Consider the following 495,453-nt stretch of genomic DNA (forward strand, 5'->3'; position numbering starts at 1 on the left):
TTTGCAAAGAGCTCAGCAAGAAGATTCTTGATTATTTTTATATTTCATGGAAAGTATGAAGATTTATGAACATTATAACAAGCTATTTGCATAAAATTGTCCATGTTACTGACAATCCTTATTTTGATAACTTCAAAAGCATCATAAGAAAGAAAAGTATATCATTTTAAATGCACTAATGTTTTTCCTGTTCTTTAGAATGCAAATGTTTCCTGCAATTTGGTTCAAGTTTTGAAAAGCAAAGTGAATATTCAAAAAACATGAAAATGAATGGTTTTAGAATATTGTTGGAGCTATACAGTATGCTAAATAGAATGAAGAAAGAACAGTATAGTTTGCATATTTTATGCACTGTTGCTTCTCAAGGTTGTACAGACCATATGCATCTAAACTAATGTGATGGTGCCCCCTAGAGGAACTGCTTTTGGTAGAGAAAGATTGGTACATTTTTATTATACCATATTTATTCAAAGTTGACATTGTTCAAGTGACATATTTTCGCCTGTATTTCCATTTCTTGTCTACTTAACAGAATAATAGCTTTGCCCAATTCCCATGGGCATAAATTATAGCAACCATGTTATCTGCAGCTTGCCATTCAGAATCACAGGGAGCTCATTTGGTTGCTGGTAGGAGTTACTGTAGTCCAGGTTGCTATTACCCAAGAAAGCTTGACATCCCGACCCCATTCCCCCAAACTCCCAAACCTCCAAGGCCTGGAATCCTCCCTCTCCTTCTGCTTCATGTCCACTATGCTCTATCATGTTTAGAAACCTCCCCTGCCACACCTCCCCACCATCCCAGATTCTGGACTCTCCTTCCAGCTTTCCCTCATCCTTACCAGGCTCTGAACCCTCCCCCCTTGATGGCAGTGGAGTTGGGGACCCCTGGTTATAGGGCAAGTGTGGGTTTAGCACGGGATCCGGCATCAATGGCAGCATTGGCAGCAAAGAGATGGTGTCTGAAGAGTGGCGACTCCTAAGTTGGTAGGTTTGGCGCGGGTGGCGTGGTGGTAGAGGAAGAATGGAGGTGCAGGAATCATGTTCAGGGCTCAGGACCAATGGTGGAGGCAGCAGAATTAAGGTAGACACTCTTTCAGTTATATATTTTTATTTTTAATCTTGAACTATTCAAAATGGTCTCTGGGATGCACAGCTCATCCAATTAGCCCTCCCCCACTTTTTGACTGACCCTTAGCCCATCCTGCCAATTGAAACCCTGAAAAACATTAGGCAGTCATAACATCTGCATCTGTCTAAACTCAACCAATGCCTGAACAAGACAAAAATGTTTCTCCGACTAAGCCAGTAAACAGTCATATTTACATAGAAAGACTGATGTGAGCAAAGGTACTATTTTTGAATCTGAACATGATTGTTGGTTCTGTACTGTAACTGTTTGCACAATATAAAATATAGTTGCCTTATGTTTATTTTAAAAAAGGGACGCTTGTTTACTCTTAAGGAACTTTAATTGTATCTCCGTGTAAAGAAACAGAATAAATGCATTTAAAAACACGACCAGCAGTGCGAAAAGATCTTTACAGTTGCACAACTGTAACCACAGGGTGGTCTGTGGAGGTAAAACGAATAGTAGGTTCTTGGGTATTGATGTAATTTACACGAACAGAGTCATCAAATCCACTGGCTGCAGTTTGATGTTGAATCTGGACCTCGGCAACGTGTGATGGAGTGGTGTTGTAAAGAACAAATCCAACCATAATGATCGCAAATGCCAGGACATACAGTACTGAAAACTAATGAAGAAAAGAATTAAAAATTCAACTATTCTGAGGCTTTTCAATCTTTACATATTAATTCAATTTAAGTAAATCATATATTTGGGGAGTTTAGCAACAATATGAAATGTTTCAACTTCAAGGTTTCTACTTAACAGCACACAGAAGCATTGAAACAAATAAGGAAAGGAGTCAGCCATTCAGTGTCTTGAGCCCACTCTGCCATTCAGTGTGTGTGTGTGTGTGTGTGTGTGTAGTGCAGTGGGGTCACCTGTAGAGTGACATGAACCCAAGGTCCTGGTTGAGGCCATTCCCAGGGGTACTGAACTTGGTTATCAGTATCTGCGTTGTAACCTGTCCCAAAGTCTGCTTTGGAGGACGGTCGCTCGATGGTCCAAGGTCAAATGTCCTCTGGCTAGGAAGGAACACTCCTGTCTGTTGATTGTTGTGCAGTGTCCATTCATCCATTGCTGTAGCCTCTGCTCGGTCTCACCAATGTATCATGCCTCAGGCCATCCTTCCCTGCAGCATATGAGATAGACAATGTTGGCTGAGTCGCATGAGTACCTGCCACGTACATGGTGGGAGGTGTCCCCATGCATAATGGTGGTATCCGTGTCGACATTCTGACACGTCTTGCAGCATCTACCATGACAAGGTTGTATGGAGTTGTCCTGAAAGCTGGGCAGTTTGCTATGAATCTGTTTGAGGTTTGGTGGTTATTTAAGGCGAGAAGTGGAGGTGTGGAGAAGGTGTTCATCCTCATTGATAATGTGTTGCAGGCTGCGAAGAACATGGAGTAGTTTTTCATCTCCTGGGGAGTACTGGACAACGAAAGGTACTCTGTTGGTTGCAGCACATGTCTGTCTCCTGAGGAGGTCATTACGGTTTCTTGCTGTGGCACATCAGAACTGACAGTCGATGAGTTGAGCATCGTACCCTGTTCTTATGAGGGCAACCTTGAGTACTTCCAGGTACCCATCACGTTCCTCCTCAACTGAACAGATCCTCTATGTGTGTAGGGCTTGTCCCTTGGGGATGGCTGTTTTGATATGTTTCAGGTGGAAGCTGGAGAAGTGTAGCATCATGAGGTTATCCGTGGGTTTTCAGTTGAGGAAAGTGCTGAGGTGCCCATTCTTGATGGAGATACATGTGTCCAAGAATGAGACAAATAGGAGAGAATAGACCATGGTGAGTTTGATGGTGGAATGAAACTTGTTGATATGTTTTTTCAGCAATTCTGGCCATGGGTCCAGAGGAAGAAAATGTTGTCAATGTACCTGGTGTATAGTGTTGGTTGGAGGTCCTGTGTAGAGAAGAAATCTTGTTCAAATCTGTGCATGAACATGTTGGCATATTGGGGTGAAAAATTGGTCCCTATGGCTGTTCCATGTGTCTGGATGAAGAACTGGCTGTCAAAGATGAAAATGTTGTGGTCGAGGATAAAACGGATGAGTTGTAGGACTGTGCTTGGAGATTGGCAGTTGTTGATGTTGAGGCTGTTGCCGCAATGTTGTCATTGTGGGAGATGCTGTTGTAGAGTGCTGAAACATACATTATGATGAGAAATGTTCCCGGATCGACTAGTCCGTAGGTGCTGAGTGTCTGTAAGAAATCTGTAGTGTCATGACAGAAGCTAGGGGTCCCCTGTACAATGGGTTTCAAGAGCCTTTGACATAGCCAAAAGGTTCCCAGACAGGGTCCCATTTCCTGATACGATGGGACATCCTGATGTGTTGGCTTTGTGTATCTTCGGAAAGCAGTAGAAGTCACGTTTGAGAAAAGTACGTGGGATGAGGGTGCGTAGAGAACTCTGAAGGACTGGATTCAAAGTTCTGATCAATGTGTTTGCTTGCCTGTAGTGTTCTTGGTTGTTTAGTTGTCGGTACACTTCCTTGCAGTAATCTGTTCTATTCTGAATGAAGATGGCTCCTCCTTTATCTGCTGGTTTGATGACAATGTTGTGATTGGTTTTGAGAGCATGGACGGCATTGCGTTGTGATCGGGTGATGTCCTGCTTCATCTTGTGGGTGCGGCTGATGAATCTGGCATTTATATATTTCCTGACGGTTAAGCATGTATGGTAAGCCCAGGGCAGCGGCCCTCCGGTGGTTTCCAAATTGACTCCTTTTTTGATCTGTCCTCCACGGATCCCTGTGATGACTGTTCCAGTTCCTTAGTGGGTTCACTGGGATCACTGCTAGTGCCTTGAAAGAATTCCCAGAGTCTCTTTCGTCTGATGAATTCATCCAAGTCTGCTGCAAGACTGATGGGGTCCATTTTGGTGGTGGGACAGAAATTGAGACCCCTGCTATGAATTCTTCTGGTTGAAGAGTGTGGTTTGATAAGTTGATGATCGACTTCCCTGCGGTGATAACGTTTTCAACTGTGGTGCCAGTGTGGGCTTGGCTACTGTTGGTGGTGATGCCTGGTTTGTCCAGTTTTTTGTTCTTGGTGTGCACTTCTTGCCTTTAAACAACCACTAAACCTCAAACAGATCATGGTTTGTAGCAAACTACCCGGCTCTCAGGACACTCCATACAACATTGTCACGGTAGACGCTGCCAGATGTGTCAGAGTGTCAACACAGATACCACCATTACACATGGGGGCACCTCCCGCCGTGATGTGGCAGGTACTCGTGTGACTCAGCCAACGTTGTCTATTTCATACAGTGCAGGCAAGGATGCTCTGAGGTATGGTACCAAGTAGAGGCTACGGCAATGGATGAATGGACACCGCACAACAATCAACACCCAGAAGTGTTCCCTTCCAGTTGGAGAACACTTCAGCAGTCCGGCATGTTCAACTTTGGACCAACAGGTGACCCTCATCCAAGGCAGACTTCGGGACAGGCAACAAAGCAAAGTGCCCAAACAGAGGCTGATAGCCAAGTTCCATAGCCAGCGGGATGGTCTCAACCAGGACCTTGGGTTCATGTCACTCTACAGGTGACCACACACACACACCCCTACTCATGCAGACCCTCTCTTATACACAAGCTCTCACTCACACTCACACACGTACACACACACTCTCTCACAGACACTCATAATGCCCCCGCCCCACCCCCACCTCCCCATACATACACACACACACACACACAAGTTTGTGAGGTGAATTTGTACTTGCAGAATTAAATTTTATTTTGCTCAAAAACTGCCTGAATCCATGTAAGATTTTGTAAATCTGGTTTTTAAGATTAGAATCAATCTGAACATTGTGGCACAGACAGCTTCACACAGGGCACCTCACACCTTAAATGCATTATCTGGGCCAACATGACATCAATTGCTAAAGTTCACTTGAGAATGTAACTTTTAAAAAGTTCTGGGATTTACATATGAAAGAACTGAAACCAACATGTTCATTGTAAAAGATGAGAGACTTAACAAACAATCCAGATCTTTTTCAATATATAATTTCAATTACATCACATTGTAAACTTTTGCTATAAATTTTGTGTCTTATGATCTTATATTCAACCACCTGATGAAGGAGCAGTGCTACGAAAACTAGTGCTTCCAATTAAACCTGTTGGACTATAACCTAGTGTTGTGTGATTTTTAACTTTGTACATCCCAGTTCAATAGCGGCATCTGCAAAGTTTGAAATAGATTATCTTCTTCTCATCACTCACACTCCTGTAGTTTTGTGTCATAAGCAAACTTGGAAATATTACACTTGATTAACTTATCCAAATAATTGATATCAATTGCGAATATCTGAAATCCAATCTAATTTGTGATACCCCAATTGTTATTGCTTTGCATTCTGAAAGTTACCCACTTATTCCCACTCTCCGCGAAAAAATTCTTAGTCCATGCCAATATATTGTCAATCATGTGCTTCAATTTGGCACAATAACCTATTTTGTGGGACTTGATCACATCACTAGTTCACCCTCACCTATTGTATTAGTTACTTCTTCAAAACATTCCAATAGATTTATCAAACACCATTTCTCTTTCATAATCCACATTGACTTTGTGTAATTTCTTTGGTATTTTCCAAGCGGATTTTTTAATCACATTTTTTATAATGTTGTCCAGCATTTTGCATATCAGTGATGTTGGAGTAACCAGTCTTTAATTCACCATTTTTTCTTTGCCTTCTTTTTAAACAGTGAGATCACATTTTCCACCCTTCAGTCTGCTGGGACAATTCCAGAATCTGCAGAATTTTGGAAGATGACAGACAACGTGGCCTTAATTTCCATGAGCACTCTTTTAATACTCCAACATGTAGATTATCAAACCCTGGAGATTTATCAGTTGTTAAGTCCCATTAATTTCTCCAGCACTTTTTTTTTATGAATTCTAATTTTTAGGCCACTTTTGGGTTACTGCATTCAATTCTGATCCTCCTGCTAGAGATAGGATGTTATGAAACTTGAAAGGGTTCAAAAAGATTTACAAGCATATTGCCAGGGTTGAAGGCTTGAGTTATAAGGAGAGGCTAAATAGGCTGGGCTATATTCTCTGGTGTGTTGAAGGCTGAAGAGTGACTTAATAAAGGTTTGTAAAATCATGAGGGGCATAGGGTGAATAACCAAAGTCTTTTTCCCCAGAGTGGGATGTCCAAACTGAAGAGCATAGGTTTAAGGTGAGAGGGGAAAGATTTAAAAGGAACCTAAGGGGCAACTTTTTCATGCAGACAGTGGTGCATGCATGGAAAGAGCTGCCCGAGGAAAGTGGTGGAGGCTAATACAATTACAACATTTAAAAGGCATTGGTATATGAATAGAAAGGGTTTGAAGAGATATGGGCCAAGTGCTGGCAAATGGGATATCTGGTCGGCATGGATGAGTTGGACCAAAGGGTCTGTTTCCATGCTGTATACCTCCATAACTCTATGACTCTAATTTCCTTAAGTGCCTCCTAGCCAAAAGATCCTTCCTTTCTTAGCACTTTTGGTAAATTATTTGTGATTTCAATTGTGAAGACAGGACAAAAGTAATTACATAAATGTTCTGTCATTTCCTTGTTCTCCATTATCAATTCTTCGATTTCAGACACTAAAAAGGTCTACATTCGTCCTCACTAATTTTTTTTTGTTTTGATAGCGTTATAGAAGCTCTTACTGTCCACTTTTATGTGTCTTAAAATTTACTCTTATACTTTTTTCACGTCATGGCCCTCTGCTGAATTCTAAATTGTTCTCAGTCCTCAAGCTTGCTAATTTTTCAGTTGTATTAGTTTGACCAAAATGAAATTATAACTAAAATAAAACTGAGCACATGAGATACAGAATTCAGAAACAGAATTTCAGATATTGTAAGCTGTATGAGATAAGACCTTCTCTACATAAAAACCCACCTCTCAAGTCTGAAATTCAGAAATGTCTATTAGCAGTTTGCAGTCTATGATACTTTTCAGATAGTTTCTTTTTAATGTAGAAGCATAAGAATGATTAATTAAATATGTAACTATGGTAACTATTGTGCAATGCATTCCATCCACAAATAGACACAGCTGAGAACAGATTCAAGAATTAACCTTTAATAGTTATCTTAAAAAAACAGGGAAGAATTTTAATGGTAACCTTTCATATTAGTTGACTGGTTGATATAAAGTGGTGTATTAGATCACAGTAGGAGGTTGATGTTAATCGCAGTAGTGACTTGATATTTTTCTTTTGGTTTCCATGGCATCCTCCTACACACTGCTACTGGGAGACACCAACCTTTGCACCATTCTGTAATTATCTAACCGAGAAAACAGCCTGAGATCTGTTACTGGGGATGTAATCTTTAATTGTCGATACTATGCCAAGCACCTTAGAACAACTATATGATCTTCTAACAATAAAATCTAAAGATAAATTAAATGCAATATGATCAAAAACTGTGGGTGCATCAGTTAGGTTGACTTATGAACACAGAATACTGATTGCAATTATGCCACATAATGATGTTGCAACATCATGAATTATTGAATCTTCAGTTATTTCTTCATTCAGAGTTCGCAAATGAACAAAAAGTTAATTTTCAAAGGAAGTCATGTGCATGGACTTCAATGTTACTAATCAAGTTATGAAGTATCAAAAAGAAATACCATTTTTGTCATATTTATTTTCATTTCCTCCAGTAGTTCTCTACATTTGTTTAGTCTTGTCCATTGTTCTCTCAATAACGACAAAGGACCCATCAATGGCAATCCTAGAATCCCTTCAATGTGGGTACAGGCCATTGATTCATCAAGTCCACATTTACCCTATCCCTGCAATTTAACAATTCCCATGGCCAATCCTAACCTGTAAATTTTGGACTATGGGAGGAAATCAGAGCACCTGAAGGAAACCACACAAACACAGGAGAATGTGCAAACTCCACATAGACAGTCACCTGAGAGTGGAATCAAGCCCAGGTCCTTGGTATTGTGAGGTAGCAGTGCTAGCCTACTGAGCCACTGTACACATGAGAAAGAGACAGCTTGTGATGACTAAATAAAGACTTTCTATCCCAGGATTAGAATCGCATTCAGGTAATGCCAATTTATGCAAAACTTTGGAGAGTGAAATTCAAGTGGTCTGAAGTGAAGAATTATTGTTAGTAAACTGCAATTTAATAGTGGCTGATGAAATGAATTCCCAGAGTACTGAAAATGGAAATTCACTGATTTAAGTTTGATTTGGATTTATGCTTTTAGCTTCTTCTCAAGAGTTTTGTTCAAAACTGGAGAGAAGAATAAATCAAGTTACTATCAACCACAAGTCTATTAACTATTAACTGACTTCCTTAGGATCTACAAATTGAGTTAAAATTGGTGAGAAATGTTAAATACAAGTTTTAATTCAAGGACAGCCAGCAGATTTGTTGAAGCGAAATCTTGTTTGATAATTAAGAACATATGAAATAGAAGCAGAGGCAAGGCATTCAGCCTGTAAGTTTACACCACCATTCAATGAGATCTTTGATTGCAACACCATTTTTCTGCACTATCCCCATTTCCCTGTTTTAATATGCAAAAAGCCATCAATTTCTATCTTGAACATGCAATGACTGAGCCTTCACAGCCCTCTGAGTGAAAAATTCCAAAGATTCACCACTTCTGAGTAAGGAAATTCATCCTCATCTCAATCCTAAAAGGTTGTCCCTTATTCTGAGGCTGTGTCTCATGGTTCTAGACTCCCCTGGTCAGGAGGAACACCTTTCCTGCATATACCCTGTCAATCCCTGTAAAAATTGTGTATGTTTGAGTGAGATCCTATCTCTTCTTTTATTTGTATCATGAGATATAGGTGTCACTGCCTAAGCCAGCATTTATTTATGTGCCACCCAAAAAATAACCAGTTACCAGAAGAAACAAAAAGGTGACTTTGCATCTTTCAACCCATTGTTGGCATCTGGTTGTCCTTGAGAATGTGGTAGTGAGCTGCCTTCTTGAACTGCTGCATTCCTTGTGGTGCAGGATCATTCACAGTGCTGTTAGGAAGGAAGTCCAGGATTTTAACACAGTGGCACTGAAGGATCAGCAAGTTAGTTCCATCAGAATGTATGTGCCTTGGAAGAAACTTGCAAATGCTGTTGTTCCCAATCATCTGCTGCCCACCTCCTTCAAGGTGGTAAAAGTCATGGGTTTCAAAGATATTGCCTAAGGATTCTTGGTGCTGTTATTGTAGTGCATCTTGTGGATAATACACTGAGGACTGGTAGGAGAGTGAGTAGATGTTTGTAGATGTGGTGCCAGTCAAACATGCTGCTTTGTTCTAGACAGTATCAATGATATGAATGCTATCCAGGTCTTACAGCAATATGGCCATGGACTGTTTCAGTATTGGAGGACCCACAAATGAGACAGAACATGATGCTATTATCACTGAACATTTTCACTTCCCACATTATGGTGGGAGGAATGGTCACTGATAAAACAGCTGTAGATGGTTGGGCCTAGGACACTGTCCTGAGAAACTCCTGCAGTGATGACCTGTGGCTGTGGTGATTCTGCTAGTCTCCAGAGAATGTAGACCCAGACTATTTCTGCCTTCTTCAAAGGACAATAGCCTTATTCCAGAAATTTGTTTGGAGAACCTTCATTATACTGTCTCTATGCCAAGTCTGTCTTTCTATGGGCAAGGAGACCAAACCCACACACACTTCTCCAGGTGTGACCTCAGTCAGACTCTATATATGCAATAGTCTTTTGAAGAGCACCCTGATTGGATAAATGAAAGATGTCTATATTTTAGCTTTCAAAGCGCTCTCACAAGAAAAACTCAGGTCCGTGATCTAACAGAAATGTTGGTTGACAGACAAGAAAAAAATAGGCAAGTTAAGGTGGATGTGTATTTGGAGGAGGGTTGGAAGGGTCAGTAAAGGGCCAGTTTTGTTCTCAGTATACACAGATGGTTTATAGTTGAGTATTGGGAATACAATTATGAAAATGATGTAGAACAGAGATCTATGGTTTAAGTACACAATTCCATGAAGGTGAGACCATAGGTAGAAAAAATTATTTTCTAAAGTACTAATCATATTTTGGCTTTTAATATGAAGCATAGGATACGGTATGATAAAATTGCACAATACATTGATTAACCCATACTTAGAAATGAGGTTGGCTGTTTATTTCTACCATACTGGCTGTCCTTCTGTAAATCAATTAAAAGCACTCCTTCATGCTTCAAGATATTTGAGGAACAGTTAAAAATTATTGAACCATATGACGGTGGTAATGACCTTTCTTCAATATTGTATAGGAGAATGTTGCCTGAATACCATTAGAGTTTCTTGGTCAAAATACATTTGAATAAGTGTCCACGCTGACACAAGTTAGGTTTGATATCACTGATATGCAAATTTAGAAAGTTAATGAAAACTGATAGAATTTGAAGGATGCTGATGGAGTTCCTCAGAAGTTGATAGCTTGAAAGAAGCTATGCATATAGTTCATTGCAGATACAGCCAAAGTGTTAGGCCGAATGTGACAGGACAAGGGTTTATTCTAGTCTAAGCAGCAGGCATACATAACATTTCATCACTTTTATTGCCCTGTAGTGCTGAAAGTCTGCATATTATGTGGGCGTGCTTCGCAGAACAGTTTGGTTTTTAATACACGATATGATGTAGATACTGATGTTTTGGAGAGATTACTGTGAAACTGAACCTCATTTTAATTGTAAATGAAAACAGTTACACTATGCTATAATTCCAACTCCTCTTACTTTGTTTCTGAACTTTGTCATTCTACAGTGATAGCAATTATTAAATCATAACAGCTCATGTACTCATGAAGAGAACATCTTCTTTATGTCAAAACTTAACCATTGGAACCAGCATATATGGACGTAGACATTGAAAAATTCTTTTCACAAAAATAACAAGGTTTTGGAAACTGCATTTTTCAGCTTATTAGTCATATCGACTTTCTAAGGGTGAAGCTAAAATGAACAAGCCGTAACTCAAACTCTGAGAAGCCATTAGCTCACTTGAAAGCAATGTCTGATTCGTTCCAAACCTACTCTTCAGCAATCCTGATTCTCAAAGGATCCAGCCTCAACTTCAAAATGATCTGACTGGATTATACTTACAACCTCCACTGCTGGTCAAAAGCTATCTTTTCTTGTTAAACATGAACAGGTTGTCACTTGACTGGGCAATCATTACCGATGTACTTCAAAGCTGTAACAAAGGATTCAACAATTTCATCATCTACATACAGCTTTTGATCATGTTGTCCAGAAACACAAATTTCACAGTTTCTGTTCAAGATGGTCCAACGTTGAGGTTTTGGATCAAAGCTTTAATCTTGATATTTACCACTAATAAAACTCTCATTCACTTAACGGAACATCACCCAGACACCTCTGATGTAGATGCTCATGTTGGGAGCCAAGCAAAGTTCCAACCTAAAATGTTCCAAAAAAGTCTAAGGCCAACAGCTAATGTTTTCTAGTTGAGTTAAGTCCAACACTGCCACATTTTCCTTCACTGGATAAGAACAAAAGTGAATCCATCTTTGTCAGCTCCTCTCAGTTTAAAGTCCTTCGTGTGTTCATGAGGCATAAGGTTTTAATCTGAAACCGCACTTGTTTAGTTAGTGCCTTGAATCACCAGTAGACATGAATGCCGAACAATCTGTTTGCCTTTGGTCCCATTAGCATCTTAAGGCCTTCTCTCCCATTAGCATCTTACTTAACTGCTATCTTTAGGATGTTTGTAATATCCTCCAGTTTGAAGAATGAAGCAAGATATTTCTTTGAGCTATCTGTCATTTTTCTGTTCCTAGTTATTAATTCCCAAGTCATGTCTTCCAAGGGTCCAATACTTACTTTAGTGACTCTCTTTCATCCACCGACTTATTCCTCAGTCTATTTTTACAACCAACTTCAAAACATTTTCTTCATACCTGTCAACTGTTCAAGTTGAAGACAATGGTTTGAGACCCTAGTTGTTCTCCCTTAAACTGAATTTGAAATTCTACCATGTTCTACCTCCTAAATTATCCTTAATTATGCAATCTCTTATTAATCCAACTTCATTACACACTGCTTGATCTAAACAACCTATTCCTGAGTAAGTTTACTATGTGCAGCTCTAAGAAACAATCCCTGATACATTCTACAAATCTTACTTCCATGTCATCCTTGCCATCTGATTTGTCAGTCAATAGCATATTAAGAGCATCCATGACAGTTGTATGCCCTTCTTACACACTTTCATTATTTCTTGATTTATCCAACAATGAAGCAACTCTTTGGGGGCCTATAGATGACTCCAACATGTGACTTCTTTCCCTTTCCACAATTCTTTTTTTTATTTGCTCATGGGACATGTGTGTCATTGGCTGGGCCAGCATTTATTACCCATCCCTTGTTGCCCTTGAGAAGGTGATGGTGAGCTGCCTTCTTAAAATAACTGCAGTCCATGTGCGCTAGGCTAGACCCACATGCCATTATGAGGGGATTCCAGGATTTTAACCTAAATTGATTCCATATCATGATCTATTGTATCTTTGTCACTATTCATCACTGCACTGAAGCTTTCTTTCATTAACATAGAGTCATAGAGATGTAAAGTATGGAAACAAACCCTTCGGTCCAACCTGTCCATGCCAACCAGATATCCCAACCCAATCTAGTCCCATCTGCCAGCTCCCGGCACATACCCCTCCAAACCCTTTCTATTCATATACTCATCCAAATGCCTCTTAAATGCTACAATTGTACCAGCCTCCACTACATCCTCTGGCAGCTCATTCCATACACGTACCACCCTCTGCGTGAAAACGTTGCCCCTTAGGTCTCTTTCCCCTCTCACCCTAAACCTATGCCCTCTAGTTCTGGACTCCCAGACACCAGTGAAGAGACTGTCTATTAATCCTATCCATGCCCCTCAATTTTGTAAACCTCTAAGGTCACCCCTCAGCCTCCGATGCTCCAAGGAAAACAGCCCCAGCCTGTTCAGCCTCTCCCTATAGCTCAAATCCTCCAACTCTGGTAACATCCTTGTACATCTTTTCTGAACCCTTTCAAGTTTCACAACATTTTTCCGATAGGATGGAGACCAGAATTGCACGCAATATTCCAACAGTGGCCTAACTAATGTACTGTACAGCCGCAACATGACCTCCCAACTCCTGTACGCAATACTCTGACCGATAAAGGAAAGCATACCAAACGCCTTCGTCACTATCCTATCTACCTGTGACTCCACTTTCAAGGAGCTATGAACCTGCACTCCAAGGTCTCTTTGTTCAGCAACACTCCCTAAGACCTTACCATTAAGTGCATAAATCCTGCTAAGATTTGCTTTCCCAAAATGCAGCACCATGCATTTATCTGAATTAAACTCCATCTGCCACTTCTCAGCCCATTGGCCCATCTGGTCAAGATCCTGTTGTAATCTGAGGTAATCTTCCTCGCTGTCCACTACACTCCAAATTTGGTGTCATCTGCAAACTTACTTACTGTACCTCTTATGCTTGCATCCAAATCATTTACGTAAATGACAAAAAGTAGAGGGCCCAGCACCGATCCTTGTGGCTCTCCACTGGTCACAGGCCTCCAGTCTGAAAAACAACCCTCCAACACCACTGTCTTCTACCTTTGAGCCAGTTCTGTATCCAAATGGCTAGTTCTCCCTGTATTCCATGAGATCTAACCTTGCTAACCAATCTCCCATGGGGAACCTTGTCGAATGCCTTACTGAAGTCCATATAGATCACATGTACGCTCTGCCCTCAACCTTCTTTGTTACTTCTTCAAAAACCTCAATCAAGTTTGTGAGACATGATTTCCCATGCGCAAAGCCATGTTGACTATCCCGAATCAGTCCTTGCCTTTCCAAATACACGTACATCCTGTCCCTCAGGATTCCCTCCAACAGCTTGCCCACCACCGACATCAGGCTCACTGGTGTATAGTTCACTGGCTTGTCTTTACCACCTTTCTTAAACAGTGGCACCACGTTCGCCAACCTCCAGTGTTCCAGCGCCTCACCTGTGACTATCGGTGATACAAATATCTCAGCAAGAGGCCCAGCAATCACTTCTCTAGCTTCCCTACAGAGTTCTCGGGTACACCTGATCAGGTCGTGGGGATTTATCCACCTTTAACTGTTTCAAGACATCCAGCACTTCCTCCTCTGTAATCTGGACATTTTGCAAGATGTCACCATCTATTTCCCTAGTCTATATCTTCCATACACTTTTCCACAGTAAATACTGATGCAAAATATTCATTTAGTGTCTCCCCCATTTTCTGTGGCTCCACACAAAGGCCGCCTTTGAGGGGACCTATTCTCTCCCTAGTTACCCTTTTGTCCTTACTATATTTATAAAAACCCATTTGGATTCTCCTTAATTCTATTTGCCAAAGCTATCTCATGTCCCCTTTTTGCCCTCCTGATTTCCCTCTTAAGTATACTCCTACTTCCTTTATACTCTAAGGATTCTTTCGATCTATCCTGTCGATACCTAACATATGCTTCCTTTTTTCTTAACCAAACCATCAATTTCTTTAGACATCCAGAATTCTCTATACCTACCAGCCTTCCCTTTCACCCTGACAGGAATACATTTTCTCTGGATTCTTGTTATCTCATTTCTGAAGGCTTCCTATTTTCCAGCCATCATTTTACCTGTGAACACCTGCCTCCAATCAGCTTTCGAAAGTTCTTGCCTAATACTGTCAAAATTGGCCTTTCTCCAATTTAGAACTTCAATTTTTAGATCTGGTCTATTCTTTTCCATCATTATTCCAAAATGAATTGAATTATGGTCGCTGGCCCCAAAGTGCTCCCCCACTGACTCCTCAGTCACCAGCCTCCCTTATTTCCCAAGAGTAGGTCAAGTTTTGCACCTTCTCTCGTAGGTACATCCACATACTGAATCAGAAAATTGTCTTGTACGCACTTAACAAATTCCTCTCCATCTAAATCTTTAACACTATGGCAGTCCCAGTTGATGTTTGGAAAGTTAAAATCTCCTACCATAACCACCCTATTATTCTTACAGATAGCTGAGATCTCCTTACAAGTTTGTTTCTCAATTTCCCTCTGACGATTAGGGGGTCTATAATACAATCCCAATAAGGTGATCATCCCTTTCTTATTTCTCAGTTCCACCCAGATAACTTCCCTGGATGTATTTCCGGGAATATCCTCCTTCAGCACAGCTGTAATGCTATCCCTTATCAAAAAGGCCACTCGCCCTCCTCTCTTGCCTCCCTTTCTATCCTTCCTGTAGCATTTGTATCCTGGGACATTAAGCTGCCAGTTGTGCCCATCCCTGAGCCACTTTTCTGTAATTGCTATGATATCCCAGTCCCATGTTCCTAACCATGCCCTGAGTTCATCTGCCTTCCCTGTTAGGCCCCTTGCATTGAAATAAATGCAGTTTAATTTATTAGTCCTACCTTGTCCCTACCTACCCTGACTGTTTGACTCACTTCTGTTCAAAACTGTACTCGTCTCAGATCGAATGTTTTCCTCACTATCTCCCTGGGTCCCACCCCCCAACCTTACTAGTTTAAATCCTCCCGAGCAGTTCTATCAAATTTCCCTGCCAGTATATTAGTCCCCTTCCAATTTAAGTGCAATCCGTCCTTCTTGTCCAGGTCACTTCTACCCCAAAATATATTCCAATGATCCAAAAATGTGAAGCCTTCTCCCATACACCAGCTTCTCAGCCATGCATTCATCTGCTCTATCCTCCTATTCCTGCCCTCACTAGCTTGTAGATATTACTACCCTTGAGGACATCCTTTTTAAATTTCTTGTGGAGCATCAAGTATCCTTGAATATTGACTTCCCAGTCTTGTTCACCCTGCAACTACATCTCCATAATATCTAATAAGTCATATTCATTTACTTCTATTTGTGCCATCAATTCAGCCATCATGTTACAAATGCTTTGTGCATTCAGATAAAGAACCTTGACTTCTTACCTTTATTTCACGGATTTTAATTTCTGCATAAATTCTCTACCCTTCCTCACACTTTGATTATCATTTGCCTTTTTACTATCTTCCACTTCTGCTTTCATTTTTCATTTTGATTTTTTAAAAAATTCCCTTCAGTTGAACCTCTCCATTAATTTTAAAGACCCTACCTACAGCTCTAGTTATATGCATCATCAGGACATTGATGCCAGTCTGGTATAAGTAGAGCCTGTCCCAACAGAACAGCTCTTTCTTTCCCCAGTATCGGTGCCAATCCCCAATGAATTGGAATCAGAAACCATTTCTCTTACACTAATCCATGAGCCATGCAGTTACCTCCCTAATCTTATTTACCTCACGGCGATTTGCCTGTGGATCAAGTAGCAATTCTGAGATTGTGTTTCTGCTTTTTAAATTAGCCCAGAGCCTCTCATAATCCATCATTAGAACTTCTTTCCTAGTTCTCCAATGTCATTGTTATCTATGTAGACCATAACAACTGGATCTTTCCTCTCCCACTCCAAGTTCCACACCAACCCAGAAGAGATATCCTTAACCCTGGGCACAAAAACCCATCAATCACCGACCCGTTTTCCTGTGCTGTCATACTCAGCTTCACAAGTTAAAAACAAGTTGGGAGGAAATCTCTGTTGCCAGTTTTGATCTCTTGCCTTCCTCATGCAGGTCCATTCTTTTCTATATGAAGCTGCCTGCTCCACTCTCTACAGGGCTGCTTTTAATGTTGCTGTCTCCACTCTGTCCTGTTCTTTATAAAGATATCGCGCCCAGGCTCTCTCATACTGTTCTTTTCTCATGTTTCAAGAGCTGCTTTCCCCACTCTCATACTATTTCAAAAGTTATTGTCCTGTCTCTTTCCTGCTCTTTAAAAAGCTATTATCCTCATTCACTCCCGCTCTTTATGAAGCTGCTGTCTTTGCTCTTTCCCACAGTCCTTTGAAGCTGCAGTCTCCTCTCTCTCTAACAATGTTTCAGAAGCTGCTATCCTCAGATTCTTTTCAGTTGTTAATGAAGCTGCAAACACTGCTTTCTCCTCCACTTTTCCAGAACCTGCTGTTCCCATGCTCTAACACTGTTCAGAAACTGCTATCTCTGTACTTTTGTGCTGTTTCAGGAGCTGCTTTCCCTGTGCTCTCTCGTCTTTTATGAAGCTGCTGTCCTTGCTTTCTAGCACTGTTTGAGAAGTTACTGCCTTCATACTCTCTCTAACTCCTTACAAAGCTGCCGTCCCTGCTGTATCTCACTATTGCAGAAGCTGCTATTCCCGTTCTCCCCGAGCGGTTTTATAGGAAAGTCCAGTTCATATGAAAAGTAAAGTAAATAGCCCTTAAATAATCAGAAGAATGTGTTACATACAAAATGAAATAAAATTAGAATATGCTCCCATTTACTAATTCAATTTTTCTTGAAGGGTTGCTCACCTTGTAGTGGAATAAGAAAATCCCAAAGAAGATGCTGTAGAGGTCTGCAGTTAGGATCGCAAGATTGACTGAGGTGGCGTTGCTGATCTTAATCACAAGTGGCAGGAAGCTATACCATCCAAACATGCAAACAGCAAAGGCAGTGAACAATAATACTGGCAGGAAAAGAATAAAATATGTTTATCAAAATATGTTTATCTCAGATCATGAAATTGTCAATCATGTTTTTATGTAGTCAGACTAGATGCAATCTTTTAAGAGGTTTAAAATGGCATTCCCTACTTATGCTGTTTTTTGAATTTTAAAACAACTATCAATTGGTTCTCTTATCAGCAGATTTATGTACTCATCACAATTTCTATCAGTGTTTCAAATGATGCTATTTCATAGATTAATTTGCATACTTTAATCGTCTTTATGTTAGAATATTGCTGGCTTTGATGGAAATGCACAAAATACTTCAGTGCCAATTTTTACTCCAAATTAGAAATTTAGCTGTGATGTTAGACTATTAGTGGTCAGAACATCTTGCTATGAATTTCCAATATTCATTGTCAACAGTCAAGGCCAGCAGACAACATTTACCATTGCTTTGTATTACATTTCTAATGTAAAACACCGTCTTTTGGTTGTTAGTATTGATTTTACAGTTTTTGTCCCCTTGCTGCTTCACCAAAAGAAATATTGAGATCAATCAATGCATTATTACTTTCAAGGTAGACTGAACAAACACTTGGTGGGACACATTTTGATGCAAACTAATAAGTTGTTTCATTTTGCCGTAAAGGCAGATCTAGTTCAACTCGATAAATTCAATCGATGCAACTCATCTTCTACATTACAGTTTCTTGCTTTGAAGATTTTTCCTTTTAAAAACCTGACTGGCTTTGTTTCTTTATTCAAAGCCAAAAGCAGCTTGCCAAACACTTTCAAAACAGTGTGTGAATCAATAAATGTAGGGTGTTAGTTATTAATGAGGCAAGTTATCAAATTGATAATTGTCAACATTCTGCTAACAGGGAATGTGCCACATCAGGAACCTAAATGTTATTTCTCAAATGCAACAGTAATTTTCCTGAAATAAGTGACAATTGTTTTGAGAATATTTATCACAGGCAAGTGACAATTATCTGATAATAGGAAAAAGTGATAAAGAACTTGCCTTCTCTTTAATTCTGGTTCAAGAAGCAATTCTGTACTATCAACTGAGACAGCTAATCCTATGAAATCTGTCCTGTGTATATCATAAAATGAATTCCAAATTTAAAATCAGGTTCAAGACGGTATTTTGCCTATTCAATCTGTCTAACGACCAGAGAAATTCTGCACAGAAAGTGATGGAACGATCGAATCATTGGGAAGGAAATATCCTTAACTTGATGACTTCTAAAACATATGATAGCCATGGTTGTAATCATATTTGCTACTGAGAGTACTGGTTGAAGCAGAGCTGCTTGGGGTCAGTTAGCTGAGCAGCTGGTTCGTGGTATAGAATGATGACAACAGCACAGGTTCAATTCTTGCACCAGTTGAGGTAACGATGAAGGACTCAATCTTTCCCCTCACTTCAAGCATGGTGACCCTCAGGTTAAATCACTACCTGTTTTCTCTCTCTCTCTCTCTCTCTCTCTAAATGAGAGAACAGTCCAAATATCTTCTTGAACCAAGTACAACTTTATTTTCACCTTTTACCTGGAGCCGTCAACAAAAAATATTTTTTATATGAGGCAGGTAGGAAAGTAACAGTGGCTCTTAACGTGTGACTGCCACAGTTGCTAAGATACTATCACACTGTCAATAAAACATTTGAAACATCCCAATGCAATTCCAATCCGAGTATCCCATCTCAGATACTCAATACCCTGACCAATAAAAGCAAGCATGCCTAACTTCTTCTCCACCCTGTCTACCCGCGACTCCATCTTCAAGGAACTATAAACCTGCAACCCAAGGTCTCTTTGTTCAGCAACACACCCACGCCTCTAACATTATGTGTACAAGTTCTGCCCTGATTTGTCTTACCAAAATGCAACGTCTCACATTTATCTAAATTAAACTCCATCTGCTACTCCTCAGCCCATCTTGTACTCTGAGATAATCTTCTCCATCACCCACCAATTTTAATATCATCTGCAAACTTACTAGCCATTCCTCCTATATTCACATCCACATCATTTATATAAATGACAAAGTAGTGAACCCAGCACTGATCCTTGCGACACACTGCTGGTTATACACCTCCAGTCCAAAAACCAACCCTCCATCACCACCCTCCTATCTTCCAGGCAATTTTGTATCCAAATGGCTAGCTCTCCCTGGATTCCATGTGATCTAACCTTGCTAACCAGTCTACCATGCAGAACCTTGTCAAACATCCACCATTCTGCCTTCATTAGTCTTCTTGTAGCTTCTTCAAAAGATTCCATCAAGTTAGTGAGATACAGTTTCCCACACACAAAGCCATGTTGACTATCTCTAATCAGTCCTTGCTTTTCCAAATACATATAAATCTTGTCCATCAAAATTCACTGCAACAAATTCCCCATCATCGACATCAGGTTCACCAGCCTATAGTTACCTTGCTTTTCCTTATGACCTTTCTTAAATAATGGCTCCAAGTACCCACCCTCCACTTCTGGCACATCACTTATGGCTATTAATGATAGAAATATCTCAGCAAGGGACCTCACAATCACTTCTCTAGCTTCCCACAAAATTCTCAGATACTCCTAATCGAGTCCCAATGACTTATCTACCTTTATGCATTTTAACACATCCAGCACCACCTCCTCTGTAATAATGGACAACTTCAAAGTTATTTCTATTTGTTTCTCCAAGCTCTCTAGCTTCCATATCCTTATCCACTGTAAATACAGATGTGAAAGACTCATTTAGTATCTCAACTATCTCCTGCAGTTCCGCACAGACAGCCTTACTGATCTTTTAAGGGGCCCTGTTATTTCCCGATTACTCTTTTGCCCTTGATGTATTTGAAGAATCGGTTTGAATTCCCCTTAACTCTATTTGCCAAAGCTAACTCATGTCTCTTATTTGTCCTCATGATTTCCCTCTTAACTATACTCCTACTTTATTCTCTTCTTGGGATTCACTCAATTTGTGCTGTATGTACCTGACAAATGCTTCCTTCCTATTCTTGACTAAAATCTCAATTTTTCTGGTCATCCAGCATTCCCTACACATACCAATCTTGCCTTTCACACTAACAGTTACACACCTGCCTATGGACTCTCGTTATCTCAATTTTAAAGACATCTCATTTTCAATAGCCTCTCCCAGTCAACGTGTGAAACGTCTTGCTTACTACCATCAAAATTGGCCTTATTTCAATTCAGAGCATTAACTTTTTATAGATCAGGTCTATCCTTTTCCATAACTATCTTAAAATTAATAGAACTATGATCATTGGTCCCAAAGTGACACCTCAGTCACTTGTCCTTTATTTCCCTAGATGTGGGAAAAAATCTGCCACCCTGCCTACCCACACAGAATGGCCACAAGGAACACAGGAAACCAACCCTGTCCAAACGTTACAAGAAACATCCAGAATGCCTCAGCTTTGACCAAACAGGCTGGCAAAAGAAACCAGACATGACCATAGTCACTTGCAGAGAATACACTCCCCAAGACAAACTATTAATAAGCTTTCTGAACCCGATCAACACCACTATCTCAAAGCCCTCAGGGCAGTCTCACGCTCCTATGATACCAAAGCCACACAAGGGACAGGTCAGACAGCGGCACCAGAATACCTTGCTCACAGGAGAGAAACAATGGAAACATCTTACTGCCAAGGAAAGGGACATTTTCACCTACCCTTAAAGAGAGCTGGAATCTCCTGATCCCATTAAAGACTGATTGATGCTGCCAGGATGCCATATAGTAACCACGTTCAGGACATTCCTCTGATAACTGCTTTGCAATTACCACCATTGTAACTGGATTACTTGATTATCAAGACCATTGTATTTTCCCTATTTTCAATTAGCATCATTGTACAATATTCCTTTCTGTAGTGTGTATATCTTGGAACATTCTGCTGCCAATCCTGCCCTTCCCTGAGCCACGTTTCTGTAATAGTTATGATATCCCATTTTTTCAACCATGCCCTAAGTTCATCTGCTTTACCTGTCAGGCATCCAACATTGAAATAAATGCAAAAACTGGCTTGATTCTCTGCTCAGGGAAGAGAACCCTTGGTCTAACTGTAAAGACTGTCAGTTCTGTGTCAGCCTAGTCAATTTCTCTTCCAGCCATATTGTTTGTAATGAACAGCTTGTCAATTTCACCTGATCTGGCTTGTATGATCTCTGCTTATTGGGCTAGTTTCTCTGACACTAGAGAAGTTCAAGTTTTGCTCCTTCTCAAGTAGGTACATCTACCTACTGAACAAGAAAATATTCTTGTACACTCTTAAATTCCTCTCCATCCAAACCCTTAACATCAATCCCAGTCTGTGTTGGAAAGTTAAAATTACAACCCTATCATTCTAATAGATACCTGAGATGTCCTTACAAATCTGTTTCTCAATTTCCCACTGGCTATTGGGAGTCGAGAGTACAATCCCAATAAGGTGATCACCTCTTTCTTATTTCTCAGTTCCACCCGAATAACTTCACTGAATGATCTCCAAGGAATATCCACCCTCAGTACAGCCGTAATGTTATCCCCAACCAAAAACTCCACGCCCCCACTTCTCTTGCCTCCTTTTCTATCCTTTCTGTAGTGTCTATATCTTGGAATATTCAGCTGCCAGTCCTGCCCTTCCCTAAGCCATGTTTCTGTAATAGTTATGATATCCCATTTTCTCAACCACGCCCTGAGTTCATCTGCCTTATCTGTCAGGCATCCAGCATTGAAATAAATACAATTTAATTAAATCAGTCTTGCCTCATTCTCTGCTCTGCTCTTACCTGCCTTCATTACTTGACTTGTTCTTCTTCTCGATCTTACCAGCCTCAGATTTATCTTTTTTTCTCTTTATCCCAAGTAGCACTAGCAAAACTCCCCACCAGTATACTGTTCCCCTTCCAATTCATGTGCAACCTGTCTTTCTTAAACAGGTTACTTCTAACACAGAAGAATCCCAATGATCCAAAAATGTGATCCAAAAATCCCATGGATTAGCTCCTCAGCCATGCATTCATCTACTCTATCCTCCTATCCCTAATCTTACTAGCATGTAACACGGAGTAATCCAGATATTACTAACTTCAAGGGCCTAGTTTCATTTTTACCTGCCAAATTTCCTACACTCTCTGTTCAGAACCTTGTCCTTTCTCTTCCTATGCTTTTGGTACCAATATGTGCAAAGACCTCCTGCTGGTCGCTCTTCCCTTTGGGAATATTCTGGACCTTTTCTGAAACTTCCCTGACCCTGGCACAAGGAGGTAACACATGGTTCAGATGTCACACTGTCAGCTGCAGAAATATCTATTTGTGCTCCTGATTAGAGAGTCCCTGATCACCGTCAATCACTTGGAACCTGACATACCCCTCATTACACTAGTGCCAGTCTCGGTACCAGAAACTTAGCTGACTGTGTTATATTCCCTTAGCTGACTGTGTTATATGATGGATGAGTCCATCATTCTCTACATCCCCTTCATTCTCGACCATAATGTTTTTACCTTTGACAACCAGTTCTTCATCCAGACACGCGGATCAGCCATGGAGACCAAATTCATACTCCAGTATGCCAACATTTTCATTCAAAAGACTTCTTCTCTGCACAGGACCTCCAACCAATACTATACACCAGATATATCAATGACATTTTCTTCCTCTGGACTCATGGTGAGTCACTGAAAACAACTACACAGCAATAACAACAAGTTTCATCCCACCATCAAACTCGCCATGGACTACTCTTTAGTATCTGTCACATTCTTGGACACATGCATCTCTATCAAGGATGAGTACCTCAGCACCTCACTCTACCGCAAACCCACAGATAACCTCACGATGCTACACTTCTCTAGCTTCCACCAGCAACATTAAAACAGCCATACCCTATGGACAAGCCCTATACATAAGGTCTGTTCAGATGAGGAGGAACATAACAGACACTTGGAAGTACTCAAGCATGTTCTCATGAGAAAGGGTACGACGCTCAACTCATCAATGCCAGTTCCAACATGCCACAGCAAGAAATCATAATGACCTCCTCAGGAGAGGGACACGGGCTGCAACCAATAAAGTACCCTTTGTTGTCCAGTATATCTTGGGTGCTGAAAAACCACGCCATGTTCTTCACAGCCTGCAACATATTATCAATGAGGATGAGTACCTTGCCAAGACCTTCCCCACTCTCCAATTTCTCACCTTTAAACAACCACTAAACCTCAAACAGATCATTGTTTGTAGCACAGTGCCTGGCTTTCAGAACAACACCATACACCCTATCACAGCAGGCACTGCAAGGCGTGTTAGAGTGTCGACACGGATACCACCATTATTCATGGGGACACCATCCAGCATGTACGAGCGGGTATTCATTGACTCAGCCAACGTTGTCTACCTCATACGCTGCAGACAAGGATGCCCTGAGGTATGGAACATTGGTGAGACCGAGCAAAGGCTACAGCAATGGATGAATGGACACTGCACAACAATCACCAGGCAGGAGTGTTCTCTCCCAGTCAGGGAACACTTCAGCGATCCAGGACATTCAACCTTGATCCTTTGGGTAACTGTCCTCCAAGGTGGATTTCAGGACAGGCAACAATGCAAAATGGCCAAGCAAAGGCTGATAGCCAATTTCACTACCCATGGGGAATGGCCTCAACCAGGACCTTGGGTTCATGTCATACTACAAGTGACCTCACTACACTATACACGGTCTCTCTCACACACACACACACACACACACACACACAGACCCTCTCTCATACACAAGCTCTCATATGCTCACATACACTCCCTCCGCACCCCCACCCCCCCACATGCAGTCTCTCACAGACTTATACGCCATTACACTCTCACACAGACACACTCACCCCAACACACACACCCACCCACATGCACACACTCACTTGGTCTCCCCTGCACGCATACACGCACACACATACATAAGTTTATTGGGTGAATTTGTATTTTGCTCAGAAACTGCTTAAATCAATGTAAAATTTGGTCACTCCCACTTCAGAAATAGAAGCAGTCTGACCTAACATTGGGACACAGACAGACTTTAAATTCACACATTCAATGCACGGAGCTGAGATGACATCTATTGTTAAAGCTATCTTGAGAATGTAACTTTAAAAATGTTCTGGGATTTACATATGAAGGAACCAAAACTAACATGGTCATTCTAAAAATTGACAGACATAAGCTAAATTTATTTATATGTCCATTCCATGACACTGCAATCCTGCTGCTATAAAGTCTATGTCTTATGATTCTACTCCAAAACCATTTGATGAAGGAGCAGCGTTCCGAAAGCTAGTGCTTCCAAATAAACCTGTTGCACTCTAACCTGGTGTTGTGATTTTTAACTTTGTCCACCCCAGTCCAATGCTGGCACCTCCAAATCAATACATTTTCTAAAACAGCAGACTGGCTGGAGATGGAGATGCTCACAGGAGACTCCTGTATGACCTTCCCAACTATTCTAATTTTTCTAGAGGTAACCCATCTCAAGAACTGTATCTTCTTTTTTACCTTTCTGAAACTGCCATTCATCACACCCCCGGTGCCTGTAAATTCCTCTTTGCCTTTAACTGCTGCTTCAACCAAGCTGTGCTATCCAATAGTATTTGCATCCAAACACACTTCCTCCAGACATAATCATCAGCAACATTGAAATTCTCCCTAATCTCCCCCATCCAACAGGGAGAGCACATCACTTAACTAAAGGCCATCTCTTCACCTTAATCTACAGACCCAGAAAATAGCACAGACCTACTGCTCTGAAAACACTGTTCTAGGATAACTTAGTCCCCATGTCTTATATTTTTAAATAATAAAGATTTTAGTAAAACATAAAAATAACCATCCCCCTACCCCTCCCAGTATAGTGTTACAAAAAAATTAACATTTTTAAGTTTTATAAGACTTTAAAACAAAAACTTAGCTGCTGACACTCCCAGTTGTGAGTAGTTCCAATAATCAGCTCTCTCCAAGGTTGTCTGTGTAATTTTACTGGTATTTTTTGGTCTGAACTCAGTTCTAGAGATGCTGTGCTTTCATAGTCAGTCAGCTGTGAAAGTTCACTGCTTAGGTTTTTTTGATGAATTCTAGAGCCGTCCTCCCACATGCTCTCGCCCACGTGCTCTCTCTCTTTCCTCTCACTTAAAGCATCATTGTTTTTGATTTTTTTTAAGTTCCAAAAGCAAAGCAAAAACTTATAAAAAGCATAATTACTGCTCTAATAAATTGAGGAAATCAGCTTCAGCACTGATAACACCTCAAAAAAATTATAATTCTTACAGATAAAGTGACCTCTTGGCCAGGCACACTCTGCTAACTCAGGGCAAAAGCTTTTCTTGGTGGGAAACGTATTGAAGCCGAAAATTAAATAAATGCAGAGTAGACTTCCCCTTAAACTTTTGTGCAGCTCAGAATGTACAGATACACTTATCAATGAGGACAAGTATCAAGAACTCTGATGTTTCTTGTCAACAAATTTGTTGTGTAAGCTTCTATTATCTCCTCTAAGCGCGAAATATTTGAAGGCTACCTTTGGACCCATGTGCTGTTCTTTGCTCATACCATCCATAAACAACATCATGTGCATGTTGGTGATGCCCAGCGCTACCTCATCCCAACCTCTCTCAAACCATCCACTGTCTCTGATTTATCATCCTGTTAAATGACCATCCAAGAAATTTCCTCCAATGAATTATTGGAAAAGCTCATCCTTTGGCACCTGTTCATGGTTTTCATCCCTGGTAACTGTCTGAAGCTGAGGCAGATGTTTTACAACTGGCCAAGGCATTTGACCCCAAGATGAGCCTTAGACCCACACATCATCAAGTCTGCCTACTTCCACCTCTGCAATACTATTCAACTCTGAGACCTGATGCACCTGCTCAAACTTGTGATCATCCAAATATCAACCATCCAAGTCTTAACTTGCACCAAGTCTCCTATTAAAATATTTGTATTCAAATTCCTACATGGAATCTCCCCTTCCTATCTCTGCAAATTACCTCCAGCTCCATATTTCTGACTTACCACACATTTACAATTTTAATCATTCCAATTTTGTTTTCAACTGCCTTAAGCATAAGACTTCTTTCCTGAGTCTTCTCCAGCCTTCTAATTTTAGGATCCTTCTTAAAACTTAGTGATCTGAAAAATAACTTCAACTCAATATTGTTGATTGGATTGGTAATGATAATATTAAATTGGCAAGGGTGCATAACAGATTTAAAAGGATGTTACCGAGACTGGAGAGTTTGAGTTAAAGGAGAAGCTTTAACTCAAACACTTGGTCATCTATCCTGATATCTCCTTCTGTGGCTGAATGCTAAAAAAAAACATCATTTTGCGAAATGCCTTGAGACATCAATTAAGGGAACTACACAAATGCAAATTTCTTGGAGATGCTTACCGATTTGCCAGCTCCAATTAATGTTTGCGATTGCATGACGTTCCAGAATACTTCTATAATACAAGAAAATGAAAAGCATGATCTAATAATAATAATAATAATAATAATAATAATAAATACTAAGCACATAAGGTCATTCACAACTTTTTCTCATGAAACAATCCTTTATTCCAGTCTCTTTTCTCTCCCAGATGTTTTTAATAGATCTTCCCTATTGATTTTTATTCCATAAACAGTAACAGCAGTGCCATATAACTCCATGTCTGACATCACATATCAGACATGCAGTTATATGGCATTATTCAACTACCTACAATATTCAGAATTGTTTTCAATAACACCATTAAATAACCCAAAACTAACTCAGCAGAATAAACCTGAATGACCTCCACTCTCACTTAGGTTATATTTAATATAAAATGTGAAGATATAAGATAGTAGGCAAATTTAAGGGATTTGTTGTTATGACTTAAGATGTTAATCACTCATACGGTTTTCCATTGCTCAATAAATGCCTGATATTTCACTGGCTATTACATAGCAAGTAAATTACAAGCATATTGAAATATTGTAATAATATTTATATATTTTCATTGTTTATGCTAACTGTCACAACTAAGTCAATAGTAAGAGTGACATTCACAATTAACATGAGCAACTCTCAGATTCACAGAGTCATACAGAGCCTTTGGTCCATCTCTTCCATGCCGACCATGTTTCCTAAACTAAACTAGTCCCATTTTCCTGTGCTTAGCCATATTATTCTAAACCCTTCCTATTCATGTACCTATCCAAATGTCATTGAAGTGCTCTGTGACCAAATCTGTGCCCACTCCCTCTGACAGTTCATTCCACATATGAATCACTTGTGTGTAAAGATTACTCCTCAGATCTCTTAAATTTTTCCTGTTTCACTTTAAAACTATGCCCTCTAGTTTTGAATTCCCCTACCTGAGGGAAAAGGCCTTTGCTATTCACCTTATCTATGCCCCTCTGATTTTGTAAACCTCTATAAGGTCACCCCATAACCTGCTGTGCTCCGGGAAAAGAAGTCCCAGCCTAACCAGCTTCTCCTTTAACTCAAACTCTCCAGTCTCGGTAACATCCTTTTAAATCTGTTATGCATCCTTGCCAATTTAATATTATTACCAATCCAATCAATATTGAGTTGAAGTTATTTTTCAGATCACTAAGTTGCTCCTTAAGGTTAGTTCTTGACCAGGACTTTTCAAAATTATTAATAAACTTCCTTGAATTGAAATAAATTTATTTCGGCTCAGTCTGACACATGGACAGTTTGCTGGACAGTGATTCATAACTTGTTATGCATTACAAGATCCCAGAATTCTCCTTAGGAAACAAGCTCTATCTTAATGATAAATGATAAACATATGTTGAATACTACATGATAAACAAAATATTTAACTTATGGCATCCTATAATGAAATCAAAACATATTTTTAATTGATTATTTTTTGTTTTCATTTCATCTGTTGCTGGCCAATTAAGTTTAAACATTTAGCAAGACTGTCATGGGACCACGTTTTAAATCTTCCATATGGAAAATATTGATCGAAAAGAAGCTAAACATGAGCTAAAATTGTGCCAATGAGCACTGCTTTCTATTGTACCAATAACATTAAAGCACAGTTTAAATTAGACACAATTTAGAAAAAACAATACCATTCCTTACAGTTGTATACCACTAAAGAAGGTTGCAAATAAGCCAAGCATTCCCAGGAACTCCTCACGGCTAAAGTTTTTCACAACAAATTCTTCACACACATTAGAAACTCCATAAAGTGCAGCACCACCCAGGACTAGGAAGTCTCCCAGCAACTTATTGCTACCTATTTGAGAAAAAAACAAAATCCATTTCACAACAAAAACAAACGTAGTACATTTTATAACAATTATTCCTTATTTGAGTAACGAAAATGTCTAAAAGCAAGTTGTTAAATATTTGGGACAAATCGCCATGGAAACTAATTGATCCATGGTCAGTCAAACAGCATTTTTAAAAAGTAGCTGATCTACATTCTGTTAAGTAACAGTATTGAGGCTTATACAGACACTCATTGCACTACCAGAGCGACTGAAAAGGAAACTAATGTTTCCTAAAGTGTGGGAGGGAAATTCATGATAAAAATCGTTAATTCTGCATGGACTGCACCTGATTTCCCAAATGGTAATTATAGGCCCTGGGTTTCTTATATGACAATCAAATGAAAAGTGTAGCATTGACAGCTTCCTCCAGAGGCTAACAACTCAATTTCTCAACAACTGAAAATAGTTTGAGATATTTTCTAGACCACCTGTTCATAAATGTTATTACACATTTCTGAAGCAGGTGGGATACAAAGCCAGGTCCCCTGGCTCAGAGCTAGGGGCATTTTCACTGCATTACAAGTTCTATGCTTATATATACTTTTGTCCCTAATACTCCCATAACCTTTTTAATTTGAATAGTCTACCAGCTTGGATGAAGTCTAATTCTTTTATAGAGTCATACAAACCCTTTGGTCCAAACAGCCCATGCCAAAAATAATCCAAACTAAACAAGTCCATACCCATATCCCTCCATTTCCTATTCATGTACATATCCAAATGTCTTTTAAACGTTGTAAATGTGCCCCCATCCACCATTTTTTCAGGATGTTCATCCCACATATGAACCCTCCTCTCTGTAAAAAAAATTGCCCGTGTCTTTTTAAAATCTCTCTCCTCTCCTATTAAAAATGTGCCCCCTAGTGTTCAAATCACCCATCCTAGGGAAAAAAAGACATCTATCATTAACCCTATCTCTACCCCTCATTATTTTATAACCTTCTATATGGTCACCTCTTAACCTCCTATGTATCCCCACGTAAAAAGTCCCAGCCTTTCTTTATAACTCAAACCTTCCATTCCTAGCAACATTCTGATAAGGTTTTTCTGAACCCTCTCCAGCTTAATAATATCCTTCCTACAACTGGGCAATCAGAACTGGACATGGTATTCTAGAAGAGGCCTCACCATGTCTGCACAATCTCAACATGACTTCCCAACTCCTATACTCAGGACTTCAATCAAAACCCCATATGTTTTTCTAAATTAGCAAGCCTGAACTCTCTTAAGTTTGATATCAATTAGAGTCTTCTCATTGATGTATTTGAACAAGGCGGCTGATGGGAAGAATGGTTCCAAAGATATCAACATTGATCTCTGCAGCCCTGGTTAATAACACCTACAAGATTTAAAAGCAGAGCTAAACTCAATTCAGATATGGCCAAAATCATGAGGTAGTAGAAGCAAATATTGATACTTTAAGTTGGGCTTTAAATACCTGGCTGGATCACAGTCATCTCGTAGTGTAATCCTATTAGATTGCTCAAGGTAATTGATGGAAACTCTATGCTACATAACATTTCCAGCATAGACTACAAAGAACTGAAGGAGGAGGTCTGATCACATGCCAGGCCAGATAGGGCACTGCATTGACTTTTAAGATGTCACATGCATTCGAAGAAGCCATATTCACCTAAATTCTAGAGCCAACCCGAGAACTATGTTTTTTTTTATATAGGTGCACAATGCAATGCCTGAGACATTGTCCTCTACACTACTGCAACTATCATGGTTAGAATTGTTCAGAATTCTTCCCTGCAATGTTAAAAATAAACCATTTGGATTAAGAGATGAAAAACATTTCCTACGCTATAAATTTATATGTGTTTATTGTAGCTTAACAGCATACGATCTATGCCTCCTCCATCATATTCTAGTGCTTTTGATACTAATTTCTCTGTTCAAGTACTTAACGTTCAAGTCATTTTGAATTAAGGTGGCCCTGTATCTCTTTGTGTTGGTCTTGAGAGAATGTTTAAAATGGTTCCTGCACATCTGTTGCTGTGTTCATTGTCTAATTCTGCTCACTTTCTAGAACATGTACTGACAGTTAAAGAATAGGCTGAAAGTGATGCTACATGTGTCTTAAGTTAAAAATCACACAATACCAGGTTATAGTCCAACAGGTTTAATTAGAAGCACTAGCTTTCAGAGGGCTGCTCCTTCATCAGGTTGCCTTGTTAAAAAGTTAAAAATCACACATCACCAGGTTATAGTCCAACAAGGCGACCTGATGAAGGAGGGGCACTCCGAAAGCTAGTGCTTCTAATTGAACCTGTTGGACTATAACCTGGTGATGTGTGATTTTTAACTTTGTACACCCCAGTTCCAACACCAACATCTCCAAATCATGACTATGTGTGTCTTAGCAGTCATTAGCATTCATACATGATGCAGTCTATAGCAAGTAACTCCCTTGAGCAGAAGACCTTTTGTTCCTGAAATGTTTGCTACAGCTGTAGAATTCTACAGTGAAGCCATGCTGTAGTTGGCTTGCAATTGCAAAGGGCAACATTCACAGATATAGAGATGGGGCTCCACCTTCACTGGCAGACCTTCAGAGATCTTACACATAATATCAGATGACTCCCAAATGTCTTATAGCAACATTCTTCTACTTGAATAATTTGCATGCAGTTGTACGCAACCTGTTACAGTTTGAATGGAAACGTTTTGGGTGCTTATACACATAAACGTACGATAGCAAGAATTGAATAGCTTTAGTTTCTTACATTTTCTTTTATTTGTCTGTTTCTTTGAGTGTTGCAAAGTACTACTGGCTTTCTCAATTGTCACCATTTTCTTTGGAGACTGCTTTCCAAAGGGAAAGTGATGTGAACTCCTGAGCAGACCAATTTGTCTTGGTGCATCTGTTCAACAGTTCTCGTGAATGTTTCAACAGGTGCAGATTCATTACTATTCAGTGTACACTTCTTTTAATTTTGCAGCAAGGAAACATTAGGCTGCAGTCCTTGAAATTCCTGTGTTTGCACAGAGAATATCAATTATGGTCAAAGATTCGTGTTTGGTCTCTTAGTATTCCTTCTAAATGTTCAGCATTGTCTGTGGGCTGATAAAAATTATATACGCGAAGAATATGTATGAAGCCACCTTTCAAATGTCTTTTTGGCAGCCTAATTCCAACAGGGGATTGGTTTATCACAATATAAGAGAGCAAGATAAAGGATAAGGATTGACCCAAATGTACTCAATCCTGCACACCAATCAAGAAAAATCACCTATATTCATTTAGAGTGAAATATTCACAGTGCCTGTACAATTTTGTCAATATCAAGAAATTGAAGGAATGAGAATGAAAAGATGAGACTTCTAGTGACAAGAAAGATGTTGGTCAGAGTTTCCCTGAGTGTTTCAGTGACTAGTTGAAAGCTTTGCTAGTAATTCCATACATTTGCATCTGATTACTAGCTAATCTCATGTCGTTTCTATACAGGTACCTCCCAAGAGCTAATGAGAAACTAGTTGACATCAATTCCCAACCCATCACTGGCATCTTAGTTAGCCCTCCATTTTAGCTATCATTCCCAAATGCCTCAGAGCTGCTCCATAAGTAGCAATTACCCCCATTCTCTGTCCACAGATGTTAGCACCAGCAAAACACTGGCATTGCCACATCATCATGGCATATTTCAGACTAACGTAATACAATTTAGCACTTCATTACTGCACTTTGGAACTCATTGCCCCCTTACATTGTAATGCTCTTGGCAGGATGCTTTGTGTGAAGGGACAAACACCTCAGACATCTGAACAGGTCACTTGTCAGGGCTTTTACCAGCACTTTGCACTTATTTGGATACTCATAGAATCTTTGCATTACCAAGTTGTACATAGAACATAGAACAGTACAACACAGTACAGGCCCTTCCACCCTCGATGTTGTGCCAACCTCTTATTCTAAGATCAGACTAGCCGACATATCCTTCATTGCACTATCTTCCATTTGCCTATCCAAGAGTCACTGAAATATCGCACATCTTTCTGACTCTACTACCACTGCTGGCAGTGCATTCCTTTGACGTAACAGCCTGTTTAGTTCAATCAACATTAACCTGCCCAAGGAAACATTGACTACACTGTTAGAAGACCCAAATACACATACACCAAACACCACTAACTTCATCAACAAGGAGAATATCATCAAGCACGTGGACCTATGCCTTACCACCCACTTCAGATCATCAACAAAACATATAGACAAACCAACGGAACACCCATGGGATCTCTGATGATATCACGGTTCTTAGCAGAGGCAGTAATGCAGAGACTTGAGCAAACAACTCTGCCAGCCATCCAACAGAAACTCTGGATCCGCTAGATGACACCTTTGTCATCATTAAATGAAGCAAGTTAGAGGAAACCTTCAAAACCAGCAATATTACCCTTACTGGCATAAAATTCACTAACAGGGAGGAAAACAACAACAACAAACTGCCATTTCTAGATGTCACAGTAGGACGAACAGCCAATGGGGAGCTTCAAACCAGCGTCTACAGAAAAACTACACATACCGACCAAAAATGAACTACAGAAGTTATCATCCCAACAACCACAAATGAAGCTGCATCAGAATATTATTTCAACACGCCAACACACAAAGCACAGAGGAATTATGCAGAGCAGGGGAAAATCACCTATATCGTGTATTCAGAGGGAATGGGTACCCAATGAACACAGTCCACCGATTTCTCAGTAATAAACCCAAACAAGCAGACAAAATGCATCCAGAAACCCTAGCGTCTCTCCCCTACATCAAAGACATCTCAGAAATGACTACCAGACTACTCAGACCCTTTGGCATCGTGGTAGCCCACAAACCCACCAACACACTAAAACAGCAGCTAATGAACTTGAAAGACCCACACAGACAATGAGCAAAACTAATTTCATTTACAAGATACCATGCAAGGACTGTAACAAACACCACATTGGACAAACAGGCAGAAAACCAGCCACCAGGATACATGAACACCAACTAGCCACAAAAAGACATAACCCTCTCTCACTAGTATCCTCACATATGGAGGAGGAAGGACACCACTTCGACTGGGACAACACATCCATCCGAGGACAAACCAAACAGACACGCACAGGAGTTCCTAGAAGCTTGGCATTCCAACCGGAACTCTACCAGCAAACATATCAAGTTCAACCCCATTACCACCCCCTGAGAAAAAGAACAGGAAGTGACTTCATCATAGGAAATAACATCACCACAGGAAATGACATCACCAACCCAAAGAAACCCAAACATATAAATAGAAAGCAGGAATTTTCAGCATTGCTTTGCTTGAGGCCCACTGAATCTGTTACCTAGTAACGAAAAGTCTGGAAATGAATCTTTCAGCTCAACGTGCAAACCTCCATCCAAAAGCCTTTCATCATCTTGTACACCTCTATCAAGTCACCTCTCATCCTTCTTTGCTCCAATGAGAAAAGTCCTAGCTTCCTCAACCTTTCTTCATAAGACATGCCGTCCAGGGCAGGCAGTGTCCTCAGTGTCTAAAGTCTCGACATCTTTCCTATAATGAGGCAACCAGAACTGAATGTAACATTCCAAGTGTGGTCTAACCAGGGCTCTATAGAGCTATGTATAGCCTGGCAGTTCTTAAACTCAATCCAGCTGCTAATGAAAGCCAACACACTATACGCCTTCTTAACAACCCTACCAATTTAAGTGGCAACCTTGAGGGATCTGTGAACATGGATCCCAAGATACCTCTGTTCCTCCACATTGCCAAGAATCCTGCCTTTAACCCTGTATTCTGCATTTAAATTTGACCTTCCAAAGTGAATCACTTAACACTTTTCCAGCTTGAAATCAATCTGTCACTTATCAGTCCAGTTCTGCATCTCATCAAAGTCCTGTTGCAGAAGAAAGTGAGGACTGCAGATGCTGGAGATCAATCCTCTTTCCAATCCTCCCACTTCCTCCAAACCAAAGGAGTAGCCATAGGCACCCATATGGGCCCCAGCTATTCCAGCCTCCTCATAGGATATGTGGAACAGTCCATCTTCCACAGCTACACTGGCACCACTCCCCACCTTTTCCTCCGCTACATCGATGACTGTATCGGTGCTACCTCGTGCTCCCACGAGGAGATTGAACAGATCATCCACTTTACTAACACCTTCCACCCTGACCTCAAATTTATCTGGACTATCTCAGACTCCTCCCTCCCCTTTCGGGACCTCTCCATTTCTATCCCGGGCGACCAACTCAAATCGGACATTTATTATAAACCGACCGACTCCCACAGCTACCTAGACTACACCTCCTCCCACCCTGACCCCTGTAAAAACGCCATCCCATATTCCCAATTCCATCACCTCCACCGCATCTGCTCCCAGGAGGACCAATTCCAATACCAAACAACCCAGATGGCATCCTTCTTCAAAGACCGCAATTTCCCCTCAGACGTGGTTAACGATGCTCTCCACCGCATCTCCTCCACTTCCCACACCTCCGCCCTTGAACCCCGCCCCTCCAATCGCCACCAGGACAGAACCCCACCGGTCCTTACCTACCACCCCACCAACCTCCATATACATTGTATCATCTGTCATCATTTCCACCACCTCCAAACAGACCCCACCACCAAGGATATATTTCCCTCCCCTCCCCTATCAGTGTTCTAGAAGGATCACTCCCTCCGCGACTCCCTCGTCAGGTCCACAGCCCCTACCAACCCAACCTCCACTCCCGGCACCTTCCCCTGCAACCGCAAGAAACGCAAAACCTGCGCCCACACTTGCCCCCTCACTTCCCTCCAAGGCCCCAAGGGATCCTTTCATATCCATCACAAATTCACCGGCACCTACACACACATCATTTACTGCATCCGCTGCACCTGATGTGGCCTCTTCTACATTGGGGAGACAGGCCGCCTAGTTGCGGAATGTTTCAGAGAACACCTCTGGGACACCCACACTAACCAACCCAACCGCCCCCTCCCACTCTGCCAAAGACATGCAGGTCCTTGGCCTCCTCCATCGCCAGACCATGACAACACAACGCCTGGAGGAAGAGCACCTCATCTTCCGCTTAGGAACCCTCCAACCACAAGGGATGAATGCAGATTTCTCCAGCTTCCTCATTTCCCCTCCCCCCACCTTATCTCAGTCCCAACCCGCGGACTCAGCACCGCCTTCTTGCCCTGCAATCTTCTTCCCGACCTCTCCGCCCCCACTCCCTCTCCGGCCTACCACCCTCACCCTAACCTCCTTCCACGTATCGCATTCCCAATGTGCCTTCCCCAAGTCCCTCCTCCCTACCTTTTATCTTAGCCTGCTTGGCACAGCTTCCTCATTCCTGAAGAAGGGCTTATGCCCAAAACATCGATTCTCCTGCTCCTTGGATGCTGCCTGACCTGCTGCAACACATTTTTCAGCAATGTCCTGTTGAAACCGACAACAGCCCTCCACACTATCCACAACTCCACCAACCTGCGCGTCATCGGCAAACTTACTAACTCACCCTTTCACTTCCTCATTCAAGTCATTTATAAAAATAACAAGGAACAGCTGTCCCACAGCTGATCCCTGCAGAACACCACTAGTCATCGAGCTCCAGGCTGAATGTTTTCCATCTACGACCACCAATGGGCCAGCCAATTCTGTATCCAGACAGCCAGATATCCCTGTATCTCATGCCTTCTTACTTTCTGAATGAGCCCGCCACTGGGAACCTTATGGAATGCCTTGCTAAAATCTATGTACACCACATCTACTACTCTACCTTCATCAACATGTTTTGTCACATCCTCAAAGAGTTCAATAAGATTTGTGAGGCATGACCTGTCCCTCACAAAGCCACTTGACTATCTCTAATCAAATTATGGTGTTCCAAGTAATCATAAATCCTGTTTCTCAGAATCCTCTCCAAATCTTTGCCCACCACTGACATAAGACTGACTGGTCTGTAATTCCCAGGATTATCCCTATTCCCTTTCTTGAACAAGGGAATAACTATTGTCACCCTCTAATAATCTGGCACTACTCAGTGGACAGTGAGGATGCAAAGATCATCACCAAAGGTGCAGCAATCTCTTCCTATAGTAACCTTGGGTATATCCCGTCTGGCCCAGGGGATTTATTTATCCTTATGTTTTTCAAAGTTTTCAGCACATCCTCCTTCCTAACATCAACCTGTTCTAGCATATCAGTCTGTTTCACACTGCCCTCAGAAATGTCAAGGTCCCTCTCAGTACTGAATACAGAACTTACAGTAGCTTCACCTTGAAACTAGGCAGGTTTTCATGATTGAACAGTCAAAGGGGTGGACATGTTGCTGCACTGCACCATGCTATGTCATATGCCAACAGCTGACACAGCAAACATATTGCATATGCTTCAAATAAATGGCCATATCTAAAAGCCTAAGGAGAGAATTCTTTCATTGAGTCAAGGATGAGCTATGGCCACTCAGGTACTGCCAAGCTCAATCAAGAGCATCATCTAATCTCAGTTCAGGGCACTGGTCACAGTCAATTGGACACTTGATACAAACAGGATCAGTGTCCTTCAAGTGTGGAAATTGGCATGGTTTGTCCTTGAGATCATGAGTAAACAATCTGAAGGTTGCTGGCAAGTCAATCGAGGAGTTGCTCAAACATCAGACAGGAGGCTGAGCCATCCTCAGTCAGGACTGTCTTCCCAAATCAGTATGGGGTTGTGTTACCTTTAGTAATGTGTATTTGGATAGTAGTCACCAAGGGGAGTTTTCAGGAGAAGTGCACATGGTCAGGGCAAGTAGGAAACTCAAGTGTGAAGCTAGTTCACTGGAAAGCAGAGGGAGCAATGACTTTAGAAGAAGGGCAACTTCAGAGGTAATGGTGGGAGCCAAATAATATAGGAGGGCTGAGGAATTTTTAAAAAAAAATTTCTCATGAGACATGGGTGGCCAGCATTAAGTGCCTGCTGTAGTTCCTTCCCAGTAAAATTCACCTTAACTATCGAGGTAGGCTAACAGAGTGGTGATTTAATCTTTTGAGAAGTCTTGACTTTAAGAAGAAAGGAGAAGTTTGTCTCTCCATTAACAGTTTAAACAGATTAGTGAGGACCAGAGATTAAAATTTTACGGTGCATTAAGCAAGATCTGTGCTAAGTATCAGGATGTTGATCTTTTTCTAGAATCAAAGATCACAACGCAATAAAGCACTGGAAGCAATTCAGTCCACAGGGGCTTGTGCTAGCTGTCTCACAAAACAATGCTGTCAGTCCCAGTGCCCTTGCTTTCCCCATTTCACTATAGTCCCTTCTTCTTCAAGTGTTTACCTGATTCTCTTCCAAAACTACACATTAAGCTGTATTCACAATGCTATCAACAGTCGATTTTTTAAATCTAAATCTCTTGATGCATAAGATAGTTTAACTTAACATCACCTCTGGTTCTTCCACCAATCATTTTATACTGGTGCCATTTCATCATTGAACCTTCAGCCATTGCAAACAGTATCCCTTCATTTATACTATCGGAAACCTTCATGATTTCATCAATCTATTCGTTGCAGATGTGTTTTATCTATGCCAGTATGGGTAGGAATGTCTTTGTCTAAGACATCTTTTGTCTTTGTTAACACAATTTGTTGACACGAAGTCCTGTATTCACACTAATGATAACATGGGAACACCATCACCAGCAGGTCCTGCTCCCAGTCACATATCAACCTGATTTGGAAGCATTTCACTGTTCCTTCATTGTTTGGTCAAAATCCTGAAATTCCCACCTTAACAGCCCAATGGGTGCATCTACACCAAATGGACTGCAGTGACTCAAGGATTGCATGGTGGATCAGTGGTCAACACTGCTGCCTCATAGTACCAGGAGTCCAAGTTCAATTCCAGTCTCAGGCTGACTGTATGGAGTTTGCACATTCTTCTTGTGTCTGTGCAGGCTTCCTCTGATGTTCCAGTTTCTTCCCATGATCCAAAGAAGTTAGGTGGATTGGCCATGTTAAATTGCCCATAGTGTTCAGGGATGCGGAGGCTCAGTGGATTAGCTGTGGGATGCTCTTCAGAGGGCTGGTGTGGACTCAGTGGGGCAAACAGCCTGCTCCCACACTTGGGATTATTTTGAAGAAGGTAGTTGACTGCACCTTCTCAATTGTAACAGAGGATGGTAACAAATGCTGACCTTGCCAATGATTTTCACATCCCACAAAATAATTTTTTCGAACAACTACGAAAGTTTCTCTTAGCTATAAGGAGATCTAGCAGTCTAGCCTATAACTAGCCCATAACCTATAACTAGTTCCTCATCCCTGGAACTATCTTATTGTATTACTAGGCTGGGTATGCGAGGGGATGGGATGGAGGTTCAGTGACCTTCTGGGGACGACAGAGGAAAGAAGATGTTCCACCAATAGCAAGGAGTTTGTCACTTGGGCACACTGGTACAAGCAAATTGCTGATTCCGACAATTACCCCTGCGTGTGGCCACTGGATTTCCTGAGATTTGTAAAACCCAGCTTTCCAGAGGTAACTTGAATCTATTAATAATGAGACTTTAAAGCTTATTATATTCAAATCTCCAAGCCAATTCTTTAGTGTAGATTAGACTCCTGCCCATCCTGTTTTGTTAATCTGTCCTGACACCTTGCAAAGGACTTACACAAAAGCAGTTCCAGGTCTCTCTGACCTTTTGGGCTCTTTTATTTTATGTGTATTGTCTTGCATTTCTCCCATCAAAATGTATTACTTCACACTTCCCTGCACTGAATTTCACCTGCCTTCTGTCCATCCATTCCATCAACTTATCTATTCTTCACATCAATCACTCCCTCTTCCCTATTTACTGCAATTGCAAAGATTTGTGTCATGTGCAGATTTAAAATTTGTGCTCTTGACCCTACACCAAGTTTTTGTTAAATATCAAAAAATAGCAACAGCCATCATAATGAGTCAGTGTATAGCTCCGTCACGTGTGAAAATTTGGCTGTCTGGCCAAATTTTGTCTGAACTCCATCTATAGGTTTGCTGACAACACCATCATTGTAGGCTGGATATCAAACAATGATGAGACAGAATACAGGAAAAGGTTAGAGTGTTCGTAGGTGTGGTGTAAAGATAACAATCTCTCCCACAATGTCAGCAAAACTAAAGAGCTGATCAACTTCAGGAAACAAGGAGGAGGGCACACTCCTATCTACATCAATGGAGCAGAGATGGAAATTGTCAAGAACTTCAAGTTCCTAGGCGTGACAATCACCAACAATCTGTCCTGGTCCACCCATGTAGATGCAACAGTCAAGAAGGCACAACACCTCTTCTTCCTCATGAGATTAAGAAAGTTCAACGTATCCTTAAGGATTCTCACCAACTTTTATAGATGTATCTCATTTTATCTGGATGCATCATGGCTTTGTACAGCTTCTGGTCTGCCCAGGACTGTAAGAAACTACAGAGAGTTATAAATACGGCCCAGTCCATCACAGAAGCCAACCTTCCATCTATTGACTCCATCTACACTTCTCACTGCCTCAGAAAGGCAGCCAACATAATCAAAGACCCCTCCCACCCTCTGAATCTCTTCCAACCTCTTCTGTCGGGCAGAAGATACAAAAGCTTAAGTATATACACCAACAGGTTCAAGAACAGCCTCTGCCCCGCTGTTATTAGACTTCTGAGGGGACCTCTCAAATTCCTAATCTAATATTGATTTTGCTTTTTGTGCACCTTCTTTGCAGCTGTAACTTTGTTCTATCACCTTATGGTCTTTCTACTGTCTGATCTGCTGGTAATGCATGAAAATCCTAGGTACATGTGACAATAATATATCAAATCAAATCAGAATAGTCATTCACAACAACACTCTTTTCAATCCTTTTAATTTAGATATTGCTGCTTTTAATCTATGGGTTTTAATCTGCTAATAAGCTTAATATGTGTCTTTTTATGAAAACCTTTTGAAATTCCATATACACAAATGAACTACAGAACCAAAAGAGAAATTGTAGGGAAAAGTCAGCACATTTGGGCAGTATCTTTGGTTTTGAGTCCAGTGACCTTTCACAGATGCTGCCAGATGCTGAGATTTTCCAGGAATTATTTTCATTTCTGATTTATTTCATCCGCAGCTCTTTTGTTTTTTTATATGCAAATGCACAACACTGGCACTGTGCACTTTTACAGTTGAGTAATCTTAAAAGGTAATCGAATTAGTCAAGTCAAAATTGACTTAAAACAGTCCATGCTGGCTCTCCTTTATTGGTTCATTTTTGTCTAAGTGGCTTTTCATTTTCTTTCATATTATTGCTTCTGAAAGTTTCCCCACCATCAAATTGACTGGCCTGTAATTGCTGGGTTTATTTCTCTTCCTGAGAAAGGGAGTGGCATTTTCAACCCTCCAATTCTCTGTCATGACCCCTGTATCTGACATGGATTGGAAGACTATTGCCAGTACCCCTGCAATTTGAACCATGCGTCCCTCAACTAGGATGCATCTCACCTGGATCAGATGCTGTACCTACTCTGAATACAGCCCACTTTGCTCATACATCCTTTAAATGTTTGATAGAGTCAGAGATGTACTGCATGGAAACAGACCCTTCCATCCAACTCTGCATACCAACTAGATATCCTAACCTAAACTAGTCCCATTTGCCAGCATTTGGCCCATATGTCTCTAAACTTTTCCTATTCATGCACCCATCCAGATGCCATTTAAATGTTATAATTTTACCAGCCTCCACCACTTCCTCTGGCAGCTCATTCTATATACACTCTCTGCATGAAAATGTTGCGTCTCAGATCTGTTTTAAATGTTTCCCCTCTCACCTTAAAGCTACACCCTCTAGTTCTGAATTCCCCCACCCCAGGAAAAAGACCTTGTCTATTTACCCTCTTCAATTAAGTTTAAGTTCAGTCCATGCCCCTCATGATTTTATAAACTTCTGTAAGGTCACCTCTCAGCCTCTGACGCTCCAGTGAAAACAGCCCCAGCCTATTCAGCCTCTCCCTATAGTTCAAACCCTCCAACCCTGGCGATATCCTTGTAAGGGTGGCACAGTGGCTCAGTGGTAAGCGCTGCTGCCTCACAGCAACAGGGTCCCAGGTTCAATTCCTGCCTTGGGCAACTGTCTGTGCCGAGTATGCACATTCTCCCCATGTCTGTGTGGGATTCCTCCTATGGCCCAAAGATGTGCAGGGCGGGTGAATTGGCCATTCTGAAATTACCCATAGTGTTAGGTGCATCATTCAGTGGGAAGTGGGTTATTCTTTGGAGGGTCAGTGTGGACTTGCTAGGCTGAAGGGCCTGTTTCTACACTGTAGGGAATTTTGAAAAAATCTTTTCTGAACCCTTTCAAGTTTCACAACATTTGGGCCGAAGGGCCTGTTTCTACACTGTAAGGAGGGAGACCAGAATTGCACACAGTAAATCAAAAGTGGCCTGACCAATGTCCTGTACAGCCGCAGTACATGTGGTACACTTGAATTGCCAGAAGCATTTAATAACGTGTCATATCAAAGCTTACTGAACAAGAGCAAATGGTGAAACCAAAAGAGAAAATGCTGGAAAATCTCAGCAGGTCTGGCAGCATCTGTAAGGAGAGAAAAGAGCTGACATTTCGAGTCTAACTGACCCTTTGTCAAGAGCAAATGGTGTACAGGGTATACAGGGTATATCACACATATTAGCATGGATTAAAAATTGGTTAGCAAACAGGAAGTTTAGAGTTGAGGGATAAATGGACCTTTATAAGGTTGCCGGGCTATCACTAGTGGAGTGTTAAAGGAATCATTAGTGGATGTCAAATGCTGACAATCTATATCGATGATATGCAGGGACTGAATGCATGGACATGGATGACAGTAAGATGAGTCAGGGGCACGTCAACTTTGAGGAGGAGAAGGTGTTAGGTGTCTTGAAACAATAAGATAGATAGTTCCCCAGGGTTTGGTGGGATCTATCCCAGGATATTGAAGGAGGCAAGGGAGGAGATTGTAGGGGTCTTGACAGAGATCTTTGTATCCTCTTTAGGCACAGGCAGGGTCTCAGAAAATTGGAGAAGAGCCAATGGTGTTACTTTGTTTAAGCAGGGCAAAAAGGATATTCCATGACATTATAGGCTGGTGATGAAAATCAATGGCATGAAAATTATTGGAGAAGATTCTTAGGGACAGGATTGACTTGCATTTTGGAAAAGAATGGGTTTATTAGGGATAGTCAGCAGGCTTTGTGTCGGGAGGTTTCATCTTGCAAACTTGATTGAGTTTTTGAGGAAGTGATGAAGATGATTGATGAGGATTTGGGTAGTTTAAAGGAGATATACAAGGCAGTTTCTTTTATAAAGGGGAAGGTAGGTACCTGGAATGTGCTGCCACTGGAGGTGGTAGAAGCGGATACGTTGACAAAGTTTAAGAGGTCAGTAACCTGGCAACCTTATTTACTGCATCATTGGAAAAGTTCTCTTCCTTAGCAAACCTACCATTGATCCAGGACTTTTTCCTCCACCAATATGCTTAGTTTAGTCACTGTTCGGTCCCATGGGTGCCATAGCAACCCTTTACTGTTAGTATGAGTAAAAGTCCCCTTTTTTTATTTTAGCCATCAATCTGTTCTCATTTTATCCCTTTGCCCCTCCTATTTCCTCTTTCGATTCTCCTTTGTACTTCTGATAGTCAGCCTGATATATAAAGTTGATATCTGTCAATTGCCAAGCAGAGATCAGGAACAGGACCCCAGCAGTTACTGCTGAACTCTTTCAAATGTTAATGGGACCTATTTCTGACTGGACCTTATAAAAGGTAGGTATTCATATCTAGAATAATCTCCTGGACTAGTCTGAAAGGAATTATCCAGTATTTTCTTCTATCAATTGACTTGGGTTTTTACCTGTTTTCCGGTAGTCTGGAGTTAATTTGATGTGATTGGCAGGATATCCTGATGAAGGGCTTTTGCCCAAAACATTGATTTTCCTGCTCCTTGGATGCTGCCTGACCTGCTGTGCTTTTCCAGTACCATTCTAATCTTGACTCTAATCTCCAGCATCGGCAGTACCCACTTCTGCCTAGTGTATCGTAATTATTGGCACAGGATTGATTAATGAAAGAGTCTTTTCCTACGTGTCAGTATATGTGAGTACTCCCCGAAAGCTGCTGAACAACAATTACCCTAGTTGAAAATAATGTAGATATTGTGAAGTTTAGGGAAAAAAACCTCAGTTTTCTTAGAAGAGTAATTAAGTTCAATAGAGTTAATGATCAAGTATATTATACAGTACTTCTGTGCTGAATGTCCTTTTCTCATTCTACACTTTGTTAAAGCTCATGCAGCACTCTGAAGGCATTGACTGTTAAAAACATTTCACACAATTCCAAATCCAGCCAGGTCTCCAGCACCAATGAGTCTTACCTAATCCTTCTTGTTTTGATGCTAGTACATCCGCACCCACCATAATTCCGACACCCAATAAGCACATTAAAACGGCCACAAAGTGGATGATTTTATATCTCGATCGCAAGATAAACCAGGATAGGAGCATCACCACAGGAATGACAAAGCAATCTAGGAGCTGAAAATGTACAAACACATCTTAACATTTAATTCATTTATATTTACCTGCAGTGTGAGTAGTCTGGAAATTCACCAGAGGCTAACAGGAAAAAAACACAAACAAAGCTCTTAACCCTGCCCCTCCCACTTCTTCTTCCAAAAAAGCCTTCTGCCTGAGGCAGCTAGCACCAATGGTTGCCTCAAGAAAACTAATGCTAAGCAGCATCAAATGAAAGGAAGATTAGTACTTACCTTAATAACCTGACTCCCAGTCTCGAGATCTCAGAACTTACTCATAACTCCATCTTCAAGGACCTCTCCCCACTCCAATCAAATTCCCAAAGACCAAACCTCCAAACACCTTCAACAATGCTCCCAACTCCTCAACAATACTGCTGATCTCTGCACTGTCCCCATTCCTGAGCACACTCCAAGTTTCCCAACAATGCTGCAAACCCCTAGCTCATTATTTTCTGACCTCTGAGTATTTCCCAGTGCGCGTAAGTTCCAGACATTCCACTATCAGATATGTGCAACCTTACCCAATCACTCATGTGAATATTGACCTGAGGTCTGTAGACTTCCACCACTGCACATTTGACATTGTAACAACACATAAAGCTCAAAGTTCCAGCTCCTAGCACTTCCCAATGCAAGTATGGACTGTTAAAGTAGGCAACCAAAAGTAGGTACTGGAATTCTGGCCAGTTGTTTTAATCTTTTTTACTCATATATTCTTTTAAGTACTTTTTGAGTTGCATTAAAATTATACTCAAACCAATGGTAAGAATTATTAATTGCCCAAATTGGTAATGGAAGGCATAACATTTCTTCGTCTTGTTTCATAAACTCTAGCAACTTCAAATTCAATGAACAGTGCAGAAGTGAAAAATGCTTTATTGCAAGAAGGCTTTTCCTGCGAGTTGCATGTTTACCAGTTTTCTATCAGGTTTATCTGGTGTAAATATTGGCCAATGTAAATCATTTTCCTTGCGAGAATCATATGGTGGTTTTGGGTTTCCACTTGTGAAGGAACATAAGGCTCAGGACAATTACTATCATTTTCGATATTTGCCTGTTTTAAAAATAGGAACAATATTTCACTATTCAGTGTGGCTAAAGTAAGGAGATATGATTGTCTATTGCAGGCATGCTCATTTTGACTCCTATCTGTGTTTTTATTCAAAGCTCAAGAAACCACTCCAAGACGTGTAAACAACAATTTAGTGGCTTACAGCTCTATGGCTCTATGGCTCTAAGAGTACAAAGGGATCTTGATCAGCTGGGGCAATGGGCTGAGGAATGGCAGATGGAGTTTAATTTAGATAACTGCGAGGTTTCGTGTATTGGTGAGACAAACCAGGGCAGGGCTTACAGTTGATGGTAGGGCCATGGGGAGTATTGTCGAAGAGAGACTGAGAGGTTCAGATACATAGTTCCTTGAAAGCAGCCTCACAGATAGATAGGGTGGTGAAGAAGGCATTTAGCACTCTTGTCTTCATTGGGCATTGATTCTAAGAGTTGGGACATCATGTTGTGGCTGTACAGGACATTGTTGAGGAACTTTTGGGATTACTGTTACAAAACTGTTACAGTCCCTGCTAAAGGAGGACATTACTAGATTGGAAAGGGTACAGTAAAGATTTACAAAGATGCTACTAGGATTGAAGGGTTTGAGTTATAAGGAGAGTCTGGATAGGCTGAGACTATTGTCCCTGGAGCATAAGAGGTTAAGTGGTGACCTTATAGAGGTTTTTAAAACCATGAAGGGCCTAGAGAAGGTGAATAGCAAAGGTCTTTTCCTTTGGGTGGGTGAGTTCAAAACCAGAGGGCATAGTTTTAAGGTGAGAGGGGAAAAATTTGAGAGGGACCTGAAAGGCAACCTTTTCACACGGACGGGGATGTGTACTTAGATTGAACTGCCGGAGGAAGAGGTAGATGCTGGTACAGTTGCAATATTGAATAGACATTTGGAGAAGTACATGGATAGGAAAGGTCTAGAGGAATATGGGCCAAGAAGAGGCAAATGGGACTAGTTTAGTTTGGGAAACCTGATTGACATGGATACGTTGAACTTAGGGCCTATCTCCATGTGCTATGGTTCTATGGCTCTATGACTCTATGACCATGTCCTAAAGTGCTTAATAGAAGCATTATGGAACAAAATATTATATAAAGACACATAATCTGATCGTGAGTCAGATGATACAAACTTTGCTCAGAAAAGTAGGTCTGAAAGAATGCCTTAAAGGGCAAGTTAGGTGGAGAGGCAGGGAGGTGAAATGAAAGAATTCTATGGGTACCAAGATTACATTTAAGAAGCTCAAGATATCAAGAATTAGTTAAAAGTAGATATCTTTGAGGGTTGCGGAACTGAAGGCAAGTTCCACGACCCTCAAAGATGGTTGTGGATGGGTGGGGAGGCTGTGGAGGAGCTTGGAAAGGAGAATGAGATGTTTAAAACCAAGACTTTTTTGATTGATATCCAATGTAGATCAGTGAATACAGGGGATGATAAGTAAACAGGAATTATTGTAAGTTAAGACACAGACAGCCATGCCAATGGAGGATAGAATGTGAAAGGCAAGCTAGGATTCCATTGGAACAATGAAGCCTGGAAGTTAACAAAGGCATGACCAAGGTTTCAGCAGAGATAAGCTGAGATAAGAGTTGTCATGATACGTTGTGGAGGTTTTGTGTAGTCTTTTTGATGTTGTGATGGCACCAAAATAGATTGCTTCATTCTCAGACTTCTGCCAGAGAGAGGAAGAGAATCAGTAAACTAGGAGCAAAGTTTGAAGCAGACACCGAAAATAATAACTTCAATCTGCTCAATGTTTAATTGGAGAGATTTTTGCTCAGTGTTAGATCACCAACAATGGAAGGGTTAAAACAAATGAAGGAGTAGCAAAGCTGGTGATAGATTATGCTGTAACTTTAGATGATGCCATTAAGGGGCAGCATGTAGACAATAAAGAATAAGGAATCAAGGCTCAATCCTCAGGGAATATCAGAGGTAACAGTGCAAGTGCAGGAAGAGAAGTCATAGCAAGTGATACCCTGACTAAGATTATATATATAAGAATGGGATTAGTTGAATGTGGTTTCTCCTAGCTGAATGACAGTGAAGATGCATTGGAGGAAACTGCTGCAGTCAACCACCTCAAAGGTCGCTAACAGCTTGAGAAAGTTGAGAAGGAACAGTTTATCTTTGTCACAATAACAAACAAAATACAAAAAGAAGTATCATTTTCTCACTTTGATAAGAGTCATTTGAATACCAAGGCAGGGGCAGGAACCTGATTGGTGGAAATGTAGAGTTGCAGTCAAGATATACACAGATTTGAACAATGCATTCACCAACTTTAAAAAGCAAATGGGTGTCAGAGATAAGACAGGAATTTGCCAAGGACAAGCATACTAACATCAATGTTCTTGAAGCAGCCAATAGCACTGGCATCAAGTCTGTGCATAACCGAAACCAACTCCACTGGTCCGCCCATGTGCTTAGGGTTCCTGAGTTTGACTACTAAAAGCAAATCTTCTTCATCCAGCTTAAGGAAAGCACTCAAACAAGACGAGGACAAAGGAAGTGTTTCAAAGAGCCCCTGAAGGCTTCTTTCAAGAATTGCAACATAGATCTCATCTCAAGGTAGACTGATGTTCAGAAGAAACTGAAATGGAGGAAGCTCTTGTAAGAAGGGATTTAATTTTTCAAGAACACCTGTCAGCAAGTGGATGTACAGAAACCGAAACAGAGAAAGGAAGCCAACTATTTAGAGGCCAAAAATCACTTCCACTCCCTGAAAACATCTGTCAAACATATGGTTTGAGGATCACACTCAGCAGCCATGCAATGATCCAAGCAGTGTCCAAAATAGAATGGTGACAAGACAACAGGAATGTTGAGTTTTGAAGGGTTGGAGGAGGGAATAGGAAAGGCAGAGAACCTGTGAGTGGACAAGTGAAAGGAGAATTTTTGATAGAAAAATGTAATTGGAGCTCTTGGAGAAAAGCAACGAAATAAATAACCATAGAAATATAGTGATAGGTTTGGGTTCAGAGCCTGAGCCAGAACATATATACAATTGAATGCATGGATAGCTCAAGTCACAGAGTCTTGGCTTCATAAACAACTGATACATAAAATCAAATACAAGAAGCAGGAAAATAGTGAAAAGAGTCTGGCAGCTGATATAAAAGAGAATTTAAAAGTCTTTTATTGGAATATAAATATTTTTAAAAAGTAAGAGAATGTTTGGGGCCAAAAAGGAGATCTGTACATGTAGGTAGTAGACATAGCTGAAGAACTAAGTGAGTGCCTTATGTCTATCTTTATCAGGAAACAAGATGTTGCTGAATTCATAGTGAAAGAGAGGTCATTGAGACATTAGACAAACTAAAGTTGATAAAGAGGAGTTGTTAGAAAAACTGGCTAGACAAAGTTGGTAGGTCACCAAGATTGAGATGCATCAAAAGATGCTATGGGAAATCAGGGATGAAATTGCAGAGATACTGCCTATAAATTCCACAATTCCCCTTCAATAATGGTTTGTGCCAGAGCACTGAAGAATTGAAATTATTAAACCATTATTTATAAAGGTCATAGGAATAAACTATCTTGGTTGTCAGAAGGCTTTTAGAAATAAAAATCCAAGAAAAAATGTAACAGTCATTTATATAAGCATGGACTGATCAGGGCAAACAAGCACCTGCAAGGATTAAAGGCAAATCAAATTTAACTATCCTGAATGAGGTTATTAATGAGGCAATTAAGAGAGTTCATGAGAACTAATGCAGTTGATGGACTTTGAACAGTATTCGATAAACTGACACATAATAGAGTTGCCAGAAATGTTGAAGCTGAATGGAATAAAAAGGGCAATGTCAGCATGAATCCAAAGTTGGCTGAGTGACAGTGAATAGTAGTGAACGTTGTTTTTCAGACTGGAGGAATGGATACAGTGTGGTTCCCCAGAGACAGGTGCTAGGAGCTTGGCTTATTTTCTGGTGCATATTAATGTTTAAACTTGGGTACGTGGCAGCATTTCAAAATTTGCAGATGACAAAAAAAACTTGGAAATATTGTGAACTGTGAGAAGGCTGGTGATAGATGGCATAGACAGGATGGTTGAACAGGCAGACAGGTGGAGGCAAATTGAATTTGATGCAGAGCTGTTTGGAGTGATACATTTTGGTACAAGAAAGAGGAGAGACAATATAAAAACAAAGGATTCAATTTGAAAGGAATCATAGGAGCGGAGAAATTGGGAGAGGGTAGAATATACATGCACAAATTGTTCAAGGTGGCAGGAGAGGTTGAGCAAGTTTAAAAAAGCGTACAGCATCCTGAGTTTTATAAATGTGTACACCATATAGAAACAAGGAAGTTATGATGAACCTTTTAAAAAAAACATTGGCTTGGCATCAACTGGAGTTTGCATCCAATTCTGGGTATCACATTTTAGGAAAGATTAGACTGGATGCAGAAAAAAATCTGTGAAAATGGTTCCAAGGATTTCAGTTACATAGATTGTAATAGCTGAGCTGTTCTCCTTAGAGAAGTGAAGGTTGAGGACTTTGGATGGAGCTACTCAAACTATTAGGAATCGATTCAATATGGGGAAATCTTTTCCACTTGCTGATTCAAGAAGCAGAGGACATTGTGTAAGATGAACGGTGAACGAAACAACATCCTCATGAGAAAAAAATATTTGTAATGCAGTAAAAGTTAGAATCTGGCAAGCACTGTCTGAGATTGTGGGGGAGGCAGATTCAAATCAGGAGTTCAAAAGCAACTGGATAACTACCTGAAGAGGAAAGCTTCACAGGAAAAAAAGGGAAAAGGCTATGGAATGTGACTGGACAATTTGCTTTATCAGATTTGGGCTACAAGACCTTCTCTGGCATACTAGCCTTCCATGATCCGAGCTACTGGTTTAAGTTATCAGTGCATGCACAATAGGGTTCTGAAGCACACAAGAGAGAAAAATTACAGAGACAATCCCTGCTCAGTAATTACTTTGCTGATCTCATCCAGGACAACAAAGGTAACATTCTAACACACAGCATTACCAAAATAGAAGAGGAAAAAATACATCTGATCTTGCACACATGGCTGGTCTCTAATAATCATATATCTCCTGTATGTTATAGATAGTTTTTGGAACTTGGATTTCAAAACAGGTATTAGTTACTTTAGTGGAGGATTTACTTTTAAAATAGAACAAAGTCATACCCTATGAACCATAGAATACCTACAGAACCTTTGGATCATAGGAGGAAACTCATGCAGACATGGTTAAGCATGTATAAACTCCACACAGACAGACAGTCACCTGAAGGTGGAACTGAACCCACATCCCTAGTACTGTAAAGCAGCAGTGCTAACCACTGAGCCACCATGCCACTCTTGATATTACTGTAGTGGTTTCTGATTAGTGGGTAAACATTGAAGGCCGTTAGTTTGTTTTCAGTCAAGAATAATTGAGAATTTATTTTAGTTTAGAAATCCCTAAGATTAAAACTTTTTAGGTTGGTTTAGAGGAGACCTGGTTGGTGTCAGAAGCAAGTGTAAATTCTCTCCATATAAGTCTGATGTGAGATGCTGGAAGTGATTCTGAAGAGACAAGTTCAAGCAAAATATTTGTCTTCCTTATCCTCCCAGGAAGAATCCTCAGTGAAATCATGCTAAACCAGAAACAATTTTTGAGTAGCAGAACTAAGGAAGCGAACATGTTGATATCACCAATAATACCAACACTGGCAGTGAATGAAAAGGCCAAACCAATCATGAGTTGAAATACGTTTGTATGCTTCAGCACAAATCTCCAGGTGGATTGAGAATGAAAGTATAAACCAGCTGACAACTTGAAGGTGTAATGCATACAACTCCATGGAAGTCACCACTGGGAATGAGCAACCAATGTTCAATGTTTCAAGATGCTGTGAAGAAGAAACTGCTTCTTTGTGCAGAAAAACATCCTCCATGAAATCCAGGACAACAAAGGTCCTCCACTTTCAAGGGACCTACACACCTCAGACTTAGGAAGGGAGTCAAAAAACAATAGTCTTCCATTCAGCAAACTACCAGTCTTCCAATTCTGAAGAGAATGTGTTCCAGAGAACTGTGCAACTATCAATTCACCTGAACTTCAAATTCAAATACTGGGCTGGGGAGGGAGGATAGTAAAAACATAATTACATGCACAAATTTTTAACATTAATAATGAGTATAAAAGCGTGCAGGAGACATTACATAAGGGTCTAAAAGGGTTCATCTCGAGGATTGCCATAAGCACCACCCATTATGATGAGGTTTGTACTCTTATGCAAAACAGCTTAAGATCTCAATGGAGTGAGACCTAACATATGGTCCTCCTCAAAGTCTCTGTACCAATGTTCATCGTATCATTGTCATCTAGTTGCTATAATTAGATACTATAAACTCTGTCTTATTAACTACAAAAAGCTCTTCTAGTTAGACCAGAAAGTAGTTTTCCATTGGACCGCACTAGACCCAACAGACACTTAAACCGAATGGTGGCAGCAACTTTCATCATGAGCAGCCGCTCTATCAGTGAAGTGACCTGACATGGCATGCCCACGCAATATTGGTGAGACCTTGTCTGGAGTACTATGTAAAGTTTAAGTCTCCTTATTATCAAAATAATATAATTGCATGAGAAGCAGTTTTGAGAGAGTTCACACATCTCATTCTGGGATGAAGGCCTTATCTATTGAAGTCTACACTCATTGGAGCTTAGAATAATGAATTGATCTGAAACATATACAATCTAAGGGACACCCGAGTGGGGGATACATGTAGCATATTTCCTAATATAAGACTAGGACCAGGACCATTACTTAAGAATAAGACATTTCCCTTTTAAGACGAGAAGAGGACTTCTTTTTCTTCATAAGTCATTAGTATATGGAATTCTCAGCCTCAAAAAGGAATGGAGGTTATGGATATTAAATATATTCAATGCTGAAGTGGATAGATGTTTGTTTGGCAAGGGAATCAAAAGTTATGGGGTCAGACAGAAAAGTGGAGATGAAACCATAACCAAATCAACCATGTTCTTATTTAATGGTGGTGTAGGCTTGAAGGACCAAATGTCTACAGTTGCCTGTAACTCTTATCTTCCTACGTAAGATGTCTTTCACCAGTGAAATCTCCTGCTGCCTAGAGTCAAACCAAAACGTTGCCCAGTTGGGTGAGGTGCAAATGAATGCTGTGACTCATGGAACCATACCTGACCTGAATTGAGAATTACAACAGAACTTACGAAGTTGAGAGTAAGAATTAGTTGTTTGCTAAATGTTTCCCATCTACTCATTGGAAAATATAGGCGATAACTGTGTTAGTGGTGCATAAGATTGAGCACGTACCTGAACACTTGTTAAGGTGGTATACTGGTAAGCTTTGACTACCAAGTAATTTGCTTCAACATCAATTAATCCCAGCAGAAGATACTTCCACCACTTTGTCTTCAGTATTTGTAATAAACTGTCATTACCTAATTCAAAGTAAAATTGAGTTATCACTTCAGTTTTGGCCACAGTTGTTTTCATGTAGTACTGTATATTTAGCTAATTCTAAGCATTTCAAACAGATCCTTGCTTTTGTTTGCCACATACCCTGTCTGAATGCCAATATTCCCACGTAAACCAGGCACAATAGAGAGTAGTTGATAAAACTCTGAAGTAATGGGGTGTTCACAGCAAAGTCAGCTGCCAAATATTGACTGCTGATTCCAGTTCCACACAATAACATGGATAATCCTTGACCAAGGAATAATACCTTTAAAAGATTCCTAAAATAGATCAAGAATTCAAGTTAGTACACAAACATTGCAATTTTGAAGCTCACATGAAAACTGACTATTGAAGGGAAGAAAATGAATTCAAGTAAGTTAAATCATACCCTCAATTTGACAGGAAGAGTTAAACAAGCTTAAAGGTATTGAAAGTCGCTCTGATTGGCCTTATGTTTATTTATTTGTCAGTGGGATTTGCATGTCACTGGATAGGCTAGCATTTATTGCACAACCCTAATTGCTCAGAGGACAGTTAAGAGTCAATCATATTGATGTGACTTAGATTTACATGTGGGCTATGCCAGGTAAGGATTTTGCTTTTATTCATTCAGGAAATGTGGGTTTTGCTGGCTGGGAGACCAGTTCTTGCCCATCACTAATTATACTTGAATGTGGTGATGAGCTGCCTTCTGGCTTTTTTTTAGTGTAGGAATACCCATAATGCTAATATTAATGAAGTTCCAAGTTTTTGACCCAGTGACAGTGAAAGGAATGGAATCTATGGAACACCAGGAACCAGGATTCGATTCCAGCCTCAGACAACTGTCTGTGTGAAGTTTGCACATTCTCCCCGTGTCTGCATAGGTTTCCTCCAGGTGCTCCGGTTTCCTCCCACAGTCCAAAGATGTGCAGGTTAGGTGAATTGGCCATGCTAAATTGCCCGTAGTGTTCAGGAATGTGTAGGTCAGTTGCAATAGTCAGGGAAAATGTTGAGTGATAGAGTAGGGGAATGGATCTTGTGAGATACCCTTCAGAGGGTTTGTGTGGACTTGTTGGGCCAAATGGCCTGTTTCCACACTGTAGGGGATTTTATGATTCTATATTTCCTTGTCAGGATGGTGAGTGACTTGGAGAGGTACCTACAGGTACATCTATCTACTCTTGTCCTTCTAAATAATATTGGCCGTGGGTTTGGAAGGAGCTGTTGAAGGAACCTTGGTGAACTTCAGTGGCACCCCTTAAAGATGATACACTTTGCTGCTACTGAGCATCAGTGATGGGGGAGTGACATTTGTGGATATCATGTAAATCAAATGGGCTGTTTCATGTTGGATGGTGTCAAACTTCTCAAGTATTGCTGAGCTGCATTCATCTAGACAAATGGGAATTTGTCCATAATCCCCTTGATTTCTATCTCTTAGATGGTGGACAGCCTTTTGGGAGTAAGTAGTGAGTTACATGTTGCAAGATTTCTACCCTCTGATCTGTTCTTGTAGCCACAGTATTTAAACAGTTATTCCAGTTCAGTTTCAGAATGGAAGATGATCCTTCCCTAAAAAACATTACTGAACCAGATAGGTGTTTATAACAAACAACATCGTTTACATGATCACCGATAAGCAAGCTTTTTTATTCCAGACTTCTGTTGAATTCAAATTTCACCATCTGCCATGCTTCAATCCCATGTCCCCAGAAGATTACCTTGGGGTAAAAGAAAAGTACTGGGAATGCTGGAGATGTAAAACAAACACAAAAAATGCAAGAGAAACTCAACAGGTCAGGCAGCATTTGTGGAGAGAGGAACAGAGCTAATGTTTTGAGTCCAGTATAACCCTTCTTCAGAACAGAGTCTGGGCTGGATTACTAGTGCTGTGAAATTATTATTTCATTGCCACCTCCCTCAAAGTGAACAAGTTAGATATTTTTGAAATTCACTGTTACTTTGCTCCTCTCAAGGAAGTTTCTTCCATATTAAAAAAAATCAGCAAATCTCTGAACTTTTGTCTTTTTTTTGTATATAATTTGTTTGTGAATTGTTGGTCATTTGACTATGGATACGTGCATTAGGAGCTAGAGTAAACTATTCAGTCCCTTGAGCCTGCATTGCCATTTGAAATGATTGTTGTGGTCTCCGCTCTACTCTATTGACATCATGTGACCGTTGACAGATGATCTCATAACTTTGAGATAAGTTATGTATCAAATTAATGGAATTGAACAGTTCAAAGAGAACAAGAAGCATAAAATATAAGTGGGAGATAAACCAATCTACAACAGTGTAGGAAAAAAAGTGAGTTACATCAGAAAGCAGATTTCTAAATTGCTGTATAGGAGCTGATCAATGCCTTACTCAAGAGATCAGTCAGAGGGATCTAGTAGAATTCCCCAAGGTGCAAGGTCATTGACTTCACCAATGTGGCCACTAAGGCTCCACCAAACCAATAACAAGAAGTACTTCCATTCCAACCAGAGACCACCAATAGAAGTGGCTCCTTTAGATGAGTACCTGGGTCCTGGAAGCAAATGCAATGCCTACATGATACACATAGTGCCAGAACTGTTCCAATCTATACTCCACTCACCACCCCAAGTTTGGGTCAATAGGGATAAGACCATAAGCCCACAAGACATAGGAGCAGAAATTAGGCCATTCAGCCCATCGAGTCTGCTGCAGCATTCAATCATGGCTGATAGGTTTTTCAAGGTCAAAACGTGTGGCGCGAGTAAAGCACAGTCGGTCAGGCAGCATTTTAAGAGTATGACAGTTGGCATTTCAAGCTAAGCTTTTCATCAGGATTATGGGCAGGGTGGGGCAATGGAGCTGAGAGATAAATGGGAGGGGGTGGGGGGCAAGGTAGGTAGGAATGCGATAGGTAATTGAAGGTGGGGGGTGATAGTGATATGTCAGAGCAGAGGGTCGAACAGATAGGTGGGAAGGAAGATGGACAGGTAGGACAGCTCAAGAGGGTGGTGCTAAGTTGGAGGGTTGGATCACGGATAAGGTAGCGGGAGGAGAGATGAGGAAACTGATGAAATCGACATTGATTCCGTGTGGTTGGAGGGTCCCAAGGTGGAAGATAAGGTGTTCTTCCTCAAGTCGTCAGATGGCTTGGATTTGGCAGTGGAGGTGGCCCAAGTCTTGCAGGTCCTTGGCGGAGTGGGGGCGCGGGGAGTTGACGTGGTTGACTACAGGACAGTCCCAGAGATGTTTTTAGATTAGATTAGACTTACAGTGTGGAAACAGGCCCTTCGGCCCAACAAGCCCACACCGACCCGCCGAAGCGCAACCCACCCATACCCCTACATTTACCCCTTACCTAACACTACGGGCAATTTAGCTTGACCAATTCACCTGACCCGCACATCTTTGTGACTGTGGGAGGAAACCGGAGCACCCAGAGGAAACCCACGCAGACACGGGGAGAACGTGCAAACTCCACACAGTCAGTTGCCCGAGTCGGGAATTGAACCCGGGTCTACAGGTGCTGTGAGGCAGCAGTGCTAACCACTGTGCCATCGTGCCGCCCCTGTGCCACCGTGCCGCCCCTTGCGAAATGTTCTCTGAAACATTTCGCAAGTTGACATCCTGTATCTCCTGCATCTGCAGTCTTCACTTTCTCCTGATAGGTTTTGCAACCCCATTTTCCCACTTCCTCCCTGTATGCTACTTAACCAAGCCCTGGTTACTATTTCTCTGAGAAACCCTTGGACTGCAGCAGCTGAGAGTTTCTGTATCTGTCGCTGGCCCAACTCGACAACCATTGAGCATGCCATTGGGTTGCAGAAGCTAAGCCTTAACTTGGTAGATTGATGTGGTGAAGTCTTCAGCATTCACCAATCAAGATCTCTCATTGGGCTGTCTGTTATGTTATGTTCAATCTAGCACTGCAGACGGAGAGGCTTTGTATCAGGAGGATCTCATTGACTGTCATTCCACATTCAATTAGAAGGATGGAAAGGAGGGGGCACTGTAGGAGGGACATTAGAATGTGTCCCTTTGCACCAGAGGCATTGAAATTGGGAGACATTCAATGGAGGTTCAGGAAATCTCATTCAAACTCACCTCTGTAAGCATAATGCCATTGAAATGGCTGAATAATGAAGACTTGTCATCACATTGCATCACACTTTACCAGCTGGCATCCACCTCTGTAAGCACACTGGTGTTTGCAGTTGATAGATCAGCTGAAGATGAGGTTCTGTTGCCTGGACCAGACTAATGGGGCCTTGCAATATAACCCAGATAGAATGTGCCACATAATCCTAGTATGCTGTGCTCCTCGCAACTGGAGCAGGCAAAGATGGCATGTCATAGAGGCTGATAGACTGGGAGAGCAAAAGCAGTTTTCTGAGGAAGAGGGTGAGGATTTTGAGAAGAAGGAACATCATCTTGTACATGATACTGTTCAGCAGAGTCAGGAGTTACAATCCAGACAGGACTTAATTGACACCCAGTTTCAGTGGATGACTACTGGTTGCAGTGACCGTTCATTGATTTTAAAATAATTTGTGCTTTACATGCAAGCAGTTTCTTTGGTATTCAAGAGGCAATACAACCCATCTTTGTTTGATTTCTGTTCTTCTTTAGTTTTTCAAAGAAAGGTGAATATTTTGAAGCAATATCCAAAATTGAACAATAATAAATTGCTCAGCTACAATGAGCATTGAGGAAAATATAGCAGTGACTAAAGGGTTATAAAATAGGATGTGACTAAGAAAGGTAAGCTGTGTGGTCTGGCAGTGTTTTAGTAGCAACAATTGTAGGAATTTGCAGTTCTATTTGTAACAAAGCGGTAGCCATGACATCTATGTGGCAAGAGGAGCATTGGTTTGTGACTGTCGTGCTACTGCATTGATGGTCAATGGCAATTCTAGACTGCCAATGCTTGACTGGGTATAGGTTTGAGGTTCAAAGTTGACACTGGCACCAATGGTTCTGATTATTGCCAGATATCCCACTGGTGGCTCATACTTGGCTGTGGTGAATGGGAGAATGAGGTAAGCAGCTGTTAGGAGGGGCACTATAGAGGCATGCTAGGTCTGTAAAGAGGCAAGTTTGGGCTGATCTTGTAAGGAAATTCAACTAACCTCACAGAGAGAAATCCTCCATAAAACTCAGCAATAATAACACTGCTAAGGTATGGGAAGTTTCAGCCTACTATTTCCTGTTAATTAGCCAATTCTTTAACCATGCTAATATATATCACCCACAGCATCAAGAGCTCTCATCTTATGTGATAACATTTTATGTGGCCCTTCATCAAATGCCTTTTGGAGATCGAAATACACTAGACATACTGGTTCCCCTTTATCCACTCTGCTTGTTACATATTCAAAGGGGAGAGGTATATGTAGGTCACTGACCTTTTTGCAGCGCTGCATCCAGAATTGGGGAATGATCTCATTCAGGATTCCTTAGGCAGGCATAAGTGTGCTTTCCTACTGCTCCTTGGGAAAAGAGGTGCATACCTCTCCTTTGAAACATGGAGGAAAACTTCAAGGGGAGGTATCCCTGACCCATGGAGCCTCGCAATATCTTCCCTCAGACATGTTTCCTCATCACCTTATTCCTCTCTTTGACTTCCTCAGTCAACTACAAACCTTCTGCTGGATTGCACAATGGTCAATATCACAGTTAGCTGGATTTTACGAAGATCAGCCTTCAGCTTGAATGAATCCTAGAGTGTTGTTGCATGTTTTATAATATGCAAGGTGGTGTACTGAAGTTAGGTGGCAGGTCTTTAAGAAATGCCACCAACACCTAACCCATATCTGTGACACTGAAATAGTCTCCTCATAAACTACTCCACCTTAGCACTGTCAGGGCCCATCACCTCTTTTAGCAATTTCAAGAAATCATTATTTTCTTTGTCATTGAAATACTTCAAATGTTGTGTATAAAATGAAATAGTAGGAACATGAAAAATTGAAATTTAATCAACACAGTTCAAAGTTTAAGTCCAATATAATCAGATCAGAATGTAGTAATTAATTTAGTAGAATTATTTTCTCAGATAATAAAAAGAGTTCCTCTGTAAAGGTCAAAAGAGTGTCAATGATAAATCAAAATCTAAGGTGCTTTGGTCTTACTCCAGTGTCATCAGTTCTCATGTCTAGACCTCTAATGTCTACTCAAAACTGAAGAGAGGAAATAATTAAATATTGGAAATTAGTATTTGGTTTCCACAATCAGAATACAATGTAACCATATATGTGCAGCAGGCAGTAAAAAAGGCAAACTGTATTGGCATTCACAGTGGGAGGATTCAAGTACGGGAACAAGGATATTTTGCTGCAATTATACAGGGACTTGGTAAAGCCACACTGGTATATTGTTTGCAGTTTTGGTCTCTTTATCTGAGGAGGATGTTCTTCCTGCACAGGGAGTGCAGCAAAAGTTTGCCAAATTGGTTCCTGGAATGGCAGGACTGACTGATGAGAAAAGATTGAGTCAGTTAGGATTGTATTCACTGGAGTTTAGAAGACTTAGGGAGGGAATCTCATAGAACCCCACAAAATCCTAATAGGAATAGACAGGTTTGATGCAGGAAGGGTGACCCTGATAGCGAGGGAATCCAGAACCAGTGTAAGGATAAGGGATAAAACTTTTAGGGCTAAGAGTGGTGAACCTACAGAATTCACTACCACAGAAAGTTGAGTCCAGAACATTGCGTTTTCCAAAAGGGGTAGATATAGCTCTTGTGGCTAAAGGAAACAAGGAGTAAAAGGAGGACGTGGGACGTGGAACGTGAGTTTGATGATCAGCTATGATCATAATGAATGGATAGGAGGTTGAGAGGACTTTGTGGAGGCTTTTTCGATGAAGATTTTTGGTGGCTATTAGGAGGACTCCTTGCAGTGGGGTTTAAAATATTTCTGTCCAGTAACAGCTGCACATTTGTTTTTGCCAGCTCAATATTTCAGTTGACTACATTGTTAATACTTCTATTCACTCTTGAGCTCTTTGTCAGAATCCACATATTCAAAGATGACTATTGCCTGTTCAGATTATTCAAGGCATCACCATGTGACTTCTATAGTAACACGTGTATTAGCCATATTTAAAAAACATAGAAAATGCAGCAAATTTATCTTATGAAGGGAAAGCTGAGAAAACAAAATATGGCTACTCAACAAGCTGTGATGCCTTCTCTGACTAAGGCTGTATTGATCCATTTTACTCAGGTCCATAACAGACAGTATCGCTATATGGATGGCAAGCATCTCTGTAAATTCCTCAATGTTTAGCCCATCCAATCCAATTTACTTGTCTAATCCTGCATTCACCTTTTGGATTTTCTCAATAGCTTCCAAACGACCTTTGGCTCTAACACAATTTGGCTACATCTTCCACTTTAGTCCATTCACAGTGTATCAGGTAACTTCATTCCATGTCACTTCATTCCATATTCTATCAAGGACCTTAACAATGTTATAGTTCTTATAAAATCTATTAAGGATGGGAGTATAATCACTTTAAGTTTCCTCGATGGTCTATCCAGAAATTCTTCCCTGGTAATAGGCCTTGAAGCTTTCACCCCTTGTTCCATAGGTTGAGAAATGGAACTGGTGTTAGGAAAATCACCATACCTCTCAGGTCTCAAATGTCCAGGATGATCCTGGGCTTGTCCACAGCTAAACAACTAAGTGATCACTGATGATAGCAAAATTTAGATGTAACAGAAGTCTGAATGAACTAGTCAGAAAGCGACATGAATAAACAAACAGATTTCAGCAACAGGACTGAAAGATCTAAATCTAGATATACATCCATATAGACTGACATACAGATAGGTTACCATGTGTTTACATTGCAGTATTTCCCAAAGTTTCATATTTATATTTCTCATTCTGCTTATGCAAAAGTTTTACAAATTTATGCATCTACATGAACATTCCAAAAACACTGAGCCAATAAATAATATCAAATAATATAATTTAGTCTAGCCCACGCTGTCTTAAAATAGCATACAAAATCATGAGACACAACATCATGTAGTGAGGCTAAACAACATTGATATCAAGACTGCATTGTGGCATCCAGTAACCCTAGGAAAACTGGAGTCAATGGGAGCCAGGGGAAAATTCTCTGCTGGTTGGGGTCATTCTTGGTACAAAGGAAAATGATTATGGTGCTTGGGGGCCAATCATTTCAGCACAAGGACATCTCTCCAAGAGTTCCTCAACATAATATCTTAGGCCTATCCATCTTCAACAGCTTTATCAATGGCCTTCCCTCCATCATAAATTCAGAAGTGGGAATGTTTGCTGATGGTTGCACACTTTCCGCAGCATCTGCAATTCTCAGATACTAAGACAGCAAGACATGGGAAATATATAGATTTGGGCTAACAAGTGGCAAGCAATAGTTGTGCCATGCATGTGTAAGGCAATGACTATTTCCAATAAGAGAGAATCAATCACTGCCCTTCAATATTCAATGGCATTCTATACTATCAATATCCTGGCCTTTACCGGTTCAGAAACTGAACTGGACTAACTATACAAGTATTTGGCTACAAGATCAGGAATTCTACAGTGAATTCTATAGTGCCTTTTTCTCTTCAATGCCTGTTTATGTTACACAAAGCATAAATCACGAGTGTGATGGAATATTTTCCACTTGCTTGCATGTTGCAACTTTAGTAATATTCAAGAAACTCAACTTCATCTCGAACAAAGCAGCCTGCTGGATTGCCACCCCATCTAAAATGTTCACTCCCTCCACTACCAATGCACGATGGCAACAATGTGTACTAACTCCAAGAAGCACTGCAGAAACTCACCCAGGCTACTTAGAGAGCAGTAGCTACACGGGAATATCACCAGCTGTAAGTTTCCTTCCAACCCACAAACGACTCTGATTTGGAACTGTATCTCCTCTCCTTCACTGTTGCCAGATCAAAATCCTGAAACCCTTCTCCCAACAACACTGTAGTTATTCCTACACCCCAAACACTGGGATGGACAGGAGGATTGTCCAGAAACAGTGATGTTTTGTTGACAAGAATTTTGTGGAACAATAATCCATGACATCTAAATTTGAACCTTGATCTGATTCTACTTCTTTGGGTAATCCAAAAATTGAACTAACCTTTCCAGTATGATTTTTGCAGTAGTTTTTCCAAAAGATTTTTATAACAATGCAAGCTTGCTACTTTTCTTGCATCATTTATTTGCTCTGACCATTCTCTTCTTTTTCAGTTTGGCAGCCTTCCATCTGTTCTCTAAACTTTGCACCGCTTCCACACCTCTTTGCTCTAAGCTCTTCATGGCCTATTATTGTTGTCTAAGTTCCCTTTCTCTTTTCTAAATTCATGATTCCTTTCCATTTTTCTTCATTGGTCTTTCTTCTCACTTACCTTCTTTTCTGTTTTTGTGTCTCCTCAAGTTTCTTTTTGTTCTCTATTTTTCTTCTAACTCAAGTCTTTGCATTTTTTCTTTCTCTCAGTCCAGTTTTTTTTTCCATTTCTATTGGTACCTTATCCAATTCTAACAATGATGCCCCTAATGTCAGGTTTTCTATCTTCTTATTCTAAATTTTGGATAATCTCTTAGCAACATTCAAAGCCAACTTAAAGTTCTGTGAAATAACCCAGCAGAATCGCACATGCCAGAACTATAGTGATTGTGACGAGGTCAGCCAAGTGGATCTCAGAGAATATGAATTCTCTGATTGGAGCTGTTAATCTGGTCCAATCCAGGAGCCATGGCTGACAGATATAAACAGGAGTGTCAGAGGCTCTACTCACTTTGATAGTTGGCTGTGAAGAAGCCAGACCAGTGTCAAGTACTATGCACGTGTAAATAAAGGGTGAGTTGGTAATGGGATACCTGCCTCTGTGAAGTTATTTCAGTGATGACAAGAGAAATATTTGCCTGAAGAAATTTGCTTGCAATAGTCATTTTTGAGTTAGATTAAGCATTTCTAGCAACATTTCATTATTTGGGAAGCTTAACTCATTTGATCCTGCCATCGAAGGCTGGGCCCAGAATGTGGAAAAAATGTGTTATGCTTCCAGGGAAGTGACATTAGAACAAATGCAAAGCAATGAGTAAGTCTCCTGATAGCTTGTGGACCCGCAGATTTTTCAGTTATCAGGAGCCTGATGTTTCCTGAGGCACAGATATTAAAACCTTTCAAGAGTTGATGGATTTAATTAAGGAATATTACAACCTAAAGCTTCCTCTAATTCTGAAATGCTATCAATTTTAATCAGCAATTCGAGAACCATGGGAATCCGTGTCAGGATTTTTGACGCAGTTAAGACAAGTGGCAGAGGCATATGGCTTTGGTTTAATCCTTAATGAGATGCTGAGAGACTGTTTTGGTATGTGGGATTAATGATATAACCATACAAAGCCAACTAATTTAAGCCCAACTGGACATCAAATAGACACTACAACTGCTGTTGTCACTGGGACTATTAGCCTGGTCCAATCAGGGAGCCCTGGCTGACAGATCTTAACAGGAATGTCAGAGGTTGTGCTCATCGGAGAGCTGGCTCTGCGGAAGTCAGACCAATGGCAAGTACTATGTACGTGTAAATCAAGGGTGATGCGGTGAAAAGCTATTTCAAGAATCATATTGTACCTGATATTTCAAAACTAAATTTACTAATCCCTCTTAAATCCAGTTATTTCACATCTTGCAAAGAGCCTGCAACTATTATGACCCTAGCTGATGTTGTTACTACATAAGCCAGATCCAAGACTAAAATCTGGCTTGATAGACCATATTTTGTTTTGATCTATTGCAGTTAAGTGGTCTTTCATTGAAATACAAGTATGCAAAGCATTTGGTTTGGTTTTAACAGTAAAAAAAATAATCAAGTAAATTTGGGTGGCACAATGGCTCAGTGGTTAATGAGTTATGAACATGTGAGGTGGTGGGAAATGCAAGGATGCAAGGAAAACGTAAGGGGGTGAGTCTGGGTGGGATGTTTCTCAAAGGGTCAGTATGGACCAAATAGCCTGCTTCCACACTGTATGAAACGAAATGCATATAAAATACAATAAATTAAACTATTTGCTTTTAACCCAAATTTTAATGTTTTGAAAAACATGATAAAATGTAATAATCTCAAAAGTACCCTATTACAGCCCCTCAAGCATGTCCTTCTCTATCACATTTGTAGAGGTTAAGTTAAATAATGTTTCAATGCTCAGTCCTGAGAATCTGAGAGCCTCTTCCTTAGACTTTTGGATGATTTTTGAGCAATTATGAGTGATATTTTTTGCTGGTCTGTCCAAACCCCACTTTTCCCATGGCCCTCATTATTTCTGTTAAGTGATTTTCTATTAAGCAAGGTTTCACTGGAATGCAGCTATAGCGTTATGGGAGAACTGCCTCAGGTTGTTCTAATATAACACGCATTTTGTTAACATGAATTTGCTATAATACCATTATGGACACTGTTTCTGAAGTGTAAAGTTTTAAAGCATGTATTAGTTATAAAGTGATTCTGACCCCATTAGTTTAAATGGTGCTGCTATTACACAATTTTCATATAACACAGGTTTGAACAAGAACGGAACTACCATGTTACAGCAGAATTGGCTGTACTATAACTGTCACACCGTTGCTTTAACAAATTTTGGCTTCAGCAAACTGTAAAATTAATTATTCATATGCTTCTCACTCATACAGGCCAAATCCCATATGCCACTAATTCAAAACCCAAACTCTAAACCAAAAGATACTAACATGGACATAAATCACACACATAGATCACTAAAACTGATCTAATGTTGTTACTAACACATCAAGAGTTCTAGCTGCATCATTTTTATATCTAATTTCTCTTGATGTATAGCTTGTTTTCACTAGCTTGACCAGAGAAGATCAAGCTAGTCTGTTTACATATAGTTATTAAGCTTCCAGCCATTGATAATTTCCCCAAACAAGTTGATGGTGAGAGACTGGGTGATGGTGGTATCATTGAAAGTTGGGGATGGCTATGCTATTTCTTTTTTGGAGAGGTTCAATGTTTACTACAAACATGGAAAAAATATTACCTGCCAGATGTCAGCTCAGCTTGCTGTTAGCTGCTTAATTCTGTGAATTGTGAAAGGAATTGAATACTGTAGCATTATCACTAAACATGACAGAATATCTGTGTTGGACCGATTATGTCCATCAGATGGATCCTGGCCTTACACCCAAAGACCCACTATATCATGAACTGATCACTGGGTCACTACCTCCTGGGCATCCACACCTCTGCTACAAGGACAACAGCAAGTGTTGTCAAACAGCAAAACCTAGAGGTTCAGATTCATAGCTCCTTGAAAGTGGCATCAGAGATAGACAGGATGATGAAGAAGGCGTTTAACATCCTTCCCTTCATTGGTCAGAACATTTTCTATATGAGTTGGGACATCATGTTGCAGCTGTACAGGACATTGGTGAAGCCAATTTTGGGGTACTGTGTTCATTTCTGGTCACCTTGCTGTAGGAAGGACATTATAAAGTTGGAAAGGGGGTGGAAAAGATTTACAAGGATGTTACCAGGATGAGAGAGTTTGAGTTATAAGGAAAGGCTGGATACATTGGGACTATTTTCCCTGGAGTGTTGTGGTTTGGGGTAACCTTCTGGAGGTTTATAAAATCATGAGGGACATAAATAAGATGAATGGCAAAGGTATTTTCCCTAAGATAAGGCAATTTAAGGTGAGAGGGGAAAGATTAGAAAGATCTGACAAATCGTTTTCACACAGAGGGGAGTGCATATATGGAAATAACTGCCTGAGGAAGTGGTAGATGCTGGTACAGTTATGATATTTAAAAGATATTTGGACTGGTACCTGGATAGGAATGGTTTAAAGGGATCTGGGGCAAACGCAGGTAAATGATACTAGTTCAGTTTGGGGAAACTGGTCAGCATGGACGAGTTGGACTGAAGGGTCTATTTCCATGCTTTATGGCTCGATGACTCTGTGAGAGATGAAGGTGGCAGTCATTGACATGGAAAACTAGGAAACAGTTACTGACAGCTGTGACCTTTGAAAGTAATTGCTTAAAAGGACATTGCAAGCAGTGAGCAGAATGATGATCTCAGGTGACTGAGAAGGAGGCCAGAGAAAATAAGAACCAGTGAACCCTGCACCTTTTCAGTCCACTCTCTTCTCTGCAGCAAGTGTAGCAGAGACCGCCATGCCATAATGGAGCCCCTGAGCCTCTCCACATAATGCTTAAAACAGAGTTGGCAATCACAGCTCAATCTATTGACTTAAGAACTGAAGGCTGTCACCACAGTACAAATGAGAAATGTCTGAAAGAAGGTATATTCCAGGTTGAACACTCAAAATGTTATGTTACAACTATAACAGATGCACTTCACTTTTGTCTGAAAATTTCTAATGCATGAAAGGCTGATGGCTTCACTATTATTGTTCTGAAAGCTAAACCATGTTTTAGAAAGCAGATAATATTAAACTTCTTTTTGCTTACCATGTAAAATACTCCCTTGCTTTGGTTTTTTCCATCAAAGTGGAGAAAAAGATTTTGATTTTGCTGCGCCTTTGATATATTCCATCAACGCTGTCCATTGCTCAAGGTGAAGTACATAGAAAACCAGAGGAGATCAAAATGAAAGGGCAAAAGAAACTGACCTGGCTCGTTCAATAACACATCCTGTTTGCTAAGAAGCTTACTGAATTATTAACCCTCTTAATGAACAATTAAATATGGTAATGTGCCAGTTCACCCATTCAGCAAGGTTCCAATGAAGGATGAAACAGGAATGATTAAACATACTGATTAATAGTGCAGAAAATAAACCGAGGTCATTGAGCAACAGTTTTCATAAGAATGTGTTTGAATTTGATAATGTGCTTTTGTGCTTCTTGATTAGATTTTTAAATGAAAATTTATAATTTTAGAATGGGTTTCATAATTGGGTGATTCGGTACATCAAGGTTTCTTTAAATTTCATTTAAATGTTAGAAGATTAAGTAGATACTGTAAAAGTCTAGTCAATAATTTAACCTTCGTTGGAGTTTTATGACTTGCAAACATTGGGTGCAATTTATAAATAATATCATTTGGAGATTTAGCTGACCTTAAAAATGTGTTGTATCAGTTACAGCAGATTTTATGGCAGTTTCACAATGTTACGCAGAGTTAAGCTGATTGTTTGGTTTAATGTTTGCCAGGAAGCACATGATATGCTGTAAAAATATAATACTGTGCAGCTAGAAACCAATGTCCCAAAGGCTATAAATATGGTATTGATATGGATAAACGTTAAAATTTTAAGTAACCCTAGTATAAAATAATCTGTTCAAGGATTTTATATTAAATAAGTACATGTCTTAATAATCATGAACCAAGACTTTAGCAATAAGAACAAATGTGACAAAAGGCATCTGCTAGAACACAGAATTTTGATGTTAATGGATGAAAGGTTTGGAAATAAACTAATCTCTGAAGATCATTTCCATACTAATGTATGTGAGAAAGGATGAAAGACACAACAACTAACATCAGAAAGTCAATTGATTTTGTAGTTTTTGTGATATAACTTTAAGAGGATATAGCCTGAAGAACAAGTAGCCGGGTTGTAGCTACGTGACCAGTAGCCATTACCCAATCTTGCTTGCAACATGTAGTGTGAGAAGATGCATCTATATTTTCTTGTAACAGTAGGTGCTGAACCTTTACAATGAATTAGCCTTTGAGTAATCCTGTAAATCCCATGCCCCCTCCATATTATTATCCAATATCTGTTTAACACAAACTTACCAATCTTATACCAGGCTTGAGAAACCTTTGGAATGCTTGAAGAACAGGTTGCAATCTCTCTTCTTTTGTAAAAGTACACAAAGCTTGAAGAAACATAAGAGCAAGAGTAGGCTATATAAAGCAAGTTATTTTCTCTGACAAGTGCTTTTAATCAGTAACTAAGAAATATTGAAGTTTCCTGCCAAGAAGTGGAGAAAGGAGATTGAAAAACAGAAAGTCCTGGCAAGCTAAAAGGAATAACACATAAACTCTGTGGACTGATGACATTGAACTGTGTTCCTTAGTTTCTTTTCCCTCCATCCATAAAACCATTTCTTTTGTTAAACTGTGTCAGAGTGTTTGTGCTGGCGCAAGGGTTTTAAAAGGAGGATAGGGTCTTAACTAAAAGAACTATATTTTGATAGTTCATCATTGTTTACATGTGATTATCACTTAGTTACTTGTAGTAAACAACCATTCTTGTTAAGAATAAGAACTTGGCCAGTGTTTTCTCTTAACTTGATTCCCTCAGGTAAATCAGGGACTTTGTATGCTTTGATTAAATCATTAACTTTTCTAGTGACCCCAGCAGTAGTGGAGCTTGAGAATCAGCTCAAGTGGTTTTTTTTAGATTAGACTTACAGTGTGGAAACAGGCCCTCCGGCCCAACAAGTCCACACCGACCCGCCGAAGCGCAACCCACCCATACCCCTACATTTACCCCTTACCTAACACTACGGGCAATTTTTTTTTAGCTTGGCCAATTCACCTGACCCGCACATCTTTGGACTGTGGGAGGAAACCGGAGCCCCCGGAGGAAACCCACGCAGACACGGGGAGAACGTGCAAATTCCACACAGTCAGTCGCCTGAGTCGGGAATTGAACCCGGGTCTACAGGCGCTGTGAGGCAGCAGTGCTAACCACTGTGCCACCGTGCCGCCCACCATGGTTTGTAACACATGGAACAAAAGTTAAAACTTAATAAAAAAACTCATACAAATGTAGGTTGCATCTGGAATGAAGACAAAATAATAGAACACATCACTAAAGAACAAAGAATATAGTCCTCTGTTATGACTAGTTTGTAGAAAGGATTCACCACAAGATTCATTGTGTCAGAAGTAAAACTGGCAGAATATCACTGATGAATGAGACAACAAGGGCATCCGCACCCAGAGAACAAGTGATGCGAACAAACAAATAGCCTTTTCAACATAAAGGTGAATTATAATCAATCACTAGTATGTTAACTATTCAGTGGAAACAAAATTTTCCATTGTTCAGGGAACTACGAATGAGCAAAGAATAACGAACTGTTCTGACTTTTACAGGTTAATTTTCTAACCTTCAACACTCTTTCAGGAACAGTCATTTCTATAAGGGCTCAGAGTATTCTTCACTAAGAGTATGTCCAAACCGCCAAATAATTAACTATTTGGTAGCATAGTCCCAAGGTATAATTGTATACTATAATGTGAAATAGAATATATTTTATTCAATATCATAGAACCCCTACAGTGGGGAAACAGGTTGGTCATCCCAATGAATTCAGACCAACCCACCAAACAGCATTCCACCCTACCCAGCCCCCTAACCTATCCCTGTAATCCTACATTTCCCATTGCTAACACACCTAACCTGCACATCCCTGGACACTACTGGGCAATCTAGCATGACTAATCCACCCATCTTTGAACTGTGGGAGAAAATCGCAGCATGTGACTGAAACCCATACAGGCAAAGAGAGAACGTGGCAAACTCCACACAGTCAGTCACCCGAGAGAAGAATTGAACCTGGGACCTTGTGAGGCAGCAGTGCTAAATACTAAGCCAACATGCTGCCCCTTTTTAAATCAAAGGGACTTTCACAGGCAGCTTAACACAGAGCCTTTGTTTAAAGGCATCATCATAGAATCCCTATAAAAACACAATGCACTGAACAGAGGAATATTGATAGGGACAGTGCATACATACACTGTAACTCAAAAATCTCAAACAGCAGAATATGGCTTTGATGTATCACCCGCTGAGTTATGGGGCCAGCATACTCCCGCTGCGCCACTCTGCTAGCTTGCTTGCTTGATATTCATACTTTTGCTTAAACTGGTTGCATTATTCAACAAGATTGTGGCTGATCTGTTAACTTATGCCCCACACACAGCATTTCCGCATATTCCAAAGGGCCTGGATTAACAAATTTATCAATCTTCGATTTAATATTATAATTTAACCTAGGTTCATCTGTTGTTAGTGGAGGATAGTACCAAGCCTCTACAATCATTTTTGTGTAGAAGCGTTTGGTAACTTCACTCCTGAAAGATCTGTTTCTAATTTTCAGACCATGTCCCTAATTCTAGACCAATAAAATCTTGGATGACATGGGACTTAGTGGAGCATTGTGTTGTGATAGAGGTGAGTACACTCACACCATCTGATTTCCCAACATTCATAGACTAAAATGGCTTTAAAAAGGAAAAGAAAATGGAACTAAGATGGGAATGATTACCTCATTGAGCAATGTTCAGGAAAACAATTTAGAATATAGGCATTATGAAAAAGAATGAGGATCAAGGAGATAGCTTGGTAAGTGGCAAATTATTAACGTCACTGGATTGGTAATCCAGGGCTGCAGGCTAATGTTCTGAGCTTATGACTTTAAACACAACATGGTGGCTGAAATTTTGAATTCAATTAAAAAACCTCAAGTATGAAGAAAATAGTCTCTGGTTATCGTATAACTATCATCAATTGTCCTAAAAATCCAACTGATTCTTTAGTGTTCTTGAGAGGACAAAAATCTGCCATGCTTACATGGTCTGGCCCATTTGTGACTCTAGACCAAAGGAATATGATTGAGTTTTACCTGCTATTTGAAATGGCCAAGCAAGGCAAAGGAATAGGCAACAAATGCCAGCCCTGCCAGCAATACCCTCATCCCATTTAAGAATTTTAAAAATCTACTGCTGAAGACAGAGGTACCGAGCTACCTAGACATGCTGGAGAGTGAATGCCACAGGAGACTGCCATTATCTAGGCAGACAGTCACTTGAGATCTGTGTCTTATGGAATATTTCACCTCTGCAACCCTTTCAATGGATGTCAAGGTTGCTCAGCTTTCAAATTCTTCAATTCTAGCTCCTTGCAAGGAACATCTGTGGACATTGATGACATTTTAGAAAAGGTAGTCATCACTACATCTCACAGGTCAGTGATGCTGGACCTGACATGACTTCCAAACATATGGGACATTGCAGACATAGTGACAGTGTTTCATCTCCAGCACTAAATTCCCAAATGTACAGGGCAGCATGACTGTACCCATGTGTCCATCAAGAAACTAACTGCCCAGTTAGTGAAATTTATGAACAGGGTTTCATTTTCACAACCTTCAATTGGTTAGCAAACATAAATTATTATTTCACTAGTGTGCACTCACCTTCCTAGCTGCTGCTATGAGTCCTCCATCCTCTGGCACTCCAGGTCATGACAGAGCCTCAATTCCCTCACATGGATAGATTTCAGGGTTATCTCTTGAAGAAATGGCCATTCAACATTTTATGTGATTCAGAGATAGAACGCAGAGTAATTAAAATTACAAATATTTATTCACAAGGACCCAGCATTGAGTGGGCCATAAGGCTTACAAGGATGTGATTTCAATGCAGATCCAGTTAGATGATGCCTACAATGCACTCCTTCTAGGGTCTTATGCATCATAGTGGTCTGCAGTGTTCATCGTGATATGGCCATCTTGAGAGATGTGGACCTTGTAGAGGGTGAGCCAGGAATGACACAGTACATTAGAGGAAGAGGAGGAGCAGGATGTGAATGAGGCGGAAGAATTTACAGAACACAATGGCATCCCAACACTATAAGATTGAGTACTATCCTGCAAAGTATCACCAAGATGCAAATTATGTCATATTTTGGATAAGCTCTTCTAAGCCAGGAGGACAAGAATGGTTAGGAACTTACCTGAAAATGTTTCTGAGGGCATTTCCATTGAAGATGGAGCCTTGAATAAACTGTCTCCTAATGTCAAGAGTTTCAATGTTACTCTTCAATAATCCTTGTTCCACTTCACAACAGCTCTTTCATTTCTAGTCACATGCTCAAAGTATGGAAAGCAATACATGTAGGGTCTGGTGTCAGTATTTACAGTGTGTTCAGAAATTGAAGGCGTGAACAGGTATGAGCTAGGTAAACCTTGCAGTGATCCACGCCATACTCTGCCTGACATGGTTGCCTCATTCTTGATCACTTCTATTTGGTGCTCCCATTGCGGACTCATATACAGTGAGGCAGCCTGCTTTCTTACCGTTGCTTGAATCTGAGATGGCTCTAGAGATCATGCTCATTGCAGATGTGACAGTGAAAGCACATCCAGAAGCTGCTCTACTGATGTCAGCGCAAGGTTGTCTCAGTCATTGGGTACTCCTGCAAAGGTGATCACTCAGTGACAGAGATCATAGGGGACAATGATTGATGATGGTGGTAGCCTTAAGGGTGGCATCCTCCTCAGTGACTGTTTCAGCTTTGGCTGATGTTCCAGATGGTGGAGTGAGACACCAGATGGCTATCATTCCAGGCAGTGATCAGTGCAGCCTACAGGGAGTGGCATACGTTCTGTGTATGTCTGTTCTGATGCTCCTGCATCCACTTTAAGTATTTTCATCTGTGTGGTTAATTCATTGTCTGTGACAAGATAAATATCTAAATGACAGTGCACTCTCATCAGTGTCTATCAATTTTCTATTGACTTATGTTTGCTAATTGGAGATGTATTTATTGGCTTATTGCTGAATTTATACTCATAACAAAGTATGATCTATCTATTACATGAACAATCAAATTCAAGGATTGTAACATTCAAGGCTATGGGCCTACTGTGGGAAACTGGGTCTAGAGTAAGTAGTGATGTATTTTTGGTTGTAGAGACTTTTAGATTACTTACAGTGTGGAAACAGGCCCTTCGGCCCAGCAAGTCCACACCGACCCGCCGAAGCGCAACCTAACCCATACCCCTACATTTACCCCTTACCTAACACTTTGGGCTATTTAGCATAGCCAACTCACCTGACCTGCACATCTTTGGACTGTGGGAGGAAACTGGAGCACCCGGAGGAAATCCACACAGACACGGGGAGAACGTGCAAACTCCACACAGTCAGTCGCCTGAGTCGGGATGGGCCAAAAGGCCTCTTTTGTACTGTGTGATTCTATGACTTGTTGCCCTTTGTGGCTCCCATAAGATGCCAGTCTCACAATGGCGAAGATCATATGCTCAATGGCCAGTGTCATTGTGGAGTACATGAGCTGAATGAACTCCTCTGTTCTCAGTCAATAATCCCACATGTCTCAGGGCACTCAGACATGTAGGTAAACATCTATTGTTGCACACCCAAGAGGTACCTCCTCTCCTGTAACTCTTGTGAACTCAGCTGAGCATAGCTATGTCTGTTCCCTTGGTACATTGCTTGCAACTGTCATTGGCTTGTTCACCTCTTAGAATTGCAGTGACGTGTTGACAGAGAAGTTGCGTATCTGGGTTTATTGCTGTTGGGAGTTTTGGGTGGTCTGGAAAGGTCAGTTGGGGTATGGCCTGCTAAGAGAGAAGTTACCTACCTCATTCTTCTGCACCTTTTTGAGAAACCCCTTCCATGAGAGCTGAAAAAGTAGATGTAGCAATTCTCCTGAGAAGTAACTGGAAGCCTTCCTCAACTGCTTCAGAAAAGATCCCAGCGACAATCCTTTACCTACAATAATTAACAATTATTTGCCCAAATTGGCTAGTTTGCAATGTCAAGTGAATAGCATGGGTTCAATTCCCACAATGGCTGAGGTAACCATGATGGACTCTGCACAATATCTTCCCTTACCTGAGGTGTAATGATCCCAGTTGCCTCTCTAATGAGAGAGCAACCGAATGATCTGGTAGGACAAAGGCAATGATCAGCTTTGCACCTTTGTTTAATAAGAATTGTTTTTTATAACAAATCAATAATTTTGTTGCTTATTAAAAAAAACTTGTTTGGCGGATTTCATTTTGTATTCTGAAAATAATATAGATAAATGGCCATATTAATAACTGGGTAAAACATTTAAAATGTATATTGTGACAGAACTAGAGAATGGATTGGCAGAACTAGAGAAAAGCAGTGCAGTCCTTCAATCTTGGCTGTAACATGATAAATATATCACAGGATGTCAATATACAGGTCTGGCAAGTGTTTAAAAGTGATATAGATTGTTGGCATTGATCACAAGGGTAACTGAATCTAAAAGTAGGGAAGTGTTCTTGCAGTTGTAGAGGGTCTTGGTAAGAAAATGTATGGAATGCTGCAGACAATTTTGAAATCCGCATTTGAAAAAGGATGTTGTATTAGAAATAATTCTAAGAAGATATGTTCAAATCATTCCTGGGATGAAAGGCTTATCTTATGGAGACAGTTTGATAAAATTAGGCATATATTCTTTAGCGTTTTAAAGAATAAGATGTGATGTTATTGAAACGTAAGATCCTAAAGGGCCTTGAAATATGAATATTGCAAAGACTTTTCCTCTTATAGGAGAGAAAAGAAGAAAGGGGCCAGATTTTTTAATATAAAGAGGTCTTCCGTTTAAACAGTGACAGGGTAAATGTTTTTCTCTGAAGGTTATTACTGTCTGGAATCATTTTCCTCAAAAACCAGCAGAGGGTTAAATTTATTTAAGGACGTGTTCGGTAGATTTTTGTTAGATGGGGTGGGAGTTAAGATTTATGAGGAGCAGACAAAAAAGTAGAATTTAGATGACAAGCAGGTCAGCTATGATCTTATTAGATTAGATTCCCTACAGTATGGAAACAGGACCTTTGGCTCAAAAAGTCCATACCGACTCTCCAAAGAGTAACCCACCCAAACCCATTCTCAGACCCTACATTTATCCCTAACTAATGCACGTAACACCAAGGGCAATTTAGCATGGCCAACTCACCTAACCTGCATATCTTTGGATTGTGGGAGGAAACCGGAGCACCCGGAGGAAACTCACGCAGACACAGGGAGAACGCGCAAACTCGACACAGACAGTCGCCCAAGGCCAGATCAAACCCAGGTCCTTGGCACTGTGAAGCAGCAGTGCTAACCACTGAGCCACCGTGCTGCCCATTATTGAATGACACGGTAAGCTTGATGTGCCCAAAGTAGCCTACTCCTGATTCTAATTCCCAAGTACAGATCAACAGAACAAAAGAGTACCCAGTACAAATCCCTCTGGATCATTATTAATTATATTTTACTAATCTGAAAAAATCTCTGTAGCCACATCTTTTAGCATGCACCAATCATTTGTCTCATGTTCCTTTTAATTCCATGTACTTGGCATTACATTCACACACATGTAAGAACTTATATGCACATTTCTGATATTTGTTAATTTTATTTTCCCTTGCATTTGTTAATTGTATATAATTTTATTATCTGTATTTCAAGCACTTTAATTTGTTTTGGTTTGAGGTGAGCATATTTGTCTTCAACATTTCTTTAATTGCGTACTTGTCTGAAACTTAAATTATGTCCACCATTCCCCAAAAGTTGCACTACTTTTAGTTTGCCTCTATTCATCACGTAAACCAGATTAAATACTATTGCTTTGATTACTGGAATAAAAGCATACTGCTTAAGACAGGCCAGAGCAAAACTCGTATAACATTTTATATCAAAATGTTTGCCTATCATAATCTATTTCAGCTAATTAAAAATTCTTATTGTTAATAAATCACGCTCTTATCCATATGAAAATGTTAGCTTCAATTTCTTTTCAACTCTTCAGCTATGGCAAGTGAGCCAAATGCCTCCGTCACTACCTTGTCTACTTGTGAGGCCACTTTCAAGGAACTATGTACCTACATCCCTAAGTCATTTTATATCCCTAGGTCATTCCCCAGGGCCCTACCATTAAATGTGTAAGTCCTGCCTTAGCTTGTCTTACCTGAATGCAACACCTCGCATTTATCTAATTTGAAACTCTATCTACCTTTTCTTGACTCATTTGATCAAGATCCCATTTTACACTTAGTCAACCTTCTTCACTGTCAACTATTCCACCAATTTTGGTGTCATCTGCAAACTTACTAACCATGCTTCCTTTATTCTCATCCAAATCATTTGTATAAATGACTAACAACAGTGGTCCCAGCTCTGATCCTAATGGCGCACTGTTGGTCACAGGCCTCCTAGCAGAACAACAACCATTTATGACCATCCTCTATCTCCGACCATCAAGCCAATTTTATGTCCAATTGGGTAGCTATCCCTGGTTCCTCCCAGTTGGGGAACACTTCAGTGGTCGAGGACATTCAGCTTCGGACCTTCGGGTGACCATCCTCCAAGGTCGACTTCGGGACAGGCAGCAGAGAAAAGTGGCCGAGCAGAGGCTGATAGCTTAGGGAGGGCCTCAACTGGGACCTTGGGTTCATGTCACATTACAGGTGATCACCATTGCACTATACACACACACACACACACACACACTCTCTTTCACACACACATACACACAGACGTGCACACAGAAACACAGAGTGTGTGTGTGGGTGTCTGTGTGCGCGTCTGTGTGTATGTGTGCCTGTGTGTCCGCGCGCGTGTGTGTGTGTGTATAGTGCAATGGTGATCACCTGTAATGTGACATGAACCCAAGGTCCCAGTTGAGGCCCTCCCTAAGCTATCAGCCTCTGCTCGGCCACTTTTCGCTGCTGCCTGTCCCGAAGTCCACCTTGGAGGATGGTCACCCAAAGGTCCGAGGCTGAATGTCCTGGACCACTGAGTGTTCCCCAACTGGGAGGGAACCTTCCTGTCTGTTGATTGTTGTGCGGTGCCCATTCATCCGTTGTCGGAGCCTTTGCTACTCAAAAACTGCATGCATTCATGTGGAACTCTGAGCTCAGGAGCTGCATGAATTTGTGTGGAACTGCGTTAGCTCACTTTTTGGATTGGAATCAGTCTAGACATCATGGCATGGACGGAGAACACAGGGGGCCAACACCTTCAACATATTTGTCTAGCTATCACCATTGTTAACAGCTAACCTGAGAATGCAACATTTTAAAAAAAAAGGTTTTGTGATTTACACATGAAAGAATTGAAACTATCACTGTATTCTAACAGATAAAAGGCTTAACAGACAATCGATTTTTCAATGTATAATTTCAGTTACATCACACTGTAAATTTTTGCTATAAATTCTGTGTTAGGATTGAGCCCTCCACTATCACCTAATGAAGGAGCGTCGCTCCAAAAGCTAGTGTGCTTCCAATTAAACCTGTTGGATTAGAACCTGGTGTTGTGTGATTTTTAACTTTGTACACCCCAGTCCAACACCGGCATCTCCAAATCATTATTTTACCTATACCTTGTTGCTGCTCACCCTTCTCAAAGAAGCCTGGGAATCACACGGGCCCACCTTAGATCTAACCAGCAGCATCTTGATCATAAAGCAGCCGCTTGCAAAAATGGCCAGAACAAAATTTGGTAATACGTCCCTCTCCTACACTTAGCTCAATTCCCAGCATTTACACTCCCTGCTAGTCTCAATCTGTGGTGGGAGCAATTTATTGGGAGGTCATGCTGCAGCTGTACAGGACATTGGTTAGGCCACTGTTGGAATATTACATGCAATTCTGGTCTCCTTCCTATTGGAAAGATGTTGTGAAACTTGAAAGGGTTCAGAAAAGATTTACAAGGATGTTGCCAGGATTGGAGGATTTGAGCTATAGGGAGAGGCTGAACAGGCTCGGGCTGTTTTCCCTGGAGCGTTGGAGGTTGAGGGATGACCTTATAGAAGTTTACAAAATCATGAGGGTCATGGAGGGTAAATAGACAAAGTATTTTCCCTGGGGTTGGGGAGTCCAGAATGAGAGGACATAGGTTTGGGGTGAGAGGGGAAAGATATAAAAGAGACTTAAGGGGCAACTTTTTCCACACAGTGGGTGGTACGTGTGTGGGATGAGCTGCCAAAGGAAGTGGTGGAGGCTGGTACAATTTTAATGTTTAAAAGGCATTTGGATGGGTATATGAATAGGAAGGGTTTGGATGGATATGGACCGGATGCTGTCAGGTGAGATTAGATTGGGTTGGGATATCTGGTCAGCATGGACGGGTTGGACAAAAGGGCCTGTTTCCACATTGTACATCTCTATGACTCTATGACTCTAGGCCTAACCTTCACAGTATAAGACCTGCCCTGCTACAAGAGCCAGATCTAACCATTTACTTAATTATCTTAACTAACAGCAAGAACAGAACTTGTTTAAACTTTCTTAATACCTGAGAGAAAAACAACCCTTAAATGTCTAGTCTTCCCTTACCACAGTTTTAGATTTTAACAATGCAAAAGATTAGGATTCATACATTTAAACTCCCACACTTTGCTAAGTGGAGAGGCATCTAGGTATGTGTTCTTATCCCGCCTTCCTCTCAGACCTGCCAGAACGTTCCATGGTCTTTGGCCAAGGGGTCATGAGCTGGATTCAAATCTTCCAATGGGGTCCTTCGCTGTTGCCATTCTGGAAGTTATAACGTGTTTGTCCTTGGGCATTCATGATGCCAGAATGCCTGATCGACACTTCTTCAACAGACAATCCTTGGGCTGGATGTAACTGGTTCCTCTGAACCTTCAAAACCTCTTCGATCTTGGTTTCCACCATTTCTGTAACCAATAGCTGCCAGCTGCTGTTAAATTTAGTGGGTTGTCATGTCTGACGTCACCAGCTGGGGTAAATTTAAGATGTCGAATTTTGGATCTGTGGTTTCTTGACCAGACCAGTGAGGTCTTAACACAATTCTAAAGGATTTTATTTAGTTCATTTTTTTTACTTGAATTCTTATGACGTTGTGCTATAATGCTGTTTCATTTAAGATTGCTACCCATTTCTCTTTTATTATTCTTTTTCCCTTGCTAACACCCAGAATATTTTGTATTCTCAGATCCATTTCAAATAATTATTTTCAATGAAACAACACAATAAAAGTTTATAAATTAAGGAAATCTAAATTAAAATGCAAGTATTTTAATGCACACATTGACCCTGAACCTTTGTAGTTTTCTGCAATAACTTTGACAGCTTATGAGGTAGCTCTGGACCTTCCATTGCCATTCTATTCAATTGTGTGAAAAGTATTTTGTTAGGCTCATGGGATTTTGGGAACAATATTTGAAACAAATCTAGTCAAAATGGAAAACTATGCTATTCGACAGGGTTCCCATGGGAGACTGGTTAGCAAGGTTAGATCTCATGGAATACAGGGAGAACTAACCATTTGGATACAGAACTGGCTCAAAGGTAGAAGACAGAGGGTGGTGGTGAAGGGTCGCTCTTCAGAGACTAGAAGCTTGTGACCAGTGGAGTGCCACAAGGATCGGTGCTGGGTCCACTACTTTTTTGTCATTTATATAAATGATTTGGATGTGAGCATAAGAGGTCCAGTTAGTAAGTTTGCAGATGACACCAAAATTGGAGGTGTAGTGGACAATGAAGAAGGTTACCTCAAATTACAGTGGGATCTTGATCAGATTAGCCAATAGGTTGAGAAGTGGAAGATGGAGTTTAATTTAGATAAATGGGAGGTGCTGCATATTGGGAAAGCAAATCTTGGCAGGACTTATACACTTAATATGAGATCCTAGGGAGTGTTGCTGAACAAAGAGACCTTGGAGTACAAGTTCATAGCTCCTTCAAAGTGGAGTTGCAGGTAGATAGAATAGTGAAGAAGGTGTTTAATATGCTTTCCTTTATTGGTCAGAGTATTGAGTACAGGAGTTTGGAGGACATGTTGCGGCTGTACAGGACATTGGTTAGGCCACTGTTGAAATATTGCATGCAATTCTGGTCTCCTTCCTATCAGAAAGATGTTGTGAAACTTGAAAGGGTTCAGAAAAGATTCACAAGGATGTTGCCAGGATTGGAGGATATGAGCTATAGGGACAGGCTGAACAGGCTGGGGTTGTTTTCCCTGGAGCGTCGGAGGTTGAGGGGTGACTTTATAGAGGTTTACAAAATTATGAGGGGCATGGATAGGATAAATAGACAAAGTCTTTTCCCTGGGGTCAAGGACTTTAGCACTAGAGAGCATAGGTTTAGGGTGAGAAGAGAAAGAAATAAAAGAGACTTAAAGGGCAACCTTTTCATGCAGAGGGTGGTACGTGTATGGAATGAGCTGCCAGAGGAAGTGGTGGAGACTGGTGCAATTGCAACATTTGAAAGGCATCTGGATGGGTAAATGAATAGGATGGGTTTGGAGGGATATGGGCTGGGTGCTGACAGGTGGAACTAGGTTGGGTTGGAATATCTCTTAGCATGGACGAGTTGGACCAAAGGGTCTGTTTCCATGCTGTACATCTTTAAGACTCTATGACATAATAGCAATACTGTACTTTTTTTCCAGTTTAACCTATTTAATATTTTCTGTTTCTTTATTAACTGGCCACTAAATTTCCTTCCAAGTTATCTGTACCCCATTATCATAACACATAATATAGGCTGATTTGCCAATGATGCACCGAAGAAGATGTACATCATCAGAAGTTCTGGCCTTCTGGTGAGATGCGAAATCAAGTTTTGTTAGCAATATTCACTGTAAATCCTGCCACCAGGGGGAGTTCTTAAAATTAGAAATGTGAGGGACACCATTGTGCAAATTTGTGATAGGTTGAAATTTTACAAATTTAATTTGCATTTCTACTGGTCACAATTCTTGTTCCATTTTTACCAGATGATTCAGCAAGAGACCACTAACTTAGACAATGCAATGAAATCCTGAATTGGAAACTAAAACAGAAGTTGCTTGAAAAGCTCAGCAGGTCTGGCAGCATCTGTGCAGAGAAATCAAAGTTAACGTTTCAGGTCCAGTGACCCTTCCTCAGAACTCAACTTCAACTCATGAATTGTACTGGCTTCTTTATCGTCAGGTGATTTGAAGTGTACTACGATTGAGATTGCTAAATTTGTAAGCTTCGTTAGAAAAGCTGATTACATAATGTGTGATAGACACTTCGCTAAGTAAGTTACTTCATTACTTTCTGTTGATCCGCTGCACTGTCCAGCCCGATATTGGATTGACCATGAATGTCCATAGAACTGGCAGTTCATGCTGTTGTTATTGGGACACTTCAGCAGCTCTGCCAACATTGGCACACTGGATGTTGCAGCTTTGGTGTATTTGATTTTTGAAACCATTCTGAACCAGATTTTGGTGCTTGCCTCTACATGGACATGGTCAGCTGCAGCAATTATTCTACAGTCATAAGTTTGTCAGGTTCTTTTATAGTTGAAAATGTGTTGCTGGTTAAAGCACAGCAGGTTAGGCAGCATCCAAGGAATAGGAAATTCGACGTTTCGGGCATAAGCCCTTCCTATTCCTTGGATGCTGCCTAACCTGCTGTGCTTTAACCAGCAACACATTTTCAACTGTGATCTCCAGCATCTGCAGACCTCATTTTTTACCCGCAGGTTCTTTTATAGGCTGTCCTTCTATCACTTGTGATCACAAATTCACAGGTCAATTCTCTCCAAGGAATGTGGCTTTACTGAAGAAACTGTGCATGCTGCTGCCTCCATTCTCTCTCTGGTGCTGTTACATGATCCCAAAGGCAAAAACAATCCATCTTGGTAGCTTGACATTTCCTGAAGAAGGGGTCATGCCCGAAACGTCGATTCTCCTGTTCCTTGGATGCTGCCTGACCTGCTGCACTTTTCCAGCAACACATTTTCAGCTCTGATCTCCAGCATCTGCAGTCCTCACTTTCTCCTCGAAGTTTCTGGAGATGGCCAATATATGGTGTTTCTTCGGTTTTGCCATTTTCTGCAGTCTACATTGCTTTCTTATTGTGCTACATCTGCCAAAAATACCAAATAGATTTAAACCTTCCATGCTGCAATGAACCTTTTCAATATCTGACCCTCTGTGAAACTGGGGTTAGCAGCATTCACTATGAAAAGGGGTAGATAACTCGGGACATTCGAGTTGTAGATCCAAACAGCCATCTAATTGGATATCGGGCTCCTTTTCATTCATGTGACGTTAGCTAGGGACCACTGGCAAGCACAATGAGTCTTGCCTCACAAGCTTTGACTAAGTGTTTTATGTTCATACATGTGATTTAGATACTGTATCATGTTTGTCTAATTTTAGGACAAGAGGAGGGGAAACTTCATTGAAGTTTCCTTTGAGTTAAATACTAGAAATTACTCAGTATGAATTACTCTGGGCTATTTAAATATTGATTTAAACTGGGATAAAGTGGAGAAAAGCTGGAATTTGATGAGTATGGAGGTAGGATTCACAGCTTGATTTATTGTCGTATGACCCTTTGCCATATTCTTAAATAGATACAGTAGTTTTGTATATAATAGTGACATTATTTTTCTGATATTCATATTATAGTGCCCTTGAAGTGGGGATGTGCATATGCATGTGCGTACTGTGATGTCTGGATGTTTGTCTGAGTATGTTCACTCTTTAAATCAAATCCGAAGAGCCCTTGGCCAGCGACATGAACACGTCCTATTGAGCTCAGCATCAGCCCAGGAGCTCCTGTTCCTTCCCGCGTCCTGTTAGTGGTTACGGCCTCACTGCCTCTGCTTTCTGACTTGGGATTGGGGCTTCTTCATGTCAATCATCACTTCCCATTTGCCGGGTTTGGTTTTCCGGTATCAGCTCTGAAGCTGAGTTTGCAGCATTTGCAAACTGTACTGTGTTGGGCCGAAGGGGGCGGGAGAAGGAAATTCTACTGCATTCATAGTTTGGGATTATGTGCGCGTGTGTATATTATTCCGCTGTGCATGGTAAAATTCTTCAGCCCTGTATTTTATTTAGTTTCATTTTATTTGATTGACACAGCGTTTTGCAAATTTACTCGGACCTTGTAAAAGGGGACGGTGTGTGTGGCGGGGTGGGTTGCTACTGGTGGGAAGGTTGGTGGTTAAAAAGTTATGTCATGGAAGCTATTTGGATCTATCAGTTCCGTCTGATAGTGATCGGGGACTCGACCGTGGGGAAGTCATGCCTCCTCCGGAGATTCACTGACGGCAAATTCAACGACGTGTCTGACCCCACGGTTGGTGTGGATTTCTTCGCCAGGCTGGTGGAGATCGAGCCGGGAAAGCGGATCAAATTACAGCTGTGGGACACAGCCGGGCAGGAGAGGTTCAGGTATGTGGGGGCGTGTTTATTTGTTGTTGGTTGAGTGTAAATCAAAGTACGGAATTTGCATGTCAACCCGAGGACTGGCGGTGGGGCTTGGATGTTGGCATTTGCTGGACTCTGCTCCAGGAGTGATGTCCTTGGGTTGCATTATTTCCAACGACGGCTGCAATGATATAACTTCTGGAGCAGACACACTTCCTTGTTTTTTTTTCTCTCAGGCTCACAAAACGTGCGCTGCTCTTGTAAAAACCAATTCCGCCTCTGGGGCAATACTTGCAGCCCTTCAGGCTTGTGTTTTAGCTTTGCCTGGGGTACAGTTGGTCTCAGTTTGGGGCTGTTGCTGACATCTGCGAGAGAGGGGCTCGCTACCTTCAATTTTCCATTCACTAGGTTGAAAACGCAGCAGCTGTCGGTTGAATTGCGTTCATAATATGTTTCCAACTGATTTATGTGTGGACAAACATGGATGTGACTGACCGTTGCTAATGGAAAGGAATCTACGGTGTTGGGAAGCCTGGAATTGAAAGGTAAATTTCTGATAAAAGTATTTTAAGGCAGATGGGGTGCCCAGTCCTAAACGTAAATTGGTATTCTGGAGTATTGAGTCAGATTTAGCTCCTAACAATGGCCAGGTTGAAAAACATTACAATAAATATGGGAACAGCAGTAGGCCATTCAGTCTTCCCAGTCTGTTCAGTAAGATCATAGATATTCTTGTTCGTCTTGGCTTTCAAGACAAGTTAGTGTGCTGTAATCAAAATTTACTATGGCATTGCAAAATTGTGCTTTAACCTTAGCTTATAAGAGCAACCGATGTAATTAGTAACATTTGACAATAACGTATAGATCATTCTTACCATGATGACTGTACTTTCTGTAAAACAGGTCCAGGTTGAAACAAAATAAAAACATAAGTACGGGTAAGGGCAGGAAATAGGATATTTTGTTCAGGCAGCTTTCTCCATCTTTCAGTATATTCATGGCTGATCCTTTATCTGAATGCCATATTCCCAGACTCTGCCCACACCCCTTGATGCCTTTAGTGTCTCAAAACTTTATTTTACAAATGTATTCTGAGATTTGGAAACATGTGTGATAGAAACAACATCTTCAGTTTCACCAACCTCTGAGTGAAAACTCTCTTCCTCTGTCTGTCTCCATTCACATAGGCCAGAGACAATGTCATCCTTGTATCCAGTCTGTCAGCCTGTCTGAATGTAATGAAATCCCCCTCAGAAACGCCAGTAACTGCAGGTCTAGTTGACTCCAGTCTTTTTCATTCAACCAGCCTGTACCAGGAATCAGTCTGGTGAATCTTCACTGAACTTCCTTTATGGCAAATATATCCCTTCTTGGGTAATGAGACCAAAACAACACACAGTAGTCACAAGTGTCGCCTCATTAAGGTCTTGAACAGCAACAAAAAGACCCTTTTTTCCAGTATTCAACTCCTTTGGCAATAAATGCCAACTTACTGCTTGCTGCAACTTCATGCTTGTTTTCATTGACTGGGGAATGGGAAGGCAAATCAACATTTCCCAATCTGTTACCATTTAAGTAATACTCTGGCATTCTATCTTTTCCCACCAAAGTAGATAACTTGGCACTTATTTATATTGCATAGTAACTGCCATGAGTTTGACAAGTCCTCAACTTGTCTAAATCACTTGAACCTCTTTTACATCCACCTCACCACTCACAATCCAATTTTGTTTTGTGTCATCAGGTAAGTTGGGCGTATCACATTTGATTTATCCAGATCATTGATATATATTAATTAGCTGGGACCCAAGCATTGATTCCTAGTGTACCCCTCTAGACACCAGTTTGTACTCCAAAGAAGGGCCATATTTTCCTAATCTGTTTCCTGTCTGTTAACCAATTTTCACCAATCCCATGTATTTAGAATATGCGTACCTACATCTTATGTGGGACTTTATATTTAGTTTTTTGAAAATCCAAATGCACCATATCCAGTGTTACCAGTTATGTTTTCAAAAAATCTCTTTGGAAGTTTGTCAAACATTACTTCTCTTTCATAAATTCATGTTGACTTTGTCTAATTGAGTTAATATTTTCTGAGTGCCCTGTTATGACATCTTTTATAGTAGACTCCAGCATTTTTCACTTGATGTTAGGCTAACTGGTCTGGAATTCTCTGCTGTCTTTTTATGTGGTCAGGTTACACTTGCCACCTTCCAAAGTGTCAGACTGTTGTAGAATCTGCACAGTTTTTGAACAAGACAACTATCGCATTCAGTATTTCCATAGGACTCTGCATGTAGACTATCAGTCCTTGGGAATTTATCAGGTTTCAGTCCCATTAATTTCTGCAACATTTGTTTTTCACTAATATTAACTTGTTTCAATTCTCCTCCTCACTATGTCCCTCAATTCATGGAAGTTATTATTGCTTTCTTCCTTGAAGTCGGAATTAAAGTGGTTGCTTAATTGCTCTGCCATTTCCTTGCTTTTCACTATCAATTCTCCAGTTTCTGACTGTAAAGGACCTACATTTGTCTTCCCTAATCTTTTTCTTTTTACCTACTTATAAAAGTGTTTACAGTCCACTTTTATGACCCTTGCAAGTTTACTCTTGCAGTCTATATTCCCCTCTTAACCAATATCTTGCTTTTCCATAGTTAGATACTTAATTAACCACTTCTCATTGCTGGAACCAAATCTAGGTTCCCTTGTTCACCCCTCAATGTGTTATTCTAAAGGAAATCTTGTATCTCCCTCAAGAATAAATCCACCACGGTATTATTGCCAATGTTGTTTACATAGTCTATATGCAGAATAAAGTCACTCCAAATGATTATGCACCCTTGTTGTATAGTTCTCCAATTTCCTGTTTAATGATGTCCCTAACTTATCATTACTCTTTGGAGGCCTGCAAACAGCTCCCACTAATGTCTTCTGCTGCATGTTGCTACTTAGCTCCACCCAGACTGACTCTAAATCAACATTTTATGTGCCAATATCCTTTCTCGCTATTGCACAGGTTTTATCCATTACTAACAATGTTACCCCACCTTCTTTTCCATTTTTACTGTTATTTCTAAATATTGAAACTCTCGTTCCAAGCCTTCATCACACTGAAGCTATGTCTCCGTAACAGAAATCATATCACACCCATTTACCATTGTTTACATTGCTAATTCATCTATCTTATTGCAAATGGTTGGTATGTTCAGATAAAGAACCTTTAATCTTGTCTTTTAAATGTTTTAATTTTTTTTGTTCTGTGGCTATATTTGCTGATAGCCCTTGTTTTCTCTGTCACCAGCCTTTGCAGTCTACTTTTCTGTCGTTCATTTCCATCTTTGTTTCCCTTACTGTTAAGTCCCAGCTCAAATTCCCACAGTCCTGCCACTCTAGTTTAAATCCTCCCCTCACTTTCTAGTGAACTCCTCTACAAGGATATTGTTCTTGGTCCTACTGGGGTGTGACCTATTCACTTGTACGCAACTTACCTTCTCCAGAATGTGTTCCCATGTCTCAGGAATCTAAATCCATCCCCTCTACATCATCATTCCAGGCATGCACTCATTTAATCTACTCTCCTATTCCTGATTTCACTAGCATGTACATAAGGGGTTTGGAGGGGGAGGTGTGGGGGTGGTGGAGTCGGGGTGGGTAATACTGAGATTACTACCTTTGATGTTCTTTGCAATTTATTTCCTAGTTGCCTGTATTCTGCTTGCAGGACCTCATGCCTCTATTCACCAAATGTCTTTGGTATTAATATAGAGCACAGTCGCAAACTCTGTCTGCTCACCCTGCCTTTTTAGAATGCCGTACACCTGCTCAATAGCTAACTATGTGCCTGGTGTTTTTACTCTTTCTGATGGGCACCCATTCCCTTACTGCCTGTGCACACATTACCTGCAGTGTGACTTCTTCACTTTCCATGTCATCCATGAAGTTCTCAGCCTTCTGGATTCCCCACAGTGATTCCAATTGTTGCTTAAGGTACAAAACATGCATTTCAAGTAGCTGTAGCTGGAGTCACTTCTTGCACGTGGGATTACGCTGGGTACAGGAAGTGTAACTGATTTCCCACATTGCAGAGGAACAACATTCTACATGGCCGAGCTGTCCTGTCAAGACGTACACTCAATTATTCCTATTATGTTTACTACTCCTCCTGTTGATATTAAAACAAACATTTGTGAAGTACTTACATCATTTTGAGTAAAATTATTGGTATGAATTTATTTTAATAGTCTAACAGTGAGGAGAGGAATTATGGAATTGAATCTTTGACTACTTGCACTTTTCTTCTATTTATTCAGTTGTACATTGTTACGCTGTGCTCTTTGACCGAAAATGTATTTTATCTCATATAGAGTCATAGATATGTACAGCATGGAAACAGACCCTTCGGTCCAACCTGTCCATGCCGACCAGATATCCCAACCCAATCTAATCCCATCTGCCAGCACTCGGTCCATATCCCTCCAAACCCTTCCTATTCATATACCCATCAATGCCTCTTCAAATGTTGCAATTATACCAGCCTCCACCACTTCCTCTGGCAGCTCATTCCATACACGTACCACCCTCTGTGTGAAAAAGTTGCCCTTAGGTCTCTTTTATATCTTTCCCCTCTCACCCTAAACCTATGTCCTCTAGTTCTGGACTCCCTGATCCCAGGGAAAAGACTTTGTCTATTTATCCTATCCATGTCCCTCATAATTTTGTAAATCTCTATAAGGTCACCCCTCAGCCTCCGACGCTCCAGGGAAAACAGCCCCAGCCTGTTCAGCCTCTCCCTACAGCTCAGATCCTCCAACCCTGGCAACATCCTTGTAAATCTTTTCTGAACCCTTTCAAGTTTCACAACATTTTGGAGACCAGAATTGCACACAATATTCCAACAGTGGCCTAACTAATGTCCTGTACAGCCGCAACATGACCTCCCAACTCCTGTACTCAATACTCTGACCAATAAAGGAAAGCATTCCAAACGCCTTCTTCACTCTCCTTTCTACTTGCGACCCCACTTTCAAGGAGCTATGAACCTGCACTCCAAGGTCTCTTTGTTCAGCAACACTCCCTAAGACCTTGCCATTAAGTGTATAAGTCCTGCTAAGATTTGCTTTCCCAAAATGCAACCGCACATTTATCTGAATTAAACTCCATCTTCCACTTCTCAACTCATTGGCCCATCTGGTCAAGATCCTGTTGTGATCTGAGGTAACCCTCTTCGCTGTCCACTACACCTCCACTTTTGGTGTCATCTGCAAACTTACTAACTGTACGTCTTATGCTCGCACCCAAATCATTTATGTAAATGACAAAAAGTAGAGGACCCAGCACCGATCCTTGTGGCACTCCATTGATCACAGGCCTTCAGTCTGAAAAGCAACCCTCCACCACCACCCTCTGTCTTCTACTTTTGAGCCAGTTCTGTATCCAAATGGCTAGTTCTCCCTGTATCCCATGAGATCTAACCTTGCTAATCAGTCTCCCATGGGGAACCTTGTTGAACACCTCATCCACATTAAATTGTATATGCCCTGTCACCTATCAGCCCATTGTGTAAACTATCTGTTACCTTGAATGTTTTTGCTGTTCTCACTGATTACCAATACCTCTGCTTTGCATTATCAGTTAATAGCAAAATTATGTTCTATATCCTTCCATTTTTTCCGACACATCCACAAAGGTGGACCCTGTTGTGCACACCCCTGCTGACTCTTATTCAATCCCTTTACTTAGATATTTCATGTGAGTTAACTTGATGAGTACAAGACAAAAAACTTTGACATAGTGTGGCTTGTTAAGCAATTATCAAATTCTGTAGTATCAAAGCATGATTTATAAGAATATATTTACTAGGGTTGAGTCTTATGTACTTTGAAAATCTTTGGCAATGAGGACCTTTTTGGAGCATTGACCCCATTTACAGCAGCAACATGCCTCCTGAAATAATTTCACAGGATGCACCCAACATCAAGCCAGCTCTATAATTTCTGTCCAATTAGGGACAACAAACAGGATGTAGAGATAAATGCAGACCTGCAGATTTCCCTATGCATGTAGCAAGTTATGTTGCTGGTATGTATGGAATTAGAGAGGACAGGAAAAAATGGAGCAGTGAAACAACTGGAGGCAATGGTCACAACTTACTCACCACCAGCACTTTTCCTTTCTTACTGCATTACTCCATGCAATTTTAAGAACCTTTCTAGCCCTTCACTGCAGGCTTTCCAATGATTCAAGAGGGTAGAAATAATTGATATGTTTGGAACTGAACATCTGTTTTATGCATTTTTTTTTCCTGATAAGTTTCATCAGTGTGATGTCCTCTGTGATGACAGTAAAATCTCATTTATGGTGGAAAACTGCTGTAAGTTGTTTACTGATAAGCCTTAACTAGCTCCCCACTGCTACTGAGTGAATTGCCATCGTCACATTGGAGCCAGCACTCAGAAAAGCATAAGGTGGCAGGAAATCTTCAGGAACTGACACAATTTCTCTCTCCAAGACTCTCCTGCCCCCTCTGACTACAAGTGTGCTTCCAAATTCTGGGAAATCTCTCCCCTTCATGGTTTATTTGTACTATAAAAGAGCCATCATCTGTAGGTGCTGGTGTTGCCTTTGCTGGTCAAGATCCGAAGTCCCACGACACTAGGTTATAGTTGAACAGGTTTATTTGAAATCACAGCGCTCCGGAAACTTGTAATTTCAAATAAACCTGTTTGACTATAACCTGGTACTATGAAAGAAGTAACACAAACTCCTCGTGCACAATTTCTTGACTCTTTCTTTGTATCATTGCATCCCTTCAATTGTTTATTAGAATACACAAGGAAGGGAACACTGAGAGATTCTGTCTCGGTAAATATCTCTGTTGCTGAATCATTGCACTGTATCACTGCTGCAGCTCCCAAACCACTTTCACATCTTTCATGTTGTCCTTTTTCCCACTGTTTTGATGCATAGAAATTTTAAATGTTTCTAGGTAAACTAGTGCAGCTAGTTCATTAATAATATTTATTTTAAATTACTGCTTTTCCTTCTCCATTTCTATTTCTATTTATTTTCTCTTCTTCCTTGCAAAGCAGCTACTAGGTATTACAACTTTTTGTCTTTCTGGAAAATATCTTTCAACTGCTGAATTTTTATTCATCTGCTTTTTATTTGTTGTGGACAGGGGTTCTGCCTGTAGCAGACAAATCTTATGACAAACTTAATCTTTTCCCTTTAACACTCTCAGTATAGGCACATCACCTTGCCTTGCAAGATACTGAGCCACGTAATTCTCTAATTTACACATTATTCAAATATTCAAGACCAACAACTTTATTGCTTCCACAGTACACATCATCAAAGCTAACCAAGTCTTGATTAGATTAGATTCCCTACAGTGTGGAAACCGGCCCTTCAGCCCAACAAGTCCATACCGAACCCTCCAAAGAGTAACCCACACAGTCCCATTTCCCTTTGCCTGCAGTGTTAGGTGCATTAGTCAATTTAGCATGGCCAATTTACCTAACTTGCACATCTTTGGACTATGAGAGGAAACTGGAGCACCCAGAGGAAACACGCGCAGACACTGGGAAAATGTGAAACAGTCACCCAAGGCTGGAATTGAACATGGGACCCTGATGCTGTGAGGCAGCGGTGCTAACCACTGAGCCACTATGCCACCCATCTCATAATTGTACAGAGCTGAAGAGGTCCTTCAGCCCATTAAGTCAGTGTCACGACAAGTACCTGTACACTAAATCTAATTAGTTCCACTTTCCAGCACTTGGCCCATAGCCTTCAATGTTTTGGCTTGCTAACCTGTTGGATAGGACTTATTTTTTTAAGATAGAATCCACTTAAACAGTTAGCACAACCCATGGACATTTTGCATTGAGATAAAAGCCTTTGCAAATTCTGGTGGGTTTTTTTTGCTGTTTCTATAACTAGGCATATTAAATTCCCAGTTGCAATCAAATTTGGGCAGTAAACTCGTATTTATGAATCTTTCTAACTCACCAATTTTCTATACAGACTCTGTTGTCTGAGTTGAGATGTCACTTCTTTTTTATACTGATAAAACCTTAAATTATCTTGGGACTGTGACTTGAAAGAAGTTCTGGGATTTATATATTAACCAATTGAAACGTGCATCCCTATTCTAAATGATCAAAGATTTAACAGCAATCTAGGTTTGTTCAGTACATCACATCAGCTGTATGACACTTTGATCTTTTATTATAAATTCTGTGTCCTGTTTCCCACCCACTAGCTACCTGATGAAGGAGCAGCACTCTGAAAGCTTGTACTTTCAAATAAAACTGATGGGCTGTAACCTAGTGTTGTGTGATTTTTAACTTTGTCCACCCCAGTCAACACCAGCACCGCCATATCATGGAAGAAGTAAGGAAGGGTAATCTGGAATTGGCATTAAAGCATGTGTTGAGTAATTTTTATTTCCTCTGTACTAACCTTAGCTACATTTGACTTCATGCTTATCCTGGATGCTCAATTGGGGAATCATTTTCGAAAACTGTATCTTTTCCTTGTTGACCATAAAATGTTACCTATTTGCTCTCAGTCAGTGATCCAAATCTTCCAATTCTGGGAACATGCCGAGGGAACTTGGGGTTGATTTTTTTTTCTATTTTTATGTAGCTTTAATACTACAGATTTTAATGTACTGGTTTAAGATGTTCTGAGAACACACAGCAAAATTGTGCTGCAAAAATCTTTAAACAGGTTGGTAAAGCTAGAAACAGTAATGTGTCATGTTCATTTAGTTTATTATTGACAAATAATTTCTAACCTATAATTCAGAGAAGTCCAAATTACATATTTGACATGAACATGGGCGGATTTTAACAGGAAAATCACAAAAAGGCTTCTCTTTTATAACATTTTCTTTATTGTCATCTTCCCGCTCGATACAAGGCTATCTGATATTTTATGACCACCTAGTTGTTTGAATTGAAGCTCCAGGCCTTTTCACAACACATTGTCATTCCCTAGCACTGCTTTTCCTGAATTAAGCTTTGTTGTAAGAAAAATTTTAATATGTGCTGTCATAACAACAGATTGCCTTTTCATAATGTAATTTTGTCTTACTCTCGCACTATTGCAAAAACAAAATGATTGCATTTTTAAGATTTGACTTTAGGTCTTTTAAGCATAATAATAGCTTACTTAGCTTACTAATTTGTGTTCTTATCCTTACAGTACAGTGTCCTTGGCTCTGAAATTCCTGGAAATATAGATTCACAGATCAAAAGGAGGCAATGTGCCCCATTGTGACCTTACTGCTGACAGAAGGAGCCCTCTGGCTGTATCCAAACTATAGCGCTTGGTTCATTATTTTATAAATTACAGCATCTCAAGTGTATATTCAAAGTTTTTCATTAAATATAATGCAAATTTATGCCTCTATCATGCTTTTAACGTAGAGAGTTCCAGACCAGTGAGCCTGACATAATTGATGGGCAAGTTGTTGGAGGGAATCCTGAGGGACAGGACGTACATGTGTTTGGAAAGGCAAGGACTGATTAGGGATAGTCAATATGGCTTTGTGCATGGGAAATCATGTCTCACGAACTTGATTGAGATTTTTGAAGAAGTAACAAAGAGGATTGATGAGGGCAGAGTGGTGGATGTGATCTATATGGACTTCAGTAAGGCATTCAACAAGGTTCCCCATAGGAGACTAGTTAGCAAGGTTAGATCTCATGGAATACAGGGAGAACTAGCCATTTGGATACAGAGCTGGCTCAAAGGTAGAAGACAGAGGGTGGTGGTGGAGGGTTGTTTTACAGAGTGGAGGCCTGTGACCAGTGGAGTGCCACAAGGATCGGTGCTGGGTCCACTACCTTTCTTCATTTATATAAACAGTTTGGCTGTGAACATAGGTGGTATAGTTAGTAAGTTTGCAGATGACACCAAAATTGGAGGTGTAGTGAACAGCGAAGATTACAATGGGATCTTGATCATATTGGCCAATGGGCTGAGAAGTGGCAGATGGAGTTTAAATTAGATAAATGCAAGGTGTTGCATTTTGGGAAAGCAAATCTTAGCAGGACTTATACACTTAATGGTAAGGTCCTAGGGAGTGTGCTGAACTAAGAGACCTTGGAGTGCAGGTTCATAGCCCCTTGAAAGTGGAGTCACGGGTAGATAGGATAGTGAAAAGGGCATTTGGTATGCTTTCCTTTATTGGTCAGAATATTGAGTACAGGAGTTGGGAGATCATGTTGTTGCTGTACAGGGTGTTGGTTTGGCGACTTTTGGAATATTGTGTGCAAATCTGTTCTCCTTCCTATCAGAAGGATATTGTGAAACCTGAAAGGGTTTAGAAAAGATTTACAAGAATGTTGCCAGGGTTGGAGGATTTGAGCTATAGGGGGATGCTGAACAGGCTGGGGCTGTTTTCCCTGGAGCGTCGGAGACTGAGGGGTGTCCTTCGAGGTTTATAAGTGAGGAAGGGCATGGATAGGACAATTAGACAAAGTCTGTTCCCTGGGGTGAGGGAGTCCAGAACTAGAGGGCATATGTTTAGGATGAGAGGGAACAGATATAAAAGAGACCTAAGGGGCAACTTTTCACTCGGAGTGTGGGACGTATGTGGATTAAACTGCAAGAGGAAATAGTGGAGGCTGAGAGAATTGCAGCATTTAAAAGGCATGTGGATGGGTATACGAATAGGAAAGGTTTGGAGAGGCATGGGCCGGATGCTGGCAAGTCGGATTAGATTAGGTTGGCATGGACCGAAGGGTCTGTTTCCTTGCTTTTCTATGACTACCCCTACCTCCTACCCGCTACTCCCAATACTCTAGGTGAAAAATGTTCTCCTAAACCCCTTCAAATTCTGCTAATGTTAGTAATGTTATAAAGCTTTGGCTTTATTTGTTTAGAAAAAATTCTAAAACGTATTGATAATCAGACACAACATTTTCAAAATATCCAAATATTTCAAATTGTCATACTGAATTTCAGACTTTGCAAAAAAAGGTAGAAGAACAAACTTGACTGAGTTGTCTGAGCTTTGTGGTCTGGAGTGGCATTTGGTTTTTAGGGAACGTTACGGATTGGAATTGGATATCTGGTGGGACACATAGCAGGAGGTAATTGTGCTCCTTCTGAGAGAGTTTCTATGTTATGGTGTCTTGGTTTAGTTACTGGTGGATATGTTGTGTCAGCAAGGAATTGACGGCCATGGAACAGCTTTGGAGAACGTTGTGAAGAGCGGACAAAGCTTTTATTTTGGACATTGCCTTAAAAAAGGTCTACTGAAGGTAACTTGTGGTTCATGTTCAATTAAATTAATGTCATTTATCTTTTGACCATGTAGGGGTAGGTCTGCAATTTCACTAAATTTGTGCACTTTTATAAGAGAAAGTTAATTGACATAAAAAAAAATGCTTGTTTTTCTTTAGCGTCCTCCGTAGTTTAGGAGTACTCAATGCCAATTATAATAAAGTTGTAACAAGTCAGAAAATTGACAGTCTGGGGTTTTTTAAAGAACTCGGACAACAACTGCGCGTGGCTTTTAGGGAAGGGCTGACTGCTTCTTTAGGTTCGGAACTATGTAGGAAGAAAAGAACAGGTGCTTCTGCAAAACTCCTAGTATGTGGTTATAAACAGAAATGGGAAGATACAAAGTAGAGAGAATTGATTTTTAAAAAATATATATAATGCTCATATCTACCATAATCGAGAAACCCATTTCCACTCCTTTGAATAACATAATGATGAATAATATAATAATAATCTTCATTTTACCTTTTCAGTGAACCATGGAATTGTGGCTGTAAGAGCTGTTCCTTTTTGTTTTGAGGTATTTTAGGTGTTGGAGGTGATTGATTTGAATTCCGGGAGCAGCAATTACTGTTTTATAAGCTGTTACATTGTTTTGGAAGTTTGGGGGACAAAAGATCAAAACAATGACACTTTAAAAAGGAGGAAGACAGACTAAAGGCTGTGACCTCATGGTCAGAGAAAGAAACATACACTGCTGTCTGACACAACAGTGAATCTGCACAGTTAATGCCTTTGCTGTTTGATTTCACGTATCTCTGGACATTGGAGTGCATCTAGGAAAAATTAACAAATGGTGATATTCACAGCTGATCCTGGAGGAAACTGTGGGAGAACTCACACAGGAACAGCTAAGTGCATAGTTTTTAAGTGTAACCTTGCTGTAAATCTACAAGTGGGTAGAGTTGCTTCTTTTTTGATTGTGTTTTGTTGAGGTCTGTCTCTTAATTACATTTTAAAAATATGAAGCATATGGACTAAGTTAGCCTGGAGCAGTGTTTTTTTTAAGAGCAAAAAGATGGTGCTATTTTCTGGATCTGTAGATTGTGAAGGAGGAAAGATGGCCTTTAGTAGAGTGATGTGCTCTTCCTGTCAGATGTGGGAGTTGAGGGAGAGTTTCCATGTTTCTGATTATTAAGTCTGCAGGAAGTGTTTTTGGTTGAGAATCCTATCAGATAGCATGATCAGTTAGAGAGGCAGTTAGAGGCAATAAAGAATTTACAGGAGCTAGGGAGTGTGATGGATGGCAGTTACAGGAAGGGGGAAAAGCCCCAGATACAGTTAGGTAGTTAGGTTAACTCCAGGAATTGTAGGAGAGGGAGGCAGGTAGTGCAGGAATCTCCTATGCCTATCCCCATCTCAAACAAGTTTTGGAAAAGCTAGAAAGTGATGGACTCTCAGGGGAATGTAGCATGAACAGCTAAGTTTCTGGTACCGAGAATGGCTGTAATGTAATGAGGGATATGTTAGGTTCCATGCGACCGATTGTGATAGGGGACTCTCTAGTCAGAGGCATCGATATTTCTGCGGCCGGAAGCAAGAAATCAGAATGGGATGTTGTCTCCCTAGTGCCAGGATCAAGGATACCTTGGAGAGGGTGCAGGATGTTCACAAAGGGGAGAGGGACCAGCAGGAGGTCATTGTACACATTGGATCTAACGACAGAAAGGGAAAAGAATGAGATTCTGATGGGAGATAGAAAGTTAAGCAGGAATTAAAAAAGAGGTACTCTATGGTAGTATATCCTATGAGTTATGAGCTAGTGAGGATAGGAATAGGAAGATAGAGCAGATGAATGCATGGTTGAGGAACTGGTGCAGGGGAGAAGGGTTCACATTTTTGGATCATTGCAATCTCTTCTGGTGTAGAAGTGACTGGTACAAGAAGGACATATCGCACCTGAATTGGAAGGGGACTAATATACTGGCAGGGAGATTTGCTAGAGCTGCTCAGGAGGTTAGGGAGGAGAGGGGGAGTGGGGCCCAGGGAGATAGTGAGGAAAGAGATCAATCTAAGACTGGTATAATTGGAAAAAGGAGCAAGACGAACGGTCAGGACAGGCAGGAACAAAGCAGAAAACAGGGTAGGACTGATAAATTAAACTGCATTTATTTCAATGCAAGAGGCCTAACGGGGAAATCAGATGAACTCAGGGCATGGTTATGAACATGAGACTGGGATATCATAGCAATTACAGAGACGTGGCTCAGAGATAGACAGGACTGACAGCTTAATATTCCAGGATACAAATGCTTTAGGAAGGATAGAAAGAGAGGCAAGCGAGGACGGGCAGTGGCGTTTTGGTCATGGTAGGGATATTAACTTGGGAAACTGGGACTGCAATAGTGTTAAGGGTTTAGATGGAGTGGAATTTGTTAATTGTGTACATGAAAATTTTATGATTCAGCATGTAGCTGTACCTGCTAGAGAAGGTGCAGATTTTGACTCGCTCTTGGGAAATAAGGCAGGGCAGGTGACTGAGGTGTCAGTGAGGGAGTGACCCTAATTCTATTAGTTTTAAAATAGTGATGGCAAAGGATAAACAGGATCTAAAAATTGAAGGTCTAAATTGGAGGAAGGCCCATTTTGACAGCATTAGCAAAAACTTTCAAAGGTTGATTGGGGTCAGATGTTTGCAGGTAAAGGGACAGCTGGAAAATGCGAAGCCTTCAAAAATGAGCCCATTGGGTGAAAGGCAAGACTGGTAGGGTTAGAGAATGCGGGATGACTCGAGAAATTGAGGTTTTGTTTAGGAAACAGAAAGAAGCATATGACAGTTATAGACAGCAGAGATTAAGTGAATCCTTAGATTATAAAGGCAGCAGGAGTATACTTAAGAGGGAAATCAGGAGGGCAAAAGGGGAACATGAGATAGCTTTAGCAAATAGGGGGTAAGGAAAATTCAATGAGATTCTATAAATGCCACTAAGGTCAAAAGGGTAACCAAGGAGTGAATAGGGTCCCTCAAAATTAGCAAGGCAGCCTATGTATGGAACCACAGGAGGTGGGGGAGATACTAAATGAGTATTTTGTGTCAATATTTACTGTGGAGACAGATATGGAAGGCATAGAATATGGGAAAATAGATGGTGACATCTTGAAAAATGTCCATATTACAGAGGAAGAGGTTTCGGATGTCTTAAAAGGTGTAAGGGTAGATAAATCCCCAGGGCCTGATCAGGTGTACCCAAGAGTTCTGTGGGAAGCTAGGAAAGTAATTGCTGGGTCTCTTGCTGAGATATTTGTATCATCAATAGTCACAGGTGAAGTGCTGGGAGACTGAAGGTTGGCTAACGTGGTGCCACTATTTAAGAAAGATGGTAAGGAAAAGCCAGGGAACTATGGATCAGTGAGCCTGACATCAGTGGTGGGCAAGTTGTTGGAAGGAATCCTGCGGGACAGGATTAACATGGACTGATTATGGATAGTCAAGATGACTTTGAGCTTGGGAAATCATATCTCACGAACTTGATTGGGTTTGTTGAAGAAGTAACAAAGAGGATTGATGAGGCAGAGCGATGGACGTGATCTATATGCAGTTCAATGAGGCATTCGACAAGGTTCCTCATAATAGACTGGTTAGTAAGGTTAGATCTCTTTGAATACAGTGAGAACTAGCTACTTGGATACAGAACTGGCTCAAAGGTAGAAGACAGAGGGTGGTGGTAGAGGGTTGCCTTTCAGACCAGTAGTGCCACAAAGATCGGTGCTGAGTCTACTGCTTTTCATCATTAATTGAAGGTGTAGTGGACAGTGAAGAAGGTTACATCAGAGTACAATGGGATCTTGAGCAGATGGGCCAGTGGACTGAGAAGTGGCAAATGGACCTTAATTTAGATAAATGTGGGGTGCAGTATTTTGGAAAGGCAAATCAGAGTAGGACTTATACACTGAATGGTAAGGTCCTAGGAGTGTTGCTGAGCAAAGAGACCTTGGAGTGCAGGTTCATAGTTCCTTGAAAGTGGAGTTGCAGGTAGGTAGGATAGTGAAGATGATGTTTAGTATGCTCTCCTTTATTGATCAGAGCATTGAGTATTAGAGTTGGGTGGTCATGTTGCAGCTGTACAGGACATTGGTTAGGCCACTTTTGGAATATTACATACAATTCTGATCTCTCTCTTCTGTCAGAAGAATGTTGCAAAACTTGGAAAGGTTCAGAAAAGTTTTACAAGGGTATTGCCAGGGTTAGAGGATTTGAGCATTAAGGAGAGGCTGAACAAGCTATGGCTGTTTTCCCTGAATCATCAGAGGTTGAAGGTTGACCTTATAGAGGTTTATAAGATCATGACAGACATAGATAGAGTAAATAAACAAGGTTATTTACACTCCCTGCAGTGGGGGAGTCCAGAACTAGAGGGCCTAGGGTGAGGGGGAAAAATTTAAAAGAGACCTAAGGAGCAACTTTTTCCACACACAGGAAGTGGTGGAGGCTGGTACAATTACAGCATTTAAAAGGCATCTGGATGCGTATATGAATAGGAAGGGTTTAGAGGGATATGAGCCAAGTGCTGGCAAATGGGACCAGATTAGGTTCGGATATCTGGTCTCCATGGGCGAGTTGGACTGAAGGGTCTGTTTCCTTGTTGAGCATCTCTGACTTTAAAATATAGAATAATTGAATGTTTACAGCAATGAATGAGGTTTTGTGGTGCATAGTTTCCTTGCAAGAATACTCAATAGTCCAAATCCCCTATCCTTTCCCTGTAGTTCTGAAATATTTTTGTCTTCATATGCTTATCCACTTTTCTTTTTAAAGCCATGGTTGGATTTAGCCCCACCAAATTCACAGGCAGTGCATTAGAGATCCTAACCTGTGGCCCAAAAAAAATCATGAGGAAGACTTTATGCAAGTCATCTTACATGAATGCCATTGATTCTTGGCCCATCTGCCAAATAGAGCAGTCTCTCTCCACCTACTCTGACTGGCACCTCTATTAATTCTGCTCTCAACTTCCCCTTGAAGGAAAACCCCAGTTACTGTCTGAAACTATTCTCGTAAATCATTTCTGTATCTCACTAAAGCTTTCCTGTCATTCCTAAAATGTGTCCAGAATTGGAAACAAAGTTGAGGTTGTACTACTCTTTTGTAAAGTTTCAATTTATAACCTCCTTGCCTTTGTACTTGTAATACCTGTACTTTCTTTTATAAAGCACAAAATCCTGTACTTTTTAAACCACTTTCTCAGCTTCTTCTATTTTCAATAATTTGTGCTTATGTACTCCCATGTCTCTACAATGTACATCATACCCAAAAAAATCATGCTAATACACAACAGGCAGGAGAATGACTGCACTGAGGTATTGGCCTTATGTGAATCTTTGTATCATGGTGCATGATTAAAGAAACATATTTGACTGTAGATACTGGAATGTTCACCTGTGTCCATTAGAATTAATACATTTTCTTTATCTGTATCTGCAATTAATCATAAAGTATTCTTAACCACTTCCTGCTGAAAATGTTTAACGGCATAATAAAAAGCCTGAGGACCCATTTTGAGGCATGGTTCCAAAATTTGTTTCACAATTGCTTTCATCAATCATAGCTTTTAAGCAACTAACTTGCTGATGATGTACTTCAAAATAGAAATTTAGTTGAACTTATTACTGTGAGTTTGTTAATGTCAGTTATTATAGTACTCTACTGATCAAATGAATTTTAATCTAGGATTACTTTTGAACAAATTAACTTATGTGAGAAGTTTTAGTATTTTCAGTTCTTCCAGCTGCTGAACAGGATGTGATATTCACAGGGGAATGCTGTATTTTTGTATCTTGTATTGAAAATAAGTATTTTTAGTTTGGTTCAATTGCTGTTTATGATGTTTCAGTTTACTTAAGGGTCTTGCTTTAAGTGAACGTGACAATTTACAGCCCACGTTATTCCAACTTTTTAACTGTTTTGTTTATTCCTTTTTTTTTAGTTTTGGCTTGATTTTAAAACTGGTTTTATAAGTTAGATACCCTGGTTTTAAACCAGGCATTACCTTGTCCTTTTCTTTGTTGGAAGTTAACCTGTCAGAGCAATTGAGCCACTCAATGTGAGATGACTATTGCAGAAGGACGTTTTCATTTACGCAATTTTGCAATTAAACATTCACTCAAATAATGATGAAGTGTTGAATCAAATAGCCTAGTCCTCCTTACCACCATAATGGAGACTGCTCAAGATTATTGTGTTCCACAAACAAGGATAGACCTGCCAAATGTGAAGGCACAAAGGTGCATATTTGCGTTGGAGCAGCCCTTGGAGTACTTAACAGTGACAAGCGACTTTAAGTCTCAAGGCTTCAAGTCATTTGAGATCGACGAGACCTTCTAATGATCACGTTTTTTCAGTGCACCTGCATATTGCATATAACTTGGAGGAAACGCATGAAAACAATATCCGATGGGTGGGGAAATTTATGCCACCCCCCACCCCCATCCCAGCAGCAGTGGCTCACTTGTAAAGCTACTGGCCAAATTCTGAAGCTGCAAGCCTAGTGTTACTTGAAGTGATGAAGTTATAAACACAATGAAGAAATATAATTGTCTTAGCAACCTCACTGTTGCAAGATACAGCTGACCGTGAGGGCATTACTTGACCTGACCATTGATTCTTGTTCAGGCAAAGATTCTGATATTGATGATATGAGCAATTTTTTCGAGCTGACAAGGTGAGGTGCAATGTTTTGTTTGGAAACTTGAATGTCTGGGTTCCCCACCCCCAAGGCTAAGCCAATATTAAGCCTGTCTTCCTTGTTGCAAAGAGGAAAAATATCCATTACCCAGGTCTTATCATTACAAGGGAGGACATAAAAGTGAAATTTGATTCTTTCCTCCTCCAAAGTCCAGGTGCACTTTCCTGCTGTGGTTATGAGATAACAGGCAGGAGAAAGGACTATTGCTGAATTTAATTCACTTCCATCTCCCTGCCCCACCCCCACCATTTCCATGAAATACCCCCACTTTCTGAAAGACAGGCAGACCAAGGTTTGTACCTCATGCAAACATGAATGAATGTTTTCCAGAAGCAGCTAAATATAGATTTTAGGGCCAAAGGGATCAAAGGATGAGGGGAGAAAGCAGGAATAGAATGCTGAGTTGGATGATCAGCCGTGATTACGTTGAATGGTGGAGCAGGCTGAAAGGGTCAAATATGTTAGAGTGGCGCTGGCAAAGCACAGCATGTCAGGCAGCATCCGAGGAGCAGGAAATTCAATGTTTCAGGCAAAAGCCCTTCATCAAGAATCCTGATGATCTGCTCCTTGGATGCTGTACTTTTATAGCACAACTCTAATCTTGACTTAATCTCTAGCATCTGCAGTACCCTCTTCCACCTGAAAGGGTCAAATAATTTACTCCTCCTATTTTTGAAGTTTCTGTGTGCATTCATGACTTGGACGTTGCTGGACATAATAGAAGTGAATTTCTGAGAGAGTTCTTCAGTTGTCTGTGGCACTTAGGGCAAAACAGCTGTTAGAAACCTCAGAGAACTGCATTAAGTGATCTCTGGTTGAGATCAAAACTAACTCTAGACAATGTTTTCATAGAATGTTTGCAATATTTTTGTAAGGGACTTTTAGCATTAGCTCATGGTGGGATTTTCTTGATACGGGGGGTTTACCATGAAACTTAATGTTGACAAAGGAAAATAAATGTTGTCACTAAAATAAACTTAAAGTAATTGAGCACTGGTCCTAAAAGGAACAATTGGTTTTTGACTTTTCTTTTCTTTTTCCATTCTCAGGTCCATAACCCGTTCCTACTATCGTAATTCAGTTGGTGGGCTGCTTGTGTTTGATATCACAAATCGCAGATCTTTTGAACATGTGCGTGATTGGTTGGAAGAAGCAAAAATGCATGTCCAGCCATATCGAATCATATTTCTGCTTGTCGGACACAAAAGTGACTTGGCAACCCAGAGGAAAGTTTCAAAGGAGGAGGCAGAGAAACTTGCAGCTGTATCTGGTATGAAATACATAGAGACCTCCGCAAAAGATTCGATGAATGTGGAGGAATCTTTCACCATTCTGACCCGAGAAATATACGAGCTGCTCAAGAAAGGCAACATATCCATCCAGGAAGGGTGGGAAGGTGTTAAGAGTGGTGTGGTTCCTAATGTTGTTCATTCTTCTGAGGAAGCTGTGCAGCCTGGACGAAGGTGCTTTTGCTAATCACAGGGGAAAGAACCCTTTATTCCAAAGAGTTGCTTATTGTACTTTTTAGCCATTTCTGCAAGCCAATCTGGATATGTCAACAAATCTTCTAGGGATTACCCTAGACTTGGCATAGATTTGATTAGAATATATTTCATTGGAAAGTAAGTACCCAACTTGGCTACAGAGCTTCTCTGACATGAAATGCACAAATTTTATTTTATCAGTAGCTGCAGACTTTAATAGTAAGAGTGTATTTTTTGCACAGTAAAATCAAGTTTTATTTTTGGGACTTGTTGCCTTGCTGTAAGACTGGCAATCTGTCAGAGAAACCGAAGTGTATAATTAAAGATTTAATTAACATGTATATTTGATATGAACCATTTGCCCAAAATAATGCTTTAAATAAGATTTAATCAAACTCAGAAATATTTGAGTAGTTTCTGGAGATGTGAGAAACATCCTTGGCTTTAAATAACTAAATGTTTTAGAAGTAGAGTTTTGTTTGTTTCATGCATTTCTTTAATTCCATGGGTTTTAATTAATTCACGTGAAAGATGAATATTTTTCAAGATTGTGTCCTTACATGTTTAGTGAAGTGGCAATTGGAAAATAAATACAGTACTTGAAACAGTGAAGAAAGATGTGGAAATATTCTGCAATGATTGAGAACAGAAATTTGCTGTTAATAAGCTCCAAAAAGTTGAACTGCCATGAGTAATCACTGTGCTAATGTCTACGTTCCTGCAATAGTGAAGTGCATTTCCTGAGCATTTATCATATCGGCTGATTATATGCACAAAGATATTAGCCAAAGCCCTGCACTATTCTTTCTTCTGTTTAGTGTTGGCTAATATGGAAGCTAATAAATAGTAAACATGTACTGTGGCATGGCATGTTGCTGTTTTGCTTGTAGCTTTCAATGTTACGGTTTACAGTTACAAATGCTGCCTTTTTACTTTGGAAAATGGCAAGGCTAATGTGGTGATTGAACTTGATCCCTTCTGTATTTGCACTGCGGACTGGAAATGAGAATGGAGAATGCGTAATCGAAGGGGCAAACAAAGTATTGCCACAGTTGTGACTTATAAAAACACTTGAATATTGCCAATAATAGACAAATTTTGAAGTTTTAACATTAAATAAGCTTTAAATCCTCCAACAGAAAGTATTGAAATTTTCATTCTTGTAAGTCAACTAGTCTTGTATGCATTTTATTCATTTCGTTGCACTTACTGGTGCTAGTTTTTGCACAACATACAACATGGATACTATTTAAGCAGGACTCTGTTATGTCTACATAATGTATACAACATGCTGAATTAGCTGCAAACCATAAGCATACCAGCCCTCCCTTCTGTTCTGAAATGTACTGTTAACATGCAACTGAGTGTGTATATTAGGAAGTCATTTAAATTCAGTCACTTGCTTATTAGATATGATATAAGCGAGTCTATTCTAATGGTCAATGACCTACAATACACTCATTACATAAAATATGTCAATTTACCTAAATGTTAAATGTCATTGGGTGCTATTTAAGATGTAGGACTTTGGTGAAAATCCAAAGTTGTTTCTTTATTTGTTTGGTTCATAATAGCTGAACTTGTTGAGCAAGTCCAACAATAATTGCATCATTTTGTCTGTCACAGGCATTGAATTCCTTCTCTTTTAGTGTGTTGCAAACATATCTAACTCATCACTTATCCACCTCCAAGCATAAGTAGAGAGGACCAGTGCTGAACTTCTCAGCTTACAATTGAGAAAACTAGCTTCTAACTGGAGTTCTTGATCTCATGCCTTTAGTTCTGAACAGTTGTGCGTCAAGTCCTCATCCCAAGCTACAGCAACTTTTAAACAGAAAGTTAACTAAAATAGCTGGTGTAACATGACTTCTGATTTTTGTTTTGTGCTGGATGATTAATATAAAAATAACTGAAAATGTGTTGCTGGTTAAAGCACAGCAGGTTAGGCAGCATCTCAGGAATAGGGAATTCGACGTTTCGAGCATAAGCCCTTCATCAGGAATGCATTCCTGATGAAGGGCTTATGCTCGAAACGTCGAATTCCCTATTCCTGAGATGCTGCCTAACCTGCTGTGCTTTAACCAGCAACACATTTTCAGCTGTGATCTCCAGCATCTGCAGACCTCATTTTTTACTCGAAGAATATAAAAATAAGGAAGCTGTAATTGCTGTTCACTTGCAAATATTTACTCATGTTTTGAAATTCCTATCTTGACAATTTCAAATTGTTTTCATGATTGACCTAATCAATATCTAAATTTATTTATTTCTCAACATATCATGCTTGAGCTAGGAGAGATTGTTGATACAGTAAATTCCTATCTTAGCCATAGAGACCAGTTTTCATTTGAAAAAATAAAAATCAAAGCTAAATCAAAACACCTTTCACATAATCTTTCAACTCCCTTCACCCACCTCTCAGGCAAGAACTGAAAGTCATTCATTAGGAATTGTGAGTAGATTATTTGCCCACATGCAGCATAGTGGAACATGCCTTTATTCATGCTGAAAACGGCAAATGCTGGAGATCACAGCAGGCAGACATGGACAGAGAGCAAGCTAACATTTTTTTTGAGTCGAGATGACTCTTCGTCAGAACTGAAGTGTGGAGGGTCAGCATTTATGCTGTAATTGGGGGTGTGTGGTGGTGTGCTGGTGGAGAAAAGATGTTGTTGATTCAGATTAAATGATTGGAATGGGAGATGCTGGAGATCGAGTCAAAAAGTGCGGTGCTGGAAAAGCACAGCCGGTCATGCAGCATCCGAGGAGGAGGAGAGTTGACGTTTTCTGCTCGAAATGTCAACTCTTCTGTTCCTTGGATGCTGCCTGTCTGGCTGTGCTTTACCACCGCTGCACTCTTTGACTCGGAATGTTAGAATGGCAGAACAATGGTGTATCTAACTGCCAGACTCAAAACAGAAGGCAGTCCCACTGGGGGTAGGGGGAGGATGAGAGAGGACATAGTGACAAGTAAAGGTAAAAGAAAGGGAAGAAATGAAGAATGTAACAAGTAAAGCTTAAAAAAAGGGGAAAATTGGGAGTTGCTTCACAATTTGAAGGTATTGAACTCAATATTGTCTGGAAGGCTGTAAAGTGTCTGGTCTGAAGATGAGATGTTGTTCCTCCAGTTTGTCTAAGAGTCACTGGAGCATCGCAGCATACAGAGGACAGAAGTGGACAGTATGCTATGTTAAAATGACCAGCTACCGGAAGATCAGGATCATTCTTGCGCATTAAATGAGTCCTTCGTCTCGTGCGGTTTTGGTTATTGTATTCAGAGCTGTGTTTTAAAAAAGAAGTGTTTCGTCTTGTATTGCAAATGTACCTTTAAAAATATATAATGGCAATAGATTTTGTCACATTAGGCATTTTTCCACGTAGTCCAGATGCACCAAGACTTATTTCAGAATTTGACAAAAGGTTAAGAAAGCTTGGAATCACAACCATACACTTCCTAGTTGGATTATGGAATAAAAAGTAAAAGCAAAAATCCTAGCTGCTTTGCTCCTCACCATTTGTCCTAGAAGGCTAGGCCTAATTTTGGTCCACAGTTACATATGAGGCTAAGATTTGCTACAAGAGGTCAGAAACAAGGAATTCTGAGGTGAGTAATGATTCTCCTTTCTCCCCAACCCCTTCCACAGCACAAGATTCATGGGTTTGATTGAATTCTCTCCCCACTTACCCAAATGGGTGGAGTTCCAACAGAATGCAAGCAGCTTGACAACATACAGGACAAAGCAGCCTGTTTAATTGAGACATGATCTGCCTCCTCAATATTCACTCAGTAATGTGTATCATCAACAAGGTGCATTGCAGCAAAGCTTCTTTTACACCAACTTACAAAATGACAACCTCTACAACAGCAAGAGTAGCAGATGGATGGAATCCCATTACCTGCAAATTCCCCTCCGAATCACATCGTAACTTAGAATGCACTTTCACATGTAACTCGGGAGTTAATAAAGATAGCATGGGTAAAACAAAAGCTGGCTGTTAACATCAATAACTTCCATCCGTCGTGAAAACTTTATTGTTAGAGCACGAAACCTGAAACTGGAACTATACAGCTGTTTCCAGGTACCATTTTCATACAAAGTATGTGGGTATTAGCTGTATAAATTATCTTTGTGTGTGCAGGTGAGGATCATGAAGGGCACTCATTGCATAATGACTTATGCAGATATAAAGAGACACTTCAATAGTGTACTTGTTTAATTGTCCTACTCAAAAGAGTATAAAGAGACACTGAGATTGTTCAACCCAACTTCCTGCCCCTTTCCTAGTTATTTCAAGACCCAGGTAACCTCTGGTAGGATTGAGACTTTTAATAATGAGTGAGCATTGTAGAGTTTGCATCATCTCTGTCCTCATCCCCAAAACAAATTTTAATATAAACCTACAGTTTCACAATTTGATTTTTGTTCTAATGCCCCTTACAAGGGTGTCTGACACAAATTATTTTTGTTTAATTTGTTTATTGACTCTTAAAGGAGCATTTAAGGGATATTGGGATTGTTTGATGAGGGTGCCTATCTTTACCTCTCTTATAGTTGCATCTTGGAGAGGAAGCAGAGTTTCCACTGCTATATTTGAGACCATACACAACCAGTAGAGTGTATTATCACTCTGAATAATTATTTTGTAATTTCAGATTCCTTCCCATATTCTGACAGTGCCCCTTTTAAGGGATGGTTAATCAGTTATTATTAGTTCACGCTCAAAAGAGTTTAAAGAAACATGGACACTGGTGGTGGGTTTGGGGTTAAGGAGTGTATATTGATAATATTTCTTGAGAAAATGACCAAATGTTGAATTGTGGTCTGTTTCTCCAGTGAGCTATAAGAAGGTTAATAGTAAGCTCTGTCCATTTCTAGACCAGAAGAGCTGCTCTGACTCATTTTTCAGTGTGGGGACAGCAGTTCCATGGGAAGCTTTATTCTACCCCTGTTCCCCAACCTTCATTAAAAGCCGCAGGGCTGGAAGGATGCCATTGACACCACGACACCTAACTCCAACCACATGCATTCTTCAACACTGGGAACTCTTTTGGATGTGTTCACTCTTAAAAACACTGTGGTGATTCTTTCCAGCTCTCCCTTTCAGGAGCAATGATCAGGGTGAAATAAGAATTGCATACTGCAATCATTAGTGTCGAACCTTGAAAATTCTGATTCATCAGCTAAGTATTCCTGATGGTGAAATTCTCTTTCTAAGTATTGTATACATTAGTTTTAATTTTAAAAAGTTCTTGTTGACTGACAAGTTTACAGCAATAATATGAAAATGAGTAAGAGCAGGAGTATAAAATTTTAATTGCTATTTCAGCATGAGGAAAATAGTGTATTTAACTGTAGGTATACATAACCGTAGGAATGTGCAAACGGAGTCAGACCAGTTTTGTCCATTATGCATCGGGTGCTAATTCATGCTGGGATTATCTTCCCTAAACTTCCTGTTCTTTTTAATATTTGAAAGCAAGCTTGAATAATATTATATTTGATCAATTGCAGTATGCACTTGCAGTAACATATTCCAAATTCTAAGAATCCTTTGTGTGAAAAAAATGCCTTCAAAATTGTTCTTTCTTTCACTCCTTTCTAGTATTAATAACTAAATTATTCTTTCATTTATTGCCATCTGATTCTGTTCTGTAATTTTATATCATTGTCATAAATCTCTGTTCATCCTTAGTTCTCAAGGAAATAAATATTAGGCCTTTTCTACACCTCTATTATCCTTCCTAATGTACTCCTAAACTATGTTTTCGTATCCAATGCTCTGCTTTCTTTTTACCCCCATGATATATATAAAAATGTTCATTTGTATCATTCAAAATAGGGGCTAGTGTCAAGCCAGTATTGCAGTACATTAATGACAAAATATCAGAGGTTAATAGGTTTTTCACAGGATTACAAAGAAAATCCTGTGAAAATGAATGTGAATCAGTTGGATACAGAAATAAAGACAATGCAATAGGAAATGTGGGTATGTAAACTAGAAGTATAAAATTATTCAAATGAAAGACATTTTAAGTTAAATTTGTGTTGTACTTTTGTTTTATTTGTGCAATTAAAATTATCAATAAACTGACATGAAATATGGGTAGTATATATAGAATTTGGTAATAAAGACAGATTTTTAATCTTGTATGCCTATTATATCTCCTTCCCCATCCAAAGAGGTTTTTCTCTTGTGAAAAATACATTTGAGTTTTAATAAATAAATTGTAAAATTGTAATCATCCTGCACAATTCTTAAAACCTGAATTGTTAGGCAACTTTTCTAAATTCATATTTTCTTTGTTTTGAGTATTTACTCATCTGAAACAAGGTGCATATTTTTAAAATCCCCTCGCTTGAATGGTATAAATTGTTATGTTAATGCCTGTTTAAATGTCTCATAGAAATTTAAATTTTTCTGAGTTGATTTGCATCTATGTTTCAGTGTGCTATGAGGTAGTCATAAACTGAAGGACTAGGGTAAAGTAAACTACTAAACTAAAATGTGAGAATTGTTCTGAAATTCTATACTTGTTCTGGAGACATGCAAGTAAAGCATTTGGACAGAATCCTTGTTCAGACTTCAAACATCTTTTGCTGACAGAATGCATTGTGATGGCAAGGATGAAAATATGCAATGTAACTTTATCTGAAGTGCTTCAGTATCCAGTGTTGTCAACTGGAATTATGTGAAATTTGTTTTAAACATAATATATGGCAATATAACAAATATTCGTGTCAATGCAATAATCAATTTTGCACTTTTACAAAGCATAATCTTGCTACCTGAACCACTTAATTTATATTAGAATTTTGTTACTTGTATTTTAATTTTGTTGTTTAAATTTCTGGCTGACATATCAAAGTATCCAGTATCTAAGTGATCTAGTTTTGATTTTGACTTTGTTTTCCTCCTTGACAAAATAGGATAGCATTCTTTTCAGGCCATCTCAAATATTAAGTATAATTGTATAACCTTTCTTTGGTGGAAGACATCAAAATTATACCTAGTTTGCCACTTCACCTGTTGGAAAAAAAAAGATTGATTCCACTGTAGTTAGTTCTTTTACAACTCAGGTTGGAGAGGTGCACCAGTTGCTTTCTAGTCCCACTCCATTTAACTAATTTCAGATGTAATCTGCATGATGATATGGCCAGTTGTATAGGCTGAAGACTTCTATCTTGTGTTGGAAATTGTTCAGCCAGGTTTCTTTCATCAACAAACAATGACTGGTTTATTACAAATAAAACTTACTCATATGAAGGTTATTGGCAGAAAAATGTTTACACTGCACAGAAGTTGATATGACTTGTGTTAAGTTTAGATTAGATTAGACTTACAGTGTGGAAACAGGCCCTTCGGCCCAACAAGTCCACACCGACCCGCCGAAGCGCAACCCACCCATACCCCTACATTTACCCCTTACCTAACACTACGGGCAATTTAGCTTGGCCAATTCACCTGACCTGCACATCTTTGGACTGTGGGAGGAAACCGGAGCACCCGGAGGAAACCCACGCAGACACGGGGAGAACGTGCAAACTCCACACAGTCAGTCACCTGAGTCGGGAATTGAACCCGGGTCTACAGGTGCTGTGAGGCAGCAGTGCTAACCACTGTGCCACCGTGCCGCCCAGGATGTTAGAATACAAGGTAAATATGGGGAATAGACAAACAATGGTTAAAGACCCCACAAAATACATCAAGTAGCAATTTGATCAAACAGATCATATGGATTTCTCAGCAAATTCCCTCCTCCACCCTCAGAGACTTTAGCAATGATGTGAGTCACTAAATCTCATTAAAATTTCATAAAAGATTGCAATTCTTAAATAACTTGGCCTGACACTCCCTCAAAAACTACTTTGTCATGATCTACCTGCTCAAATTTTGGCGATCCATCTTTCTTTTGGGCAGAAAAGAAGAAACCTTTTCCCTTGATGGAGGGTTCAATGACCAAGGAACGTAGATTTAAAGTGAGGAGCAGTAGGTTTAGATGGAATGTGAGGAAAAGCTTTCCTGGGAGAACTGTTGGAGAATTGTCCAAGTACAGAGGCCACATACAGACTTTGTGAAATTGACAAACAGTAGTTTATTTCCAGCAATATCTGAGAAAGAGAAATTGATAGGACTGGTACTTTTTTTATTTAAAAAATATACTTTATTCATAGATTATTTTGGTAGTCTGTACAGTTGGTCTTGCCATACATACATAAATATTCAAATTCTTTGCATACAGAGATCGGAATTTATCATTTATATATACAGGTCTGTACGTTTATCAAACATATATCCAAAAATTTTGCTGAGGTGTCAGCAGAGCCCAAATGACTGCATGGGCTCCCTGTTCTTCTTAGGCAGGCAGATGTTACATGGTGGTCTTTCCCCACCGCACCTTGGCGGCAGTATGTAGTCCTGGACCTTGGAATGTGCCAATCTGCAACACTCAGTCGGGGTAAACTCCTTCAGCTGGAAGATCAACAGGTTTCGGACCGCCCGGAGAGCGTCCTTCACCGAGTTGATGATCCTCCAGGCACAATTGATGTTCGCCTCGGTGTGCGTCCTGGGGAACAGACCATAGAGCATGGAGTCCCGCATCACGGAGCTGCTCGGGACAAACCTCGACAAACACCACTGCATTCCTCTCCAGACTTCTTCTGCATAGGCACATTCCAGAAGGAGGTGTGTGACAGTCTCGTTCCCCACCACCACTGCCACCACCCCCACCCCGCAGCCGCAGTGCGAGGCCAGGCCCATCCTTCACGACACCAGGGACAGGTAGAACCTCAGCTGCTTGATGCAGCCACACACAAAGGTGGCCATCAGGGTGAGGGTGGCATTGGGTGTATTTTTACCCCCATTGCCCAGATCTTTATGCATCGAGTCCCTTCGGACCTGGTCCATCTTTGATCTCCATATAAATTGGAAGATGGCTCAGGTGACTGCAGCGGCACAGATTCTGGGAATAGGCTAGACCTGTGCCAAGTATAACAGCAATGACAGTGCCTCACACCTGATGGCCAGGTTTTTTCCCACAATGGAGAGCAACCGTAGCTTCCATCTGCCCAGTTTCTGCCTCGCTTTGCTGATACGCTCCTCCCAAGACTTGTCGCACGCCCCAGCCCCCCTGAACCAAATACCCAGCACCTTCAGGTGGTCGGTCCTGACGGTGAAGGGGATCAAGGACTGGTCGGCCCAGTTCCCGAAGAGCATGGCCTCGCTCTTGCCTCGGTTTACCTTGGCTCCCGAGGCCTGTTCGATCTGGTTACATATGCACGTGAGTCTGTGCACGGACAGCGGATCCAAGCAGAAAAAGGCGACATCATCCATTTACAGGGAGGCCTTAACCTGTAGGCCCCCACTGTCAGGAATAGTCACCCCTCTCAGGCTCGCATCCTTCCTGATGGACTCAGCAAATGGCTCTATACAGTACACAAATGAGGCAGGAGAGAGAGGGCAGCTCTGCCGGACTTCAGATCTGACTAGGAAGCCATCTGATTCCTACCCATTGATTGAGACTGCACTGACAATGCTGGTGCAGAGCAGTCTGATCCAATTGCAGATTCCCTCTCCAAAGCCCATTTTGGACAGAACATCTCTCATATACGTGTGTGATATCCTGTCAAAGGCTTTCTCCTGGTCCAGGCTGATGAGGCAGGTGACCAGCCCCCTGTCCTGCACATTGGTGATCGTATCCCTGAGGTGTGCAAGTCTTAACGCACAGGTTTGGTCAGGGTGAATCACCGACCCCAGAGCAGACCTGACCCGGTTGACGATAACCTTTGATAGAATTTTGTAATCCGCATTCAACAGTGAGATTGGTCTCCAATTTCTGAGTTCCTCCCTCTCCTCCTTCCGCTTGTAGATGAGGGCAATGATGCCTTTCCTCATGGATTCACTCATGGTACCTGCCTGAAGCATTCTGACTTACACCTCCAGCAGGTCCTGGCCAATTAAGTCCCACAGAGCAGAATAGAGCTCGACCAGTAAGCTGTCGCTTCTGGGAGTTTTATTCTTTTCGAAGGACTCGAGGGCCTTGGTCAGCTCGTCCAGAGATAGCGGCTTGTCCAGCCTCTCCCATGTTCTGTCGTCTAAGACCTCAGTGATGGAGGCCAGGAGCGACTGGGAGACCGCGCTGTCGGTTGGCTACGCGTCGTACAGACTGGCATAGAAGGATTTGCTGATCCTCATGACATCAGCCTGCGATGACATTATCGAGCCATCTTCTTCCTTCAGACTGCTGAGCACAGAGCTTTCTTTGTGCACCTTCTGGAAGAAGAAACGTGAGCACATTTCATCCTGCTCCACCGAGCAGACTCTGGATCGGAAGATTATCTTGGAGGCCTCCGAGGCAAAGAGCGAGGCTTGCTGGCCCTTCACCTCCTTGAGGTCCTCTGTGACATCAACCCCCATTGTCTGCAGCAGGAGCAGGTTCTGCATACTTTCCTGGAGCTGGGATAGTTTTCCCCGCCTCTGTCTCACCTCCTGAGCACCTTTTGAGGATGAAGAACCTCTTGATGTTGCCTTTTATTGTTTCCCACCAGTCTGCTGGGGACTCAAAGAGGGACTTCACGGTTCTCCAATCTACGTAATCCCTCTTGAGCTCCCCAATGTTTCCCGGGGTCAACAGCTTTGTGTTCAGCTTCCACATTCCCTTACCAGTCCGCTGCTCATCCTGTAGGAAACGGTCGGCCAGCAGGAGGCAGTAGTCAGAGAAGAAAACTGGCATGACATCGGTGGATCTGACTGAGAGCATTCGAGACACAAACAGGTAATCTATCCTTGAGCGGATAGACCCGTCTGCCCGTGACCAGGTGTATCTACGCTGCGCTCCATCTGCAGCGGTGCTGAAGACGTCGTGCAGCTTGGCGTCTTTGACCGTTTCCATCAGGGCTCAGGACGTGGCATCCAGTTTACTGTCCCCCCTGCCGGATCGTCCATCTGCATCAATGATGCAGTTGAAGTCTCCAGCCAGAATATCTGGCCTGAACATAGCCAGCAACAGTGGAAGCTGCTGCAGGACAGCCAACCGTTCACTCTTACCCACTGGGGCGTACACATTAATCAGTCTCAGGGGAGCATTCCTGTACATGACGTCAGTGACGAGGAGGCACCCGCCCACCACCACTTTAACCTCAGAGATGGTGAAGTTGCCTACTCGCAACAGGATACCCAGGCCGGATACGCGGCTATCGTTGGCCCCCGACCAAACTGACGGCCCATGGGCGCACAAGCTCGACCATCTCCTGTAGCTGCTGAGGTGCGGTATCCCACACTCCTGCAGAAACAGGGCATCGACTTTAACGGTGGCCAGGAAGGCCATCATAGAAACACATCGCGGAGCCGATTTGATGCTACACACATTGATGCTGCCAATTTTTATCCCCATTTTAACAGTGTCCATTTGCTGCTGGTCTTGCCTCTCTGGGGTAGCTGTGTGCATTCCCGTGGTGACGGCAAACTGCTGGACCCTCCCAGGGCTGAGGTAGCTGTCCGGCTCCACACTGGGGCCATTTCCCTGCTCTGGTGTGTTCGGGTCACGCCCAGGGTCTGCACAGTTCAGTTCTCTGTCTGACAACGGGGCTGTCACAGGACCGCTGCTCCCAGTTACCTAGAGCTGTGGGCCGGTGGGAATCGTGGTTCTCACTGGGTAGGGGGAGGTCTTTACCCATCCCCTCAGAGGGATCGTCTTTTCCTGTTTGGACGGTGCTGCCCTCCTTTCTCCCTGCGGCGCTCTGTCTCTTCCTCTGGTGACGTCCCTCCTTGAAGGCCATCCTCACCATCGGAAGAGCTGCCTGTATCCTCGTCGTGTAGATGTCGCTTCCCCTTTGCTGGGTGGCTTTGGGGGCCTGGCAAGGTTTCCTCTTCCTGCTTTTGACAGTAATCCATCCTCTGCCTCTTTTGTTCCCTCCTTTTCCATTTCTTCCGTTTGTCTTGAAGGAGCTTGGATCGGCTGCTGCACCTCCCCCCGCTGTATGCCACCTGCTCCGCTACAGCTTGCCCTTCCTTGTGGGTGCCCCCAGACACCGTTCCCGTGCTGTTTTGTGGTACCTTGCTGGTCTTCTGCAGTCCACCACCTGTGTTACCACCCCCGGCCATCTGTGCATAGGTGGCGGCCCTTCATCTTGGGCAGGCCTTGTACATGTGGCCTGCCTCTCCGCACAGATTACAGTTCTTGGCTCTTGGTCGGGTGGCCTTCCTGCTTGCAGTTTCGAAAAAATATGGAACGCTTCATGAATTTGCATGTCATCTTTGCGCAGGGGCCAGGCTAATCGTGAGTCTCTCTCTCACTGCACCCCCCAGGTCATCTCCTCTGCACAGAAACTCTTCAGCCACATTCTCCTCCATCGCCCCTCCCCCAAGTCCCTCCTCCCTACCTTTTTATCTTAGCCTGCTTGGCTACTCTCTCTCATTCCTGATGAAGGGCTTATGCTCGAAACGTCGAATTCCCTTTTCCTGAGATGCTGCCTAACCTGCTGTGCTTTAACCAGCAACACATTTTCAGCTCTGATCTCCAGCATCTGCAGACCTCATTTTTTACTCGAAGATTTTAACCTACTGCGAATCCTCTTGCAAGGATGCCTTCCTTGAAGAAGCTCTCTTCCTCCCTCTACAAGGATTTCAGTGAGTCTCTCTCTCACTGCACCCCCCAGGTCATCTCCTCTGCACAGAAACTCTTCAGCCACATTCTCCTCCATCGCCCCTCCCCCAAGTCCCTCCTCCCTACCTTTTATCTTAGCCTGCTTGGCTACTCTCTCTCATTCCTGTTGAAGGGCTTATGCTCGAAACGTCGAATTCCCTATTCCTGAGATGCTGCCTAACCTGCTGTGCTTTAACCAGCAACACATTTTCAGCCAGGCTAATCTTCTCTGTATCGTTCCAATTTTAGTATATGTGCTGGTACAGAATGGATGCTCTGCACAGTAAAGTCCAGGATTCTCCTCCCAGAGCTGCTGATACAGATAGTTTTTATAGTGTTGCTGTAGTGGAGTGGAGTGTTTTACATATGAATTCACTGAATCACCAGTTTCAGACGAGAAATCCAATAGTGTTTAAATGAACAGGTCATCAGCCAAAAATATCTGATTAACTTTTGAAACAATCCATGCTACAGAAAATCAATAATTTTAACAGCAAAAGTCGAAGTAACACTCTTTTGGTTTGTCGTACATTAATTGTGTCAAATATGTAATCCTATGTAGCATGCTGTGTGAACTTTTACAGAGGAAAAAGAAAACCAGTTGCTTGTGGCAGCAAACTGAAACCTGATAAGGGCCAAAACCTGATCTACAACTTTGGTGAACCTTTGTTGCTGTGTAGTGGAGAATCAGAGATGCTGGATCAAAATTTCCATCTTGCAAATTCGCTATTAAATAATACATATTAGGATTTACTTGCCTTCGTGCTCTGGAGATGCAAGAAACTGCTTACATACAATAAGGAACAGAAAAGACCAACCATTGCATTGAGTTCACCCCTACCAGGCAGCCTTTTGCAGTTTGTTGTGCTGTCTCTCTATTCGTTGTGGGAAGGTGAGTGTCATAATCATTTGCATTTTATAAATGTGAAATGTACATGTGTGAGCATCCATTCTCTGTGTCAACCTAGCAGAAGGCCAAACAGATTGGAGAGTATATTTTTTTTTATTTTTGGCATGTTAAAATAATTGTTTAATTATGGATTGTGTATCATCGCATTGAAGGAGTTGAAAAAGCCCAATGTTGAAGGTACTGAGCCTAACCTTTGCATTCTTCATTAACCTTTAAACAATCCGCGCTAGAAAATTATTAATTTTAATAGCAAAATTATAAGCAACACACTTAAGGTTTCTTGTACAGCTAGTTGTGTCAAGTATGTGTGAGCGTAAGGTAGGGAACGCCATATTTCTATATTTTCATTGAAATTAGCAAAAAGAAGTAAGTATGCCCCAGGAATGCTGCACTCATCTAAGTTAAAAATCATACAACACCAGGTTATAGTCCAACAGGTTAATTTGGAAGCACAAGCTTTTGGAGTGCTGCTCCTTCAGGCAACTGTTGAGTAGCTAAAGCATCTAAAGCATTCCAGCTAAATAATTTTATAATGATGATGTTACTTAAGCTTTTTTTTACGCTCTTGCTCTGTAATTTTTCCCTCGATGACCTTATCTTTAGTCTACTGTGTTCAGTTTGTAATTAAACAGTAATGGAGATAATAATATTGTGACTGTTTTGAAATTTGTCAAATCAAAGAGTCATTAATATTTTATTTGTAGCCTAATCTCTGTTTATTTTTCAGGTACTGGGCAGTTTTCATTTCAGAAAGCTGAGGATAATTCTTTGCAAAGATCACTACAGCTGCTGAATTTGCTAGTAGCGGTACAGCACTAAACAATTGTTTTGTCATGGCGGTGGCCCTATATTGTGGCAGCTCAGTTTTCATAGTAGACAAGCAGGAGGTTGGAAGAACACAGCAGGCCAGGCTGCATTAGGAGATGGAGAAGTCAATATTTTGGGTATAATCTTTCATGCCTGAAACATTGACTTCTCCACCTCCCAATCTGCCTGGCTTGCTGTGTTCTTCCAGCTTTCTGCTTGTATACTTTGGATTCCAGCATCTGCAGTTGTTTTGTCTCTGGTTCAGTTTTCATGATATTTGACACAGCAACACAAAATAGTTCATTAGGTTCTTTGTGATTATTATCCTCTGGGAAAAAGAAAAACTAAAATCTAAACTTTTTTTTTGCTTGTATAGCTGATATTTGGGATTACTGCCACCAACAACCCCCATCCCCACCAACTTAGCCAATGCAAATAATTTGACAACATGCGTGCTATCTAGTCCTTTCATTACTTCTTGGACTTCTGTTAAATTGCCCAAGTTTATGCTTCTCTTAAGTAAATACAATGATGTAATCTTTAAATTTACATGTAGTGCTTAAAATTTTTCATGACATTGATCCTCAGCTTTTTTCAGAACCTCAATATCAAAACTGGACATCCAGTGAACGAATCTAGAAGGCCAAAATAGTATTTTGTTTTGGAGTTGGAAGTCCTGCAAATGTAACCAAGATTTAATTTGCTTTGCCTGTAGCTTCATCACTGAATAAAAATATAAGTGTAATTTTAAAATATAATGGTTTCAAATTGTGAGATGACGTTAGATCAAATTTGTTAGACTGACCAGAATTTGCAATTAGATAGCGCTATAGGACAAATTCTAAATTCATGTGTACCTAAATGCCTAGTTGATTTTTTTCCTGAATAAATAAGAGTATATATGAGCATACAGGCCCAGGTTCAAGTCCAAACTACTTTGGCCTTGTAGATGTTGTTCACTGGGTGTCCAGTTTTGATTTTGAGGCTCTGGAAAAAGCTGAAGAGGAATGTCACGATGTGTCGGAACAGGTATGCGTGATTCAGGGAAGGTGAGATTTTCTAGTCAACCTGTTCAGCGAGCAGCACCTGGAGCAAGTGGGACTCAGGCTCAGAGATGGGGGCAGTACCACTGTACCACAAGAGCCACTAGTTAGGGAAGTGATTGAGATAGGCTGAGTGTGGGTCAGCTGCAGTTCCACTTTTAATCTAAATGCAGAAGGAACTCTCTCAGTTCCCCTGGGTTCCATAATCAGTTGAGTTAAAACCTGCAGGCTTTTCTTGAAGCCTCAAGTCCAGTTAAGGGTTCCTCGTGAAGACACTGTGGGAACCAGGAAACATAGTCAGAATTTACGGCAACAATATTAAAATTAAACCTCATACACAAACAATCTTTATACCAATCTCCCTCTTATGGCAGTCAATCAGGGAGGCCTCTCGGAAGAAAACCATGCCTCTTTTAGTATAACACATCAATGTGTTATGATGTTGTTGCTAATTGTTTTATTTTAAAGAAAAGTATTGGATTTTGGTGCAAAAACTAAAACTTTAATTTTAAGCATCCTGTTTTCCTAAGTGAAATATAGCACAGGAGTAAAGATGCCTTTTTTCTGCCTAACATCTTGCCTTAGCCCAATTATCTCAGTTCAACCATGAGTTATCTTGATTGCCACTGCTGGCATCTTGTGATATCTGCCACCTAGTTTGCTGCCACAGTCGTCTTTTGTCTATATTTTATCTAGAGCCTCTCTATTGATCTCTGGAAGGCGATATACCATCACAGAAACTTTACAGAAGTGGCACTGTATTTAGTTAATGGTTTATTGTATGAAGCAATAAGTATGACTACATTGTTATCAGGCATGACAACTAAGACTCTCTGAGGCCTTGCAGAATGCATCTGACCCCTATAAAGACTGGTGTATGACTTACTATCTCAACCCAAAGACATTGTGTAACATCAAGAGTATAGGTTGAGCTTAATACAATATGAACATTAACTTCTTCAGAACCATTACCACATTGCACCTGTCTGACCGCTTCCACCACTCACCACCTTACGCCCTCCCTGCCCACCCCACCCCACCATTCCCCTGCTGTGCTGCCTCCAAAGTTAGTTGACGTTGTAGACCTGTGACTACATTCAGATTGTACAAACACATTTTAACACATAATCAGTCAACAGATGGAACCACTTTCCATGCACTCCTGATAATGATCCCTGTCTAAGATTTTTTCAAGAAATACAACCATAGCCTTTCAGTTTTTCAATGCAATGCTGAATAATAGACATGACTGAGTCACAGATCTTTCATGTGTGCACATCATTATTTCATTGTCGTCAAAACACATACACAACTATTAACAGAGAAAGGAAACAAAACCCTGTATTTAAATAGCACTGCATCATAGCTGTCAGAAGTAATTCATTACTTCTGAACTGCAGTGAACAGCAGTGACTATTAGCATGGTCACTATTTCACATTTAAACAGTAACAAAGTACAAATGATCATTAATTCAGGATCCATGAGTCAATTCAGTAATACCAAAGTTAGTACTGTAGTCAACATATATTATTATTGTTGGGTAAGATATAGTAATCTCAGGTGAATTGATTTTATGAAGCCCATGTGGAAAGATGGAGCTGCAATATAAGCTGGGATTGTTCTGTTTTTCTTCCAAATAGCTATAGGATTTTAAATATAAAAAGGCTGGATAGGCTGAGACATTTTTTAATGGTGCATAGGAGGTTGAAAAATAACTCTATAGAAGTTTATAAAATAATGAGGGGTATAGATAGAGTTAATGGTAGTTGTCTTTTCCCTAGGATGGGAGATTCCAAGACTCAAGGCATATTTTTAAGATCAGAATAGACAGATTTTAAAAAGATTGATGGGCAAATGTTTTACATAGAGTGGTTCATGTGTGGAGTAAACTTCCTGAGGAAGTGGTGATGTGGGTACAATTACAACATTTAAAAGACATTTGGATATACATGCGTAGAAAACATTTGGAGGGATATGGGCCAGGAGCAGGCAGGTGGGACTGGTTTAGTTTGGGATTATGTTTGGCATGGACTGGTTGGACCAAAGGGTCTGTTTCCATGCTGTATGACTCCATGGACTTGCAATGACCTGGACATTAAATATTTAATTTTCCAGCAATAGCACATTATTAATACCTTTGTAAAACAAAATACTTTGTATTCATTGGAAATATAGAATATGGTAATTTTTCTCAGTATAATTCATGTATAGATATAATTGAATTAATTTTAGAATAATTCAGACCGATTTCTCCAACAGTGTAGTAATTTTATATGGTAAAGTTACTTAACTTTAAGATCAGAAACATACTATGATTGCTTTCTGATATAGATTGATTAAATCAGTATAAGGAGATAATGATTGGGCACAGTGTCACTGGGCTAAGGAGGAAAATTATCCAAGGTTTCTGCTCTTAATCGCAAAGGAGGGTCAGAGCTGAAGTGACTGATAGGACAAATGGATCATGCATAGTTTTTATGAAGAGTGCAAGATTACATTAATTTTGAAAAAACAAAGCCTATGCATGAAAAGCCACTTACAATGCAGACAGCCTTCAGAGCTGGGAGGAGTAATTGATTCAATGGGAGGTAAGTCAGTACATTTATAAAAGAATGGAAGTGAGTGACGCCAAACCCCGTCAAATCATTTCAAGAAAGTAGCCCAGACCTTGACTTTGCTAGTTGTTTTAAGCAGGTGTAATACGGATATCTCAGGAAGGATCCAGCTGATCAAACCACTTTGTTTTAAACAAAACAATTTATTTACAAGATTACCAAATGAACACAAACAAAAGAGAACAGAATACAAAATAACTGAATCTATCTGAAAACCAAACAGATCATCCCAACTTAATAATGCTGTTCCAAATACTTGCAACAATCCATATAAATATCCCTTGGCACAAAAGGTAAAATCAAACACATGACAGGAGGGATGTCATGGACAGCATGGACCAGCTTCTTTCATGTAGCTGTTTCTTGGACCAGCAGCATCAAAAACTGCCTGACTACTTTCAGCGAATAGCCAGACTGCCAATATCAAATGAAACTTGAGAAATGCTAAGCTGGGAGAGCCCCTTTCATTGTATAAATGACCTTTTTTTTTAAAACTTGAAAGCCCTTTCTTGAGGCAATATCTGTTGTAATCTGAGGTAATCAAATTGGCTCTAAAACCTATCGAAAGCCAAACTTTTCAGAATTGCTGCTTTTACGACCTCTCGGGGGAAAAAAGAAGCCAATGACAACATAACCTTGTTAAAGGAGCAGCATCATCGCAGTTGAAAGTTGTTTTAGGGAGAGATATCAAAAAGGAGTCTTATGGTCTGTGTTCCTTCACACATGCAATCTTTATTCAGAGCTCTATTACCACATTTGTGGAAGATGCCAGAGAGCACTCTGAATCTGGCCTTTACACAGGGCCCAGTTTCTCTCATAATTACGGCTCAGATTGGAAGTCAATGATGCTCTGGGTCCCCGACAATAAAACATTTTTATATATTCCACTTTACAATAATTACATGCAGCATTGATGTCAATGTTAGTCACATCTCCCGAATCTTTACATCCAATCCAGTAAACATTCAATCAATGATGGACAACTGTATGGATATCTCTAGGTCCCATAATCTCATGGTGTCTACCAGATAGCCCATCATCAGTCCTTGGAATCTTACAATGCTTCTGACAGTTTTATTCCTTCCCAGATATTTGCCAGCTGCACCTTTATTATTTATCAATGACCTAAATATGTGCTTAACAGTAAGGACTCTTCCAAATTCCATACAAACTTTAGTATGATAGTTTAGGAAGGATATTACTCTCTACTAATTGTTATAAAATCCTTAAAATCAACTCTAACATAACATTATCTGATTAACTTCCCTGATGTTTTTTTCCTATGGAGAATCTCATGGTCTCCATACAGAGATATTAGGTAATACATCTAGCTGTGAACATCTGCTGTACGTAACTGTCAAACCCTTTTGCCATCTCGTGTTAGCTAAAACGCCCCAAGCAGCCATCTTATCAACTTTTGACATGGACCACTACAACAAGGTAACATTTTAAATGATGAAAAATCAAGGTAGGTTTGGTGACAGATCTAGGAAGTCAAGAGTTGTGCAGTTAAGGCAAAGGAGGAAACGACAGTTGATTCCTCATGAGGGACTCTGTTTTGGTAATGAAGGAATCTGAGATTCTCAGTCTCAGAATCAGGCAAGTTATTTTGGACTGTATAAGTCATTAATTATGACACAACTTGAGGACTGTGTGCAAATCTGATCAGCCAATTTCAGAAAGGACATAATTATCCTGGAAAAGGTACAGGGGAAATTTATAAGGATGTTGTCAGGACTGAAAAAATGCAGCGATAAGGAAAGATTAGATAAGGCAAGACTGGTCTCCTTGGAACTGAAAAGGCCGAGGAGAAGTTTGATTTAGATGCAGATAATTGTGATGGAAGGACCTCTTTCAGCAGAATAAAAGATGGGGAATTTTGTGTGGAGCTGACGGAAGAATGGAAGGATATGTTTGGGGAGAAAGTCAAGCTAAGGTTTAGTCTAAGTGTTAGACTAGAAGTTTAAAAATGAAAGTGATCCATATGAGTGTGTTGCAGGTTGAGTGGGGGTGTGGTGGGAGTGATGGAATGTGGAGAAGAGGATAAGGTTGCTAACTCTGATTGGACATATTCATGAAGATTTCATGCATAACCTTTCACCTCAAATTGCCTCATGGACTTGATTGTTACAGCACAGAAGGAGGCCATTTGAACTGTCATGTCTGCTCTGGCTCACTGCACAGCCACCACCAATCCCCTTACCTTTTCTCCATAACACTGAAACCTGTTCCATTTTCAGACAATGATCCAATTCCTTTTTGAATATAATGATTAAATCTGTCACAACAATACTCTTTGCCAGGACCTCACCTTTCATAATAACATTTTTTATTCATATAACTTGTTTTTTGTTTTGCCAGTCACCTCAGTTTGCCAACTGATTCATGATGCTTCTATGTGAAGTTCCCTTTTAAGCCACTTACTATCCAGACTTGAAAATATATTGTTACTCCTTCAGTGTTGCAGAGTCAATATCTTGGAAAATCCTCCATAATGGCAGGCCAAACGGTTTGCAACAGTTCAAGAAGGTAGCTCGCAACCACCTTCTCAAGGCGGCTAGGAATGGACAAGAAAAAGGGCAATGAATGCTAGCCCAGCCAGTGATACTCTCTTCCCATGAATGAATTTAAAGAAGGAACCATTTTACCCTGATACTGTCTGTCCAAACTTTTCATAATTTGAACGCCTCAATGGTTCGTGTACATTTAACCCAGGACCCCTTGCTTCTGTGACCCATTTAGAGGTTTACCTTTTATTTTATATTACCTCTACTCATTTTTCCAATTAAATTAATTATTTCATTTCTCTGTTTTAAATTTCATCTGCCACAAATGCCTATACCACCAACACTGATTGATTCACCAGTGTTGTTTAGGAAAGGTGATCTGTCATTCCTGATGAAGGGCTTTTGCCCAAAACGTTGATTTTCCTGCTTCTCGGATGCTGCTTGACCTGCTGTGTTTCCAGCATCTGCAGTCCTTGTTTTTACCGCTCCTGAAAAACTGTTAAGACTGAAATAGGTTTCCAATGGGCCCACCCATGATGAAGCTAGCACCATGCTCCTCAATGTGACACAGCAACAAGAGCTGAGTAACTTGTTTCCTTCACTCCAGGGTTAGGAAGCATAGGGCACCGTCCCCTTAATTAATGATGGATTCACTGTGATTTATTTCATATCAGTTTGTATATATCATAATTAAGGACACTGGAAATCATTTTTGCTATAAATATTTTGGTTTGCTTTTGTACATTTATACCCTCACTGAAACTGTTTGTAGAGTAGAGGTGGTTCCTGCCAGTGCCACTGAAGACTGCATGCTGAGGTCCATTTCTCCTTGACACCATCAGAAGCAAAATTGTGACTTGCAGCAGAGGGTTGCAGCTTGATATGTTTCTTTCAGCATTCCTTGCCATCAATGATGGATTCTCCTTTAAAGATAAAATGATCAGACTCAAAGGTCAAATCCAGTATATCAGGTACACTTCAAGCATGAGTGCTCTGTCAAGTGTTTATGTATGACTGGTACGCAATGACTTAAGTGGATTTTCTGCATATTAAAATGCCATGCCTTCCAGGGAACTGTGCATTCTGCAGTGCATTTTGTAGGTCGTGCCTCCTATTGGCACACTATCTACAAAATGCACTGCAGAATTTTACCAAACATCCGTAGATAGCACCTTTCAAATATGCAATATCTTTCATCTAGAAAGAAAAGGGCAGCAAATACATTGAACCATAATCACCTGCATGTTCCCATCCAAACCACTCACCATCCTAACTTGGAAATATATCATCATTGCTTCACATGCTGGATCAAAATCCTGGAACTCCCTCCTTAATGATATTGTGGTCTTTCTATGGTACATGGACTGCATAGTTCATTACTATCTTCTCAGTGGCAAGGAGGGATGGGCAACAAATATTGGCCAGTCAATGATGTCCACATCCCACAAGTGAATATAAAGAAAACTTGGTATATTTGGAATGGTTTTAATAGACACAGGGTTCACACACTCATTGACAGCTTCTAACACATCTGTGCACAATGCAGGTTGTGGAGGACTGCTCAGGATGTATTTGTGCACAATTTTAAGACTAAAGATCCTGATGAACATGGCTTCAGGCATGTTAATGGAAGTGATTTTTACTATGTCCTGTTGATTTTCTCTCTTGTTGGGAATGGGTATTGTTCTGAAGAAGTGTGGCTTCCATGTTAAAGGTTTATCCTGTCGAAGTTGCTCACCAGGAAATAGTGGATGTAATTTGTGACCTTCCTGATTTTGAATTAATAGCTTCAAACAATGACAGCCCGAATAAAATAATCACCCATGACTACACAGGTCTGCCCTCTGCTGGCCATCCTTTGCCACTTCCTTGACTCTCTTCCATTTATGATTTCTGAACACCCCTACATTTCACAACATTGTATAGCCAGCAACACATGATAAATATTCTGGACAGCCTTGCCAGGACACCTCATCCAAAATGATCCAGGTACTTACAGTGGACCTTCAAGGTGCCAATAGACTACTCTAATGTATTGTAAATCACTGCATGACTTATTATAATAAGATTAAAAATCACACAACACCGGCATCGCCAAATTATAATAAGATTCAGGAACTACTTCTAACCGTCTTCTAGATATTAACCTAAAATTTGCTGGGTTAGCTGAAATAAAATGAAATGAAATTAAATTTAATTTAATTAGATGAGAAGGAGAAAATATTCGAAGTTTGGTGATAATAATTAGAAAGATCACTGGTTTAAAATTGTTTCTTTGTTTTGCTGAAGCAATGTGTATTTACGTTGAAGAATTGTAACATAGCAGTAATGGACTGAACTGACACACTAACTCTGAAAAAGCTGATGTTCTGGTTAAAATTATGTTGTGTAAATATCATATAGAATGTCTACAGTGCTGAAAGAGGTAATTTGGCCCATCAAGTACACATTGACCCTCTGAAAACCATCCCATCCAGACCCCTCCCACCCTCCATGGCTAATCCAGCACATCCCTGGATACTGAAGGGCAATTTAGTATGGCCAATCCACCTAAGCTGCACATCTTTGGACTGTGGGAAGAAACTGGAGTACCGGTCAACAAGCAAACACAGGGAGGACATGCAAACTCCACACAGACAGTTATCTAAGGCTGAAATATGAACCTGGGTCCCTGGTGCTGTGAAGACAGCAGTGCTAACTACTGAACCACCATGCCACCTTAAAATACATTACCAGTCCACTGCCTTAATCTCTCAGCCACCTTGACAACGGGACCTTCAAAATGGTTGATTGGTTGATATAAAAATAGTGAAGAGCAAAAGCAAGCTAAAGCTGGCACCAGGATTCATTAAGAGCAAGAAAAAAGCCTCTTTCCAAGGTGATGCAAGTGAGTCTTAATGGGTTAATTGATTAAGCCATGGTAGATGACACAAGTCTGATGTTTACCAGTGATCAAATTGATTATTTGCTGGAGATTGGATGGTATCATAAGTCTGAATATAGAGCTTATTTGTGAGTAAACAATGTTTAAAAAAACTCTCAGTTCAATTAGCCACCTGAGGATGTTGTCTGATCAACTGAAAATTGGGACAGAGCGGGTTCATTTCTGACCTGATCTTCAGACAAGTCCACATAAAATGATTCAGTTATGATATTTGCTGTATTATTTGTAGTATACTTTGCTTCAAAAAGAATATTGGTTATATTGAATCATACTTAACAAATTCTTCTCCATCTTAACCCTGAACACTATGGCAGTGCCAGTCTATGTTTGGAAAGTTAAAATTCCCTACTATAACCACCCTATTATTCTTACAGATAACTGAAATCTCCTTACAAATTTGTTTCTCAATTTCCCGCTGACTATTAGGGGATTATAATACAATCCCAATAAGGTGATCATCCCTTTCTTTTTTTCTCATATCCACCCAAATAACTTCCCTGGATGTATTCCCAGGAATATCCTCTCTAATTACAGCTGTAAAGCTAATCCTTATCAAAAACGTCACTCCCCTTCCTCTCTTGCCCTCCTTTCTATTCTTCCTGTAGCATTTGTATCCTGGAACATTAAGCTGTCAGTCCTGTCCATCCCTGAGCCACATTTCTGTAATTGCTTTGATATCCCAGCCCTGTGTTCCTAACCTTACCCTAAGTTCATCTGCTTTCCCTGTTAGGTCTCTTGCATTGAAGTAAATACAGTTTATCAGTCCTACCTTGTTCTCTAGTTTGTCCCTGCCTGCCCTGACTGTTTGTTTGACTCACTCCTTTTTCCAACTATACCAGTCTCAGATTGATCTCTTTCCTCACTATCTCCCTCGGTCCCATCAACCCCCCCTCCCCCACCTTAAATCCTCTTGAACAGCTCTAGTGAATCTCTCTGTCAGTATATTAATCCCCTTTCAATTCAGGTGCATTCCATCTTTCTTGTACAGGTCCCTTCTGCTCCAGAAGAGACTCTAATAAACCCTTCTCCCATGCACCAACACCTCAGCCATGCATTCATCTGCTCTACCCTCCTATTCCTACCTTCACTAGCTCGTAGAGAGATATGGGCCAAGTGCTGGCAAATGGGACTAGATTATGTTAGGATATCTGGTCAGCATGGATGAGTTGGACCGAAGGGGCTGTTTTGGTGCTATACATCTCTATGACTCTATATTCCATTGTTAGAACTGCCTTGGATTGTTGATATCCAGAACAAACCTGATGGACTAGGGAAAGTAGGAATTAAAAACCTTTGCCTAAAAATGTTCATCGATCACATTGTTAAGGGTTATCTCTTGCCCGCCATAAGCCAATCATGGATCTCCATTAGTGTCTGGTAAAACCTCAGGTATTTGTAAATTCAGCAAGATAAATAAGACAAGGCAATTTTCAGGGTACTCTGCATGTACATGCAGTAAAATCTGCATCTTTATGGAGGGGAAGAATGATGAAAGTGCCAGTTGGTGAATTGCAGCTCTAGGGTGATATGGGTGTAAACAATAATTTTCTTTACTTGAAGGAAGCCTACTTATTTGACAAGCCCTTTCACCTTCTGCATTTGTGATGCCACATCAATTGGGAAATGTTAAGTGCTCCCACACACTAACAAAAAAAATGCAGCTGTTTGTGGCTGATGGTGAAATGCAGGAGAAGTTTCTAACCCAACCCAAGAAAGGGTCAGCAGCTTAAAAGTTCAGAGACTGTGGTTTTGAGTGTTAATAGCAGGGAATATGGATCTAGTGACTATGGTGCCAAATCTTGTTATCCCATGGCACATACATTGGTAACCAATTTCTTGGATGATATGAGTTGCTTTCTACATTATTTCTCCATCATATCCAGAAATGACTTCACAATCAGTGGGTCATTACCTCCGGGTAATACCTGCTAGATCTATTCCTCCTGCCTGACGTGCGCTGCACTGTAATTCGTGGCCTCCCCCTTGTATCATGTAGCTCTATAGTGCAAATGTGAGAAGGTGCCATCTTGTTTTGCAGGGTTTTTTTGCCTTAATGTGCACACTTTTTATCTAGCATACTCTTTCCTCTCACCTTCAGCCATTCTATCCAATGTCTCTGATGTTTAACTCATCGTGTCCCAAATATCTCCTCTTTCATTCCAATTTTGGCAACATCATCATTGAAGAGAGGTGCAAAATGCTCATTTGGGACATCCATGTGTAAATCTCATTTTGAATCCCTCACCTGCTTCGCTCCCCTATTTTTGACATTCATGTTCTATGTATATATATCTTTTGAAAACTTTTTGATTTCTCGTTTTGTTAGTTATCAGCCTCCTCTCATTCTTTCTTACTACTTTTATTTGTTTTTGTTGAATACTCCTTGGAATGTTCCATATTGACCCTTATTCCACATTGTATTATGGCATCTGATATCTGCCATATACTCCCTTTTTTGTGTTTTCCCTATCTTTTTTCCATTCAGGAAGCTCTGGATTTGCTTGGCCTATTTTATCCTTTGTGGGAATGTGCTTTAATTGTATACAAACTATCAATTCTTTAAAGATAACCACTGTTTATGTCTAATCAAAGCAGAAATTGCTGGGAAAACTTAACAGGTCTGGCATCATCTGTGGAGAGAAAACAGGGTCAATACTTTCATGCTAGTGACCTTCAGAACTTTTTTTAACTTTTCAGTTCTAGACCTGCCTGCCAATTTTAGATCCCTGTTTATCAGTAAGACATTTGTTCTCACTGCATTTAAATTGTTTTTTTCCACAACTAAATCAATTTTATGTTGGGTCAATCCTTTTTTACACCCAATCTAAGCTTTTACTTGGGGGTAGAGACATTGCTGGTCGTTATCTGTGTAGTGTTCCTCACTGATATTATTGAAGAATACCAAAAAGTTAATGTCCCACTACCTGTCCCAGGGAACTGAAATTGTTTATTTAGGCCAATGTAGTTTAAAACCACTGTGACTTTATTCATGAATACTCCTACAATTTCTGCACAACCAAAGCAATCTTAAGAGAACATGTTGTGACCTGGCACCAAAGTTAAAGTTGTCAATTGTAACTGGACTAGTGCTGTGACATCTGACTTTTGTGGTTATTTCATATTAGTGTGATTCGGTCGAGCTGGAAGCTATTGCTTTTGGATCAGCACCACAAATTTGCTGGAAATCTTGGTGGTTTAGGTGGAAACCCCCAACTCGTGTCTTTTTAATTTTTTTTTAAAAAAGGAACCTAGACGTGCAATCTGAAGCTCTGTAACCGGCAAGGATAGCGGATCAGCTTCGGTTAAGTAGGGTTAGAATGGGCGACTAGCTCGTACAGACACGACGGGCTAAATGTCCTCTTTCTTCCAAGAGGTGAGGGCACTGCCTGGTCTGAACGGCTGCAGTGTCGCTGTCCGATTGCTGAGGGGGCTGGAGGAGGAGGAGGAGTGGGAGTGACGCTGTCCTCTAGGGGCGGTGTTCCCGGAGTGTGTGGCTGAATGAAGGAGGAAGCTGTGGTTGGCTGTTGCCAGGGAATCACATGAAGGAGCCTGATATGGGTCTGCTGTTGTGGAGCTAAGTTTAGAATCGGGCTGCAGGTGGAGGGACGATCGGAATGGAGACCGGACAACGCTAATGTCGGGGAAAAACGCACATCCGAAAGGGACAAGCCGTTCGCATGGTCGCTCCGTGACGATGTGAACCATTTCCTTTTATTTTATGAGGTGGACTGTTTATGATTATTATTCCTCCTCCACATTTTCTGTCACTTTTCCGCCCGAAGGCCCCTCCCTCCATGTTAACCCCTTTGACGAAGTCTCGCGAGAGTCTGTGAGGAGTCAGTAAAGTTGAACATGGCGTCCAATCTGTTAAAGGTAAGCGGGGCCCCGGCTCGGATCTACTCAGCCCCGAACTCCGGCTGGGCCACCCCGGTCCCGGACCGTTCCGTCTCTCAGTGTTAACGCGCCGCGCTCCTCTGCAGCAGTCTCTGATCTGCTTTGCGCACTGGGCTTTGCGGAGGATGGGTGAACTGTGTCGGGTTACCGAGTGTCCCCTATCTTCCCCCCACCCACCCCCAGGCCCCCCCCCATCCACCCCCCTCACTCACGGCGCGGGCCTGGGGCTCGGGTAATGAACGGCCCGGGGGATCGGGGAGCGTGCAGAGGAAATTCAAAGGCGGAAGATCACTTATGAAAGCATGTTCCTTCCAATGTCCCGCAGTCTTCACAGCAGCCCTGCGTTGCCAAAGTGATGACCTGCCTTGCCTTACGCTGGGACGAGTTTATAACCGAACAGACTTATGCTTGTGCGCCTACCATATATATTTCACAAAATTTAACTTGGTTAAAGTTTGAGGTATGGTATGTGTTGAACGATGTCCTTTTGGAACAGTTAATCCTAGAGCTCCTCACATCTGAGTGAGACTCCAATTTGTATCGTAGATTCCTCGATTTTCCTTCCCACGGCAGGGATGCAGTAGGAAGTGAATGGTAACAGTTCACTTGTTAGCAGCTTGCTGTGAAGAACTTGGAATGCATAATATCCAAAAATAACTTTACTTAGCCAGTATAGTACTTTTTAAAATATGTTGCTAACGTGATTCAAAATGGTTGGAAAAAATACGGATAATCCGCATCTTTGGAAAATAGACATTTTGGGTTTCTGTTCTTTACAGGAACTTTAAATTTTGCACACTAATAGGATCAGAAAACTGCTGAATGAGTTGTGCAATGCGTTGCAAATAAGGGAAGTGTTAGTGGAATGATATTTCGGTGTTCTTAGAGGTTCCATTTGAATTGTTATGCTGTTGTAACTCTGACCTGTGTACTTCCAGATTTAAAAACAATTGTATCGATGTCATCTTTGTGGAAATAATAGTTAAATACTTTTATGCATGGAGCCTTTATTGCCTGAATGGTTTCCATTATTAGTCTTGGGTCCTCAAAATGAACTGAGGATGCAAATTTAGGTTCTCTCAAAGTTGAATGTTTTATAATGCAATTGTACCTATACATGTACTAATTACTGAAAATATTTCATTTTGTTTCTCATTGGACTTCAAAATATATTTGCATAATGTTTTTGTTTGATGCATTCATCTTTCCAATTTTCTGTCAGAATTGCTACTGCTAATGCAGGTACAAATTCATTATTTACTACAAGTACTTCACACATTATAAAACACAGTATGTTTTATTCTGGCAATGTTCCCATCAGCAGAAGGGTTTATGACTAGATTTTGTTCCATTTTACAAGGACCATAGTGGGCTCATGCACAGTGCTAAAGTAAAAATATGTTAAAATAGATAGAAGGCATAAACTTATTTTAAGTTCTACTTTCATTACTGTTAAAGTATTGTACATTTACTTATGTCCAGGAACAGGGCATAAGTACTGATGCTTGTGATATTTAACTGTAGCTTAGCTGTGGATGAAATATCATGAGCCTCACACAAATGAGGAATCCTTGAAAGGCATCTAAGATCCTAGTCTGAATGACACACCAGGAGAAAGTGAGGACTGCAGATGCTGGAGATCAGAGCTGAAAAATGTGTTGCTGGAAAAGCGCAGCAGATCAGGCAGCATCCAAGGAGCAGGAGAATCGACGTTTCGGGCATAAGCCCTTCTTCAGGAAATGAATGACAAAACAACTTTGTGAACATGATCTTTGTCAGCATTTCTTTCCATAAGTAGGTGTTAAAGTATCTACTCAAGACGGCTCAGGGAATCCCTAATGGGCTCCACCTGTAAGTCTCTCGGTTCAACCCAGAGATCGTAGTCTGGAATATAAACCTCTTACAGACAGTTTAGTTTAAATTATAATCTTTATTTATCAATGGCATCAATGTTACAATATAACATAGCTCAAGCCTGTCTTGTAGGTATCTAAGGTTTTTAAAACCATTAGTGGAGTAGCAGTGCCAACTCTTACCGCTAAGAGCTCTCTTGAGCTACTCCCCTTATTGTTGCAAACAAGCTGTCTTTATACAGAAATTGGTACTGAGATTACAAAAACACCATGTCCTTAATCACATAAGCAGCAATAAAATGGCAAAAGTTTGTAGAGGAAGAAAAACTAATTGACAGGTCTGAGTACACTTACCTAATTAAGCTACATGCACATCAAAGTGGGAAACCCTGATCAAGCCTGGCCATTCAATATGATCATGGCTGATCATCCTTAATCAGTATCCTGTTCTTGCCTTATCTCCATAACCCTTCATTCCACTATCCTTAAGAGCTCTATCCAACTCTTTCTTAAATGAATCCAGAGACTGGGCCTCCACTGCCCTCTAGGGAAGAGCATTCCACACAGCCACCACTCTCTGGGTGAAGAAGTTTCTCCTCATCTCTGTCCTAAATGGTCTAACCCGTATTTTTAAGTTGTGTCCTCTGGTTCGGCACTCGCCCATCAGCGGAAACATGTTTCCTGCCTCCAGAGTGTCCAATCCTTTAATAATCTTATGTCTCAATCAGATCCCCTCTCAGTCTTCTAAACTCAAGGGTATACAAGCCCAGTCGCTCCAGTCTTTCAGCGTAGGTTTTCCTAGCTTGTCAGGGTAATGAGACATTCGCATTCCAGGACAGTCAGGATTAGGGAGTTGAGCTTCATAAATTCAAATCTGCTCAGTGTGGTATACATGAAAATGTATCAGGATTGTTCTATTACTTGCACATTTCACTCAGCTTATTAAATTACACGCTCTTTTCCTATTGAGTCTGAGTTTTGTTAAGAGTCTTCCATATAAACCCGAAACTCAGTTATCCAATATCCAACTGTAAAATATGCACAGCTTCTAGGCCTCTGGGTCAAAAGCAAGTACTGCCACACATTCCACAAGTGAACAAATGTTATCACCTTATTTACATTGATCCATTGACCGCAAGAACAGATATCCTTAATTCTTCTGAACAAATGCCCCCCACACCCCCACCTCAGCTACACTGTTGTAGACATGGGCATGCCCTCCACCTTGTTTCCTGAAGTCAATGACCAGCTCTTTCATTTTGCTGACACTATCTCTTTCTTGTATTCAGTGTCATAATTGAGATCGAGCCTGTGACAGTGGTGCTGTCAGTGAACTTGTAGATGGAGTTAGGACAAAATTTGGCCACATAGCCATGCGCATACAGGGATTTCGGTAAAGGGCTGAATGTTCAGTCTTGCAGGGCACCAGTGTTGAGAATTGTTGTGGAGAAGGTGCTGTTGCTTTTTCTCACTGGTGGTGGTCTGTGGATCACAAAGTCGAGGATCCAGTTGCAGACGGTGAAGCGGAGACCAAGGTCTCGCAGTTTGGAGATTAGTTTGGTTGGAATTATACATAATTGACTACAGCTCCATTTCAATGAGTAGAAGCTTGACTTAAGTATCCATGTTATCCAGATGTTCCAGGGATGAGTGTAGGGCCATGAGATGGGATCTGCTGTAGATCTGTTGCAATGTTAGGCTAATTGCAAGGGATCAAGGCAGGCTGGGAGGCTAGAACTACGAGCCTAGGCTGTCCTCTGGAAGAACTTGATTATTGAGGTCAGAGCCACCAAGTGGTAGTCATTGAGGGACAATAGTGGTCTTCTTTCAGCAGCTGGTGACTTCAGATCATGGTAAGGAGAGGTCATATACTCTTGTCAGTTGATACGAGCAGGATCTGAGTGCTAGGTGGCTGAGGATTCCATTGCCTTTGGTCACTTTTTTTTAAATAGATATTTTTATTGACAAAGAAGATTTTTAAGATTTTTTACAGAATTACAATAATAATACAAACTAGTATATTTCACTTTACAACATAATAATAGCACCAATATGAAATTTTAAAAAACTAGCTACTAATCTATTCTGCAAACAACCAAAACATAAAATAAGGTATCATACATTACTAACAATAACAAAAAGGTAAACAAATAACTAAATTCATACTCAAAATTGATTTACATCAAGTCATAACAAAACCCATATTTATATGGGATTCCTCCTCCCAGGGTCAACCGAACCAGCCAGAACTATTACCACGGCTAAACAAAGGCCCTAGACAATATGGCCGAAATATCTGTGTTAGTATAGTTCAAAACGGACTGCCATGCTCTATAAAATAATTCCGTTTCTTGGTGCACCATATTCGTAAAGAAGTCAAGGGGGATATATTCCATGACTATCCTGTACCAGTTTGAAAGTCCTGGGAGACCTTTGGATACCCAATTCACTAAAATATTTTGCCTCGCCCAAAAGGAAAGGATAGTGAATAATTTTCTCCCATATACATCCAAAGAGGGGAAATTTGGGGAGCCCAAGAGTAGGTACACTCAGTCCAATCCAATCTCCGTATCCAAAATCTTTGTCCAGGCATTCGCTACTCCGTCCCAGTATCTGCGGATCTTATGGCATGTCCACAGACAATGCTTAAGCGTACCAACTTCGATTTTGCATTTAGGACACAATGGAGATGCTCCAGCCTTGAACTTTGCAAGTCGTTCAGGTGCCATGTAAGCCCTGTGAAATATCTTCAATTGAGTAGCCTGAATTCTGTTACAGATAGATCTTCCTGGCATTTTCCCAGACATCCTCCCACATTTTTAAGGAGATTTCCAACCCTAATTCTTGACTCCAAGTTTTATATAACTGTCCATGTCCTTCGATGCCTTATTGCATAGTAGGTGGTAGAGAGTACTGACCGAGGGCGGACCCATCAGCCAAAACACAATCCTTTCCTTATCCGATTTATAAGGATTGATCATCAGTGTGGTCTTCTTTTGTATAAAGTCTCATATTTGAAAATACCAAAAGAGCTGCCTGCCAGGCAAGCCCAAGGCCCCCTCCAAGATGAAGAACTCCACCCAAAAGCCATTGAATACAGACCAGAAACAATTTACATATAAAAAAAACTCTTTGAAACAGTTAAATCAGAACAACTAAGAACTACTTCTAAATAAAATAAATAAAAATAATAAAGTATATTTAGAGGGTGATTTTCCCCCTTGCTCACAGGGGGCACTACTGTCTTCCAATAACCCCGCCATAACCTCTCCCAGCTAGTGCCCTGCCCTCAGCCCAGGCATCACAAAATAAAATAAATAAGTTCCAACATCTTATATAACAGAAGTTAAAAGTGGGTGACACCCCCCCCCCCAACACTATCACCTAAATATACTTAACAAAACAGCACAAGATAAAAATATGTAAGATTACAAAATTACAATCCCAGCAAGTATTAAGCCCCTAAATAAGAAAAAAAACCTACTCAGAGACATTCCGCAATAATCAGGAGCCCCCCCCCCCCGCCAAGGGAAGATGGAGAAAAGAAAGAGGAAGAGAAGAAGAAGGAAAGACAATGGGGGGGGGGGGGGGGGAGGGGGGAGGAGGAGGAGGAGGGGGAGCAAAATAAAGTTGTTGTCCATACAGTTCAAGTCCCGCAATCTATTTGAGAGCATCCAGGAATTCATTTACTTTTTCCGGTGATCCAAAGTTATATACAGATCCTCCATGACTGAAGAGCAGCATTGCTGGACATCGCATGGAATATTGAATATTTAAGTCCCTCAGATGCTGCTTCGCCTTGTCGAATGTCTTCCTCTTGCAGACTGTGACTGGAGAGAAGTCCTGAAACAACATTATCTTGGAGCTCTTCTCCATCATGGCATGCGGATCCTTCCGTAAGACTTTGGAGGCCTCCAGCAGCATTTATTTTTCCCTGTAGCGTTGAAGGTGAACTAGGACTGGGTGGGGGTGCTGGCCCAACCCGGCCTGCGTACAGTGACCCGGTGGGCCTGCTGAACCTGTACCAGGCCCAGCTCCAACTCCAGTTTCAACAGCTGTGGGAGCCATTGTTCCAGGAAATCAACAAGCTGGCCTTCCTCTTCCCGTTCGGGAAGGCCCAGCAACCGAATATTTTTCCAACGACCTCGATTCTCAAGGTCGTCGATATGTTCCTCCAGGGTCTGGACTCGCTGCTCCAGAGCCCGGACCTGACCCAAAGATGACTCAACAGCAATCTCCGAGGCCATGGCTCGTTGCTTCACCCCTCCGACACGCTGCCTGAGTTTCTCGATCTCTTGGTCACTCTGGACTGGGTCTCCTCAATGGACGCGTCGATCTTCTCTCGGAGATTAACGAATTTCGAAATCAGGCTTGCCTCTGCAGGTAAATCCCCCGAGGCAGCCGTGGACGTCTCTGCTGCTGCAGGAGGGGGGAGGGTCCCTGCCTGTTGCGAACTATGGGAACCTTTGCCCTTAGTCGTTTTTAAAAAAAAACACCAAACTGTTAACGTTTGATGCAAAATGGACAAGGGTGCTGGGCAAAAACTATTTTAATTCATTTAACAGGTGAAGTGAGGGTGGCCATTCCACTCTACCTGACTCTTGGGCAGAGCTCTGCAGGGTCGCCACCATCTTGGATCTCCCTTTGGTCACTTTTGATGTCCATGAGCATTCTAACGTTGAGTTATGAAGTTTTCTTTCTCAGTCATGCAAGATCCATCCTCTGCTGCAGAGACCCAGTTTTCCAAGAGTGATTGCTGGGTCCCTTGCTGAGATATTTGTGTCATCGATAATCTTAGGTGAGGTGTCGGAGGACTGGAGGTTGGTTAATGTGTTGTCACTATTTAAGAAAGGGATAAGGGAACCATACTTTGGTGAGCTTGACGTCAATGGTGGGAAAGTTGTTGCAGGCTGAGGGACAAGATTTACACTTATTTGGAAGGACAAGGACTGAGAAGGGATGGTCAACATGGCTTTATGGTTTGGAAATCATGGCTCACTAACTTGATTGAATTTTTCAAAGAAGTAACAAAGAGGATTGATAAGGGCAGAGCGGTGTGGACTTCAGTAAGGCATTTGGCAAGGTTCTTCATGATAGACTGGTTACCAATGTTAGATCACGTGGAATACAGGAGAACTAGCCATTTTGATACAGTTCAGAGATAAAAGATGGAGGGTGGTGATGGTGGGCTGCTTTTCAGGCTGGAGGCCTGTGACAAGTGATGTGCCAAAGGATCAGTGCTGGGCCTGCTGCTTTTTGTCTTTTATGTAAACGATTTGGATGTGAACATAGATATAGTTGGTAAGTTTGCATATGACGCCAAAATTGGACAGCGAAGAAGGTTACTCCTGAGTACAGTGGGATCTTGGTCAGATGGACTAATAGGCTAATGAATGGCAGGTGGAGATTAATTTAGATGAATGTGAGGTGCTGCACTTTGGAAAGGCAAAACAGGGCAGGACTTCTACACAAAATGGTAAGGTCCTGTCAGGTGTTGCTGACCAAAGAGACCTTGCAAGTGCAGGTTCATAGTTCCTTGAAAATGGAGTCGCAGGTAAATAGGATAGTGAAGAAAGCGTTTGGTTTGCTTTCCTTCATTGGTCAGAGTATTGAGTATAGGAGTTGGGAGGTCATGTTCCAGCTGTACAGGACATTGGTTTGACCACTGTTGGAATACTGTCTGCGTTTCTGGTTTGTTTCTTTTAGGAAGGATGCTGTGAAACTTAAAAGGGTTCGGAAAAGATTTATAAGGATTTTGCCAAAGTTGTAGGATTTGAGCAGTAGGGAGAGGCTGAATAGGCTGGGCCTGTTTTCCCTGGATCGTCTGAGGCTGAGTAGTGACTTGAAGAGGTTTATTAAATCTTGAGGGGTATGGATAGGGTAGCTAGACAAGGTATTTTCCTTTGGATGGGAGAGTCCACAACTTGAGGGAAAAGATTTTAAAAGGACCTAAGGGACAATATTTTCACACAGAAAATGATGTGTGTATGGAATGAGCTGCCAGAGGAAGTGGTGAAGGTTGGTACAATTACAGCGTTTAAAAGGCATCTGGATGGGTGTATGAATAGGAATGGTTTCCAGGGAAATGGGCCAAATGGTGGTAAATTGGACTAGATTAACTTATGATAGCTGATCGGAATGGATGAGTTGGAACTATAAGGTCTGTTTCTGTGCTGTAAGTCTCTATGACTAATGCCAATATGCTTCTCCTTGATGCACTAAAGATCCATTGTAGCTTGTATATTGTACTCCATGCATGTCACTTGGCTTCTCAGCACTTTGCAAAACTTTATATATAAAGTTAGTCTGAATGTCAGCTGGTAATCATCCCCTTTGACAATGTCATGCAGGCATTCATTTTGAAAAATTCAAAATTTTGTTTTACGTTGTTTTGACAGGAACATCTTCACAACTAATCAGATCGGTTATAAAATTAATCTATTAAGGCTTCAGTTCAGCTCTGCTTATGCATTAAATAAACACAATTTAAACATCAAAACTTTTCAGTAATAGAAGTAAGTTTAATTAATTGTAACACTACGGATATAGTATAAATGCAAATGGTAGACAATTATTGAAACTTTCAATCAGTCACAATTCAGCATTGATGTCTTGCATAGCACACACACAGCAATTTGACTTGCGTGCCAGATGACTGTTAGATGTAATGCTGGAATAAAATAGAATTATTAATTGAAAATAATGGGATTATTGGCATTTATTTTAAGTGGAGGATGTGTGTCAACAAAGTCTAGAATCTGCATATATGTGGTCAAATATGGAAATCTGAATGTTGCATTTAGAGTTAACTTCCTTAGGGCATGTTATTAAAATCCCTACTGATGAATTTATAATTCAAAGGCATTAAATTACTGCAAAGGTTCAAACTTGCATATCTGCTCACTAGTTTTGTAACAAGCACAGATGCAAAGGTTGAGAATGGTATTTTCTGCACCTAGCATGCCTAGAAATTCACTATTTACTACTGAACACTTTATCTGGCCCTGAAAAAAATTGAGTTTACAAGAATTTTTGTATCTGTGGGAGGAAATTATTATTTTAGTTTGACTACTTCTGTCTGCCCTCAGTTCTCCCTTAATCCCACCTGTGTTTCACAGTCACTACCTTTCTTGATTTATTATTCAAATATTATATATTTGGAATCTGCATGAATAGAAGAGATATAAACTGACACATTTTGATTTACTTTTATGAAAAGAGGGTTTTCTTATGCTGGCTTTTAAAATGCAATTTTAACCTTGTATCATCATCATTTGTGGAAGACATTAGTGACAATGATTTCTATTGAAATTCTATTTGTTAAGCATTGCCCAAGAAATAAATTTTAAAACACGTGGTAATATGGAATTATAGAATATAAATATTTCTAGCACATTGTACAGCTGAGATATAAATTCTAAATTGGGTGAAAGGAACAGAATAAAACTATAAGTACAGTGGTTTGTCATGTTATCAGATTTTCCAAATTATCAACTAACAGCTTTGCATGGTGGAGACTACAATTTTAAAAAGAGCTTAAACTCTGATTAGTTCACTATAATTTATAGATATTTTTAATCAAACTACTCAATCAAGTTATAACTCCTATCTGGGAAAGATAGGGCATAAATCCAAAACCTTCAAGCTCAGAGGTAGGGACGCTACCACTGTCATAAGAATCCTTATTAGAATATGCAATTAACCGATGTTAGAGGGTTCTACACTCATCCATGGAACATCTAGATAACAACAACTACATCTTCAACGTCATATTCTCCACCATAATCTCAAAATTCAGAGACCTAGGTCTCTGCACTGTCTTTGGAGCGGGATCCTCAGTTTACTGATCCATAGACCACAGTCAGTGAAGATAGACAACAGCACCTCCTCTACGATAACCCTCAACACTGGAGGCCCCTCAAGGATGTGTTCTCAGTCCACTAATGTACTCCCTATACACCCATGACTGTGTAGCCAAATTCCAGCATTTGGCCCATATCCCACATAGATGTGACAGTCAAGAAAGCACAATAATGCCTCCTCTTTCTCAGGCAGCTTAGGAAATTTGGCATCTCCATAAGCACCCTCACCAACTTTTACAGATGCACCATAGAAAGCATACTATCGGGGTGCATAACGGCCTCTTATGACAAGTGCTCTGCTCATGACCATATGAAACTACAGAAAGTTGTGTGCACAGCCCAGGCCATTACGGATGCCAGTCTCCCATCCATGGACTCCATTTACACTTCTCGTTGTCATGGAAAGGCTGCCATAATCTTCAAAGACCCCTCCCACCTCAGAAATGTTTGCTTCGCATCTCTTCCTTCAGACAGAAGATACAGAAGCTTGAACACATGCGCCAACACGTTCAAGATCAGCTTCTTCTCTACCGTTATTAGACTACTGAATGGACCTCTCTTCAAATCATGTTGATGTTGATCTTGCTTTGCATACCTTGTGTGCAATTGTAACCCATATGCCTCGCTCTGTCTAAGCACCTATGATCTGTATATCCCTGTTTGCTATGATCTGCCTGTGCTGCAAAACAAAGCTTTTCACTGTAACCAGGCACATGTGACCACAATAAATCAAATCAAAGGATGAATGCTCCCTTTAGACAACTTGGCAACCCCATTGCTAGCTGACCAGCTGCCATCTATGAAGTTCAATTTAAAACAGAAAGTTGCTGCAATATACTTCAGACAGGTGTGAGGGAAACTGATGCTAGTCCAATGAAAGAAAGATTAGGAGAGAGAAACAAAAGTAGGACCAAAGACCTAAGATTTTAGGGAAAATTTGAGGTGTGAATTGGAGAGGTAAAGTGGTTAGGGTAAGGAATTCCAGAAAGTGAGACCCGCTTGGCTGAAGACCAGCAGAGCTTGGAGTTTAACAGGTCGCTAAGATTGTGAATGGTTTTATTCAGCCTAAAAAGTATCCATATTTGGTAAATGGAGTTGGTAACTAGTGTATGAATCAGGCCCGTGGCCTGTAAACTACTGCTTTGTTTGGATAATAAAAATTATAATCTGAAATAAAAACAGATCCCTGGAGAAAAACAGCAGGTCTGGCAGCATCTAAGGAGGTAAAGCAATTTTTACTTTTGTTATTTGAAATTTCCAGCATGTGTAATTTTTTGATTTATTTTAAATATCATAATCTGGATTGTAATGTAAATCTTTATTCCAATGCATTTTTGCTATTTATGATAAATTCAGTCTGGATAACTGCAAGTTATTACATTTTGGTACAGCAAACAAGGGTAGGGCTTAAAATTAATTGTAGTGCATTGAGTAGTGTTGTAAAACAAAGGAACCTAGAGGTGTGGGTACATAATTCTTTGAATTTTTGCTATAAATTCTGTGTCCTACGATCTTATACTCCATAGCCACCTGACGAAGGAGCAACACTCTGAAAGCTAGTGCGTCCAAATAAACCTGTTGGACTATAACCTGGTGTTGTGTGATTTTTAACTTAATGCTTTGAAGTTTGACTCACATAGACCAGGTAGTTAAAAAGGCATTTGGAATGCTTGCCTTCATTGCTTAGTACTTTGAATAAGGATTTGGGAAGCCATGTTGAGGTTGTACAGGATATTGGTGTGGCCTCTTCTGGAATACTGTGCCCAGTTCTGGTCGCCCAGTTTTAGGAAGGATATTATCAAGCTGGAGAGGGTTCAGAAGAGATTTAACAAGATGTTGCCAGGTATGGAAGGTTTGCGTTATAAAGAAAGGCTGAATGTTTTCACTGGAGCGTAGGAGGTCAGGAGGCAATCTGATAGAGATAATGGTGGTTGTCTTTTAAGACTAGGGGACACATTTTTACGGTGAGAGGAGAAAGATTTAAAAAGACATGAGGCAAATGTTTTACACAGAGTAGTTCGCATGTGGAATGAGTTTCATGTGAAAGTGGTGGGTGTGGGTACAATTAATGTTTAAAAGACATTTTGATAGATGCATGAATGCAAAAGGTTTGTAGGGATATGGGCCAGGATCAGGTCGGTGGAGCTAGTTTACTTTGGATTATGTTTGGCATGACTGGTTGGACCGAAGGGTCTGTTTCCATGCCGTATGAATCTGTGACTCTTAAGTATTGAAATAAGTTGGTGCACTGATATTAATGCCTTAATTAATGCTGTTCCTACTCTTCATGTTAATTTCTTTCAGAATAAAGGTTCCCTTCAGTTTGAGGATAAATGGGACCATATGCGCCCCATTGTTCTAAAGCTGTTACGGCAGGAATCTGTGACAAAGCAGCAATGGTTCGACTTATTTTCGTAAGTATCTGAATTAATTAAAAATGTTAGGACACTTTTGTTCAATAGGGTGCACTGTTGCCTGCCATGATGGCTCAACCATGATCTCAGCCAATATTTTCAGTGAACAAATCATCTTGAAGGTTGATGAGATTGCAAATGAGACTTGAATACAAATGCTGCAGCTGTCCCTGGACATCAACTATTGTGATGAGGCTCATTGCCTTGGTGATTAAATTAAGAAAAGTCTGCAGTTTAGACTATGAATTTAAATTTTGTGGAGACAAGAAAAGTAGTTAATTTCCTAAAATCCATGAACCAAGATAGATTGGGTAGAAATGACAAACAATAAAAGCAAGAAGTCACTTGTGGGAGTGATGTCAAATGTCCCCAAGTAATACTGCATGGTAGGGTAGAGCACAAAGGAAGAAATAATAAGAGCTTGTCAGAAAGTCAGACAGATAATCATGGGAAATGTTGGACAGCAAAGCTAACCTAAATGAGGAATTTTGTAGAACGTTTTCAGGATAGTTTCTTAGACACCTGCTCTAGAGTTGAGCAGAGAGGAGGCTACATTTGATATGGTATTATCTAATGAGATAGTATTAATGAACTCCTAATGAAGGTACCCTTAGACAACAGTGACTATAATATAATTAAACTTTATAATCAGTTTGAAGGACAGAGTAGTGAACCTGACCATTTTTAAAGGGAAGTTGATATAATGGCAATTATGAAGGCTTGAAAGCAGAATTGGCTGAAGTCAGTTGGCAAATTAGGTTAAAGGATAGGGTAGTGGAGATGCAGTAACAGACATTTAAAGGCACATCTCAGAATACACAGAATAGATGCATTCCAACGAGCAAGAAAAAAATTCCAAAGTATGGACCCACAGAACATTGTTTAGGCCACTTTTGGAATACTGCATTCAATTCTGGTTTCCCGGTTTTAGAAAATATGTTGTTAAACTTGAAAGGGTTTAGAAGGATGTTGCCAGTGATGAAGGGGTTGAGCTCTAGGGAGAGCCTATAGGCTGAGGCTATTCTCTCTGGAGGATCGGAGGCTGAGGGGTGACCTTATTGAGGTTTATAAGGTCATGAGCAGCATGGATAGCGTGAATAGTCAACATCTTTTCGCCAGGTAGAGGTGTCCAAAATAAGAGGGATTAAATTTAGGATGAGAGGGGAAAGATTAAAAGGCACCTAAGGAGCAACATCTTCACTGAGACGCTGGTGCGTGTATGGAGTGAACTGCCAGAGGAAGTGATGGAGGCTGGTAGAGTTACAACATTTAAAAGGCATCTGGATGGGTATATGAATTGGAACGGTTTGGAGGCTTGCGAATGAGAGTAAAATAGTTTAGGATATCTGGTCAGCATGGATGACTTGGACCAGAGAGTCTGTCTCCCTGCTGTATATCTCTATGATTCCAAGACAATCTGGTTTACTAGAAATATTAAAGACAGGTATTAACCTACAAGAGAAAACATACAATTGTACAAAGACAGGTGGCAGGTCAGATGATTGGATAGAATATTAAAAAAATGCAAACAGCCAACACAAAAATTATAGAGTCATAGGATTATACAGCATGGAAACAAACCTTTCGGTCCTGCACGTCCATACCGACCAAATATCCCAACCCAATCTAGTCCCATCTGCTAGCATCCAGCCCATATCCCTCCAACCCTTCCTATTCATATACCTATCCAAATGCCTCTTAAATGTTGCAATTTACCAGTCTCCTCCACATCCTCTTGCAGCTCATTCCATACACGTACCACCCTCTGCGTGAAAAGGTTGCTCCTGAGATCTCTTTTATATCTTTCCCCTCTCACCCTAAACCTATGCCGTCTAGTTCAGGACTCCCCGACTCCAGTGAAAAGGCTTTGTCTATTTATCCTATCTATGCCCCTCATAATTTTGTAAACCTCTATAAGGTCACCCCTCTCCTCCGACGCTCCAGGGAAAACAGCCTGTTGAGCCTCTTCCTATGGCTCAGATCCACCAACCCAGGCAACATCCTTGTAAATCTTTTCTGGACCTTTCAAGTTTCACAACATCTTTCCAATAGGAAGGAGACCAGCATTGCGCACAAGATTCCAACAGTGGCCTAACCAATGTCCTGTACAGCCGCAACATGACCTCCCAACTCCTGTACTCAATACTCTGACCAATAAAGGAAAGCATACCAAATGCCGCCTTCACTATCCTATCTACCTGCGACTCCACTTTTAAGGAGCTATGAACCTGCTCTCTTTATTCAGCAACACTTCCTAGGACCTTACCATTAAGTGTATAAGTCCTGCTAAGATTTGCTTTCCCAAAATGCAGCACCTCTCATTTATTTGAATTAAGCTCCATTTTCCACTTCTCAGCCCATTGGCCCATCTAGTCCAGATCCTGTTGTAATTTGAGGTAACCCTCTTCACTGTCCATTACACCTCCAATTTTGGTAAAGAAGAAAATATATAGAATAAGAGAGAAAGCTAGCCAGGAATATAAAAACAGTCGACGTTCTATCAATATTTAAAGAAGAAAGCTGTTAACCAAGTTAGCTTTGGAAAGTGAGATTGGAGAATTAATAATTGAAAATAAAGAAGTGACAGAAAAATTGATCAGGTACTTTTAATCCATCTTGATTATAAAGAGTACAAGTAACATTCCAGAAGCAGTGATAAATCAGGAAATGAATAGGAGGGAGGGACTGAAGAAAATTACATTCACCAAAGAAGTGGTACTCAGCAAATTGTTGGAGCTGTGGATTGATATGTGTCCATACTCTAATGAATGTCATCCTGAGGTCTCAAAAGCAGGAGTTGTTGAGCTAGTTGATGTATAGGCTTTGATTTTCCAAAGTTTCCTAGGCTCTGGACGGTTCCACTAGATTGGATGGTTACAGAAAGCAGGAAACTAATTGACTAATTAGTTTAACATCTATCATAGGCATAATGTTAATCACGGTTATTAGTTTACAGCAGGCCACTCGGTTAAGCTCAGGGTAACAGGTCAGGGCCAATATGTTTTTATGAAAGGGAAATAATATTTGACCTGTCATTTGGAGTTATAGAGTCTGAGAGATAAACAGCACAGAAAAAGACCGTTTGATCCAACTCATTCATGCCAACCAGATATGTTAAATTAATCTAGTCCCATCTTCTAGCATTTGGCCCATATCCCTCTAAACCCTTCCTATTCATATACACATCCAGATGCCTTCTAAATATTGTAATTGTACCAGCCTCCGCCACTTCCTGTGGCAGCTCATTCCATACACTCACACCTTCTGTGTGAAAAAGTTGCACCTTAGGTCCCTTTTAATCTTTCCCCTCTCACCTTAAACCTATGCCCTCTAGTTCTGGACTCCCCCATCCAAGCGAAAAGACCTTGTCTATTTACTCTATCCATGCCTGTCATGATTTAAAAACCTTTATAAGGTCACCCGTCAGCCTCCAGCACTCCAGGGAAATCAGCCTCTACGTCCTGCTCAAACCCTGACAACGTCCTTGTAAATCTTTTCTGAACCTTTCTTCTTATAGGAGGGAGACTAGAATTGCGCACAATATTCCAGAAGTGGTCTAATCAATGTTCTGTACAGCCAAAACATGACCTTCCAACTCGTGTACTCAGTGCTTTGACCGATAAGGGAAAGCATACTAAACACCTTCTTCGCTATCCTATCTACCTGAGGCTCCACTTTCAAGGAGCTATGAAACTGTACTCCAAGGTCTTTCTGTTCAGGACTCTCCAGGACCTTACCATAAAGTGTATAAGTCCTACCCTGATTTGCCTTTTCAACATTTAGCACCTCACATTTATCTAAATTAAACTCCAACTGCCACTCTTTGGAGTTCTTGAGGTAACGTGTCATGGATAAGGGGGAACTGGTGAATGTATTGTGCCTAGATTTCCAGGAAACATTTGATAAGATGTCACATTGAAGTTCATTGCTGGAAATAAAATCTCATGGTTTAGCATACTGGCACGGAGAGAAGATTGGCTAGCCAGCAGGAATAGTGAGTGAACGTAGATGGATTGGCAAGATATAACAAATAGTGTACCTCAGGCATTAGTGTTGGGAGCAATTCAGATGTTACTTAGATAAAGAGGCAATTGTTAAATTTGCTGATGACACCGATCAGTAGGAACGTAAGTTGTGAAAAGGACAGGAGGCTACAAAAGGATATCGCTAAGTTAGGTGAGAGGCCAAATGGAGTATAATTTGGAGAAATGTGAATTGTCCATTTTGGCAGAAAGAGTTTTTTTAATTACCTAAATGATGGGAGATTGCAGTTCTTTTGAGATGTGGAATGACTTGCATATCCTTGTGCATGAATTCAAAGATATTAGGTACAACAAGTAATTAAGAAAACCAATGGGATGTTACCATTTATCATGAAGGAAATTGAAAGCAAAAGACAGGCTAGTATTGCTGGAGTTTAGAAGAGCAAGAGATTGAAAAATCAAGATACCAAGTGATTTTGACTTAGTGATCGCAAAAACTGTGTTTTCTTTTATTGGAAAATCTAGAATTATGGGTGACTACTTAAATCCCGGTTTAAATAGACAATGCCCAATTCTTTTTTTCCTCCGAGGGTCATGAATTATTGGAACTTTTCCATAAAAGTTGGTAGAAGCAGAATCCCTGAATATTTTAAGACAGAGATAGATACATCCTTAAGCAAGGGAATTAAAGGGTATTCCAGGTTAGTGGGAATGCGAATTTGAGGTAACAGTCCAAGCAGCCAAGATCTTATTGAAGGTGGAGGAAGCTCGAGGGACTGAATGACCTATTCTTATTTCACATGTTGTATATTTGTTTTTACTGTGGAACTTTTAATTCCTCTGATCCCTTGGTGTAACAACATTTGGCCCAGTATAGCAGAGTACCTGGCATGTGACATTGCTATAGTGCAAATAATAAAAAGGGCCCTGTGGCATATTACCAATAGACAGATATTTGGTAAGTTTCCTGTTACTTTTGACTGGAACCCTGAAAGTGGAATGAACCTGAATGTAGATTGTTACCTCTTGTCTACTCCAGCTTTATGTAAAATATCATGAGAGGAAAATTATCCCTATTGTTTTAATTAATGTTTTCCTTAGTCTATTTAAAATGAGTTAAGACCGAATATCTATTGCCTTCATTAAAGAATTCTGGCAGACTTTCTAACAAAATTATAAAAGAAAAATACTCAGATTATTGAATTACAGTGAAGTTTAAGTATGAGTCTTAATGCAATTTTGCATTTCAGATGCTGAGAACCCTCAATGGTTTGTTTGTTTTTGTGCTGTGACATCCTCGAAACCCCTGAACCTTACAATACATTTCAAGCTAGTCTATAATTTTTACAAATTTAGTGAATCAATTTGATACTACTCCATTTGGAAACAGTGCAGGATTATTTGATTTTATTTGTACTCAATCTGCCCACTGGTCTAGCTATGCTTAAATAAGATTCAGATTATTTATATTTTGTTCATTCTATACATATTAAACAAATTACTTCAAAGAATGTTGTGGTTTGTCAGAGTTGGTGTCTCTTGTAAAATTTCACATTGTAAATATTGTTGTTTTCTCATAGAGATGTTCATGCTGTCTGTCTGTGGGATGATAAGGGCCCAGCAAAAATTCATCAAGCTCTGAAAGAAGATATTCTAGATTTTATCAAACAAGCTCAAGCTGTAAGTCAGAATTTTTCTTAAAGAAGTATTTATGTATTGAATATTTTGTTAACTGTGCTGAAACACATAGCAATCACAAGCAGAATACGAAATTTGGAAATTTGTTGTAGATGGACAAAGAGGTGCTACTTCTTGCCTCCAAAAATTGGGAATTGTGCTATAGGGAATATTTAACATACCGCTAATGTGCACTAAGATTGACACTTAATTTAAAGATGCATTGCTATAAGCTACAGTGATTGAATAATAGATAATATAATCAAAGAACAAAAGCAAATTTATACAGGAATGGCCCAATGTGGATGGTGTGCAGCAACTATAGCATTTGTGGAGCGCACTACAATTCCAGAAAACTGAACATGAACGTATGAATTAGGAGAATGAGTAGACTCTTTGTCTCCTTCATGTCTGTTCCATCATTGAAAAGATCATGAGTGATCTGATTTTGGCCTCCACTCCACAGACCTGTCTACCCACTGGCAGTCTTTAGTCAAAGAAAACTTTGGACTTAGGCAAAAATATTCAGTAACCTTATCTTGGCCACACTGAGTAAGATTTTCAACTCAGAAAAAAACAATATTTCTTCTCATTGTTGTGGTTCTGTTCGCCGAGCTGGGAGTTTTTCTTGCAAACGTTTCGTCCCCTTTCTAGGTGACATCTTCAGTGCTTGGGAGCCTCCTGTGAAGCGCTTCTGTGCTGATTCCTCCGGCATTTATACTGGTTTGAATCTGCTGCTTCCGGTTGTCAGAAGCTGTCTGCTGCAGCGGCCGATATATATGGTCTATGTCGATGTGTCTGTTGATCGAATTCGTGGATGAGTGCCATGCTTCTAGGAATTCCCTGGCTGTTCTCTGTTTGGCCTGTCCTATAATGGTGGTGTTGTCCCAATCGAATTCATGTTGTTTGTCATCTGGGTGTATGGTTATTAGGGATAGCTGGTCGTGTTGTTTCGTGGCCAGTTGGTGTTCATGGATGTGGGTTATTAGCTGTCTTCCTGTTTGTCCTATGTAGTGTTTTGTGCAGTCCTTGCATGGGATTTTGTAAACCATGTTGGTTTTGCTCATGCTGGGTATCGCCCTTTGTCCTGGTGAGTTGTTGTCTGAGAGTGACTGTTGGTTTGTGTGCTGTCCTAGTGGTCGCAGCAGTCTGGCTGTCAGTTCAGAAATGCTCCTGATGTATGGGAGTGTGGCCAGTCCTTTGGGTTGTGGCATGTCCTCATTTCGTTCCCTTTCCCTGAGGCATCTGTTAATGAAATTGCGTGGGTATCCGTTTTTGTTGAATACCTTGTATAGGTGTTCTTCTTCCTCTTTTTGTAGTTCAGGTGTGCTGCAGTGTGTTGTGGCCCTTTTGAATAATGTCCTGATGCAACTTCGTTTGTGTGTGTTGGGGTGGTCGCTTTCATAGTTCAGGACTTGGTCTGTGTGTGTGGCTTTTCTGTATACCTTCATGGTGAATTCTCCATTCGGTGTTCTTTGTACCATCACGTCCAGGAATGGGAGCTGGTTGTCCTTTTCTTCCTCTCTCGTGAATCGGATTCCTGTGAGTGTGGCGTTGATGATCCGGTGTGTGTTCTCTATTTCTGTGTTTTTAATGATTACGAAGGTGTCGTCCACGTATCTGATCCATAGCTATCCCTAGTAGCCATACACTCAGATGACAAACAACATGAATTCGATTGGGACAACACCACCATTATAGGACAGGCCAAACAGAGAACAGCCAGGGAATTCCTAGAAGCATGGCACTCATCCATGAATTCGATCAACAGACACATCGACATAGACCCTATATGCCGGCCACTGAGCGGACAGCCACTGACAACCGGAAGCGGCAGATTCAAACCAGTATAAATGCCGGAGGAATCGGCATGGAAGCGCTTCACAGGAGGCTCCCAAGCATTGAAGATGTCACCTAGAAAGGGGGCGAAACGTTTGCAAGAAAAACTCCCAGCTTGGCGAACAGAACCACAACAACGAGCACCCGAGCTACAAATCTTCTCACAAATTTCTTCTCATCTTAGTCTTAAATGGGAGACTCCTTTACTTCTACACTGTCCCCTGGTTTTCTTCCCTTTCTCAAGGCGAATCATCATTTCAGCAGCTATCCTTGTAAAAACCACCTCCTAAATTCCAATTGATAAAGACTCCAACTGTCCAACCTTTCTTCATAAAATGATGCCCCCATCCCAAGTACTATTCAAGTTAACCTTCTTTGAACTGCCTCTAACATACTTCTATCCTTTCTTAAATATGGAGACCAAAACTATATACAGTATTCCAGATTCCAGAACATCAATACCCTACACCACCCTATACCTTTTGTATCTTGCATGCTACCAAACAACTTGTCAAAAACCCAGCCCCACCATGTTGTAAACAAAACCCTGCTTTTTAAGAAGTGTTTTTATATGTTTGCATTTTAGTATTGTGTTAACCATTACTGGAAACGTTTAAGGACATTAAAATTCTAATGATTTTGCTGCAAGTTTACCAAATTACTCTTTATTGTTAACTTTTTTTTAAAAAACAATTCATTTAGTCATTAGTGAGAAACCTCTGGTTGTATTTCATTCATAAACAAGTGAATTCTTGAAGTCTTACCACATCCTACTGGTTGCAACATGATGTATCTACATTTTTTATTCCATTCCTCTTATGATAAATGACAATGTTCCATTTACTTTCAATATCATTTGCAGTAAGTTGTAATTGTGCTAGGGCACCAGCTCTCTTTATCTTGTTCTGTAATCTCTTTCCATTTAAATAATATGCTGCCTTTCTATTCTATTTGCTAAATATCACATTTTCCCACATTATACCCCTCTTGCCACTCACTTAAATTGTCTACATTATTGAGCAGAATTCAGGTAGAAAAGTAAGTTTTATAAAAAGAATACCTATTTTTGTATCATAATTAAACTTAGCAACGTATGCATTAGGTTCCTTCATTGTCACTAATTGTTAAGGGATGTCCATTTGTTGCATCCTGCTAACCTGAAAATGTTCCATTTATGTCTACTTTGTTTCCTGGTTAATTAACTAATCCTCTATCCTTGCAGAATGCTATCCCGATGGCATGAGTTCTTATTTTGGTGAGCAACGTTTGAAGTAGCAACTTGTCAAATGACTTCTGTAAATCTTGAGTATAGCACATACCCAAGTTCCCCTTTATCTGTGTAGATCATAACTTCCCGAAATAACGTGACTAAAACTCCCCATTCATGAACCCATATTTACTCTGTCTGGTTATATCCACAGAAGTTGTCTGCATCTCCAGTAACATGAGTTAAGAGTTACTCTACTTCAGACTAAGGTGTAGATGTTGGCAGGTTTACAAAGGCACTTTTTAAGAACTCTGCACATTGGATGTTTTTACCCAAGTTGCTTTTATACATTTCAAAAGCTTAAAATGGTGGTATTTTAACCTTGAGGAATCAAAGGTTCCACAAAGCATAAAAGTCAGTTTTGCGAAGTCCTGTTTGAAATTCCTCCTCCGTGTTGTTTCTCTCCAAAATTGCAGTTCTCTCACTTACATTGTTTGTTTCCAAACTTAAAGTATTTCAAGAGCCTTTAATGTCTGGCATTTCTCTCTGCTAGCCATTTCATAGCTCATAGCTGTATAGTTGAGTAACTTGGAGTGATTGTTTTTCAGCCTGTTAGATTCAACTAATTTTTTGGTCATGACCTATGACATTTGCTCTCTAACTGTGTCCACCCTTTTGATTCATATCCCTTCCTTTTGCAGCCTTGCTATATTTGGGGCCTTGAGTCATCAGCATAGCTATCCATATTCCCTGCATTCCTCAAGCATCATTATCTTCATGGAGTTTCCTTACTATTTCTGGCAACCATTTGTCTCAAAATGCAAATGCAAAAACCCAAGTACAGGCTGTATTTCAATTAATTGTTAGTTATAAAAGCTGTTCAGAAATACTCAGGAAGGATTCCATGCCTGAAGACTGCTTGTTACGCTTCACTTATGAGATGGAACATTGCCCAGAATTAGCATTTTGTGGTCTTTGTCACAATAATATAAAAACAAAATACTGTGCTTGTTGTAAATCTGATTTGATGTAAATGGTGTATGTTTTTTTTCCAGAGGGTGCTGAGTCACCAGGATGACACTGCTTTACTGAAAGCCTACATTGCAGAATGGCGGAAATTCTTCACACAGTGTGACATCTTGCCGAAACCTTTCTGTCAATTAGAAATAACTTTAATGGGCAAACAGGGCAGTAATAAGAAATCCAATGTCGAGGACAGTATTGTGAGAAAGGTATGTGGATGAACATTCAATACTTATCTGAGTTACTGCAAATTACAGTGTTGATATCTAATATTTTCTGTTTTAATATGGTTAAACATTGGTCAAAAACGAAACAGTTCTATGTAGCTCTAGTATAGTGTATTATGCTTTTTATAATACAGTTTGTCTTGGTTTATTAATAAGCAACATAATCATCTGACTTACCACAAGCAATGCCACAGGAGATCAAGATATGTATTATGAAAGTTTTAGATTGGTGCACAGCTGTTATATTGGCAAGTCTGACATTTTCAACACAGTCATAAAGAAGTAAACAAACTTTTTTGTGAATGATTTTGACACAGAGCATGACATTAACAGACAATTTGCATATTGTTAAAATCATTTCAGAATACTTGCAAGAAATTGCAGTTAGCTGAATACTCTTCAGGGGTATTAGTGCAGTGGCCTTAAAGGAACAAGTCAAATTGACAGAAAACGATCACAACTGTGGTCAGGACCCTAAGCAGTGCCTAGCAAATCTAACTTTTAGACTTACCAGCTGCAGTTTATTTGATTATGCCTGACACTGCCATGATTATTTCTGTTTAAACTCAAAATTTATTTGCATACCTATGCATTTATGAGCACATAAAATAGGAGCAGGAGTAAACCATTCAAGCCTATGAGCTGCTATGCTGTACAATAAGGTCATAGTTGATCTGTTAGTTTTGAGGACCAGATTCTGTTCAGTCCTATTAACCCATGAATCCCATGCCTAATAAGAATTTATCGATTGTGTCTTCAAAATACTTAAGCCAGTCTTCATAAAACATCTTAAAGTAAAAGAACACTTATGAGGCAGCGATCATAATATGGTAGAGTTCAGTCCACAGTTTGAAAGAGAGAAAGCAAAATCGGATGTAGTGGCTTTACAGTTAAATGTAATTACAGCGGCATGAGAGAGAAACTGATGAAAATCAACTGGAAACAGAGTCTCGTGGGGGAGACAGTAGAGTAACAATGGCAGGAGTTTTTGGGTGTAATTGAGGACACAGTACAGAGGTTCATCCCAAAGAAAAGAAAGATTATGCAAGGAGGGGCTTAAACAGCCATGGCTGACAAAGGAAGTCAGGAAATGTATCAAAGAGAAAGAGAGAGCCTATAAAGTGGCCAAGAGCACTGGGAAATCAGAAGATTGGGAAGTCTACAAAAACAAACAGAGGATAACAGAGAGAAATAAGGAAGGAGAGGATTAAATATGAAGATAGACTAGCCAGTAATATTAGAAGTTTCTTTCAACACATAAGAAACAAACGAGAGACAAAAGTAGACATTGGGCCGCTCCAAATTGATGCAGTAATGCTAGTGCTGGGAGATAAGGAAATGGCTGAAGATCTTAATAAGTACCTTGCGTCAGTCTTCACAATGGAAGACATGAGTAATATCCCAAAAATTAGGGAGAATCAGGGGGCAAAGTTGAATATGGTATCCATTACAAAAGAGAATGTGCAAGAAAAGCTAATAAATCTAAAATTTGATAAATCTCCTGGCCCCACTGGGCTACATCTTAGAGTTCTGAGGGAGGTGGCTGAGGAAATAGCAGAGGCATTGATTGTGATCTTTCAAAAGTCACTGGAGTCAGGGAAAGTCCCAGATGATTGGAAAATCACTATTGTAACCCCCTTGTTCAAGAAAGGGTCATGGCAAAAGATGGAAAATTATAGGCTGATTAGCCTAACCTCGGTTGTTGGTAAAATTCTAGAATCCATCGTTAAGGATGAGATTTCTAAATTCTTGAAAGTGCAAGGTTGGATTAGAACAAGTCAGCATGGATTTAGTAAGGGGAGGTCGTGCCTGACAAACCTGTTTAGAATTCTTTGGAGTGGTAACAAGTACGTTAGACCAGAGAAACCCAGTGAATGATATCCATTGAGACCTCACGGGAGGCTGCTGAGTAAGGTGAGGGCCCATAGTATTCATGGTGAGCGACTGGCATGGATAGAGGATTGGCTATCTGAGAGAAGGCAGACAGTTGGGATAAAAGGTTCTTTTTTGGAATGTCAGTCAGTGACAAGTGGTGTCCCGCAGGGTTCAGTGTTGTGGTCGCAGCTGTTCACTTTATCTATTAATGATCTGGATGAAAGGACTGGGGACATTCTGGCGAATTTTGCCAATGATACGAAGTTAGGTGGACAGACAGGTAGTACTGTGGAGGTGGGGAGTCTGCAGAAAGATTTCGACAGTTTGGGAGAGTGGTCCAGGAAATGGCTGATGAAATTCAATGTGAGCAAATGCAAGATCTTGCACTTTAGGAAAAAACAGTACAGGCATGGACTATTTTCTAAATGGTGAGAAAATTCAAAAAGCCAAAGTACAAAGGAATCTGGGAGTGCTAGTTCAGGATTCTCTAAAGATTAACTTGCAGGTTGAGTCAGTGATTAAGAAAGCGAATGTAACGTTGCCATTTATCTCAAAAGGGTTGGAACATAAAAGCAGCGATGTGCTTCTGAGACTTTATAAAGCTCTATTTAGGCCCCATTTAGAATACTGTGTCCCATTTTGAGCCCCACACCTTAGGAAGGACGTACTGGCACTGGACCATGTCCAGTGGAGCTTTGCATGGATGATCCTTGGAATGATAGGCCTAACATACGATGATCAGCTAAGGATCCTGGGATTGTATCCATTAGCATTTAGAAGGTTTAAGGGAGATCTAATAGAAACTTACAGGATAATGCATGGCCTAGAAAGGGTGGAAGCTGGAAAGTTGTTTCCATTAGGCAGGGGGACTAGGACTGGTCGGCACAACCTTAGAAATAGAGGGGGTCAATTTAGAACGGAAATGAGGAGACATTTCTTCAGCCAGAGAGGGGTGGGCCTGTGGAATTCATTGCCACAGAGCACAGCGGAGGCTGGGATGTTAAATATCTTCAAGGCAGAGATTGCTAAAATTCTTGATCTCGTGAGGAATTAAGGGCTATGAGGAGAGTGCGGGTAAGTGAAGTTGAAATGTCCATCAGCCATGATTAAATTGCAGAGTGGACTCAATGGGCCGATTGGCCTTCCTTCCACTCCTATGTCTTATGGTCTTAATGTCACCACCCATGCTGTTTTCTGAGGCAGAGTTCCAAAGTGTCTCAATCGTTTGTGCGCGTGTGTGTAAGTGAGAGAGAGAATTTCTCCTCCTCTGTTCTGAAAGAGTGATCCCCAATTTTAAAACAATGTCTTTGAGTTCTGCACTCATCCACAAGAGGAAACATCTTTTCCATGTACACCTTGTGACGAACATTCAAAATCTTGTACACTTAATCAAGACAGCCTTACTCTTCTTAACTCCAGTGAAAACAAGCCTAGCCAATGCAACCTATCCTCAGAAGACAATCTACACACTCCGAGTATCAATTTGGTAAACCGGCTCTGTAGCACTTCCAATGCATTTATATCTTTCCTTATAAGGTCACCAAAACTGTATGCAGTATTCAGGTTACGGTCTCATCAGTGTCCTGTATAGCATAACATCTTTACTTTTAGGTTCAGATTTTTCTCATAATAAAGGATAATATCCCATTAGCATTTTTGATTACATATTGTACTTGCCCGTATGAGCACTTTATTTAAACATCAGAATGCCTAAAACTCTCAGAATTCTTTAGTCGTTATCTCTTTGAGTAATACTCTATTATTCCATCTGCCAAAGTGAACAATTTCACATTTTTCCATTCTGTTGTAAGACATAGGAATAGAAGCGTGCCATTTGGCACATTGAGTCAGTTCTGCCATTCAACAAGATCATGGCTGGTCTGATAATCTTCAGCTCTACTTTCCTGTTCTATCCCCATAAGCTTGGATTCCCTTTCATGGTCTCAATCTTGCAGATATTTAATGACTCAGCCTCAAAAACCCTCTGCAGTAAAGAATTCCACAGATTTACTACCTTCAGACAAAACTGCTCATTATTTCTGTCTTAAATGGGTAACCTCTTACTCTGAGATTATGCCTTCTTACTGTCCCACAAAGGAAACATACTCACTGCATTTTCCTTGTCCATCCCCTAAGAATCATGTGTTTCAGTAAGATCTCATTCACTAGGACCCCCAAATTGCATTCAGCTCCAGCTTTCAGCAGTCTTTCAATATATAAATAATATTCTATTTTATTCTTCCTTTCATGTTTTCCCACATCATATTCTATCTGTTAAGTTTTTGCCCACTCACTAACCTGTCAGTATTCCTCTGTAGACTCCTTGTCATCCTCATGGTTTGAATTTCCACCTATTTTTGTGTCATCTGCAAACTCAGTAATAGTATGTTTACTTGCATTATCCAAGTCACCATCTTGAAAATGTCCCTTTTAGCCCAGCATGCTCTTGAATTAGCTAGCTAATCCTCTATCCATGCAAATATGGCACCATGGACTCTTACAAAGTAATCTTGCATGTGATACCTTCATCAAATATTTTTTGGAAATCCAAATATATCCTATCTATTGGTTCCCTTTATTTGTTCTACTTGATACCTTCAAGAACTGAAATAAGCTTATCAGATTTGTCACACATTCCACATGCCAGATTTTTGCCCGTACTATATTTAGCTGCAATTTCATTACATCGTCTTTTGAACCTACATTCCTACCTTGCTTGGTCTCATCTGTGAATTTAGCTAATTTAATTTTGCTCTGTTCATCTAAGTTATTAGTATAAATTGTAAAAAAAATTGAGACCTCAACAGGACTCCACTCATCACATCCTGTCAATCAATGGCTCATCTCCTGTGTTATGATGTTACCTTCTATACTATGAACTTTAATTTTCCGTAATAACCTTTCATGTGTTGGAGCCTTATCATTTGTCTTTTGGAAATCCAATTGTAACATGTCCGTGGGCTCCCTTTTATCTACAGCGTGTGTAACTCCTTCAAAGAATTCCAATAAATTGGTCAATATGATTTTCATTTGAAACCAGACTGTTCATGATTATCGTGTGTTTTTCTAAATGTGCATCGATAGTCTCTTTAAATATCAATTCAACATCTTCCTCATATATTGAGATATCTGACTATCTAGCTTCATGCTTCCTGCCTCCTCCCTACTTGACAAGGGCATTACATTTGCTATTTTCCAGACTGATAGAACCTTACTATAGGTATTAAATAATGGAAACTTAATACCAACACATTTACAACTTCATTAGGAACCTATTTTAAGACTCTGGGATGAAGTCCATTTTGACTAAGAGATTTGTCAGCCCACAGCTCCATCAGTTTGCTTCGTGCCACTTCCCTCATGATTGTAATTTCAACAAGTTCCTTTCTCCTTTTCACCTTCTGATTCACAGCTATTACTGAAATGTTTTTGATTAATATTTGAATAATGTAGAATTTTTTGACAGGGTTATCTGATGCTGTACAAGATTTGATACTTTCTTTGGTTAACGTGCATGTATATTGCACACAATTGTGCACTTGGAATAGAAATCAACATGAACGTTTAAATGATTTTCTCCTTATTGTACTGGATATGTACTTTGTTCTATTTTAAATGATTCTAAAGCTGTTAATGTTATTGGATATATGTTAACATGCTTTAAAAATAATGCTAAAGTTAGGATCAGTTTTCATTAAAACATAGTACAGATTTGTGCAGGCATGATTTAATTTATTTTTGACTTTTATTTTGATGTCAGTTTTGGTAACAGTTGCATCTCTGAGTTAGATGGTGTTCAATTTCTATTCCTGTGACTTGAACATGTAATTGAGATTGCGTTAGTGAGGAAAGGCTGTATTGCTCGGTGTTATTTTCATGTGCTGCAAAGGAAATTGTCGATGTGCAAAGGGTCATATTTAGGGGGGTGCAGAAGTTGATGTAAAACCTTATTTCCTTTATCAGTACATGGGGGAGATGTTCATAAATAAACGGTTTGTTTATTGTACTATCATCAGCTCCCTTCAAACTGTATACAGGGTATGTGGAGTCAAGACCATTCTATTACTCAGCTGAAATCTGGTTAAAGGATGAAGGATTGAATAGACCAGTTCGTAAAGATATAGTTCACTTTCCATTTAAAAGTTGGAAACTCTGACTTTGTTTTTATACTAGTTAAACATGGGGGAACACCAAGTGTAGTCATTTGATGAAAGTGGGTTCACTGCCAGTGGATAATTGGAACTCAAGGTTTGCAGATATAGTTCCAGCTTTGATTTTTAAAGTCAGACTGTGGTCAGTAGGGAAATAACCAAGCAGGTGGAAATGACTTGGCACTTTGCAGTTTGTGCATTCTCAGATTTACATCGAAAGTTGGCTTTGGACAATATAAACACATTGAGCATGTGGCTTTCCAGAACGAGGAATGCCTGGCAGCTCTGCAAACAAAATCCCATCCTGGGAAGCAGCCACACAAATGAACTGAAGAAAAAGTTAATCATCTTGTTGAGCTTGAACAGAGGTTTAGTGGCTGCTACACAAGTATTCTCATCACTAAAACCACTAAACAGATCGCTTACAGAATTTTACATTCTGATAAGATTCCCATAACAAACGCCTTTTGAAAGGAAGGCTTCAAAAGTGAAGTTAATGGATGAGATTGCCTTCCTCACGGAAGAGCATTTACACCTAAACAGAATACTTAGATACCTGGTGAGTATCCAGAACATTGGTACTGGGATGATCAGATCATGCAGGCCAAAACATTTACAGATGTGCAACTCCACCATCAAGCCAGGGAGCTCACCATTGGGCTAGTCACACCCATAACTGAAATGGTATTGACTAGAGATCAGTTAAAGGAACTTAGTTAAACAGAGAGCAACATCTAAAGGTAAGAGCCACGTAAACAATGGTGAGAAGAAAAGAAGGCCAACTTGGAGAAGCATATTTCAGACTACTCAAATTTTATATAAAAGAACAGGCAGACCATGGGAGCATCAGTCATTTCTTCATGCCCCTCGTCATAGACTAACCAGAGAAGAGTTTTCAAACAAAACCTCCCACACCTAATAATAAGGCAAATTTGAGAAAACGTTTTGGACATACGGAAATCGCACCACAAATGAAGCCAATAGAGGAAAGATAAGTAATGTTAACCATTAAAGGGATTGGTGAAAATGGTGTAGCAGATCCAGATGGGGTGTGCTTTAGAAAACCTGTACATCCCCAAAAAAATACGTTATTGCCTCTTCTCTCTTCATGTGAAATCTAAAATAATTTCAAGTGCATTGAAAAATAGTTGAGCCATCTTCACATCCATATCTGAAGACCCAGATCATCTGAAGAACATACATAGCTGGTGACCATCCCAATGTTATTTCATCTCTCTACACAAGTCATGGCCAAAAGACTGAGCCACACAGTTGAAATAAGTCCTAGACAAAAAAAGGCTCCTTGGCACAATCCCTGGATATTTCCAAAACATTGCTATCCTTCTAAATGTCGAGGAAGTAAAACATGGCTGATCATCTGATGCAGTGTCCTGTTCCTCCTTACTCCCCATACCCTTTCAATCCATTAGCACTAAGAACTTTGAATATTATCAAAAGTGAGTTAGATAATGTTTTGGCTTCAACTGCTTTCTGTGGCAGAGTGTTCCACAGACCCATCACTCTATAGGTGCAAAACATTCCACTTATCTCAGTCCAGTATCCACCATATACTTAAATTGTGCCTCCCCACCCAGTTCTGGACAGTCTAATCATCTCTATAGGTTTACCCCAACTAGTCGTGTTAGAATTGTATAAGTTTCTATGAGATCTCCCACCTATCACTCAATCTTCCAGTGAGTATGATCCTTATCAATCTAATCTCTCTTTATACATCATTCCTGTCATCCCAGTAATAAGTAGAAAGTGAGGACTGCAGATGCTGGAGAGTCAGAGTCGAAAAGTGTGGCACTGGATAAAGCACAGCAGGTTAGGCAGCATCTGAGGAGCATAGTATTATGGACTAGGTCAGACCACTCAAAACATTCTTAAGCAGGCAGCTCAGACTATAACTTTGCAATTTGTTTCAGTAAGTGTACAGTGAAAATTACCCGGATTACATTAGCAAGGTTGACTAACAGGTTTAAAACAGATAAAACATTTATTCAAAAAATTACACAAATACTAAGAACAGAATAAAGAACTGCTTCAGAACTCAGTCTATCCAAACTAGACTTACACAACAGTCCCAATAAGCAAGTCCCCTTTAAAACGCAGTACAAGAAAGGGTCAGATGCTTACAGGTTGAAGTTAGAAGGGCAGAAGAGAGAGTTTGTTTCCACACAGCTCACTGTTGAAATCCCAGGCAGTTCTGAACTAAACTCAGTTGGAGAGCTGAGCACTCCCCTTTCATTCTACAGGTTACTTCTAAAACATGACCACTTTGGCCTGAAGTCTCATCTGTTTACGTATAAACAAAAGCCCTCTCAAAATCCTTCTCATTTCTGTATCAAACCAGTCTGATCGGAGTCCAACCTGGTTTATTACCCCTCTGAAAAAAATCAAGGACAGAGAATCCTTGAGCCAAGGAACAGCTTTTGGATAAAAAAAGGACTAGTTTTGTGATAGTAGAGCTGTCATTTCGGGCAAAGCCCTTCGTCGGTTGGTCCATACACCTTTGTTGCTCTACCTCCATAGTCAGAACACCCTTTCTCAAATAAGGAGACCAAATCTGCGCATAATACTCCAGGCATGGTCACTCAAAGGCTGTATACAATTACATCAAAATATTCCTGTTCCTGAACTTGAATCCTGTCACTGTGAAGGGTGACAATAATGTACCATTTGCTGCCTTCATCACCTGCTATTCCTGCATGCTTATTTTCAGCAACTGGTGTACAACTATACCCAGACCTTGTTGTGTCTCCCCTTCCCCAATCTACGTCCATTTAAATGATAATCTGTCTTCCTGCTTTTGCTATCAAAGTGGACAACCTCACATTTACCCACATGCATCTGCTTTTGCAGGTTTAAAAGTGTAAGAGGTGAGTCAGGAGTTTCACCGTTTTTTTTTAAAAATAGAGGAGTGAATTGGTGAGCATGTGGCTGATGTAGTCTAGGGCAGTGCTTTGGTGCTAAAGCCACAGTGCCCAGAATGATACAGGGCAAGGACAACCAGCTGACTGAGTGAAGTTAATCTTGATTTGATTCTACTTTATACTGTTTTAAACTATTGTGAATCTTTTCTGCTACTTTAATACTGTAAGTTATTGATTGATAAGTAACTGCCAATTTATCTACTGTAAGTTGCTTTCAGAGTGAAGGTTAAAAAAAGGAATAATATTTTGCAGATTAAATTTTCTATTGGTCTTTAGTTATTTTTAAAAAAAAACAAATTAGTTAAATAGAATAGAGATACAGGCCATGCGAAGTGTTGCAGCTGTATGATGTGGGAGCTGTTGGACCCCATTTTGGTTTATAAAGATCACCTCTGTAGCATGTGTTGGCTGCTCAAGGAACTGCAACCCAGAATTGATCAGTTGGAGTCTAAGCCTTCAGCACGGCAACCCGTCAGAGAGGGGAGGGAAGTATTAATTGCTTCAGGAGACTGTCACATCCCTTAGAGTAACTACCCTGAATTTAGCTAGAAGTTAGGGAATAGGAGGGTGAGGCAGGTAGAGGGATCCATGAGATTGTGCTGAATAAGCATCAGTTGTTGTCCTTGTCCAATGGGTTCAAGATTCTTGCTCCACATGTGGACAAAAGAAAGAACAATAGGGAAAATTAGCAAGCTGACCATTGCACCATGGGACAGGGAGCCATTTCAAGATGGGGGAGAAAAGAAAAATGTAGGATATCAAACCTATAGCTCAGTGAGAAAACCTACACCCTAAAGAAAAATGAAGTCGTAACTGTAGATAGTATAGTCAGGGAATCGACGCTGGAGAGAGATTCTGCTGAGGGAATTAAGAGGAGCTAGGGGTTAAATTAGAAAGCACAGCCAAAAAGGTAATCTCTGGGTTACTACCTGAGCTGTGAGCTGATTGGCACAAGATCAGCAAGATTACAGAAGTAAATGTGATTCAGAGATTGGTGTGGGAGAAATGGGTTCCAGGTCTATAATTCCCTGTTTTCTCTTACTCTTTTTTTTAAAAACAGGAGTTGCATGAGCTATCCTTAATTCATAATAACTTTTTCAGAGTCCATAGAATCTTGAAAGTTGACCACCAATGCATCTACTATTTCTAGAGGCCCTTTCCTTCAGTATCCTAGAATGTAGAATATTGGGCCCTGGGGATTTATCAGCATCTAATTCCATCAATTTCCCCAACACAATTTCCTTATTAACACTCATTTCTTTCAGTTCCTCCCTCTCACAAGACCCTGTGATGCCCAACATTTTTGGTATGTTATTTGTGTCCTCCTTGTGAAGGCAGAATCAAACGCATTTACTTGTTCTACCATCTTTTTTGTTTCCCCAATACAACTCTCCTGTTTATGGCTATGAGAGACCTATGTTAATTTTCACTAATCATCTCTTCTCATTCAAATAGAAGCTTTTACACTCAGTTTGTATGTTCCCTGCAAGTTTACTCTCTTACTCTATTTTCCCCCTCTTAAGTAGTCTCTTTGTCCTTCTTTGCTGAAATCTAAACTGCTTCCATTCCTCAGGTCTATGGGTTTTTTGGTCAATTTGTATATCCCTTCCTTCTATCTAATACTAATTTCTCTTGTTAGCCATGGTCAGGCTCCTTTCCCATTTTATTTTTGTGCCACATAATAATAATAATAAAAAACATCATATAAACGTCTGGCTTTTGTAGATCTTGTCAACATCATCAATTCACTTTGGTGTTAAATACTTTTCGAAGTTAAGCTCTGGCTGAAATTTGCACAATTATTGTCAGGTTAATTGCCAAATAGTACTATCATAATTGAAGGTAATAGCAGCAAGACTTCCCCAACCAAAATAGAAAGGGCTATGAAGCAAGATGCCTCCTTATCACCTATACTCTTTAATTTCTACCTCCAGAAGACCAGTTGAAGTATCTACTTGTCCCTGGGTGGTATGAGTATAAATTTCTCTGTCCTGACCTTTTGTGAATGATATTGCAGTCCTGAGTGACTCACATGGTGAATTGGTGCGTAGCCTGGAAGTTGTGCAATTATCTTATGGCAATAATTGTCTTTAACATCAACAAAACAAGGGATTTTCACTCTAATATGTGGGGAAGACCTTTCTGTATAACCATCAGAAGAACTGGAGATGTTAGGAAGAGATCATAGCTACGTACCACCAGGAGAAACAGAAAAATATCTGGGATCTAGGTGGACACAAGAGCAGGAATAGCTGAAAATTATTGGAAAGAGAAGCTTAGGAACTAGATCTCTCATTTAGTGACAATTGCTCTTTGTCCAGTACAAAAAGTAGAAATGCTAAAATCACCCATTATCCCAAAGTTGTACTACTACTTAATATTATCAAAGATCTGTAAAAACACAATAATTATGTTGGTCCTGATTTTTTAAAAAATGCCACAAAACTAGTCCACAAAGCTGCACTTTCTATCTCATACAGCTGATGGCGTTTTATACTCGAGCAGTAGAAACGAGGATTTTAGTACTTTATCGGCCGTGGGCAGAAAACATGAGGCACTTGAAATCTTGTGGTTTCAGTGATTCAGACATCCCTTCAGTTCCAGAGCAGAGATCATGCTGATCCAGAGAGGGATAACAAAGCCTACAGATTCTCAGGGAAGTAGAATGGTTTACCTCTGAGAAATATGGCAAGCCATCACAAGAACATAACACCAAAGAATCCACAGTGGGATCCTTTGTTCTATCACAAGTAAAACCTAGTGATAAGCATGGAGGGCATGGGAGATTGATAAATGACCTCATCTTGTTAGTCAAGGTGCAGTTATGGGATGTTTTAAAAACAGGAAAGAATTTATTCATTTTTACTCATAACGTTAGATTATTCAGATTGATTAGCTGTTTGTTATTATGCTGCAATTTATGTCCATGCAGGCCAACCCTAATAAAGGGAGGGCCTGACACAATTAGATCTTGCTGCAAATGTGAATACCTCTAGATTCCTTCATGTATATCTTCAGATTTATGCTCGTTTGTGAAGAATACTAGAACAAAATGCTACAATACCGTTATGGATCAATACAGGTATTCATATCCAAGTTCAAACATGACGCCCATGTAGCTGTGTTAAAGTAAATTATATAGAATTCTCAGGTAGATGGATTTCATAACACATACTGAGAACAAGAACGCAGTAACTGTAATTGAGCTAGAGTGTTGAATTTTAGTTTTCTATTTGCTAACTTACCACAATGCATTTGGATACGGTCATCACATCGCCATAATAATAAGGAATTTTGCACTCGTGTATGACCTGCTAGTGTTTCTGGTGGAAGTCGATCCTTACTCTGAAACAGTAAAGGTAACCTTTAGCTAATATTCTGTGGCTGGTCTCTACATTATTAAACTTCCAGTCATAGTGCCACTTCCAAATTTAATACTGCAAGTGAATAGTGTCTTTTAAAATTTGTTTATTTGTTAACAAAACTAAATAGAACTTGAAAAGCAAACTTCTCTCCATGCTGAGTTTTAATGTTTTCAGCTTATGCTTGACACCTGGAATGAGTCGATCTTCTCAAATATTAAGAATCGTCTTCAAGATAGTGCAATGAAATTAGTTCATGCTGAAAGACTAGGAGAAGCTTTTGATTCTCAACTGGTCATTGGAGTCAGAGAATCATATGGTAAGACTTTATTGTAAGTAATGTATTTCTTCTGCATTTAACAAATCATTTAATTAACGAACTGTCTGAAACTGACAAGATGTTCTGTACAGGTGAATTTAAGCTTGCTCGTAAAGTTTTACATGTCAGTTCCTGGTGATATTTTTATGTCTTTTTGAAAAAAAAAGCTATTTCTACTTAAAAATATACTGCATGGTTCTTCTATAAGGTAATCCTTCATAGTCAAAGGTAACGTATTCACACTTCAGTTTGGATTCTCAGAAAGCTGATGAGTCCAATGTGTGATCTATCTGCTGACTCTACGACATTTGGGGCAGGTGTACTTGAAGGGTTTGGCAGATGGATTATTTGAAAGTTTATTAACTCCCTCAAGCACCTCGTCTGTACTTCCTCTTGTTCCCAATAAGGTCTGTTATCAGTGCCTTTCCAAATGAACCTTCTATTTTGTTTTTGGTCAAAGTCTAGAGACTCCCATGAGTCAGTGGGTACGTTTGACTTTTCCAGTGATACTTTGAAGCCACGTACTGAGTGGAGCAATTGTTTTCAGAATCTGGTATCGGACATATGCATAACATATCCTGTCCAGGAGAGCTAGTTTTGAATGATTGACATCTTGATGCTGATTAAATTTCACTTATAGAGATTTTGCCTCAATCTGTTTGAAAACATTGTTCCAAATCTATTTAAATTTATTATTGTTTTGAAAATTGACACTTGGAAACTGGTTAATGCAAACAATTAAGTGCATGAAGTTTTTATTTTTAGTGTACCACAAATGTTGTAAAAATTATTGTGCAAAATGTTTCTTTACTGGATTGTTTTCTTGAATTGCAGTCAACCTATGTTCTAATCCAGAAGATAAGCTTCAAATTTATCGTGATAATTTTGAAAAGGCTTATTTAGATTCAACTGAAAGATTCTACAGGACACAGGCTCCATCTTACTTGCAACAAAATGGTGTACAAAATTACATGAAATATGTGAGTTAAATGCAATGTATGAAATATTATTTGTAAGTAAACTAATGGCATAATTTGAAAAAAATAGCAGTTCTTAAAGAGCATGTCATCTTAGTAATATAATGGAATTGATTTCAGCTAGGATGTTAGCAAGGGCAATATATTTAGTCTCCATACATGCTAGTGAGTAAAGGAAGAATAGTCATACAGAATCTTTCTCTGTTGAGCATAATTAAATAATACTTGCTGTATATGTGCATATTTGTTAAGTTGATATGCAAAGATCAAAGCAGACATTATCAATGGCGATTTTCATTTATATCTTCTGAGTGCTGATTATTTGTAGATAACAGCAATCATACCCAAAAATGGAATTCACAAACCTAAGTGGGAGGAGTAGTAAAATAAAATGGCTCTATATTAAACATATGTAAAATCTCTTTTAAAGGCAGATGCTAAATTAAAAGAGGAGGAGAAGAGGGCACTTCGATATTTAGAAACCAGACGAGAGTGCAACTCTGTTCAGGCTGTAAGTATTTTTCTTGGAGTTATATTGTGTGTTTCGTAGTACTTCTCAATGTTCTGCTTTCTCATCCCACAGAATTATACAGTACAGAATAGGTCCTTTGGTCCACCAAGTCTGCATTGACAAATACTACTGTAAATCTGCATTAATCCCTCTGACATTATCACTGCACCAAAAAGCACTGGCTACTTTTATATCCTCATGAGATTAAAAAATTGTTCTGACTAACTTAACAAGGATCCAGTGTCAGCAGGTTCTTAAGCTGTTCTTTCAATGTAAGCTTTGTGAAAACTTCACATAAAGCTGGCAACAACAACATTTGAACTGGTAGGTTTTAGTTTAATTCCAATTATAAACTAAGTTAGATTGTAGAAGATAAAACTTTAGACTTTCTTAACCAACAATTGCATGTGAGCTTAGCAAGCACTCTTTTATTCAAAAAAGCAGCCATTGTTTTTGTGATGCTGATTGAGCAATAAAATAGTATTACGAAATATTGTAAGAGGGCTCTTGAAAGTGTCATGTAAAAAATTTTCAGCTGAAAATCTCAACCTTCAAAAGCACACCACTCCTTAGTTTATGAAGAGTCAAATCAGATTTTTGCACTCTAACTGTAAGTCTTGAACCCACAATCTTCTGATTTGTGCTATCAGCTGAGCCATTGCTGATTCATCAGGAAAGAAGTTGAGAAAGACACTCCGTCTTGCCTCGGGTAAGTGGGAGCCACGGGGTGGAGTATGGTTTGGCTTGTGGTTAAAGGCAAAAGGGAAAGAAAAAGCTTAGTGAGTGGTCTCCAGCTTATTTACAAAAAATACTAAGCTTTTAGTAATTATTACTGTTTAGGCTGGAGTACGAGAAGGTTGGATATATTTGGGCTGCTGTGTTGCAGTGGAGAAGAAAAGTGGAAATTAATATAGTTGACATATCTATCCTGCATTTGGAAGTATAAATCCTTACAAGATAAACTAAGTAGAAGTTTTTACCTTTGGAATTATTGGGTTTTTTTTTCTCCTCATTATTTATGGTCTTTTAATTGAACTTGGGTTTGCAAATTTTACCATGGTATCATATTAGAGAAAGAAAGAAATAGCATTTTAGAAGGATCCTGAAGGAGTTTTGAGTGTGCAAATGCCATAGATTAGTTTTAGTCCTGACGGCAATGAAAAATGTTTGAAATAACTGTTAATTGTAAGAGTTTTATTTCAGCTCATGGAGTGCTGTGTGAATGCTCTGGTGACTTCATTTAAGGAGACAATTCTAGCTGAATGCCCAGGCATGATCAAGCGTAATGAGACAGATAGTGAGTAAAATTGTAATTATTGATTTTATTGAATTAATAGTGTTTTTTTTATTAGGCAGTGATGTACAAATTATTCTTGATGGTATTCCAAATGGTTGCATGATGACCAGTAAAAATATTTGTTTTACTGTAGCAGTGTGGAAATGTAAAAGTGCTAATTGTTCTACCATTATTTGCATGAGTCAAAATGTAAAACTTCTATTCAAATAAAATTGCAATTGTATGCATGATATTTTGTCAGAGCTATTTATTTGCTTTTTTGTTCCAACTAGTCTGCATTTTCAGTTTCTTTTTATTTTAGCTGTACTTTATTTTGCTTCTTAAATTGGACAACTAATCAACCTTTTGGGACAGAATTTCGCAACTTTTCAATTTTAGTATTGAATTTCTGAGCCAGAATTCTTCAAAAGAAATTCTCCAGAAGAATGCTCGCAATCTACTAAAATATAATTTTCTTTTTAAGCTTTGCATTAAATATAATGGTACCTCCTGGAAATGTGTGAAGGTCAATTAATGTGTTATGACGTGAAGAATCTTCCATGAGACTGCCAAACAGTTGTACAACTTTTTTATGCCTTTTCTAGCCAAGCTTATAGAATCCTAGAATCTCTACAGAGTAGATAACGGTCATTTGGCACATTGAGTCTACAGTGACTCTACGAAGAACATACCACCCTCCACCCTATCCCCGTAACTCTGTATTTATCATGGCTAACCCACCTAGCCCGCACATCTTTGGACACTACAGGGAATTTAACATGGCCAATCCACCTAACCTGCATATCTTTGGACTGTGGGAGGAAACCAGAGCTCCCGGAGGAAATGTACCCACTGGGAGAATATGCAAACTCCACAGACAGTCACCCAAGGTTGGAATTGAATCCGGATGTCTCACACTGTGAGGCGACGGTGCTTACCATTAAGCTGTCATGCTGCACTCCATGAAAGGGACACACTTACGTTTTCCATATCCATTGTGCCCAACTGCCACCAATGTAAAAAAACTGTTATTTACTTCTAGTTGAGTCTGAGCACTTACAAATGCAATGCAAAGTTCATTCAAGTTCATAGTTCAAAGTTGAATTGTGCCCACATTCTGACTCTAAATGAGTTGAATTCAAAGCAGTTCTGATTCAGTAGCCTATTTTGTATGAAGTTATTGCATGGCAACAAATGTAATCTTAATCACCATGTCCTATTTTAGTTTAAACATTTACTTGAATTGCACACTAACATTTCAGACAGTTAAAAATCTCAACACCAGGTTAGCCCAACAGGTTTAATCGGAAGCACACTAGCTTTCAGAGCACCGCTCCTTCAGGTGGTTGTGGAGGACACAATTGTAAGGCACAGAATTTATTGCAAAACTTTACAGTGTGATGTAACTGAAATTATACATTGAAAAATACCATGATTGTCTGTTGAGTCTTTCATCTGTTCGAATACCATGATAATTTCACTTCTTTCATGTGTAAATCACGAAACCTTTTTTTAAAAGTTGCAATCTCAGTTTAGCTGTAACAATTGGTGTTAACTAGACAGTATGTTTAAGGTGTTAGCTCCCTGTGTTCTCTGTCTATGCCATGATGTTTAGATTGATTCTAATCTAAAATGTGAGATAACAGATTACAGGAATTCATGCAGTTTTTGAGCCAAGTACAATGTAACTCTGCAAGTATAAATTCACCCCACAAAATATATGTATATGTGTGCATGTGAGTCTTTGTGTGTGTGTGTGTGTGTGTGTATATGTGTGTGTGTGTGTGTGTGTGTGTATATCTGTCTAGGTTGGGGAGTTGTGAGTGTGAGAAAGAGTGTATACGTATATGTGTGTGTATATGAGAGTGTAGAGTGTCTTAAGTCTGTGTGTGTGTGTGTGTGTGTGTGTGTGTGTGTGTGTGTGTGTGTGTGGTGCAACAATAGTCACCATAGTTTGACATAAACCCAAGGTCCCAGTTGAGGCCCTCTCTATGGGTATGGAACTTAACTATCAGCCTGGGAGGGAACACTCCCGTCTGTTAATTGTTGTGCGGTGCCCATTCATCCATTGCCGTAGCCTTTGCTCGGTTTCCCCAATGTACCATGCTTCAGGGCATTCTTGCCTGCAACGTATGAGATAGTTAACGTTGGCTGAGTCACATGAGTACCTGCCACGTAGATGGTGGGAGGTGTCCCTACATGTAATGGTGGTATCCATGTCCACACACTGACACGTCTTGCAGCGCCTACCTTGACAGGGTTGTATGGAATTGTCCAGAAAACCGGGCAGCTTGCTACGAAAAATGATCTGTTTGAGGTTTGGTGGTTGTTTAAAGGAAAGCAGTGGAGATGCGGGGAAGATTTTGGCGAGGTGCTCATCCTCATTGACAATGTGTTGCAGGTCACGAAGCACATGGCATAACCTTTCAGCTTCTGGGAAGTACTGAACAACGAAGGCTACCCTGTCAGTTGCAGCACATGTCTGTCTCCTGAGGAGGTTGTTACAGTTCCAAGGAACCATAATGACAACCTCAGGAGACAGACGTGTGCTGCAACTGACAGGGTAGCCTTTGTTGTTCAGTACTTCCCAGGACCTGAAAAGTTACGCCATGTTCTTCGTGACCTGCAACACGTTGTCAATGAGGATGAGCACCTCGCCAAGACCTTCCCCGCACCTCCACTGCTTTCCTTTAAACAACCGCCAAACCTCAAACACATCATTGTTCGTAGCAAGCTGCCCGGCTTTCAGGACAACTCCATACAACCCTGTCACGGTAGATGCTGCAAGACTTGTCAGTGTGTGGACATGGATACACCATTACACGTGGGGACACCTCCCATCATCTACGTGGCAGGTACTCATGTGACTCAGCCAACGTTGACTATCTCATACATTGCAGGCAAGAATGCCCTTAGGCATGGTACATTGGGGAAACCGAGCAAAGGCTATGACAATGGATGAATAGGCACCGCACAACAATCAACAGACGGGAGTGTTCCCTCCCAGTTGGAGAACACTTCAGCGGTCCAGGACATCCGACCTCGGACCTTCGGGTGACCATCCTTCAAGGCAGACTTCGGGACAGGCAGCAGCGAAAAGTGGCCGAACAGAGGCTGATAGTTAAGTTCCATACCCAAAGAGAGGGCCTCAACTGGGACCTTGGGTTCATGTCACACTACAAGTGACCACCATTGCACTAGACACTCGCACGCGCACACAGGCACTCCTATACACACGCATACACACGGACTTGAATATACGCAGACACGCACATACAAACCCTTACAGACACACACTCCCACACTATCACATGCACCTCCTCACAGACTTAAGACATTCTACACTCTCATATATACACATAAATACACTCTTTCTCATACACTCAACCCCCCAACCCAGACAAACATACGCACAAGTGCACACATATATATATATTTTGTGGGGTGAATTTATTGTTGCAGAGTTACATTGTACTTTGCTCAAAAACTGCATGAATTTCCCACTTTTTAGATTACAATCAGTCTAAGCATCATGGCAAAGACAAAGAACACAGGGGGCTAACACCTTAAACATACTGTCTAGTTAACACCAATTGTTACAGCTAAACTGAGAATGCAACTTTTAAAAAAAGGTTTCGTGATTTACACATGAAAGAAGTGAAACTATCATGGTATTCGAACAGATGAAAGACTCAACAGACAATCATGGTATTTTTCAATGTATAATTTCAGTTACATCACACTGTAAAGTTTTGCAATAAATTCTGTGCCTTACAATTGTGTCCTCCACCTGATAAAGGAGTGGTGCTCCGAAAACTAGTGTGCTTCCAATTCAACCTGTTGGACTACAATCTGCTGTTGTGCGATTTTAAACTTTGTACACCGGCATCTCCAAATCATTTCAGACAGTGATTTAGTAGTTACGGCAAGTTGTGGAATTTTTATTTCTTCATAAATTGAGCAAACTCTATTTAAAAACAAAATGTGATAGTGAACTATGAAGCTAGTATTTAAAAATGTGTAAGTAATTTATATGCAGATCTAGTAATCTTAATAAAAGTTTTAAAATGTCTGGATTTGTCTATATTCTGCGTATATAAGAATGTTTATTCACTTTTTATTTATTTTAGAATTAATGATTTCAGCCAATGACCTAGCATTATTAGCCATGTGGAATACTGATCTAGAATATTTCTTAACTAGCTATATATGTATCAAGTTGGTAATCTGAAAGAACAACTGAAATTACTGGAAAAACTCTGTCTGTGGAGATAAAGCCAAGATAGTATTTCAGGTCCAGTGACCCTTCAGAACTGATTTTGGGTTGAGGTCAAAACATTGCAGATGCTGGAAATCTGAAATAAGAACAGGAAATGCTGGAAATACTCTGACAAGAGAAATGAGTTAAATTTCAGAGCAATTATTTATTTTCAGAACAGGGGAAAATTTAAAAATGTAATAGGGTTCAGTGGGACAAGGACAAAAGGAAAATTTATGATAGGTTGGAAGACAGAAGCAATAAATGAACAAGGTCTACAAGGCCACAAATAATGAAGTTAGATGTTCTGTTAGATGTTGATGTGTTTGTTCATTTCTGCAGAACTACATTTGATGTTTACATTGATGGATAAAGTTCCAAATGGAATTGAGCCAATGTTAAAAGATTTGGAAGAGCACATTATTAGTGCTGGATTGGCAGATATGGTAGCAGCTGCAGAGACTATCACTACTGTAAGTATTTAAAGGTGCCTTTTAACTAATGTTCCTCACTTTCCCTATGCACTGTATGGGCCCAAAAATACACACTCAGATCATTCTCAACAAATTAAGGTGACCTCTGGGAGATACTTAGGAGTCACTTGAGCTGATTTGGTGTTTGCTTGGTTTTGTCAGGATTTTCTAAATACACACTGGCCTAAGATTTGGATAGAAAATTGAATTATCAGCTTTCACTTGCAAATTTCGAAGAACCTGTAAAACACATTGAGAAGCCTATTCAACCACAATAAAGTTATATTGTGATCTTACCTTATAAATTAGGTGGAGGTATTCTGAGTAACAGTTCATGGAATTATACAATCAGACAGCACAGAAACAAACACTTTGGTTCAACCAGTTCTTCTGACCATACTCCCAAACTAAACTAGTCCCACCTGCGTGCGCTTGAACCATAACCTTCCAAATTTTTCCTATTCATAACTTTTAAACATTGTAACTGTACCTGCATCAACCACTTCCTCCGGAAGTTCATTCCATATATGAGCCACTCTGTATTTAAAACAAAATTGCCCCTCATGTATTTTTTTTCCATCTTTCTGCTCTCACCTAGTCTTGGAATTTCCCACCCTTGGAGAAAAAACACCTGCCATTCATCGTATCTATATCCCTCATCATTTTATAAGCCTCTATAACGCCACCCTCAACCTCCTCCAGTGGAAAAGGTCCCAGCCTCTCCTTATAACTCAAACCCTCCAGTCCCAGAAACATCCTGCTAAATCTCTTCTGCACCCCTCCAGCTTAACAATATCCCTCCTATAACTGGGCGAACAGAGCGGGATAGTGTTCCAGAATAGGCCTCACCAACATCCCATACAATTTTCACATAATGTCCAAACTTTTGTAGTTAATGCCCTGAGCATTGAAGGTAAGCATGCTAAATATCTTTACCAGAAGATACAAACTTTTCAAAGAATTATGTATCTGAACCCTTAGACTCTCTGTTTGAAAGTACTACCCACGGCTCTCTTTTTAAGTTCTACCCTTGTTTTTTGTAAACAAAATGCAGTACCTCACATTTATCCAAATTAAACTCCATAAGCCTTTCTTCAGCCCATTGACCCAATTGATCAAGATTTCTTTGTAAGATAATCTTTACTGTATGCTATAACACCAAGTTAGTTGTGTGCAACTTACGAACCATGCCTTCTATATTCTCATCTAAATCATGTTTAAAAATAAAAAAAGAGTGCCCAGCACTGATCCCTGTGGAACACTGCTGGTCACAGGCATCCTGTCTGAAAAACAATCCTCAATAATCATTGTCTCCTGCTGTCAAGTCAATATTGTATCCAAATGGTTAGCTCATCCTGAATCCCATGATCTGTCTTTGCTAAATAGTCAATTGTGCAAAACGTTGTCAAAGGCTTTACTAAACTCTAAGTAAACAATATCTACTGCTTTGCCCTCATCAATCTTCTTTGTTACTTCTTCAAAAAAAACTTAACCAAGTTTGTGAGACGTTATTTCCCTTGCACAAAACCTTGCTGACTATCCCTAATCATTCCTTGCCTCCTCAAATGCATATAAATATCATCTTTAAAAATCACCACCACCAACAAACTCACATTCTCAGTTCTGTAGTTCCTTGGCTTTTCCTTATGTCCCTTCTTAATGACATGATGAGTAACCACTCTTGTCATCTGGCACCTCACCTGTAGATATAGATTGTGCAAATACTTCTTCAACGTTCTCTGCTTTTTCCTTCCTAACCTCCCACAATGCCCTGGGATATATTAGAAAAGTTGGAGTGATTTATTTCTTTCTGTTTCTTGGTTTAAAGATATGAAAATCCTTTATATAAAGTGATTATAGAAGAGCAGAAAAATATCAGTAGAACTCCTACTCCAATATTTCACTCCTGATAAACTGCAAAACCTGAAACTTTAAAAACTGCTATAATTAGAACTCCTACTGTGTGCAACAAACCCTTCAGCCCAACAAGTCCACACCGCCCTTCTGAAGAATATCCCATCCAGACCCAATAGGAAGGAGACCAGAATTGCACGCAATATTCTAACAGTGGCCTGACCAATGTCCTGTACATCCGCAACATGACCTCCGAACTCCTGTACTCAATACTCTGTCCAATAAAGGGAAGCATATCAAATGCCTTCTTCACTACCCTATCTACCTGCGACTCCACTTTGAAGGATCTATGAACCTGCACTCCAAGGTCTCTTTGTTCAGCAACACTCTCTAGGACCTTACCATTAAGTGTATAAGTCCTGCTAAGATTTGCTTTCCCAAACATGGACTGTGGGAGGAAACCAGAGCACCCGGAGGAAACTCACACAGACAAGGGGAGATTGTGCAAACCTCACACAGATGGTTTCCCTGTGTTGGAATTGAACCCGGGTCCACGGCACTGTGAGGCAGCAGTGCTAACCACTGAGCCACCATGCCACCCAAAAACTACTCCTAATTCAATTTTCGTAACTGAATTAAGTTATTTCTTGAAAGACCATGTGCCAAGCTTCCATTTCATTTAGTGTTGTAGATAAATTGACAAATTGATAAAGTATCAGCAGGATGAAGATCAAATAGTAGTGTATGCTCTTGAGAAAAACTGATTTGATAAATTGCCATACCAAAAATTACTTGGCAGAATAAGAACTCATGATGTGACTGCTAATGTATTAGCATAGATTGAAGATTGGTTGGAAGCAAAGAGTAGGGGCAAATGGGTCATTTTGACGTTAACAAGCAGTAGCTTATGGTGTGCCACAAGAATTAGTCTGAGACCTGAGCTATTTACAATCTATGTTAATGACTTGGATGAAGGGACCATATCTCTCGTAGCTAAATTTGCTAATGAATGCAGTTATTAAGAGAGCTAAAAGGATTTATATAGGATAAATGGGCAAACTTTTGGCAGATCGAGTGTGGTATGTATGACTTGCCTACTCCAGGAAGATTAAAAAAGAAGTACATTAAAAAAAGGGAGACTGCAAAGCTCTACTTTAAAGGAGGATCTGGGAATAGTGGTACACACATCAACCTTTGTAATTCAAGTTGTACAGGTAGGACAGTGATTTGAATGTTGACATTTATTGTAAGCTTTAGCAAGTTAAAAGAAGGATTTGAGGCCACAGCGATTTTTCTCCTCCCCAAAACTGCTGGGAGTCAGTGGTCTGTGGCATTCTCCTTTCCAGAGGCCATTGAGTATGTTCAAGGTTTATTTAGAGATTAGGTTGTCAAGGAAGTACATTGTTATGGAGATGAAAAAAGAAGTGGGGCTGAAGCTACAAATCAGACAAACCACAATTTTGTGTTGAAGAGAGAAGCAGGTTTGGGGGGCTCATTTACCTCCTTCTGCTCCTGGTCCTGGGGTTTTTCTGTGTATTGTGTTTTTTAACATAAAGCAAATCATATTTTTCTCTCACAGGATTCTGAAAAATATGTTGAGCAGTTGCTTACATTGTTTAATCGATTTAGTAAGTTGGTAAAAGAGGCATTTCAAGATGACCCTCGTTTTCTTACTGCTAGAGACAAAGTAAGTGGATATTTGCTTTGATATTGAGGATTTAGATAATTTTCAGATTGGAATATTTTTGAAAGCTCACTTACAGTTCTTTTAAAAAAGGTATTTGTATCCTTGAGGCAAAGTGCTAATATTAATTTTGACCAGGTGTTGAATGGTTCAAACATTGGATGTAGTTTGTTACGATCCAAGACCAGACCACCAAATTTTTTACAGTCTGGCTAGGAACCATAACTTTTATTTTTAAATTAACCAAATGTAAGATCCAGGGGACTTAGAAAGAAATAAAGCCATACGGTTTCATGGTCTTGAACAAACAACAATAAACTTTACGAGGTTAGAGCAGAAATATAATGCCAGTACATGTGCAACTTATATTTTGATGCCCAAAACTAACATGTACTAATATGGATAGGAGACTCTGATCTAACAGCCTGCAGTGGACATTAGCAAATGCTATCAAGGTGGATCCTATAGGATTTTGAGTAACTCCCTCCTGATGTTAATGACACGATGGGTTATCAAATCCAAGCTTCACAAGGGATAACAATTCTTTATGGCCTAGCATTGAAACTCCCTCTCACAAGCTGTTTTATCATGGATTTCATCGATGACTGTTCTTGTTAAGGTCAATCACTCTCCTTTCCCAAATTTACCCTTTCCTTGATTCTGGAAACTGCAGTTCAGTAAGTTTGGCGCAGCTCAAAATACTGCTGTGGGCTTTCCAACCCACACTATCAGCTGTACTGACCAATAAAATGGCACACTTTCTGAGCCTCCTTAGTTCCCAAGACTTATCCAGAGCCCTGAATCCAACACTTAATAACTACCGGAGCTTCTTTGCGAATTGTAACAGCTGAGAGATATCCAACCACTATCTGGCCTTCTCGGAGTCCTTTACACAGTTGCATCCCCGGCAGTACAGCTTGAAGACCAAGCCGACTTCATGTTGGGCAGCACTGCTTTTTTTTCTCTCCAGCTAATTGTGAACTTGAACCTGCTTTACAGTGACCTCAAACTGTTTTGAGTGACCTGTTGATAAATTTGCAACAAATCTGTCTGCTGTTGTTAGGTAGTATTGAATATAACTCTTGTTTTGGAACGGTCATATAAGAAGCCCTTAGAACTGTGTTCCTCATGTGCTATCATTTTCACAGAATTCTGGGTTTACAATACAAATTGCATGCACATAAAAGTTCTTTCACAAGTTGTTGTGGTTCTGTTCGCCGAGCTGGGAATTTGTGTTGCAGACGTTTCATCCCCTGTCTAGGTGATATCCTCAGTGCTTGGGAGCCTCCTGTGAAGCGCTTCTGTGATCTTTCCTCCGGCATTTATATTGATTTGAATCTGCCGCTTCCGGTTGTCAGTTTCAGCTGTCCGCTGCAGTGGTTGGTACATTGGGTCCAGGTCGATGTGCTTATTAAATCTGTGGGTGAGTGCCACTGAGGATGTCACCTAGACAAGTTGCATAACTTGTAATATTTTTATTGTTCTGTGTTGTCTTTGTTAGGTTGCAAAATTATTGAAAACTTGCTATGCTGCATTTTGATAATTTTGTCTTATTTAAAAAATGTCTCCCAAACAGGCATATAAAGCAGTTGTGAATGATGCTACCATATTTAAACTTGAACTACCATTGAAGCAGAAAGGGTGAGATCTTTGTACAATATTATTCCAAATAACAATTTTATAAAATGTAAAGGCTGTTAAAAATATTTCATTGATAGCATAACGGAACAATTTGAAAAATATCATTATTTAGTGCAAGTTATACATCTTTTTGTTCTTCGAATAATCACCCTAAAGATTAGAGCTTTTCTCTTCCAATTCCTTTCTTACTCAACATGGCCTGAAGATGCTCATTTCAATGGGTAGAATTCCATTAACATGAAGATCCCATTTAGGACCCAACCCATGTGGCTATGCCTTGTAATTGAGCTCAACAGCATCTACTTGCAGTGTGCCTTTAACTTAGTAAATATCCAAGGCGTTTCATAGAATTGTTACCGAACACAATTTAATTTTGAAGCTCAAGAGATATTGTGATAAGTGACCAAAAGCTTGGTCAAAGTGGTAAGTTTTAGGGACTGCCTTAATGGGGGCAAAAGTAGAGAGATGGGAATGTTTAGGGACGGAATTTCAGAGCCTACAGCCATGTTGGTGATGTTATGACCCCCAAGGTAGATTGATTTTAAAATTAAGAATACACAAAAGGGCAGAATTGAATTGATTTTGAAAGCTTCAATTTTCTGTAAGGATTATTGAATAATAATAAAATCAGATCATACACTGATAGAAATCAAAAAGTCTAATTTGAGAATATTGTCTAAGGATTTGTGCCCACTGAACAATATATTGACTGGTGAGATCCGTTGCAAAAGCTAATCTTTTTTTCATGTACCATGAAGTAAAGAACATTCAAATGAATTGCAAGGAAGTAGAATGGAATATGATAGAAATAATATTCAGAGCATTGGAGCTAGGGCTTGGACAACATAGTTTTAAGCAGTAACCTCCTTCGTACATCAACTAATTTGCATCGAGCAAAAGTTTTAGTGGGCTATAGGTGAGTGAGGTGCAATCTGTGCCACATTTAATAACTTTTGCCATCTCCTTAGCTAACCACAAGATTATTAACATTTGGCACAAACTCTTCATTTATGCTTCATCTGCTTTAGCAGTAGAGTTGGTTCTGTCATATGAGTTAAGGATGCAGGATATTTTAGAATGAAAAAGAAGTAGATTAAATATATTGTTTTCAGAAATGTAGTCATTTTCTCTTCTCAAAAACGACTCTTCCAAGAGACCCATCTCCTGCTCCCTCATCATTCATGGCTCTTTTTGAGTAGGTACTATCCTGCTCCTTTCAGAATCCATTTTTGGACAAAGCCCACAGTTCATCCATATGATCTCTTGAACAACTAACCTTTTTCTAACTTACGCCCTATTCCTAATGACCTTTTCCTTTCTAAGGTCTTGTCAATGTTATCATAATTGTGCTGTGTGCCTATCTCTTCAATAACTCCTTGCTTGAAATCCTTCAATTTGGTCTTTGCGTTTCTTGAAGCACCAAGCTTTCCTTGCCTGTGCACTGTGGCTACGACCATGGTCATGATGCATCACAGGGATAAAACAAACAAATTATTAGCAACTGTTGTAATATTGCATATGCTCAGCTGCTAATCACAGGATACAATATCCACATTGTTAGTGGAAAACCAAATCTTACTCCATTTCAGTGTTTATAATTGTGAATTTGGATTGTTACTTGCAAAATACTTAAATATTTTATTTTGTTCTTTTAATTTAGAGTTGGGTTGAAAACTCAACCTGAATCTAAGTGCCCAGAGCTACTAGCAAATTACTGTGACATGTTACTAAGAAAAACACCACTCAGCAAGAAGCTTACTTCAGAAGAAATAGAAGCAAAGCTTAAAGAAGTGGTATGTATGTTTCTGGCACACTATAGTTTTAACTCTGGCTATTGGTTTATCTAGCAATCTAAATTTTTTCACAGTGACACAATGTAATTTTCTGGAAACTGAAAACTTTAAATCCAGGTGACAATTCAAGTGGCTCTTTTTTAAAAAAAGAATCATCTATGTGCAGTTTTAATGTTGAATTTGCCTTGAATTTTATAGTAAAGCAAATTAAAGCACACTGTGCTAGATTTTTATACTCAATATCTTAACAATAGCTGTTGGCTGTATTCAGTTGATGTTTGATCCAAGCACTTCATTGTTTTTAATTATCAAAAGTGTTCTAATCCAGTTGGATTATAAGGAATGTCTTTTATGTATCATCTCTGGATTTTTCAGACAAGATATTAGCACAACAAAGTGCTTTGCCTGTTTTGAAGAATGCATTTTGATTAGCTTTTCGTGAAGCTGTGACATCTGCTTTGAATTGTTGGTTAAAACTCCCACTTTAAATCCAGGTGAATCCAAAACTTCCATTTTGTCACAACACTATAAAAAGATTATAGCACAGAAAGATTCATTCAGCCCATTGTCTCTGTGCTGGCTGAATAAACTAGCCACCCGTTATAATCCCACTTTCAAGCACCTGGTCTGTAGCATTGTAGGTGAACAGTGTGTCAAGTGCAGACCCAGGTTCCTTTTAAATGAGCGGAAGGTTTCCATCTCAGCCACCAAACTGGGCAATGACTTCCAAACACCCACATCGCTCTGGGTTTAAAAACATAAATTTCTCATGTCCTCTCTTTTCTTTCTAACAATCACCATCTTAAATCTTGTAAGCTATTTCCTGCAAATCTTTACTACCAATGTAAGCCTGACATGGCAAGATACAACCATGCCAATAGAAGCAAGATCAGTTGCATGAACTAAAATCATAATTACAAAGCACAGAATGAAGCTATTGTGTCCATTCTGGCTGTGCCAACTTTTTGAAAGAGCTATCCAGTTAGTCCCACTTCCCAAACTTTTCCCAGAGAGATACTTTCCCCTTCAAGTATTAAGGACAAAAGGGTAACTAAGGAGAGAATAGGGCCCCTCAAATTTAAGTGAGGCGGCCTGTGGAGCTGCAGAAGATGGGGGAGATACTAAACAAGTATTTTGCATTAGTGTTTACTGTGGAAAAGGACATGGAAGATATAGAATGTCGGAAAATAGATAGTGACATCTTGAAAAATGTCCATATTACAGAGGACGAAATGTTCAATGTCTTGAAACACATAAAAGTGGAAAACTCCCCAGGACCTGATCAGGTGTGCCTGAGAACTCTGTCGGAAGCTAGGGAAGTGATTGCTGGGCCTCTTGCTGAGATACTTGTATCATCGATAGTCACAGGTGAGGTGCACGAAGACTGAAGGTTGGCTAACGTGGTGCCATTGTTTAAGAAGGGTGGTAAGGACAAGCCAGGGAATTATAGACCAGTGAGCCTGATGTTGGTGGTGGGCAAGTTGTCAGAGGGAATCCTGAGGGGCAGGATGTACATTTATTTGGAAAGACAAAGACTGATTAGGGATAGTCAACATGCCTTTGTGCGTGGGAAATCATGTCTCACAAACTTGATTAAGTTTCTTGAAGAAGTAACAAAGGGTTGCTGAGGGCAGAGCGGTAGATGTGATCTATATGGACTTCAGTAAGGCATTTGACAAGATTCCTCATGGGAGACTGGTTAGCAAGGTTAGATCTCATGGAATACAGGAAGAACTAGCCATACGGATGCAGAATGGGTTGAACCGAAGAGGCTATTTCTGTGCTGTACATCTCTATGACTCTATCGATGTTTTGATTTTCTTTTAAATCTAGAGTGTTAATATATAGATGTTTCTGTCTATAGAATCATTAAGTTTCAAAAGAAACCAGTACATCTACTACCTAATATTTAACTAATTATGCTGTAACAGTTTCAGTGGTGTCCAGTTTGGTTGGTGAGGTTCCCAGTTTAAAAGGATCCTGGGTCTGCACCTGAGGCACTGTCAAACTTGATAAATTAATGATAAATGTTACCTTAAAGTATACTTTGTTGTTCTGGAGTATCAAATTAACAATGTTGATTTCTACCTTGCAGAATATTCATTAGTTTTGTGTTGAGCTACTTAAGTCTGTTTTTAAGCTACGTTAAGACACGTGGGCAAGGATTTTTTTCTTCAATGACCATCTTGAATAAGTTTTTTTTATTTTTTTTTAACCACTTTTGGCAAGAGTGGGCTAAATTTCAATTTGACCGACACTGTTCTCTGAGAAGAGGAGCGAGGTTCAAGACATTGTATTTCTTGACAAGAAATGAAAAATCAATTGGAAACATTGCTTGAATTCTCATACATTACTTTTAACAGTTACTTGTACTGAAGTATGTGCAAAACAAAGATGTCTTTATGCGGTACCATAAAGCTCATCTGACAAGACGCTTAATCCTGGACATTTCAGCTGACAGTGAAATAGAAGAAAATATGGTGGAATGGCTTAGGGTGAGTAAATGTAAAAATTAGGTTTTTTTGTAATGCTTCCTCTCCCTTGAAAATGATACAATCTTCTTCATGGAATCTCTGTTGTGTAGATTCAATTATGATTGTGGTAAGTAAATAACCAAATAAGATGTGGCCTTATTCACAGTTCTGGAAATAACTTTGTTGGTCAAGTTTAAACTGCATTTAATCAAGGACAAGAGGACTTTCTCCTATCTCTCAGCTATCATAAACTACTTGGTGGGTAGCTGTTGAGTTTATTTTAAATTCAATGAAATATGGGGCACATTAATAATTAAACAAGATAAGATTTGAATCGAAGGAATGCCAATTCATTTTCTTTGACATCCTCCGCCATGTACATCACTCACCTTCCTGCCTGGCATTTATTCCTTGATCAACATTATTTTTCCCAAGTTTCATTGCAAAATCAAGGTTTTGTTTTCTTTATTTGATGAGCCAAAGTGGATTTGCATGACAAATTAGTTTTTCCAATGGCCAATTAAATCTTCTCATCCTTAGGATATACGTTTCATCCAATGTTACAGATTATCTATTACATTTGTAGGTAACCTCTGGAGTCTAACCTAGCTTTGCTGTATAACGATCCCATTGTCCAGTATAGTATTGTGATCCTTTTGAATTATTGAATAATTGTACAGCAAAACGCCTTTCTAATATGTGTAGTCATTTGGTTGTACAGAGCTTGAGTATTGCTGAAAAAGATGCATTTTGTCAAAGCTTTTCTTCATCGAATTTGTGTACTCCATGACAAAGCCTCTAACTGTCAGGGTTCACTTATCAACCAATGAGCATGTTTTTATACAATATAAGAATTTCCCTTTACATTGATTTTCCTTTGAGTGCAAAGTGAAAACCTTTGATAGAATATCTTTTATTTTGCAGTACTTTGTAATGTACATTTAAGATTAATTTAATTCTGGTTTACTGAGATGTACCAGTTTACCTGTATGGATCTAAATTCATTAGGATATCCCTTGAACGTGCACAATATATAACAATGGTGATGAGTACAGATCTTCTATGTTTCTTTTGAGGCAGTAACTTGATTGGGCTGTGGAAAGTTCTACAATAAGCTGTACCCAGCCTTACAAAAAGTATTTGACAAGTTTTCACATGATTGGCTACTAGTGAAGCTCCCAAATAAATCTTGGGATTGTGTAACAAATTGGAGAAAATTGGTTTGCTTGTGTATTGGTTGGGTTGGAAGATATTTAGTTTCAATATTCTAATCAGTATTCTAAAGTAGAAACTATACACGCTACAATAATCACTATATCACTTAACATCTTTCTCTCTGACCTTATATAAATATCTTTAGTTTATATGGTAACCACGTTCTACTTTAATTATTGCAGCTTAGTTTCCAAAGTTTTGACTTTATTATTCACTAAGGGAATTAATATCTGTCCCAAATTTATTTGCTTGTATTTCTATCTTTACTCTTCTCTTAACTTAGTTAAAAGTAATCTTCTGGATTTTCTTATCCAAAATCATTTATTGTCTTACATTGAAAGTTGAAAGTCTTCTGCAGTCTTTGCTCATAACTCAAACTTTTTAACATGTTAGGGCAAGCTTTGTAGCTGCACCTCTTGCTAACACAAAGGCGGCAAGTACACGGGAACACCACCAAGTTCCCCTCCAAGTCCTTCACCGTCCTGACTAGGAAATATGTTGCTGGGTCAAAATCCTGGAATCCCCTCTTTAATGACATTGTGGGTCAACCCACAGTAGATGGATTGCAGCAGTTCAAGAAGGCAGCCATTTTTATCCTTGAGCTTGTCCCATCATTCAATTAGATCACATGTCAGCAAGAGGTGCAGAATAGCCACAAGGCTTGCATTAAAGTACTGATGATGAGACACAGCTGCAAGGCTTGATCTAATATGTTAAAAAGATTGAGTTATGAGAAAAGACTATAGAAAGCTTTCAACCTTCAATGTTAGATGATAAATGATTTTGGGAAATTGAATCTGGAAGATCACTTTTAACAAAATTAAGAGAAGCTTAAAGATATAAACTCAAGCAAATAAATTGGGACAGATATCAATTCACACTCAGTAAGTGCTCTCTAAATAAAGGACTCCCATAGTGAGTGGTAAAATTGAAACCTTGGAAACTAAACTGCAATAATTAAAGTAAAACGTGGTTACCTTATTTATATAAGGTTGAAGAGAAAGGTGTTAAGTCCTACATGGATTATTGTTGCTTATGTAGTTTCTACCTCACAATACCAATTAAACATAAAAGTGCCAAGTAACCTGAAGAGTATCAGAGATAGATGATGCAGCACATTATCTTTAAACCTGGAATTCAGTGCTTTTGTCATGTTTGAACCAAAGCTGAAATGAGGTCAGGAGCTGGGTTACCCTGATGGAACCCAAATTTGGCATCACTGAGCAGGTTGTTGCTGAACAGGTGCTTGCCTTTTGATAGTACTGTTGATGCCATCTGTCATCAGTTTTTACTGATGATCAAGAGTAGACTGATGGAGCAGTAATTGGCTGGGTTGGATTTGTCCTTTTTTATGTAGTTCTACCAACAATGATTTATGGGTCACTCTGTTCAGTACTGCTCCTCTAGCCCACCCAAACAATTAAACAATTCCCTATTTGTTTCTCCTTTTAGCTAATTTGTCATATGTTCCCAGGAATTGCTTTTGAACCTCATTATGGGATGGAAGGTTGGTCTCCTGGGTGAGAGTACTAGCAACTGAGTAGAGTTGACACACTACATGCAAGCATTAAAGGTAGTTAAAAGCCGACACAAATCAGGCTGAAGTGAAAGAGAGCATGTATTATTCTGAAAGATTAAAGAACTTCAATTTTCTAACAAAAGTGATTACAAATTAAGCATTTTTCTGAACTGCATAAATATATAGACTGCTCGCCGAGCTGGAAGTTTTTGCTACAAACGTTTCGTTCCCTGGCTAGGGAACATCATCAGTGCTGTTGGAGCCTCGTGTGAAGCGCTGCTTTGATGTTTCTTCCGGTATTTGTATTGGTTTGTTCTTGCCGCTTCCGGGTGTCAGTTTCAGCTGCAGTGATTTGTATGTGGGGTCCAGGTCGATGTGTCTGTTGATGGATGTTCTTGCCGTTTCCGGGTGTCAGTTTCAGCTGTAGTGGTTTGTATATGGTGTCCAGCTCAATGTGTCTGTTGATGGAGTTTGGGGATGAATGCCATGCTTCTAGGAATTCTCTGGCTGTTCTCTGTCTGGCTTGTCCTATGATAGTGGTGTTTTCCCAGTCAAATTCATGTTGCTGGTTGTCTGAGTGTATGGCTACTAGAGATAGCTGGTCGTGTCGTTTTGTGGCTAGCTGATGTTCATGGATGCGGATTGTTAGCTGTCTTCCTGTTTGTCCTATATAGTGTTTTGTGCAGTCCTTGCATGGTATTTTGTAAACTACGTTAGTTTGGCTCATGCTGGGTATTGGGTCCTTTGTTCTAGTGAGTTGTTGTCTGAGCGTGGATGTTGGCTTGTGTGCTGTTATGAGTCCTAAGGGTCGCAGTAGTCTGGCTGTCAGTTCTGAGACGCTCCTGACGTATGGTAGAGTGGCTGGTCCTTTTGGTTGTGGCATGTCCTCGTTCCTCGGTCTATCTCTTAGGCATCTGGTGATAAAGTTGCGTGGGTATCCGTTTTTGGCGAATACCTTGTATAGATGTTCCTCTTCCTCTTTTCGCAGTTCTGGTGTACTGCAGTGTGTTGTGGCCCTTTTGAATAGTGTCCTGATGCAACTTCGTTTGTGTGTGTTGGGGTGGTTACTTTCATAGTTTAAGACTTGGTCTGTGTGTGTTGGTTTCCTGTGTACCCTTGTGGTGAATTCTCCGTTGGGTGTTCTCTCTACTAACACATCTAGGAATGGGAGTTGGCTATCCTTTTCCTCTTCTCATGTGAATCGGATTCCTGTGAGTGTGGCGTTGATGATTCGGTGTGTTTTTTCTATATCTGTGTTTTTGATGATTACAAAGGTGTCATACAACATACAATATGTTGATGACACCTTTGTAATCATCAAAAACACAGATATAGAAAAAACACACCGAATCATCAACGCCACACTCACAGGAATCCGATTCACGCGAGAAGAGGAAAAGGATAGCCAACTCCCATTCCCAGACGTGTTAGTAGAGAGAACACCCAACGGAGAATTCACCACAAGGGTACACAGGAAACCAACACACACAGACCAAGTCTTAAACTATGAAAGTAACCACCCCAACACACACAAACGAAGCTGCATCAGGACACTATTCAAAAGGGCCACAACACACTGCAGTACACCAGAACTGCGAAAAGAGGAAGAGGAACATCTATACAAGATATTCGCCAAAAACGGATACCCACGCAACTTTATCACCAGATGCCTAAGAGATAGACCGAGGAACGAGGACATGCCACAACCAAAAGGACCAGCCACTCTACCATACGTCAGGAGCGTCTCAGAACTGACAGCCAGACTACTGTGACCCTTAGGACTCATAACAGCACACAAGCCAACATCCACGCTCAGACAACAACTCACTAGAACAAAGGACCCAATACCCAGCATGAGCCAAACTAATGTAGTTTACAAAATACCATGCAAGGACTGCACAAAACACTATATAGGACAAACAGGAAGACAGCTAACAATCCGCATCCATGAACATCAGCTAGCCACAAAACGACACGACCAGCTATCTCTAGTAGCCATACACTCAGACAACCAGCAACATGAATTTGACTGGGAAAACACCACTATCATAGGACAAGCCAGCCAGAGAATTCCTAGAAGCATGGCATTCATCCCCAAACTCCATCAACAGACACATTGACCTGGACACCATATACAAACCACTACAGCTGAAACTGACACCCGGAAACGGCAAGAACATCCATCAACAGACACATCGACCTGGACCCCACATACAAATCACTGCAGCTGAAACTGACACCCGGAAGCGGCAAGAACAAACCAATACAAATACCGGAAGAAACATCAAAGCAGCGCTTCACACGAGGCTCCAACAGCACTGATGATGTTCCCTAGCCAGGGAACGAAACGTTTGTAGCAAAAACTTCCAGCTCGGCGAGCAGAACCACAACAACAGACACCCGAGCTACAAATCTTCAATCAGATTTTAAATATATAGACCCAACAAGCCTGAATAATTTGTCAGGACTAAAATGAAAAGCACATTAAAAGTTGATGTTAAGACTAACTTAACTATTACAAATATCTTGGACAGAGTAAAGAGAGAAAATAGGTGCATTAAAAATGTAATGTAAGACTTTAATAGGGTACAATAAGGATGAATTTTAATGCACTGTATAACTTTCCCTTGTCCTTGACTGTTAAAATGTTTAAAGCATGCTTGCCTGCACTACAAACTGTTTTTAGCATGCTTTCTGAATATTATGTTGTCACAAGATAACTTTCATTGGTGGGCCTTCATTAGATTATGCATTGAAGTATGCGATGCATAAAACAATTATTATAATGCAGATTATAATTTGGCCCATTGTGTCTACACTGGCTGTCTGAGCATTGAGACTCGGAATCATTCTTCCGCCTTTTCCCCATAATTTTGATATTATTTCTACTTAAATAATCGTCCAAAGACTTGTTGAATACCTCAATTGAACTGTCTCCACCAGACTTCCAAGCAAGCATTCCAAACCTTAACTGCTCACTATGTGAAAAAGGTTTTATTTTGGACATTTGCTGCTTTTGCATATTATTGTACATCTATGCCTTCTCACTCTCAATCCTTTTATAAAAGGCAACAGTTTCTTTGTGTCTACTCTGTCCTGCCCCTGATAATTTTGTAAGCTTCCATCAAATCTCCTCTTGACCTTTTTCTTCTCCAGGGAAAACAGTACCAGTTTCTTCCACTATCTTCATAAATGAAATTTCTCATCCTTGCAACCATTCTCTCAAATGTCTTTGCCATTCTCACTTTCCCAAAGAGTGACATCCTGAATTCTGAATGATAGACTACTTATACCTTAGCTGAAGTATTATCCTAGTTCAGTATAATCTCCGTATACCTGTATTTTATATTCTCTTTTTATGAAGTCTAGGATACAATGTGCTTTGTTAAATCCTAACTCCTGTCACCTCTAATGATTTATGCACATATAAATTCAGGTTCCTTTGCGTTCATCCACACCCTTTAGGATTGCCCTTTATTCTATCCCATATTCTATTTTTCCTTGTGCTTCCTCATATCAATCTTTGTCTGCCCACTCATCAACTTATCAATGATCTTTGTATTTTTACACTCTGCTCACAGTTTACATTGTTTCCAAGTTCTGTATTATCTGCAAACTTTGAAGTTGTCCCATTCCTATCAGGATCTAGATCATTAATGTCTATGAGGAAAATCAAAAGTCCCAAAATCAACTCCTGGGGCGCTCAACTACAAATCTTCCTCCAACCAAAAAATATCCATTAATTATTGCTCTTTATTTCCTATCTCTCAACCAATGTTGTAAGCATGTTACCACTATCTTATAGATTTTCAGTCTCAAGGCTATTGAATGACATTGTGTTGACTGGCTTTGGAGGTCCGTTTATACCACATAAATAACTTTACCCCTTCTCAATTACCTGTTGTTGCCTCTTCAAGATCTCCAGATGGAGTTAAACATCTTAGTCCATTAGGAAATCTGTTAACTCTTCCTAGTGAACCAACACTTTTCCTTATTAATTCTTTCCCAACGAATTGTTTCAAAAAGGTACCCACCACTGGAATTAAACTGGCTGGTCTGTAATGCTTTAATGTTTAAAGTGATGCACATCTATTGTGTATGTGCCTTGATGGATTTTAGGTGATGGGGTCCGTCCAATGGTATTTTTGCTCTGACTTGTTCTCTGGCTCTGGCTCTGGCTCGCGCTTTGGCTCTTCACAGGCATGGAGCTTACCACTCTGGCAAGTGTTTTTTCGAACTGGTGATGTCATTAATCTTGAATGGAGAATTCAATTATTGAAATAAATGATTTATACATTCTGTGAAACCTAAAACTCCCAAATTGAGGATATGTTTTATATATTGAATCATACTTTTGGATTTACATGTTTTAAAACTGGTTCAGTAGATTGACGCATTTATTTTGACTAGTAAAGTGCATGTGTTCTTTTTCATTGTATTTGTTAGCATTGTGTATTTTATAAAATAGAACTTATTTTAAAAAAAACATAATTGTGTGTTTTAGGAAGTAGGTATGCCTGCTGACTATGTGAACAAGTTGGCCAGAATGTTCCAGGACATAAAAGTGTCTGAAGACCTGAACCAGGTCTTCAAAGAAATGCACAAAAACAATAAGTTGGCCTTACCAGGTATTTTCTTTAAACTTTGTGGGAGAGCATTCTTTTGAATACTGTGTCACCAGTGATTACTGTGTTTTTTAAAAATAAGTTAATGTGGCTTTATTTTGAGGCTTAACATGTTTAAAGAGGATGATTGTGTCTTTGCAGATTAAATTTAACATAGAATCAAAAATCTGTTATTCCTAGTAATGAAATTCTAATAGAGTATGAGAGATACTTATTAGAAAGGCTATCCGACTAAATTATAACTGTTAATGCCATTTAGCGGATTCTGTGAATATCAAAATTTTAAATGCTGGTGCCTGGTCACGAAGTTCAGAGAAAGTATTTGTTTCGCTGCCAACTGAACTAGAAGACCTCATCCCTGAGGTGGAAGAATTCTACAAAAAAAACCACAGTGGTAGAAAGCTGCACTGGCATCACCTCATGTCGAATGGAATTGTAAGTAAAAGGATGTTATTAATCTTAATATGTGACCATTAGATGATGACTAACTTAGACAGCTTTTGTTTAGTTTGCTAAACCTAACCTCCATATTGACAAAAAATGTCAGTCAGCAAGTGATGTTATTTACATTCTGGTAATAAGTTAAATGAATAAGCAATCTTGTGAACAGCTTTATAAAATTGCCAGCCCGCACCTGGTATGAAGTTGAATTAATCTTATGTTTTAATTAGTGCAATGCTGTTGTTACTTTTAAGCTTTTTGGTAAAACGTATTTGTCTTGAATAGATGTAAATAAAATACATTTAAGAGCAAGCTTCTTAGTGAGCTTAATCGAAGTGAGAGAAATTATGTTTGTATTGCAGATTTTTAAATGCTATTTCTTTGATTCCACCTCCTTTACATTTTGATCATATGTCAGAGCTGGTTGCTAGATTGTTAGTCAGTGGCTGCTACTGGGAGTGCTGAGAGAGCGTTTGTTGGTAAGATTAGGCTTTGTTGTGTTCCCCCAAGACTCCAATGAGGAAGTGTTTGCCAGAAATATTCGAGGTACTGGAGGGCAGCTAGCAGTGATAAAATTGTATCGAAACCTGGTGAAGCCACCAAACAGGACTACTTGATGCCAAGCAGCATAAGTAGAAAGTGATAGAGCTAAGCAATCCCACAGCCAACGGACTAGATCTAAGGTCTGTAGTCCTGCCGCATTCAATCGTGAATGGTCATGAACAGTTTAAAAAAACCTCACAGGTGGAGGAGGAGGAAGCACTACAAATATCCTATCCTCAGTGATGGAGGAGCCCAAACCAAGACTGCAAAGAATAAAACTGAAGCATTGACAGCAAACGTCAGCCAGAAGTGCCGAATGGATGATCCATCTTTGCCTCCTGCAGTGGTCCCCAGCATCACAGATGCCAGTCTTCAAACAATTTGATTCACACCACATGAAACCAAGAGATGGGGTTAGAGACACTACAAAGGCTATGAGCCTGACAGCATTCTGACCTGGTAACAACTGAAGAGTTATGCTCGAGTTTTTCACTTCCCTAGTCAAGCTCTTCCAATATACTTATGTTAGCATCTACATAACAATGTGGACATTTGCAGGGGTCTATCCTGTATACAAAAAGCAGGACATATCCAATCTGACCAATTGCTACCATGTCAGTTTACTCTCAGTCACCAGCAAAGTGATGGAAGGTGTCATCAACAGTGCTATCAAGCAGCACTCACTCAACAGTAACCTGCGCACTGATGCAGTTTGGGTTCTGCCAGAGCCACTTAGCTCCAGATCTCATTACAGCCTTGGTTCAAACATGGGCATAAGCACTCAATTTCAGAGGTGAGGTGAGAATGGCAAGCTTTGACATTGAGGAGCCTGAGCAAAACTGAAATCAATGGGTATCAGGGGGCAAACTCTCCACTGGTAGGAGTCATACCTGGCACATAGGATGATGGTTGTGGTTGTTAAAGGTCAGTCACATTGGCTCCAGGAAATCTCTACAGGAGTTCCTCAGGATGGTGTACTTGTAGTGATCATCTTCAGCTGCTTCATCAACGATGTCCCATCCATCATAAAGTGGGCATGTTTGCTGATGATGACAGAATGTTCAGCCCCATTAGTGACTTTTCAGATACTGAAGCAGTCCAAAGTATCAGGCAGAGTGGAAACAGATCCTTTGGTCCAATCAGTCCATGCCAACATAATCCCAAACTAAACTGGTCTCACCTACCTATTCCTGGCTCATATCCCTCCAAACCTTTCCTGTTCATGTATCTATCCAAATGTCTTTTAAATCTTGTAATTGTGCTCATATCCTCAGGAAGTTCACTCCACATGCGAACCACACTCTATTTTTTTAAAAATGCCTTTTTTTGTCTTTTTAAATCTCCCTCCTCTCACCTTAAAAGCATGCCGAGTCTTGAAATCCCCCATCTTAGGGGAATGACAACTACCATTAACTCTATCTTTGCCTCTCATTATTTTACAAACTTCGATCAGATCGCCTCTCAGCTTCCTACAGTCCAGTGAAAAAATGTTCCAGTGTATCCAGTCTTTTTTTATAACTCACACCTTCCAATGAAGAAAACCTTCTTCATTGTCTACAATACCACCAACTTTGGTGTCGTCTGCAAACTTATTAACCATGCCTTCTAGATTCTCATCCAAATCATAGATGCCAAACAAAGCAGTACCCAGACCGATTCTTGTGGAACACCACTGGTCACATGTCTCCAGTCCTAAAAGCAACCCTCCACCATTACTCTCCGTCTTGTGCTGTTAAGCCAATTATATATCCAATCGGCAAGCTCACCTTAAATCCTATGTGACCTAACTTTAATTAGTCTACTATGCGGACCCTTGTCAAAGGCCTTACTCAAATCTAAATAAACAATGTCTACTACTATGCCATCATCAATCTTTTTGGTAACTTCTGCAAAAACTCAATCGAGTTTGTGAGACACAATTTTCCTCCCACAAAACCATGCTGACTGTCTTTAATCAATTTTTGCTTCTCTAAATGTCCACGACTTCTATCTTTTATAATCACCTGCAACAATTTATCCACAACAGAAGTCAGACTCACAGGACCCACGCTTTCTCCTCACAAGGTTGCTCGCTTCTTAAGCAAAGGTACAACATTACCCACCCTCCAGTGATCAGGCCCCTCACCCCTAGTTATAGATGATGCCAATATTTCTGCAAGGGATTTCATAATTTCCTCTCTTCCTTCCCACAATGTTCTGGGATGCATTAAATCAGGTCCTGGAGATTTATCCACCTTCTTATATTTTCTCAGATCTCCTGAACTTCCTCTTCTGTAATGTGAACTGTTTTTAAAACAAAGTTTATTTCTCTGCCTTCCTTAGTCTCCATTTCTTTCTCCACAGTAAAAACTGACGAAGTTTTCATTCAATATCTCTCCAATCTCGTGGGGTTTTCAAATGCAACATGATCTAGACAGTATCCAGGTTTGGGCTGACATGTGGCAAGTCACAATCACGCCACACAATGACCACCTCCAGTAGGAGATAATGTAACCACCGCCCCTTGACATTCAATGGTGTTAACGTCACTGAATCCTCCACTGTCAACATCCTAGGGTTATCATTGACCAGAAACTGAACTGGACTTGCCATATAAATACAGTGACTACAAAGCAGGTCAGAAACCAGGATTACTGTTGCAAGTAACTCACTGTCTGACTGTCCAAAGCCTGACTACCATCCATAAGTCAGGACTCTAATGGAATACTCCCCACTTTGCTGGATGGATGGAGCTCCAACAATACTCAACAAGGTTGACACCATCCAGGACAAAACAGCCCACTTGATTAACTCTGCTTCCACTTCCTCACCACTAATGATCAGCAACAGCAGTGTGTGCCAGCTGCAAGGTGCATTGTGGAAATTCACCAGAGATCCTTAGACAGCACCTTGTAAAAACTCATGACCACTACCATCGAGAAGGACAAGAACAGCAGATATATGGGAACACCACCATCTTCAAGTTCCCCTCCAAGCTACTTACCATCCTGACTTTGAAATATATTGCCATCCCCTCATGGTCCCTGAGTCAAAATCATAAAAATCCCTCCCTAATGGTGTTGTGAGCACTTAGACTACAGTGGTTTAAGAAGGCAGCTTAGCCAGCCAGTGATGCCCATGTCCCATGACTAATTTGAAGGAATACTGTACCTGATGCAATCAAAAATGTCAAACAGGAAAGACTGGACAAAACAACCTCTAGGAGTTTTCCAATGAACCTTTACTATTTTGACATTTTATACAAACTTTATCTGTTGTTCATATTTTAATCAGAGTGTAGATGATTAGTGTTGTAATAGTCTAGTTGGTTATTGTTGACTGTAAACCAGTAATGTCATGAAATTTTCCTAGGAAGCTAAATTTGCATGCAAGATTTTTAAAAATTACAAAAATTGTTCAATATCATGCAACTTGTCTTTATTATTACCATATCAATTTAATTTATCTTGTCTATAATTAGAATAGCTGGAATACGCAGTCTTTTTCTGCTGAAGTATAATGGAATAATTTCCACATCTTCACACCTCCCCCTCCCCAAAACAGATAACTTTTAAAAATGAAGTTGGCCAGTACGATTTAGAGGTTACCACATTTCAGCTGGCAGTACTGTTTGCCTGGAACCAAAGACCGAGAGAAAAGATTAGTTTTGAAAATCTAAAATTAGCAACTGAGTTACCAGATGCAGAACTTAGGAGGACATTATGGGTAAGTTATTTGCTTTCACAATTACTTTCTCCTGCACTTCTTTCTTCTCTATATCATTGATTCCTTTTACATTTAAAGGTGTAGGTAATGTAGAAGTTTGATGACAACAATGACTTAGACTTCTGTAACATGTTATTTCATATTTTAAAAATGTTGTATAAATGTGGGTGGGTAAACATGAGGATAATGAAGGTGATCATATACTTTAGAGCTTAGCTTAGGTGAAGGATTTTAAAAGAGGATAAGGAGATGTTTTATGGTGAAAATTCCAAAGAATGGGACCTAAACAGTTAAAATGAAACCACCAAAAAGCACAGAAAAGGGAGGGTTGACTGAGGTGGGTACAGAGAAGAGAGGCACTACGCAAGAGAATGTGGTCAAAGGATTGGGGATTTGGACCTTTAAGGCTCACAGATGTTACAGATCTAGGGGAAAAATTAATTGTGGGAGAGCCAAACTCATTAGGTTGAGAACGGACCTTTGCCCAATAGATTGCCAGGCAAAATTGTAAAGAAATAAAGGGATGGCCTTTAAAGAGTGGATGGTTCAGGTAAGGCCAATGTGCTTTGACAAGAGCTGGAAAGGTAGGTCCAACAAATTCAGGGCTCCTTAAATGACAAAAAAAACTTGGACAGGAGAATGGAGCAGTAAACTGATATGTATGACAATGAGACTAAGTATTCAGACAGAAGTGAAAAAACAACAAATCAGAAGGAAGGAGAGACTGATGGCCCACATAAAGGGGAGTTCAAAAGTCATCTATATGCATATAAATAGTACAAAGGAGGTATGCGGACAGCTGTAGATCTAGAAGGTGATCTTGTAGTGCATCTCAGCTATGTCCCTCTCCTACAAGCATAATACATTAAATTGTTTGATACCAAGGAAGAAGATCTATGCGTGCCATAGTATAGTTGATACAGTGGTTGCAGTAAAAATGAAGAGGAAGCATTAGAAAAGGTAGTTGAACTTGAAGTTGATAAGTCACCAGGATTGAACGAGATTAATCCAAGGACATTGAAGAAAGTAAGGGTGGAAATAGCAAAGGGATTGGTCATAAATTTCCAATCCTCCTGGTGCCAGAGAATTGGAGAATTGCAGATGTTATATCCTGTTGTAAAGGAAGAGTGTAAGGATAAAGTCAGGAACCACAAGTCAATCATGCTCCTGGTACTGGGAAAGGTTTTAGAAACATTTGGGGACAAGATTAACAGTAATTTGGATAAATGCAGATTAATTAAGGAAAATCAGCAAAGCTTTATTGAAGGAAAGTTTAATTAAATTATGTGAGTATTTTGCTATGGTGATAAAAGTTATGAAAGTTAATTAGTTTGAAGATAACATAGTTAACAGGTAGCACATGGAATTTAATGCAGATGAGTATGAAATTGTTTGTTGTTAGGAAGAGCGAGGCAGTATAAAATAAAATGTACAAATCAAGCAGAAATGCTACCCGATTTGAGTATTTCTGAAGCAGAGAACCTGGAATTGTGTGAAAAAATTACTGAAGGTAGTAGGGCAGGTTAAGAAAGCAGTTACTAAAGCAGATGGGATTCTGGGATTTATAAATGAGGGAATAAAATGCAAAAGAAAGGAAGCTATGATAAATTTGTATGAAACATTGGTTCAACCTCACTTGAAGAATATTGTCCAATTCTGGGCATTTTGCTTCAGAGACATTGTGAAGGATGCAATAAAGGTTTGCATGAATGGTTCAAGAGATGAGGAAGCTCAATTATGTTGATAGGCTAAGAAGCTAGGACTATGCCTTTTGGAGTAGAGAAGGTTGAGAAGAGATTTAATGATAATATTCAAAATTATGAGTACGTGTACAAAGTAGAGTCATAGCGATGCAGAGCACAGAAATAGACCCTTCAGTCCAACGCACCCCTGCCAACTAGATATCCTAACCTAATCTAGTCCCATTTGCCAGCACTTAGCCTATATCCCTCTAAACCCTTTCTATTTATATACCCATCCGGATCCCTTTTAAATGCTGTAATTATCCCTGCCTCCACCACTTCCTCTGGCAGCTCATTCCATACGCGCACCACCCTCTGCATGAAAAAGTTGACCCTTAGGTCCTTTTTAAATCTTACTCCTGTCACTCTAAACCTATGCCCTCTAGTTCTGGACTCCCTCACCCTAGGGAAAAGACTTTGTCTATTTATCCTATCCATGCTCCTCATGATTTTATAATCTTCTATAAGTCACCCCTCAGTCTCCAACACACCAGGAAAAACAGCCCCAGCCTATTCAGCCTCTCCCTATAACTGAAATCCACCACCTGTGAATTTTGTCTGAACACTTTCAAGTTTAACAACATCCTTCTGATAGGAGGGAACCAGAATCACACATACTATTCCAAAAGTGGCCAAGTCAATATCCTGTACGGCCACAACATGACCTCCCAACTCCTATACTCAATGCTCTGACCAATAAAGGAAAGCATACCAAATGCTGCCTTCACTATCTTATTTAGGTGTTACTCTACTTTCAAGGAACTATGAACCTCTTTGTTCTGCAACACTCCCAAGGACCTTATCATTAAGTGTATAAATCCTGCCCTAATTTGCCTTTCCAAATGAGTGATTTTGCTGTTAATAAAGATAGTAGTATTATTTGAGCTATCCTTCTTACTAGCTGCATGTATTGTTAGAAAACTGTAAACTTGTATTTTTTTGGACTGCAGTTCTGATGAAAGGTCATTAACCTGAATTGTTAATTTTTTTTCTGTCTCTGCAGATGCTGCCTGCTCTGCTGAATTGTTCCAGCATTTTCTCTTTTTCTTTCCAGATTTCCGGTTTCCATATTTTGCTTTTATTTTGAGCTCTGTTACTTTTTCTAGCTAATGATTGCCCCTCAATGACAGCATTTATAAGCATGAAGTCATCATCTGTGATTGTTTATTTTAACCAACTTGTGTGAAATTGGTATGACACACCTCGGGAGTAGTTGTGACTTGAACCTGGACCTCCTGGCCCAGAGGAACCTCTATGCCACTCAATCTCATATCCATGTATTAGTTGGTGACAACTAGTTCAACCTCTCCACTGCCTACTTTAATATTGCAGCTAACGCTGATGTCTGGTTGTTTTACATAATTATAGATAAATAGTGCAGAACTTTTTGAGTTCCATCCAACCAAAATCATCCTGGAACTCTGTGAGCTATGATGTCAAAGTAGGCGATGGAGAGGTTGAGGCAATTTTCATTAGAGAGAAGAAGCTTGAGAGGTGACTTAATTGAGACATATAAGACAATCAGAGGGTTAGATAGGGTAGATAGTGAGAACGTTTTTCCTCAGATGGTGATGGCTAGCACGAGGGGACATAGCTTTAAATTGAGGTATGGTAGACATAGGACAGATGACAAAGGTAGTATCCTTACTCAGAGCACTAAAGACGTGGAGTGCCATGCCTGCAACAGTAGTAAACTCACCAACTTTAAGAGCATTTAAAAGGTCTTGGATAGACACATGGATGAAAATAGAATAATGTAGGTTGGATGGGCTTCAGATTTGTTCCACAGGTTGGCACAACATCGAGGGCTGAAAGGACTGTACTGTGTTGTAATTTTCTATGTTCTATGTAACTCAGGGCCCTAAGCCCCCAAATGACCACCTACCTAACACTGTCAACTCATATTGTTCTAAGTCATACACAACTCAGCTTTATTGTCCAATAATAAGCCTTGCTTCTCTGTTAATTATGTTTTCTCAATCCCAATGCATTGAATTTAAGAAGTAAAATAAAATGGAAAATCTTCATATGCTAGGTATATGAAATAAGGATGGAAGGTGTTGAAAATGTACAGCAGAATAATTTAGCTTTTGTCAAGAGAAAATATAAGTTTTGATACGTCATATACCTAAGCCTCCCCTCTGTCTTCACAAGTGCTGAGTGATTGCAGTTTTCTTTCTGCAATGTTTTATATTGAAATCAAAGTCTGTGCCTTGCCCATCCTACTACTGTATTTTTCCTAGTTCCAGTGTCTTCTAATTGGTGTCTCTTCCATCTCTTCACCTTCAGTACTTTTAATATCTTGTTTCCATGCTTTGGAACTCTCTGCTTAAAACTCTCCCCAGCTATAGAAGGCTCTATTTAATAGTCACATCCTTGACCATGCAGTTCCTACAGGTTTTTAACCTCTACGGAACTAGGTGCTAACCACATGCAAGGTTCTTTTTGTCATCTTATCCAATAAATGAAATTGAGACCATTAATTTTGCTATTTCTGTTTTTGTTCCAAAAGTCACTTGTAGCTTTTCCAAAATTGAAACGTCAGGTTTTACTCCATGAACCTCAGGTCAGCTCACCCAAAGACTTTACAGAAGGCACTCTTTTCTCAGTCAACCAGGACTTTTCTTTAATGTAAGTAATAAGAGACGTTTATCAAATTTGTTTATTTTTAGAAATTAGACTGGTAATTTCCTTTTAACTTCAATTTTCTAAGCAGCTTTTTTTTCCCCATTGTATGCTGCTATCTGATTTCTCATTCAGCCCCTCAGAACTATCAGAAATGAATTGGAGTACTGAAGATTTTTTTTGTTGCATCCGCAATGAGATTACATATTAAAGTATTAATCATTTGAGACTTCAAAGATTGTAAACAGAAAAACCAATGCAGAATACAGGCTGTAATGTCCTTTCAGGCAAAAGGATGTTAATCCAACTTGATGAATGTGTGAAAATTAAAGTGGCTTCCAGGGAACTAACTTTGTGAGTTTAGCCATATGCTATTTGTATTTTTATTTTGGAAGAGAACAAGAGGAAAAGAAAATTTAGAAACAATTTAAACAGATTAGTTTGGGCCTTTTATTTAACAATATTCAACAGACATGGGACATATTTAAAGACAATAAATGGTCGTCTTGCCAGCAATGCTCACATCCCATGAACTAATAAACTAAAAATGCAGAATGCTAGTACATTTATGCTGAGGCGAAATATACAATTCATTAGCATCCTGAAGTGAAATCAAAAGGTGACTTTGAATATCATTTCGGAAGGAAGTTGAAGTGATTCCCTAAAATAAATATGAATGTATGTTGAAAGGGAAGGTAAAGGTCAATTTGGTAAACAGCATACCTGCAGATGCAAATTACAAATGGTAAGAAATTATTCAGCCTCTAAACACAAGGGCTGTCAGAATAGTGAGGGTCTTAAAGTTATTTATGGTGTCACTGAACAGAGTTTTCTATCTATTGCTCAGTCTGAACTCTATTCCCAGCTGTCCTGCGACAATCAATGCCCAGTTAAGCTGCCTGAGTCCTTCAAATATTGCTTCATTGATTACTATAAGCATTTTGAGGGAAAACTAATAACTTGTCTGGTTTTCATGTATAGTGTCAATGCATGGTAGTGTTGCTATGCCTCAAGGTCAACACATTTTATACCTACAAGCCTAGCAAAGAATCTCAATAAGCGCAAACTATGTTGACAAAATATGTGCTATTTCTTTCTTTCATTTTCATTAGGCCAACCACTAACTGTGAGCATGCAGTCCTGCTCAAAAGGAACTTGCAAAGCATTTGTTAGACTTGTTTAAGAGTAATATGCAGCTTAGTGGAGTTGTATACATACAGATTAATCTGTATGATAGCTGTGAATATATAGGTTGCCCAAGATGCACATAAGTGATCTTAAAGAGTCAGTTTTATAACCGCATGGAAAAGGCCCTTTGGCCCATTATGTACATGCTACTCGACAAGCATCTATCTATTTTAATCCCATTTTCTGGCATTTTGCTCATAGTCCTGTGCACTGTCCCATTTCAAATGCTCATCTAAATGCTTCTGAAAAATCATAAGACATAGCAGCAGAAATGACACCATTCAGCCCATCGAGTCTGCTCCAGCAGCATGGTGGTTCAGTGGTTAGCACTGCTGCCTGACAGCGCCAGGGACCTAGGTTCAATTCAAGCCTCAGGCAACTGTGTGTTTGGAGTTTGCACATTTTCCCCATGTCTACGCTGGTTTCCTCTCACAGTCCAAAGATGTGCAAGGTAGGTGAATTAGCAATGCTAAGTTGCCCATAGTGTTCAGGGATGTGTAGGTTAGGTGCATTAGTCATCTGAAATTTAGTGTAATCGGGTAGGGGACTGGGTCTGGGTGGGTTACTCTTTGGAGGGTTGGTGTGGACTTGTTGGGCCAAATGGCCTGTTTGCACACTGTAGGGGATTATATAATTTACTCATAGCTTATAGACCTAGACCCGATCACTGGCCACTAAAATGAACTACCGGAACTGGCAACCAGAAGCAGCAGAAACAGAACCAAATGAATTCCAGAAAACACAGTACAGCGGTGCTTCACAGGAGGCTCCACAGCACTGAAGATGTCACCTAGACAGGGGACGAGACATCTGCAAATCAACTTCCCATCTCAGCGAACATACCTACAACCACGATTACCTTGAGAGAATCCTGGACCAGAACTTGCAAGTCTCTTTGCACTTCAGACTTCTGAATTTTCTCCCCATTAGGAAATAGTCAATACCTCTATTCTTCCTACCAAGATGCATGACCTCACACTTTCCCACATTGTACTTCATCTGCCACTACTTTGCCCATTCTTCCAACCTACCCAAATCCTTCTGCAGCCTCCCCACTGCCTCAATGCTACCTGTCCCTCTACCTATCTTTGTATCATCTGCAAGCTTAGCCAGAATGCTATCAGTTCCAACTTCTAAATCGTTAATCTATAAAGCGAAAAGTTGTGGTCCCAACATTGAGCCTTGTGGAACACCACTTGTCACTGCAAAGGACCCTTTTATCCCCACTCTCTGCTTTCTGCCAGACAGCCAAGCTTCTATCCATGCTAGCACATTACTTCTAATACCATGGCCCCTTATTCAGCAGCCTCCTTTGCGGCTCCTTGCCAAAGGCCGCCTTGAAGTCCAGATAGATAATATGCATTGGTTCTCCTTGGTATAGTTTGCTTGTAACTTCCTCAAAGAATTATAACAGATTTGTCAGGCATGATCTACCCTTGATGAAACCATGCTTACTCTGTCCTATTTACCAAACACTTCCAAGTATTCAGATATCTCATCCTTCATGATGGATTCCAGGATCTTACTCATGAAGAAGGTTAGGCTAATTGGTCTGTAATCATGAGAGTTCCATCCTCTAGCACCCTTTTAAGCAGTGAATTCCTGATAACAACCATCCTCTGGGTGAAATAATTTTTCCTTAAATCCTGTCTAAACCTGCTGTTTCTAATCTTAAAATTGTGTCCATAGTTATTAAGGGGGAAAGAATTGCCTCCGTTTATCCTGTCTTTGCCCCTCATGATTTTGTAAACCTCAATGAGATCCTTCCTCATTCCTCTGTGCTCTCAAGGAAACGACCGCAGCCTATCTCATCTCTCTCAGCGAATTACTGCAACCCCAGTGATGTACCTCTGCTGTCTCTATTGCAATCGTATCCTTCCTACAAACTGGTGACCAGAACTGCATATGGTACATCAACTATGGCCTAACTAATGTTTTATACAGATCCATCATAATTCCTTGCTCTTGTATTCAATGCCTTGTATTCTCTTTAGGTTCTATGTTAGCTATGACTAATTTAAAGAATTGGATAAATTGAGGTTTATAAGATCATGAGGGACATAGATAAGGGTCTTTTTCCCGACGGTGGGGGAGTTCAAAATAAGGGGGTATACTTTTAAGGTGACAGGAGAAAATTTTAAAAAGGACATGAGGGGCAACTTTTTTTACACAGAGGAAGTTGTAGATGCAGGTGCAGTTACAACATTTAAGAGATATTTGAATAAGTGTATGAATAGGAAAGATTTAGAGGGATATGGACCAAACGCAGGCAAGTGGCACTAATTTAGTTTGGGAACATAGTCAGCATGGAATAGTTGGACTAAACGGTCTGTTTTTCTGTTCTGACTCTGATTCTATAAATGAACAGTGAATTGACAGACACTTCTGAGTAGATTTCATACATTCCTGTTGCCTTCATCTTCACAATTACTAAACATTGATAGCAATGTCATGTCCATGTATTTGTGCCACTTAAGGAAGCCACAGATCCCTGTGCCATTTCACTAAACCATGGAATTCCAGATGTTCCACCATTGTCTTGATCCAAATTTATTGAATATCATGTGGTTGAGTTCACCTTTAATGATCCCAGTTGTTGGTAAGGGTATCGTTTTCCATCCTGAAAAGTGTCCTAGATTATAATGGAAGAGTGAGGTGTTTCTGATATTTGAGCAACAGGTCAAGCTAGCCCTGACAAAGGTAAGTGTGGAGGGGAACTTAGGAAGTTTAGGAAGAAATAGTATGCTTCCCATAGTGAGGTCTTCAGTTTCCATGAAGTTTTGCGTTTGGTTAACTGTATATTTTCACTACTTTTAAGGGTTGAAAACATGATGTCTTCATTCTCGTGTAAAACATTGGCAAAACCATAATTCAAGAATCCTTAGGTGCAACTAATTTTTGATGATCCTTGTTTATAATACTTGAGACAAAATCCTAGTCTCCTCTTCTACATTCTGTATTAATAAAGACCAATTCTAGGCAGATAAATAATTTTCTAACCACTGAAGTTGTTATAACAGAATTTTGAATTTTTAAACAGCCGCGAATGTTTTCCCAATTCAATGCATATTTGATGCATTAAAGCAATGAAAAAGCCAAGCCAAACAAATCTCATGTTACTCAAAGTTAAGGAATTCATTGAAATTCACTCACTCAAAATATGAAACATTTTCAAATATAAATCTGCAATAAATGTGCAAACAGAACAAGGTGCAGTGTGTGAAGGTGGAACTAAAAGTACAATTTTCTTCGATGTACTTGTGTGAGCCATTTTGAGATTTCACATTTTAGGATCTCTTTACAGTTATGTTTTATTTTCTTGCGGCTAATCACTTTTGCAAAACTTGCCATACCACATGCTTTTATGTTCTGTAACACATTCTTCTCCTCAATGTTACTGGATTTTCCTGACTTCTGCAGCAAACAAAATCGAAAGCTTATAATCATGGCTTCTCACAGGAAGGAGGTTTCAGTGTGTTGGCCCCCACAAGGGCTAATCCATTAACAAAGTTTCAGTTGTCTACTGTCAAGAGTTTCCCTGTTGTCATTTGATATAGGTAGGAGGGTTTCTGTTTTCTTTTTTGCAAAATGAGTTTTAGATTTAAGTTTGTATTTCAGCAATACTTCTGGTAAAGAAGTCTCATTCCCAGAGACTTTGAAGGTCACATGGTGAGCTACACATTCTGGATGTAAATTTCAATGTTTAGGTAATATCTTTGTATTAACCTTTTTTAATAGTTATTAAAATTATGATAGACAGTTTTATTCATGTTAGTCCTTGATAGTCCTTTGTTAATTATTTTTGAGCTTGTCTAGTTTCAAAGCTAGTAATTTTGGTACCTATTTTAAAGTTTCTCAGCTCATTTTTTACCTGTTCCCTTTCAAACCTGAGTCCAAGGCTTTTCAATTACTTTGAGGTTTAAAAATGAGTAGACTGTATTTTATATCATGACAATATTCAATGCATGCATGTAATTCTTCTAGCAAGAACAGCAAAGTTCAGAAGAGGGGAAAAATTAATTTAATTGGAAGATTACAGCTAACTACAGAAAGAATGAGAGAAGAAGAAAATGAAGGAATAGTCCAGCTGAGAATATTACGCACGCAGGTATAGTTTAAAGTATATAAATATGAGCTTTCTAAAATTAACATTTGTTGTGATTAACATTTTAAATTTGTTAACATTAGAATGTTGAAATGTATAGGATAATTTTATGCCTTTACATTTGGAGTAGATGCCTTTGTCCATTAGCAGTATACAGTGGACCTGATTTTACAATGAGTAGCAATGTGAGATTGCACTTCTAACAGAAGATTCTGATCACTGATCTGTCAGAAATGAAAAGTCTTTCTTCCGTTCTGACAGTTGTTTTGTAGAGCAGAACTGTCAGAGGAAGGAAAACCAATGCCCCTTTTCACAAATCAGTTGCTGTCAAATAATAAGTACATAAGGGAAATGAAAGGTTAGGGTGGAAGGAGAGTAAGCAGTTAGGCTCTAAGGTTGGTAAAGGGGGTCAACTCCCAGGCCGAATAAAGTGGCACTGGCTCCACAGCAGGGTAAAGGAGAAGTGGGATCCATTCACCGTTCCCTGTAAACTTTCGAGCTGCTGCGCAGATGTCCAGTAGCTTCCAGAAATGGAAACTGTGCATCAGTATGCCAATCAGTTTGGGTGGAGATTTCCATTGGCTGCACAGATTAGGGAGAATGTTGGTGGGTTACGGTCACATAGTGTCTGGAGCTGATGAGATGGTCGATCAGGTCCCAGAGGTGTCAGGTTAAGATCTAAAGGGTGTAAGTGGCCTGGGGAGGTTTAGTTGGGAGAAAGTTTGTTTTGGGTGAATTGCGAAAAATGGCTGTAACATTTTTGGTGGTTGAATAACTTAGCAGTATTCTCTTTTTCAGGGTTCAAATATAAAGGATAATTTGAGCAAGTCTTAGAACTGCCTGTTCCATAGGGTACAGTGCCAGGAAGGTGGGGGTTGACAGATTTACGTACTAGCCAATCAAGTACATCAAAATTATTATCACATGCTATTTCCATAACCCTTGATGTTGTTTGTCACCACAACCCTATCAATTTCTGTCTTGAATATGTTCAATGATTGAGTTTTCTGTAATAAAGAATTCCTAAGATTCACCACTGTCTGAGCAAAGTGATTCCTCCTCTTCTGTCTTAAATAGCCTGCCCCTTATCCTGAGATTATGTCACTAGTTTTAGATTAACTAACTAGGGGGATCATTTCAGTTTTATGCCCTGTAATAAGTTAGTATCCTTCAATGATCTCTTATTCTTCCAAATCTGGAGTAAGCAGACTGATTCTGCTCAAAGAAAAACACAATCCTACCACATCAGGGATTAATCTAATGAACCCTGATTGCTTTCCCTCTGTCAAATGTATTCCTCCTTTAGTAAGGAGACCAAAAATCTATGGAAAACTCAGTTAAGGTCTCACCAAGGCCCTATGCAATTGCAGCAAGACATCTTTACTCCTGTATTCAAATCCACCTGTGATGAAGGCCAGCATATTTGCCTTCCTAATTGCTTGCTGTACCTTTATGCTAACTTTTATGACCGTCTGACACTTGCACTTCTCAACCCCTCACCATTTAACAAACATTCTACGTTTTTCATACAAAAGGGAGTAATTTTAAACTTGTTTGACTTATATTTTATCTGCCATGTTCTAGCATATGCGCTTATCTAATTCCTGTTGAAGCCTCCTGGTATCATCCTCTGCTCAAGTTCCCTGCCGGTTTGGCATCATTACATAAGCATTAGGTTAAGAAGAATACATTAGTTACCAAAAAGCTGTTCTAAAGAAGTGGCACTCCAAGGGACCTCTGTGCTCATTAAATATGAAGGAATGAGCAGCTTCAGAATGTGTCTTATATATTGAAAAAATTTGCAGGGTAAAGGTAGTCACAATTTTGTTGAAATATCTGGGATATGCAACTTTCAGAATTTGGCCACTGTCCAATTCTTCAGGGTATTTCTCTTACTTTAAGTAACAAAATGAGATGTAGATAGAGATTTATTGATAAGGTTTTATTTTACTTTTTTGTATCTTTAAAACAATCTTTATTTTTATTCTGAAGGAAATTGTTAAATCCCACTGTTAAATAGAAGCATAAAATACCTGAAGCTATTCTGTAAATTGATTTGCAGTTTGAAATTTTGATTCCTTTTGTTTACATTTCTAGGAAGCGATCATACAAATCATGAAGATGCGGAAAAAAATCACAAATGCTCAACTCCAGACAGAACTTGTAGAAATACTGAAAAATATGTTTTTGCCACAGAAAAAAATGATCAAAGAACAAATTGAATGGCTGATAGAGCACAAATATATTAGAAGGGATGAGTCGGACATAAACACTTTCATTTATATGGCATAGTGACTGTTTAAGAGAACAATGCCAGAGATGGGAAAGAGTCCTATTTTGTCTTTGCAGACTTTGAAAGAGGTAGCTGAAGAGTGACTACAATTCAAAGATTTATTCAGTTGCATTATTAAGTCCCTGCCTTACTGTACAACAGATAAATAATATTTACCAGTTTCATCCACTTAGCATTTATCTGCCTTTGTGTAGTTCACTTTTGACAGCATGCTATTTTGTGGGAGTACCGAATTCATCAGAATCTGCTATGCTTTCTTTGGCCCTATTTTCACTTGTTCTGTACCAGAGTTAAATATATTTTTTTTTCCAGACACAATTAAACCAGTGAATATAGGACTTTAAAATTTCATGCACTGGGGAAAATACTTGAGTCATTTTATATTACAAAATGGTGTTAGGAGCAGCAGTTTCACTTTTCTGAAAATACCAGGTGCTGTCATTTAGTACAGACTGGTCTATGATTTTTGTAACCTGTTGCACACTTGAAAGTTTAATATTACTCTGGCTTTGTTGGTTCATTATTGGGCTTGGCTAGCATGTTACTGTTAGGAGTTGCCCATATTGAGTAATTTTAATACTATTTTAATTAACTGGTTGCAACCTGTATTCAGAGATTGTGTTTGCTATTCAACCCAGTCATTTAGGCCTGTCATAGTTGGAACCCATTTTTCTCTCCCATCCTGAAGGAGCACCTCAATTTAGAGAAGGTTGCAACAAGCTTTGAGCAGAATATGAAGGACAGAAAAATTATATTTGGTAGTTCCTTAAAGGCCTATTGAGTGAAAGAACCGTTGATCGTTGTGTCAGGCTTTACAGACCATGAAGTACTAGGTTTTATTAACATCCTGTGCTGTTAGGTTCCCTCAACAATGGTGTCATTTGCTATAATTGGCCTGCCATCTTGCATTTTTCTGAGAGCGCTAAAAATTTAGATCCGAATAACCATTTGTATGAAATTTCTTTGTTTAAGTGATAAACTGTAAAATTACAATACTGTTTTATAGTTTCTTAAACTAAGGAAATGAGGCAGGACTTCATTCTTGACTTTACCCAGCAATTCCATGTGGAAAAAATACTGTGGTTGATAAGTCAAATTGCCTGCTACAATTTTTCCACACATGAAGGTAACTATTTGGGTGAAGAAGAGTGGTGCTGCAAGTTCTTGTGGAACTGTATCCTATCGAGAATTGACGCTTTCAGAAGGAGGAGAGGAAATTTGATGGAAAACCTACAGTCCATTTTACCTATCGGATATAGTCAATCAACTGGTGGTTTTATTGGAGATATCTGTAATCTGTCTATACCCTATTTTCTTTGCTGCATATTAGTACTAGGTGGAAAGTTGGGCATAAGAGAAGTAGTAACAGAATGAATGTGTATCTGCTTTTGTGATGGAGGCTGTTTGTACATACACAAACAGATACGTGCAACTGTCATCGGGATTTATGTGTGTTTCTGAAACAACTGAAAATCTAAGATTGCTTCACTACTGATATTTAGTGATCCAGTACTTCCCACTAGCTTCTATAAAATTGAACTTATCTTTCACAAAATGTTGGCTCCTCTAACTTAAAATATTTTGGCAACAAACCTTGCATGTGTGCATGCCGTACTGAAAATATTTTTCTTTTTTAAATCTCCAGTGCCCCAGTGAGACTTATCATTCTTATTTGACACTGCAGATCAGTTAACACAGATGGCTAGTTTTCAGTGCAGAGTGATGACAACAAAGCAGGTTCAATTCTCATACCAGCTGAGGTTACCATGAAGATTCTACTTTTCCAACCTTGGGCCTCGCCTGAGATGTCATTTCCCTCTGGTTAAACTCATCACTAGTCACGTCTGTCTATTGAGAGTATGACCCTACAGTCCTCGAACTATGGCAGCAACTATGACATTGCTGAAAATTCTGGCCCAACTTTCCTATATGTGGCTCTTATTATACTGATTTACTCCTATATTGCAATTTTATTCAATTAACTGGCAATATTTGTCATAATTCTAGAGACTTTAATTGGAATTCCATGTGCTGCTTGCACTTCATCTTGTCCTTTCTCTTGAGAGGTATGTTTTGTCACATTTAATACTATGGAAAAGACAAGGTAGACTGTAATGCAAGGGCCTCTCAAATGAGTTAATTGAGGACTTACATGGGATAAATTTAGTGTGGAATGCCCAGTGCATTCCAACTGAGGCTATTGCTGATATCAGAAATTTGGGTCAGATGTGCTGGGAAGGGCAGAGACTGTCTGCAGTGTTTGAAGTTGTATCTACTTAATATGGCAATAGGTTGCTTGGAATTCGTGGTACTGTATGTTCTGGGAATTGGGGAAAATTGTCAAACCTTGTTGCGTGAAAATGAATAAATATGTATTCAATGTTAGGCTGTGCACATTTAAATCCCATTCCTTTCAATTACTTTTGTTTCCACAAAAGTGCTGCAAATTCAAAGGAGTGCTGACTATGTTCAGCAGTAACCTTTGACTACAACTAGTATTCTTTCAACATACTTTGCCAGTCAGCATGTAGTGATGGAAACTCACAATGACACATTTTGATTCCTAGCTAACTGATAAATTAAAAGACTTGGCCAAAATGCACATTATAAATGTCATTTAAAATTAAGTTCTCGTCATCCAGTATCTTATTATCCAATGAGTAGCACGGAAATATAGACTATGAAAGCGCAAGATTCAGTTACTGGACAATGATGAGTTAGCTAACCTCAGTCAGGATAACAGTAGACATAGCTCCCCTAAGCTGAGCGGGATATAAACCAGGATTCCTGCTCAAGACTTGTAACCTGGTTACTCCTGAAAGTATGCATTAATTAGACGACATGTAGCATCTGACCTCAGCATGGTGCCAACTGTAGTTGAACAGCTTGCCATGTGATCAGAAATTCACTGGCACAGTTCAGATATGAATGATAGGCACTTGAGTCAGGCACTAAAGGACAACTAACATCTATTGAAATACAGCAGCAAGGAGTCAATAAATTTGAGGGTAGCAAAGTGAGGCGGAATAATTATTAGCTAACTTGAAAATTGCTGCAGTTTGTGCAGGACACTGATTGTACATGTAGCATGCATGCGCAAAAGGGGCTTTTGGTGAGTTATTTTCATTTTCTTCCTGCAAAACTTAGCCCCTAATATTTATGGGGTGATAAAACTTGAATACCTTGCTTTCAGGTTACAGTTTTTTAGTATCTGCACATTCTTTCCATAAAATGGGAGTATTATTTCATTTCCAATGCATTATGTACATCCAGTAATTGAGCATGAGGATCATGAATTCTCAGTTTGAAATATATCCAATCTTTGAATGCACTGAGATGAGCAACAAAAGAAAGAAAAATATGTATAACTGCAGTGAAGAAGGAAAAACGGATATATAACATTTTTACTGGATTCAGCATTTGGTACTGTTGCTAGATGAGAACTTGGAAAAAAAATTCAAGTGTCGATTCACTTGTTCAATGCCAAGCAAAACCAAATGCAGAGAAATCAGTGTCTAGTTCTGAATCTAATCACAATGATCTGGGAAGAGGTCGTGAATAATTATTTTATAAGAAAGCAAACTTAATGTTGATTATGTGACCAGATTATTGTGATTTAATACAGAGTACATTAGTATAAACAAAACAAATTGCATGCTTTATGAAAACCCCAGAAATGGCATGCACCATGTATCTGCACACAGTTTCACTTCATTGAATAAAGATGTGTATATGGATCTTGTAACACTGCCTGGTAGAGAAAATATGGGAAATATTAGAATTATTACTATTCAAATGGAATAAGAATCATCTTTTTATATGGAATTAGCCAACAATTTAGAATTGTGAGACTTAATAAATTGTTTTATCAAACTGCAGTCGAATGGTAGTAGATATTAAAATTACGTTTGAAGTCTTCCATTTCTGTGTGCACAGAATCGTTAATTTTAATATTCTTTTTGAAAGGATCTTAGATCTGCTCTCAGACCTTTCTTTTACTCCCTGCAGCCTCAGTGAGTGTAATTCAACATATTCTCCCCAAATAAAGTTCAAGACAGCATGTAACTTGTTAACCTAAATCCAAGTTATTCAATAACTAGTCAAAATATTCAAATTTTCAGTGTTTGGATTAATTTATTTGTACTATCCTAGAAACAATCTTTTAAAAATTTAAAAAGAATACAATGAAAACTTATAACTAAGTTTTTTCATTATATTGATAATAAGATTTCTTTACTCATTTTTGCAAATTTATTGTACACAAAATACTCAAGAAACTTGGACTTGCACGGATGATTTTTCATGTGAAGCTGTGTGTTGAGGTCATCAATAAATTGTGAACATTTGTTACCCTAATTATACATAAGCTGTTGCATTTTTACATATCACTGTAAAATGTTGAAAACTTAGCTTTCCTGTAATATACACTAAGTAAAGCCTGGAGTGTTGGGCAAAGTTGAATTGAGAGGTTTTACTTTATCTACAATTAATATTTACAAGTTGAATGTGTGCCACTACATACCAAGGTTATGATGCTGTACAATTTTTGAATGGTTGCAGTTTCTACATAGCCTGATCAAACTATTTTGATGTACTACATTATTTTTTGAATTTTTATTTTTTAAGTTGCATAATTTATTTTCCAGCAAAATAAAAGTGCAATATAAAACCTCCATGTGCGTTTTATATAATCAGTTATGTAATTAAGACACTATAGTGCAGTCACAAATTAAAATACTTTCTCTAAACTCTGTTTGATACCGTATCCTTAAAAGTCAGATTTTCTATTTTACTTGCAAAACTGCTTTTATTCATTCATGGGAAATGGGTGCCACTGCAACATTTATTGCCCATCCCTAATTGCCCAGAGGCCATTTACGAGTCTGCCACATTGCTGTGGATCTGGAATCACATGTAGGTCAAACCAGGTGAGGATGGCAGATTTCCTTCCCAGAAGGATGTTACTGAACCAAATGGGGTTTTACAACAACTAGCAGTGGTCACATGGTTGCCATTTGGCCAACTTTTTATTCCAGATCTCCATTCAATTCAAATTTCATCATCTGCCATGATTGAATTGTCTCCAGAGCATCGTTAAAAATGGAAAGTGTTGGAGAAACTCAGCCAGTCGGGCAGCATGTATGGAGAGAAAGAATTCATGTTTTGAATCCAGTATGACCTCTTTGGAACTGAAGGAGCTTGGAAAATGATAGTTTTTGGTTGTTGACGAAGGAAGAAGAAAAGCGAGTGCAACAGATGGCGAGAATGTCTCGAGCAAATGACAAGGGAAATGCTAACAGTAGTAGATGGATTTGGTTGTTAATGATAGGTGTGAACAGTAAAAAGGAGGCCAGCTTTGCTGAAACAAATGTGACAAAACATAGTGATGGTAAGGTTTGTAATCAAAATAGGTCAGTGTTCATGCATTGATGATGTTGACCTCAACATTGAGTCTTGAAGGCTCTAAAGTCTGAAGTAGAAGATGTATTTTTCTTCATCCAGGCCAGGGATGGAGAAGTTAGTTTGAGAGCAAGATGGTGTATTGAAATGGAAAATATCTTCAGCCATTCTTATGGACAGAGTGGACAACAAAGTGGTCATCCATTCTGTGTTTGGTCTCACCAGTATAGAAGGAGCTGCACTGTGAGCAGTGAATACAATGGATTTAAAATAAGTACTTATAAACTCTTGCTCCTCCTGGATGGTGTTTTGGGTCTTGATAGCGAAGAGGGAGGAGGTGAAAGGGAAAATTTGCATTGCGTGGGGATAGAATGTGAGGAAGTGTTAAAACAAATGGAGAAGTGAACTTGGGTGTTACAAAGGGAAAGTCTGAATGCTGACATGGGAGGAGAAGTTATATTTTGTGAAGTCACATTGTTCTGGGAGGAAGGGAAAAGGGTGAGTGCAGAAATGTGGGAATTGACACAGACATGGCTCAGGATTTTGTCAATCACAGTGGGAGTAAGTCCTCTATTGAGGGAGGCAGAAATAAGTTGTTAGAAGCAGCACTGTGACAGGTGGCATCATCAGAACATAAGTAACAGACACTGAGAATGGAATGGAGCCCTCACAGGAAGCAGGATATGAAGTGTATTCAAGGTTGCTTCTCAAAGTTGTCCTGGTCCCCAGCTCCATTTCTTATCTCATTTGATGACATCTTAAACCTTTTCTCTTAAGGTGATATGGAATGAAAGCCCCAATAACACTCCGTTTCTGACTCCTTTCTTGATCCTTCTTCCTTGCCCCTTGCCTCTGACTCCATCCTCTGATCTAATACCACCTCTTGTCATGGATGCTGACTTTTCACTCTCCTTACTCAGCAAAGGACTCTGTTTTGTCCCTTTATGCCCCAATGAATTTTGTACTTATTTCTCTATACAGCAGTTGACTTCTCTCTGCCCCTTTCCTCAAAACTTTCACCTGTCTCAAGTATTGTCTCTTCTCCTGGACTCCACCATCTGTCCTCTTATTTGCAACTGGTTTTCTCATTGATAACTGTTAGTATGACAGTAGCTGCCTCAACTGCTTGCCTCCACTTAGTCACATTAATCTGCCTGCCTCTAAATGGCTGCATGTGTTCTGTCAGGTCTAACCCTGGTCCTGTTTTCACCACCTGATAGTGGTGGTGCTGTTTGTTGCCTGGCATGTTAACCCCCTACCTGGCACAAGCCGTGTGCTTGGTCTTGGACGTATCCTGCCATCTCTGCCTGGACCATCATCCCTCCGATGATCATCAAACTGTTTCTTTCGAGGTTTTTTAGTGACCTTAACTCAGGAAATCTCCACAGCTTCTCACTTTATTCTCCCCCACCCAAAACAAGGATAGCCTGGTTCTACTTCCCAAAAAGCGCACACGAGGTTGCCATGGCAGACCTATTCCTCCCCCTCGGAACTCCTCCTAACTTTTTTCTTCTCCTTCTGTTTATTTGCATCCCAGTTCCATTTTGTGATTCTCCTGACACTTTATGTTGGTTCCACAATTTCTAGTTTTCTGGTCCTTGCCACCATCACTTCACCATGGATGTGCAATCCCTCTACAGATCTATACCCCATCAGGATGGTCTTGAATGTCAGATGCTTTTTCCTTGAAATGAAGTATGAGAAGGCACCTGGATGAACTCATTCTCACTTTGAACTCGTCTTACTTTCTCTTAAATGTGAAGCTTGTGTATCTGCATTGGTCTCAGTTATATATGTCTCATTTCGGTTCTAATCTGAGCCCCCTCCTCCAAGTCATTCGCTGGTATATTGATAACCTCAAAGGTGGATCTTCCTTCAGTTATCTGTAATTGGAAAAATTAATAAATGTTTCTTCTAATTTCATCCTTCTGATATCTTCACCTGGTCCATCTCTTATTTTTCCCTTCCTTGACTTCTCGGTTACCATTTCAGTGCATTGGCTTTCCATCAATGTCTATTACAAACCCACTGACTCCAACAGTTACCTTGACTAGTTCTGAGGAAGAGACCCAAAACTACCTCTGATATCTCTTCACAGATGCTGCCAGAACTGCTCAGCATACCCAGCAGTTTGTGTGTGAGTTACCTTGACTCCATTTGCTCATACCCTACTTCCTATAAGAACTCTTCTGTTTTCCTAGTTTCTTTATCACTGTTCTGCTAACATGTCCTTTTTCCTCAATAGAGGATTCTGCCTCCTTTCACCCACTCCCCATTACCCAAACACAGACATTTTTATTAACTTGTCTGCACTAAATTTCCACTCTATAAGCATATATTATGTGGAAATTAGACTTTAAATAATTGATCATCTTAAGTGTGGAGTCAAGTTAACTCTCACACAAACCGCTGGGTTTGCTGAGCAGTTCTAGCAGCATCTGTGAAGAGAAATCAGAGGTAAAGTTTTGGGTCTCTTCCTCAGAACTGGTCAAGATAACTGTTGGAGTCAGTGGGTTTGTAATAGATATTGATGGAAAGCCAATGCACTGAAATAGTAACAGAGAAGTTGAGGCAGGGAAAAATGAGAGATAGACCAGGTGAAGATAACAAGGATGAAATTGGAAGGAACATTTATTAATATTTACAAGTACAGACAATTGAAGGAAGATCCACCTTTCAGGTTATCAATATACCAAAGAACGAGTTGAAGGAGGGGGCTCAGATTCGGACTGGAACAAGAGACAACATAACTGAGACCAATGCAGATACCCAAGCCTCACATTTAAGAGAAAGTGAGAATGAGTTCATCCAGGTGACTGTTCATGCTTCCTTTCAAGGAAAAAGCATATGACCTTCAGATCAACCTGATAGGGTACAGATCTGTAGAGGGATTGTACATCCATGATGAAGAGGTGACGAGCACCAGAAAACTAGAAACTGTAGAACCAACATAAAGTGCCAGGAGAAACACGAATGGAACTGGGATGTAAGTGAACAGAGGGTGAAGAAAAAATTAGGAAGAGAAAAGTTCCAAAGAGGAGGAATATGTCTGCCATGGCAGCCTTGTTTGTGCTTTTTGGGAAGTAGAATCAGGCTATCCTTATTTTGAGTGGGGGAGGATAAAGTGAGAAGCTGTGGAGATTTCCTGAGTTCAGGTCACTGAAAGACCTGGAAAGAAACAGCGTGGGCGGCACGGTGGCACAGTGGTTAGCACTGCTGCCTCACAGCGCCTGTAGATCCGGGTTCAATTCCCGACTCAGGCGACTGTGTGGAGTTTGCACGTTCTCCCCGTGTCTGCGTGGGTTTCCTCCGGGTGCTCCGGTTTCCTCCCACGTCCAAAGATGTGCGGGTCAGGTGAATTGGCCATGCTAAATTGCCCGTGGTGTTAGGTAAGGGGTAAATGTAGGGGTATGGGTGGGTTGCGCTTCGGCGGGTCGCGCTTCGGCGGGTCGGTGTGGACTTGTTGGGCCGAAGGGCCTGTTTCCACACTGTAAGTCTAATCAAATAGTAGAAAGATGATGATCATAGGAGGGATGATGGTCGTGCAACGTGCTGCTCCTTAACAGGATTCACACATGTGCTTTGGGACCTGAAATAGGAAGGGAACATGATGGAGGTTTAGATTGAGGAGGTTACAGTGAGGAAGATGCACAGGAATGTGACTCCCTGCTCCTTTTTGAGAAGTGGAGAGAATCCAGCCTGATCTGAACCAATGGCTCCTGTAATGACAAGCAAATCCCACTATGTTAGCAGATAATTTAATTTACCAGGAGACACCCCATGAATGTAATATGGTGATTTCAAATGATCCCAAGGGACCATTTGTATCAAAACAAAAAGAAGGTGGGATACTGATAGAACACCAAATGAAAAATCAGTCTTAGAATTTTTCTTGGAATGTGAAGCTGCTGTGTTCACTCTACACGGTGGGTGGCACAGTGGTTGACCCGGGTTCAATTCCCGCCTAGGCAACTGTCTGTGTGGAGTTTGCGCATTCTCCCCATTCTGTGTGGGTTCCCTCCGGGTGCTCAGGTTTCCTCCCACAGTACAAAACTGTGCAGGTTAGGTGAGTTGGCCATGCTAAATTGCCCATAGTGTTAGGTGAAGGGGTAAGCATAGGGGAATGGGTCCGGGTGGGTTGCTCTTTGGAGGGTCAGCATGGACTTGTTGGGCCGAAGGGCCTGTTTCCACACTGTAAGTAATCTAATCTAATCTTCATGTCGTGGGGGGAAGAGAGAGAAACTAACCTTTGCGTTTGAATGCATTTTCGTTTGTTGGTTGTTAAATGTTGTTTTGTGTAATTTGTGTGTTTTGTCTCCTGGAGCTCAAGTGTGGAAATACTTTCCAAAATTACAAACTAAAGTATGGTGATTTGAAAGTGTTGTGTATGTCTGTATCAGTGTATAGTTAATGTAATGTCCTTTTAAGGAACCATTAGGTTTGGAATTTCATTTTCTGACCAGAGTGAAATTCCAAATATTGTTTTAACACATGGCCAAATCTTTAATTGCAGGTGATATTTGTTCGTTGGGAAGGTACTTTGATGGTAAAGTATCCAAATAATAGAGAAATTGGAATTTTGGAATTGCAATTCTCTGAACATAATTATATGTGTTGGTTACACTTGGGGGCATATCTTGATTCAAAAAATATATAAATGGCCTAGCATTCTAAAACATTAAAAGGGAATAGTTACCTGAAAATTTAAAAATATTCTGGAAAATAATAATGTGTGAACGCAATCTCAGTGGTTTCAATGCATGAAAAATTGTTAATGATTTTGTGGGGGTAAACAAAATATTGAATTTGGATAAATTTACATTGGGATATATCAAATATCTAAAATGGGTTATCAAGTAAGTTTCAAAAAATGAGCGTCATCTCAGAGAAAGAACAATCAAAGTATGTTTTTGCCTGAATCAAAAATTGTTTCACTTCGGTTTTAAAATATAAGATTATAGAATCCCTACATAATGGAAACCGGCCATTAGGCTCAACAAGTCCACACCAATCCTCCAAACAGTAACCCACCCAGACCCATTCCCCTACCTTATTACTCTACATTTATGCCTGACTAATACACCTGACGTACACACCCCTGAACACTATGGGCAATTTAGCACGGCCAATTCACCTAAGCTGCACATCATGGGACTGAGAGAGGAAACCAATGCAGACACGGGAAGAATGTGTAAACTCCACAGAGACAATTGCCCAAGGATAGAACCAAACCCAGATCCTTGGTGCTGTGAGGCAGCAGTACTAACCACTGAGCCACTATGCTGCCCTTTATTTGTCTAATCTTCTATTGGACAACAAATCTCTCCAAAGCTCTGGAACTAGATATGATGGCAATAGTTAAATTGCAAAATTGAATGAGAGGAAGTAATTAAGGGTGGAGAGTGGCGGCAGAAGCCAAGAAAAGAAATGAATTAGAATATTAGGTTGTAACAGCAATTGAGGTTAAAATGTATTTTAGTGAAAGGGAAGGTTAGATGAGAGTACTAAGCTGATAGCTTTTTCTTGGTGATGTTTTTGTCCTTGTCTTTCCCTTTATGAGACCTGAATTTGATGAATAAACCACTACCTGAGGCATCAGGATTATACGTGCAGAGATAAGTCAAACCTAATAGATCTTTTAATAAGATCATACGGGAATCAAGTATGTATGACATGATCTTGGGCTGTCGATGTAAGTGCTCAAAAGTGATTGTTACCTTAAAGGTAACAAACATGAGTAAATGCATGATGAAAAGTGCACTGAAGAACATGTACACCTATTTGACAAAAGGATTAGCGTGGCCTGAAGAGCACAAATGCAGAGTTTAAATGATAAGTCACTGACACATAATCCATAGAGAAAGTGACTTTAAAACAAAGAAAGTAGTATTCGTGAAAGTGAGGTAAAAAAATCAAAATAAAAGATCTGTTCAGCTGTTATTGTTAAAATGTTACAGAAATAAAGGAATGTGGACTCCGGGAGAAGTGATAGTGAGCTGAATGAAAGGTCTCATCAGATGACAAGCAGATAGCCCGATAAAAAACGAGAAGCAAAAGCAGAAGGGCCAAGCCTGATGAACACATTGTAAGTTCTTGGACCTTTGTTGTTTGATACCATATACAGTGCAGCTAGGTGGGATATTGCATATGGAGGCAGTTAGCACTCAATGATCATTCTTAGAATTGGCAAGGAAGGAAGTTGTGGAAGACATACTGAATAAGTTTCCTCAAAATGGATACAGGTGAAGAGAGCTGGAGAAATTTTTGAGTCCATGTATGATGTTATTTTACTGTTACAGAGTGAGTTGTTCTGTGAATAGAGAACTGGGGATAAAAGAGAAACTAAATTAAGGAGCATAAATATAAATTTATACTATTCAGGGGTTATAGAATTCCAATATATTGAATTTTAGGGCAAGGTATGCAATTAGATCCAACTGAAAAAAAATGTAAAAAATTTGAGCAGATCATTATACTCCAAGATCAAACACGACCTCAAACCAGGTTAATGGGGTTGAACTGCCTCAGCCAATAATACGAGCAGTAATGAAGGAAACACAAATTGTGGAAGAGGCAAATGAGATAGTCCATCAATGGATTAAACACACCAAAACAATCAGAACTCGTGCCAACTAGGCAAATGAGGTGTTGTGTGACCCCGGGTTTTGGAGTAAATTTTGCAGATGGGGAATCTAATGTCCAAATACATCCATGGGTGAGAATATTATCTCATATGGCTGTAATGTTGATCATCTGTACATTTGTAATTGAAATACTCAATGTGTTTCAGTTCAGAAGGTAGAAAAATTAAATCATATGAAAGTTAGAAGTTAAAGCTCTAATGAAACCGAAGGGATACTTGTTATTATAAAAGGGACTGTGTCAATCAAATAGTTAGACATTTTTAAAATGTTTTATACAAATATTTATCCATAGCATGGAAATAACACTAAGTGTTGATGGCAATCCCATGAGCAGTTAGCAGAATGAAGGGAAAATGTTAATCCTAAGATAGATCTTTGGATCAAGAGAGGCGAGATGTTGGCCAGAAGCTGCTCACACATAACAAGAGCAAGCTTGTGAACTGAAGTTAGCCAAGCCCCAGCCATTGGCTGGGCTGGCTTGAAGTAGATCAGCTCTGAGGACGACATAAGTTGCAAGTCCTTCTTTGGAGGAAGAATAATGAGGTAGTCCGAAAGGTGTCCTTGGGGTGAGCCTACAGTGGAAAAACACCAACTATCAGATGAGCAAAGAATCAAGAAGAACAAGACACCACAGTTCAGGAAGATAAAAAGGATCAAGGATGAAGGATTTCAGTATGCCATCAACAAAAACCCCGGAGAGCAAACTTCGCAAAGTTGTGGACCCCACACTTGAAAGTGTGGAGAGGGCCCCAAGACTTGGGAGAAATCACTTGGCCAGCGTGAGCTTCTATTAGAATCATAGAGTCATACGGCACAGAAATAAATTTTCAGTCCAACCAGTCCATATTGAATGTAATCCCAAACTAAACTAGCCCCACCTGCCTGCTATTCTTGGGCATTAAACATTATTTTTGTTGACTGCTTAGGGAATCTCAAACTCAGTGGGTGTGTGCTTGAACTTTTGCCTTGTATGAATTGCTGCCTGCTGTTAACCTGTTCTCCCACCTCCAACACACCCGATCCTTCTCCTGCCTCTAACACACCCCATCCATCTGGATTTCTCCAGCCTCCAACACACCCCATCCACGTGGACAGCCATGCTGGCCTGCTACCCGCCCTTAACCTCAGAGATTACAGCTTTTGAGGTCTTGTTTTTTCAATCTGCTACATAGCTCCCCAAGTACTTGTTACAGGACCTCTTCCCTCCTACTACCTCTGTAGCCATTACCAATGTGAACCACCTCTCACTGTTCACCTTCCCTCTTCAGACTGCTCTGCAGTGATTCAGTGACATCCTTGAGTCTGACCGCAAGGAAGACAAGTCACCATCCTGGAGTGACACCTATGGCTACAGCAATACCTGTAAGTGCCCCTCATGACTGAAATTTCCACCATTATTGTTCTCTCTCTCTTTTTGATACCCCACCTTGTGCAGCTGAGTTCTGGCTACACTCCCCAGAGGAAACATCACTCCCACTGTTTTCTAGCACAGAAAATCGCTTCTTGAGCGAGATGCATTCTGGGGGGTTTCCTGAATCTCTGACAACCTCCCTTTTTCTGATTGTCACTGTCAGTCAGAAACACTCCCTTAAGCTGTCAGATGACCACATCCAAGCTCTGAAGCTCTATTCTCAAGCTGATCAAACCAATACTACTTCCTGCTGTGATAGTGACTGAAGACCCGGAACTTTGCCCTCTCTTCATCCGCTGACTGGGAAGAGATAGCTCTTGATGGTCCAGCAGTCTACACTCCCAGAAGGTGAGTGCATTTATTTGCCATGTGCAGGTCCAACCATATTGCCACAGTTTATTTTACAGTGAAACAAAATATTTATTTACAGTAAAATTATTTATTTGCGATATGTACAAATGTAACCAAAATTGCTTTTATGAATTGGAGGCTTTGGATGAAAACAACCAGTTTTATGAAAAGGTATATGTTTTTGGATCAGTTTCTGTTGCAAAGGTGAGGATCTGGAGGAGATCAATTCTTGTTACTATGTCCACAATCTGGAGGAAATTACTGCAGATACAAAATTGAGGATCTGGGGAGATCACTTGCTGTCGTGGTTGTGGGTATGTTCACCAAGCTGGAAAATAGATTTGCAGACATTTCATACCCTGTCTGAGTGACATCTTCAGTGCTGTGGTGCCTCCTGTGAAGAGCTGCTGTACTGTCTCTTCTGGAATTTATTTGGTTCTGTCTCTGCTGCTTCCAGTTGCCAATTCCAGTTGTTCATTGTAATGCTGGTCGATTGGGTCTAGATGGATGTGCTTGTTGACGGAGTCCGTGGCTAAGTGCCATGCTTCCAGAAATTCTCTGGCTGTCCTGTGTTTAGCTTGTCCTATGATCGTTGTGTTGTCCCAGTCAAATTTGTGGTCCTTGTCATCTGTGTACACGGCTACTAGGGACAGCTGGTCGTGGTGCTTAGTGGCTTGTTGGAGTTCACAGATGCAGATTGTTAATTGTCTGCTTGTTTGCCCTATATTGTGTTTCATGCAGTCTTTGCATGGAATCCTGTAAATTACATTTGTCATGCACATCTTAAATGAATCTACTACCCCTGCCTCTACCACCCCTGCTGGCAATGCGTTCCAAATGTCCACCACCCTCTGTATGAAGTACTTGTCATGTGTATCCCTCTAAACCTGCCACCTCTCAACTTGAAAGCGTGACCTCTCGTTGTTGAATCCTTCGCCCTGGGAAAAAGCTTGTCTCTATCCACCTGTCTATACCCTTTATGATTTTGTAAACCTCAATCAGGTCCCCCCTCAATCTCCTTTTTTCTAATGAAATTAAACCTAACCTACTCAACCTCTCTTCATAGCTAGCATCTTCCATACCAGGCAACATCCTCATAAACTTTCTCTGCACCCTCTCCAAAGCGCCCACATCCTTTTGGTAATGTGGCGACCAGAACCGTACGCAGTATTTTAAATGCAGCCAAATCAATGTCTTGTACAATTTTAACATGACTTGCCAGCTCTCATACTCAATACCCGTCCAATGAAGGCAACCATACTATATGCCTTCTTGACCATTCTATCCAGCTGTGCAGCAACCTTCAGGATACAATGGATCTGTACTCCCAGATCTCTTTGCCCATCAACTTTTCCCAAGGCTCTTCTGTTCATTGTATAATTCGCTCTAGAATTAGTCTTCCCTAAATGCATCACTTCACATTTGTCTGGATTGAAAACCATTTGTCACTTTTCTGCCCAACTCTTCAGTCTATCTATATCCTCCTGTATTCTCTGACAGTCCCTTTATGCTTTCTGCTACTCCACCAATCTTCATGTCATCTGCAAACTTGCTGATCATACCAACAGTGCCCCTCTTCCAGATCATTTATGTATATTACAAACAACAGTGGTCCCAACACTGACCCCTGTGGAACACCACTGGTCACCTTTCTCCATTTCGAGAAACTCCCTTCAACTACTACTCTCGGTCTCCTGTTGCTCAACCAGTTCTTTATCCACCAAGCTAGAACACCCTGCACACCATGTGATTTCACTTTCTCCATTAGTCTACCATGGGGAACCTTATCAAATGCCTTACTAAAGTCCATGTATATGACTTCAACAGCCCTTCCTTCATCTAATCAACTTGGTCACTTCCTCGAAGAACTCTATTAAGTTAGTAAGGCATGATCTCCCCGCACAAAACCATGTTGCCTATCACTGATAAGTCCATTCTTTTCTAAATATAAATAGATCCTGTCCCTCAGTACCCTCTCCAGAAACTTCTCCACCATCGACTTCAGGCTCTCTGGTCTGTAGTTACCCGGAATATCCCTACTACCCTTCTTGTACAGGGGGACAACATGAGCAACCTTGCAGTCCTCCAGCACCTTACCTGTATTTCAGGATGCCACAAAGATATCTGTCAGGGCCTTAGTTATTTCCTCTCTCACCTTCCTCAGCAACCTGGGATAGATCCCATCTGGTGCTGGGGATTTGTCCACTTTAATAACCTCTAGTCTACCCAACACATCTTCCCTATTTATGTCAACGTGATCCCAACTAATCAAACTTCTATCTCTAATCTCAACATTCATGTACCTTTCCTCAGTGAGCACTGATGCAAAGTAATCATTTAGAATCTCATCCAGGGAAATTGAAAGTATATAAATTGAATGAAGATATATGCAAGAAAATAGAAGAGACATAAGGATTTGGCAGAAAACACAGCGGGCGTAAATTGGGCATGAGTCCAATGAGTTAAATGTAGGGATACTAGAAACTTCAGAGGCACGCAATGAGAATTTAGGACACAAAGAAGAGGAGTTGATATGATGGAGGTTGGGGTTAAACAAAAGATTAGCAAAAAACAAACTTGCACTTGTAATGCAGCTTTCATGACCTCAATCATATAAAGTATGCTAGCTCATAAATTACTGTAAAAGCATAGTGGTGTCATTAGCTGCTGTGGCTGTGTAACTGCATAAACAGTTTAGGCTGTTTCCACTTCTGTGAAACACCAAAAAACAATACTAGGTCAAATGAATCCAACATCAAATATTCTTAAATTCAAATAAAAAATAGAAAATTTTCACAAGTCTGGTAGCAGCTGCAGCTTGGGAGTAAAGAGTTCATGTTTCAGGTCAGTGATCTGATGAAACGTTCTGATTTATTTTTTAATGTTGGTATAGGGATGTGAAATAGGCCAGAGTCAATGAAATACTTCTGGGGCTGGATTTGATATTGTAGAACCTTTGTCCAGGAGATCACATTTAACTGGGTGTTGGAATGGAGTAAATAGTCTGTGCCAGATAGAATAATGTATTTGTCTGCATGCCCACTTGTGTTCTTTATGAAAGACTTTGTATTGCTCATCAGAACGGACTTCAAGGATACTAATAGCATAGCAGTGGCTAAATTAAGACCATAACACAGGAGCAGAAGTGAGGCTATTTAGCCCACTGAGTATGCTCTGCCATTAAATCATGGCTAATAAATTTCTCAAACCCATTCTCCAACTTTCTCCTTGTAACCTTTGGTCCTCTTGACAATCAAGGACCTACCTATCTCCATCTTAAAGATACTCAATGACCTGCCTTCTGAGGCAGTGAGTTCCATAGGTTCACTACTCTGACTGAAGATGTTTTCCCCCATCTCAGTTCTAAAAGGTCTTCCCTTTACTCTCAGGCTGTGCCCTCAGGTCCTAGCCTCTTGGAAACAACATCGACTGTGTCCAGGCCATTCAGTATTCCGTAAGTTTCAATTAGATATCCCCTCAGCCTTCAAAACTCCATTGAGTATAGACCCAGAGTCCTCAAAGGTTCCTCATATGTTAAGCTTTTCATTCCTGGAAAGTCATGAACATCCTCTGAACGTGCTCCAGGGCCAGTATATCCTTCATGGAAGATGGGGGCTAAAACTGCACACAATAGTCAAATGTGGCCTGAGCAGACCCTGAGAAGTGCATCCCTGCTTTGATGGTCAGGTCATCTCAAAATAAATGCCAACATTTCATTTGCCTTCCTAACTACTGACTCATCTGCAAATTTACCTTGAGAATCCTGGACTAGAACTCCCAAGTCTCTTTGCACCGCAGACTTTTGCATTTTCTCTCTATTTAGAAAATATTCCATGCTTCTATTCTTTTTACTAAAGTGCATGACCTCACACTTTCCCAAGTTGTACTCCATCTGCTACTTCTTTGCCCATTCTCCTAACCTGTCCGAATCCCTCTGCAGCCTCCTCAAGTCTATCTCTCCCTCTATGTCTCTTTGTTTTAATGACAACTTTAGCCAGAATGACCTCAGTTCCTTCATCTACATCATTAACATATAAAGGGAAAGGTTATGTGTCCCAAAACTGACCCTTGTGGAACACCACTTGTCACCAACTGCCATCCTGAGAAAGACTCTTTTATCCCCACTCTCTGCATTCTGCCAGATATCAAATCTTCCATCAATGCAAGCACCTTGCCACCATAGGTCCTTATCTTACTCAGCAGCCTCCTGTGTGGCACCTTGTCAAAGGCCTTCTTGAAGTCCAGGTAGATAACATCCATTGGCTCTCCTTGGTCTAATTTGTTTGTTACTTCTGGATGTAGGTTTGGTTGCTGAGCTTATAAAGTTCATTTTCAGACATTTCATCACCATACTAGTGAACCTCTGAACAAAGCACTGCTGATGATTCCTGCTTACTATTTATATGTTTGAGTTTCTTTGGGTTGGTGATGTCATTTCCTATGGTGATATCATTTCCTGTTCTTTTTCTCAGGGGGTGGAAAATGGGCTCCAAGTCAATGTGTTTGTTGATACAGTTCTGGTTGGAATGCCATGCTTCTACAAATTCTCATGTATGTCTCTGTTTGCTTGTCTTAGGATGGATGTGTTGTCCTAGTTGAAGTGGTGTCCTTTCTTATCTGTAGGTAAGGATTGTAATGAGAGAGAGTCATGTTGTTTTGTGGCTAGTTGATGTTCATGTATCCTGTTGGCTATCGTCTGTGTGTTTGTCCAACATAGTGTTTGTTACAGTTCTTGCATGGTATTTTGTAAATGACATTAGTTTTGCTTGTTGTCTGTATAGGGTCTTTCAAGTTCATTATCTGCTGTTTTGGTGTGTTGATGGGTTTGTGGGCTTCACAAACAGGCTAACAGAGGGTTAGCCTTCACCATTCCTCGAATAGTGAAGGCTAACGCAAGGGGACATACCTTTAAGTTGAACGGTGAGAGATTTAAGACAGATATCAGGGGTGGTTTCTCTACTCAGAGAATAGTAGGGGTGTGGAATGGCCTGCCTGCGACAGTAGTAGACTCGCCGACATTAAGGGCATTTAATTGGGCATTGGACATACATATGGATAATAATGGAACGGTGTAGGTTAGATGGCATCAGATTAATTTCACAAGTCTGTGCAACATTGAAGGCCGAAGGGCCTGCACTGCACTGTAACATTCTATGTTCTATGATGTGTATTGGGTCTTTTGTCCTGATGAATTGTTGTCTGAGCGTGGCTGTTGGTTTATGGGTTGTCATAAATCCCAGTGATCAGAGAAGTCTGGTTGTCAGTTCCGAGATTTTTTTTATGTAAGGTAGTGTGTGGGTCAGTTGTGGCATGTCCTCATCACGTTGCTTGTCTGTTAGGCATCTGCAGTTGAAGTTGCAGGGATATCCTGGTGGAGACTCTGTGTTCTTTTTCTTTCCTTCAGAAGTCCTGTAGTGCGTTGTAGCCCTTCTGAACAGGGTCCTAATGCAACTTCTCTTGTGTGTGTTTGGATGGTTGCTGTTGTAATTCAGACCTGGTTGGTATGTGTGACTTTCCTGTTCACATTTGTTGTGCATTCTCTGTTCTTTGTAACATCACATCCAGGAATGGGGGTTGATCGTTGGCTTCCTCCCCTCTTGAAAATCTGATCCCTGAGAGTGTGGTGTTGTTGATCCGGTGTGTGTCATTGATTTCTGTTCTCTTAATGATAACAAAGGTGCCATCTATGTATCTGATCCAGAGTTTGGGTTGGATTTGTGGCAGGGCTGTTTGTTCCAACCTTTGCATCACTGCTTCTGCTGTGAGCCCAGAGATGGTTTAGGCCATAGGTGTTCCATCGATCTGTTATTATATTTGGTTGTTGAAGGTGAAGTGTGTCGAGGAGAAAGTGAGGACTGCAAATGCTGGAGATCAGAGCTGAAAATGTGTTGCTGGAAAAGTGCAGCAGGTCAGGCAGCATCCAAGGAGCAGGAGAAGGGCTCCTGAAGAAGGGCTCCTGATTCCTGAAGAAGGACTCATGCCCGAAATGTCGATTCTCCTGCTCCTTGGATGCTGCCTGACCTGCTGCGCTTTTCCAGCAACATATTTTCAGCCGTGAAGTGTGTCGTCAAGCTCAGGTCTAGTAGTTTGAACATGCAGTATTTATTGATAGTTCCCCGTCGTCTTGTTTGTTCTGTTTGTTCAAGAGGTTGGCTAGAGTTTTGTCAATTGAAGTGAATAGTGCCGTGACATCAAATGAAATCGTTGTTTTGTCCTTGTCTATGTTTATGTTCTTGATGTCATTTAGGAATTCTTGTGAAGTGTGTATGGAGTGATTGGATTCGCTAATGTTTTAATTTTTGTTGGAATTCTTTTGCAAGTTTACACAATGGTGTTCCTGGCAGTGCCACAATGGGTCTAAGTGGTGATCTGGTTTATATACTTTGGGTAATGTGTAAAATCTGGGAGTGTTGTTGCTTTCTGGGTGAACTGTAAAGGTGACACTGATGGATATCTTCTCCTTAGACAGCACCTTCCAAAATCACGACTGCTACCATCCAGAGGAACAAGGGCAGCAGATACCCGGGAATATCATGTACCCCTCTAAGGCAAGTACAATCCCGCCTTGGAAATAATTGCTATGTTTTCAGTATTGCTTGGGCAAAATAGTGGAACTCTGTTCCTGATGTGATTATGGGTCTGCCTTTACCAGTGGACTACAGGAGTTCAAGAAGGCAGTTCACTACCATATTCTCAAGGGCAATAGGGATGGGCAATAAATGCCTGACTAACCAGTGATGCCCACATCCCAGACTGAAAATTCTGTTATGAATGTCTCATCCTAAGCCTCCATAAGTTTCTATGTCACCTAATAAGGCATAGAACTTGATGGTAGCATGTGCTGTCCGATGGAACATCCTCTACTTAGTTGCAGCTCGAACACTCAAGAAGTTTGACTCTTTGCATGAAAAAGTAGCCAATTTAATTGGTACTCCCATCTGTAACGGAAACGTTAACACTGTTCGTCATTGGCGGCAGTATACAATATCTACAAGATACTGGACCAACTCACCAAGCTGGCCCCTTACAGATAACTGCATGACTTCCAACAACTTGCTCAAGGACAGTAGGTCATGTTTTGTTAAATTTCTTTGCCATTTACATAAACATCGCTGTTCATTCATGATTGCTTGGTCAAGGTCTTAAATTGTAGGAGAATTATCCTTACACACAGAGTATAATTAGCTCTTGAAGAATGCTCACAACTACCGATTCATGGTCACTTAGCAATGCTTGATTTTGAAAAAGCTGAAAGGCTAATAGGCAAAAATGTAGAACCAGATATATTATATTCCTTCATTTACTTTGTGATTTGAAAGTAAGCAGCTTTTGAATAGATCTCCTGTCTGTATTACAGTGCTGCAATGTTAACATTCTTCATATTTGTGTCTTTCAGACTTATATTAAATACGTTGATGACAATATATTGATGAATTAGCTTCAAGTGTTGAAGTAAAAACAAAGCGCTGGAAAAACTCAATACGTCTGGCAGCATTTTTCGTGGAGCTAATGTTTCAGGTCCAATGACTTTTGCTTCGCAGCTCAGCTACCAGACCTGCTGGGTCTCTACAGCACTCTGTTTTTATTTCGATCCTCCAGAGTCTGCAGTATTTTGCTTTTATTCACCTTGTGTTGACCCTGTCCCTCCAGGACTACAATTCCCAGGAGACCTTGCTCCCACCACCGCTTGCGGCTCCACCTCCCATTAAAACTGGCCGTGATTGGGCGGTGAGGCAGCTCGCCTCCGATTGGGTCGGTGGTCCTGCTCAAGGTGAAGGTGGTCGTTTGTGTGATGGCGGGGGTGGTTCGTTTTGTGCTGGCGGCCAACGGACGGCTTCAGCGGTGGGACGTCGTGCCCCGGCTGCTGGTGAGGAGTAAGAGGGGGGCGATCGCGTTGAGGGCTGTAGGTCAGTGGACGTGAGATGGGGTTGTTGGTGCAAGGCCTGTCAGTGTGGACATCACAGGAACCCCGGGGGGAGGGGGCAGATCTCAACACAACAACATTGGCGTGTCACTCTGAGGTGCGAGGGAATGGACACACCATATCAAGACCTGGAGAGGAGTTTCGATGAGTTGAAAAACAAAAAATACCTGCAAACATTTAAACCAGTGTCAGTAGATGGCTGGCTGTTCAGCTTCTCACTCTTAAAAATAAAACGTCAAGAAATCACAAGAGATATGTTCTGTTTTTTTAAAATTTATTTTCCCCCTCACCACTGCCTGACAGCGGTAGTGCTTATTTTACCCCAGCACCCATGTTGTGTGTGTGTGTGTGTGTGTAGGTGTAGGACACAGTGAAGAACAACAAGTGCGTAAATCTTTATTTATGTTCCACCAACAAGAAGGAAGGAAACACCAGAGTGGCCACTGACAAGCAGTGCCCTTCTCATCAAAGGGCAATGCTGCGTGATCAAAAAAGAGTGAAGGGGAGGGAGGAGTTGGAGGGGGAAATAAAACACTCTACTCCTTGAACAGTTGGTGGACACTATGTGCTTTTTCTCCAAGGGCACCTGGGTTTGAACATAACCCTGGAAGAGGCAATCGGCCCTGTTTATGGCCAGTATGGCTCGGCTCAGGAGCAGACCCACAAGGAGGTCCTCTCGCCTACCCTCTGCACCAGGTGCCCAAAGATCAGGAGCGTGGGGCTGAAGTGCAACCAAAAACAGAGGAGAAGATTTTTAACTGCTGAAAATGTGTTGCTGGTTAAAGCACAGCAGGTTAGGCAGCATCCAAGGAGCAGGAAATTCGACGTTTCGGGCCAGAGCCCTTCATCAGGAAAGGGCTGATGAAGGGCTCTGGCCCGAAACATCGAATTTCCTGCTCCTTGGATGCTGCCTAACCTGCTGTGCTTTAACCAGCAACACATTTTCAGCTCTGATCTCCAGCATCTGCAGACCTCACTTTTTACAAGAAGATTTTTAAGAAAATCAAAAAGGGAGTGCAAACACCCACACCCATTATATACATGGTCCACAGCACACTGGCACTCTGTGAACCACCGCAATTTGTGGTTGCAGGGGACTGCTGTGTGAAGCACCCTCCATTCCAGATCTCCGAAAGGTGGAGAACTCCCGCACAGAGAGCCCTCCACTGGGGATCTCCACCGCCCAGTAGAAAAATGTTCTGACATGCAGTTACCTCCTGACTTCACCATCACCTTCCCACAAACTATTTTTGACACAAGGAAGCCTGTCTCTTTGGAGAGACTTCCATCAGTCTATCATCTCCCAGTTGATTCAGAATTCTTTTGGATCATTCCATGCTGAGGGGTTTCGTTGGGGACAAAGTAACAGTTTAGCTTTCAAATATGACACAGGAGAGTAACTGACTAAAAATGTAAAAAACTCTTTGCAGTGCAGCTGTTATGGTAATACTGCCAATGTCACTGAACTTTACAGAAAGGAATGTCTGAAAATGGAAACGTAAGGGTGCTGTGAGAGGCAAATAATTTTTGCTTTTCTATCAATGTTGTTTAATTTATCCAAAGACATGTTAAGACTTGTTGTTTTTGGTTTGTTTTCGACATTGTATGTTCTTTGTCATATTTTACATAATATTTGTCATGAATTGGGTAATTGACGCTTTGACATGCATTGATTTTTTGCTTACAATTTTCCACATATGTTGTGGGAATGGACATGATTGGAGCTGTGCATTTGAGAAGGAGGAACCACATCTATAAAGGTTCCTGAATATTCTTGTTAGAGCACATCTCCATGGATGTTGTGGGCTCTTTGGCATCTTAATAAACAACCATCATTTGTATGATTCTAGATAGCAACTGTCATCAGCTTCTTAACATTAAGTAACACATTTAGATTTAATCTTTCATGGTATCTTACATTCATGCAATTTCTGGTAGGGGATCAGTGCATAGAGTTAGAAAACTTAGATTTTTATTTATTTTATTTTATTAGACTTACAGTGTGGAAACAGGCCCTTCGGCCCCACAAGTCCACACCGACCCGCCGAAGCGCAACCCACCCATACCCCTACATTTACCCCTTACCTAACACTACGGTCAATTTAGCATGGCCAATTCACCTGACCCGCACATCTTTGGACTGTGGGAGGAAACCGGAGCACCCGGAGGAAACCCACGCAGACACGGGGAGAACGTGCAAACTCCACACAGTCTGAGATACGTGCTGCCTTTCCAGATTTCGACTAATTTTATCAGTTAACTCAGAATTGAGTAGGAGTTGATCCTGGGGTCTTCTAATACAAATGATTCAGCTGCAATTAACCAATGGAATTTGATTAACTGTCAAGATCTGGTGTTTGTTTAAACCTTTTTCACTTTTTTAACATTGAGTTGGCATTGTATTGTTAAAAGATTAAGTTGGACTATCTCCCTGGACATTAATGTAATATTAAAGGGTTAAACTCAGGAATGCAGATGACTCCCATTTCATTTAGACAGTTATTTAGATTTAGATTACTTACAGTGTGGAAACAGGCCCTTCGGCCCAACAAGTCCACACCGACCCGCCGAAGCACAACCCACCCATACCCCTACATTTACCCTTACTACTACTCTCCTACTATTATCACATTAAAATCTAATTCAGCCCCTTCCATTCAGAAATACTTTCATAACCATCCCCCAGCCAATCAAGTTTGCTTGCATTATCATCCCCGATACTGAAGCATATCCCACCTTCATTGTCTGGGGAAGTAGTGGAGCTAGAATCCATTTGCAGGACAGCCCTGAAGCTAAGACATATCACACTTACATTGTCTTGGGTAATCACTGAGTCAGGAAATCGTCTGCATAATGATTCCCCAGGATTAGGGTATTTACATTGAGATTATCTCCAAGCATGACCTCATCCTACCATTGTACTTGGGGTAACATGTAGTTGTTGGGGGGGGGGGGGGCGGTGGCCAGAGTACCTGTAAGCATTACCAACTGACCTGTATACAGGGGATGTGCTTTCTTTGTTCTGGGCCTCATTTTGACTCTACTTCGCATGATCAGCGAAAAGTGTCAGAGGGTGTCATCTAGCTCATACAAGCTTTAGTAAACTCTAACTGTTTGCAGAAGTTAATGTGTGCAAATTGCATCTCGTATGTGCAACCTTGGGAAAAGCATGTGATGTGAAGTTTTTGACATATTATTAATGAGAGGTTTAGGTTTATATCTGGAACATAGGTCATATTACTTTGCAATGTAGATCTGACTAAACATGGTGAAGTAATAACCCATGGAATTGAGCAGGCAGGTCAATAATCAGAAATATTTGTCTTTCCATGTGCCAAACAAGTGTTTTCTAATCTCTTGTTTTATTTTGCATTTACAGTTTTGGGGATTGAACTCATTCCTTTGTTAATATTCATTCTGAAGTTGCTAGCATCGAGCTGTTTTTACTTTCTCAGCACAAGAACGCACTAATCTTTTTAATACCAAATATTTTCATAATTGGCATCAAATATATTGTTGGTGTTTACTTTTCTAAAAATTCTTCAAACTATTTTATAAGTGAGAGTAACAATTTTTAGTTCTGAACACAAATCCACATGCTGACAGGCAAAAGTTCTAATTGGCCTAATTTGATATTGACTGATCAGAAAAAAAAATATGTTTAGAAGCAGTTGTCAGACTATTTTTCAAAACTTGATAATGATTTTGGATTGAGAAAAGAAGTTACATGTTTAACTTGGTTTTGAAATCTGTCCTCATACTCAAAAGGTTAAGCTGATAATGGTCACCAATTGCAGAGGTAGACTAAATGTAAATAAACGTGTAATCTTTTGAACTTTGAGATACTGTCAATCCATCAGACTGAATAACGCAAAAGAGCTGGCCTTCTGGCTCCCTTTGTCATTCAAAAAATATAATTGGCATATTTTAAATTGTAAGACTAAAATTAACTTTTTCTTTGATGGAATACGTGAATGTTATATGATCTTGCTGTATTGTTCTTAATATACTGGTATGTCATGTCACTTTTACCTTGTTTTCTTGAATGTGTTTTATTCCAGATTGCAAAATGTAAAAATAGAGAATATTCATCTGGACCCTCATTAAATGTAAGTATGGTGTATTTCAGAACTTGTCATGATTAGTGTTGTTTGTGCCCATGAGTTTTATAGATTAAATTTACCAGAAATATACACTGTAGGCCACCATTTAAAATTAAATGTTCACAAACTGACAGCCAAAATGGAAGTGTGTTGACAGTCCCAAATAACTTGCATTATGACAGACAGAACTTGGACCTTGAAATCAGAGAAACTTTGCAAATATATTTGCATGTATGAACCATTTGAACTGCACTAGATCTGTTTACAATTCAAAGCATGAAACACAGTTGTGAGGAGGCAACAGTTGAAAGAAGTGGATGTTCGTTTACAAGTGTCCATTGAGATGCAAAGCCACTCTCTGAGATTAACTTATTGCTTCAGTCTGAGATCAGGGGTCTGTTGCAATGACTGTTGGTTAATGAACTCTGCAATCTCAAAAGCTGAGAATTGCATTTAATTACACCACAAGTTCTCAACCCTCAAAAATTGATGGATCCCTGAATTCTTTCTCCAGATGAACAATTCAATTCTTTGAAGTTGAGCATCTACATGACAAGTAGACACTGTGAGGTGCTGTAACAACTAACTCTTATCAAGAGTCACTGGTGTCATATTGCATTAAATTTGTGCTGGATCATGCTGTGTCGTTTTTTTGGAACTTGGAATCAGTATTCTTCAGTGTTGATACTTGAACCACAACCAACCTCTTAATTTGGAACTTGGAAATAAAAAATTGCAAAGAGTTGGTACTGGATTGGAGGAATACAAGACTAGGGAATTTAAGTTGAATTTTGGTGGGGTGGGGTGGGGTGGTTTGGAGAGAGGGGAATGGGGGCCTGGTAGGTGAATGAATAGAGAGGTAGGCTGGGCATCGGTGGATGGTATGACAAACTGTGAGGCTGGTGAATGATATTTGGGTGGGGAGGAGACTGAGGACCAAGGAGAAAAACAACAGAGACTGTTGAGAGAATTGAGAATAGACAATTGAGGCGGTGGACTTTCAAAAAAGGAGATTTGGATAATGTGGCTTGGTGTAGGGAGAATGAGTTTGGAGGAGGAAGAGAGGGAGACTAAGGAATGCCAGTTTGGGAGATGAAGAGCGAGATTAGGGAATGGCAGCTCAAGAATGGAAGAGAAGGGCAGTAGGAAATGCAAGTTGAGGTCAAGGTGACGGCTAGAGGAGGAACAGAGGGAGAGTGGGGAATTGTAGCTTGGTTGAGGAAGAGGTAGAGATGAAGGAATGGTGCCTCAGGAGAGGAACTGTAAAGAATGGAAGAGTGGGAGATTGCAGAATTGGGTTTTGTTTGTGTGAGGCATTTGGAGACTGAGGATGCAGAGCTGTGGAATGGTGATTTTTATTCATTGGATGTAACATCAGTAGTGTGGAAAGTATTTGCTGCCCTAGTGAGCCACTTTCACTGAGACCACTGCTGTAGTCTACCTGGTGTAGGTAGATACATGTACAGTGCTGTTAGAAAGGTTTTTCAGAATTTTCACCCAGCAACAGTGAACATATAGTAGTTATAGTTCCTAATCTGGACTGGATGAGGAACACACAGGTGGTGATGTATCCATCCATCCAATGGCCTCAATCTTCTAGGAGGAATAGTTTGTTTAGGCAGATGTGGGTACTGAGGATTCTGGAGATTAGAGTCAAGATTGGAGTGGTGCTGAAAAAGCACAGCGGGTCAGGCAGTATCTGAGGAGCAGGAACAATTGGTGTTTCTGGCATAAGCCATTCCTGATGAAAGGAATAGTTTGTTTGGCAGGCACTGCTGTAAAAGAATTGTTGAGTTGGTGTCTTACATTTTCTAGATGGTACACACTGTCATTGTGTGTCATTGTTGGAAAGGATGGATTTTTAATGTGGTGGATAGGGTTGCCAATTTTATGGTCCTGGATGAGGTTTGATGGATTTGCTTTGATCCTGTCAAGCAGAGAATGTTTCAGTCATCTAACTTGTGTCTTATAAAATGTTGATAGATCTTGTGGAGTCGGGAGGTGAGTTACTTGCATCCGAATTTCCAGCCTTTGACCTGCTTTTGTAGCCACAATTTATATGTTTGGTCTAGTTGAATTTCAACTGAATTGTCACACTTAGGATGTTGTTGGTTGTGAGTCGACAATCTTACTGCCAGTGATTGTCCTGAGAGAAGGTTAGGTTCTCTCTGGGAATGATTGTTGCAAGTGGAAAAAATGCGTAAGTCCCCATAGTCCTAGAGTACTATAGGCTGTGCTCTCACTAGAGAGCTGTAACTAGTATTGAGTTTAATATGAGGGTTGCCATACCAGAGGTGAGGGACAAAGTTGAGAAAATAGAGCCCTCGTAACGATGTAAGCTGATACAGGAATTGAAACTGCACTGTTGCTGTCACTCTAGATTGCAAACCCAGCGTATGCTAACTGATCACCCTTATGGTCACCGACTGGCAGCTGTGTGCTGTGAATTTCAGTCCAGCTCTAAAACATGTCCAGGTCATACTGTAGGTGGGCACAGACTTATCAGTGCCTTTTGAGTTATAAACATTGTGTGTTCTGGAGCGAGGATCCCCATATCTAATCTAACGATGGAGTGAATCATGAATGAAGTGGCTGAGGATTATTTTAGCCAGGACTGTACTGAGAGGGTCCACTGCAGTGATGTGGAACTGAAGATTGGTCTCCTGCAGGTATAGCAATCTCCCTTCCTGTTAGGTGCAACTCCAACAGATGGAGAGTTTTCTCTTGGTTCCAACTGACTTTAGTTTAGACTTTTAGACTTCAGACTTCAGACTTGCTAGGTCTACTTGATGTCATGCTCTTTCCATGCTGTCTTGATGTCAAGGGAGTAGGTCTCACGTTGCCTTTTGAATTCAGCTCTTTTATCAATGTTTGGATTTAGGCAGTAGTGCGATCAGAAGCTGAGTGGTTCTGGCAGATTCCATACTGAGCATTATTGAACAGCTTATTGCTGAATAGGTCACTTAGTCATAAAGTTATACATCAGCGAAACAGACCCTTCAGTCCAACTCATTATGCTGACCAGATATCCTAAGTTAAAATAGTTCCATTTGTCAGCATTTAGCCACTTGTTTCTCTCAACACTTCCTATTCATATACCCATCCAGATGCCTTTTAAATGATATAATTGTACCTGCCTCCACCACTTCCTCTGGCAGCTCATTCCATATAAGACCACACTCTGCGTGAAAAAAGTGCCCCTTAGGTCCCTTTTAAATCTTCCCCTCTCACCTTAACCCATGCCTGCTAGTTTTGGACTCCCCTACCCTGGGATAAAGACTTTTTATCTATTCGCCTTATCCATGCCCCTCATGATTCTATAAACCTCTATAAAATCAACGCACTAGAGAAAATCGCCCCAACTTATCGAACGTCTCCTTATAGCTGAAAGCCTGCAACCCCAGCAACATCCTTGTTAATCTTTTCTGCACCCTATCAAGTTTAACAACCTCTTTCCTATAGCAGTGACACTAAAATTGAACACAGTATTCTAAAAGTGGCCTAAACAATGGCTGCATGTAACATCCTAACTCCTGTACAGATAGTTCTTCTATAATGTCATGTTTGTATTCTTGTGCAATCTTGTGTTACAGAGAAATGATGCTTTAGAAAATGCTTAGTGTTGGCGATGTAATCGTGTTATAGCCAATACACGTTTTAAAAGTTTGTGCTTGAGAAACAATGTCTCCACTTCAAATTATAGTGCATTTGTGTTAATGAAATATGCTTTATAGCAGAATGACCTATACTCAGTGCACTGTTGCTATCACTCTAGATTGCAAACCCAGCTTTGCAAACCCGCCTTTGTTACCATGTCTATCTGTAACTTCACCTTCAAGGGTACTGTTGACAAAACTTCCATCACTTAGATAATGGCTGAAAGTAGACTGACTCATTAATTTGCATTTGTCCCATATCTTGCAGGAAGGTTACTGCTGAGTGATTTTCTACATTGTTGTACAGTTGCCAGTGTTGCAGCTGTAGTAGAAAAGTTTGCTAGAAGCCAATTATATTCCTGTTCTGCAGGTGTATTAATGTCATGTAATTTAATCCAGTTTCCAGTGTTGTCTACCTCTACCTCTTGCCATTTGACAACGTCTGCAAACTTAGTAATTGTATTTTTATTCCAAATTCGAAGTTGATGTCAATTATCTTCTATTCTGAATAGGTTCCCTTTCCCCAATATACTGTTGACTTAAAGGCACTGAGTTGCACATTTGGATACTTTTTCTATATGGTATTTGATCAAACATTTTGGAAAGCAAGAAAAATTAGATTTAATGCATTATTCATATTCACTGTAAATTTCTGATATTAATAAACTACTTTCTAATATACATAATTAAAGTCTATCTCATTTAGAATTTTAGTTACAAACGAGCATCCATTTTAATGTCAGAATTTAATATTTTTGAACAATAGGAAGTGGTCATTGCAAGTGCCGCCAGAACCCCTGTTGGTTCATTTAAAGGATGTCTTTCCTCATTAACAGCCACACAGCTTGGTTCAATTTCGATAAGAACTGCCATTGAACGAGCAGGTATGAGTGTATTTTCTGTTCTTCACTGATGTAAAAACATTTCCTTAGCTTTAGTTACTTTTTTTTCATAAAATAATGCTACTAAGTAAAACTGAAAATATATTCGTTGAAGTAAATTGCTAAGATAAAATATGACAAATTGGAAGAACAAATTTTAAATGTATTGTTTTTTTAAAAAATGTGTTAAATGTAATAAGTATTAGTTTGTTAGAGATGAATTGAACTGTTATTTTTATCATCTGTCATGGACAGATTTAAAATTTTTTTTGAAACAGGCTGTCGCAGGTTTCCCCCAAATCAGTGAAGTCCAACATTTAAGTGATCCACAACAAATTCTCTTCAAGGTTAAATCAAAAACGTGATTTATCCATTCATTCAAACCTTTGGGATGATTGATGCACCACAAATAATATTCTGTCCAAGGAGGATTTTAAAAAGTTTACACTTAAGAATAACTGAGCAAAAATAAGGATATTAATTTATATTATTATTGAAGTCCAAAATGTTAAGGTCCATGGGGTGTAACAAAATTTCTTCATAATTAATGATGATACAGTAGGGATAAGTCTGATTTCCAAGATTTTATTTTTCCCAGAGCAAAAAGGTTTTGAGGAACTTTACTTGGGCTTGAGGCTGGCTTATTGTTAGCCTGGAATCTGGCAGTTCTGTTATCACCTTATTAGATTCTTACTAGACTAAGGGAAAGCTGGTCTAGAAATTACATTTTCAGAGACTAGAAGAAATTAGGTTCATGATGGACACATTAAGCAATTCGTTTCAACTTATCAATTAGTTTCTGTTCCTTGATGAACGATCCATTATTCATCTCGAGTTAAATGAGGCTGTTAGCTCCTCTACAAGGTTAAAGGTTTGATGACTCTCCTTTTGTTATCAGGATGTCCTGTAAAGGCCAACTTTTCACTTTTTTTCTGATTATTGACTACATGTATAAAGGATGAAAAGATGTACTAAGAGTGTGGTATTAAAGCTCAATCCTGATAATTGTTAATGGAACTTTATAGAATTGCAACGCCAACTTGCAACTTGTTCTATGACATTTTACAAAAAAAATCCCTTTTAAAATACCTTTTTCCAGGCTTGTGGGTCTGAGGAGTTACCAAATATTCCTTACTGTAGATCACTATCTGGTGTGATTGCAGACTCTGAATAATTTTTTAAAGCGTGTCACTTTTTATTCAAGCAAAAAGGCAGAGGAATTTGACAAGGTCATGTTGTGCAAGAGAAAACAAGTTGTTTGCGAGCTGAATAGGATTTTTTCATTGCTATTTCTGAAATTCTTTACCTAATGTGTGTTCATGATATCTGTTGGTGACCTTGTTTATCATACAAATTGTAACAGAACCCCAAGACATACTAAGCTTAACAATAAACATGTATAAAACTTTTAATAATTTCTTGGCAAAAGCAACATTATGCTGACATTTGGAGAAACCTTGTACTGATTTTCAACAAATTTTTGGTTAATGAATATACGATATAAATTAATTACATTGGGTCAGTTCAATATCACTTCAGTACCCATGTGGCTTTTTAAGTGTTCGTATGGTGTGACCCTCGTGAGCAAGTGCATAAAACATTGCTTTATTCTACACAATATAAGTACTGATTTGTAGGATTGGAATACCAGAGAGTTGTTGAAAGTGATTCATCTCATGTTTTTCTCTCATCTTTGTATGTTTGGCTTCCACTTGACCTTTCCACATTGGCATAACAAAAGGAATCATGAGATGAATCAGAATCTCATTCATCTAATAAAGTACATTTGGACTGTTTGTCTAGTGCAATAACATTAATTCATATCTCTGTAGATCAGATGATCGGAAGAGTTCAATCATTTAAAATATTAGAATACATATTTAACTGATTGATTGAATTCTTCCCATCATTTGGTCTGCTGAGATACGAATTAATGTTACTGCAATTTATTTTGTATAAATGTTTAAGTTAGTTGATTATTTGTGTGCAGCAAAATCTGATGCAGTGTATTGATATATTGGTTTAATTGACAGGGATTCCTCCAGAGGAAGTGAATGAAGTGTACATGGGCAATGTTTTACAGGCTGGGGAAGGCCAAGCGCCTGCTAGACAATCTGCCCTTGGTGCAGGTAGTATATAGCTGTTCATATATCTGCATAGAATAAAAATATAGAGCAGATTTTGTATTGTGCTATAAATGAAACACTGTCTATAACTGTCTTAAGTTTTAGAAAATGACATAATTCTAAAAGTTCTGGATGATTTTTGATTGTTTGAACATTTATTTCTCTTGATTTAGGCTTGCCAGTCTCTACACCTGCAACAACTGTCAACAAAGTTTGTGCCTCTGGAATGAAATCAATCATGCTGGCAGCACAATGTCTTATGTGTGGGCATCAGGTAGTTTTGTTTAGTGAAGATGTGTGAATTTATTTATTGTTTTCTGATTGCAATATGGTTAATCTGGTTTTGTCACAGAGACGTAAGTTTGCAGATGACACCAAAATTGAAGGTGTAGTAGACAGCGAAGAGCGTTACCTCAGATTACAACAGGACCTTGATCACATGGGCCAATGTGCTGAGAAGTGGGGCAGATGGAGTTTAATTCAAATAAATATGAGGTGCTGCATTTTGGGAAAGCAAATCTTAGCAGGACTTACATACCTTAATGGTAAGGTCCTAGGGAGTGTTGCTGAACAAAGAAACCTTGGAGTGCAGGTTCATAGCTCCTTGAAAGTGGAGTCGCAGATAGGATAGTGAAGAAGGCGTTTGGTATGCTTGCCTTTATTGGTCAGAGTATTGAGTACAGGAGTTGGGAAGTCATGTTGCGGTTGTACAGGACATTGATTAGGCTACTGTTGGAATATTGCGTGCAGTTCTGGTCTCCTTCCTATCGCAATGATATTGTGAAACTTGGAAGGGTTCAAAAAAGATTTACAAGGATGTTGCCAGGGTTGGAGGATTTGAGCTACAGGGAGAGGCTGAACAGGCTGGGGCTGTTTTCCTTGGACGGTCGGAGGCTGAGGGGTGACCTTATAGAGGTTTACAAAATTATGAGGGGCATGGATAGGATAAATAGTCTTTTCCCTGGGTCGGGGAGTCCAGAACTAGAGGGCATAGGTTTAGGGTGAGAGGGGAAAGATATAAAAGAGACCTAAGGGGCAACTTTTTCAGAGGGCGGTATGTGTATGGAATGAGCTGCCAGAGGGTGTGGTGGAGGCTGGTACTATTGCAACATTTAAGAGGCATTTGGATGGGTTTATGAATAGAAAGGGTTTGGAGGGGTATGGGCCGGGTGCTGGCAGGTGGGACTAGATTGGGTTGGGATATCTGGTTGGCATGGACGGGTTGGACCGAAGTGTCTGTTTCCATGCTGTACATCTCTATGACTCTAATTGTTCTTAATCTACTTGTTTCCAAGTTGAAAAGCTTGTAAAAGTTTATTGATGGGAAGATAGGAAAGCCAGGGCTCAAAATTAACATTGCAGTTTATATTGCTTAGGAAAGATAATGAGAAAAAAGGGGGGGTAGATTAGCTGCACTTCCTAGGGATAATGAAATGTCACTAGAAATAAAGGTCTGTGCTATTTGCAACACAGAAACAAAATTCACATGGAATATAATAAGATAGCAAATTATCAATCAGTCCAGTAGATCTTGGCTACAAGCTGCTGATGAGATATGGGGCAAGAAATATACAGACAAATTAGGGAATCCAGCATAAATTGTAGAGTAATGGTTGTGGGATTTTAGACTATCCTGATATTAGTTGGAAAAAAGAGCCAAGTTTTGTGATATACACAAATGATCTGGAGGAAGGTATAGGTGGTCTGATTGGCAAATTTGCAGGTGACACTAAGATTAGTGGAGTAGCAGATAGTGAAGGGTCTGTCAGAGAATGCAGCAGAATACGGATAGATTGGAGAGCTGGGTAGAGAAATGGCAGATGGAGTTCAATTCTGGCAAATGTGGGGTGATGCATTTTGAAAGTTCTGATTCAAGAGCGAACTATATGGTAAATGGAAAAGCCCTGGGAAAAATTGATGTACAGAGAGATCTGTGTGTTTCAGGTCTGTTATACCCTGAAAGTGGCAACGCAGATCGATTAGAGTGGTCATGAAGGCATATGGCATATTTTCCTTCATAGGACGGGATACTGAGTACAAGAGTTGGCAAGTCATATTACAGTTGTATACGACTTTGGTTTGGTCACATTTAGAATACTGCGTACAGTTCTGGTCACCACATTACCAAAAGGATGTGGATGTTTTGGAAAGGGTGCAGGGGAGATTCACCAGGATGTTGCCTGGTATGGAGGGCGCAAGCTATAAAGAGGTTGAGTAGATTAGGATTATTTTCATTAAAAAGACAGAGTTTGAGGAGGGTACTGATTGGGATCTACAAAATTGTGAGAGGTTTAAACAGCGTGGATCGCAAAAAGCTTTCTTCCAGAGTGGGGGACTCAATTACTCGGGGCCATGAGTTCAAGGTGAGAGGGAAAAAGTTTCAAGGAGATATGCATGGAAAGTTCTTTATGCAGTGGGTGGTGGGTGTCTGGAATGCATGTTTTAAGATCTATCTAGATAGATATATGAATGGGCAAGGAGCAGAGGGATACAGATCCTTAGAAAATAGGTGACAGGTTTTGATAGAAGATTACATCTATGCAGGCATGGGAGCGCTAAAGGGCCTGTTCCTGTGCTGTAGTTTTCTTTGTTCTTTCTAGAGGATAAGGGTATGAAGTTTCCACAATTTGTTTAGGACTCTTTCTGACCCAGTAGGTACAAGTCCCAATGAGAAGCGGGTTCCTCAAATGAACCAGTGGAGAAGTAAAAGTTGAGGAATATCAAAATATTATTAACAACATATAATACTCCAAAATTATTATTCATTCATGGGAAGTGGGGAATCATTGACAATGCCAGTATTTCTACTCATCCCTAATTGCTCTTTAAAATGTGGTGATGTGCCACCTTTATGAACTGCTGCAGGTAGGTACGCTTGCTGTGCTGTTCGGAAGTGAGTTCTAGGATTTTGATCCAGCAGCTTTGAAGGAACGGTGATGTAATTCCAAGTCAGATGGAGAGTAGCTTGGAAGGGAACTCCATTAATAGATTGTAGAAAAGCTCAGAAGACGGCGTAGAGTCAGCCAAATGGTAGTAGGTGTGGAATCACAGGACAGACTAGGTAGGTGTTTTGAATCAATCTGTTCGGACTTGTGTGAGACATTGCTGTTGCAGGTGGATCTTGATCCTGAGCTTTCTGACCCAGAAGTAGAGAAACTACCATTGTGTGCAACAGCATTCAGACTAGGTGGATTAGGGATGGCCAATTTTCTTCCCTGAAAGATGTTAGTGAGCCAACTGGGTTTTTATGACAATGGACAATGGTTCTGTGGTCATGTTTGCGTTGGTTCAACTGTCCGGATAAGTTGAACAGACTGGGTTGCTTTTATTTTCAAAAAGAAGAAGTCACCTGATTTTATATGTTTAAAATTATCAAAGCTTTTGATAAAGTAGATAACTGAGAAAATATTTCCATTTGTGGGGAAGCACATAACCAAAGGTCATCTGCATAAGATATTCCCAAAGAAATCCAACAGGGTGTTCTGAAGAAACATTGGAAGGATGATGACAAGTGGAACTTGCTGCCACAGAGAATGGTCGAACTGGATATTGTCAATGCATTTAAGAAGAAGCATATGAAGCAGAAAGAAATACAGGGTTTGATAGATTTTAAAAAGTCAAAGATTGAAGGAACCAGTGCAATACTGATGCAGACAAAAACAGCTTGAGCTAAATGGCCTGTTCATGTTTTGTATACCCTATGTAATCTCACATGACATGTTGCAGCCACAAATTTGAAAGCTCATTGGGAAAACGTTTTGAGAAGAGTATATAGTTAAGTAAGGTGAAGTGCACTTTTTCTTTCTTACTTGTGAATTTGCTGTTCATGTTTTATACTTCCTTAAATATAAGAATAGTATTTTATTTCCTTACGCCTCAGGAGGTAATGGTTGCTGGTGGGATGGAGAGCATGTCCAATGTTCCATATGTGATGGGCAGGGAAGCACCAGCTTATGGAGGTGTCAAGTTGGAAGACCTGATTGTAAAGGATGGGTTAACTGATGTCTACAACAAAATTCACATGGCAAGTGTTTGTTCTTTCTATAACTTGATACTTTACAATTCATTGTGACTATTATGCATTAGAAATTGAACCAGAATTGAATATCATTTGATGTATAAAGTATGAACTAAATATCATCTGAGGTTTGCAATGGTAAGTTGTATGGAAACATTATTTATTTCAGATTGTGAAGGGAGTTTAAATTGACTGGCAATTGCCACCTTTGTGATTTTTGGATGCAGTTCTAATGGCTTACTACGTTGTGTTTATAAGTTGAGATATGTTTATTTAAAAGGAATTCTCTGCATGTATTTCTAAAAAAAATTCTTAAGAATGCTGAGTAACTTATGAGCTTAATGTGTTCTTTCTAAGACTGATAATGTTAGGTAAAGGGTGTGAAGAGGCTTTTACAGAGCAGAAGCAATAATGGAAGACGACCAGTTATGGAGCTTTGGGGAAAAATTAGCTTTTTTGTTTATAAATATTACTGTTGTTACAATTGCAACTACTACTTTCTCCTTGTGGTTAATGGGATCATTTTCCATGAATCTTAAATTTGTCACAGGGTAACTGTGCTGAGAATACTGCCAAAAAGTTTAATATTTCACGTGAAGAACAAGACTCTTATGCAGTTAGTTCATACACTAAGAGCAAAGCAGCTTGGGATTCAAAACTGATGGCAAAAGAAGTGGTTTCTGTCAGCATTCCACAAAGAGGTATTTGTCCAGCCTTTCTGCTGTCCTCCTATAATGGCTTTTATCTCAAATGTTCTATTATTTATTCTTTATCTTCTCATAGACATCTATGTCCCCTGAATGTACCTCGTCCAACTTTTCTTATTTTGTGGCTCAAGTTCCTATTCTAACATTTTAGCACTTCCTAAATGCTTACTCACTTTTAGCCTTACTCCCTCTTAGATAAGAGGATTGTTTTAGAGATGAGATATTGCAGAATGGGCCCATATTGGAGTTCGGGAGAATGAGAAAGAGATTGCTTTGCTTCGAAATGTTCATTGTCTTTTCTAATGCCCAATTGCTGTGCATATTTTTGTTTACTAAAGGTTATGTGGTTAGAATGGTAAAATGAGTTCTTGGTAGGAGGTTGACCATGACCATCATGAATGATGAAGCAGCCTCCAGAGGAATAGACCTGCCTCCTGCTCCTATTTCTTATGTACTTATCATTGCATTGACATTGTGACCTTGAAATAAACCTAACTTGTGGCTTCTCCACATGACTCTACCTTATTTTACTTAGGTAAAAACTTATTTTATTTTACTTACCCAATCCAAATGTGTGGTGGTGATGTAGCCTTCATCACCAAATCGCACTTGGGTCTCCTATTCCTCTGAAACCACCTGCTTCAAAATTTCATCTTGTTCAACCCTTTTAACTTTAAAGTCCTTGTGCCATACTGCCCACCCCTAAGTAGCAGGTTTCTCGTGAAGACATCTTGACTGCTTTCTTTCCTTGGTTCCTGCATTGAGCAATATCCTGGTGATTTAGCCTCTTGCTATTTTTGTTGCTTCATCTGAGATTGACACAATGTGATTTTTTTTTTGTTTCTGCACCCAGATTCCTTTTTCTTCTAACTTTCTTTCCTTCTGACTTGTCCCTGATTCAAATAAAATCAAGTTTCTGTTCTTTGGCACTTTGTGTGCCACCACATTTCTAGAATCACTAATCTAATCATACCGTTGCTTTTATCCATTTTGCCCTTTTCAAGTTCAAGCCGTTGATCTCTCCCATACTGATCATTTGATAGACCTTGTTTTCAGCACCCTTGATTTTTAGGGATACAGACTTGGGTATCATAGATGGACATGTAATTTAACCAGTCATTGTTTGACCTGTCTAAATCCATGTAGTGTTGGGTTTTGCAGTTCAGCCAAAACTAATCCATATTCCAAATTGATCCCAGAATGAGGAGATAATTCCTGGCTTCCTTTCACTATAAACTGTTGTCTTAATACCTTCCTTTCCTATCCTTATTACCCCACCCTTCCATCCCCTCCCCTCCCCTGCTGCCTCCCTCTCTTGACTGAGAAAGTCAGATAGGCAAAAAGTATCCTTGAGTACATGGAATTTTTCAGAACGTTTTCTTAGAGCAGGATATTCTGCAGCCAACAAGAGAGCAGACTATACTAGAGTTGTTATTTTTAAATCAGGGCAATTATGAGGGTGTGAAGCAGAGTTGGCTGAAGTTCCCTGGAATGTCGAAGGCTGAGGGGTGACCTTACAGAGGTTTACAAAATTATGAGGGACATGGATAGGGTAAATAGACAAAGTCAGGGAGTCCAGAACTAGAGGGCATAAGTTTAGGGTGAGAGGGGAAAGATATAAAAGAGACCTATGGGCAACTTTTTCACGCAGAGGGTCGTATATGTATGGAATGAGCTGCCAGAGGAAGTGGTGGAGGCTGGTACAATTGCAACATTTAAGAGGCATTTGGAGGGGTATATGAATAGGAACAGTTTGGATGGATATGGGCCAGGTGCTGGCAGTTGGGACTAGATTGGGTTGGAATATCTGGTTGGCATGGACGGGTTGCACCGAAGGGTCTGTTTCCATGCTGTATACCTCTACGACTCTATGAATTAGTAGACGTTAGTTAAAAGATAGATCAATAGAGAACATTTTAAGGGAATATTTCAAAATACACAGAACAGATACATTCCAATGGGATGAGGAAAAAATGCAAGGGACAAATCCTCTGTCGTTAACTAGAACAAAAAGAAAAAGCACATAATTATGCAAGGATCAGGTGGCAGGCCAGGAGATGAGCCAGTATATAAATATCAGCAAAGAGAAAACAAAATAATTAGTAAGGGCGGAAAACTGGAATACAAGAGAAGGCTAGCCAGAAATATAAAATCTGATTGTGTTTCTACATACTCTTAGTCATAGAGCTGTACAGCATGGAAACAGACCTTTCAGTCCAACTTGGCCGTGCCGACCACATATCCTAAATTAATCTGATCCCTTTTGGCAGGATTTATCCCATATGCCTCTAAACCCTTGCTATTCATATACTCATCCAGATGCCTTTTAAATATTGTAATTATACCAGCCTCCACCACTTCCCCTGGCAGCTCATTGCAACATTGCACCATCCTTTATGAGAAAAAGTTGCTCCTTAGGTCCCTTTTAAGTCTTTTTCCTTCTTACCTTAAACCTATGTCCTCTAGTTTTGGATTCCTGTACCCTGCGGAAAAAAACATCTATTGACCGTATCTATGCCCCTCATGATTTTATAGGCCTCTTTAAGGTCACCCCTCAGCCTCTGACGCTCCGGGGGAAAGTAGCCCCAGCCTGTTCCTGGAGTCTCTCCCTTTAGGTCAGACCCTCCAACCCTGTCAACATCCTTGTAAATCTTTTCTGAACCCATTTGTGTTTCACAGCATCCTTTCTATAGCAGGGAGACAGGAATTGTAACCAATGTCCTATACAGCCACAACATGACCTCCCAATTCCTATACTCAATGCTCTGACCAATAAAGGTAAGCATACTAAACATTATCTTCACTATCCTATCTACCTGTGACTCTATTTCAAGGAACTATGAACCTGAATTCCAAGGTCTCTTTGTTCAGCAATATTTTCCAGGACCTTACCATTAAGTGTATAAGTCCAGCACCTCACATTTATCTAAATTAAACTCCATCTGCCACTCCTCAGCCCATCAATCCCATTGTACTTTGAGGTAACCTTGTTGGTTCTCCACTTCACCACCAATTTTTGTGTCATCTGCAAACTAACTAACTGTACCTCCTATGCTCACATCCAAGTCATTTATATAAATGACTAAAAGCAGTAGACCCAGTATTGATCCTTGTGGCAGACTGCTGCTCACAGGCCTCAAGTCTGAAAAGCAACCCTCCACCACCACCCTCTGCCTCCTACCTTTTGAGTAAGTTTTATATCCAAATGAATATATTCTCCTTGTCTTCCTTGTGATCTCACCTTGCTCACCAGTTTACCATGCGGAAACTTGTAGAATGCCTTACTGAAGTTGATATAGATCATGTCCGCCCTTCTGCATTCATTAGTCCTCTTTGTTACTTCTTCAAGACACTCAATTAAGTTAGTGGGACACAATTTCATACGCACAAAGCCATGCTGACTTTCTGTAATCGGTCCTTGCCTTTCCAAATACATGTAAATCCTGTCCCTCAGGATTCCATCCAGCAACTTGCCCACCACTGATGTCAGGCTAGTTGGTCTATAGTTCCCTGGCTTTTTCTTAACATCTTTCTTAAATAGTGACACCACATTAGCCAACCTCCAGTCTTCCGGCATTTACCTGTGGCTATCAATGATATAACTATCTCAGCAAGGGGCCCAGTAATCACTTGCCAAGTTTCCTACAAAGTTCTAGGGTATACCTGATCAGGTCCTGGGGATTTAGCCACTTAATGCATTTTAAGATGTCCAGCACCACTACCTCTGCGGAAGGGAAGAGGGGGTGAGGGCAGAAGAACAGGCGATGGGTCACACCTGCTTAAGGGCCCTGTTGACCATGGTGCCAGGGAATTCTTGTTTGAGGAAGAAGGTGGACATTTTGGAGACTCCCTTGTTGAAGTTGGCCTCATCGGAACATATGTGACAGAGATGGAGGAACTGCGAGAATGGAATGAAGTCTTTTCAGGAACCGGTGCAAGGATGTACAGTGTCCTTACAGGGAATTACAGGCCACCTCCACCCTTACTCTCTCTTTCCTCCTGCAACATTGCAGCAGTTTAAAAGAGAGAAGAGCAGACAAAGGCACCAGTGTGAGAGAGAGAGAGAGAACAAACGCACAGTTACTGCCTTTGCCGTTTGATTTTGTGTATCGCTGGACGTCACAGTGCATCTGGAAAAATTTAACAAACAGTGAAATTCATAACTAATCGTGGAGGAACTGTTGGGCGAAGTTCACAGCACAGAATCAGATAAGATAATTGTTGTTTTAAATCTGTCCTAGAGAAAGGCTACAATAGTGAGTACGGTGGATTCTTTCTTGATTGTATGTTTTTGGAGATAAGTCTCTTGATTAAACTTTAAATTAATAGCTATGGCTTGTATTTTATCTGGGGCAGTGTTTGTAGAGGAATAAGACAGTGTTATTTTCTGGGTCTGTAGACTGTGAAGGAGCAAAAATGGCCTTTGCAGTGATATGTACTTCTTGTCAGATGTAGGAGTTTAAAGAGAGTTTAAGGGTTAACAGATTATATCTGCCATAAATGCTGTTGGATGCGAATCTTATCAGATCGAGTGGATTGGTTGGAGAGACAGATAGAAGCGATGAGGAATTTGCAACAGCAACAGTATGTGATGGATGGCAATTATAGGAAGGAGGGTTTCAATAAATATTTATTACCACTCCCTGCTGTATGCATACATTACATTCACAGAGACTTAGGTGCCTGAGCTGCTATTAAGCTATTCAGTTACAAGCAATAGTACACATTGGTCAGTGTGTTATGCTTCAAGTTAAGATGGTGCCCCAGACCTTTATATCATCAGGTTACATGCCATGATGTGGTGAAGATGTCATAAGCATGTAAGAATAATAGGGTGGTTATGGTAGGGGATTTTAACTTTCCAAACATCGACTGGGACTGCCATAGTGTCAAAGATTTAGATGGAGAGGAATTTCTTAAGTGTGTACAAGACAATTTTCTGATTCAATATGTGGATGTACCTACTAGAGAAGGTGCAAAACTTGACTTACTCTTGGGAAATAAGGCAGGGCAGGTGATTGAGATGTCAGAGGGGCCCCATAACACTTTGGGGCCAGCGACTATATTTCTATTCATTTTAAAATAATGATGGAAAATGATAGACCAGATCTAAAAGTTGAAGTTCTAAATTTGAGAAAGGCCAATTTTGATTGTATTAGGCAAGAACTTTCAAAAGCTGATTGCAGGCAGATGTTCGCAGGTAAAGGGACGACTGGAAAATGGGAAGCCTTCAGAAATGAGATAACAAGAATCCAGAGAAAGTATATTCCTGTCAGGGTGAAAGGGAAGGCTGGTAGCTATAGGGAATGCTGGATGACTAAAGAAGTTGAGGGTTTGGTTAAGAAAAAGAAGGAAGCATATGTCAGGTACAGAAGGATAGATCGAGTGAATCTTTAGAAGAGTATAAAGGCAGTAGGAGTACACTTAAGAGGGAAATCAGGAGGGCAAAGCGGGGACATGAGAGCTTTGACGAATAGAATTAAGGAGAATCCAAAGGGGTTTTACAAATATATTAAGGACAAAAGGGTAACTAGGAAGAGAATAGGGCCCCTCAAAGATTAGCAAGACGACCTTTGTGTGGGGCCAGAGAAAATGGGGAGATTCTAAATTTATATTTTGCATCAGTATTTACTTGCAAAATGTCCGGATTACAGAGGAGGAAGTACTGGGTGTCTTGAAACGGTTAAAGGTGGATAAATCCCCAGAACCTGATCAGGTGTACCCGAGAACTCTGTGGGAAGCTAGAGAAGTGATTGCTGGGCCTCTTGCTGAGATATTTGTATCATCGATTGTCACAGGTGAGGTGCCGGAAGCCTGGAGGTTAGCAAACGTGGTGCCACTGTTTAAGAAGGGTGGTAAGGAGAAGCCAGGGAACTATAAACCAGTGAGCCTGACCTCTGTGTTGGGCAAGTTGTTGGAGGAAATCCTGAGGGACAGGATGTACATGTATTTGGAAAGGCAAGGACTGATTCAGGATAGTCAACATGGCTTTGTGCATGGGAAATCATGTCTCACAAACTTGATTGAGTTTTTTGATGAAATAACAAAGAAGATTGATGAGGGCAGAACTGTAGATGTGATCTGTATGGACTTCAGTAAGGCATTCGACAAGGTTCCCCATGAGAGACTAATTAGCAAGGTTAGATCTCATGGAATACAGGGAGAACTTGCCATTTGGATACAGAACTGGCTCAAAGGTAGAAGATAGAGGGTGGTGGTGTAGGGTTGTTTTTCAGACTGGAGGCCAGTGACCAGTGGAGTGCCACAAGGATTGGTGCTGGGCCCTCTACTTTTTATCATTTACATAAATGATTTGGATGCAAGCAGAAGAGGTACAGTTAGCAAGTTTGCAGCTGACACCAAAAGTGGAGGTGTAGTGGACAGCGAAGAGGGTTACCTCAAATTACAACAGGATCTGGACCAGAGGGGCCAGTGTGCTGAGAAGTGGCAGATGGAGTTTAATTCAGATAAATGCGAAGTGCTGCATTTTGGGAAAGCAAATCTTAGCAGGACTTATACACGTAATGGTAAGGTCCTAGGGAGTGTTGCTGAACAAAGAAACCTTGGAATGCAGGTTCATAGCTCCTTGACAGTGGAGTCGCAGGTAGATAGGATAGTGAAGGAGGCGTTTGGTATGCTTTTCTTTATTGGTCAGAGTATTGAGTCCAGGAGTTGGGAGATCATGTGGCTGTACAGGACATTGGTTTGGCCACTAATATTGCGTGCAATTCTGGACTCCTTCCTATCGGAAAGATGTTGTGAAACTTGAAAGGGTTCAGAAAAGATTTACAAGGATGTTGCCAGGGTTGGAGGATCTGAGCTTTAGGGAGAGGCTGAACAGGCTGGGGCTGTTTTCCCTGGAGTGTCGGAGGCTGAGGGGTGACCTTATAGAGGTTTACAAAATTATGAGGGGCATGGATGAGATAAATAGACGAAGTCTTTTCCCTGGGGTCGGGGAGTCCAGAACTAGAGGGCATAGGTTTAGGGTGCGAGGGGAAGACATAAAAGAGACCTATGGGGCAGTGTTTTCATACAGAGGGTGGTATGTGTATGGAATGAGCTGCCAGAGGAAGTGGTGGAGGTTGGTACAATTGCAACATTTAAGAGGCATTTGGATGGGTATATGAATTGGAAGGGTTTGGAGGGAAATGGGCCGGGTGCTGGCAGGTGGGACTAGATTGGGTTGGGATTTCTGGTTGGCATGGACGGGTTGGACCAAAAGATCTGTTTCCATGCTGTACATCTCTATGACTGTCTGACTCTATGTCTCTGAGAGGTAACCTGCAAACTACCACTTTGTTTTACATGATACACAGGCATATGTTGTTAATTTGATAATTGTTTTTAATCTGTTTATGTAAGTATTAAACTGAGTTAACAATTCTCATTTCACTGTGACAGTTTGGAGGTTTTGCAGCTTGTTCTCATCCGGAAAGGTATGTGTTACTTTCAGTTGCTCTTGCTGCAGATTGCTGTCATTCAGCATCATTGCAGCATCATCAGAGTCTTCTTTCTCACTTTATGCATAATTGGCATGTTGTGCATTGGCCTGATCTGGCTCCAATTCTTTTGCAAAAGAGCAACATGATCAGAACTCGTGTCTTTAATCACTACTTGTCTGATTGCATATTTTAGAAACCAAGTATTGTTGATTGTATCCAAGTATTTGTAAACAGGATTTCTGACTCCCAGTCTTTGCCTGTTGTGTAGTTGTAGTAATTCTCCACTGCACAGTGGGCGTGTATCTCTTTTTCATTTTCTTTATCTTTTGAAGAAGAATGTTGTACGTCTCCAGTTGTTAGAAAAATGAATGTTAGACATTCACGATTGCCTTATGCTTAGAAGTTGTCCTGTCCATTGGGGTTGCCTGGAAATTCAGCAGTGCGATATGGAAATCTTGTTCTGCTGATCAACGTTTGATGGTTATGGATTTGGTGGTACTTACTGTACATTCTCTTACACCTTTTTTAGTAAGGACTGCAGGGTGAAATGTGATTTGGGTCTTGAAACGGTTTGCCAGTGAAAAATGGATTGTTGTCAAACGCTATTTATTCCACTATGTGAAAAAAAATGAAAATAGTCATAATTTCAGTGATAGTTGCACTTGCATTGCTAAAGCATCAAAACAATGGGAAATTTAAATAAGTAATCTGAGCAAGGATGTAACCTTCCCTGTGTCTGTTGCAGTTTTGTTCAATGAGCAGATGGAGCATTGTGTGGATACAACGATTTCCTTCTCTGCTGGGGGTGATATGTTTAGCACGCCTCACATGAATTCATGAGTTATTATATATCCTGATTCATTGGCTAGCCACCTTGTGCGTTCAAATCCATGTAACATGGACATGATCTTTTATATCAATAACACAAAATACCAATTTGCCCTTCAATGAATTGCTGTGACATACCAGGTTCATCTGTGTACAGTGAAAATGAAATGCTCACAGGAAATTCTTTAATACTATCTGCTTGTTACAACTCCTGAAAATTTTCAATCGTGTTAGGCATGACTTCCCTCTGACAAAGCCATTTTGACTAATTGTGATCAAACCTTTCTTCAATTGGAGATTAATTATTTCCTTCAGAATTTTCTCCAATAGTTTTCTTACCACTGATGTGAGACTAATCAGTTCTTAATTCCCTACCACCTCGGTTTATCTCTACCTCCCTTGAAAAGTGGAACCACATTGGTAGTCCTCCAGTCCTCAGAAACCTTCCCTGTGGTCAAATGAGAAGTTAAAAATTTGGGATATCGTCCCTGTAATTTCATTCATTATCTCCCACAGCAGTCTGGAAATATGTGATCTGGAGCTGAGGATATGAGTCAGAAAGTGTGGTGCTAGAAAAACACAACCGGTCAGGCAGCATCCGAGGACCAGGAGAGTCGGCATCAGGAATAATGAAGAGCTTATGTTCGAAACATCAACTCTCCTGTTCCTCGGACACTGCCTGACAGGCTGTACTTTTTCAGCACCACACTTTTTGACTGATCTCCAGCATCTGCAGTCCTCACTCCTTGGAGCAAAGGATTTGTCTACTCTTAAGCTTGTAAAACCTCCTCACTCCCTGTGACTAACCTCTTAGTTTCTTTTCCTGAGCTCTGTACTTTGAAGAAAAAGGATTCTCTATAAATGACCTCTGGCTCCATGGATAGATTATTCCTTTGATCCAAAAAGGACCTCACTCATTCCCTTTGGATATATTTACAGAATATTTTGTTTCTCCCTAATCTTACCAGTATTTTTACATTCTCCTTTACTCTCCTAATTGCTTTCTTAAGTTCTCCTCTGCATTTATAGTCCACTAAGGCCTCCAATGATTTACTCCCTTAGTACCTGTTAAGAGCTTCTCTTTTCCTTCTTAGACTATTTCTAGACCTTTAGGGTTCTCTGGGCTTATTGCTCCTGCATTTCATTCTCAAGGCAATATGTTGATCCTGTACTTTTGTCAACTGTATTCTGAATGACCCCACTGTCCTACTGTAGATTTCACCAGAAGTTGCTATTCCTCGTCAACTTGGTCCAGGTCCTGCCTTATTTTAACAAAGTCTGCCTTTTCCTAATCCTCTTTTGCAGACTATCATTTTTCTTTTTCATAACAGACTTAAAACATGCAGTGTTGTGGTCACTATCACAATTAAAAATATATGGTGTTATGATCTCAGGGGTGTTGTCTCAAAATAATTAAATTCTATTTGGTGATTTTTTTTCTGTCCCTTGAGTTAGGCAAACCAGATCTAGTGATCACTGAGGATGAAGAATACAAACGTGTAGACTTCAGTAAAGTTCCAAAAGTCAAACCAGTCTTCCAGAAAGAAAATGGTAAACACATAAAATTTAATTGTTTATAATATTTGTGTGGATAAAAATAAACTATTCTTAAATTGCTTCTAGTCTTTAAAAATGTATCTTCAATTGTGGAAATTTTAATAAGACTTTGATCATGTTGTATAAGAATATGAACCTCAATTTTGAACATTTTCAGAAAAGAATTGGCCTACATTCTTGTAAACCAAATAATTAATGTACTTAGATGATTTCTGTTTGTTTAATATTGTCTATAAAGTGGCAGGTGTTTGCTTACATACATCTTTATGTTCTAAAGTAATTTGTTTGCAATATGCTTTGAGATTTTGAAAGTACCTTCCTGTTAAAAGCCTGCTGGTAAAGCACCATACAAATGCAAAGTTTCACTTTGAATTTCTAAGTGTAAATTTTAGCAAAATTAAAATAGGAACTGTTATTGGATTTCATCAAAGCATCCAAAAAATGTTGATACAAATGTCTGAGCTACAAACTACTATACAATTTGGGAGAGCTCTTGAATAACACCTCTCTATTGTTACCCCACACAAATTCTGGATAGTTGTTTTCCACTGCAGCATTGCCTTTGCTTTAAAACAAAATACCACCATTTTTTACATTGCTGTTTGTGTGCACAAATTGGTTATTCAGTTTCCAAATTACTTTTGCACTGCAAAAGTACTTAATTGGCTGTAAAACATTTTGGAACATTGAAGTTGTGAAAGTCTTTTTTGCATTTTTGTGCATTTATGGAACATTTATCGAACAAAGTGGTAATTTGTTTGATAAATTATGTTTTATTGATTTCTGATTTTATGGACGTGGTAAGTGGGAATTGGAAATATAAAGAAATTAGTAAACATGGATAAAACATGCATGCTCCCTTAAAGTTCTATACCATTTGAACTCCGAATTGGTTGAATTTATTTTTCAGGTACAATTACAGCTGCTAATGCAAGTACCTTAAATGATGGAGCAGCTGCTTTGGTACTAATGACTGCTGAGGCAGCTAAAAGATTAAATGTTACACCAATGGCCAGGATTGTAGGTATGTAACAAGTACTGTTTTGTTTTCATCAATGAAGTGGAGGTGTAGGATAAAAATCTTAAACTTCAATCAAGTAATCATGACCAAATGTTTTGTTTTCTAATGCAATCTGCGATAGCTGCCCAACTTGGGTAGTTCTGTCATCAAGTGAAATTTAACTATAGATATTGTTTCTGTATGAACATCACAGAAAGGTGCAGTGGGATCAATTTGAGGTATCTATATATGTATTTTTCTTTGTGAAAATGTTTATTCATTGTATGAAAACATTGTTTAAACAATAGATTGAATTTGCTGAAATTTATTAATTGGAAAATAAAAATTTTAAAAATATGATTTTGTGGTAGCATAGAACTAATGACAGAAGTATTAAGTGACTAATTTTGGTAGTAATAACACGGAGAGATGATACAAAATAAAGGGTACAATTATAAAGGGAATGCAGAGACACAGCAACTTGGATCCATTTCTGTTTAAATCATTGAAGGTAGAGTACTGGTTGACAGAATGGTTCATGAAGGATATGGCAAACTGGGCTTCATTAGTACGGTCATAGCATACAAGAGGAAGGAAGTAAGGTTAAAACTTGTGTAGAATATTGGTTCAGCCTGAACTGGAGTATTGTGCCAAGTCCTGGCTGCCACACATTAGGAAGAATGTGGTATGAGGAAAAGCATGCAGAAAGGTTGTGATACCAATGTATTCATGTTCTGGACAGAGTAGATAGGGAATAATTGTTCCATTGTAAGAAGGACTAAGAATTAGAGGCATATGTTTAGCTAACTGGCAAAAGAAGCAATGGTGACATGAGGAAAATATTTTCATGTAGTGACAGGTTAGAATCTAGAAGTTACTGTGTCATTTTCTGTGGTGGAGCCAGGTTCAATCAAGGGAAATCTGTGATGAAATAATTTGCAGGTCTCTAATGGGGAAGCTGGATTGTGGCACTTAGTAAATTGCTTCTTTTGGGGCTAGCACAGATATGACAAGCCAAATGGTGGCACTCTGTGCTCTAACTATGTTATGATTCTGCTTGACAAGGTGACTAGCTTCTTTTTGTGAAGATGGTGAAGAATGCCAGCTTGCCATATAAGGAAATGTGTTGGAAACCCAGTATGGCACAATTTATTTCCACTTGCTAGAAGACAGTATCTAGAGAAGCTGTGTAAAGTGAAATTCTTAGATATTTCTATTTTTGAAGATTTGTAGGAATGAAGAAAGGAAATAGTGCTATTCTTCTTGGTTCTAAAATTGTCTTATTACATTCCAAACAAAGATCTCCTGAGAACCAGTGTCCAAATAGATTGGAGTGGAAGCTTGAGCAAATTGCTTCTGAAAACTAGTGTGATTTTAAGTGTAGTTTGTACTTGGGCTGTTGCTTCTAAAGTTGCAACTCTAGCCCAGGAACTTACAACTAAGAAATGTTATCAATTTTAAACAGTTTTAACATAATTTTGTTAATCATAGTAATCTTTTCTCATTAAATTTAAAAATGAAGTTGTTTCATTGAATTGTCAATATTCTTTAAGCTGATCTGAAATTAGTCATTATGTACTTTCTTTGTTTTGTGTTTATTTTCTGTGCAGGTTTTGGAGATGCTGCAGTGGATCCAATTGATTTTCCAATTGCTCCTGCTTTTGCTATACCAAAGGTAGGTATGTACTATCAATATTGTAGGTGTCATGTAAGTTAACTGTTGAAGCATCCGGAAAGCATTTCAAAAACATAAGTTGAATTGTATTTAACTATGGTGTTTTTTAAAAAAAGCATTAGGAATAATATTGGATCCAAAGGGACACAACAATTGCCAGAAAAAGCAACAAGCCTAAGGACTGTTGAATGTTATAAAATTCAACAAAAAAACTTTGATCAAGAAGTGTTATGGATCAGGCCAGACCCATCAAAATATTACAAGAAGCTAGTCCAGACTCGTAACTTTTTTTCTTACTTTAAAGGGCAGATGTGAAGTGGGTGTTCCAGGTGTGATGCAGCTGGTCGAACCACTCTGCTCTAAGCAAAACAAAATTTATTTAAACACTACAATTGAAACACAAACAAGAAACAGAATTTAGAATAACTTAACTATTGGAAAACTTAACTATTATTTACCTGTTCCAATACAGTGATGTTCCGTAAACACATCCCTTGGCAAAAAAGGAAATTCAAACACAGATTCTTACAGGCAGGAGGGAACAACATCAGGAAATAGATTTCAGAAGGAAGTCTGAGGAATTCTTTATTGAAGCTTGCAACTGTCCTGGACTCTCGCATCTTGTGACTGCTATAGCTAAAACAAACTAGAAAAAACCTGAACTGGAAGAACTAGTCACTCTCGTTCAGTTGATAAACTAGATGCTTTGGTACCTCCTGCCTTTATAACCTCCCTTCCAAAAAAAACCCAAGGACAAAATAACCTTTTTAATGTGACACTGTTGTCACAGCAGGGAAAATAGGTTGAGAATAAAATTGCAGGGACATTGAAACTGATCATAAAGGCTTCGGTAAATATGTGAAGAGAAAAAGATTAGTCATGACAAATGTAGGTCGTATGTCAGAGGCTGACAAAATTATAATGGGAAACAAAGAAATGGCAGAAGAATTGAATACATATTTTGTTCTGTCTTCGCAAAAAAGCACAAATAACCACCCAGAAATGTTAAGGAACCAAGGGCCTAATGAAGGATTGAAAGAAATCAATATGAGTAAGAAAATGGTGCTAGGAAAACTAATGGAGTTAAAGGCCGACAATCACCAGGGTCTGGTAAACCCAAAGTACTAAAGGAAATTGCCTTGGAAATATTGGATGCATTGGTAGTCATCACGAAAAGTTCTCTGGACTCTGGAGCATTAGATGGTGGCAAATGTAACCACACTATTTAAAAAGGGATGGAGAGTCAAAACAGAATTATGGACCAGTTAGCCTGACATCAGTAGTGGGAGAGTGCTAGCGTTTGTTATAAAAGATTTGAAAACGGAACACTTGCAAAGCATTAGCGTGATTGAAAGAAGCCACCATGGATTTATGAAGGACAGATCATGATTAGCAAATCTCCGATAGATTTTAGAGGATTTAACTCATAGAATAATTAAGGGAGAACTGGTGGATTGGTATATTTGGATTTTCAGAAGAGTTTTGATAAGATCCTTCATAAGAGGTAGGTGGGCAAAGTTAAAACATATGGGATGGGGGTCATATATTGCCGTGGATTGAGAATTGGTTGATAGGATTCAGGGAGTGAATCACTTGGTATTTTTCTTAGTGGTTACTAATGACTAGTAGGTTATCACAAGCATCAGAGCTGAAAAATGTGTTGCTGGAAAAGCGCAGCAGGTCAGGCAGCATCCAAGGAGCAGGAGAATCGATGGTTCAGGCATAAGCCCTTCTTCAGGAATGCCCGAAACATTGATTCTCCTGTTCCTTGGATGCTGCCTGACCTGCTGCGCTTTTCCAGCAACATGCTTTTCAGCTCTGATCTCCAGCATCTGCAGTCCTCACTTTCCCCTATCTCAAGCATCAGAAAGGAATATCATTTAATCGTGATATATTGGGATGTGTGGATGTCCATGTATACCAGACAGTGAAAGAAGACAGGTCCAGCAAGAAATTAGGGTGGCCAATGTTATATTGGCTTTCGTTACAAGAAGATTTGCATTTAGAAATAAGAAGTCTTGATGCAGTTACACTGGGCCTTGATTAGAACACACTTTGGAGTATTTTGTGCAGATGTAGTCTCCCTGCCTTGAAAAGAGTGCAATTAAGGCTTACTAGGCTAGTAATGGGAATAACTTCTGTTCTGTAAGAGAACATCAGTTCAGGTGAGTCTTTATTAAGGAGTTTGGAAGAATGAGCAGGGGTTTGATTGAAATGTAAAATTTCACTTGCTGTGCTTCTATATGTTGAATGTAAGGTGTGAAATCTAGGTGTGGGTAGATATCATTTTGAAATGCGCAAAATAAAACTCCAGTAATTTGCATCTTTACTGAAAAAGACCTTTAACTACAATTAATGTGATTTAAAACCCATCAAGGCAAAGACTCAATCAAATATATTGGATTGCTTGGGCTATGTCATCACCACTCTGGATTGGTTTTGTCATTTTTGGTTTCAGAATCATCCCTCAATAACATATTTTCCTCTTCAGCCACTGAATTGAATATTTTGCATTGTTCAAAAAAGTTTCACTGTTCCTTCACTGTCACTAGGTCCAAAGCCTGAAATTACCTCCCTAATAGCATTGTGGGTCAGGTGAACTGTAGTTCATCAACTTTACCACTACCCCCCACCTTTTCCTCCGCTACATCGATGACTGTATCGGCGCTGCCTCGTGGTTTCATGAGGAGGTTGAACAGTTCATCCACTTTACCAACACCTTCCACCCCGACCTCAAATTCACCTGGACCGTCTCAGACTCCTCCCTCCCCTTCCTAGACCTTTCCATTTCTATCTCGGGCGACCGAATCAACACACATCTACTATAAACCGACTGATTCCCACAGCTACCTAGACTACACCTCCTCCCACCCTGCCCCCTGTAAAAACTACATACCATATTCCCAATTCCTTCGTCTCTGTCGTATCTGCTCCCAGGAGGACCAGTTCCAATACCGTACAGCCCAGATGGCCTCCTCCTCCAAAGACCGCAGATTCCCCCCAGATGTGATCGACGATGCCCTCCACCACATCTCCTCCACTTCCCGCTCCTCCGCCCTTGAGCCCCGCCCCTCCAACCGCCACCAGGACAGAACCCCACTGGTTCTCACCTACCACCCCACCAACCTCCGTATACAGCGTATCATCCGCCGTCATTTCCGCCACCTCCAAGTCGGGTTTTAGAATAAGGGGTAGCACATTTAAAACAGATGAGAAGTTTCTTCTCTCAAAGGATTGTGATTTTGGAATTCACTATCCCAGAGTGCATTGGATGCTGGGACATTGAGTAAATTTGAGGAGATAAACAGATTTTTATTTAGTAATGGATTGAAGGATTATGGAGAGCAGGTAGGAAAGTGCAGTTGAAGCTAAGATTAGATCACCTACGATTGTATCAAATACGATTGTATCAAATGTCAGCAGGTTCAAAGGGCTGAATTATCTATACTTGTAGCTTTGTGGATCCCTGACATAATGGCAACTTCACTTATGATACATGCATATTCTGGACAATTTTCAATGAGGAGCAGGGAGAAATGGGCATTCAAACCACAAGTAAAGCCTGTATTTATGATATCTTCCTATTAAATCTAAAGTTATTAGGGAAATTAACCACTTGACTATCAATTCAAGGTTTACTGTCTTAGGGTATGACTAAAGAATGAATAATAAATACCTTAAAAATAAAAATTGTTCCTTTCTTAGCATTGATTTAAACTTTTTACCTTTCTCTCAAAAAAGACATATTTAAGCGACTCCGGTCAGTAACATTTGTTCTGTCCTCTATTTGTAAGACATTAAATCTATTGAAACAAAGACGCTGAGCAAATCTAGCAGCATTGGTGGGAGAGGAACACTTCATTTTTTGAGTCCGATATGTCATCGGAATTGCTTCACTGTTCTAGTGCTGAAGAATCATCACTGGGTTTGAAATGCTAACTTTTTAAAAAAAATCTTCAGAAACCTTCAGCCCTGCTACATTCCTTAAGTGCTCTATTGTTATTTATTTGGTTCAATATGAAATTCCTAGTCTTCATCTTCCTTTTCAATTTAATAAGCACTGTGAAACTAACTTTACATGGTTGAAAATTTTAAACGGAATTTATGTGCACTTACATGTTTTCTGTATTTGTCTTAAACCAGCTCCTTAAAACAACTGGCATAAAAAAGGAAGATATTGCAATGTGGGAGATTAATGAAGCATTTAGTGTTGTTGTTCTGGCTAACATTAAAATGTTGGAGGTTGAACCTCAAAAAGTTAACATCAATGGTGGAGCAGTATCTCTTGGTCATCCCATTGGGTAAGTAGAAATCTCAAACCTGGGTGTTTTTTTTTTAAAACTGGAGAATTGTTGGGTTTTCAGTTACCAAATCTTCTGCTTCAGAGCTGTTTCTAGTACTTGTTCCAAAAATATAGATGATGAATTTATTCAGACCAGGAAGTATTCCAGAAACAACAACTTATACATAATGCAACTTGTTAAGTCACATTGTTTTGAAGAGTTTGTGGGGTACAAATGAATCCTTTAGTGCACGTAAAAATGCATTTTGAGCATTACTACATATCAAGGCAGAACAGAAGTCCCAGATGATTTCCCACTCCCTCCTGCAGGGGCATTAAAGTTTGATTTTTAAAAAAAAAATCTCACCTGCAAAACACAACTCTGTAAATGAACCCAGTTATTTCTGAAGGGAACATTAATTGGTTGTCTGTTTGGGAAATGTCTTTGATTCCATAATCTTCACTTATGTTGGTCCAGTCATGTTTGTTGTAGAAAGCTAATCAGCATCAAGGAGGAAAACTTCTCTAAGCTTGCTTGAGGTGCATTGCTTTTGAATTTGTCCTTTGACAAATATTCCATCTTTTCTTTCTGTTTGAAGTTCATGAATAATGAAAACATTTTTGGAAAATGTGGAACATTTTTTTTAAATTTTAGAATGTCTGGAACAAGAATTGTTGGACATATGGCTTATAATCTAAAGCCTGGAGAATACGGTGTGGCTGGAATCTGTAATGGAGGTGGTGGTGCTTCTTCAATACTAATTCAGCGCTTGTAAAATAGTCATTGAATTGGAAAGGTAATCAAGGATTAAGCTGCTAAACATTCACTGAATAATGATGTATGTAACAAAGCTTCATTTAATCAGTTGGAAACATGACATCTGCGGTCCTTCGAATTGGTAATGAATGAAATATGCCTTACAACTTTTATTGTACTTCAACTGTATTCTGATAAGTGCAAATATTTTAAGATGAACTGTCCAAACATGAAGTCATTGCCCTTCTAACCAAAGCATACAAGATTAATGTTTTTTAAACTGTCAGCTTTGTATGAAAAGTGAATTTTTCAATGGATTTGTATTAGTTAAATACATGCTCATTAAGAAAAGCAGAAGGCGTAATTGTTACAACTGGCATATCAATAATGGTTGTCATTTATTGTGGAATCAATGTTTATTTCAAAATAAAATAAAATTTGCAAAAAACCTTTGAATTACTTAAGATTTCTCATCACTTAAAGAACAAAACTGGAAGGAATTTTCTCCAATAGTGATTTCTAACAAACTTTAAAAGGCTATATTCTTCTGTGAAATAAATTGAGACAGCTCAATAATGGTGTTCCCTTGAACACATTTATTAAAGCACAGGTTGAAATTTTACAGTATTTACAAATTAACTGACAGTATTAATTGTAACAATATACAGTTTCAAAAGCATTTTCAATCATAATCTAGTCACTCACTTTCTACAAGATTTGCTTTCAATTGTGCCATTTAAAGATGAGTTTGCTCAGTAAATTTCAACAGTAAGTGCTGTTTATTTAGAATTGTTAATACCAGGAATTAGTTATTGTATAAAATGAACTGACAGCAGAATGCAAGAACAATTTGGTTCACAAAATTGAAGTCAGTGAATTCTGCATAATCATTCATCATATTGCAGTGAACTTAAAAATTTATCTACATCCATTTCAACAGGAAAAGAGTCAAGGTGTTTCTTTCGTTTGTGTTTCTGCAAGATAAAAAATTCATTTTGAAGTTAGAATAGTACTTAAAGAAATTAAGAACATCTGCAATATGCCCTATAGTTTAGGAAATTGATCATTTGATGTTAGGTATAACTTAATTCATTGACTATTTCTGTGTGAAGTTCTTGTTAACTGAGTAGAAGATAGGTGAAATAAAAATGTCTTTAATAATCAATAAAGCCATCCTCTGGCTCACAATCACTTACTTCAAAAGATTGTTTCAGCATCTCAAATTTGTCACTTAATATTTTGCCTTCTACATATTTCCCATTAATTTTGTCAGCTTAGTAACTGTATATTTTCTGCAGTTCCATCATGCACTCAATTTCTCCCAGTCTCTACGTACCTAAAAAAAGGTAATTAACTCTTCCTCGATGATCATCCCTAACTTCAAGATAATAATGATGCATTTCACAACTTTAGTTTGTACCCACATCCTCATTCCTAAGACAGAAGTTTTACTAGAAAGTACAGACTGGTGGGGGGAGGTGTGTGTTTCACACTGGGTGTTCCCTTGGCTTGGGTTCAACATCTGGCTCGTCTTAAGCAAATCTACAACGTACTAGAGTTTTTAACCACTCTAATGAAAGATTAGATTACTTAGTGTGGAAACAGGCCCTTTGGCCCAACAAGTTCCACACCGACCCACCGAAGCACAACTCACCCAGACTCATTTCCCCTACATTTACCTTTTCACCTAACACTACGGGCAATTTAGCATGGCCAATTCACCTAACTTGCACATTTTTGGACTGTGGGAGGAAACCCACGCAAACACAGGGAAAGTGTGCAAACTCCACACAGACAGACAGAAATTGAACCTGTGTCTCTGGTGCTGTAAGGGAGCAGTGCTAACCACTGTGCCGCCCGGGAGTGCAAACTCCACACAGACAATTGTCTGAGGTGGGAATTGAATCCGGGTCTCTGGTGTTGGGAGGCAGCAGTGCTAACCACGGTGTTACTGTGCCGCCCAACAAATCTCAAATTAAAAAGATCTGGTTCACTGTAATGCTGTACTGTCACATTTTTACCAGTAAATGGAGGAATTATGGATAAGTTAGCCCAGACTCTAAACAAAATAGTTACAAAACATTCTCTACCTAAACAGATTATTCCCAATACTGATATGAAACATAATGGCCTTTGAAATAGTTACTTTTTAAAGTGAATGTCTTAAAGCATCCACTGGCTGGGAAGTGAACTTGCACTGAAAATTCTATTAGTATAATATTGAGGACAAATTAGTAATGCAACAAGGAAAGCACAAAAAAATACTTTTTTTAAACCACTCTTCTTTTGAAATTTAATTTAAAGCTTGAACTCTTATGCAAGTTTTTTTAAATGTAGATTCTGATGCTGTAAAGAATACAAAATATTAATGTTAGGACTCAAACAAGTTACAGAACATTCAGAAGCGGTATAAACATAGGGAACACTTGTCCAAATATTCCACAAATGGATAGATCTACATAGAGACACTTCAGACAGGGGACAGTGCAAACAAACTTTGGAAATTTGTCCAAGATGTAAAACCTAAAATTTTCTGGGCAAACATTTGCAGAGTTCCATTATTATTGCAGTTACAATGAAGCCTTGCTGGACAGTCTAGGCCTGTATTTCTAATCTTCAAGTTTAGGTAGTCATAATCTTAACTGTTATAGTGCCAATCTCCTACCCTTTCCCCATATTCTTCCACACAATTAATATCCAAAAAGAAATCTTGAATGCCTTAATTAAAACTGCATGCACCACATTTCAAGCCAGTGCATTCATACTCTGGCAACTAACTGTGAAAAGGGTTTTCCTCATCTCTCTTGCATATCAAATTAAATATACGTCTCATTGTTTTTTCTTTTACTGGTGAATATTGATCATCTCAAAAGAATGATCTAATTAAAACCACAACATGTAGGTAACCACCTATTAGTGTTTTGACTTATGGAACTGCTTAAACACATACATCCCAATCAATTAATAGCACTTCGATTTAACCCCAAAGTAATCAACAAATGTTTCATGATTTCAGTGATTTTTGTTTGTATCTTTCGAGTGCAGGGATGAACCTCTGGCTTTATTGAAACTTGATTTTTAAACACCTCTTCAATAACTTCTTGGCTTATACTATTTTTCCTAAGAACAATCTGACAAACCTTGACTCAACAATTATTACATCATTTGAACCTGATGTTTAATGAAGCAGGTTCCACAATAATTAGGGCACATTTGGCCCATCATTCCTGCACCAGTTGTATTACCAATCTCATTTTCCATATTTCTGCACACCATTTCTAAATACTCATCCAAGGCCCTCCTGAATGCCTGAATTGAATTTGCCTCCACCATATTTCTAGACAGTGCATTCAAAGCAGAACTACATGCTGGGAGAAAGTTTTTTTTCTTGCATCACCCTTCCTTCATTTGTACATCACTTGTTATAATGATGTCAGTGGCAAAGATACCTAAAGGAAACAGTGACCATATCAAGGTATAATTTAGCAATTTGAGGGAGAGGAACCTGGGTCACAATCAATTTTGATAAATTTAAGGGTAATCATAAAAGAGTGAAGGCAGAGCTAGCTGTAGTGGACTGGGAAAGGAGTTTCAGCAGACACCTTGAAGGACAAAGGCAAATATTTAAGGGAACAGTTTATACCTCACACCAAAGATAACTAGTAAGGAAGGAGGATTCTGGGAAGGGGATAAACAATCAAACAACCAAAAGCATTAAGATCATCAAACTGAAAGAAACAAAGTGGCAAAGATTACCAGTAAACCAGAGGAATGGAAAAGTTAAATAAAACATGCAAAAAAAGGGAAGGAAGTAACTGAGGGTAAACTTGCAAGTAATATCAATACAGACACAGCAAGAGCTTCTTTAAACATATAAAAAGTAAGAGAGCCAAAGTGAACATAGCCCCTTAGAAAAAAAGCTGAAAAATAATATTGGAAACCAAGAATTGGCCAAGAATAAATACTTTGCATCAGTCTTCACTGTAAAGACACTAAACAGCATTCCAAAATTATTAAATAATCAAGGGGCAAATGGAGATGAGTAAATCGACTTATCACTAAGTAAGCAAGTTCCAGGGAAACTAATGGAACTAAAGATGATAAGCCTCATGGACATGATGAGATACATTCTTTAATATTAAAGAATGTAACTCCAGAGATAGTGGACGCACTGCTAGTAATATTCCAAGATTCCTTAGATTCTCAGAAAAGCCCAAAAGGATTGTTAAACTCCAAATGAACATACAAACAAGGAACAAGAATAAGCCACTTGGTTTTCAGAACCTACTCCACCACTCAAAAAATTATGGCTGATCTGATTTTTAACACAACTCTACATTCCTGCATACTCCTAAAAATCTTTCATGTCTGTGGTAATCAAGAATCTAACTCCATCTTAAAAATATTCAAAGGTATGCATCGACCGCCTTCTGAGAAAGGGAATTCCAAAGACTTAACCCTCAAAAAAAATTTCATCCATTTTAGAAGAAACAAAAACTGTAACTATATGCCAATTACCTTTGAGAAAAATTTAAAAGGAGGTAACAGAGCATTTCAAAATACATACGGTCAAATACAGTCAGCATTGCTTAATCAAGGACACAACGCCTGAAAAATTTAGAGTTAAGTAACAAGTAGGGTAAACAAAGGGGAAGCAGTGGAGGTGAGATATTTGGGTTTCCAGAAGGCCTAATGGTGTTGAAGGTATATTGGCATATATGGAGGATTGGTAAACTAACAGAAGACAAAATTGGGGTAAGTGGGGCATTTTCAGGATGGAGTGTCAGAGACCGGTGTTGGGGTGACAAATATTTACAAAATACATTAATGCTTTGGATAAGAAAAGTGATGGACTATATATAGATGAGATTGCAGATGACAAAAAATAGGCTGGAAGCCAAGTGCTAAGGATGACAAAGTGTCTACAGCAGCATACAGACAGATTAAGCAGGTGAGCAAAAATTTGGGAAATGGAATATAGTATGGGATGTGATGTTCTGCATTTTGGCAAAAATGGGGAATGTTTAAATGGTGAAAGCCTGGCAAAATGCATAGAACAGAGGGATTTGGGAATCCTTGTCCATGGATTACATAAAGCTAGCATCTAAGGTACAGTTGATAACCCTTTGTCCAAAATCCAAAGGGTTTTCATGAAGTTTTGTTTTCATTAACAAGGTCAGCAGTTAACCCAACACCCACTAGATGCATATCGCTCAGATGCAATGTGGGTGGGCAGGTTCCAGCACTGGCAGACCTCAATTCTGTCTCAGGGTACGTAGTACTTAATGAGTCTGCTGTTTGGTAAGATTTTTTAAAAATTTCACCGTCAAACTGTCACTTATTCCGAAATTCGAACAATTCCAAAATCCGAAAACCAGCTGGTCCCAAGCGTTTCGGATAAAGAATTGTGTACCTGTAATAGGAAAATGGAATGTTGGCCTTTTATTCTCCATTCCCTTTGAAGTAGGGATGTTTATCTAAATCTATACAGACCACGAGTCAGACTGCAGCTAGAACAGTGCAGAGAGTTTTGGGCCTCTTAAGGCAATCCAGAGATATTTCACTAGGTTGATAATAGGTATGGAGGGACTGTCTTATGAGAAGAGGTTGAGTAGGTTGGAGCCTATAGTCATTGCCATTTAGAAGAGAGGCACCCTTATTGATGCAGGCAAGATTCTTAAGAGACTGGACATGTAGAAAGATGGTTTTCTCTTGTAGAGTCTAGGACCAGAGCACAACTTCAGAATAAAGGGTTGTCCCCTTAAGACAGAGAAGGAGGAATTTATCTCTCAAAGGGTAGTGAGTCTGTGGAGTTCTTTATCTCAGTAGGCTGTTAAGGCTGCCTCATTAAGTAGATTCAAGGCTGACAGATTTTTAAATCAGTAAGGGAACCAAACATAGGGAAAAGACAGGCAAATGGAGCTGAGGATTATCACATCAGCATGATTCATTCAGTAAAAGGAGCTAGCTGAACGGCCTATATCCTTGGTTCGTATTCTTGGAACCATTCTACTTTCCAAAGTCTGCAAGTTAATCAAGTGTTGTGGAAATAATAATAAATTGGAATAATTTAGCACAACATTCAGATATTACTTTAGTTTATAATGCAACTCTGCAAAGAAAATAATCAAGCACATCACCCAGCCTTTTTACAATAGCGCTGAAAAAGACCCTTTGGCTCATCAATCCACATACATATTCTAATCCCATTTTCCAACACTGGGCCTCGTATGCTACTACATTTCAAGTGCTCATCTTAAAGAGTTCTTAATGTTTTGAGAGCTCCTACCTCTACCAACATTTTAGGCAGTGAGTTTCTGATATCCACCCTCCCTTGGTTTGGGTGGGGGGGGGGGGGGAGGAGAGAGAGAGAGAAGAGAAGAGAACTTGTCCTTAAATGCTTTTTAAGCTTCCTCTTCCTCGCCTCCTGGTTATTGATTCCTCTAGGGGGAATTCCTTTTCCCCATTCACGCCCCTCAATTTTGTATACCTGAATAAATTCTTCCAGCTAGATTGATACCTTTGAGCAAGTATGCCCATCATATTATTGCAAAAAACGTTTTAAACATGTTAAACTTCATATCCAATCTACATGCTAATACCAGCATCCACAAGGCTATACACTCATGACCGGCCAAAATCCGTCCTAACTCCATCTACAGCACCACCATTGTAAGCTGCATCTCAGTGAGGAGACAGAATACAGGGAAGAGATGGTGTAAGGATAACAATCTCTCGCTCAACGTCAGTAAAACGAAACAGCTGGTCACTGACTTCAGGAAGCAAGGTGAAGAGACCCTATCTACATCAATGGTGTGAGGTGGAGATGGTTCAGTGCGTCAAGTTCCTACGAGTGATGATTACCAACAATCTGCCCTGGTCCACACACCTTGATGCAACAGTCAAGAAAGCATAACACCCCTATTTCATCAGGAGGCTAAGGAAATTTAGCACATCCATGAACACACATCATTTTTACGGATGCACCATAGAAAGCATTCTATCCGGATGCATTAATGTGGTAAGGTAATTGCTGCCCATGACTGTCAGAAACTACAGAGTTGTGAATACAGCCTAGTCCATCACACAAGTCGACCTTCCATTCACTGACTCCATCTATACCTTCGGAAAGGCAGCCAGCATAATCAAAGATCCCTCCCACTTCAGTTACAATCTCTTTCAACTTTTTACATCGGGCACAAGATACGAAAGCTTAAACATGTACGAACAGATTTAAGAACAGCTTCTTCCCTACTGTTTAATAGACTCCTCAAATTGACCCCTCACATTTTAAGTTTAATGTTGATCTCGCTCTTTATGCACCTTCTCTGCAGCCATAATGTTGTTTTCTTTGCTCTGTTCTATTACCCTAATGCACTTTGTATGGTATGGTATACTGCATACAACAAAACTTCTCTACCTAGGTGCGTGAGACAATAATAAATCAAATCAAATCAGTTTATCTGCATTGCACTTCATATCCAGTCCACATGCCAGTTTTACCTGGGCTGTTCTGTAGTTTTTTGCATCCAAAAGTCATCTTGTTCAAAATCATAAATATAAGCAACATCTACCAGTCCATGGTGTAGGTATTGGAGTCTCAGTGTCTTTCATTGTAGTTCACCAAATGAAACCTGTTCTACTATTTTTAATATCATTATTTATACATTTGCCAGTGGAAATAGTTCTTGTTATTGAGCAGACTAGCTGCAGATTGCCAAACATCTACCATCAGGTCTCCACATCAAAATTTTAAGAATAAACTACTTACATGTGATTTTGATCGTTTTTTCTTTCCAGGTGAGCTGGAATTTTGAAGATCTGTCTTGCTGGACAAAGAGTGATGTCTACATTCCTCCTCCCGTTCTTCCAGCTTTCGCTTTTTCTGGCCAAGTGGAGATGTGACTTGGCGTGTGTTATCTTTCAGAGGGGTGGCACCAGAAGTCTTTGCAATTGCAGCCCTGGACAGAATCATTAGAGTATGTGCAGCCATACTAACACTGTTTTCACTTCCTGTTTCACTTGCTGGGCTGCATGCTGGTATATCTGGTGTTGTAGGGGGTACCATTACTCTTGGTGATGCCTTCTCATCTCCAAGACCTTTGTTGCGTGGAGTCCTTTGAAAGTCTAAGCAATCATCTGGTCCTTCATTTGCATTACAGCCTGGTGTCCTAGGCATGGTTAAGTCAGCATTACTGGTTTGTTTCGGGGCAGGACTTTGCCTCTGCATGTCTTGGAGCATCTCAGCTGCTTGTTTAGTCAGCGTGCTGGTCAGACTAAAACTATCGCTTTTATCTAAATTCCTTTTACAAGCAGTGTCTTGAGAGACTGTAAGAGCAGTGGTGACTTTTTTGCACTCTTGCTGGGATTCAGGAATTCTATTACTGCCATCTTTGTCTGCAACTATAGTTTGAGAATTGGGTCTTTCACTTTGAGAGACTCTTTTTTGCATCTGTACATTTGGAAGATCTGAAGTTTCTCTACTTCTCTGTCGAACCTGATCCCTACTTGCCTCATTTTCTTTATTCGCTGTTGTTTTGTGGAATGACTCATAAGGTTGGCCAGAAGATGAACTTTTAGTCTTCTCGGATTTCCCCTGTATTTCCCTCCCTTTACTAACCCTTAGATCTGTCCTTTCAGATCGCTCCTTGTTCTGGGAAGTAAAAGGTGCATCAGATTGATTTGTATTATCGGTACGATATTCCTTTTTTGCCTGACTAGTCTTGTACTCCACGTGGGAATGGTCTGATTGGGTGGTTGTTGCATTATCAAAGCACAACACTCGTCTGTGGCTCTGTGATCTCAGTTTTGAGCTTGATGCATTAGGTATCTCCACTGTGGACTCTCTCGATTTTCCCATTTGGTCGCCAGGAACAGTTGGTTCTGAATTTTCAGCTCTAGAAAATAATTCAGATTTTGTACTTAGGTTGCAGCTTTTATCAAAGAAAAAAAAATCACAGAAGATAGAAATAATTTACTCTATTTCACACAAAGAAACACTATTTCCACCAGGCACCTTCCCAGATTATGAGAGAATAGCTTTGCTAAAATTAAAAGGAGAGTCAATTTCCTTCACGTCAATTAAGTGATTGAGCAGCTCAGAGGGTAAAGTGTGAACAGAAACTAGAAGAAAAAGGTATGCTGCCACATGGGGTTGGTTAACATTTACAGTAAGTGCAGCATTTATACAGTAGGAGTTCAGTTCTCATAACTGTACTATTATTCATTCACTGGATAAGGGTGTCACTGGCTACGGCAGCATTTATTGCCCATGCCTTGTTTGCCCAGAGAGCAGTTACGAGTCAAAGACATTGCTGTGGATTTGGAGTTGCACGTAGGCCAGATCGGCTGATGGTGGCAGATTTCCTTCCCGAAGGTGGTTTAGCAAACCTGAAGGACATTTCTGACAATTCGCAATGGTGTCACTATTATTAGACTTTGAATTCTACATTTTCACTGAATTCAAAATGCGCCACCTGCCAAGTCAGGATTCAGATCATGTTATCAGATGTAACTTGGGTTTCTGGATTAATATTCTCGCAATAATATCACTGCCTCCCTATATCAAAACTCATTCATTAAACAGAATTGAGACAGACAGGTGATGTTTTGCAGCTGGGTGCTGATGAATCCCAGTGACACTGGCAGCAAGTGTTAGCTGTGAGGAACTTCAACTCAGAGTTGACGAGCGGTTATCTGAACTGCAAGAATCAGAACACATCAGGGAGAGGTTTCTTGATGCTGTTTCAAGACACAGTTAAACTCCTTAGAATATTTACATCAAATCTGGTCAGTTGTCAGGTACTAAAAGGTGAGAGTGTAGGTGGGATGGTACAAAGATCCCAAATTTAGCCTTGCAGGAGTGTCAGCGATCCCTGTTTAGTAGGTACCAGAGTCTTAGTTCCGATATGGACAAAAGCACAGACTGCAATAAAAATGAGCACTGTGATCATTCAAGTGGGAGCACAAAAGAGAAGTGTTTTATTATATTTCTCATGTACTTCAGGGAATAGATACTGCACTTTGCAAAGACAGAGTCCCAAAGGCTGTGTTATCTACTTGGTACCAAAGTTCAGGAACTCTCTTCTGGGCTGGAAGGGAACTTTTGAGTGGGAAGGAAAGGAAAGGATCGAGTTGTCTTGGCCCATGTAGGTACCAACAATAGGTGGGACTTGGACAGAAATTCTGAACCACAATGACGACAACCTCTGGCTTACTATACATGAAAACTGGCATAGAGTAAATAAGATTAGAGGAAATCGTATGGTTCAAAGATTTATGGGAGCAACAGGTTCTGATTCATGAGGCATCAGTTTTGGGAAAGAAAGTTGTTCCATTGGGATGGGCTTCGTTTGAACCATGATGTGACCAGTGTCCTGGAGAAGCATACAACAAGGTTGTACATAGGCTTTAAACTGATTAGTGTAATAGGTTTCAACCAAGAGGAATTTTTTAAAAATCAAAAGGAAATGAGAGTAGAGATAGAGGGTAGTGAAGAGGCAATCAAACAGTGACAGAAGAGTGCAGCAGGAGTTAGAATTGGCGGGGGCAATAAAGATGAAGCAAAGCTCACATCTTTTTTCATAAGGGATGTAGATTTGTAACAAGAATAAATTAATTGCCAGCACAAATAGAAATAAATGAAAATGGCTTGATAGTTATTATGGAGATGTGGTTGCAGGGTGATCAAAAACTAGAAAACTAAATGATGACAGAAATGGTACAGAATTTTAACCAAATTCTTTGCACCAGTCTTCACATTGGAGGACACAGTAATTATTCCAAAAATAACAGTTAAGCAAATTGCTGTTAGGAGAAAAGATCCTGTCATAATTTCTAACATAAGCAAGAAAATATTTCACAAACTAATGGGACTAAAGGCAGACAGGTCGCCAGGACCTGATGGCCTGCATTCAAAAGTTTTAATAGAAGAGACTACAGAGGTACTGAAGGCTTTGGTTGAAATATTTCAGCACTCATTGGATTCTAGGAGGGTTCCACCAATTTGACATCCCTATTCACGAAAGGAGAAAAACCAAAAGCAGAAACTGTATCATTGGGAAAATGCCAGAGCTCATTAAGGAAGAAACAGTAGGACATTCAGAAAAGCTTAATGTTATAAAACAAAGTCAACATGGTTTTGTGAAAGGGAAATCATGTTTGACCAAACTGGCAGAGTATTTTGAGGATATTACAAGCAGTACTTATAAAACAGAACTGGTGTATGTAGTGTATTCAGATTTTCAGAAGACCTTCAATAAGGTGCCACATAAAAGGTTTTACACAAGATAGGAGCTCACCATACTGGGGCTAGTGTATTAGCATGGATTGAGAATTGGTTAACACAGGACAAAGTTGGGATTAATGGGTCTTTTTCAGGTTGGAAGTATCAGATCTATAGCCTCAATCATTAATAACAACATCCAGATTTGCTGATTGTAGAAAAATAGAAAAAATATCATTTATTTCTATTTGTGCTGGCAACTAATTTATCCTTGTTACAAGTCTACATCCGTTATGAAAAAAAGATGTGAGCTTTGCTTTATCTTTATTGCCCCCGCCAATTCCAATTTCTGCTGCACTCTTCTGTCACTGTTTGATTGCCTCTTTACTACCCTCTATCTCTACTCTCATTTCTTTTTGATTTTTAAAAAATTCCTCTTGGTTGAATGAGGGCACAATGTAGTGAGGACATAAGGAAGCTGCAAGAGGATACAGATCTGTTCAGTTAGGGGCAAACACTTGGTAGATGTAGTTTAATGTAGCAAAGTGACAGATTACAATTTTGCTAGGAAGAATCAAAAAACAATTATTCAAATGGAGAGACACCCAAAATGTACAGTACTGAGGGACATGTGCTCTTGTGCATGAAACAAGAAAATCCAGGTGAGTGTACAATAAGAAAGTTCAATAGTGAAATTACAAGGCATCTCCTAAAAGCAGGGAGTCCACATAACGATATTAACAATTAAAAACTGTTTATAAATTTTTTTGGATTAACCAAGAGCAGCAAGATTACCAACGAAGACCGTACAGTCAACTAGAGAATGAAGTTGACTTATACACAAAAAAAAAGTTTCATAATGTATACTTTCTATTTACCACAGGAAAGTTAAATATTAACATCGAGGATTATAACATTTGAATGGTATAAACAATGAGGGGGAAATATTTCAGGGTTTAACATCTCCTAAAATAAATCCAAATGAAATGTAGTCGAGCAGATATGAAGAACAAGGGAGTAAACAGCAGCAGCTTAGACTAACTTTGTTTTAAACAAAACAATAGTGCACAAATTATTGGGAGAAAATCAGTGTACAGCGTACAAATTGCAATTTAAATAAACATGGATTCATTCAGCATCGATTTTAAAGGTTTCTGCCGGACTAACTTGACTGAAGAGGTTAACAAGGAGGATTGATGAGACTAGCACATTTAAAATGTAGTCTACATGGATTTTAGTACAGTATCATATGGCACACTAGTTAGAAATCCAAGGGCAAGTTGCATAAAAAAATTGGCTCAGTGGTAGGAAACAAAGATCAACTTGGTATTAGAAGCTTTGCATTTTTGGGATGTGTTAGTGAACTGTAGACTTAAATCTAAGGGACAAGATTAACAAGCTTGCAGGTAATAAAAAAAAGAGTCTTGGTCACTGGGTGGGAAACAAAACAAAACTGTATACTGCAGGAGTACATCAGCAAACCAGCCAGGTGTATAACAAAAAGCCAAAATTGAATTTAATCGAGAGAAGTATGGCTCTGCATTTGGGGAGATACGGAGAAGATCAGAGGAATAAGATCTGTGGGAAGCATATCCAAGATTCCCAAAGACAGCAGTACAGATAGATATGGTGACGAACAAGGTAAACAGGGCAGCTAGAGTACTGTGTACAGTTCTGGTCACATTATAGAAAGAAATATTTTATAGATCACAGAGAGGCTACAAATACGATTTAAACAGATGTACCAGGATTTGAGAATTTTAGCTAGGAGGAACATTTCCATGGGTTGTGTGGTTTTCTTTCAAAGGACACAGAGGAGATTTATTTGAGGTGCACAAAATTTGAAGGACCAAGATAGATTCAACAGGAGGGATCCATATTCCATACCAACGAGATCAATAATCAACAGATATACATTCAGAATAATTGGCAGAAGGATTAGAGGTAGTATTAAAGGGAACCTTTGTCAGCCAAGTATAGGGAGGGTCTTTGGTACACTGCCTGAAAAGACAGTAGACAAAACTTTTGTGATGTTGAAAATAAATCTGAATTCACACTTGTCACAAAGCTGGCCTTTTTCTCAAAGCTATTTGTTTTCTCAAGGATACCGTGTCGATTTTTTTCAAAGGGGTCATAAAACCCTCTCGACTCCAAGGTGGCTTGTTTGGTCCAGAGATGAAAAATGATTTTGAGGGGACTTTTGTTTATAAGTAAACAGATGAGACTTCAGGTCAAAGTGGTCATGTTTTAGAAGTGACCTGTAAAATGAAAGGGGAATGGTCAGCTCTCTAGCTGAGCAGTTCAGCCCAGAACTAGTTAGGTGTTCAACAGTGAGCTGTGTGGAAACAGGTTGCAAAACTCTCTGTCTCTCTCCTTCTGCCCTTCTAACTTCAACCTGTAAGCATTTGTTCCATTTTTACTGTTTTTTATTTAAAGGGGCTTATTGGGGCTGTTGTGTATATTCAGAACAGCATAATTAAGTCTAGTTTGGATAGGCTGAGTTTTGTAGGGGTTCTTCATTCTGTTCTTTGTGTTTCATTGTGTAATTTTGTGAATAATTTTTTGTCTGTTTTAAAACCTGGTAGTCAACCTAGCTAGCTTACTCTGGGTAATTTTCACTGTACACTGACCAAAATCAATTGCAAAGTTATGGTCTGGCTTGCCTGCTAAAGAATGTTTTGAGTGGTCTGGCCTAGTCCACAATACACTTTAGGAACTACAGGGCAAAGGACCAAGAACTACAAAGTTGGACTAAGCTGGTGCCTATTTTGAAGTTGGCACAGAAACAGTTGACCAAATACTCTCCCCTTCTGTATTCTATATTTTCCATGCTTGTATGTTTATGATATATCAGTCCTAAGAAATATAGCATGCAAACACCAAGAGAAAAACACTCTTCCTCTTCTTTGTCTCAAACAATATAACTCACAACATCACCGAATCGCAGCCAAGGCACAAGATAAAATTATGCCAGAATTTGATTAGGTCCTTTACCACAGATATCTGAAGTTTCAGTGAAGAAAATATTTGAATTGTGCAAGTCACCTGCCCAATCATTACTCCCAAACAACACAGAAAGTTAGTTTTAATATAGACAAAAGGACTAGGACTAGCAACCATTCTGATACTTTACCTCTGAGGCTGGGAAGTATTTTGAGAGATTGACGAATCTATTGAAATGAGTGTGCCAATGACAGAGGATTGTCCTAAAAAACAAAATAAAGAGATTACTTTTATAAAGATAGTATATTCCAGGGTTAGTTAACAAAAATGAGAAAAGAAAACATCAAGATATTCAGTTTTTTTAATTTATAGCTGTCCGTGGTAAAGAATGGAGACATTACCAAATCATACAAAGCTCTAATTACAAGTTTGCTTTCAGCCACCAAAATGGTGAGAATTACAAATAAGCTTTTCACAATGCACAGAAGCTTTATAAATGGTCAAAATAATCATGAAAAAACAACTGACCATTTGCTAAAGCAACATATCAAGTAGGGAAATGTGACATTTCAACAGATACACATTAGTTGTCAACTGAAATCTTTTGGAATGAATTCAACCCTTAACTATTTCTTTCCATGCATGCTGACCTGTATTTAAGGTGCTTGGTTGAACAGCTAACTGTGGTGGTTTCCTTGAAATGGGAAGTTTACTGAATCGGTTACACTTTTTGCCAAGGGATGATGATACTGGCATTCGAAGAACCTGGTTGAAATCAATAGAAATTGCATAATTATAAGTCCTGCATTAAAAAATGCTTAATCACAAATGGCTGTTGAGACAAGGATTCTTGTGTTGTTTAAAATGCTCTACTCTGTGCAGTATGAAACAAAAATTAATCAAGCTCTCAAAGATTCTGAAGTGGAGGAGGCTGGTACAATTGTAACATTTAAAAGGCATCTGGATGGGTATGTGAATAGGAAAGGTTAAGAGAGTTATGGGTCAAGTGCTGGCAAGTGGGACTAGATTAGGTTGGGATATGTGGTCGGCATGGATGAGTTAGACCGAAGGGTCTGTTTCTGTGATGTACATCTCCATTACCTTTATTCCAACTCAATGTACAATTTCTTCAATAAAGATAAAGTTGCCATATTCCTGCAGGACCATAGGGCTACTCTTAGAGAGTGATGACTGGTGGTGGTTTCATTGGAGGATCACCATACCACAGGTGAGGGGAAGGGTTTGAGAAGGCAGCACTTTCACAGTAACTTCAGTCAGTATGAGAACTGAATTCATGCTGCTATCACATTGCTTTGCAAACCAGCTGTCCAGCCAACTTAACATTATCCTCAATAAATGCAGCACCTGTGCAGATACCTACAGAATACATATGAACTGACCTGTTGAGGTGATACTGTGAATGATGTTCCACTATTTGGACCCATTATTGAAACAGGAATAACTCCCATCATTCCTTGCAGCACTGGCTGAACAGGGGATGTAATAATAAATGTTGACCCTGAAATGCAACACACTTAAATTTCAGAAACAGGACAAGTTAGAAAATTCTAGCAAAAAAAAATCATTTATGATGAGATGCAAGGCTCAAATTCCATGGAAGAAAAAGCCACAGGTAAAATGTGATCTCCGGGTACTCTGATGTCTTGCTTAACTTTAGAGAAACAGAAGTCATGATAGTTCATGTGGCTGTCTCTACCATAACAAATAGTGAGGGAAGGGTATAAGTACGTTATTAAGTTGGCACTTATCTTCTGTAAATATGGCACAGCGTAAATGTAGAAAGCAGGAGTTACTGATGAGAAAACCACAGGTTTACTCTCTAATCTATTAACTCAATTTCAGGTTCTCTCTGTTATGTGTCAAGTTAGTGACCCCAGGAGCTATTTCAGTACTGCTATAGTCAATTATGAAGAAAAACAGAAAGGGAAAAAAAAAGAGTTATGTAACTGTTTCCATCTTCTCTGCAGTCTCTTCACTTGTGTTCGGAAGAGCTGTTCGACACCAGCTACTACGATACCCAATAATGTATAATTTCAAAATTGGGGTATTATGCAACACAGTTGGCACTATTATAATTATGCAAGGTGGGGAAAAATGTGTCAATTGTAAAACCTTATACATTACTACCTTGTGAAAAATTTGAAGAGACAGGTTGTCCCATGGTCAAAACAGTGCTTGGTCTTGGAGGCGTTGATAAAGCTTGAGGAACAGATGTTGAAATAGTTGTAGCTGCAGAACTGCTCGGTAGCATCAAGACATTTGTAGAATTACCTCGGTGGTCCAAAATAAAAGTGCTACCATTATTTGGTTCTTCTCCTTTCCTCAATGATTGCCCTGCAGAATCTTGCATGCAAGTTGCTATGAGGACACTGCTAGATTGTTTAAATGTGGTAGCAGTAGGCAATAGTTGAATGAGTCCTGTGTCTTTTGATAAACTAAGAGGATTTTGTGTGGACTGAGTACAATCAGCCTGTGGTATATTAATGGTCACATTGCTGGAGGTAATGCTTTGTGTCGACACAACTTCAACTTCCGTTGTGGCAACATTGTGCTCACTGCTTTCAGGCTCCTCTGCCATCTTCAAACTATTTATAGCACTTTCTGTCTCTTCAGTACTTACACACTCATTGCAACTAGAGTTTGTTTCAGCAACAGTAACACTATTGCTATTTGATAAAGATTGGCTTAATCCTTTGCCTTTTAAGGGTGTACCACCCGGAGAGGACATTATAATTGTTGGTACATTTTCATTAGTAATACTGGACACAGCATTATTTAATTCTGGATCTGAAGATGACTGTTTGGGGTCATCACTAATTATTATCTTGAGAGTTACTATATTTGAGGGATCTACCTCCATAGTGCTGGAAGGTTCAGCATTTGAATTTTTGGAAGTCGAGATAACATCAGTCTTTACAGAAGTGGCCTTGAGGGGTGATTTAGACACCACGTTGGTTGAAACACTTTCAGTTGCAGGGTTCATGCCCGAAGTAACAAAACTTGGTTGAAGGGATATAGCCCTAACCTCAGAACTCGATTTAGAAGGAACGGAGGAGGAAACAGGTTCAGCTCGATCAGGCAACTCCACTTCAGCAGAAATGACACAGGATTTTATTGCACCAGATTGAAGTGAGTTTACTGAACTAGAGCTTACAGTCGAACTATTTGATACTTCAGGTATAGTTGAAACAAGGACTTGAGATTGCTGAAGATTGGTCAAAGGGCTTTTAGACGTTTCAACCTTATGCAGAACATGTTGCAGGTCTGACACTGGAGTTAATGAGTTATCAGAGTTAACTGGTAAGGGCTTTCTTCCCTCCAGAGACATAGGTTCACACTCAGATCTTTTCTGTCCTACAAAAGTTGACTGAACTGATGTTGGAGGACAAGCTGAAGGTGGTTCATTACAAACTCCGACTGCAGTCTTATCACTTGTTCTTGTGACACAGACAGTTTGTGCTATTGGCTTTTCAAATTTATGCTGACTCATTACTGCTTTTGATTTATCAGTATCATAAAGCATAGACCTATTAGGGTCTGCAACAAGTCCATTTTGAAGTGTCAATTTGGATATTGATTCTGTTTTAGCATTATGATTAGTTAACTCTTCAACACCTAAACGGTCCTCACTGCGCTTTTGCTGCACAAGTGGAGATGGTGCTGTCTTTTCATTATAAGCAGATGACGACTGGGCTTCAACCTCCATTTCAGCAACACCCCCAGCTTCTTGGCACTCCGACATTGCTGAAGTAGTTGTGTGAATAGCAGCAACAGACGAAGGAAGGGCAGACACAACAGCAGCTTCTCCATTGGTCCAACAGTTACATTTAGATGTCTGGTTGCTGGTTGCTTGACTATCCACTGAAAGCATAGATTTATTTGCATCAGCTGCATTCAAAGTTGGAAAAGTCTGATTTTCTTTTTTTGCAGATTTTGTAATGGTGTTTGATTCTGATGACATTTTAGTTTTATGGACTGTCCCATCAGCCTTACTTTTCTTCATATAACCACTTGACACCTTCTCAGAGACTGTTGACGGTACGGACACTTGGATATCAAAAGAAGAAAAAACAATTAAAGGGTTTGCAAACCTAATTAAAAATATTACAAATACTTCAACAAATGTAGTGCCTTACTTTATATAATTGTACTCCATATAAAAGCAACAGGTTATGATTTTGACAAATTCACTTCGGTACATCTATTGTATCACTAAACAAAACTACAACTCACCCAATCCCTCTGTTTGATAGGTGTTAAATGCCTCAGAGAATGCTGAACTTGTACCATTTTCTATTACTTCCAAACCTACTTGGCTGCATGGTCCATGATCAGAGTCTTCACTCCTTTTCGATTTACCTAAGCAGATTATGGAACACGAAATAAAAAAAATGAATTAAAATACAACTCTACATGTATTTAGTCCTGATCAATGATGCATTCCTGTACCAAAAAAAAATTTAACTAGCTTTTCTCCTTAGAAAAGTCGTCCAAATACCAGAAACTAAATTAATAGAGTGATTTATACGTTTAATAAGATATAGGAGCAGAATTAGACCATTCCAGCCCACCAAATGACAGAGCAGACTCAATCATGGCCGACTACTCCTCACCCCCATTCTCTGCCTTCACTTCATAACCTTTCAACCCATTAGCAATTAAAAATCTGTCTGACTCCTCCTTAAATTTACTTACTGTCCCAGCATCCACTGCACTTTGGGGCAGCAAATTCCACAGGTCCACAGCCTTCTGGGAGTAGTTTCTCCTCAACTCTTAAATTTGTTACCTGTTATCCTAAGACTATGGCTTCTCATCCTAGAATGCTCTCAAGAGGAAACATCACCTCAATACTGAAGGACGTTGTTTTGTTGACCATGTCTGTACCATCTTAGTCAGAGTGAACCAATTAGTCCATTCTTGTGCTCTTTCCCCATACTTATTCATTTTTTTAAAAAAACGATACTGAATCTGCTTCTATTATGTTTTTAGGCAATGTATCAGATACTTGTTGTATTAACAATCATGTTGCTTTTGGTTCTTTCGCCACTTGAAAGTTTTGATCGCTGGTTTCCGATCCTCTGTGGCCAGAAGCTGCTTCTATGTATCAAAACCCTTCTGAACACCCTTATTAAGTCAGCTTTAGTCTCCTCACTCCAACAAGAATAACCAGAGTTTCTCTAGATTCTCCATATAAAATTAAACTTTTTATCTCTGGCATCATTCTAGGAAATGTCCTACACACAGACTTGAAGACTTTGTCATTCATTCTAAAATGCAATGCCCAGAATTTGACAATACCGTAGCTGCATCTCACCAGCACTTTAGGATAGGTTCATGTCCTTCTATATTTTTGCTCTCTATTCATAAATCTTATGATCTTGTAGATTCTTGTTCTCACCAGAAAATGACATTTTCTGTATCCAAGTGCAGGTTAATATACGTATGGAAGAGATTGTCAGAGGTCCTAAGAGAGACCCACCGAAAACTTCCCTACCCATCTTAAAAACAGCCATTCAATATTTTGTTTTTTGTTGCTTACCCAATTTCTTATCAACACAAGTATTGTTCCATAAATCCAATGGACTTCAATCTTGCTAGCAATTATATTAGTGATACTCTAATCCTCTGGTAGAGTTGTAGAGATCTACAGCACAAACCAGTCAAAAACAGCAACCTGACCATTCTAATCCCATTTTCTAACACCAGGCCTATTACCTTTTATGACTTGGCATCACAAGTGTACATTTAAATATTCCTTCAATATGGAGGGTTCCTGCTTCTATCAACCATAGAAGTAGTGAGTTCCAGATTCCCACCACCCTCTGGGCGACAAAGCTTTTCTTCACATCTCCTCTATACCTCCTGCTCATTGATCCATCCAGCAAGGAGAAAATATTTTCCTGTCTACTGTACATACACCTGCCACAATTTTATATACAACGAAAGAAATTGAATTTTTTTTTTGCAATTCACATATTTGAGGAGACTTGGAAAACTGTGGTCAATGCCTCCACAAATCCAACTTTTACTCAATCACAATCACAACCCCTGTCAATTTCCTCTGCTCTAAGGAAAGCAGCCCCAGCCTGTCTGATCTCTTCACAACTGAAACTCTCCAGCTAAAAAAGCATTCTGTTAAATTTGCTCATCACTGGAGAGAGTGCAATCAGGTCTCTCATGATGTGGATTGCAGAACTGCACACAAAATTCAAGCCATGGCTTAACCAACATTTATATAGTTCCAGTATAACCACCTGGCTCTAATCTGTGCCTTGGCTAATAAAATCAAATATACCATAGGCCTTCTTAACGACTTTATCCACCCATCCTGATTTCTCAAATAGCTAGTATATATGCACACCAAGGTCCATTGGTGCTCCACCGCTCATGTCTTTCCTTGCCTTGTTTGTCCTGTGCAATTTATTCAGATTGAATTCCATTTGCCACTGAGCAGTCCATCGGACCATCCCATTACATCCTCCTGTAATCCAAGATTATCTTTTTCAAGACATAACACTACATAATTTTTTGTACCATCTGTGAACATATTGATCAACCCCATGACATTCAAATATGAATCATTTATATAAACCACAAACAGCAAGGGCACCATTACTGATCCATGTGCGATCCCAGTGGACACAGATTTACAGCTGAATAAACACCCTTCAACTACAACCTTCTGGTTCCTGCCACTCAGATAATCGTGGATTCACTTTGTCAAACTTCCTTGAATCCATGGACCTTTGCTAGCAGTCTCCCATGAGGGACCATGTCAAAACCTTTGCTGAAATAAAAGTAGATTATATCAAAGGCACTAGCTTCATCTACACACCTGGTCACCTCTCCAAAAAATTAAATCATGTTGGTCAGGCATGACTTTGCCCTAAAACCATACAACAGTTCTTGTTTAATCCCCATCTCTCCAAATGCAGATTAATTCAATGCCTCAGATTTACTTTCAATAGTTTCCCTACCATGAAGGCTAGGCTGATGGGCCTGTAGTTTCCTGGTTTATCCTTTGATGCCATCTTGAATAATGGTACCAGACTGGCTGCCCTGCAGTCCTCCAGCACCAGTCCTGTGGCCAGAGAGGAATTGAAAATTTTTGCAAGAGTTATCATTCACATATTCAAGGTGGTTTGGAAAACTGTGGTCATTGCCTCTACAAATTCCACTTTTATGTACCCCAATAACCAAGGATGCATTTGAATCAAAGGAGGTGACTCGCCTAATTTGAGCACTGCAACGTTCGACAGTATGTTGTTTCTATCCTAACCAATTCATCTATCACTGCCTCCTGTACATCGGTAGCACCCACTTTTGTTAGAAACAAAATATTAATTTAGTCCTTTTGCCTTCAGAAAAACGTTTCCTTCATTGCTAATCAACCCAACTAATCCTTTAACGATACACTTTTGGATTCCCTTTCATTTTATACAATAAAAACAAAGTTCTCAAAAAACTCAGCAAACCTGGCAACATCTGAAGAGAGAGGAACAGAGTTAACATTGCAAGTTGAATGCAACTTCTATTCTTCAGTTCTTAATGAGGCATATTTGACTCAAAGTTAATTTTTCTGTCGCACCTGCTGCCAAGACCTGAGATTTTCATTTCAGATTTCCAGTATTCACAGAGTTACTTACTTTTACAGGCCTCCAGAGTTCTTTTTGCATCCAGCGAATCCCTTTACTGAATTATTAACTTGACATTTACCACAAGCTTCCTCAGCTTCATTTCAATCTGTTTTGACATATCCTTAAATCCTTAGAGTTCCTGCAGTGTGGAAACAGGTCCTTCAGCCCAACAAGTCCACACCGACCCTCTGAAGAGTAACCCACTCAGACCCATTCCCCTACCCTAATACTCTACATTTACGATGGCCAATGCACCTAACCTACACATCTTTGGACTGTGGTAGGAAACTGGAGCACCCAGAGGAAACCCATGCAGATACGAGGAGAAATGTGCAAACTCCACACAGACAGTTGCCCAAGGCTGGAATTGAACCCGGGTGCCTAGTGCTGTGGGGCAGCAGTGCTAACCACTGACCCACTATGCCACCCCTTAAAAATGTAGTTTTTAATGCCATTCCTGTCCCGAGTGGAACCGTGTCTATCCTGTACCAAAACTTTTTGTCTGAATCTCCCCCATTGACATTTAAAATAGTAAATGATCAATCTTTATTCCAACCTAATTGGATCAGATCCTTCTACTCCTCACTGAAATTTGCCCTCATTAGTTCAGCATTTTGACATTTGACATTCCCTTATGCTTTTCCATAACTTATCCGAAACTAATGAAATTGTGATCATTGCTTTTCCAAATCCATTTTTGGATGATGCTTGCTTCAACTGCCTGCTTTGTCTCCCAAAATTTGAACTTTTCCAGCAACACATTTTTCAGCTCTGATCTCCAGCATCTGTAGTCCTCATTTTCTCCCAAAATTTCACCCAGCACAACCAATATTGTCATCAGGCTAGAAATATTATTTCAAGATTACTTTTTGCACAAATTTCAGGAATTCACTTTACATTATTATTTTCCCAGTCTTTGTTTGATAAAAGTGGAGCCCCTCATTATTACTGCCCTGTTGTGTCTTGTTGCAACCTGCCTCTTTCCCACTCGTGATCTTTACCATAGATTCAGAGGCATAAAATCCTCTCTATTGTTCATTAATTCTAATCAAATAGTCTTTGAGCCCTCAATTACATCACCAGTTTCAAGTGATCTATCCCGACACACTTCCCATTTCTTTCCCCAACTAACCCTAATGCACTGCAAGCAAGAATATGAAAAGTCAAATTTTGCCTTGTTTGAGCCACAATTGCCATTATATCAATCTCGAGTGCCTGCAGTTCAGCAATCTTATTTACCAATTGGCATAAACGGGTAAAGGAAATGTATAAATGTTAGAGGACATCTGAACAAGCATTTTCAAACCTGATATCTGATACTACAAACTGTAGTACTCAAACTAATTAAATGGTACATTACCTCCATTATATGCATTTTAAATTCCATTTAGCGACTTACTACATCAGCAAGGTGAGGAACATTGAACTGAAGATAACTTTCCATAATGTTTCAACTAATGACAGCCTGAATTCAGACTAAAGCCCTGCCTGAGAGCTTTTTACTATTTTAATAACTTGAAGATTTTCCACCTTTTATTGAGCCACAAAAAAAGGCCTTTTTTTTCTGTACAACAGCAACATATGAAGGTATATTGGTTTCTAATCTTAAAATCGGAACAAAAGCGGATATATCAACTTGTTAACTCTTCAGCAGAATCACGTACATTTGTCGCACAGCACAAAAGCTCTCTATAAATCACTATCATTTGATGATTGAGAAAAAGTCAACAGTATTTGTTCTAATCATGTATAATCACAGCTTAAAGGCTCTTCCTAAAGATTTCAAGCTGAATATTTAGCTCCTATTATGTACTGAATACAACTTATTTTTAGCTATCACAAAGACTTGTAAAACAAAGTCATCTACTCAGATCAAGTTCATTATTGACAGATTTTTATTAAGTTATAAACAAAAATAGTACACTTGCTGATAGGATTTGGTACGAACCGTAATCAAAGAGATCAAACAAAGCTTGAAATGCAGGGTCTGACTCAGTCTGCTCCAAGATATCCTGGATAGCTTCATCAGACATATGGACTTCATCCTAAATAAAACAGAAATTTGATTTAAGCAGTCATTTGATTACAAAAAACAGTGTCATAAACAGAAGATATAATCCAGACTGGACTACAGATATATCTGATATATTGGATTCTTGAAAAATAATTTGGTCTTTCTTTAGAAACTGATTGGAACCTACCAATTTGGATTGGAATTCCTACTTCGGACTCAAGATAAAAGGTTGTGTTATTTTCCTACTGAGTATTTGGACCTGACCCCTGATATAAGATCCATTCCAACAAAGACAGTTCAGTGCAAACCACAGACAACACAGGAGCAGATCTTTGCAGAAGCCACATCGGCTATAAACAGCAATAGCTGCTGTATTCCATCAGAAAAAGTTTTAAGTAGCCCTAAAGCAATCTCGAGTGCCTGCAGTTCAGCAATCTTATTTACCAATTGGCATAAACGGGTAAAGGAAATGTATAAATGTTAGAGGACATCTGAACAAGCATTTTCAAACCTGATATCTGATACTACAAACTGTAGTACTCAAACTAATTAAATGGTACATTACCTCCATTATATGCATTTTAAATTCCATTTAGCGACTTACTACATCAGCAAGGTGAGGAACATTGAACTGAAGATAACTTTCCATAATGTTTCAACTAATGACAGCCTGAATTCAGACTAAAGCCCTGCCTGAGAGCTTTTTACTATTTTAATAACTTGAAGATTTTCCACCTTTTATTGAGCCACAAAAAAAGGCCTTTTTTTTCTGTACAACAGCAACATATGAAGGCATATTGGTTTCTAATCTTAAAATCGGAACAAAAGCGGATATATCAACTTGTTAACTCTTCAGCAGAATCACGTACATTTGTCGCACAGCACAAAAGCTCTCTATAAATCACTATCAGCACGGTGGCACAGTGGTTAGCACTGCTGCCTCACAGCGCCAGGGACCTGGGTTCAATTCCCGCTTCAGGCGACTGACTGTGTGGAGTTTGCACGTTCTCCCCGTGTCTGCGTGGGTTTCCTCCGGGTGCTCCGGTTTCCTCCCACAGTCCAAAGATGTGCAGGTCAGGTGAATTGGCCATGCTAAATTGCCCGTACTGTTAGGTAAGGGGTATGTGTAGGGGCATGGGTGGGTTGTGCTTCGGCGGGTCGGTGTGGACTTGTTGGGCCGAAGGGCCTGTTTCCACACTGTAAGTAATCTAATCTAATCTAAAGCATCTTCTACAGCATGAGATTGCCTAATAACATTGTGTTGTCTGTGGGGTGGGGAGAGGAAAGCAATAACGAAAAAGTGGAGCAGGAAAGCAAGCATGAAGAGGTGGTAGGGTGTCAGGTGGGCAAAAGAGCACGATGGGTAAGTGGTCTAATATTAGGAGGCATATATTTAAGGAGGTGGTGGGTGTTGGGGGAAGATCCAAGGAGATGTGAGGGACAAGCGTTTTAAAGACACACAGCGGTAGAAGTCTGAAACATGTTGCCTGACATGATAGTGGAGACAGGTTTGATAGCTGCTGGTGTTAATAGTTTTTCTTTGACTAAGATTAAAGAGATAAAAGTTAGAGTTCATGGTTATCTCCATCTCAATTGGGAATGTGTTTTTTTTTCCCCAAAAGAGAAAGAGTTCCAGAATACGTGAATGGTTACATTTCCTGGACAATTAACATGTATTGAATCAGGTCCCAAAGTTCAGACATGCAACATGCCTTTTTTTTTAAAAAAACCTTTCCTCTTCTGAAAACCATGTTCCTTTACTAACAGTATAGAGTTGTGTACAAATATTTCTTAGCAAATATTTAAATCTAGGCTCCAGCACTAAGAATGTGACTCTTTTGTTGGCTGAATGCTCTTTGAATTTTGAAGTGACATTACAGCTGTTCTTTGGCTACATCCTAGCCATTCTAACATTTCTGTAGTTGTAAGCATTAAGGAATACATTTCACATTAAGTGCAACAAACTTTGAATTTTTTATTGAAACAGAGGCGACAACAGCAGAGTTACTACTTTTTTTCTAATCACATTGCTCAAAATATTCTACAAGGCACTGGAATTCCAGAATTGGGTGGGTATTGTCGATTGTATATTGTCGAACCAAGCTAGCTGGCACAACCTTCTGTTAAGTAGCCTCTAAATTAACTACTTCCAGAATTGCCTTCTTTAGATTGGCAAACTCCTAAAGCTGCAGGTCCAAGCAGGCTTGCAAGTTGGCAGCACCACAGTGAGACATGGATCCCGCTCAAGCTGGCAATGGAGTATCAGGGTGTCCTGACATGGAGACATCATTTGGAAGTCTCTGTATTTAAGTTATAAATTATAGAGACACAAAGCCAATAGGGGCATTGAATGAGAGAAGAAGCTATAATATTTCACTATTAGGGTTAGAGCCTAGATATGGCAAGTTGCTCTATTTGGTAAAATAGAGTTTCACCTCGGAATGGTCCCTAAGTGGGACATTAATTGGCCATGCCTTTTCATGAATAGGGATATCTGAAATGGGAAATTCCATGATGGAGGCAAGAACATCAGGGATGCAGCTCACTTCTATTTTCCTGACCCTCACACTCCTCCCCAGCTCCCCAAGGGCTGGGATATTCCAGGGTCATTTCCACTGCAGATGCAGAGAGGTTTAAAAGCCCGTCTGCACAAGATCTATATTCAACCCTCATCATATTGAGACTTGCAGGCATAAAGCCATATTTTAACACCGTCTTCATGAGTTGGTAGCTGATACAGCTCTGCTCTTTCAGGTTAACTGAACTAACAAATATCAAAAAAAATTGAACAGCATCCACCAAATATTTTGCTGAATTTAGTGGCATTACTTAACAGTCCAAGTGTTCAAAGACAAGTTGAATTAAAAAAAACATTAAATCATTCAAATATAAGATAAACGTTACCCCAAGACCTAAGATTTCATCAATCGATTGCTCTGGTAATGAAGTAGTACTCTCTGGTGGTTTTGATGAGTGTCCAGTACCAGTCTCACTGTAAGATGAAAAAATTGTTGGATTTAACACAGATTTAAAAAGTTTTACACGATGTGCAATTGACATTATCAGTGACTTTATCCACAGAGTTTAAAAATTTGATACACAGTTGGTTAAATTTGAGAGATATTGAACCAAACATTCCTACGACTAAATATCAATAGAATTTCTGTAACCAAAAACTTGTAGTGTAAGAATATATTATGATACAGTGCAGGATATCTAAAAATCAACTGCATTTGATATGCAATGTTTGCACAGAAAATTATAAGCTTTGTAGAGATTGCTATAGATCCATAATTAACACATGACAAGTTAACTTATCACACAGCCAGTGAGAAAAACTGAGCAGTCGCAGTGGCAGAAATAAAATCTTTTCACTCCCAAGTTTAGTATTGTCAGCAAATTTCACTATTTCTGATTCCAAGCAATATATGTAAATTGTGAACAGATGTGACCTCAACATGGAGCCTGGTAACATGATTCGGAAATACCAACCCTCCCCCAACCCCGTTGAACTCTTTATAGGAGACCACCCCTCATTCTAACCCCCAGAGAGTATAATCCAGTACCTTCTCATATGTCAGTCCTGCCATTCCAGGAATTAGTCTGGCAAACCTTTGCTGCACTCCCTCCATAGGCAGAACATCTTTCCTCAGGTAAAAAGACATCAAGACTACACACAACACTCCAGGTGCGGTCTCTTCAAGGCCTTGTACAATGGCAGCAAGACATTCCTGCTCTTATATACAAATCCTCTCACTATGAAGGACAACATATTATTTGTCTTCACCACCTACTGGATCCACATGCTTACTTTCAAGCGAGTGCTGTATAAAGGACACCTAGGCCTTGTTGCATCTCTCCCTTTCCCAATCTCTCTCCATTGAGACAGTAATCTGCCTAAGCCCAGAAGCACACCAGCTTTGTCTGCCTTTTTTTCCTCCTTTTCTTTCACCTTTTCTCTTTTCCTTCGTTATCTGAGGTCGTGAGGAAGCCAGAGTGGTGTCGGTTGGCTGCAGCAGTGCCCACAGCAAAGGTTCCTGACTGTGGTAGACCCAATGCAGAGACTCAGGAACTCAGAGGTTGTCGGCTGCAGCGGTGGCATTGCCCAGAAAAGGACTCCTGGCTGCAGCAGGCCCTCAGTATGGGCTCAGGGTCTTTGGCTGTGGCAGCAGTGTTTGCAGAAAGGACCTCTGGCTGCAGGCCCTTGCAAAAGCCTTGTATGTGTATTTCTGGCCTATTGTTCAGAAGATGAAATTTCTTTTGAATATTCATGCAATTTCTTTTTTGTTCCTAGTGTCATGTGGAGGCTAGGTGCCCGAGTGCACTGGAGTGGAAGGACTGTAATCCTGGATTTGTTACTCCATTATTTTTCTATTTTATTTTTATGATTTTATATTTTTATAATTTATTTTGAAGAACCTCTGTCCAAATACCTTTGTACCTAATATTGCACTGTAACTGGTGACTTGTAAACTTCGAGTAAAAAATGAGGTCTGCAGATGCTGGAGATCACAGCTGAAAATGTGTTGCTGGTTAAAGCACAGCAGGTTAGGCAGCATCTCAGGAATAGCGACTTGTAAACTTCTGACTGTACTCATGTGAGACCGTGCGACAAAGCTAATTTTAGTTTTTTTTGTTTTTGATGCCAAAGGGATTAATCTCACATATATCCAAATTAAACTTAATCTGCGTGTATTTGCCCACTTACTCAACTTGTCCAAATCACACAAACATCTCTACAACCTCCTCACAGCTCATGCTAACACTCTATTTTATGTAATAAACTCGAGCATTTTGTTTACTACCAATGTCGAGCTAACTAGTCTATAATTCTCTTTTCTCTCTAGCCTTTTTTTTTAAAAAAATGAGGTTACATTAGCTACCATTCCTTAAGTAATGTTCTAGTCTATAGAATCTTGAAAGATGACCATCAATGCATCTACTATTTCTAGGATCACTTCCTCAGATACTTTGGAATGTAAATGATTGATTCTTGGGGATTTGTTGGTCTTCAATTCCATCACCATTCCCCCAATACGGATTTCCTTTGGCTCCTCCCTCTCATCAGATCATGTTTCCAAACATTATTTGTGTCCTCCTTCAGAAAAGCAAAACCAAAACTTGCATTTAATTAATCTGTCTCTGTTTGAAGTTCCTCTGTTTCTGACTGTAAGGGACCTAATATTGGTCTTCAGTCATTTTCCTCTTCACATGCAGAAATTTTTACAATCAGCTACTTCCCCATCAGCTCTCATTTTCTACCCTCTTAAGTAACTTTGTCCTGCTTTACTAAAATCTAAACTGTTCCCAATTATCGGATCTAGAAGCTTTTTTTGCCAATTATAAAAAGTGGTAATATAAACACAAATTGTTGGTGTTGTGGAATCAAGAAATGGTACATGGGCAAAACCAGTCATCACTTAAACAAAGGACAAGTTCAGTGTGATGTAACAAAGATTCACATTACCTGAACATAACTTTATTTATATTTTCTGCAAGTTTTTCCAGTAGAGATCGGTCTTTCAAGATTTTCTCTCTGGCATTTTCAATTACTCTTTGCTGCAAAGAAAAAGAACACAAACTCCATTCTTAATTGCCAATCTATATACTCATACTTAAAAGATCAAGTTACCAATTCCATATGGAGGGAAGTGTCATCATAGCTGAGCACAGTGCTTTTTAAAAAAAGTTGGTATCCATGTGAATAGCCAGTGAGCCAAGTAATTTTATTCATTCTAGGGATGTGGATGAAGCCACAAATGTAATTATTTATTTTCTGGCTCTGGATATCTCGCTGGACCTTCCCCCACAATATGGTAGCTTGCTAGTTCACTTCATTTGGCAATTTTAAAAAAAAATCAACATATGGTCATAGGGAGGACAGGCTGAAGAACGGTAGTCAAGTTCTTTCCCTCCTCAAACAGTAGCAACAGCTGCATAGGTGATTTTAGCATTGGCAAGATTTTATTTTAACTTGTGATTAGACAAGAGTTTAGATGATTCTTCCCCCTCTCCACACATTCCTAGCTGGTGTTATCCCAGTTGATGCTAATACTGGTCAAGTCAGATCTAAGAATGAAACCTGGCTTGATAGAGTAATTAGCACAACTAAATCAGTTCTGTGGCAAATCTTTTTTATTCACTTGATATTTTCTTCTTAATCCAAGTCCTTCCTCCAACCATGAACTACACTGTGAATTGGGCTCACAAATTACTTCAATTATTCCTTAAACTCATGTCTTTCACAGCCGTGTGAGACGTCTTCCTCTCTGACACTTTAACAGCCTTCTCCCTTTCTGATTCTTAACAGTTTGCCTCAAGGGTTTAAACATTGATCTTAAATTAATGTAAACAAATCTCCAAACAACCTGGTATCACTCAGAACAAATCTAAAATGAAATTTAAAACTATTCTTCCCTTTTTAACACAACAAAAATATATTTTCAACTTAAAATGCGTTGTGCTCTCAACTTAGAACAAAGTTCTCAAACAATACTATGTTAAGAACGTTCATCGCAGTGGGATCAATAAAGCCATCATTCAGTTGACAGAACTGACAAATCAACTTCCAGCACATAATAGCATCTGAATCATAACTATACTATATCGAATGAGAGTTTATGTACTATTTGGTACATATATCCACTGACTAGGAGAATCCCATAATCTAAGGCTAACTACTTCAATGTTATCTTCCAAATTCTCAAATGGATCAAGCGATAGGGGCAAAGGGGACAGCAGTGTTTTAACTTTTGCAAAATTACAACTCTCCAAACTGTGCAAAAGAGATGAGGCTGAGACTTTTCTTCCAGTTACTAAATCATAAAATGAATACTTGGAAGGTCAGAATTATCCATTCTCAAATAAGACAAACAGGAATTATCAATGTCATTGTGTAAATGATGATATTGGACGGAGTTTTGTCCTTTGTAATTGTCTTCTTTCAAACAACTAAGAGACTACGATTTGCATTTTGGCTCACTAGCTAAATTTATGTACTTGTGAACATCATCTGACATTTGGACAAGCAGAACTTTACAAAGAAAGCCATCTTTTGGCTGACTTTTAGACACTTGGCTATTTTGGTACTTACTGGAAAACTTTCAACAGCAATTTCTACTTGACCTTCTTCTACTTCATTCTCCGCAGTTTTGGGAACAGAATTCGGTCCTGATACAAAGCTACCCCTTTTGCGAGGGGAATCACTAAAACAGGAAAAATAAGACATAAAAAAAGTCAGCAATACAGATCAAATGTACAGATGAAAATTGTGACGAAATACAAGTTTGTTCAAAGTAGGATTGAATGGCAATAATTGTTGTGTCAAAGTCAAGAGTTTTAGATGCAGCTCATCAGTTGGGGTCTGGAACACAGCTATAATTTTTAGGCACTTTTAGGAATGGACGAGAGAGAGAGAGAAAAAATTGGTCTTGCTCAGAGACTCAAACCTCCACGTAACAAAGGTTCACATGCCTTTTGCCTTCCTAAATGCATTGCTACCCAAGCATACTTTCTTTCAATGACTGGTACATATTGAGTACCCAGGTTCCTTTATAGTCAAACATTTTCCAAACTATCACCATTTAAATGATACCCTGCCAATTGCCTTTTTCCTTCTGAAGTGGAAACACAATTAACCATGTCATACTGCATTTGACATGTATTTGATCAGTCAACTTGATGAAATCACCATGAAGTCACATTACTACTTCCTCACTCTCAAAATTTGGAGGGATCTTGATCAGCAAACTTGACAGTACTACATTGAATTTCCTCATCTAAATCATTGATTTTATTGCAAATAACTGGCAAACCCACTAGTTACCATCTTCTACTCCAAAAAAGGTCCATGCCTTCCTACTGTTTCCGACAAATTCTCAATTCATGCCAGAATATAACTGCCAATCTCATTCACTTTAATCTGAGCTGTTTAAAAATCAGGTGTCACCCATTTAAAACAGAAATGAGGTGAAATTTTCTCCTCTCAAGGGTAATGAGTCTTTGAAACGTTTTCCTGAAAAAGGTTGGGGAAGCAGAGTTCTTGAATATTTTAAAATCAGAGGTAGATAGATTTTTGACAGAACAAGGTGTAAGAAGTTATCAAGGGTAAGTGCTACGTGGATTTTGTTACAATTAGAATAGCCATGATCTTGCTGAATGGCAGAGCCTGAGATACCAAGTGGCCTTCTTCCTCCTCGTTCACAAGTCAATCAATTTGAGATTTTTCAGCTTTGTTACCATTTCCGTTTCCCTGGAGAAACATGTTCAGGTTGTAATCTTCTGTCATAAGGTCCAGGAACGACAATGTGAAGAGCATCACCTAAATAAAAACAGAACATCTATTTTCACTTATACAAATCTGCTTCCATTGAATCGTTGTGTAAAATACTCATGTCTGGTCTGCCTTCCCGTATCACACAAAGCACCTAACATTGCAACATGGAAGGCATCCCAATAATAATACAAGATAGTTGGGATTGTAAATAGTCATTGCCCAATATGTTTAAAAACGGAGATTGTCAGAAAGACCTGGGTGCCCAAGTGCAGGAATCAAAAGGTGGAGCACACTGGTACAGCAAGTAACTAGGAAATCTAACAAAATGCTCTTGTCTACTGTAAAGGTAATTGAATACAAAAGTAGGGAGGCAATGCTTCACTTAGACAAAGTACGCATGGAACATTTAGAATACTGCGTAGAGTTTGGGTCTTATTCGAAGATGGATGCAGATGCTTTGGAAGTAGGTCAGACAAAGGTGACATGGTTAACATCAGGAATAGGCAGGTGATTTATCAGAAAAAGGATGGGCACATGGTAGAGTTTAGAAAAGAGGCAACTTGACTGAAACATTTAAGATTCAAGGAGGCTTGACGAGGTGGATGTGGCAAGGATATTTCCTCTTGTGGAGAATCTAAAACCGAGGGTCACTGTTTAACAGTCATCTATTTAGGACTAGATAAAGCAATTTCCCTCAAAAAGGACTGAAACTCTTCCTCAAAAGGCAATGAAAACAGGGTCTTGGAGTATTTTTCTAGCAATGGTAGATCGATGACTGGTAAGCAATAGTGAAGGATTTTCAGGATTAGATAGGAATGTGGAGTTGAGGTTACAATCAGATCAGCCATAATCTTAATGAATGAAGGAGCAGGCTTGAAAGGTCAATTGTCTACTCCTAATTCACATGCTTATATTTTAAAAATAACTGTATCTTGCATATAAGCTTTGTAAATTAAGCCCTTAGATGCCATTCCTAGCACTTTAGGATTAGAGCTTTCTAAAAAGTCAATACAGATCACCAAAATGTAACCTTGAGTCCATCTTACAAGACACATGTCAAATTTTGCCTTTGTAATAAGGCAAGTACACATCAAGACTGCAGTCAAGGAGGCAAAAAAGTTAGCATGGATATGCTCAATGAACTGATGTCAACATAACTAAACCTTGATCAGTTAATCACAACCAACTACTTCCAGGTGGAGTCACTGAATGGTCATCTGAAGTCGAGACCTTGCCTGAATTTGGTCTGTTTAGTTCAAGGACACTAAGACCACCTGATTTCTCTCCCACACTACATCAGAGTTAAGTGCACCTAGAATAGTTTGGAAATCAACCAAGTTGATAGCCACATTATAGACAGCTAAGCTACCAATCAAACCTATTCCATCCATGGAAGTAAACATTTCAACATTCCAATTTCCCTCGCTATCAAGATCCTGGGGATGACCATTGACCAAAAACTCAAATCAACTCATTATATGACAACAAGAGCAGGTCAGAGGTTAGGAATACTACAGCGATTAACTCACCTCCTGACTCCCCAAAGCCTATCCACCATCCACAAGGCACAACTTAGGATAGAACGAGTGAAGCTTCAGCAACACGAGAAGCTTAACACCATTCAGGATGAAACAGCCTACTTGAGTATCATAACATCCAGCCTCTCCACCACTGATGCTTAGAAATAGCAGTGTGTACGAACTATAAGATGAACTGCAGAAATTCACCAAAAAATCCTTATAAACCTTCCAAACCAATGACCACTTCCATCTAGAAGAACAAGGGCAACAGATACCTCTGTTCCTCCATTGATGTTGGGTGAAAACCCTGGAACTACCTCACCCTCCCAAACCTGCTCACGGCACTGTGGGTTTATCTCAAGCACATAGACTGCAGAGTTTCAAGGTAGCAACTCTCCAACACATTCTCAAGAACTAAGGATAGGAAATAATTGCTGACTGAACAGCAATGACCAAGAATGAATAACAAAAATCCAAAATTAACCTACTTACCATTTGGGTTGGCAACAGAACGACTAAAATCCTGTGACCGGTTCTGGTTTGCACAAACATCAGGTCGAGGTTGTGGAATAACTGGACTGGTTCCAGGGCCATGTGCTATTACAACTGGGTTTGCAGGAAGAGGTTTAATAATCCTCTGCTCAGTTTGTGGAGAAATTGACAGGAGGCTGGTGTTAGCTCTGGTCACCTGCCTTGAACAATTTCCTCGTCGTCTTAATTCACTTAAAGCATTTTTGGTGCGAGCTATGGGAAACAAGAGTAATTTATTTTAAAAGAGGGTTGAATATCCCCTTGACAATCATAAATCGGTAAACTGCTATGAAATGAATACTGACAAAATGTACTTAAAATTAAAATTCCAAGACATTTACTGCTATCACTATCTCTATTGTGCATCAAGAAACGAATGTAGAAACTAACCTGAAATGAAAGAAAGCAGAGAAATTATAACATGAGAAAGTTTGACCAATGTTAGCCTTGACCAAAATTATTTCATACAAAATACTTTATGAAAAATACCTCTCTGGTTTGTAGCAAGTGCTACAGAGCTCTGTTGCAGACTCCTGGAAGTAAAATAAATACAGCAGTTAGATACAGTAATAAGAAACTTCTCAATTACATTTCTGGTCAATCGAGTGCAGTATTTAATGTTGTCAACTGGGAAGGCTTTCAAGTCACATTCAAGGACCTGCAACCTCTAAGAAAGTGCCTCTACTCCAGGTGTATAATCTGACAAAATAGATATTCGTAAACAAGAATATTTGGGAGGAAATGGTCATGAGGAATTTTTTTTATGCTTTATTCATTCATAGGGTGAGAGCATTGCTGGTTAGGCCAGCACTCATTGTCCATCCCTAATTACCCAGAGGGCAGTTAAGGGTCATTCACATTGCTGAGAATCTGGAGTCACATGTAGGCCAGACCACATAAGGATGGCAGTTCCCTCCCCTAAAGGACATTAGTGAATCAGATGAATTTTTCTGACAATCGGCAATGTATTCATGGTAATCACTGGATTATTAATTACAGACATTTATTGAATTCAAATTCCACCATCTGCTGTCGCAGGATTTAAACTCAGGTCATACATGTTACCTGGGTCTCTGGAAAATACTGTTCAATGATAACATCATTGCCATAACATAAATGCCATCACCTCCCCTGGAAGCAACTTTGCACATTTAGACTAACACCATGACAGAATGCGACATGCAGATGCTTTTTAACTCTTAAGCTTGTGTTATTTTCTTAAATGGTCCTCTTGTACTTTCAGTTTGGCTGATCTCAATGCAACTCCTGATGGAAGTGGATGGTTACATAATTTACATTAAACTAACCCAGATGCAGGACATAAAGGTGTTGTAATGAGGATGGAAGTACATTTGTTAGAATGAAGTAAAGGGAATTTTGTTTTGCATTGAATAATATCGCAATTAATGGGAATGCTTCATGTGAACACTTTATGCCTGACTTGAAGTATTCCATCTCAGCTTTGAGAGTTTTCTACAAACATGATGGCACATTCTAATTGCCAATATCTCATTTAAAAATATAACAACTAGTATAAGTCTTAGTTGAGACAATAACTCCTGATTCCTGAAGAAGAGCTCATGCCCAAAACGTCAACTCTCCTGCTCTTTGGATGCTGCCTGACCTGCTGCGCTTTTCCAGCAACACATTTTTAGTTGAGACAACAATTACCTAATCTGGGAAAGTGTGTACTCCAGTTTCCTCCAAAGGGATGGCAACACTGCAGGTGCTTCTGGCATTGAATCTAGAAAAAGAGGATAAAAATTCAGTTTTGCCAAAAGAAACTAGGACATCTCTACTGAGATGAGTGGACAGAAGAATCTACTCTACAGGGCCCATAATTAACCCAAGAACTTAAAGCTCAATCGTGAGAGACTGCTGGAGCAAGGTATTCTCATCCTTGCTTCAAGGGGTGACTTTAAAGAGATTTATAAAATCATGAGGGCATGGAAAGAGTAAATAGACAAGGTCTTTTCCCTGGAGTGTGGGAGTCCAAGAACTAGAGGGCATAGGTTTAGGGTGAGAGGGGAAAGATATAAAAGGGACCTAAGGGGCAACTTTTTCACGCAGAGGGTGCTAAGTGTATGGAATGAGCTGCCAGAGAAAGTGTTGGAGGGTGGTACAATTACAGCATTTAAAAGGCATCTGGATGATTATATGAATAGGAAGCGTTTGCGTGGATATGGGCCAAGTGCTGACAAAGGGAATTAGATTAATTTATGATATCTGGTCAGCATGGACGAGTTGGACCAAAGGGTCTGTTTCCACGCTGTACATCTCTATGACTAAGAGAAGGGAGAAGTTTCATTTTTACCTGCCCTAATTCCTACGCTTTTGGTACAATACATGCCAGTTCAGATTTCATGTCAAAGAATGGAATAACCCTGCTGAAAAATCTTTGAAGCATATAAGTGTTCAAGGATTTATCAGAATCATATTTAAAAAGAATACTTACTTTGAAAAAACTATCCTCTAAATAACTTCTCACCAAATTATTCTTGTACAGTTCTGGACAACATCTACTTGCACTGTGCTAATGAAGACATACTGCACAGAAATTTAACTGCATCAAAAAATTGACACCAAGCCAAAACAGGATTTTTTCTTCTTTTCACTTGTCACTTACTTCCTTTAGTTGCTTTCCTTTTTAGGATACTGCCATATACAACTCCTCTAAACAAATCATTTGTTTCTTTATATATCTTTCTCCAATAAACCTTTTGTCATTTCATCTGTCCTGTCTCCAACCCTATCACTTGCCTTCTCTTTAGTTTTCCTTCTGCATGCTTTCTTTCACACTCAACTGACAGACATACAAGAGGTTAGAAGTGAATGTAGTTTGACTGCAAGTCAAGATAAATTTAGCCATTTCATTGTTTAAGCAGAGCAAACTGCTGTAAATAAAAATAATGCAAAGGAGGAATAAACAGAGTTGGGCATCCTGTGATATCACAAAACCAATGAGGCACATGGATGACCAGAGCACAATTATGAACGTATCCTCGAGTATGGGAAGAACTACCACTGCTCGAGATGTTTAAGGTACTAGATAGCTATGTCTGAAATCAAATGAGAACAATCCCACTCAGCTGGCAAACACAAAGCATTGGAGGTTGGTGTACTGTTAAAAACCAGCTCCAACATAAACTGAGAATTGTGGAAATGCAAATCCTGTTGAGGAAGTCAAGACTTTGAAGGGCCTTGAGATTGGATCGGCTGAATATAATCAGCAAAAGGAGTGGACTTCAAACCAATTTTCAAACTGTAAGGTCTGTCTTAGTTGTTTCTGCCATTTAATGTGCAATTTGTAGTTTATATTCAACCTCAAATTGCTTGTTAATTTGTCAATAACTCATGTTAATCGTATTTTGAGTATCAAATAGGTAGCACTATACATTTGCTTTGTTGATCTTTGTATAGTAAAGCATTTCTGTTCAAATCTGAAGAATCTTGCAGCTTTATTCTGTTTGTCAAATAAGTGGAATTTTAAATTATCAACTTTAAAAAAGTTACTGGTCTTTAGAGATCATAGTAGTATAACGATGCAATATGTTATGTTGAATGTACTAATGTTAGAATTACCCAGATATTTGATTCTTCCAGCTTCCTTTTAGGTCTACTTTATCATTCTTCACCACAACTTACACACATTGTATCTCAACACTTCTACATTCTTGTCAATTTTTTGTTGTACTCATTGATTACCCAAAGCTACAGAAGAAATTATTAGCTGCAATTATCAGACAAATGAGAAAACACTTTCATAGAACCCAAGCGTACAGAGCACATGCTATGCTTACCTCTTGCTTTCATAACCACATACTCATTAAGAATAGTTTTCAAGTTTTTTCCAAAAAGTGACTGAAAGAGAATAAATGCAGTATTAATAAACAACACAAAACCACAAATAACTTTGGTTGGACAGTGTAACCAAAGTATAAAGCTAGAAACTGACAAATATTCTTGAGGTCAGTTAGAATCTGGGCAGAGAGAAACAGAGTTAATGTTTCACGTTAATGACAATACCTCAAAACTGAAGCAAGTTAGAAACGTACTGTATATTAAGCAAAAGAAAAGGGAAAAATGGGAGGTGGGGAAGAACAAAAGGGAGATTAGATAGCAACATAAACAGATTCGCTAACAAAGAGGGGTTAATGATGTAAATCATAATGAAACAAAGAAAAAAGATAAACTAGAAAAGATGTAAATAGGTTTGACAGAAACATTACCAAACATTGCAGACAGAAAAAAAAAACTAGGGTTAACAATTCTGAATGAAACTTTCTGAACGATGAATCCAGAATGGCAGTTGGACTTTCCAAAGAGCGACAGTCTCTCAGAAATTGGCACTCCACCCTCTCTTCATTACTAAAGAACAGGTGGCATTTCAGAGAGAAGATTCCACGAAATAGGCCTCCTTTAGGAAGGGCCAGAGTTGTGGAGGGAGGTGGATCCTGAGTGAAAGAGGGAGTATAAAGTCAGGAAAAGGTGCAGTTGAGTGTGTGTGAGGCAAGTATGGGGTCATCAGAACCCTCTGAATTTAAATCGATATTTTCAGAAAGTTCCAAGCAGAGAGAAATCGCTCAACAGAATCTTTAATTTCCTGGGAAGGTCCTACTGAACCTCCAACAATGGGGAGTCCCAAGGTCCTAATGTGCAACTTTCAGCTATGCTGGAAGAACAGGCAAGTGGCCAATGGAAAATCTGGCCACAAGGTACTATTCTTCAATATTATGTTAAGATACATTGGAACAGAGCAGGAAAGCAAGAGGAGAGAGATGTGGGATGGCAGGGAACCAAATTTTTTTGATCACAAAACAGAGCCCCATTTAATGCATACTAAAATTGAGACTTGCACGAAGTAGATTTAAAATACTTGGCAAAAAAATGAGAAATGAAGATAATTATTTAATGCAGATATCTGTCATGGTTAAGTACAGCCTGGAAAGGGTACTGGAAAAGGAGCAAAGGAATGGGAAGAATTGGATAACTCCTTCAAGTAAATGCTACATGCCAAACAATTCCAATATTCAGTATTTCAATTGATAAAATTTTCATTACTTGAAGTCATTCATATATATGACAATTTGATTTTGCATACAGAGGTGGTGGTGATGGACGACATCTTAAAATGCATAAAGGTGGATAAGTCCCAGGACCTGGTCAGGTGTACCCTAGAACTTTGTGGAAAGCACACCAAGCGATTGCTGGGCTCCTTGCTGAAATATTTGTATCATCAATAGCCACAGGTGAGGTGCCGGTAGATTAGAAATTGGCTAACATGATGACACTTAAGAAAGTCAGTAAGGAAAAGCCAGGGAACTATAGACCTATAGAATACATGAGCATGACAGCAATGGTGGGCAAGTTGTTGGAGGAATCCTAAGGGACAGGATTTAAATGTCTTTCAAAAAGCAAGGACTCATTAGAGATAGTAAAGTTTATGCATGGAAAATTGTGTCTCACTAATTTGATTAGCTTTTTAGACAAAAAACTTCAATGAAGAGGATTGAAGATGGCAGAGCAGTGGATGTGATGTATATGGACTACAGTCAGGTGTTCGACAAGGTTTTGTATGGTAGACTGGTTAGCACAGGGAGAACTAGCCACATTGATACAGAACTGGCTCGAAAATAGGATATAGAGATTGGTGGTGAAAGGTTGCTTTACAGACTGGAGGCCTGTACCCCAGAGAACAATGGGATGTTGACCACTGGGTCGAGGAGCAGCAGCTTGACTTTAGTTTGAATAAATGTAAGGTACTGCATTTTGGAAAGGGAAATCAAGGCACGACTTATACACTTAATGGTAAGATCCAGGGGAATGTTGCTGAACAAAGATGTTGGAGGGCAGGTTCATAGCTCCTTGAAAGTAGAGTCGAAGGTAGTCAGGATAGTGAAGGCAGTGTTTGACACGTTTTCCTTTATTGGTCAGTCAATTGAGTATAGGAGTTGGGAGGTCATGTCGTGGCTGTACAGGTCTTTTCCCCAGGGTAGCAGAGCCCAAAACTAGAGGGCATGGTGTAAGGCAAGAGGGGAAAGATTTAAAAGGGAGCAATGTTTTCCAGGCAGAGTGCTGCATGTACGGAATGAGCTGTCAGAAGAAATGGTGGAGGATGGTACAACTGCAACATTTAAAAGGTGTCTGGATGGCTATATAAACAGGAAGGTTTTATAGGAATATATGTCAAATGCTGGATTAGATTAATTTAGCATATCTGGTTAGCATGGCCGAATTGGATCAATGGGTCTGTTTCCTTGCTGTACAGCTCCATGACTACCTTAAAATTATTCCTCCTGTAAACATCTGGATTTTATAGTATAAAAGGTTAGTGTAAAAATTGTAGCAAAAGTCATCACTACTTTTTCTGGAATCATAAATGACCAATTTCCATAATGAATGAGACAAGTAGGTTTTTAAAGTGACAGCTTTTTAACAAACTTCAACAGATCCCTGTTGGTATATTTTTCAAAATCTATCATGAGAGGTGAGTTTCTCTTGCAGGGACAGCATTTATCGCTCACAGATTTCCTTCCTATTGCCTTCATGAGCTGTTGTGGTTCATTTCGTGTAGAGAGACCAACTTTTCTGATAGGAAGTTCCAAGGTCTATACGCAGGACAAGAACACAGACTGCAGATTCAGGATGGTGAGTGGGCTTGAAGGAGACCTTGCAGGCAATCATGTTTCACATGGCAAGTGCCCCTGTCCTTCTACATGGCAGTGGTGGGAGGTTTGGAAACTGTCTCAGGAACTTTAATGATTTTCTGCATTGCAGATGGTACAGCTTACAGAAGTGTTTTTCCTCAAAATATAACATAACTGTGCAAGTAATATGTATACTTATTGATAAAATTGTAATTGGTACAGTTTAACATTTATAAATACTGTATCTAAAATCAAGCTTCACAGAAATCTTTACTTTCACAATGTCCAACTGAGAAATCATAAATCTAATTAGCAAATTAAGTCTATCAATCTCATTAACAACACAGATTTGATTACATAGATTGGAGACTTTGATTTATAAGTTACATATTTTAGTGACATATCTGAGAAGGAAGATAGAATTAAAAAAAAACAAAAACAAGTGCAGTAATAACTCATCAGTATATTTCAAAGCTTTAATAGTCAAGTCTTGCTCACTGAAGGACAAAGTGCAACACATACTCCATGAAAAATGAAATCACCAATAATCTTAAAATGACCTTGTCATTTTATTGATCACCCAAAGAACAGCAATCAACAAAGCAGCTAGACAATCACTCATTATAGTCAAGATAGAAAAACACATCAGTAGGAATGGCCAAATTGTACACTCCTTTATAATGTGTCAAGTTCTATATCCAGCTCTGGTCACTGATAATCAAAGAGACTGAAGCACAGAATAAGATCTTGAAAGAAGAAATATGGGGAACTTGGGTTTTTGTGAAAGCTGATTTTAAGAGACCAAGACCCTCAAAGTGGAAAAGTTTAGAATGTTAATTCAAAAATAAAAAGATGACAGGTTTAAAATAGGAAAAAAAATTAATGACTTGTAGGATAGTAATTCTTCATTATGAACACATGGAATGAACTTGCAAATTAAATATTTGAGAAATAATAAAGAAAAGCACACTTGAAAAACTGCAGTTTTCAGCTTAGGCTGTCTGCACACAAGGATTTGCCCATTGAGATAAAGATACAAGTTATCATAGACACACCCTTCTTAACATGTAGGCCCAAGTAATAAAAAGTGGAGCTTTATTCATCTTCAGGGATTGCTTCAACTATTTTTTGGGATGGTGTGGTAAAATTCCTTCTGATTTATTATGTGGTAGGTCTGTTGAGAGGTCCTTAAATGGGCCTTTGATTTCCATCAATACTTTATAACGCAAATTATACAATGCATTCTATACCAGTAAACAAGCAGGCACCAGCCCATCCTCAGTACTGTGTTCGGCATACTCCTTTAGATCTCCACTTTCCAATATAAAGGTTCTGCAAGTATTAGAAAGCTTTTCTTGTTGCAGGTATCCTACAAGAAAAGCACAATAAAGTTGTTTGTCAATAACCTATGCATGAAGTGATATTTTAAAATAAACATTGCTTCAGACATTCTAGCAGTTAAAAAAACAACGCAAAGGTTTCTACTACTAAAAAAAAATGACAAAGGAAATTCAGAATCAAGATCAAATCACAGGTCTTTCAGTCATGATTTTTCTTCATAGAGAAATTCCCCTTTTACGAATTGTGATAAACTTCAGCAAATGAGCTTGTTTTGAAGGACAAGCATTAGTAGCCAAAATCCATTTTTCAAACAAGACAAAAGGTATTTCTTTATAACTACACATTAAACCATATTCAGACAACATTCAGATGGAGTACAGCAGTTGGTTGGATTGTGTCATTATGTATCTCATCATATATACAATGAATTACGTAAGACGAGAAGGTTGTGATATAGGGACAAACACTTTCACTAAACGAAATAATGCTTGCAATGCTTTCAAAAGGAGGAATCTTCTGGCTGCTTGACACCAAGCTGTTACTAATGGCTGCAATCCCATCATGACCCCACACCCCCTCCAACAACTATCCAGTGTCTTCTCCATTTCCCAAGTCTACACAAGACTTAATAGCTGATAGCTGTGCAACAAATTTATATGCTGCTAAAGATTCGAGAAATTCATCCTTGGATGTTGAGGATTGAAATTCTACCTTATACAAATCTTCATTTTGAATATATTGCTTTGCACAAAAGTAGAAATGAACTACGTACAATGAATTAATGCAGCCTTGTAAAATGTGCCATTATCTCTCATTTAAAGATCATTTCATATGTCCTTTCCACGTAAATTATCCCCATCACATCACTCAAAATACGATCCTTTTCTTTCCAATAAGGATTTGAGCACAACATTTTTGAATTCGATCCATGTGACCTGAGAAAAACATCTAACCATGCAATGATACTTATTGTTCTTAAGTGATGCCACATTGATAGAGAACAACTGCTTCATTTATTCTAAGAATGAACAATCTACTGGTCATTAACATAAAACAGATTAATTTCTCCTAGTATGCCTAATATTGAACATTAAAAACAAATTGGTTGGGAGTAGATTACACAATTCTGCCCCATTTTATTCATTCTTCAATAAACTAATTGAAACTTGTATGTAGCTTTGATAACATACACAGAAATTCACTAAGTTTATCTTGGTACATTCATCTAGATCAGCAACTATAACGATCTTTAAGTGTTAGATCAGTAGAAGAACAGTCATCTTCAAGTCAGAAGATCTTGGCTTAAGCCCTATTCCAGATACAAGGAAACAATCTAGACTGGTACTTTATTTTACAAACAGTGCACGCTCTCTTTTTCAAGTTGCCAACTTTCCATAAAGATGCTAAACTAAAGTCACACCTGCCCTCTTACTTGAATGTAAAAGAAGCTAATAAAATTTTAATAAATAGATTTCTGTTCCATATCACACGATTTCCAGGATTGAGTGCGCATATTGTTTGGTACATATCTTATGTATAGTAGTAGCTACGTTTCAAAGTACTTCACAATAAAACTCAAAAAAAATCAAAGGTTATGAAAGAAATTGTTTCTTTTGTATAGTGTTTAAAGGACAATAAAGTGTGTATTTTGCCTCTGCAAGGAGTTAACTGCAAACATAGAGCTATTTGCATTAGTTATACTTTCAGACAATAATTGGGGATGAAGAACCATGGTTTAGCAACTCTGCTGCTCAGCACACCAACCCTGAAGAGTTTCTCATATCTGCCTAACGGAAGACTACTAAATTATTTTCAAGATTAATTAATAATCACCATTGTGAGTTTCAATATTTAGTGTGGAAAATGAAGCTGAATTTCAGCATGAAAGAAGGCAGCTGCAGAATGAAAAACTGCAAAGAAAAACAGACATCAAATGAACAGAGCCAAATTACAGAATCAATCATTTGATAACTGAGTCCAGCAGCTCCAGAGCATCCTAGGATAACACTGTCATGTAAGTAGCCGATGTGGTTCGTTAAGAGAATTGTAAGGATAATGATTTGAAATTCTTGGTAGAGGATTCAATTTCATTTCATTTCTGGTATTTATCATTCGACTAGATACAAAACTACCACACAAAAACAAAAATCCATCCCATGCCTTAGGCTGTGATTTATGCACAATATCCGCAGTCACGATGTTGCCACTACTCTCTGTAGTTGACCTTAAATGCCTTCTGCTGAAGCAGATTAAAACATCATTCATATTCTAAAGTTATATGAAGCAACATCAACATAATGTCAGAGATTGTTGGGGCTGTCAAGCACAGATAACGACACTGTAATCTCATAATAATTAAACCGCAGCGGCAGCCGCAATGTTGCACTGACTGTGATTCAATTTTATAACAGAAACTTGGAGCAAGTTACCACTGAAGGTAGCGAATTAAAACGCCTTCATCAAGAGGTAACTCTAGCGGCAGCGGGTGATATCCCACCCACTTGAATCTACCACGTACTGCCCGCTGTCGGTCTAACGCCTTCCCCTTCAGCGGCCCTGAGCCGCCCGGGGACAGAGACGGGCCGCGTGTCCGCCCCACCTACCCAAGACGAGCCGTGCTACGTCTGACGGCAGCAACATGTTCACCGAATCAGCCCCAAGGAGTGAGGGGGGACCGGGGAGGAGCGGCCAAGATTCCCTCGCCGTTCGCCACTCAACCACATCAGACACTGGTCCTCCAGCCGAAAATGGCGCGTAAAAACAACGCAGCACTTCTCCCGGGCCAGCGTCCGGCGGAAGTGAGGCGCGGGGCAGACTGCAATATGGGAGTTGTAGTTTAGCGGCGAACGAACCGAATGGACTACACATCCCAACCGTCACTTGGTATCCGCGCATGTGTGTGAATAGATGGAAGGTGAGGGGGGCGGGGCGGGTCAGACCTCAACCTGTAAGCTGGGAGAACGTTTCGGCAGCGACCTCCATGTGTTGACTCATGGCCTGGGCTCGCGTTTAAATGAAGTTTGATGCAGACCCAGAGTTTAGTTCGGGATTTTTGTTGCTGTGAGTTCTGTTAAAGAGATGTTGGCTGAACTGTGGGCGCGCACGGCGTTTGGCCATGATTGTATAAATAATCCGCTTCTGGGGTATCTTCCCAGCGATCATCACCATTTGATTCGCTGGGCTCCGATAAGGGTTTCGCGCCAAGCGGAAGGTCAGCGTGGACGCTGGTTAGACCAAAACATTGTCCACCGGGAGTAGAGGCTGCCCCCCCCCTCTCATGCAGCCCCTCCGGCTTCTGGGTGACTGCAGGCTCTGCCACATTTGGGGGGGGGGGGGGGGGGGGGGGTAGGTATTGGTCCTTGGAAGCCATGATGTGGAGGAGCTGGTGTTAGACTCGGGTGAAACAGAGTTAAAAATCACAGGACACCAGGTTCTAGTCCAACAGGTTTATTTGGAAGCACCAGCTTTCCCATATTAATACGCAATTTCTCAAGATAACGTAACTTTAAAAAGTTCTGGAATTTATATGTTAATGAACTGAAACTGCAACCCATTCTAAAAGATGAAAGACATAGCGTCAATCTAGGTTTGTTCTATATATCATTGCAGTTGTGTGGCACTCTAATCTTTTGCTATAGGTTTTGTGTCTTATGGTCCTGCTCCTGGTGAAGGAGCAGCGCTCCAAAAGCTCGTGCTTCCAAATAAACCTATTGGACTATAACCTGGTGTTGTGTGATTTTTAAGGTGGAGATTTGTGCTCGCCATCTGACACCTCGACTTCACGTCTGCACATTCCTAATGAACTCTCCCCGGGATATTCAATACGTTCCCAATCAACCTACCCCATTTCAGTCAGTCAGAAGCCAGAGACTCCTAGACAGCATTTAATGGAGATGGTGGAAGAAAGGGGATCAGAGGTGGTGAGAACCACATGTTGTCTCTTTTACAGGAGTCTTGCCATACTCAGTTCCACTTAAAACCATAAGTGGAAAAGAACAGCATTCCTTGGGACCATGGATCCCAGGACTGCTAACTCTATGGACCAGAAGAATCATTGGGAGGCATTGACTGCTAGTGCTGCCTATCTGACAGCCAACCAAAGTCAGGCTAATCATGAGTCCCAGGCCACAGATGAAGTTTAAAAGTCAACTACCATAAATACTGGAAATCTGAAATAAAAACAAAAAATGCTGGAGAAACTCAGCAAAGAAAGAGAAACGGTGTTAACATTTCAAGTCCAAGATGACTTAAATGATGGTAGCGGGGGAGGGGGTTCAGCAGTGAAAGTGTGGTCCCCACCTCCATGTTGATTTCTTCTATCAAGCACTAAACTTCCTTTTGCAAAGCATTGATTGATTTTGTCTTTAAGCATGGTGTTACTGGAAAAGGTACTCCCAGAACAGTAAAAATGTCATACTGAACTGAGGACAATTTGTTGATAGTGAGGTCGTAGATTCGTTTGTGCACTGATGTGGTTTTCTGCAGATATTTCATCACATTGTTAGATGAAGTGCCTGCAGTGAAGCGTTGGTGGTCTATCCTGCCTTGTATATATGTCTCTCTGTTTCTGGTACTTCTGGTTCTGTATCTGAGTGGTTTGTATATGGGGTCCAGTTAAATATGTTTATTGAGTTCCGGTTGGAGTGTCAGTCTTCAAGGAATTTTCTCATGTCTGTGTTTTGCCTGTGCTGGGATGGTTACATTGTCTGTGTGGGTGGAAGTGAGAGTACTTGTCATGTCTGGCAATGAGAGCTGATGTTTGTGCCCTCGTCAGTTTTCTTCCTATTTGTCCTATGTTGATAGTGACTGCAATAGTAATTTGGAATTTGTGGCTAGTGGTGGCTTGATACATGATGTCTTCTTCAGACTTAGTGTCAGATAAAAGTGTTCTGAGGCTAGCACAAGTGGTTAACGAATAACTGACTATCTTCTGGAGTATTTGTTGTGAGGGCACAGTCATCCATGAACAAGAGTTGACCTAGTAGCTGTTTATTTTGATTTGATTTGTTGTTGTCATATTTACCTAAGTATAGTGGAAAGTTTTGTTTTGTGAGCAGTTCAGTAACTTTTGTGTAAGCCTTGAGCATTTGGAAGTTGATGGCATTGCAGTCTGTCCTGAATTAAATGTGTACTCTATGTTAGAATCTTTGAGCATGTACTGAAATGTGACTGAGAGTTGGAGCAAATACAGAGCCTAACTTGGTGCTTTTGATGACAGGAAAGGCATCTGATGCCATACTCATTTGGATCATGTTGACCACCATGCCATCGTAAAATCAGTGAATGACATTGATCATCTTTTGAGACAGACTTATTTGTACTGGATCTTCCGTAGACCTTCCCTGTTTGTTTTGTCAAAAGCCTTGATCAGGCCAATGAACACTGTAGAGAGGAAGATATGGCCAAGAGACAAGAACTGGAACACCAACTAGCCATAGAAATTATTGATATCCTGAAGCATATCACTGAAGATTCTCAAAGTATTAATGGATTTTACTTGAAGCACAATATCTGAGTTGCATTACTTAAACAGAAGGAATAAGACTGGCTGAACCATAATGACCAAGATATGAGCAAACTTCAAGATCAAGTACATAATTTTCTCTGATTTTGTATGTCTGATACAAACTCACCAGCAAAGATTGCCAGATGCCATTGCATAAGATACTTGGTGCCAAGCTCAAAAAGATGAAGGACTTAGAGGGGACTTCGAAGGAAACAAGTACAATGAGGTGTGTGGATGGCAGTTTCAGAAAGGTGGGTACACCACACGTAGATGTTTGGCAGCTAGGAATGGTAGGAGAGGTAACCAGGAAGTCAGGAGTCTGCTATAGCTATCCTGATCTCAAGCAGGCATGCTGCTTTGGACACAGTAATGGGGAGGTGGCCTCTTACGGGAGTAAAGCACTGACAGCCAGGATTCCGCTAGAGTGACTGGCTCTATTATATTGAGTGGTTCGTCAGCTTCTAAGTAATAGGAGGCAGAGAGGCGTTTCAGCAAGACATCAGATTGAGTGTTGCTTTGCTGGTGCCACAGTCGAGGATGTCTCTGGAGAGGCTGCAGATTAATCTGAAAGGGGAGAGTGCAGCAGGAGATCATCATGCATGTTGGTACCAACAATTTTGTAGACAAAGGGCTGAACTTCTGCAGAGTTAATGTAGAGTACAATCGCAAAGAAAACTAGCAGGAGGTTAAAAAGTAGGTCCTTGAGGTAGTAATGTCTGGGCTATTGCAAATGCCATATACTAGTGAGAGTAGGAGTAAGAGGATAGAGCAGATCAATGCATGGCTGAGGAGCTAATGCAGGAAACAAGGATTCACATTTTTGGACCATTAGCACCTCTTTGGTAGAAATGACTTATACAAGAGGGATAGGTTGCACTTGAATTGGAAGGGGACCTGACAGGTAAGGCAGATGAACTTAGGGCATGGTTGGGAACATGGAACTGGAATATCATAGCTGTTACAGAAATGTGGCTCAGGGATGAACAGGACTGGCAGCTTAATGTTCCAGGATACAGATGCTATAGAAGTGATAGAAAGGCAGGCAAGGTTTTGGTTGGGTGGGGTGGGTAATAGGGTTTTGGGTTAGGGACCACATTACGACTATACTTGGGAAGGATATTCTTGGGACATCATCCAGTCAAGTTTTACAGGTAGATGTGAGAAATAAGAAAGGGGTGATCACCTCATTTGTATTATAGAAGTCCCCAAAAGGCAGCGGGAATTTGAGAAGCAGATATGTAAGGAGATCTCAGATATTTGCAAGAACAGAAGAATTGTAATGGTAGGGGGTTTTAACTTTCTAAACACAGACTGAGACTATCATGGTATTAAAACTTGGATGGGAGGAATTTGTTAAAGCATACAAGAACATTTTCTTATTCAGTATGTGGATGTTCCTATTACAGAAGAAGCAATACTTGACCTTCTGTTAGGAAATAAGGCACAACAAGTGAATGAGATGTCAGTGGGGGAGCACTTTGGGGCAAGTGATCACAATTCTGTTAGGTTTAAAATAGATATGAAAAAGGATAAAACTGATCAAAAAGATAAAGTCGAAATTGGAGTAAGACCAATTTTGACAGTTTTGGACAGGAACTTTCAAAGTTGATTGGGGAGGTTGTTCACTGATGAAGGGATCGTTGGGAAGTGGGAGGCCTTTAAAAATGAGGTAACGAGTTCAGAGACAATATTTTCCTGTTAATGTGAAGGGCAAGGCTGGTAGGTTAAGGAATGCTGGATGACGAGAGAATTTGAGGCTCTGGTCAAGAAAAAAAACAGATATATTTCAGGTGTAGACAGCTGGAATCAAATGAATCCTGACAGGAACATAAGGGCAGTACACTAAAAGAAATCAGGAGGGCAAAGAGATAGCCTTGGCAAATAGAGTTAAGGAAAATCCAAAGAGATTCTATAAGTACATTAAGGGCAAAATAGTAACTAGGGAACGAATAGGGCCCCTTAAAGATCAATGTCGCGGTCTATGTGTGGAAACACAGGAGATGGATGACGTACTAAACAAATATTTTGCCTGGGTATTTATTGTGGAGAAGGTCCTGGAACTTGGGGAAATAAATTGTGATAACTTGATAACGAGACTCCAGAGACACTATGTTCCTTTTAGGGTAAAGGGCAAAGCTGGTAGGTATAGAGAGTGATGGATGACTAGAGAAATTGAGGTATTGATCAAGAATAAGAAGGAAGTCTATGTCAAGAATAGGTAGCAGAGATCAAGTCAAACCCCAGAAGAGTGGAAGGCCTGCAGGAGTATACTTAAGAAGGAACTCAAGTGGGCAAAAAGGGAACGTGAGATATCTTTGGCAAATGGGGTCAAGGAGAATCCAAGGGGATTCTACAAATATTTCAAGGATAAAAGGGAAACAAGGGAGAGAATAGGGCCCCTTAAATATTAGCAAAGCTGCCTGTGTGTAGAACTGCAGTAGGTAAGCGAGATACTAAATGAGTATTTTGCATCAGTGTTTATTGTGGAGAAGGGTACGGAAGATAGAGAATATAGGTAAATGAATGTTATAGAGGAAATGGTACTGGATGTCTTAAAATGTGTAAAGGTGGTAAATCCTCTGATCAGGTGTACCCTAGAACTCTGTGGGAAGCTGAGAAATGATTGCTGCACCCCTTGCAGACATTTGTATTATTAATAGGCACAAATGAGGTGTCAGAAGACTGGAGGTTGGCTAACATTTAAGAAAGGTGGTAAGGTAAAGCCATGGTACAATAGACCGGTGAGCCTGACATTGGTGGTGGGCAAGTTGTTGGAGGGAATCCTGAGGGACAGGATTTACATATATTTGGAAAGGCTAGGACTGATTATGGATTGTGAACATTGTTATGGTGTGGGAGATCATTTCTCTCTGATTTGATTGAATTTCTTGTAGAAGTAACAAAGAGGATTGATGAGGGCAGAGCGGTGGATATGATCTATATGGACTTCAGTAAGATGTCCAACAAGGTTCTTCATCGTAGACTGGTTAGAAAGATCACATGGAACACAGGGAGAGTTTACTATTTGGATATGGAACTGACTTGAATGTAGAAGACAGAGGGTGATGGTGAAAGATTGCTTTTCAGACCAGAGACCTGTGGCCAGCAGTGTGCCACAAGGACTAGCGCTGGATCCACTAATTTTTTTCATTTAAATGATTTGGATTGAACATAGGAGATATAGTTAGTAAGTTTGCAGGTGACATCAAAATTGCAAGTATAGTGGAGGACAGCGAAGACGGTTATCTCTGAACATAACAGGATATTGATCAGATGAGCAATAGGCTGAGGAGTGGCAGATGGGATTTAATTAAAGTAAATGAGACATGGTACATTTTGGCAAGTCAAATCAGAGCAGGACTTATATACTTATTAGTAAGGTCCTGGGAGTGTTGCTGAACAAAGGGACCTTGGTGTACAGGTTCATTGTTTCTTGAAAGTGGAGTCGCGGGAAGATAGGTAGTGAAAAAGGTGCTTGCTATGCTTTCCTTTATTGGTCAGTGCACTGAGTATAGGAATTGAGCGGAAAGGCCACTATTGGAATACTGTGTTCAGTTCTGGTCTCCTTGCTATAAGAAGAATGCTGTGAAACTTCAAAAGGTTCAGAAAAGATTCACAAGAATGTTGCCAGGGTTGAAAAATTTGAATTAAATTGAGTGGCTGAATAGGCTGGAGCTATTTTCCTTGAGGCGTCGGAGGCTGAGGGGTGACCTTATTGAGGTTTGTAAGATCATGAGGGTCATGGATATGATAAATAGACAAGGTCTTTTCCATGGGGTGGGGAGTCTAGAACTAGAGAGCATAGATTTAAGGTGAGAGGGGAAAGATTTAAAAGGGACCTAAGGGCAATCTTTTCACAGTCAGCGTGGTGTGTGTATCCAATTGAGTTGCCACGGGAAATGAAAGAGGCTGCTACAATTACAACATTTAAAAGGCATATGGATGAGTATATGAATAGGAAGGGTTTAGAGGCATATGGGCCAAATGCTGGCAAATGGGACTAGATTATTTTAGGATATCCGGTTGGCATGGATGAGTTGAACCAAAAGATCTGTTTCCGTGCTGTACGTCTCTATGACACTCTGTGAAAAGAGTTCATATTACAGAAGGGATAGTGCTGGAGGTCTTAAAACACATAAATGTAAATAAATCCCTGGGACCTGATCAGGTGTTTTCCAAAACTTTGTGGGAAGCTAGGGAAGAGCTTGCTGGGCCCCTTGCTGAGATATTTGTATCATCAACAGCCACGGGTGCGGTGCCGGAAGACTGGAGGTTGGCTAATGTGGTGCCACTATAAGATTTTAAGGAAAAGCCGGGGAGTTACAGACTCGTGAGCCTTTCATCAGTTTGGAAGGGGAAGGACTGATCAGGGATAGTCAATATGACTTTGTATATGGGAAATCATGTCTCATGAATTTGATTGAACTTTTCAAGAGGTGACAAAGAAGATTGATGAAGACAGAGCTGTAGATGTTATCTATCTGGACTTCAGCAAAACATTTGACAAGGTACCACGTGGTACACTGCTTAGTAAGGTTAGATCACATGGGATCCAGGAGGAGCTAGCCAATTGGATACAAAACTGGCTTGAAGGTGGGAGATAGAGGGTTTGCTTTTTGGACTAAAGGCCTCTGACCAGTGTTGGATCCACTACTTTTTATCATTTACGTAAATGTTTTGGATGAGCGTTTTGGAGGCATGGTTAGTAAGTTTGCAGATTATATTGAAATAGGTGGTGTCGTGGACAGTGAAGAAGGTTACCCCGGAGTACATCAAGACCTTGATCAAATGGGCCAAGGAGTGGCAGATGGAGTTTAATTTAGATAACTGAGAGATATTGCATTTTGGTTAAGCAAACTAGGGCAGGACTTATACAGTTATTAGTAGGGCCTTGGGGAATGTTGCCGAATAAATAGACGTAGGGGTGCAGATGTACATTTCCTTGAAAGTGGCATCATAAGTTGACAGGATGGTGAAGAAGGCATTTGGGATACTTGCCTTTATTGATCAGAATATAAAATATAAGATTTGGGATGTCATGTTGAGGCTGTACAGGACATTGAGGACACTTTTAAAATACTTCGGACAATTCTGATCACCCTTCTATAGCAAAGATATTGTCAAACTTAAGAAGTTGCACAAAAGGTTTATCAGGATATTTCATGAACTGGAGTGTTTGAGTTATAGGGAGAGGCTGAATAGGCTGAGGCATTTTCCCCTGGAAATGAAAGTTTATAAAATCATGAGAGGCATGGATAGGGTGAATAGTCAAAGTCTTTTTCCTAGGGCGGGGGAGTCTAAAACCAGAGGGCACAGGTTTAAGGTGAGAGGGAAAGAAATAAAGACTGACTTGAGGAGTAACTTTTTCATGCAGAGGATGGTATCTATTTGGAACGAGCTGCCTGAGGAGGTGGTGGAGCGGAGTACAACCACCAAATCGAAAATACTTTAGATTACTAGGAAGGGTTTCGAGGGATACAGGCCAAGTGCTGGCTCATGGGACTAAGTCAGATTGGGATGTCAGGTCGACACGGACAAGTTGGACTGAAAGGTCTGTTTCCACACTGTATGACACTCTCTGTTAAGCATGTTTAGGGTTGGTCGAGGGGGTTCAGAGAGGAAATTCCATGCTTGGGATCTAAAATGTTTTACAGTGGTCTTGAGGGGATTATTAGGAGACTTATTTGTTTTTAAAAATAAACTGGAATTGTAGATCTGTGTTGACCATATAGGATGTGTTAATCAAATAAAAGCAGTTCTTTATTTTCAACAAACCATGATCATTCATCAGACCATGAAAACCAAGCTCCCTGATGTAAGCATCCAAGCCTACAATCTATCCATCCATGCTGAAACTCTTAAAGATCTCTTTATGGTTTCAAGACTCATTGCTTACTTTGCAAGTTTCCAATCTTATGGTCATCATAATTTTCAATTTGTCTGAAACCATGCTGCATGTGTCGCAATCTGCATCAAGTTCTACTCACTCAGAACCATTCCTCGCCAACTTACAATTAAAGTTTAAATATCTTTTTGGTGGTAACTAACAATTTTATCTCTACAATCACTTCCAGTCTTGCATTCACCAAACCCTTTTTCTTCTTATTTTGCTCTTTAACATGCCCCGCTCCCTCCTTTTTCTCTATTACCATCCAAGTACCATTTGTGACAAACCTCTTTTTAAGAATGGAAAAGTATTAGGATGTGGCATGTGGCTGAGGCTTGAATCATGGCGTAAAGAAAGGAGAAAGATAAAATAGTGGACATGGCAGGAAGGGGAGAGGAAAGAAAGGGAAATTATGGAGAGTGAAGTAGACAGATTGAGTAGAAGGGAATTGGACGTGCAGTTGAGAGGAAAGGAAGTGATAAAGGAGTGAAAAGGGAATAATTGAAAGCATAGAGTTAATCAAAAGTATTAACAATTTATTACTTCATATTCATTATTGCTGTTCTTCAGTTTGGCAAATAGAAAAGCAGGCTTTCATCAAGAAATAGTTGCTAAGGAAAGAAAAGGTTTGGTGATGGACAAAGAGTGAAATGGAGAGTTGGAAGGAGAGACAGAAGAGATTGAAGCTGTTTGGATGCTAATACTTCATCTGATTGATATGTACAATACTTTTAATACTTTGATTCGTGGCAAGGTTGGAACTTTGACTATTTCTGGAGTTGTTTGATGAAATGTAGGAAATGTTTTTCTATCTGTTTTCTTCCACGGGTATATGTGCGATTATTGGCCATAATGTTCGGCAAGCATCATTCAGCTGTGGTCATCCACAATTCCCTTTCATCTTACCCTTCATAACCTTTCTTTGGTTTGGGACGGCCATGTCACTGAATGTTATCACAATAACATGTTCACAGATGCAATATATTTGGAATGTTGCAACTGCCCAAGATGGGTTTTAAACATATTTGTGGGAGTACTAGTTGGGATGGTTAGCAAAAACAACTTTCTGTGACATCTCAATGGCATATTTTATTTCTGACAATTTTCAGTTTTGAATACAACATAACAATCTTGTTGAATTCATTTCAGTGCATCAGCATTCCCTGCCCATCTCTTTTGTGGTTCATAATTACTGTAATTAGTGTTTCACTCAAATTCATAGGAAAACAACTGCAATTAAAATAATTTTGAATTTATGAGTAGTAGAAATGAACTTTTTGGCTTTATCATGTTAGCACATTTAAAAGGCGCTGTTAGATATTGATCTGGGAAAATAATATTTGTACTGCCTTAGCAATGGCAAATACATTTGTTTATTTTTATTATTAAATATTTGTGCAAGTGATCTTGTGTGCTATATGATTTTAGGCATAAAGTATGGAATACCTTGAATAAACTGGCTATTGAGTTGAGAAGGAGCAGTTGGCATTTTCAGTCGTCATATTAGATTGAAAAGATTTTGCAATATGATGTTATAATATGAACCATATTGCCATATTATATAGGATTCTCAAACATTTTAAATCATGAAAGCGCCTTTTAACAGCTCATTGACTGAGCTTATCACTACAAAATTACAAACTGTGTCTGAGGTTCTCATTTATTTTGTTGTTGTGCAACAGTGTCAAATCCATGCAAATGTTTAAGCAGTTGCTTAAGCTCTTCACATTTCCCTCCCCAAAATTTTCAGAAGCAATATTTATTTTTGATCTTCAGCGGCTTATTGTGAATATGTCTATGCTGTGGCTACCAAGGACCTTACATCCTGCAAAACACACTGTGCCTCACTGATGGAGCAGTGCCCAAGAGGCAGTATTTGAGACAATTGATTTAAGTATCCCCATGTTGGATCCTATCACCTAAGTCAGGAGTTCAACCTATTTTGATCAGTTTCTGGAGTGCACATTTACTGGAATTTAATTTCAGCTCCTTGAAGTGCTCTTTGAATGTCAGATTTGGTCTAATGTGACGAAAATCTCCTAAGAAATTGTACCATCTTAATTAAATACCGTTTTTGCCTCATGATGTTTCCAATTGAAAGCATGCATTTGTGTTCTCCAAGGATTGGCATGCAAGCACCACGCACAACTGTGTTGTCAAACCCACTCTGAAAGTAAGCTTTGATGTGCTGAGTGTCTTCAAATGGATTAGAAGTTTAAACGAGTGAAGTTGCTGTTAATGGCTTGGAGCTTGAATACAGATCATGGTGAAATATGCCAGAAAAATAAAGCTGTAGCTTAAATTAGAATGCACAATATATGATCAATTTTAGTGTTTAAGCATAAAATATGAACGTTCCATATATTAAATTAAATAACTTTGAAAGGCTATGGACTTTTGTTGGGAACCCTATCTATTAAGTGATGATCCCTTTAAGATCCAAGTTTCTCTGAAATATTTCTTGTGAAATGTAAGAAAGGAGCAGACCATTCAGCCCTCTAGCCTGTTCTGTCATATAAATAGATCATCATAATCCTCTCAATGCTACTTTACTACATTATCATCATATACCTCAATGTCATTAGTCTTCAGACACCTGTTGACTTCTGCCTTGAAGATGCTCAGTGATTGAGCTTTTGCAGCTCTCTAGGATAGAAATTTCCAAATATTCACACCCTCTGAGCAAAGAAATTCATCTTTATCTCAAGTTTCATTGAAGCAAACCTTATTCTGAGATCATGACTCCCGGCTGTAGAGTCACCAGCCAGGGGGAACATTGTATCTATTTCCACCATTTCACACCCTGAAAGAGTTTTGAGTTTCAGTGAGATTCTTGGTAGGTAAAAACAATGACTGCAGATGCTAGAAACCAGATTCTGGATTAGTGGTGCTGGAAGAGCACAGCAGTTCAGGCAGCATCCAAAGTGCAGCGATGTGCTCTTCCAGCACCACTAATCCAGAATCACCTCTCATTCTTTGAAACTCTCAGGAATACAGACAGAGTTTTCTCAATCTGTCCACATAAGAAAGTTTTGCCTCCTCTGCGAGTAATCATGTGAACCTCCATTAAACACCCAGTGTGGTAAGTATATCCTTTTCTTGATGTGGAGACCAAACCTGGACACAATATTTCAGGTTTTCTCTCTCTCTCTCTCTCTCTTTCCACCAACCCTCAATCCAGCTAAGTTTTATAAGACTCTTTCTTTACTGATACTAGTTCCATTTAGCACTTCAATTAGGCTTCCATTAAATTATCATATGACCAAATTATCATATGGAAGATAAACAATAGAAAAACAGTCAGCAAGATGTCACTTATAGGGCTGGATTGGTAGATGGATCAAGAAGGTGGTTCTATTTGAAACAGGATCTCTTTTCAGCAGAATACAAGTATGTGTTGTCTAAAAGGGATTTTTAAAAACTTGGAAATTGAAGGACTTTACTATCTTTCGATCTCACTGGTGGTAGTAAGCAAACGGCCCAGAAATTCTCCATCCTTATTTCATAACACTTTAACTACTTGGTCCATGAGTATTGTTTGAATCTTCTAATTTCAAATAAGCATTTGACTTGAGTTTATACGAAAGTAAGCTGTTCAGGGCATTGGTGTATCCACATCTGCATACTGTGTAAATCATAGAATCGCCGCAGTGTGGAAACAGGCTCTCTGGCTCCAACAAGTCCACACCAACCCCACCATTGAACAAACCCAGATTGCTGTTAAGTCTTTCATCTTTTCGAATGGGTTGCAGGTTTCGGTTCATTAATATGTAAATCCCACAACTTCTTTTATGTCACATTAAGACTCTAATCTCACATCTTTAATACATTGTCTGAACTGAAGTGTCAACCTTTTTCTCTAAAACCTTAAGTTATGTTGACAATGTGACTTAAAAAAGTTGTGCGATTTACTTATTAATAAACTGAAACCTGCAACCCATTCTAAAAAATGAAAGACTTAACACCAATCTAGGTTTGTTCAATGTATTTTAATTGCATGATACTGTGATGTTTTGCTGTAAATTCTGTCTGATGATCCTGCCTCGCTAGTTATCTGATGAAGGGGCAGTAGTCTGAAAGCTAGTCCTTCCAAATAAACCTGTTGAACTATAACCTGGTGTGTGATTTTTAACTATCTCTAACATAACTAGTTACTTAAGATATAGCCTAGTTATTAGTATTCACTACTTTCTGGGAAATAATATTTAACAGCCAACTACCTTCCTCTAGAAGGAAAAAAAACTCTTAATTTCCATCTTAAAAATGATACCCGTTTTTAACATAACATTACCCCTGGTTCAGGTCTCTCCTGCAAGGGGAGCCATGCTCCCAGAATCCACCAATCAATTTCCATCAGGCCTTTGTGTTTCAACAAATCACCTCTCATTCTTCTAAACTAATATGAGCGAGGAGTCTGATAAGTGGTCCTGAGAGATGCGCTGAGTTTTTCAATTCTTGCATTTTTTGCAAAATCTTTGAAGAAGAAAACATCTGGCACACTTCAGAAATATATGTTCTACTTTGCTGCGTGTCTGTTTTCTTTCTTCTTGTCTCTGAAAGCGAGTGATAGACTCTCACAACGGCTTAGTTAGAAAATGAAAGCAACAGTTGCAACCTCGTGTATTGCATGCCTTTAGCAATGCATCAAATCAGTAGTTTGCACATTTACAGACACCATGTTTCTATCACTTCATAGGAATTGTTTTAGAAGTTGATTTTTTTTCATTAAATGTGCAAGCTGTCATTCATTTTTACTTTGTCCATTTTTCCTTTCGACTGCTCTTCAAAGGAACCATGAGTCTCGTACTTCATGACCTCTACCTCTGCTGTTGCCAGTTGGACAATGACAAGACTACAGAAAGGAAGGTAATAAAATGAGAAGCAGAGAAGATACTGTGACCGTGAATTTAAAAAGTAAATTTGATATTTTGACAGTCAGTGGCATTTAATGCAGCCAGTTCTTTTGGATTTTTATTGTAGCATTATATATTTTAATTTTTCATTGATCCGCTGCCTGTCCTTTCACTTTTTGTCTGGCTGTCTGTTTCTTCCTTCCTCCTCCAATCTATTCTCTCAGGAATTGAGAGAAGCAGTACGTGAAAATGGATGCAATCTTCCTTTTGTGATACCTCTTCTTCAATGCTTATGTACAGACACTCTAATGACTGACTTGTTCTAATATTTAATCCATAATTTAAATGCACATATTATGGTTTCACATTGTCTCTCACTGGGTTAATGTGGCTTTAACATCTTGTGTTTTTACAGAAAGAAGTAGATAAATTTAAACGTCTTATTCGGACTCCAGAAGTCATTGAGCAGTTGGACCGAAACTCTGAATCAAAACATCCAAAACAGTTGAACTGGGATGCAGTTTTCAGGTAATTTTCTAATAATACTCTTAATTTAAAAAGTGCTGCAAAAGTTTAAGCAAGTATCACATTTGTCATCTAACATTTTATTATTATAGAAGTACTGAATTATGAAACATATTTTCAATATGTAAGAGATCAAGTCATACTTAGATTGTCAATACGTCTTGCAATATATGGACTCTGCTTTATCCTAAATAATGTTTTCTGTGATATTTATAATGGGATTGCAAGATTTCTTGTATTTCTCAACTAATTACCATGCTCACTACAGAAGGTACATCATGTATGACATCAATAACTTCTTTTAGTCTCTTTCCGCTGTTTATTTATCAGTGATAAGAATTATTTTGTCATCTCAAAATATCTTTACTTTAAAACAAAAATTTATGTCAATCCATTCTCATTCCTCATGAATATATTTCGTTCCTCTTTTGTGTTTCTGTGTGCATCGTATGCGTATATGTCTAGAAATTTCCATAAAATAAAATATATTTCGGTGTAGTGGCCATTTCTCATTCCATTACAGAGATTGAAAACCTATGGTTGCTAGATTGTCCTTAATTTTCATGGCCACAGCTTTATGCAATTTTAATTTTTTTAAGATTTGTGGTCTGGTTGCACAGAATAGCATAGAAATTGCAAAACCAATCAATTTATTTGGCCTAAATATTCCACGTTGATAGTTACCTTCAATGCAGGAGATAGTCCTAGTCCCAAGTGCCTACGCAGTTGCCAGATCCCTTTATTGATTTAGTGAACAGCAGTACTTAATAAAATATAAAACAATTCTACTTGGATTCTATTCTTGTTACGGTTTTACCTTATTTGCACTGCTATTGTTTGTATTCTAGGTTTCTTCAAAGGTACATCCAGAAAGAGACTGAAGGTCTGCAAGCAGCCAACCCAAATGTATCAGCAACCACCCAAGCCAACCGACAGAAAAAAATGCAAGAAATTGGCAGTATCATGAAATGTTTTATCCGATGGGCTAATAAAAGTGAGCAGAATATAAATGTTTAAAACATTTTTCTAATTAATTATTATTTTCTGATAAATGTTTTATTGCTATTTGTACTTTTAATTATGATCCGCACTGTATTATTTCTGAGCATTACTTACGACCTATTTGTATATTGGCTTGCATTTGTAAAATAAATACAAATTGCTTATTTAGTTCTCGTGCTGACCAATCAGGGTAGAAGAAGTGGGTGCTGCAAAACATTTGCAACGTTTTAGTTTTAATTTCTGGATGCTATACTTAAAATTACAAAACCATTAAAATGATCAAGTCCATTGAATTTAAGCAGTTCATTTTGGGTTAGAACTGTAACCTTGTTTCTTGCCTTTCTTATAGGAAGGTTTGCATTCCGTGGTAACCTCACAAACTGTTAGGCCCATATTTGTAATAGATACTGACAGTACAGACCAACTCAACCACCAGTGAAAAGTAGTGTTATTTATTTACATATCATAAATTCATACTTAACAAAATAATTTATTTGCAGATTCAAATGCCAATGAACGAAACATATTTTGACAAACATTGTTCTTTTCTTTCTTGTTTAACAATCTTAAAAATTAAGATTCAAAAAAGTCCTCTCATTTTTTAGTCTGAACCATGATGTTGAATGCTGAGCGCAGTGAGAATCGTAGCTGAGCTTGATTCTTACCTGCTGTTTATCACTGCAGAGTGAAGCAGAATTTTAAAAAAAATATTCTTGGGCTGAGGGCATCAATGATTAACCCATTCTTGATTGACTTTTGAAAAGTTGGCAGTGAGCTTCATTATTAATTCAGTTAAGTGCTTGTGTTAGAGGTGAAGTGAAAATTGCCACGATCCTAAAAACCACAGGCTGCTCTCTCAGAGAGAGTAACAACTGATGGTGATTTGCTCGCTGAGTTGGAAGGTTTGTTTTCAGATGTTTTGTCATCCTACTAGGTAACATCTTCAATGAGCCTCTGAATGAAGCACTGGTGGTGTAGCCCGCTTTCGAATTTATATGCTCGAGTTTCCTTGGGTTGGTGATGTCAATTTCCTGTGGTGACATCATTTCTTATAGTGATGTCATTTCCTGTTCTTTTTCTCAGAGTGTGCTAAATGGGATCCAAGTCAATGTGTTGATAGAGTTCCGTTGGAGTGCCATACTTCTAGGAATTTTCATGTGTGTCTCTGTTTGGCTTGTCCTAGGATGGATGTGTTGTCCCAGTCGAAGTGGTGTCCTTCCTCATCCGTATGTGAGAGTGGGTCATGTCTTTTTGTGGCTAGTTGATGTTCATGTATTCTGGTGGCTAGTTTCCTGCCTGTTTATCCAATGTAGTGTTTGTTACAGTTCTTACAAGTTATTTTGTAAATGGCATTAGTTTTGCTTGTTGGCTGTATAGGGTCTTTCAAGTTCATTAGCTGCTGTGTCAGTGTATTGGTGGGTTTGTGGGCTACTCGCTAATACCTATGGGCACAATATGCTAAAACGGGCCTGAAAATGGCTACTGAAGATGTTACCTAATCTGGTGACAAAATGTCTGAAAATGAACCTTCCAGCACAGCGAGTAAACTTGCATCCACAACCTCAACCTGAGCGACAAATCTTCTCTAAACTCACTAACTGATGGTGAGTTTAACTTGAGGGTCACCATGCCTCAGGCGAGGGATGAGGTGTTGAGAAGTTGGGCCTTTGTAATAATCACAACTGGTACAGGCATTGAACTTGTCCAGTATTTTTATAAATTCATTTATAGAATGTGGGCATTGTTGCGTGGCCAGTATTTTTTGCCCGTCCTTAGTTGCCCTTAAGCTGCCTCCACAATGCCACTGGAGACAGAATTCCAAGATTTTGACCTAGCAACAGTGAAGGATCAGCGATATGTCCATGTCAGAATAGTGAGTGGCTTGGAGGGGAACTTGAAAGTGGTGGTGTTCGCATGTATCTTATGCTTCTAGATTGAAGTGGTCGTGGGTTTGGAAGGTGCTGTCTGAGGATCTTTGGTGAATTTCTGCAGTGCATCTTGGAGAAAACACATACTGCTGCTATTGAGCATCATAATGGAGGAAGTTTGCTTGTGGATATAGTGCCAATTAATGTGCTGCTTTGTCTTGGATGGTTTAAGCTTCTTAAATGTAGTTGGAGCCACACTCATCCAGGCAATTGTGGAGTAATCCATCACACACCTGATGGTAGATGGTGGACAAGGTTTGAGGAGTCAGGAGGTGAGTTTCTCACCATAATATTCCTATCTTCTGACCTGCCCTTGTAGCCATTGTGTTTATGTGGTGAGTTCAGTTGAGTTCCTGCTCAACGATAACTCCGAGGATGTTGATAGTGGGGGATTCAGTGATAGCAACACTATTGAATGTCAAGTGGCAGTGGTTAGATTGTCTCTTATTGGTGATGGTCATAGCCTGGCACTTGTGTGGCACAAATGTTACTTTCCACTTGGTTGGCCCAAGACTGGATGTTGTCCAGATCTTGTTGCATTTGAACTTGGACTGCTTCAGTGCCTGTGTAGATGTGAATAGTGCTGAAACAGAATATTCTTGCTTGATCCTTTATAATTGCAATGACCTGGATCTAATGGACCTAGTGGCAGTGAACACTAGGATGTTCTCCACTATTGAAGGCCGCAATGGAATCAAAATGTCCAGGGACCCAATATACAGTGGAAATCAGAAATTGCAGTTTGCCAGAAATTGATCCAGCAGAATTTATGCTGGTGATTCCACTGGAACTTGTCAGCACGAAAGCTAGGGTTGGTTGCCCAGAGCTTACACAATTACTAACATTGATTTATTTAGGGCTGCGTCTCGAAAAACAAGAGGATTGTCAAACCATTCTAGCAAACCTTTCTCAGCTCAGTCCCATCCAGCTCTGCTCACATGTGTATGCCTCTCCTTCACCTACATCCTCCCTTTGAGGTAATATGGGAGTTTTGACAACTTGCCTTGCTTATTACTGTTCCATTCATAATGTTTCATGTAGGAGGACCACGGCTAAAGTGTCAGGACCTTCTGAAGCACATCATGGATACGCTGCAGAACAAATTTAGTTGTGCTGCTTATGGTACTGACTACAGCAGCATTCTGCTGAAGGACATCCTCTCAATTAGGAAGTACTGGTGTGAAATTTCCCAACAACAGTGGTCAGGTATTTTTTATTTGTTTCAAACTTCTGCAATTAGTGGATAGTTTTTAATGATTTAGAAAAGAGTTGGAATGTAAATGGTGCTAAATTCGCAATAATACTATTTTGTATAGGTATTTTTATGCTCATTGGTATGCTCTTCTTTCAGGTACCTGTTGTGGACATTGTACACTTTTGAATCTGATAAAGCACAGTTAGACAAAGTTTAAAACATACCATTCTTTCCTATCAATGTATCTCATCCCATCCTCAAGCATTCTTACTTTACCAGTGTGATTTTTTTTTCCATTTCCTGCCATGGTCATCCATTGGTCTCTGAATAAATTTTGAAATAGTACCAGTTTTGCATCTGGTAATGTCTGTGTTCACTTGTGACTGGACAATCCTCTCTGTGAATACTTCAGCCCCTTTTGTATAGTTAAGAGAAAGAAGAAAGTTTACTTCGTTTGGACTGGATTGACTTTGAATCCAGGTCAAGGAGGTGAAAGGCCATGTCTTTCAATTTCTTAATTTTTAATTAAGTCAATAGAGCAATAGTCAATTTATTTTGATGGTTATATATCACTTTTGAATGTGACCTCAAGTTATGGGACTCAGTGCAGTGTAATATTTTGTTACTGTTTAGCGAAATTCCTATCATGATCACAAAAATAAAATGAATAGGTTTATATAGATCACATTTTGCTTTCACACATAATATTAACTAGATCTCAGTTTTTTTACAAAATGCTAGTTGTTCTGAAAATCAGCTGGTGATAACTTTAATACAGTGGAGTGAATCATTCTTTGGAGAATCTCAAAAATAGAATTATCCAGATCCTTAAATATACCCGAAACTTCCTAACTGGTATGTTTTTAGTATTCTTATCAAGAGGGCCTGTTGTAGGGAATAGAATTAGAACTAAACCTGCCATTCTACAGGTTTAACAAATTAAGAATAATTAATAGCTAATGTACAGTTTCCTTCTGCCTTTCAGATTTAATGAACTTGTACTTCAAGATGTTTCTGAAACCGTCTAATGACACTAACCGGGTCCTTGTGGCCAGAATAATACATACTCTTGTCAGAGGTTGCTGTTTCCAGTGTGAAGGACTGACCTCCAGGCTGTTTGAGTTCTTTGCAAAGGCAATGCAGAATGCAAGGTAGTGATTTTTTTTATATATACATCATCTTAGGAATATAGACAAGTGTTTTAGTTGATAAATCATAATAGTTACCAGCAATACCTATTTAATATTGTCAATGACTCTGTGATTAATAAGTTCACTGTTGAACATGTGACATAGAATAATCAGTTTGTGTCACTGGTCCCCTATGATTATGCAACTTGTCACCTGAATCCCACAACTGACTTAAAATGTCTGATTTTTTTCTCCTTCAATCCCCCATTATGTTTTACTAAACTCCAAGATCCAGATCTCCCCATTCAATGCAGGTCGACCTGCAACAAGTGGGAAGCAAAGTGATGGACAGTGCCATCAAAAGTGTTATTGAGCAACACTTGGTGAGTCAGAACCGACGCTCAGGATAGGTTTGCCAGAGCCCCTCAGCTCCTGATCTCATTATAGCCTTAGCTAAAACATGGACAAAAGAGCTGAATTCCTGAGGTGTGCTGAGAGTGACTTCCTTTGATACTAAAACTGCGTTTAACAGCTTGTAGGAACAAGGTTTTTCATGTCTGGCCTCTAAGATTGTCGAGAGAGCGGTGACTCAAGAGGTGAGATTGAGATAATAGTGTAGGGAGTTGGGCTGCTGTGCCTATTTGTACAGCTTTGCTGTGACAGCTGCATGGTCACTGGACAGGCAACCAGCGGGACAGCAATGCAGAAAACGGTTGGTCTCACATACTTCTCAGTGTTGGTGTCCTCAGGATAGATTTGGAGCATACAATCAATTGGCAACTTACTATGTATTCCTTTGTGTTGGATGAACTTTCATAGCAATGACCTACTCGGCACACTTGCATTAAGTACTATCAGATTACCGGTATTGAATAGCCACAATACATTTGGAAGCTGTTAGGAGAGCCAGGACACACCAGGGCCATGTGTGTGTTAGTTCTGGCTGAGTTGATGGCACACTTACCTCTGAACTAAAAGATTTCAGATTCACTGTTTACTGCACAGCTTGATTGCCTAAAAAACAAGGTTGATGATCCTGTGCCGTCCAGAGAGACTATTGCCCCATTCGACCATCTTTCAGATAAGGAACTGAGGCTCCAAATGGATGTAAAAAAAATTCCTATGGTACTATTTCAAAGAAAAGTCCTGGTCAATATCTGTTCCTCAGTCAATGTTGCAAAAGTGAATTATCTGTTTGTTTTCACATTGTTAACTGCATTCTTGAGTGTTTTTGAAATGAAAAAGCTGGTTGAAGCAGAAGATCAAAGTTCAGTCAGAGGTTCCAACGTAATCAATGTGGTCCTTGAATAATGACTTCCACTTCTTGAGGCACCAACGTAGTGCTGCCTTTGAAGAAAACAGGTCTGACACCAGATAATCCCTGATATGATGCAGTGAAGATGTTGTGGACAGACAGGAGATAGGCTTATATCTTTTAAAATAAAGTAATTAAAATTATCTCTTGAATTGCATTTGTATTTCATTTAACAATTTTATTATAGTTTTTACTTGAAGTCTCTTCCAAAAGTCAATATTTGGATTTGATTGGGTCTGGAATGGACTGCTGGAAGATGTGATGGAGGCAGATTCAATTGGAGCATTCAAAAAGAGTATTGGACTATTATTTAAATAGAAACAACGTGCAAGGGTGTGGATTAGAGGCAGGAGATTGACACTGAGTCATTGGATTTCATTCTTGTTTTATGCTGAGACAGAATGTGAAATGATGTATTCTGCAAGAAATTTTCCCAGCGTAGTAAGAATTCCAAACACAGGAAGAAACAAGAAGCAGGAGCCCCATCACAGAGGAATACAGCTGATTTGAAAGGAAATTTATTCCTCAAAGGCCCCTTATTTATATGAAGCCATCTGTGTGTAGCGATTATAATGAGGTCAGCCAGGTGATCATCATATAATATGAGTACCCTGATTGGGGCTGTTAATCTCATTCAATCAGGGAGCCCTAACTGACAGATATAAATAGTATCAGAGATTTTATCTGAGACCTGACTCTGAGGAAGCTGAATCATTGTCATGTACTGTACACATGTAAATAATGGGGAACTTGGTGACAGGATACTGGCCTCGTGGAGTCATTTCAGAGAGAAAAAAAAGGGTGTGTCGGAGATTTTGTTCACTCTGAGTGCTGGCTCTGAAGATGCTAGATTAGTGTCAAGGACTTTCCACATGTAAGTAAAAGGTGATTTGATGATGGGATGCCAGCCTCTGTGGAGTTATTTCGATGTGAGACTGAGGATATTTAAACATTGAAATTATATTATTAAAGCTAATGGAATATTATACAAAATTTCCTTTCAGGTAAATAAATATCTGTTATAAATTATTATTTAAATATGATCTGCTGCTCTATTGACATGGACAATATTGTTTTATTCTTTGGGATTTGTGTGTTGCTGTTAGGATTAGTGTTAGTTGTTCAACCCTAATTGCCCTTGAGCTGAGTAGCTTGGTCGGTAATTTCGCAGGCAGTTAAGAATCAGCTGCATGTTGTGGATATGGCATCACACCTGGGCCAGACCAGGTAAGGATGATAGATTGGTGAATCTTTTCTTTGTGACAGTCAATGGTTGGTTTCATGATGACTAGTACTGATGACTAGTTTTCAATTCCGGTTGGTTAAAACATTTATTTGAATTTAAATTCTACCAGTTATGCTGGTGTTTTTGAAGCTGTGGCTCAGAATTAGCCTGGAGGGTTTGTATTACTAGTCAATTGATATCATCGTCACTGTGTCCCCTGGATTATATGCAGTATGGTCTCAATCAGCCAAGCTTTATTCTTCTGCACATAAAAGTTTTACCATGACTGTAGCTAAATGCAGTTTTAACAAAAGAACTGTATATTTCACTTTTCATTCTTATTTCTGTATTGCAGACAAGAACAAGTTTTCGCTGTTATTGAAAACATCATGTCAGCTCTCAATGTCTTTCTCAATGTGTGCGTAATGAACTGTCGTATTCGAGTGTGTAAACTGGGCGAGGAGGTTTTTCCAACACTGCTATGCATTTGGACTCAGAGGCGTCCCCAGGATTCCCTCAAAGAAGAAATCATTGAATTCTTCCGATTACAGCTTCGAGCTCATCACCCGAAAGGTGCCAAAGTACCAGAGAAAGGTACAAGGATAGATTAATGGAAGTTTTTAAGTTATCTTTTCTAATTCCACAGCCTGTGTTCTTGTACACAAGTTACAAACAATGCTGGGAAGAAAATATCTTGTTAAATTATTAATTTAAATTGTTTATTATCAGTAACAGTACATATATAGTTGTGTATGATTTCTTGAAGCTATCTGCATAGTGTTGATATATGCATTTTCATTTCACTAGTTGATAGCCAATTAATATGTCTGCCTTACAGTTGTAAGCAATGGAGAATTTTGCATATGAACAGTGAGTCTCACTGATTTTCTAAAAATCCAGGGACTGTTCTAAATCTTCGAAATATTGTTTGGGTTTAAATGTATTTAATTGCATATTTTATGTTTTTGTGCAATAGGTGCTTTTGCAGCTGACTGGTTGAAATGGCAAAACCTGCTTTATAGTCTTTATGATACAATTGTGAGTGAAGTGAGCCACATAGGAAGCAGAGGGAAATACTCAGGAGGGACGCGCCATGTTGCTGTCAAGGATAATTTAGTTGATCTGGCTGCTGATATCTGTCATCAGGTAAAGCAGAAATGAAATTCTGATTGGTTTGTTTTGGATTTTTGAAAACATGATTAATTTGTCGTATGAGGGTATCACTGGCTGACCAGCATTTACTGCCCATCTTTAGTAGCCCTTGAGAAGGTGAGCTGCCTTCTTGAACCACTGCAGTCTACCTGTCTTGTGTTGACCCACATTGACATAAGACCATAAGACATAGGAGCAGAAGTTAGGCTCCTCAGCCCATCGAGTCTGCTCTGCCATTCAATCATGGCTGATAAGTCATCCCCATTCTCCTTAACTCTTCCCATAACCCTTCATCCCATTGACAGTCAAGAACCTATCTATCTCAATCTTAAATACACTCAATGACCTGGCCTCCATAGCCTTCTGTGGCAGTGAATTTCATAGATTCGCCATCTCAAGCTGAAGGAGTTTCTCCTTATTTTCGTTCAAAAAGGTCTTCTCTTTCAAAGTTTGTGAGAAGATTTGTAGCTCGGGTGCTCGTTGTTGTGGTTCTGTTAGCCAAGCTGGGAATTTGTGTTGCAGACTTTCGTCCCCTGTCTAGGTGACATCCTCAGTGCTTGGGAGTCCCCTGTGAAGCGCTTCTGTGATGTTTCCTCCAGCATTTATAGTGATTTGTATCTGCCGCTTCCGGTTGTCAGTTCCACCTGTCCGCTGCAGTGGTCGGTATATTGGGTCCAGGTCAATGTGCTTATTGATTGAATCTGTGGATGAATGCCATGCCTCGAGGAATTCCCAGGCTATTCTCTGTTTGGCTTGTCCTATCATAGTCGTGTTGTCCCAGTTGAACTTATGTTGCTTGTCATCTGAGTGTGTGGCTACTAAGGATAGCTGGTCATGTCGTTTCATGGCTAGTTGGTGTTCATGGATGCGGATAATACAGGAAAGCCACACACACAGACCAAGTCCTGGACTATGAAAGCAACCACCCCAACACACATAAAAGAAGCTTCATCAAAGCACTATTCAAAAGGGCCACAACACACTGCAGCACACCAGAACTACAAAAAAAGGAAGAACACCACCTATACAATGTATTCGGCAAAAACGGATACCGCGCAATTTCATCAATAGATGCCTAAGGGAAAGACAACGGAACGAGGACATGCCGCAACCCAATGGACTAGCCACACTACCATACATCAAGAGCACTTCCGAACTGACAGCCAGTCTACCGCGACCACTAGGACTCATAACAGCACACAAACCAACAGCCACTCTCAGACAACAACTCACCAGGACGAAGGACCCGATACTCAGCATGAGCAAAACCAATGTAGTGTACAAAATCCCATGCAAGGATTGCACAAAACACTACATAGGGCAAACAGGAAGATAGCTAATGATCCGCATCCATGAACACCAACTGGCCACGAAACAACAAGACCAGCCCCACACACGGATGACAAGCAACATGAGTTCGACTGGGACAACACTACTATTATAGGATAAGCTGGAACTGACAACCGGAAGCAGCAAATACAGATCAGTATAAATGCCGGAGGAAACATCACAGAAGCTCTTCACAGGGGGCTCCTAAGCACTGAGGATATCACCTAGACAGGGGACAAAACGTCTGCAACACAAATTCCCAGCTCGGCGAACAGAACCAAAACAAGGTCTTCTCTTTAGTCTAAAGCTGTGCCCTCAGGTCCAAATCTCTCCTACCAATGATACACCCTCACAACATCCACTCTGTCCAGACCATTCAGTATTTTTAAGTTTCAACTAGATGACAACTACGCCCCCCCCCCCCCCCAATCCCCAGTCCTTCTCCCCACCCCCAGTCCTTCTAAACTCCATTGAGTATAGATTCCAAGTCCTCCAACGTTCCTCATATATTAAGCTCTTCATTCCTGGGACCATTCTTGTGAACTTCCTCTGAACACGATTCAGGGCCAGTAATCATTCCTGAGATATGGGGCTCAAAACTGCTGTTCCGGAGGAAATTCCAGGATTTTGATTCAGTGATGGTATAAGAACAGCATTATATTTCCAAGTCCTGACACTACTCTGACATGTTAACTTTCAACTTGGGAGGTGAGGTGTTAGTTAATAATAATGGGTTCAATAAATTTCACATCATAGGCAAGCCATTTATATATTTTTATGTAATCCAAATGTTGAAGAATACATTGAAGCATACAAATAATATTTTTACCATGTAGACCCTTAGGTGAATCTTGTTTAACCTATTTTTTGCTTTTAGTTGTTTGATCAAGGTACCAAGGTGTTTGTGTCTTCAGTAACAGACGTTGATACACCGCAAAGCCCTTCTCATCAGGGAACACCGAACAAACGTCGACGTGTTGAATTAGGATGGGAAGTGGTACGAGATGGGCTGCAAAAATCACAGAGTGATTTTGATATGGTACCTTGGTATGTTTGCTGTTAAAATTAGATATGTACTTTGCGCTGAATTTATTATTAATTGCTCCAAACTTTACATATTTGGATTTCATCATACATACCTATAGTCCACCTTATTCCCATTAGTGAGCCTATCAAATTTCAAGAAAAAAGGTGCAATTAACTGGAAAATTTTCTGTTCCGTTTGGTAGACCTGTCCAAGTCAATAAAGACTATGGAATTGGAATATTTTAAACTGTTGTGTACATAAAAGCTGCCCAGTGCTCCAGTAATCACTTTTTTTTGTTCCTTTTCTCAACTGTTACCCCCATTCAACCTGAGCAAAACATTATCCTGACTAAGAAATCTTTCCATCTCCCCTTTTTAATCTGCTGAAGGGTTCCCAGTATAATAGGCTTAAAAGAAAGAAACCTACGTTTACCAATATGTATTATCCCCAGCCTTCTTTCTGCTTGAGTGAGGAACTTAACTGGATTGACTCCTATATTCTTTGTTGTATTGGTTAAGCAACAATGCTATCACTGAAGGGAGATATGTTAGACATAAACAGTCAAGAAGTGAGTAAGAGAGCAAGCAACAAATGATAAAGCATGAAAGAAATAGGAATGAAGAAGAAAAACAGCAAAAGCGATGACCAAACGTAAAAACATAAGAAATAGGAGCATCGAAGTCGTTTGGCCCCTCAAGCATCCCTTCTATTCAACAAGATTTTGACAGATCTGCCCCAGATCTCAACTACTCTTTCATGTCAACTCATCACAACCTTCAACTCTCTGGCATTTCAAAACTCTATCTGCCTCCAATTTAAATACTTGCCTCTCGACATGCACTACATTCTGGGAGAAGAAATTCCTTTACATCTGAATTTTAAATGAGTGTCACTTTGATCTGTAACTATGTTGTCCAGTTTGAGATTCCTCCACTAGTAAACATCTTCTCAACAATTACCCTGTAAAGCCCCCTCAGAATGTTGTAAGTTTCAATAAGATCGCCATTCATTCTTCGAAGCTCTTTTGAAAAAAAGCTGAGCCTGTTTAGCTGTTCTTGATGTGTCAACCTCTTCAAGCTGTGGATCAGCCAAGTGAATCTCTATTGAAAAACCTCTGCTACCAGTATATCCTTTCTTAAATTTCTGGATCAAAATTCCAGGTGTCTGGCCTTCACCAACATTCTGTATAGTTGTAATAAGACTTCCCTATTTTTGAGCTCCAATCTCCTAGCAATAAACACCAAAATTCCATTTGCTGCCTGAGTTACTTGCTGCACCTGCATTGTTAACTTTGTTTAATACACAAGAACACGCAGATCCCTCTGCAACATTTTGGAGACTCTTTCTCTATTTAAATCATATCATACTTTCTGATTCTTCCAAATAATGTGCATAACCTTACATTTTCTAAGTTTGTGAAGCTCTTTTAAATGTCCTGCTATATTTCTTCCTTAATAATGGACTCTGGCATTTTCCCAGCATCAGATATTCGGCTAACTGGCCTACAATTTCCTGCTTTTGGTTTCCCTCCCTTTTTGAATAGGAGCATTTCTTTAGCAGTTTTCCAGTCTATCAATTTCTGGACAAAAGTGGAGGAAGACATTCACAGAATGTATAATGTATTATGCTTAAAGAGCCCTACCAGTTTTTCACTTATCCATGACCATCAACCAGATTTGGAAAAATAAAAAACTCCGCTTCTAATTAGACCCCTGGACATTGTACTTTCTTTTTTTAGATTTAGATATCTCCTGAGCTGAACTAAAATTTAAATTTGAATTTTAGAATTTATTGATGAAATATTTAAATTTAATGAATAATAATATGTCATAAATGATACTATAATTTGATTTCATTTCTTAGGTTACAAATCACTACAGTTCTGGTTGCAAAATATCCATCAAGTGTACCCCGCAATGAGCTTGTTCTTATTCTGACCATCTTGCACCAGATCCTCTCTCAGCAGAGACGTGGAGAGAAAATTTCTTATGTTCTTTGCTGTCTCCGTGAGATTGCTGTGTGCCAAAGTCAAAAGTCAAACTTGAGTAGTGCCCAGAAATTAGAGCTGCAGAAACTCTGGACCAAGATCTGGGCCATCACACTTCGGAGTATCAGCTCGCAGCAGACTGAGGCTGAAAGCTTTCAGCTGCTAGAGGCTATTCTTCATGGAAACCTGACTGTTCCAGACAAGGATTTCTGGAAAATCTTTTCATCCTCCACGTGCCAACCATCCAGGTGAGTCTAGTATAAGCAGCCGTTAGTGTAGAACACAAAACAGTACAGCTCAGGAACAGCCCTTTCAGCCCACCATGTCTGTGCTGACCATGATGCCATTCTAAACTAATTCCCTCTGCCTGCACATGGTCCATATCCGTCTTTACTCTGTCTGGTCATACGTTGTCTAAATGCCTCTTAAACGTGGCTAAATTATCTGCATCTACCACCTCCCCTGGCAATGTTCCAGGCACCTGCCACCTCAGGTGTAAAAAAAGAAAACTTGCCTCACATATCTGTTTTAAACTTACCCTCTCTCCCCTTAAACCTGTGTTCCTGAGTATTTGATATTTCCACCATGGGAAAAAGACTCCGACTATCCATTCTGTCCGTGCTCTCATAATTATATGTTCTTCTGTCAGGTCGCCCCCTCATTCTTCAGTGCTCTCGTGAAAACAATCCCCGTTTGTCCAACCTCTCCTTAGAGATAATATAGTCCAATACATTCTGATACATCTCTTTGCACCCTCCCCAAAGCCTCCACATCTTTCCTATAGTCTGATGACCAGAGCTGCACACAATACTCCAAATGTGGTCAAACTAAAGTTTTACATTGCAACATGACTTGCCAACTTTTATACTCTTTGCTCCCACCAGTGAAGTCAAGCATGCTGTACACAACCTTTATGACCTCATCCATTTGTGTTGCACCTTTCAGGGAGCTGTGGATCTGCACCCCAAGATTGTTCTGTTTTTCAGTGGTCCCAAGGGTGCTGCCATTGACCTATACTTTAGCATTTGACCTCCCAAAATGCATCACCTCACATTTGTCTGGATTAAACTCCCATCTGCCATTTCGTCACCCAACTTTCTAATTGATCTATATCCTGCCGTATGCTCTGACACTTTCCACAACTCCACCATTTTTTGTGTTGTCTGTAACTTGCTAATCAGGCTACTTACATTTTCAACCAAATCATGTGTGTGTGTGTGTAAGGTTCCAGCACTGATGCTTGCGGAATACCACTAATCACAAATCTCCAGTCAGAAAAATACCTCTCCATAACTACTTTCTGTCTTTTATGACCATGCCAATTTTGTATCCACTTGACCAACAAAAAAGATTTGACAAGGTCCCTCATGGTAAGTTGGTCCAGGACATTAAGACACACAAGATTCACAAAGACCATGTAGGCAACATCCACTGCCCTCTGTCATCAATTACCTTTGGCACTTGGTCAAAAAATTACAATTTGTGAGACAAGACCACCCCCTCTCAAAATCATGCTGACTATCCATAATAAGTCCATTAGTTTCCAAATGCGAGTAAATCACGTCCCGAAGACTCTTCTCCAATAAGTTCCCTACCAATAATATAAAGCTCACCAGCCTATAATTTCCTGGATTATCCCTGTTGCCCTTCTTAAACAAAATAACAACATTGGCTATACTCCAGTCTTCTGTGACTAAGAAGGCCACATAGCCCTCTGTCAAGACCCCATAAATCTCTTCCCTTGCCTCCCTCAGTATCTTGATGTTCACAGAGTATGAGCATTATTGACTAGGCTGCCATTTATTGCCCATCACTAATTGCTGTTGCAAAGGTGAGCTACATCTGCAAAATCTGAAAAAAATCCCAAGTGATGACCCAGTGTAATTAAGCTGTATGAAAGATGCAAAATTGAAAAACTATTGCATTAGTATGCAGTAGATTTTTTTAAAAAAATTTTGTTTTCTATTTTATGTATATATAAGAACTTATACTCCAAACTTGAGACTTTTCATTTTAAAAGTAATTAACAGAAAGTTGTTCAAAATTGTTCTTAAGCTCTGCAGTTAAATGTCTGTCACGAGCATTGGCAAAATGCACTTTACCAGACAAAGTGGATGGTGTAGCTGAACATTATCTAATAACTACGGGTGACAGACCACAGACGCTCAGAGAAGCAATAATGAGGTGGCTACTGGGATACCGAGCAGATGAAGATGTTGAAGAAAATGTGGCACTTCCATCTGCTATCTGCAGGTTGGTCAATTAGTTCTATAAATTGAAGCTGCAGGATGCTATTTAGTTATTCAGTAATAAATGGACATTGAATTTTCCAAGCTTAAGTGATGTCTAAGTCTGAGACTCAAATGTGTAATCAGCCTGTTAATCTCTGGGATTGTCTTTATTGAACAGAATAGAATGAACTTCATATTTCAAAGATGGTTGTAGCTAATTGGAAATGTTCAAAATTGTTGATGAACGAAAAAGGTAAATATCCCATTACTTAATACGAAAGTTTTTAAAGACAGATTGATCAGAACAAACACGTTGTTATCATAATTAGGCATTTCTGGTTTATTCCTCAGGGACATTACTTTTAAAAGTTGTATTGAATATCTTTAGTAACAAATTCAAGGTTAGCATGTCTAATTTTACTTGAATAAAGCCTCCAATATCTGGAGCAATCTTAATTGTTTTAAACCCCACATTTGCACATGAATTACACTAATACATAAGACCGAGGAGCAGAAGCAAGGCATTCAGCCCAATTCTTCTCCATTATTCAAGGAGATCATGGGTGATCTAATAATCCTCAGCTCTACTTTGCTGCCTTTTACCCTTAACCTTTGATTTCCTCACTGATTAAAAATCTGTTTATCACAGTCTTAAAAATACATAAAGGTGACCCTTGTGTTGTCATGACGGTGTCCCAACCTCCGAGCCAAGAGGTTCAAGACGCATCTGCTCTAGAGATGTGTAATAACATCTCTGAAGGGGTTGATTAGAAAATGTTTAAAACAAATACGTTTAATTTCCCAACGTCAATAGTCCTCTGCAGTAAGGAATTTCGCATATTCAGTATCCTAGAAGAAAATAAATTCCTGCTCATATCTGTTTTAAAGGGTGATCCTTATTCTGAAATTATACCCACTGGTTCTTCATCAGGAATGAGGCAGGGGGCCTCCAGGGTGGAGAGATAAGTTGGGGGGGAGCTGGGTGAGAAGGTAGCAAAGAGTACAATAGGTGAATGGGGGTGGGGATGGAGGTGATAGGTCAGAGGGGAGGGTGGAGCGGATAGGTGGGAAGGGAGATTGGTAGGTAGGACAGGTCATGTGGACAGTGCTGAGCTGGAAGGTTAGAACAAGGGAAATGAGGAAACTGGTGAAGTCCACATTGATGCCCTGGGGTTGAAGTGTTCCAAGGCGGACGATGAGACGTTCCTCCTCCAGGTGTCGGGTGACGAGGGAGCGGCCATGGAGGAGGCCCAGGACCTACATGTCCTCAACAGAGTGGGAGGGGGAGTTGAAATGTTGGGCGGTGGGGTTGATTGGTGCGGGTGTCCCAGAGATGTTCCCTAAAGCGCTCTGCGAGGAGGCGTCCAGTCTCCCCAGTGTAGAGGAGACCACATCGGGAGCAACCTGCTCTTGATCTCTTCATTTCCAACTGCTGCCGAGACATTAACCGCCTCAAAATGTCTACCCCGCTCCCCCACTCCAACCTCTCTCCCTCTCAACCTTACCATCAAACCAGCAGATAAAGGGGGTGAAGTAGTAGTGTGGCGCACTGACCTCTACACCGCTGAAGCCAGACGCCAACTCGAAGACATCTCCTCCTCCTACCGCCCCCTCGACCATGACCCCACTCTCCATCACCAAACCATCATCTCCCAGACTATACAGAACCTCATCACCTCAGGAGATCTCCCACTCACAGCTTCCAACGTAGTCTGGGAACCCAGCACTGCCCGATTCTACCTCCTTCCCAAGATTCACAAGCCTGACCACCCTGGCCGGCCCATCGTCTCAGCGTGCTCCTGCCCCACTGGACCCATCTCCACCTACCTTGATACTGTCTTATCCCCCTAGTTCAGGAACCCCCCACATAGATTTGAGACTACACCCACGCCCTCCACCTCCTCCAAGACTTCCGTTTCCCCTACACCTCCATCCGCCATGGCCAGGGCCTCCAAGCCCTCCGTTTCTTCCTCTCCCAGCGTCCCCAACAGTACCCTTCCACCGACACTCTCATTCGTTTGGCTGAACTGGTCATCACCCTTAACAATTTCTCCTTTGAATCCTCCCACTTCCTGCAGACCAAAGGGGTAGCCATAGGCACCAAATGGGCTCCAGCAATGCCTGTCTCTTTGTTGGCTATGTAGAACAGTCCATCTTCAGTAGTTACACCAGCACCACTCCCCACCTCTTCTTTCGCTACATTGATGACTGCATTGGCACCACCTCATGCTCCCGTGAGGAGATTGAGCAGTTCATCAACTTCACCAACACATTCCACCCCCGACCTTAAGTTCACCTGGACCATCTCTGACACCTCCCTCCGCTGCCTGGACCTCTCCATCTCCATTAATGATGACCAAGTTGACACCGACATTTTTTACAAACCCACTGACTCTCACAGCTACCTGGATTACGCTTTCTTCCCATCCTACCTCCTGCAAAAATGCCATCCTGTATTCCCAATTCCTCCGCCTCTGCCGTATCTGCTCACAGGAGGACCAGTTCCACCACAGAACACATCAGATGGCCTCCTTCTTTAGAGACCACAATTTCCCTTCCCATGTGGTTGAAGTGCATCTCATCCACATCCCACACCTCCACCCTCAAACACCACCCCTCCAACTGTAACAACGACAGAACCCCCTGGTCCTCACCTTCCACTCGACCAACCTTTGCATAAACTGCATCATCTGCCGACATTTCCACCACCTCCAAACGGACCCCACCACCAGAGATATATTTCCCTCCCCACCCCTTTCTGCTTTCCGCAAAGACCATTCCCTCCGTGACTACCTGGTCAGGTCCACGACCCCCAACAACCCACCCTCCCATCCTGGCACCTTCCCCTGCCACCGCAGGAATTGCAAAACCTGCGCCCACACCGCCTCCCTCACCTCCATCCAAGGCCCCAAAGAAGCCTTCCACATCCATCAAAGCTTCACCTACACATCCACCAATGTCATTTATTGTAACCATTGTTCCCAATGCGGTCTCCTCTACACTGGGGAGACTGGACGCCTCCTCGCAGAGCGCTTTAGGGAACATCTCCGGGACACCTGCACCAATCAACCCCACCGCCCCATGGCCCAACATTTCAATTCCCCCTCCCACTCTGCCGAGGACATGCAGGTCCTGGGCCTCTTCCACCTCCGCTCCCTCACCACCCGACGCCTGGAAGAAGAACTCCTCATCGTCCGCCTTGGAACACTTCAACCCCAGGGCATCAATGTGGACTTCCCCAGTTTCCTCATTTCCCCTCCCCTGACCTTATCCCAGTTCCAACCTTCCAGCTCAGCACTGTCCTCATGACCTGTCCTATCTGCCAATCTCCCTTCCCACCTATCCACTCCACCCACCCCTCTGACCTATCACCTCCATCTCACCCCCACTCACCTACAGTACTCTTTGTTATCTTTTCCCCCGCCTCACCCCCAACTTATCTCTCCATCCTGGAGGTTCCCTGCCTCATTCCCGATGAAGGGCTTTTGCCCCAAACTTCAATTTTCCTGCCCCTCAGATGCTGTCAGACCTGCTGTGCTTTTCCAGCACCATTCTAATCTAAACTCTGGTTTCCAGCATCTGCGGTCCTCACTAAGTGATTTACTTATGTGAATGTAATACTTCCAACACCCTGGGGGTCTTATCTGATTCTGTGCCCTTCTGAAAATTCAAAGCTATGCATCTACTGCTTCCCCTTTATCTAAACTGCCTCAAAGAATTCTGATAAAATTTGTCAGGCGTGATTTCTTCTTCGTTAAGCCACGTGAATCTGCTTGGCCATATTATCTATTTCTAAATGCTGTGCTATTATATCCTTAATATATACACTCCCAAATTTTCTATATTTCCAGCTTTGTGTAGTTTTAATTCAGATTTCCAATTTCTGTAGTTTTTTTGCTTTTGCATTATTCTTTGTTTGCTCGTGGTAAATATCATGCTTGCCTCATTGTTTTAAAAGGGATTTTCCAAATCAGCTTATTTCTCAAATATTGGTTGTTCTGACGTTGAAGGACTGCAAAGCAGGGATGGATTTTTTTCACTCACCTTCGCCAGAGAGGTAAGCAGAATAAATATACTAGTAGAATCATTTTAAGTATTTGAAATGGCTATTTCAGTTGTGATTCTGCTTCACCTCAGATGTTTCTAATATAGCAGCAAAAGTTTCTAGTAATATTCCAAACTATTTTTCCAGCTCAGAATAATTTCAAATACAACTGGCATTATTGTGCAAGATTGGTGGTTAACAAATTACAATTGAAAATGATTTCAAAATGGTTTGGCAACTGTAGTTAATGTTGATTCCACATGCTGAAGGCTACAACCATATTAGAAAATAACATGCTTCTCCAATTTTTTTTTCGGTGGAGGAGCTATAAATAAAAATTCCTGATGAAGGGCTTATGCTCGAAACGTCGAATTCCCTATTCCTGAGATGCTGCCTAACCTGCTGTGCTTTAACCAGCAACACATTTTCAGCAGGAGCTATAAATAGAAAATATAAATTCTAGATTTAAATTTGAAGTTAATATTGGGGTTGGATTACCACAGTCAAACGTGTTAGAATGTGTAGTGATGTCAGAAATGAGATGGAAGACTAATTTATTTTCCTTTACAAAAAGAATGCACCAAGCCTTCTGTAGTACATCAGACAAAAGTAATGCACTTGACAAAATGTGTAAGCCTGTCAAGAGTATACAGCTGTATAAACATCTTGGCCTGGATCTGATAAAAATTTGCCAGGTAAAATTTCAGTTCATGCAGAGTCCAGGCACTTGCCTCTGCCCCCATCCCTTCCCCACACATAGACAACATGTGCATGTGCACCTATTTTGTCTATTAATGCTTTACCTGTGATGGGACCTTCCCTTAATGTATAATTGAAACTTCATCAACTTCATCTGTCGTGTTGTGTCTGAGAACAGAATCTGGTCTGGCTGTGATTCTGCCATTCATCTTGTGGGCTTAAAGTATGTGGAGAACAGTTACTTCGATGAGGTATCCATGCTGAAACAAGGAAGCATCTTCAGGCTAAGGAGAGGGAAATGAGTAAACTACAAGGGTGCTTTTTGTATAAATCCAGATTTTGATGCAGAAATGAGACTGTTTAGAAAAATAAATCACAAAAACTGGAAAAATTTATCTGTTAAATCATAGAACAAGTTACTGAGAGTTGAGACAAAGGAAATGAGAAAAGGGAAGGCTGATCTAGGTTTCTTCTTTTTCGAAGGTTCAAAATAGATCATAATTTGAAACAGAGCTGTACAGCATGCAAACACGCCCTTTGGCTCAACTCGTCCATGCCAACCACATTTCCTAAACTGAACTAATCTTATTTACCTGTGTTTGGCCCATATCCCTCTAAACCTTTTCAATCCATATACTTATCCAATTGTCTTTTAAATGTTGTCCTTGTACCCACCTCTACTACTTCCTTTGGCAGCTCATTCCATATACGCACCAGTTTGTGTGGAAAAAGTTGCCTCTCTGGTCCCTTTTAAATCTTTCCCCTCTCCCCTTATACATAAGATCATCCATCAGCCTCTGGCGTTGCAGGGAAAAAAGCCCCAGTCTCTCCTTCTAACACAAACCTTCCAGTGTTGATAACATGCTTGTAAATATTTTGTGAACCCTTTCCATTTTAATCACATCCTTTCTAATGGCAGGATGACTAGAATTGTATGCATACTCCAAATGTGGCCTTGCCAACACCTTATACAGCTGTAACTTGATGTCCCAACTCCTGTACTCAGTGCTCTGACTGATGAAAGCAAGCATGCCAAATGTCTTTCATCACTCTAGTCTATCTGTGATGCTACTTTCAAGGAACTGTGTGTCTGCACCCCTAGGTCTCTTCGTTTGACACACTCCCCAGGGCTCTACTGTGTAAATTCTGCCCTGGTTTGTCTTGCCAAAATGCAAACCTTGCATTTAACTGATGGAACCTCCATCTGCCATTCCTTGGCCCACTGGCTCAGTTGATTAAAGAACCTCACAGGCTCATTGTATTCTTCGATAACCTTCTTCACTGTTCACTATGTCACCAATTTTGGTGTCATCTGCAAACTTACTAACCATGCCTTCTAGATTCTCATCCAAGTTGTTTATATAAATGACAAACTACAGTGGACCCCCATCAATCCTTGCCGCCAGCAGTGGTCACAGGCCCCCAGTCGGAACAAGCACCCTCTAACACCACCCTCTGTCTCCCACTGTCAAGCCACTTTTGTATCCAATTGGCTGGCTTTCCCTGGATCACATGTGATCTAACTTTTCTAACCAGTCTATCAGAGGAACCTTATCAAAAGCCTTGCTAAAGTCCATGTTGACAATGTCTACTGCTCTGCCTCCATTTGTCTTCTTAGTCACTTTTTCAAAAGGTTCAGTTGAATTTGTGAGACATGATTTCCCAATGCATGCAAGTCCTGTCTCTCAGACTTCTCTGCAACAACTTACCAACCACTGATGTAATACTCACTGGTCTGTCGTTCCCTGGCTTTTCCTTGCAGTCTTTATTGAATAATGCCACAACATTAACCATGCTCAAGTCTTCCAGCACCTCACCAGTGGCTGTTGACGGTACTAATATCTCTGGGGCTGTCAGTTTCTTCCCTAGCTTCCCACAATGTTCTGCGAAATACTTGATCAGGTCCTGAGGATTTACCCACCTTTTATGTGTTTTAAGGCACCTTCTCTTCTCTAATGTGAACCCTTTTCAAGACACCATTATTTATTTCCTCAAGTTCCCAAGCCTTCATGTTTCCTCCAGTAAATACTGACACGAAATACTTATTGAGGATCTCACCCATCCCCTGTGGTTCCACACATAGGCGGCCTGGTTGATCTTTAAGAGGCCCTACTCTCTCCCTAGCTGCACTTTTGTCCTTTAATAAACTTGCAGAATCTCTTTGGATTCTCCTTTACCCTATTTGCCGAAACTATCTAATGTCCCCTTTTTGCTCTGCTGATTTCCCTGTTATGTGTACACCTGCACCCAGTATACTCCTCAAGGGATTCACTTGATCCCAGCTGTCTATACTTGACATATATCTCCTTTTTGACCAGAAACTCAATATCTCCACTCATGCAGTGTTCCCTCTTCCTGCCAGGCTTGCCCTTCACACTAACAGGAATATGTCCTTGAAAATGTCCCTGAACACTCTTGATCTTGATTTTGAAAGCCTCTCACTTGCCAGATATCCATTTACCTGTGAACAACCTCCCCTAAATCAACTTAGGAAAAGAATTGCTGTCTCATAACCATCAAAATTGGCCTTGCCCCAATTTAGTACTTCAACTTATGGACCAGGCTTGTCCTTTTCAAAAAGTGTTTTAAAGCTGAATTGTGGCCACTGTTCCCAAAGTGCTCCCTCACTAACACCTCAGTCACTCAACCTGTCTTGTTTCCCAAGAGAAGGTCGAGTTTTGCCCCTTATCTACATATTGATTGAGAAAGTTTTCCTGAGCCTATGTTTCCTGGAGGTCGCCTGTCTACCTGACTGAAGTAGTGTGACCACCTCCCTGAAACTACTATTGATCACATTCTCTGCCTCCTGTATGATTCTCAGTGCTTCCAACTACTACTCCAACTGATCCTTGTATCTGAAGGGAGCTGCAGCCAGACACACTTGCTGAAAACATACACACTCTTACTGCTCCCTGATCTTCCACATCTGACAGGGAATATAGAATATGTTTTAAATATAGAAAAATGACAAAAGTAACTATGCAATTGAAATAGAAAGAAGTAGTTATTCAGATCACAATAACTCAGAGTAATGACAATGCCAAAGAGAAAGGCTGCAATACAGAGTATGATAAACAGACTGTCAGGAGGAGATAGTGTGTGCAAATTTAAGACTAAATGAACAGATAAGAGGTTACAACAAGAGTAAGAGTATAAAACAAGAGACTTGATATCAGAATGCATGTCAATATTGCGTGCCAAACAAATGAACTGAATGCACAAGTGGAAATAAGTATGATCTGGCACATTACTGAAACATGGCTGCAGGATGACATAGATTGAATATTGAAAGAAAACAGGACATTTTGGAAAGACAGGAAGCTAGGAAAAGGTGGAGGGAGGCTGTTTTAGTTAATAAAGATGACATCAGAATAAAGAGAGATGACCTAAGGTCAGAAAACCAGACTGTGAAAATGATTTGGGTGGAGAATTCACTTGTAGGAATGGTGTAAAAGCTCCCTACCAGTAACCATATTATAGCAGAGTCTAAATAATTTTAAGGCTGAGGTTGATAGATCCTTGATAAGCAAGTGGTATAAGGATATGGAGATAGGCAGGAATGTGGATTTGCGGTTATTAGATTACTTACAGTGTGGAAACAGACCCTTCGGCCCAACGAGTCCACACCGACCCACAGCTAACACTATATGCAATTTAGCATGGCCAATTCACCTAACCTGCACATTTTTGGACTGTGGGAGGAAACCCACGCAGGCAATGTGCAAACTCCACACACACACAGTTGCTGACCCAGGTCTCTAGCGCTGTGAGGTAGCAGTGCGAACCACTGCGCCACCGTGCCACCCAGATCAGTGATTAACTGATGATCTTAATGGTAGAGCAGACCCAAGAGGCCAAATGACCTGATCTTCTCCTTGTACACGTTTGCTTAGTTCTGCAGAGGACAACAGAGTTCAATAGCAGTGCTAACTAAGATTAGTAAAGAGTGATCGGGTTTTAATGACTTTATTCTTATCATTGTGAACTATTAATAAACAACAGTAATGTTTCTGTACTTTCCAAGTATATTTGCAGATAAAAGCCCAGATCCAGATGCCAAAGATGGCACAGTTTTTTCAGAAACTGAACAGCTTTTCCTGCAAACAACATTTGATGAAACTCTAAACTACAGTAGCACTGTTGTATCACTTCAAAATAAGAAATCTGTTGCATCAAGAATAAGTGTCAAACATACTTTGAAGAACAAACTGGAGGAATATTTATTATCATTGATTGAATGTCTGCATTCTGCAATGGTAAGTGCTAACAATGTGACCTTGCAGAAGATATTTTTTCCAAACCTTACATTAAACTTTGGTTACATTGTATGGAAGGCAAGGAAGAGAACGAAAGTGAATTCATGCAACCTGTGTCATGAATATCCAAAACAGTTAACAGCTAAGTGCTACAATTGAAACAGCGTTCTTGCCCATTGATAATATGTTAGAAAGGGAATGTATTTTTTATTCATTTGATCATTCATATTAGTTACGAATGTAATGGCAATCCATTTGGAAAAATTAATTCACACACTCTCAAAATCCTCCAATTTGAGGAAAGGAATTGACCCGAAAATTCAGGTATTTCTGAAAATGTGAACGTTTAACCAAGCGAAACACTGTTTTCAGTGTGCTTATTTTCCCCTAGGCATTGTAATCTTTGAAAATATTGTGCAGGGATTCTTTACCTCCCAGGAAAGAGGGGCCTGTTAACTTTGCAACTAAGTTTAACAAATTCAAGAACAACTGTATTCCACCATCTGTCAAATGCTCTCTCTATTTTGCGCTTACATGTGAAATATTAAGCTGTGCAGAATCAGGTGAAGCCACTTAGGAAAGATATGGAAAAATTACTTTAGTTTAACATATAAAATTAAGAGAAGCTATAAAAAGGCAAATTCATTTTTGTTTAAAATGCATGATTCAAACTTGGATTTTTAATTTATTGTTGATTTTGAGGAAATTGTGATGGCAGTATATTTGACCTTAATAGATAACAGTGGAGCTGTTTAGCTTAGCTGGCTAATATGTGGTTTAGAATAATGTCACCTGTGCATTAGGATCTCCTCATCGTCTTGAAAGTGGAAGGCAATGGCAAACAAAAACAGCCAAGGAAATGAATGAAGCATCAGCTGACACCCAGGACCTGTGCTTGGATCAAGTACGCATGAATGAATAATTGTGTTTAAAAGCTCATAAAGAACATTTATAATGAAGTTAACTTGTGCAACCCTAGCAAATGTCTTATGAATAAGTAGAGGATTTGATATCTTTACTGTGTTAGTCTACATTTCATGACTCCAAATCACTGTTAATGTCTGTATTTTACTTATTGTTTTCAGATGGTTCCTCCAGAATGCCAGGTTCGCTGTGCAGACCTCATCATTGGTGTACTCCAGGGATATGCTGATGTTGCTGTCACCAGTGAGGGTGATGCATATGCATCTGTTCTGTTTCAGAAGGCAAAGGTATATTATTGAGATCTGGCTTCTAAGTTCTTGATTTAGAATCTGAACAACATGTCAAAGGCTGTCACATAAAAGTCTAGAACATGTGTAATTTCTTAAAAAGACATAAATTCAATCCCTTCAAAATGATTTTGAAAGCCTTTCTAAAAACAGCATTTCACCATTATTTCATTTTGAAGCAAACCTTATTGCCATTAGGCTGGTACTAATGATAGTAGAGTTAGTAAACTTATAATGCTGAAGTTTGGTTCAGAGTTTTCTGTCGATGAATGGAGCCGTGTGTGCATGTATGTGTGTTGTGTTGTGTTTTGTATGTGTGCGCATGTGTGTGTTGTTGTGTTGTGTGTGTGTATCCGTGTCTTCTTGTTTCCCTCTCTATTATCTCCCTTCCATTTTTGGAAATCTCTGTTTCTCTTTCTTAACCCCTTCTGTCGCCACCAAGCCGTGGCAGCGACAAAATACAGTTTTATTCTGGCCATGGTTCCAGAATGTACACACATTCACACTTGATATGATTTAATAATGTAACTCGGAGACCAAATGTGCTATATAGTTTTGCCTTGTGCAGTGAGATTGATGCAAAAGTTTAAATTTAATATCAGAATGGAACTTTTAAAAAAAAAACTGTCCAATTAGGGAATGCGCGATAGCAACCAGTCAAAATTATATTTTTCGATCTGGTCATCTCTCATGGATGAGTTTAAAATCTATCCAAAAGAATGTATTGCTTTTCCCCACTTTTATTAATAATCTTAATTTTCGGTAAATTCTTTTTGGTAACGTTTATCTGTAATCCATCTGCATTTCATTTTAGGTTGCTTGAGTTGTGTTATTGCTATCACTTTGAATTTAATTAACTGTGAGAAGCAGTTAAATTTTACTTAGCATGAGAAAGAATGGGACAAAAAAAATGGAAATATCAAAATCATGCTTTTTTAAAAAATGTATGCTTTATCACTGTTGTTGTATGTGAACCTTTGTATAATATTGGTGAACTGAAATTAGTTCAAATTTTGTTAAAACTCGATGGTTTATTAGTTTAATAACGTGTGATACTTATTTTTATCACTAGCTGTAGCAAGTTTTATGTATTTACCTAAGGGCTGTTGGATCTAAGTATTTCTGTTCCTGTGAAAGAAACCAGCGTCATGATTTGTATCAGATTTTGCCTCACCAAGTTTGCTTTCAAAGGGGTTGAAGAAGTGTGCATGTGAGAGATGCATAATCTGACGCGTGCCACCTGTGCTGCATATTTTGGGACATGTTTGCTTTGCTCTCCAGCAACAAGAAGGGTATGAGATTTGGAAATGAGAAATGCATGAATTACGAGGAATTACAAACTTGCAACCGTGCTCCCCATTTATCCTTACCTTACCAATGCAATCTTGAGGAGTAGGTCTATAACAGGGGTTGCGTGTAGAACTCGCTGATAAATTAGGACAGGAAATTTAAGGAAGTATTATTCTGTACTAGTATGGTCACTTGGGATGTGTTGCTTCTGTTCACTGATGCAACTGGCAATTATAAAATAATTCTTATCAGAAATCTTATTCAAATTTCTTTTTGTAAATAATGTTGTGATAGTTGATCTCTTTTTGCTTCTTAGTCTTGCATACTGGCTGCTGGTGAATTCATTTCTTCGGCCAAAAACAAACTTAATGAGGAATTGAAAGCCATGAAAACTATGGTTACTGTATGCTCAAAATGTCTACACTCTCCCATTAAGGTATCTATCTAAGTACAGTTCAATACTTACATTATACTGAATACATTCACCTTCATTAAATGGACATAGTTATATTTCATCTGTTAATGGAATTAAATTTACTTTAGGTGCAATAATTCTAAATGTTAGTGTCCTCATCCTCAAGTCAGAAGTTCTAAGTTCAACTCCATGTCAAGATTTGGTGAGATGAACATGGAATAAATTCTGAGTTCTGCACATTTGAGAGTGCCATCTTCAGATGGGATGATCCTGATGTTCATTTAGATTGAATTATTCCATTCTGCCAATCAGAGAAGAGCAAGGAACTCTCTTGGGTTCTTAAAAAATGTTCTTTACTCAACCAACCCTACAGGATATTGCTGTGACAATCCATTTGTCGTGATTGGAACCAGCTGCATTTTGTTGATTATGGGATCCTTTATTGGGCCAATCAGGAAAACCCTAGCTGACCAATATAACCAGATGACAGGGAGAGGTGGGCACCGTAGGGTGTGGAGTGCTTTATTTCCCCTGCTGATTCTAGTTTGATTTAATCCCTACCCACCTCCCCCTTCACTTTTTCGATCACCCAGGCATTGCCCTCTGATGAGAAGGGCAATGCTTGTCACTGGCCCCTTGGGTGTTTCCTTTCTTCCTGCTGGTGGAATATAAATTAAGTTTTCTGCACTTATTGTTTTTACACTGTGTCCTATATCTGCACCCACATGACTTGGGAAAATAAGCACTCCAGTTGTTTGATGGTAGTGTGGGGTTTAAAAAAATATATATAACCAGGAGATTAGAATCCCCTCTGTTGAGGACTGACTCCAAGTGGCTGGCCATAGCCAGTGTGTACTGCCATTCTTTTTTAATGGAAATAAAAATGAATATATAGATTATAATATTCTCAGTTCAGGGGACTGTCTCTGACCTGGCTGGTGACAGCCTGTGTACTGTGCTTAAGTAAATAAAGGATTATTTGGTGATGGGATACTGGCCTGTATGTAGTTATTTTACCACCATTCTACATACATATCAGAAGCCATTCCTAAAGAAATTTGCTCTAGGTAAAGCACTATGTGTTCAGTTATGATCTAGAATTGAAGGACAGATTCAATGGGCTAAATGGTTTACTTCTGTTAATATGTTCTTATCTGGTGTTTCTCAAACATACAATAAGGTGCTTCATATTGGTACTCCAGATTTTGCTTTTATTCCATTGATTTGATAAATATTTTAGTTTCTTCAAAACAATGATTAATTTGCTATAGTAGTTTCAACAAGAAAAAAAAAACTAAAATTGAAAAGAGGGGAAAAATTGAAGAGACCTAAGGGGCAACATTTTCACACAGAGGGTGGTGCATGAATGGAATGATCTGCCAGAGGAGGTGGTGGAGGCTGGTACCATTATAATAATCGAAAGACATCTGAATGGGTCTATGAATAGGAAGAGTTTAAAGAGATATGGGCCATGCGCTGGCAAATGGGACAAGATTAGGTTAGGATATCTGGTTGGCATAGATGAGTTGGACCAAAGAGTCTGTTTCTGTGCTGTACATCTCTACAAAGTGTATCGTTATATTTTTAGCTTTACTAAGAAGTATTCTGTCTAAACTGCTACATATTCTTAAATACTCAAAGATGATCCATAATAATTAGTGCTTCTTCGCTCCCCCAGAAATAAAATTGTTTTTGTTATTATTTTAACAGCATTGGGCAAAGAGGAGCTCATCTGTTCTCTTCCTTCGATTATTTCCAGCAAGATTTATGAATGATCTGGTCCAGATTTGCAAGCAACTGGTAAGAGATTAACTGAAAAGTTCCAAGGCAGATCAGCAAATTGGGTGTTTTAAATGTGTTGCTGGTTGTATAAGCAGGGTTTAGTACACTGTAATTTGTTATATCTAAACAGTGGAAAATGCTATTACCATGTTGAAATGTATATGGTACTTTCCCATCCCAAAAGTTAGTTCTTTATTGAATACAAAAGTACTTTTGAATTATATACTTTTTTTTGGCAAAAGCTGAAACTTTCACATGCGTCATCCACCCAGTCTCATGATAAATTTTGAGTTTGAGGTGGTCATTGGAGCCAAATGGATTAGCATGTTTTGAGTCCTTCTATACTTTTTACACGGAGACAACAAGACTATTTCACCTACAAACTGGGAATTGACTCCCAATCCTGTAAAATTGTTGCCATGGGTTCAATATAGGGGGAGCAGTTAAACGGAGATAATTGCATTTCTCCCTTTTCAGTCATTGCTTGGCCACTTCTGATGACTTTAAACAGTGGCTGCTGAAAACAATAATTTTGGTGTGTATATTGTACTTACTGGTTTACTTTCTGGCAATGTCAACACACCCCAAAACAGCATTGTTCCTATATTCATTTGTTAGGGGAACAATTAGCTCACTTTGCTGAACAGCTGGTTTGCAATGCAGAGTGAAGCCAACAGCTTGGTTCAATTTTCGCACTGCTGAGATTATCATGAAGGGCTTCCTTTTTCTACCTCTCCCCTCACATGAGACATTGGGACCCTTAAGTGACGCACCAGTTGTCTCTCTCTAATACGAGAACAGCCCTATGATCTGATATTCCTATGGCGACTTTACCCTTACATTCATTTGTTGATCATTTGAAACAGGGATTAAACTTAATATTGTTTTTTGGATACTTTAACACTGATATGTATTGAGAATATCTGTCTGCTAGACACAGGATTGAATACATTTTCTTGCTGTATATTTAGCTGACTTTACAACATTGCTAAGTACATAGCCCGTTTGGCTTGGTTTCTGCAGCTGGTTTGTAATAAACTGGATTTCCACTTGATTGTATTTTTGCCAGTGTTAATAAGCTTAAATGTTAGCATCTTCTTGTTAAGAGGAATAGAGGCACGGACTAATTTCTAAAAGGAGAAAGGCTCTGGAAATCTGAAGCACAAAGGGACTTAGGAGTACTTTTCTCATGTTAACTTATAGGTTCAGTTGGCAGTTAGGAAGGCAACTGCAATGTTAGCATGCATTTCAAGAGGGCTAGAATACAAGAGTAGGAATGTACTGCCGAGGCTGCATAAGACTGATCACACTGCATTTGGAATACTATGAGCGGTTTTGGACTCTGTATCTAAGGAAAGATGTGCTGGCCTTGGAGGGGTTGCAGAGAAATTTCACAAGAATGACCCCAGGAAGGGCTTATCATATGAGGAGCGATTGAGGACTGTGTGTCTGTAATCGACGGATTTTAGAAGGATGAGGGGTGATCTGAAATGCACCGAATATTAAAAGGCCTGGATAATTAGATTACTTACAGTGTGGAAACAGGCCCTTCGGCTCAACAAGTCCACACCGACCCGCCGAAGCACAACCCACCCATACCCCTACATTTACCCCTTACCTAACACTACGGGCGATTTAGCATGGCCAATTCACCTGACCCGCACATCTTTGGACTGTGGGAGGAAACCGGAGCACCCGGAGGAAACCCACGCAGACACAGGGAGAACGTGCAAACTTCACACAGTCAGTCGCCTGAGTTGGGAATTGAACCCGGGTCTCAGGCGCTGTGAGGCAGCAGTGCTAACCACTGTGCCACCGTGCCGCCCACAAATGTGGACGTGGAGATGATGTTTCCAGTACTCGGAGACATAGGATCCAAGGGCATATCCTCCGAGTGAAGGGATGACCCACTGTAGCTGAGTTGAGAAGGAATTTGTTCAGCCAGATGGTGGTGAATTTGTGGAACTCTTTGCCACAGAAGGCTTTGATGCCACAGATGTATTTAAGAGAAATAGATTCTCAATTAGTAAAGGAATGAAGGATTATGGGGAGAAGGCAGGCAAATAGAGTTGAGAAAGCCAAGATTGATAGGCCGAATGCCCCAGTTCTGTCCCTATATCCCATGGTCTTATGGTAAAAGACATTGAAAAGGTATTCCCGCAGGTACCTCTGATGACATCATAAATCATCTGGCAGAGGTAGACATTTACCTTGGGCTGTGCAGCTCAACTCCCAAGCAAACTGGAAGGGGATTGTATTCTTGCTATACTGCACATCCTTTGAAACCTGTAGATTATTTCAAATTGTGCCTTTAGAATGAACGTACAATTTTTCTGTTGTTGCTAATTAATGCAACAGAGATATAAACAGGTAGTCTCCACTACACCAAGATATTTCTTGAAATTGTTTTAAGCAATGAGCGTTTTTCTTTTTAAAAAAATCTCGACTTCTTCCTGAATTATTTCATGCTGTTAATGATTTTCACTGAAGGTCAGATTAACAAAGAATAATAACGTGTTAATCACTTACCCTAAAATTTCAGGCAGTTCATAATGGAAAATCGCATGATGCTGGGGAAGTCAAGGATAATATTGAAGACAGTTTTATGGAAGCACAGGGAAGTGGAACCGGGGATTTTTTTGACGACAATGACAAAACCTTTGAAGTAGATGACTATAGTGACAGCAGCGACTCGATGGTCGGAACAGGTAAGATATTAATGAGCTAGATATTAAATATTGTCTAGCTGATGTTCAGTAGCTGAGTTTAAGGCTGGGTGGTGTTTAACCATTAAGATCAAGAAGGTTCTGAGTTTGATGCATGAGATGCTAAGTGAGTTGATCTTGAAAGGAAATATACAATATGTCTTTGTGTACTTACATTAACAAGGGAAAAACTTAGAAAAGGATTGCATTTGGAACTATATGTGTGAACTATGGAAATTTGTGAAGATAATATTTGGCTAAGAAATTATACTTGCTGTTGTTTAATAGCTTCCTCAATAAGCTTGGAAATTGAACAAAACATTGTGTGACCAGTTATGTGAAAACGATGAGAAATAAGAGATTTGATGCCACAATTATGAAATAAGTCAAAACACAACGATGATTGAAGAGGATAAATAACTATTGAGATTACATCTATGCTTCTAAATTAGCTTTTTTAGGGAAACATAGTAGAAGCCCATTTCTAGTAGTCCATTGACTTAAAATCTATGCTTATTTATGAAATAAGTTAACAAGTGACATCATGCTGCATGTTATTCATGAATTTTCAAACTTCTTTCAGGCGCAAAGAGCATTTTAGCTGAAGAGAATTTGACAAAACATGATTTTCTACTCCTTGACATTCTCCGATTTCTCTGCTGTTGCACAGCAGTAGGGCAGATGCACGTACTTTCTTTCAGGTCTGATGATATTCGAAGAAAGCTGTTAATGTTAATTCAAGACACAGATCGTAGCATTTCAAAATCACTGCACTTGCACATGGTAGGTATTACCACGTAATGTAATGTTTGGTTTTCATACAGAGATTTCAAAAAGTAAGTTTGCTGCTTCTCCCATATTGGCCCTCCTTGTTCCTAAAACGAAGTTGGATAAATTTTAAAAATGAATGTTTCCTGTATTAAATTCTGTATAAAGACCAGCAAAATATTTGTAGTCGAAGTAGTCTTTATCGCTTCTATTATTCAGGATTTCTAGTTATTCTTTGACCAAAGACTTGAACAGAATAATTTCATAGAATCCCTACAATGTGGAATCAGGTTATTGGCCCAACAAATCTACAACGACTCTCCGAAGAGCATTCCACCCAGACTCAACCTCCTACCCTGTCCCTGCATTCCCTGTGGCTAATCCACCTAACCTGTACATCCCTGGACACTGGGCAGTTTAGTATGGCCAATCCACCTACATCTTTGGATTGTGGGAGGAAACCGGAGCACCCGGAGGAAACCCACGCAGACATAGGGACAATATACAAACTTCACACAGACAGATGCTCAAGCTGAAATTGAACGTGGGTTCCTGGCTTTGTGAGGCTAACCACTGAGTCACCATGCTGCCATGCTACCCTAGGGTAATGGATGAACTGAAGGGAAATTTATATTAGGCAGGAAATGTTGTTGGATAGACTGATAGGTCTGAAAGCTGATAATCCCTGGGACCTGATGATCTACATCCCAGGGTACTTAAGGAGGTAGCTCTAGAAATCGTGGATGCATTGGTAATCATTTTCCAATGTTCTATCGATTCAGGATCAGTTCCTACAGATTGGAGGGTGGCTAATGTTGTCCCACTTTTCAACAGGGAGTGAGAGGGAAAACAGGGAATTATAGACCGGTTAGCCTGACGTCAGTGGTGGGAAAGATGCTGGCATCAATTATAAAAGATGTAATTACGATTCATTTGGATAGCAGTAACAGAGTCAGAGTCAGCATGGATTTACGATGGGGAAATCGTGCTTGACTAATCTTCTGGAATTTTTTGAGGATGTAACTATGAAGATGGACAAGGGAGAGCCAGTTGGTTGTAGTGTACCTGAACTTTCAGAAAGCCTTTGATAAGGTCCCACATAGGAGATTCGTGAGCAAACTTAGGGCACATGGTATTGGGGGCAAGGTACTGACTTGGATTGAAAATTGGCTGCAATAAACTGTTCCCTTTCAGAATGGCAGGCAGTGACCAGTGGGGTACCACAAGGTTCGGTGCTGGGACCGCAACTGTTTACAAATACATCAATGATATAGATGAAGGCATTAAAAGTAATATTAGCAAATTTGCTGATGACACAAAGCTGGGTGACAGGGTGAAATGTGAGGAGGATGTTATGAGAATACAAGGTGACTTGGACAGGCTAGGTGAGTGGATGGGTGCATGGCAGAAGTAGTTTATTGTGGATAAATGTGTGGTTATCCACTTTGGTGGCATGAACAGGAAGGCAGATTACTTTCTAAATGGAGTCAAGTTGGTAAAGGAGAAATACAGCGAGATCTAGGAATTCTTGTACATCAGTCGATGAAAGCAAGCATGCAGGTACAGCAGGCAGGGAAGAAAGCTAATAGCATGCTGGCCTTCATAACAAGAGGAATTTAGTATAGGAGCAAAAAGGTGCTTCTGCAACTGTGCAGAGCCCTGGTGAGACCGCACCTGGAATATTGTGTGCAGTTTTGGTCTCCAAAGTTGAGGAAGGACATTCTGGCTATTGAGGGAGTGCAGCATAGGTTCACGAGGTCAATTCCTGTAATGGCATGACTTTCATATGTTGAAAGATGGGAGTGACTGGGCTTGTATACACTCGAGTTTAGAAGAATGAGAGGGGATCTAATTGAGACGTATAAAATTATTAATGGATTGGACACTGGAGGCAGGTAACATGTTTCGGCTGATGGGTGAGTCCAGAACCAGAGGACTCTGTTTAAAAATAAGGAGTAGGCTATTTAGAACAGAGTTGAGGAGAAACTTCTTCACCCAGAGAGTGGTGGATATATGGAATGCTCTGCCCCAGAAGGCAGTGGAGCCCAAGTCTCTGCATACTTTCAAGAAAGAGATGGATAGAGTTCTTAGAGATAAGGCAGGAACAGGATACTGATTGTGGATGATCAGCCATGATCATAATAAATGATGGTGCTGGCTCGAAAGGCCAAATGGCCTACTCCTGCACCTATTTTCTATAATTCTGATCAGAAAACAGCTGCCTGAAACTACATCAGTACAAATTACCTAATACCTTTAGCACTCCCTTTGTCTTTTGCTCCAGGCACCATCACCATCTGTTCCAGTCACTACTCCTCCATCTTTGTCAGTAGCACAAAAACCATAATTTTCCTGCTCCTGTTGGTTCCAAAGGAGAGTCATACTGAACTCAAATCATAACTCTGTTTCTCGTTCCACAAATGCTGTCAGATGTGTTGAGTTTCTCCAGCATTTTTTGTTTTTAAGTTATATTGACAAGAGTTGAGTTCAAAATGGTGTTTGAAAGTAAACACTCTCCATGTAGACAAAACAGTCACATAGTTAAAAGTTTAATTGGATGCAATAAATAGAACTGAATTTATAAAAGTTTTTTTTAAATTGCACTTAGAAATCGCTTCACTGAAACGATTATGTTTCACCTCCATCAATTTGATATATTACTTTGGAGTAATTTTACAGCTTTTGCACTCAGCCTTCTTTGTAGGATTCTTAGTTGCATGAGAGAACATGTTAAAAAAAAGACCATTAATGTCCTTTACTTTGAGACTTTTAAATGTCCCAAGTCACCTCACATTGAATTAATTATATGCAATTCTGTGTGAATAAATTGACTGTCATATTGTGCACTACAAGGTTCCACAAATTATTGTTGATATAACTTACATGGTAGAGTTGGTAGAGTCTCCAGATGCTTTTATTAGATGGATCACATATGTATAATAAATATTTACATACTTGTCATCACTAACTTTCCAATGTGATGCTAATTTGTTTTGTTTGTGCTTGATCCTGTAGTACTTGACCTTGCTGAAAGAGCTCCCATCAGAAGAATGTGTTCTCCCATCTGATGATATCTCCATACTTGTGAAACCTCTTTTGTAAGCAGTATTTGATTCTCCTGTTGGTTTTTGTTTTGTGAATGGGAATGCTATGTGGAACGGTGCACATGGTGATGGTGATACTGACTTTATGGTAATAGAAAGTAGCAGAGATGCAAAATGGTGCATTGTCCAGCTCTAACGTGCCTTGATGAACACAAATAACGTTGAAAAAGATTTGATAAAAGATTTTGGGAATTATCTTTTTCCAAAAGTGTTCATTCTTTGGAAATAAATAATAATCAGAAGAATAATTGGATAAGATCGAATGGTTCAAATTCAAGTGCAAGTATTACAATTTTTAATCGATAACTGACTTTACGATCTGATTACATTGTTTGGAACCTTGTGATGACACATTCGATTCCTAGAATAATAATTTTTATGAAACTTTTTATTTTAAAACCTAAAAAATGATTGTCTCAAGTAGATTTGAAGTGAAAATTAAAAATGTTAGTTAAAAACACATTATCAACAAACCAAGGAATAGTTAGTTTTATTTCTGTATTGCATAATTTGCATTATCAAATTGTTTATCTTTTAAACGTAAGATAAATTGTGCTTTATAATGAGTGAATGAATAGTTTTGATGTGTGATTTTAGCAGTCGTAGAGAGTCATAGAGATGTACAGCATGGAAACAGACCCTTCGGTCCAACCTGTCCATGCTGACCAGATATCCCAACCCAATCTAGTTCCACCTGCCAGCACTCAGCCCATATCCCTCCAAACCCTTCCTATTCATATACCCATCCAAATGCCTCTTAAATGTTGCAATTGTACCAGCCTCCGCTCAGTTAACTGGAATGGATGATTTGGTAGCACTTTATAATTGCAGCTTCTAATCTGTGCAGGGATTTGTGTTCCATGTATCGTTATGATCAAGAAGTTTGTTCGGTAATCCTGACACACATTCTTCCATTGCTATCGGCACAAGGCATTGACGCTGATGAACTTACTGATGTCCAAGGAAAACTGCTAACGACAATTGGAGCATTCTGGTCTGTGTACTTCATTGACTCTATTTGCCCCTAAATCTTGTCAGAATATGTTTGTAACTGAAACCAAAAAAATAACAGTTCTCCTAAGGTGTGAGGTTAAAACTGTTAAAGATTTATATCAATTTGTTAATTTACAATAGGCATCTAAGCAAGGAAGGAAAATGTAACTCACAAGTGAGAACTGCTTTAGTAAGATGCATGAAAGCATTACTTGAGGTGAGTACATTCTGATATTTGTAAGCACATTACCAAAACTTTAGCAATTATTTAAATATTTTTGTGTGATGACTGTGACAGATGCTATGATATCTAGAATTTCCTGTCTACCTTCTGCTTGTGATATTCACCATAAGCTAAAATATTCTTTACTGAAGAGAACATTGTAAAATAAGTGAAACATTTTTCTTTGAGAAAAGGGGAATATTATAATCAAAAACATTATATTATTTGACAATGAGAAATTATAGGAGAAATGAGGACTGCAGATGCTGGAGATCAGAGCTGAAAAATGTGTTGCTGGAAAAGCGCAGCAGGTCAGGCAGCATCCAAAAAGCAGGAGAATCGACGTTTTGGGCATGAGCTTGAAGGGCTCATGCCCGAAACGTCGATTCTCCTGCTCTTTGGACGCTGCCTGACCTGCTGTGCTTTTCCAGCAACACATTTTCAACAAATGAGAAATTATAGCTAATAAATTATACCACTGCCAAATTTATGGCAATTTAGTCCCACACCAATTGCATGATTTGATTAATGCACTGATGATTTTGATAGCATTTACTTTTGTAGTATTTATGGCCTTTTCAGAAAGACCCACATTCCAAATGGACTGTACTCTCCATCAGAGGTGAAGAGTTGCCTGTTTCTGAAGTCTATACAGAGTTCCTAAAAGATAGTCACCATCAGGTTCGCATGCTTGCTGCCATGTCTGTTAACAGGTAATCTTTCTGGTTGTTAATAAATGTTAAGTTATATTTGCAGGTCTAGAAAAGCTTAGATTAAATTAATGTAGCAACTTAGTTTCTGGCTTCTACAAATGAATGTTAATATACAGGAAGTCCCAGATTTAGGAATGTCTGACATACGGGTGCTTGTACCTATGAATGCGATCTTGTATAGGGTATAATTTTTATATACGAGCATTTTCTGTACTTGTGAAAGGCACCTTTACATTGTCCTGCATTGTGTTTTGATTTGCAAACGGGCTCAAGAACTCATTGCAGCCCAGAGAGTGCCTGTATGTCAGAAAGCATGAGGTAATTGTAAAGTTTACTGTGCCCTGTTGCCAAATTTAAATTTGGTATGTATCCCTTACTGCATCAATGTGGGTACTTTCAGCTTATTACCTCTACCTCTTTAATGTCCTATGAATGAGATGTAATGAATAGTGAATCATTTTGTACGGCACATTCAGTTAAAAAGAACCACGTTATTTCACTTCTGCAACTGTGACAAAAGTAACCTTGCCCTCCCCATCTTTCTCAGTCTTTTTGCACACTTCTGCATTGTTCTCCAACTAAATAGGTCTGCTAAAAGCTAGTTTCATTCTTCTATATTTAGTCGTATCCAGAATATTACTTGCAATTGATTATTTTCCTGTTCCTGTACTGTTAACTTAGTTGTCCCTGAAGATCAATCCTTGTCCCTTTCCTGTTTCTTCGAGTAAAAAGTGAGGTCTGCAGATGCTGGAGATCAGAGCTGAAAATATGTTGCTGGTTAAAGCGCAGCAGGTCAGGCAGCATCCAAGGAACAGGAAATTCGACGTTTCGGGCTAAAGTCCTGATGAAGGGCTTTAGCCCGAAATGTCGAATTTCCTGTTCCTTGGATGCTGCCTGACCTGCTGTGCTTTAACCAGCAACACATTTTCAGCTCTTTCCTGTTTCTCACTTACATGCTGCCATTCATCTATACTATCTGAATGGAGCACGAACTCTGATGGCATCCATCATCTACGTCACCAACCTCTCTCCTAACTGCTCCATTGTTGCTAAATTATCAGACTGCTAGTCCAAATGTAATACTGGATGAATTAGAATTTGTATAGTTAAATGCTGGGAAGAATGAAGCTGTTGTTTTCAGTCCCCACCTTGAATTCTGTTCCCTAGCTACTGTACTCTCCATCGGAGCTCCCGCTGGCAACAATCTGAGTCAGTCTGTTTGAAACATTTGACTCCAAGATTAGCTTCTACTCACACATCTTGCCTTCATTTAAACTGCCTATTTCTAGTTTCATTACATTTCAGCTCATCTATTGCTAAAACTGCCATTCGTACCCTGTTAGCCCTTTTGAAAATTGATTGGTTTTCCATATTTATCCTTTGTGAACTTGATATAATTGAAAGTTTTGCTGCCAGTGTCCTAAGTTGCAGCAAGTCCCATTCCTCTATCACCCCTGTGCTTGTAGACCTAATTTGGATCCTGGCCAAGCGACACCTTGCTTTCAAAATTATCATTCCCTTTTTCAAATCCTACCATGGTCTTGTCCATCCTTATCTCTGGAGTCTTCTGGAGCCCCACAATTCTTGAGCTATCTGCATTCATTTAATTGTGGCTGCTTGAGCATTGCCAGTTTTAATTGTTCCTCCATTAATGGATTCACCTTCAGTTCTCTCAATAGCCAGCTTATACCTCACCACATCTCTTCGTCATTTTCTCCCTGAGAACACTTCTTAAAATCTGCCCTCTTCCAGCAAGCTTCTGGCAATCTTGCCTAATACCTCCTCATATGACTTAGTGTCATACTTTGTAAAGCGTCTTGGGATATTTTATTATGTTACACTGTCCAAATATAATTTGCTAATGCTGTTGAATGAGGGGCTTTTATCCCATATGTCTAGGTAGTATTCAGTCCTGAGTTACAAAAATAAAAGATCAGACTTCCAATTCATTACATCCTGCCCTACTGAATCTGCATTTATTCATATTCACGGATTTATTGATTATTTTAACACAATATTAAATGTCTGTAAAAACTTCTGGAATCTATGGGCAGGGGATGCTTTTAGCAGAAATCTTGCTGTTGTCTCAGGTATTGTAGTCACTCACTTGTTTTCCCCAGACTATTCCAAGAATTCCAGGTACAGGATGAATTTGTACAACTGAAAGCCCTTCCTGTGAAATTGCAGCAGAGTGCCTTTGAAAATGTGTATATGAAAGTACAAGCAGGAATGAGATTTCAGGTATTATCATTTTTCTATCTTTCCATATGATTTCCAAACATTGTGCATTTACGTCCTTTTGTTACCTAGTTTAGTTTCTGTGTACCCTTGCTAAACTTTTAAGAGAGGCCAGCTGAATCAATTCAGAGGTAACCATATCTTCAGTTCTGTCCCTCAGTCTGCCATTTTCTGGTAACTTATTGTCCCACCCTCATTCATCTGCTCAAATATGTTTGAAAATATTTCACTCAATTGATTTGTTCGATTTTTCTTCTCATGCAGAAAATATCTAAATTTCCACTGTAATAGATTATTGTATTTGAGCTCTTTACTTTCAAAATACAAACACTCATTGTGATAATGTGTCCTGACATTACCCACCATTAAGTCAAAAATATAATACTTTTGCTTTTTTTTAATATTTGCTGTATTCTATTTGAGACACTGAAATGTGGTCTGCTAGATTGAAGGTTAAATACAGTTGTATTGCTTGATGCTTCTATTTAGTTCTCAACATCTCACGGTAAAAATCTACATTTTTCTAGGTTTTCTTTGGTATCTGAGTTTCACTGAGGAAATGTCTGCTTTTTTTCAAGTCTCCATTAAGTTAGCTGAGCTGACCTGGAGTTCTAAAAGGAGCACTATATTTTAAGCTCAGTAAGATGTGTGTATTTGTGACCATTAGCCTAAGGTTGAGATAAGATGCCCCTTGCAACTAAAAAGCTCACTATCAAAATGAAATTATGTATAATTGTCACTTGTATTATGCTTTCATCTAAAGAATGAATGTCTCTAAGGGAAGACCAGAGAGAATTCTAAAAAATACTTTTTAAAGAAAATTCTATGGTTAGTTGAAATGTTTTGTATTACTAAATAACATTTTATACAGTCTATAAATTTGATGCCTGCAGAACATTAACTTAATCTGTAATTGATTCCTAACTCTGTGTTTATAATGGATGCCTCTGAAAACATGTCTCCTTATGATTATAACTTTCTTCCATTTGTCTGAACCATTTATTCTACGTACTCTTGAAACCTGCTTCACCTGAAGTGTACATTTTAGTTTGGATTTTCTATATGCAATCATAGATGGTGTCCTGACACTTGTTTAAAATAAAAGCAGAATACATGACTTTTCATACATGCTTTGTATGTAAAATATCCATGAAATTCCACATCCTACACCTGAAATGAACCATTGCATCCAAAATAAAAGCTGCTGGTGCTAGAGAGCAGAAATTGTTAAAACTCAGCAGATCTGTTAGCATCTATGAAGAGAGAAACAAAATTGATTAGACTCTTCTTTAGAACTCTTCTGAAGGAGTCCCTATCAGATTCAGAAGGTTCATTTTGTTTCTCCCTGACAGATGTTATTAGACTTAATGTATTTCTCCAGCACTTGCTGCTGTTGTTTCATAGTAACCAAAGTTTCCTTTTAAGCAGGAAGACAGACAACCTTATCACCTTTGTGAGTTTATTTTTGGTAATTGAATAATATATTTAATTTTCCTTCAGCCAAGCCCTTCAGTTTGTTACCAGCATCAGAGTTTACTTCTCTTTCCCTCCCACAGACTTTCACAATAACTCAACGGTAAAATTCCCACCTGGTGTTTAATTGTCTCTACAATTTAATTTCTCCATGTCTATGTAATTTTCCCAGTGCTGCATTTAGTCTATTCAAACTTCCCGCTCCTCTGACTGTAGATCTTAGTACTTCCTGAGTTCAGTTTTCCACCTCGTCCTCCTCTCAGACCCCTTAAAACCCAGCTCTTAGTCGAAGCTTTTAGTCAACCCTCATATTTCTTTAACTCCTCTTGGGTCCACTTTTTTTTTGTCTGTCTGTCCATCTGTGACTTTGTTGGTGCTCATATATAAATGTAAGTTGTCTTGTGCATATATTAATGTTTTAAGTACTATCTCACTTTTTGAACATTTTCATCTTTCCTTAGAGTAGTGAAGAAGAACTCCAGGATGAGAAGTGTAACCGAAGAGCAACACTGCTTACAGTGATTTCATGGATCATGTGCTGTAGCCCCATTTGTGAAAAACAAGCCTTATTTGCGATTTGCCAGTCATTCAAGGAGAACAGATTGGATCCTATGCTTGTTAAAAAAGTAACTATGAAATGAAATTATTGTCAGTTTTTTGAATTGTAGATGATTTGCGTGGTGCTATTTATTAATTTGATTCTGTTTTCTGAATATAAGGGCATATTAACCATTTCATCACATTGAACCTATTCAGCTGCACAAGTGCGTGGAGTGCCCATTCAGAACCTTTCCTCTAAAAATGTGAGCGCTGATCTTCAGTTGCTTCAATAGGAGGTGTCTTCATAGAGTGATACAGCATGGAAGCAGACCCTTCAGTCTAACCAGTCCATGTCGAGCATAATCTTAAAACTGTCCAACTTGCCTGCTCCTGGTCCATATTCTTGTAAGCCTTTGCTATTCATGTAGTTATTGAAGTACCTTTAACTGTTGTAGCTGTGCCTACATGCACCACTTCCTGAAGAGGTTCATCCCACACGTGAACCACCCTGTGTGTTTAAAAAAAAACTGTCCTCACCTTTTTTAAAATCCCTCTCCTTTAAAAATATGCCCTCTAGCCTTGAAATTCCCCATCCTCGGGTAAAGATACCTATGATTAACCCTATCTAAACCACTCATAATTTTAGAAACCTCTATAAGGTCACTCCTTCGCCTCTGATGCTCCAGGGGCAATAGCCCCAGCCTACTCAGCCTCTCCCTATAGCTCAAACATTCCAACCCAGGCAATATCCTTGCAAATCTTTTTGGAACCATTTCAAGTTTCATAACATCCTTCCTTTAGCAAGGAGACAGGTAGATAGGATAGTGAAGAACTGCATGCAATATTCCAATAGTGGCCTAACCAATGTCCTGTACAGTTGCAACATGACCTCCCAACGTTTGTGCTGAATGCACTGACCAATAAAGGCAAGCATACTTTCTTCACTATTCTATCCACATGCAACTCCACTTTCAAGGAGCTATGAACCTGCACTCCAAGGTCTCTTTGTTCAGCAACACTCCCCAGGACCTTGCCATTAAATGTATAAGTCTTGCGCTGATTTGTCTTTCTAAAACTCAGCAGCTCACATTGATCTAAATTAAACTTCATCTGTCACTCCTTGGCCCATCTGATCAAGGTCCCATTGTACTCTGAGGTAACCTTCTTTGCTGTCCACTACACTACTAATTTTCATGTCATCCGCAAACTTACTAACCATACGTCCTATGTTCACATCCAAATCATGTATATAAATGACAAAACACAGTGGACCTAGCACCGATCCATGTGGCATTTGAGCCAGTTCTGTATCCAGTTCTCCCTATATTCCATGTGACTAAACCTTGCTAAACAATCTATCTTGAGGAACTTTGTTGAATGCCTTACTCAACTCCACATAGATCACATCCACACTCTGCCCTCATCAATCCTCTTCGTTACCTCTTCAAAACAAGACACAATTTCCCATGCACAAAGCTATATTGACTATTCCTAATCAGTCCTTGCCTTTTCAAATACATATAAATCCTGTCCCTCAGGATCCCCTCCAACAACTTGCCCACCACTAATGTCAGGTTCACCAATCCATAGTTCCCTGGTTTTTCCTTACCACCTTTCTTAAATAATGGTACCACATTAGCGAACCTCCAATCTTTTGGCACCTCATCTGTGGTATCAGTGATACAAATTTCTCAGTGAGGGGCCCAACAATCACTTTCCTAACTTCCCACAGAGTTCTAGGGTATACTTGATCACGTCTCGGGGATTTATCCACCTTTTTACATCCTAAGACATCTCGTACCACCTCCTCTGTAAAATGAACATTCTTCCATATCTTTCTCCACTGTAAACACCAATGCAAAATACTTGTTTAGTAATAGAAAGCAAGTCTAAACATATGTATATACATGAATAAGTGACTTCTCTATACTGGAGGTTTAATTTATAAACTGAAGTCAAAATTAGTAATTTTATTTTGAGTAAATAGCTAATTCCTGTGATTAATTTATGGAATTAATATTTTTGCCATCAAATGTTTTTTAAAAATGGTGTTTTGTTGCCCGTGGTTTTATGACTATATTGTGTACAGTAGTAGATGTAAAATACTTTTATTACCTGCCTGTTAATTCTAATTAGATTCTTGGGACTGTATCGAACTGTTTGAAGTATCGTAATTTGGAAAGCTTCATGATTTCCCACTTGGATTATCTTATCCATCAGTGGCTGCGAATGAATGATTCAGGCTATAACTTGTCTACGTTCCCTTATGTCCTGTTGAACTGTGCCAATCTGGAAGAATTTTGCAGGTAAATCAAGTGTTACTCAAGTCACACAGAATATTGTGAATGTCTTGATGTTTACATAATATCTGAACAAATGAAATGCTGATTTCAGGAGAATATACTGAATCTTCCTTCAATGACTAATATATGTTGGAAATACAACATTATTTTAACCTCTCTCATGATAGCAATGTTACAAACTTTCACTACAACTTTTGTTTATCATTTGTTTGAAATTAATGTTTTTCAGTAATATGAATAATTGGTAAGGGCATTGTTCCAAATAAACTTTCTCGTTTAATTTTTGTAAAAGTCAAACTAAGGAAAACATCCATCTACTCGAAAACAAAAACAGAAATTGGTGGAAAATCTCAGCAGATCTGGCAGTATCTGTGGAGAAAAAACAGAAAGGTTTGGATCCAGTGACCCTTCTTCAGAACTGGTAGCTAAGAAAAGGATGATTTGTATGTAGAAGATAGTGTTAAGGGAGAGGGTAGAGGTAAACAGTAAGTGGAGATAGTTGGACAGACAGGGGAGTGGATAAAGACCAGCCGAGGAGAATGAATAACTACCAATGGGACTATTAGTAGCTTCCAATTGGTTGTGTGTGTGGTAGCAGCCCATGAGATGACAAAGCGTGGCTTGTGCAGGTGGGAAAAGCATGGGGAAAGGTGTTCAAATCCTAAAATTGTTGAACTTGAACCAAGTCCAGAAAGCTGCAGAATTTCTAAGCAGAAAATGAGGTGATGTTCTTCCAGCATAAAATGAGCTTCACTGGAGTACTGCAGCAAGTCTGAGATCAAGATGTTGGCCAGGGAATACAGTGATGTGTTGAAGTGGCACGTAACTGGAAGTTCAGGGCCATTTTTGCGGACAAAACACAGGTGTGCTGCAAAGTGGTCACCAGCCTGTGCTTTGTTTTCCCAGTGTAGAGACCACATTGTGAGTTGTGAATACAGTAGACTAGAATAAGTGAAGTGCAGGTGAAAGTGCTGCTTCACCTGGAAGGTATGTTTGAAACCTTGGATGATGAGGAGGGTGGAAGTCAATGGGTAGGTATTATACTTCTCCGATTGCAGGGAAGCTGCCACGTGGGGACGTGTTGAAAGTGAAGGAAGAATGGACCAGTGTGTCCCAGAGGACAAGGCTGACAAGGGAAGGAAGGGGAATATGTGTCCAGTGGAGGAAGAACATGGGTGTTTCGGAGGCACCCTTGGCATCATCAGAATGGATGTGACAGAGATGGAGGAACTGGGAGAATGGAATAGAGTCTTTAAGGGAAACAATATGAAGATGTATACTGTGAGTAACTGTGGAAGTGGGTGGGTTTGTAGTGGATTCATCTCGTCTACTTGTTTCTGAAAGACCCCTTTACATAGTTTCAGTGAAGTGTGGATGTTTTGAATTGAATTTTCCTGACTTTAAAAAATTGGAGCTGTCATAGATTTTAAGTGAAGGACGCCAGGTGATAGATATTCTTTCATTCAGTTGAATATCAAAAGATGTGTGTGGGATGATCTTTGGCAAACAGGTACACAGTACTCTTCTACAGAGTTGATAGGCAAGCGCTAAGATCTAGAAGTGGTATGCAGCATCCCACCTAGGTTTTCTACTTTCCAGTGGGCATGATGCCACAGCACAACCACCTCCAGATCAGCAGTTTGATTACAGAGGTCAGGATTGCTGCTGGGGGAAAGGAACTCACTTACACTGGAACCTCTGCAATTAATTTTTTTTCTTACTTGGAGACCAGGACACAGTGAACTGACCTTTGTTGTGCACCTAACCACTGTTTCTTACATGAAAGTGATTGATGCTGATGCCATGCAGAATAGGAATGATGCTGTTTCCCAACACTATAATCCGTCATCTTTCAATACCAACTTGAGTGCTAAATGCCGCATCCAAAATGGTTTGTACTACATGGTCAAGAAATAAATGAAATAATGCAGCCCAAATAGTGACTTTTACATTTTCAGGGGATAATATGTATGAGTTAACCTTTAATACTGATTAAGAAGCTAAGTTAATGACTTTTCACCGATAATGTGTTTTAGATCCTATTACAAAATTCTTGTGCCACACCTAACGGTTAATAGTAACATGGAGGAAGTGAAGTTAATTGCTGCAAGCGTTAAAAGGAATTGGAAAGAAGTGCTTGCTGATTGCCTCCCAAAAATCATGGCTTACATCTTACCGTGCTTTGCATATCAAGATAAGAATGGATCTGATAGTGATATGGCACAGCAAAGGGAAAATGCATCAAAGGTGTTTGACATGCTGAAGGAAGATGATTGTCTAGGAAAGCAGGTGAGATAAAGTAGTTTATCATTGCACCACTTTTGGCATGAGCTGTGTTTACCAAAACAATGTCACTCTGAGCTAAGAAAGAGAAACAAACATTCAACAGGGATTCTCCTGCATTCAGTACAAATGTTTCTTTGCTTCAAGTGATCCTACTATCGGAAGATTTTGAGGTTTAGTAGATTGGAAATTTTGTCAGAATGCTGCTTTCCTTCTTCAGTGGGTGGTTGCTGAAATTAGGCGCGTACATGCATCAGGCAGTGAAGTAGGTAAATAGTATGTTGGCCTTTGTAACAAGATGATTCAAGTACAGGAGCAAGGATGTCTTGTTGCATTTGTACATGAGCACACCTGAAGCATTCTGTGCAGTTTTGGCCTTCTTTCTTGAGGAAGGATGTTTTGACAATGGAGGAGGTGCGATGACAATTTACCAGACTCTTTCTTATGATGATAGGACTGATGTGTGAAGGAAGACTATATTCATTGGAGTTTAGAAGGATGAGGAGGAATCTCATAGAAAATCCAAACAGGATTAGATAGAGTAAATATATGAAGGATGTTCAGAACCAGGGGTCACAGACTAAGGATACAGGTAGGCCATATAGACTGATTTGATGAGAAATTTCTTCACCTAGAGAGTATTGAGCCTGCAGAATTCTCTGCACAGACAGCAATCTGTTTTCAAGAAGGAGATAAATATTATTCTCGGGGCAAAAGGGAAGCAGAGGGTATGGGGCAAAAGCAGGAACAAGGTACAGAATTGGATGATCAACCGTGATCATATTGAATAGCGGAACATGCTTGAAATACCACAGTGCATCCTCGTCCATTATTTTGGTTTATCACAGAGAACAAGAAGTATTTCAAGAAATATAGTTGTATCCAAGTATTTCCATGTAGTTTTCCTTTTGGGAAACCATCTTGTTTGATTGAGCATGTTTGGGAGAACAACACCATTTCTGAACTATTCTTTAACATTGGTATTTTTCTTCTTTTTATGAAAGCAAATTGACCATTTGAGTCACAACAGATTGCCAGAGATTGTTGTTGAGCTGCTCAATACACTGTACGAACCTCCCAACCAAGATTCTGGAGATGGTACACAGTTGGTAAAGTTTTCTGGGTAAGACAATTAATTATTTAGGTTTGAAGCTATTTCTTGCTCATGACACTACAAACTAATTACCAGCTTATCAACATTCCCATCATGAAAAAGATCTGTTTACCAGTTGTTCTCTAATGAAGACTATCATTCTTAAAGAAATAACATGAATGTACTGAAATTGAATGCTTCTCATGTATAGTGGATTTTTTTTCCAATGGCATTATTTTAATTTAATTAGTTTTTTTTGTGCCATATTAAGAAATAGGACATGGATTTTACTTTTCTGGGAATGAGCTGAGTGTGCTGATAGCAATGTGCCTGCCAGTGACAGGAAAGTTAATGGGACGGATAATTAAACAATTAACTGCAGCGTTCCACTGACATTGCAATTTTACCATCACCTCTGCAACTTGTTGACACAAAAAGCAAGGCTGAGAACTTCAGTTTGTCATTGTTTGAGTAGCTTTTGGAGATTCTTGTCAAATATAGTATAAATTTGGGATTTTTAACTTTAGTTCTAAGACCAAACACTCTTATAGGTTGAATTCTAAAAAGTCTTTTTTGTCCTGTTTAATAACTAGACCACCTGAGATATGTTTTCATAATTTTCACAGAATTTATTAAATTTGTCACAATGACGTCAAAAAAATTGCTTGATAAAGGATCAGTCAGTTCATTCTGGAATACCAATTTGTGATTTTTGGTTCACTGGGCAAAACATTTTGTCTTTTCTGCTTACTGCTTATTTGGATGCTAAGATTCACTACTTATTCACCTTTGCTAACCACTATCCTTGTACCTTTTAGTAGCAATCCTGTGCTCTGATTGGCTCTGTGATGCATGAACAGTACTTGATCAGCCTCAAATTGGCACGCTGGAATATGCCCAATTTTTGTTTGGTTTCTTAAGATGTGTACTTTCTGTTACCTCCTAACTGGTTCCTTGATGGCCATTAGTTTTGAGGACTGTACTGTATTCTTTTTGTTCTCAAGTGAGGTAGGGTTCCATACATTCTCAGGGGACCACACCATGCTACTTGGAACATAACTGTACAGTTGGTTCTGCTATAACATGCATTCCTTCGATGCAAATTGGCTATAACACAATTGAAGAATTTAAACCATTGTTTGTAAAAAGCAAGCATTCCTTACCTGTATTGGCTGTAATGGGATTCTGGTCCCATTGGTTTAAATGTGCTGCTGTTACTGCAGGATCACACGAGATCAGAACTGCCGCATTGCATTGGAACAAACTGTACTACACTACAACTCAATTCCAAAGTTGTGTATGTATATAAGCCTGTTACATCCTTAAGAGGAAGTAATTGTTTCACCTTGAATGAGCCTAAGTTAAACCAATTATTGCAATAGCACCAACTCCCTTCATCTTTATCGCATCCCCGTTGTATCCTCTCCTCCTGTATTCTCAGCAGCACTGCAGTTGCAAATACAGCAGAGGCTGCCAGCAAGTCTTTCATTCTGGTTTGCTGAATTGAACTCTAATTTCCTCAACTACCTGCTGTACCTATTGTACTGCAGTCCTGAATGCAGGTTCTTAATTGGTTGAGTTCTATAAAATTGAACAAAAAAGCACACTGCAGTAACAGTGGAATTAAGAACTGAAAATAAATCCGTCTGACTGGATTTTCAGAGCTTGGAAAAGTTTTAGCTAAAAAATTTGGCTTTTATTTAATTCTCAGTGTCAGTCACATTATTTCCCATGCAAGCCAGTAGGTTTAGTCTTGTATTCATTGAAGAGAATATGGAAAGATGCTGCGATGCCAGCATTTATTACCCATCCATAATTGCCCTGGATAAAGTGGTGGTAAGTTGCTGCCTTGATCTATTGCAGCTCCTGGAATGTAATTACTACCGAGTGTTGTTCAGAAGGGAGTTATGAAATTTTGATCCAGGGACTATCAAAAGGGAACAATGATATACTTCCAAGTCAGAATGGTGAGTGGCTTGGAGGTAAACTTGCAGGTGGTGATTTTCAGATGCATTAGGTACAATGTTGAGTTATACAAAGTATAGCAATTTTTTTCTAGTTCTATTCCCATGTTTGAATTTTAAAATATTTGTTTTTATTTCCTAATCAATGCATAAAAGTTTCTTAGATTATTTTTCATCTTAAATTTGCATAAGATTAAATAATCCAAATTGTTAATTTTTATCCGTTACTTTTTTAAAATTTTTGTTGACAAAAGTGATGTAAACAGGCTGGAAGGATAGCATCAGTTCTACGTTTTTACTATTTTAGAATACTGAACAAGGTGTCCAAGCCAAGAATGGAGGTGGCTTGCCTATGACTGTGTGCATGAGGAATCTGATCATGATTTCCCTGGGATACGTGTGACCCATATTTGGTTACTTTTTGTAAGATTTTTGTACAGTCAAATTATAGCTGATTTTTCCAAAGTGGTGTGTGTGCTCAGAATGTTTATATTTTCCTCTCTGTATAGGGCAATGGATCCTGCACCTAATCCACCTTATTTTCCATCTTCTGTGATCAAAGCTACATTGGAATACATTAGTAGCTGCCACAAAGAAAAATTTAAATCACTTGTTGCAGTTCTTTCAAAAAACCCAGTAAGTTTTTTGCACATCTGCATTTTACATTTGTTCTTTATTAGTGAAAAATTAAAAGCAGAATTGATGATGATTAAAAATTTTTAAAGGTGCTATTTATAACCTGATCCTTACAGTAAGGAGGTCGTGACTTAACTTCACAGTTCTGAGGAAGAAGCAAGGTATGGGTTGATAATTATAATAGTTGTATTTCTCTTTCAAAGTAGAATGTTCCAACAATCTCCCTAAAGTCCACATCTTTCTCACTAATTTTGAACAGTATTTTAACTCCGAGACTATTTCACAGTTGTTAAATTGTATTGAACTCAAACCAGGCTCACACATTGCTGCAGCCAGAGCTAAATGAGCTGGTAAATGACCCCTTTTCATAGAGGGACCAAAATATGGGCAATGTTTGCACCAGTTGAATCTAAATTACTTACTGCCAGCCCTTACCTCTTAAAAGAGAAGTATATTCTAGATAGAATCAATGGTAGAAACAGTTGTATAAGCACATGAACAAGAAGACCCCTGAATTATGGCAACTGGCATGTATCAAGGTTCTCTGATGCTGAGCTGAATGCCTTGTTGAAGAAGATTTCCAAGAGTCAAAAGCTGTGGTGCTGGAAAAGCACAGTCAGTCCGGCAGCATCCGAGGAGCAGGAGAGTCGATGTTTCGAGTATAACCTCTTATTCAGATTTCCAAGAGAGAAGCCCTCTACACAAAGAGACCCTGAGGCTCTCCGGACAACTGCAGAGACAGAAAGGCAGATAAATGAGATGGTCAGTGCTTGTAGTCCAGCCCTCTGGATTTGGATATCATGCATCAGGAAGATGAATCACCCCTTTTAAATGCTCCTGGCCAGTGAATACACCTTGAAGTGCCAAATGTCACAAATTCAATTGCTAGACTTGCACTGTTCAGTGCATTACAAACCCCCACCTCTATAGAACATAGAACAGTACAGCGCAGAGCAGGCCCTTTGGCCCTCGATATTGTGCCAAACTGTGAACTATTCTCAGTTCGTCCTCTTACACTATCCCAAAATCATCCATGTAATTATCTAAGGATTGTTTAAATCTCCCTAATGTGGCTGAGTTGACTACATTAGCAGATAGGGCATTCCACACCCTTACCAGTCTCTGCGTAAAGAACCTGCCTCTGACATCTGTCTTAAATTTATCATCCCTCAATTTGTAGTTATGCCCCCTCGTACAAGTTGATGTCATCATCCTCAGAAAAAAACTTTCACTGTCTACCCTATCAAATCCTCTGATCATCTTGTATGTCTCTATCAAATCCCCTCTTCACCGCCTTCTTGCCAATGAGAACAGGTCAAGTCTCTCTGCCTTTCCTCATAAGACCTTCCCTCCAGACCAGGCAACATCCTGGTAAATCTCCTCTGCACCTTTTTCAACGCTTTCACATCCTTCCCAAAATATGGGGACCAGAACTGTACACAATATTCCAAGTGTGGCCGCACCAGCGTTTTGTATAGTTGCAGCATGATATTGCGGCTCCGGAACTCAATCCCTCTACGAATGAAACCCTAACATACCATATGCCTTCTTAACAGCACTATCCACCTGGGTGACAACTTTCAGAGATCTATGTATATGGACTCCAAGATCTCTCTGCACATCCACACTACCAAGAATCTTTCCATTGACCCAGTACTCTGCCTTCCTGTTATTCTTCCCAAAGTGCATCACCTCCCATTTAGTTGCATTGAACTCCATTTGCCACCTCTCAACCCAATTTTGCAGTTTATCTAAGTCCCCCTGCAACCTGTAACATTCTTCCAAACTGTCCACTACTCCACCGACTTTAGTGTCGTCTGCAAATTTACTAATCCATCCACCTATGCCTGCGTCTAAGTCATGTATAAAAATGACAAACAGCAGTGGTCCCAAAATAGATCCTTGTGGCACACTACTAGTATCCAGACTCCAGGCTGAATACTTTCCATTAACCATCACTCGCTGCCTTCTTTTAGAAAGCCAGTTTCTAATCCAAACTGCTAAATCACTCTCAATTCCACATCTCTGCATTTTGTCCAACAGCCTACCATGTGGAACCTTATCAAAGGCTTTACTGTAGTCCATGTATACCACGTCAACTGCCCTAGCCTCTTCTACATGATTGGTCACCTTCTTAAAAAAACTCAAATGAGGTGTGTGAGACACAACCTGCCCTTGATGAAACCATGTTGACTATCTGAAATCAAATTATTGCTTGCTAGCTACTAACTTATCTACTAACAATCTCAAACCACCTGAAGCTGGAGAGGAACTTGTGAGAGTGGGATGATCCAGACGTCATTGTCCACATGAGTTCCAATGACAGCCCAGTATAATTAGGAATAGGTTCTACTTTGTGGATTATGAAATTCTAGAATAATAGGCCAGTCTAAAACTGAGAGGCAGACTGTTGAGGGGAGATGTTAGGGAGCACTTGTACATACTCACAGTGGTAGATATTTGGAACCCTCTTCCACAAATGGCAGTTAGTGCTATATCAGTTGTTAATTTTAAATCCAATATAGACAATTTTTGTTCAGCAAAGGTGTTAAGGGATATGAACTAAAATGAGGTATATGGAGTGAGGCCACAGATCAGCTATGATCTGATTGAATGACGGAACAGGCTTGAAGGGCTGAATGGCGCACTTTGGTTACTATGTTCGTAGCTAAAAGTTAAAACAGAACCAGATAAGATTAAAAAGATACAAATCTGCAGATTCTATCTAAGCCATGAGAGCATATTTTCTTATGTGGTGAAATTCAGAATGAAAGTCATACCTTGAGAATAAGGGGTAGCAGATTTAAAACAGATGAGGAGAAATTACTTGTCTCAGTGTTGTGATTCTATGGAATTCACTACCAGAGAGTACATTGAGAACATTTAAGAAGGACATAAGCAGACTTTTAAATAGTAATGTGTTGAAAGGTTATAGGGAGCACGCAAAAATGTAGAATTGCTGCCTAAGTAAGCTCATCCATAATCCTAATGAATGGTGGAGGAGACTTAAGCTGAATTGTTGGACCTGCTCCTAGTTCTTCTATTCCAATGATCACATTGATATAGGCTAAATAAGATTCACGTTAAATATATAGATTGAAGATTGGTGCATGACATATGCACTTTGATTCATTTGGGCACTGGCGTAGAGTCATATAGCACAAAAACAGACCCTTTGGTCCAACCAGTCCCTGCCAAACATAATCCCAAACTAAACAAGTCCCACCTGCCTGCTCCTGACCCATATTCCTCCAAATCTTTCCTATTCATGTATATATCCAAATGTCTTTTAAATGTTGTAATTGTAACCGCATCATAATTATCGAAAAAGTAGTACTGAGTAAGTTGTTGGAACTGTAAGTTGACAAGTCCCCAGCTACTGATGAATATCATCATTGGGTCTTAACAGAAATAACAAGTGAAATAGATGATGCATGGTTTTAATTTTCCAAAACTCATTACATTTGGGGAAGATTCCTTTAGATTATAAAATATCTAATAAAACTCCTTTTATTCAGAAAGGGACGGAGGAAGGAAGCAGGAAACTACAGGCCAGTTAGCTTAACATCTACCATAGGGGAAATATTAGAAACTATTACTAGAGACAATATAACAAGGTACTTCTTAAGTTCAAACTAAGTGGCTTTATGGGTTTTTTTTGCCAAAGGGGAATCATGTTTAATTTATTGGAGATTTACTCCTTTGAAGAAGTAACTTGTGCTAATAGATAAGTGAATGTGTTGTACTTGATTTTGATTGCTAAAGGAAAGAACAATTAGGAGATTGTACAGGAATGTGGAATTGGGGTTAAAAATCAGATCAACCATGATTCTGTTGAATAGCAGAGCAAGCTCAAGAGGTTGAGGGCCTCCCACTTCTGTGCTGTACTGACAGTCAATTTTATCATTTGTTTTAAGATGTTTTGGTGCCTTGAATTACAAGCTTTCTGAAATGTGTTGCCAACAGGATTCAATCCAGAAAATTTTGCTAGCAATTTCTAAGAAGGCAGCAGACAACAGTAGTGCCTATGAAAAGCATCGGATCCTGATGATGTATCGTTTGTTTGTAAACTTGCTGCTGAAAGAGATAAAGGATGGCCTGGGAGGAGTGTGGGCATTTGTTCTTCGTGATGTCATCTATAGTCTGATCCATCATATCAATAGCTGGTTTGTTCTTCTTGTTCCTTTGAAGGTTCAGTTATGCTTAACATTTTATTCTTTATTTAATCAAATGAAAGTTACTTTTAAGAAAAAATAAATGTTCATATGTTGTCTCTACCCCAACTGTTTTGTGCTGTTCCATAAGCATCAGTCATACTTTAACAACTTGTTTTCCTATTTGTCAAAAAGCTATATTATCCCTGGAATGAGGATTAGCAAGGAATCACATGAATTTCTCACCTGATGTATTTTACAAAAAGAATCACTCAGTAGTGTTAAGGAGATGAAGCCCTTGTTAAGTGATTCCCTATCTACCTGAAACATGCTAATTTATTTTTCTGTTTTCCTAGCTACTCACTAACTCAGCATAAAGGATTAACTCTCGAATCTTCATTATCTTTATATCTAATTTCCAGATTTGGCACTGCATTTACTAAGCTAGGACTAGCACAGTTTTACTTTCATTTAATATCTGATTCTCAAAATGTTAATCTATGTAGTGATAATTGTTCAAGTCAGTCGTGCTTTCTGCATTCTTTTGCCTCGAGGGATCATTTAAAACTAATCGTTATAACTCTAAATGAGAGAAACATGGTAAAAACAAAAGTAATACATTGGATCAATCATCCCTCAAAGTTGCAATTCACAAATGTATTTTTTTTAATCTGTTAGATTCCCACTTTTGAAAATTAACATCTGGCTGCTGATATTGACGTGTAATTTTTAATGTTTCAAGATCTAGCATATTTAAGGCACAAAATTAATTAAGTCAAAATCATTAATCAGTTGAAATCCAGTGAATGCATCAGTGTTGATGAAGATGTAGTGAACATTTAGACTGGGAATTAGTGCTCTATTTACCAAGTGTAGTATGGGTGATTTCACGGTTGATTAATTCCCAAGCCTGATCAGTGAGAGAGAGCTTGCTGGATCAAGCACCAGTTAGATGCTTAAGCTACTGTCTGGTGGGCTTCTCCTCCAATCAGGAGTGGTCACTGAAGTCCCTGCTGTCCAATCACAAGGCGACAGCCCCTGCAACCTGAGCATTGCAGTAGTCCCAGGCTGTGAAGTTGACAGGGTTTAAAATGTCACTGAGGTGAGTGCATTCTTTTTGGGAATTAAAGGAAGAGAAATATCCAAGGCAAGGACGGGAAAGTTCACCCACTCGTCTGCCTCCACCATCCTTGCCTTAAATTGGCACCATTGGGCACATGGAAGACACCCCCTAGCACCTCCAACCAAAAAGATTTTGCCAGAAAGGCACCTGTTTGGGCCAGTAGTGATTTGAGGTGCTTAAGTGGTTATTATTAGTGACTAGTCAAAGATATACAACTGTAAAAAATAGAAGCAGAGTCAGGCCATTCAGTTCTTTGATCCTGCTCCGTCATTCATTATAACCATGCTGATCGTCCATCTTCATAGCCTGTTCTGCTTCTTCCCTATATCCTTTGAGCCCATTAGTCCCAAGTGCTATATCCAACTCCTCCTTACAATATACAGTCTTTTGACCTCAACTGCTTTTTGTTTGTTATGAATTCCACAGGCTCATGTCTCTTTGTGTCATCTGCAAATTTGGTGATATTATATTTAATTTCATCATCCAGATCATTAATGTGCACAGCAGGGGTCCTTGCACTGATACTTGCAGTACCGCACTAATTACTGCTTCCCATTCAAAAAAAGACCTGACCTTCAGATCATCTCATTCAAAACATAGGCAAGAAATGGGTGCCTGTCTCTCTAAAGCCAATTCACACACTTGCTGTAAAGATCGAAACATTTACCTCAAAATCTTGTCCCTGTATAACATTTTTCAGTTCACACATTTTATATTTTCTTCTTAGGCCATCACACAAGGATGATGTAACAACACGTAGCTTTTCTCTGTGTTGTGACCTCTTAAATGTTACTTGCAAAACTGCTGTAGACCACTGTGGAGATGCACTTGCAAGCCACCTTCATGTTATTGTAGGCACACTTATACCATTGGTTCATGAGCAACCAGAGATTCGCCAGCAGGTAAGCTGATTCATTATATTGTCTGTTTGATATACAGTTTTAATTTGCATAAACATAATCAATTTTTCTTATTAAAACTACAACCTGAAAGTTGTAAACTTTCAAAAAACAAATAGTACCAAACTGTTGGAAAGAAAGTTGGATGTAAACAGGGCTTTAAAGAGTGGGAAATAGAATGGTAGAGATGTTTAGGGAGGAGTGCCTGGAATTGTGAGTCAGTGGCAGTAGGCAAAATAGCCAAAGGGTTGAGAATGTGGTGTTGGAAAAGCACAGCAGGTGAGGCAGCATTCAAGGAGCAGGAGAATTGACGTTTTGGGCAAAAGCCCTTCATCAGGAGTGAGGCTGTGAGCTGAGGGGGTGGTGAAATAAATTGGAGAGGGGTTGGGCTGAGGGCAAGGTGAGAACAGTGAAGACAATGGACTAAGACTTGCAAATGGATATGTAGGAAGACAGAGAGCTGCATCTCTGTAATTGATCATTGTAATTATAATAAGGAAATGTAATCTAATTGTGAAACAGAGCCTAGTCAAGTATATTGTTCCCATTCTGCAGCTGAATGTTTTTAACAACTTTGTGCTTCACTGTTTTTAAGTTGAATTAAGCATTTATGAATTGTAATTGAAACTCTTTCAGGCATTAGAATTGCTGAAATATCTAGTGATAACGAATCAAGGCAATGTGAACTTGTGCAATGCAATTAGGCATTTAGATTCATTCCCTGACCTTCCTGACTTCAGAGAGTTGCGCCTCACTCAGGAGAAAATCAAATACAGCAAAAGAATGTTCACATTTTTGGAGGTAAGATTATTTTTTAAATGAATGTTGAAGGCTTTTAATATAACAATACAGTTCCACTTTTTAATTTTAGCCTGATAATCCCTAATGGAACTAATTCTGGCTAGTGAAAAGCCTTTGTGCTCTTGTCAGTTGTGTTATATTGAATTTTCAATTTAAAAGAAGATCAAATTGAATTATATTTTAATCATGTGAATTATGAATTAATTCAACTGAGTTGACCTCAGGTTGACAAGTCAGTTTAAACCATCTGTTACAAAAACAAACCCTATTTGCAATTTGAAATGGCTCTAAAGCATGTTTGTGATAATACAATGTTCAGGTTAAGTGCCCTCTCGAAGAGAAAGATACCAGTTGAAGTCCATAAACTGTAGTAGTAAAAGTAGCCCAGTCAGCATATCAAGTTTGTTTTGCCAGTGACTGACATCTGATAACCCTCAGCTCCAGTTTCCCATCTTTCCTTACACTCTTACTGATTAAAAATTTACCTCTTCCTTGATGAACTAAACTCTACAATCTTTTAGACAGATTCCATATAATCACCACCATCTGAGAAAAAAATTCCTCCTCATTCCCATTTTATCTGACGACCCCTTGCTCTGACATTATGCCCTCTAGTCCTAGACTCTTCCAGAAAGGAAAATAACACTTCCAATCGACCATGTATATTGCATATTTCAAAATACTTTATTCTAAACTCCAATGAATATGAATTCAACCCCAGGGGTGGGGCAGTCCAAAACTAGAGAGCATAAGTTTAAGGTGAGAGGGGAAAGATTTAAAAGGGACCTAAGGGGCAATTATTTCACCCGGAAGGTGGTGCACATATGTGGGCTGCAGGGAAAGTGGTGGAGGCTGGTTCAGTTGCAACATTTAAGGCATCTGGATGGGTATATGAATAGGAATCGTTCAGAGGGGATATGGACCAAATGCTGGCAAATGGGACCGAGATGGACCAAGCAGTCTGTTTCAGTGGTGTATATCTCTGACTGTAAAACTCAACAACAGCGGAGCAAAGTTTAGAGGAGTAATGGCCACAGAAAAAGGCAAGAAGGATTAATTGAATTGGAAACGAGTAGCCTAGAGCCAAGACCTGAAGATTCAGTTTCCCTGGATGATATGGAGTATGCTATAGCAAAATGAGGTTATGAAAAGTTACGATATTTGTAGTGTTCCCTTTATGCTATTACTTTTCTATTTCAGGAAATCAATCACTTCCTTTCAGTCAGCTCCTGTGATTCATTACCATTGACGAGGCTTGTAGGATTAAAAGATCTGAAACAACAGCTGGAACTACACAAAGAAGATGTTAAAAATTTGTTGAAAGAGTGTCAAGGTAGTTTATCTAGATTCTTATTGCATGGCGATCCTGGTATTAGCAAAACATATTAATGACCAATTACAATAACTTTCGATGCATAAAGGTTGTAAAATCAATCTTTTTACAAAATCTTCACCGTGCGTGGGTGTTTTCTAATATCAATAATTTGAACTTGGAAGCAGCATTGTTACTTGCAAACTCTCAATGGATTGAGATAGATAACATGGGTATTAAGTCACTATCTCATGATAAAGTACTATTAATCTAAGTAAGGCATAAGAAACATTTTTAAATGCACTTCCAACTCCTGCCACTTGGTGGATGTCCAGTGCACTACTTGTTTAAAATGGCATGCATACTTGTGGTTTGTTGGTGGAAGGGTATGGATGACAGAATGACCTGCTCCTGATAATTATAATATGTTAATGAGGCAGTGTGTGATTTCTGTCAGAAGTTTAAATTTCATGCTTCCACCATATTTGGATAACGAGCAGATATTGTGGATAGGGCAGGGGCAGATTTTCAGATCCAGCAGATATTTGTTTTTCCAGCATTGTCAGTGACCCCAAAGAAATAGGAATGCTTCCACTTGGAGACTGAAAACTCCTCAAGAATATACCTGCTGTGAGTTCTCAATCCTCACTCTCAGGGAGTTACTCTCTGACTCCAGTTGATCTCTCTCTTCAGTGCAATCTAATCAAACCTCCCGATATCATTTCACTCACACCCCTCTAAAGATCTGTCCCTCCTTCTTCTTCTTTCCTGGCTGTAGCTGATATTTTCTTTCACCAGCTATTTTACTTATTGTGGATTTGTTAGAAGCAACCACCTGATTTCTACCCTTCCTCCCCATAAGAAATGGGACAAGTGTTGCCATTCATAATTTTGTAATGCCAGAAATATCTTTATTTCTTAAATCAGTGTTTTAAGAAACTTGGTATTATACGTATTTGTGAGTTTCAACTCATCTGCAACTTGCAACATTGGATAAACAAGCAGGAAGCCTACCACCAGGATACATGAACATCAAATGGCCACCAAAATCCCACTCTCACTAGTTTCCATACATACAGACAAAGAAGGACTCAACTTTACTGGGACAACACAGTCATCCTAGGACAGGTGAAACAAAGACATGCACAAGCATTGTTAGAAGCATGACATTCTAACCAGAACTCCATCAATAAACACACCAATTTCGATCCCATCTACCTTCCCTTAAGAAAAAGAACCAGAAATGACATCACCCACCTTAAGAAACCAAGACCTATAATTAGAGAGGTGGGACATACCAGCAGTGCTTCACTGGAGACTCTCACTGATGAGAATTACCTGGTCATGGTGATGAAACATCTGAAACAAACCTTCCAGTCAGTGAGCTAACTTACGTACTTGCAACTTGTTTTTGATTTGCAGTTTGTTTTTATTCAGTACTTGTTTGCACGGATTTCCTTATCATGTTTTCCAAAGCAACACCATACTTGATTAAAGAAAAACAGATGAAAACTTGATCATTTTTGCAGAAGACCAAGTTTTACTGATCAAAAGGAGGAAATATATAACTTTTCTCAATATGTTGTAAAATTTGTTTTGTTATTGGAACGTATACAAATATCTTTTTCATGAGATTCAATACTTGGGGTAGGTGATCATGTGACCATAAAACTAAAGTTGATGAATATTTTGCGAAGACTTGTTACATTAAACCTTTCTCATATTTCTTCATCAGTTGGTCCAGAGTCCAGTGTTCTAGTGAAACTGGTTATAAATCTTTTGCAGTTGTGCAAGTCTGCCTCTAATCACCCTGCTGGAAAAGATATTCTTGGTAAGTATTTAATCAATTGATTCAATTGATGCTTTAAGTAAACCATGATGTTGAACTGAGACTATTCATGAAGAACTATATGTATGTGCTGTAGAAGGGAACTGTAAGCGTTACCTTCAAATTCTTTAAATTGAACCTTCTTTTTGTTATTTGGCCGTGGAATGTGGCCATTGCTGGTTAGGACAGTATTTATTGCTCATCCCTAAATGTCCAGAGGGTAGTTATGAATCATCTACATTGCTGTGGGTCCGGAGTTACATTATGTCAGATTCTACCTCTGTCAATATTTTGTGTTATCAGCATCCTGATGATTATTGATGTTGTCAAATAGTATGCTTATTTGATTACTTTCCTCTGGTTTAATTCCACATTCCTGTTATTATGAGGCACTGATTGTACATACAGTTTTTGGAACATGTAATCTGGTAAAGAGTACCTCCCAGCTAAAACCGAAAGATGGATGGGTAGGGAATTGCATTGTGGAATAACTGGCACCTGACTTTAAACCTTGACCTCAGGCATTTAGAATATGCAGGTAATACTAAGAATAGTAGTGAACAGTTTTTTTGGCAGACTGGTTTCTCAGAAGTCACCACTGCCATTTTTAAAAATAATTTAGGTGTGCAGAGCCCTAATTTTAAAATTTGCATAAGCCACAGAATTTGTATAGTGAACCTTGAAGAAGATAACAATAAACTTCAGCTTCAACAGGTCATAAACTGATGAAAAGGCAAATACATAGTAGATAAGACTTAACACTGAAGTTGTGAAATGATGCATTCTGTATGATGCAAAAATAACGATATAAACTAAAGGGTATAAATGTAAAAAAAAACCGGAAAGGTGGTTTAAAAGGAACATGGCATCTCTATTTTATAAATAGAAGTATAAAGTACAAAATAAGGAAGTTGTGATATAAAACATCTGGTTCAGGCTCAATTAGTGTATTATTCCCAATTCTGGGTGCTACACTTTAAGAAGGATATGAAGGTTACACAGAGGTTGCAGAAAAGGTTTGCGACAATGATTCCAGGGGTGAGAGACTTAAGAGTTGCTTTGGAGAACTGGGGGTCTTCTCATTAGAGAAGAGAAGATTAAGAGGAGACTTGGTGGACATGTTCAAAATCTTGAGGGGTTGAAAAAAGTTGTTAGATAGAATCTTTTCTCATTGGTGGTAGAATCAAAACCAGAGAGCACAGATTTGGGAATTATTGACAAAAGAAACAAAAGCAATGTGAAGAAAAGCTTTTGCTGTGCCAAACAATTATGGTCTGGACTGAAAAGGTCATGGTGACCAATTTTAGTTTTCAAGACAAATTCAGATAAGCTTATGAAGATAATCAATTTCCAGGGCACAAAGGTAGAAAGATCTATGTTACTCTTCCTGACAGGCAACATCAGTGTTGTGCTTTGATTCTAGCAGAAATGCATTCAAGTCATCTCAATCTAATCTCCAATGTTCACTTTCACAAAACAGGATAATTCTCTGATCCAGCTCACTCAGCAATGGCATTATGTGAAATGCAGGAAGATGCTGATGCAAGAGAAGATGCACTTTTTTAAATTAGCTAGCATGTTAATTTTATCCATGCCAAAGCTATATCTTAGTCCAAAAACATTTGGTACTGGCATAGGATGCAACACACAAAAATAGTGTTTAAGATTTGTTCCAATAATCACTGGATTACTAAAGCTGGCTGGTGAAGTGCAGTGACCATTTGTTACAGTCGTATGTTTTGTCAAAGGCTTGTCATGCATTTTATTGCTAGTTTTGTTTTATTTGCTTTACAATATCCACCATATACGAAATAATTGAACATCTCTTTTTCTTATGATTTCAGAAGCTGCAGGGAGTTGCTTAGGGGAAATAGGTCCCATTGACTTTTCAACCATTACTTTACAACACAAGAAGGATGAAATTCATTGCAAAGCAACAGAACTGTTTAAAGAAAACAAATTTAAATTAATTTTCATTATCTTAAATGTAATTAATAACAGTCTCATTGACCAATGGTGAGTTTATACAGATTTTGAAATGAAGCTCATAGCAAACAAATGTTTTGCTGGTGTCTAACCTATTGACTTTCTAGCCTATATCCAATGGTGTTGTGCACTCACTAATATTCAACTGTTTTCCATATTAACTTGTATTATCTTTTAATATTAATCCTTTGTTGTGCATTGCTATATTGTACAGTACACAGTTTATTTTATATCTTATAACAATGTGTATATAAATGTGTAAGGGACAAATCACACAAGTTAACAGTTGCATTTAGGACTATGCTCATAATTGTTTTATTAGACTTACTTGCATGTCTGTCTTATTGTATAATGTTACACTTTCACATTTATGTAATGTATTCAATAGACTTCCAAACCAAATTATTTAATTTCAATTTCATGAATTTGAGGTAATTTTGCTGTAACTGATAAGCCTATGTTGCAGACATCGATCTATAGATTCAGCTGCATAGAATTCTCCAGTTGCATAGCTCTAAAAGGGGCCAATCAGCCTGTCATCTTCATTTTATGTCTCCAGGAAAACGTCTTCCCTTTTCTCACTGGACCTTCAATTTTTATTTCTTTAGATTTCTTTAATTCTCTTTGGAAAACCACAATTGAACCTGTCTCCACTGCACACTCAGCTAGTGCATTCAAGATCCTAACCACTCACTGCATTAAAAAAGAAATGTCCTTGTCATTGTTTCTTTGGCCAGTCATTTTAAGTTGGTGTCCTCTGATTCTTGATCCTTGCCCTAACTGAACAATTTTGTTTTTATTTTGTTAAGAATCCTCACAATTTTGAATGCCTCTATTAAATTTGCTCTTAATCTCTCCCTCTAAGTGAAACAGCCAGGTTTTATCAATCTATCTATGTAAGTGAACCTCATCATCCCTGGATCCCTTCTCATGATTCTTTTCTGCATTCTCTACAATGTCTTCACATGCTTCCTAAAATGGGGTGCCTCGAATGAAACACAGTATGCTAGTTGATGCCTATTCACTGTTTTATGCAGTTTTTTTATAACTTCCTTGCTTTTATATTTATATACAGCCAGCATGCCATATGTTTTATTAATTCCCTCTCAATGTGCTATGCCATTTTCAATGATTTGTGTGTACACATAACCCTAGGTCCTTCAGCTCCTGCGCTTGCTTTAGAATTGTACTTTCTTATTTTCTGTAGCCTCGCTATTTATTCTACTTAAATCAAGTGCTTCTCAGCTTTAAGAGGGTCCAAAGGGTCTGTTTCTGTGCTGTACGTCTCAATGACTCTCTCTGCTACTTGTCTGTCCATTTCACAACCCTATATATGTCGCCTTAAAATCCATCACTGTCCTCCCCTGTAGTTCTCAATGCTTCCAACTTTTGTGTCAAGTGGAGATTTTGAAATTGTGCTACGGCCGCTCAAGTGAAGGTTCTTAATATATCTCAAGATAAACAAGGGTTCCAACATAGACTCCTGGGAATCCTATTGTCAATAAGTGCCTCCAGTCCATAAACTGTTTGTTCACAATTGTTTCTCATCACTCAGCCAATTTCATATCTGTGGTGCTCCTTTCCCTTTTATTCCATGGGGTCTAGCTTTGCTGATAAGCCTGTTAAATATTCTTTATCAGATGTTTTTGGAAGTGTATGTACACCATATTAATGATACAACACTCATTAGTCTCTTGTATTATCTGATCACCATCCAATTAATGGGTCTCCTACATCTGCAATGCAGTGGATGGGGAATGTATACTCATTAGTAGTTTGAAAAGGCTTGTCTCCTATGTTAGTCAAAGTCATAACAATTGCCTATTAAAGGCTTTAGAACTTTTTGGATATGCAAATAAGCATCCTTTCACTTGTTTGAGACCCACTACCTGTGGTTCGGAAGCCAGATCACTGATTTGAATGGCATACCTGCTTCTCTGGGGTTCAGTCTATTAAACAATTGTCATTGGGGATTTTTAAGCTCCAGTTTCACATCCGTTCTTATTGCTCTCCTTTTACTTCAATGATAAAGAAAATAGGAAAGGGTATAAAACTAACATTATACATCCTGTCTCAGCAGTCTTCTAATGGGTAGTTTAGATTAAAATTAATTTCATACTTCTATCTCAGATGCAGCAGTTAAGAAACCTGTGCTTTGACCTGCATCGAGATATGCAATTATATTTTCTACAGTTTGGAGATGTAATCAGGTGTACATATAAAATGTTCTGATTTGTTCTCATGGTGTGAGGTGATACCGCCAAGGCTATATGTTTGTTCCTAATGAAGGGCTTTTGCCCAAAATATCGATTTTCCTGCTCCTCAGATGCTCCCTAACCTGCTGTGTTTTCCAACACCACTCTAATCTTATTGCTTGTCCCTAATTGTACTGATCAGCTGCTGCTGGATCTTCTGTTAAGATAAAGTTGGAACTTTTCTTTCACCACATGCAGTTTTTATCAGGCCTGGATGCTGGAAGCCTATAACTGTCCAGCAATCTGGGCTGGGTTGACCTGTTCTTTGGTGTAAAGCCACAGAAAAACATTCAGGCCGATTCACTTCACACCCACATCGAATTTGCACTCAATCTCTGATAGGGAGAATTGGAGGATAGATCAGTTCCTGACTCCTGGCAACCAGTTCTGAATGATCACATGATGTCATTTCAGACTTGGAGTGTCATTGGTCACTTTACATGTGGAAGAGATCGAAAAAGAATATCAAATAAGTTAAGAGAAGAAATCTGAATCAAAAGTTGATTGCTTGATTTTGATTAAGTTGAAGGAATTGCCAATGAAATTAACAGCAGTCCATCTTCCTATTTTTTTCCACCAGTATTGAAGTCCGTTTTGCAGCTGCTACTTGTGCAAAAAATATTCTAGCTACACAGTCAGGTCACCAGGTCTGGGAACTAAGTAAAAATGATCCACTTGGTCCAGATCCTATGCTGATGTATTTGCACCCTTTCCGAACAGCCAAAAGAAAGGTAATCATCCTTCATCACTGTGAACCTTGATAATTCATAACGTAAAATGAGAATGAGATTCATACTATTCTGTTTCATCTCGTCTGAAATTACATTGTATTGGATGCATGTGATAACCAGCAATTAACATTAACAACGTGTATAGGAGGTGTTCATTGGAGTTTAGTTGACATTGCCTTTGTCCAGTACTGTTTGTTGGAATCAATTAGCAAGAAAGTAATAGCAGCGTATTTGAAAAAATTATATCCTAATCAAGCAGAATCAGCATGGCTTCACAAAAGGGAAATTATGTCTGAGTAATTTATTAGAATTCTTTGAGGAAGTCTCAGCCAGAGTATGTAGAGGTTAGCCAGTCGAAGTGATGTATTTGCACTTCCAGAAGGCACTCAACAAGGTACTTCACAAAAGGTTAAGTCATATGATAAGAGCCCATAGTGTTGGAGGTAGTATATTGGCACGTGAATTCGCTAATGGGCAGAAAACTGAGTGGGGATAAGCAGTTCTTTTTAAGGTTGGTGACCTATGACTAGTGGAGTTCCACAGGGCTCAGCACTAGGACTGCAATCATTTACACAGTATATATTAATGATTTGGAAGAAGAAAATGAATGTACTGTAGTCAAATTTGCAGAAAACATAATAGGTGGAAAGGCAAGCTGAGAGAGGGATATAAACAGTTTACAGAGAGAGATTGCTCAGTTAAGTAAGTGGACAGAATGTTGGCAATGGAATATAATGTGAGTAAATGTGAAATAGTTCAGTCTGGAAGTGAGAACAGAAGAGCAGAGTATAATTTAAATGGTGAAAAACTGCAGAAAGCAGTAACACAAACAGATTTGGGATATTTGTGCAAGAAACAGAAAGTTAGCATACGAGCAGCACCTAATCAGGAAGGCTGATGGAATGCAGGCCCTTATTTCAAAGGGGTTGGAGTATCAGAGTAGGGAAGTCTTACTATAATTGTACAAGGTGCTGGTGAGACCATGTCTGCAATACTCTGAGCAGTTTTAGTCCCCTTATTTAAGGAAAGATATTATTTCATTGGAAATAGTTCAAAGAAGGTTCACAAGAATGGCCCTTTGTATGGAGAGATTGCCTTATAAGCAAAGGTTAACCAGGTTGGGACTCTACTCAATAGAATTTAAAAGAATGAGGTGATCTCATTGAAACCAACAAGATTGGTAAAGGTTTTGACAGGGTCAGTGATGAGAAGATGTTTCCTGTCATGGCAGAGTCTCGGACCAGAAGGCATAGTTTCAGAATAAATGAGTGACGGTTCAAGATTGAGATGAGATGGAATTTCTTTTCTCGGGGGTAGAGTCTCTTTGGAAGACCTTATCACAGAGAACTATGGAGGCAGTCCTTGTGTATATTTATAGCTGCTGTAGATTTTTGATCAGTGAGGGAATCAAGGATTATGGGGAAAGACCAAGAAAGTGGTTGCAAGGAATGTCGGATCAGCCAAGATAGTATTGAATAGCGGAGCAGACTCGAGGAGCTGAATGTCTTTCTTCTGTTCTTATTTCTTACGGTGATATACCTCCAGATTCAGTCAGTGGATTGTGAAAACGGCTGATGTGAGCTTAGCTTCAATAACTACTTTTCTCATTTCTGTGCTGAGGAGAGGGAAAGTCAGTCAGGTTCCTAATTGTTATGTGGTGGTTCCTCTGGGGATATCATTGAAATTACAGAGTAATCGGAAACAATTTTAGATGGTTACCACTAGCTCCACACCCAAACTTTATACTTTAACATAAATTTCCTGTTCTTCCTGGGTACTGGGACTTCAATGTTGTGGCCATTTCGGAGACATGGATAGAGCAGAATGAGGAATGGATGTTGCAGGTTCCAGGGTTTAGATCTTTCATTAAGAACAGGCAAGGCAGTAAAAGAGGGTGAGGCGTGGCCTTGTTAGTCAAGGATAGTATAACGGTGGCTGAGGACTTGTCTACTGAGGTAGTGTGGGCTGAGGTTAGAAACAGGAAAGGAGAGGTCACACTGCTTGGAGCTTTTTATAGGCCTCCTCAGAGTTCCAGGGAGGTGTAAGAGAGGATTTGCAAAATTATTCTGGGTAGGAGTGAAAGGAACAGGGTGGTCATTATGGGGGACGTTAACTTCCCCAACATTGACTGAAAATGCTATAAATCTAGTACGCCGGATGGATCAGTTTTTGTCCAATGTGTACAGGAAGGTTTCCTGACACAGTATGTCAAAGGGCCGACAAGAGGGGAGTCCACACTGGATCTGATGCTTGGTAATGAACCAGGCCAGGTGTTTGATTTAGTTGTAGCTAAGCACTTTGGAGAAAGTGACCATAATTCAGTTCCATTTAGTTTAGCCTTGGAAAGAGTTAGGTACATGCCACAGGTCAAGAGTTATCAATGGGGCAAGGGCAATTATAATGCGATTAGGCAAGAATTAGAATGCATAGAATGGGGTAGCAAAATGCAGGGGATGCAGACAATGGAAATGTGGAGTTGGTTTAAAGAACAGATATTACGTGTCTTTGATAGGTATGTCCCTGTCAGGCAGGGAGGAAGTGATAAGGTAAGGGAACTGTGGGTTACTACAGAAATTGCATCTCTTATTAAGAAGAAGAAGGAGGCTTATGTGTTGATGAGGCAAGATGGTACAGATGAGACGATGGAGAATAACAGATCAGCTTGGAAGGATTTAAAGAGAGAGTTAAGAAGAGCAAAGAGAGGACACGAGCAGTTTTTAGTAAATAGAGTAAAGGAGAACCTAAAGCTTTCTATAGGTATATGGGGAATAACCAGATGATTAGGGTAGGAATAAGGCCAGTCAAAGACAGAAGTGGGAAGTTGTATGTAGACCCTGTGGAGATCGGAGAGGTGCTAAACTAACATTTCTCATCGGTTTTCACTCAGGAAAAGGAGAATATTGTAAAGGAGAAGAATAAGGTACGAGACATTAGACTAGAAAGGATCGAGGTTAGTTACGAAGAGGTGTTACCAATTCTAGAAGGAGTGAAAATAGACAAGTCCCCTGGGCCGGACGGGATTTATCCGAGGATTCTCTGGGAAGCTAGGGAGGAGATAGCGGAGCCTTTGGCTTTGATATTTGAATCGTCATTGTCTACAGGTTTAGTACCAGAGGACTAGAGAATTGCAAATGCTGTGCCCTTGTTCAAGAAGGGCAGTAGAGATGACCCAGGTATTTATAGACCAGTGAGTCTTACTCCTGTTATAGGAAAGGTTTTGGAAAGGATTATAAGAGATAAGATTTATAATCATTTAGCAAACAACAATTTGATTTCAGATAGTCAACATGGTTTCGTCAAGGGCATCATGTCTCACAAACCTCATTGAGTTTTTTGAGAAGGTGACCAAGCATGTAGATGAGGCTAGGGCAGTTGACGTGGTATACATGGACTACAGTAAAGCCTTTGATAAGGTTCCACATGGTAGGCTGTTGGAGAAAATGCAGAGGTGTGGAATTGGGAGTGATTTAGCAGTTTGGATTAGAAACTGGCTTTCAAAAAGAAGGCAGCCAGTGGAGGTTGATGGAAAATATTCAGCCTGGAGTCCAGTTACTAGTGGTGTGCCATAAGGATCTGTTTTGGGAGCACTGCTGTTTGTCATTTTTATACATGACTTAGACGTAGGCATAGGTGGATGGATTAGTAAATTTGCAGATGACACTAAAGTTGGTGGAGTAGTGGACAGTTTAGAAGAATATTACAGGTTGCAGGGGGACTTGGATAAACTGCAGAATTGGGCTAAGAGGTGGCAAATGGAGTTCAATGCAGCTAAATGTGAGGTGATGCACTTTGGAAAGAATAACAGGAAGGCAGAGTACTGGGTCAATGGAAAGATTCTTGGTAGTGTGGATGTGCAGAGAGATCTTGGAGTCCATATACATAGATCTCTGAAAGTTGTCACCCAGGTGGATAGTGCTGTTAAGAAGGCATATGGTATGTTAGGGTTTCATTCGTAGAGGGATTGAGTTCCGGAGCCGCAATATCATGCTGCAACTATACAAAACGCTGGTGCGGCCACACTTGGAATATTGTGTACAGTTCTGGTCCCCATATTTCGGGAAGGATGTGAAAGCATTGGAAAAGGTGCAGAGGAGATTTACCAGGATGTTGCCTGGTCTGGAGGGAAGGTCTTATGAGGAAAGGCAGAGAGACTTGAACCTGTTCTCATTGGCAAGAAGGTGGTGAAGTGGGGATTTGATGGAGACATACAAGATGATCAGAGGATTAGGTAGGGTAGACAGTGAAAGTCTTTTTCCTAGGATGATAGCTTCAGCTTGTACGAGGGGGCATAACTACAAATTGAGGGGTGATAGATTTAAGACAGATGTCAGAGGCAGGTTCTTTACGCAGAGAGTGGTAAGGGCATGCAATGTCCTACATGCTAATATAGTCAACTCAGCCCCATTAGGGAGATTTAAACAATCCTTAGATAAGCAGATGGATAATTTTGGGATAGTGTAGGGAGACGAGCTGAGAATAGTTCACAGGTCAGCGCAACATTGAGGGTCGAAGGGCCTATTCTGCTCTGTATTGTTCTATGTTTGATGTTCCACATATGCTGAAATAGTTTAAGTTTTGCTCTAACTCTGTCTAAATTTATCTAATTACTTTCAACACCTGTTATAATGTTTTCTGTATTTTAATAACCCTTTGCATTAAAAATGTCTGACCTTTTTAAACTTTTAGCAATAATGCAAATGTATGTTTTCCATTATCAATTGTCCAGAAGGTGACTCAGCATTTTCTCAGGGCCAATTGGAGATGGGCAGTAAATGCAGGCATTACCAGCGATGCCCACATGCACTGAGTGCAAATACAGGTCATGTTATGATTGAAATGAGCAAGGCCTACTCTAAAACTCTCAATGGGGACAGAATACTAAATTCATGTATTACTAAGTCTGACTCTGAAAAGTAGTGGCACAATGGCTCAGTGCTTAGCATTGCTGCCACACAGCATGTGGGATGCAGGTTCATGGTAAATTGCCCTGTAGTGTCCAGGGATGTGCAGAGTAGGTGGGTTAGCTATGGTAAATGCAGTTTGACCGGGGTAGGATGATCAGTGTGGGTCTGGGTAGGATGCTGTTTGGACGGACAGTGCAGACCCAATGTGCTGAATGGCATCTTTCTGTACAGTAAATTCTAAGTCAAATTTGACAATTGGAAACAAATTGTGACTGATCTTTTAATTCCTGTCATAATATTGTACATTTCTTTCCACTTTTTCTGCTCCAAAAATATATCTTATTTTTCATCATGATTCTGTTCTCAAATCTTTAGCATTATTACAGAGGTTCTGTTTCACGTTTTCGACAGTTACAATAACATTTATGTAATGGGGTAACCAAGACAGCATTCAGGACTCCAGTTATAACCTATTGAGACTAATAACCTTGAAATAAATAACTGTCTAAATGACTCTGATAGATGGAATGATGGACTAGATTTCACCAGACAATATTTTCACAAGCAATCAAACCAAAAATCAACATAAAATTATGCAAGCATTAATTAACCAATGAAAATGATGAGTTTCATTTTGAAATTGTCGATATAACAGCTATTTCTCTCAAATGTCCCAGCATCCCTCCCAGCATGCATTCAGTACTACATGTTGTCTCAAAGTCCTTTGAACTCTGTCTCCCATGTGTCTAATCTTGTAGTTTTTCCACTTACTGGATTTGGCCCTTGAGTCGTTTTCACCCACAGCTTTATTCTCTTTTTGTCCCATGATTGACATCATCAAGGTATGTTCCTGCAGAACCATCTTAACTAGGTTACCAAAAATCTCAATGACAGAGATGCCCATGGATTCCTTTCTCAAACTCTTCAATAAACTCCCTTAAATTGTCTGGCCGACTTTGGCAAAACTGGAGCAGTAGCAATGGATTTCAATTTCTGATCCCTTCTGCAGTCCTGCCTTTAGCTTTCTGGTCTTTTTAATAGTGGTACACATCATGCATTCTGTGTGCTGTCTGCAGTACACTGGGCTGAAACCTAATACTGCAAATTAAATTCTTTGCGTTTTTTTGATTACGAGCTGAATGGCTTTATCACGTAAGGAAAGGCTACTCGTGTCCAGACAATAGCTAAAAGTAGTACTTTTACCTTTTGGCAAAGTGTGTCCGGTCTCAAACTTTGTAAATCTCATCCAACTACTCCATCAAATTTGCATTCAATTATTCCTTAAATTCTTGACTTATTGTCTCTCTGGATAAACTTATCTGTGCTTTCAATAACCTCTGCATCAAATGGTTAAAACTAAATGCTCTCCCCTGAATTTTGAGGTAGATGGTGGTGGCATAGTGATAATGTCATTGGGCTAGTTCTGTAAGTCTAGGCTGATATTCTGAGTACACAGGTTCGAATCTCACTACAGCAGTTTATGGAATTTAAATTCAAATAATACACCTGGAATTGAAAGCTAATTTTAGTAATGGTAACCACAGCCATTATCATCAACTGTCATTAAAACTCATCAGGTTCAGTAATGTCCTTGAGGAAGGGAAACTGGCATCCTTGTCTGGTCTAGCCTTCTGATAATTCCAGATCTACAATGTGGTTGACTGTGAATTGTCCAGCAATTCAGGGTAAACAACAAGTGCTGGTGTTGCCAGCAACAATCAAATCCCATAAAAGGATAAGTACAACCTTCAGCCTGTGTTCTTTGCCTTTTAACATGCAGTTATGTAATAATATTAAAGTATCAGTTTATTTGATCGTTACCGGTTCCTTTATATATTTGATTTTCTACAACAGCCAAATGTCAGTTGAGACAAGTATAGCACCAAGATAGTTTTGAACCAGTAATTTTAACAGCAAACTATTTGAAATCTTTGTTTGCCTGATTTCAGGTTCAGGAGCTGCCAATCAGTTCTAGACCATCTGGAAATCTTGACGATGACTGTTTGTGGATACCTCAGTGTGGAAACCATGACAAATGGTTGAAAACACTGACCTGTACATTGCTGGACAGTGGAGGTGTGAGAAGCGAAGTTCTACAGTTAATAAAGCCAATCTGTGAGGTAATTTTGAATCTGTTTAAGCTACTGGATGATATCAATTATTTGTTCTGTGTGCATGAAAGTTTAATTTAATCAGTATTTCAAAATGTATAAGTTAGTGAAATAAGGTACTAAAGGATATATTTATCTCTGACTACCTGCTCATGGAAATCAAATTAATGACAAGTTATTTTTATGTGGTGCCTTTAATGCACTAAATGTCTGAAGCAGAATTATATACAGTCACACATGGTGATATTAGATCAGATTGCCAAAAACTTGGTAAAAGAGGTAGGTTTTAAATAACATATGAAAGCAAGAAAGAGAGGCACAGATGTTTGGAGATTGTGTAGACCACTGTGGATTTCTTTCTCTAGCTTTGGACTAGACTACTCTTGCAGCTTCATTTTTTCTCATAAGCTCCAAGTTAAGCCCAACACCCCATCTGTATATCCCACAGTGAGTATTTTATCTGTTTGAACACAGGCCTAATGAACAAATGGTTCCTCTGGGTCTTCCCATTCAGTGAAACGCAAATGATGCATGGTCAGATCAGCAACTGCCTTTGTCCCAAAACTGAATTGCCACTTGCTACTGTCAACAAATATACAGATTTATTAAACAAAACAACCATCTAATCAAGACTCATATGATAACATGACATGCTTTGAGATGTTCTCAAGTAGAAATGTAAATAAATATTTCACCTACAACACAGCTATTTGATTATTTAATCCATATGATTAATTTATGTTTCTAGTGGCTATAATTACCCAATTTCCAGACTTCAATTCCATTTCAAGCTTCAAGATAGATCATTAACTGTTCAAGTTTTTTCACTATCAAGTTTGACCTCAAAAGCTAAACATAACCTAGATGTTAAGTCTAGTAAACACTGGCTTGTTTGAGCGCATTTACATCAGCATTCTATTTATCACTTTCTTTATCAGATGCTTTCACTTTTCTACTATTAAAACTTTAATTCCTAAAACTATAAGTTGAATACAGAAACATGAAATATGAAGTAGATGTTTGCAACAGAATAACAGAATTTTGCAAGTTGTAACTTACAAGATATACTGAATTTTTAAGGTCTGCATGCAAATGTAATATTGGCACAATGTGAATGTAAAGTTGCAATTGAGTCATTTTCTACTGTTGTCTCGTTTGTTTCATCAGGTGAAGACTGATTTCTGCCAGATGACCCTTCCGTACTTGATCCATGATATCCTCCTCAATGATGATGATAACTCTTGGCAGGTGTTACTATCTAATCATATTCAGGGTTTTTTTAATGCATGCTGCAGAATGGGATCAGGCTCTAGCCGATCCACCACTCCAGCCATCGTTGACTCAGGTAATTCATTGTGCTTCTGTCCACTATAATGACATTTCATCAACTGTTCAGATATTCCAGTGTTGTGTATACATATATGCTTAACATCTGTCATTTGAAGTAAAATTTGAAAAGTGAGAGAATCCAAGTGTGAAATCTAAAATAATTAGCTCACTTAGTTCGTTACCAACCTAATCACCCTCTGCTCAGTACCTCTAGCATCAGAGGAACTTGTATCAGGAGCTTAACAAAATGAAAGAAGCAGCATTGTGATTTTTGAATTATTTGCTGTAACAGTGAGGTCACACGTCCATTACGTAATTATACTTAAAGTTAGAACTAAGGAGACCAACATGGGTTGGGGACAAACAGCAATGATTGCAGTGTGAATTTTCAATCTGGGATCAATAATCTGATTCCCAGAACATTTCTGGATATCAATGCAGTTTTCAAAGTGCCAGCTACTAATTTGCCCAAAGTAGAGTGGAGCATCCGGTTAGGCCCACTAAACATGGAACAATAGTGGGACTGAAGTTGCTGTTGCCTTTGCAAATGAGTATGTTACAACCAGATGAGTCAAATTTTATTTGTTTCGGTTTTAAAGAGCAGTCTGTTTCTGAGACATAAGCCCATAATGCTGCAAATTTCATTTTAAAACAGAATGGAAACTTATTACAAAACAAGATTAAAATAGAATCATGAAAATTGTTTACTTATGATACAAATTCAAAGATTTAAACACCCGAAATGCTCCTTTTTAAATTGGAAAGGAACAAACAGCTTTTTATTGTACCCAAATCACCACGCCAAGTACATTTCCCAAAACACTGCTCATATAATATAGGCATTTTCTAACACCTCAGTAATTTTATGTCATTTGTGGCTTCAGATTTTAATCTGGAATAGTGATGGCTTTTTCCTGGATCTACTACACGTCTTAGCTTTTCTGTAACCCACTTTTTTTTTTGTAGATATTTTTATTGAAATTTAACATTTTTGCAAATTTACAAAAATAAACAAAACTCTCAAATACAAACATTGATGTACAATTAAATCATATATACAATAGTCATAATTTAACAAAGAAAAGAGAAAGAAAGAAAACAAAAAAAGAAAAAAAGAAATGAAAAAAGAAAAAAAAACTCAACTTTCTACTAATCTAACCTATAACTAACCAGAGTGTATACCTAAGTCTCTTACATGCTCGGAATGTATAAACATCAAATATAATAAAACCCGTATTCGCGCAGGATTCCTCTCCCAAGGGGTCCCGGAGCAGCCCGGTCTGAAATCTTCACTAAATAAAAGCCCTTGTTAGGATAGCCGAAATATCTGCATTTATATAATTCAAAAAGGGCTGCCATATTTCATAAAATAATTCAGTCTTTTGGTGCACCATATTTGTGAGGAAGTCAAGGGGGATATATTCCATAATTAATCTGTGCCAATTTGAAAGTCCAGGGGGGCCCTCAGCCACCCAGTTCACCAAAATATTTTTCCTTGCACAGAAAGAGAGAATAGAAAATAGTCTCTTCCCATGCATATCCAGAGATGAGAGGTTCGAAAAGCCCAAAAGGAGAGATACAGGGTCCACCCTAATTTCCGTTCCTAAAATTTCTGTCAGGGTATTTGCCACTTTAGTCCAGTATCTGCGGATTTTCTGACAAGTCCACAGACAATGTACAAGAGTACCCACCTCTATTTTGCATTTAGGACACATTGGAGATGCTCCTGCCTTAAATTTTGCCAGTCGAGCCGGAGCTATATGGGCCCTATGAAGTATCTTTAGTTGGATAGCCTGAGTTCTGTTACAGATAGCAATTCTTCTAGCATTTTCCCAAATGTCATTCCACATATCCTCAGAGATTTCTAGCCCCAAGTCCTGCTCCCATGTTTTAAGCAGGTCATCCATGTCTCCTGAGACTCCATCATGTAGCAAATGGTATATAGTACTAACGGAGGATGCCCCCGCTGGTCATAAGACATTACGTTCTCTGTCTGATTTATAAAGACTATCTATTAATGTAGTCTTCCTCTGTATATAATCTCGAACTTGGAAGTATCGAAAGAGATCCCCATTAGGTATTCCGAATTTCAGACGCAGCTGCTCAAAGGACATCAGGATCCCATCTTTAAATAGGTCCCCTAAGCATGAGATGCCCCTGGATCTCCAGAGTTTAAAGGTGGCATCTGTAATCCCCGGTTGGAATCCCCATGCGCCTACTATTGGTGCATGGGGGGATGTTTTATGTGAGTTACCCTCATTTTGCCGCATTATATTCCAGGCCTTAATTGTGTTTAATATTATGGGATTTTTACAGTGGTCTGTAATGATTTCCCTCTTATCTGAAAATAAAAGGTTAATAAGTGGGTATTTTACTTGGGAGGCTTCGATATCCAGCCAAATTGATTGTGGATCAGATGAAACCCAATCAGCTATGTAACTTAGTAGGGAGCTTAACTGATATTTCCTAAAGTCTGGGAAGTCCAGTCCTCCCCTTGCCTGTGGAAGCTGTAGCTTCTTCAGCTTAATAAGGGGCCGTCTATGGTTCCAAATAAAGGAGCCCAACCAGCCATATAATTTACGTAGGGCTAGCCTTGGCAGCATCAGCGGGAGCATTCTCATAGGATATAAGAGACGGGGCAGAACATTCATTTTAATTAATGCTATTCTCCCTAGCCAGGAAATCGGAAGGTCTCTCCATCGCTGGAGGTCCTGCCTTATCCTTTCCATTAATTGTACAAAATTAGCCCTATACAGCTGATCAAATACTGGCGTGATAAAAATACCTAAATATAAGAAGCCCTCCAGGGACCAACGGAAGGGAAAAGGGGATCCGTCCATTAAGTGGGGTATCATAGCCAGACCACCCATTGGCATGGCTTCCGATTTTGAAAAATTAATTTTATAGCCTGAGAATGCACTAAATGTATTAATAACTTGAATTAGACGAGGCACTGACATTAAAGGATTACTGAGGAATAAGAGAACGTCATCTGCATAGAGGGTAATTTTGTGTTTACCTGTACCAATCCTCGGGGCTGTTATATTAGGATCAGTCCGGATGGCTTCTGCTAATGGTTTGATTATCAGTGTAAACAACAATGGTGAGAGAGGACATCCTTGACGGCAGCCCCTACCCACACTGAAGCCATCCGATCTTAACCCATTAGTAATAACAGCTGCTTTGGGGTCATTATACAATGTTGAAACCCATTTGGTAAACACCTGTCCAACGCCAAACCTTTCCAATGTGTAAAATAAATATGACCATTCAACCCTATCAAATGCCTTTTCCGCATCCAATGAAATTACTACTCCTGGTATCTTTCCCTGATGACAGGCTTGGATCATATTCAAGACCCTTCTGATATTATTGGATGATCTGCGGCCCTTAATAAATCCCGTCTGGTCCTCCTTTATAATATATGGCAGTACCCTTTCTAGTCTTAGTGCTAACATTTTTGAGAGAATTTTAAAGTCTACATTTAGTAAGGATATTGGTCTGTAAGATGCACAATCTTCTGGGTCTTTTCCTTTTTTGAGGATAAGAGAAATATTTGCTTCTTTCAGCGTGGGCGGGAGACAGACCTGACTATGCGCAAAATTATACATATCCATAAGTGGGTCAACCAATATTCCTGTAAATTCTTTATAGAATTCAGCTTGAAAACCATCCGGGCCCGGTGCTTTTCCGCTCTGAAGTTGCCTAATTGCCTCAAGTATTTCTTGGACTGTTAAAGGGGTATTTAGGGCTGACACCTGTTCCGGAGTCAGGCCCGGGAAGGTCAAATTTTTAAAAAATGACTGCATCCTCCTAATCCTATCTTCACAATCCTGTGATCTATATAGTTCAGAATAAAATTCTTTAAAGGTCGCATTGATCTTTTTATGATCATGAGTCAGGGTACCTGTACTTTCCTTGATGGTCAGAATAGTTTGAGGGGCTTTCTTTTTCTTTGCAAGAAATGCTAAGTATCTACCCGGTTTGTCGCCATATTCATATAATCTTTGTTTCGCAAATAATATTTCCCTTTTAGCCGTTTGAGTAAGCGCGGTGTTTAAAGCTGTCCTAAGAGCTGTAATCCTCTGCAATTTTGTGATAGAAGGTCTATCAGCGTATGCTGTTTCGGCTGCTTTTAGGCGAGCTTCGAGCAGACGCTGTTGCTGTCCCTTCATTTTCCTCTGGGTCGCTGAATAGGAGATGATCAAACCTCGTGCATAAGCTTTGATGGTCTCCCACATCATTGACGGATTGCTAGCCGTACCAGTATTAATTTCTAAAAAAGTTTTAAGTTCTTGGGAGAAGTACTTTAAAAATTTGCTATCTTTTATCAGGAAGGGGTCCATACGCCAATGCTGAGCAGATGTCCCATTGTTCTTTACCTTAGTTTCCATGTATACAGCGGCATGGTCAGAGATTGCTATAGTACCTATTTTACAGGTTGCTATAGAGTTTAGAAAAATCGATGGGGCAAAAAACATATCAATTCTTGTGTGACATTTATGTGGATTAGAGTAGAAAGAAAAATCTCTACCCTGTGGATGGAGACATCTCCATACATCTACCAATCCTAATTCTTTATTCAGGTCCGCCAGTTGTCTAGATCTGGGAGATACTCCAGCGGCACTCTTGGGAATCCTGTCTATTTCCGGATCCATAATACAATTAAAGTCTCCCCCTATAATTGTATGACGGGCACCAAAGGCCATCAGTTTTGAAAAAGCTTCCGTTATGAATTTAAAGGGGTGTGCTGGGGGGCAGTATACATTTAAGATCCCATATTCCTCTCCATTTATGAGGGCTTTAATCAAAATATATCGTCCAGATTCGTCTTTTATCTGATTTAGAATTTTCAAAGGGAAGTTCTTCCGGACAAGGATAACGACTCCCCTGCTTTTTGAATTAAAAGAGGAAAAAAAGGCCTGATCAAATCCGCCCTGTCGTAATTTTAAGTGTTCTTTATCCGACAGGTGTGTCTCCTGTAGGAGAGCTATATCAACTCTCTCCTTCTTAAGATTTGATAATATTTTCTTCCTTTTAACTGGCGAATTACTCCCCCTGACATTCCAGGTGCACCACTTAACCGACTGTTCAGCCATAATCATCTGGACAGATCCGAGACCCCTCGGGAGGGGAAACCCTATCTAGAACATCCCGAGCATGGAGCATACAAGATTTACAAAAGTAAAGACTCTCTGATACACTCAAAACAATATAACAAAAAACTCTTTCTAAGTATAAAAAATATAAAACATTCTGAATTGGAGATTTTCTCCCTTGTTCCCAGGGAGCGTCACTTCCTCTCCCACAGTCCATCTTACCCTCTTCCAACCAGTGCCCCACCCTTGACCCAGGTGTTCCTCAATAAAATGAGGAGAATTCAAATATAATATAAAGCTAGAGTTAACAGTGAACACCCCACCCCCACCCACGCCCACATCTAAATATATTTGGGAATATTAATACCATATATAACTATAAGATTACAATCTCAACATGTAATACTTAAATATAATACCACAAAATAACAGGGGAAAGAAAAACAACCCCGCTCCTAAAAACAGAAGTAAAATAGAATAAGGTAACCACCTCTCCCCATCAACATTCACCAAACGCCCCAACATATATATATATATATATATATATACATACACACATAGGGGGAAAGAGAAGAAAAGATGAAGGGATGTAAACCAAAATAATGGGAAAGGCAGACCAGCGTCCACAATCTCTTACAGTTTATTTAAGAGAGTCCAAGAATTCCTTAGCCTTCTCCGGTGATCCGAAGTTATATATGGATCCTTCGTGGCTAAGGCGTAGCGTCGCTGGATATCGTAAGGAGTACTGGATATTTAAGTCCCTTAAACGCTTCTTCGCCTCATCGAATGCCTTCCTCTTTCGGACCAAAGCTGGGGAGAAGTCCTGGAACAGCATGATCCTGGATCCTTTGTGGGTCATAGCTTGGGGATCTTTTCCCAGATTTCTTGAGGCTTCCAGGAGCATCTGCCTCTCCCTATAGCTCTGCAGCTGGAACAGGACCGGGCGTGGGCGCTGGGCTGAGCCGGGCCCACGTACTGTGACCCGGTAGGCCCATTCTACCCTTACCTGGCCTGATCCATTATGCAGATTTAAAAGTTGTGGCAGCCAATGCTCTAAGAATGCTGTCAACTGACCTCCCTCTTCCTGCTCGGGCAGGCCCAACAACCGAATATTTTTTCTACGACATCGATTTTCGAGGTCATCAATGTGGTTTTCTAGGTTCTGGACTCGATTCTCGAGAAAACGGATGTGGTCGGCTGTTGATTTTATCCCAGTCTCTGAGGCTGCGGCCTTCGACTCCACCTCTCTGACTCGGCACCCCAATTCCTGAATGTCTCTGCCCTGCTTCTGCAGCTCGGCTGATAGTGCTTCTCTGCTCTGCCGAGACTCATCAATAAAAGCATCAATCTTCGCCTCCCACCTGGCAAACATTTCCTCAAAGCCCATCTTCATTGGTAAATCTCCTGAAGTAGCTAAAGACACCTTTGTTGCAGCTGAAGAGGGAGAGGGTGGGGAAGGGGTCCCTGCTTTCTTAGAGCCGCCTGTTCCCTTCCCTTTATTTTCCAGCTAGTATTAGACTATTTAAATGTACTAATAGGTAACTATTTAAGGTTAACAACTATTATAAATGGTTTAGTGAGTATGGTGGGGGTGGATAGCCCACTTTTCCCAAGTTTTGGGCAGAGCACTGTGGACTCAGTCTTGCTGGGTCGCCGCCATCTTGGATCCCCCTCCTGTAACCCACTTTAATAACCATTTCTGGATTTTTATCCCTAAACCCCTGGCCTGGGACTAGCATTAATTTTTCACTTCAATGTAATTTAATCTATCATTACCTCTCAGGAGCACTGCTCCTTACAGCATCCTGTTCAATGATCTTCGCACTAGCCAAAGTAAAAAGTGAAGCTAATAATTTCACAGTTATGGTCACTTCCCATAAGCTTCAAAAAGCTCAAAATCCAGAATTCTCTAACAAACCTTTGAGGCCCCATTATTTACTGCACTGGGGTGCAAACAATCTACAATAAACAAAGGTTAGTTGGTCCATAAACCAATCATTCTACGTCTAGGTTTTAAGACTGATTTAGAAGAAATCACAATTTTTACAGAAATACATACAAGTTAACTACTAACTTACTCAAACAGCAGACCCTAACTCTTACCGAGTAACATGAAAAATTATACCTGTAAATACCACAGTTTATCTCACAATGAACAGAAGGGCATTGGGCCAGTGGTAGTTTGGCAGTCGTCCCCAAGAAACTCCATCTTTTCTGATGTCTCAAATGACACTACTTAAGACTGTACTGAAAAGAGTTGTGCTCTTCCTTCTGTCTGTTTTAAAAAAAAAGCAACAGTGAGCTGGAAGACCAAGGAGGCACAGATAGAGATGGCCACAGATCCCAGCAACCTTATATTCTGCTCATGAGTCCAACACCCTTTACAAGACCAAACATGTAATCTCTAGCAATGGCAACTTTATGTCACTGCACAAGCAGCTGAGTTTCATCTGTTCTCTGACATTTCTTTTATACTGCAATCATAAGGATTAATTACTCCTGGCAACTCTGTTCAAACGTGTCTCAAATCCAGCATGTTTACTTGGCAGCCATTTGAAAATTGATAACTGGCTCTGTTTGCATTTAATTGGTGATGCACAGGTTTCTCGCTCACTTTCTCTCTCTCTCTCTCTATCCCGACCTCACACGCTCTTTCTCTCCCTCTCTTACTCCTAATTTGAATGCCACCCTGAGGCATGAAAACAAGTGACAGTGTCCAGTTGTGTGACTGTCTGTGCCCATCCTTACCTACATTCACTCTTAAATTACAGCACCATTATACTTAAAGTAGACTAAAGTAGTAGCGGAATAAGAGGATGCTGTATAACTTGTAAATCATACAACTGGTGAACAAAATACATTGTTTTTATACTGATCCATTTGCTCACAGCTGTTGTTGTTGTTTTGATAGAAACAGACAGCCTTCCCCACGGACAAATAGATATAACATCTCGGCGCACCATGCTGGCAGTGGTCGATTACTTGCGAAAACAAAAAAGGTCTTGTCATACGTAGTTTTTTTTTTAAATTATAATTACCCAACAGGGCTGTCACCATCTTGAAAACAAAAATGGGTTGACTATGGTTTAACTTCTTCAGAATGTTTTCTATTGGGAGTCTATAGAAAACACCCAATAAAGTAACTGCTACTTTCCTGTTACTGACTTCCACTCATAATGACTCAGTGGGCAAACCCTCCTCAGCAACCTGCTTCTCTGCAGCTGTGATGCACTCTCTAATTAACAATGCCACCCCCCACCCCCCCTCAAAAAAACTCCCAAGAGCAAATCAGATGATTGTGTTCGCAAACGGGACTCCTGGAAGGTATGTTGCCTCCCACGTGCCAGGGTCCAGGATGTCTCTGATCAAATCTACAAGATTCTGAAGGGGGAGAGTGAGCAACCAGAAGTCATGGTGCACTTTGGCACAAATGACAGAGCTAGGAAAAGGGATGAGGATCTAAAGCTTGATTGAGTTTTTTGAAGAAGTACCAAAGAGGATTGATGAGGGCAGAGCTGTGGACATGATCTATATGGACTTCAGTAAGGCGTTCGACAAGGTCCCTCATGGGAGACTGATTAGCAAAGTTAGATCTCATGGAATACAGGGAGAACTAGCCAGTTGGATACAGAACTGGCTCAAAGGTGGTGGTGGAGGGTTGTTTTCCAGACTGGAGGCCTGTAACCAGTGGAGTGCCTCAAGGATAGGTGCTGGGTCCTCTACTTTTTGTCATTTACAGAATGATTTGGATATGAGCATAAAAGGTAGAGTTAGTAAGTTTGCAGATGACACCAAAATTGGAGGTGTTGTGGACAGCGAAGAAGGTTACTTCAGATTACAGTAGGATCTTGACCAGATGGTCCAATGGGCTGAAAAGAGCAGACAGAGTTTAATTTAGATAAATGCGAGGTGCTGCATTTTGGGAAAGCAAATCTTAGCAGGACTTATATACTTCATGGTAAGGTCCTATGGAGTGTTGCTGAACAAAGAGACCTTGGAGTGCAGGTTCATAGCTCCTTTGCAGTGGAGTCGCAGGTAGATAAGATAATGAAAAGAAGGCATTTGGTATGCTTTCCTTTATTGGTCAGAGTATTGAGTACAGGAGTTGGGAGGTCATGTTGCGGTTGTACAGGACGTTGGTTAGGCCACTTTTGGAATATTGCATGCAATTCTGATCTCCTTCCTATCGGAAAGATGTTGTGAAACTTGAAAGGGTTCAGAAAAGATTTACAAGGATATTGCCAGGCTTGGAGGATTTGAGCTATGGGGAGAGGCTGAATAGGCTGGGGCTGTTTTTTCTGGAGCATCGGAGGCTGAGGAGTGGCCTTATAGAGGTTTATAAAATCATGAAGTTCATGGATAGGATCAATAGACAAAGCCTTTTCCCTCGGGTAGGGGAGTCCAGAACTAGACTGCATAGTTTTAGGGTGAGAGGGGAAAGATATAAAAGAGACCTAAGGGGCAACGTTTTCAGGCAGAGGGTACTACATGTTATGGAAGGAGCTGCCAAAGAAAGTGGTGGAGGCTAGTATGATTGCAACATTTAAAAGGCATCTGGATGGGTATATGAAAAGGAAGGGTTTGGAGGGATATGGGCCGGGTGCTGGCAGGTGGGACTAGATTGGATTGGGATATCTGATTGGCATGGACGGGTTGGACTGAAGGGTCTGTTTCCGTGCTGTACATCTCTCTGACTCTATGACCTGCATCTTTCTCATTTTAGGCGTCAGCTGAGCACTGTGTGGGATGATACCTTCTGGTTGGATCTGAACTACTTAGAAGTTGCCTTGACAGCTCAATCATGTGCAGCTCACTTCACAGCCTTGCTTTGTGCAGAGATCTATGCAGATAAAATCAGATCTGAAGAAGAGGAAATGAAAAGGTACCAGCTGAAACTGTAATTGCAAACCATTGCAAATAATTGCAAACCATTATTTAATATGATCAGAGATGTATCCGTGACTGAGATGACACATTTTTGCTTACAGTCAAGAATGCTGTTGATTTGTTTAATTCTGTCATCTCATAAACTGGCTTCAGTCAGGATCTTAGGGTGTAGGTTTGCTTGCTGAGCTGTAGGTTTGATATCCAGACGTTTCATTACCTGGCTAGGTAACATCATCAGTGGTGACCTCCAAGTGAAGCGAAGCTGTTGTCTCCTGCTTTCTATTTATATGTTTGTCCTGGATGGGGTTCCTGAGGTTTGTGGTGATGTCATTTCCTGTTCGATTTCTGAGGGGTTGACAGATAGTATCTAGATCTATGTGTTTGTTTATGGAGTTGTGGTTGGAATGCCAGGCCTCTAGGAATTCTCTGGCATGTCTTTGCTTAGCCTGTCCCAAGAAAGATTTGTTGTCCATGTGTTGCACAACGAAGCTGCATCAGAACACTATTCCAACAAGCCACCACATACTGCAGCCCTGACGAACTTCGGAAAATAGAGGAGAACCACCTATACAACGTATTCAAGATGAACGGATACTCAAAAAATACAATCCGCAGATTCCTCAAGAACAAACCATGACAAGCAGACCAAACACAGCCAGAAGCCCTAACCACCTTATCATACATCAAAGATGTTTCAGAAATGACATCCAGACTACTAAGACCCCCTCGGTATCCTAGTAGCACATAAACCCACCAACACTCTCAAACAAAAGCTTACAAAGACCCAGTACAACCCATGGACAAAACCAACATCATCTACAAAATTCCGTGCAAGGACTGCCACAAACACTAAGTAGGACAAACAGGAAGAAAGTTAGCCACCAGGATACATGAACACCAGCTAGCCACAAAAAGACACAATCCTCTCTCCCTCGTAGCCCTACACACGAATGAAAGAAACCACCATTTCGACTGGGACAACACATCTATCCTGGGACAGGCTAAGCAAAGACATGCCAGAGAATTCCTAGGGCCCGGCACTCCAACTACAATGCCATAAACAAACACATAGATCCAGATACCATCTATCAACTCCTCAGAAAACGAACAGGAAATGACATCACCACAAACCCCAGGAACTCCATCCAGGACAAACATATAAATAGAAAGCAGGAGACAACAGCTTCGCTTCACTTGGAGGTCGCCACTGATGATGTTACCTAGCCAGGTAATGAAATGTCTGAATATCAAACCTACAGCTCAGTAAGCAAACCTACACCCTAAACCTCAACCTGAGCTACAAACCTTCACAAACTTTGCAAAAAAGTCAGGATCTTGTTCCAGCTTGATATAGTTGATCCATTTTAGTTTGCTTGCCCCATATTGGTATCTAAGGACTGGGACAAAATATTCAATGAAAAATACCCTGTGATCAAGTCGGTGAGTTAGGTCCTGTATTGAAATTTTAGCTTCACACCCAAACCAAGCCCCACGTGTTTCTGGAAAAGCCAATATTATTAAAAGTGAAACAATTCTACACTGCACTAGTTGTGCGCAATTACACTGTGAAAATTATTTGTGTGCAGTGGATAATAAACAATTCCAGGAGACACTGCAATGGCGCAACCTCTATTTAAATAACTTTTAAATTTTTTTTAGAGCTTCTTACAAAGTGGCTCGGAGTCTAAAGTTTGATGAGAGCAGCCAAGAACTAACAATCTCCAGCTTGAGCAACAAAAGCAAAGAAGAAACGGGGATTGGTTTACAGGTATAGGACAAAAATGAATTTGTAAATGTGTCTTCAAAATGTTAATCTTCCCATAAATGTAATAAATTTCCAACCAGGAAATGAATATTCTCTGTTCAGCTTTTCGTATTAAACATGTATGAGAAATAGATTGATATTAAAAAAAGTAATAAGTGAACAATAATTCACATCTCTTGTATCAGTTACAGCTGTTATATTCAGTAATAAAAACTAATCACAGCTATGTTGACTTTTGCGTTTGACAGTGATCATATAGACTCCTGTGACTAAGATTATGTGATAACAATGTTGACACAGGACTGAGCTTTAACACACCCTTCAGACTGCAGGACCTTGTTGGGTACTTACAACTCAAGTTGAAGTTATCTAGATTGTGTAACAAGAGATAATCCTGTCCTGTTGAATTGTGGGATACAATTTATATTTAAGAATGTTAAACTATCCACACACAAAGCTAGTTGTTTGACACTGTAATATAAAAAATGTTCTCTTAAAATAAAAGTGACTGATAATTACAGTTAGCCTGACTTCAGTGGTTGTCAAATTATTGGAAAAATCACTGAGCTTACATGCTTTGTTATTTAGAATGGCACAGAGTAATCATGGACAGTCAGCCTGGACAAATTTGATTGCATTTTTTGAGGACATAACAAGGAGGGTTAATGAGGATGTTGAGTTTGATGTTGTATGCATTGATTTTTTTTGTAAGACTTTTGATAGGTTTCATGTGGAAGGCTGATTAGAAAGATAAAAACCCATGGGATCTAAGAAGAGTTTGGCTCAGGGCGGCATAGTAGCTAGCACAGCCTCATAACACGTATGACCCAGGTTTGATTCTAGCCTTGGGTAAGTGTCAGTGTGAAGTTTGCATGTTCTCCCCATGTCTACATGGGTTTTGGCCAGAGCTCCGTTTCCTACCCGTAGTCCAAAAATGTGTAAATTAAGTGGATTGGTCATGCTAATTTGTGTATAAGCATGTGCAGGCTAGATATATTAGCAATGGAAAATGCAGCATTACAGGGATAGGGTAGGGACTGTGTCTGGGTGGGATGCTCTTCGGTGGGTTAGTGCAGATTCGATAGCCCAATTACCTCTTTCAGCTCTGTAGGGATTCTATTATTCTAAAAGCAAGTAGTCGATAACTGTTTGTGTAACTGGAAGCATGTTTCCAGTAGCGTTCCACGTGCTTCAGTACTATGATTTAGACTTCATTCTATAGAGTATGATTGAGAATTTTTAGTTGATACAACAGGTGGACATGTAGAATTCTGAAAGTCTGTAAATAATGAACAGTTGAGAAGAAAAGTGACAAATGGAATTTTATCCAAGAAAATGAGAGATACACATTTGGTTAGAGGGGGAATAAACAAGGCAAAATATTTACATAATTAGTGTTAAAAAGTTAAGAATTGTAGAGCAATAGAAGCACCCTGGATCACGTCTCCATGATCCCTAAATGTAACCGGACAAGATACGGTGATTAAGGCACACAAGATGTTTTCCTTTATTTGCACAAAATATAAGAGTAGGAGGTTTATGCGAGAACTTTATAAAACACTGGTAAGGTTGCAGCATATAGTACTTGTTAGCACATTATAGGAAGAACACAATCACACTGGAGGGCATACAGAAGAGACTTGCAATATTTTTACCAGATATTGACAATTTTGGCTATGAAGACAGATCAGTTAGACTAGGATTATTAAGTTTGGAACAGATGAAGTTGAAGAGTTTTAATTGATGTGCATAAAATTGAGACTTGGGCGAGATAGAAAAGACGTACTTCCCTATCCAGAGAGGAAAATAATCAGGGTATAGATTTACAATGGAATTGGTAGCAGAATTAGAGGGACGTTAATTTCTTTCAGTTAATGGTAAGTGTCTGAAATTCACTATCTGAGAGTGTAGAGGCAGATCTTGTCACAATTCCAATGTGTTTACACCTAATGTGCCACAGAACCTACAAGGCTAAAGACCAAGAGTTGTAAAGTACGAATTGAGTAAATTTCTCTTTTTCAATCGGCATAGACACAATGTAGATGGAGGTGGAGAGGAAGATATTGTGTTGCAGTCGTAATGTTCCTATTTCTGGGCCAAAAATTTGAGATTCATGTCCCATACCGTCATTGACCATGGAAGTTGTGCTTGCCTCATCGCTGAGCAGACTGATTGTCAGTCTGTAAACATCATTTCAATCGCCTGATTGCTGGCAGTAAGATAACAAGCGACTTTCTGGTCAGCAATCCTGCTGGAGGCAGTGGTAAACCACAGCAGTACTTTGCCAATAAGCATGGAACAATTCAATTGAAATCCATGACCCAGCTGTTAGAAACAAGGCTAGGAGAAAAGATACGCAGACATACAGTGGACCAAATGGCCTCCTGTGGTGTATATTTCAATGATTCTATGAATTAACTGAATATGAGTAATAATTTAATGTCACAACTTACCATTTTGCTTTGTCTCATAATTAACTTAGGTGTTAATAGAATTTCAATAAAATCAAAGAATGATACAGCACCAAAGAAGGCCAATGACTTAGCATGTCTCTGCTAGAAGTCTGCAAAAGCAACTTAGCTCTCTGTGTTGCAATTGAATAAATTCCTTTCTTTTCATTTTTGAGGTTAGTTCTAACAGTTTTGGTTTTCAATTCAATATTTATTTGACCACATATAAAGAAACAAGCTAGCCAGACCTATTAAGTTAGCATGTAAATAATTTGTTTTATAACTGAAATAAACTCACTTGGTTAAAAGAAGAAGCATTACTAAATAGAAAAACCGTCTCAAATCCATGATATAATCTCACTAACAGAAGTTTCAGGATGGAGAAAGATAGAATTGGAAAACAGTTGGAAGTCCATTATTAAAAGCATTCTACATTGTGATGTTTTTCATGAAGTTCTTGTACACCAAGTCTGGAGACAGTTTCTTTCCAAATGTAATCAGTCCTTTTCCCAAAATAGGTGCTGTGGCACTTGAGATTCCTTTTATGTTTAAATTCTGTTTCTCTGTGATGTATTCCATGTTCTAACGATGATAGCATTCGGGCTTGAGGAAAGTTATTGAACAAGGAATGCTGTTATTCCATTCTGCAGGTCATCTTGATGTTCCTGATTTCTGTAACAAAAAGTTAAGTTTGTAATGTTGGTTCTTCACAGGTTAAGTTTCAGCTGACTACTGGCTCCTCAATGCAAAGTTATCCAGCTTAACTTATTGTCTTCTTACAGGAGCTCCTGATTGATGTGTACAGAAGTATAGGAGAACCTGATAGTTTGTATGGCTGTGGTGGAGGGAAGATGTTACACCCACTTGCCAGGTAAAAACAAACAGAGTTAAACATTCTTCATACTTTACTCCGTGACAGTTCTGGTTATGTTGAAATCTGTATTTTTTTCCATACTAATTCACTTCTGAAGGCAGCTACCTCAGCTGTTTTTTTCAGTTCACTGGATGTTGGCAGACCTCCAATTGCCAATCCTTTGCATGTAGGGCTTTGACACCATTATTACCATCATTTATGTTGCTATCATAGTAAAGACTGATCTTTCCCTTTTAAATATTTTTTAATCAACCTGTTCAGATATGCTATGACACAGCTCTGGACTTGAACCCGGGCCTCTGGCTCAGAGATAGGTAACACTATGCCACAGGACCTCCTTATATGATTTTTCCGTTATGAGCATCTGCTTACTTCCCTCAGATGACCAGTGCTTACTAATCAGAGTAGCAATTCTGAGTTAATTTGTACTTCTCACCCAAAGCATTTAGTGCAGTTGCATGGCCACTGCCCCCAACTCTTGACTCTATTTTTGTAATCTGTGATAAATTTCAGATAAATATGACCAAATTCCACAGGCGTCAGTCAGCAATGTACCTTCTAAATAACAATAAACCATAATGGAGACCCAAAGATACACACAACATATATCATCTGAGAAAATGGGGAAATAATGAGACATTTGCACTTAGAGATTGCTGTTGATATAGAGTTTACTCAAAGGAATATTTAGACTCCTAACTTCATTAGTTCATATTCCCTGCTTGAGTTTTTCAGTGGTGAAAATTACAGGTGACTGCAGTCTTCTGAATGTTTCAGTGCTGTGATGGATTTTGCAGTCACTGTTTGTGGTTGCTATCAAAATAACAGAATAGAATATCATCATTCTCATATGTACTCCAGTACTAGAGTGCAGTGAAATGTTTTTACAATGGCTTCCTTTAATGGTGCCATCTTAAGTACAAGTATCTGGGTACAAATCTGGGATACAAAAGAGGATTAAAGGAAAAATAGTGGCATTATTTACAGTGCTAAAAATGTGTTAGAAATAAGATAATTATAACGTAGTTAAAGAACTGACATTACAGTCTGGAAAAGAATTTCAAATAGCAGCAACTCAGCACATGGTCTGACCACCTGCATCAGGCTCCAGTCCAACAACTGCGTTGCTCTGCTCCAAGCCTCCAGTCCACTCCACACCGGCACTCAGCTGCACCAAGGTAAGTTGCACTGCTCCAGGACTCAGGCTTCCCCTTGTGCTGCTCCAGGGCTCAGGCTTCCCCTCGTGCTGCTCCAGGGCTCAGGCTTCCCCTTGTGCTGCTCCAGGTCTCAGGCTTCCCCTCGTGCTGCCCTGGGACTCAGGCATCCCTTGTGCTGCTCCAGGACTCAGGCATCACTTGTGCTGCTCCAGGGCTCAGGCTTCCCCCCGCTGCTGCCCTGCGACTCAGGCTTTCCCTCGTGCTGCTCTGGGACTCGGGCTTCCCCTCGTGCTGCTACAGGGCTCAGGTTTCCCCTTGTGTTGCTCTGGGACTCGGGCTTCCTCTTGTGCTACTACGGGACTCAGGCTTCCCCTTGTATTGCCCTGGGACTCAGGCTTCCCCTTGTGCTGCTCCAGGTCTCAGGCTTCCCCTTGTGCTGCTCCGGGACTCAGGCTTCCCCTTGTGCTGCTCCGGGACTTAGGCTTCCCCTTGTGTTTCTCCGGGACTCAGGCTTCCCCTTGTGCTGCTCCAGGACTGATAAAAAGAGAGGAAGGAAAGTAAAAGAAACTAAAGATCAGGCACAGCAGTGGACCTCTGGTTGGAGCATCCTACTCTGTTGCATCTTGCCGGAGCTTGGACTATACTTTATTCTAAAGTTGGTGCATTGTACAGGCTATCTGACTGAGGTAACATTGCTGGAGTTTTCAGTTAATGTTGAACTGCAATATATTTTCGTAGTCAGTTCAAATGTTCGACACAGTGTGATCCATAGTGTTAGGCAATTCACAATGCATACTTCCACCACTTTGTAATGCTTGGGTTTTCAAGGTGCATCTTCCTGTGGATGACAAAAGAGATGCAGAACTTTGTCATATACTACAAGAGAACCTCCTCACCGCATTAATTATATAACACTAACATTTGAAATCTTTACAGTTTGACTCCTCCAAAATCCACGTTGTGGACCATTTTGTTGTACATAGCAATTTAAAAGAGATAACAGAAGAATAACTTGTCAAAACAATACTATTCTCAGAATAGAAGAGACATTGTAAAACTATTATATACCAACGATTAAAAAATGAGGTTGGATTAATTATTTTGATTGAAAATGTTACAACTCACTGGGGTAGTGAACCCTATGTCAAGCACCACTATTCCTGGAGGTATACCAAATATCCAAGCTTTTTTTAAGGTAAGCAGAAATACCCCAATTTATCCAACCTTCATACCAAGTTTCATAGAACACATGGGCTGGGTTTTTGTACTAATCAAGAATTATTTAGTATAAGTACTTATACTATAGTTGCAGGGAAATTGATATAAACCATTGGCATATGACTAAAATTCGAATCTCTTTATGAACTCCCTCTAATGCAAACGCACACAAACAAATGGATTATTGACAGAGGTAGAAAAATATGGAAAGTCAGTTCAGTGGTATTTGCTTCCTAATTCCAATGTTGAGATGATCTTCTTTCAGCTTGCCATGCACTTGATGTTCAGTTTCTTTCACTGCCTCCATTGATTTGTAAGAGACACAGATTGGATGGTTCACATGTGAAATGTCTTTTTATAAATTCAAAAGTCACAAGAACTGCTGCAGGAAAGGTAACCTGTTTTCTTCAAGTTTAAACTGAGCTTTATAATTGCAAAGAACAGGTAGCTTCAGGCGTGGAGAACAAATGCACATATCTCTGTGCCCTTCTCCCCCCCCCCCCCCCCCCCCCCACCACCACCACCAAACTTCCCAATTTGGAAGTCTGCAAATTATCCAAAATTGGTGTTGATGCATAGAGAGTTCTTGTAGCTGACTGGAGTCATAAGGGATTACCATTCATGAGAGTCTGCAGCCTCAACAGATGATCTTCACTCTCTAGAAGTGACGCACACCCTGGGAGTAGTCCATAATATACTAAGCAAATGGATGCCATCGAAGCTCATACTTGCATTTGGTTTACCTGCATGCACAAGTTATTTTCAGTAAATTAGGTACAGAAATTAAATAATATGTAATTGAACAGGTTATAATATTTAATATTAGTGGAAGGCAATTCAATCTGTCTGACCCCCAATCTGACTTTGGAGCAAGCGGTTCATAGTAAACGTGATCATTCCCTATGTTAGCTGCAAGAGAAATGCAAAAAACCGCTAATGTTCACTCCACCTTGTTTTTGTGAATTTCTCAAAAGTAGTTGACCCCATAACTGGAATGGGAGTCTATTGATTATGACAAAAAAATTTGCTATCTTCTCAAGTTTTGCACACTCTGATAATCCTTCTATGTTAAGATGCATGACATTATTCATTTCAGTGGCTCCACCTCTGACAGTTTTGAGATTCAGGATGGTATGAAACTGGGCTGTGTCTTAGCCTGTACTCTGTTTTGTCTCTTTTTCACTGTCCTCCTGACCAATGCTTTCCCTTACAAGATTACAGTCCTCCACCTATAGAGACCTAAAGCTAAGACTAAAGCATGTTAAATCCTGATTAGAGACTTCTATAAGCTTGTGATGCTACACTAGTTACCTAGAATCTCCCTCTGGGTTCAGGCTATCAGTAGACAGAGCCAATATGATTTTGCAGCTGTCAACCACACAGAAAATGTTGCAAACGACATCAATCTCTCTATATAATATTTTCTGACTTAATAAAGGCTTTTGACTTTATAAATCATGAGTTACTGTAAGATTCCTCTGAAGAATGCATGCCCTCCAAAATTTGTTGCCATGATAATGCAAGCAATGATTATTAGCAGTTGGTAGGATACCTGCACCAACGTTAGGGTCTTCTCATAAAGAGGTGCCACAAGCAACAAGGCGTAATCATCTGCCATATAGTTCGTATACTAGATACCAGGTCTCCTGAACAGGTCGCGTTCTCCTTGCACCAGAGGAGCACAAAGAAATGCTTCAAAGATGTGCTAAAATCCAGCCTGAAAAATGCAATACCAATATCAACTCTTTGGGGACCATTATCCTGGACCTAGGCAGCAGCGACAATAGACTGTTCAACATTTTGAAACCCAACTACAACAAAAAGAAGAGGAAAATAAAGAGCCACGAAAAGAGCAAACCATGACCCAAATTAATAGATGACCAGATATCCCACATTACAAATAATGTCCTATGTGGCGTAAATTTTATAAATCCTCAATCAGTCTTAACACTAACAGTTGGACTTGGGGGAAATAATTGACCTTTGAGGGATAACCAGTTATAATAGATGCCCAGACTGCCAACTAGCTGCAAAGATTCATGGATTATCTGTCTCATTTCTAGTATATTCTTTGTCACCATTAGTGTCAAGAAAATTATAGTTATGAAGAAAAGGTACTACGATCAGATGCAGCAACATACCACTAGAAGCAGTTCACAAATGCTAACCAGGAGATTATGGCCTAGTGGTATTACTGCTAGCCTATTAATTCAGAGGCTCCGCTAACAATTTGAGGACACAGGTTCAAATCCCACCACGGCAGAGGGTGGAATTTGATTTCACTCAACAAAATCTGGAGTTTAAGAATATATTGATGACCATGAAACCATTGTCAGTTGTCTGAAAAACCCATCTGGCTTATGATGCCCTTGAGGAAAGGATATCTGTCTTCCTTACCTGATCTGGCCTAAATGTGACTCCAGATCCACAGCAATGTCATTGACTCTTAAATGCCCTCAAGGCAATTAAGGATCAGCAACAAATGCTGATGCCAGAGACGCCTATATCCTGTGAATGAATAGGAAATGCCACTACTTTGGATGTACAGTTTCAGACAATCTTCTCTTGATGAAGAACTTAGCTGTTGCAATGGCAAAGCAAATTCCAACTTACACTGACAACAAATGGAAACATAGAATACGTAAAATGTCCTGTTGGGCTAAGATTCTTATTGGTAACACCTGTATCCTCAGCACCTTACCATAGTGCTTCAAGAAGCTGTTCATGGCCCACATCAATTCTAGCTTCCCAGCCTGCCTCAATCCCCTGTAATTTGCCTACCAGGTCCATAGAGAACACCATTTCCCTAGCCCTACACTCAACTTTGGAACATTGGATAACAAGGACATCTACACTAGGAGAAAGTGAGGGCTGCAGATGCTGGAGATCAGAGCTGAAAATGTGTTGCTGGAAAAGCACAGCAGGTCAGGCAGCATCCAAGGAGCAGGAGAGTCGACGTTGTGGGCATGAGCCCTTCTTCGGGATTCCTGAAGAAGGGCTCATGCCCGAAACGTCGACTCTCCTGCTCCTTGGATGCTGCCTGACCTGCTGCGCTTTTCCAGCAGCACATTTTCACCTACACTAGGCTCCTACTCATTGACTACAGCTCCACTTTCAACAGCATAATTCCCTCCAAACTAATTTCAAACTCTGAGACCTAGGTCTCAGCTCCCCCCTCCAAAATGGATCCTCACCTTCCTGACCCACAGACCGCAATCAATGAAGATAGACAATAGCAACTCCTCCATGATAATCCTCAACGTTGGCACCCTGCAAGGATGTGCTCTGGGGCTCCAATGGTACAGGTAGTTCTTGTGTAACCCTGCATTATAGAAAAATTGAGCTTCAGAAACAACACTTAATAAGGTGCTGGCGATGTACTCCCATTATAATCAACAAATATTTAAAAGTTCGTGCATTAGAAACTGTATCCCCAATTTATCAATTGTGTTACAGTGAATTTCCATTAGTGAAATGCGTGTTACAGCGTAACAGCCTGTACTCCCTGTACCTCCATGGCTGTGTAGCCAAATTCCATACGATTACCATCTGCAAGTTTGCTGACAGCACCGTTATGGTAGGCCGGATAGCAAACAATGATAAGTCAGAATACAGGAAGGAGATGGAGGGCTTGGTGTTGTCATACAATGATAACAATCTCTCTCTCTCCATGCCATAAAAAGAAAAGGACTGATCGTTGATTTCAGGAAGAAGGTGGGGAGGACACGCCCCTATCTACATCAACGAAGCTGAGGTGGAGAGCATCAAGAGTGTCAAGTTCCTAGGAGTGACAATAATCAACTGTCCTACGTAAATGTGACTGTCAAGAACATTTAATAATGCCCCTTTTTTTCTGAGGTGGCTGAGGAAATTTGGCATGTACATAAAGACCCTCACCAATGTTTACAGATGCATAATAGCATTCATTCTAGCCAAGTGCCTAACAGCTTGGTATGGCAACTGCTCTGCCCAAGACTGGCAGAAACTACAGAAAGTTGTGTGCACAGCCCAGACCATCATGGAAGGCACCCTCCTATCCATGGTCTCCATCTACATTTCTCGTTGCTGCAAAAAGACTGCCAGCATCAAAGACCTCTCCCACCTCAGTAATACTCTCTTCTATCAAGCAGAAGATATGGAAACACATGTACCAATAAGTTCAAGAACAGCTTCTTCCCTGCTGATACTAGACTGCTGAATGGACCCTTCTAACTTCAAATAATGTTTACCTTGTTTTGTGCACCTCCTGTGCAGTGTAATCTGTATGCTTCACTCTGTCTAAGCACCCTATGATCTGTATGTCCTTGTTTGCTATGATCTGCCTATACTACTCACAAAACAAAGCTTTTCACTGTAGATACATGTGACTACAATAAATAAAATCAAATCGGCATAGTCTGGAGAATTCATGCCTAGTAAGAAGAAAGGTTCAATAACTTCCATTTCTGATATTTACAAACTTCTCTTGGAATCACATTGAAAGGTAAAAACACTAATGAATTAGTTATTTCCAGAGCAAACATACAAAGCATAATATGAAGCATGGGTATGTGCCCAGGCTCGAAGATGGTTGAATCATCAAAAATAAGTGAAACAGGAAAGTAGTCCTTGCTTCAGAGCTCCCATTCAAGAATACTGTCCAAAAAGAGATGAAACCTCTCACATCGATCATCAAGTGGAGAAATTCTAATTGGCAAGTGTGACATCAGCTGTGGGCAGGAATTTACTACCACAATGACATCTGTTTTCAGAAAGCAGACATCAGCCCTCAAAACATGACTTCAGCAGAGATCATTCTGTACTACTGGAAAAGATCAACTTCATTTTTGACACTGATGACAGCCTTTGCTTTTCCAGAATCATTTTGTTCAACCATCAAAAGAAGTGCAGCAGATGATCGCATCTGACTCACCCAAGTTCTGAGGTTGCATTCCCATCATCTCATGCAAATAGAAGATGTCAATCATGAACACAGATTACTTTTAAAAAATTAAACATAGAAATCAAATTATTTGTCAAGTAACTGACTAAAATGTTTAATTTTGGTAGAAGGCTGCCATTTGTTTGATTCCATTTGGCTAATCTAATATTTGATTTTTAACTTTACACAGAATTCGAACATATGAACATGAAGTGCTATGGGACAAAGCTCTTGTAACATATGATATTGAAATGAATCTCCCTGTCTCTACACGTCAAGCCGGTATTGTCCAGGTAATAAGACCAAAAGATATAGGAGCAGAATTATGCCGATCAACTTATCAAGTCTGCTTCACCATTAGATCATGGCAAGAATATGTGCGGTCTTACGTCCTGAAACTGGTATTTATGTACTGCAATATAACTGTAACAATAATGATTGTGATGGAATTAACTCCACTTGCTTGGATAAGTCTGATCTGACAACACTCAAAGAGCTTAATACCATCCAAGACAAAGCAGCCTACTTGATTAGCATCCCATCTATTACCTTCAACATTCCCTCCTTCCACCACAGTGGACAACTGTATGTACCATCTACAAGATGCACTGCAGTAACTCATCAAGGCTCCTTTGACAGCATTTTCCATACCTATGACCTCTGGATCAGAATCTGGGCATGCTGTTCCCAATGATTCTGTGGATGTGTTTAAACTGCATGTTAATTCAAAAATTGACTCACTATCACTTTCTCAAAGGCAATTAACGATGGGCAATAAATGCTTGTCTAGTCATCAACACCAACTTTCATTGAAAGAATAATACTAAATTGCATGATGTCCTGCTTCTCAGTATTTTGCAGCTCTGCAGATGTTTAATTTAGTAAATCTGCAAAAATAAAGGTTAGACGATTCTGTGACCAGTCAGCTTCTTGTGCTGGATAATGATTGGCTGCCTGTGTGATAAGCTATCTTTTTCAAGGTGCAGTCTATCCACTTGCCAGCCTGTGTCCGTCAGTTTCCAGACTTATGAATTTTTTTTGCAACATAATGAGGCTCCTCTTTTAATCTAATATTAATCCTAACCTCGTAATAAGCCAGAGACATATATTTCTCACTTTTTTTTTCAATAGATGTATACTTGTTAAATATTTGAATTGCTTGTTATTATTAATCACCATTCCTTAAAGTCTATTTTTCCATTCAGCTATTACCAGCTGTCCTGTTATGTCAATGTAATTTATCAATGTAAACCTAATCTGTTTAGGCTTAAGATTCCTGTTTGTCACTTTAGAATATTCTTTTCAAATTTGATGTTTAATTCAGTTGTATCGTGACCACAATTCCTCAAGGTTTGTTTTTGCCGTTAAACATTAATTGCTCAGTTGTACAATGCTAAACTAACTTTATCCCTACTTAGGTCCATGATATATTGCTTCAGAAAAGTTTCTACAAACTCATCTCCCAAACCACTTTGTCAACTTCATTGGTCTAACCTATACAAAGATTAAAGTTCATCACAGCCTTTTCCTTTACATTATTCTCGCCAGTATTTTCTTATTCTTGCTATTGTGAATTTTCAACTGTACTAATTCTACTCCATTTTCACTGCCAAAGTTCTTTGTCAGTAATGTACTTGTTTCATCCTTTATTTTCAATGCTTCCCCTACACGTTTTCCATTTTGTCTGGTGTTTTTTCATTTGCTCTATATGCTGGGACATTTCTTTATCAACCTGGGTTACCATTTAACCATGTCTCCCCACTAGCGTCTTAGGGTAGATAGCCAAGTTTGGAAAGCAATTGCACCATTAGGAAAGAAATACTGCTGGTGCAGTCATTTCTCCATTGTGTCCATTAGACAACATTCCATCATCAGCATGCAGACAGAAAAGGTGAACGAGAGGAGCACAGTGATCCTGAGACACTTCAATGCAAACCAGATAATTCAGATATCTTTTATCTTTCAAATCAAACAAGGTCAAGGAAGCACTAAGTTCACCACATCCCACCTGACAAATCAAAACTTTTTAAGTTGAATCCTTAGAGAAAGGACTAAAAGAAGCAAAGGCAGAGAATGGGCACCATAAATGGCAAATTGGGTGTTTATAATCAAGGGCACCATAATTAATTCAGATATGAAGATCTGATTTCCATACCAGCTGTGAGCGGTTGACCTTGATATCAAGGCAACATTCGATTGACCGTGGTACAAAAGAAATAAAAGACTGGTATCAGTGAAGGAACTCTCCAGTAACCGGAGCCATACTTAACACGTGTGAAAAAAATCTTCTCAGGGGACAGGCATTATTTAAATGTTGAGACATTGCTGCAAGACTTCCTCGAGCAATAAAAACAGATAATCTGGAAATACCCGTGTTAGGAAGCATCGGAAGAATGGTGCAAGGCCTTCAAATGTTAATTCCATTTCCCTCCTTAGATATCGCTTGTCTTATTGAGTATTTCCAGCATTTTGTGTTTATATTTCCGACATCCAGCATATGCAGGATTTTCCTTTTCCTTGGGATAGTGCCTTGATTTTACAAAATCTGTCATAATGTCAGAAATGAAGCTGTTGACGGATGATTCTACAGTGCTTAGCTCCATACACAATTCCTCCATTGATAAAGCCCCTAATTCTAGCTTACAGAAGGACTTGGACAACACCTAGCTGTGGGCTGACAAATGGCAGATTATATTAATGACAGGCATTGAAAACCTCTGATATGAAAAGAGGTGGCCACCTCATCTTTGGTATCACCATTACCATATTCTTTAAAATTAACATTTTGGACATTGTCTGAAACTCAACTGGAATTGGCAAATGAACTAAAAGAGCAGGTCAGAAATTAACAAGTTATAAATGTTCTGATTCATGAAAGTTTATCTGCAAACTAAGATAAAGGAATATTGACCATTTATCTAGACGACTAAAAGAGTAACAACGCTTGAGAAGGTCAGCATTGTCCAGTGTAGAGCAGTCATTTGATAGGCACCTTTGACTCAAAATACATCTGACCACTAGTTTACTTTGGTTGCATTATATGTGTCAATAGCTCACCAAGCATAGAACAATCCCTTTTCTGGAATTTTTACAAAGAAGCCCAAAAGTCCACATAAGAACAGCATCATCTCCAAGATCATCTCATGTCACCCTCTATTCTCATAGAGACATATATTAATGATGGAAGTTACGTTTTTACAATGATAGCAGCTGTAGGTCTTCAAGGTTCACCACTTTTTCAGGACAATTAACATTTATCAGTAAGTACAGCCTTAACCACATCACCTACAAATTTATCTTTTTTTGAAATGCATCTAATTTCATCTTTTTCTTCATTTATCCTTCACTTTTTGATCAATCTGTTTGTGCTTTCAGAACTTCAATGTTCAGACATTATCACACTTGCAAATAGCACTGCTTTTTGGTCCTACTAACTCAAAATCTGTAATTAGCATATGTATTAATACTTCCTCACTTTGTTGTTTTCACGGATCCCATAAAAACCTAATTTTAGTTTTTTGGTTCTGAAAAAAGGAGCATGCCTTATATGCTTAGCCTTACTCCTTTTACAACTGTTGACTAACCTGTTATGTTTTTTCAGTATTCTTTTGATTATTAAAAACCACAGGAATGGACCAACAATGGATCCTTTACAAGTCCTGTCTGCATTTGTGCTCACAAATAGTTTGTTAAAATCTATAATTGTTTTGTGTTTGCTGATGTAGGCTTTACAGAACTTTGGATTATGCCATGTTCTCACTACATATCTAAAGGGACTTGAAGCTGAAAATGCAGAATGGTGTGAAGAATTGCAGGAAATCTATTTCCAGGCAGCCTGGAGGAACATGCAGTGGGATCATGTCCCCCCATGCAGGTAAATGCAAAGTGTCTGCCTTCAAATAAACTGAATTGCACACAATTTGTCTGTGAATATCTTAGCTTTTGGGGTTTATTTGTTGTCGTTGTATTAAAACAACTTTTTGAGGCAGAAATCTAGATCTGAGCTGGTATACCTGAAAGAGTAGTGAAGGCAAATGTAGTCAGTGCTTTCAAAAGGATTTGGACAAGCACCGAGAAGAAAGAAGAATTTGCATAGTTATAGGGTTCAGCAAAGAGCTGGCACAAGCTCACTGAAATAAAAAAAATTCCATCTGTGCTGTAAAAATTTCAGAAACATTTTAGTGAACCCATTTTTAGTAAAGATTACCATCAGTGATTTCTTGTAATTATATTGTGCCCTTGATGAAATAAAATATTTAACAATCAGAGTCCATTATCTTCTGAATAATACTTTAATCCCTTAACAATATACAGTACCTCATTCTTGGTAAGGTGATTTTCATGCTTTGTCAGTTTAAAAGACATTAAGAAACAAATCTGCTTCTATTGCGTCCATGTACTTCTCTTGAATTTAGATTAGATTGCTTAGAGTATGGAAACAGGCCCTTTGGCCCAACAAGTCCACACCAACCCGCCGAAGCGCAAACCACCCATACCCCTACATTTACCCCTTTACCTAACACTGCGGGCAATTTAGAGTGGCCAATTCACCTGACCCGCACATCTTTGGACTGTGGGAGGAAACCGGAGCACCCGGAGGAAACCCACACAGACACGGGGAGAATGTGCAAACTCCACACAGACAGTTGCCTGAGACGGGAATTGAACCCAGGTCTCTGGTGCTGTGAGGCAGCAGTGCTAACCACTGTGCCACCGGCACGGTGAAGAATTGCAGGAAATCTATTTCCAGGCAGCCTGGAGGAACATGCAGTGGGATGTACACTTTGTAGTTACTTTAGTACACTTTATATTTACACTTTATATTTACACTTTGTAGTTATGGAGTTGTACAGATATTTGGCTGTTCTTGTACTTCTGTTTTAAATTATTTGGCTAATTATATTGCCTTGCTCATTCCCAGAAATGAGTCTTCAGGACCTGGATATCATGAATCTGTGTATAATGCATTGCAATCTCTGAAAGATGAAGAATTTTCTGCCTTCCATGAGATTTTAAAGTTTGCCAGGTAACTGCAGTCACTGTTCATTATTCTTTTAATAAGCTTAATCCATCTATCACAAATCCCAGAAGTAAGTTTTACTTTTCATTATGATTGAATCTGTCGTAGAGTCATAGAGATGTACAGCATGGAAACAGACCCTTCAGTCCAACCCGTCCATGCTGACCAGATATCCCAACCCAATTCTAGTCTTTTGTGATCTAGCAAAATTTAGTTCAAAATCTACTTCAACATTATTCTCTTTCTCATGTTAAATGTGGTTCAGACAAATCTTTTAAACTCTTAGTCTTATATTTCTTTTTTACTGATGTTTCCAGCATTTTTGTTTCCTGTTTCAGGTTTCCAACATCTAGTCATTTGATAACACAGAACATCAGTCTTGCTGAGAGAAGAGTGGTGATTGGTTGACAATAGGACTCTGGTCAAAACATTGCTCTGGTGAAAGCTTCATGGCATTAGATTATGATTGACAGTTAACAGCCAAACTTTCTTTAAATTTTAAACCAGGCACGTTGGCTCTGATCAGTCAAGGCATTGTCCTGAGAAACCAGAAAATGGTTGTAGTCTCTTTTGTTGAGTTGAAACACGTGCAATTCTTTCTGCCCAGAAGCCCTGTTTATTAATATATGTGCTTCCAGGACACTGCACTGCAAGCTGTTTGACAATCGTAAATTTGTTGTCCAACTTATGCTGGACACTATGTTTTGCCAGGTTGGGTATAGTCTCTTCTCATAAAGTATAAATGTTGTTTTTCCTTTACATTTGTTTCTATTGTGAATTGTTCCTTTTTTTCATTAATTCATGAAATGTGTTGGGTCAGCATTGCTGGCTGGGTCAGCATTTATTGTCTCTTTCTAGTTTTCCTTGAGAAGGTGAGCTGCCTTATTGAACTGTTGCAGTCCATGTGCTGTAGGTTGACCCATGCTGCTGTTAGGAAATTCCGTAATTTTGAACCGGCAACAGTGAAGGAGTGATGACACAATTCTAAGTCAGGACAGTGTTTGGCTTGGAGAAGAACTTCCAGGTGGTATTTCCATGTACCTGCTGCTCTTCCACTACTAGATGGAAGTGGCCATGGCTTTGAAAGGTGATGTTGAAGGATTTGGGTGAATTTCTGTAGTGCATCTTGTAGATGGTATAAGCTGCTGCTATTGAGCGTTGGTGATTGAAGGAGTGGCTGTTTGTGGGTATAGTGCCAATCAACTTTGTCCTGGGTGGTGTCAAGCTTGCGTTGCTGAAACTGCACCCATCCAGGCAAATGGGAAGTATTCCATCATACTGTAGACTTGTGCCTTGTAGATGGTGGACTGGCTTTGATGAGTCTGGAGGTGAGCTACTCCCCAGTTGCTGTTAAGAAGAGTACAATGAGCTGCTGTGTTGAACCACTGCAGTCTGTTTGACATAGTTAGACCCACAATGCCATTAGGGAGGGAGTTCCAGGATTTTGATGTTAATAATGGTTCGATTGTCTCTCACTGGTATGATCATTGCCTGGCATTTATGTGGTGCAAATGTGGTACCATTTGTCAGCTCAAGCCTGAATATTGTACATATCTTGTTGCTTTTGGATATGGACTACTTTAGTTTCTGAAGACCTCTGATGAGTACAAGATGAAAAGCTGCAATAAAATGTCTCTTTTATTCAGCAGTACTCAAATTTGCATAATTTGGAGTATGTTGCTTTTACACTATAATGTATTCCATATTTATTTGTGTTCATCATGGACATCAGAATGACATTGACTGACAATCTATTATGCCTGAAGGGTGAAAGAAGTTGAAGAATTATGCAAAGGAAGCCTGGAGTCAGTTTATTCTCTGTACCCTACTCTGTGCAAATTGCAAATACTTGGAGAACTGGAAACTGTTGGACAGCTGCTACTCAGGTAACCAGCTGAAGTTTTATCAGCATTTATAGTGAACTAAATTGCATTTATTTTTTGTTTCTCAAGTACCTCAACAAATTTATGAAGTAAAACTGCTGGAAATGTACAAGGATGGATGTCAGATGAGGGCAACGTCAAATTTTAACCTCCTCAAGTTAAATGCCTCACCAATACTCATGTTTACAGTTCATTTCAGATATATGCTTGGGTATAGTAGTAAGATTGCACATTGAACCACAGATAATAAGAAGGGGTGATACAGAGGAAATGTGTAAGAGAAAGGATCAAAGTCTACTGTAATCTGGCTAAAGAGTATTCATAAGTATTCAAAACTTAATTTCAGTTTTCTAAAAAATACTATGTTATTTTCAGATCCGCAACAGATGATTCATTAAGTAAGATGCATAGAAAATGGGAGCAACAACTTCAGCTTCTCAAGGACAGTGACTTTACCTTCCAGGAGCCTATCTTAGCCATGAGGACAGTTATTCAGGAGATGCTTATCAAAAAGGAAATGGATGGTCAAAGAAAGGATTTCATTAAGGGTACTCTGACTGAGCATTTACTTCACATGGCAAAATTAGCACGTGCAGCAAGAAATTCCCAGGTTCAGCACCTTTATAAAAATTATTTGCTATGAAAATTAAGTAATATTTCTGTAGTACACAGAAAATATAAAGCCCGTCAAGCATGAATACATTAGCTAAATTTTAAAAATTACAATGTGTTTTGTTTGCAGGAAGTTGTACTTTATTACTACATTCCTATTGCTTTATTTATCACAGACCTCAGGCCCACGCCATCTCCAAGCCTAACTACTCACATCTTTGGAACATTGCTCGACTTTGCTCACCTGTTGCTAAAGTCTTTAACTTTGCTTTTGTAACCTCTATAATATAAAACCAGCTGAAAGAGGGAGCATCATCAGCATTCAAAAGTAGCAGTGTGTGAGAGAGAGAGGGCAGAACCAGAATTCCAAACTGCTAGGGCATTGAGATAGAGCAGAATCAGAATGGCACAAGTAAAAACAGCTGAGTTCAAACTGCATTGAACCACTGCAGTCCATTTGGTATAGGTAAATTCGCAATGCAATGTGGGAGGGAGTTCCAGGATTTTTAGCCAGTGACAACTGAAGGAATTGCAAAATATTTTCAAATTATGATGGGGAGTGGCTTGGAGGGAAACCTGCAGATGGTGGTGTTCCCTTGTATTTGTTTCCTAGTCCTTGTAGATGGAAGTATTTGTGGGTTTGGAAGATGCTGTCTTAAGGATCAAATGCTTCTTTGATGTCAAGGGCAATGACTCTTACCACAACTCTGGAATTCATTGCTTTTATCCATGTTGAACCAAGGTTGTAATGAACTGGGTAACCCACATGGAACATAAACTGAACATATGTGTGCTGGTTATTGCTAAGCACATGCTGCTTGTTAGCACTGTTCGTGACACTTCACTGATGATTGAGAGTAGACTGATGGGGCAGCAATTAGATGTATTGGGTTTGTCTTGCTTTTAGTGTACATGGCATTATCTATGCACCTTTTAAATTGTCTGATAGATGTGAATGTTGTAGCTGTACTGAAACAGTTAGGCAAGGGTTGATGGATGTTTGTGGTAGGGGAGAAATTGAAGTTGATGTCACAATCAGATATGCCCATGATCTTACCGTATGGTGGAGCAGGCTTGAAGAATCAAATACCTACTCCTATTCCTAATTCATTTTTTGTGTGTGCAGCTCTTCCAGTGCACACCGAGGTGATCTCCTACATTGAACCCTGCGTAAACTTAAGGTCATCCAAAACACTCTCTCTGTCCTTACTTATAGCAAGTCCTGTTTTTCTGTCATCTCTCTTGTTGCTGAGCTGCAATGGCTCTCAGCCAAGCAATGACTTTAAATTTCTCATCCTTGCTTTGAAACTGCTCCATGGCCTTCTCCCTTCCTATCTCCTCTAACCTGACAACTCTTTGAGATATCTGTGCACCTTCAATACTGGCCTCTTGTTCATTTCCAATCATAATGTTTCCATTGCTGGTTGCGCCTGCAGTTGTTTCGCCCCCCTAGCTCTGGAATTCTCCCCAATCCTCCACCCCAAAATGACTCCACTTACTATCTCGCTTGCCTTCTTTGAAACCCATCTTAATACCTACCTCTTTGACCAAACCAGTGGTCATTTGAGCTACTATCTCCTTATATACCTTTGGGGTCATGTTTTGTTATGCTCCTGTGAAGCACCTTGGGATGTTTCATTACGTTGAAAACACTGTGTAAGTTGTTCTGTTTGGAATGTGATATGGTAAGACAACTGATCTCTCCCTTTCTTGTACTCAAGATTCTCTCTCATAGAGTCATGGAGATGTACAGCACAGAAATAGATCCTTCAGTCCAACTCGTCTGTGTCGACCAGACATCCTAACCCAATCTAGTCCCATTTGCCAGCACTTGGCCCATAATCCCCTAAACCATTCCTAGTCATATACTCAGCTAGATGTCTTTTAAATGTTGTAATTGTGCCTGCATCCACCACTTCCTCTGGCAGCTCATTCTACACATGCACCACCCTTTGGGTGAAAATGTTGCCCCTTAGGTCCCTTTTATATCTTTCTCCATTCATCCTAAACCTATGCCCTCTAGTTCTGGAATCCCCCACCCCAGGGAAAAGACCTTGTCTATTTATCCTATTCATGTAATGCTTGATTTTATAAACCTCTATAAGGTCAATCCTCACCCTCCAATGCTCCAGGGAAAACAGCCCCAGCCTATTCAGCCTCTCCTTATAGCTCAAATCTTCCAACCCTGGCAACATCCTTGTAAATCTTTTCTGAACCCTTTCAAGTTTCACAACATCCTTCTGATAGGCATGAGACCAGAATTGCACGCAGTACTCTAAAAGGGGCCTAACCAGTGTCCTGTACAGTCGCAACATGACCTCCCAACTCCTAAACTCAATGCTCTGACCAATTAAGGAAAGCATGCAAAGCACCTTCTTCACTATACTATCTATCTGCAGTTCCATTTTCAGGGAACTATGAATCTGCACTCCAAGGTCTCTTTGTTCAGCAACACTCCCTAGGACTTTACCATTAAGAATTTAAACCTGCTCTAAATGCAGCACCTCACATTTATCTAAATTAAGCTCCATCTGCCACTCCTCAGCCCATTGGTCCATCTGATCAAGATCTCATTGTACTCTGAGGTAACCTTCTTTACTGTTTACCACACCTCCATCCTTCCAAAGCAGCTATTCTGAATATTTTCAGTTCACATATATGTATATGTAAAGTGTACCATTTGATTATAGTTGGCAGAGAAAGCCATCTTCCAGATCAAGCAACACAATCCATTTGGGTTTGGCATTTCCACCTGGCAATTAGAAGAGGCCCAGGTCTTTTGGGCTAAACAGGAACAAAGTCTTTCTCTTGATGTTCTCAAGCAGATGATTGACAAATTAGAGGTATGTTTACGGATCTCCATTATCCAAGCATTAAATATGACTCAAAAGCTTTGTTTCACATTTAGTATAAGTAAGGGGAAATGGGAATGAAGATTAAACAGGTTGCAGTGACTACAAAGCAAATGCAAAGCATTAGCGATGCAGTTAATTCGTGTTCACGAAGGGCTGTGTGTATTTATGGGTGTTATTTGTAAGATATTTTACTAAATGTACTGAGGAAGTTGTATTTCAATAAGCATTTTAATACAACAATTAGTCTCAGCACCAACTTTCAGTATTGCAAATGAAAATTAGCTTTAGAAACAAAAACAGACAACTTTATTGCCCTCTGCAAACGAATTCTGGCTTAGAACTGGATACAGTTCTGTTACTGGACCTGTATCAGTGCCACTCTGGACTGAGTAGGAACTCCAAAAATTTGGATCATTCATTTGTGTTCTTTAATTTTGCAGATTACTTGTGTTTAATGTTTATGTAAGAAATGAAAGACTTCTAAGAATATTGTGTTAAATAATACTTGCCTTACTCTTCAGTTCAGTGGTCAATTATTTGTCCTTTTTTTTGTTTAACATCTGTCAGCTTGTTCTTCTCTGTCTATCTTCTTAGGTAAATAGCGATGATTCATTAATGCCACTGTATGTTGAGTGCTTGAGACTCTGTGGCAACTGGTTGGCAGAAACATGTTTAGAAAGTCCTGGCACCATCATGCAAAAATATTTAGAAAAGGTGAGCATGAAGAAATGAGTAATGATCAACAATGATTGGTGACACATTTGAGAAACAGTCTTTACCCTAAAATGATGAAACCATTAATGGCCACTGTAGTGGCTAACAATTGTAATGTCTAGCAAGAGTTTTAATTGCAGTTATTTTTGTTTTCAAAGTATTTCATCATTCACTTTTCTGCGTTCTATCAATTGACATTGACATCCTATAATATGACCATTAATTCTTCATTGCAGAACGTGGACACTAAATAAAATCCAGAATTGCCCAAAGGGGTTTTGCTAAGAAATTGTCCCATTTGATACTTAATAACATTATCATTTATGTCTACAACTCTTTTCTCAGTAAACAAACCAGAGTTGCCTGGTCAACTATTTTAACATCTCCAGCTTACAACATGTATTACAGTGCCAAATTGTTATTTATGTTTTTTCAGGCTGTAGCTCTCAGTATTCAACACAAGGACACAGTTCACAATGGTAAGATGGAAGCATTTTTATCACTGGCACGTTTCTCAGATGCACAATACCAGAGTATTGATAATTATATGAAATCATCTGAGTTTGAAAACAAACGTGCCCTTCTCAAGAATGCCAAAGAGGAAATCCACTTGATCAGAGAACACAAATTTCAAACTAACAGGTAGATATGCAAACCATTTCTCAAAAAATCTTATTTAATGTAAAATGAAGTCCTCCATAGTCATTCAAAGTCTTAATATACTTATGGGGCTGTAATACAGTTACATTGTTTCATTAGTTTGTGCTGGTCTCCTACATTCTACCTTCTGGAAAGTTGAAGTCTTTGAAAACTCTGCCAGTATCTTAACTCCCAGTAAGGTCTGTTCCCCCATCACTCCTGTACTCATTGACTTATGTTGCCTTCCTGTCAGTAACATCTTGATTTTAAAGCTCTCGTCTTGTTTACAAATTGCTCCAAAACTTTCCCCTTTTTATTTTTATAATCATGTCCAAACTCACAACCCTCATGAAACAGATACATAGCAGAGATTTTAAACAAATATTCTATCCACCTTGACAGTAGAATAGCAGAAATCAATGGGCAAAAGAGAGGGAGGAATTTAAAACATTCTACATTCCTGAAGAAAAGTACTAAGAAAACTAATGGGACTAAATGCTGGTAGCCCCCTGGATCTGATGGCCTGTCTTAAACCAAGTGACTACAGAAATAAAAGCAAAACACTCATGCTGGAAATTTGAAATAATAAAAAAGAAAAAATCAGAGAGACTTGGCAGGTTTGGCAGCATTTATGGACAGAGAAACAAAGTTTGTGAGAAGATTTGTAGTTCGGGTGCTCGTTGTTGTGGTTCTGTTCGCCGAGCTGGGAATTTGTGTTGCAGACATTTCGTCCCCTGTCTAGGTGACATCCTCAGTGCTTGGGAGCCTCCTGTGAAGGGCTTCTGTAATGTTTCCTCCAGCATTCCTAGTGGTTTGCTTCTGCCGCTTCCGGTTGTCAGTTCCAGCTGTCGCTGCAGTGGCCGGTCTATTGGGTCCAGGTCGATATGTTTGTTGATAGAATCTGTGGATGAGTGCCATGCCTCTAGGAATTTCCTGGCTGTTTTCTGTTTGGCTTGTCCTATAATAGTAGTGTTGTCCCAGTCGAATTTATGTTGCTTGTCATCCGCGTGTGTGGCTACTAAGGATAGCTGGTCATGCCGTTTCATGGCTAGTTGGTGTTCATGGATATGGATCGTTAGCTGTCTTCCTGTTTGTCCTATGTAGTGTTTTGTGCAGTCCTTGCATGGGATTTTGTATACTACGTTGGTAGGACTGCACAAAACACTACATAAGACAAACAGGAAGACAGCTAACGATCCGCATCCATGAACACCAATTAGCCACGAAACGACATGACCAGCTATCCTTAGTAGCCACACACGCAGATGACAAGCAGTATGAGTTCGACTGGGACAACACTACTATTATAGGACAAGCCAACAGAGAACAGCCAGGAAATTCCTACAGGCATAGCACTCATCCACAGATTCTATCAACAAACACATCGACTTGGACCCAATATACCAGCCACTGCAGCGGACAGCTGGAACTGACAACCGGAAGCAGCAGAGACAAACCACTATGCATGCCGGAGGAAACATCACAGAAGCGCTTCACAGGAGGCTCCCAAGCACTGAGGATGTCACCTAGACAGGGGACAAAACATCTGCAACACAAATTCCCAGCTCGGCGAACAGAACCACAGTAGAGAAACAAAGTTAGCATTTTGAGTCCGGTATGATTCCTCTTCAGGATTGTAGAAAAGTTATATCAGATTCGAAGCTCTATTTCTCTCTCAACAGACTTGCTAGGTACAGATGTAATGGATGCATTTTTATACTCGTCTAAAATTGCCAAAATTCTGTAAAGCTCCCAGACGTTTAGAAAGCTGCTAATGTGTAACTCCTCTTTTCAAGAACGGAAGAAGACAGTGAGCTGGAAGCTACAGGCCAGTTGGTCTAGCGTCTATCATTGATGGGACATTTTAAAGTCATAATATAATCAAGTAAAGTCAACGCTTTAATGACATGTTTGACAAATTTTATCAGAGTTCTTGGAGGATCTAACAAGCATGGTGGATTAAAGGAAACCAGTAGATGTAGTATATTTGGATTTTCAAAATGCACTCAGTAAGGTGCCATATAAAATATTTTGAGATAAGAACTCATCATGTTGGGGTAATATATTTGCAGAGATGGAGCATTGGCTCACGAATCGAGAACAGTCAGGGTAAATGGGTTGTTCTCAACTTGGATAAGGGGGTTAAGTATATTTTAGTCAAATTTGCAGATGCAACAAAGGTAGGAAAGCTTTTTGTGAGTCTGCGAAGGGGTCTTGTCAGACTAAATGATTCAGGGAGAATTTAGCCTTTGAAATGTAATGTGGAAAATATGAAACTCCACTTTGGTAGGAAGAATAGAGAAATAATATTGTTTAAATGGAGAGAATACAGAATGCTGATATCCTGATACATGAATCACCAAAATGTAGCCTGCAGATGCAGCAATAATTAAGCAGGCATGGAGTATTGAGCACAATTCAATAAGGAGTGCCTGCGGACATGCAAGTAACGCCAACAGACATATTTAAAAATGAGATGCCAGGATAAATAAAGTTTATTATTTCAATGGTAAGCTGATGCAGAGAGATCTGGGTGTCCTAGCGCATGAATCACAAAATATTTGTATAGAAACACAGCAAGTACTTAGGAAAGCCCATGGAATGTTTTTGTTTATTAGAAGGAAAAGTGAACACCAAAGTTGGGAGGATATGCTTCAGTTACGAATGGTTTTGATAAAACTACATCAGGAGTACTCAGAATAATATTGGTCTCCTTTATTTAAGGAAGGACATAAATGCATTGGAAGCAGTTCAGAGAATGTTTGCTAGCCTAATATTTGGAATGTGTCGGTTGTGTTGTGAGGAAAGATTGGATATACTAGGCTTATCTCAGCTGAAGTTTAGAAGAGTAAGAGGTTTTGTGATTGAAACACCTAAACAGTGATACAGAAACAATGTTTCCGTGTGTGAGAGAATCCAAACTATGGGTCACTGTTTAAAAATAGTTCTGTCATTTAAGGGAGAGATAAGGAGAAGTATTTTCTTGTTGAACTCTCTTCCTCAAAAGGTAGTGAAAGCAGTTTTTTCAAGATAGATGTAAGTAGCTTCTTGTTAAGTAAGTGGGTAAAAGATTATTGGAAGTAGGTCGAATTGTTGAACAATTGGATCAGTCATGGTCTGATTGAATGGTGGAGTAAGTTCAAGGGTATGAGTGGCCGACTCATGCTCCTAATTCATTTGTTTGTATGGGTCTCCGCTTTAAGGTATGAGGAGAATTTTATTCTCTTGATGGTTATCAATCTGGAATTCTTTGACGGGGAGAGCTATGAAGCTTGGGTCATTGAATATAATTGAGGTTGAGTTGGCTCAAATTAAAGAAAATGAGAGTAAAACTGTCTTTTGTTTATTTGATTTTTGACACTTTTTCTAAATATTTTCTGCTTACTAGATACGTGGTGAAAGTACAGAGAGAATGTGAAATAGATGAAAAAGCAATGTGTGCGTTGCAAGAGGATCGCAAGCAGTTTCTGTGTAAAGCAGTTGAGAACTACATCAATTGCTTGCAGAGTGGAGAGGAGCATGACATGCGTATCTTTAGACTTTGCTCTTTGTGGCTTGAAAATTCAAATGTTCCAGAAGTAAACAACAAAATGAAGGTAATGTCTCAGAAAAATGCAGAGCTTCTGGTGATAAACTGTTTAAAACTTGTTAACTTTTATATATAGGCAAAATGTATTCTTTTCTGTTCTGCATTTCATATTTACACACCATCAAGTTCCAATTAAGCCAACCAATATAGTTTGCAGACATTTTTGTGCACTGCACCTCTCCAAACTTCTTACTTTAAATGTGATTCTACATGTTTGCAACAGTCATGGTGAAAAAGATGCCAAATTATGGTGAGAATTGAAACCATCACATTCTTGACATTGAGAAAAATCTTCCTGATTTTATCATCATGTATTAAATGGTGGCTTCAGAAACTTGCCCTTGAATAATGGCTATCTTCTTTCAATGTGTTGTGTTCTGTCGTCTTCTTTATGTCCCCCTCCAGTTTTCATATTTTCCACCAAGAAACTAAATAGTTCCTAACAACAGGTAATTTAGAGTGGGAACCTGACAGCTGCAGCTCGCTGATCATACAGCTGCTTCTTCAGATATCCCTGCATTTTCCATGGTAACCAACCTCCTCTACCCTGTGTCCATGCAAGTTGGCACCGGGAAACCACCAGCTTTACCAGATCATCATGTTTGCTCTAAGACTAATTCAAACACTATTTTACGCCTTTAACAATTACATTTGGAACTCATGGGCCTCTGTGGCTTGCATGCTTTTGCCGGGTCACTTTGCACACAGGGTAGACGTATATCTTATGATTACTTGATGCACATACAGAGACATGTCCACACCTTGTCTGACTGCTAGATTGACTGTTAATCATTCATACAGAATGATTTTATGCTGACATGATTTCACATTCTGAAAGAGGGTCACTGGACCCTAAACAGTAACTCTGATGTCTCTCCACAGATGCTGACAGATCTGCTGAGTTTTTCCAGCAATTTATTTTTGTTTCTGATTTCCAGCATTCACAGTTATTTTTATGGTCATACATATCTTAAACTTAGTTTGCTTTCTTACCACTCACTGGTTTGGAAGCTATCAACTCCTATCCACTTCACATTTCTTTCTTTTCACACTCTGACATTAGCACTGACTTACAGACTGCCAACCTCTATGGCTTGCATTGCTTTCTTAATGTACACGGTCTTTCATGTTGAGTTACAGTCTTCCTTCTGTGGCTTGCATTGCCATTTAGTACAGAGGAAGAGGCAAGTAGGCTGTGATATCGGGAGCAATTAACAGTCAATCTAGCAGTCAAGCAAGGGGTGGACATGTTTCTGTGTTGCACTATGGTACATCAGCATCTAATCTGTAGCATGTGCCAGCAGTTTGCAATGGCAAACACACTGCATGTGCTTCAAGTAGTCAGTGTGTGAAAGAGGATCAGTCCTTAGTGGGATCACTAACAGTCAGTCAGGAAGCTTGTCTGATTTATAGTCCAGGAGAAAGCGAGGACTGCAGATGCTGGAGATCAGAGCTGAAAATGTGTTGCTGGAAAAGCGCAGCAGGTCAGGCAGCATCCAAGGAGCAGGAGAATCGACGTTTCGGGCATTAGTCCTTCTTCAGGAATGAGGAGAGTGTGCCAAGCAGGCTAAGATAAAAGGTAGGGAGGAGAAACTTGGGGGAGGGGCGTTGGAAATGCGATAGGTGAAAGGAGGTTAAGGTGAGGGTGATAGGTCGGAGTGGGGGTGGGGGCGGAGAGGTCAGGAAGACGATTGCAGGTTAGGAAGGTGGTGCTGAGTTCGAGGGTTGGGACTGAGACAAGGTGGGGGGAGGGGAAATGAGGAAACTGGAGAAATCTGAGTTCATCCCTTATGGTTGGAGGGTTGGGTTTACAGTCCAGGCTGTTGATCTTACCAGGGTCTAGGGATCTGTGTCTGTTGTCAGCCCAGCAATTGGGCCATGATCAGTCTGCAGGTCAAGTATAAGTAGTCAGGATTTTTTTTTATTCATTCATGGAATGTAGGCATTTATTGACAATGCTAATTATTGTTGTAAAGGTGATGGTGAACTGCCTTCTTGAACTTTGTGGTTCTGATATAGGGACACAGTGCTATGAAGAAGAGTATTCCAGGATTCTGACTCAACAACAGTGAAGAAATGACATAGATGTTTCAAGTCAGAATGGTGTGTAATGGAGGAGAGCTTTCAGGTTGCAGTGTCCTCCTGCATTTGCTGCTTTTGTCCCTCTGGATGTTAGAGGTTGTAGGCTTGGATGGTGCTACTGAAGGAGTTTTGGTGAGATATTATCATGCTTCTTCCAGATAATATACACTGTGATACTAGTGGAGGGACTAAATGTTGAAGGTCATGGATGTGGGCCCTGTCAAGCAGGCTGCCTTGACTTCAATGGCATCATGCTTCTGAACCTATCCAGGGAAGTGGAGAGTATTCCATCATGCTCTTGACTTATGCCTTGTTGATTTTGGATAGGCATTTAGGAAACAGGAAGTCGGCTACTTGCCATAGAACTCCTAACTTCTGACTAAAGGCAGATTATTGGTCTGCTGTTTGGACACCAGTCCATGGGAATGGGCCGTGATTATTTGAGGCGTTCCTGCCATGTCCCTCTGGAGGGAGGGCCGCTCAGTAATGGACATTTGATTAATAATGATCAGATCAATCCTTGGGGTCCTGGGTAAAGCAGACAACTCAAGTCTTGGAAATAAAACAGAAAGAAACATAAGACCATAAGAAATAGGGAAATGAGTAGGCTGCTTGGCTTCTTTTGCCTGCTCCACATCCACTTTCCTGCTGGAGGAACTCAGCAGGTCTGGAAGCAGCTGTGGAAGAGAAACAAAGGAAATATTTCGAGATCAGTATGACTTCTTCAGAATTGAAGGGAATGGCAAGTTGATAATTTTTATGCAATTTACAAATGGGGAGTTGATAAATTAAGTGGAACAGATGATGAGGGTGTCCAGAGCAAAAGACAAAGTGATAATGGTGGGAGAGGTTAGACATACATGCAGAATAAGTGTGAATTGTAGGAAATAGGTCAGATTTGCTGAGAGCAAACCCATGCAAACAAGTTATGCAGAATGGGAAAGATAGAAGAAAGTGGTCATAGTCTAACATTGAACTCAAGATTGAGTCCTGAAGAACTATAAAATTCCAAAGTGAAAAAGAAGTTGGTGTTCCTCCAAATTACATTGGACCTCACTGGATCATTAAGAAAGTTGAAACCTTGATGTGTCGAATTTATCAATTGCATAATCACATCATAAGATGCTGCCACCACAGGCAAAGTGAGTGGACTACAGTACAGTTGTTTTCTCCAAGGTGGAGTAAAATCTTTGAATTTTGAGACCCTATTGAGGGCATTTGCAGTAATCATGCCTTCATTGAATAAGCAATGCCAGCTTTTTCTGCCTTTTGGTTTTTATGTCAGCGACAGATCAGTTACTATCCTGAAGTGCATATTAAACGTTACAGCCTCAATCAGTCAAGAGCATTACATTGTGTATACTAATTGCCTTCTTGTCATGTCAGCTAAACATGTGACATGTGAACAAGGAATTTAGAAGTGTAATCTGAGATTCCCATTTCGTATCCACATTCTGTAGCAATACCTTCCATATCTTGCTTCAGAGCAGCCAGATTCTCAAATTGAAATTTAAGAATGTAAGGACATGAGCTGTGATGTGGAAGGAGGACTTACTTTGGGGGTTGTGTCTATTATGGTGACTTAGTGAAAGCATTTTACTCCCATTATAACATGAAAAATTTTGGTTGTGCCACACACCATTAGATATGGTTACATAACCTCTAGAGTTCCTTGTGAAAGCATGATAATGACCTCCTTCGGAAATCTCCATGCCACACTATGTGAAGGCATAACACCTGGACTTTAATGTTATGGGTGTAGGAGCTCAGGAGTTCCTTCAATAAAATTATTTTCCATACAGAACATCTATTTACAGAGCCAAATAGAAAACACAATCCTAGAGTCACAGTGCCCTTGCTGCCACTCCAAATGTAATATACACGGAGACATTAGAACTTTGTCAGCAAGAACAGTAACCTCTAGCAGCTGATGCATCTCCTCCAGAAGGAAAAGCAATAAGTGAAGATGCAGCAAGGAATAGAGGCATATGATGAGACCTTGCATCGATATGCTTCATTGTCATTTTCTTCAGTTGTCAGAAAGACAATGAAAGAGTTGATCAAGAATGTCCCATCCCATCATCGCTAAACTTTATATTCCTGAAGAATGCATTCGGAAGGACAAGGTGCCCATCCTATTTCAATGCGGTTATATTCATAGCTGCCTTGGATTTTTATGACAGAGGTTAATTTCAGGACCAACTGGCATCTTTCAATCCTCAACCCATAAATCCAACCTGAATGTCACTGATGTCATTTTCTTAAGAGCACAGCACTTCATAGCTTTTCCCCTTGACGATGAGAACGAAGAAACATTTGGTCACTGGGCTTCCCATCATCACTGGCTTCCTCCAGGTGCAGAACAGTATAGACAATATCCATTTTGGTTTGAAAGAAACTTATCACCAAGCTGCAGTGCTTGTCAACAGAAAAGGCTTCCTCTCCATTATTGTTCAAATTACATGTGACAATTCATGTCAGATTCTGAGATCTGCAGCAGATAGCTTTGGAGCTGCCATGACTCTTACATACTGGGGAACTCTCAGGTTCCTGCCTCATTTCAAGATCCTCAGACCATACAGGGATGCCTGCTGGGTGACCAGGGATCTCCAAACATGGCTCCTGGTACCTTTATGAAGACCACCTACTGATGCAGAACAAGCATACAAGGCTGCTCACACTTCTACCAGTGAAACAGGCTGCAAGGCTCCTTAAGGTGAGATTTTGATGCCTGGATTTCTCTGGAAGGACTTTTCGGTATAACTGGAAAGGGTGTGTACGTCACTGTAGCATACTATGCCCTTCAAAACCAAAATCAAAAATGGGGGAATGTCCTGAACACAAAGGAAGTGCGAGAATGATAGCGATCTTTCAAGTGTGAAGTTGAGCAGAGGATCAGGATGTTGACCAGAAGAACCATCCAAGAAGCTAATGCAAAGCATGAGAAGCCAGAGAGAACCAAATTGCAAACTGCTGCCAGGATAAGTGAGCTGAGTTTGGATAAATGTTCCCTCTAAGGAGGTGCACAGCCATTACAAGGGTCCACGCACAGAGCAATGTGCTGATGCCATTCATAGCATTGACTTTTCCAGTTTCGGAAGTTATTACCATGCATGGACTTCAGAGGACAACACAAAAGAAATTAGTGGGAATGTTTGTTTGGAATTTAGCTAATTTGAAACTATTATACGATTTGGCAAGCAATCCGCACTTAGTGCAAAATACATGAGAACCTCGTTATTTCTACATCCTTCATCTTTAGTATGATTTTAAAGTATCTACACCTAACATGACCATTAGGAAAAAAGCAGCATTGGGACCGGCCACTACTGTCACTTGGAGCTAAGTTTAGGTAGTTTTGAAGGCATCCCTCAGTATATTATATCTGAGTGTTGTGTAGTGAAGTCCCTCATGACAGCCAGCAGGTTGAGAAGAATTCTGAGGTCTCCTATTGAGTCTTGCATCATTGTTAAAACTGCAATGTTTCAGAGTGCAGCAGGCTGTTAAGTTGCTTTGAAATGCAACAGCATCCTTTGGGATAGCATTGACCTAGTAAAAGGCAGAGCTTTTCTTCGTAATATGAGAGAGAGGACATGTGACCTGTATATTGTACACCTCGAAGTCTTGAATGATTGTTCTCTTCCTTGAAAAGCTGATACATGAAAAGAAGCTGTCCCTCCAGAGATGTGTGAAATCATCACTGATTCTGTACCCTCACTTAAAGTAGGTGTAAAAATACAATGACATGCAAGCCAGGCCCTAGCACATACCCCACACGTTGTGCAGAGCTTCTATTGTCCATGGTATTGTCCACATTCAAGCGAAACCTTGGCTGCTGTCTGCAGTCAAAGGGTCCATTGTTTTGTGAGAGACAATTAATACATGACAGTTACAACTTATATCATCCTTGGGATGTCTGAAAAATTGTATTGTAGATATTTTAGTAGCGCAAGTGCAAATATATTTACAGAAGTGAAAAATTATAGTACAGTTTCACCCATGGTACCAATGTCCAATCAGTATGTCTTCTTCATCCTCCACTTCCACTCCATTTCATTGTAGTCCTGACTTCCATAGCTGGGGTGAAAGGAATCTACTATGTGGTTAGCCCTGTTGAATTGGAAGAATTATACTGTTGTTCCCTGCTACCTTTGGGCCTAAGGGCCCAGACCTGCTGAGATTATCCAACCCAGATTCAAGTTCACCCTCCTTGTACTCCTAAAGACTTTGGGATATGAACATACAAACAAGGGACAAGAGTAGGCCACTCAGCCTTTTGAGCCTGCTCTGCCATTCAATAGAATGATGACTGATCTGATTTTAACCTCATCTCTACACTCTTGCCTATCCCTGATAATCATTCACACTCTTGGTAATCAAGAATCAGTCTACCTTCTCCTTAAGAATATCTTAAGATTCTGCATCCACTGCCTTTTGAGGAAGGGAATTTCAAAGACACTTGACCTGTTGGGAGATGTTTCCTTTTCTCTGCATTAAATGCTTTACCCCTTATTTTTAAACTATGACCCTTTGTTCCTACAAGAGAAAATGCCCTTTCCATATCTACTGGATGAAGTGCCCTCAGGATCTTGTACGTTTAATTTCAGTCATTACTGACTCTTCTAAACTCCTGTAGATACAGCCTGTCTAGCTATTCCTTTGAACCAACCCACTTATTCCAAGCAGGATTACAGGCAGGTGGAGAGGTCAAGCATCTCAGGGGAAATCCAAGGAACAGCTTCTAGAATGCTTATCTGTCACTGTCTCTCCCAGTGGGCTGCCTGCTGAAAGAAAGGGCGCCTGCAATGAGATGAAGTTCCCTTGTCCTCCATTACCTTGGAATGGAGGCTGAGAACCCATGGTTAAAGCAATGGAGAATGGAGTGCAAGTCCGTGTGCATACCAAGCAGCATTAAATATTCTGCTGGTCCTTGGCATCCATAATGGTTGCCAATTCACCATGGAGACAGTTAGGTGTACACTTTGGCAGAGACAGCATTGTACAGAGAACATTGATTGACTCCTCTATCCTTTGTTAGAGGCATGCAGTAAATTGGAACAAAGTTTTCTGATGTTCCTGTAGATTGACTGTCATTATTGGCCGAGGACAAGGCCCATCTTCTGCCTGGAATGGAGCAGTTGCCTGGTCTCTGACAGTCCTCTAAGTGTCAGAGACCTGGAGTGTTTCCTTCTCAAGCAGCTGCAGATCCCTGTCAGTGATGTGCTCACCAGATTGTGTTCCCAAATCTATTGTAGAAAGAATATCTTTTTGAGTTTCTGGAGGAGCAGGTGAGCACCTTTACCAGTGCTTTCTCTGAAGGTTCACACATTTCCTCTTCTGAGCTGAAAGAGGAGCTGAGGGTCTCCAATGTTGGCCTTATTTAGAGGTTCATTGGGTGTTGCTAGTACCTGCAAAAAAAATTGGTTAATGACTGTCACCACATCACAGGCTTGGATCTCTTGTCTGGCTGTGGGTCACTTTTACCAGCAGTGAGATAAAGGGATAGCTTGAGTATGAAAGTGGATGCAAGAGTTGGAAGTTAAATATGGCATCAGAGGTGAGTAAGCCAGAAGAAATCACCAGTGGCAAACACCACTAGCCCTCCAGCCACAAGTTCCCTGAGAAGTTTACCCAACAGCTTAGTTGCATAATTCTTGGAGATTGCATGAGAAAATTTGTGCAGAACCATGAGTGACAGAGCATGATGAAATTCATTTGCCACCATATTCTAAGTCGAGAGTGTGGTGCTGGAAAAGCACAGTAGGTCAGAAAGCATCTGAGGAGCAGGAGAATTGACATTTCGGGCATAAGCCTTTCATCAGGCTTATGCCCAAAACATCGATTATCCTGCTACTCGGATGCTGCTTGACCTGCTGTGCTTTTCCAACAGCACACTCTCGACCCTGAGCTCTAGCACCTGCAGTCCTCACTTTCTCCTACCATATTCTAACTGCCTATATAAAAAAAAAATTCAGCCCCATGTACTGGAAACTGATACCTCACCCAAGCGACCAGCTTTGATGTGTGGATGTACATGAAATATAAAGTTTATACATTTTGAACCTCTTGTTATCTGACGGTTAGCTTGATGTTACAGAATTATTTTTTGTGTATTCTCTTTACTACACAGTAAAATCATTGGAAGTCAGTTTCCAAACGGATGTATTAAAGAGAAAGAAAATTTGAAATTGGCAAAATGAAAATAAAAGAAACTTGAAAGTGCTAATTGCTTGCAATTAAATATTAAAAGGGTTATTCACATGAAATTCATTCCCAATAAATTACCTTGTACCAAATATTTAGAATTTTCATTTTGAAAACAATTTGAGAGATTTATTTGCAGTCTTTGGCATTTGTACTACCTTACCTTTCAAGATCAAACTCCATCTACCTTTGGCAGATAGAGTTTTAACGTGGTTAAGTATGAGGTCATGCATTTGGGTCAAAAAAATGGGAAGGCGACCTATTATTCTTAAGGGGAGAGACTTCAGAATGTTCCACTGCCGTGGGATCAAGGTGTATTTGTTCATGAGTCGCAGAAAACTAGCAAATGGAGTGTTGGCTTTCACAGCTGAAGGAATAGAATATAAAGGTAAGAAAGTATTGTTGCAACTATGCAAGGTATTCATGAGACTCCACCTGGAGTATTGTGCACAGTTGTGGTCCCCATATTTGAGGAAAGACATAGTGGCATTGGAGGCAATTCAGAGGAGGTTCACGAGATTGATCCCAGAGATGAGGTGTTTGCTGAATGAAGAAAGATAGAACAGTTTACACCTATATTTTCTGGAATTTAGAAGAATGAGGGGAGATCATATTAAGGTATTCCAAATGTAAAAGGTATGGATAAAAAAGATGGGAGCAAATGCTTCCTTTTGTGGGGCATTCTAGGACAATGAGTGGGCGGCACGGTGGCACAGTGCTTAGCACTGCTGCCTCACAGCGCCTGTAGACCCGGGTTCAATTCCCGACTCAGGCGACTGACTGTGTGGAGTTTGCACGTTCTCCCCGTGTCTGCGTGGGTTTCCTCCGGGTGCTCCGGTTTCCTCCCACAGTCACAAAGATGTGCGGGTTAGGTGAATTGGCCAAGCTAAATTGCCCATAGTGTTAGGTAAGGGGTAAATGTAGGGGTATGGGTGGGTTGCGCTTCGGCGGGTCGGTGTAGACTTGTTGGGCCGAAGGGCCTGTTTCCACACTGTAAGTCTAATCTAATCTAAAGAGTCATTGTCTTAGGATAAAGGGTAGCAAATTTAAAACAGTTGAGGAAAAACTACTTCTTACAAAAAGTTGTGAATCTGCGGAATCCACGACCCCATAGTATGGTGGATGCAGGGACAGTGAGTAAATTTAAGGAGGAGTTAAACAGATTTTTAATTGATAATGGGTTGAAGGGATACGTAGAGAAGGCAGGAAAATGGGGGTGAGGAGCATGTCAGCCATGATTGAATGGTAGAGCAGACTCAATGGGCATAATGGCCTAATTCTGCTTCTATATCTTACAAATTTATAAAAGCAGAAAATCCTTCCAAAATAATTCACAAATCTAGAAATTAATGTTATTATATGACTGCATAACCAAATAAAGAAGTTGGTGAGAATGGACAATCAAAAAATAGACCTCAAGAAAGTATCAAGCCAAATCCTAGAAAAAGTGTTTTGGCTCCTGCACCCCAATCCTGACAAGTTGTTTTAAGAAAGTAAGCAAATTACAAACAAATCTAAATTAACATTAATTTGTGGCTAAACTTGGGTGCTTTGTACAAGAAGGGCTAAAAAAATTCTTAATTTTTTTGAAATTTTGTTGACAGGATGGTGCAGAAAAGATTCCATCATACAAGTTTTTACCTTTAATGTACCAGCTGGCTGCTCGAATGGGAACAAAGATGCCAGGAGGGCAAAGGTTTCATGAAGTGTTAAACAAGGTATTCTATTTTGAATGACTGTAACATGTTGTAATTATGTTGTAGAAAAATGTTAGATTTTTTTGTAAAGATTATTCTCTCCATCAAATGGATACATTTTTTAACAGAATCCTAAATGGTTAGATCTTCGATGAACCTGACCAGGACTGTTCTCCAGTGAGAACTTGGTATTATGGACCAGTCCAAACCCCTTCAAAATATATTAAGAAGGTCGCCGGGACCTTAATTTTTTTCTTATTTTAAAGTTAAGAGTTAGGTGTTGTGTTCCAGATCCAATTCAATTGGTTAAACTACTCGACTTTAAGCAAACACACTTTCTTTATACATTGCAATTAAAATACAGACAAAATAAACTAAATGAATAAAAATTGACTTAACTATAGCTATTGAACTGTTTAACTATAGATATATTAACCACCATTAATTAACTGTTCCAATATTATAACATTCCTGTAAGAGTGAACTCCTGACCGGAGACAAGGACTCAAGAAGCAGCAGAATTCCGACACATGGCAGTTTATTCAAGCAGTAACCAGATCATGCAGGGAGAGGCTGGAAACCATTCCCGAATCTGGCCTTGATGTGAGGGCTGAATTACTCCCTTAGTCTTTGGTTCAGATCAGAAGAGAGGTCAATGACTCTGATTTTCCCAGTGGGATACAGCACTTTTATACATTTTGAGTTATAGTAATCACATTAAACATGGTCACTGTGCCTTCCCTCCCATATTCTATGCATCCAATCCTGTGAAACAGCCAATCAATGATGGACACTCTTATGGGCAGCCCTTGATTCTATGACCTCATGCTATTTATCAGACATTATAATCACCAGGCCTTGACATCTTACAATGCATCCCATAAATTCACATTCCAAAGTTAATGATTATAGACTTGCTTATCTTGAGGGACAGCTCGAACTGTGTATTCATTGATATCCCTATCAAATTCTGTTACTCATCATATATTTCCCATTGTCTTACTCACATGAGGTACAAAATCAAGTTAGTTCTTACTAATTACTATAAAATTCATAATATTAGTTCTACTGTAAAGTTAATTATATGTAAGGTATTATGTTTACCTCTACTGTTAGCATTTTGTAGCTAATGAATTATGAGCAATTTGTTTCTTACTGGGTGTACTAGGCACCTCTTTCTTCATCCTCATTTGTATCAGGCCATGTCCCCTGTCTACTGGTCTTCTCTGCCTTTGGTTCATTTCTTCCCTTTAATGATAATGGAGCTGCTTTATTATCTGAGACTGGTTAACTTTCATATTTTTATTTGAATCTTTTTCTTTGTAAATTTTGTATTTTTGTATAGATGAGTATCTATAAATACTTTGAAATCTATCCCTGTGGTTATCTGAAGAATCTTTAACTAGAACCTATTCTTAATATTGTAAGTAGTTCAAGAAAAATAATTAATTACGGTGAAATGTTCTTATTTGTTGTTTTGCAGGTGCACTATAACTCATGCTAGTTACATACTATCTTCTGGGATGAGATTTACTGTCCCTACTCTGATTAACTCTTTTCATCTGATGAAATAGCATTTTATTCACTGATAAGACTGAAACTCGATTACTTTCACAACTTAATGAACTTACTTGATATATTTACGAGTCATAATTCTAGCCTTGTCATCTGTTATTGTGTGACCTTAATTTTTCTTTAGTGTTTGATACAAATTTTAGGCTGTCTGCTCTTAGACATTTCCCATCAAACTGTCTGCAACTGACCTTTGTAGCTGCTGTTTGTGTGGAACTCCCTATTACCTTGAAATAACTCCCTTCTCAAAGTTACTATTGTGCCAACTTATGACCTCATTTACATGCTGGATCAGGCTTTTATTTTTTTTTAACTCCTGTTAGCCATTTTGTGTCTGTCAGTTATAGGCAGCCCTAACAATCCCATAAACACATCCTTGGAAAGGCAAATTTAATAAAATCATGCAATTCTAGCTGCAGGAAGAGAACCCCAGCTTTTAGGTGTAATAGAGAGAGAAATAAGAGATTCTACATCCACCTTGAAGACACCAGCAACTGCAAAAAGTTGGTAAAACTAAAAATCCTGGCTTTCTGGGAACTTGACCCCACCAACTCAGTTTTATTGTTCCAACTTTTTTTTTAAATCCAAGGCCTCACAAACTGTTTAATTTATTGGCTTCGAGCAGCCCACTTGCTCATCACCTCGATTTCCATGTTTCTTCATTTTAAAAAAAAGGATAAAATGCATCTCTTAAAGCCATAGTATCATCACATTGGTATACTTTATTTCTTGAGGTGGTATTTTTCACTGTTGATTTATCCATTTGATCCTTTCTAAACAATGAATACCGCACAGTACACAAGATTTCAGAGTTGTCTCCTCCCTCCTACTCCTCCAGGTCAGCTTTTTAGTTTACATTATGTTTGGGGCCTTCTCTGGTCCTTTCTACATACTTATATAAATAAGGCACTATACAAGCCACTACAGTACCATCTTCGGAATGTCAACATGAAAGCTGAACCAAGAGACCTGAAGTTTCCTAGACTGACTGTATATATTTTCCAGAGAACGAAAAAATGTTTCTCTGCTGAGGTGATCTTATACAACGCATATCAATTCTTATTAAGTATTTCTGTACTTATTCTATAAAATATCATTTGTTGACATGCCAGTTGCTTACAATACTGATGTATCGTCTCTTTCCCCTCACAGCCTCAGTAGTGGCCACCTCCATTTGTTACTCTGTTTGTTGAGGGACGCACTTTTGGTCCGAGCAGCGGGATTCTTATAACTTTTCAGTCTCAGTTTCCTTTGTGGTTCCCCATAAATTAACATCATATGTCCATAATTTTCCTTCTGTTAATTATGCAGCTAATTGAAAGAACTTCATTGGATCACCCTCATCACACACTATTTATTATCTTGGCCTTATCCAATGCAAACAAGGATGACATTCTCGGGAAACCTGAAACGCTAAAGAGAGGAAAACATACAAGAAAGGAGGTGTCCCATCTGGATCAGGTTTGTTAGTAAAACATAATAAATGATCAAAACTAAATGAACACTTCGTGGCAGACTCTGAATCTGTTACTTGTGTTGGGCAAGTCTGTAGTAGTCCAACCCACTACTAATTGACCACCTGTTTCATTTGGAATCTAGGGTAGCTGTTACAGGGAGCTGGGCTTTCTGCTGTGCCCCAAGTAACCTTGTAGGGCTGTGTAAAACTAATGGCCTAAAAATAAACCAAAGAATTGTTCTGTTCTAGAAGGGTCACTGGACCTGAAAAATTCACTCTGCTTTCTCTCCACAGATACTGCCAGACTTGTTCATTTTTTATAGTTTCTGTTTTTGTTATTAACAAATGATCTTAACTGGGCAAGAATTGAAATTCAAACAAAATGTAATTTGATTTCCGTAGTTTTATTCACACCTTCAAGGTCTCAGTGTTTCATGTCATATGAATTGCTTTTCAAATGAAAGTGCTCTTATAAAAGCCAACATAGCCACATTTTGTGTGACATTTTCCCACACATAGAAGAAACTACTAGTTGATCTGCTTTCTTAACATTGGTTGATATGGTAATATTTGATACAGGCCTGGTTATCAGGATGAATGTCCCCATTTTTCTTTGAATAGTATTACTCATTTAAGTTTATTGTCTTCTCTGACAACTTATACTTGAAACAATGCAGAATTCTCTCAGTATTACACTGAAGTGACATCTTAGATCACCCTGCTCAAGTATTGAAGTGGGGCTTGATCTCAGGACTCTGACTCTGAAGGTCTGAACTGATAGGCTATGCCACCTTAGCAGGTTAAACTCCAGCAGACCTTTTGCATATTTAATTTCTGTCTGCCTGTGTCTTAGTTGACTGGACTAGAGTGAAAAAGACATATTCCAATGCAGTGAAAATCTTTAATGGGCCAACAGAAACTTGGTTTGAAATGTCTGGAGTATGCTTATGGGTTTTCAAGTTTCAGGTCTTCATATTTGCAAGGACACTGTTATTTCGTTGGTTGGGAGTTTATAATGATAAGAGGGTATAGATTTTGGCTGTCCAGAAAATTTTGATTGATCAGTTTAGTGGGTGGGCATGTTGATAGGCTTTATTTGTTGGTTGGTCCCTGGTTCTGGCAAAATGGAGCGCACAGAAGACCAGACCATGATACACATCTGACTACTAGCACATGGCAGCAATTGAGTGGTGGGATCATGTGAGCCAATAATGAAGTACCTCTGGCTGGAGAAGTTGCTTCCATAAGGGGCAGCATAATGGCTCAGTGGTTAGCACTGCTGCCTCACAGCACCAGGGACCCGGGTTCGATTCCAGCCTCATGTGACTATCTGTGTGGAGTTTGCACATTCTCCCTGTGTCTGCATGGGTTTCCTCAGGTGCTCTGGTTTCCTCCCATAGTCCAAAGATGTGTAGGTTAGGTGCATTAGTCAGAGGGAAATGGGTCTGAATGGATTACTCTTTGGAAGATCAGTGTGGACTTGTTGGGCCAAATAGCCTGTTTCTATACTGTAAGGAATCTAATCTGATTTAAGGGATTGATGGAAGGGGTGAATATGATAGTGAAACTGGTGAATTATATTTAAAAAGTGTGGATGTTACGTGATCGTTTCTAAGATATCCTTAGCTAAAAAATAGAATTTATTAAATTTGAATTAAAAGCTTTTGAACAGCTGTCAAGTGACTTAAAGTCTGTTAGTGTTGATTCTGGGTATTCACACTATATTGATTCTGTGGAGATAGATAATGTTTTATAGTATAAGAATTGGGATGTCATGTTGTGGCTGCTCAGGACATTGGTAAAGCCACTTTTAGAATAAAGCTTACAATTTTGGTCACCATTCTATAGGAAAGATGTTGTTACTTGAGAGGGTGCAGAAAAGATTTACCAGGATGTTGCCAGGTCGGGACGATTTGAGTTCGAGGGAGAAGCTGAACATACTGGGGCTGAAGGTCACCTTATAGAGGTTTATTAAACCATGTTGGGCATGGATAGGGTAAATAGCCATGGTCTTTTTCCCTGGGTAGCAGAGTCTGAAACTAGAGGGCATAGGTTTTAGATGAGAGAGGAAAGATTTAAAAAGGATCTGAGTGGTAACTTGTTCATGTAGATCATGATGCATGTATGGAACGAGCTACCAGAGGAAATGATGGTCAACATTTAAAAGACATCTGGATGGAGATTAGTATACAAAGAATTTAGAGGGATATGGGCCAAATGATGGCAAATTGGGACTAGGTCAGATTGGGATGTCTGGTCAACACAGGCAGTTCGGAGCAAAGGGTCTGTTTCTGTGTTGTATGATTCTATGACAGCAGTCTACAGCATACCTTTTAGATATTTTAGAGTCTTAATTTCATGTGAATGCCACTGCATTAATCAAGGAAGGAGTGATTAGAATGCTGTTATGAAATATGAATCCTAAAGAGTATGAAGTTTTGATTCTTTTATAACCTGTTGAAAGAATAACTAGAAATTGCATATTTAAAGAATTACTGTTGAACTAAATATAATAATTGATTTCAAATGCTTTGAGCTCTCTGCCACAAGTCTATATGTCAGATTAATTTTAAGCCTCTATTCAATTGTACTTCACTACAATGTTGCTTTAGGAAAGAATGGATGCTGCGAGCAGGATAATAAATACAATACGAAAATCTAAGGCTAAAATGGTGAAGGATATTGAGAAATTATGTGACGCCTTAATCACTCTTGCAAACATGGATGCCAGTAATTGGAAGACAGAAAGAAGTAAGTATTCAATGAGTAAAAATGATACATTGTTTAATAACCCTTCTTTCAAACTTGGCCAACAAGAATAACTAAAAGCCAACACCAAAAGATAAGGGCAGGTATTAGTGATTTTATGGGTATCCATAAGATTATTGGTGATTCTTGAAATGATTTTGTCTTTTTTCATCTTCAGGCTTTTTATGCTTGTCTTCTATTGTCTCTCTCCTGATCAGTTGTTCCGTATAAAAGATGGATGAGCTGTTCTGATCTTATTACCACAAGAGAGAACGTGTAATCCCAACAGGTGCTCTTAACTGGAAAAGGGCATTTGTAATACTATTTCAGATTTCTTGTGTTTTAGTGTTTGTCAAAGTATGAAGGGAGTTTGAAAGTACAAAAGACACTTAAATAACCATCTCCTTAAAACATTCTGATACTTGGTATAGTCACTCAAACTAATAGAAGATAGTAAAACAAAATTTAAAGCTTCACTTTGCCGTTGAGTAAATTATTGGTAGCTTTTGCAAAGACCAGCATAGTGTTTTCTGTGTTACCTACTTTCCTACATTCCTATTGTTTCTGAACTATTGACTTTCAGATGTTGAATCACTTCAGTATAATCATGCCCTTTTTGATTTATTTTGTGCTTTCAAATTACAGAAGCTATTGAAATCCCTTCAACACAACCTATCACTAAATTAAAAGATCTCGATGAAGTTGTTATTCCCACCGTGGACCTCAAGGTAAGCCAGAGATATATCGAATTAGGGATAAGTCTGGTCAATGTTCCCTGCTGCACAACAGCCTCAAAGTCCGAAACTAGCCTTTAAGTCAACTGACTTAAATGACAACCTCTGGACAACCACACAAAAGGTTTAAAAGGGGTGATAGAGAATGAATCACCCACACCACAACAAAATAAGAGAGAACTTTGGTTCTGGCCCATAACTTATCGAGCTGTAGTCCATATGAGTGCTTCTCGCAACATCACAGTAAGTATTATTAGAACCAAGATTTATTTTAACATTTCAAGTTGTTGTATTAAATCATTAACTATTATTGTTAGGTTTTGCAGTGGCCTGACTGTATAATTAGGAGTGCAGATTTATTTTCTCCTTCCTCTATTCCTTTATTTTGTCAATACTAGTAACTGTTACTGGTTTTTAACTGTACTCAGCTTTGACGTTCAAATCAAAATTGAATTGAACATGGGTCGAAAATTAGGTGTGTTTTTGGGAAAGGGCTACCAATTCAAATGATCGCTTAGTGAGGGGGGTCAGCAGAAGACAAAATCTTGTCTTCATTTTTTCATGCATTTCAGTTCATTAGGTTAACAGCTAATTATCTGCCAACTTTAACTTGCAAGCCCAGTGAAGATAGTAGTTTTATCTCTCTTGCTTTAATATTTCCCTCTCAAACTTCACCAAGGATGCACAGCTGCCTCCCAAAAAAAAGTTAAGGCACGCATTTCATCGTGCTAGAAAATATGGGTGTATGCTCACTCCTCAGCATTTGAACTTGCATTCCATCATGATGCACCACCCTGCGCTTCATGTTAACCTTTCCTTTTACTTAAGATGTTAGACCTATGATTTTAAGGAATAAAATAATGAAGCCTTCTCCCAAAGTATGTGTGCATTATATAACGTATTTAAATATTTTGCAGTTAAGTAAAGGAATCTTGTCTGCATCAGATGAGTTTTCCTTGACTTGGTAGCACATTATGGCAGCAGAAAGCTGTTCACGATGTCTTTCAGTTTGAGTACAAGTGTCCACTGACGACTCCCTGGTCATATGGGCGAGTGTTTGAATTTCAGAGCAACCTATCTCTTTGCATTATTTATTTGGGTTCAGGTTTCAACAGCTCTTTCTCAGCCAATCTGATAAAGCCAGAGCTCCTTTGGTCAAATCTTCATTATGAATATTTTGTAGTTTTGTAGAAAGATCATGGTGATTACAGGTTTATTTTATTTTCAAGCAGGCTTAGTAACCTTTTCCAATATGGCCATATGGAAGAGAGCTTAAAACAGTGATGCAAGTATTTTATGGGAAAATCACGAATTGTTTTTTCATACACAAGACAATGCTAATATATTTGTGTGAATTTTCAGCGTTAAGTTAAAAATTACTCGAACTTTCTTGTGTATTTTCAGGTTGATCCATCTGGAAAATATGAAAATATGATTACTGTGAAATCATTCAAATCTCAGTTCCGCTTAGCAGGTGGAGTGAATCTTCCAAAAATTATTGATTGCGTAGGGTCAGATGGGAAAGAGAGAAGGCAACTTGTCAAGGTAATTTATAACAGAGGTAGACAAGAGGTCATCTTTGTCTGATTTAGAACTGTTGGAAAACTTCAATGTACAAAAGTAAATTGACGTAAACAATAGATGGAGAGAAACTCCCCCATGATAGGTGGGAGTATCAGGAGTGGATTAAACTGGTATATGTGAAATCTATCCACAAATCAATACGAAGGCACCTACTTCTAATTTAACTGTGGCCAGTTTGGGATTGACTGAGTAATTTCTGACAGGTCAGTAATTAAGTATCTAAAATAAATGCTTCATTTGGGATCCATTTACATTAGCTGCTGCAGACTTGCTTCCCGAGGCTTTGGAGACTGTTGCATCCTCTTAAAACCATTATAATGATCATCACAACCTGCTATCCAAAAATAGACAACCTTGTTCTGGATGCTAACTGCAATCTTCCATTTAAGTGCTGCTCATTACAGCAATCCCTCTTCAGAAAAGTTTGCAGACTGATAGTTTACAAACTAAAAGGATTTCATTAGTTAAAATGCTGAACACTAGTATCAAAGTGATACAAGATATGGTAGCTGCTATTCCATGGGGAGCAAGCTACAAAAACGTTTTGAACAAAAATGTGTTTTAGCAATGTGATGATTGGTAGGAGGCCATTCCCTTGCAAGAGATGAGGTGAATGACAGTATGGGTTGAATTTTTCTTTCCCTAAAAGTGGTGGGAAGGGCACATAATCAGATTGGTTTGATATTTCCTATGTTCATACCTCTTCCCAACTCATTGATTTAAGTTCTGGACAGGAAGCTCTGTGATCAACCATGGAGGGCCACCACCATTTAAACCCTTTAAGGACCCTCTGCCTCCAGCAACAATTTTCATGTCCAAGATGGTAATGGCCTCTCATTGGCTAGCATCTCCTGGTAAGGCAGGATCTTCGTGTTGACGTTCTAATAGGTGAATCTTAGCTTGATCTGGCAAGCTTTCTTGCTCATGCAGGATGGTTAGTCACTCCTGAACATCTAAGCCATGGTACAGACAGCACTAAAACCAGTCCAGGCCATGCTATACTTCTGTATCTCCCTATAATATCAACATCAGTAATCTAGACTGATTGTTCTTAAAGGAACCCTGCCTAAATTTATTGCTTTCCTCTAGAACTCCGAATGTCAGTTTTAGCACTATTTCTATTGTTCCAGTTTGATTCCTGATTGATGCTGAATTTTAATTTGTATTAGCCTTACATTTCCCATTCCCTAATCTTCTACAGTCATACCATTCAGCTGAGCTCTCCGTTCCTAAAATTCTGAACTGATGCAGATATCTGACCTATTGCACCTTCAGGTACCCAAGCCTCTCACCAAAATAAAGTTCCATCTTTGCTTTGTCTGGAATTGTCTCCCACAACCCTCCAGCTCCTTCTCCTTTTAAGACCTCCATAAAGTCCATCTCTGAACAAGTCTTTGGTTGCCGTTCTAATATCTTTTACTTTGTCTAGGCATCCATTTTCTATTGCATCTCTATAAACAATGTCATGGAATGACTTTCCACATTAAAGATGCTATATATATGTAACATGTTCTATCAGTTGATGAGGTGTAACTTGCTCTGAACCCAAGTCACTTGTACCCTTTTCTGTCTAGGGACGTGATGATCTGCGACAGGACGCTGTAATGCAGCAGGTTTTTCAGATGTGTAATGCACTTCTACAAAAGAATGCAGATACCAGGAAGAGGAAACTGACTATCCGCACATATAAGGTAAATTATAATAGGACACATTACAACAGACAGCACATAAGATGATAAATAACGGTGATTACACCTTAATCATTTTTCCTAAATCTCTCCCATGATTCGACATCTTTTTCTTATTTCTCCAAAAATCTTTGAAACATTTTCTGCATATAATTCCAGTTATTGTTGCTTTCACTTCTAATGTCCATCCTTTGCCCATCAAGTCAAACCCTTTCCCTTCAGCTCCTGAGCTTTTATTTCTCATTCTATTCCATATCCTCAATGCCGTCTGTAAGATCACATTGTTGATCAAAGCTACCTCCAGCTTCCTTAATTCTATTCCCAATAAAATGCTTCACTTCACCTGATGAAGGAGCAGCGCTCTGAAAGCTTGTGATTTCAAATGAACCTCATGATTTGGAGATGCTGGTGTTAGTCTGGGATGTACAAAGTTAAAAATCACACAACATCAGGTAATAGACCAACAGGTTTAATTGGAAGCACTAGCTTTCAGAGCACTGCTCCTTCATCAGATGCTTCCAATTAAACCTGTTGGACTATAACCTGGAGTTGTGTGATTTTTAATTCAAATAAACCTGTTGGACTATAACTTGATGCATGTGATTTCTGACTTTGTCCAACCCAGTCCAACACTGGCACCACCACATCAATAAAATGCGAACATCTCAACTTTCCTTCTTGATCCTTGTGGGTGTTATTGAAAACGATTCTCCTTACTCCAGTGAACTCCCATTTTCTTTCAAAATTGCACTAATACCGTCCTGTTCAAAATAAATCATATCCTCAACAGTTAACCTCTCTGTCTCTTGTTCTGTGCTTCTCTCCTGCAACTCTTAAATCCATCTATTAAAGATGGCTGCCCTTTTGTAGCACATGAAACAGTTCCAACAAATGTCACAAACGGCATCTCTTGTGGCTGGTTCTAATGTATTATCTTCTCCCAACTACTCCCATGCCTTTCTTGCAGTCAACCACGCCCTTTGCCTCTGAGGTTTCACTTCTGTATCCCAACTGGATGGGATTGCCCTTACTGGTTCCACCCATACCTATGCAATCACAGCCAGAGCATCTCTGGTAATACTTTCTTTTCTCCATTGTCTTTCATTCCTTATTCTCAATCATCTATATTGATTTCATTTCTACAATTCCATAAATTTAACATCTTCGTTACATTTAAATGTCTTCCAACACATTCTTTGTAATTTTTCTATGTAGGCCACTCGAGCAGTTTTTCCTCCTCATTTTGCTCTGTAGTTCGTAGTAATGGCATCAGGTAATTGGAGTTGAAAATGTGTTGCTGGTTAAAGCACAGCAGGTTAGGCAGCATCCAAGGAATAGGAAATTCGACGTTTCGGGCATAAGCCCTTCATCAGGAATGAGGAGAGTGTGCCAAGCAGGCTAAGATAAAAGGTAGGGAGCCTCCCTACCTTTTATCTTAGCCTGCTTGGCACACTCTCCTCATTCCTGATGAAGGGCTTATGCCCGAAACGTCGAATTTCCTATTCTTTGGATGCTGCCTAACCTGCTGTGCTTTAACCAGCAACACATTTTCAACTGTGATCTCCAGCATCTGCAGACCTCATCTTTTACCCATCAGGCAATTGAATCTCACACTAATTCCTTCCCTAAATAACTCCAGCTGTTCAGCTCCCTACTGTCTTCAATCTCCTCAATTTAACCCACCATTTTGGCTAGGCTTTTTATTGTCCTCTTAATCTCAGAATTACAGGAGTGATACGGCACAGGAAGAGCCCACTTGGTATCTTGTATGTGCGCTGGCTGTCCAATAAGTATTATGACAGTACTATTCTCCTGCCATTCCCCGTACCCTCACACATTGTCTCTATTTAAATAATCATCAATCGCTCTTGAATGCTTCAACTGATCTGCCTCCTCTTCAGTTCCAGGCAGTACATGCCAGACCTAAACCCACTGTGTGAATAAGAACTTTTTTGCTCACTTTTTGCTACTTTTGCAAATCACTTTAAATCTGTGACTCATTCTTGATTCTGTAGCGAGCATAAACAGTTTTTCCCTATCCACTTGATGCAGTCCCTTAATAATTTTGCAAACTTCTGTCTTCGCCTTCCTCTCCCAAGGAAAACAGTCAAACCTTTCCAGTCTATCCTCATATTTGAAATTTCTCATCTCTGGACCCACTCCTGGAAATCCCTTTTGCATTCTCTCCAGGACGTAAATCATTCCTTTACTGTAATTTGATGGCTGAGGCATAAGGAAGTATTAAAGGCGCTGTGTAAATGGAAGTGATCGTTGAGATTGCCATTAAATAGAGACAATGTGCGAGGGTATGGGGAAAGGCAGGAGAATGGTACTGTCATAATACTTATTGGACAGCCAGTCCAGATACAAGATATCAAGTGGGCTCTTTCTGTGCCGTAACACTCCAGTCTGATAAAAGCAGATCTATGTTTTATTGCTCATTCTTCCCCATGATAATTTCCACAAAGTAAAATGTGTGCAATGTAGAAGAATATAGACTTGAAACAATGCTAAACTAGCCTGTTGATGCAATATTGGAATCCCTAACCAGAAGACTTCCATTTGACATCTTCTCTGGAGCCTATTCTTGATCAACTATTTTTCCCAACACCCATCTTGTGGAGAAAGGAAGGATCAAGCTGTCCAGCAAAAATGGAGCTGTTGGATTGGTGATTATAAAGGATTTGTGATTGTAGAGGTACCATTGGAGCTACCTTCCCCATGATAACCATCTCTACTAGCGAGGCAAGGAACAGGGAGCGGTCGCAGCTGGTGTAGGAGGGAGATATGTAGATAAGTGGAATGCCTTCTGGGGAAGGTGGGACCTGTACATGAAGGATGGGTTGCACCTGAACTGGAAGGGAACCAATGTCCTGGGTAGAAGGTTTGCTCGAGTGGTTCGGGAGGATTTAAACTAGTATCGCAGGGGGCTAGGAATCTGAGCTATATACCGGTGGTGAGAGTTGATGGAGATGAGGCAATAGCAAGAGGTAGCGCAGCCAGTGGGAAGGAATTTCCTGGGAAAGGACCAAGGGATTGGTTAAAGTGTGTTTGCTTTAATGCAAGGAATATCAGGAATAAAAATGATGAGCTTAGAGCATGGATCAGTACCTGGTGCTATGATGTTGTGGCCTTAACAGAGACTTGGGTTTCTCAGAGGCAGGAATGGTTGCTGGATGTTCCAGGGTTTAGAACATTTAAAAAGAATAGGGGAGGGGGGGGGAAGAGGAGGGGGTGTAACACTGCTAATCAGAGAGGGTATTACAGCTACAGAAGTTACCATTGTCGAGGAGGGTCTGCCTACTGAGTCAGTATGGGTGGAAATTAGGAGCAGTAGGGGAGCAGTCACCTCATTAAGGGTTTACTACAGGCCCCCCAATAGCAGCAGGGAGATTGAAGAAAGCATAGGTCGGCAGATTTTGGAAAAGTGTGAATGTAGTAGGATTGTTGTAATGGGTGACTTTAATTTCCCAATATTGATTGGAACCTCCTTTGAGCAGATGGTTTGGAAGGAGCTGTTTTGTAAGGTGTGTTCAGGAGGGTTTCCTAACTCAGTACGTTGACAGGCCGACAAGGGGAGAGGCCATTTTGGATTTGGTCCTCGGCAATGAGCCGGGGCAGGTGTCAGATCTTGCGGTGGGAGAGATTTTGGTAATAGTGACCACAACTGCCTCACATTCTACATAGCTATGGAGAAGGAGAGAAGCAGGCACAATGGGAGGATATCTAATTGGAGAAAAGGAAACTATAATGCTATCAGATGTGAGTTGGGAAGCATGGACTGGGAGCAATTGTTTCATGGAAAGGGCACTATAGACATGTGGAGACTGTTTAAGGAACAGTTGTTGCGAGTGATGCATAAATATATTCCTCTGAGACAGGCAAGAAGGGGTAAGATAAAGGAACCTTGGATGACGAGAGCAGAGGAGCTTCTTGTCAAAAGAAAGAAGGCAGCTTAAGTAAGGTGGAGGAAGCAAGGGTCTTGCTCAGCTCAAGAGGATTACAGGCAGGCAAGGAAGGAGCTCAAAAATGGTCTGAGGAGAGCCGGGGGGGGGCACGAAAAAGGCTTGGCAGGAAGGATTAGGGAGAATCCAAAGGCATTTTACACGTTTGTGAGGAATAAGAGAATGATCAAAGAAAGAGTAGGGCCGATCAGGGATAGCATAGGGAACTTGTGTATAGAGTCTGAGGAGGTAGGGGAAGCCCGAAATGAGTTTTTTGCTTCTGTCTTTACTAATGAAAAGGACCTTGTAGTGAATGAAACCATTGAGGAGCAGGTAAGCATGCTGGAACAGATAGAGATTGAGGAAACTGATGTGCTGAAAATTTTGACAAACATTACGATTGACAAGTCGCCAGGGCCAGACCAGATTTGTCTTCGGCTGCTTTGGGAAGCCAGAAATGTGATTGCTTCGCCGCTTGCGAAGATCTTTGCATCCTCGCTCTCCAGCAGAGTCATACCTGAGGACTGGAGGGAGGCAAATGTAATTCCTCTCTTCAAGAAAGGAAATAGGGAAATCCCCGGCAATTACAGACCAGTCAGTCTCACGTCTGTTGTCTGCAAGGTGTTAGAAAGGATTCTGAGGGATAGAATTTATGACCATCTGGAAGAGCACAGCTTGATTAAATGCAGTCAGCACGGCTTTGTGAGGGGCAGGTCATGCCTCACAAATCTTATTGAGTTCTTTGAGGATGTTACTAGACAAGTTGATGAGGGTCGAGTGATGGATGTGTTGTATATGGACTTCAGCAAGACATTTGATAAGGTTCCCCATGGTGGGCTCGTTCAGAAGGTCAGGAGGAATGGGATGCAGGGAAATTTAGCTGTCTGGATACAGAATTGGCTGGTCGACAGAAGACAGCGAGTGGTAGTGGAAGGAAAGTACTCTGCCTGGAAGTCGGTGGTGAGTGGCGTTCCACAGGGCTCTGTTCTTGGGACTCTACTCTTTGTAATTTTTATTAATGACTTGGATGAGGAGATTGAAGGATGGGTTAGCAAGTTTGCAGACAACACAAAGGTTGGAGGTGTCGTTGACAGTATAGAGGACTGTTGTAGGCTGCAGCGTGACATTGACAGGATGCAGAGATGGGCTGAGAGGTGGCAGATGGAGGTCAACCTGGATAAATGCGAAGTGATGCATTTTGGAAGGTTGTACTTGAAAGTTGAGTACAGGATTAAAGACAGGATTCTTGGCAGTGTGGAGGAACAGCAGGATCTTGGTGTGCAGGTACATAGATCCCTTAAAATGGCCACCCAAGTGGACAGGGTTGTTAAAAAAGCAAATGGTGTTTAGGCTTTCATTAACAGGGGGATTGAGTTTAAGAGCCGTGAGATCTTGTTGCAGCTCTATAAAACTTTGGTTAGACTGCACTTGGAATACTGTGTCCAGTTCTGGTCGCCCTATAATAGGAAAGATGTGGAAGCTTTGGAGTGGGTTCAGAGGAGGTTTATCAGGATGCTGCCTGGAATGGAGGGCTTATCTTACGAAGAGAGGTTGACTGAGCTCGGACTTTTTTCCATAAGACCTAAGACATAGGAGTGGAAGTAAGGCCATTCGGCCCATCGAGTCCCTTCCGCCATTCAGTCATGGCTGATGGGCATTTCAACTCCACTTACCAGCATTCTCCCCGTAGCCCTTAATTTCTCATGACATCAAGAATCTATCAATCTCTGCCTTGAAGACATTTAGCGTCCCGGCCTCCACTGCACCCTGTGGCAATGAATTCCACAGGCCCACCACTCTCTGGCTGAAGAAACGTCTCCACATTTCTGTTCTGAATTGACCCCCTCTAATTCTAAGGTTGTGTCCACGGGTCCTAGACTCCTCGCCTAACGGAAACAATTTCCTAGCGTCCACCCTTTCCAAGCCATGTATTATCTTGTAAGTTTCTATTAAGTCTCCCCTTAATCTTCTAAACTCCAATGAATACAATCCCAGGATCCTCAGCCATTCCTCGTATGTTAGACCAACCATTCCAGGGATCATCCATGTGAATCTCGCTGGACACGTTCCAGTGCCAGTATGTCCTTCCTGAGGTGTGGGGACCAAAACTGGACACAGTACTCCAAATGGGGCCTAACCAGAGCTTTATAAAGTCTCAGTAGCACAACGGTGCTTTTATATTCCAAGCCTCTTGAGATAAATAACATTGGAAAAAAGAAGGAAGACAGGGGACCTAATTGAGGTGTACAAGATAATGAGAGGCATAGATAGAGTTGATAGCCAGAGACTTTTTTCCCAGAGGCAGGAATTGTTAACATGAGGAGTCATAGTTTTAAGCTGTTTGGCAGAAAGTATAGAGGGGATGTCAGAGGCGGGTTCTTTACGCAAAGAATTGTGGGAGCATGGAATTCATTGCCAGCAGCAATTGTGGAAGCGAGGTCATTGGGGATATTTTAGAGACTGCTGGACATGCATATGATCACAGAAATTTGAGGGTTCATACATTAGGTTTACCTTACATGAGGATCAATGGTCGGCACATCGTGGGCTGAAGGGCCTGTTCTGTGCTATACTGTTCTATGCTCTACTAAAAGTCAATTAAAACAGGATGGAATGTATTGAATTTACATGTCCTCCACAATTACTAAATTGCTTTTAAATTCAGTGGTGCTCCCTATAATACGCATTATAATATGCTAGGCTGAGATATGAAAATCAAATGCTTACACCATTTAATTTGATTTTTTTTTCTTATTTTTGCATTGATATTGCAAATGTATAGTGTGTCAGTGAGTTTTATACTGGAATGTTTTATCTTGATTCTTGAACAGGTCATTCCTCTTTCTCAACGAAGTGGTATTCTGGAGTGGTGTACAGGAACTGTACCGATTGGGGAATATCTGGTTAATTCCAGTGAAGGAGCCCATAAAAGGTATCGACCCAAAGATTGGAGCAGCCTAGACTGCAGAAAACGAATGTCGGTGAGTCACAACACATTGATGATTCATAAATGAAAACCCTTAAGAATAAAAGGCTGGATTTTCCAATGGTCAGACAGTCGTTATTCCAGCATAGATAGGACTTACAGTCAGTTGCAGAGGATTCTAAAGGAATTACCTGGGAAATGAAAGATTGCGCTGGGCAATGTTCCTATGCCCTCAACAAGTTTCCACTAAAATCGGGGAATATGGTGGCGCTATTAAACATGTAGTCTAACTCCTAAGTAACTATTCAACTAACCTCACATTTGCCTCCTTTCTTAGGCCCCTTACACTCTCAGATTCTTATATGATACACCTGGGACCAAGTATTCCCTGCCTCACTTCTCACCCCTATCCCTCTGGACTGAACAACCACCCCCTATCTCCAGCCCTGGACCAGACGCCATACAAGCACATATCCCTTTCCCCAGTCCAAACCTGACTCTCCTACTTCCATTGCTCTAGACCAATATCCCAATAGCCAGTCTGGACCTGACCAATCCATCCCTCCCTGCACTTCATCCCCTGGGAGCTGATCAGAATCTTCTATCAGAAATGCAGAGCATCACCTATCATAAGAAAGGACAGAGTGTAATCTGTGAGATTGCCACTCTTTGAGAAATCTGATCCAGCATTGTCTTGCTGTTTTATATAATTGCTTGTGTTATATTCAGGCATGAGTCCATCTTAAATGGGTTTAAGTATTTAATATAAAACTAAAGTGGCTATATCTTTGATGCTGAACCAAATGTACCTTTTATAGTATTATATAGTATTATTGGAAATTCCCCATTTCTTAAACATCTGTTTTTCTATATCAGCAAGATCTCAAGAAGTTGAAAATAAGTTAGTCTAATCCATCAATACAGCTCTGAAATGTTTTCTGAAGGCCAGAATACTTTAAGTGCAGATTATTACATTATATCAGGTGACTCATGAAGGAGAATTTAAAGTTCCACAAATTTGTAATTAATAAAAAAAGAAGTGACATCATTTACCACAGGAGACAAGAGAAAGGAAAAATTAGTCAAATCACAGTACTTCTTTATTTCTGTAATGACCAGTTAGGGAGTGGCTAAGGAATGATTTTGTATGTACCCTGCAAAGACAAAGAATACAAAAGAATGTCATCTCCAAATGCTAGGGGTAAAAAATGAGGTCTGCAGATGCTGGAGATCACAGTTGAAAATGCGTTGAAACGTCGAATTTCCTATTCCTTGGATGCTGCCTGACCTGCTGTGCTTTAACCAGCAACGCATCTCCAAATGCTACACAATAATATTTAAAATCCCTTTACAGGAAGCACAGAAACTAAGCTTTGAAGGTAAATATCAAGTCTTCATGGATGTCTGTGAGAATTTTCGGCCTGTTTTCCGATACTTTTGCATGGAAAAGTTCTTGGACGCAGCTGTTTGGTTTGAAAAACGGCTGAGCTACACTCGAAGTGTAGCTACTTCTTCAATTGGTATGTTACAGTTAATCCCTGTATTGCGATATGTCACTTCTCTTCATATTACCGAATTGTTATACAAATGAAATTATATGGACTCAAGGTCTCTTTCAATGTGCTAGTTGATAAATAATGGAGATTAGATTACTTACAGTGTGGAAACAGGCCCTTCGGCCCAACAAGTCCACACCGACCCGCCGAAGCGCAACCCACCCATACCCCAACATATACCCCTTACCTAACACTATGGGCAATTTAGCATGGCCAATTCACCTGACCCGCACATCTTTGGACTGTGGGAGGAAACTGGAGCACCCGGAGGAAACCCACGCAGACACGGGGAGAATGTGCAAACTCCACACAGTCAGTCGCCTGAGGCGGGAATTGAACCCAGGTCCCTGGTGCTGTGAGGCAGCAGTGCTAACCACTGTGCCACCGTGAGTCTGGAAATCTTTGAACATTCCTATTCATAAATGGGCCACTCAGGGTGTTGTAGTTGATTTCTATAGCCCTGAGTTAAGCTGAGAGAAGAAATAAGCAGGTTGTAATTTACGTACCTACTGTTGAAAATGTTCATGTGTGAAGATTGTGAAAAGTAGTAAAACAGGCTCTTAATACTGAAAAGCCTTCAAACCCATTTTGCCTAATCTCACATTTGAAAAAAATAGTTAAGGAACAGATGTGCCTGTGGAATCCATTCCCTTTCAAGTCTGTTATCCTCACCTTTTATATTAAAATTCCTTCATGCCCTTGTGTCCTATCTCTGGAACCTTTTCTAGCCCTATACCCCATTAATCAAACTGCACTTTGTTCATTTGACTTCAATTGCTTTGTCCCTGTTCTTCAGAAATCTGTAAAGTGTCTCTCCAACTCTTTCTCTTACATTAAAATCATCAAAATTTACTTTGTCAACCAACCTTTATAAACTTTTCCAAATATCTTGGCTCTAACGTGCCTTGAAACTATTTTGCATTAAAATCACTTAGAGCATGAAGTTTGTTTTTCATTTCTGAATCAGTGACACTGCAAACATGAGCAGGACTTATACAATTAATGGTGGAGTCCTGAGTAGTGTTGTAGAACAGAGAGTCCTAGGGGCTCGGGTACATAATTTACATTACAGACAGGGTGGTTAAGAAGGTGTTTCGCACACTGCCTTCATTGCTCAGACCTTTGAGTATAGGAGTCGGGATGTCATGTTGTGCTTGTATAGGACTTTGGCCCTTCTGGAATAATGTATGCAATTCTGGTCACCCTGTTACAGGAAGGATATTGTTAAATTGGAGAGGGTTCAGAAAAGATTTAATAGGCTATTACTGGGAATGGAAAGTTTAAGTTGTAAAAATAAGCTGAGACTTTTTTTCACTGGAGCATAGGATGTTGGGGAGTGACCTTATAGAGGTTTATAAAATCATGAGGAATATAAAGTGAATAGCAAGGGGCCTTTCCCTAGGGTGGGAGAATTCAAAACCAGGTGACATATTTTTAAGGTGAGAGGAGAAATATTTAAAAAGGACATAGAATCATAGAGATGTACAGCATGGAAACAGACCCTTCGGTCCAATCTGTCCATGCCAACCAGATATCCCAACCCAATCTAGTCCCACCTGCCAGCACCCGGCCCATATCCCTCCAAACCCTTCCTATTCATATACCCATCCAAATGCCCCTTAATTGTACCAGCTTCCACCACATCCTCTGGCAGTTCATTCCATACACTTAGCACCCTCTGCGTGAAAAAGTTGCCCCTTAGGTCTCTTTTATATCTTTCCCCTCTCACCCTAAACCTCTGCCCTCTAGTTCTGGACTCTTTGACCCCAGGGAAGAGACTTTGTCTATTTATCTTATCCATGCCCCTCATAATTTTGTAAACCTCTACAAGGTCACTCCATAGCCTCCGACGCTCCAGGGAAAACAGCCCCAGCCTGTTCAGCCTCTCCCTGTAGCTCAAATCCTCCAACCCTGGCAACATCCTCGTAAATCTTTTCTGAACCCTTTCAAGTTTCACAACATCTTTCTGTTAGGAAGGAGACCAGAATTGCATGCAATATTCCAACAGTGGCCTACATGAGAGGCAACATTTTTTGACACAAGGAATGGTTCATACGTGGAGTGAACATCCGGAGGAAATGGTGGATGCAGGTACAGTTATAACATTTAAAAGAAATTTGGATCAGTGCATGTTTAGTAAAGTCTTGGAAGGATAAGGACCTAATGCAGGCAAGTGGGACCAGTATAGTTTGGAAACATGGTTGGTGTGGACTATTTGGATCGAAGGGTCTGTTTCCATGCTGTGTGATTCTACGACACTAAAAGAGAAAGTTGGAGGAAATAAACAAAAAAATTTCAACTAACAATTTTAAATGAATCATGCCTTGAAAAATGACGCTACAGCAATTAACAATTCAACTAATTGTAATAAACTAAATAAGAATTAGCAATGGTTCACAAAGGAATTTGTGGACTCCATCTCTATTTGAGAGAGAGTTACATGTATCTTGAGAGACACCACTCTGCAACATACAGTAAGGTGAGGAGGAAATTTTTATGAGCTATCACATGGAGATTGATCTGTACCATTTGCAACTTTATGCTCATACTCTAGATGTTATATTATTGAAACTCTTTCTTTCTTTTTAGTTTGCTACATTGTTGGCCTTGGTGACAGACACGTACAAAATATCCTCATAGACGAGGATTCAGCTGAACTTGTTCATATCGATTTGGGTAAGTACTTAGTAGCTGTAGTGAATATATACATAACTACCGATAATGTAAGCTGAATTAATGCTTGACTCGTTCACTACTATTAATGTACGGGATGGCGAAAACTATTAATTCTACAAATCAAATATTTTAAACTTTATTTCATACTTGCTAAAATGAGGACTTCATTCCCACCCCACCCTCTGGAATTGTAGTAACACAACATACTGGTGTACTGTACTCGCTTTGTGCCATAATTCCCACTGTACCTAGTAGTTGGCCGACTGAGAAAGCATTCTGCCTTGTTTCTACAGGGAAAATGGGCTGATTCCCTAAAATCCTTTTTGAATGAGTAACCATGAAACAGCTTGGAAATAAAGTGTAATAAAAACTGCAAATGTCAAAACACAGCCAAGTTAGCATTTATGACAAAGGCAGATAGTCTCACACAACAATATTGTCCACAGAGACTCTGAGAGTCTGTGAGCATAGTTCTGGATGTAAGAGAATATCACACGGCCACAAAATAGTAGACATCATGAGCATTACCCATATTTCTTAAAACAAGAAAGAAAAAGAGTTACTTGCACACCTTACGCATTCCACTCTCATAATAGGGGTTGCATTTGAGCAAGGAAAAATTCTTCCTACTCCGGAGACGGTTCCATTCCGACTGACCAGGGACATAGTAGATGGAATGGGTATCACTGGTGTGGAAGGTGTTTTCAGAAGGTAAGCGCTTGAAGCTGTTTTTGTGTCAATTACAGCACCAGACTTTTCTCAATCAGCAACTTTTAAAACAAAAATACAGATTAACCATAAATCTGCATGAGTTTATCTATATAAATTAACAGGCAGATGGATGAAATTTAGATTCCATCAATATTCTTGTTAAATGAAATACAGATAAATTTTATACAGATGGACTGGACTATGTTCTATCTTCACATTTATGAAACGTCTAATGTGACTTAATTTACTTAAATTCCAGTATGCTCTTACAGTTTCTTTGTCTCTTGCTGTGCTCCATGATTGAACTGCAGTTTCAAATTCAAACTGTGATTTAGAAAGTTATTGCCAATTAATCCATAATTCCATAAGATTATAAGAAATAGGAGCAGGAGAAGGCTGTTCAGCCCATCAAACCTGCTTCAATAATGTGGTTGATCTGGTGTGGCCTTAACTCCACCTTCCTGCATATCCCTAATAACCCTAAACTCTTCTTGTTATGATATCTGCTTAACCTAGGTTTGAACATATTGTGATCCAGCCTCCATTGCTCTCAGTGGAAGAGAATTACAAAAACTAATTAAGTGGGAGACCCCTTATTTTTAAACTGTGCCACCTATTTCTAGACACCCTCACAAAAGGCAACATCTTCCCAGCATCTATGCTGCCAAGCTCTCTCAGAATTTGATTTGTCTCAATGCGATCCTTTTCTTTGAAATTCCAATAGTTAGAGGCCTGATTGAGGTTTCCTGGCAAAACAATTTCCAGGAGGTTTGCGTCACAGTTGGACAGGGTGGTTAGGAAGGCATTTAACATGCTTGCCTTTATTGCTCAGACTTTTGACTATAGGAGTTGGAACGTCATGTTGAGGTTGTACAAATGAGGCCTTTTCTGGAGGACTGTATGCAGTTCTGGTCATCCTGCTATAGGAATGATATTATTAATTAGAGAGGGTTCAGAAAAGATTTACCAGAATGTTGTCAGGAATGGAGCATTTGAGTCATAAAGATAGGCTGGGATTTTTTATCAGTGAAGTGTGGGAGGTTGAGGGTGGACTTATAGAGGTTTATAAATTAATGAAGGACTTAGATAAGATGAATAGCAAAGGTCTTTTCTGTAGGGTGGGGGAGTTCAAAACTAGGGTGCATATTTTTCAGGTGAGAGGAGAAAGATTTTGGGGTAGAACGGTGGCACAGTGCTTAGTACTGCTGCCTCACAGCGCCGGGGACCCGGGTTCAAATCCAACCTCGGGCAACTGTCTGTCCCCATACCTGCAAGAGTTTCCTCCAGGTGCTCTGGTTTCCTCCCACACTCCAAAGATGTGCAGGTTAGGTGAATTGGCCAAGCTAAATTGCCCATAGTGTTCAGGGATGTGTAGGTTAGGTGCATTACATAGGGGTAAATATAGGATAATAGGGTAGGAGAATGGATCTGGGTAGGTTGCTCTTTGGAGGGTTGGTGTGGACTTGTTGGGCCAAAATGCCTGTTTCCACACTGTAGGCATAAGAGGCAACCTTTTTTTTAATACACTGAGTGGTTCATATGTGGAATGAACGTCCAGAGGAAATGGTGGATGCAGGTACAGTTACAACATTTAAAAGACATTTGGAAGGGTCTGTTTCCATACTGTATGACTCTTTCTATGAATTTAGAGGGTTAAATCTTTAAAGCTTACTAGTCTTCTACCTGTTTATCTAATTAAAGCCTTGAACATTCACCAGCATCTGAAAGCTACAAAATACTGTGTAATAGCAAAACCAGACCTATAAAGAAGCTGATGCCACTCAGCCAAGTTGAAACGGCTAAGTTGATTTCACGCTGCAGTGATTAATATCTGTCCACAGTGTTACAGTAGTCTCCCGTAACCGCGGGAGGTACTTGCCAGGACCGACCGCAGAAGCCTGAATTTGCAGATAGGAGCGAACCCATTCATTTCAATGGGAAACATACCTTCCCGGCAGTCTCCTGGTCCTTGGTTCCTAAAATATGTTCAGGGCGCGGTAAGCCGCAGGTAACAGAAACCATGGAAATCTATTCCAGGGACATGAGGATCACCCTGTATTTACCTTAACGGTGCTATCATGAGCTGGTTGTGAGCATAGACTGCGTCTATGCAAAGAGGGGTAGTTGATCTCATCTAACTTCATGTGTTCTTGGTCATTATCCCGCTAAGACATGTAATTGATGATGACACATGACATAGGGGCCATGGAAAAGAGAGAGAAAGTAAAACATTCTGAAGAATAGTGTGCCACAATGCTATCCTTTGTTTCTGAGGTAGCTTTGAATATAAATATAGAATTTATTTTAACACTGAACCAGAAAGACACTTAATTGACAGCGTGTTTCACGTACTCTCTATGGATATCTCCACCTACTGCAAAAACTGTGTTTTGAATCATCTCTATGGTTGCATGAACACTTGTAGTGCTCTGCTACATTATTCAATTACCCATTCTTTATCTGTATTTTTCTTTCTCATTTTCACTGTGTTTTGTTATCTCTTCCAATAGATTTAGTTATAAATTGCTGCATGTTATAAGTTATAATTTATCTGAATTTTTAAAAGATTATTTTATTGAATGTGAGCATCGATGGAAAAGCTAACTCATCCCTATCCTCCTTTGATAAGAAGTCATTGAGCCATCTTCCAGTTCTGTGCATTAGGAGTGTTGTAGGTACATGGATGTACAGGAAAATCTCTGATGGATGTGAGGGGTGGGGGGGAGGTGTGGGCACAGGTTTTGCACCTTTTGGGGCAGCATTGAGCATTGTCAAGTTTATCATAGTACATTCTAGATCTGAACAATATACTGTGCAGTGCCCTCTTTTCTGTTTAATATTGAATATTGTTCTTCTAAAGTGCACCTTCCACTGCACACTTGCAAAGTTTCAATTTTCTACATTAACAATTATAGTACCACCAAGATTGTAAATTAATGCCTATTAGAATGTATTTTGTTGATAACTACATGTTTGAAGCTTGCAGTCAGCAAAGACTGATAATTCATTCCCCTCTTCAGATTAAGTTTAGATTCTAAATGTGAATGAAAGCTATGCTAACATGTATCCAATAACATTTCTGTTGTTCTATCTTTCAGGTGTTGTGAAAAGACTATGGAGGTTATGAGAAGTTCACAAGAAGCTTTATTAACTATTGTTGAGGTAGTTTTTTAAATCCAATCTACTTCCCCATTAGACAAATACTAAATGCATATTCTTAGGATAAGTCCTCTCTGACTTTTGTTCTCACCTCAAAAAACAAATGCAAACAGCTTATTAATTTGTTTTTGTCTAAGACTGAAGCCATCTCTACAGCTCCCTACACCTCAGTTTCAAACCTGCCATTTAAGGTCAGCAGTTTTGTATTTTCGACTCAGTCTTATCCCCAACCCCTTCCTCCAAGCTCATCTCATCCATGAGACCCATATCTTACTATTACTCTCCTCTGCACTCAAACTTTCTTTCTAATCACATCATTATCAGTGCCTTTTTCTCCGACACTGTCAAGTCCCTTCTTTAAAATGGACAAGCTCCACTCATTTATGCTGTCTGATTGCAACTCAGTTTCTAATTTCCTGTTCCTTTATAAAGTCTTCAATCATGTCATCAACGTTTAGTGCCATGTAAATCTCTCAAAATTTTCTGTTTGAATTTCTTCAGATTAGCTTCAACAGTTCTCAAGCATTGAGATAACCCTGATCCAAAGTCACAAAGAGTCTATGACTGACCATGATGAAGTATTCCTCCTTGACCATTCTGCATAATTCATGTTGGTTGGTCATAATGTTACCTTCAACATTCTTCTCATTCAGCTCCATGGGATTAGCCTTATTTACTGTCATTCACATCTATCCAAGTGCAGCCTACTTGCAGCCACAGTTCTTCCTCTTTCTTGTCTCTTCCTCAGTAATATTTATCCACAAGCCTGCCATCTATTGCTTGCCTACTGATGATAGCCAGTTCTATCTGTCCACCATCTTTGGATGGTTAAATATGAAGAGGACATAAATGATCATCTTTGGCCCTATCAAGTTCTCCGCTCAATTGCTGTTAAATCCAAACTCTAATCCCAACCAAATACTCAGAGTTTTTTTTTATCTCTTGCTTTGTCTTGGGCTACACATTACATCCTGTTTAACATTAAAGCTGTTTGCTTCCACTTCCACAGCATTTCTCACTTCTACCACTACTTCAGCCCCATTATCTTTTTCACCACCACATTCAACTTTTCACATTTTTTGCAGTGAGAATGATAGCATACAAAATGGAAATTCAAGTCAATGCAATGAGATCCAATTGATTTCTATCTCACAGGACCTCAAAAAATAAACCTGTGAAGGAACAGGACTTCTGGATTGCTGACCTGGGCATATTTAGAAATTGCAAGTTGCTGTCAGTCTCACAGAGTAATGATTGCAAATGCTGGTATTGAAAATGCTATGACAACTGTAAATTCTGGATCTGCTTTGATTATCACTTAGTTATGGTTTTTATTGTTTTGGTGTCATCTACACTTTTGAAAAGTTAGGACTTTGAAGCTGTGTTAATTTCGCATGTTAGGATGAAGTTTTTGTTTAGGTATGTTCTTATTGTTAGTCATATAGACCTACCTCTTATCTCTCCTCTTTCCATACTTTGCAGGTGTTGTTGTATGACCCTCTTTTTGACTGGACCATGAACCCTTTGAAAGCACTTTATCTACAGCAGAGACCTGAAGAAGATGCAGATCTCCATTCCACACTCAACTCTACCATAAGAGGAGATGAGTCAGAGTGTGATAGAAAAACCACGTAAGAAATTAACAACAGTTTATAATGTCTATGCTGTGGCAATATTAATAAGATTCCATTGTGGCTTAGCGTATTGTTATTCTATGCATTATGGAGTCACAGCTTGTGCCACCGATTCCTTGCACAGTAAACCAGATTTTCCTTTTGGCTCAGCACCCCAGTGTCAGAACAATATGTCTGAACCCCAAAAAACAGTGATGTGACACACCTGCTATGATTTTTGAATGGCTGACCAATGAATGATTAGAGGGCATGCTCACTATCCAGTTAAGAACAGCTGATGGGCTGTCAACACTAACTGACGAATACTCCTACGCTAAGAGAGCAGCAGCCTAGTCATGCTTGTAAAGGCAGGTGAGGGAATCTTGAGTTGAAAGTACGATCCAATATTTTTACTGTTGAGAAGGAGGAGCCACAATGTTAACTGATGAACACTAACATCCCAAACCCAATTCTGATACTGGGAGCCACCTCCTTGCACTGGTCTTAATAGTCTCTTTAACAGTCTACCTGATGCTTGCAGGCAATTGGCCAGTGCATCTCCAACTGGCTTATTTGACAATAATCAAACCAGCATAGCGATTTTGTTTTTCCTCTGCTCACCCCCGTCAGGCTTCCATAGTCCAGCCTAATATGTTTCCAATCTTGAGATGTCATCATGAAATGTGCTCGACAGATGGCAGGAGCCAAACAACATGGATGAACCTGTGTACACACCTATTATAGCACATGATGAGAGGCATTTGTCATGTTTTGGCATATAATAACTAGTTATATGCAGACAAAAGAGTAAAGATGGAATTTTACTTCGAGAGTAACTAAGAAGATGTATTTGTTCCTGTTTTCTTGATATACTGAATTTGCAATACAAAGACAGGTCATTCAGTCCTCCTAGTTCATACTTTTGCCCTATTTCATCTAGTTCCCTCTTAAAGGCATCTGTTCATTTCACATCCACCTGAGGATGTTCAAAAGGTACTGGCCTCATGAAAATTCAAAGCTTCCGTTATCTTTGACATGACTACCCAGAGATGGACAAACTTATGAAGTTAGGATAACACAAGAAGTCAGTACCTTCATCCTTTAGTAAGCATACACAGCAACAATATTTGTCCTCACACTTCTCCAAGTAACTTTTGGATTAAATTTTCACTTACTTCATTGGATGTGAGTAGGTCTGCTCAGGTCAAGCTGCTTTTATTCATCCTGCTTGTAAAATGCCTCATCATGCTCACTGACACAAGTGGAATTCCCAAAGAAATGCTCATCTATTCAATAGGGACTATTTCCACTGAGTACTATTCCCTCGAACAAACCGAATAGCAAAGAGAAAAATCGGCAGTGTTCTACAAAATGCCCTGAAGATGTACTTTTATTTTTAAAAAGACAAACCAACCAATTGAGCAAAATGCTATTTCACTGTAATTTGCAAAATCAGCATTAAAATATCTTAAGGAACACAAAGCAAGGATGTCAATTGCATGTGAACGTTTTATACATAGGCACAGAGCAACGTTGCATTTTAAATATCATGGGAAACTTTAAAGAAATTGAAAAGTAGTTAAGTAATATATCGTTAGAATTGTGCTATATCAATTAACCTTTTTTTTAAAAGTCAGTTTCCATCTTTATCCTAACTAGCATTCCATTCACCACATGCTGTAGTCGCCTTTCCTGAATGCACAATTCCAAAGGACAAATAAAGGAGAGCAAGCGCTCCTTTACAGTATTTACAGAACAGAGTCATAGTAGATACTGACTCTAGCTGAACATATATAAATCCGACTCTTTCAGATTCCAGTGAATTATTTTTTGAGTGTTTTTAATGTCATTTGTTTGAAGTGATTTTTTTTTCTAAGAGAACCAAGGGCAAATCAGTGATGGTGAATTACCAAAATTTATCAATAAAAATGCCAGGTGTAATTCACGGTTGTGCTTAGGTTTCAACATTTTTCCGCAGTCTCTTTTCTATTTTAATTATCCTCATGCTTTCCTTACTGGCCTCAGTCATCAGTAATCAAAACTCTACTGCCCATCTTCCATACTTCATTCGGTCCTACTCACCCATCAATCCTTTGTTTATTTGTCCACAAGCACTTCAAATTCAAAGTTCATTGTATTGAGTCCCTTCATGGATTTCCCTATTTGCTCCTATTGATTTGTCTAAACACACAAACCTATGTGTATTCCTCCCTACCTTTAAGACCCTCTTTAAAACCAATGTATTTGCCTTAAGTTTTTAAACAACCTTTCCTAAATATTTTATCAAATGATCTATAATAGAGATGGGATCCAGTCAGACCATTGTGCCTTTGCCACTCTTCAGAGTTATCCAATTACTCCCTTTACTGTGGCCTGACAAATGTGACTCAAATATTTTTAAAATTCAGTTTTGATGTTACTACTATTTCCATCACTTTTAAGATTATATTCCAGATAAAAACTATTCACTTTATAAGCATCTTTTTTCCTTCCTGTAATTTTTAGTTTTAGTCATTCTTAAATCTGCATCTTTTGTTTACTGCTGCTGAAAACAATTTCTCCATATTTAATCTAAAATCTTTTAAGATTTTGAACCTCTCTATCTAATATTGTCTTGATTTTCTCTCCTTTAAGGAGAACAGTCATGGATTTTCTCATCTCTCTACAGATGTGAACTATTTCATCTCTGACACCATGGCTCTGACATCCCTCCTAAAGTATGACATCAGAATTATCCACATTACTGTAGCTGGGGGCAAGAGCAGTGATTTAATTGTAGCATTTAATTTATATTGGTTTTCCTTGCTCTTAAGAAAAATGAATCACACCACACTGCTGTGCTTTACATGTCATCTGTCAAATGTCTTCCCTGAAATCTGCACTGCCTTACTGTTCAGTACAGCTTTTCTAGATATTGACATGTATTTATCTACTACATTTTCTTTTAATAGTGATGTCAAAAGCATCAATAAAGTAGCAGAACGTGTACTTCTAAGGCTACAAGAAAAGCTGAAGGGAGTTGAAAGTGGTGCTGTCCTCAGTGTGGATGGACAGGTAAATCTCCTGATACAGCAAGCCAGAGATCCCAAGAACCTCAGTCGATTATTTCCAGGATGGCAACCTTGGGTATAATCAAAACAAAATTGGTAAAATCATAAGTTTAACTGTAGATATTTATTTTAGCTATATGCTACAAATTAATTTGTATTGTACCGATATGTACAGTATGGATGTGTATATGTTCATCAAATCTTTGAAAGGGAGTCCTGTACCTTGGGTCAGAGTAAAAAATCATGGCCCGTTGCTGTTGCCAGGCACAGCAGGTCAGGTCATTGGCACATCCCCCACCCCCCCCCCAACAACCTTTCCTGGGCCATACCTCAAGCTGAGATACCAGTGAAATGCTGCAAATATTTTTTCTATTTTTAGTTAATTTCAAAAAGATGAAACAAGATGTTACTTAAACAGTATTAGATTTTCTTCCTGTACCCAAGGTAGCAATTGTGCTGTCATATTCACAATAAGGAATTTTCTCTTTCAAGTTATTAGAAAAATGTCAAACTGTGTCAGTCTTGTGCCTTGTTTCCTGCAATAGGACTCAGATCAAAATGAGCATGCTGTTTTTTTTAAAACAAGTTGAATTGCTGTATTCATAGCTACAGATTTTGACTAAATTTCATGTTGTTAACAAAAAGCCAAGCTTTAGTACTGCACAGCAGGCAATTGGACCTTATAAATACAAACCATGTCCCTAGCCCGAACATAGTGCCCCATCAAAAATGTTGCATCAGTGAGTTTATTCTGTCATCTCCTAACTTGTGTTCAGTTTTTAAACAGTGTAACAAAGGTACCATCTGGCAATAAAGCTGGAATGACTATTTCCAGAAACATCTTATGCATATGTAAATTAAGGCAATCTTTAATTTTGAAAATTAGTCAGTGAAACATGATGTTTTAGCAAGTTTAATGTCTACTGCAGTTACTTTGTATTTAGTCTATAATATTCTCAGTTACCAAGACATTTACCTTGCAAAGTTCATAAGTTGTAACATTTTTATATTTCATAAGATGTGGGCATTGCTGGCTGTCCTTAATTGCCCTTGAAAATGAAATGTTTGAAGAAATTCTTTCCGTTCATGGTGCAATCTGATATCAAACAGAATTTGAATCTGGTGTACATTATAAATTTAATTATTTCTATGCTTCCTGCAAGTTGTAAATTTACAGTAACTAAGTTTAAATTTACAGTAACTAAGTATGTAACTCTCCTTTATGAGTTTTCCATCATGAGACACTTTATCCATTCTCTGGGGGAAAATATAGTCTGCTTACCTATTCTATGCAATGTGCATTTTAGCAATTAGGATCAATAGCCATTTTACTGTCAAGGGAATATGCCGTATGCATATTTTTAGACAAAAAAATGTAAATAAAAACATTGCAGCAACATTTCTGAAATACGAGTCTATTATTTTCATTCTATTCCAGTTTATTTTTACAATATAAAATGCATTGTCTTCACCTCAGGATCACTTGTTTATAGTAACAAACTCCACACAAGAGAACTTTTCATACTGTTGGATCATTTAAATTTGTTTTAATATAAATTTAATAAACACAATATCTGTATTTCTGTTGACTCATGTAGCAGTTCGTGTTCTATGTTGGGACAATTTCATATCATGGTGGGCAAGGGAAAATGACAGTTGTAGCTCCAAGCTTGTGTATTGTCCTTTCTCCTTTACTACAGCAAACCTTTTGTGAACAGCACCTGTGCATCCAGAAGTGAAAACATATTCTGAATAATCAAGAGGTCCACATAATCAGTGTAAAAACACATTAAGTAATAGAAACATAATGCTGGGTATACACATCACTATTGTACTTTACTTACAGTATAAATCATTAAACAATAATACAACTTTGTCCTAGATAAAACTTAACAGCAGAGAGTCCACTCTCAACTGACTACTTGGACATTGCAGTATTTGAGGAGAAATTGACTCAGAATTGAAAAATTGTTGATATTTTGTGTGGTCATTCGATTGAACAACAAATATTTACATTGAGGTAAATTTTGAAGTACTATAATAATTAGACAAAATATTACAGTAAACTTCATAGTATTTGAGGTATATAACTTTTTCCAGTTTATCAGGAGTGCCAGTAGCTTACTTTGACAGTACATAGGATCCTCCCTTATTTCACTTAATTTGAAATAAATATTTAATTTGAATGTAGGTTTGCTAACTGAGCTGGAAGATTCATTTTTAATTTGAATTTATACAAACTGAAACTAAAATGTAAAGTCTCACGTTTTTCCAAATGTTAAGTGTGGCTGACCTGTAACTAGCAAAAATCAGTTTCAAAAGCAGTTCAGGTGTACAAAGAGAAAGCTGTTGCTTCATTAGAAAGCACAGTATATGAGGAAAGGATTGTTAGAAAGACATTGTTTAAAAAAAATTGCAAATTAGTGCAGATGCTGTATATGTGGGAAAAAAACACAGAAAACACCAGTGGATCTACATGAATCCTAAACAGCAGGAGCATCATGTAATCTGACTTGTTGGCTGTGGGAGCTAAGTAATCCCACCACCAAGTCAGATCAAGCTCTTTTCCTGCCACATCCAGTTGTGAACATTAGTAAGCAATTAAAGCAACTAACAGAAGAGGATGTTTCTTAAAGTGTCCCTTTGAATGATTGCCCAGCAGGTTGGTGCAAAAGATTGCTTTCAACCATCTTTAGCCCTCAGTACTGAGTCAATGCTTCATCTGGGACCTCTGAGACCTCCACAAACACAGTTACCAGGCTTCAGCCAATTCAATTGCTTCCATATTAATAAATAAACAGCAGAGCACACTGCATCCAGTAAAGTCTGTGGGCCCAAGAGCATTCCAGATGAAGGTCCAAGTCTAGTGGTTCTGGAAAAGCGCAGCGGGTCAGGCAGCATCCAAGGATCAGGAGAATCGATGTTTCGGACATGAGCCCTGCTTCAGGAATGAGGAAAGTGTGTCCAGCAGGATAAGATAAAAGGTCGGGAGGAGGGACTTGGGGGAGGGACGTTGGAAATGCGATAGGTGGAAGGAAGTTAAGGTGAGGGTGATAGGCCAGGGTGGGGGTGGAGAGGACAGGAAGAAGATTACAGGTTAGGAAGGTGGTGCTGAGTTCAAGGGTTGGAACTGAGACAAGATGGGGGGAGGGGAAATGAAACTGGAGAAATCCCTTGTGGTTGGAGGGTTCCTAGGCGGAAGATGAGGCGCTCTTCCTCCAGCTGTCGTGTTGCTATGGTCTGGCGATGGAGGAGTCCAAGGACCTGCATGTCCTTGGTGGAGTGGGAGGGGGAATTGAAGTGTTGAGCCACGGGGTGGTTGGGTTGGTCGGTCCAGGTGTCCCAGAGATGTTCTCTGAAACATTCCGCAAGTAGGCGGCCTGTCTCCCCAATATAGAGGAGGCCACATCGGGTGCAGCGGATGCAGTAAATGATGTGTGTGGAGGTGCAGGTGAATTTGTGGTGGATATGGAAGGATACCTTGAGGCCTTGGAGGGAAGTAAGAGGGGAGGTGTGGGTGCAAGTTTTGCATTTCTTGCGGTTGCAGGGGAAGGTGCCAGGAGTGGAGGTTGGGTTGGTGTGGGGTGTGGACCTGACGAGGGAGTCACGGATGGAGTCATCTTTTCAGAACGCTGATAGGGGAGGGGAGGGAAATATATCCCTGGTGGTGGGGTCCGTTTGGAGGTGGCAGAAATGACGACGGATGATACGATGTATATGGAGGTTGGTGGGGTGGTAGGTGAGGACCAGTGGGGTTCTGTCCTGGTGGCAATTGGAGGAGCGAGGCTCAAGGGCGGAGGAGCAGGAAGTGGAGGAGATGCGGTGGAGAGCATCGTCGATCACGTCTGGGGGGAAATTGCAGTCTTTGAAGAAGGAGGCCATCTGGGTTGTTTGGTATTGGAACTGGTCCTCCTGGGAGCAGATGCGGCGGACATGAAGGAATTGGGAATATGGGATGGCGTTTTTACAGGGGGCAGGGTGGGAGGAGGTGTAGTCTAGGTAGCTGTGGGAGTCGGTCGGTTTATAGTAAATGTCCGTGTTGATTCAATCGCCAGAGATAGAAATGGAGAGGTCTATGAAGGGGAGGGAGGAGTCTGAGATGGTCCAGGTAAATTTGAGGTCGGGGTGGAAGGTGTTGGTAAAGTGGATGAACTGTTCAACCTCCTTGTAGGAGCACGAGGCAGCGCCAATACAGTCATCGATGTAGCGGAGGAAAAGGTGGGGGGTGGTGCCAGTGTAGCTGCGAAAGATGGACTGTTCCACATATCCTATGAAGAGGCAGGCATAGCTGGGGCCCATGCAGATGCCCATGGCTACTCCTTTGGTTTGGAGGAAGTGGGAGGATTGGAAAGAGAAGTTGTTCAGAGTGAGGACCAGCTCAGTCAGTCAAAGGAAGGTGTCAGTGGAAGGGTACTGGTTGGTACCGCGGGAATGGAAGAAGTGGAGTGCTTTGAGTCCTTTGTGATGGGGGATGGAGATGTACAGGGACTGGATGTCCTGGTGAAGAGACATGCAGGTCCTTGGACTCCTCCATCGCCAGACCATAGCAACACGACGGCTGGAGGAAGAGCACCTCATCTTCTGCCTAGGAACCCTCCAACCACAAAGGACGAACTCAGGTTTCTCCAGTTTCCTCATTTCCCCTGCCCCCCACCTTGTCTCAGTCCCAACCCTCGAACTCAGCACCACCTTCCTAACCTGCAATCTTCTTCCTGACCTCTCCGCCCCCCACCCCCACTCCGGCCTATCACCCTCACCTTAACCTCCTTCCACCTATTGCATTTCCAATGCCCCTCCCCCAAGTCCCTCCTCCCTACCTTTTATCTTAGCCTGCTTGGCACACTTTCCTCATTCCTGAAGAAGGGCTCATGCCCGAACCATCGATTCTCCTGCTCCTTGGATGCTGCCTGACCTGCTACGCTTCTCCAGCAACACATTTTCAGCTCTGATCTCCAGCATTTGCAGTCCTCACTTTCTCCTAGTGGTTCTTCTACCCAAACCGTTCCATGCAACTCCTAAATTGAGTAAGAGAGGATTTAAATTATATTTTATGTACAGAAAAAAGATGTTTTGGTTATACAGGACACAATGAGAATATACAAGGGAGAGCTGTACATAGTATTGGTAACCTGACGTAAGAAAGAATGTAAATGCATTGGAAGCAGTTTAAAGAAGGTTAATCAGGCTAATGACTGTATTGTAATGAGGAAGGGTTTAGAGGATAAGCTTGCCTGTGCTGGAGTTCAGAACAGTAAGAGGTATAAAGATCCAATGGGATCTTGGTAGGGTAGAGGATGTCTTCTCTTATGGGAGCATCTAGAAATAGGGATCACTGTTTCAAAATCAGTGGTGGGCCCCATTTATGACAGATTAGGTGTTTCTTTCTTTTAGAGAAAGTTGAGAGTCCTCTTCCTGAAAACATTAGTGGAAAAAGAGACCTTTATTATTAAGACAGAGGTAGATAGATTCTTGTTAATTAAGTTGGGTGGAGCAACAAAAGATTATTAAGGTTAGCCACCAATGTGGATTTGAGGTTACAATCAGATGAATGGCAGAGAAGGCTTGAGGAGCTGAATGGCCTACTCCTGCTCCTTTTTAGATTATTTGTATTACAGCCTTGACTCAAACATGGATAAAGAGCTGAATTCCAGAAATGAGGTGACAGTAATTGCCCTTGACACCAAGATGGCATTTGACCAAGTGGTATCAAAGAGTCCTTGTACTAATGAAGTCAGTGAGAATTTGGTTGAGAGAGCTGTCTGTTGGCTGAAGTTGTGTAAACTAAAGGAAGCTGGTTTGATGATTGCTTGAGGGCAGTAATCTCAACCCAAGGGCAAAGCTGCAGTAATCCCTCAGGGTAATGCCTTAAACCTAACCATCCTTGTTATACCAAAATGGGAGGTGTGCAACCTTTTTTTAGACCCACTACTACACTATTCACAACATAAGTGTAATTATTTTACCTGATTCTCGTTATGGCTCATTGTATGTTTTCTCAATATTAGACTTGGAATAAAAAGAACCATTAACCAGGTTTCTTTAATAAAAAAAATGTATTATAAAACAAAACTTGTTTAATGAAGAAGCAAAAACTGGTTAATATATAAAGTTTGTAATATGAACATGACTTATTTAATGGGATAAATATTTTAAAATTGTGAAAACATGCCAGGTAAATGGTGAACAAAAGCAAATTTTTCTCTCTGCATAGATTTAAAAAACACTTTAGAAAAATATCTTAGTTCTTGAATGCTATAAGAATAAGGTTTAAATGCACAGGTTCCTGTCAGTATGGCATGCTGGTTCACAAAAATGGACATTGTATAATACATTTGTTGCTGGGTGTCCATTGAAGATACAGTTGTTCAGGAAATACTGACAAACTAAGTTACACTAAGCACTACAATAGATCTACAACAAAGACATTTCCAAAACAGAACCGCTAAACTGGGAAGATATTGTCCCTCAGCAGGCAGACCGTGAACCACTTCAAACAATATCCGATGCAGAAACTGCAATCTGACACACATAAATCCAGGCAGGGGTCTCTAGTAACTCACCAACTGACTCTCCACAGCTTGTCCACACCTACAAGACAGAAGTAGTGAGTGGAATGGAATATTCTCCATTTTAGTGGCCGAATGCTGCTCCGCGAGGTTAAAAACCTTGACATCCATCCAAGACAAATCCACATTTTTGATGGATATTCACAATCACTGTCTTGAGCATTCATCACCAACCAGACAGAGTAACAGCAGTGTGTATCTTCTGCAAGATGCATTGTAGCAACTTGCCATAGTTTGTTCAACAGAGTCCTTCAAATTTACAACCTCTGCCACCTAAAAGTACAAGGACCGGTAATGGATAAGATCACTAGTATAGTATAGTAATAGTTTCCTTCCATGTCATCCTGAGTGAGAAACTATTAACGTTTACTGTTCACCCACAGGAGAGAGGTGAATGCATTTAAATGTGTGGAAATGGATAGAATATAATATTACAGATTGATAATTGAAAAGTAAATAGAAAACCGAGATTAGGAATAAATGGATCATTCTCTGATGGCAGGCTACTTACTATTGGGGTACCTCAAGGATAAGTGCTGGAGCAGGCCATTGAAGGCTGAGATGTGGAGGAATTTCTTTACTCAAAAGATGGTGAACTGTTGGAATTTCCACATCGGGAGACTATGGAAGCTCAATTGTTGAGTATGTTCAAGACAAGTTTTTGGGTACTGAGCAGCAGGGAAGTGGAAGTGAGGGAAGTGTTCTGGAATAGCCAGGCAGCAATGCCTGCCTCTTCGTTAGGTACATGGAACAGTCCATCTTCCGAAGTTACACTGGCACTATTCCCCATCTTTTCCTCCACTACATTGATGTCTGTATTGGCACCATCTCATGCTCCCATGAGGAGGTTGAACGCTTCCTCAACTTCACAAACAACTTCCACACTGACTGCAAGTTCACTTGCATCATCTTGGACACCTTCCTCCCCTTCCTAGACCTCTCCATCTCCATGTCTGGTGACCGACTCAACATGGACATCTATTTCAAATGGCTACTCCCATGGCTACCTAGACTACACCTCTTCCCACATCCCCTCCTGTAAAAACACTATCCTTTGCCCCCAGTTCCTCTGCTTCATCTGCTCCTCGGAGGAGCAATTTCACTCCAGAACATCCCAGATGGTACTGCAATTTCACCTCTGCCCTCCAACTGCAAAAAGGATAGAACTCCCCCCTTGTGCTCACCTTCCACCCCATCAATCTATGGATACAGGGCATCACCCTCTGCCATTTCCACCACCTACAGTCAGACCTCACCACCAGAGATATATTTCCCTCCCCACCCCAACAGCATTCCACAGAGACCATTCCTTCCAAGACTCCCTCATTAGGTCCACGCCCCCCACCACCCCACACCCACATCTTCTCCCTCATCTCCAAGGTCCCAAAGAATCCTTTCACATCCAGCAGAGATTTTCCTGCACATCCTAACACCTCATCTAATGTGTCTGTTACTCTCGATGTGGTCTCCTGTACACTGGGGAGACAGGACGCCAACTTGGAATGGTTCAGAGAACATCTCTGGAACACGCACCAAACAACCTTCTGCCTTGTGGCCAACCACTTTAACTTCCCCTCCCATCTGGGCCTCCTCCACCGCCAAATCCTAGCCAACCATCGCCTCATCAACATCAATTTTACCTATTTCCTCATCTCCCCTACCCCCACCTTCTCCCAGATCCAACCGTCCAGCTCGGCACTGCCCTCTTGAACTTCTCCACCCTGTCCATTTTCCTTCCCCACAAATCTGCTCTGACTTATCATCATCACCCCCCCCCACCTTCATCTACCTATCGCCTTCCTAGCTACCTTTCCCCCACCTCCAACCACCCCCTCCTCTTTATCTCTCAGCCCCCTTAACCCCCCCCCCCCCCCAACACACCACCCCATATTCCTGATGAAGGGCTGACACCTGAAAAGTCAACTTTCCTGCTCCTCGGATGCTGCCTGACCGGCTGTGCTTTTCCAGCACCACACTAGTTGCCTCTGAACTCCAGCATCTGCAGGCCTCACTTTCTCCTCGGTAGGTTGAATGGTCAACTGCTGTTCCAATGCTGATCTGAAACGTTAACTGTTACTGGCTTCACCATTGCTGTCTGTTCTCCTGTGTTTCCAGCTTTTTTTGTAATTTAAATAAAATTTGTCCTCACTTACATAGGACCAGTTACCGGTTTTGCTCATTAAAATTGACAGTGTTCCTCTTTTTAAATCTTTCAATTCATATATTTCAAGTTCCAAACCACCACCAGAGTAGAATGGACTGAAGTTTGTAAGGGGAGAATTCCTGCTGTCATGACCAAAAAGTAGGAGCCAATGCCAGTTCGAGGTGTGGCAAGACTCAGAAATGCCATTTCACCTGCAACCTCAGCTGTGGCACCCTTCCTGATAGAAATGGTTGAAGCTGCCACACTGCCTGACACTTTCAGCACCCCTGCAGAGCGTAGATACACCTGATCGCGGCCAGACAGGTCTATACACTCAAGGATCGATTTCTATCCTGCATGTTCTCAGTCAGATACACTGACATCAAGCCAGTGTTTTTGTCTGACCACTGCCTCCTGATGGCTGACTGCTCTCTATAGGATGCCCAGTGGGTTGGCAGGGGAACATGGCAGCTGAATGTGAAACTGTTGACTCCAAAAAATATTGAGCAGCTCATAGAAATTATGCAGTTTGAAAAACCATGAAGTCCTTTGAGTTTCCAGGGGACTGGGGGGAAACGTCAAGAGATTCCTTATCCTCAAAGATGCTCAGAAGGTGAGAGAGAGAGAGACAGGAAAATCTGTCCAAACTCCAGAAAAGCATGCAGAACCTACTCCTGTTGCAAATGATGGGGGTCAGTGTCACAGAGGATCTCCGAGGTGAAGAGCCACCAAGCCTCTTTGCCTAAGAGACCTCCAAAATAATCCCCTGGTCCAGGAGCAGGATGAGACGTGCTCATGTTTCTTCTTCCAGAAGGTGTACAAGGAGGGCTCTGCACTCAACAGCCTGAAGGATGAAAAGGTCTCGGAAACGTCAGCTCAATGTGCCATCCTGAGATTCAGCAAATCCTTTTATCACAGTCTGTATGACAAGAAGCTCACAGACAGCATGACCTCTCAGTCATTCCTGTCCTCTGTCACGGAGGTCTTAGACAACAACATGCGGCAGAGTCTTTATCACTGGGTAGTCTGAGTAAGGCCCTCAAGTCCTTAGAAAAGAACAAAACTCTCAGAAGTGAAGGCTTACTGGCCAAGTTGTATTCAGTTCTTTGGGACTTGATTAGCCAGGACCTGCTGGAGACCTACGACAGTATGCTTCTGTCAGGTACCATGCGTGAATCCATAAGAAAACGCATCATCACCTTCATCTACAAGCACATGGGGGAGAGGGAGAAATGAGAAATTGGTGACCAATTTCACAGCTGATTGCAGATGACAAAATCCTATCTAAGGTCACTGCCAACTGGGTCAGATCTGTACTGGGATTGATGATTCACCCTGTCCATATACAGAGGAACCTCGATTATCTGAAAATAGGATTATTTGAAAGAGATCTCGAGGTCCCGATAGAAACATTACATCAAAAACGTGTTTCCAACAGTGATCGCGTCTTTTGTTTACAGTGATTAAACAGGAACCATCTCCAAATGACTGACCTCCTACTCTCTCTCTCTCTCTCTCCCCCCACACTTTCCCTGGACCCTAAACCACCGGCCACTCCCCCCACCCCAGATAACCTCTCCAACATTGTCCTTTTCAGGGCAAAGGTGGAACCTGCCAAAACGTTGCAGTTAAAAGGTGTGTGTGTGTGTGTGTGTGTGTGTGTGTGTGTGTGTGTGTGTGTGTGTGTGTGTGTGTGTGCGTGCGCGCACACTATTTGGAAACTTACCGCACAAATGCAACTGCAGAACTCTTGTTGGTGTCCTGACAAGCTGCCCCAGAGAGGGGGCGGGTGTGTGTGGGGTTGGAGGGGGGGAGCAAGGGGCAGTGTTGGATGGGGGTTGGGGTGGGGGGAAGTGCTGCAGAGGCTTGTGGGGGGTGATGTTGGGGGCAGGGGGAGCGGTTTCTGATGGTGTCGAGGGCAGGGAGGTGGGGTTGGTGGAGAGGCCAACCCCACCTCCCCTTTACATATTTTTTCTACATATGTAAAGACTGTGTACAGAATTGAATTGCTCCAATTCCTATGTATGTATATAAAGATAGTTTTATAAATAAAGTATATTTTTGAAATTAAAACAAGCATTGATCACTGCCAAGGCTGCAGTATGAAGGCGAAGGCATTTCAAAGTTGAGGTGCCCTTTGAAGATGAGATGAATGTTTTGGAGTAAACTCCAGCCTGGCAGGCAGACCCTGGCAATTGTGGAAGTAGACCATTATTGCTACGAAGATGGCTATTGTCACTGGGAGCCCGTCAACCCAGAACCCCACCCTCTCGCTATAGAATGGAAACGTAAAAGCCTCCTCTTTCATCCCTACTGGGAGGCAGCTTGGCCTTTACTGACAGTGTCTCCAAGGAGCAGCAGGCTTTCTCGATGCAAGCAAGAACATGGCGGCAAAAGGACATTTCATTGGGCATTTGAGTGGGTGGCCACATTCTTGGTGCCGGCAATATTGGCCTAGCAGCAGGTAAATACTGGGTTCCATCCCTGATGTCTTCCCGTGCCATTTAATAAGTTTCTCAGCACCTCACCAGAGGACTGACAAAATTCAGCCTGGAAATTTTTTCCCCCAGAGATAGAGAATTCTAAACAGCACAAAGAGAGGAGTAGCAAGTTTAAAAAGAGCAGAGTGCAGAAGAAACTCCACTCTGAACACTGTGTCACAAAGCTAGTCATTTTTTTCCTAAAGTCTGTTCCTTGGCTCCAGGATACTTAGTCCTTGATTTTTTTCAGAGGGGTAATAAACCGGTCCAGGCTCCGATCAGTGTGGTTTGGTAAAGAGATGAAAAGGTTTTTGAGAGGCCTTTTGTTTATATGTAAACAGATGAGACTTCAGGCCAAAGTGGTCATGTTTTAGAAGTGACCTGCAGAATGAAAAGGGAGTGGTCAGCTCTCTAGTTGAGCAGTTCAGTTCAGTTCAGTCCAGAACTGATTGGGAGTTCAACAGTGAGCTGTGTGGAAACAAGATCTCTCTCTTCTGCGCTCTAACTTCAATCTTTAAGCATTTGTTCCATTTATACTGTTTTTCAAGAGGGTTTCTTATTGGGACTGTTGTGTATATTCGGAACAGCATAATTAAGTCTAGTTTGTAAAACTGGGTTCTGTAGGGGTTCTTTGCGTTTCATTGTGTAATTTTGTCAATAAATTTTTGTCTGTTTTAAATTTTAGTAATCAACCTCACTAACTTACTCCAGGTAATTTTCACTGTACACTTACTGAAACAAATTGCAAAGTTATGGTTTGAGCTGCCTGCTGAAGAATGTTTTGAGTGGTCTGGCCTAGTCCATAACAGATTGGGGGCTCTTTGCGGGATTTTAAACAGTGAATGGTAGGTGCTAGTGTCTTTATTTTGTTGATTTGGCTGAGTAGACAAAGTTTGGGATAATAATGGCTTTTTCACTCGCCAAAAGTTTTCTGGAAGTGGACATGGTGATTTTGGAAGTTTTGCAAAAGGTGAATAAGGCCAAGCTGCAGGAATTAGGAGAGAAGCTGGAATTGGAACTGTCTGCTTCTATGAGGAAAAGAGAGATAATTACAGCAGTAGCTCAGCATTTAAACTTGCTGGAGAAACCATCAGAAATGATGGCAAGAATTCAATTACAAGTGAAGCAGCTTGAGTTAGAGACAAGAGATAAGGAGAGAGCAGCAGAAGAGAGGGAAAGAGAGCAGAGAAAGAAAAAGAGAGAATGTTTGAACTTAAAAAACGGACACTTAAAAAGGAAAGTCAGCTTAAAAGGCTGGAGATAAAGGCTGACCGTAGGCTTAGTGAGGAAAAGAGTGGGGGTGAGCAAGGCCCTGGTAGTCAGAAGCCCAGTGAGAAATTGTTAAGTGTGTTCAAGCATTGCCTAAATTTGATGAGAAGGATGTGGAAATCTTTTTCATCTCATTTGAAAAGGTGGCTAAACAAATGCAGTGGCCAGTGACAATGTGGTCTTGTTGATCCAGACAAAACATTTCGTAAGGGCTAGTGAGGTATTTGCATCACTATCAGAGGAGGTATCTGGGGAGTATGAGGTGGTGAAAAAGAGCCATTTTAAGTGCATATGAGTTTGTACCAGAAACCTATAGATAACGTTTCAGGAATCTAAGGAGGGACCCTGGTCAAACCTACATTGAAATTGAAAGGATCAAACAGAGTAATTTTGCCAGTATGATAAGAGCTTTAAAAATCAAGCAAACCAATTATGCCCTTAGAGATTATTATTTTGGAGGAACTCAAGAATTCACTGCCTGAAGTAATGCAAACTCATGTGGTAGGGCAGAGAGTTAAAACACCAAGGTTAGCAGCAGAAATGGCTGATGATTATGAGCTTGTCCATAAAACTCGGTTTGGCTTCCAGAATCAATTTCAGTCCATGAGGGATAGAAACTGGGGCAAAGAGAAATCCTCACGTGGGAATGGAAAGGTACACCTCAATGAAGATCATAAGGATAACTTACCACAGGGTAAAAAAGAAACCCTTGAAGGGAAAAATAAGTTTCAAAAACTCCGGTGTTCCGGTCATTGTAATAAAGTGGGCCACACAAAATCACTGTGTTGGTGGGCTAGCAGAAAGCCAGATATAGGGAAACCAGACAAGCCTGGGAGTTTTGTTGAATTAGTAACAAAAAGCACAAGGGAAGTTAGACAACTACCTCAGAGTATACAAGATGATCAGATTAAGGAGAAAGCACCAGATCTGCTTAAAAAAATATACATGCAAGGGTAAAGTTTATTCACATAGGCCAGGAGTAGCAGGCAAAGAGGTTACAATATTAAGGGACACAGGATCCTCTCAGTCTGTAATGCTGAAGGATGAGGAGATATGTACCCCTGAGGGACTACTGCCAGAAAAGATACTGGTAACAGGAATTCATGGTGAGACAAAAAGTGCTCAATTATGTAAAGTAAGGCTAGACAATCCAGAGAAGAGTGGAGAATTTGTGGAAGGAATACTGGACAAACTCTCAGCTCCAGGAATACAACTTGTCCTTGCAAATGATATAACTGATTCACAGGTAGGTGGGTTGCCTACTGAAGTTGAAAAGCCAGTGGAGATGCAGGCAATTGAAGAAATGATGGACGTTTATCCAGGAATTTTCCCAGATTGTGCAATCACAAGATCATAGAGGCACAAGTTGATGCAGGAGAGCTCAAAAGGCGTAGATAAGGAAGCTGACATAGCTTTATCCGAGATATATTTTGATCAGAAAAGTGGGACAGAGCGGAGGCAAATAGGTAAGCATGCAAGTGTCTTTAGCTCTGCTACGCATATTGAATTATAGCAGAAAGATGAAGAGTTTAAAAAGTTCTATCAAAAGACATTTACAATGAAGAAGAGTGAATGCATCCCTGTCTGTTATTACTTAACAAATTATGTCTTAATGAGGAAATGGAGGCCATCACACATTCAGGCAGATGAGAAATGGGCAGAGATTCGTCAAATTGTTTTGTCAGCAGGGTATGGAAAGGAGGTCCTGCGATTGGCGCATGAGCTACCACTTGGAGTTCATTTAGTGGTGAGGAAAACATAGGCTAAAATACAAAGACATTTTTACTGGCCTGGACTACAGAAAGATGTAGTTGAATTTTGCCAGACTAATCGGAAAACCACAGGCAGTAATAAAACCTGCACCTTTAATACTTATTCCAGCATTTGAGGAACCTTTCACAAGAGTCTTAATTGATTATGTAGTTTCCCCAACTCAAACAAGAAGTGGGAATAAGTACTTATTAACAATAATGGATGTGTCGACTAGATTTCCAGATGCAATTCCATTACACAACATCACAGCTAAAACGGTTGTAGAAGAATTACTTAAATTTTTTACTAGATATGGAATGCCAATAGAGATCCAGTCAGATCAAGATCAAACTTCACATCCAAACTATTCAAGGAGGTTATGGATAACTTGGGAATAAAGCAATTCAAATCTACTACGAACCATCTGGAATCACAGGGAGTGCTAGAGAGATGGCATCAAACATTAAAGACCACATTGAGGGCTTATGGTCAGGAATATCCAGATGATTGGAATAAGGGAGGCCCGTTTGTACGTTTTGAGATCAGAGATGCACCAAATGAATCGACCAAATTTAGTCCATTTGAATTAATTTTTGGGCATGAAGTAAGAGGACCGTTAAAACTGATTAAGGAGAAATTAATAAGTCAGAATTCAGAGACCACTCATTCGGACTATGTGTCAAATTTTAGAGACCAATTAAATAGAGTTGGAGAGTTGGCTAGATAGCATTTAATAGTATCACAGCATACAATGAAACAGGAAGGGGATTAAAAAATCACAAATTTGCAATTTTACAATTGGGGATAAGGTACTGACATTACTTCCAGTAACAGATTAGTCTTTCAAAGCCAGGTTTAGTGGACCTTATCAAATCGAGAAGAAATTGAATGAGGTGAACTGTTTGATAAAGACTCCAGACAGGAAGAAATCTCACAGAGTGTGTCATGTGAATTTGCTCGAAAGGTATTTTAATAGGGAAGGAAAGCAAGAAGAGGCAGTGTTGATGATTACAGTACAGAGGAAGATCCAAGTTCAGAGGATTCTGAATTGGACATTCCTCAAATAAAATTGGACAATGAGGAAGTTGTCAAAAATTGGGATGAATTATTTGAGTTACCTTCCACACGAAATTTTAAATGATCTGATAGAGTTATTACTATCACATGGGGAGATATGCAGAAATTAACTGGGAAGTACTAACCTAATTGTGCATGAAGTAGATATAGGAGATGCCATTCTGATTAAGCAACATCCTTATGGGAATAACCCTCTAAAGTTGGCACAGGTTCAGAAGGAGATAGAGCGCGTGTTCCAAGATGACATTATCAAAGTGAGTTACAGTGATTGGAGCTCACCCATAATCATGGTGCCAAGGCCAGATGGTACCCAGTGATTATGTACAGACAATCGCAAAGTCAATGCCTTTACAAAGACTGATGCATGTCCAATTCCATGAATGGAGGACTTTGTCAAAAAAATGGGACAAGCAACTTACATTTCTAAGTTGTACTTGCTCAGTGGCTACTGCCAAGTGCCTCTGTCAGAGAGAGCAAAGGCAACTTCAGCGTTTGTAACGCCAAATGAACTGCATCAGTTCAAAGCCATGCCATTCGGTATGAAAAACTCTCCAGCCATATTTCAGAGACACTAATATGGTCATTGCCAGATATCCCAACTGTCTGGTGTATATTGATGACCTGGTGATTCTTAGTCACTCATGGAAGGAACATTTACAGCATTTATCTGCCTTGTTCGATTGACCTCGGGAGGCAGGCTTGGTAAACGTTGCTAAAAGTGAATTTGCCAAAGCCCAAGTCACCTTCCTGGGTCATGTTATTGGACATTGACAAATGGCCCCATGGGATGCAAAAATGAAAGTAATTGGGAGATTTCCCACGCTGTTGATGAGAAAAGTAGTACTACAGTTTCTGGGATTGAGTGGATTTTCCTGAATGTTTGTGCTGAACTTTAGCAGTGTGGCTGCTCCACTCTCTGATGAAGGGCTTATGCCCCAAACGTCAATTTTCCTGCTCCTCAGATGCTGCCTGACCTGCTCTACTTTTCCAGCACTACACTCTCGACTCTCACTACACCCTCACTTTCTCCTGCTCCACTCACTGAATTGTTAAAAAAAGGCAAGAAGGTTCAGTGGACAGCAGACTGTCAAAAGGCAATTGACAGCCTAAAAGCTGTATTAACCACTGCTCCAATATTAGCCACAACTGATTACACAAAGTCTTTGAAGGTGGCTATTGGTGCCAGTAATGTGGGTGATGGTGTGGTGCTGCTGCAGGACAATGATGAAGGGATAGAAAGACCCATTGAATATTTTTTCCAGGAAGTTGAATGTTCATCAACAAAAATATGAACAATGGAGAAAGGGACTTTAAGCTTGGTGTTGGCATTACATCATTTCAGTGTCTTTATTACCAGCAATGCATCTGAGACAATCGTATACATTGATCATAACCCACTGATATTTGTGGAAAAATTTAAGGACAAAAATGCCAAATTGTTTCGATGGAGCTTGTTGTTACAGCCATTCAATTTGACAATTGAGCATGTGGCAGGTCACGAAAACGTGATTGCTGATTCATTATCAGGACTTGAATGAGATACGGAGGCATTTGGTGGTGGGTGTACCGCAGCCTGAATTCGCATGTGAATGTTTGCATGTTTATAGTTAGAATAGTATATAGATGTGTTTAGACTACTAACCGGGTTTTTGAAGGGTTAAAAATGAAACCACCTTTTGGTGTTGATGGTTCTTTTTTTTAAATGGGGAGGTATCACAAAGCTAGTCCCTTTTTTTTTCTAAAAGCTGTTCCTTGGCTCAAAAATTTGATTTTTTTTTGTCCTTGATTTTTTTCAGAGGGGTAATAAACCGGTCCAGGCTCTGATCAGTCTGGTTTGGTACAGAAATAAAAAGGATTTTGAGACGCCTTTTGTTTATATGTAAACAGATGAAACTTCAGGCCAAAGTGGTCATGTTTTATAAGTGACCTGTAGAATGAAAGGGGAGTGATCAGCTCTCTAGCTGAGCAGTTCAGTTCAGTCCAGAACTAGTTGGGAGTTCGACAGTGAGCTATGTGGAAACAAGTTCTCACTCTTCTGCGCTCTAACATCAACCTGTAAGCATCTGTTCTATTTATACTGTTTTTCAAGAGGGTTTGCTTATTGGGACTGTTGTGTATATTCGGCGCAGCATAATTAAGAATAGTTTGGATAGACTGAGTTCTGTCAGAGTTCATTATTCTGTACATTGTGTTTTTTGTGTAATTTTGTGAATAAATTTTTGTCTGTTTTAAAATTTAGTAGTCAACCTCACTAACTTACTCCAAGTAATTTTCACTATAAACTTACAAATTGCAAAATTATGGTCTGAGCTGCCTGCTTAAGAATGTTTTGAGTGGTCTGGCTTAGTCCATACCAACTGCACCAGAGAGCAAAGGGAGATTAAGAATATATAGGCACAGGAGAGGAAGCCGATTTGCAGTAAGGGTGAGAACTTTCAGCCTTACTAATTTTACTAACCTCCAGTTTATAATAAGTGGTACCGAGTTAAGGTTAAAGTAAGAAAAATTAACCTTAAAATAAGGCAAAGTAAGGCGAAAGTAAGTTAAACAAAGTTAACATAACCTTAAAGTATGTTAGGACAGTCTGTGGTACATGGAGAGTTGTGCAGGAAGTGTCACCAATTTAACAAGTTTAAATAAAATTTTAACAAGTTTTACTGGGTTCGGAGCCTGAGGGGCAGCTGGAATCACTGAAGTGCATTCACCAGGAAGAGAATTATGTGGATAGCATATTCAGAGGTGTGGTCACACCACAGGTTCAGGATAATCTGGCAGAATGGGCGACTGCCAGGCAGTTCAAGAGAAACATAAAGATACCGCAGGGGACCCCAAGCAGTGTACTGGTGTGGACACCACACTTTGGAAAGGATATGAGCACATTGCAGAGAGTGAAGAAGAGGTTTAGGAACAAGGTTCCTGGGATGGGAAACTTCAGATATTAAGAGAGGTTAGGCAGGTTAGAACATTTTCCCCTGGAGAGGAGGAGCTAAAAGGAGATCTGATAGAAAGGTGACCAAGCACGTAGATGAGGGTAGGGCAGTTGACGTGGTCTACATGGACTTCAGTAAAGCCTTTGGTAAGGTTCCACAGGGTAGGCTGTTGGAGAAAATGCAGAGGCATGGGTTTGAGGATGATTTAGTAGTTTGGATTAGAAACTGGCTTTCTGAAAGAAGGCAGCATGTGGTGGTTGATGGAAAATATTCACCCTGGAGTCCAGTTACTAGTGGTGTGCCACAAGGATCTGTTTTGGGACCACTACTGTTTGTCATATTCATAAATGACTTAGATGTAGGCATAAGTGGATGGATTAGTAAATTTGCAGAAGACACTAAAGTCAGTGGGGTAGTGGACAGTCTGGAAGAATGTTACAGGTTGCGGGGGACTTAGATAAACTCCAAAATTGGGCTGAGATATGGCAAATGGAGTTCAATGCAGCTAAATGTGAGGTGATGCACTGTGGGAAGAATAACAGGAAGGCAGAGTACTGGGTCAATGGAAAGATTCTTGGTAGTGTGCATGTGCAGAGGGATCTTGGAGTCCATGTACATAGATCTCTGAAAGTTGCCACCCAGGTGGATAGTGCTTGTTAAGAAGGCATATGGTGTGTTAGGTTTCATTCATAGAGGGATTGAGTTCCAGAGCCACAATATCATGCAGCAACTATACAAAACGCTGGTGCGGCCACACTTGGAATATTGCATACTGTTCTGGACACCATATTTTGGGAATGATGTGAAAGCATTGGAAAAGATGCAGAGGAGATTTACCAGGATGTTGCCTGGTCTGGAGGGAATGTCTTATGAAGAAAGGCTGAAGAGACTTGGGTCTGTTCTCATTGGAAAGGCGGCAGCTAAGAGGGGAGCTGATAGAGACATACAAGATGATTAGAGGATTAGATAGGGTAGACAGTGAAAGGCTTTTTCCTAGGATGATGATGTCAGCTTGTACGAGGGGGCAGGTTCTTTACGCAGAGAGTGGTAAGGGTGTGGAATGCCCTATCTGCTAATGTAGTCAACTCAGCCACATTAGGGAGATTTAAACAATCCTTGGATAAGCACATGGATGATGATGGGATAGTGTAGGGGGATGAGCTGAGAATAGTTCACAGGTCGGCGCAACATTGAGGGCTGAAGGGCCTGTTCTGCGCTGTATTGTTCTATGTTCTAGAAGTTTTCAGATCATGAAGAGTCTGGACAGAATAGTAATGGAGAAACTCTTTGTGCTCCTGAGAGGATTGCTAAACAGAATTAGTGATTCACAAAAGAAACAAATGTGAGATGTGAAAGAATCTTTTCACACAAGTGGTTAAGATTGGAATGCACTGTTGGAAGCATGGTGGAGGCAGTTTCAGTTGAGGGATTCATGAGGGCACTGTTTCTAATTAAATAGTCATTCAAAGTGCACAGTTACAGGGAAAGGCAGGAAATTGTAGACATAAAGGAAACATATATAGAAAAGTGGCCTCTAGTTACCATTGCAGTGTTTTGGTCTCAGCTTAGTGGAAATCAATTATGATATTTGCTGCTGGGGCTCAGAGGCAAATTCAGGTAGCAAGTTTAAGATACAGTGAGAAAACTTAAGAGAAAATAAATTGTCCATAGTGTTAGGTGTATTAGTCAGAGGAAAATATGTTTGGGTGGGTTACTGTGCGGAGGGTTGGTGTGGACTTGTTGGGCCGAATGGCCTGTTTCTACACTGTAGCTAATGTAATCTAAATGTAATCTAAACCAAAAAGGCCTCTTTCTGCTTCATAACAGTTCTGTGTTTCTGAAGAAGGGTGATGGAACAATAGGTCAATGTGGGTCATTCTGTGTGATCCTCATAATGCTTTGGGTTTTTTCTCTATAATACAAAGTGTAACCCTAGGATGTACGGAGGATCCGAAGGATCTTGGTGGGCATGTCAAGCAAAGGTGTTCCAGAAAACCTATGGGATACTTGCCTGTTTGTCAAGATATTGAGTACAAGAGCTGGGAAGTTGTGATGGAGCTGTGGCTGCAACATTAGTTAGGCTACAGAAGGAGTTCCAGTCGTCACACTATAGGAAGGATATGATTGTCAGGTGCAAAATAGATTCATCAGGATGTTGCCTGGGCTGGAGCAATTCAGCCATGAAGTGAGACTAGGTAAGCTGGGGTTGTTTTCCTGAAAACAGAGAAAACTGAGAGGGAGAAGCCTGAATGAGGTGTACAAAGCTCTGAGAGGCGTAGATGGACAGAAACTTTCCACCGAAGTGGAGAGGTTAGAGTTTTAAGGTAAGGAGCAGAGATTTAGAAGAGATTTGAAGGATGATATTTTCACGGAGAATGTTGTGGATATCTGGAATTCATTATTTAAAAGGTGACAAAACAGGAAGGCTCAAGGTTTTTAATAATCAATCAGATGAGCATTTGAAAAGATACGGGTGCTGGAAAACAGGACTAGGATAGGGGTTTGCTGAACAGAAGGCCTTTTTTTCCCGTACTGTAGAAAATCTGACTGAAGTATCAGTAATTACTGCTTCTGAAAGGATACATTAAGATGGGCGGAAAAGCTTTTGTTTCGTACACTTTATACAATAAAATCTGCAGTCTACAAACTTAAGAGAAAATGTTCATTATATGTTTAGAATCCTGGGCCAAGAGGTGCGTATACAGACATACCTATTGAGGATATTAGATAGAATCGTTGACTGAAACATTATTTTTGTCTCGCCACAGATGCTGCGCGGTCTGCTGGCTATTTCCTGCATTTCGCTTCCATGCCTTTTTTTTCAGTTAATCCACTTCCTTTATGTGTTCAATCTTTTGTCCGTTTCCAATATTGTATAGATTTACTACTGTGATTTACCCTTCAACTAATTTGAAGTAAGACGAGCACAGATTTTCGATATTCTTTCCAACAGCGTTAAGACCCAGAACACAGGTTGGGTACCAATTGCCAATAATGCCTCCACATTGTGTTTAGGTATTCACAGCCAAGCTCCACTAACTAGTTAACACCAGTTGTAAAAACTCAAATTGCAAAATGCTGCAAAGTTAGGGAAGCAGCTAGCAATATAAGATGTATACGTGTGCTCGCTGTGATCGAGAATATTTGCCGGACTGCAGAAGGCTGACACGTAAACAGCGCGGGGACACAATCTCCGATAAAAATATCTCTGACATGGTGGAACCGCCAGGCGGCAGCATTCTCTCCCTAATGTATTAACGTTCGTCCAATATGCGTCACAATGGTTCTGTGGAACGTACAGTAATTAAATCACCTCGGTGGTAACATTAGCCGCTCAAGACATTCAAAGTTACAAATGAAACAAACCTTCATAAAGAATAATTCACACATTCTTTCTCTGAAATACATAGATCGATAGCAACCGTGTCAACAATGGGGGTATAGCTCAGTGGTAGAGCATTTGACTGCAGATCAAGAGGTCCCCGGTTCAAATCCGGGTGCCCCCTGAGTTTGAAATGTTTTTACGTGAAAAACTTGAGAGTTTTGTGAGTTCATATAGCTTAGCATATTGTAACTCTGGAAAAGTAAACAGATTAGAGCATTTGGTATTAAATCAGCATCGACTAGGGGAAGCAAATAATTATCTTAACAGAAAAAAAAATTGTGCAGTTACAGCAAATAAGGGTGAAGAAGTGTGGAGTCCAGAAGTGGAGGACATAGGTTTAGGATGAAAGGGGAAAGATTTCAAAGGGACAGAAGGGGCAACATTTTCATGCAAAAGGAGGTGTGTGTATGGAATGGGCTGCCAGAGGAAGTAGTGGAAGCTGGGACAGTGACTACATTGAAAAGGCATCTTGATGGGCTCATGAATAGAAAGGGTTTAGAGGGAAAGGAGCCAAGTACTGGAAAATGAATAGAGTAATTTAGGATATCTGGTCAGCATGAACGAATTGGACCAAATGCTGTACATCTCTATGACTCTATGATTCTAAGTGGGACTAACCTGCAGAGAAATCGTCCAGACGAAAATGACTCGCAATAGGACAACTCCCACCGAGTGGTAACTATTCTCTAAATCTGTTGCTTTGTATACAAACATGTCTCCATTATCAATATACTACATAAAGACTTATGTTGATTTTCACATGTAATGCAAAATTCTAAAATGGTCCACAGAATCCTCAGAGGATTGATAAGGGCAGAGCAGTAGATGTGATCTATATGGACTTCAGTAAGGTGAACAACAAGGTTCCCCATGGGAGACTGATTAGCAAGGTTAGATCTCACGGAATACAGGGAGAACTAGCCATTTAGACACAGAACTGGCTCAAAGGTAGAAGACTGAGGAGTGGTGGTTAAGGGTTGCTTTTCAGACTGGAGGCCTGTGACCAGTGGAGTGCCACAAGGATCGGTGCTGGGTTCTCTACTTTCTGTCATTTATATAAATGATTTGGATACAAGCATAAGAGGTATGGTTAGTATGTTTGCAGATGACACCAAAATTGGAGATGTGCTGGACAGCGAAGGAGGTTACGTCAGATTACAACAGGATCTTGATCAGATGGGCCAATGGGCTGAGAAGTGGCAGGTGGAGTTTAATTTAGACAAATGCGAGGTGCTGCATTTTGGGAAAGCAAATCTTAGCAGGACTTATACACTTAGTGGGAGTCCTAGGGAGTGTTGCTGAACAAAGATACCTTGGAGTGCAGGTTCATAGCTCCTTGAAAGTGGAGTCGCAGGTAGATAGGTTAGTGAAGAAGGTGTTGGTATGCTTTCCTTTTTTGGTCAGAGTATTGAGTACAGGAGTTGGGAGGTCATGCTGCGACTGTACAGGACATTGGTTAGGCCATTGTTGGAATATTGCATTCAGTTCTGGTCTCCTTCCTATCGGAAAGATGTTGTGAAACTTGAAAGGGTTCAGAAAAGATTGACAAGGATGTTGCCAAGGTTGGAGGATTTGAGCTACAGGGAGAGGCTGAATAGGATGAGGCTGTTTTCCCTGGAGCGTCGGAGGCTGAGGGGTGATCTTATAGAGGTTTACAAAATCATGAGGGGCATGGATAAGATAAATAGACAAAGTCTTTTCCCTGGGGCCGGGGAGTCCAGAACTAGAGGGCATAGGTTTAGGGTGAGAGGGGAAACATATAAAAGAGACCTAAGGGGCAACATTTTCACACAGAGGGTGGTACGTGTATGGAATGAGCTGCCAGAGAAAGTGGTGGAGGCTGGTACAATTGCACCATTTAAAAGGTATTTGGATGGGTATATGAATAGGAAGGGTTGGAGGGATATGGGCCGGGTGCTGGCAGGTGGGACTAGATTGGGTTGGGATATCTGGTCGGCATGGATGGGTTGGACCGAAGGGTCTGTTTCCATGATGTACCTTTCTATGACTCTGTGACTCTAATACTATGAACTCAGACAAAAAAAATCATGATAGACAAACTGAATTTTTGCAATGAACGCAAAGTATAAATACTACTAAAAAAAAGCTATTGCCAAAACTATTTATCTTGCATTCGTCATGATAAATTTAAGAATGACAAATGATCATAATGATTTATATTACAAAAGTAAAGGGTACTGACTGATTGGCAAGTTAACTCTGATTGGTCAAAATATTTCATGGTGGGAGCAACAGGGACCTGTAGGCCCCAAGGTTTCACAAATTGTTTTTACTTGCAGAGAACAGGTCCTTGGATAGGTCATTCTCCGAAAATGCACATTTCATCAGTGCAATTTGGTCGTAGCGCTATTGGTGAATTGGGGAACATTTTTTAAAAAACACGAACTCCCCTTGGCTATTACATAATTCCATCCCTGGCACTAAGTGTCACGATAGGAACACGGGACTGGGATATAAAGCAATTACAGAAACATGGCTCAGGGATGGACAGAACTGGCAGCTTAATGTTCCAGGATACAAATGCTACAGGAAGGACAGAAAGGGAGGCAAGAGAAGAGGGTGTGTGGCGTTTTTGATAAGAAATAGCATTGCAGCTGTACTGAGGGAGGATATTCCCAGAAATACATCCAGGGAAGTTATTTGGGTGGAACTGAGAAATAAGAAAGAGATGATCATCTTATTGGGATTGTATTATACACCTCCTAATAGTCAGAGGGAAATTGATAAACAATTTTGTAAAGATGTCTCCGCTATCTGTAAGAATAATAGGGTGGTTATGGTAGGGGATTTTAATTTTCCAAACATAGACTGGGACTGCCATAGTGTTAAGGGTTTAGATGGAGGGAATTTGTGAAGAATGTACAAGAAAATGTTCCGATTCAGTACATGGATGTACCTACTAGTGGGTGCAAAACGTGACCTACTCTTGGGAAATAAGGCAGGGCAGGTGACTGAGGCGTCAGTGGGGGAGCACTTTGGGGCCAGCGACCATAATTGTATTAATTTTAAAATAGTGATGGAAAAGGATAGACCAGATCTAAAAGTTGAAGTTCTAAATTGGAGAAAGGCCAATTTTGATGGTATTAGGCAAGAACTTTCAAAAGCTGATTGGGGCAGATGTTCGCAGGTAAAGGGACGCATAGAAAATGGGAGGCTTTCAGAAATGAGATAACGAGAGTCTAGAGACAGTATATTCCTGTTAGGGTGAAAGGAAAGGCTGGTAGGTATAGGGAATGCTGGATGACTAGAGAAATTGAGGATTTGGTTAAGAAAAAGAAGGAAGCATATGTCAGGTATAGACAGGAGAAATTGAGTGAATCCTTAGCAGAGTATAAAGGCAGTAGAAATATACTTAAGAGGGAAATCAGGAGGGCAAAAAGGGGACATGAGATAGCTTTGACAAATAGAGTTAAGGAGAATCCAAAAGGTTTTTACAAATACATTAAGGACAAAAGGGCAACTAAGGAGAGAATAAGGCCCCTCAAAGATCAGCAAAGAGACACAGGAGATGGAGGAGATACTAAACGAAGAACTTGCATCAGTATTTAATGTGAAAAAGGATATGGAAAATATGGAATGTAGGGAAATAGATGGTGACATCTTGAAAAATTCCATATTACAGAGGAGGAAGTGCTGCATGTCTTGAAGTGCATAAAAGTCAATAAATCCCCAGGACCTGATCAGGTGTACCCTACAACTCTGTGGGAAGCTAGGGAAGTGATTGCTGGGCCTCTTGCTGAGATATTTGTATCAACGATAGTCACACGTGAGGTGTCAAAAGACTAGAGGTTGACTAACTTGGTGCCACTGTTTATGAAAGGTGGTAAGGACAAGCCAGGGAACTATAGATCAGTGAGCTTGACGTTGGTAGTGGGCAAGTAGTTGGAGGCAATCCTAAGGG

At 39.8% G+C, this 495,453-nt stretch overlaps 6 protein-coding genes, 1 non-coding gene and 1 pseudogene across 7 annotated transcripts; 5 read left to right on the forward strand and 3 right to left on the reverse strand.

Annotated features, from left to right (window-relative positions):
* Window positions 1–1,540: 1,540 nt before the first annotated feature.
* On the reverse strand, window positions 1,541–66,631 carry LOC132816940 (solute carrier family 35 member F2-like). The gene is made up of 9 exons (XM_060826965.1): window positions 66,534–66,631; window positions 53,181–53,356; window positions 52,932–53,059; window positions 44,397–44,556; window positions 28,827–28,983; window positions 27,134–27,186; window positions 17,560–17,714; window positions 17,339–17,464; window positions 1,541–1,756 (listed from the first exon to the last, which is right to left on the reverse strand). The coding sequence occupies exons 1-9, from the start codon at window positions 66,629–66,631 to the stop codon at window positions 1,541–1,543; spliced, it is 1,269 nt and encodes a 422-aa protein (XP_060682948.1).
* A 15,878-nt stretch (window positions 66,632–82,509) lies between these two features.
* On the forward strand, window positions 82,510–103,551 carry LOC132816767 (ras-related protein Rab-39A-like). The gene is made up of 2 exons (XM_060826691.1): window positions 82,510–82,991; window positions 102,004–103,551. The coding sequence occupies exons 1-2, from the start codon at window positions 82,777–82,779 to the stop codon at window positions 102,428–102,430; spliced, it is 642 nt and encodes a 213-aa protein (XP_060682674.1). The 5' UTR covers window positions 82,510–82,776; the 3' UTR covers window positions 102,431–103,551.
* An 11,105-nt stretch (window positions 103,552–114,656) lies between these two features.
* On the reverse strand, window positions 114,657–114,717 carry LOC132817002 (U6 spliceosomal RNA; annotated as a pseudogene).
* A 14,821-nt stretch (window positions 114,718–129,538) lies between these two features.
* Window positions 129,539–210,099, forward strand: LOC132816452 (cullin-5). The gene is made up of 19 exons (XM_060826055.1): window positions 129,539–129,781; window positions 141,822–141,931; window positions 147,495–147,594; window positions 151,693–151,869; window positions 164,389–164,530; window positions 165,365–165,510; window positions 165,938–166,018; window positions 167,222–167,315; window positions 171,895–172,025; window positions 175,459–175,566; window positions 177,140–177,204; window positions 178,865–178,997; window positions 181,361–181,492; window positions 188,710–188,833; window positions 189,090–189,265; window positions 193,358–193,519; window positions 197,774–197,892; window positions 203,059–203,182; window positions 205,277–210,099. The coding sequence occupies exons 1-19, from the start codon at window positions 129,761–129,763 to the stop codon at window positions 205,469–205,471; spliced, it is 2,340 nt and encodes a 779-aa protein (XP_060682038.1). The 5' UTR covers window positions 129,539–129,760; the 3' UTR covers window positions 205,472–210,099.
* A 16,897-nt stretch (window positions 210,100–226,996) lies between these two features.
* Window positions 226,997–260,630, forward strand: acat1 (acetyl-CoA acetyltransferase 1). The gene is made up of 12 exons (XM_060826056.1): window positions 226,997–227,145; window positions 231,264–231,311; window positions 235,728–235,845; window positions 237,876–237,971; window positions 238,142–238,242; window positions 241,849–241,992; window positions 242,537–242,687; window positions 252,419–252,514; window positions 253,431–253,544; window positions 255,131–255,195; window positions 259,339–259,496; window positions 260,133–260,630. Exons 1-12 carry the CDS (start codon window positions 227,071–227,073, stop codon window positions 260,251–260,253), a joined length of 1,287 nt encoding a protein of 428 aa, XP_060682039.1. The 5' UTR covers window positions 226,997–227,070; the 3' UTR covers window positions 260,254–260,630.
* A 225-nt stretch (window positions 260,631–260,855) lies between these two features.
* On the reverse strand, window positions 260,856–305,160 carry npat (nuclear protein, ataxia-telangiectasia locus). The gene is made up of 18 exons (XM_060826057.1): window positions 304,991–305,160; window positions 302,297–302,415; window positions 298,200–298,260; window positions 296,071–296,143; window positions 294,889–294,932; window positions 294,361–294,612; window positions 292,312–292,393; window positions 291,167–291,278; window positions 289,541–289,632; window positions 286,978–287,065; window positions 284,008–284,104; window positions 278,656–278,781; window positions 276,550–278,469; window positions 275,802–275,920; window positions 275,052–275,166; window positions 274,592–274,664; window positions 268,006–269,131; window positions 260,856–261,208 (listed from the first exon to the last, which is right to left on the reverse strand). Exons 1-18 carry the CDS (start codon window positions 305,025–305,027, stop codon window positions 261,122–261,124), a joined length of 4,623 nt encoding a protein of 1,540 aa, XP_060682040.1. The 5' UTR covers window positions 305,028–305,160; the 3' UTR covers window positions 260,856–261,121.
* Window positions 305,161–305,375: 215 nt separating this feature from the next.
* atm (ATM serine/threonine kinase) lies at window positions 305,376–471,272 on the forward strand. Its single transcript, XM_060826966.1, has 63 exons — window positions 305,376–305,447; window positions 318,570–318,646; window positions 319,049–319,161; window positions 320,007–320,152; window positions 323,130–323,294; window positions 324,269–324,434; window positions 327,309–327,547; window positions 327,930–328,099; window positions 330,312–330,481; window positions 332,325–332,696; window positions 334,504–334,701; window positions 338,638–338,736; window positions 343,448–343,679; window positions 344,765–344,890; window positions 346,497–346,616; window positions 348,306–348,395; window positions 350,920–351,085; window positions 351,666–351,865; window positions 354,866–354,948; window positions 355,802–355,948; window positions 356,089–356,164; window positions 356,753–356,883; window positions 359,004–359,124; window positions 361,056–361,220; window positions 363,271–363,440; window positions 365,474–365,726; window positions 366,725–366,843; window positions 369,287–369,413; window positions 373,380–373,579; window positions 375,418–375,592; window positions 376,226–376,390; window positions 377,591–377,723; window positions 379,438–379,533; window positions 381,375–381,546; window positions 384,352–384,502; window positions 391,356–391,526; window positions 392,685–392,862; window positions 400,857–400,944; window positions 402,669–402,827; window positions 404,492–404,600; window positions 407,830–407,918; window positions 415,408–415,510; window positions 418,943–419,091; window positions 420,139–420,243; window positions 422,004–422,123; window positions 422,496–422,730; window positions 425,423–425,575; window positions 426,182–426,301; window positions 426,738–426,943; window positions 430,329–430,536; window positions 440,420–440,533; window positions 443,396–443,545; window positions 446,153–446,291; window positions 446,934–447,016; window positions 448,427–448,567; window positions 450,181–450,297; window positions 457,070–457,219; window positions 458,519–458,684; window positions 461,310–461,396; window positions 461,993–462,107; window positions 465,206–465,269; window positions 466,749–466,897; window positions 469,831–471,272. The coding sequence occupies exons 2-63, from the start codon at window positions 318,575–318,577 to the stop codon at window positions 470,009–470,011; spliced, it is 9,177 nt and encodes a 3,058-aa protein (XP_060682949.1). The 5' UTR covers window positions 305,376–305,447; window positions 318,570–318,574; the 3' UTR covers window positions 470,012–471,272.
* A 20,308-nt stretch (window positions 471,273–491,580) lies between these two features.
* trnac-gca (transfer RNA cysteine (anticodon GCA)) lies at window positions 491,581–491,652 on the forward strand. Its single transcript has one exon. It is a non-coding gene; the product is annotated as a tRNA-Cys (tRNA).
* Window positions 491,653–495,453: the final 3,801 nt, after the last annotated feature.

This window comes from Hemiscyllium ocellatum, chromosome 6 (genome assembly GCF_020745735.1).
Source record: "Hemiscyllium ocellatum isolate sHemOce1 chromosome 6, sHemOce1.pat.X.cur, whole genome shotgun sequence".
Lineage (NCBI taxonomy): Eukaryota > Metazoa > Chordata > Chondrichthyes > Orectolobiformes > Hemiscylliidae > Hemiscyllium > Hemiscyllium ocellatum.

Coding starts and splice junctions, on each gene's coding strand:
- LOC132816940 (XM_060826965.1), bottom strand. CDS start 66,631: ATGGACAGCGTTGATGGAATATATCAAAGGCGCAGCAAAATCAAAATC. Junction 17,465..17,559: donor TTTTCTTATTCCACTACAAG/GTGAGCAACCCT, acceptor TGATTATTTAAG/GGCTATTTACTTTACTTTTC. Junction 1,757..17,338: donor TTTGTAAGGAGTTAGAGAGA/GTATGAAGGCAG, acceptor TTTCTTCATTAG/TTTTCAGTACTGTATGTCCT.
- LOC132816767 (XM_060826691.1), top strand. CDS start 82,777: ATGGAAGCTATTTGGATCTATCAGTTCCGTCTGATAGTGATCGGGGAC. Junction 82,992..102,003: donor GCCGGGCAGGAGAGGTTCAG/GTATGTGGGGGC, acceptor TTCCATTCTCAG/GTCCATAACCCGTTCCTACT.
- LOC132816452 (XM_060826055.1), top strand. CDS start 129,761: ATGGCGTCCAATCTGTTAAAG. Junction 129,782..141,821: donor TGGCGTCCAATCTGTTAAAG/GTAAGCGGGGCC, acceptor AATTTCTTTCAG/AATAAAGGTTCCCTTCAGTT. Junction 167,316..171,894: donor CAAGCGTAATGAGACAGATA/GTGAGTAAAATT, acceptor TCATTTCTGCAG/AACTACATTTGATGTTTACA.
- acat1 (XM_060826056.1), top strand. CDS start 227,071: ATGGCGGGGGTGGTTCGTTTTGTGCTGGCGGCCAACGGACGGCTTCAG. Junction 227,146..231,263: donor ACGTCGTGCCCCGGCTGCTG/GTGAGGAGTAAG, acceptor GTTTTATTCCAG/ATTGCAAAATGTAAAAATAG. Junction 237,972..238,141: donor ACAATCTGCCCTTGGTGCAG/GTAGTATATAGC, acceptor CTCTTGATTTAG/GCTTGCCAGTCTCTACACCT.
- npat (XM_060826057.1), bottom strand. CDS start 305,027: ATGTTGCTGCCGTCAGACGTAGCACGGCTCGTCTTGG. Junction 294,613..294,888: donor ACTTGCTACAAACCAGAGAG/GTATTTTTCATA, acceptor TGTTTCCCATAG/CTCGCACCAAAAATGCTTTA. Junction 261,209..268,005: donor AAAAACGATCAAAATCACAT/GTAAGTAGTTTA, acceptor TTTATCTTGCAG/AAACACAAACGAAAGAAACA.
- atm (XM_060826966.1), top strand. CDS start 318,575: ATGAGTCTCGTACTTCATGACCTCTACCTCTGCTGTTGCCAGTTGGAC. Junction 400,945..402,668: donor TACTTGCGAAAACAAAAAAG/GTCTTGTCATAC, acceptor TTCTCATTTTAG/GCGTCAGCTGAGCACTGTGT. Junction 415,511..418,942: donor GTCAAGCCGGTATTGTCCAG/GTAATAAGACCA, acceptor TTGCTGATGTAG/GCTTTACAGAACTTTGGATT.